General features: G+C 35.1%; 1 protein-coding gene across 4 annotated transcripts; it reads left to right on the plus strand.

Moving 5' to 3' along the window:
- The first annotated feature begins 29,841 nt into the window (after window positions 1–29,841).
- Window positions 29,842–487,277, plus strand: RapGAP1 (Rap GTPase activating protein 1). 4 transcript variants are annotated; one of them, XM_090391964.1, is made up of 18 exons: window positions 29,842–30,041; window positions 204,779–204,869; window positions 223,499–223,585; window positions 255,982–256,032; window positions 281,838–282,023; window positions 299,037–299,140; window positions 305,131–305,209; window positions 312,934–312,987; window positions 349,060–349,143; window positions 366,701–366,801; window positions 380,468–380,597; window positions 391,768–391,916; window positions 411,276–411,441; window positions 416,352–416,636; window positions 437,167–437,228; window positions 447,290–447,588; window positions 456,984–457,066; window positions 482,075–487,277. In XM_090391964.1, the coding sequence occupies exons 2-18, from the start codon at window positions 204,789–204,791 to the stop codon at window positions 482,213–482,215; spliced, it is 2,142 nt and encodes a 713-aa protein (XP_090248090.1). In that variant the 5' UTR covers window positions 29,842–30,041; window positions 204,779–204,788; the 3' UTR covers window positions 482,216–487,277. The 4 variants fall into 4 exon arrangements, with proteins under 4 accessions (XP_090248090.1, XP_090248089.1, XP_090248091.1 ...); XM_090391963.1 differs by lacking the exon at window positions 29,842–30,041 and adding an exon at window positions 39,419–39,762; XM_090391965.1 differs by lacking the exon at window positions 29,842–30,041 and adding an exon at window positions 162,892–162,959.
- The last annotated feature ends 310 nt before the right edge of the window (window positions 487,278–487,587 follow it).

A 487,587-nucleotide genomic window follows, 5' to 3' on the forward strand; every position in this document is an offset into this window, starting at 1 on the left:
CCAACACAATTAATATAGTATTAACACTTATATACACACGACAAATCACCAGCATCCAAGGCCTACATTCCATCCATAAACATTACCAAACAACATAAATAGTGAAGGCTAATCCTGCTCTCTTCATAAAAGTTAACCATAGCTTCGAAGTAGGGGGGGGGGGGGAATTGGCCCACCTCATTCAACTAATCCTCATAATCATAGACTGCAAATTATTGTAATGTATATGTCAATACCGTGTATAATAATAAATGATGATACTGATATGAAAAAAAAAGTGTATTTATATTTAAAGAGAAAATATAAAAAGAAATAAGGTACTTTAAACTGTGTACAGAATTTTATACAGAGCAGAAAATGCAATATGTCTTAATTGTAAATTGTACATGTAAATACTCTGTATGATGATAATAGAAAAAATTATTATATAGAGAAATAATATCTTTTGTTATTTTATATATATAGAGTGTAAAAATGCCAAAAAAAAAAATCTAATAATCATCAGTGTTAATATTGTTAAATTGTGAATGAAGATATTTATAAGTAATAATACTTCATTCATAATTAACATCATGTTAGTTTCTTGCTTATTAAATGTTATTCATGTAATTCCTTTTGAGTTTTGTTAGTTAATTTTATTTATGTGATTTTGAAATATATTATAGACATGAAAAGGCTCTACATTAAATTGTCATTTATTTTATTTACTTTATTCCTTTGATAATAATATAAGAAACTGTAATGTATGTAATTTTAATATATCCAGAAGATTCGTTGTGATATCATTTGGTTGTTGTGAGAAAACATGCAAATTTCTCCTAGCGCGTGAACTACTATATACGAAGGAAAAAACAAGTTCGATATGAGCTAAACCGGTGAGAACCAGTTTTTTGGCGGGAAAAAGGAAGGAGTGAATACGAAAACGAAATACGAGAATACTGAGAAGCCTATTTGTTGTAATTTAGGAATCTCGAACTTACAAGAACTAAAATTGATTGAGTGAGCTTAGAGAAGTACAAATGAATGTCTGATGGTTCATGAGTTGTATTCATTCTGAATATCTTGAACTGATTTGATATTTAAATGTTTTGAAATATAACCTTGATCAGAGTAAAGTTATGATAGAAGTCCTCTGTAACAAGAAGGGTAAATTATAATCTTTAATTATAAAGCTCAGCTGAGTGGTATACTAGAATCTTAATGAAAGTTTTGTATTCGTTTATTTGTAATGTCCCTGTTGGAATGCTGTGTTATGATGTATTTATGTGACACTGCATTAAATAATTTTGTTTGAATTGAATCTTGTATTTGCTTGATTGTTTCATTGTACCGCTCATTAAAATAATACGAATCTCAGCAGGAACCCTATGTAATAAAAATAAAAACCTCGGCCTAAAATCAGCTTATGATAACCTAGTACAGTTGAAGGTTGATTTATCTAAGTTGCTTTTGCAATTCAGAATATGGAGTGTCGCAGTATAATATAATATAAATTTTCTTCATATTCGATTGATATATCAGCCTACAACTAGTTAAATACTAAAGAAAGAGAATTGTAAGACGATAAAACGTGATTGAGAAGAAGTTACGATCCAACAATATTACATACACAACGCATATAATAATATACGTTGTGTATGTAAACAATTATTATTATTATTATTATTATTATTATTATTATTATTATTATTATTATTATTATTATTATTATTTAAAAAATATTATGTACGTGCAAGTATCTGTTATGCACATGTATGTAATTTAACCGAGAAATAAAAAAAAAATAATTTTCCAAATGCTATCTTATATATTAAAATTTAAATATTATAAAATAATAAATATAATTTAAATCTTATAAAAACAGCATATATTAGATCTTACATATATCTGGGTATTTAAAAATGATCGAATATATGTAAGTAGCCAATAGCGTCATTTGTTGTTCAAATACGATATTTAAATATAAAATTGCAACACACAGGCAACGAAAGAAATCTTAGCTTTTATTATTATTATTATTATTATTATTATTATTATTATTATTATTATTATTATTATTATTATCGACCACGAATAAAAAAACTGTATATAAAGCTTTGTACTGGTTATTAACAGACCCACCCACCCACACACACACAGCTTATATGTGAACAGGAAACGAAACAGAGTACGAAGTCAGATTATTCTAGGCAAACAGGAAGTTAGTATTTATTTTCAACGTTTGCGCATGTGTGTCACAGGTAGCTATCCATGTTAAGTTGCACTTTTTGTTTACAGTTCAGACGTGACGTTCTGATATGTCTGTTGATATTTCGTTTGAGTGGAGCCATTTATATTTTCGTGTGCTAAAACAAATTGCGTTTCAAGATGTATGAACCTGAATTGTTAGGGGTCAATGTCCTTTTATCATCCTAATTATAATGATCATGACTATTATGTCATAACCTGATTAATGAATAAGAATTGCTCTGTTCCTTTCTAATTTAGGACGTTGGTCTTCTCAGTTATATTTAACCTTGAAGAAAGCTATCACAAAATATTTTCCTCGGAGCTTCCGTAATTAGCAATCGTCACCCATGGTTACCAGTGTGACACAATGAGGGCCCCAAGCTTCCCTTTATATTAGACCCTTGTTAACCGAGACACGGTAGCTGACCCATCTGCTTCTTGAGGGATAAGCAGACTCTTTTTCCCATTTTTTGTTAATGCTTCCCCCTTCCCATGACTGTTTTTTTTTTTTTTTTTTATAATTCATACTTGGAAGAGTATTTTTTTCTCTCCTTATTTTTAATATGTTGCAGCTGGTTGTCCAACTAAGGAAAATTACTTGTTATAGATAGTCAGTCAACAACATGAAAGGCTGAATGAACCATTTCATTTTTTTTTTCAATAAAAATCAACATTTTGCGTCGGAATGAACAACAAATAATCTCATCTAGGATCAAATTAAAGCAGTTCCATTTTTTATCCCACTCTTTTTTTAAATCGATAATTGATATCCGTTATGATCTATACTCCTACAAAGTATATGATTCTATGATCCATACTCCTATATTCTTTCGATAATCCCTAAATAAAATAAACTTTAATTCAAAAAATTAATTTAAATAGCATATTTATTAAAAAAAAATTAAAAACATTTTCTGATATTTCTTCAATTTTTCCGAATAATTTTCTAGCACCAATTAAGGGCTTACATAGAAATCCAACTTATTTCATAGGTTGCACAACTCTTACGCCAGAAAATTCCTTATTAGAACTTCCAGGATAACGAATGGCAATGTTGTAGCCAATGAAGTTTTAACTGAGGCTCGGCTATTGCTATTCGTTACCCAGCCATGACTAGAGCTTTTTAGCTCAATAACACCCCATCCACACAGATTTTCTTCATTAAGATGACGGGATAAAGAGTCAAGGACTCAGTCCATCTCCAAGTTCTTTTAAGAACTTTGAATGCTTGTCATCCCATGTTTCGCTCTCTTAAGTTTCTTCCGGAATTTTGCTCCCGGTGAGGGGGGGGGGCTTAGATTTCTGAGAGGGTTGCCCTGAGAGAGAATTTTGAGTCTCCGGGGAGGGTGCTTTCCAGCGTGCCCATGTGGGGCCTTGTCGGTGGATGCTTTTCCCTGGATTATGAGCGGCTCTGCTCGGTGGTATGGTGAGCCTGTCACTGAGTTGGACGATCTTTCGGTCACTATGGAGTGGTCTAGGGATTCTAATTTTTAAACAGGGCTTTACTTAAAAATTGCCACTGTTGCCCATGCATGTCGTACGAGGCGACTAAAATGGGTACCCTGGGAGGGTAATGGATGGCAATTCTGTAGCCAATGAAATTTTAACTGAGACTCGGCTATTGCTGTTGCCAGCAATGATTAGAGACTCTGTTATGATCAGAGCCTATAGCTTTATATTACCCTATCCATACATTTTCTGTACAGATAACGGGGAATATGAAAAGCATTTTTGCTTCCCCCATCTAGCCAAAAATAAATAAATAAATAATAATAATAATAAAATTAAATGCTTGTTAATTGTTAACGATTAATGATGTAGCTGTTAAATCGTGGTCCTCAATAGCTTATTTTAAAATATAACGAGCTTTAATATTAAATTAAAACAACCATGGACAAAATTTTTTATTAAGATTTTTTAAAATCCATGTTTTGTTATTGTTTTTTCGTTTACTTGCTAAGTAGAAAAAACTTGGCAATATGCATAGCCTAATAATGATAATGTACTTCTTTAAATTTGTTGGATGGAAAATTACTTCCAAATTTTTATGATTATAACTTAGAGATGTATATACATTTTCATCAGATATATTTAATCAATTAAGAGAAGGTATTTTATTTTTCCTTTTATTATATTTCGCACCAGCTAGTCCACGGTTTGTGGATATATGATTTAAAGCAAAGGTCCTTAAACTTTTATATACACACACAATCCCTGTGCATAATACGAAATTATTAGGGATCTCTGGCAGTACAGGGGGGGTTAGATTTTTTTTATACTCTAGTGTCGGTTTTAGAGAAGTTTTAAATAAATTGAGGAATAGAAATAATGAACATATTTATTGCAAAAACTATACTTTTTTATATTTATATTAGTTAATTATACGAGTCACAATTGAAATTGTATTCGTGTAATCATACTTGATGACGTTTATTTCTGCATTAAACTAAACAAATATAGAATAGAATGAAAGATTGTAGTGTATAAAATTAGTATCAATGTTTGCTGTCAACTCCCAGAGAGGTCATGACCGACCTATAGTTTAAGAACCACTGCTTTAAGACTAAATTTTTTTCTTTATAGCGATTTTTTTTTATTTAATATCTATATATTTTATTTACTTTTAGTGTGTTACTTTCCCGCTGATTTAAATATTTTATTTATTTTTAGTGCTTTCTCGCACATTTAAATATACACCACAATATTTAAGTACACAACAGTATTCTGCTCGTTTATAGTAATCGCCCACCTTATTCCTTATAACGACTGGCTTAAAGGGGTGAAGCAAGAATGCTTTACTTCATCTTCCCCGTTATCTGCAGAGGACAGTGTAGGGATAAGGTGTTTTTGAGCAATTAAAGCTCTGATCATGGCTGGAAGGTAACAGCAATAGCCGAGCCTCAGTTAGAACTTTATTGGCTACAGCATTGCCATCCATTACCCTCCAAGGGTATTAATCACCGGTCGATTTTCCACATATCCAGTAATCGTCCACCTTATATCCTTATAAGGACTGGCTTAAAGGGGCGAAGCAGGAATGCTTTTCATCTTCCCCGTTATCTGTAGAGGACGGTGTAGGGATAGGGTGTTATTGAGCAATTAAAGCTCTGATCATGGCAGGAGGGTAACAGCAATAGCCAAGCCTCAGTTAGAACTTCTTTGGCTACAGCATTGCCATCCATTACCCTCCAAGGATATTAGATTAAATGAATTAATCATCCAGTCACAGTAATCGTCCACCGCTCATTGGAAATCGTAATATAAGATTATAATGTAAATAATAAATTGGTGTTGCAGATTTCTGAACAGTTAAAATATCAGAAATAACTAATTCATCTACAATAAATGCACTATTCAAATTTAAGTTTTTAATTATAGAGATATATTATAGAATTTTAATTTAGTATAAAGTTTAATTCTAGAATTATAGAGTACTCTATGTCATTGAAACTATGGAGAAGATTTGAGTGCATGGAGAGAAGGTCATAATGTCTTCTATATTATTTATTGGCGGGGGGGGGGATTTATTACACTTTATTTTTAATATTAGATGACAAACAAATAATAATGATAATAATAATAATAATCGTAATATCAATAAAAAATAAAGGAAACCGTAATTGGTGCATGCGTAGTTTCGTAGTAGCATCTATGACGCTAGTTCTGTACAAAAAAAAAAAAAAAAAAAAAAAAAAAGAGCGAATAGAATTAAATTCTAGTAATCGAATACCTGAACATGTCTAAGCATTTTTCTTTTTTTAGCCGATTTTAGTGGTAGTCATTTTTCGAACAGATAGGTTTTTTTTGTCACTTCAAAAAACTCTGATTTTTAATTATACGTGACATGATAAATACCACGTAGCGTATCCGCATATTGGATCTTCTTTTTCATCAACTAGCCCTGTGAGCTCTAATATATTCCCAAAATATATTCACTTCGATTTATGTTAGTGTATAACCATAATATAATATTAAATTTTTTCTAAATATAAATAAAAAGTTCCTTATTGAATTTTGATAGCTTTTTGTTGTTATTATTACTACACGTATGCAATACTGGACAGGGACTCTCTGCCAGACTTCTGACATGTTATACGCGGGAAAATCCTCAATTAATTCCTTTATGCCATCGAATGGTACGTGAAATAAAGATTTATGTATTGTACCGTGACAATTCAATCCTTCGAATAGTTTTAATATGTGCCACTAGATGGAGGTATTGTGAAGAGAGTAACGCCAACAATCAACCTTTATGGTGTTACGCCTTTGGCGCCTATAACTTGACCTACTATGAGAAGCTTGTGTTTTTCTAGTTAGTACTCAATTATAAGACACCGTATGCACACGTCTGGAGATCGTGTACAGCAGGTTTGTGCATAAAATTTTAATGGGTGTAAATCCAGAATTTTCTCTTTTTCAGATGTGATAAATATGCAAGTGGCATTGCTTACTTAAATACAAATAGATTTTGGTATAAAAAATATACACAGGACTTGTTGCAGTAAAATAATTTAAAAGAAAAGTTATTCAAGGATCAAGGTCTACCTTTACAGAGTAAACGTTCTTTCATGTTAATAACATCACGCATAATTATCACGCGACATTTGGATCAAATGACAAAAAATAAATACATAAATAAAATAAACATTATATATTATAGATACCTCATATTATAGAGTAATTATGCAAGAATATAAATTAAATAATTAAATATAAATAAATTAAATATAAATATAAATCATTTTTAATAATTCTAACAAAATATTTATGTATTCAATGTATTTATTTATGTATTTATATAAATATAAATATATATATTTATACATATAAACACCAAAAACTAACATCAGATTTCTATAATGTTCCGAGAAGTTAACTTAATAATTAAATAAATGGAATGGAGGATATTATGGATCCAACCATATTTTATAGCCAAATATTAAAAGAAACTTAAATTATTTCAAAAATTTAAGAGAGCGTATGAGAATGTGATCTTCGGCATTGGACTCCAATGCCGAAGTTACATTCTCATACGCTTTCTGGTTAATTTATGAAACATTTTAAGTTTCTTTTTATATTTGGCTATAAAATATGGTTGGATCTATAATATCCTACTTATATCAAATTGAATCCTTTTAGCTGTCTATATCAGGAATAATAATAATAATAATAATAATAATAATAATAATAATAATAATAATAATAATAATAATAATAATAATAATAATAATAATAATAATTCAATTAATTAATTATGGCGTGGCTCAAATTGTTTATTATATTATTTCATTAATTATGATATATTGCTTATACAGTATTACACATAATTTTTATATTATATTTTATTAACTAATAATTTCATTTTATAGAGCAATTTTATGCAATCTTACAGATATTATAGCTGTTTTTATGCTAATTTTGTAATACGATGTCTGCTGACAAAATAATGAATTTCTAACATTTGAAAAAGAGTTGAATCCCTAAACATCGAGTTTAATTATAGTTCAGTGGTTGAATTATTGACAATCAAGAAAGGCTGTATTTCTAAAATGCCTAATAGCGTTTTATTTTTGAACAGGATATTCGTAAAATTAGATAAAATTATTAAAATAATGCAGTATAATTGAAGCATCTTCATTTTATAATGTTCATACCCGAACAGTTGTTTATTACCATACTTTTGAATGATTCAATAGAAAGTACTGTTCTGACAACTTCAAAACACCCGACCGAGTTAGAAAACTTTCCCAAATAAACATCATTTAGTACTAGATTTCGTTACACTCATTACAAGTCTCTTCCTTTGTCGACAGAACAATGCCATCAGAGGTCCTTAGCTTATTTCCGGTTCCACTTGATACTGCAGCCGGAGACATTAATCATGTGTGTGTGTGTGTGTGTGTGTGTGTGTGTGTGTGTGTGTGTGTGTGTGTGTGTTGCATGGGATTCACAAAGGATACCAACAGTTACAACTCGATTGACGCAGGACATCAAATAAATCACTTTTCAGAAGTACTAAAGAAGATATTTCCCATATAGTACTGACAAAGCTGTTCATTTCGTTAATCCCATAGGTCTTTTTTTTTTTTTTTTTTTTGTGGATTGAAAAGAGCGCGTTTTTCACAAACGCAAAAATAAAAAGAGTTTCAAGTTTCATGCCATTAAAAATTGACAAATGATTATTTATATTTATCAATTACATTTTTTATTTAATTTTTATTCATTAGTTCATTTATTTTAGTTGTTTATTTATGGTTTATTCATTTTATTTTTTGATTTATTCATTCATTTTCTTCAATGATTGTTTCATTTCTATTCGTTTTTCTCTTTATTTTTGTTTGTCCTTATTTTATGTATTTATTTTTATGAATTTATACACATCTTATTCTGTGCTTAACAAAGCTTAGCACCAATTGTAAGGTAAACGCGCGCACGCACGCACGCACACACACACACACACACACACACACACACACACACACACACACACACACACACACACACACACACACACACACACACACACACACACACACACACACACCTTACTTTAAAAAGAAGCTCAGAATTGTTCCCATAAAATCTACTTCTTAATATTTGTATGAACGGAAAGCTACTACTAAAGAATTAATGCTTTCTATATTTCTCCCCTAAATGACGCGGAGAAATAAAACTCGTTTCTTTCTAAGAAGATCGGATAATTTTGTGATTATTTTTACCTACAAATTTGCTTTTGTCTGCTTTACTCAAACCAGTAATCCAGGGAATCATGTGAAATTTGCTGATTTTTCAGGTCATTTCAACGTCCTTTCTTATCTAAATATTAGTCTGCGAACATTTTTTTATTATATTTCATAATTAATTTTCGTAGATGAATTCACTTTTTCTTGTAACACTAGTCATGCGCAGTTTAAATAAATGATTTTCGTAGTTCATATAAGGAATATTCTTGATGAGACCTTTCAAACAATGAGATAAAAGTAATCTGCCATTTGCATTAACCATCAGAGCAAAAAGAGTAAAAGTTCATGAGTAACTACAGTCCAGATAATTATACGGAATGCAATTAAACCATAATTACTGTCACATCCAGCCTCTTTGCTAGAATGAGCAAATAACAGAAGTCAACGTCATGTGATTATGACGTCACTGCAGCACACGTTTTCGGTTACCTTGACAACGGTTAAATAAAAACCCGACTCGATATTTGGAAGTGAAATTAACAAAGACCTGCGAACAGTATTTTGCTATTTTTAGTGAGAATTAACTTAAGCAAAATTGAGTTTTTATTTAACTTAATAAAGGGCTAATTAAATACTAATTGTTTCGAGTACTTTAAGTAAACTGTTTACACGAGAAATTACAAATTGTTCTCGAAGCTGTAGAGATTAAACGCAAAATGCGATGGAATAATTAGACCATTAACTTTGGTTACTACAAACAATGTCTACTATTTAACTGACGTTATTTGACGCAAGCCAAGTAACCCCTAAGTGGGGTCACTTAGGGGTTACTTGGCTTGCGAATTACCGATACTTAAATTCACTTCAAAGGCTCACTATTTTATAAGTAATTTAACTACTGAGAGTTATTGAATTAGAAGGTCTCTTCTAATTCAATCAGGCCTCTTCATCTACAAATTAGGTAGATGAAGAGGCCTGAAAGTGACTTGACTTGAAAATGACCAGCCATGTTTTGATGTCTAGATTAGGGTTCTCGTCTTATTTAACTCTTTACGCAACCATGTACTATGCATTACAAATTACATTTGTATCTGCAATTTTTAATAATAATTGAATAGACTTATGTAGTTCCCTATTTAAATCATTATGGTATACAGTTTCATTGGTAAAATTTAACATTTTAAGTGATATAATTTAAAGAACAAAAGCATTATTATATTAAATATAATACTACCATGAATATACACATATTCCTCTGTTACGATGATGCGTATACACATAAAGCAATGACAATGCACCGACAGAGAGTACCGAAATATTTTCCAAAGCAGTTAAATGTACCAGAGTCAGATGCATACACAGACATCATAGTTATGTACAATTCAAATACATCGACATAGAGTATACTATAAAATATATTACCTTCATATCCTAATAACACTTCCAAAAATGTCTAAAAAATTATATCAGAAATTATTCTATATATTAAAAACAATAAATGTTTTTTATATAAAATAACTGCTATATAAAATAACTATCTTTTTAAAGCAAATTTATTAGAGCATCTCTACGAGTGCCGGTATCATCCCTTAGTGCACGCACAAGTTTTTGCATATACCGTCATCCCTCGACTTACATCGGGGTTCCGTTCCATCCGGCAAGACGTAAGTCGATACATAACAGAGTTATAGGGTTAGGGACTTAACAGTAATAAGTATGCTGTCATTTTAATTTTTCAACCTTACTGTACTGTGCGTTACTGCCACTATAAAACAGGAGAATAAACACCGAGATCTTCCTCCACAATCATATCTTCATTATCTTCCCGATGGGATGGGCCAGGCTGCGGCTCTTCTGGTGTAACCTTTGTTTTTTGATGAAAATGTCCAATGTATTTTGCTTATTCCCCTCTTTCTTTTCATCATAATTTTGTTGATAGCAAGCAAACGTACCATGTATTTTCCTTTCTATTATTAAGTAGCATTCAACATTCGGGTCCATGTCTTCAGCCATTTTGAGAAACATCGCTAACTGCAGAGAACATTTCTGCACGACTCTGCACTTGTGAATTGTTTAACTACCTCTTCTTGTTTCTCTTTTGCCCTCTTCCTTTTCTCGTTCTTCGTCTTCTGCAACACGTTGTTCCTCCAGTTCGACCAATTCTTCGTTGGTCAATTCTTCATCATTCACTTTGAGATTCAGGTTGCTTGTTAGGCCCATTATTTCTTCACTCAATTTACAAAGGTCTTCATTTTTTTTCAAAACTTCCAAAATCGTGCACAAACCTTTTTAGTGCCTTTTTCCATATGCCACTCACATTGAGAGGTCACTTCGTCCCAAGTCACAGAAATATTTTTAATAGGATGATAAATATTGAATGCTTTCCGGAATTGCATGAGAGTCTGATGACTTCCTTCAGTGACAGAAATGGCTTGTGAAAAAGTTCTCCGTAGATAATAAGCCTTAAACACTGCAACAACTCCCTGATCCGGTTGGATTAATGAAGTAGTATTTGGAGGGAGAAAACATGACCTTGATCTTGGGGTGAAGATCACCGATGAAAGGTGAATGACCTGGAGCATTACCTAGAATTAATAAAATTTTAAATTCTACATTTTCTTTTAAACAATAGCTTTCCATTTCACTCGCATAACAGTTGAATTAAAGCATCCTCAGACAATTATTGAGTCATCCACGACTTCTTATTGCATACTCAATGAACTGGAAGAGTATGCTTCCTAATGTTTTTGAAAGCTCGTGGATTCTCACTGTGCTCGGGGATTCTCACTGTGCCATATCACAAATGGTTTCAGTTTATTCCAGCCACATTACCCCCCCCCCCCTAACAGAATCGTAGCACGGCCTTTAAGAGCTTTGAAACCAGGCATATATTTTAGCTTTTTGTGAATGAATGTCGGCTCAGGCATTTTTTTCCGAAAGGACATCTCATCCATATTAAATATTTGCCTCCGTAATAATTTTATCCAATTTTTCCACAAACTCCTTGGCAGCCTCCTCATCGGATCCTCCTCCTCCTCCTCCTCCTCCTCCTCATCACATTATGCAGCGCAAAACGCTGCTTGATTCTCATGAACCAACTGGAAGAAGCGTTGAATTCGGAATCGTAATCGGGTCGTAATTATAGTCGTAACCATAACTGCTAAGGCACTAAGTCTCTTCAACATGTTGAAGAGACTTAGTGCCTTAGCAGTTAGTGCCTTAGCGGTTATGGTCACAGTGCTAAGGGGTATGAGCTTTAGGTTCAGGTCCTCTATCCATGATGGAAGTAGCTTTTCCATATCACCGATAGGACCTTGCCGTTGCTTTGTCACTATCGTCGATTTAATGGAAGCAGATCCTTTCACAGCCTCTACGATTTTATTCTTATTTTTCAAAATGGTCGTCACTGTAGAATGAGACCATTCGAAGTCATATGCGATCACATTGACGGGCTTTCTAGCTTCACGTTGTTTTATAACTTGCTTCGTTTCAAGATCAATTGCTCGCCTATTTTTCTGTGATTTGTCACTAGGTTTTTTGATTGGGCGTGTTGGGGCCATGTTGCACAACACATCGCGAAATAACTAACGATAAATACACAAATAGCCTATTTTTTAAACACAAAATCAACAGAGGAACTGTTGAAGACACTTGCCGAGGAAGGTTGCAATGCATCATGCGCTGTTGCCACGGCGCATGATGCATTGTTACTAAATAGAAACCTTTTTATTTTACGCTTGCGTCTTTGCTCGAAAGCATAGTCGAAAATGTTATTTATTCCCTTATGGGATCACGGACGTATCTTCAATAGGAAGTAATTCGAACGGACGTAAGTCCAGGGATGACTGTACTAATGCATCTTATACCATGATTTAAAGATGACATTAATCACATTATATGCATTAATAGAGTAATGCTAATAATGGATTAGAAACATTAATTTCAATCACTGAAAGAGCGCACACGATTCGTTTGTGGATCGTTACATTTTTTAAATATTTCAAAACACTATCCCAGATTTTTTTAAAATGTTGTGGCATTTTCAAATCTAATATTTATTCTAAATGGTGCCGAGTTCATGGCCGTCACTTTGTATGTCATTCCTTATTATTAATCAGGGATAGCCACCCTAAGACGGAACTTATATAAAGCATTCAAGTTTACCTTGCACACGTGCCTCTTATACTTCGACTTATTTTGCTGATTTTGTTGCTGTGCGGGTTAACAGCTTGTTTATATACAGGTGTTCAGATAAGCACACACACACACACACACACACACACACACACACACACACACACACACACACACACACACACACACACACACACACACACACACACACACACACACACACACACACACACACACACACACACACACACACACACACACACACACACACACACACACACACACACGTGTCTGTGTGGTGTATGTTGAGATAATTTTATGTTCTTATTGTTATCAATTTAATATAACGATGTTTATTTTTTCTTTTAGTTTAAAGCTATTAATATTATTTTAAACAACACACACACACACACACGTGTGTGTGTGTGTGTGTGTTTCTTAAAATCAGCCCAACAGAGTCCAAAGCTTAGTAAATTCATATAACTTTGCTGACCTGATACACCTTAAGTAGCTTGAAAGAGTTCTATGTTTGGTCACTAGAGCAAGGTTTCCGAGATTGGATAAAATGATAAATAAAAATATTTATACAAATATTTATACCCTTTGTATAATATACAAAGCCCTTCTAAGTTGTACCCGTCCCGAGGATAAGGTGACTAGCCCTATGCCTCCTTATATCCTGCGGCTGTAGCTGCGTGTTGTTCACGGGGCCGGTTTGTCTCCTTGCGGGAGGAAAAACCCCAGATAAACTGGGGAGAAAAACCCTGCTGTCCACGCCCAAGACCGGCTAACTTGGCTATGTTTGAGAAAGATCCTTAAGCACCTCACGTCGGCGATGGGAATTGAACCCAGCACACTCCTTTCCCTAACAATATATATATATATATATATATATATATATATATATATATATATATATATATAGGAAGATTGATTTACTCGGTTGTTATACTTTTTTTAAAAAAATTGAATGACTAGAAACTGAGAAAACAAAGTTTATTAGCACAACTAGTTTCAGCTTGTATCAGCCTTCTTCAGGTGCACATTAAAAAAATAAATAACCAGTAAAACATAGAGGAAATCACTGTAATCATCACGGAAAGTTAGTATAACGTTGAAGTCTGCGCATTCAAAACTGTTCTCTCGTTGGCTTCATTGTTGGACGTATTCATGCGTATAGCATCTCGCGAACGCCAGTATTTGATCGTAGCACAATGACAGTCTGAAAGGTTGTAACTCAGGTTGTTGTTGAGATGTAGAGGGTTGAGAATTATTTCTTTTGATTCTGTTATCTTTCTTTCTAATTCATCGTGGCAACGGAAAATATTATTATTACATTTGTCCCATAGGACTGTATGGCTAAGGTTTTCTTCGTTAGAATTGACTGAGAACAGAACATGACTAGACAAAGCACTGGCTCGCGTTCTCCTGTAACTGACGTCTCTCTTATGTTCTTCAATGCGTAACTCGATCGATTTCTCTGTTTGGCCAAAGTAAGGTATATCACAGTTGCACCAAATCTGGTAAACATCGGGATATTTAAGATTGTGATGTCTAGGTTTCGGACGGCTCACTAAGGAGCGGATTTTAGGAAGAGGAGAACCTTGGCCAATTTAGGTGAGACAGAGCTTATGTATGGTATAGAAATATTACCTTTCACACTATTGGTCTCTTCATTATGGCGAGAGGGTCGATTTAATAGGAATTTGTCAATTGTTTTTTGTGAATAACCATTCAGTTGAAAAGTAGACCTGCGAAAATTGAGTTCTTTATTAAGTTCTATCTCATCATCAAGAAGAGAGCGAGCACGATGTCCTAGTGTAGAAATGATTCCAAACTTTTGAGGAGGATAATGATGATGAGATTGACCATGGAGATATCTGTTCGTGTGGGCAGCTTTTCTGTAAATCGAGATTTTTAATTTCTCTGAGGAACGGGTCAGTTTGATGTCCAAAAAAGGAAGAGAACCATTAGCTTCAAACTCAGCTGTAAATTTTACGTTCGGATGTTGATTATTTAGATGTTCTAGGAACAGGGGTTCCCAACCTTTTTGTTTCCTAGAGCACATTCTAAAATACCGATAGGGCGACGGGCACCATCTATTTTTTGAAGCAAATTTTTTTGAATTCTTTTGTTAAATGAACACATACAAAGTTTACATTATATAAAAATTTAAATATATATATGTAAGTTAGTGTGATCTTTGGCATTGCATTGCATTTCATTCGCCAGTGCTTCATAATTAGGAGAATATGATGATATTCCAGTTCTTAAACTGGAATATCATCATATTCCAGTATAACAGACAAGTAAGTCAAGTTTGCGCCTGCAAGTAGTGCAAGTCTGGGTGACCCGCACGTAGTGCAAGTCTTAGGCAATTCGTGGTAAAGGTGGAATAAGCTCTGATCACTATTCTTAGTATTTACTCTTAATGCAAAGCACATCTCCTTGAGGAGATGTATGATGCTATGCATTATAGGCAAGGGGCCACTACCCAGACCTTTATTCATGTCTCATCATCTATCCTGGAGCTGATATTTACTCTGACCACAACCTACTATTCATAGAAATAAATGTGAAACTAAAGAAAATAAAATAAGCTATGAAAAGGAAAAAATGGAACTTAGAGCAATTAAAAAATATCAAGGAATTTGGGAATAGATTGGAGGAAGAATTATAGGAAACAAGTTTTCTCAAAACTGAAGATCCAGAAAAGAAATGGGAACAAGTTAGAGAGAAAATAAAGAAGATTGCAGAAGAAAAAATTGGATATGTAAGAGCTAAAAGAATAAAAAAAACCTTGGATAACTAATGAGATGATTTCTCTAATGGAAGAAAGAAGAAAATCGAATAATAAAGACACCTTAGAAGGGAAAATACAATATAGAACCCTGAATGACAAATTGAGAAGGGAAGCATAAAGAAGTAGAGAAGATTGGCTTAATAAACAATGTGAAGAAATGGAAAATTATGAGAGCGTGTGAAGGTGTGATCTTTTGTATGAAAAAGCAAGAAACATGAATCACAAGAGAAATGGAATTCAAGCTAGAGCATAGAAAATAAGAATGGAGAAATCATAACTGAAGAAGATAAATTCCTAATGAGATGGAAGGAATACATTGAAGATCTATATGATAAGGAAAATAGACCAAATGAGTTGCCATTAGAAGATATAAAGAAGGTAAATGTGGAAAGGCAGAAGGAATAGATGAAATACTTGCAGAATTTCTTAAACAACTTCAGAAGACAAGAACTGAAGAAATAACCAAAATAATAAATTTAATTTATAACAAAGGAGAGCTACCAAAAGATTTTATGACCTTAATATTTATACCTATACCAAAGAAAAGTAATGTAGTGAACTGCAAGGATTTTAGAACAATAAGCCTCATTTCCCATATACATCAAAAATACTTATGAGAATCTTAACACGAACAATTGCATCTAAGGTGGAAGAATTTCTTGGAGAACATCAGTTTGGTTTCAGGAAGGGTAGGAGAACAAAAGATGCGATTGGACTGTTAAGAATAGTAAGTAAAAGAAGTCTAGAAGTGAATAAATAAGGTAACGTTATATAGATTCTGAGAAAGATTTTGTCTATGTAAAAATGGGATAAGATGGTGGAAGTAATTGAAAAGATTGGTATAGATTGGAAAGACAAGGCTAATTATCTCACTATATATGGGACAAACTGCCATGATGTCAAACATATATGGTACAACATAACCAGGTATAATTGGACGAGGAGTATGACAAGGCTGTTCTCTGTCACCAATTTTGTTCAACATGTATTCCGAAGCAATGTTAAAAGAAGCACTGGAGAATTCGGAAGAAAGAATAAAGATTGGAGGTAGACAGATATTTGCAATAAGATACGCAGATGATAAGGCATTATTATCAAATACTGAAACAGCACTACAACATCTGTTGAAGAGATTACTGGAATCCCTGTATCAATTATGGAATGAAAATTAACATAATAAAAACAAAGGTAATGAAAATAGCAAGGAAAGAGACAAATAAACAAATATGGATATCGGAATAAATGGGGAAAAATTGAATCAAGTAAAGATATTTAAATATCTAGGAAGTGTGATTAGCAGTGATGGAAGATGTAAAAGTGACATAAAAGTAAGAATAGCGATGGGAAGAGATGCTTTTAATAGAAAATGGAGTTTATTCAGAAGTAAAATGGGTAGAAACCTAAAGAAAATACCAATAAAATGTTATGTGTGGAGTGTTGCCCTCTATGCAGCTGAAACTTGGACATTGAAGAAAGAAGAAATTAAGATTTTGGAAAGCTTTGAGATGTGGATTTAGAGAAGGATGGAAAAAATCAAACGGACAGATAAAATAACTAATGAAATGGTCTTAAAAAGAGTAGGAGAAGAAAGAAGTCTGTTAAGGAGGATAAAAAGAAGAAAGGGAAACTGGATCGGACATATTCTGAGTGGGAATGGAATCATCAGAGATGCCATCGAAGGAAAAATAGACGGAAAAAGACTCAGAGGAAGAGTAAGGAAAAGAATGTTAGGTGACATGCCGAATAGAGACAGGTACACAACCTTGACAGAGAAGGAAAGTTTTTGCCACTAAGAGAAGAACCTGCTCAATTGCAGAATACTCAAGAAGAAGAAGATATATATATATATGGAGAGCCCATCCAAAAGAGGTTGGTCGACCTATGGTACATTGGTACCATAGGTCGACGATAAGATGGACGATAAGAAACTTATTCACATTTCATTTGAAAAACTGAAATGTGGGTTGTATTCCTTGTGATACATGCAGCGGAAGACAGTTCCAGAGGGAAGGGATTAACGAAGAAGAGGAGAAATTTATTCTGTGAGTTAGGAGTTGAACCTTGAGAGGGTGTTGATTAGTTGCTACACGAATTTGGACATATTTGCAAGAGGATGGGAGAATATTGATGTCAGTTCTGATGAACAGCGACAATAGAAGTATTTATAGAAGATGTAGACTGCACACCTATGCGAAAGTGAGTGGAGTGTATTAGTGACAGAGGAGTCGTCAGTCATCTGACTGCTCTTTTCTGTACAGAATCCAGTATTTTCATAGAGCACTGTGGAGAACCACAGCAGATGGAGAGCAGAGTATTCAATGATCGGCAGATTTGTGATTTGTATATGGTTAAGCGCTGTTCAGAATTAAAATAACTCCGCAAGCGAAAGAGAAAGCTTAATTTTTTGGATGCAGAGGATATAAAAACTGAAGAAAAGCAATCAGTTCCTTCACATTAAAATCAAGGTTATGGAAAAGATACATTGATGATGTTTTCTTAATTTTGAGTCATGGATCAGATTCTGTGAAGGAGTTCCTGAATCGGAAAAACTGAAGATCTCTATTTATAGAAAACACATACATATCCTTCCCAAAAGAATGGCACCATTTCTACATTAGACAAAGGCTTTATATCTGTACCGTATATCAGCTTCGTTTTAAATTATCAAGAAATTTAAAATCCGCACCTCTTTTACTCCTCGTATTCTTTTCACAGTTATCACAGTTATTCTTTTCAGTTCATCATAGCATCTAAAAATGTTTTCTGATTTATTTCTGATCAATGGATGAATGACAATAAATTTATTCAACTTTATTGTTAGGTTAAGCAGAATTAAAAACGCAATTAGATAGTGCGCTGGCTCTAGTCCTGCTATACGTTATGTCTCTCATGTTCTTCCATATCCGACTCAATGGATTTCTCCTTAGGACTAAAATAGGACAAATTGCAGTTACACCAAAGACTATACACTCCTGGATACTTGAGGCTGCCTTACTCCGTACGCCGAAACATGGCAGCCTCAAGTATCCAGGAGTGTATAGTCTTTGGTGTAACTGCAATTTGTCCTATTTTAGTCCTAAGGAGAAATCCATTGAGTCGGATATGGAAGAACATGAGAAACATCACGTATAGCAGGACTAGAGACAGCTCACTATCTAATTGCGTTTTTAATTCTGCTTAACCTAACAATAAAGTTGAATAAATTTATTGTCACTCATCCATTGATCCGAAACAAATCAGAAAACATTTTTAGATGCTATGAAGAACTGAAAAGAATAACTGTGGGATCAGCAGAAATTGTCCTCAATCCGGTCCATTTTAATACTAACCTTAGCTATAACTCATTTGATTGTCACTCTTTGGCTATCCAGCTTTAGCGTTCTCGAGATCATGCCCGCGTGAACGTGACATCCAGAACACCTTCAACTGTCAGCAATACGTTTGCAAGTTAAGTTATAGCTGTTGTTTATCTAGTAATGTATATTTTCGTATTTCTTATTTCATGTTATGAATCCGATGAAGTTTTCTAAATATTATTTTTCTATTCCGATATTTGGGTAAATTATATGTTTGTGTGTGTGTGTGTGAGAGAGAGAGAGAGAGAGAGAGAGAGAGAGAGAGAGAGAGAGAGAGAGAGAGAGAGAGAGAGAGAGAGAGAAATGCAACATTCGTAATGCAGGACTAACTAAACATCATTTGAAAAACTCCTATAGAAATTGTGGTCATTGAGATGGCAAATTAAATTTGGAACAAGAGAATTGAACAATCAAAGCTGATGTGGCGGGGAGTCAGTTGAATAAATTTATTTGGAATAAGACGCTAGTTTGGTGTTCTTATTCAGGACACCAAACTAGCAGTATACATGGCGTATGTAAACAAGTTTTAAGTTATGGATTGGGGGAGTTGGGTTAGAAATAAAGAACTTGATCAAAGACTGGAGACCACACATATGAGAGTTCTGAGAAAAATCATATTAAAATGAAGACATTAGGAAGGAACTTGACATTGTTAGAATCCAAGAATGCGTAAGTGATGCTAATCTAAGATGGTGTGGCCACTTAAATAGAATGGGTGAGGAACGTTTAGCGAAACAGGTGCTTAATGCAAGATGAGAGGAACACAGACCCATAGGAAGAGGAAGGACTAGGTGAATTTCAGTGCTCACAAGTAATAGACTAATTTGAAGGCAATTTGTTAACAGGAGATTAATCATATAGTGCTGTCATAGTAACCTGAACATCCCCTCCGGATAAATATCAAGAAATTGATGATGATTATCTCAGCTCTTTGCTTAATGTAGATGATGTTATACTCCTAAAAAATCAAGTATTAGTCATCAGAATTCCCTGAGTGACCTGAATAACCGCTGTAACAAATTTCGTATGAAAATCAATAATAAAAAGACAAAGACAATGAAAATACTCAAAAACATCGAAAACAAACTGCATCCTGAACGAAGAAAACCTATAGAACAAGTAAAATATTTCAGTTATTTAGGAGTAGTTTTTAGGAAAGCTGGCAATTTAAATTTGGAAATAGACAACAGAAAATTAGCAAAGATGGAATGATAGGGTGTTAACTGAATAAATTTATATGGAATAAGAGAGAGATTAGTCAAAACACTAAACTAGCTCTATACAAAACTCTGTTCAAGCCAGTTTTAAGTTATGGATCTGAGAGCTGTTTTAAATAAAACTCGTGATCAAAGATTAGAGACCACAGATATGAAGATTCTGAGAAAAATTAAGAGAGTGAACAGATGGCATCAATAGCAGGATAATATTAAAAAGAAAGGAACTTAACATTATTAGCATTCAAAAATGTGTCAGCAGAGCTAATCTAAGGTGGTATGGTCACTTAAACAGATGGGTGAAGAAAGGTTAATAAAACAATCGTTTGATGCCAAGATGGCAGGAAAGAGACCCAGAGGAAGACTAAGGTCTAGGTGGATCGATTCAGTCAAAAAGGTTTTAGAAGCACGAAATGTTAGATATAAGAATATTGGAGTGCGGACAAGTAATCGAGTAATTTGGAAGAAAATTGTTGATAGGAGATCAACAATTCAGCGAAATATAAGTGACTTAAGTTTATTAACATATTAGTTTCTGAAAGGTGTAGAAGAATTTTTACAAATATTTTTAAAGAGTTTTTTTATTTAAAATTAACAAATAAAAATTTCATATAACAGCTTTAAATTGACAATGATCATTATAGTTAATACTAAATAAAAATAATATTTTAAATTATAAGAGTCAGATTTTAAATTATTCTGAGTTCCTTTTAATACAAATATTAAAAGGAACTTTTGTATAATATTCCTATATTAATATTTTGATTATTATATTAGCTGATTAGCAATAAACAGATAACACAATTGAATAAAATAAAATAAAATTAGGTAAAATATAAGAAAAATAAATTACAATAAAATAAACACTGATTAATTAAAATTATTGCACAAAATGATCACAGCTGCGGACAAGTATGACGGTTATTAAAACAAAAGTATTAAAAATCGCATTTCATATCTTAATTGAGTCATCGAAGTTAATCTGTTGCCTCTAAAGTAAATAGGAGGAGTCACCCACCACAGCATGTGTTTGTTTAGTAGAATAATTTGAGTTTATTTTCGCTTGGTCATGTCTTTCTACAAGGAAATTAACAGCCGATTTCGGGAACCTGATAAAGTGTGTTTGTTCAGCCCACTCCCAACCTTATTAATCAAGTCTTGCCAAAAGGCAAGTTGTCACTGGGATTCCTGTATCATTCATTCCTTGTGAACGTCCACGGCCATGTTGTTTTTAACCGATCTCTAAGAAGCTGATGTTTTCGTCCTGTGACCTTCTCTCATGCTGCTCCTTGTGTTTTCCTATGTCAGGCAGTTCTCACTCTACTGTGACGTATTTCTTTATCTAGTTCTGTCTCCAATGAATCTGTCAAGATCTCGTTTAAGGTATTAAAGTAGGCTAAAAATCTGGCATTTACTATCTTAATAGTAATAAACGTATCAATGGTATAATTCTTTTTTTAAGTTCGAAGGAAAATGTTCAATAATCAATTTATTTTTCGACTAGCTTTTAATAAATAATCAGTTTAGTTTCTTTATTATAAATTTTATTCGCTATGGTGGCGCAATGTTTTCTGTCACTTCACTTGATTGGAGGAAGGTTTGCACTTTATCACTAGCCTAGAGCGGGACATTTTGCCAAGCAATGCGTGATTAAAAAAAAGAAACGTAGAGTTAATTATTTACCATTATTAATAGGTAAAAAGTATTTATGATCGACTTTTCAGATGAAAGTGAGTTTGTTGGTCTCAAACCAGAATAGAAAGATTTTTCTATAGGAAACTAGGTTTCTATCTCCGAAAAATGACAGATGGTTAGAGAGTAATATTCAGTTCAAATATACATGATCCAAGACCTTACATGTCTTCGCAAAATACCAAACAAACAAAGAACAACAATAGAAATCCTACAAAACAAACAGAGCGGCCAGAGAACATACGCACTTGACTAACAATTTAGTCGCTTAGCATAATTCCTAAATTAACACCTGCTTAATAATAATAATAATGATCACTTTTTTGTCACGCAAATTAAGTAAATAATAAATATATCTTCTACTTGTTTTTACTTCCCAAATGGAGTAGGATGCACTTACTTGCCCGAAATTTTTTTCGTAAATTGGTTAGCAGTCTGTCTCTGAGACCTTCGTCATGCGGAATATTAGCGAGACCGCTAGGTGGCGCGGATAATAGAAGCCTCATTCTGGTGCTCCAACTAGTGTTCTTATATCCTATCTAGCATATAATAATTTTGGGTGTTATCTACAGTCAATTATTCTCAGTTGCCGAATTAGAGAGAAAGAGAGAGAGAGATTACCAGCTTCAAAGATCAACTAATTCCGGAAGCAAAAAAAAAACGTTCCTTTAGTTGGAGATCACAATCGAACCTAGAAGGACTTTTTTATGCGATGTTGTATCATCGAGCGTTATCCCTAGCTACACGCAGGCACCTTTGCTATTTTGTAATAAATTCGATAACGCCTATTTATGTTGTTTTTCATTATTTTATTAACCTTGAACCATTTTATTAAGCGTCATGATACAAGAAACGTTTTAAGAGGTTTATAAAATGCTGATCAAGAGACTTATAAGGGCTTTTATCCAACTTTGACAGTGTTTTATTTCAAAACTCATTTATAGTAAGCATCTGTAAGAGCTAGTTAGCCTATTATTAAAACCAACCAGATTTAAGAATATTTGGACCCTGGTAGATTGCAACACAGCAAATACGCTTTTCATAACGAAATTATTATTATGTTTAAATAAGTACTCTCTATGAGTTTTGATACCGAATAAAGCAAATTAAGGGAGGGGAGAAGTCGACAAAGTCAATAACAACTATTATAAACGTTATTAACCAGCATACTCTGTCTTCATCATGATTTATTTGCTGTGTTTGCCATTTAGGATTAGAAACGGACAACAGAATGTTGCTAATAAAAATGCAAGTGGTCGTAACAAAGATAACAAAATAAATAAATAAAAAAAGTTCAGTTACTTGCCAGGAAAATTCCATTGTGTGTGTGTGCGTTCGTGGGTGGGTGTGTTTACTGGTAATTATTCCCCACTGCTCACACACAATGGAATCTTCTTGGCGCCAAACCACCTGCAAGGACATCAATTAATAACTACATTAATAACTGTATATTAAATAAATTTTCATTATTGTATATGTAGTCCCTTGATTTCATATTAGACTCTAAGTATTTGTGATTTTAAGTGATTTTTACCAGAAATGTCAACAGTAGCAGATGTCGTAGTAGTAGAAATGTCAAATGTGATATCTGTTTCAAATGGGGTGAAATATATCGTACCCAGATTTGTTTTTTCCTTAAAATATAATTTCTGAATTCGATTTTGGTCCAGATTGGGACACATTTTTTTAAAGATATTGAATTGAATTCCCTATTGTTTATGACAGTTGTATTTTTGTTAACAAGACACGAGTGAAGTGTTCTTACTATATATCACAACATTAATTTAAAAATAATAATAAAAAAAATTATATTTCATGAAATAAAATTTTTTCCTACTAATGTAATTTTTTTTTACTTAACTTCCCCCCCTCCGCCCCAATCATGCGCTTGCTTTACTGGATCCTACAGTCGACTCTGGTAAAGATCGTGCAAGTACTTTGATTTATTCATGAGCATGAATAACTCAAAAGTACTGGGAATGGAATTTTCCGCTTTACATAAAAATTGTGCTAGACCCGCTTTTTGAATTACTTTTTTATTTTTGTTTTTTTTTATAGATGTGGAAAAGGACAACGATAGCAGGCTACCTTAAATGAGAAAAAATAATGAAATAATATGTTTTATAAATGTGAGAGTTTTTATAATCCTTAACCAAATCCATCATAATGTTTCATTTTTGGAAGGGAGGGAGAGAAAGACGATAATTGGTTTTAGATGTCTGAAGTAATTAATGTACTCTGTGACCTTAAAAATAAGTTTTTGAGTACAAAGAAGTACGTAATGCTCAGATCTTATTTTTATTTTGTTTTTTCTTTATTTTATCACTATACATCGTATTGTTCAAGATTGAAGCGTGTTGGCACGAGACGATCAAGCAGATACCAAACTAATCGACTGTCCGTTTCATTGATGATTATCTCATCCACTTATTCATAATTTCCATATCGTGATTAGTTTGTACTCAGTCAGGTTTGTGGCAGCTGTATTCAAGTAATCGACATTATCTTCCTCTCATAGAACACAGAGATAGATAGTTGTAATAAATTAAGAATATTGCCGTCAGATAGAACTAATCAAGAACAGGGATCTATCTGCTGGCAATTCCAGCAGAATTGCCACTTTGCTGCATTTAAGTTTTATGCACATTCAATAATAATAATAATAATAATAATAATAATAATAATAATAATAATAATAATAATAATAAAGTTCTGCATTTTGAAGTATGTATACAATTGCGGTCGTGAGAACCGTGTGCTTTTTTTAGGGCGGATAAACAAGATTATTGGAGTTGGCTTTCATGAATTTTTTAAAAAAATCAGCTAACGCCTTTTTATTTCCGCATACGGGGAGTAGGCGAGGCCATTTAGCCCTATTTAACTTTTGGAGACTGAGTGGGCAGTTCAATCTCCACTGGTACCAATCAGAGATAGATGGCCCAAGGCAATCACTAATTAAGCGGCACACAGTGAAGAGAGACGGCTCAAATGTGCCGCCATCTCGTGGTCCCTAACCCTAACACAATATATTTAATGTCTGAAATAATGTGGGTTCTACGGTCGATTTTCTCGAGTTTACAGGACGAAAAACCCGAGTTTCCGGGAGGAAAAACCCTCTTGCCCGTGCCAGAGATCGACTAACTCGGGAACCGGTCGAAAAAAGGCTTAGAAAAATTTCCTCTAGTCGCCGACTAGACTCGAAACCAAGTCTTCCTTCGTGCGGCCAAGCGCCGTGGTATGCAAACGCCACATCCCTGAGCTACACAGGCTTACGTTTTCATGAATTAACATGGGAAAAACTACACTAGGTGGCGCTTTCGAATATCGCTAAGTGACAGAGTTGGAGCTTGCAGGTGTGCCATATACATATATATATATATATATATTTTTTTTTTTTTCTTAGATCAACTTACATTACTGCTGCGATTGATGTTGAAATTCTTCTTACTCCAAAGGAACAATAGTGACACATGAAGTATTGTAATATTGACATTTTATCGTTTGCAATTTTTATTATTATAAGAAAATAATAAAACAATGTTTCCATTTAAAGATTTAATTTTTCTTACTTGTAGCTTCATAAGCATCCCAAATTATGCCCCTACTACAAGTAAATATTGTGTAGATGTGATTAAAGAAGCCACTTGTCAGTTTTGTTTCCTATTTCCTTTCTCACGCCCTTTTTCTCGCCTCTCCTATGGATTAACCCAAATCTTTTGCACTTCCAGTCCTACTGGTTGCTAAAAGGTCTTTACACTTCTTTCCGGATATGACTGTTCGATTATCATTGTCTGTCATCGTGGATTTGAGCAACTTTCATGACTGCACTTTTTTGCAAGCTAAAGTTAATTATAGGTCATCATTAAGAATTCTGAAACACTTCTAGTATGCAATTGGTAAAAGTTTATTTTGGAGACATAAAAATCTCCAGAATTTTTATTGCAATAAAAATGTATTCTAGTAAAAAACTTCATAAAAAAACAAACAAACAAACTTATACATAAAAACAACATAAACAGTACTGTAAAACAATAAACAGTACAGTACTTCATCTCTCTCTCTCTCTCTCTCTCTCTCTTTCTCTCTCTCAACAGTTCCAAATTGTTAACGAAGCCAAGGAGAAATTCTTAAAAAAAAAAAAAAAAATCAAATCTAAAAGTTTAGGAACTGATAAACAAATACATAGTGGTGACGAGAGTAATTAAGAAAAGTAACAATGGCTTTATATTAATATTAAATTCAGTAAATAAATTAGTTAGCAACTTTAATTACTTGAAATAGCTGAACTTTATTCACATTTGTCACTTTATCGAACATTTAGAGCACATCGTTAATCTTTTCGATAATTTTGTCTTTTTACTCCCTCCCCCAAAGAAAAACGAGTATTAAATAACTTTTGTCCTGTGCTTAAAACAGGACAAAGTCACTGCTTTTCCCTGTGTATTAGCGCCATAAATGCACAATAAAAACAAACTATAAAACAAATCCGAAAGTTGTTGGTGAAAGAACATAATTAAAACTAAAAGGCGTTCTTTTCAACCTTCTTTTTTATTCTGTTCGTCAATAAACAACATTTAGATGAACTTGTTTTTAAATTTATTTATTTATTCGTAAGTTATAGCATTATTTAATCTTACAAACCACAATGAACTCTTCTGCAATGATGCAGTTTTGTCTGCCATGCTTGTCAGTTTGCTTGATAAGCTCTGCTGTTTTCACTCAAGACCGGCTGATTTACTCTACCATAAAAGGCCTATAAAATTCTTTCTGTCAAAAGCTGCAGGTCTGAACAGGTCTCTCGTCTGCAGGTGACACCTGACGAAGCCACAGCTAATGAGAAACCATTTAAGTTTCTAGATATCAGATTGCCTCTGCTTTTATATATATATATATATATATATATATATATATATATATATATAAAATATATATATATATAAGAGTGTTGCTGAGTTACACGATTTTCTCTCATCTATCAACACTTTTCATCAAAAAATATAATTTATATTGGAACTGTAAAATGAAGGATAATTACCTTCCGTACATGTTTTAATTTCCAAAATGAAGGAGGCAACTCTTTAATAAATACAGCAAGCCCATTCATACAGGTCGTTATCTACATCTTTGCACCCTATATCACAAAAAATACACATACCGGCCACTGACTTAGAAACCTTTATGCAGATATACATAAACGTCACTTACGCAGCGTATACAAAATAATTGGTCACGTGCGTCACCACGTGTTCTGAGCAATGTTTAAGGATGCTGCTGGTCAGTCATTGTCAATAGTGTTGACCACAATGAGAAAAACAAACTAGCTTTCGGGGTTGGATTCCCGTTTGGCTGGAACCACGATTTTGAAAACAGCAGAGTTGACTGGTTTTTCAAATGGTGGGATATTCCGGATGTTTAATCAGTGAAAAAATAACCCACATTGCTTGTCTACGACCAACTGTGGTCCTAAGAAAGTCTGTCAAGAACGAGATCGCCGTCGTCTGAGAAGGCGTGTACAGTCAAACAGAACGTCTCGTGTGCAGGAATTGACCAAAGCATTTAATGAAGGCTGTTCCCGACCCATATCTCACAGAAAAATTGTTATTCTATGCACAGCGAATTGAAGATGAAGAAAAAACGAAAGGAAGAATTGCAGTCTCTACTCTAACTACTGCTGTGCAAGTAGTTGGAGTAGAAATTGTAATGGTAATTTTTGTATGATTTTCTTACAATATCCATTGCATATTGTAAGAAAATCGTATAAAAATTACCATTCTCTGCTCCTGCTCCTCAACAAAATTCCGACATCCATTACAAAACTTCTGTTTCGATCCCTTGCATTCGTTGACTTTCGCTCAAGATCGCCAGCCTCCTCACTCATGACATAAGAGTGGCCTTCAAGTCCATTTTAACTACAGGAAGTTTACTTCGTTCGGCTAAAGACCACAACCGTTCTATTCCACCGATATCCAGGAGTTTATAATATTTCATGGTCTAGTGGCCTTTTTTTACATAGAACAGACATCTAGGAGTTTTGAAATTAGACCAAAAGAGCATATTGGAGACGTTAATAACAACAGAGAAGACCACTCAGACCTAGCTTTTCATTTCTTCCACACATCGTAACATTGAATAGGATACCTTACATAGATGACAACTTCACTGCTCGCAAAGTAAAAGATTCTACTATGGTCATCTACTAATTCAAAATTAAAGAATCTACTATACTTACAAGGCACGCAACAGAAACCAAGGAACCAAGGATTGATCCTGTGTGATACTTGGAAATCGCTCATTAGATCTATTCGCACGATAACTTTTCAGCATCGTGCAAGCATCACTGAACAGTGGCCAGCCCGTGCCAGCTCCCGCGCTCCACGTGGTTTCCGTTTCAACTTATTGTATTACCAAAATAACAGTATTTTGGTAATATTATAGTTGATATTAGCCTTTTATTGTATTTTTATTGTATATTGTTACGGCCAAATAAACTATTACCTTCTTGTGGGTTTATTACCATTATTTACTTTTTTTCTCCTTTTTTCTTTTATTTTCGGAGCGCTTATGATTTGCTTATTTTCTATCATTTTTCCTTAAAAAATAAAACAAAAAATACAGAGTACAAAGTATAGACACTGTCATTTTGGTCGGCATCTATGTATCCACTACATGCCAGCGTATATACCCTCGGAGCCTGTAAGAGCTTTTCCATTTTATGAATTTGTATTATATATCTATGTGAAATATAGTTCATTATGCATCTGCTATTCATATATAATATTAATAATATTTATATGATTACAATATATAATCGTACAAAATCACATGCATCAATACAATTTTAATTTCTTATATTTTAAGAAATTCGCACGTCTTCCCACGGTTTCCGAAGCATTTACAGAAGCCGCTTCTAAATCATACCACCCCCTCCCCACAGAAAAAAGTGGATTCCAATCGCTGAGAACCAAACGGCTTCATTTATTACTATTTTAAAACTATTAATGGAGTCATTGTTTAGTCTGTTGTGTCCTTGAGTATATTTAGTTATATTTTCATTCATTAGTATTTAACCGCTAAATGAAACCTAAACTTCCTAGATAAAATCAATGAACTTTACCATAGAATTAAATCTCAATTGATCTACCTATGGAATAATTTTGTTAATATTAGGTGTTGCCCTTTACTGTTAAGTTAAATAAACATTCCATCAGACGTACCCGGCACATTTAATTTTTTTTTTCCTAACGTGCCCATGCCAAAGATATGTTTACATAAGTGTATACGTTGTCATGCATCCCACTCATATGAAATCAAATACATCAGCTGCAACGATTCCCTCCCTCATACATACACACATATACAACTTCCTTATCTTTAAGAATACAGTAAGATCTTTTACATTAGGCATTTCATAATTATATTCTCTTGAAGCTTGATCCTTTTTTTTTTTTTTTGTTACTACCTCTAGTTTTAGATTAATACAAAAGGAAACCATAGCCTACAAATTCGGGAAGAGTCAAAAACGGAAATGTCAGCCAAGACCGACACGGTAGTTGATTGTCCTTCCTTCATCCGCTTCGCATGACGTCCTGTCAGAGCAGCAGGCCAATCCCATATTAGTATACACCCTAACGGTAAGCCAAAGCGTGATATTAGATACACAGCCACACATACATACACACATTCTCTTCTGTACTTTGGAGTATTGCATTCGGTTGTCGACAGTCGTTCGGATCGTTTCTTTTGTCACTATGTAGCGTTTGAAGTTCGCCTTTTTGACGATGTAGGGGTTATTAGCCCACGTGGATATGTACAACCCTACTTTGCTGGATGGGAACTGTGCTATTTGACGGAGCGTTACCTCGCTAGTACTCTCGCTGTCTTGACTGTTTAAGAGTGTAGGAGAGAGAGAGAGCAATCTTGAGCCCATCTGGTAAGTTTCTTGATTACGTGCTTCTAGTAATGTGTTGTTGCTTCTTTGAAGTTGCAATGACTTAAAAATACCTGCGAATTGACATTTTTATGAACCATGCTCATTTATGTTTTGTATTTTAATTCGCTTCATGGATTGTATTGCATTCTCTGATTGATAAAGGATTTGAATTACAGTTTTATATTAATTACTTCTTTCGTAAACTGATTGACTCATCGTTCGTGGATGGTGCACGACCTAAATTGTTTGGGGTTAACTTTATTGCATATTAAATAATGCAACTTTTATATCCTATTCATATTTCTTAATTCAGAATCTTACATTGCAGAGATAAGATTAATGAATATATTTTATGATTGGAGGGGAAGGGATCGGGGTAGAAAATACTGTTTAGATAGAGAAACAAATGCTAGGTAGAAGAAAAGTAATCAGAACACTTGTTTATGTTACACAATATTTCAGATGCAGGTGGTTTCCCCTCAACAGTAGAATTTTCGCATATCTCATTATTACTTGTTGGAGAAAGAATTAAATCTTGTGGATAAATGCTTCTTTTTTTATGCGAAGGACAGAAGAGAACACATAAATCGAACTTAAAAAGTGTTGAATTTGAATTTGTACATTGAATTTGCACAAGAAAAATAAAGCCATCCGTTATTTTTAGGTTTACTATTTAATTTAAACTATGCATCACACTCAACTATAAAGTTATCTCGAAACTTCATTAACACAAAACAACAACAAAATATGAAAGATGAACACTTTCTGTACGTTTCTCTGTACATTTTCTGTTGTGCAGAAATTTTGAAATACAATTATAATAATCTCTCTCTATTTCTCTTTTTTTTTAATATTGATGTTTTTTGGTATTTTTTTAAATCTCTCTCTTTACTTTCTTTCCTTATCATTCTGTTTCTTTTGTTTTGCATTGTTTTTTCCACGTCTCAGATTTTCCTTCTCTCTCTCTCTCTCTGGGTTGTAATGTCGAACTCTTTTTTGTTTGCTTCTTTCTTTCTCTAGTTTCGATTTTTTTCGCATTCTCTAGTTTCGATTTTACCCCTTTCTCTTTTCTCCTTGCTTCCTCTCTCTCCCTTTCTCTCTCTGTGTTCTTTTTTCTTCATTCCATTTAATTTCCGGGTCTCTCTCTTTTTCTCTGTGTTTGGTTTATCCGCAAATCTGAACTATAATAATCATTTCTGATTAAGGACAACCGAGATCTATTTGATGCCGTTCTCTTACTTCCAGATGAACAAGTCCCATGCAGAGATGACTCTTCCGAAAAATTCGAGGTTTTTTTTTCATTACTTCAGAACAGAAAAGTATCTGGTGAACACACACGATATACTTGCCTTGTGTTCTTGCTACCTCACCACCACCAACAAAAACAACAATCCTTCTTAGTCTATGCAATGCTAGCAGTTACTCCAACCACCTCTTGAAACATTAGAGTATATTCATCACTGACATAACATTGGGGTTCAGATAGATTAAATGCTAAACAATATTTAGAGGTTTTCTGAACATTCTCTCTCTCTCTCTCTCTTTTATTTCGTTAAGATGGTCAGCACGAAATCAAGCAACGTTTATAGACCATCAAACAGTTCATTCTTTGATGAAACTTGCGTATAGAGACAATCCAAAACCTCCATATATTGTAGCACTAAGATCATGTCACAAGGTTCAGTAGTTGGCACACGCGCATCTCCTAAGCAACCGCTTCGCCTCAATGGTAGACCGGAAGTCTCTCATAAAATAAAGTAATTTCTGAACTAGTTTCACTGCAACGAAGCTTTTATACAACTGGACTTACCGGTCTTGTTACATCTCCGTTGAAAGACAGTGGGTGGGTGGGTGGGTGGGTAACCTCCTCCTCTCTTCTACTGTTGTTTAAGAAAACAACAGCATCCCAAATCAAGCAATCAGCTGCCAGTAAAAGACATTATTGTAGTGAAACTATTCATCCAGAGAAAAGAGCTTGTATACATGTAAAGACAGCATTTTTATCAATGCCATTGTACTTAAATTATTATTAATAAAGATCGTGGTTCAACGAGGGATGGGAGGGGACTTCTATGAGTATTATATGTGTATGCACAAGCACAAATGCCTAAAAAGAAATCGAAATAAGAAAATAATAATAATAATAATAATAATAATAATAATAATAATAATAATAAATAATAATAATAATCGGATCATGATGACAAAAACATCGAATAATGCATATATGGTTATCATCTGATTTTTTTTCGAATTTTTTCTTTGATATTTCTTGTTTATTTAACCTGATCACCTGGCCCCTGGCGTTAAGCATTCCAGCGACTAGAGAAAATAAACAAATGAAATGAAAATAACTAAATAAATTATTTATTTATTGATTGATTTTTGAAAATAATATCAACGTCATTTTTTTGAAAATTAAAAATGATTTTCAAAAAAAATTTTAAAAAAATTAAATTACATAAATTAAAATAAATTAAAATGGCCTGGCGTTAAACATTCCAGCGACTAGAGAAAATAAACAAATGAAATGAAAATAACTAAATAAATTATTTATTGATTGATTGATTTTTGAAAATAAAATCAATCATTTTTTTTAATTAAAAATGATTTTCAAAAAAATTTTTTAAAAAATTAAATTACATAAATTAAAATAAAATGTTACAAGAAGGATAAATGCGAAAGTTGTTTATTTATTTATGTTTTCAACTGGGAAAATATTTCCATTTCAGTCGTATCTAAAGCGATAGCATTCACAAATGTTAAACACAGAAATTCACGCTGAAAGATTTTTTTTTTTTCACGCACAGAATACGATCATAAAATAAACCACTTACAGGTTAAGTGTTTTCATCTTGATTTTTATCAATTTTCCACGGCCATTATTGTTAAAATACTTTACTATCCTGTGCACCTATTATCGCACTATTTATCTCACTAAGTAATAAATCCTGTTTGCTTCCGACAACCGTATTGCAATGCCTGCTTTATGGCTGGCTTAGTAACCTGCCTAAAAAGGCAAAAAAAAAAAAAAAAAAAAAAAAAGATAAATAACACCGATCGTGACTAGTTATTCTACAGCTACGAAATGGAGTAAAGTTGTAGGCAAAAAAAAATAATGAATAAGTAAAAAGAAAGAAAAAGAAAAAAGCTTACACATATACATATATAAAATGGCTACTCATAAATTAGAACAAAAATCAAAACCACACCCACTCTAACCTTATGTCAAAAAGGTACAAGTTTGCGTGAGTTGTTATCGCCATGTTGGAAACACAGTTACAGCAGGCATGTCATGCTTATAAAAATAAAAAAAATAATAAAAAAAAGTAGGTGAAATTATAGATAAAGATGATAGCGAAGTGATTGGAGTTAGAGTGCTGTATTGTAGAATATGTCTCGTCTAGTGGCTACTGTGTATGTATAGGTTTCTTTCTAATAGGAAGTATAAGTAGAGGTTAATGAGCTCATGTTCCTGGTGCGTGCTTTAAAGGAAAAATGGGATGATAATACGGGGTGAGACCTACCTGAAGAGGTTAATCGGACCAAGATATAATTCACTCTGGCTTACCAACCTCGTTAAATGAGAGTTGGCTACTCTATTTACTTACATATCAATTCTTTATCATCACGTTGGATGCCTACATGCATATCCTTAAATGGTAAAGTCAGTTGGTTTGACCTAAAGACCTCAAGAAGTTTTCTCGTCCTAATTATGATGGAAATAATTGTACTCACTTTATAAATAATCAGAAAGACACGCTTCGGGGACTTTTTCCAAGATTATTAAGGCCAGTGGTCTTGTAAGGTTCGTTTGAAAATGTCTACCATACTTGATGAAAAAAAAAAAATCAATCAATAAAAATAAAAATAATAATATAATAACAATTAGCAATTTATATATATATATATATATATATATATATATATAAATTGCTTATTGTCTCCTATATATTGCCATATAAGTTTTATGTTTTGATTTTACCGTATTAGTTTACAATTGCAGACAACTTATTAATTTGTAAAGTTAAACCTGTTCTGATATTATGTATGTTGTTTTAAGGTACTTTCCATAAGCCTATTTTACTTATGGGAAGTGGCCTAAAATATGTATTATGAAAGTGGGAAAGACTACAGATCCTGATGATTGTCTGTCTTCTTTCCCACCTTCATAATAAGTTTTGAATTCATCAACTCTTCCTTGAAAGTGGTACGATGTAAGTCCTGAAGTCAAAGAGCTCTGTTAGAAACTATTAGTTACAATTGATTTTGAGTTTCTCGTAATGGATTCCTTTGAACCACAAAGAGAAAGGTAAAGGGTAAAAGTAGGCTGACAAACTGGTGACTAACTTATGAAATTCTAAACACAAAAATTCTAATTTTGTTTTACTGGATGAGTTGAAGAAATAAACGGAACCTGCTGACTTTATACAGCATCTTGGATTTTTATATTTCACACATAAAATGAGAAATATTTTTTAAAATATATCACAGATTGTACCACGTTAAAAATTATTTTCTACTATGCATACTTAGAGTGAAATACTTATTACGTTAAATAGAATCCGCGATTTCTGACAATTGCAGCGGGATTCGGAACTGACTTGCATCAGAACAAAACATTGGAGAAGAGTGTTTTTGAGTTTCTCGAAAAAAATTATGTTTGAATTGCATTAATAAATGAAATGAATATTGAATTTATGCATCTATTGCATTCGTTCTGACTATTTCCATCCACAGATTTAGAGAGAGAAAGAAAGAGAGAGAGAAACTTCCCATCCCTGTCCTATCGTTATTACATCACCTAGGCGCTTACTTCTTGAATAGAATGAAGTTGACTTCTGTGGGTCTCTTTCGTTCATTATATCATAAAAACCTGAAGCCAATGCTGAATATATTCTAAAAAACTTATACAACCAAAATAATTACTGAGAAATCTTCAAAACAGACTTGAACGGTGTTTTCCCGATCATGGAAATATTCATAAAGTTTATGTGAGTGACCTTTCGCATGCTTCTTACTGGATTCAAAATGAAACCGTCGCGATCACTTAGTCCAGCGTCTACTGCTTATTGAAAGGTCAAAGTTCAATGGTAAAAAAGTCAAAGGTCTTGATCCACTTTGGTCATGCTGACGTTCTACCATTTGTAAATACTTAAGAAATGTTTCGGAACCTTAGATTTTGAGTTTATAAAGTCCATATTAGGATTAGGAAAATTAGCATTTTAAAACTTACGCGGGGGGGAATAATATACGCTTAAATATTAACAAAAATACAGTAGTTGTATTGAAAATACGATATAACAGATCTTCATTATTTGTAAGATATAATTTAGTAATAGTCTGATTAAATCTTCTGTAACTATTAATAGCAAATTAGGTTCTTTATTATCATGTTTGCAATGATAATGATTTATTCTTGTTAGATGCAGTATTTGAAGAACGATAAAAACAACTGCTAAGAAAAATCAGGTATTGAGATGCCTTTTCTACAGCTGCAAATGACAAAGCTCAGAATAATTCAGTTCGAAATAATTCAGTTCGAATAATTCGAAAAATAATTTGCATGTTCGCACTTTCTTTTTTGCTTGTAGTTACGCTCTAGCTGAACGTGACATTGGCAGTCTACATAGCCTAGCTAACCATTAGTGTCACTAGTACCATATGACGAACAGTTAGTAAGCAACATTTGCATTTCCCAGATGCGAAGTCATTAATAGCGAGAGAACACCCTTGGATACGTGACCTTGTCGTTCTTATCTGGTCTGCACTTTTAACTGACCTAAAACTTTTGTCAGACGATTAATTCAAATGTTAACGGCTTACGCAATGGTAACGAGATTTTTTGAATATGTCTTAATCTGGTTTAACAGGTTAGTGTTTCCATATCAATGACTTAAATTTCGCAGCTTTCTGACTACATTGTAACAAAAATGCAAAACTAAAAATGATGTAAACCTATCGACCATTTATTGTGGGTGACTATATTATCAGATAATCTGGAAGTCTTAATCTATAGAACAAATATAATAATCGGTCAAATCACTTCAAGCTTCCAACCTCTTGGTATGGTGGTTTCATACTAGGCAATGAAAAATCAAGAGTGCGAAGTCCTGATTTAATATAGAAACAACGAAACGCATCATCAATCTCAACCCATTTAATCGATGGGTTCTGGTTCCGATAGATCGTCCGTCATTGATTCCAAGTTAGTTTCAACCTGGCTCTATGAAGGGATTAGAGGGTGGTCCCGTACGAAACGCTCTCGGTGTACTTATATATAATTCAGTGTACTTATTAGAAAGAGAATTTTTGAAAAACAATAGCTGCTTTTCAAAAGATATAATCCATCTCAAAATAGATAGGAATGCTTCCAATTATTTTGTAATCCGAACTACAATGTAGAATGGTGTTGCAACGTGAGAATACTTTTGTGTATAATTTTGTACAATTATCAGGACTGACAACTGTCCTATCCTGTCAAAACTTACCCCCAAAAGATTATTTTTGATTAGTTTAACAATCATCTTGTCGAAAGATTTTCGGATCCTTTGATTCACGCGTTATTCGTTATTATTTCAAATAGTTTTCTCTAAACATCCGCGTTATGACAAAAGACGAAAAATTGGTTCCTTCTCATTTACTTCACTACGCTCCATATAACAGTACTTTTCTTTTTCTAGTCTTACACCTCTTTAAGAGCCTAGATTCCGTCCTGGTTTTCAATGGTTAGATTATTTCCCCCGTCTTAAGCTTGTATTATTTACAGATAATACTAGAAGTGTTGCGAATTCCACTCCACTTCGACGATGATAAGGATCGCAATTTAGTTAAAATACAAAACGTATAGTTCCGCTAGGTGGCGTCAATAGATAAAAAATGTCTTCTGTGAATAAGTCTTAACGTCCTACACAAAAATAGAATATAATGTGTAATGGATCGACAAAAACGAGGAATATTGGGGTGTTTATTTATTTTTTATTTGTTTGCTTAATGACTTTTTCTTTGCCATCTTATCCCGTATGATTTTTGACCTCATAACCTTCGTGATCTTTCCAGAATTCGAGAAAATTACTGCACTTCAGGACACCATTGTTTGACTTTTTTTTTTTTTTTAACTGGGTCTGTCTCATTGAGCATACTGATGACAATAGTTGCTAGCTCTTGCTTTTTTTTTTAACGGTTATTGTACAAAGTCTGTTTTACAAACATATTCACCGTGAAAAATAAAAGCAATAACGAAAAAGTGTGCATGTGTGAGGTTAACATGTGTAACCAGCAAGCAATAGTAATTTATTGTCTTTCCAGAAAAGCCAAATCATGTCGGAATAATTATTAATTAATATATTACATATATATACGGATTGAGTACGTTATCATTATTATCTCTACGGACTAATAACACATCGGGCTGTCTTTTCCATATCTGACACAAAAGACAAGCTTTTTTTTGAGAGGTGCCTTGAAAAATATTTTTTTTGCTCTGTCTGCAGCGATTCTCAAATCTTACGCCAATATTGGTAGACACGCGTGATGACTAACGTGTCTTTGCAGTTCACAGTATAAAATGGCCAATTGGATTGAGAACGTGAATGAACATAATATGAATGCTTGAAGTCCCTGTTGTGTTCTTCAAAGCAAGAATTCAATTTTAGAAAGGAGAGTTGTAGCCTCGCCATTTACGATGTGAATCTACCAACGAAAGCTTGTAAATCCATAGTATTTTAGTACCATGGATGGATGCGATAATCCTTGTTTTAAAGAACAAACCAGAAATAAAAATAAAAGCATCATTTCCTGGTAATATGTAGCCTCAAAGAATACACAGGGTACTTTGATAGTTCAACACAATTAGGTTTAAAGTATTACTAGATTTTTATCGACAAGGTTTTTTCCCAAATTAATCTATTATTTATGAGATGTCTGATATTGTTGCATATTACATCTAGGTCTTCTTAAACTGATGAAAATCATTTACTAGATAAAGCTATACTCATTTCCATGCTTTATTCATGAGCATATATGAACGCCTGGTTATCCGAGTGGTAGCGTCTTCACTCTCCAGCCAATAGGACGTTGGTTCGAATTCCTTTTATTAGCATGGATATTTGTAAATGTTTTTCGGGAGGAGGAGAAATTGAAATAAAGTTGTTAAGTTTCTAAAACAGGATTTCTGGATTGGGTCAAAAAATATTTTTAAAAAAATGAAAAAACAGTAACCCTTTTACAGCACACACAAACCTGTTTTTTTTTTTTTTGTAATACTTGTTGATTGATTTCAAAAGTTAAAATGAGACAATTGTTGCTGGCAAACGTCTGAAAATGCAACCTTCACTAGAAAATATACCACCGGCTCTTACTGCTGCATAAAATCTTTGCAAGTAGGTCTCACAGTTGCCAACTTTCAAAAGCGAGAAACTTTTTTATGTAACTTGTTGACTGAAATGGCGACACTCGTTTTAATTGATATTTTAACTTTTTTTGAGCAAATTTGATTTAACTCAACGAAATAAAATTACGCACTTTGTTTTATGAATCCTTCCTCTGCACAATTCCCATTTATATAGTATTCTTTTTTTTTTGTTAGGTCCGCAATGTTGCATTCAAATTCGAATAATATTAACGAATAATTACATATTTTTTTATATTTTTATATAATTTGTAAATTTTACTTCAGATAAAAAAATATCAAAAGTTTAAAAACCACATTAAGACTTTAATAAGCTGGATAGTAAGTCCCACACCAAATAATGAAATCTATCTCCCACCTTAAGGTAAACACATGCCTGAATTGCAATTCGAAGCTGCTTCCTTGAAAATTTGCATCATAAAGGATGAGAAATAATGTACAGGAAATAAAATTACACGAAATAATCATTTGCTAATGTTAATTAATGTAACAAATATAATAGTAATAAATGTATAAAACATTAATTTATGTAAAAAATATCGAGGAAAAGAAACTGATTGATTTTGTTGCATTCAATATTTTTTTTGCTTTACTTTAAAAAAAAAAAAATCGCATGGTGGCAGTCACGTACATTAGCCAAAGGATTATCACCATTTAAGCAACAAAAATAGACACCGCCTTTCGCGTGTAGGTGCTTTTAAAATGATAAGCACGAACAATAATTTTATGAGGGATGAGATATTTAATAACTATTTCAAGTTAGATATGTGCGGATATATATATTATTTTATGACATCACGAAATAAAGAGATAAAACATATAAATCGCATTGTTTTTTATTTGTTTGACGTATCATAAAATTGCAGCGCACGCAGAAAAAAAATATAAAAAAGACAGAAAATAGATTATAGGCTACTCGCGTCATTGTTGTAAGAAGTAGGCAATGTTCGAAAGAGTAAACGGGAAACTCGCTACCGCTACTCGCCAAGTTAAAGAGGACAAACTGATCTCGCGTCCTTCCCTGTATGGCTAACAGGAAACAAGGCTCCGTCTACTACAGGCTCTTTCTCACTGCACAAGTATAAATGTACTTGACACAGAAAATGCATAGAAAATCAGCAGTAACCTCTTTTAGCTGCGCATTCAGTAACCTATGGCGTGAAGGAATATATTTTGCACACGGTGAGATTGAAGTGATACATTTGATATAAAAGTAATTTTTATGATGTGGGTTGTCTACATGTGAGCAAAAATTATAAAGAATGAAGAATTGATTCCTTTTGATTTCAATGGAGTTCTTCAATTAATGAGGTAAGCTTGTAAATCTTTAGATATGTAAACTTCGAAATTATAATTTTTGTTTTGATTTCTTGAAGTCGGGAATAAAGTCAGGATGTGAAATTGGAACGGTTGGTTAGCGATCTGATTTTGAATTTAAGTTCATAACATTAATTTTTTTCCTTAGTGCAAGTGTACATTTCCGTAAATTTCTTTATTAGAAGTTGACATTTCCGTAAATATCCGGTAAGTTAAGCCCTTATCTTATAAGGACTGGCTTAAAGGGGCGAAGCTAGAATGCTTTTCATCTTCCCCGTTATCTGTAGAGGACAGTGTAGGGATAAGGTGTTATTGAGCTATTAAAGCTCTGATCATGGCAGGAGGGTAACAGCAATAGCCGAGCCTCAGTTAGAACTTTACTGGCTACAGCATTGCCATCCATTACTCTCCAAGGGTATTAATCACCGCATCTCACGGTCGATTCCTGAATCTATATCTCCGGTAATTGATAGTCCTTATATGGACTGGCTTAAAGGGGCGAAGCAAGAATGCTTTTCATCTTTCCCGTTATCTGTAGGGGACAGTGTAGGGATAAGGTGTTATTCAGCTATTAAAGCTCTGATCATGGCAGGAGGGTAACAGCAATAGCCGAGCCTCAGTTAGAACTTCATTGGTTACAGATTGCTATACATTACCCTCCAAGGGAATGGATTTTTCCCTTCCTAGCACCGATGTGTTTAAAGTATGAATGTATAAAATACAAAAATGGTGTTATCGCCATATGACAAAATTCTCTGTAAATATTTGGAAAAAGCAAAATATATAAAATTAAAAATAAATTAAATTTATACTACAAGATAAATTATAAGTAATTTTGTTTTTTATTTTTATTTTTAAATAGAACCATGTTGAAATTATGTTTGAAACTATAGATTTACGTTGGAAAGATGGGAATGTAGGTTGATATAGGATGGAGACAATACTTAACTAGAAATTTCAAAATTTAATATTCTCAAGACTCAAACTGTGGATTAATATATTAACATTATTTTATAGGCTTTCATGAAGTTATAAAACTCATTGTAGAAGGCTAAATATTTATTTATTTAGCCTTGTGACATGCTGTTCCTGGAACTTCTGGTATATCCTCCTCCTCCTCACACGTATATTAGGCCTAGTGGCCCGTTACTCTCGTATTAGGCATGGCCTATTACGATTTGAAACCGCGACCGCCTCGAGGATAAGGTGGATAGCCCTATGCCTCCCCGTGTGTCCTATGTCTGTAGATGCATGTGTTCGGGACCGGTTTGCCTGTTCTGGGGGACAAAAAATCTGAGTTTCCTGGTGCAAAAAAAAAAAATCCTACCTTCCGTATGAGACCGGCTAAATCACCTTTCGTCGAAAGAAACCAAATAAAGGTTCGTCATGTCACTGACCGGAATCGAACCCAGGTCTTTCCGACCAAAAGGCTTCGTCTATATACCGACTGAACTACAGAGGCTCTTCTGGTATATACCTATGAGAAAGTAAAAACCAATGATGGATACTGTTGGACATTTAGGCTTTGCCTGGTGAGGTGATAGCCAAATGACGTCAATGACTTATTGATTTGAGGTAAAATGCTATCTAATTATCAAACTATTGTGAAATTATTATTTTTTTAAAGTCCCAAGCCGATATATTTCTGTGATCCTCCTGACAACCCTACCTTGACCCATAAATGTCATTTTTCCAGGTAAAAAATACCCCTGCCATCCTTATCATGACTTGTTTTGTTATGCAATTGATATATGGAGAATAAAGTGTATTTTATTGCCTTTATTATGCAACCACCTGTTTGACATTCAAAGCCGCGTTGAAGGCAGGGAATCGTGCTTGGCTGAGATGATTAAATTTCTAGTAGACGAAACAAGCAATGATTCTGGTAATTTTTTAACGGGAAACCATTATTGCATCACGGAGGTAAACTACTTGCTATGAGGGATTGCTCTTCTGTTTAGATTTATCAGCCTATTTTCAAAGGCTTCTGCTTAGATAAAAACAAAATGTCGACTACCATTATTTTGAAACTGTTTTAAGATTGTGATTTAAATGTATGGATGCTGTTATCCGACTAGTCTGAATCATGTATATTATAAATTGTCTGAAAAACGAGGAGACGATAAACATGTTTATTTCTTTGTGTGTAGGTGTGTGTGTGTGTGTTGGGGGGGGGGGGGGTGGAATACGGAGATTATTAGAATTACATCAGATTTATCCAGACTTATATTTGGGAATGTGTTGATGATAAATTTGTTAGGAACTGGGCCTTGACTGGATGGCAGATGACATGAAACATTCATATGTTCATGCTCGGTGACAAAAAATCGATATTCCATTACGAAAATGATAGAGGAAAATGTACTTTAAATAATAAATGAAAAACATCCTTCAGTTTTAGTGTACAACATCGAAAATAACGTAAATAAGATGATGCGAGAATCCGGTTGTCGCTTCCTAATATTACTGCACCAATGGAATAAGTGTTGTGTATTTTTTTTTTATCTGTGTGTATGTGTGTGTGTGTGTTTCCTTACGTAACATAACAAGTAACCTCTAACAGTTTGCATTCTTGATTAATTAGAGCATAAACTGCACTTCGTCCTACATAAGACGCTATTTCGTCTAATACATGATTTATTTGCCATTCTTTATTTGACACCATTTACAAGTTCTTTTTTTTTTTTAATTAACATTTTCATTTGCTGATAATTAAGACCTGTTAAACTACTAGTTTAAAAGTGAAAAGTTTTTTTTTTTTTTTTAAGAAATGAGAAAGAAATTGATTATTAAATGAAAACCTTGAAAGCAACAGATTCTCATTAGGATAATATATTTGATAATAATAGGTGGATATACTATTAAGCCGCAAAGTAAAAACAGACTTACATATGGCCCTTTCTTCTCAAAATTTTATTTACTTTGGCTTGTTATAAGTTATTTTTTTTTTTAAATTTTAGATAATTGAAAAAATTTAGCACCGAAATTTTATCATGAACTGAACTTACAAATAAATTTAAGAAAATTATAAAAATGTATTAATGTGTAAAAGTGTGATATTTACATACCGATTTAAACTTTCCTTTTAAATTTAGTTATGTTAAGCCGTCTGTGTTTAGAAAAAAGGTATTTTGTAGGCAAAAATCTACTAGACTGATGAAAGAAATTAAAAATAAGCCATTCTTAAGCTGTTACGATTAAAATCAGATCATTTCAACAGATTAATGAGTTTTAATGAAATTTAATATCCCATTTTTTTTTTATTAAAATATAACTGAATAGGTCTATTTTCTAACAGACCGAACACTTTTATCCGCCATTTTGCTTATAAATTTGTATATAATGCGCTACTATAAATCTTGTTGTTTCATTGTTTTTTGTGTTAGTAAGACGCCTCGCTAACACGAACTAAAAGTTCTAATTAGCAGCTATTGGTAAAATTTTGGCTCGTTTATGTAGTGGGTTTGGAACTTATACTCGCATTCAAATTTCACACAAATAAAGACAGCCTTCCGAAAGTTCAATGACTGATACGATGAAGTGATTGTTATTTTTAATAAGATTTATTTAATTTTTGCTGCTAACGTATTTTGAAAAAATCTTTATGACTGATCATTCTCATGGTTTCATATATATATATAGTGAAAGGTCAGATTAGCAATGCTGTGAGCAGTTATTAACATCTGAACAAAAGTTAGAGGAAAAGATTGATATCAAGAGGTCTTCTGCCTTGTCTTTAGATGTTGTCACCATGAGAGGTGAAAACAAGAAATGGTAGAAGTCAACAGCTTTAGCTTTTTTGAGAATAAAAGAGACTGGAAGACTCAAGTGCCATTTAAGCAGGAGGCAATCTTGTGGCATTTGGCCTTTACCAACTCTGCTCTGGAATTTTTGTTGATGATATTCTTACGCTCGTTTTCAGGCTGTGTAGTGCAGAGTGAGTGAGAAGCTGAATTTCTGATGAGTCATTGAATATATGCTTTTTTTTTATCATATTATTTTGGCACACTTCTTGGAGGTCCAGGCTTTGATAGAGGTCCGGAAGGTCATCATTCCAGTAAGGGCTATTTTAGTTATTTGGTTGGATCAGGAGAGCGGAAACAATTTGAATGCGCTATGTAGTCTGTTTTTCCTTTCTTCCTTTCCTTTTTTTTCCTATAAATTACACTAGCAGATCTCCCTGTGACGTTGTTATGTTTGAAATGAGAAATATTATCCATCGAGTCCGAGCACGGTGACCAATAAAACAAGTAAACTGACTAAAATACACATCCAATTAATAAGCACAATACAATGTATAATGGCCACTTAGGCTTAATTGATTTGACTACAATTCAAACCAATCAAAACTTAATAACAGCACCTATTTGAACATGTGAGAATCATATATACAACAGGCAGGTATTTTTGTTGTATATGAAATGAAACTTCAGTTAGCTTGGCAAAACAGATTGTCGCTCGATAAGATTGAGAACGCTAAGATTTTTTTTTTTCTCTCCTGAGATCCGGAAATAAAACTCGAGTTTCCGGGACAAATAACTCTACTCTCACAGGATCGGCTAACTCGAGAACTTGCTGAAGAAAAAAATTCCTCCGGTTGGTAACTCGAACCCAAACCTTCAGCGATCTTTCTTCGCGTTGTCTAGCACTGTAGAGGCAAACATCACTTTCACAGGACTACACAGTGTGTTATCCGAACCACCTATATTAAAAACAAATACAAAAATAAGTGAAATTTGAAATTGTATCAAATAAAAAGTGGTGTACTTATAAAAGTAATTCGCACCGGGAAGAACTGTTTATTCTAAAGTCATATATAGCAAAAAGAAAAAAAAAGTTTGAACTTTAGCTTTTTTGTACTAATGTAAGCTTCTTGCATTATATATTACGTTCGCTATATGTCGTTGTTTTCTCTGTTTCAGACAGTTTCTATATATATCGTACTCAAAATAACGATAGCGGTACAAGCATCGAAGTTTGTTTTTTAGTAAACTTTCTAACCATAGTATGAAAATAAATAATCTAAATGTACACTCATCTCTCATTCCCAATATACTCTGCATGGTTTTACAACAGTAGGAAATGTTGACTGCTGGGAGCATTTTACGCTCCATACATAAACATTTCCCGCTAAGGAAACTCTGTGTGTGTTATAAAAGTTTTAATTTTTTTTTTCTCTAGACATCACATCCCTGATCTCCAGGTGTGATATAACATGTCAAATGCATCGATATGTAGCTCGTCTATTTATATGAAACACGTAAGGTAAACTTCCTGTTGTTTATAAAACACAATCGAGTAAAGGGTTGTAGCTTCCGCAGTGGTAAAAATTAAAATAGGAAATCGTGAACTTTTTTAAAAAAATTATGTGCTTTGAAGATGACGTGATCTATGCTAAACTGAATTGCAGAAATTAAACTCATTTTAGCGAACGATTTTGCCCTGTCTCTGAATCACGAACCGGTAGTTAATCTTGAAATAAATGTTCAATTCTTTCACTAATCTGTTTTTATTTTTATTTATTTATTTATTATTATTTTTATAGTTATTTTCTTGTCCTAGTTTGCCGATTGGCAGTCTCTCTTTCTAAACTATAGACCATATGTCTACAATTTTTAAAACTATTTTACTTTTTTTATACTTTTCATTTTTTTCTTATATAATTTTTCTTATCCAAAAAAAGCTAGGACCTCACGGTACTAATGTACTATAGTTTGATAATCTTTCCTGGATGCGAGTCATAAAAAGACAGCGATGAAGTCTGTTTGCTGTAAACATGCAGTGTACCATAATGGTATCTTCCCTCTATTCAGCCATTTATCTTGACGTTTATTTTTATTTGATCTGTTTATGTATTGGATTTCGTGTATCCAATGAATGCTTTCTTTATTGCGTATCTATGGATTTTCCTTTTCGCTTATCGTTTGTAGTGTACTGTTAGGTTTAGGAATACGCAAGTAACGGTTAGAACTTCTTTTCTTAGAGCATTTTCAAGATCTTTTCTAAAAAAAAATTATACCGTTTGGTTGCAGTTGTGCCATTTGAATACCTAAGTTATGGAAAATAAAATTATATATACAACACTACTGCAAACTTCTAAAAAGTTCAGACAGCAATTGAGTCAAGAATTCGGCATTAAAATAAATGAATAAATCAACTGCATGATCCTACACGAAACATTATTGTAGACCATGAGAGTACTAACAGGCCGTGAGACTTGCGTGCATTGCCAACTGGGCGTGAAGGTCATTGATTCAGTATTAACACCTACGTGTTGAATTCATGAGATAATATACCTAAATGTGATTTTCTTGCTGAAAAATCGGGGATTTTCATCCAGGAAAAGTCGGCGAGTATTAAATATAATACATTGACCGCATAGCATTAGTTGCTTACGCTGTAAAAAATTCAAAAGAATTCTCTCCCTTGGAGATCAGTAACAAGATTATACTTAGACATAAAGTGTACCTATTTTTATGATTTGTTGGACTGTTTCCATTCCTGTTGCGCTATTGCTTCTTCACTATAGTAGGTTTAGAGGCTAGGTATAAATATAATGTCGATAAAGCAATGATATTTAGAGGATGCCTAAAAATGATCTGTGCCGGTTTATGCTTGAGCTAGCTTATTGTTATAAGATCCTCTTGTGATGATTTGGTATTTTAGTCCTTGAATGTGTCGAATTAAATAATTAAGTTAATAAAGTTTTTGTTAAAATATAATTTATTTGAAATTGATTTCATCTCTAGAATAGTAAAATTGCACGGCAAAAAGTAAATCATTTTTGTTGTTTTGTTTTTTCGAATTTCTTAATAAGCTTCTGAAGGGATTTTCCAACGTGTAGGGTTCTCTGAAGATCGAATTGATGACTCAGTGGATCTTTGCATTGAGGAAACATGGATTCGATTAACAGCATACAGATAAAACATTTGAGTTAGAGCGTCTGTATTTTCTTGTGCAACTTTCGTATTCAATCATGCAATGTTGGTTTTTTTTTAATTTTTGAAAATTTAAAATAATTTACACTCGATTTTGATAAAGAAGTTAGTAAGTTGTATGAATTTACGACTGAAATTAACGCCAATTGAATTCGAGCAATGGTGGATAAATTTTTGTTAGTTTCATATTTTTACTTAAATGGTAATATTTTGATTTATTGAAGGTAATACAATTTTCATTTTATTACCTTCAATATAATAAAAATAATATAATGATAAAGAATTCGTAAGAAGAAAGTTAAACTATAATGAAACATTTTGAAGTTTTATTTTGCTATTCTACATGCAGAAATTGATACTAACTACTACCACATGTATAGTAGCTTTATTTGCGTTTTAGGACAGTCATAAACACAAAAGGGTGCTTGATCTAGTCTACTACAATCAAGTATGGCAAATGAGATGTTGAATATCACCAGATCGTGAATGTTTGTAGGTGTAATTTTCAGAAAACAAAAAGTTATTTCCAAGAAAGGAAAAGGAATCTTAACGAAAAAAAATCAAGAAATTTAATCCGACACCATTTAGAATTGAAGTGATTATCCTTTTTCGGTTTTTGTAGATGTCTTAATAACACGTGAGTATCAATGCTTGAAGATTTATCTCCATTATCAGTGAAACTTAATAGCAAATATAAAAACCAATTTTATTTATGAGCTAACCCTGGATTCACACGTATTCTAGAATGTGTTCTATCTGTTTTTTAAGCGGATAAAATTGAATTAAACATATCCATTACGTGAAAACGTAATCCAACCGCTTATTAAAGGTATATGTAACAGCAACATTTTTTAGGAGAAGCCCTTGCCTATTTCAGTGAATCCCGGTCGCCAGGTTGCGACACAACATTGACCACACCTTTGTTTTAATAATTTGTCGACTAAATTTCCTACATCAAGACAACTGCCACTGATAGCCCCTAGTCTATTTCATTCCCGAGGACGTAAGCAAAAACCTGCCTTGGAAACATAATGTCAACATCCGCTTGACAAAGTATTTTACAGTGCTTCGGAGACTTCTGTAGATGGAGAACACGTTAATGTCCGGTATATTTACGACAAGGAGACTATTGGTCGACAAACTCGTAAGTTATTATTTAAAATCTCCACTTTCGTATGCATTATAGCATCTAACTTTACAACAAACAAGTGAAGAACATTTAATATAGACCAACAATGTTGTAAGTGCTACTCGTGATGTATTATGATGCATAGAAAAACTTTGGAGAAGTTCGTCACTTCAAGAAAATTATCTTTGAAACCCAAAACTAGTTCTAGTATAACATAAAACTAATATTCTGGGAGCGTTCGTTATATATTTAAATGATGCAAATAATTTAGTGGGTACATAGATGGAGAAACGTAGCTTCACGATTAAATTACTAGCTATTATTAACATTAGAAATAATGCATGACGTTTCATTTAATGATGAGGCAAACACTGTATAAGTCATGCTTGAATGTAGAAAGTATTCATTAAAACAGAGCAGAAACAACGGTTTAATTAAATAACAATTGTTAGAAAGTAAATAACAGGAAACATTCATTAGACTATTCCCTAAAAATAAAACATCATCACTAGAATGAGGCCTTTTCATCTTCGCAAGTATTTTCATCACCTTGATCTCAAATGACACAACGATTTTTGTTGTTTTTTTGTTGTTGATATCATCAGCATTTTGTAACATTTTTTTTCACATTTATGACCTGACATGACACGTGTGTTTTAATAATGCATGTCATGTTACATGACTGAATACTTGCACTTGAATAAAGTTGGTTATGCTTCAATAAAATTCAGTACGCTATTTCCTACATTGATCAAAATTTTAGAACGCGGATTCAGAGAATGAATTCATACCGTTCGTAGTTTTATAGAAGGGAAAGTCAAAAGTAACCGTCTTTTTCATAGCTAGATTTTATTTAGGCAGTCATTTTCCAAATTTCAAACATGAAGATAAATTTTATTTCGTGGTTGATGTTTTTTTTTTTTTTTTTTTTTTTTTACTGATCAGTTTATCCTCCTATCAAGACAGACAAATATCAATAAATTCAACACCTGGTAGCTATTCTAATGATCTGGGCCAATAGAAAAGTTAATGATTTATATGCAACAACCTATTTACATACCAGGTCAAAAGTTCACTTTTTTAATATTTATTTATTTTTATTTTATTTTAGGATGTACATTAGTTCATCAAGATAAAGAAAAAAAAAGATGTCACAGAACTCATTTATTTTTAATAGCGCTCGATTTCCTATATAAGTATTCTTAAATTAATATTCTTAATTTTTTCCTGGAAAATAAATCATTAATTACCTGAGTGAGTTCTCCGTTAAAAGCAGTCATCGGGTATATTAATTATGAAAATTTTGTATCAAATTATACATAAATATTATAATAATTAAAATAATAAAATTTGAAAATGGTTTAAAAATTAAATTATGAAATAATTCCTACACATTTTTAGAATTTAACATAACATTAAACACATAATTAAAAATACTTTCAATTTTTCATTTGTTGGAAAACTTGGATGAAATATGTTTAATGAAAATCTTCAAATGCCCACAAAGCAAAGAATAGATATTTTCTTTCAAATTTACGCTGCACTTAAGGATGTTTTTCATTATAATTCGTTTTAAGCTTTAAAAAGTCACATAATTATTAAAAAAAAAAAAAAAAAAAAAACCCTGAACAGAAGGAAATCTAAGGAATTTCATAATAGTAGCGTTATATCAAAACAGCGCTAAGTGAAGCAGATTTTCGACATTTATTAGCATTCAAAACTTAGACGGCGCACCAGTGCGCTATCATCCGAACATACAGCGCCATCTATATCCTTTTTAGTTCAGAACAACGTTAGTTAATTCCCTTGATTGTAAGTTTTTCAGCAGCATTGTCATCCAAATAAAAACAACTGAATTTGTCAAAACCTTGATATTTGTTATGACTTGTATACATTTCTGACATATCGTTTACTTCGCAGTGGAATGTTTTTATCAACATTAATGGGTTGATAAACTGTCTATTAACGCGTATTAGTCATCAGCTACAAATGTCGACCTATTTATTAGTCAACCGTTTATGGATATCATTGCCTCGATGGAGATCCGATCAACATTTATGTAACTCTCCGTCAAAATTACGACATAATGATGTAACGTATTGTTTTTGTTACTGAAGAAACTCTTTATGTTCCATCCTTGAAATAACGTTTGTATTTTCCTGTGTTATTTATAGATACTTTGAGTTTAGATGAACAGGAAGCATTTCGAGTGAATTTACACGTGATAGGCGGATATATATATACGAATATAAGCATGCCTTCTTCATCTAAATAAAGTACATTAAAAAGTTACACTTATTAGTATATAATGAACCAGTGGAGCCCACTAAAAATTTTAAGTGGGGATGCTGCATATACAAAAAAAATAAAAAAATTTTTCCTAATCAGTAACCAATTTATTGATAAATGAATTTATATATTAAAAAATTTCTTTATTAAAAATATTTCATCCTCACCCCGAACACACACCAATAATAAAAGTTTCGTATCTCACAGAAATAACGCGCGCAGTGTCGCTACAATTTATCTTTAGCGACATTATATGTAATAAATAAATAATTATATGTTATTTTAACAAAATAAAATAAGATTTACAAAAAATAGTTCACCACGAACACGCACCAATAATAAAAGTTTCGTATTTCACAGAAATAACGCGCCGAGCATACGATTTATCTGTAAGCGGCACTGCTCAAACGAGAAGTGTCGGATTTACTTGTTACGTGCAATGACAAGCGCAAACGAATATCGGCGAGTCGAGCTGCAAATGGCCGCACGTGATAATTCCGACATTTGTTTCGTAATCTAAAGCGTTAATCGAACAATTCCAATTATGAACTATTTAATCACTGTCGAAACATAAGCTGTAACCTTTAACGTGTTGTATTGCATTTATATAATGTTGTCAGCATTGTTATTATTTATAAACACAAACAAAATTTAAATTTTTCATTTTTTCCTTCGGGGTGCTGCAGTGTCGTATTGCTTATGCACAAGCCGCCACTGTAGTGAACACTTTTTAAAATATCCGAAGCGAATTGCATGCTGGAATTTCAAGGTGTATCATGTACTGTTCTCGGGAAAGAATGTAAGCTATTATTTCAGTCTTTTTAATAAAACTACGTTCATTCTGAAATTATTTTTTTTTATAGATGTGCTATTGTATCAAAACATTACGTACTTAACTCCATACACTGTTTTGAAGAATTGTTGCGTATAGATGAAACGCTCTGCTTGGATGTTACTCTTTGTAGACGAAGGCTATCAAGAGCGTGAGTATGTGTGTGTGTGGTGGCAGCAGTAGTATTATGATACGGATGCTTCTATTTTGGAGTAGAACCATTATCCCGCTGGTAAAAAAAAAAAAAAAAAAAAAAAAAAAAAAACCGAACACTAGATGTTTTGTTGACAATCTAGGCAGTCAGAGTAGCCAGCATAGATTACCGACGGCCATTGATCCTATAGAATATCTTTGTTGGTCTTATATTAGTCATAGACATGACCAACACATCGACTTCTGCAAAACGCAGTAGAGAAATTGACCAAAATACTTGTCCATCAATTTTTAAATAATTAGTGGGAAGTATTAATGCTTTATATAATTTAATTTGGTATAATTATTCGGTGAATATAATATTTGATAAGATTATGTCTTTCGTATATATATATATATATATATATATAGCTATTGCAAAAAGGAAGAATAATAAATATTTATTATTATTTTATAGATAAATGCAAAATATTTTTGTTTGGAACAAAATTGAAAAATTACCTTCAGTACCCATATGTATACATACGAGTACGATGTAACGTTTTAATTTTCAAAAGTCTTTCCGGAAAAAAAGTTGAGGACGTTTAAAATTGACCTTACATTAAAAAACCAAATGATGCTGCAAATTAGAAATGTAAACGATGGATTAAGTTAGCTAACTTAAATGTTCTTACGTAGCAAATGTCCAAGCCATTGCAGCTTTGAAATTTAAAAAAAAAAAAAAAAAAATTGTGTGCTTAAAAATTGTGTGAATTTGTTTTTAAATAAATTAAAATAAATTTGTAAAGATTTTTTTTAAAGATTCTGTAATTATAATTTTATTTATGCGTGATGATAGTTTAATTTATGCACAGAAATATATCTTGATAGTATTTTTAATATTCCTGGTCTTAAGACCAATTACCGCATTGTTGGCAAATGACGTCATGAGGATTTTCAGAACGACTTCTGGGTTTCAGATTCGTAATATGTTCCGGTCAGTAACTTAATAAAAGTAATTTATATTGAGGAAGTTAAAAACTATGTTGCAATATCAAATGCGCAGATTTCGTCCAAGTAATATAATTGGCCTTACATTAACTTGGAAACGCAGTTCATCATAAACCAACAGAAATACAAAGTCTGTTTAAGAATTTTAGTTCTATTTCAGTATTATGTTGAAATTTTGATATTTATTTTATTATCTTTACGGATCAACAAATAGTGACGAATTTGGTCTACCGTAAAGTCAATGCATGACCGGAATAATTTAATTGAACGGCCCTTTCTTCCGTCTTTAACTCTTACAACTACGCAATAGTTGACTCATTAAGCATCCCAAAGATTTTTTTTTCTGTATGATGATGTGCAATTTGAGTTACGCAGCAATCAGTTCATCTAAATACTTTCCAGTAAAATCTTCTTGAAGCTAAACCTGTTTCTCGAATCGCAGATCACCCTTCATTGTCAGATTTTAATATTTCAAAAAATATACAGCATGCGATATATCACCCAAGTTAATATTTGCTTTAAAATCAAAAGTAAAAGACTGTTGGCACGAGACCCAAACAGCTAAATGGCCTTGCGAAGGACGATAGTATACCGTTAGCAAGACTGATCTTTTCAAGTGCATCAAATTTATAATAATGCAGGAAAAACTGCTTTGCGGTTTAGTTCCTAGCTGATATTAAGGATATTACTTAACTCTCTTGTTGCTAACGCCTAATATTTTAAAGACAAATAATATAAATTGCCAGGAAATTAATATATATCGCAGATACTTTGGCTCAAAAGTATTTGAATTCAAATTTCGTAGTGACGTCAGAAACAAGGGAGAGATTGCCTATTTTCACACTGAATTTTTTTTTCCTCTTGTAAATTGTTGTTTCCTTCTATAGAGCGGTCAAATCAATCTGGAGTACATTTATTATTTTGAGCACATTGGATTAACAATCAGCGATGCATTTAATGGATGTATTATTTGGGTGAACCTCTGAGATAAGTCATGGGACCTCATGCGAGGTAATAATATGCTTTTAAAAAGCAAAAGATAACTTTGGATTTAAAAAAAAAGTAACTCTACAATGCTACAGGGACAATGAAGATTAGATAGTACACAATTGTTGAATATATCAATTAGAGCAATTAGTTACTTTCACTTTACCCAAATATGAGCACCTCCATAGGTCAGTGGGTTTCGAATATGCCTTCTAACTAGAAGGCATATTCGAAAGATCTGGCTTCGAACGTCTCCTAGGACGCGTAGAACCTTGATCAGGGCTTTACATGTGAAGTTGAATTAACCCGTTTCGTATGGGGATGTAAGAGTTTTACGTCCCGATTTTTTTTTTTTTTTTTTTTAGTCCCGCAACCAGGCAAACCGGCTAGGAGAACACACGCAATTGACAGATAAAAATATACATTATAACCAATAGTTTTATACTGGCTTTATAAAATGGTACCGTATCTACCTATGGGCTTCGCTGCCGTTGTGTCGCCATACGCTAACTTCCAAATATTATTTGAATCGGAAATTCTACTGAGACTTCAGTCATGCTAGGTTATTTGTTTTGTGATCAAACCAATTGACTGAAAGCCAATAGTTTACAAATTATTCAACTCTGTTATTGTTATTAAACATTGTTATGCATATCTAGTCTATTTACATCTCTACATTAGTGAGGCAAAAATGTATTTTTGGTGTGCTGTAAGCAGCCACCGAGTATAGCTTTTATTTTAACCATATATTTAGAAATCCGAAGCTTCAATAAAATCTTTTTTTTCCTTTTTTTGTATAAAAGAGCCAACAAATTCTAATAATAAATATTTAATATTTTACACGGAATTTAAAATTGTAATAAACACCAATACCTTTAAATGCTTTTATTTTGTATTTAATAATAAACTAGGATTAAATAACATATAAATATTAACTTAAATAAAGTATATTAAAACTCCAGTTTTTATTTAGTATCATACTTTGGCTATGGATACGTTCAATTAAACAAACATTCAGCAAGTGAAAATCATTCTTAAACGGTGTCAATTTTTTAAAGTTTGTTTTATTATGGCAGTCCCACCCACAGAAGCTTGTACCCCTATAGCACATTAATACATCGTGAGTGATCTCAGGGATAGATGATTAAGAAACTCTAGAGATCAATCATGGTATGCTTTAGCTTATTTCTGGCCTCCATTAAGCATGGTAATAGTCTTACTTCTTCTTCACCCATAATTTATGTAGTAGCACGTTGGGACACTCCAATGAAGGTGACAGTGTAACATAGTTATGACTGTCACCTTTGTTGGAGAATGAATAATTAGTACATCTTCCAATATTATCTATCCAGGTTGTCCCTAGTGGTTTTTTTTTTTTAATACCAGAGATCGAGCCCTCTAGTGCTATTTTAGGTAAACTACCAGATCTAGCCACATGACCCATCCATCGGAGCTATTTTCGACATATTTTAGTGATGATATTTTCATGTGTTCTGGAAATGGAACGGATTTTCCTTCAAATCTTGCCATTTGTTACGTAAGTCGTGTTATGGTATCGCAAACGTTTTCTGTACTTCATCTCGAAGGCCAACAATCTTTTCTCATCTTCCTTTAGCAATGCTCAATTTTCACATCCGTATAGTAAGACAGAGTTAACAAGGGTGTCGATGAAGTAGAAGTTTGAAGTTAGTTGTATTTTATCGTCTTTCCAAAGTGGTTGTAACCTCTGAAGGGCAACAGTTGCTTTAGCAATGCGTGCTTTGATAGCATGTTTAGACTTTTCTGTGTTGTGCAGTTCTCAAGAAGATGAATCTTTCTACTACTTTTTACCAATTTTTTCATCATTAACTGAAATTTTCATACACGTTTTTCCCTGCATACATCGTTTTTGATTTGTGAATGCTAATTTTTAATCCATAATCACCAAGTGCTTTAGAATCTCTGTTAATTCTTGTAAGTGATGCTCATTCTCTGCTATTCAGCGAGAATATGAGATTATTATTATTATTATTATTATTATTATTTTGCCACCAAGTATGATTCCAGTATCACTTTTCCAAGGCTAAGTTTATTATATATTTCAAGTATAGGTTAAAAAGCATCGGAGAAAGTATGCAGTCTTGACGCCCACCTGTTTGCATTTAAAAAACAAAATTTATTGGTCTTACACCTTATCATAAAAAACCATGTATAACCCAAGTTTGCTTTCATAATATAATATCATTCCTCCCTCCTATATAAATATTTTTAAATAGAGAAAACTTTTACGAAAATATGATTTTTGTCCTTAAAAATTCCATTTTTTTATATCTCTCCCATACACGAGAGGCCACAAAGCCTATAGCAAATCAATGCTATGCTCGAGTTAAGAGAAAAGTATTCTGTTGGTATTATTTTTGAAGAGCCACAGGTTATAGTCTTTGAAAAAAAAAAACATGCGGGGGGGAGGCTTTTCCACAAACCCGGAAAGTAGTAGGTTAGACAAATCTATAATTTAACTGTAAAAGGATGTCAGGCAGCTTCTGCTCGGGTTATTGAGGTTTAGTAGAAATGATGGGGCGTGATGTATGCTAGTTCTGATGAACAGCGCCTATGAAATTATCTAAAGTAAAACATAACGCGGACATTGATCGTAGTCGGCTGAAATGAATCCATGAGTAACAGGTCATCGATTAGTCTCTTCTGGATTTTTGATTACTCTAAGATTTCCTGATGTAAGACATCGGGATATCTTAGAGCATTCATAAAAAAATGTGAAAATAGTACTCAAAATCTAGGCGGAATATTAATTTCGTCTTGAGTGAAAAGGATGCTGAGATTTTTTTAGAAGCCAATAATGATATCGAAGTGATGAGTATGTGCCAGAAAAAGCTAGAAGTGTCAGTCCGAGAAGACAGGTCTATTCTTTGCTGTTAAGCTGAGCATTGTCAAAGAAAAGGGATAAAAAAAAACCGAGATACTTTTACAATGAAAAGTGACAAATTGTGTTTTGGGAGCATTAAAGATGACGAAGTTATATCACCCCCCACCCCCCATCGAAGGAGTGTAGTTTTTGAAGCTCGAGATGTTCGAGCTTTGCGAAGTTTGTCGATGAGAAGATGCAATGGAATATGTACGAGTAAATGATTTGAGGTCAGTGAGAGCAGATCATTTATGCATGTGAGAAGGATGGTGAAATAACATAACCCTGAGGAACATTTGTATTAGTAGAAAAATCTGACCAAAGTACATCCTCGACCGGGTGAACAGAGAGAAAACTGGCGAGTCAGTAGGAAAAAAAGTGTAAGCAAATGATAAAATGAAAATTTGCTGAAAAATTTGCAATGCCTTTTTGTGGTTTGCTTGAGAGCAATAAATCGACATCTTGATGATACGCACTTGTTTTCTAGGTAGATTTATTTATTTATATTTCGATAATTACAGGGCTAATTTTAGCAAAAAAAGAAAAAGTTTTCTACTTTACAATATAATTTAGAATCAAGGTTAATCAAAGTGTGAGTTAGTGATAGTCTCAGGAAGACAACTGCACATCAGGGGCAGTTTTCTGCATGATAATTATATGAAACATAATTAAAAACTAGAGATCTGGTAATGTCGGGAATGCCTCTTTTATCCAAAACAATAGGGAAACTAATGAAATTTAAAGAAGGGAATAGAATAATTTTATCTTCTCAACCGTTTCTCTAGTTCTTCTTGACTGTTTCTATCAAATACTGCTACTTTTTGGAAGCCATCTTCGGCTGCCTCGGAAGGATAAAATTACATGTGCACATTTCGAGTACTTTCTGTACACTTATTTTTTCCTGGTTATTAAATAAGTCAAAGATTGGCTTGTTTTACACAATGTTTTCGAAACATACCATTTTTAACATAAATTTTATTAACATGTTTAAATGTCGTACTCCTTAAGATGCATTTGAATAATTTAAAAAAAAAAAAAAAAAAAAACAAGAACTGAACCACAAGATACCAAAATAAGCCACCTCCTTTTCTCGTACCAATAATATATTTTTGTTTGCATTGGTGCATTCTTAGTTAGAGACCAGAGGTCTTTTCTCCCGATTTGTGTCCTAGTTGCCATTATTACTAACTATTCTAAATATACTTTTAGATGTTAATCTTCATTTTTGGGTATGTAACTTAAATCAACGTCAAGCGGATTTGAAATGATGTTAATTTCTTCATCTTCGAGTCTGTTTTACCTCATAATCATACTCAGCCGTATCACGACATGAAAATTATTGCAACAAGGGATATGGCCCATAACTTATATTCTTCTTTTCTTGGTAGAGCTATTGTTTTGAATTTCATAATACTAATTCTTGTATGATCGTATCACTAAATGCGGGTAGAAATAAAAACTCACCTTTCTCATTTGACGCGAACATCTCATCTTATCTTAATCACTGTTTTCCAACAACTGTGCCAAGGCTATTTCGTGAAAAGAAGAAAAAAAAAAAAGAAAAAAAGTATGCCACAACTGACCTAACATCGAAATACAGAGTTCCCATTTTAATGTTTGCAACGATGAACAATTTTTCAACAAATTTAGCGCATTCCCTTAAAAGTTTTTTATTTGACTTTCAAAAAGCCAAAACTAAAAACTTAAAATGACCACTTTCAGTTTTAAAAAACTTTCCTTTTACAGGAAAATGAAAAGGAGGTTTTTTTGTGTGTGTGTGTGTGTGTGTGTGTTGTTCTATTGTCATTTATCGCGTAGCGTAGAAAGCCGTCTTTATCTAATGTTCTGCAAATATGAAATTAATATACGAGGGTTAATATACGAGGGTTAAAAAAAGTGTGTTTTGGGTCTAGTTCTGTTGGCTAACAGATTTTTATGAAATTTGGTATATTGGATCATTAAAAAGAGATGTGGGCGCAATTCTGGTTTAAATTTAACATTTTTAGAGACGTGAAAATACGTTAAGTAAATTGAATTATAAGATACCTTTACTTTTGACAAATAAGGCATTTTTAAACATTCATGGTAAGTTATAAAGAGGTAGTGTCAATATCCGAACTAATCCGTGTGATAAAAAAATATACTTATTAAGTACACTGATTATGTACTTTATTTGAGAAGCGGTGGCATACAATGAAGCTTCTTAATCATTATATCACAAACTCAACAAATCATGTTGGAAACATTTGCAGAAAACATCGTGTATTATCATTAAAAAAGATTATACCACATACTTTAAGCATTACAGGAAGCCACATCGTTCGTGTGCTTCGAACCCAAACTGAAACGAAATATTTTCGTGTGTTTTAAACTTGGAGCAAAAATATTTCGTCCCACTTCATCGAATGCTATGTTGATGTCTTAAAAATGTGCAATTCGATTTGATTGCAAAGTGAAATTTAAGACGGCTATAAATCTTCCTAATCCTCCAGTTATCTACTTTGATAAACAGTTGGGGCGTAACAACAATTTACTTGAATGTTAGTTTATTTCAATATCCTACGATGGATGTTGAGAATTTATGATTCCTAAGGGAGAGAGGGGGGGGATGCTTATATTTATTCTCACGTCCAAAATATTGGAAAGGTAAAGGAACTTCTTTAGCGTTCATCCGTTATTTCCTCTTTCTTGATATTATAAACTGTTATAACTGAAATACTATAGCTTACTGAATAGACAGTGAGCTATGAATCATTCTTCTCGTGTCAAAATGGTTTTTGAAAACGCCTGTCGACAGCCTTAATGTTCTTGACATTTTATTGAAACTAGTTTAAGTATTCTCTAATAAAATTCTTTTCACTTCATCGATCTTATTGCCCAGTGAAATTATGAAGCGAACACTTACTAATGTGAAAGGATTATTGTAGTAGGGATACACAACAAATAGATTGGATAAGCTAGTTTATTTAACGTGTAAGTTTAGAAGATCCTTCTTAGCTCAGCTGGTTTTGACAGAGCCCTTTGGTTGGAAAGACTTAGATTCGAATTCTGTTTATATATAGCTACAAGATAAATAACCATCTTTCAAGCTATAATGTCGTTAGAGTTGTTGAACTTCATAAAATTATGTTTCGATTAAATAACATCTTATGGTGATTATAAAATTCCAGTAAACCCTATTTTCTTTTGTTTATAAATTTTCTAGCCACTCATTCACTGTCTTTTAATTCGCTGTCTAGGGCAAGTATAATTAGTTTCGTACTCTGAACTCATGATGTTTTTGTGGATTTTTTTTTTCTCTGGACAAATAACCTTTTATCTGTATAGTCTCAGCTCTCAAGTCCAACTGCAAATGTTTAAAATACCGTGATCGAGGGACAATTTTGAATTATGCAGAAATTCTTTATAGCTAAATTTCATTTATATTTATCTCAAAATTTGTTAATTACGAATAATACATTTCAAAATACCGAAATTCAATCATTTTGGCTTGTTAACAGGACAAAAAATGTCGCGTTAACAATTCAAAATTTTCATATCAATTGTCGCATAATATCTGGAATTTTAAAATTGGAAACAAAAAGTAGCAATCCAAACCTTAATATTATATTTTATTTTAAAATTGGAAACCAAAAGTAGTAACCTAAACCTTATTATTAGATTTTATTTTAATTATAAATGAATTGTCGCGTTAGCGACCAGAATTTCAAATAAAATTAAAACGAGAACAAAAAAAATGTGCTGAATGATCATAATAAATTATAATAATTAATAACGCAAGACGTTGCTGACTATAAGGGTGAAGCAAAATGCTTTTATAATCTGAATAATAATCTGATAAGGTTTGCTGTGTGAGGAAAAGTTTATGAGCTAAGTGCTCTGCCTGAGTGGGTGCGATTTAAAGATCTTCATTTAGAAGTAGGATGGCCTTGGGTCTCCTATATTTGGAGAAGTCTGTTTCATCATAATTTGCTGCTTGTTGCACTAATTCATTTGGATGTGAAGAGGATGCTGAGAAGAACTTTACTGCTGAAGACTGCAGGAAAGAGTAGATGTAGGGGATATTTTTATCCCGGTGGAGTTGGACATTTCTGATATACCATGGTGCGTTTAAGATCATGCGGAGACATTTGTTTTGCACTCTCTGTAGTTTGGGGATATTTGTACTTGAGGTGTGGCTCCAGGCGGCTGGGGATGCATAAATAATAATGGATCGAATCATCAACTGATAAATTAGCAGTTTTATTTTGGTATCCAGCTTGCTATTCCTATTGATAAGAGGGTAAAGCTGTGCAATGATTTTTGATGCTTTTGTACATGAGACTTTTATATGTGGACTGAAGGTTAGTTTTCTGTCCAGCAGTACACCCAGATATTTGGCTTCTGCTTTCCAGGGAATCTTGATATTAAATAGGAAGATGTCATCTTTGGGAGATATTGAGTTTTTAGTGAAGAGCATGGCGATACTCTTCTGAGGGTTTACTTGCAATCTCCATTCCGAGAACCAGTGCTCTAATCTCTGCATGTTTTCTTGCAGTTTCTTGGTGACAAGGTGCGGTTTAATAGATCTAGTTAGTATAGCTGTGTCGTCTGCGTATAGGGCAATGATAGACGACATTGGATTGTGCGGAATGTCCGCCATGTAAATCGTGAAAAGTATCGGTGCCAGTAGGGACCCTTGAGGCACTCCTGCAAAGATTCGTCGCTGGGTAGATAATATATCATTTAGTTTGATTTGCATTCGTCTGCCTCTAAGAAATGACTTTATAATTTGGACTAGATCTAATGGAATGGCAGCTAAAATCAACTTCTATAGTAGTCCAAAGTGCCTTAATTTGTCGAACCTTTTCTAAGTTAAGAAAAACTGCTCCTGTGTATTGGTGCCAATTGTAACTTGTGGTAATGAATTCGATTAGTCTATGAATTTATTGGGTGGTACTGTGAAACTGGCGAAAACCAAACTGTTCTAAAGGAAGGATGTTTAATTTTTTTACTGAAAGTTGAATTCTGGAAAGGGTAGCTTTTTCTGCTATTTTGCCCAAATTAGAAATCAGACTTATGGGACGATAACTTTCCAGGCTTGTATATAGGAACTACGTCTGCCAACTTCCATGCAGAGGGAAAGTGCTGAAACCTGAACATAGCATTTATTATTGTTGTAAGAGGTACGATGGCCTTTCGGGGTAGCAGTTTAATAACTTTGTTGGATATGCCTTCAGGCCCTGGAGCTTTTTTATTCTTTAAGTTCATTATAATGTCATAAATCTGAGCTGGAGAAGTAGGTGTGAGTTTGCTGGTGCAGGTATCAGGTCATTTTAACACGTGTCTGACGTGGCGGTGGACTTTATAAATATGATTGAAATTTAGATTATCATAAGAAGGGCTACATTGTTTTTCTAAATTTTTAGCTATAGTTTCGGCTTTTTCTGCATCTCTGTAAACAATGTTCAGGTCAGATTTGAGAGGAGTAAGAGATTTGTTTTTGTTTTTCATGTTTCTCAGGAACTTCCAAACGGTTTGATCACCAGGTGATATGGAGGCTAATTTGTCTTCCCATAGTTTGTTTCTGTGGGCTTTAAGTGCATCTCTCACTGCACTGTTCATTTTGTTGAGATATTTTTTGTCTGGGGGTACTCTGGTGTTGTGGTATCTTTTTCTTGCTTTATTTTTTCCCCTGATTAAGTTCATTATGTCATCTGGTAGTCGTTTTGGCTTAAAAGCAATTGAATTTGAGGTGATAGATGCTATGGCTATGTTGATTTGATCAGTAAGTTTATTGACTGCAGAATCAATTTCTTCCTTGGAATTAATATGAGGGACGGGATCAATATAGTTTGGAAGCATTTTGGATAGTTTTTCCCAGGGAATGAAAGTGTGAGGCGAAGGGGGAAGTCCCCTCTGATAACCCAGTTGGAGCAGAATAGGATTGTGGTCTGATGATAATTCATTCAATGATTCCAGGGTGTACTGCAGGTTGACATTCTGAAGGACGGGTATATCCAAGACGTCGGATGAGCCGGTCGGACTGTAGTGAGTTGGTACTGAGGGGCCAGCCACAGCTGCGCAATTTGAGCTTGTGTAGTTAAAGAGGATGCGGTCATTCCTATTTATAGACCTACTGCTCCAGGTGTGATGTTTTGCGTTTAAATCTCCGGCGATAATAACCGGTAGTTTAACTCCGAGGATAGCATCCAGATCTGTGGTCAGCAATGTTTTTGATGGTGGGTTATAAGCAGCATAGATTTTATGTTTCCGACCGAGTTTGTGATGACATTGATACCTGTGACTTCGAGATTAGTGGTTGTAGGAATGGCTACAGCATGATGGTTGATGTGATTTTTGATGAGGATGGCTGTACCGCCACCTCTATAATCCAGCCTATCATTCCTGTAAAGTTGATATCCTTTGAACTTAGGATTGTCAGCAGGTCTCAGGTGAGTTTTATTAATTAATAATATATCCGGATTATATCTGTCATTGAATTCCTACACTTCTAGTATTTTATTTTTAAGGCCGTTGGCATTCCATGCAATAATCAGAGAATCTGGGGTGAATTTTTCCCTATGCATTGGAGAGTGCAAATAAAATGGACTGCAAGAAACGTTTTGTAGTGCTTAGTGATGGATTTACGTCACGGAAATCCTGTAACATATTTACAAGAGAAGAGGTGATAATGGCTGTTATATTTGAATGTGGATTTGGCATATTCTGGTCATGGACTGCTTTTTTGGAGTGGGCCACGTCAGCATATGTTCTTGTTTGTGTTGAAGATTTATTTTCTTGGGGGGGGGGGGAGGCTCAGTTGATGGTGGGTGAACATCTGTCATCTTGTTCAAACTAATAGGAGCCTGATGAACTTGAGCTTCTGGTGCTCTCGTTTCTGATAATGAGGTAGATTGACTGATTAACTCAGTTTGCCTTTTTTGGGGGGTTGGCAAATGCACCCTATGTAATTTGCAAATGCCAGCACAGTTAGCGCACTTAGCCGGGGTGGTTTTTGGCTTGGAGCAGGTATGTGTGGGGTGGATGTCACCACATTTTAAATATCTGTATTGAGCTTTGCACAACTTCTGGGCATGACCAAATATTTGGCATCTATGGCACTGCCCAGAAGAGGCCCTCTTCCTAAGTGGCTCCGGTGAGACCTTAAGCCTACAGATTGTCTTCAAGTTATAAATATTTTTATAGATATTGTGTATTTCCATCAATACCAGAGGCATAGGGGTCTTGTTTGATCTGTACGTTCTGCTGATCTTTATGGGAGGCAGATCTTGCATGGTGAGGTCAGCAGCTATTTCAGCTGTTTCAATGTCTTCTGATACTCCTCGGAGTACCACTTTTAAATTTTTCTCCGAGGTAAGTGTGAAGGTATGGTATTGTATACCTCTTACATCCAACTCCTTGGTGAAATTTCTATAGTCAGTCACTGTAGCGGGCTGAATTTTGATGCCCTCCTCTGTGTTCTTGGCAGTGGAGTAATTTATCAGCAGGTTGGCCATGGTGGTTTTTAAGGCTGTCCATCTCTGCTTTTCCCTAAGAATGACTGGAGGCACCTTTTCATTGGTAGAGGCAGAGGAATCTGTGTTGGAGGTATCTTCATCCATGCCATTTTCGTTTGCTGACTCCAAGGCGAGAGTTTTGCGCACGTGCGTCTTTCCTTGATCTGAATGAGTAGAGTCCGAGATTACTAGATTTAATTTTTCCTCCATTTGAGGAGCGTCTTCATTTTGATCTTCATCAGTCTCTGGGTAAAGAATAAAAATTTAGGAAGCCGGGCCATTCAAGCTCGAACTTTTTAAGGAGTTTCTTTATGAAGCTGAGTGCCAGCCCTTTATCTAGAGAATCTATAATGATGTCAGGATTTATAATGTTTGATGGCCATTTGAGCTTAAAATTCCTTTGAAGTTTATTTACGAGAATAAGCGCTGCCTCTTCATCCAGAGAATCTGTGAGGGCGTCCAAATCTAACACATTCATCATTAACGATTTGCGAATAAATGCAAGTAAATCTTGCAAATATATGGATCTGAAATAGATATGCTAACAATGGCGATTCTAGCGACTGTTTATCCTAACGAATCGCCCTCGTGGCAATTACAGTCCACTTACCTGTGCTGCTGTTCTTAAATACAGTATAATGCGCAATTTAATAACTTTAACCACGTCTCTGCTAGTTAATCTAGCAGCTACACTACAAAACCAGAGTTTCTCATATTTGATTAACACGTTCTATCGAGAAGAAAATTCACCATAATAATTAATATAAAGTCCTTATAAGGACCGGTTTAAAGGGGCGAAGCAAGAATGCTTTTCATCTTCCACGTTATCTGTAGAGGACAGTGTAGGGATAATGTGTTATTGAGCTATTACAGCTCTGATCATGGCAGGAGGGTAGCAGCAATAGCCGAGCCTCAGTGAGAACTTCATTGGCTACAGCATTGCCATTCATTACTCTCCAAGGGTATTAATCACCGCATCTCAAGGTCGATTGATGTTCAATTCATCCCCGTCGTAATTAATAAAATTAAAGCTCTGATAATGGCAGGAGGGTAACAGCAATAGCCGAGCCTCAGTTAGAACTTCATTAGCTGCAGCACTGCCATCCATTAACCTCCAAGGGTATTAATCACGCATCTCACGGTCGATTATCACGCGCTGATACCGTCATAATTAATAAGTCCTTATAAAGACTGGCTTAAAGGGGCGAAGCAAGAATCCTTTTCATCTTCCTCGTTATCTGTAGATGACAGTGTAGGGATAAGGTGTTAATGAGCTATTAAAGCTCTGATCATGGCAGGAGGGTAACAGCAATAGCCGAGCCTCAGCTAGAACTTCATTGGCTACAGCATTGCCATTCATTACTCTCCAAGGGTATTAATCACCGCATCTCAAGGTCGATTGATGTTCAATTCATCCCCGTCGTAATTAATAAAATTAAAGCTCTGATAATGGCAGGAGGGTAACAGCAATAGCCGAGCCTCAGTTAGAACTTCATTAGCTGCAGCACTGCCATCCATTAACCTCCAAGGGTATTAATCACGCATCTCACGGTCGATTATCACGCGCTGATACCGTCATAATTAATAAGTCCTTATAAAGACTGGCTTAAAGGGGCGAAGCAAGAATCCTTTTCATCTTCCTCGTTATCTGTAGATGACAGTGTAGGGATAAGGTGTTAATGAGCTATTAAAGCTCTGATCATGGCAGGAGGGTAACAGCAATAGCCGAGCCTCAGCTAGAACTTCATTGGCTACGGCATTGCCATCCATTACCCTCCAAGGGTATTAATCACCGCATCTCACGGTCCATAATTAATAAGTCCTTATAAGAAATGGCTTAAAGTGGCGAAGCAAGAATGCTTTTTAACTTCCCCGTTATCTGTAGAGGACAATGTAGGGATAAGGTGTTATTGAGCTATTAAAACTCTGATCATGGTAGGGGTTAACAGCAATAGCCGAGCTTCAGTTATAGCTTCATTGGCTACAGCATTGCTATCCATTACCCTCCAAGTCCTTCCTAAGTTTCATAAGTAATAATTGACAATTGACATTTATGTCTTTGGGGGTGAAGCAAGATGCTTTTCATATTCCCCGCTATCTGTTGTGGTTACAGTGAAGGTAAAATTTATGAGCAGATTGCTCGCCCTGAATGGGCATGGAGATTATGCATCACTAAAGGAGGCTAATATAACTTTTGGTTTTCTATATTTGAATATGTCCGTTGGATCGTATCTGCAGCTTGCTGAACCAAATCGTTGGGATGTGTGGACGTCTTTAGGAAAATTTGGATGCTAAGGATTGTAGAAAAGAGAAAATATAGGGAATATTTGTGTCTCTGTGGAGGTGATTGTTTCTAACATACCACGGGGCGTTCAAAATCATTCTCAAGCACTTGTTCTGCACTCGCTGTATTTTGATAATGTTAGCATTAGAGGTGTGGCTCCAGGCCGGAGAGGCAAAGGTGATTATAGGACGAATCGTCATCTGGTATAGTTGCAATTTGATTCTGTTGCTGAGCTTGCTATTTCTATTTTTCTATTAATTAGCGGATAGATCTGAGCTATGGCTTTAGATGCCTTTGTCCACGCAGACTTAGTGTGCTGATTGAAAGATAGCGTTTTGTCGAGAATTACACCCAGTAATTTGTTTCTGTCTGCCAGGGAATTTTAGTATTAAATAGTAACACATCTCCTACAGGAGACATTAGTCTTTTTGAGAAAAGAACGGCGAGCTTTTCTGGGGGTTGACTTTCAATCTCCACTTAGAGAACCAACCCTCCAGTTTTAGAATGTTTTTTTGAAGCTTTCTAGTAATGAAATGGGGTTTGAGAGATCTGGTTAGTTCATAAGTAATAAGTCCTTATATATAAGGACTGACTTAAAGGGGCGAAACAAGAATGCTTTTCATCTTCCCCGTTATCTGTAGAGGACAGTGTAGGAATAAGGTGTTACTGGGCTATTAAAGCTCTGATCATGGCAGGAGGGTAACTGCAATAGCCGAGCCTCAGTTAGAACTTCATTGGCTACAGCATTGCCATCCATTACCCTCCAAGCGTATTAATTAATCACCGCATAAGCTTTATATTTGCATTTTATATAGTTAAATATTTTGATATTCAAATAGGTTTCTTATTTCTTATTTCTTATTTGTTATTAACAATTATTTCAATAAATAACTTAGAACGTTCAATTATTTGCTATTGCCATGTTTTTACGTCGCTGTCAAACCATATACATTAATGGTTACTGACCCATCAACAGAGAAAAGGAAGACTTCATTGAGGAAGTGAAACTACATAACGTACAAAGTAGTGTACTATTTATTGAGATAGATTGGTAGATTTCAAAGTCACTTATGTAGCTCAGAAGTACTGTCATACTTTAAATAAGGAAATTATCGAATAGGAGAAGAATGCTCTAGTTTTTAAGCATAGAGTGCATGTAACTGGAGCTTTGGTATGTGACTTCTACAAATTGGTTGAGCGCCTTTTCCCGTTTCAGAATAAATGTCAACTGCTGTTTGAACTTTAATTTCCTGGTTATAGTGATAGTGAAAATTGTATTATTATCAAGCAAGTTTCAATAATTTGATAAGTTCTAACGTTATGAATTTATTGTCAAGAATAATTCATTAGAATTAGTATGTCAGCCAGAATACATCGCGAATAATTTTAACTATTTGTATGTCTCTTGATGCAAGCGGATATTTTAAAAAATCACTTCTTTGTTAATCGATATATTTATACCGAGAATGATTTCTGCCAACACATTTCTCTTACCTTCCCCCCCTCCCCCACTTGGCCAGTTAGGCTAGTAAATATTATTTACTTGCCTGACTGGCCAAGTGGTTATCGTATCCGCTCTCCAACTAACAGCTGTGGGTTTGAATCCCACGCAAGGATGTTCGAATGTCTTCAGGTGGGTGGAAAATAAATTTCATCATTTGGTGCGAGACTACCATCTTTCTCATTGGAACCTCGAAATGATTTGAAAACGTTCCATGTTTGTTTAGTTTCTAGAGTAGGATTCCTGATTATCTTACCCGCAGTCCACCTTCGGTACTACCGCTATATATCATAGGGTAACACCCTTCCGTGAGTGAGATTCACATTAAAAAAAACAGACATTTTTTTGTTGTGTAAATTGCAGATAAGAATTTATCTTCAAAAGCTTTATAATAACATTTTGGTCTATAAAAGAACCGGTCGGAGAGTAGCTATCGTCTGCAGTGGTCCGTGAGCCTTCCGATTTTTTTTTTTTTTTCTTCCCTTCATGAAGCTATAGACATCACTGTATTTAGCATGCAGCGATGTCTATAGGACTGTAAAACATTTGTTAAAAATTTTCTGATTTCAGAGTTAACTCTAAATTTTAATTCGGGATTAGCTTTCAATCATTTCTTAAAGAGCCCACGGAAAAGCTGGCAACACCGTGCGGAATAAAGCAGCTTAAAATTCAGTCTATGTTGAGAAATCATTAGCAATTGAGACTACATGTAATTCCTACGGGAAGATGATCTTCTAATTACAGCAGGTTTGCATTTTTTTTTTTTTTTGGCTAGATGGGTGAAGCAAGAATGCTTTTCATATTCCCCGTTATCTTCAAAAGAAAATGTATGGATGGGTGTTATAGGGCTATAAGTTCTGGTCATAGCGGGGTAACGGCAAAAGCCGATTAAAACTTCATTGGCTACAGCATTGCCATCCGTTATCCTCTGTCTTTCGCAGGTTTGCATTGATGCAGTTTGTGCTTACTTAAACAACACTAATTGAACTTTTCAATGGGTTTGACTTTTCTAATGGTGGATTTGCAAGGTGGATTTCATATGGTGTTTGATTATTAAATATCCATTTAACTGGGTGTTTATTAATAATGATATTATTTTATTTACTTTGTTCTATTTTATTTATTACATTCTTTATTATATATTTTGGATTCTAAAAATGAACAATCGCTGCCTCTGAAATTACTTCGCGGAAGCCATTTTTCTTATAAATCTTTATATGCAAAACAGTGCAAAATACGCTTTATAAGGCTAACCTAATTGTTCTTATGAATGTGTATAGTATTTGAAAATTTCCAGGACTACCTAGTGAGGAAGTATGAGACCGATAATGGTATATTTGTACGTGTAATTTGATTTGGGCGGTTATTTTCAATAATATGAATAAACTTAAGAAAATCTGCGTCGTTTTATAATTTCTTCCATGAAATTTTTAAGACTCTTTAACTAAATTGGATTAGTATGAAAATCAATAAGGTAAGATAATCTATAAAAATAGGCAACAACATGAAAAAAAAAAAAAACATCATCTGCACCAGTGGCGGCCAGTGAAAGTTGTAAGTGGGGGGTGCTGCATATACAAAATAAATAAATAAAATTATTTTTTTCCTAATCAGTAACCAATTTATTAATAAATAAATTTACATATTAAAAAATTGCTTTGTTAAAAATATTTCACCCTCACCACGAACAAACACCAATAATAAAAGTTTCGTATCTCACGGAAATAACGCGCGCATGCAAGCAATTTACCTGTAAGCGACACTTCCCAAAACGAGCAGTGTCGGAATCACTTGTTACGTTCTATGACAAGCGCTAACGAATATCGGCGAGTCTAGCTGCAATTGGCCGAACGCGATAATTCTGACACTGCGTTAGATCGCAGTGCATTTGTTTCGTGTAACGATAATTGAGTCATAATTCGTCATAATTCAGCCATGTATCAATAATAAATAATTAATTATATGTTATTTTAACAAAATAAAATAAGATTTACAAAAAATAGTTCACCCTCACCACGAACACGCACCAATAATAAAAGTTTCGTATCTCACAGAAATAATGCGTGCGAGCATACGATTTATCTGTAAGCGACAGATAAATCGTATGCTCGATTTATCCCCAAACGAGCAGTCGGAATCACTTGTAACGTGCAATGACAAGCGCTAACGAATATCGGCCAGTCTAGCTGCAATTGGCCGAACGTGAGAATTCCGACACTGCGCTAGATCGCAGTGCATTTGTTTCGTAATCTAAAGCGTTAATCGAACAATTCCAATTATTAACTATTCAATCAATTTCGAAACATAAACTGTAACTTTTAACATGTTGTATTGCATTTATATAATGTTGTAAGCATTGTTATTATTTATAAACACAAACAAATGTTAATTTTTTCCTAGGGGGTGCTGCAGTGTCGCAGTGCTTATGTACGAGCCGCCACTGATCTGCACTCTCAATTTGCAGTCTATAAATTAGTTTAACTTATGGATCTGAGAGTAGGATTAGAGATAAGACACTTGATAAAAGACCAGACACAGATATGAGGTTTTGAGAAAAATAATGAAAGTGGACAGATGTCAATGGCAGTGTCGTGTTAAAAGGAAGTTATTAGAAACTCGAATTCGTTGACATGAAAGAATATGTGAACAAAGCTAATCTAAGGTGGTGTGGTCATTTACATACTGTAGAATGGGAAAAGAAGTTTTGCAAATGCGGTGTTTGACGCCAGGATGGAAAAAGATCTAGAGGAAAAACCAAGATCTGGGTCAATTGATGCTGTCAGTGGTGCTTAATTTTTCGCTTTTGTCGTCTCTTATTGGACACCGTATGGTTCCTTTCGTACCTCATTGGATTTTGGATTTGGAAGTAAAGCAATAGGGTCGTCGATGCCCTTTCCACACAGAATTAGTAAGACAATCATAACCATCTATGCCCATGGTGGGGATTCAAACCCACAACCTGTTGATTGGAGAGTGGTTACGCTATCCACTTGGACGGCATCGCCACCTGTCGTCAATGGGGAAATAATATGATATTCTTAAACTTACCTTTAACATTTTTCTCTGTACGGGACTATTCTTCTCTTATAATAAAAAATAAATAATTCTTATGTTTTTATGGACGAAATATTATTTAAAATATTAAACGAAAATGCAGTATGCGAAAAATGATAGCGTATAGAATTTCCACTTTTATTTGCAACATTATAGTACTCTAAAACGGTGCTTCCCAAACTTATGGATGTAAAGACCCCTTTGCAAAAATTAAAATATTTCACGGTCCCCATCGGAAAAAAAAATCGTAATACAGCATATGTCATTATAATATTTATTATATTTATATTCAATACAAAACATACACAGCGAATATTGCAAAAATCAAATGCAAATTAAATATTTTCAATTTTTTTTTAATTTTAAAATTTAATTTATGGAAACGAGTAAATACACCATTTTAATTTTTATATAAATAAAATATTAGAAAACGTAATATTATTAAAACAGAAAATTTCCGAAGGCTATTTTTTTTAAGTCTGCATCAAAATTATCCTAAACCCTACATTTTTAGCATCTTACATACACATTTGACATGGCACACTTAGTCTTAAAACATTTTAAATTTGTTTTCATTATTTCACGGCCCCGTCAACAAAACTAATGGCCCCGAAGGGGACCGCGGCCCACAGATTAGGAAGCGCTGCTCTAAAATAAGGCTATATAATCGATTTCTATAGATATACACAGTTCATTTGTATAATATCGTAATGCAAAAGGAATGTTATAAATGAGAAAATATGCTGAAATTTTAACCTATTTCTAAGATTAAAACAACTTTCAAAGACGGAGTTTTAAGAGTGATATGATATGATGGATTTTTTTTAAAAGTTTTCCATTGATGACATCAGCGGCTCATAACAGTAAATGCATGTAGATGACCTTGAATTTGTCGGTACTTGTATCCTTACTGCATTCTCGATGAAGCATTTCCTCATTCATCGCTCTCGTCATCTGGTAGCGATAAGGGAACAAAGCGGGGCATGCTTTATTTATCTGAACTCCATTCATCTTTGATGCGTACTTTTAAAATGCAGCGCTGTAGTATCTATCTTGTTTATAAAAAAAATCTAGAGGACCATATGTAAAATAGGGCATTGGATTTACTTTACTTAAAATAGGCATTTAATTTTTATTTATACATTGGGAAATACCCTAAAGTTTTACTTATAAAGTACTTGCGTAAAGTACATTTTTTTTCGTTTAAAATATTTATTCCTTTTAAATGATGAATACTAAAAAATTCGGATTAACTTTTTAATATTCATCATCTAGACTCCCACCTTCGCCGGTCTCTTTCCTTTTTTTATCCAGTTCATTACTTTTTTTTGTCCTTATCCTAAATGTATTGCATGATGCGTATTCACATACTATACTATACCACACGTAATAGGGACAAATATATATGCAGCCACGGGAACATAAAAATAAACGAAATATCGCTTTTATGTGGAAGAACCAGATAATAACAGTTTACTTATACACTTCTTGTCATTCTTTATATCATTATAAATTTAAATAAAAATAAAAAATTAAATTTATTCTGCAATATATATTAAATATTTTCAATTTTTTTTAATTTTAAAATTTAATTTATGGAAACGAGTAAATACACCATTTTAATTTTTATATAAATAAAATATTAGAAAACGTAATATTATTAAAACAGAAAATTTCCGAAGGCTATTTTTTTTTAGGTCTGCTTCAAAATTAAAAATTAAAGTATTTTAGCCCCCATCGAAAATAAAATTCGTAAAACAGACGTACATTATATTATTATATAATATTTATATTTATTGTATTTATATTTATATTCAATACAAAACATACACAGCGAATATCGCAAAAATCAAATGCAAATATTACACTTTTAGCATCTTGCATACACATTTGACATGACAACCTTAGTCTTAAAACATTTTAAATTTGTTTTCATTATTTCACGCCCCCCCCCCCCACCTCAACAAAACTAACGGCCTCAAAAGGGGCTACGGCCCACAGTTTGGGAAGCGCTGGTTAATGTATATTAACCAACGCTTCCCAAAGGTTAATGTATATTAACCTGTATATTAAAATTATGTCATTCTTAATGTAAGGTAATTTACTTTATTTCTTATATTGTTTTAAAGTCATTATTATATTATATATTATTTAATGTGAGGTAATATACTATTATTTCTCTTGTGTTGATTATAAGTAAGGTAATTTACGAGGGAAGCTTTTAGGTTCTTCCTTCAGAATAATTGTTGTTTGATTCGTTATTTATACAGGACGCTTTATATAATCATTTTAGTTCTAAGTTTTGTGACAGTGAATTACAGCGAAATAATTTTAAAACTTCGCACAGTGATATATTAAAATACATCATTTTAACCCATACTGTCTTGAATTAAAATGATGTTTTAATAGTCTTGAATTCGAAACTTTTCGTCAAGATATAATGCCTATTTCTAATGTAAATCTAATAGGAAGAAATTTCTCATCGTATAACCGAAACTTCTAACTCTTACAGAGATGGTTGTCTAAGATTAAAGTTAAAATCATATTCAATATTAACTTATACGCAAATCCGCCTGCATATCAACAAGAGTGTATGTGTATGCAGACACATACACTCTTGTTGTCCAATGATCTCACAGCTTTTTTTTTTTTTTTTTTTTTTGAGTATTAAGAAACTTGAATGTCAGTGAATTTTTGCAGAGAAAGGATAACGAAAAAAAAAAAAATTGAAGTGACAGTCTTTTGCAAACTTGTTTGCTGATTGCTCTTATTTCATGCTATTCTGAAACGACGCTAATTCCATGTTACGTTCAAAATCCTATAATCAGCATCCCATTATCTGATTCAGTATTGATTATCTTATCAATTTTTTCCCAATTAAAGAAAAGAACGTCAAATTATATGTTCTTATACGTTCACAATCCTGTAAATCCTATTGTAAAGTATGCATAAACTGTCAAATATATCTTCGTATAAAACCTCCATCTAAATTGATTTCTTTTTTCATATTACAGACTTCAAATATTACAAATTTCATTCCATCTTTTTATGTAGGCTCAAAGAAGCCTGTGGTCCTCGCAGCGCTATTCATGAATTGGCTAAAACAAGCATTTTTAGCCAATCATAATACTGGAACGATAACATCTCTATCTTATTAAAAGCATTTAACTGATTCATCAACTCCGGGTCTGAAAATGGGTTATCATCATGAGCATAGTTTAGCACTTCGGTAATTTCAAAACCATTTTTTGCCTGCGAATTTCATGTAAGTTTGCTCTTCCAGATATTCATCATGCAAAGAAATTGACTGCTGAACAAAAATCAAGTATATAAAATTTATAAATATATCGTACAGACTGGTATTTAGAATATGAAGACATCTCCATCATTCTTAAAGATCGTAGCGGCTTAACTGAAAGAAGGATATAACAGGGTCGAATTAATCCTGTGTTTCATGTAGTAAAGCCGACTGTGCACAGTAAGCTCCACTAACAGCTCATTATTAAAACATAATCGTGTTATTATTATTATAGAGAGTTTAAAATTATATATAATGTTTGTAGAATTTTAGAACACAGTTTAAACGGCTTAAAATGTTTGTTTCTAGACTATAATTAAAATAAGCCATATCAGAATTTCCCAGAGAAATAAATTGCAATAGAGATAACCCCATTTTGTATGTTTTAATGATAATCTCAATTGATGGAAGTTTTTTCACTTGGCTATGCTACCAATTATATATTTGGTTTAATCCTTTATCGAAGTGTTTGCGCCTGAAGTATTTTCAGGACTGGGGCAACTCGTAGCAAAGGTGGTATAACTTCTCATCACTTGCCTTACTATCCCATAATGCAAAGCACATCTCCTTGCGGACATGTATAATGCTATGCATTAAGGGAAGGGTCACTACCCAGATCGGTTTCGACCTTTGCTAAGGCAAATGACGAGAAGTTATACTACCTTTGCCACGAGTTGCCCCAGTCCTGAAAATATTTCAGGCGCAAACTTTGTTTGCTTACACTTGGATAAAGGATTAAACCAAATATATAATTGGTAGCATAGCCAAGTGAAAACACTTCCATCAACTCATCCCTAATCCAGAGAATTTTAATAATAAGCTGTGATACCTTTTGGCAACTGGTATATGGAAATATGACTTCTCCATTACTTCCAACTTAGTATCATCACCTCTGGATCTGGCTTCCACTGATGAGACCTCAATAAATGTCGGAACCGGTCTGGGTAGTGACCCTTCCCTTAATGCATAGCATTATACATGTTCGTAAGGAGATGTGCTTTGCATTATGGGATACTAAGGCAAGTGATGAGAAGTTATACCACCTTTGCCACGAGTTTCCCCAGTCTTGAAAATACTTCAGGCGCAAACTTTGTTTGCTTACACTTGGATAAAAGATAAAACCAAATATATAATCTCACTTGTTTCTAATCTTAGCCCATGGTTCTAATGGAACCATAGGTGGGCTAAGGTTAGATAATTCGGAATCCCTGCTCTATAGGCCAAATATGGAAAATAATCAAGTCACAAACAGAAAGGTATAACAATTGTTTATTCAAGTTTAATATCGTGCGCATATGTACAGAGAAAATACACACTTAGTCCGGCCTATTGCCTAACCAATATCCGATATTTTTATTGGTATTACAAATATATTTATTTAAAAAAAATACATAAACATTTTTTTCTAAAATTCAAAATAAAGTCAATTTTAAGCTATTGTCTGGAATTCTTGGACCAAAGGGGAAAAAAAAAAAAAAAAAAAAAGCCTTTAGGTATTCTGTAAAGAGTCTCCGCATTTCAGACAGTTTCGACGATGTTCTTAGGTTGGAAAGACATGGTTTTAATCCCGTCTTGGATGCGAAGAACCTTCATCAGAGCTTTTCGGTTGCAGATGAGTTAGCCGGTCCCATACAGATGTGGCAGGGTTTCGCCTTCGGAAAGTAAGATTTTTCATCGCGCAACCAGGCAAGTTGGCTAGGAGGACACATGCAATTTACACACAGAAATGTGTATTTAGGTACTTGACTAATTCTAGTATCCTATAATTATTTAAAACTATTTTAAACAATTTTTGTGCACATATTTCACGAAAAGCGTAAATACATTATATTAAAAAAACATGAAAAATTGCGTCAATGTTATCCCACTTGACAGCACGGAAAAGATAAACCTCTCAAAATTTTTCTAGTCACTTTACTAATATACGTGATCTTAGATCCGATTTCAATGAAGAGTATTTTTAATCGGCCAAAGCACACTTAATTTTTTAAAGAAAAACTAAACTATCCTCTTCTTCGATCACTGATCATCTTACTTCTAATTACACTTTTCTACCCTTTCATTGAGGTGGTATTTGCATATTATCGGCCTGCTATCCCATGTCAGAGAGAGAGAGAGAGAGAGAGAGAGAGAGAGAGAGTCCAACCTCTTTATGATTGTATGACCTAACATTCTCACGCTATCAAAAACACAACTTCCTAATAAGTAGATAAATAAATTAAGAAATTATGTGTACGGTATTTTATGTTAATAATGCTTAAACAGTATCTCGTAACAAATGTATAAATAGCATTAAAAATAAGAATGTTTGGAAGTTTTAAATAAATAACATTAATTCTGTAGAATGCCAAACTGTACCAATAAAATCGGGTCTTCCGGTGAAAGAGATATGGTGACCAAATTGATTATTAGAAACTTCATTATACTGTACATGGTTTCAATGGCAATGCAAATTAGGTCTATTGTATCACGAATGTTAACACTCGCTGTAGTCTCGTGTGCCTTGTAACTCCTTAAGAGTATGCATTCATGGAAATATATAATTTCACTTATCACAAAAATAGAATCTGCAGCATTCTATTCAGTCTTGATTTTGTGCCTTTTACATCCCCAGTGACGCGGCCATTGTTGTGCAATTCTTTTCTTAGAAATCACAGTATCAGTGATCTCCCAGTTTAAAGACTAAAAAAAAAGAGAAAATTGCGAAATAAAATTTGTTCTGTACTTTCTTTTCCGTTTTTCTTCACTGTGATAAATGTTGTCTATGAAAGAAGACTGAAAATGTTTGTTTTATCGCTTTCTCTTTCAACATTACTGCTTCTTTCTGCTCTTTCCTTATGTTATAAAGGTGGATTACACAGTTCATCGTTCTGTACTTGCTTCAGTTCACAATAGCAGCGATTCCACCCCTACATTAAACTTGTTATCAGCAGGAGCAATCTTCTCAAATAGCTACCACTTTCTTCAGTAAAAGGAAGTTATTCTACTTTTCTCTGAACTTCCTACTTTTTTTTTTTTTTTTTTTTTTTAAGATTACGTTTTCTTATCCATATTGGTTTCTTTTGGCCTCTCATTCAGTAAGACGTGATTGTGAAATATACTCTTATCCTTGCCTTCGTTTTTTTTTTTTTTTATGTAACAGTTGACGATCAACCGCTGTAATTGGTCGAAATATTATTTTGAGAAGGGACACAGCAGATGAAGCATTGACAGTGTTACGATCATTGTTCTTATTTAAAATAAATAAATAAATCCTTTGATGCTTATTTTATTCCTCAAAAATAACTTTTTTTTAGCCTTAACTTTTCTGTAGGCAGCTGGTCTCCCCACTCGGAGCCGTCACCAATCGTTGAGTGTTCTTGGCTACCGACGATTTGTAGATTTTACGAGAGTACGTCAGACAACTGCAGCCATGTCATGTTCCTAACCCCAATTGGTACTATTCTAAATAGTGTGGGTTCGGTGGTCGATTTTTCTGAGTTGCGTAATTAAAAAAAAAAAACCTTAGCCGGAAGGGAAAAAAAGTGACTTGCCTGTGTCAGATATTTCTGAAATTCCCTCGGTCAAAAACTCGAATCGAACCTATAACGATCTTTATAAACTGCATACAGTTTTTCAGCTATACCTCATTATCATTTAAATATTTGTTTTAACCGTCATCATCCTGCTACTGAAGAAGACCAGAAGTCTCTTGGAAAGTTCCACTCTAGTCTCTAGAGAAAGGGAAACCGGATTATCTAACGCATTAGCCTCGCCAACATGTATGTTTCTATAAATAAGTCTACAACCGTTTGCAGGTGAGCTTCGCATTTTAAAAAGATCCGATTTGAAATTTGCATATGTGGTTATATTGTGATAATCCTCAACCATTGAGAGCTTAATGTTTCCTTTTCCAAATAATCTTTTCTAACACTCCTTCCCTCTTCATAGAAATCATGCATCACTCACTCGAGATAACATACTCTATGTGACGTCACTATCACTTGGCCAATGGAACGACCCAAAAAAAAAAAAAAAAAAAAAAACAGCGCCGTCTGCCTATAAACCACAAAGAACGTGCAAATACAATATTTTTTACATTTATTTTTCATAAAATGGAAATAAATTTCCAAATAGAACGAGCGAAAAAAAATGGTCAGTAAAAATTTACTCGTAATTATTTATCAAAGTGAAAGCATTGAAAATAAAAAACTTACCCGAGGAAAGCAAAGCAAATGGTAATGTTAGGGATTTTTTCCCTATTTTCTAAATAATTTTTATTTTTTTATTCATTTTTATCTGGTCCGCAAACTCTGCTCTAGACACCAGACAAGACATTTTTGAACCACTTCAGGTCTCCAATAAGTAGCCTGTCAGTGGGCGAAGAAAATCATCTCCCATTTAAAGACCATCACAAACATCTATACCCACAGCAGGATTCGAACCCGAAGCCTGTTGGTTTGAGACTACATACGCTAAACACTCGCTCCATATAGTCTGGAAATTTAGATGATTACCATTGAAACAGATACTTGTATGAGAAAAGTGTTAACACAGCATGCTATTTAACTGGTTTCACCATTTGAAAGTTTTTCCACTTTCAACGTCTGACTGCTTCTCGAATTTGCTTTTCGACTTTGGCGAAGCGATCAGTGTCTTGATCCATATTTTCGAGTAGTTGAAATCCTTGATTTAGTTTAGAAAATACTTCACCTTATCCTTTTACAGTAAATTTTTTAACGATTTCTCTTCTTCATTATTCCTTCTACAACTGTTTCGTTTTGGAAAATCAAGTCTTCATCAGTCAGTTCACCTTCTTCTTGATCTGCTAATTCTTCTATATTGGTAATATTGATTTCTAGATCCAGTTTTCTTGCTATTTCAATGATTTAGTCACCGATTTGTTCTAACATACTATGCTCATTGTACTGTTCGAATGTCTCCTGCGGTAGTAACTTCTTCCAAATTCCTCGCATACGTTGTTCCGATACTTCCTTCTACGAAGTTCCAATGTTCTGGATACCTTGGTTAATATCGTAATTTTTCCAAAAATCGCGTAATGTTGTAGCATCGTTGCCCATTGCTGTTATTGCTTGAGAAAATGTAATTTTCAGATAATATGTCTTGAATGTAGCAATCGAACCTTGATCCATAGGTTGAATCACCGCTGTTGTATTGGACAGTAGATACATCACATTTATATTTTCATTCAAATCGCCGATGTGAAGAGGATGTCCTGGAGCATCGACAAGCAGCAATAGAATTTTAAAAGGAATGTTTTTTTTTGTTTTTTTTTCTCAAGACAGTAGGCACGTACTTCTGGAATAAAACAATTTAAGAACCAGTTTTCGAATAAAACAATTGTCATCCAAGTCTTAGGATTACTCCTGTAGTAAACGAACAACTTATTCTCGTCAATGTTTTTCAAAGTTCTGGGGTTTTGTGAACGGTAAACAAGAAATGGTTTTAATTTAAAACCAGCAGCATTTCCTCCAAGAAGAAGAAGAAGAAGAAGCGTAATCCTATCTTTAAATGCTTTAAAACCAGGCGCCTATGTAGCTTCTCTGTGAATGTAAGTTCGTTCTGGCATTCTTTTCCAGAACATTCCGGTTTCATCTACGTTAAAAATCTGCTCTAGCAAATAGTCTTCATCTTTTATCATCTCTTTCAGATTTTTCTTGAAATTTTCGGGAGTTTCAAAATCGGAACTAGCAGCTTCTCCCGTTATTCGTATGTTATGTAAGTTAAATCGGCTTCTGAATCGATAAAACCAATCTTTACTAGCGTTAAATGTATGCTCGCCGTATTTATCTTCTTGTTGTTTCCTTATCATATGTTTTGATGACCATCATTTTAACATCTAAATTTAAAGCTTTCCTCGCCTTCTTTTTAATGTTGGAATTTTCATCAGTAGTTTTACTTCTCTTACTGGAAATGCGAGGGTTACGACGAGATACAAAAAATGCAACAGGAGAAACGAATACTTCGACTGCTGATTAGCAACTAACGTGCCAAAGGCTGTGATAAGTTAGAAGTGAGTGAATTAGCAGCGGCTATTGCGTATTGGTGATAAACTTTGCTTGCCGACTAATGGCGACGCTAGGATGCGTATACAAAAGCAATGTGATATGCATATATGCTGACAGCAAAGTTAAATTAGAGAACTTTTAATAATTTTGGGTAAGTGCGAATCGTCGTACATCCAGTCGTTTTAGTACTACTAATAATAATTTGTGAGTTCAACAAATTTCATCATCGGCCTGTAGAGTAAGATAGGCTGAGAGTCAGCAGATAGTGGGAGAGGAAATAAAGATAGAGTGCATAGTGATAGAGTAGGTAAAACAGGCCTCAGTTGACCTGTTTTAGCTGTTTGCCCTCCCAGGGGCGTTTCTAAAACGGTCGTTGATTTTTCACTTTAGAAAAAGGAAAAATCCTGAAAAGGAAAATAACAAACAAAAATATAACATAAGTATCGAGAAAAGTCAAAAAAAAAAATAATATATATATATATATATATATATATATATGGAAAAGAATAGAAAGGTAAACTTAGAGGTGGGGGAAGGATCTGGTACGAGTGATGCAGCTCACAAGGAGCTGCATCGCCTCGATGTAAGCCTTCGCAGCTCGGGTTCTATCAGACCGACTCCCACCTCTGTGAACTGTATAGAGAGAATAGTGTTTAGCCAAAAATTATTCGTTGTTGAGCTTCACAATCTCCGAGATCAAATGCTCTTCCTGACCTTTTGTAATTCGGACGAGAGTGTCATACAGCGCCATTGTTTCTTCCTTTTTTAGGTCTAAGAAACCATTTAGCTGTTCTGGAGTGAGCCTGGTGATGTCTTTAATGAGGAGGTCTCCCCATTCGAACATTAAGACTTGTCTTAGTTGAGATGAGGAGCCAAGGTTCCCCTAGATTTTCTATTGCTGTTTGGAGTTTTTGTGAGGTTTCAGGATCTCTGATAAAGGCATTCATCATTGCCTCCCCGACTGTTCCACGGAGAGTTTCTTCGTCGTGTGATTTGTCCATAACTTCTCTTTTGTTATGGTTGGTTTCCTTCTTTCCCCGACTCTTCTGGTGGAATTATATTAGCTAGTTTGGGTTTCTTAATTTCTTCTTCTTCTGGGCTCATTGGTCGTTTTGTTGCTATCTTCCATTTTTTCTACTTCTGTGTCATCATTCTTATTTTCTTCAGTTTCCGGAAAATAAGAAGAAAAAATAGAAAATGCTTGTTGGGATTTTTATTTGTGTTATGCTGCTTCTTCTTGTTTTTTCTTCCTTCTGAATTTTGCGTGGCAGCATCTTCAGTTTCTAAAGGTGGAGATCGAGGGACAGGGAAGTCTTCTTGCTCCATGGTTTCAGGCTTCTCTACTGAGGCTGGTATAATAGCACCTCCCATCCTTTCTGCATGCGTTCTTGATGGGCAGGTGTCCACTTTGTGGTCTTTGGTACCACATTTTAAACAGGTTGACTGGCACTGTTTGAGTGTATGGCCTGCTGTAAGGCAATTTTTACACTTCGTTTTCGGGCAGTCAGCCCCAAGGTGGGTGAAGGCACCACATCTAAAACATTGTTTTTTTACGCCAGGGTAATTTATCATTACTCTAGCAGATCCAATAACAATAAAGTTGGGAACTGGCATTTTCATCTCGAGGGAGATGGTGACTTCGCCCGACTTCCATTTGGGGTTGTCTGCATCATTTAGAACTTCCACGTTGCGTACAACGTCCCATTTCCCGAATTTCAATATATTCTAATAAAGGGAATCTGGGGATTTTAAGTAATTTGGTAATGCTTCCTACCAAAAATGGGACTATTGTTTTTCCATTACATTCGAATTCTCCGAGTAGTTTGTCTCTGGTTTGTACACTTCTAACGACTACTTGAAAACGGCCACCACCGAAGGGAGTAAAACCAAAAAGCTGGTCAGCACCGACGCTTTCGATGAGGGCTTTAGCCAAACATCCAGGTTGTAGGTCGGCTTTAACTTCTATGCCGAGGGTCTGCGTGCGCGGCAAAGACTTGGCCATAGCTGATGGGGGGGGTGGACTAACACTATTCCCACCACCGAGTGTTTGATATTGCCCCAGTCTGGGGTTTAGGAAGATCTGTAATTTGCCGGTTAAATATCTTGAGCCCCGATGGAACTCGTATCGATATCAACGGTGAAGAACAGATATTACAATTTGCTCTTAGCCTGTTAAGCTGATACGCACAGATAATAATAATTTGTGAGTTCAACGTATCTCATCATTGGCCTGTGGTGTAAGATAGGCTGAGATTCAGCAGATAGTAGGAGAGGAAATAAAGATAGAGTGCATAGTAGTAGTAGAGTAAGTAAAAGAGGCCTCAGCTGACCTGTTTTAGCTGTTAATCCCCCCAGGGGTGTTTCTAAAACGGTCGTTGATTTTTCACTTTTAAAAAAGGAAAAACAAAGGAGAGTAAATATAATTTAGGACTATGCGGAAAACATTTCTAGAGAGGAATGGGTTTGCCGAGCAAACCCAGAACTGTATAACCAGGAATAAGAAGGGGGATGACCTGGCCCTGAAAAGGGCTTGGGACCACTTTGGTGTTGGCCTTCGCAGTCCGGGTTTGTTCAGGTCAACCCCGACCTAGGGACAGAAGCCTTAAACTGGGAATAGAGAACTGGATAGAAATCTATAACATGGATGTTGGTTTGGGGGAGGGTACGAAAGCGCTCCCACACCTACAACACGAAACGGTTATAAATGCACACACATGTATTCTCCCCCCCCCCGTATGATCTTGCAGATGGTTGGTGGGCCGCGCCATCTCCTCAGGAACCGGTCTTCGCCCAGCAGGTACCTTTCCTGCTCCAGGAAACGGCGGAGAGACAGTTCCTAATTCGGAGATAAATGTGGTCCTCCTCAGTGAGAAGGTGTTTTTTCCTGATTTTCCAGATGTGATGTTTGATCACATTTAGTAGGAAAATCAGGTGTTTCCTTTTTTTGGTTATCGGGGGCGGGAACTGTAGCAGGACTACTTCAGCGTGTGAGCACCAGGATCTCCAGCACCTCGGCCAGTCTACGCCAAACACGCTGTACTGGCGGGCAGTGATAGAAGTGGTGCCCCACAGTTTCTACCACGCCACAGAAGGGAGTACATGGTCGCGAGCTGTAAGCGTAGAAAGTATTTTTACCTTGGGTATAATAAATGTTAAAAATACCAAGCAATTTTAAACCTGGTTTTACTCCATTTCCCAAGTAAGCAAACAGACAAACAAGTCAAGTTTGCGCCTGCAAGTGATGCAAGTCTAGCTGATCCTACAGGTAGTGCAAGACCAAGGCAACTCGTGGTAAAGGTGGCATAAGCTCTGATCACTAATCTTAATATTTACCCTTAATGCCAAAACACATCCCCAAGAAGGGAATGCATGATGTTTTGTATTAAAGGCAAGGAGCCACTACCCAGACCGGCTTCGACCTTTATTGAGGTCTCGTCAGTGGGAGCCAGGCTAGAAATACCAAGATTTAGTAATACAGAGCTTATAAGTATTTTACCAGAACAAGTTACCATAAGGTGTTTTAACCTTATTAAATAAAAATCTCTGGAGGAGATATATAAATGTAGAAAGTATTTTTACCTTGGGTATAATAAATGTTAAAAATACCAATACCAAGCAATTTGAAACCTGGTTTTATTCCATTTCCCAAGTAAGCAACCCACCCAGGACTTAACACTCTGCTGTTAAAAGTGATACCAAGGTTGAAGTACTGTTGAAGTCATATTTTCATATATGAATTAAAGAAAGGTGTTACCCCTTATTATTAAAATACTCTGGATTAAAGTTAGCTATTAAAAATTTCCCACTTGATTATACTAAAAATTAAAGATACCAAGAAATTATATAATTGGTTTAATCTTTTATCTAAGTGTAAGCAAACAACTTTGCGCCTGAACTATTTTCAGGACTGGGGAAACTCGTATATAGAAGCTTATAACTTCATATCACTTGCCTTAGTATCCCATAATGCAAAGCACATATCCTTATGGGGAAGGGTCACTACCCAGAGTGGTTTAACCTCTAACAACAGAGTACTAGGATCTCACCAGTAGGAGCCTGATCTGGAAGTGATAAGATCTCAATAAAGGTCAAAACCGGTCTGGGTAGTGGCCCTTCCCGTAATGCATAGCATTATACATGTCCGTAAGGATATGTGCATTGCATTATAGGATACTAAGGCAATTTATGACGTCATTAGCTTCTCTATACAAGTAGCCCAGTCGTGAAGTGACTTCAACGCATTGTTCGCTTCATTTGGATAAAGGATGAAACGAAGAATATAATTTCTTGGCATCTTTAATTTATGGTTTCACCATTCAACTCAAAATTACATTATTCGGCATATATTATTCAAACTATGCTGTCTCAGCTGATATTGCGACTCTGTTAATTTTTTTTAAAAAAAATTTCAGACGATGTGTGTAATGTCCTTATTGTCGGTGTGACAAACCATTGTGTCACTGCCACTAAAGATGACATTACTATTGAGCTGGCAATTCTTCCACGGATTAAATTCCTACTCTCTGCCTAACTATGTGTTCGAGGTAGGTTTGTCAGGTGAAAACCGAAACACACAAAGTAACAATCAGTGGGAGAGCTGTTGATGTATATTCTCAATAACTACAATTTTGGCCAAACCGATATGCATAACATCACCTAAAAACTTGCTGCCAAACTTAGTCTTACTAGTCAGAGAACTATTCTTATCTATCTAAAGTGTAGCTAGCAGATTGATATTAGTTTATCACAATTTATCGCGCATGTGTCGGGTGTTTCTCGAATATTTTCCTATTCAGACATACAGTACAACATAACAATCATATTATACTCGTATATGACTACTTGAAACTATATCTGGTTTGTGTCATTGTACCATAGCAAATGATAAATTATATTGTTAATAGCAGTTAACCAGATGAAAACACAATTTAGTTGGAAAATGATCATATAGATAGATGTTCATTTGTGTACTGCACGCACTATATATGTAATATGTTTGTAAATGACAAAGATCATCTGTCTGCAAACAAATTAATACAAAACTGCAAGAAACGTAATTTTTACGGATTATATAAATGGTTAAGAATGTTTTAGATTTACAATCTCTTTAGAATTAGATTTTGCAAATATGAGAGAAAGATAAAAACGACGTAAAATACGCAACTTCTTAGGTAACTTTATAGCAATTTCCCCCTCCCCCCCTCTTCAAAACAGTCTACTGCATAAAGCCGGGATCATTGCACGAAGCAGAAATCTAAATTTGGTTTCCGAACTTAACTTAGTTTTTTTTTTTTTTTTCTATTCAAATGGCAAGGCCATACAAAATTCGACAGTCTTTATCTATCCCTTACGTGTCAGGCTGAGTGGCCTGTCATGGTTAGGTAACTTGGCTTTGTAGTAGATACTTAATTAATGTTGTGACGGGGCGATTAATCCTATCTGCATACTATGCTATATCTTTCAGGTAAGTTTAATTTGATACTTTTGGTATGTATTATCTCAGTGGTTCAACGTCTCCTTTTTCGCTGATAGAAGATATCTTTAATGAACCTCCAACAACTGAAGACATGACATATGAAGGGCACTTGATAAACCATCAAAGCCACGTAAGCGTGGAGAATATAATAATGACTTACATTACGATTAATTAACATACCACTTCGACTCACACTTGAAGAGGAAACTCTTTACTAAGTAAAGGAACATTAAAAGATATGGTCGTGATCTAAAGTGGAAGTAATTTTAAAATGCTTAGTGCTAATGCATAATTATAAGCTAGTTCATTATTTATTTTTATGCTTTGGGTACCATAGCTTTCTACGGGCATATTCCTATATCATTCCTACATCATAAGTGAAATCATCAAATATATATATATATATATATATCGATACCTTCAGATATATATATATATATATATATATATATATATATATATATATCATGATACAAAATTGAACAAATATTAAAGAATCCACAAATCCTGGCCTTCCTTTTAGTCGATACTTTCAAATACATGGGTTAAAAACAGGATTAATTTTGCAATTTAATTACCAGGTAAATATTTTTGCAGAGCTATAAAACGCATTTATCCAATATACAGAAATAGACCGAGATGTTAACAATTCATCTTGTTTATCAGAATCGATCATAGCGCCCTCTCACACAGATCTCATCACACAACACAACCGATTGAAAACATTGATAACTGGGACGTCATTGCTGTAAATGCTTGTTATATTATATAAAATAAACATTTATAGCTAATGATCAATTTAATTGCTTATTTTCATTTGCCTCTAAGTGATTTTAATTTCCATTAAAGTACTCAAAATGTATGCTTCTTTTTTTTCAGAAGAAATAAAACCACTCCCTTTTCGCTTTACTTTATGGGTCAGTAACTTCTGAATGTTCTTTTATTGCCAACAAATCAAATAACAAGTTCTACTAAACGGCAGATAGTCAACACAAGTGTATATTTCTGATATGTTCTACCTGTAGATCAGCCAATCAAAATAAGATGTAGTTAGACCAGCTGAACTAATTCATTCGACTTGCTCAAATGTCTGAGATAACGAGGGTATGCGATTAATGCTGTTATTTAATCAATACCACATTCTTCATTTCTTTTCCTTATTTCTCTCATTCTCAATGCTACCAACAGTGAAATTGCCTTATTTTCATAGTCAGCGATGGCGCTATTGCTCCTACCTTAGTTGTTGTTCACGACCGTACCAAACGGTAACTGTTGACTTCATCATACACGTTTAATCTAACCTCTTCGTTACACCTGCCTTTGCCATAAGGAGTCAGTTAATACCTTCAGGCTTTAAATCCCTTCTCATCCGTATAATGACTTTCGAGAGTTAGCAAACACGCTAAATGCAAATTTGAATATTTAACGTGCCGCAGGGTTGAGATAATATCCTGTTGTGGGGCTCACTTAGTTTCTTTATCACCTGTATGACCACATAGAAGACGTTTCGGTACACCTTGTTTAACACGTTTCCTACAACCCTTTCATTTTTGATAAAGACATGCAATTAAAGCAGGTAATTGAAACATGCTGTGAATAAAAGCATTATGCAAGTATACTGGTTTTGTCTGGATTATCTTATAATAATAAATGCGTGTATTATGCAAGGTTGACTGCATTTGAAGTTAATGCAATTCTTTGTTAAGTCTACCTCTTTTATTGCCCTGATCAACATTTAGATAATTCCCTTTCCATTAAGTGGTAGTTCTACGCAATTCTAGACATTAACTAAACGTAGTGGCTATTTCCACTTATCTAAGCTTTTCAGACATAATATTATCGCAATTATCTCAATCTCGCTTTGCATCGATAACGTTGTGAAGTATATATCTTCTGACATACGTCATTTGTTACTGCAGTAATCCTCCCCTAAAAAAACTACATATTTCATAGTACGTATATTTTAAACATACATTATAATATATAAATATCAGTCAAAAAAGTTCGTGGATTAAATTTTAAGGTATATTTTGCAGCAAAATATTTAATGACTTTATCATAAGTTCCCCATATTAACTGATTTTAATGAAATATAATATCTAGGATCTTTACAAAGATTTGTTGGGTGATTTTTGCCACTTTAGTGGCAAAACGATGCAAATAGTCCCTATTCAAAAATATATTCTAACTCTTGGATTTTTTATTTTATTTTTTTTTGCTGGCAATCATTTTACATACTTTTTTTTTTCATTAAAAGTTAAGCTAATAATCCATTTTTTCCCCTTATCTGAGACAACACATAATGAAGGGAAAAAAAATCACAAAACCAGACGTCATTTCCTGTTTTCACTGTATTTAAATGTCTGTAGTATTTTATCCATCTGTCGCAATGGAGTAAGTTGATTTATGTAAATACATTTTGTTGTTGTTAAACTGGAGATTTCAGAAATATTACAAAACGATAAAAAAAGGTATAGTGAAAGGCCAATGCAGTTTACATAATTATTCAATAGAAATTTGGATACTTTTTGGCTTCTAGTTATTTGAAAATTGCAATGTCTTCTCCTCTATAGACCACGTTTGGTCTATGGAGAAGAAAAACCAAATTATTTAACTATTAGTTCACTGACGATACTAGATGTATTATAAGTAAAACATTTTGCGTTTTAAGAAAAAAAAAAAAAAAAACAGAAAAATAATCTATAGAGATGATATCACAATCACATTATAATGGCTCTCTCCTTGACCTGAACCTTTTTTAATGGCAAAGTTTCTTTAAGAGGGGCAATTGGCATTTAAAAATGACCAATACGTGCGTATGTCTTTGTGAATTACGAACAATCCACAAAATTCGGCACTCTGGTTGTCATGTGATAATTTGATGCAGTACCATTATGATCTAAACCGATCTTTATCGTAATTCAACAAGCTTGTCTAAATGTATTTTTACGCATTTGTAAATTTCCACGTAATCATTACACTTTTACCTTCTGGGCATTTTTTCCCAGAAATGAAGTTTCATCTCTGGGATCAACGGCGATTTTCTCTGAAGTCATAGCGACTGCCGTGAATGGCATTTAAAATAACTGAAGGGAATTTCTTGCCATTCATACTCGCCAAGAAATTGGCAATTTCTTGGCATGTATGATTTACTTCGTAACCAAGTGTGAAAAACATCCTAAAAATAAAATATGAGGTGTAACTAAAAATACTATACAAGAATAAGAAATTGATCCTTAACTGACTTACTAAAATAAGTAGATGATTAACTATTATATTATTCTCGTAGTAATCGTTTGCGTTATTTTTGTACAAATTTATTATAGTGGATTAGCTGTTACTTAAAATGATGTTGTCGTTTCCCCTTAAGATTTGAACGGATAACGTATAACTTCTACAACTCTACAATCACCTCGTTCTTTTTGAGAAAGACTGGAACGAGATAAAGATGACTTTGTTTTCTACAATTTGACTGCAGATGTTGCTTGCATAAGATAAATTCCTCAACTTACCAAATGTAGAACATTTTTGAAAGATGCTTCTTGTAATACAGCGGAAAGTTCATAAAGAAAGAGATACGAAAGAAACTTAACCGTATTCTTTAAAATATAATATTGATACAAAAATGTTCTTCAAAACTTGGTTCGAATCCTGTTTAGCACGTGAAGAACATTTATACAATATATCTTCTTTTTTTTTTTTGAATCGGAGATAATAACCAGAAACTCAGATTGTTTTCGTCCTACAAACAGGTCAATTAGACAGAAGAACATACCCAATTAATATGAATAATACACTAGTCTTTCTGAAGGTCTTAGATCTTTTGTTGTCGTTCCAAACATTCCAACCTGGCTGATTCAAGCTTAGTCCTTTGAAAAAACAATTTCTTGATTAGCTTTTTTTTTGTAACATTCGAAATAGAATTTGAGTACATTAATTGTTCTTTAAAGTACTATAAGTCCTATTTTTTCAACTAGTATTTTTTTTTCTTTTTTGCAAAAAAAAAAAAAAATGCTGTGTTTAGTGGCCTTTGATTCAGGAGATTGTACTTTCTTACCACCAAGCAGTGAACTCCGTACATAGCTTGTACGGATCGAAACTTTTCGATCGCTCTTTCCGTTATGCTTATGTATCAAAAGCAGAAATCTACTTCCTAAGAGTGGTTGAGTCAGCAGCCATCCTTTCGCAATATCACCATCATGTCCTTAAAGATGACTTTGAGAATTGACGTCATTTCTTTTCAGTAAAACATGTAGCGGATCTTTCGTACTCGCTTAGTAAATGTGACACACACGCACACTACAGTGGTCAAAGAACTGTCTAATTCCAAAGTCCTACCACCAAATTTATTTTCTCTTAAGATGCTAGTAAAGTTTTCAAACAAAGCTGACATCCATTTCATGTACAGTGTAGGATCAGTGAGAGAGCTGTGGTTGAGGAATACATTTTGACCCTAACCGGTAATTTTACATCCTTCATGCAGACCTTGGTAATGTACACCAAGGTCTGCAGGAAGGATGGTAGAAGAAACGCTTAATGCATTTAAATATTAAGTTAATCACCACGGTTCGAGTTCAGAAACTATTATAAGAGGTCTTATTAATGTTCATTTCTTAAAATAAATTGAAAGATGCATTAAAAACATTTGGTAATTTATTTCTAATTCTATACTAAACTTTTAACACAATATTCTAGTTCTTTCTTACAATTCGATATCGATTAGAAATGTGACCCATGTTGACAAACGTTTTTTAAATGAAAATCACTCAGAGATCAAATTCGTCAGATTCCACTTGGGACATTTTGTGCGCACTAAACATCGTTGTATGTATCAGGAACAACTAGCTATCTGCGCTTAGAGAACTACACTTAAGGAATCATTAGCAATACATATATTAGAAACTTCATTTACCACCTAAAATATTCACAAAAACAAAAAATCGATGCGTACGACTGGATTCAAACCCAGGGGCTGTTGGAGAACGGATACGTTTACCCACTAGCAAAGTAGGTCGTCATTTTAATTCTCTGTATGCAGGATATACTATTAAATGTAATTACAACACCGGTGTGTGATCTTTTGGCAATTGACATTGCGCATCTTATTTTAACCTGTAACATATCTGACATTGTTTAATACATTGCAATGTATTATTAATTAAATGTAATAAGTAAATGCTATTTAACGGGTTTAATAGTAGCGATTTTAGCATGCTTTATTCAGCAAGTAAGATATTGTTTCTATTATGACAATATATTGTTAATACAATATGGTGCTACATATAAGCACGTAACGACGAAGGATATAGCAGTGTATAATAGCTCTTCGTGGAAATGACATCTTTTAAAAGAAAACATCGTATCAGGTTATTTCTTTCCAGCTCTTCCCAAAGAGAAACGAACAACATGCGAGTCATGTACTTAGTAATCACCACTGGGGCCAAACTGATTCTAGTACACGAAATTTATCACCCGGATAGGGGATGGGTTTGTCTATATTCACTCAACTTATCTTCTTCCTCTTATATTTATTCTTATCTTTTTTTCTTATTATATTATTATTTTTCACTTCACATTTATGCAAAGACATTTAACAATAAGGGCATGTCTACACGATACCACCACACATCAGTTTTAATTAATCTACCCTCCGACCATAACAATTGTGTAATTATTTCTTAAACTTTAATATTGATGTAACTTTATCCATAATCCAGTGGTGAAGGCCACTCCACGTATTTTCGAACCTAACAGTAAAAAAATGGGCTTGTATATTCGTTCTCTTTCTCCCTATCTTTTATTATTATTCCTTTTAGTAGAACCTCGTTCAGCTAAGTACAACACTCCTACTATCCTCAACCAACTCGTAAAAAACTTTTCTCTCCTGTTGGATATCTGTATTGCAACTTCAATTTTCCTGTACGCAAAACTTCGTTTATTTAACTTAATAAATTTAACTTACAGTCTGCTGAGTTTTGTGAAAGTTGTTTCACCAGTATGGTTCCTGAATGTAAATCTCCTAGTAACTCAAATTAAATTATTAACTAATATTGTTCTCGTTGAATCGGATATACTTGCATTTGTCCATGTTAAATTTTAATTCTCACTTCCCTGTTCAAGAATTTAGGTCGTCTGAACTGACTACTTTCCACACCTCTTCGTCATCAGCAGTAGCACATAGATAAATATTTGAACCTAAAGTCTTTCGAGAATATATTCAACAACAAGAATCCTAACATCAAACCCTGTAGTATCTCTCTCCTAACAATTTAACTTTTTGTAGACTCCTCTATAAATAAACACTATTTTCTGTTGCCTGTCCTTTAAATTAATTTCTTACTCATCTCACTAGATCAGTTTATATTTTTCAACAGTAAAAAACAGTAACTTGAACTGCATTTGTATTCCACTCGAAGCAAACCACTACTTTTGGATACCAATAAAAGTTTTGTTCTAACAAATTAGATCTGTTTTTCATAAAGAACTTTAAATAAAGAGTATTTTATTTTATTAATATAAGAATGATAGAAATATACAATTTTTTTAATAAAATATTTTGTAGCAGAAGATGGTAATAACTGTTTTTGCACTTAAGATTTAACTTAGGCCAGTGGAATATGAAACTACTGGACATTTCAACTAGATCGCTTCTCTGTTGTGGAAAAGCTTCTGTTTAAATAGTCATCGTATAGAGACAAATGAAACTTTGTTCAGAAAATATTATAATAAAATGGCGAAAAGATTCTTTCAGTGCTTTTAAGCAAAAAGTTTGTATCACACGGAATCAGCGAATCACGATGGGTGAGGAGATACAATAATTTGGCGAAACTTTCCTAATTTCAGTAACAAGCGTTACAGCATAATCCTCTATTATTAAACCAGAAGATCTTTCCTAGTTTGTAAATAAATCAAATGTTTTTTAGAAACTATAAAAGGTGTCCGAACAAATTAGATGGTTTTGAAAGTTTTATTTCAAAAATTAACTTTGATCAGTCATTATAAGGATTGATAAAAATATAAACATGTTTCTATAAATTATTTTTAAAGAAGAATTAATAATAGTTGTTTAATTTTTTTAAAAATGTTTTAACGTCAACTAGTGGAATATTGAAACTGCTGCATCATTCATTATGACTTTGCTTCTGTGTAAAAGTCATGGTGTACAGACAAATGAAACCTTTTTTGCGAAATGATTATAATAAAATATAATGGCGAAAGGCACTTCAGAATTTTCCATTATCTACGCACTTTGTATTCTCGCTTTCTCTGAGAGTGGAATGCTAGGCATTTTAGAATTGATGCAATAAATTCTGTGCCTGTATCTCTCTTTAATGGATGCTTCTTCAGATGGTCCTATAAGTGTTCAAAAAAGAGATTTAAATCTGGAACCAGGTGGCCAGTACTGAGTGGGAGATGACTGAAGTCCATGGACGTTCTGAGTACTAGTTTCTCTCAAGAACTACAGCATCGACATGTAACAATTTTAGCGTGGGACAGTCCCGCACAGGAATGTTTTCCTCCCTTGGTCAAATAAACTCCCACACTTCCTCGAAAATATAAGCATGCCTATCTATATCTATAAAAATAAAAAATAAAATAAAATATGGAAGTACGCATAAATAATTATCATTGCGCAACTGATTTTGATATAAAGCACGTGCGATACTATCACAAATAAAACTGGTTTTCCGTGGTAATAAATATACCTAAAGAAGACAAATTCTTTTGGTCAGTTATCAATTCTTTCGGAATAAAAGTTCGTGGTAACACGCCTAGGATCTGCGCCTTCTGAGGGCGTCATTTAAAATTTAAAATAATAAGTTTTTCATTAAAAAAAATTCTAACAACAACTAAAAAGAATCAAGTGATATTTTATTCTTGCGCTGCCCTCTAAATTAAGAACCCCCATAGCTCGATCGGGTTCGACGAAGCTCTTTGCTTGGAAAGACCTAGCTTCGAACTAGGAATTTTCAGTCGAAGATAAATCAATGCCATACAGCTGTGGCACTTTCCTCCCACGAAACAGCAAAGCTAGCCAGAAAAACACCCAATAAAGAGACGTGATACACCTGCCTCGTAACTTTAGTTTCTTTTCTCGTAGTCTCAAGCATCATCAACCTTCTAAATTTGCCCATTGTCTCCATCGTAGGTGTAGACTTCAGTGGATGTACTTTGAATTGCTTTGTAGGTCCATACTGCGTGTACATTATTGACAGATCGAAATCTTTTGCAGTGATATGTATTCTTTGGACTTTTGTCATTGCAGAGTATCCTGGACAAAAGTTTAGGGGATGATGACAAGCCAGTGATTTCACTATATTACTTTGATTACCTTGATGGACCAGTGTTTCACTCAGGATTTCTCCATGCGTGCAGGTCACAAAGATGCCTCTAGCGATCTCAATCTTGAGCCTCTCTCTTCCATGTTATACCCATAGATTTCACTAGTGGATCTTCCCATCTTGTAGGTGGTCTTTCTGGTTTTCTCTTTATTCTTGGTTGCCAGTTGAGTATTCTATATATCCATCTGCTATCCCTGAGTCTGGCTATGTGAACTGCCCATCTCATCTTGCTTTCATATACTGCAGTTACCACATCTTTTATGCCTAACTATATACACTTTAGTAATGTACTAAATATATAGTAATGTTCTTTAGTAACGATGGGTTGTTAACAACCCCATCCGGTGAAGTTTTAAATATATGATACCAATATTAGTGGAAAAAAAAATCTGAATATAGATAACCATTTTAGATAAAATCCTTTAAACGAAATAATGAGCCTCCGTATCTCAGTCTGTATAGACGAAGTTCTTTGGTCGGAAAGACCTGGGTTCGATTCCTGTCCGTCACGTGAGGAACCTTCATCTGATCTCTTTGGACGAAAGGTAAGTTAGTCGGTCTCATACGGAGGTAGGGTTTTTTTTCACCCGGAAACTCGGGTTTTTCGTCCCCCGGAACAGGCAAACCGGTCCCGAGCGCGGATAAAATTAGGGGGGGGGATTGAGATGGGTGCCTTACTTCCCCGTAAAAAGGGACTCACAGTTGTATCCTCATACGAATAAATAATTAAATAATGAACTTCTTCCGTCATGAAGAAATTTCCTGCTGCAAGGTCGTTCACAGTCCTTTGCTTTGAGTCATCTTCACAGTTCAAGAATCTCCAGTATATTACGTCAAGCCTTTCATATCAGTGCCAAAGATCTTACGGGAAGTGGAGTAACAACTAACGTACATTTCTAAACTTCTTTTCTTAGAAAAATTTCATTTACTCTTAATAATTTTCAAGCGGTGGTGAAGTTACACGACTTCTCGATATGTTGCAATACCATTTGTTGTAATATTGTGTTTACTACTGCTAACTTTCCTTACTGGTGAAGATGAATCTTATTTCAAAAAATTTATAATTATTATATATAAAGTACATATGAAAAGAACAAAATATATAAAAAATAATAATGAATAATAATAAATTATAGCAAATAAATAATGAAATAATGACTATAATTGCTATTCTGGCTGGCTGTGTGGTTAGCATACCCACTTTCTAATCAATAAGATGCTAGTTTGAGTTACAGTATGATGCCAACAGCGATTCCTGCCATAGGTTGGTTGATTGCGATTGTCTTTGGGTAGGAGATGAATTTCATTGCCCAGTTTTACATAATCAGGATTTACGGATTATGTAAAATCAAAATATAAATATAAAAAATAAATAAATAAACCTATAATCCTTTTATTTCCAAAGAGAATACGCGGAGCTCCGTGATTTCTGAAGATGGGAGGGTAGGTCTCTGTCCTTATATAGCTCGAGGCTATCGATGAATCAAGGGTTTCAGGAGAGAGAGAGAGAGAGAGAGAGGAGTTACAGCAGAGAAGTACTGCCAGCCCTGACACTTAACGATAATTATTATCGTTAAGCGTCAAAGGGCATCCATGTTTGGACATAACACACACTTGTTATGTCCAAAACAGTCAGTTCGACTGTCGATATCTTGAGCTGCTGGATTAAAAAACAAATTTCCAGGAAGAATACCCTAACTACCTGTGTCAACGATCTGTCGAAGAAAGGTCCGTTTCTATAGTCAGCAACTAGAATCGAATGGTCTTTCTTTGGGCGATCTAGTGCTATGAAAATTAAACGTCATTTCTACTACCAATCTACAATTATTTACAGATTATAAAGATTATATGAACTTAATTACATTCAATTTTTATAGTTATTTTATTACTTACATTATTAATAATATCGAGTTTTGATTTCTACAACAAACCCTTTCATAATGCATTTTCTTCTTCTTCTTCTTCTTCTTCTTCTCTCTTCCATCATCTATGTGGATGATGATGAGGCTGAATGAAGTCTTTCCACTTCTGTTTGTCCCGGGAGAGTCCGAACAATTCTGTCCAGTTTGGTGTCGCTTGTTGTGATTTGGTTTTCAGGTCCTCTTTTATTTTGTCTATCCATCTAATTCTGGGCAGTCCTTTGGATCTTTTACCTTCCATCGTTGTATTCAGGGCTTTAGATGGTAGTCTTTCTGTTCCCATTCTGGTCACATGGCCAAACCATCGCAGTCTTCTTTCTTGGATTTTGTCTATTACTGTTATTTCTTGTTTTAGCCGTTTCCTTATGTCTTCGTTTCTTAGTCGATCCAGCAGATATCGCTAAGTAATATTCTTAGCCAATCCATTTCAGCAACTAATAATTTTTTTTATAATGCATTTTAGTATTCTTTAATGTTCACTCGACGCTGTAAAATTGTCTTGTTAGCTATTATTTGATGATTCTAGTAAAGGCGCACGCACGCGCACACACACACACACACACACACACACACACACACACACACACACACACACACACACACACACACACACACACACACACACACACACACACACACACACACACACACACACACTTCGTGCTTTTCTAACTAGGTAACTGACCTGTTTAGTGGGGTCAAATGAAATCCTAAAACTCCTCACTTCTCTGCTGTCATCTTTTCCCAAAGAATAGAGTTCCGCATTGAATCCTGTAGAGTCTAGACTAATGGAATTTTTTCAGAATAGTTGTACTATCTATTCTTTTGTGTACAAAATCACATCTGTATATCTAAATGGTAAACGTCGTAATAGCGAAGAGTGTTTGCACTCTACTTATCTCTCATCATTCAGCCAGAATAACGTGTTTCATTTATGATTGGAATCACTGACACCCATTGTTGGCAGCACTTCAAATTTCTTCCTCTTTGTTTCAATACATTATCATGTGATGAAAGTGTTTCTGGTTCTTTGCAAAAGTGCAGATTGCAGGGCCCTCCAACGGTATGTCGTTTGCCACAACCTAGCCAAAATTTTATAGAAAAAGTTTTGTAAATGGGACTTATTGGAAGTCGGAATATATATAAAGATTGGGCTTAATATAACTCGCTTTTTTTTTTGTCTTTCATCTCATACAACAAACAGACGAGATAGTCCTCTATTCCCTTTGTCTGTTATGTGGGATGAAAAAAAAACTAGTTACTGTAAAGGAAAATTCTGCACCTCCATATAAAACTGGATAATTCAATTTCATTTGAAAAGTCGCATCCTACACAAGATTCCAATCAGGGCTTTCCCCTCAAAGGGCATCGTCATCATTGACTGAACAGTTGCATCGCTAGGAAAACACGAAATCCATGTTGGCACCAAAATTCCTGCCATATCAGCATATGCTCTTAGAGAAGTGGTAGTAAACTGAGTTCACTTCTATACAGTCGACATCATTTTTCTAAAGAAGTCTATTACAGGTCTAAATTCGGATACCTTAATCAAATAGAATAATTTATGAGAAACGTTTAATATGAAAATTAGCACTAAAGAGATTAACACTATAAAAATGGCAGAAAAACAGAAAAGCGAGAGAAGGGATTACACATTTTACCTATTGTAGTGCAAATTGTAGTGAAGAAGGCAAATTAAATGTAGAAATAGATAACAAAATACGTAACGATAGCCAGCCACTGGAATATATATATTGAATAAGAGAGAAAATAGCCCAAACGATAAACTAGTTGTGTACATATCCGCTAATATATTCTATAACGGTACACACCAGAAAATGAATATAAGTCAGCACAAATGAGTTTAGATTTGCATTACAATATTAGGGATCCCATACGTCCCGGTTTGGCCGGGACAGTCCCGGTTTTATTACTTCTGTCCCGGCGTCCCGATATATTTAGTTCAGGACGCTAAATGTCCAGGATTTTTTAGAATATAAAAATATTAACATTTCTAATAAGAATAAGTAGAAGTCGTAATATTTTGGGGTGCTTTTAAAAATGTATGTTTACAAAACAAAAAGCAGAGACATATTTATTTTGTAGTTCGGTGAATTACCAGAATGTTAGAATTTTGAGAAACGATTTAGTTCCATACATTTCAATCAGCCGGAGAAAAGAATATCAGAATGACATTCTTTTCTCCGGTCGCCCAACTATTTCGTTCGTCTGGTCGGCCGTAAATTTTTAGCAATCTTTTGTCTCAAGCTTAGTTCGCATAGCGTACGATGAGGGTCCGAAAGGTTTCTCATTTTGAATGTTTTTGAATATTAACGCGCCACGATAGTTCATTTTCTTTCAACCAATAAGAAACATTTCGGACCGTCGGATATCGCACGCTATGCGAACTAACCTTCACGCGTCAGGCGCTAAATTGTTTTTATATCGCTATAGGGTATGTGATATAACCTAGTTTTGAACTGTTCATTTCGTATTCTTGCATTCTCGTATTAATTGTGAATATTGTATTTTTTCAATTAATAAAGTTATACCGTTTGTTACAAAATGCCCTCCAAAAAGCGTAATTTCAATGCAAAATGAAGGATCTTTTCCCTTTCATTTTCATAACAAAAAGCAGTGATTGTGATGATAGCTCAAGAGTGAAATGTAGCGTGTGCCATGCAGAATTTAACATTGGCCACGGAGGTAAGGCAGATATAACTGACCATGTCAATACAAAAAAGCCCAAGTCTGCTGTGTCTTCAAAAAGTTCAAGTCAGTCATTGACATCATTTCTTGGGTATCAAAAGTTAGGTAGCCAAGAAATGGAGTTGGTTGCACAAGAGGCTACATTTGTTTTTCATGCTGTTAAACACAATCACACTTTCTAATCTATGGATTGTACGTCCTCTATTTAAAAAAAATTCTTGAATAAGAAATTTTCATGCACACAAACGAAGTGCAAGCTATTATTACCAATGTCTTATCACTACATGTAAAAAGTGAAATATTGGAAGATCTGAGGAATGTAAAATATTGTTGCATATCCATAGATGCATCTAATCATATTGAAGTTAAGATTGTACCTATCAATACGAGGTATTTCACTGTTGATACAGGGATTTCAACAGAAATATTAGAACTTTCTAGCCTTCCTGGAGAAACTTCTGATCTAATTTGTGATCACATTTTAAATGCTGCCCAAAAATATAACATTACTGATAAAATAATAGGCATTTCAGCAGATAATACCAATACAAATTTTGGTGGATTAAAAAGGAAAGGTAAAATTAATGTTTTTACTAAATTACAAAACAAATTAAACAAAAAATTAATAGGTGTAGGTTGTGCAGCTCACATTATACATAATGCTGTACAAACTGCTGCTGATATCTCACCAATAGATATTCAAACAATTTTGGATAAAGTTTTCCAGCATTTTCACCAATTCACTGTCAAAGTCGAAAGTCTGAAATCTTTTTGTGATTTTGTCGAAACTAAATACAAGACTATTTTAGGTCATAGCAAAACACGATGGCTTTCACTGCAGCCATGTTTAATTCGTTTTATTGAAATGTATGATGGGCTTAAATCCCATTTCTTGTCTCAAGATAAATGTCCAACTATTTTGAATACGTTTTTCAGTGATAAGAAATGTTTCATTTATCTTCTATTTTTAAAAAATCAGATGAAAATGTTTTCTGAGGCAGTCCAGCGAATTGAAAGAAAATATGCTACGGGTTGTGAGGTAAAAAAAGAGGTAGACATTCTTATTACGAAAATGTTATTGCATGAAAATGAGAAGTATTTACCCAGTGAAGTGAAAATCGAAATGAAAAATCTTTGTGAAGAAGGTTTAATGAGTGAATCATCATTTAGAGACAACATCTCCAATTTCTACTTCACTGCATTCAATATATTCAAGAATGGACTCAAAATCAGTTTAGTGTATTTGCTAAAATGGAATGGGCTTGCTTGAACACACCTGTATCGGGAAAATTTAATGGAATGTGTCAAAGAAATTAAGACCATCTTACCAAATTCAACTTAAATGAAGAGAACTTATTTGATGAGTAGTGCCATGTTAAAATGTATGCAACTGAGTATAAAATTAATGAATGGAATAATGCCAGTTGTAAACTTGAGGATAGGTGGAAAGAAATCTTTGGTCATTTTAAAAAGGAACAAATTACCTTACAGTGAAATAGCTTCAATTATAAGTTTTTGTTTGTCCTTACCAGGATCAAATGCTTCTATTGAACGAATTTTTTCATTGATGAATTCGTTATGGACAAATGAAAGGAATCGCTTGCAATTGGTCACAGTTAAATATATCATGCTTGTTAAAACCCATTACAGAAACATGTCATGTTCAGAGTTTTTCGATATAGTATCTAAAAATCGACAACTCTTGCATGAAATCCATTCTTCAACCAAATATCATAATGATTCTGCAAGTAGCAGTAAAATGAGGACAGGCAATGACCAGCCTGTCCTCATTTTGACCAGACTGTAATGTACAAGAAGAGACAGAATAAGGAAGAGAGGAGGTATATATTAAAATTTAATTATAAATTTTTTAAATTTTTTTTTATATTTTTAAATTAAATAAAATAAATTTATTTTTCATATAATTTCAGATATGCATCTACACAATACGCATAAGGCTCGTGTTGTTTATATTTTATATTTTATTTACATTGTAGTTCCCGTTTTATTGACATATTAACATTTTACATCTTTATTCTATGTCTTTATATTTCATGTACTTATTAATGTTTGATTTAAGTGTTACGTGTTTAAGTATTGTCATCTGTGTTTAAGTGTTGTTATTAGAATTCTATTTATTTGACGTATGTATAAACATTTATGTTATCTACATTCATAAATCAAATTCAAATCCAAATAAATATTAATTTTTTTTATTTTAAAATACATAATGTTAACGAATAAAATTTATTTCTCTTAACACTTAATTCTACAAAATTTATTGTGTCCTGGTTTTTTGTTTTCAAAAAATGGGATTCATATACAATATGCATCGCAATACAACAAAACTGGATTGTATTTCAGGCGATGTTTTTCGGTTACCTCATCACTCCATTGTTCTTTTAGGCGGGTTCATCTTGACTCTGCTTTTCTCTCGAGATTATCTGCTTCTATTTTGGAGAATATATAAATTCTACAAATGAAATTTTGTTTTATCCATAATCCGCGCAGAAATGACTTCTCTATGCTTCTTAAACTTTCGCGTTTATAAAATTTACTTTTTCTTTCTTTCTTTCATTTCTTCCTTTTTTTAAAAGTAATAAACGATTAAAATTGCATGGAAATGTAAAGAAACATGAAGATAATGTTTACATTTCTAATTTCTAATTTATTACATCATTACATATTTATTAATAGTGTTTACAAGACATTTGTCCAAGGGCTTCGAGAAACGAGCTAAAGTGAACTTCTTCAGGGTCATCCCTGGACCGAACTCAGATAACATGCTTATTTTCCATAAGCAAAGATGTTAACAGTAGTACTATAAGTATTTATCGAATTATTAATAATTAAAATGGAGGATCCATGAAACTTTTTTTCCGAGCTCGAGTTAGCTCTCAATCCCGCTCTTTCGCATGCTTCCTTGAGAATTCTTTGCCGTATCTGTTTTTAAGGGAAGGAAAAACCCAAGAATTGATCAAAATAATCAATTTAGTTTAATCCTTTATCCAAGTGTGAGCAAACAAAGTTTGCGCCTGAAAGTATCTTCAGGACTGGGGTAAGGTGGTACAACACCGGGAAACTCTTTGCAAAGGTGGAGCAAGTTCACAACACTCCTATCTCAGAATCTCCCATAATGCAAAACACATCTCCTTGTGGATATGTATAATGTTATGCCTTAAGGGGAGGGCCACTACCCAGACTGGTTTCGACCTTATGAATAAGTAAAGTCGTCTCTAAAAATTCGGACGATCCCTAGGCTACTCAATTGTGGGCGAAAGACCGTCCATCTCAGCGTTGGCTCCACTCAGTGAAGGCCTTCCACCCACCACCACCACCGAGCAGAACCGCTCATATTCCGAAGAAAAACATTCACCGACAAAGCCCCTCACTGGGCCGTGCCAGAAAACACTTTCCCTGGAGACTCAAATTGCTCCCTTAAGGCAAAAACCTTAAGAGAGCGAACTCAAACTCTCGAATCTCAGCGTCCAATTAGTCGCTTCTTACGACATGCTTGGATTTGCATTGGTGATAATTAAGTAAAGCCAATCTCTTAAAATTAAGACGATCCCTAGGCCGCTCAATTGTGGGCGAAAGACCGTCCATCTCAGCGTTGGCTCCACTCAGTGATGGCCTTCCACCCACCACCACCACCGAGCAGAACCGCTCATATTCTGAAGAAAAGCATTCACAGACAAAGCCCCTCACTGGGCCGTGCCGGAAAACACTCTCCCAGGAGACTCAAATTGCTCCCTTAAGGCAAAAACCTTAAGAGAGCGAACTCATAATAGTCTCCCACCGGTTTCGACCTTTATTGAGGTCTCATCAGTGGGAGCCAGGCCCGAGTGGAGATACCAGGCAGAAGCATTAGTAAGGTCATCTCTACCTATAGGAGTTGCCAAACGGTGTGCCACCTTTTTATTAATTTACTCTGAATTTAGAGAAAGATGTTGAAAGTTTATTTTTCACCTGGTTAGACTATAATAAATTTAGTTTAATCCTTTATCCAAGTGTGAGTAAACAAAGTTTGCGCCTGAAAGTATCTTTAGTTTCTCTAAATCCAGAGTAATTTAATAAAAAGGTGGCACACTGTTTGGCAACTCCTATAGGTAGAGATGACCTTGCTAATGCTTCTGCCTGGTATCTCCACTCGGGCCTGGCTCCCACTGAAGAGACCTCAAAGTTCGAAACCGGTGATGGTCATTATGAGTTCGCTCTCTTAAGGTTTTTGCCTTAAGGGAGCAATTTGAGTCTCTGGGGAAAGTGTTCTCCGGCACGGTCCGGTGAGGGGCTTTGTCGGTGAATGCTTTTCTTCGGAATATGAGCGGTTCTGCTCGGTGGTGGTGGTGGTGGTGGGTGGAAGGCCATCACTGAGTGGAGCCAACGCAGAGATGGACGGTCTTTCGCCCACAATTGAGTGGCCTAGGGATCGTCTGAATTTTTAGAGACGGCTTTACTTATTCATAAGGTCGAAACTAGTCTGGGTAGTGGCCCTCCCCTTAATGCATAACATTATACATATCCACAAGGAGATGTGTGTTGCATTATGGGAGATTCTGAGATAGGAGTGTTGTGAACTTGCTCCACCTTTGCAACGAGTTGCCCGGTGTTGTACCACCTTACTCCAATCCTGAAGATACTTTCAGGCGCAAACTTTGTTTGCACACACTTGGATAAAGGATTAAACTAAATTGATTATAGTCTAACCAAGTGAAAAAAATAAACTTTCAAAAAAAAAAAATGATCAAAATGCCCACCGCACACACGTCACTGACATGCTATAAGTCTTACGACCTTTCTTGTATGGGTCAGAATTCTCAGTGTAAAAGAATACGCATATACGGTTGTAAGAATTTGGGTTAGAATCCTATAATAAACATAAAAGAATAAATTCTATTACCATTCGACGTAGTATTTTTTATTCCCAACACACACTCACGCACATACAGGACCTATCCTACTATTAACAACGCAACCAGAAAAAGTCCAGTCATGCTTCATAAGCCTTCTTATAATGAGAGTATTAATAACAAAATTAGTAAAACAAACCAAACTCTGATATGAACTCACACCCTTAAACAACAGCTATAACTAAGTTGTTCACAATCACTCAGCACAAAGATTACTTCACACAGAATCCTCTGAAAAAGAAATTAAACTAGTGCAGAGACCTAAATGCTTGGTAGAATTTGCGCTACAAATTGATAGAAAAGTTAATTACCACAGTGCAGGGTCAGAAAACTTTCCCATTTAACCTTGCGTGACATGGCTATGGCTTTATCCTTATGGGAGAAGGTTACTGGTAAAATATACCCACGGCTGTTTCCCGTCACCAGATTAGAAACAGGTCACTCACCTCCTCCTTTATGTCAGCTTTAATCCACTTGTTCAAATGTCATTAGGAATCAGAACTCCCGAGTAAACAAAAAACAAAAAAAAGGGGGGGGGGTAAAATTTGACCAGCCTTGTGTAATTAGCGTCATGATAGTGAAGATTTTTCTTCCATCGGAACATTGTGACACAACCTACGTGAAGATATTATGTGCGGTTTGCTTCACGAACGATAGACGAGATAGAGAAATTTCCATGCAATAATTATACATTTGTGCTACTGAATTAAAAAAAATAATAACAAAATTGAATTGTTCTTTTGTTATTGTAGTCTGGCAAACAATAGTCGCTTGTAATAGTTTGTAACTATCTCTGATTACTTAGCAATAAGAAATGGTTACCTCATTCATTGATATGAATCTGAACGTATTTTACTGGACAATCTATTTTGTTAAAGGGCAATCCACACAACGGATTTAGGTTAGATCGATTAGGGTCAATTTACTGAGGGCATACGGCCTAATATAGATTTATAGCTCAACTATGCGATTTGTTGGTGTTATTATTTTTTTTTAAGTGCCAAACGATATGTCGGTTTATTCATGACTTATTAACTGAAGTTACTCTGCGTGTCTTTAGATGGCGTGCCAGTTTCTATTGCCACAAAATAAAATTTAAAAAAAAAAAGTGTCATAGAATCGGTTGGTAAAATGACGAAAAAAAAAAAATCCGTCTACAGTTTTAATTAACTCTTTTGGCTCCTTTTCCGGATGGTATTACGTTGTCATTTCCAGGAAATGATAGTCACTGCCAAGAAATGGTCGTTGATAGGCAACCAGGATAAAACGAGAATGAGTTTTATAATAGGCTGTTCCTAGGAAATTACGGATTTTTTTTTTCTTTTCAAAACCAGTCTGTAGATTTAAGTTAGGTTGGTTCCCAGATGCCAGGTTAATAATTTGAATTTAAAATTTAATTTAAATAGAAAACAATTTCTGCCTGAACTAGTGAGAGATACCAAGGTCAACAAAGGGTAGAAAATTACTTTGCTTACCCATTACAAAAGTTTTAATCAAATTTTTATAATTATTAGCAAATTTTTATTATATAACAATAATTATATCAACATTTATTAAGATAATCCAATTTTTTAAAAATTATGCCAATTATTTGTCAAAAATTATAACACCTTATTTTTTATATAATAAAGATTAAATATTTATTGCTAAAATAACAATATGACGTTTTGATGTGAGATTGCTAAGAACCAATGTGATGGATGAAATCCTGGGAGGGTAATGGATGGCAATGCTGTAGCCAATGAAGTTCTAACTGAGGCTCGGCTATTGCTGTTACCCTCCTGCCATGATCAGAGCTTTAATAGCTCAATAACACCTTATCCCTACACTGTCCTCTACAGATAACGGGGAAGATGAAAAGCATTCTTGCTTCGCCCCTTTAAGCTAGTCCTTATAAGGACTATAAATATAAAGATGACGTTTTTAATTTTTATTGTTGGAAATTTTTTTTATGAACGAGGTATGAGCGTAGTTTAATAGTGATCTTTTGGGTCACTCAGTGAGATATATAGTGCTCTTGTAATGTAGACCACTCAGAGTTTTCCTGACGCACTTTACCTCACTTGATCGAAGATGATTAATAACAGTTTTAAACTCAGAAAAACACAAAATAAATTTTTGTCCTTATAAGTTTTTTTTTTTTTTTTGTATTTATGGATTAATGCAGCATTATTACCATATCGAACAATATATAATTTAGAAAAAATACTTCATTATTAAATGAAATTAATTAAACTAATTCGAAATAAATCGAAAGAAACTATATGGATAGACACATTGTTTTCTAGTATGAGACGACTCTCCCCCCCCCCCCATTATTAGCTTCCAGTAAGAAGGGAAGTGGTCTCACACTGGTGGTTGCAATTCATCGCCGCCTAAAGACATTCACAAACATCCATGACCACGGTGGAATTCGAATCTGCAGCCTGCTGTTTGGAGAAGTTATCCACTTGGCCAATCAAATAATATAAACAAATAATATTCATTGCAGTTGTGCAGTTACGTCAACGAAATAATTATACTTGAAGTGTGTAATGAAAAATGTTTAATCCTAAACCAATCTTTATTTCAAAATAGGTTTGTTCGTTCACCAATATTCTTAACATTAAACTCCAAAAGGATCGCGACTTAATTTGTAGAGTTTGAAAATGTTTTAATTTAATTTAAATTTGAAGTTAAAAACATACTAGCTTTCTTTATTTTTTTTATTTCTTTGTTCGTAATTCTAATTTATCTCGCAGAATGCGGGAAAAAAAAAAAAGAATGGAAATCTGTTTGTTTGGGACATTTGTAAAAACTTTTTTGTCGCATAACCTCCAAATTTTGTTCATCGTACTGTACACCATTTGACAAAGCCGTTGAAAATAAGATATTATAAATATAGTAATAACAATTTATAAATAAATAAATAAAAACAAAAATAATTTTTGTATATTGCCTTATTAATTTTATTAAAGTTTTATATAATTTAAGAATTACATAAAACATTAGGAAATAATTGCCTATAATTTAATATTTCTTAGTATATTATTATACAGGAGTATAAAGACAGAATAAGTTAAAAATATGTTTTCCATGAAAACTGAACTTTATATATATATATATATATAATATATGGTGGATGAGATGCGGTGATTAATACCCTTGGAGGGTAATGGATGGCAATGCTGTAGCCAATGAAGTTCTAACTGAGGCTCGGCTATTGCTGTTACCCTCCTGCCATGATCAGAGCTTTAATAGCTCAATAACACCTTATCCCTACACTGTTCTCTACAGATAACGGGGAAGATGAAAAGCATTCTTGCTTCGCCCCTTTAAGCCAGTCCTTATAAGGACTATAACTTATATATATATACATAAACAAAACAACCAATATATATATATAAATAAAACAACCAAGAAATTTTGTATATAAATATAAACAAAAAGCCAAGATACCAAGAAATTTTATATACTTGGTTTTAATCCTTTTCCCAAGTAAGCAAAACAATGTTTTGCGCGTGAAATATATTCAAGTCTAAGCTACTCGTATATAGAGGCTAATGACTTCATATCACGTGCCTTGGTATGTATCCCATGATGCAAAGCACATCCCCTTTCGGACGTGTATAATGCAATGCATAATTGGAAGGGCCGCTTCCCAGACCGTTTTCAACCTTTATTCAGGTCTCTTTAGTGGGATCCAGACCCGGGAGAGATACCAAGGTTGAAGTAATGCAGAAGTCATATATATCTCATATACAAGTAGAGAAAAGGTGCTTGACCTTCTTAATAAAAATCTCTGGATGAGAGAAAGATGTAGACTTTCTACATCTTTCTCTTAAGAAAGATGCAGAACGTAAAAAGATGTAAACACGTGAGAAAGAGGGGTGGTGCTTTGCATTATGGGATACATACTAAGGCAAGTGATCATTAGCGTCTATATACAAGTAGCTTAAACGTGAATATATTTCAAGTGCAAAATTTTGTTTTGCTTACTTGGTGGGAAAAGGATTAAAACCAAGTATATAAAATTTCTTGGTATCTTTAACTAAATTATATATATATATATATATATATATATATATATATTCATTTTTAATATAAACTGACTATAAACCCGAGAATTATAACAAATTGAGATTTATTTGCAAACGCAACATGTTTCGTCGAGATTGACTTCATCAGGCGTTAAGAACATAGAAAGATATTAAAAGACACTGGAACAAACATTGAGACACTCTAAAGCTATACAATTATAAAGTTATGATATTAGACTGTAAATTACAGTTATTATGAACTTGTGCTATAGTCCGTGTTAAAGTTCTATTGTTGTACACTTGTGCGTGTGTGGAACCACGCGATCTCCAGTATCTGATAGTAGAGCTGAAAGAGTCAGGCAAATTATAGCTGAGATTATTGTTCATATGAAGAGGGTCCAAGGTGATTTCTTTTGACTCTACAATGCGGCGTTCTACCTCATCATGGCAAATGTGTAGGTTTGAAGTTGTTGTCCAATTTACTTCATGTTGGCGGCTTTCGTTGTTCGTGTTTATTGAAAACAGGACATGGCCTGATAGGGCAGTAGCTCTGGTTCTCTTGTAAGCAATGTCTCTCTCTGGTGTTCCTCGAGACGTAGGAGGATAGATTTCTCCGTTTGGCCATAGTAAGGTTTTCCGTACTCACATGTGACCTTGTATACACCTGGAAATTGTAGAAGGTTGTGAGGTTGTTTATAGTTTCTGAAACTTGATCTTATTTTTGGAAGAGTCGAGAAGCACGTTTGTATGTTGAATTTCTTTAAGATTCTACTCAGTTTTTTGGATAGTGTGCTGATATATGGCAAAGAGATATAACCTTTGGAGTCGTTCTGTGTCTCTACGTTGCTACGTTGACGGTGGGGTAATTGTTTGTTGATACTTTTTAAAGAGTAGCCATTGCTTTTAAAGGTCCATTTAAGATGTTGTTCTTTTTTTAGTTCTTCTTCATCTGACTGTACAGATCTTGCACGATTCGCAAGAGTTGATATAATACCCAACTTTTGCGCAGGATGGTGATGTGAGGACGCATGCAAATATCTGTCCGTGTGTGTTGGCTTTCTAAATATAGAGACTTTTATTGATTCAGGCGTCTTGGTGAGTTTAACATCAAGGAAACAGAGCGAACTATTTTCTTCAATCTCCATGGTCAATTTTATATCCTGATGGAGGTTGTTTAAATGGTTTAGAAACCTGTGAAGATTCTCAATGCCATGCTCCCATATGAGGAATATATCGTTCACATATCTAAGCCAAATTCTTGGTTTTAAACTAAAAGAGGAGATTGCCTTTTGTTCAAAATCCTCGAAAAAAATGTTGGCTAATATAGGAGAGAGGGGGCTTCCCATAGCTAATCCTTTGACCTGTTTATATAGTTTACCTTCGAATTCAAAATAGCCAGAGTTTATACAGTGAGATAGTAGAGAGAACATTTTATTTGAAATTTTGTTCTTTAAAATATGGAGAACTTCTTGTATCGGAATGTTGGTAAAGAGTGCTACCAATCAAAGCTCACCAAGATGTCAGAAGATTTGAGTTTAAAGTCCTTGATTTTAGAGACAAAATCTGTTGAGTTTTTAATATAAGAAGAAGATTTTCCCGCATAAGCTTTTAACGATGACGCGAGATATTTAGATAATCTGTAGGTGGGTGAGTCTATGCTGTCTACTATAGGTCTCAGTGGATAGTTTTCTTTATGAACCTTAGGGAGACCATAAAGCCTTGGAATCAGTGGGTGTAAAGAACGGATGGAAAACCGTGTATTTCGTGGAATTTTTGTGGTCTTTTGTAGGAGATTATTGGTTCTATTCTGTATTTCTCTTGTTGGATCCCTTTCAATTTCCGAATAACTATCTGACTCTAACAATGTTAAGATTTTTTCTCGGTAGTCTGTTTTATCTAGAACTACAGTTGCATTCGCCTTATCAGCTTTTAAGATGACGATATCCTTGTTTATATATATATATATATATATATATATATATATATATATATATATATATATATATATATATATATATATATATATATATATATATATATATATATATATATATATATATATATATATATATATATATATATATATATATATATATATATATATACTTAGAACAGAGAACTAGAAAAAACAGTTAAATTTATTCAAAACGCAACATGTTTCATCGGATTGTTCGACTTCTTCAGGCGTGGGAACATAGAAAGCAAATAAAAACCACTATAAGAAACATTGTATCACTATAAAAACGACTATTATAAAATTCAGTTAGCTTTGAACTGTAGCTACAGCCCATGTTGAAGTTCTATTGTTGGGCATTTGCGTGCGTCTGACTTCACGAGTGTGCCAATATTGGATAGCAGAGCTGAAAGAGTCCGCTAGATTATAACTAAGGTTATTATTTATATGATGAGGGTCCATAACAATTTCCTTAGATTCGACTATGCGGCGTTCTACCTCGTCATGGCATATATGAAGGTTTGAAGTTGTTGTCCAGTTTATCTCATGTTGACGACCTTCATCATTTGTGTTTACTGAAAACAGTACATGACTTGACAGGGCACTTGCTCTAGTTCTTTTGTAGGCAATGTCTCTCTGGTGTTCTTCCAGACGTAGGAGGATGGATTTTCCAGTTTGGCCATAATATTGTTTCCCGCAGTCACACGTGATTTTGTACACTCCTGGGAATTGTAGATGGTTGTGAGCTTGTTTGTATTCGCTTAAAATCGATCTTAGTTTAGGAAGAGTAGAGAAGCAGGTTTTTATGTTGAACTTTCGTAAAATTCTTCTTAGTTTCGTGGAGAGCGAGCTGATGTATGGTAAGGAGATATAACCTTTGAGGTTGTCTTGTGTTTCTGAGTTGTTTTGATGGCGGCGGTATAGATACTTATTAATAGTTTTCGACGAGTAGCCTTACTTATGAGGGTTGTTTGTAGATGTTGTAGTTCATTTTTTAGCTCTTCATCTGACAGTACAGATCTGGCACGATATGCTAGAGTTGAGATGATACCCACTTTCTGTGCAGGATAGTGATGTGAGGATGCATGTAGGTATCAATCTGTGTGTGTGTAGATTTTCTAAAGATTGAGATTTTTATAGAATCCGATGTCTTAGTAAGGCTTACGTCCAGAAAGGAAAGAGATCCATTTTCTTCAACCTCCATTGTTAATTTGATGTCTTGGTGGAAGTTGTTTAAATGATTTAAAAAAGATTGAAGGTTATCGGTGCCGTGTTCCCAGATAAGAAATATGTCATCTACAAATCTGAGCCAAATTTTTGGTTTAAGAGTAGCTGAGGAGATTGCCTTTTGTTTGAAATCTTCAAAAAAGATGTTAGCTAATATAGGAGACAGGGGGCTTCCCATTGCCAATCCTTTATTTTGTTTATAGATTTTCTTCTCATATTGAAAGTAGCCGGAGTGAACCCAATGTGATAGCAAGGAAAACATCTTTTTTGAAATCTTGTTCTTTAAAATATCGAAAACCTCTTGAGTTGGAACATTTGTAAAGAGAGTCACCACGTCAAAGCTCACCGTGATATCTGAAGGCTGGAGTTTTAAATTTTTGATATATATATATATATATATATATAATATTTTATACAGAGATATTTAGAAAGAGATATATGCTATAATAAATATCTATGGTATATATAAATACATATATGCTATGCTAAAAATATTTTATTTCAGAAGCAAGAATAAATGAAATATTCGCTCACTAGATACTTAAAGTATTTGTTAACAGATAGGAATCAATTGCTGTTTTCATCCTTTCTAAAGTGGGCTCAAAATATTTTTCAGAATCAGTTTTAAAATTACAGAAAACTCTCTCTGTAGTATATAAAAATAAAAGAGTAATGACTTTGCTTAAAGGGACTGCTGATCGAACTATACGTAATTCGTTCAATCTTGGGTAATTATCTTAAGTAAACTTGGATCTGGCACATTGATCGACTGACCACTCAAGTGAACTGAAGTTTGAGAAGCGTTGCTATAAATAACACGTAATAAATTACATTATGATTATAGCGTTTCCATAAATAGTCTCGAAAAATTAGTGAAAGATAGATTTTTTTCCATTGTTTAATTAATTCGTTTATAATAAACGAATTAATTATAAACAACTATGTTATTTACATAGTTATTTATATTTTACATAGACTTTAGAGCAGAAACCCTGCTCTGATGACCAAACATGCAAGCCACTTCAGGTCTCCAATAAGCAGTTGTAGTATTCTCACACCGGGTGATGAAATTCATCTCCCATCTAAAGACAATTACAAACATCCATGCCCACTAAGGGATTAGAACTCACGACCTATCGGTTGGGAAGCGCGTACGCTAATCATTCTGCCAATCAGGCCAGCACCACATTTGGAAAATATCTGGGTTCGAATCCTGCCTGAGACACCTGACACTTGATAAGTTTTGTTCAACTGAAGACAAGTAAGTGGTCGCTTAGAGATAATGTGTTTTTCTCTTAAAAATTCGGATTTTTACTCCTGCAAAATGTACAAAGCAGCTGTTGAACCCACACCATTATCAATTATAATATATTAGCCTCATAGTTTGGGTTACTTCCTCTTAATTCCATCCACCTAACTCAACTCTATGGCTAGGTGGCTGGCATCATGTAAGCAACTACTTCAAGGTTAATATTTTTTCTAAGATTTTTTTTTAATAGAGGAAGGATCTTGAAGAGACTTTTACAAGTTAATTTTAATTTAATTGTGGTTAAAACTTGAAAATTATTTACTAAAATTAATGAATCCTTTGAGATTGAAGCATGAAGAGAGGAGGGCTTGAAAAAATATGCTATTAAAAGATGAAAATAAATTTGGCGTATTGTAAACAAAAATAATTTCATGGCCAAAATGTCTTTTTATGAAGAGAACAAATCTCCCGGTCTGTTATTTTCTTACATGTGAGCAACTTTTTTTTTTTTTTTATTTTTTTTTTTTTAACCTCACATCTGCTCTGCTACTGTCACGATACGGCTTGGACAAATAAAGTAAAACCAACGTCACCATTCAAGATTTCCCTGAATCACATAGTGTTTCTAAGTAACAAGGCCAACATTCGATATCCCACGTCTGTGGTTATTCGGGATAACCTAAGCCTCATTATTACTTGAGAAAGGGAATTAAGTTGTTTGAAGGAAGCCGTCAGCTCTTGAAGGGATGTGGTTAGACATATGGTGTATATTTCGCATTCCTCTTTTGCTAACAAACAAATAAAAGAGACAGCGATATTAAAGTATCTCTTTGAAATCACGATGTAGAAAACAAAACAAAAAAAGATAACTGAAAGACCAGGCATATCTTGGAATGAGCATCGAAGTTAAATATATAATGTAAAAACGTTACATCACATTAAAAAAAAGTTATAAATGGTTTCTTTATAACTTATGGTTAAATAATATGTAATAAGGGATCAGACATCGTAAATAATACTTAGACACACAGGATGTGTAACAAGGCGTTGCGATCTTGTTGCTTCGAAGAAAAGGATATCTCGGAAGATTTCAGACCCGTGGGCTGCTTAACTCTGAAACATTGAAAAGCTTCTGTGGCTTAAAAAGAGATCATTTAAAAGTTAAATGAGTCAGCATGAAACAATGAATGATAAATGACCTTTCAAACTGTTAAAAACAAAAAAAAAAAAGAAAGAAAGAAAGAAAAAAGAATGCTGCTAGATAAGCACTTCGGATTGTTCAAAAACAAATGCAAGTTATTTTCCTGAATTAGTGGAGTAAAAAAAAAAAAAAAACCGCAAACCACAGCCTTTTAATGGATGAGCTTTTATGCGTTTCATTTCTGACATTGGTATTGATTTCCTGCGCTAAAGTGTGAGAAACTATTTTCAACTAACAAATCAATTTTGCTTAGTAGAGCAGAAAATCAAATTGGATTGCTTTATGCAAGAATCAAATAGGAATCCCTAAAACGTTTTATTAAATTATAATCTAGCAACTCCAGTGTATTGAAGTAGAAAACAGCATAAACTCACAAAGTGGCAAAGACCTAATTTTATAGCTCGTAAGCTTAGAGAAATTCTGCTTTGAAATTGAAAGGATTTTGAAATGACACAAATTTACGAATTGCTTTGCTGACTTAGTAATATTAAATAAAATATTATATTTTAATTTCACAAAATACCATTATTGAGTTTCTTTTTTTTTTCGGTATAAATCATCATATTAATTGTAAAGTATAATATTTAAAACGTTATAAGGAGTTGAAAAATACAACACCAAATCAATTTGTAATTATACTGTTTTACACCATTCTAGTATTTATTTATTGTTGTTTTCACTTAGATAACATAAAGATAAATCAATTCTACGAACATGTTGTCAAAGGGAAGAAAGCCGTTGTTTATAGCTCTGCAAAATGCTGAATACACTCCGTGTTTATCTTTGTTACAAAATCTGTTTTCCCTCTCTATTTAGCCTTCTCCAAATTATTATTGTTGCTCAACTACTATTCGATAATAAATTTCAACAAGGTGCACACAGCTCAATCAAAAAAAAAAAAAAACAGCTGGTTAAAAACAATAGCTAAATAAACTGAAACAATAAATATAATATTAATATAGAGGATATTATGGATCCATCTATATTTTATAGCCAAATATAGTAAGAAACCTAAAGTTTCGAAAATTAACATAGAATTGCTATTCGTGCTCCTGAGTAGAACTTTTAAAGTATTACTTTTTTTTAGTTTTAACTCAAGGCAACTTCTATGACTTAAATGCTATATTATAAACTCTCTAAAAAAAAACTTAACATTTTTCTATACTTCACTATAAAATGTGGATGGATTCATAATATCCTATACTAGTATCTGACTTATGTAAAAATTAAAGCTTTTTGGCTTTAATTTGACAAGAATTTAAAAAAAATGATGATCAAACACACAATTTGGCGTGTCTTCTTAAACCAAACTATTCAGAATAACTGACGTAAATAATTGCTTTATTTACGTAATTTTTGCAATTAAATTATTAAACCATTACATGCGTCTACAAGTAAAATAAACAAATTAAAAAAAACTAAATAAAGGCAGTGATTCGCTATACGGTGGTCTAGATCCTAGACCATAACCTGTCGTATAATCGGGGTATGCTTGTATATTGATCCATGATTCTATTGCAATGTTTCCTACAATACTACGCATGCGCCGCTATACCAGTAATCAGGCAGTGAATTGTATCTTCAGCAATAATCGAAAATGTTATACTATAGTTTTCTCCCAAACTTTCGGCATCTGCGCATTCCCTTTTAAAATTTTAATAACATCGGCAAACTTCCCTTCCCCCCCCCCGCTCGTTTTCAGGCTTAGGCAATTTGGGATAAGTTATATTTCATTGAAACAAATATAAAGATATAAAGAATTATAAAGATATATATTTTTTTAACATTTGCGTTATAATAAATTACCAACGTATGATTCAGTTTTATAATTATTACACATTTTAGTTATACATACAGTAAAAATTAAATTTATGAAATTTGCATTTTCTATATAAAAATTTAATGAAACGAATGAAATCGTTTCTCTTGGGAAGTTTGGTGAAATCCGATTCAATATTTGTTATTTTTAGTCTTAGATAGGCTTGCAGAAAACCCAACTTCGCAGGTATAATTGATATAAATACTAAGGAGGTACAAAATGTCATTCTACAAGTTTTACTTCCTGTATAATAAACAACGTAGAGTGCTACAGGTAGCATGAATGACTCATTCTGAACACCATGACTTAAATTTTATGAAAAATTATTATCAGAAAAAGATTTTATTCTGGCAAGGTTTGCTTTTTTGGAGACGATAAAAAAACAGTTCTTATGCGATCTTAAGCGATGCCTTCAGCATTTAAGAAATGCATGACGCCATAGTTCTTTTGTCCTAATTTAATCTTATTAATTATTTTTCCCACGCTGAATTAAAAGATCAACTGTAGCCCTTTGATCAATTAATCAAAACAGATCACCGCTAAGAAAATTTAAATCAGGTCAAACTCAACGTCATTTGAAGAGCACGCAAATCCTCAATAAACAAAATTATTTTGACGTCACTTACTACACATCCAACAATAATTGAACGCAATTACTACAAAACAAAAGCAATAATAAATATTTAGGACTAATAACAGCCACTTTATAAAGACTGTTATCTCTCTTATATCGCTTCGTTTGTGATTGGGCAATAGGTTTCTGTTCTTTTCCTGTGCTACAACACTTAAAACTTGTTTTGTGCGTGCGTGTCTGTGTAGTGCTATTCGAACAAATTTTCCTTTTGTTTGAAGATGAATTGCGACGAATACAAGCGACAATTACAGGCTTCTTACTATGATAAGTGATTCAGCGGTGTTAATGTGTGAAAAGAACCATTTGGAAGAAAATTAAGAGTTCGAAGAAACAACATTGGAAAGTGAATAGAAGAAAACAAACAAGGCTTTAATAATGAACTCGGTAATTCTCTGCCTTGTAATTAAGAGTTTGTTATGGCTCACGGAGGTAAGGCCTTCAAATAAAGCATTAAATAATGTTCCATTTATATAATAGGCAGAGGCTGCGTTAAAAATTCAAATTATCCTTTCTGATGTAGATAATATAAATAGTCCACAAGCGTTTTTCTCCAGTTATTGTGCCAACCAATTACAACTGAATTATTTTCTCTGTCTACGGGAAAAATTCCATTTCAAAAGTAAAACAAAGTTTTCTTCATTTTTTTATTGTTAGTTATAATATATATGGGAGAAAAGTGGAGAAATGTTTTTCCCTAAAATTCGATTAGTGTGACAAGAGCAAAATTCAGGCCAGATGGTAATATTCTTGTCATCTTAATGAAGAGAAAACCAGTTATGTGTGAACTCTAGAATTTAGGTTAAAATTTGGGCGTTAGATCTTTTTTTTTTTCTTTCCTTAAAAATAACCAAATAAGTAAAAAGACTCGTGTTGTAAACACGAGTCTTTTTACTTATCTTCGATTTTACTCTTCTTCGAGACTAACATTTTAAATTATCTTACTTATTTAAACTAAGAGATTATTGAGAATTGTATTGGTATATTATTTCATGCAGTTTGCATTAATAGTTTCGTTGTACACTGATGGAAGTCATCGTTCTTTTCTAGTATGATTTTTCACAAACACCGGAAACTGTTCACACAGTTGCCTGAACAGCAACCTGTGTGAACAGTGAACAGTTTAGAGACTTAAACTTATGTGTAAACTGTATTCTTTTATAAGGGATAGAAGTTTGAAACAACATCAACAAAAAGTGATATTTTTACTGGAGATAATTAAAAGACATTTAGAATATTGTGATGTCATGAAGAAAAAAAACATTAAAAACTGCTTTCATTTGAAGCATTATTAATCCTAATAATGTTTTAATCTAATAATAATTTGATAATTGTTGACGCTGAAAAAACAAATTTGATTATCAGTTTTAAAGGGAAATATCACATATGCATATGTAATTTTTCCCTATTATGAATTGTTCGGTAAATTAATAATAAATTCGGTAATTCTGCCTGATAAGGGTTTGTTGTATAATATTTTATTACTAAATGGTGTGTGTGTGTGTGTGTCTTCTCTGGCCGATTTTTCTGTATGACTACTTTAACGACGCAGAACATTTAAAGTTAAAAAGTATTGTATTTTAGTACAACGATGCTCCATTTATTTAGATGTTGCTGTATTTAACTGTTCTCAATAACAAACTTCATATGTTGCTGTGAAAGACAGAATTCCAATAGACAGGTACAAGATTAAAATCATTCAACAGAATCTTGAAACAAATAGAAATAATTTCTTATTTCCATTTATTTATTATTGTATACAATGGAACAATAGATACGTTTACAATAAATAAATAAAACTTTGGAGATCTTAGTAGCTTAGAAAAGTGAGCACTTTATCTAAAATGTAACGTATGGGTTTATAATGTTTAGTAGGTTGGACTGCTATAAAAATATTTGGTACATTAGATACAACAAACAATAAATAAATACGCACTAGCTGTCGTTATTATTTTAGGATAATGTTGAAGCAACTAATGGTACATATTCCTTATGATAAGGAGAGTAAAGAATTCAGACATTTAGCTATGAATCTTTAAACACGTTTTTCAAAGTAAAATATTTTTATATTTCTTTTCTTTTTTTTTTACAAGAATTTAGTATGTCATCTTCACTCATCCTTTTAGGTTTTCTCTCAGTTCAGTGAGATCATATCAAACCTAACTTGGGGCTTAAGTTTTAACCGTCACTGTTAAAACTTAAGGCTTAGAAAGTATTAAAATCTTTGTCATGCCAGTGAATGCATTACTGGTTTAGTACGCTCTATCAAATTACCGTAACGTTTTAAATTTCATGCTTTGAGATGAGTGCATTTCATCATTGCCTTTTTGGCATCTTTTAAATGCTACACGTCGTTTTAAATAAGGTAAATTATATTCATTTCAAAAGCCCTTTGATAGTTTTGGTTAACCTTATTTATGAGAGCATTTTTTTTTTCATAATTGCATGCATTCTCGCAATATCTAGATTTATGTTTATTTGTTGTTGATAGAGGGCGTGGCATTGCTAGCTGTTTGCATAAAACGATCTATCAGCCAACTGCGAATAAAAAAAGAATCAAAATCAAAATAAAAAATACATAAATATAAGAGTATAGTATGTTGATGTTAGAATGATAATAATTCCACTCCTTCCACCAAAGAAAAAGAGTTTTTTCTTCGTTTATATTTAAAAATAGTTTATTAACTAAATTATTTTATTGTAATTTATTTTAGATATCTATTAATGCAGATGGCGCTATTCTCCTGCAGCCGATAGTGCATAATATCACGCGCTATCAATTGGGGTGTTCTCTATTTTGAGTTTTTCTATATTTGTGTTGAAAATTTTACAAATAAAGACATTTAAATTAAACGTAAGTGATTCCCGGTAATAATATTTTATGATGGAAAAAAAAGTGTTAATTTATGACGTTTTGCATTTAAGAACTTTAGGATACTTCATTAATATATTTATTCATAAGATAAAAATAATCTGATAATATACGACTTTATTTTAACGTTTTAACATTTTATGTTCTCCATTTTTTTTTTCCGAAATACTTTTTATTTCGAAGGTTTTATTTATTTTATTATAGATGCGTTACTTTGTACACTTCAAAAGCAGATAAAACAGAAATACTCACAAAAATTAGCGCACGTATGCAGCGAACAGTAAAGCCAACACTTATCGCTTACTGATCCGTGTCGACTATCGGAAAACAGTGACCCTAACCTATTTCTTAGTTGAAAAAAAATAAATAAAATAAAAATAAAATAAAGACTAACTCTATTTGCGCTGTTGCCAACATTCTGTTTTCTTACTAGACTTAAGTGAAAAAATCTAAGCGACTTGTTTGAATCAGCGATTTTGAAAATAATGTTTATTATATATTTTATTGTGCAAGCTCCGCCTATTCATGCACGAGATGCTTTACCGTCACTTACCTTTGAAAGGCATAGATTCAAATTTCGTCAATCAGGTGAGAAATTTTATGGTCACTTTGTTGGTGTTCCAAGAAGATCATTGCTAATTAACCAAATCTAAGCAACTTGGATTTTCCTCCATCCCCCCCCCGTGCAAAATAAGCAAATCGACCTAATAATAGTTGACGGATGAAGATAAATTGGGAATCAGAGCAGTAACGATCAAGTCTCATCTCTTGGAGAAACCAGAAATGAAGGAGTAAAACCCAATGCAAATGTCAATTCTGTTTGTATTTGACCTGTTTAGAAACGATAATTGGAATACAGTGATACATACCATTACTCTGTTTCTTGCTGTATGGATTCATCATCGCAACAAAAACAATTGTTTTTTTTTTCTCCAATAGATGCTAGATAACAACATTTGTATATCTGGTCTTTCTATTCAAGACCGGTAATGACTGGTTTTGTACAATTTATTATTCGACTATATGTGAGAATATAATACATATTTTTCACTACTGTTTACAATAATAAAAAATGCCTGCGGCACCAAATATCCATTTACCTTTATACCAAATAAAATTTATACATAATTATAAAAATTTGAAAACTAATTATCTTATTATAATTATTTTAAAACAACTAAGCAATGGGTAATGTATGTACCTGCATCTTCTGTTTGGTGTTAGATTCAGTGGCCTATGAAGGCCATGTACACTAGCGGCCAAAATTATGGAAACTTTTGGAAAAAGTGTATTTCTGAGGTTTGATGGCTCATAACACCACTTTTTTTTTGAGATAATTTAATAAAGAATGTAATGCAATAACTGTTATGAAGGATTTTTTTATTAGAACAGCAGTTATAAAGAAGAAAAGTGAAACACGGAAAAAATGAGATATACAAAAATTCTCACAATGTGAGTTAATACTTAGTTGGGTAACCTTTAGCGTTAATTACGGCCTTACAACGCCTTCCCATGGAGTGAACCAAGTTTTTTAGTTCTGCAGCTGTTATAATGTGAAACCAAGATTGAATTATTGCTTCTATTAATTGGATTTTAGTGGTGAGTTGCTTCTGACCAACTAGTTTCTTTAGTCGGATCCATAGATTTTCGATTGGGTTAAGGTCTGGGCTATTCCCGGGCCGCGTATTGCCAAAGGCGTCACTGATTCAGAGCAGGGGCGCGCCGGCCATATGTGCAATGTGTGCGACGCACACAGGCGCCAAAGATTTGGTATGATATTTTAAATAAAGTGAATTTTGTCAGCAAAATACTGCAGTCTTCATCTATGAATCTCCAACTTACTTTAGATGCATTGAATGATCTAAATCAATTTTTAAATGATTATAGGTCTGATGAAACTTTCAAAGAAATTGTAGAAAGCTAAAATTAATTGCAGCAAAATTTGACGCAGAATCTGTATTTTGTAGTAGTAGACCACTAAGGCGACGTAAAAAGACAACACAGTTTGATTATGAACATGAAAATTAAAATATAGTAGATCCTGAAATTTCATTTAAAGTAATTTTTTTTCTCTGCATAATAGATCAAACATTACAATCTTTACAGGAAAGATTTACTTTATTAAAAGAACATATGAATTCATTTCAGTTTTTGTATTTATTAAGTACTTCACAAAATAAAGAATATTTATCATCTTGTTGTAAAAAGTTACGACAAAAATTAATACATGAGAATCATTCAGACATTGACGCAGACGATTCATGCGAAGAAATTTTACACTGTCAATCATTTATTTCTAATTTTAAAAACGATATATATCAGATAATTCAGTATATTTATTCAAATGACTTAATCACAGTTTATCCAAACTTTACAATTGCTCTTCGGATTCTTTTGTCATTACAGTATCTGTAGCATCTGCCGAAAACGGTCCTTTTCTAAACTTAAAATTATTAAAAACTACTTGCGCTCCACAATGGTACACAAGACAGACTTTCAAATCTTGCTATTATATCAATAGAATCAGATATTTTAAATCAACTTGATATTATTCGCGAATTTTCATTAATGAAAACTAGAAAAGTTCAATTCACTAAGTGATTTTTCTTTCTGTTTAAATATTTAACTATTTCTTTACCCAATAATGTTTAATATGTTCCTATTTTATATACTTTATTTTTGTCGTTTTTGTACCCTTCTTGTATCTTTATTGTTTTTTATACAATTTTTTTTTTCGTCGTCGCGTTTTTGAAATTTCATAGATTTATTTTTGTTTCTTTTTAACCAACTAACCTAACCTATGGAATTTCAAAAACGCGACGGCGAATTCAGTATGGTAGACTAACGAAGAAAGAGAAAAGAAAACGTTGTTTAGCAGAGAATATTGAAAATAATAGACCTAATGCAAAAATTCATTAAATAGTTTATTATATTATTTATATGTACAAAATATTCCTTAATAAATAATTTTTTTATTAACTTTGAATCGTAGTGTTAAAAAGAAACAAAAATAAATCTATTGTGTCTGAACTGATGACGGTTTTGTTACGTTATGCGTAACTATAGCACGTAAAAGCGTGAGCTACTCAGAGCAACTGATTTCTTTACTGCTCTAAATCAGTGACGCCTTTGGCAATACGCTCCTCCCGGGCCATTCCAGTAGTGGAATATGATTATCCTGAAACCACTTTTTGCACACAGCAGCAACATGACATGGAGCTGAATCCTGTTGAAATATAAATGCTTCATTATCTTGGAAAAGATCACGTGTGGAAGGCTTCAGTTTGGGCTCAAGTATTTCATTTATGTATTTTTGGGCATTTATATTCCCATTAATCACGCAAATTCTGCTGACATCTTTTCATGTCATACAACCCCAGATCATAACACTAAGTGGGTGTTTCGGAAGGTGTAATGCAATCAGGATGCAAATCTTCTCGATTCTTCTCGTTACGTATTTTATGCCATCACTACCAAACAGGGAGCTCATCACTCCAAATAACACTGTCCCATTGTTCCGCTGTCCAGTTAATATGGGTTTTAGCCCAGTTTAATCTTTTCAACCTTTGTTTGAGAGATAAAAATGGCTTTTTTCGTGGAATTCTAGCATTTAGACCAAATTCCTGCAGTCTGCGCCGAACAGTCCTTGCACTCACCTTCACATTGTATTGCACCATTTCATCTTGTATACACCCAGATGATTTTCTTCTGTAACGTAGGCGCAGTCTCTCAATTCTTCTACCATTACTTGCTGTTGTGCACCTTTACCAGTCTGGTTTTGTAGTGACTGGGTCTCTTTATACCTCTTCAAAAATTTAGAAATGCTACCTTTGGTTAAGTTTCCACCAAATTTTTCTTCTAATTTCTTCATAACTGTAGCCTTGTTCACTTAATAGTACTATTTTATATCGCTTTCTGGGTGACCAGTCAACTCTTTGCGCCATTTCTTTAATTATATTACGTTTTACAAGCTCACTAAATGAAAGAACACACACACAAAAAAAAAACAACAACTTGATAGCAATCACATAACACACTGACAAATGTCCTCCTCTCAGCTCCAATACATGACATCAATAGCTGAATCCTACTGTGACCTTATTGGCTCATTTCCAAAACAAGATGACACCTGATTGGCTCTCTAAACACTCATGCTCATTGGCTACATTCGAATGAAGGAAAGCTACTTCATATCAACCTAAGCAAGTTGTGCTTCTTTTTTCTGGTTATTTGGCTATAACTTTTCATAGAATGCAGATAATTGAACAAACTTTGTTGCATTGCATTACATTCTTGATTAAATCATCTTTCCATTGATATATCATTTTATGGTATTACATCAAAAAAGTGGTGTTATGAGCCATCAAATCTCAAAAATACACTTTTTCCAAAAGTTTCCACAATTTTGACCACTAGTGTAACTTGAATTCTTAGAATCCAATTCTACTTGCTGCTTATAATAAGATGATTAATCCTATCTGCAATACCTGTAAATTGCTGCGTTCTTCTTTTACTGTCACCTCTGTGTACCGGCTCATATTCACTTGAAAAGTACTAATAAAGGTTCTTTGGGTTCCAAGATGGGATTCCAACTCAGATTATTCCAATAGAAAAGCATTGCTGATACTGACTGAGCTACAGAGGCTCTGTGGGAATTGCATAAGAATTAAAATTTATAATAATAGATAAATATATCAAGTGAGTATTTGTTACAAAAACTAATGCATAAAAATTATCGTTTAAAAATTTTTTAAATAAAATAAATTTCTGCAGAATATAAAAAGTTTTTTTTTGAAAACTCGTATACACCTAATTTAAATTCAAATGCATTTTAATATATTTGATTGTAGTTATTTTGGAGATGGTGGATGAATCAATCGACCGTGAGATGCGATGATTGATTCATTCAATCCAATACCTTTGGAGGGTAAGGGATGGCAATGCTGTAGCCAATGAAGTTTTAACTGAGGTTCGGCTATTGCCGTTACCCACCCATGACTAGAGCTTTTAGCTCAATAACACCCCATCCACACAGATTTTCTTCATTCACATGACGGGATAAAGAGTCAAGGGTACATCGCCCAGTTCTTCTAAGAACTTAAGAAATTATTTTAGAGATGGAAGAAATTTAACTATTTCTTGGCTTATATATCAATTTATCAGTTATTTAAACTGATTTATACAAATAAATAAAATTAATTATTTAAAGTACTGTTTTTTTTAGTGAAAATGTTTTATTTTATTTACATGTATTCTGTTTTCCACATCAAAGGTTATCAAATAATCGATTTCTTCAATCAACAATGTAATTTTGGTTACTCTAAACTTGTTTTTCTGTTTCCTACTGTTTCAATTCTAAGCACAGTCTATTCATCTTTGGAAATCCTTTTCTTTTACCCAGAAAGAATGATGAAAGATTTTCCTAAAAATAGCGTTTCGTTTCTTGCTTTGTACTTGCTTTCATTTCCTTGGTTGTTACTGTTAGCATTATCGTTTTCCTGAAAGTAGGTCGTAATAGACCTCCTCTCCGATCGATTGCTCCTCTTGACTACCAGCTGATACAAACAGTAGCAGCTTTGTTGCTTCGTTATTTTTCGACACTAATTTGTCTGCTCTCCAGTAGTACACCTTAGATCGTCTATCGCTGTCAAGGGGCAGACTCACCGGAAATACTACAGTTGTCATTTTATAAATAGCTCACTATCATGAGATGAAACATCGGGAAAACTTTTTTATAGCAAACTGAAGAATGAGATCGATACAAAAATAAATAACATTATATATATATACTGACTCCTCGCTGGTTTTCTGTAAGAGGAAAGTGAAGCTACTGCCATATAATTAATTCTAGTGTGTGTGTGTGTGTGCTTTCAATAGAAACAAAAAGAGATTCCAAAGAAAATACTCCCACTTCTGAGCGCGTCAAATTTAATTTGAAAACATTCCTAAAATATCTGAGAAAAATCCAAGAAGATTTTCCAGTATTGTTGGATTATTAATGCTTTTATATTGCACATTGGATTTTAATGTTATTCTTAAATATTTTCGAGCTCTGTAATCCTTGTAAGGCACAGTTATCTTCTATGATTTTGTAGATCGTATATTCTTCCCATTTTAAAACTCTTGCGATACAGCTTCATTTTTCAGTTGAGTGGCTTAAGCATAGTGTCATGACATTGCACTCTTGCCATAACGCAACCAGAATTATGACAGAAGTACGCTTCTCTGGCATCAAATAGCAGTTGTAAGTTCTCACCTTCTAAATCAATTGTTAGTGGAACACTGGTCGTTCCATTGCCAGGTTTATAAGATATTTTATTTTGGGCATGGAACACTGCGACTATCGTGTTGTAACCAAAGATAATTGTCTAGCAAGTATTTCCTCCGTAAATTTAGTTGAGAAGAGTATACAGCAAAGTTTATAAGAAGTTCTCAGGAGAATATTTACACATTAAAAAAAAATTATAAAGTTAAATTGTCGTTGAGCTCTTCCATTAGTATGCTAGTGAAGAATACTACAAATTGATAGCAATAATTGACGTTAGGCGATGCTGTTACTAACCTAATTCTTGGCTATGGCCTTTCATGAAATAGTCAATAAATTGAAACAAAAATGAATTACAGTGAACCGTGTCTAAGGTGACTGTTGATGGATCTTTCAAAAGGTGGTATTTTAGACGAATGATTGATGAATAATGCCTCGTTCAAAATGATGGGTGCAATCAAATAAAAACATAGTGTTGGTTTCAGAAATAGAATTCTAAAATCTTTTTTAATATTATCCTATGATAATGAATAAGAGAGAGAGAGAGAGAGAGAGACGGTGGGAGCAGTCGTCGTCGAGTCAAATAAAATAATATAATGAAATACCTTGTAGACCTCTTATGTAATATATGATGGAAAATATGTGAATTACAAAAAAAAAAAGCTGAATTTTTTATTTTAATCTTATTTCAATTAAATCTGCAAAAAAAAAATAAATAAATAAAAATAAAATAAAATCGCCGACTTTCCAACATTAAAAAATGAGTCAGTTTCCGATTTAGCTGATCTTTCGTACAGGCAAGTGGAGTTATTAAACTCCATAACTCAAAATAAATTTATACAACACACACAATAATACCAGTTAAGATTAGGAACACAAGATCATCCGGAAGTTGTCCGCCATATTTTCGTCTCTAAGGTTTATAAATCATCAGTGGAAATGAAGTACTGATGATGAAGGATGGAAATCGACTGCTTCCCGATTCCCATAGAGAGGAATTAGGGGATGGATGCATTAAAAATATCCAAGGAAGCTAGGAAGTTAGCAACATCCTTGATAAAATATAAAGTACTTTGCGTTTTATTATTGTTTATTCATTATGAAATAATAGGTTATACCGTGATGATGATGATGATAATAACAAACTGCGAGTGTTCTTATTATATGTGATGTAAAATGAATTTTCCCCCCATTTTTTATCGCATATGATATAAAGTTAGACAGTGCTTTTCTCTTTTAAGTGACTAGCGAACACAAGGCCGAAATCCAAATCTATTCTTTTAGCTAAAATAGAATGATACTTGAACCAATCAATGTGAAAGATAATTTGGGGAATAATATGACTATTATTGCATATAACTAAAATGGAGCCACAAACCTTAGTCACCGACATTAGAGAAAAGCTGGTAAATTAGAAGCTGTATTTATTTTTTAATTTTTAACTTCAAGCACTGATCTTTTGACATTTTCTTTACAATATCTAAACTTTATTGAGTTCAAAAATAAATACAACTGATCACCATATTAAATTTTCTTTAGTTTTACCGAGGTGCGTTCAGATAAGGGGCTATTAGCAGTTTAAGGAGTTGTGAGCTGCTATCTGTAAACAAATGCAAATGATAACTAGGAGAGAAATGAGAGACCCTAGAAATGAGAACGTTGTTAGATTACTTTTGCATACAGAATGCATGCATCGGGATTATCAGTAGTTCAAATTAACCCACTTGCATGACTTCGGCGAATTCATTAATTTTGCGTGCTGACAGCATTAGGATAATGAGAACAGAATAATTGCTAGACGCAATCAATAGATCAGGAAATTGGCCAAAATGTAATAATGAGAGAGAGAGAGAGAGAGAGAGAGAGATAAGCCGGTAGTTGAACCTTTTGTTTCTTAGAACAGAAGGCTCAACGACTTTGTGGTATTCCAGATTCAGTGAACACCCACGTCAATGGCTCAAGGTCTAAAGTTTCGATTTTCTACGTAGGTTTTTTTATTTGTTGACTCTTTTTATTTTATAAAATATATTCATTGTTGTTGTTATTACTATCTGAATAGAATTACTGTGAATTATCGTGACAGATATTTTATTACCTTTGGAATTCATTAATCTGTGCAAAGGTAATTTTTTTTCCTGCTAAGTTTTGCGGTTTTGCAGTCTCGTCCACGAGGTATATTAACGTCAGAAGACACGCGTTCACATACAGGCACACCCTTAAAAAATGAGTTATGTATGTCTTGGTTCATTACCACAGTTAAATACTATCTAGGCCAAGGTCCCTCAAAGAACAACCCACAAAGGGTCAGCATTGACAAGTTAAATGGTTTTGTTATTTAGGAAAACAATTTTTATCCTACGGATGACTAATATAGAATTGCGTATTTAGATTTGTCTAACAGCCAGTTAAAAAGCAACCTTGTGATTAAAAACGTTGGTGTATTGTGTGTTTTGGGAGGGGGGGGGACTTATATTGTCCTTGATATTATGGAAACTACTTTTGTGAAATAAATGAATAAAATGAAGGCATTTTGAAGGTCTTTTTCTTATTTCGGATAATTTAGATTTATTTTGTTTTCGTGTAATAAAGAACTATTTTTAGTTTTCTTAGTACCGAGGCTTTGGTTCGAACTGACCACTATACTCGTACATAATTTTTTTCTTAAGATCTATTTTGGAAATGTAGTTCTCCATTATTTTGTTGGTATGATGAATACATACTATTGCATCGCCATTCATGCTTTTTAACTAGAGTGTAGACAATATTATTTAGGGGCATCGGTATTTAGAACATTATTAGAATTCTTACTAAATGCAGTATACTTTGAAGTAGGCAATGCTTCTATTTGCTAATAACTTTTTAAATATACATCTTTATCAGTACTTAATAAAATTAAAAAAAAAAAACGTATTTGGAGAATGTTGTGTATTGCTTTCTTGGTCGCTTTCGTACATTCAACAATGAGATTTTCATGAGATAGAGCAAGTGAGATAGTAATTTTCGTAAGAGTAGATAATTTTAACAGGCCTATTTTTAGATTTCAGTGGATCTTTGCATATTAAAATTTGCTTTTGCTGATTACTCGGTTGAACTAATTTCGGCTGCTGATGTACTTTCGATGAGTCACTTGATATAATTTTAGCGTTGTGTACTACATAAATTTAAACGCATTACAGATAATGATAAGGTTTGTAGTGTGAGCTGACGACACGCATGACGATACTTGGTTGAGAATGTTTTTTTTTTTTTTTTTTTTGATTTTTTTGATTGAGAAAAGTTACAGTAGGGCAGTTGTTTCCAAACACTATGTATTGGCGGCTCCCTCCCCCTTAAAAAAATCTTGGAAATATTTTCACTGGTGTTTTTATTTCAATGTTTCAAAAACAATTATCATTGTGTATTCATCTAAAATATATTAATAAATTAATGCATAAAATTAATAAAGTATTTTCGAATAATTTAATAACAATATTAATGTAAATTAAAACACCCTACTGAATATTAAATATTTGGCATATACATCCATTTGTCGTATTTCTGAAATATTCGGGAGTATAATGTATATAATGTATATTCGAAAGTATAATGTAGTGTGGCGGAAGATGAATACCAGCATGATGGCTGTTATTGTGAAGAATGTTTTTGATTGCAGTGGTTATTGGTGAGTTTTAGATTTTGTGAATCTTCTTTGATAGCGGAATACAAGGTAAGATTTTGACTTTTGATGCAATTTTTCGGCCATAGCCCGTTCTCTTTGCCATTATAAATATTTCTCAGAATTTGTGCTGGCAGGTCTCTAGACCTGCGGGATTTCTACTTGCGCTCATACGCAATTCCCCAATCACCACCTATTAGATTTAACGACGAACAGAACAGATATGGATAAGTTTAACGATCTTCTAGATCATCTAAACAAAGATCAACCACTAAAACTATTCAAATCATTGCTTAAAAAATTCGATACGGAATGGCCAGGTTTCCTGAAACTGTACACTCAACCAGATGAACCCGAGGATATCGAGGACGAAATTGAAGAGATCAACAACACGTCCATCTTCCTACCTGAGAACCACAGTCAGACGGACTTCACAGAAGAGCACACGAATAAAAGACGCAGAACCGAGGATGAGCAGGACCCACTGAGCACACTCATTACAGCCCTCATTGCAGATCAGATGTACTTGACATAGCTATCCTTAAAAACATCAGTTATCAATACCAACTAGAGACGATCAATGAACTATCATATGACTACAACCCAATCCTGATCAAACTTGGCACGCAAGATCAACTGGCACACCTCCATATCATGGGATAGGCTAGCCAAAATCCTACAAGAATACATTGGCTCTGTACCCCATCATCCACAAAAAATAAGAAATAGATGAAGCAGTAAGCAATCTAACAAACCAAACCAAAAAAGCACTGGAAGCAGTTCACGAAAACCACAACCAATCACCCAACCAGACGGCTCCCAGAAAACATCATGGACCTCATCAGAACAAAAAATAAAGCCAGGAAAAGATACCACAACACAAGAGCCTCACAGGACAAGAAAGCATTGAACAACAAAGTCAGAAAAGCACTTCAAAACCACAGGAATCAGGATTGGGACAATAAACTGTCATCACTCAACCCAGAAGATCACACAATATGGAAATTTCTGAAGATCCTGCGCGCCAAACACAACCCTCTACCCACCCCCGCCATGCAAACTGCACATGGAACGGCGCACACTGATAAAGAAAAAGCAGAAGCAATAGCAGAAAACTTAGAAAAACAATGCAGCCCATCATATGACAACAGAAACATCACCCACATATATATAAGTCCACCAGCAGGTCAAGCGTACCTTAAGACAGACCTCAGACAAACCAGACAGCATCGCCCCCACTACTCCAATGGAAATAATCAACATCATAAAACATCTAAACAACAAAAAAGCTCCAGGTCCAGATGGAATTACAAACAGAATCATCAAACTACTTTCTCGAAAGGCTATTGTGCACCTGGTTAACATAACCAATGCAATACTGAGGATACAATACTTCCCCACTGCATGGAAAACAGCCGACATCATACCAATAAAAAAGCCAGGAAACAATCCACAACTCCCCCAAAGCTACCGTCCAATAAGCCTGCTTGCTTTCCAACTTAGGAAAGATTGCTGAAAAAATCATCCTCTCAAGACTACAAGAAAAATCAAACCAATTAGGAAAATTCCAAACGAACAATTTGGCTTCTGCCGTGAACACAGCACAGTGCAACAAATACATCGACTAGTGGAGCATATCACTCAAGGATACAACTGGAACCTTCACACAGCTGCAGTCTTTCTGGATATTGCCAAGGCCTTTGACAAGGTATGGCATCAAGGATTACTCTACGAACTGATTCAGGCCAACATTCCAACAAACCTTACCCGTCTAATAAAATCATTCCTTACTGACAGATCTATGCAGATAAAAATAAATGGCACCATCTCAACTAGTCGCCAAATCTTGGCAGGAGTACCACAGGGATCCCTGTTGATTCCTTTACTTTTCACAATCTACGTGGCTGACATTCCACAGAACCTGAGGACTACCATCACAGCCCTATATGCTGATGACACAGCTATAATGACAAGATCTCTGTGCCCACACCTGGCGATCAGTCGTCTCCAGGACACCATTATAAAGCTAGAGAAATGGTTGGTTCTCGGACTGGAGGATACAAGCAAACCCCATCAAAAGCTCAGCTATACTATTCACCAGACGCAAAGCCTTCATCCAAGATGACATTCAACTCCTCGGAAAAAAGATACCATGGCAGACAGAAACCAAATACCTTGGATACAGCTAGACAAAAAGCTAAATTTCAACAGCTACATGAAGCTCATAGGCAGAAAGACATCTAGAACCATAGCCCAACTCTATCCCCTGATCAACCGCAACAGCAAATTGGATACACGCAACAAGCTGCTACTATATCAGATGGTAATACGACCAGTAATCATATATGCATCCCCAGCATGGAGTCACACATCCAAATCTAACATCCTGAAACTACAGAGGATACAAAACAAATGCCTGCGGATGATCTTGGACGCCCCATGGTTCGTCAGAAACACGCAGATCCACAGAGAAACCGGAACCCCAGACATCCATTCTCTCCTTCATGACCATGCGAAAAAATTCTTCAGCAAGGCAGACTTTCATCCCAACCCATTAATCAGACAAGCTTCCAGTTGTAGTGAACATGACTATCACAAACATAAACGACTTAAGGCAATCCTGCTCTCAGCAGAACAGAGCTAACTCCATAGTTCACAAAGTGCGAGCATAAGCCCCCCCCCCCCCCACATCAAGCTTCTCGACACAGACAAAGGGGAAAACAAAAAGCTTTTTATGCTTCACCCAGCAAGCCAGTAACGTTATTATTGTTGTTGAAATATTCGAAGTACAGTAATTTATAAGCTATGTACTTGTTTCAGAATTTCCTACTTGAATATTCTTTGCGGGGTTTTGATTTGTAAATAAATGTTTAATTTAAAGGACATTCATGAATCATGAATATAACTGTTTAATTTAAAGAACATTCATGAATCATGAATATAACTGTTTAATTTAAAGAACATTCATGAATATAACTGTTTAATTTAAAGAACATTCATGAATATAACTGTTTAATTTAAAGGACATTCATGAATAAATATGAGCGTGACGCTGCAAGTAATGTGTACTGTATTGCATTGCAAATTATGTGATTGAAGTTGTTATCTGGATATTACACGCGCCTCCTTGACCTACGCTATTGTCCCTGGAGCGAGCGGGGAAAAGAAATGGCTCCTTATCGTTTGGAAAAAAATCACGGCAATAGTGTGACCGTTCATATATTTCATTATTATTCATTATTCACAAAAAAAGACGTGTTTATAAGAAACGTTGACTGCTCATCATGCTAAATTCGAACTCTTAAGTGAGCGTTATTATTATTATTATTATTATTATTATTATTATTATTATTATTATTATTATTATTAGCATCGTTGTTGCCCTTAGTGAAGTGCAGGTTCCCCTGAATTTCGGATCCTAAGCATCTACTGGGAAATCTATTACTCGCGCATCTTATTCTGTGCGAAATAAAATGATTACATAAGAAATAACATTAAAATTATTCGAATTGTAATAATGAATGAAATTCAGTAGCACATTTAAATTGAAATGAATTCAGATAATTAATTCAGTTAACTGATTTTAACCGAATTTACGTTTTTGGTGCCCCGTAAACACTTTTTTTTTTTTTTTTTGAAATACAAGTATAACAATTTTACATTATTTAAACATAAATATCCAATCAAATTTTATTCTATTCTATTTCTTAATTTATTATAGACTTATAACAATTTAAAATAGTTAAAATTTAAGTACATTCAAAGGTGCCTGTGCAGTCTTGTAGCAACATTTCATAATGCCAGACAGCTAGAAGAAAGCCTCTTATATTCTAATTCAGTCAAGAAACTTTTTTTTTTTCAGCCCGTTCCTGAGCTAAACAATCTCTGGAAGAACAGGAAAGTAGAGTTTCCACTCAAGGAAATTCTAGTTTTTATTCCTGCATTTCAAAAAAACGATTATATAACTCATACTGTTTCAGATACTAATGTTAAGGTTTAGGAACACGAGATTCGGTTTTTTATGCTATTTTCTCACCTTGATGTCTCTAAAATCATCGATATTCCTTGGCTCACTTTTCGGTGATTGCTAAGCAAATAGACGATCCATCTATCCACCCGATTTCCAAACGGTTATTTAGGACTAAAAGAGCCCCCCCCTACTCCCTTTGGGAAGTAAAAAGGCGTTATAGGATTGATTCATTATTTATTTAATTATATTTAAATTTTTTAGTAGGTTAATGAAATTATCATATTAAATACTTAAGATATTTTTTAGTATTGTAATCAGGTGCCTATGCATAAATGTGGCACTTAAACTATTGCGACTGTTTTCGATATTATTAATAGTGAAAATTTGATAATTTCTGCTCTACTTGAACACTTTATCCTTTGTGATCTGTGCTACTGAACAAAGCCCTGATTTAATATTACTCATAACAACCTCATTTCCGTGTTTTTATCGTTTCAACTCTGAGCAAGGTACTAAATTTCTTCATCATGTCATCTATCTTCCATTTGATGTTTTTTTTTTTTTACTTGTTATTTGTTCTCTCGCTTACCTGTATTTGAAGTATGACCAAGATGCTATTTTTACAGCTGAAGGACTTACCTAATCGGGATATGTTTACTTTCCTCGTGTTCTTATCTGTTTTTTCCAAATACGGTAAAACCCATTAGTTGACAACATTGGGATCACAACCAAATCAGCTGACAATGTAACGTTTGGCAGAGTTTAAATGACTTTTCTACGTATTGACTGAAATGGATTTTATTTTGTTTTCAGTAATGCGGATAAGGTAAGCATGTTTTCGATCATTTTTTTTAAGCGAGTTGTTTTTCTTTATAGAATATAGACTATTACAACTATTCTTCCTTCCTTATCGCTCTAAGTGTGAAAATGTGTTCTTTTTTTTTTCTGACGCTAAATGGTTCCATTAGGCTTAGTGACAATTAATCCCAAAGCTTCAGAAATGTTTCGAGAATAGTCGTCTGCTTAATGAACTGTTTGTTTTATTATAATATAGCTTTAATTTTAATGAAAGTTGTATCTTTAAACTGGACATGGACATAATTTAGATTTTAAGTCCGAATCTCTAATATGAATTTTATAAAATTTAAACACTCATTTCATAAAAAAAATATATTACACGTTAAAGAACGCTTTATTTCGTTGAAAAATAAAGCGATCAACAGTAAACCAGCGCTTTTAAATTCAGAAAAAGAAAGAGACAAAAAGCTCCCAGCAAATTCTAAAGTTATGCAATAATCTGATGATACATATTTTTCGTTTATACCACAATAGCCGTTTATTGTTGTGTATGTATTACTTTTTTTTCTCTCTCGATCAGCTAAACATATCAAAGTAGAAAGAGAGAGAGGAAAAAGAAAAGAAAACAACGCTTCCTGTACGTTTTTCAAAATTGGCAGGGGAAAAAAATTGGGATTTCACATTAAACTGAGGTGAGTCGCTGTAGATAATTTTAAGATTAAAAAAAAAGTTTAGTTTAGACATGGTGTCTGGAATTTGAGCAATCCTGTCAAACAGAAAACTGTCTATAAAGTTTGGAGAGTTAAGAACCAAGCAACGCTGGATTGTTTTGCTAGTAATATTTACCTAATGACATGCTAGTAATTTATAATACAATAATTGATTAAATAGCTTTAGTTATTATAGCTTATTGATTTATCGATAGACTGTTTACATGCTCATCCAACATGTACGGTATAATCAGATTTATCAGTTACTTTAAAGATAGCGAGTTCATTCTAATGACTCCATTCTGCTTCATTATTATGATTATGAGCATAATTATATATATATATATATTTTATTTATTTTTTTTTTTTTACATATGCTGTAAATTCTACACTGGAGACCAAACATGGAACTTTGTCAAGCCACTTCAGACCCCCCAGTAAGCGAGATGGCGGTCTCAGACCGTAGATGAAATTCATCTCCCGCCCCTAAAGGCATTCACAAACATCAATGCTCATAAGGATATGAACCTACGAACTTTGGATACTCTGGTCAGAAAGCTAAAACTGATGTTTGACGGAACGTTTCTGTATTTGGTTGTTTCAAAATCAGATTTAAATCTGTTGATTTCTTTTTTTTTTTGAAGTGTTGCAACTATCTGGCAACCTGCCTAATACATCATTTTACTGCTGTATGGAGAGTTAACTCCCTGCTTCAATACGATATGTATATGTTACCGCTAAAGCTCGAAAGCCGTTAATGTGCACATTACCTAGCTAATCTGCAGATTAACTGATTTGCTCCGTTAACGTGTGGAAAGAGTTTTCCGCATTTTACCTAGGTAATGTGCACATTAACGGCTTCCGTATCGTTAAAGTCAAAAGTTTGTTTCTCTCATTTCCTTTCGCTACTCCTTCCTCCCCTCTCCCTCCACTTTTAGTTTGGTTTCGCCAGTGTCATATGTTTTGCAAATTCATTTCCTTAATTGTAATATTTTAAACCGTTTGATTCTTTGTATTATAGTTTTTTAATTGATTGATGATTGATTCTATCAACTAATTTGTTGATTGTTTGATTGTATTAACTTGATTCTTTAGATATCGAAAAATAAATAAATATAACATTATGTTAATTTAAGCGTACAGAAACGTTGCTGTTGTTCCAGCAAAGATCTTATTTTCACTTTAACGAGTGCCTAGTAGGTAATGTGCAGATTACCTAGGTAATTTGAGAAATGAAACAATTTTCCGCACGTTAACGGATCACCCTAGATAATCTGTAGAATAACTGATTTCTGCACTTTAGCGGTAACATATATATATATATATATATATCTATGAAGTGTGTGTGTCAAGTGCATTTCAAAGAAGAGAGATTGGAGGGGGGGGGAATCGTGATTTGAAGAGTAAACCTGGAAACAGCCACTTCCGATCTCCAATAAGGAAGTTGGTAGTGTTTTACCACGTGATGAAAGCCATCGACCACTAGGTAGATTATTTTATAATCTCCTTCGGTATCTGCTATAAAATAAAATACAACAAATAATGTGCATTTATTTATTCTGTGAAAAAAGAGAGAAACGAAGATCTATCTATAGGCTTAGCTGATTACTGCACACTGATTCATATGTTTATAGATTACACTAGAAAAAATATTATTTTTATATAAAAAAAACGAGAGAAACATTTTGTGTTACCGAACACATTTTAGATATCCTCTCCCCCTCTAGAAGTAGTACACATTATTTCATTCTCCCTCCCAAAGGGTGTTGTATGATTTATGGAGTATATAATAGGATCTAACCTTCCAAATCTGAAGCATTTTATCCAATTAATAAACCAAACTAGGGTGATTTTATGGTAGTGAAAAAAACCATAAACTCATAATTTTCCTCTTCCTGCTCAGACACCTCTACAGGCCAATATCAGTATCAACTAAATTTGGAATATGGCTATTTCTTTCGTTGAAGAGAGACACTCAGGAGCCATCGTTCAATTAGCTTTGAATAAATTTCTAATATTTCTCTTTCTGAATTCGCTTAGAAAGTCAGCTTTGTCTGATTAAAATGAAGAAAAGGAATCGGAGGAATAGCTTTACGTCGAATGGTTCGACTGATTGTAACCAAGTTTGGAATATACCTTTTATAAAGTCCCTTGGCAATTTATGTACAAAAAAACAAACAAACATCGGAAATGGTTTATAAAGGAGGGAGAAGAAAGTAAATTTCCGTAGACATCTCTACAGGGAGCGCTGTTCACCCGATTTCCACGATTTTTCCTGAACTTTTTTCGTACTGCATTTGAAAATAAAAGATATTAAAGGAAAAAAAAAACGCATGCAAAAAAAAAAAAAGGCAAGCATTAAATAAGCAGGAGATTGTCAGCAATTTGAAAGCCAACTTTCTGATTGCTTTAATTCTCGATAATTTAAAAATTTTCCTCTGAAATTTGATAAATACAACCACAGTAGCAACACTGATTATTAAAAATACTGTCAGCAAAGTAGCGCTTTGAAATTGCAACAAACTTCCTTCTTCCTCAGTCCTTGGCTCACTTTTCTACGTATTATTCGATGTTTTTTTATATTTTTTATAAAACTGTTTTTAATTGTGAATATGAGTTGCTACTATTTTTTTTTACTACTAATTGGTTAAATCTCAGTTTAATTGTCATGATAATGACAATTAAACTGAGATTGGGTAAATGGTAGTGGGGGTTAAAGAAATGCTTTTATTCTTATAGCTTACGTTGATAATAGCAACATATCCTCTAAAGTTGTGCCTTTTAGAGTAATAAAGCAACCTGCAGGCACTCAGTACTCAACACTATTTCTTTATGAGACTGTTGAAACACTATAATTTTTTTTTTAAAATAAAGTGTCTGCCCACCTCAGTTATGAGCTGTATTCATTCAGTAGTTTCTAATACATCAGAAAGTTTAGGAAATTCAATGACCTTAGTCAGGAATTTTAAACACAAATACGAGGTAGGTTCCAAAACTTTCCGGCCTGACGTAAAAATATATATCGTATATATATTTTAAAACAAAACTGGTAACGAACAGTACTTTTCTGAAAACCATTGACCAATTTCAATCCTTTAACTTTGAGAGTGCTCTTTATGAATGGATATTCAACAAAGAATAGATTACTGAGTTCCTTGGGCAATCGATACTTCCTATTCATACTCTTCATTGTCAGTTGCTCCTTTAGAGCACTAACTAGTGCTCGTTTTCATGCTCATTCATTTTTACCATTCGTATTTTGTAAGTGCTAAATTCATGTATTCTTTTGATCTTTTTTTAGTTTAAATGAATATTCTTCAAGGCTTTCAGAATATATTTTGAGCAAGAATATGCAAAGAACTATTTAATATAATATAATATAATATTCAGTGGAGCAAAAAGTGCAATTTAAAATATCTATTTATTATGCTATATTATATATTTATTATAATAGATCTAATATTATAATAAACTATTATCTATAAATTATAAGTCGACAGTTGAAAAAAAAAAAAAGACTGATTGATGTGAAATCAGGTGTGAGACAGGGATGTATATTATCTTCACTTTTAGTCATCATCTATATGGATCACATTATGAAACTTCGTTTCATAATGTGATCCATATAGATGATGTATCGATATATATATATCGATACATCATCGATACATCGATACATACGAGGAAGTATCGATATATATATATATATATATATATATATATATATATATATATATATTCAGCTCTGCTATCCGATATTAGCACACACGTGAAATCAGACGCACGCAGCTACTTAACAATAGAACTTCAACACGGACTGTAGCTACAGTTCAAAGCTAACTGATTTTATAATAGTCCTTTTATAGTGATACGATGTTTCTTATAGTGTTTACTTGCTTTCTATGTTTCGTCTCGGTTATAGTTAGTCAGTATATATAAATATGAACACATATCCCAGTACCGAGTTAATACTACAAATTGCTATATATATATATATATATATATATATATATATAATATAATATAATGCGATATAATACTCTTAAATTAGTCCAGCACAAGTTTGAAGGATTCTTTGATTAAATTGAATAATAATAGTTGCATCCCGAATGGAAACCCATAGAACAAGTAAAACATTTCAACTATTTTAGACCCAATTTCTAGTGTAGGTAGCAAATTAAATATAGAAATAGACAATAGAATTAGCAACGCTGCTATGGTAGAGAGTCAAATGGATAGATTTATATCGAATAACAGAGAAATTAGTCAAAAACTAAGCTAGCTATATCTGGAGAACTGGGTTAGAAATAAAACACTTGACCCAAGACTACAGATATGAGAGGTCTGAGAAAAATTAGGGGAGTTGAATAGGCGGCATCAATGACAGAATCATATGGAAAATGAAGATATTAGGAATAATCTCGATACTATTATTATCGTTCAGGAATATGTGAGTAAAGCTATATCCTTTCTTCCCTTGATGCAAGGAATTTGATGATAATGATTATGATATATTTTATTGAAAAAAAGGGCAAGCATAAGGAATCGTTGTAAGTTCTTTTCATTATGAGTTTGCTGTGGAGACGATTAATTGTTGCTAATATTTTACTGATGCGTGGGATAATATTTAATTAAATGTAGCAGAATATACGTGAGGAAAACAAAATTGCAAAATGAATTCTTTTATTCGATCCGATTATCATGTCGGAACAAATGAATCTTGATATCCAATGTTGAACATGCTGAGGATCTCTTGAATGGTGTTATCATGATATATGGATTCAATCCATCCATCTCTCTCTGCAAATATTTAAAGTTCAATAGGAATTGAATATGGAATAATTTACTGAAATATCTAGTATTAGTCGAAAGCATGATATATTTCTCAATGACTAGGCGATATAATAACAAGGGTTTTGTTTTTACATTTTAATTCATCTTTCCCACCTCATCATTTTCCAGCATGACATTATCAGCAAACTGTAACTATTCTTCTGGGTTTGATCAAATACAAAACGAACTTCGGTACAGATAGTATCCAAACCAAAACTTTCAAAACAAACTAACCGAAGATAATTATATGGTATAAGGTTTTTAATTCGGAATTCGCATTCATTCTAACAGTAATTATCTCTGTGGTTACTGATTATATATACGACAGTATCATCCCCACGATGAAGTTAAAATTAGCACTGTTCAAATATGACTTGCCTTATCTAGGCGCTGTCAGCCCTGAAGGACTTTTGGCCTCAAGCACTACGTGACGCCACTGGACACGATCCTCTGCGACTATCCCCCACGTTTCGGTCTCCAGCCCGACAACCTGCAGGTCTTCCTCCTCCTGATCCGCCATCTCCTTCTCGGTTTCCCTGATCGAGGTCGGGCCTTCCACACTTGTCTCACGGTCCTTTCGGGGCTCATATGGTGCAGGTGTCCCCCACTGAAGACGCCGGGCTCGCAACTCCATCAAGACGTCTGTCGAGTTGTACAAAGGGTGTATGGCAGCATTAGACCGCCTCCTCCAGACTCCGTCTGCCATGACCCCTCCATAGATACGTCGTAACATCTTGTTCTCGAATACTCTCAGGTGGGCGGCTTGCCTCACCATGAGAGTCCATGCTTCAGCGCCGTAGAGGAGAACAGGTCTAATCAGAGTCTTGTACAGTCTCACCTTTGTAGTCCAAGACAGTATAATACTCGAGGCAAAAAGAGGACGCACTCGGTAGCAGGCCGCATTCGCGGCATTCACCCGACTCTGGACATCAGCTTTAACTTTGTTGTCTTCAGTCACGATAAACCCCAGGTACCTAAATTCCGTCACCCTCTTAAACTGAGCAGCCCCCCTCTGGATCTTGAGCAGCATGGCGACTCATGAAAAGCTACTTCGTCTTCTCGGCGTCATCTTCTGGCAGTAACCAGTGGCACTGCGTCGTCCCGTTGATGCGCCATGACGTTCAGGTAGTCCGCGTAGACAAGAATCCTAACTTGCACCTCCATGTCAACTCCACCCACCACTTGCTGTGTACTTCTAATTACTTTTTCCAGCACTAAATTGAAGAGTATCAGAGAAAGTCCATCACCCTGCTTCACACCGGTCTGTACTCGAAACGGGTCCGACAGATCACCTTCTGCTTTCACTTTTGCTCTCGAGCCAGCCACACACACACACACACACACACACACACACACACACACACACACACACACACACACACACACACACACACACACACACACACATCTGCACTATTTTACGAAGTTTCCGAGGAATTCCCAGCCCTTCTAATACCTGCCACATTTTTGGGCATATAATTGAGGCTTTAGGAAAGTCTATGAAAATATTATGAACTTCCCGGTTATATTCCCAGCACTTTTCAAAATTTGGCACAGCGTGAAGAGTTGGTCTATTGTAGAACGGTTCCTTCTGAAGCCCGTCTGGTAATCACCAAGACTTCTGCATATGGTGTGAGACGTATTAGCATGATGTTAGACAGCACGTTTTAGCCCGTCGTCAGCAGTGAGATACGACATCATATCTTCGTCAAATATGACGTAGCACTTATTTCTTTTCATAAAGAAGACGTTTTCTTTCGTTTCCAAGATGATTTACCCTTGCTCCAATTCTTGTTTCTTCATTGAAAGCGCAACAGCAGATTTTTAAAACAGCGAACACGATCGATTTTGAATTCAGTGACAGTTACTGACATTAAGATTTCTGTAATCACAGTCATTTAATACCGAAATACTTAGACGAACTGAAATGCTATTTGATGGATGGATGGATGTGGAACCAAGACTGAATTTAGGAGAGAATGCGTTTCATTTTTCTATCCGAAACATCTAAAAGAAGAAGAAAAAGTCTTATTCGTGAGTTTCAGGAAGAATATTGATATGTTTGAAACATGGCTACTGTACAAGAAGACTGACTATTAAAAGAAAGAAAGCAACGTGAAACGAAAAATAGGTAAAAGAGCTTTTCCTCCGTATACTCGGACTGGGTTAGGTGCTTTGAATTAAGGCCATGATGAAAAACCGGAGTCGTTGGGTGGAAACCCTGCCACCTTCAGTTGACAAGTCCCTCATGATTTTAGACTATTTGGATTTTTTTTAAAAAAATCAACTGTACTTATTGAAACTGTATAGCTTATGTACAGCTTCATTTTATCCCTGATATCGAGGCAGGAAGCGCTACTTACAAGTAATATTTTTTTTTTAATTAGGCTATGCATGATATTCACGTAGTAAATATGCAAAATCTGGAGGCATGTTGAAACCAGCTGTGGAATATTATTTATATTAAAATCGGAAGAGACAGAAAGAGAAACTGTGTCACTTTAATATGCCATTGATAATCATTATATTATCATAATATATTTCACGAATAGTGTGCTCCGTGATCACACATTAAAATAATGTATTATAAAATGCGTGACAAAATCTACTAGGCACGAATTTATCTTTATTTATGAAATGTACCAATATTTGTTGCCAAGACAAAATGAAGCTGTGACATTAACAACTAGCCAACGTCATGTGCTTACAACATAGCGTTGCAAAGAAAAATACCATATGTCAATGTTTATGACGTCAGTCAATTTTGTTTAATATGCAGCAGACGAGAATGAAGTTACTACGATTTGAAAGCAGGAAATCAGCTATCGTAGAAATATATTATTTTCCGTTATCAAGCGAGAAGGTGTAGCATTATGTGAAGCTTCGTTTGGTTGGGTAAGTTTTAATTTCAAGTTTAATTCCTGAATCGATTACGTAATAGTGATAGGAAGATATACGAAACCAAAATAATAATAAGAAGAAGAAGAAAAAAAAACTGTACTTAATGTTTGTACATTGTTCATTAATATGCAATTTCTAGGTTGCACCTCGAAGGAAACTAAGAATACTAACTTATTTATTGTTATTTCGTGTGCCTCTTATCTACTACTACCTTTTAATAAATAAACTATTTTCAATGTGCAGTTTAGAATGTCGAAATATCTCTTAGTTCTACTACGCTATTAATAGTTCAAAAGATAAATAAATCGATTTGTACTTAGCGAGTTTAGGGTTATTAAAAACTTATGAAAATCTCTCTAATTCCATATTTTTCCTCTGTACAAACCAATGAGATTTAGCCAATAAGGACAGAATTATAAAACGCTATTGGTGACTGGTTGGGCAGATTATTAAAGAGAGAACCAACATTATTTGTGTGTGTTTTTGCATAGGTTCGTGATATGACAAAGAAGACCCAACACTGGCTCTTTCACCCTTAAATCGATTCGAATCTGTCTTTTGAAGAAAGAAACGTATTCCTCTGATCGTGCCACTACCTGGACGGGGGGGGATAAATTTAGGGAAAAGGAATATTTGCATGTAATTTTAATACACTGTCTTCAGTTTCATATTTCATTTTCAATGAATTACCGTAGCTCGGCGGAATCGACGACGCCCTTTGGTCTTTCCAAACTCTTTATAGAAGAAATTAATAATATATATTTAAAAATTAATTATTTTCGTGATTTTGCGATTAGATAATCATTTAAAATCTAAATATTGAATTTTAATTCATCTTATGCCCGTTTTACACGATCAGTTTTTTTATCAATTTTCTATTTCAATTATTTAATCATTGGAAAATTTACCATGCCAGATAGAAATACATGTAAATTTTCTATGTCAATGAGAAAATTGAACGTGTCATACAGGATATTTTAACTTCTATTTTTTATATGCTTAAAAATTTTATTCATTTATTCATGTAAAAATTGATCGTGCCATACAGGCTTTAGTCTATCCACGCAGCAGACGAGTCTTAACTAGTAGTATGTCGGTCAACTATTACGTAGGTAATTTACTCAATTCAGCATGTTTTGACAGGAATATGGGTGCTTGCAGTGACTTGTTCAAAGCACGAGTACGATGGTATCGCAAACAAGTCAATGCATGCAAGTTGACTCGGGCTAGATTTCAAATCTATAAATACCAGTGGTTTAGGAATAAGTTGCATTATTTTTTGTGTGCTTTGCCAACAATCATCAGTCGAAAGTGTGATAGATAAGTGGAGTCATACAAAGTATAAATTAAATCTTTTATTTTGTGAATATTTTTGCAAATTTTATTACTTCATTATGTTTGAATATAAGAAGAAATGTCGACAGTACAGTATCGAGTATTTGAAATATGGTTTTATTCAGTCTCAAATATTTGAAATATGGTTTTATTCAAACTGTTATAATGGGATGGGGGGCGTTACAAAATTTATGTCTTGCAAAGTGGGCGGTGGCCCGAAGAAGTTTGGCAACCTATGCTCTAGAGTGAGAAGAATGTCGGTCAGCGATTTCAATCGAAGGAGATTAACTGATCTTATATAGAAAAATATTTTTTTCTCCAGACAGTAGGGTTACACAAAGCAAACAAACTGGCCATAAGAATATATTGGCCTCATACTCTGAACTGCTTTGGCCATAACTCTAAATAATTAACTAACCAATCACTTTCAAGTCCTTCATGATGCAGTAGATAGCAACGACACAAACTGGGAGAGTCTGATTCCCATCAAAGAAAGAAAGGAAAATTTTAAGGATTTTTTTCTTTCATCTGGAAATATGTTAGTTGGTTTTTCAGAGATGACATTTCCACTTTATTCCCCTTTTTCACCTGTGATCATCGAAAAATAGGAAAAAAAAAAAAAAGCTTGTCCAGAGAAGAATAAATCTGTATACAGACATAGCAGATTGCTGAGTAACATTAACAGCCTTATTATTAACACAAAAATTTATATTCCATATTTTGCTTTTATTGAGCTATTTTTAACAGCTGCTAGTCCTATCATAAAAAATAAATAAAGAAAAGGGAGGTGTTCGTTCTATATTTTATTCAAGTTGTGTTTGCCGTGGTGTTATGAGTATGATATAACGTAGTGCTTGCTATCACTCCTCCTAACCCAAATAATACTGAACACTCCGTTACTCCTGTCCATTTCAGTACAGACTTTGCACCAGTGTCGCGTTTACACTAGAAAATTTTCCAAAAATCTTTTCCTAATTAAAATTCATTTTTTTAAATTTATGTTGTGTCGTGTCTTCTATTTCTATGCTACTTATGAATTAGTGGTCACATAAGGTGGGAATACCCTATAGCTCTCGGGAATCATGGTCGCTGTGAAGACAAGGCGAACGAGGTAGTGCTCTGGCGGACCGAGAGCTACTTCGTTTGCCCGAGATGGGCCGAGGAGATCACGGGTATCATGTATTGGCGATCACTGCAGATGCTCAGTCATAGGTCGTATGCAATGCGTAGTGTCTATTCTCCAATCGTCTACTCAATTCCCCCCCTCCAAGATTAAATCCTGAGTGCGCCACTGCTTTACACCATCGTCATTATTCTTTCGCTCTCATTTTTAATTAAGGATCACTTGCATCTTACCTCAACCTTTGAGGGAAGACGCAAACCTTTGACTTAAAACTGACTTCGAAGCCTGTTTTTAGCTCCATCAGTGTGACGCGTTTACACGATAGAGAAATAACACATGTGATCTCATGCAGTTATTTGCAGTTGTTGAAAACTGAATGGTCAGACTAAACTGGATGGAGATAATACGAAGTAGATTTCGTATTGTATTATATAATTTCGTATTCTGTTATTCTTCGTATTCTATTATATGAAGTTTATATAATTCTATTATATAAACTTCATATTTTATCGAATTTAAGGAGCTGGTAATTTTTTTATAAATGGTTTTATATGAAAGAGGATTTCGTTCAATAGGATTTTATCCTTTTTTTGTTTGTTTGTTTTAAATCATTAGGATACTTATAATGTCTATCATGGTGTTTGTTGGTGGCGAACTGCAGAGATATAAGTGTTCGACAGACTTGAAATATCATGGAAATAAAGTCTGTAGCTCAGTCGGTTTCGATTATGTCCCCCCCCCCCTTCCTTGGTTGGATAGACCTATCTTCGAATCCCCAGCTGGACGCAAATAACATTTATCAGGCATTTTCAACTGGAGATGAGTTAGCCAGTCTTATACAGAGATGGCGAGGTTTTCATCACTCAAAAGAAACTGACCATAAGAACATGCTGTTGATATCCATAATGCAATATGCAGATAAGATTAACTGCCAAATCCGAGCAATTAGGTTTCAATGCAACCAAGTTACTTGAGCATGCGTGACAGGTCATTGAGACTAATATGTAAGAGAAAATGGAAACGAAGTGGTTTCGATATCTTTGTAGCATTCGCTCCGGGAGCCTAATCAAAGAGAGTACTAATCCACCGGAAGGTGGTTTTAGAGATATATTTTATTGCGACATCTTGTTTACCATATAATATACATAATGCAAACTGTAATGTGGTAATTATTCCATATTATGATTTATTGTCTACTATACGTGTGTGTTATGCATCTCATAATAATAAGTGAAATGGTATTCTTAATAGCTACACAATGACAATTATTATTTTTCTACTAATGAAGTATTTCCTGCTTATATAGATTCTTTGCTACCGTTCTGAATTGGTGTCGGATTCAAATTTTAGGAAAAGTCGGTCGTACATAATCAGGAAACGGTGATTGAGATATTAGGATGCCGATTGGCGAATACTTATGCGAATTGTAAAATACTTTGGCTTATTGAATATAATAAAATTCAGATTTTTAAGTAACGAGTTTATTATAATTCAAAAAATCTTCTTCCTCATGTGTATTATCCCATCTATTTGGGATAATACACATGATGATAATACCTTTTTACATGATGCGACCTTCCACGCGCGATTCCAACCGCCTTGTCGCGAGCCTGACGTTGAGGGGGGGGGGGTATTTTTTGTCTGTAGAGGTGCGTGTTCACGGGAACGGTTTGCCTGTTCTAAAGCCAACCGATCTCAACCGACTTGTCGCAGAGCCTGACTTTTTTGGGGGGGAGGGGGATTTTTGTCTGTAGAGTTGTGTGTTCACGAGAACGGCTTACCTGTTCTAAGGGACGAAAAACCCGAGTTTCCGAGAGAAAAACCCTCCACCTCCATATGAGACTGGCTAACTCACCTTTAGTCAATAGAAACGAGATAAAAGTTCCTCACGTCATAGACTGGAATCGAACCCAGGTCTTTTCAACCAAAGGGCTTCGTCTATACTGGCCGAGCTACGAAGGATCTTATTATAATTCGAAAAATAGGTACTACATATTTTTCTTTTTTGCTGTTTCACTGAAAAGTCACAATATTTATTTGTTTTGATTTTTTTAAAGAAGAGATAACTTCGATGCTTGCGTGGTAGGGGGGATAACTTACCTTCAGTTGAAAAGCTCTTATAAGGAGGATTGGAACCCCTGTCTTTACAACCAAAGGACATCGTCGATAACCGGCCAGCTGGTTAAAATAAACAAAAATGTCTCGTGGAAGGAAAGAAAGAAAAAGAAAAAAACCTTCAAGTAATAATATTTCTAATTTATATAATAGTTTTTGTTCCAGACGGATGTGATGAATTTTCATGACAATAAGTTCCACATCATACTAGTGGCGAATTCTCCATGCTTTCTGCGCAAGCTCATTAATTGAGAAAGAAGTAATATTTATTTGTTAATAAATGCATGCATTTATAAGCATTCCATTTAGGATTTTATTTTTGTAGACAGAAGAGACGTTTTAAGCTTGCGCAGCAATAATTGAGCTTTGCGTTGTGTATCGAAGGCCGACGCTAGTCAACCTACCTTGGCTTGCTCGGTTGCGGGAGCATCCAGGTCCTCGCTTCAGCACTGTGATTTCATGCGCGCGCATAGCTATTTCCGCTCCCTCCACGTCATCTCACCCTGTTGCTTAAACACGGGCCATACGTAGTCAAAGTAGCTCTAGCCAGTGAGCTTCAGCCAGCCTTTACAAGTGTGCGTGTTGCTTGGGAAAATTAAGTTACAGCCAACTTTTTATGACGATGTTATTGACCAGTTCATAAAAAAGAATCGTAGGGTAGAATTTGTATTCAAGTAGATAAATTGAAAAAGATAGAATATCATTTGTAAAATAAATGTTGTATTTATATGATTAACTGTGCATAAATTTCTAAATACAGGTAACCCTCGTATAATGCGGTACTTATACAACGCATTTTCTTTATAACACGGTCTAAAATTGTTGAACGCGGTACTTATACAACGCGGTTTCGATATAACGCAGTCTACAAATTGTAGTAGCCCTTTATCTTTTCATATATTTTTCACCGCGCGACTTAAAAATCAAATTTTATCGTCGTTAAATTTGTGTCTGCCTGTATCCCGCATGTAATTATAAGTAGCGAATTTATATTAGGGGAAATACCCTTTAACATGTACCTCAATTGTTTACCGTATAAAATGTTTATTTGAAAATTGTCCTCGTTTCTGCCAGGAAAGTGCATTAAAAATCATAAGTGTGTTCATCTCAAGCTGAGCACTTTATTTTCTGGTGAGTTACATACAATATGTAATGCTTGCTTTTTTGGTAAAAAATTATTTTTATAGTAATGGCCACAAACTGCAACGAAAGGGAAAACCAACATTGAAAACAAAATTAATTTCTCTCGAAGAAAAAAATTCAAAATCTTGGATCGGTTGAAAAATGGAGAAAAACCAGGAGTTTTTGCAGGGACTTTGAATTTAAATGAATCAACAATTCGAACAATCAAACAAAATGAACATAAAATCCGAGAAAGTGTTTATTGTTAGGTCAACGATAAGTGCAAAGCGCGTTGTTCGTGTACGCGATATTCTAATGGCAAAATGATGAAATCTCTAATGATTTCGATAGATTGCACCTCAAAAGAAAATTCCTATGGATGGAAATCTTATTAAACCAAAAGCTCTCAAAGTTTATAAACATTTATAGCGCAGACCAGGTGTTCATGAATCCGGATTATATTGGGGAAAAAATGCAAAAACGCACCTATATTTCGAAAAATGAAAGATCAGCTTCTGGATTCAAAGTTTCCAAAGATAGAATTACTCTACTGTTTTGTAGTAATGCATCAGGTGATTACATGACAAAACAAGTGTTTATTAACCGATCCTCAAATCCTCGTGCTATGAAAGATTAAAATATTCACTATTTTATTTTGCCTAAAACATTTATGCATTATAGGCAATGAAGTTCAAGTACAATTTGTAATTTTTATACTTTTATACTATGTATTTGTTTCATAGTTTATATGTTTTCTTAACTTATATGAATTACCTGAATTAAATAAAAATATATTTTTGTTGGATATGTCATTGTTGTTTATATAATTTAAAAAAAAAACGATTTCGGAACATAACCCTACTTTTTCTATGTGATCTGAGGCTCGCATAACGCGATTTATATAACGCGGCATTTCTGCGGAACCTAACATCCGCGTTGTACGAGGGTTAACTGTATATAGTTTTAAATGGTCAATAATTCATTATTCCGCTAACCAGACTTCAATCACACCTCTCATTCCCTGAATGATAACAAGAGCAAGTGTGAATTTCAAGACCAGCATTCGCCCCTGAATATCATACCACTTCTTGAAAGGCGCGCTGTTGCTGCCAAACATTCTGTGATAAAGTCCAACTTGTGTGCCACACACACTTTTTTATATTTACGAGTAAATTTGTAAGTTATTTTAGAGAGCCAAGGGATATTTGTAAATAACTTTCGAACATCGATGGGGTATTTTGAAAAAGTAAATAAATAAAAATATGGAATTAACTCTCTTAAGCCTCTCTCTTTCTCCCGTACCTGCAAGAAGTCTGAAAGCTTCGTTTGAAAAAAACGTCTGAAGTTTTATATTTCAGAAATGAACGTTCTCAGCACATTAAACATATTTTCGCTAGCCCTTTTAACCAACTTCAGGATACAAATAAAAATATCACATCCATATCAGAAGCTATTGATTATTTATTAGTATTTGTTTATTGAATTCTTTCAAACTTTCATACAAAGCTAAATCTATTAAAAATATATTTTGCCTTACATCTTATAGGAAGTTTCGTGATTTATTTTATTTACTTTGCTTAAAAGAAATACTGTTATTTATTTTCATTTCTTCTGATGACGTCATGTGTTATGACACAAGATTTCATATAGTGTAATGTCTCAACAAGTCTATCATAATGTTTTTTTTTTCAATATTTAAAAAATATGGTGAATTAGTTTCAAACATGGTTTTTATAGTCATTTTTTTTTTCATTTGAAATAATATATATATTATTTACTTGGGGGTGGGGGAAAGCAACAAATGGATAAGCGAAAATACCTGAACTTCCTGGAAGGATATATATATATATATATATATAAGGTTTAATGACTATTACCGAGAGAAAAGATGACAAGATATATTTAAAAAAGATACTACTATCGGTACACAATAAATAACGGAAAAAACTCACGTAGAAAGATTATTTATTAGTATAATTATACTAATAAATAATCTTTCTACGTGAGTTTTTTCCGTTATTTATTGTACTAATAAATAATCTTTCTACGTGAGTTTTTTCCGTTATTTATTGTGTACCGATATGTCTACTCACGGTTTACCTCTTTTAAAACTTAAAGATACTACTAGTTTACTAGTTTCGTTACATGAACATCCTCAGGTATCACATTCAAAGAAGTATACAAAAAATTACAGAGACTTAAAATTGTACTAACAGAACAAGTATAAAAAACAGTAGCGTGTTTGAAAAAAATGCAAGTATGAGTTCCAAACAAACGAATACTACGCGCTGTCGCGAGTGCGCCAGTACTGAACAGAAGCAACGTGTGCGTCAGAGAGATTGTAACTCAGGCTGTTGTTGATATGAGAGGAATCTAGAGAAATTTCCCTAGATTCAACAATCTTTCTTTCGAGTTCATCGTAGCACACATGGATGTTAGCAGTTTGAGTCCAGTTTACAATGTGCTGGCGGCCTTCGTCTGAGTTAGCTGAAAAGAGAACGTGGCTAGAGAGAGCGCTAGCTCTAGTCCTGTTATAGGAGATATCTCTACGGTGTTCATCCAAACGTAGAAGGATGGATTTAGCAGTCTGTCCATAGTATGGCTTTCCGCAATCACATAAAATCTTGTATACTCCTGGAAACTGAGTAGGAAGATGTTTCTGTTTATGTTTGCTAAGTAATGAACGAAGGTTTGGAAGCGTAGTGAAGCACGTTTTGAAGTTGAATTTCTTGAGAATCTTTGCCAGTTTTGGTGAAAGAGAGCTGATGTAAGGCAAGGAGATGAAGGCTCTTGGGGAAGAGGGATCTTCAGAAGTAGTTGAGTGCCTGGGGGAAAGAAATTTGTCAATTTTCTTTGGAGAGAAACCATTGTTAATAAATGTTTTTATTAAGAAAACGGAGTTCATTTTTAATTTCTGTTTCTTCTGTAAGTAATGATTTGGCTCGGTGGGCTAAAGTGGAAAACTGAAACTTACCAGATGTGCTGAGAGCATTAAAATCTCAATTTTTAGAAAGCCTACTCATACTGACAAATACCTTCATGCTTCCTCCCATCATTATCCCCCACAAAAATGTGGTATTATTTCCACTTTAGCCCACCGAGCCAAATCATCAGGCTCTGTCCTTCCAGGAATATATATATATATATATATATATATATATATCCATTTCTTGCTTTCCCTTCCAGGAATTTTCAGGAGTATATATATATATATATACATATATATGTATATATTCTTATAGTCCTTATAAGGACTGGCTTAAAGGGGCGAAGCAAGAATGCTTTTTATCTTCCCCGTTATCTGTAGAGGACAGTTTAGGGATAAGGTGTTATTGAGCTATTAAAGCTCTGATCATGGCAGGAGGGTAACAGCAAAAGCCGAGCTTCAGTTAGAACTTCATTGGCTACAACATTGCCATCCGTTACCCTCCAATATTGGATTGAATGAATCAATCGCCGCCTGCCTATGTATGTATTCCTTATAAGGACTGGCTTAAAGGGGCGAAGCAAGAATGCTTTTCATATTCCCCGTTATCTGTAGAGGACAGTGTAGGGATAAGGTGTTATTGAGCAATTAAAGCTCTGATCATGGCAGGAGGGTAACAGCAATAGCCGAGCCTCAGTTAGAACTTCATTGGCTACAGCATTGCCATCCGTTACCCTCCAAGGGTATTGGATTGAATGAATCAATCACCGACTATGTAAGTAAAGGTGAAATCTCAAAAATACGGACGATCTCTAGGCCACTCCATAGTGGGCGAAAGACCGTCCTAATCTCAGCGTTGGTTCCACTCAGTGACGGGCTCCCCGACCACTGAGCAGAACCGCTCAAATTCCGAGGAAAATAATTCACCGACAAAGCCCCTCAGTGGGCCGTGCCGGAGAGCACCTTCCCCGGAGACTCAAAGTGCTCCCTTAAGGCAAAAACCTTAAGAGAGCGAACTCAAAAACTCGTCGCCCAAGGGGGTAACAGCAACAGCCGAATCTCAGTTAAACTTCATTGGTACAGCATTGCATTGTTGCCATCCGTTACCCCCAAGGGCATTAATGAACCAATCGACCGACTATGTAAGTAAAGGTGAAATCTCAAAAATACGGACGATTTCTAGGCCACTCCATAGTGGGCGAAAGACCGTCCTAATCTCAGCGTTGGTTCCACTCAGTGACGGGCTCCCCGACCACTGAGCAGAACCGCTCATATTCCGAGGAAAATAATTCACCGACAAAGCCCCTCAGCGGGCCGTGCCGGAGAACACCTTCCCCGGAGACTCAAAGTGCTCCCTTAAGGCAAAAACCCTAAGAGAGCGAACTCAAAAACTCATCGCCCAAGGGGGTAACAGCAACAGCCGAACCTCAGTTAAACTTCATTGCATTGTTGCCATCCGTTACCCCCAAGGCCATTAATGAATCAATCGACCGCATCTCACGGTTGATTGATTCCTCTCTCTCGTGTATGTATGTATTCCTGGAAGGACAGAGCCTTATCAACTTTACCTATACAAGTTGCTACAAGGTGTTTTTATTTTTAATAAGAATCTCTGGAGAAGATATAGATGTAATTAATTTTTTTAATTGGGGATACTGTATATTAGGGTTACCAAGTGATTTTATTAGCTTGGTTATTTAACTCCTAATCCCAAGTAAGCAAACAGTTAAGTTTGCGCCTGAAACATAGTTCAAGTCTAAAGATGGTACAACACCAGGGCAACTCATTGTAAAGGTGGGTAAAACTGTATTATTAAAACCTTGGTATTTAGGGTCTAGCTACTCACTGAGGAGACCTCAAAAAAGGTTGAAACCGGTCTGGGTAGTGACCCCACCCATAATGTATTGCAGTATACATCTTCTAGTGAGATGTGCTTTACATATGGGAAGTACTAAGAATAGTGATCAGAGCTTTACCCACCTTTACAATGAGTTGCCCTGGTGTTGTACCATCTTTAGACTTGAGCTATGTTTCAGGCGCAAACTTAACTGTTTGCTTATTTGGGATTAGGAGTTAAATAACCAAGCTTATAAAATTACTTGGTAACCCTAATATATATATATAATAAAAGAGCTTTACTTGGCAAAGATAAAATAAAATAAAATATATTAATTTAAAGAATTGAAAACGTTCAGAGAATATTTAAAAGACAACGAATGATAGTGAGAGAGAGAGAGAGAGAGAGAAAGAGAGGCTATTCAGAATTTCATCTGCCTAAATTTATGATTTTAGAAGTGTAAATATTTGTAATAGCTCCATGAATAAAATATCTTTGTCCATTTTTAAGTGGAAGAGACGGCGTGATTTATATCCATCTTAATATTAACATCCTAATGCAACGAAAACGCATCTCTATGTTGAGTCTTCAAATGTCTCTCTGCTTGTGTAAATCATTAATGTGTTCTCTGTTGCAAGAGAGTAGATAAATCATCCCTGTAGGCGGCACAAATTTTAGTATAAAGACTACATAGCTTTGGCTTTCAAATAAAAACTAATTAAAATTCGTATTTTTTATGTGTACTCTAATTACAGAAAAAAAAGGACCATGAATTGAAATGTAATGTAAACCTGAGATTGAAATATGGATGTTTGTTTCTAAGGTTAATTTCTCAAATTATGTTTATACATTCCCAACGGAAGGTGAATTAGAATAAAATTAAAAAAAAAAAAAGCGTCTAGCTATTAGCACTAGCAGACATTGCGGCACTGCAAGTAAGATTGGGAACCATAATGCACCCACGGTTTTAAGTATCATGATCATCCACCCACACATCCCATGACAGCTGTCAAGATTCATTCCCCCCACCCCAGAGAGCAGTTATACGTCCTATTTCCTATTCGAGTCCTGATTATTCATTTAAAATGTCAGTTTCAATGACAAAAAGTGTGGCTCTACAAAAAATATCGACCTATATTGTAGCAGTATATATTCCTAGAGCTAATTTTCTAAATGATTTTTGCTATTAACTGTGCAGTCAGTGACTTGTTTATCCCGTTGCTTCCCTGGTGAATTGCATGTTTAATTATGCCATTGCTGTGCTAGTTGGTTCTCAACCTTTTCGCGACCGCAGACCGACCTCTGAAGGCTCCAAGGTTAACGAACGCATAATGTAAATTATGATCATGCAGAAAAAATTTTATCAATATATTTAGGGCTTCTTTTCCTTCCTGTGGGGACACGGGAATGTATCGCTACTTGTTAGTTTATTATTCTGCCTTTGTATCTATTATATTAATATCGAGGGAAAAAAAAGCCTAAGAAAGAATGTTAGAGATATTTGACAAGTGCATCTTAAGACTTTTTGTTGGAGAATTTTGTCCTTGTCGATAGAAATAAATTCATTTATTTATTGAAATGTGTATTACAATTACCAATTAAATCACTGGACATATTATCTTCTAAGTCGCTGTATTTTGAGCCTCTCCGATCCATTGTAGCAAAAGTTACAAACTCGTATATCGTACATGTTCTTATTGTCCTTATAAGGACTGGCTTAAAGGGGCGAAGCAAGAATGCTTTTCATCTTCCCCGTTATCTGTAGAGGACAGTGTAGGGATAAGGTGTTATTGAGCTATTAAAGCTCTGATCATGGCAAGAGGATAACAGCAATAGCCAAGCCTCAGTTAGAACTTCATTGGCTACAGCATTGCCATCCATTACCCTCCAAGGGTATTAATCACCGCATCTCACGGTCGATAAAATCGACCGAGAGATGTCCACCCGGATTCATCGTACATGTTTTTACATTGTAGGCTGTCAAGTGGGTGTAAGTTATCGGCCACATTAGGGTGTGGCAGATGTATTCAAATAGCCTAAATATGTATGAACACATTATTTCCTCAAGAAATAGGAACTGTTCTGCTGTTATTGCAAACTAAATTATAATAAAAGTCACCGGTTCATGCATTTATGTTATCAGCAATAGCTTGTTAAGATCGTAATTTAAAATTAGCAAGTTAGATTATGTAACTAGGCGTGTGTCACATCTGCAGATTCTTTTTTCCCCTTGCTTATTTCCATTATCTGCAAATTAATATTTTGGGATAACTTATTTGCTTGGCAATCCCTCTCTCTCTCTCTCTCTCTCTCTCTCTCTCTCTCTCTCTCTCTCTCTCTCTCTCTCTCGATATGCAATTTCTCGGTATCTATAAAAAAGTTTTGTTTGGGGTGAAGTGACCAAACTACTTCTACACAGTTTATTAAAGTCATTTATTTCTCTCGAAAGTGATATTGCAAATTATATTTTACAACATATAATTCAACATTACGAATGGTAAATACTTTAAAATATGTTCTAAAATTCTAAACACAGCATATTTTAAATTTCCCTTATCATAATATTATAACTATATATCATAATAAAAAGTATTTAAATAACCTTAACTATTGGCTTAAGCCGAACTTAGCCTAAAATATAATGATACTGAAGACGCTGAAATATCTTCTAATTATTACTTCTTAGACTATATCTAACAATTTTTGGTTCATCTTCTTAGTTATTGAAGGTGCTAAGTAGTTTGTTGTCATTTCAACCTGATGGTTTAATGACCACCTGTTTGTTTGTTTTTTTCTTCAAGACTGTTGTTGCTAACGGACCAGTTTATATATATATATATATATATATATATATATATATATATATATATATATATATTTTTTTTTTTTTTTTTTTGCATAAGAAAGAACTGGAATTGTATGAAGGAAGGAACTATCAGACAAGCTAACTCAGTCCTCTCGGGATAAAAAAAAAAAAAAAGGCCTAATAAAATTACTCCCGTCACAGATGGAGGGGATTTATAAATTTCTGCACAAAAAATGTTGTCTGATACCAGACAACAACATTTTTTGCTTGTGTATATTATTTCATAAGAATAACAGACAGAATAGTGCACCATCTACAGTATTAGTTTCATGGTGCAATCATCTGTCTGTTATTCTTATGCATATAAACAAGGTTTTAACCATATCAAATGTGTAATTCATGATAATTCTCTCTGCAGAAATATTAGAGAGAACCGCTTTATATAAAATTGCAACAATATTCATATGCCTAAATCAGATTTGACTATGTTGGCAAACAAAAAAACCGATTGATACATTATGCTTAAAATTGTTCATAAGCGTAAGGCACTTTCAAAACAAAAAGCTAAATGTTTATTTAATTTTAATTTTTTTTTACGTTCTTATCGAAGTAAGAGATATATAATTCCATTTCGGCGATGTAAATTATATAAAACTTTGAAATAAGGTTGGATCTTTAATATCTACTATTTTTATATAATTTTCTAAGTTCTCTTGCTTATTTTTTCCAAAAAAAATAATAAATAAAATAAAATAAAAATCGAAGAGAACTTACAATTTCTTCTCATTCAAAGTTCTCTTCTGTATCTCTCTTTCGTTCGTTGCAACCCGTATTTCTATTAGGTAATTAATATATCATTTATTCATATATGTTATTTTGTGAAGAGCTAATGTTAGCAAGATGAATGAGATAAAATTCCATAATTTATTTTGTCTCCGAGAAGTTTTTTTTTATCGAATGTGGAAAAAATTTAAATATTTGAAATTTGGCTTTCAATAACTCTAAAATATGAAAGCGTATTTTCATTTGATTAAAAAAATCGAGTACATTAAATGCAAATAAGTGAAAATGTCGTAATTAAATGTAGATTCTTTCACAGTGAGAGAAGATGGCAACTTTGAAACCGAAGAGCCTCTGGGGAAAAAAAAATCTTGAGTTTCAAACTTTATTTGCCTTCCTTCTTTAATCTAAAAAGTCCATGATTGATATTCTGAGTCTCGTTAAAATGATTGTTAAAAAGGGGATAGGGAGTCAGATTTTCGAATGATTAGTTAGTTTTTCGTCGTCGTCAAGACGTCGAAATCTCTTTGTGTCAATCCAGATAAGCTGGATTGACTGAAATATTCTTAATGTTTTCATAAAGACTGAGAAACAAATCTCATAAATTCATTTTCATTATATGTTGTAATGAAGTTGTAGGTAGTGTAAACTGTTGTTTTTCATTTAAATAGCAATGATCACTTTATGCAAATTGTTTAAGGCTTTTACCCGTCTTAGAACATAAGTTGTTTCCCTGAAATTTCAATTAAATTTTATTTTTCTCAACCAAACTTCTGTAATCTAGTGAATTAGAATGGTCAAAATTAGTATTAAGTAAATTTTATAACATTTTTTTGTAAATTAATATAATACCAAATATTGAGTTTGAGTGTATTTGCTAAAACGCTATATAAAATTAATTAAAAATATGCTTTTAAATCTGATTTGTATTTTTTGGCCGACCATAGTCTTTTTCGGTACATTTCTCAGATTTTATGTAAATAACTTAAATGGGTACGCCTTTTTCTGTCAACATTTATATATCACAGCAACATGAAGATTTTGTTGAAAATTCGTATTAAGCATCATTACTAAAATGTTCCTGCATATTTCAGCTTTAGTTTTCATTGGAAATTTGAACTTCGTCTGCCCGCTCTATTGATAGCTAACAATTTTAATGACGCGGTTGATATTCTGTAAGCATTGAAAAAAACGTTAACTACTGTATCTTTTCTGATACATCATTACCCTATAGGTTTTAAACCTTTCTTAGAACCAACCGTCTGAAAAATACATAAAAGCACGATCTTTACTAAAATATGTTAACATTTCAGTTTTGGTTTCACATGGGCATTTTACATCGAGATTTGATGCAAAACATGTTTTATGATTCTTTTAATTATTTCCCTATTATCGTGAACTCCGTCTCGAAAAATAAAAAGTGGATAAGTTAATTTAATTTTATTGATTTACTTTCTTCCACTTTGTACGCTTCTGAAAAGAAAGTTCTGTATGTTTACCTTTAAAACTTCCGTCAATAGTTTCAATAAGCCTTTTAAATATGTAATTGGAGTGATCATATTGAAACTATTGATCTAAGTTGTAAATGGTAAGCATACAGAACTTTGTTATATAGAAACATACAAGAGTTTGTATTTATTATTTTTTTAAATTTATTATCCAGAACTAGTCTTTTTCTTTGTTTCTACATGCCTTTTTGCCTTTAATACCTTTGTTGATTTTGTCTGAAAAAAAATTGGGATTCAGTTATATTTTGTCCTTAATTTCTTCCTTAGCCAGATGATCAGTCCGACCTTCCTACTTGCATATTTTTCTCCTAATAACAAACCATTCTAGTTTAAAGAATACTTTGTTTTGGTTCGAAGAACATGGAAAAATGGTTGAGGCATGACGCTATCATAGCATTCTCTTCTTCCTTCTGGTCATAAAAATGACTATAGGTCTTAATAAGCTACACGTGATGTACTTTTTTTTCTCCGAGGTATCCACATTATGAGTAGAAATGGAGATTTTTAACTTATTGGATGGATAATAAAAATTATACCGTAACCATTCTACTCAACATATGCAAAGTGCAATAGAATTGAATTTCTGGTATATAAAATCATAGAATCCATGGCAAAACTTCATTTTAGCAATCCATTGTATTTTATAAAGTAAAATGGGTTGCTATCCTATTATAAATGGACCTCTTTGTAACGTATTATACATCAAGAGAGTAGTTTGGTTGAAATTACGGCCAAAACAGTTAAGGCTGCTTATTATGTTCGAGTTTCCAGGCCTTGTAGACTAATGACAAAGCATACTATCGTCTAGGTGCTATTTAGTATACATCCCTCCCACGATGAGTCCTTGGACTCCCTGGAGGTGTCACGTAGTAATAATCGTAATCCCTCTGAACATATGCAATGTGTTCCTTAATTGCGTATTTAAATGTTATATTTTTTTTCACAGTTTTTGTGTGTTTAGTAGTGGGACTGCGAAAGGTGGGAAGAATGGGAGAGGATGTCGATACAAAAATGGGAATGACATATCAAAGTGCGAAATCGCCTCACCAGTCTGATAGCGAAAGGCAGGGCCGATCTCTATGAAAAGAAAGGTGCTACTGGATAGTTTCCAAATGGAATGAAACATTGAAAAGCTATGAAGCCGTGCTTTATTAAATATATTTAGACTTTCAGGTCATTAATCGACAGTTACTTTGCCAAGAAGAAATGTGACATGGTGTTGCCGAAATGTCATCATCTATAACTTGTTTCCTTTTTGACATCCTAATTTACTTGCATGTTTCGTGGAAGCATGCTGTCATAATAATGTCTTAGCCCACAACAAGTAAATGAAACTATTTGAGTATCTTAGAGCTTCTTTGCATGGAGCAGATAATTAAATTAACGAATATAATTTATTTGATAGCATTTTGGCTCCATGTTTTAGTAACTTATTATGTCTTTTCATACGAAGGTGCCAGCCTGTCTCATACAGAGGGAGCAGAGCAAAGCTGTTCTGTGGAAGGAAAAATCCCTGAAACTCAGTTTTTTTTAGCAAGAAAAATAGACAAATCGGACAGAGCACTCATGAATTAAGAATTCGTGTGTGTGTTTTTTTGGGACTGACACCAAAATACACGACTCATGCCTTACTTGCGTTGTCTGTAATTCAAAATAACTCAGATTTACTTTGCAAAATAAGATATTTCTCATTTTTACCATTAGAGGCGCTGTCGTAACTAAAATGGATGCTTTTTCACCTCTACAAAAATGTTTTATGTAATCTAGTATGTAAAGATAAATTCTGACAAGAGTCCAGCATAAGTTGCACAAGGAAATACGAACACAGACATTAATGAGATATATTTATGACGTAAACAGTTCTAAGACAAATACTAGATATGTAGATAAAAGTCATGGAGGCCAACAATCAATGAAGATACAGTTCAGCTTGTCCTTCCTTCCTTCCTGGTCTACGGGTAGATCAGGAAGATTACGCGCACTTTTACCGTGCAGGCATTCGGAACCAAATTCGACGGAATAGGGTGGTTAATCTTTATTCTCGTAGTGTCCTTTGCCTGTATATTACGTGTGTTCTTCTGAACAGTTTTCCTGTTTTGAGGGACGAAAAAACCGCAGTTTCCAGTAGAAAAATCTGCCACCTCCATATGAAATCGGCTAACTCACTATTTGATTGAAAACACCTAATAAATGTTCCTCAAGTCATAGACGGGATTCGAATCATGGTATTTTCAACCAAAGGACTCGTCTAAGCGAGCTAAGCTACGGAGACTCGTGCAACTTGTAGGGATGGAATTTCAACATGACCATGGTTAGTGCAGTGTTGCTTGTATTCGCAGTTCGAATGTGTCACTTAGTGCAGTTAACACGCTTTAAATCAGACCCAATCAAACATCATGCAAGTTTCAAGAAGAGATTCCTCGTTATGAAAGACTGGGTGAAGGCTTGTTTAATGGCGAAGTCACTTTCGCATATACACGTAAAACAAAGTGAACCCTTGATAGGTTTACAGAAAACGAATGACTCTTCTTTCTCCTCTCTCTACCACCAAATGTTTTTTTGTCTGTTTTACAAGAAAAATTTGATTTGCGATTGATTTTTATTTGAATAACCTACAATCATAGGAAACATTTTCTTGAACTTGTTAGTCAACTGGCGATTTAATGAGAAATCATGATTTTTTTCTTATAGCTGAATCTCTCTCCATATTTTTCATAAACGCATTCTGCCTCTTCGCCACATCACTGCATGTAACAATCACTTGACTTCCTTCAGCAGAACGTGTCAAGAATTAGCAAATTAATGAAGTAGTGTCTTAATTCACCAGCGACATGCTATCAACAGTCCCGGATGAATTGGAATATGTGATCCATGAAAAGCTGGTTTACAGATTTTCATAGAAGAGATTGTCATCAATATATATAAACAAATAAATATCGCTTTGATTGCTAGTTAACCAAATAGTGTACCGCCTTCGATTGACAGCTTGAGTAGGCACGCAATCTTTCGATCCTGGTTTTCGGCAGAAGACGGAAAGATAGGCTCCTGAAAAACAGCCAAGACTTTGACCGCTGTCCACTGGAAATTGCTGGTGCATCCAATACAATCTAATGAATATTTCCATTATAATCTATGTCATATAAAGCAGTGCATTATTTCATGAATGAAAAACGGGTTCGTGAAAATCCAGGAACATTCTAATGAATAATAATAATAATAATAAGCAAGACCTTGTTAATAGATGTTAGGATCTTGAATGTGTCTCTGGTAATTCGGACGTTCCTACTGAAGTCTCCATTTTCAGTTATTTTTATAATGGCGACAATTTTGTCGCCCATCGCTGTTTAGTTCAAAATCATTACCAGTTTCAGAAAATTACGTCAAATGTAAATAGTTTTCCACGGAAACTTTTCCACGTCAACGAACAAGCTCATATTGCAAATGATTCATTCAGGAAATGATTCATCAGATAGGATGGGAGAAGATCGTCCGCACAGTTTGAACTTCTTTCCATATGCGACATTGATATTCGTTTCTCGAAATAGGGAACTCAAAAGACCAAATTTCCAATCAACAATCAGAAATGCTGGCAGGCATCCCTGTCACAAGCCTAATGGAGCAGGTTGCCATCGTACATCTTAATTAGCAGCCTAAGATTTCTAACAATTTCACCATATAGTAAATCAATAAATACGTTTCAGTGCATATTGCAGCTAAGTTACTAATTTTTTTTTGTTTAAAAAACTAGCCTTTTGCTTAAAAAACTTGCATCCGTCCATATATCAGATTAAGGGTATTTGAGCTGATAAATAAGACAATTTAACGACACCTCACAAAATGATTCAAATGGTAGAAAACGATAAAACGAAAGGAAGAAATGGTTTATATAAATAATTTATCTTTAATTTCTCTTGGGACTGCAGCCCTGAACTACTTTTTAAATACAAAAACCTCAAATCCAAATGTCATTTTATACTATATGAATACGGTACATTAAATTGTTAGACACGTTAAACATTTAATACGATTTAACACAGTTTCACTTTTAAAAAAAATTCTTCTGAGTGTCATGATTTTATCGTTAGGAAACTCTCGCTTATCCTTTCGACAAAATAGACAGAACTGTAGATACATTTACCGAAATATACGTTGCTTGTCTCGTAGCCTTATATGCCTTGACATCATCTTAAATAGAAAGAATAACAAATAGCCAAGAATGATTAGGAGATAGTAGATTCTACACAACTTCAGGCACACATCAAGGGTTACGATTTTTTCTAGCTTAAACCGAAATAATTCTCATAAACCTCACCTGGGGAATGTTTTCTCTTTGCCGGCCTGGTTGGCCGAGTGGTTAGTGTATCTGCTCTCCAGCCAAAAGGCTGCGGGTTCGAATCCCGCTGTGGGCATGGATGTTTGTGATAGTCTGTGAAAATACTAGTGGTGGTGGTGGTAGTGGATAATAGATGACATTGGTGTAGATGATGATTGGTGGATGAGGTTGAGTGGTGGAGACGGAGAGTTGTAGAGTAGGTGCCCTCCCTCGATGAGTCTTGGACTCCCTGGAGGTGTCAAATAATAATAATAATAATTCCGCTATCTGTTGAGTTGATTACAATAAACGTGCAAAGTGGCAGTTTCGAGTTCGAATGTAAGAAGAAGAGCGCATCCTTTTAGGTAACTACTGTTAGTTTCGAAAGTGTTAATCCTTTTTTTCAGTTCCTCAGTTAGCCTATCTTTGGCACGAGAAGTAGGGTTTTTTCCTCCTAAAATCTCAAGGCTTGAAAAGTCTACCGTAGAACTTAGGCTGTTACAGGCAATAATACAAATGTTAAGATGTAGGGTCACCAGATGACAGTAGTTGTCTGCCGTACATTCTCACTCTCCCGGAAATACCTGATTTATTTATTGATAGCTTGAAATCGCTATTAGTGAAGACCGAATGACGTAGGCTGTCGCCACTTGTCTTCAGAAAAACATTTACGACTAAAGGAATTCCGCCTACTCCCTTTGGGGAATAAAAGGCACATAGGATAAAGATGGATGAAGTGTTATCTTGCCATCGAAATTTCTCAGTTTTCCATCAAGGTTTAATAGTGTCATGGAAAGTGTCAAACTTTATTCGAAGTCCATAATTTTAATGAATTTTCATTGTCATTCAGTTAAACATTCTCCGATATTTTTCTGGTTTCGTAGTACTGTATCTATTATGAAAGCATTTTACATCATTATCTCAGTAACCTTGGCGACAGACACCAAAATCATACACGGTAAAGATAATATTTTTATCTTGTCCTGTAAGTGTTATCCTTCATATTTATTCTAGCTGTTGTATCTTTCAGTGTTTCTCGCTTGAAATAGAAACTCGGATATGTTTTCCATTATCGTCTGCTATAAGCTTAACTCTATTCTTTTAAACAAATGAGTCCCCTACGCCCTCTTTGCTAAAAGTAAAATTCTTTTTCCAGTAAATAAATATTGCTGTGCAAAGCTATAAAGACAGCATGTTTCGGCTCATAGTCAACCGAAAATAGTTTGAAGCTTACTTGAAAATTAATAATAAGCTCTATAAATTTGTAAATAGCATTTCAAAGCTCTTAACAAGTTTCTTCTACAGGTTTCTCTTCTAATTTTAGAAAGGCTCATAAGGAATTGCAAGATTGAAATGCTTGAAAAATTGTATGGTATAGTAATAATTATCGTAGTCATATAAAAATCGTTGACTTCCATAGTTTATAAATTTCTATGATACATAATCCCATATTCTTAGACTTCGAATGTCCATATCTCATCGATTAGCGCTTCCTTCCATCCCAGAAAAGCCGTATTGACCACTAGTATTGTAAAGAACGACTAAGGTGTACATGTGACTTTTCGCTAACAATTTCCTTAAAAATGAATAAATAATTTTGTTTCTATTTCTGCTCTATTCAATTTTTAGTCAAACTCTATGTAGTATTCTACCCTGCTTGATATATGTAGTTATATATGGTCGTAAATAATGCTACATAATAGTAGCGTGCACACTGTTGTATGCCTGAGCATAATTATCTCCAAACAAGCACATCGGTAAAAACTGTACTGGTTGGCAGGCCTACCGCTTATTGTTGCCATGTTTATAAATTGATAGCTCTCATCAAACATCAGCCGGAAAGTAAACTGCGTTTAGAACACAGCAGACTATTGTAGCATCATCAACGTGTATCTTCACTAAGTTAATATCTACAGTAGATAAGTAAAAATTATGGGCGGTTTCGAAGCAAAAATTCTTCAAGATAATGCTATCAAGTGGTTTGCACGTGTAAATGCTGAGAGGTTAGTAAATTCATGTTTCTAATTTCATTAATTTTTCTTTCGCATGCAGTCCGTTTCACTGAAGTATTCTATGTTCGCTTTATAATAATTTGGGACATTATGGCCCATTTTCTACGTAATATGAGAACTAAAGTATATTAGACTGGCCGATGGAGACATTTTCAAAGAGGAGTTTTATTACAGTTTAGTAGCGAATTGAGTGATTTAAATAAATATAACTTTGGACTCTGTAGAAGTGGAAATAATTATTACTGAAATGCTATTCACCAAAATATCGCAATGCCACATACGTGGTCACAGGTCACAGGTAATTGTGGAAACTATGTGAAATGTTTATATATTCTTAAAAAAATGCAATTACGGGAGGAACTGAGTTTGTTTTTTTTTATTATTATTCATCGTTAACAAATCAAAACATAAAGAAACGCCAGCTAGTTTCACAATAATGAGCGCTTCTTCACATGACATATATAAGTTGTCATTACAATAAAAAGGGCAAAACTGTTATGGTATTAAAAATCAAAGCACCAGCAGCCTGTGAAATATGGACGCATCATCTGTTTGTTATTATTATTATTATTATTATTATTAGGTAGCTGGCTGAAATGTTGCAAGTTAGATAAGTTAAGCAATCTAATTAATGATTTTCAGACATTATTTAGGATAAATCCTTAGTTTTGTTGATTGAAAGAACCATGTGAATGAATTGACGATGGTGTGCTCATTGATCCGTCAAGAAAGGAAATTTTCTTCAACATATGTGGTGGTTTTGTTTCGATCGATAACATGATGTTCGTTGGAGGAACAGCCACATCACTCTTCCTTTTTTTCTCAAAATGAGAAAGAAGGATGTACCTTCTTTCTTATTTCAAAGCTGCCAATCTGACCTGGGAAGACTATAAGAGCAAGAAATTCTGCAGATCCCGGATGTTTGTAGAAAAGATTGCTGTTTTTGGAGATCGAAGAAGAGTGCATATAGATTACTCTGATGTTATGAATTTTAAGAAGATTGGAGATTTGAATGGAGAGATTACAGGTATAAGGGATTAAAGTACAGTCTCTATTAACGAATATCAAGATTTGACCGTGGAAAATATTGCCAATCTTGTAGTTTTTTAAACTGATTAAAGTGTTTCTTTGTATGTTTTTATTTGTTAACGCCAATAAAATTCTAATTCCTTTCATAATTGATTTCGTAGTAGTAAATTTCATTATTAGAATGCAAGTATTTTTATACTTCCTACTGATTGCATCCTGCTGTGATGTCAAATATAACACCATGATATTATGCGATCTTTTGTTCTGTTTTTAGTTTTAATAGGTGCATCACCGAAGCAACTACCGCAATGAGGCCAATGTATGGTGTACGTTAATTGCTTGTATTCTATTCTTCCAATGGTTTAACCTTTTGAGAAACCTGAGTTTTCGAGAGGAAAAACCGTACCATACCACATGAGCCAAGTTAACTCACCTTTTTTAAAAGTTAAAAAATCCTCATATTCTAAATAGCATCTGAACCCAGATCTTTTCAAAAGAAGAGCTTCGTCGACACCATCTGAGCCACGTAGATTTCTATTCTACAGTAGTAAAAGTTCTGAGGTATTTGGTTTCTTTCCCACCTCTCGTATACTTCCAGTAGTAAACTGACTGCCTTCTTTCCATAAATACTATACAACTAATTAGGGTGCATTGTACTTATGTATGTTTTGCAAATTTTTGAAATAGTTTACAAGAGTATTTTGGAAATTTCCGTTTTGCTATAATGCGCATGTGCATTTTGCCAAATACCTCTATAGGTACATTTTGGCGAAAGCATATTCAACTAGCAGATTCGTTTTGTTACAAAGTATGACAAGTAAATTCCCGGAATGGCCTTGTACCCAGTGGTGTAGCTAGAGCTTTTGTCCCTGAGTTTGCCGCCCTCTCAATACACATCAAAAATATTACAAAAAAGTCAAAACGACGTATAGGGAAATAAATTAAAACACTATGTTTATTTTTGAAGTAAAACTTTAATTCCAACATTCTAAAATGTTATTTTTCTTGCTTTTGTGTTAGCAAAATCGTCGATGACATTGGCGAAGTCTATTTCATAGTAATGTAGGTAATTCTTAATCAATTTTAATTTAGAAAAACTCCTCTCACAACTAGCAACACTTACAGCAATTGTGAGGAAAATTCGCAGTAGTATTACATATTTGGAACTGAGTTCTCGAGACTGTATTTTAGAATTAACAACAAAAGTTCAAAAAGGTTCAAAGTGCCGCCCGGGGCGGACCTCCCCCCCCCCCCTACATACGCCTCTACTTGTACCATCGCGCGTATGGAGAGATGTCAGGTAAAACCATGTGACTATTAATGTTAGGATCTGTCTGTGCTCTTGCCTTTTGTATCAAAACCATCAGCCGCCCCGTAGTTGGCAAGCAGCCGGAGAGTTTTCACGCGCGTTTGTTGTTTTGGACTGAAAAATAAGTGGACGGAATTTAGACAATACATAACATCCAGTTTGTCAGGTAAAACTCTAGACATAGTAAGAGTTTGTAACGGTGATGATGCCATGAAACGTTTAGTGTATTTGAGTGGTATAAGAGAGAGACGAGAAGATCCTAAGCATTGACTAAATAGATTTTAATGAAATTTGGCCCTTACAATCTGCCAGGATTTGTGAAGTCATCTCAATTTTTGTTCGAATCTATAATTTTTAATGTAAAGTTTAGACAGAAAAATTACAAATGATATAATATAGACGAAAGAAAAAAAAATCTGCAGTACATAACCTATATTTACATACAGCAGTTTCTTCACTTTGGAACTTGACGCACTCACAGAACAGGGAAAAAAAAAAAAAAAAAAAAAAAGAGCTTTTTTCTTTCCTTGTCATGAACCTCTCTTCTCTTTACCGGAAAGAAATTCTACATCATTTCTCAGTGTTATAAAGTCAACTAGGTAATGCCGAACAAATATCCGTTTTGCTGAGTTTTCCCTAGGGGCACTCACATTTGATCATTCGCAGTGACTGAATAGAACAATACCTGGAAGTGTTTGCTCAGTGCGATAGGTGAAATCTGTGGCAGTGTGTTATTTTTACATGTTGCAAATACGGTTATTAGAGTTTTATGGCTGTTGTAATCTAACACCGACGTAGAGTATAAGATGGATAATGATTACATTATTTGAAGAGAGGAATTTGTGGAATATAGAGTTGAATTTAACGGTTGAGACGAAGTCATACAGTATATTTCCTTATTCATTCTTTTAGGGGAGAAAAAAGAAAAGAAAAAAATTCCTTGGTATATTTTTAAAAAACTTCCGCGGAACAAAGGCACTTAAAAATCGTTCTAAGAATTTTTGGTGTCTCCCTGCCAGGAAATTTATTTTTTTTATTATTTATTTAATTTATTTATTGTAAAACTACGTACGATTTTTTTTCGTCTATTTTTAGTGATTTTTATTTTTGTTTACTTTTTACATAATCTGGAAACCTGTTCTAGAGACTAAACATGGAACTTTTCACGTCTCTAATAAGGGGGTATTTGATATTTTATTTGTATTTGTTTTGATATTTGATAATACAATCTCACACCGAAGGATGAAAATCATCTACCACCTAAAGATATTCACAAACGTTAATGCCCTAGGCGGGATTCGAACTAGCTGCCTGTTGGCTGTAGAGCTAGAATACACTTACTACTCATTCAACCAGGCCGGCAAATGATAATTTTATTAATATTATCATCATCATCATCATCATCATCAAATTCCTGCCATGTACCCTCAAGGGGTGTACAGGATATGACAGTGCTACATGAAAAAATTACATCCTTACTAACTTCCTATCTACAATTTTCCTCCAAATCAGTCTGTTACTTGTCAAGACTCCAATATTATCAGATCTTATATTTCTATCGTCTAAGGCACTTTGTACCGTATCAATCCACCTATATCTTGGTCTTCCTCTGGGTCGTTTTCCTGCCAACCTGGCAGAGAACACTTGTTTTGCTAATCTTTCCTCTCCCATTCTATTTAAGTGACCATACCATCTGAGATTAGCTCTGCTAACACATTCCTGGATGCTGACAATGTCAAGTTCTTTCCTAATATCCTCATTTTTAATATGACATTGCCATTGATGCCATCTGTTCACGCCTCTAATCTGTCTCAGGACTCTCATATCTGCGGTCTCTAGTCTTTGGTCAAGTGTTTTACTTCTGACCCAGCTCTCAGATCCATAAGTTAAAATTGGTTTGAACACAGTCTTGTATACAGCTAATTTAGTGTTCCGACTAATTTCTTTCTTATTCCATATGAATTTATTCAATTGACTTCCCACGATACCAGCTTTGCTGATTCTGTTGTCTATTTCTATATTTAGTTTACCATCTTCAGTAAAAATTGTGCCTAAGTAGCTGAAATGTTTTACTTGTTCCACAGGTTCTCCATTCACAACACAGTTGACATTTTCAATGATTCTGCCTATTTTCATTGTCTTTGTCTTTTTATTGCTGACCTTCATACCATATCTATTACAACAGCTATTCAATTTAGTCAGAGAATCTTGCAGACTTGTAGCGGATTTATTTAGAAGTATAACATCATCCGCATAAAGCAAAGAGCTGACATTAACATCTCCAATTTTGATATCAGGTTTAATACCACATTCCTTCATAATGTGATCCATATAGATAATGAATAACAGAGGGGATAATGTACATCCTTGTCTCACACCAGATTTAACATTAAACCATCTTCCTGTACTTCCTTCAATTCTAACTGCTGACTCACAACTCAAATAAAGACTAAGTACTGCTTGATATAATTCCCCATTGACACCATATAACTGCAGCGTATTGAATAGCTTCTCTCTTGGCACCTTGTCATATGCCTTTTCCAAATCGACAAAACTTAAATACAGATCTTTGTTATATTCCCATGCTTTCTCGACTATTTGTCGTAAAGTGAAGATCTGATCCTGACAGCCTCTATTTGGCCTGAATCCAGCTTGTTCTTCACCAAGCTTTTCTTCCACAATTCTTCTCAACCGTTTCTCAAGTATACTTGCATAGATCTTGCCAGGAACACTCAGTAGGGAAATACCTCTGTAATTCTCACATTCAGTTTTATTTCCCTTTTTATATATGGGTACTATGAGAGCTCTACTCCAATCATCGGGAATTCGTCCCTCTGTCCAGGCTTTCTGAACTATGCAGTGCAGCCACTGTAAGACTCTTATACCACCATACTTCAGCATTTCTGGTGGAATATCATCTACTCCTGCTGCCTTTCCACATTTCAAGCCTTTGATGGCTTTTTCTACTTCAAGTATGGATATGTATTCCTGACTGCATGCCTGGTCAGTGTTTTTTATCACTGTGCTGTCACCACTGCTTGTTTCATTTAGCAGTTTTTCAAAGTAATTACTCCATACTTTATTAATATTATTATTTGATAATACAATCCTTTATCCTCTTATGCTTTAGCTACTTTGTTCAGTTACTTCCTGTATAGCCATTAATTATATTTCTTTTTTTGGTACGTTTTGAGGTAATGCAGCCAAACAGTAGCTTTTTGCTGACAGATATACTCTTATCAAAAAACGTCTGTGATATCAGGTAAAAAACCGTTTCATCACATCTACATGCTGCCACTCTAAAAAGCGAACCAACAGAAATGGAAAGCTATCAAGTTTGGACCAAAAAAAAAAAAAAAAAACCTCGCATTATATGCGAACTCTGGTGAATGTGGAAAAAAAAATCGCCTCGTATGTGACACGTCCGTTTATTCAGTATAGAAAGGAAATTAAGATGAAAATCACAATTAAAAGAAATGAAATTAAGGATGCCATAAAAAAATATGCCTAGCTGGTCAGAATATATATAAACCTCAAATAACTTCATCGTTGAACCTCATGCATATTACGATCAGTTAAAAATTAATATGGGACACATCAATTCCTATATAAAAACACCTCACATCTGGTTCAGAGCTTTCTCCTTATAATTTTCTCTTATTTTTCCTCTTCTCGTTCATTAAGAGGAGAAACATAATTTTCATCTTCATAGCAGTTGTCTTTATTCACCTTTCTTCAAATGGAAAGAACGAATATATAATCAACAATACTGTTTGTGGGTTATTTACTGTCTCTATTGCAAATATGTTTATGATGATATTTTGAAAAGGCATCGCTGTATCGAGTCAGTTTTAAATCTTCAGTTTGATGGAGATACGGTGATGATCTATTCATCGTTAGGAACAATAGTTAACAGAAATTGATTAATTTTGTGGTGCAGAAATAGTGTTGTAGTGTTGTAATTTACCAGTGTCGAAGATAAGGATCTTCGACACTCGCCAGGACCGTCGTAATCCACTAAGCAACGAAGGCAATGCCTAGGAGTGACATTTTTGGAGTGGGGAAAAACCAGCAAAATTGCATCTCAATCATAAAAGCACCGCTTTTATATTTATTGAATTCAGCAGGGGGAGGGAGGGCAAATAGCCCTTGTCTAGGAGCGCTATATACTCTAACTACGTAAAAGTAGAAAGTGGCATACCTCTAGAAGCTTATTAAATTTAAGTCTGCTCATGCTAACTGCTATCTCCATACTTAATCTTTTTATTGATTCCTGCTATAAATTTGGCCCTCTCAATACTTCAAAGAACAGGACATTTTTGTTTTTAAAGACAACAACATAACCTCGTGTAATAGTTCAGACATATCCCAGAATCCTTGCTGTTTCATTGCCGAAGAGTCTTGTGGACTATCTGAAGAGAATACATGTAATGACAAAGCTGAGGCCTCACTTCTTTGATATTCAATATCTTCGATGTGTTCTTGAGGGAGTTACTCGATAGATTTTTCTGTCTGCTTCTACATAGTTTGATGTCCTGCACTCGCACCATCTTGGTAAAACACTGGATATTTTAAGGGACCATGTCGAGGGTTTTACAGATCAGAGTAGTAACCGCATTCTGATAAAGGAAGTGCATATCGTTTTGATTTTATGTCCTCTAATGATATATATTGTTTTTTTTTCTCTCGGAAAGTCGGGTTTTTCATACGATAAATATACTTTTTATTGTATGAAATTTTTCATACAATAATATACTGAGTTAGGGTTTTGGGTGACGAGATGGCTGCTCTTTTCTGCTTTTCTTTGCCATATGCCACTTAAACTTAGTGATAGTTCTGCGATTGTGTGCGCGCGCACGCACGCACGCACGCACACACACACACACACACACACACACACACACACACACACACACACACACACACACACACACACACACACACACACACACACACACACACACACACACACACACACACACACACACACACACACACACACACACACACACACACACACACACACACACACACACACACACACAGTACATATAGTCTGTTTTCTTTTTACCAAAATTCATAGGATACGTGCAAACAAAACTTTTATTGAGAGAAACCAAGAACTCGTCCTTTTGCCTTAATAATTACTGCAATACATCGTGGAAAAACTTATTTTTATTGTCTGGAAGAAAGTGACATTTTGTTCTGTTCCTTGTTTGAAGCATGAAGATGGTTGTCTTGGAAATGTTCTAATTTGAAGTGCTATTTTACTCCCTAGATGTTCTATTTGGTTCAAGACAGAGTTCTGTACTATCCACTACAGTATTTCGATGTTAGGATCCATAAACCAAATGTAAGCGGTTGTTGTGTTTGAAGATGTAACTATCTGTTCTATAAAACTGCCGCAATCTCGAATACAGTATCAATCACATCATGAGCATCAAAGTAACTAACAGTCATGATGGCATAGTGCATGCCATCATGACCCAATGCCATCATCGACTGGCCATAGTGTATGATGGCATACTCTATGGCCAGTCGATGTAATTCATACCACGAGGGATAACCTCATTACATTTGTTAGCCACCCCACATTTCATCGTTGGAACACCCTTATGTAAAAGCATTTTTGATCAATTTTTTCAGAGCTGCAGTCCCCAACCCTGTAACAACAACGAATACATATTGTTGGTTGATACAACCTCTTGTCAAGAACTGATAAAAAAATGCTTTTCCCATGAGATTTGTATAACGTGTAGTGACTCGTTGATATACAGTACCGATTTCCATTACTCAATAAGTCCAGGTGGCTTAATCTGTACCAACCAACAATGTGTATTCACGGTTGTTGAACGGTTTGCGGGCTGCATTCTGACAAAATTTATAGCATACATCGTCATGACAATACTTTTGGGGTGACTTTTAATTGGCTGCTAGTATTTTCAGAGATATTCTCATTATCTAATTTCGGGAAGGCGAAATTAGGTAACGAGCTTTCTCAACATAGGCTCATATCAATTAATATTTCAGGCCTGTGTGGTGATTGCATGGGCTCCGTTTCTTCTTGGGGAATTTATAAATGCCTAATTGTTACTCAATATCACTTACTAGCATGCTTTCCAAATGAAATCCAACCATTACTTCCCTCTGAAAAGATATTAACTCTTGTAGTATGTATGTGTACTCGTATGCATCATTCGGGACGTAGGATTGAAATAACTACCAAGCAAACCGTGGATCTCATTTAACTACGACGAAAGATGTACTGTTTTAGTCGCACCCATTCTCTGAATGCCACTATTGTCTGCCGATTTTATTTAAAAAAATTAATATATGGTGGGGTAGCTACTGACCTGGCTGTTCTTTGGTTGCAGACATGAAATGTATCACAAAATTACCCTAATGAATACTAAATAAGTAATAATTATAAGGAAATTAAATTATAGAAAGATTAATTGGGTAGGAGAAAAACTCATGCTACGAATCAAGAAGAATTTAGTTGCGAATATTTTCTCAAGCAGTATGTGAAAGTAGGAACCTGAGATCAAAGAATGTTAGATTTCATTACAGGACAGACGACGACGAGTTAAGTAGTTGAAGCTTTTACCAGTGGTTATTGACAGTGACCATGCAGTACTGATGTGGGACGTTACTAAATATATGGATGTGTCATTTAGGAAATGTTACATACATGCTGAATATACAGATGAAAATTATGAGAAACTCAATATAAATTATATAGTATAAATTACTGAATAGGAAGAATATTAGCAGTGCAAGGGACTTTGAAGTGCTTAAATTATGCAGTACATACATTTTTCTTGATATCAAGTAACAAATAGTGCAGGAGTAAAATGGATGTGTAATTTTATAGAGCTAGAGATCAGTAAAAAGAAGAAGAGGAAGGAATATCATGAGAATAAAGATGAGAGCAAGCACGAAATATATAAAGAGCTGGCTAGAAATGTTACAACTATTGCATGGAAAGCTTAATCGGAGGTGTATATGAAAAGGAATTAGCTATGGGATGGAGGACAAAAGGAGTCTTATCTATGCTGCAAATATAAGAAAGAATAAATATGGAAGAATAACTTTCCTGAATGTAGACGGCATACTTATGTCAGAATGCAATTGTTCAAATAATGATCGCCTATTTCGCTGAGGTCTATCAACCTCGTAAATGTATCATGGTGCAGTGGTACTACATTGGATGAAGAAGGTAGTTCTGGAGCTGTTGCATACCTAGAAAATAATTCGGCTGTGACAACACATGGGATATTAATGGAATGTTAACACGTCTGGTTAGACTCTTGACCTGGTTGTATAATTGAGTCTCACCTCAGGAATTATCCAGAGCATATGACAAGAATATAATAGTCTTGAACTATAGTGGTGTAAAACGTGGCATGTCAAACTGCCAACCCATCAGTAATTATAGAGTAGTGGTGAAGATTTTCGAAAAGTTGGTAAGAATTCGTATACAGGAATTAACTGACAGACAAGCTATACCCTTCAAGGAACAGTATGGGTTTACTATCAAATTGCTCACATATTTCATAATAATGTTATGGATGAGTTAGATAAAAGGAATAAATACATACTGACACTGTTGTACTTTGCTAAGGCATTTGAGAGAATATCACATGAAAGGCCGTTGCTTAAATTAGAAAATACAGAATTTGAATATAGACTGTTGACTTAGGAAAGCAGGTTCCTGATGGACAAGTATCAGAAAGTGGTTTATGAGAGATTGTGAATCGCCAGATTTGAGGTGAGAAGTCATGTGGACCACGGATTAGCCTCGTACCATTGTTGTTCTATTCATATATTAATGATATCGGCAAGAACCTGATATGAAATGTTCAATTATTTACTAATGATGCAAAGATTAGCATGGAAATCGGGGATGCTACGGATAATGAAGTACTCATAGAATGACTTGAATAGGCTGGAACAGTGGGCAAATGATAATGTCTATCATTTTATTGTTATTATGCAAAGTTATGCACTTTTCCTTGATGATATTTCCAATAGCAAATATTTGTAGGATTATACTTACATACTGATAATTTGCTCAGAGAAACTAACGACGCTAACGATCTTCGAGTTATGGTGGATAGGAAGTTGAAGTTGAAAGATGACACAGTAAAAACTAATAATACAACTCAGAAGACAATTGCTATGCTGAAGCAAGCATTGCCATGGAAGGATCAAGAAATCATTTTGACTCTTTACAAGTCTGATATGACTGCCCCTGGACTAATGCGTGTAGATTTAGTTCTGGGTTACAAGGTGATGAAGATGCTGAGCACAGGGTATAAAGAAGAGTCGCAAAAATGATATCCTGATTATAGAATGTAGATTATGATGACAGATTGAGAGTATGTGAACTCCAAACACTGGCAACCAAGAAAAAGGAAGTGAAATGAGGTCTTTAAGCTGATGACAATGTAATTCTCATACCAGCCACTGAATTTGAAATCTTTATGCAGATGTAAGTAAACATCACTTACTCAGCATATGTGCAAAATACTTGGTTAAGTGCATCACCATGTTCTAGGCAACTATTTAAGAATGCTGCTGGTCAGTCATCATCAACAGTGAGGATCGATCATAATGGGAAAAAAAGGATCTTTCGGAGTTCGATAAAGAGCTCATTGTGAGTTCCCGCCTTGCTGGAGACATGATTTTTGAAAAGAGCAAAGCTGAGTGATTTCTCAAAAGGTGAGATATCTTAGGTGAAAAAACCCCCTACCCTGTATGAGACCGGCTAACTCACCTTTCGTCGAAAGAGACCAGATAAAGGTTTCTCATGTCACTTACGGGAATCAAACCCAGGTCTTTCCGACCAAAGGGCTTCGGTATATACTGACTGAGAATTCGGAAATAGCTTTTATTAAATGCTTTGGTCAATTGCTGCACACAAGAAGTTCTGTTTGTCTGTACAAGCCTTCTCAGACGACGGCGATTTCGTTCCTGGCCTTGTCTAAGGGAACTGAATAGGATCGGTATTGCAGTCGCATTCCTATACGAAAACCAATGCATTAATTAAACGTTTCTAATTCATTGTCAGGTATGTGTAGGTTATCAGTTGATGAAAATTTTTGTTATATGGATGGTGGGGAGAAGTCACAAATATGTGAAAGTCAAGGTTGTGTGTGATTACAATAGGACAAGAGCTAGATTTTTTCTCTCACAGAGGAGCTAGTGAATGAGAGAAACAGTGTGCCTATTAAAGTGGTGAGTGCATCTAATGCGAATGAGTTTAGGATAATTAGTGTTATTAATGTGACCTTCGTCGATGAGTTCTTGAATCTCGGGATGTCACTGATATAATAATAATAATAATAATAAGATCGGTTAACGCCTCTTCCCAGAAGAAAAATCCCGCTTACCCATTCCAGAGATCCCCTAACTCGGGAATCGGTCGTGGAAAAAAAATAATCAGCTAAACCTTTTATTCTCTTATAGGGAGTGTGGAAGGCCGTTAGCCTTATCTTACCTTTGGAGCCCGAGTGGGAAGTTCAGTCTCTACCAGTAGCCAATCAGAGATTGTTTGGCCAAGACTATCACTAACTTTAATCGACATCCAGTGAAGAGACGGCTAACAAGTGCCGCTATTTTGTGCTACTTAAACTTAATACAATATTTGATTGTTTGAAATAGTGAGGTTCTATGGATGGGATTTTTATGAGTTTATGGAACGAAAATCCAGAGTTTTCAAGAGAACCCCCCTTTCCCGAAAACTCTGGTTTATTATTATTATAAACTACTACACTTGATCTGTTAGTTAGCTAATTTAAAAGACTTTTCACCCTTTCTACATGCGTCATTGGAAACTGAAGAAAAAATTCAGGGAATGTAGTTTAGCTTCCTATTGATTTTGATCTGGCCTATGAGAATGTTGCTATTCAATATTGTTTGTGCCATTTCGAATACAATTCATGTACGACAGAAAAATAGTAACCATTGAGTGAAAGAAGATTAGGATTAGATGATGGCTACGTTTCTTCAGCCTGAAAATTTGGATTAATGTTTAATCCCACAAAAAAGGCAAATTATTCTGCAGAATATTCTGCGTATACAAAATACTTGGTCAAGCATGTCACTACGTGTTCCATGCAACTGTTTAAGATTGATGCTGGTCAGTAATTGTCTGTTTTTATCTAAAGCAAATCTCATCCATAATGTTGTTGTCATATTACACTGTGTCCGTCTTTATTTCTTAATTCACAAACATTGCAATGCAGGCATTCTTGAAGTGTTATGCATCACTCAATTTCACCGACGCCTTCAAAACTAATTTTATTTGGTTCTTGAGTCCACACACACACACACACACACACACACACACACACACACACACACACACACACACACACACACACACACACACACACACACACACACACACACACACACACACACACACACACACACACACACACACACACACACACACACACACACAGTCTTTATTCTTTTAAGAAAGAAGCTTTATTCTCCGATTATTGTTAATGAAAATCTTCAAACAAAAATAACCCCACTGTGTTTCTTTTCATAAATATGTAATACGAAACTAGCCTTTGAACTCAGAAAAAGTAGACTTCTTTTGCGCACTAGATGACTTTATAAATTGTCATCCAAACATTTTCATGTCAATCCCAGCCTTAAAAGGTTGAAAATTACTGCCTTGGATCTTGAGCTATGGGTTAAATGATATGGGAATGCTGCTCTAGAGACCAAGTATGAAATGTTTTATTTTTCAAGCTACATTAGTCACCAATAATTTGGATGTCAGCTTCACTACTTGCAATGAAATTCTTTTATTATTTGAGTGTATAAGGTAGATCCTAAATCTGCTAAAGCTCTTAGATGACAAAGTAGAAGTTGCCATTAATTATCCATCATCGACTAACGTGCTATACGCATGTTATACACATACTACTCGGAAGGAATCAACGAAGACCAGCATGGGAAAAGTGCACCGTTCAATGTAACGATTCACGTGTTTGTAGCGGTATAGATTGGAGGAATACGAAGCACCCATGTCAGGACAACTGTGTCCAGGTGCAATGGCTGCGAAAAGAGAACTGATGGAGTCTGAAAGAGGCGTTGTGATAGAACACCATGTTGCAGGCCTATCTGTTCGGCAAATTGTTGACAAATTGGGCCATACTTAGTCAGCAATCAGTGATACCATACTGAGATTTAAGCAGGGAGTCAACTGCAAGTGCTACCCGTAGTGGACGATCCACCACACTCACCGAACGTGACCGCAGGGTGCTACGAACGATAATATGTAAAAACCGCTATTCTTCAGTCAACACATTGAATGCGGAGTTCCGGGCATCGACTGAAACAAGCAACTGCACAAAAACATTCAGAACAGATGTTAACAACATGAGTTTCCATGCAAACTCCACATTACCCTAACTAACATGCAACGTTGTCTTCAGTGGTGCAAAGAGCGTGTACAGTAGGACGTGGAAGCTTGGAAAGCTGTGTTATGGCTACACGCTACATCCTCTACCCAGCAGACTGACAAGTGTGGGTGTGGCGGATGCCCCCCTAAACGTCCCTTACCAGAGTGCATAATCCCAACTATGAAATTCGGAAGTGGTGGTGTGATGGTATTCCTGTTTTTCCTGGTTTGGGCTAGGACCTCCGTTTGGGGTGCCACGAACATTGAACCCCGAAAGGTATCTGAACATTTTGAACGTTGCAGTGCTTCCCACTTTGTGGCGATAAAGTAGACAGTGCATTGTCATAAGGCTGCCGTAACTGTGTGCTTTGTAGACATGAACATCACCACACTTGACTGACCTTCACACAGTCCAAATCTCAACTCTATTGAACATCTGTGGGATGAACTGGAGCGCCGGGTGAGGTCCAGAGATGTTTGCCTCACAGCGGTCTAGAATCTCATTACATGACTATAGGATGAATGGTCCAAAATTCCCACCGAGCTATCGTATACTTATGGAAAGTATGTCCCGAAGAATTGCTGCATTGGCCACCATAGTTGTTTTTCCTCACACACTATGTTGTGTATTGACTTCTTTCCCAGAATTTGTGTAATGATCTGGATAGAGGATGAATTTCCTCTGCAGCTTTTTGACCATTATTTTGACGAGCACCTACATGCTAAAATGCAAGAAATTGCCATTCATACCGCCTTCACTCTTCCTGACTTTTAACACACAGAAGTAAAAGAAGAATATTTTATAATAAATTAGCTTGTAGTTAATTTACTATAAAACTGTTATATTATAGTACCCTTCAACAGGATATAAATAGGCGGCAGATATCGAAAACTCCTCTAAACAATGGGATAAAATATGATGGCGACACATTAAGGACTACTCAATCAATCTTGCTACCATTTACTTTGAACATATCGTTTCTGAAAGGAGAAAGAGCCTGAGTGAAATGCAGGAGGAACTGTTTAGGACGCATTTTTAGAAGAAATCAGGGCTAGTGGCTTGTCCACAAGTTTAACTATAAGTCACCTGTCACCAGGGACTTGAAGCGAAATTCAAATTTCTGGGATTTTTTCTCCTGGAAATTCCATTTTTTCATTCTGCTAAAGAGGCACACTAACTGATCAATGTCTGCATGCAGGCAGTAATTAACATTCAAAATATATTGTCCACATAGACTTAATCGCTTGAACTGTAATTTCGCCTAAACCTAAATGCAGTTAGATCTTCATCAAACAACGAAACGAAACACAAGCAATTATAGTGTTACAGAAGTTTAAAGAAACCCTGAGAAATGAAAAAATATATATCTTAAAAACCCATCAAATATATATCTGAAAAATCCACCCACTGAACAATCCCACCAAAAATAATTTCCATAGTCCCCGAATAACTCGTATATAAATGGCTACCTTACTACTCACTGGTATCTGGACTAATATTTTAATTTTGACTGCATTTCCAATTGTAACTACAAGAACAACTGCATTTCTTAAATGTTCAAGCCAAACTTTGTATGATTCTTTCTGCCACAATTCTGTCAGATGGAATCATACAGAATTCCCCAGTTTTGAACTGTAATACTTTCAATCGCCTGTTCTGAAAGCTTAAAAAGCTTCGACATGTGAATATCCCCAGTTACGTTGCGATGGCGAATGAAATTTTTCACTTCTTCCCAAACATACTCAATAGCATTAATATCACAATGATATGGTGGTAGCCTCAAAGCTAGAAATCCATGCTCTTTGAGCATCGTGTCGAATTTAAATAGTTTAGTTGTAGGCGAGTTTCTTTTAACCAAACTAAGCAATTAAATTTTTCGCATATCTGGGGAATGAGAAATGTTATTTGCAGAGAGCCAATCCATAAGAACTTACTTCTTATTAGACCAATTTGGAACGTTGTTTAATCGAATAGAGTGATATGAAGCATTATGAATTATAACAACAGCATTTTTAGGAAGGTTTGGAATCAGTTTTTCTTCTGCCCACTTTTCGAAGATCGTAGAATTCATTTGCCCATGGTAATCTCCAGTAGTTGAATTGGCTTTGTATAGTAAGTTTGAATTCGGTAAAAAACCCATTTCTCCACCTGCACACAAAATTATTATGCGCCGCGAGGCATTTGCGGTTTGTAGCACTCCACATTCTTCTTTAGACTGCCAACATTTTCCATAAGTTAAATTACTATCAATCCAAGTTTCATCTAGATGCACAGTCTTTTCTCCTCCCTGAAACGTCGTATTGCTCTCAAATCCTGCGTTCTAGATAAAACAATGTCACTTCGCTCCATGATAAGTTTTCTTTTATTCTGGGATTTTTTAAAACAAAATCCGATTTCACGAAGTATTTTCCTTAAAGTTTCTCTTTTCCAAGGAAAATTATTTTTTTCTTTAAGCACAGGAATCAATTTCGGAACAGTTGGCACTTTTTTCTCGACCACGCAAAATTCGTGAATAGTTCTTCTTATAACGTCTACATCAAAATCATTCAAAGCTACGGTTTCGATGGTTTCTTTCTCTGGCACTCTTTTTTAGGAGATTTAAATTTTGGCTTACCTTCACCTTTTGATTCCCTACGAATTCTTTTAACAGTCGACCCCAATACGCCCGCAATTACACTTGCACATTTTATGACTTGAGAAAGGGGAACAAGGAGACTGCCTTTTAACGATTCTTTTTCGCAGAATGTCAGCACATTATTCAATATTCTTTTGCAAGAGCTACTGAAAGTTTAACAACAAAACTTGTTGACTGTATTGGATCCATCATACAAATTAATAATAAAAAAATAATGCAAAAAAGCGACAACAAAAATCAAGCTACTACTAGTACAGCGACAGAAAAGAAAGCACGTGATTTCGCATGTTGTCGACCAATTCTTACATTTCATTTCTTTCTCTCCTTCAGCATGAATCGACTATTCTTGGCAAAACGTTAAGCAGAGATCTACAAATGGTGGGCGTACTACATTCCATATCCTCCTACTCATTCCATAAACCTTGTAATAATCAAACATCACACATTTACGATCTTCAACAACTAGTATCTTAGATGCCAATCCATACACCCCCCCCCCACACACACACAAACCCAGACCAATTTCTCTCTCATTTAAGATTTGGATTCTTCAGGGAGAAAAATGACTGTCTTGTCACCATGTTCAGACCACGGTTTTCGTTGTCCTGATTCAAGCTATTGTTTTGATCGAGTTACTGTCTACTTTTTTTTTTTTTTTTTTTTGTAAATGTCTATTAAATTGCCTAAATGTGATGGACAATGACGAGACAGTGGAGAAGGCTTAAATCGGCAGGGTACCTAAGATATTATGCAAACTGCAAAATATGATATATAAGTGCAGATTGAGGTAATGGAGTTTCAGATATATGCAAGTTAATAAAAGAATTTGAGTGTTATATACAGTAGTGAGTTTTAGATACATGGCCAACACAAAGAGAGAGATCAGCAGAAGATCTCTAGAATCTGAGTAAAGGCCTGTAAGGAGCAAAGATATGAGATTAAGATTTTTCTCATAACATTTGGTGGGAAAGTGGAGTAAGTTGTCAGTAGAAATTTTTTAGTGCTCCTTGGATGCATAACTTCAAAATTCAAGGAGAGTTAGAGTGTTCAGCAAACGTCCAACGATTATGGAGAGTGCGTCTTTCAGTTAGTCTTTTGATTCCTTAGATATGCTCGAACAACATATTCCAGCGCACAATTAATCTATTATTAATTGTGCGCTGGATCTAAACATTTGTGCAGTCCTTGGTGAATGTCATCTCAGCTGACAAAATATAGAGCAACAAGCGTCTTTTTGCATTCTAGCTTTAAAAAAAAAAGGCACTTAAAGACTTGTTTGGTTATTTTTTTCTTAATTTGAAACACAAGATATTTTTAAGTTTTTTTTTCAGTAACTACCTATCATGTTATTATTATTATTATTATTGTTGTTGTTGTTGTTGTTGTTTGGCGGTATTTGCAATTTTAATTTTATTTATTTATTTGTTTTAATCAGTATTAAGAATCTGTGTAAATCATTTCTTACTCAGTTTTTAATCCGTTTTGTTAAGAGGTCATAAGCATTGTTTAGAATTGAAAAAAAAATTGAAAGTATCATAAAATCTTAACAACTGAGCAAAAATAAAATGATAGATTTTTTTTCTCTCATCCCGAAAAATCTTTAAGTTAGTATGATAGTGCGCATTCACTCAGAACTTAATGTTTATTCCGTGTCTTATTTTTATATTAGAGCATAATTGTTCATATGATATAAAAAATTTGCATCAAATGAAGAACAGAGGAGTAAAAATCGAAACTGCATACATCGGAGGTGAACAATAAGACAACACGATTTGCTTGATATTTATTCACAAATATTTGGTGGCTCTGAACTGATGTGTCGCAAGACGTCTTCTAATCATTGGTGATTTATTTGCAATAATAACAGTTTTATATGACATATGATCTTCAGGCTCTTCATAATAGGGGGAGTGATTTATTTAATTGTCAATTTAAGAATACAGCTGTAGACCCGAATGCTGTCTAAGGAACAAATATAAAAGAACATTGAAGTTATTGTTAGGCTTAGTCATACGAGGTCTATTATTGAAAAAAAAGTGTTGTATAAGAATGTGAACATGTGAAAACCTGTCAACTTGTAAAATTGAAATTATCCGATATGTTCAGCAACGAACTTACATAGATATAATTGTAGAACTCTAGTGAAGTTGGAATGGCAGTGTTAGTTACCATTAGGTGAGAACCCATTTTGTAATCTTGTTCATAACTGCCCACATGTGTGTATGTATACACACACAGTATGTATAATATGCATTTTATGCATGATATCGCTTCTTTGACCAATAATCATTTTAAAAATGGTGCAACTGATCTGTATATATGCATGTATGAGTAAGAGAGAACTGTGCAAAAGAAACAAATGTATCAGCGAATTTATGGAGCCTTTTAAAATAATTTCTTTTTAGGAAAACACATACAGATATACAAACTTGCAGTTGTCTTATGCATAAATTTCCAACGAAAAATTATTTTGATTACACATAAACGTATTATTACTATTTCTGTTATTAATTGGGTTATTGAGGTTTTCATGTATTGTCTGAACGTTATTTTAATGCTAACTAGAATTATTTAATTTGATTAGCTGCTATTGCTTCTAATCAAACAATAGCAGCTAATACTAAGTTAACATCAATTAACTTAGTAGATTAGATCTAAGCTTGCTAATAAATTAGCATACCAGTTTAATCAGGTTAAATATGGTATAAATGCTATCTTTATGCTGCTAATTTGATCCTCTACCTTAGTGTCATTCTAAATAGTGAAATATAACCAGAGTGATACTTGTCATAGAACTTTGTTTATTGTGATATCTTAAATATTGTACATCTTTCTTGAAGTTTTAAGGTTATGAGAAAATAATAATATTGGAACTTTGAAGGGAGATGTAATACTATTTCAAAAAAATAAAAATAAAATAAAATAAATAAGTCCCACTTTTTATTTTTGATCCTGATATTTAATAATACTCCAGATGTTTAATTTGATTTATTTTCCAACCTAAATAAAATTTTTGCATTATGTAATAATGCGATCAGCAGTAAGGAATATGAAACAAGCAGTATCTGTTCCATGCACATGACTGAGGTATCTTTTAGAGATACCTGAGTTCAGTTATGTGTAGATTTTATGTGTTATAAAGTCAAGTGCGCTGATAATGAGGATTTCCAATATACAGAATCTTCGCAGGCTCTTCTGAACAAATTCTCTCCACAAATGACAGTAAATGTCAGTTTGGTGTTGCAAGGTGCACAATTCTGCATTCTGACTGAAAGCATTGCAGGCACAATATTATGTAATTTGTTACAAGTGGCTAGTTGAAGCTAGAAGCTGTGGATTTTATGGTAGACAGAGTTACAATTTAAGGACGACATTACTAAGGTGGCAGAGGTATCACATCAGATTACTGCAATATTCATGAAAACCGTAACTTGTAGGAATAAAGCAGTTATTCTTCTGCTGTACACATATTGGCTACTCTGCTCAGATGTGGTCACCTGGATTCTGAGGGAAATGAGGTGGTCTTTTAATTTCCAGAAAATATCCTGAGGAAGGCAACCAAGATTCTATTGACAAGGAATTATACACATAAGATAGACTAAGGGAATGCATTCTTCAGAGATGCATGTAAGGTGATATTATGGTATAGACACAAATGAAATTTTACTGATTTTGGTTGGTGTGTGTGGGGGGAGAACTTGATGAACTAAGTAAGGGATCGTGGTTAGGAAGCATGTAAAGGTTGTGTTATTTTTGTGATTTGGACTACCAGTGGATCTGGAGTGCATCTTTGATGAATGTTTTTACAGAAATGGCATTGTGCTACTTGGAAGGGATTGTACCTCATGTTTTGCAGCTATTACTTCCTCATGTATCTCTGTCTTCATCCAATGTACTGATAACACTGTGTACCATAGTATATACACCAGGTTTATATCTCTTAGCAAAGTCAGCACTCATTATTTGAACGATTGCTTCTGACACAATGGTGCCCTATACATTCATTAAAGTTATTCTTCCACATTCTTTTTTCAATTGTGCATAATGATGAAAATCTTTTGAGTTGCCTGTAGCCTGAACAGCCAATTTTTTTTCATATTCCGACTTGGTTTCTGTACAATTGTGTTGACAACAGTGGTATTATCTTTGATGGACAGCACAGATTTGCTAAAGGGAAGTCATGTTTTAATAATTACTTTTATTACAATAAGGCAACAGCTGCATTAGACAAGGGAGATAAATATGCAGTAGCGTAACAGTACTTAGATTTTGCAAAGGCTTTTGATAGATTACCACATGATAGTTGATAATCAAACGAGAGTGAATGGGGTTGGATATTAGACTAGTGCATTGGATTGGAGATTGGCTATCTGATAGATGTCAGGAAGTTGTATTTGGGGGAGCAATTTCCTGGAAGAGGAAAGTCACTAGTGGTGTGCCTTAGGGATCTGTTTTAGGGCTATTGCTGTTTAACCTGTATCTTAGTGATATTAGAGTAGACTTGAATGGAGACATTCAGTTGTCTGCAGATGGTGCAAAGTTGGGACAAAGTATGAGGAGTGGAGCAGATGTTGTGGTCACCCAGAAGTCACCCAGCTTATTCTTGAATAAGCTGGGTGAATGGGCACTGGAGTGTGGATGCCTGTTCACTGTTACGAATGTATGGTTTTAAAATTTGGAAAACAAAGATGAGATGTAGAATTTACTCCTAGTGGGGATATATTATTAGAGGTGGAGGAAATAGATCTTGGGATGATAGTGGATATGGATCTAAAATTTAGAGGACACATTGCCAAAATTGGGAGGACAACACCTGGTAATGATGTGGAAGACACTGACTTATAGAAGTAAGGAGATTCTGGTTCTATTGTATAATGCCTTGATTAGGCTAGATATTACTACTGTACACAGATTTGGTAACCTGGTTTTCAAAAGGAAGAAGAAATGTTGGAAAGGGTCCAGAGGCAATTGACTAAGGTAGTTTCTGATCTCTGGAATGTTGAATATAAAGAAATTGAGAACATACAATTTACAGTCTAGTGGATAGGAGGAAGAATGGGTGATATGATAAACATGCGAGTTGGTAAGGAGTTGATATAGGATTAATGTTGAAGAGTTTTTTTCATAAAATGGTGGGAGGTAGGGGAAGAACAAGAGGTCATCCCTGGAAGCTGTATAAGGAGGGTATGAGCAAGGGAGTGAGAAGCAGGTGTTTTGTGTGAAGAGTTGTAAATGATTGGAATGCATTACTTGAGAGCATGGTGTCTGCAGAGAATTTGAATGTGTTTAATGTATGATGAGCTGTATGTATGTATGACAAAGGACCTCCTAGATGAGTCTTTGATTCTGTGGGATCTTAGGATAATAATATTCTTAATTTTTCTAGCCTGCACTATATATTTCATAACTCCTCACTTATGGGTATCTTGTAATCTTATGGGTATCTTGCTTAATAAGATTACACATCCATTTCATTCCATCCCTATTTTTTTGTCAAATTCTAAGGACACATTTATGTTCTACATCATTTAAGCATCTTTTGAAAGTTTCCCATGTTCTGCTGATATCTTTTCTATTCAGTAACTGATACCATGAGATTGAACATAGTATTCATCTGAGTCTGTCATAATTTCCAGCTTTGTAGTTCAGCATGTAACCTTTCTTAATTAGCATATCCATGTACAGGTTGGTCTCGATTAGTGCGGATAATGAACCCCATGCAGTGGTACTACGATTGGAATTTGCACTATTCAAACTTATAATTATAGGTAAAATATGGTAATTGATTCTAGCTTGATGGAAATAGGCAATGAAAAATTTTAAACATAAGGTTTTGTATGTTTATTAACAAAATATTACAGTAAAGGATAAAAAGAATATACGTCATAGTTAACAAAGTTGCAGAGTAGTAGTTACAGAGAACAAAATAAAAACAAAAAATTTTAAATATCATTCCTGATGGTAAGCTTACACTGCCAAAAAATCTTTATTGTCTTTTGGAAATATTTTAGTAGCATAGACTGAACGGTTTCTCTTTCTTTAAATCTTCATTTTAGAGTTGCTATGATTATGTTCATATTGTTCAGTCACATCAAATTTTTGTTCATCATGTTTTAATGTAATAACAACACTTCTGAAGGAATTTTCCTTTTGTCCATTTTGTTAAGGATACTTCTTAAAATGATTAAAACAAATCCTGAAAACTAATGTTATTATGGTAGGCAGGCAACAGCACATGCATACGTGAAGATAAACAAGTGTGGACTGAAGTAGTAGCTTGTAAAAAACCCTGACAGTAACCTGGTGACCTCAACTGCATGTACGCTAGCTTTGCATTAACTGAATTTTGGTTCACATTAAATGCAACCTGGTATCTTTGTACAATTTGCACTTGAGTAGGTTAAGGCTTACACGGATTGATGGGATTGGGAGAAAACCATTGATAGGAAGCTAGTAATAATTTTAATTGTTTGAAAAAGTACATGCTTTGAGTGTATGTTCCATGAAATTGTGATGAATGGTAAGAAATTTAAAATGATTTTCTAAACATTTATCCTTAAATGCATTTTTGCAACAATACACAAGTGCTTTGCTGTTTGTGAATCACTTGCACATAATAAAGCCATTCTGGTTACACCGATTTCAAGAAATTTGTGGCATTTCAGTTTTGACTTAAAATGAACAAATTTGACAGCTTGCACTGTTGTTCTTGTTATTATTATTATTATTATTGGCTACCTCATAGAGCCTTTAGACTCATCAAGTCCTAAACATCATGCAAAGCATTATCCAACATTTGCACAACATCTATCATACTTTTCTTTGAACTTATTCATCATCCTGGCACTCGCAATACTCTGGCAACCTATTTCACCCATTCACCGCTCTCCAAGCAAAAAAATCTAGTTCTAACACCCTTGCTAACTACATTCTTGCCAGTTTCCAAGGATGATCCCAAGTTCTCCCACTACCAGACCTGTTCTGAAAAATTTCCTCTGTATTAATTTTGTAAAAACTGTTCAGTAATTTGTCTCAATCATGTCACTCCTTTTCTGCATGTCAACCAATTTCTATAAACCACAATTATTATTATTACCCCAAGACCTCATGGAGTCAAAGACTCATCTGGGAGATCCTTTTATCACACACAGCTCATCATATCATGTTTTGAACACACTAAAACTCCTTGCAGACACCACACTCTCAGGCAAGGCATTTACAACTCTGCATGAAAAAAGCCCTGCCTTTCACTTCCCTACTCGCACCCTCTTTATATAGTTTCCAGGGATGACCTCTGGTTCTCCTCCAATCTCCCACTATTTTCTGTAGAACTTTTCCAGCATTGATCCTATAACAACCCCTTACCAACTTGTAGGTCTCTATCATATCTCCCCTCTTCCTCCTGTCCACCAGACTCTGCAAATTACATCTTCTCAATTTTTCCTCATACTCGACATTCCAGAGGTCAGAAACTACCTTAGTCAGTCGCCTTTGGACCCTTTCCAACATCTTTACATCCTTATGAAAACCAGGTGACTAAATCTGGGCACAATAGTCCATGTGTGGCCTAATCAAAGCCTTATACAACAGGAACAAGAATCTCCTTACTTCTACATGTCAGTGTCCTCTGCATCATTTCCAGAAGCCTTTGTGTTGTCTTTACAGTTTTGGCTATGTGTCCTCTACCTTATCCACTATCACCTCCAGATCTCTTATTTCTTTCACCTCCAATAATATATCCTCACCAAGCATAAATTCTGCATCCCATCTTTGTTTTCCAAATTTTAAAACCTTACATTTTGCAACATTGAACTCACATCCCCATTTCTGTGCCCAAATACTGAATTTATTCAAGTCTTCTTGTAAGGCCACAACATCTTCACTACTCTTCCTGTTCGTCCCAACTTTGCATCATCTGCAAACAACTGAATATTTCCATTCAAATCTTCACCAATATCATTAATATACAAGTTAAACAGTAATGGCCCTAAAATCTTCAACTATTCTCGTAAGTTTCATTCCATAGACCTGCCACCATCTTGGTCACTTGCTTCTGGATCCTCTCCACCTCTTCCTCATTACCAAGAAACTCAGGTGGCCAGATCTGCTTGCATTAGTCAAGATGAGAACTTATCAATGCTTGATAAAGAGGAATAATAACATGCTTGTCAAAGTATTCTTCAGTAACCAAGTAATCTGATGAGCTGCTTTAGCCATTTTTGCTATGTGTCCTCTGAACTTCAACTCCCTATCCACCAGCACTCCCAAATCCATGAAATTGTGATGAATGGCCTTCTCTGCCTTCATCAATTTCCTGGAGTATAGTTCCATCAATGTAAAGTATACAGCTGGTAATTTTTCCACCTCAAAATGCATAACTTTACATTTTGCCACTTTAAACTGACATTCGTTCTCCTTTGCTAATCTATCTAAATCATCCTGCAAAATTTTTGCATCATCTGTATTAACTATTGCCCTACCCAATTTTGCATCATTGGCAAACAACTGAACAGTTCCTCTCAGATTCTAATGTACAAATTAAATACGAGGGTTGTGTGAAAAGTTTGGTAAATTTCCAATAGAATGCGACACAATTCATTCATTCATCCAGTGTCGGCACGTATCATCTTTTTCATGATTCCTGGAAAAATTTTAGGCAAGTGTGACGCGTAGTTCTTGTTTGGCAAACATTTAAAATGACAGTGTTCTCATTTTTCATAAAAATTGGGAAAAACGAGTTTCGTGCAGTGATAAAACACTTCTATTTGAAAAAGTGGACAGCCGTGCAGATCAAAGTTGAGTTAGATGCAGTTCATGGGGACTTTGTACCAGCATTAAAGACTATTTATTTTTGGATAAATGAGTTTAAACGTGGTCATAAATCCATTGAAGATGAAGCACGCTCTGGATGCTAGACTAAGGTTCACTACGAAGGAAATGATTGACAAAATCCATGGTATTGTTATGGAAGACCGTCGAGTGAAAGTGCGTGAGATTGCTGAGATTGTAGGCATCTCAACTGAATGGGTGTATAATATCCTGCACGAAAAATTGCACATGAAAAAGCTGTGTGCCACAATTGACTGTTGATCAAAAATGCATGCGAAAAGATTTCAACATAGTGTTTGGCAATGTTTAATTGCAATTTGCAGGATTTTTTGCATTGATTCATGACTGCAGATGAAACTTGAATCCACCACTACCCACCTGAGTCCAAATAGCAGTCAAAACAGTAGACAATGCCTGGTGAAAGAACACCAAAAAAAAGCGGACCGTTTTTGTCAGCTGGGAAGGTGATGGCCACTGTTTTTTGGGATTCCCAAGGAATTATCATGATAGTGTATTTGGAAAAAGGTAAAACAATAACAGGAGTCTATTATGTGTCATTGTTGGACCGTTTAAAAGAACAACTGAAGAAAAAACGGCCAAGATTGGCACACAAAAAAGTACTCTTTCATCAAGATGATGCACCATCCCACACATCGGCCATTGCAATGGCAAAATTGCATGAATTTAGGTTTGGATTGGTTCCACATCCACTGTATTCTCTGGACTTGGCCCCGTGTGACTTCTTCTTGTTTCCAAACTTAACAATTTGGCTCGGTGGGAAAAAAATTTTCTTCGAACGAGGATGTCATCAAGACTGTCAATGACTATTTTGCACAATTTGACAAATCCTCCTTTTTTGGGATGAAAAAATTGGAAACTTGCTGGACCAAATGTGTAGACCTCGATGGAGACTGTTGAGAAATAAAGGTGATTTTTTTATCCAAAAAAATATGTTTAACTTATTTTTTTACCAGATTTTTCAAACAACCCTTGTAGCAGCAGCCCAAGACCTGAGCCCTGTGGCATGTCACTAATCACAGCCTTCTTCTGGATTCTACTCCAGAATAAACTATTCTCTGATAACTCTCCAACCACCTGTTTATCCACCTCACCAACTCTATATCCATCCCCATGTGCTGTGCACTGTGAAATCAGTAGATTTCCGTTAATTGGCCATCAGTTAATTGGGGGCAACCATTTTATTGGGACAAGTCTAGAAGAACAAAAAACAAATTGAGAATATAATAAGAATTTGCTTTGTTTATATGGGACAATGTCATTTAATTGAGCCTGTTAGAAAAGTTAGTAAGCTTGATTCAAAAATTTATTGCTGATGAACCTGCATTACTGATATAACGGCTATTTTTATCATGCGATATCAGATGGTTCCCTGTGTTATAAACATGCTACACTGTTCTAATCAAGGAAAGCAATTGATCATGTAACAATGTTATGCTGTTCAAATATGGCAGGACTAGTAAACAAAAGTTGCTGGTTATTGGAAAAAAGGCTCAGCCTTAGTACTTTAAAAGGATTAGAATGAAGAGTTTATCATTTCAGTACATGCAAGCAAAAATCGGTGGATAATATCTGAATTTTTTCATAATTGGCTTATGAGTTGGGACACGAAATTATAACAGAAATAAAGAAAAATTTTACTGCTTCTCAACAGTTGCTCAGGAGGTCAGCACAAAAGTTAATCTTTTACTATCAGTATAGTTTATAGCTGATAGTTGAGGAATAAGTAACATGACCATCCAAAGCTGTTTTGTTCACTGTGGTTTTAAGCATTCAATCACAGTTGCTATGAAATTATGACTTTATTTCACGTGGGAAGGTAATATTACATCTACGCTAACCACTTGCACTGATTTTGTTTTAAATACAATCAATAAAAAAAATAAAATAACTGACATGCTACATTCACATACATTCTGCTAAGAACTGCATGCATATTAACATATATATAAATGAATTTTTTTTTTATGGCATTCAATTTACTTTAAAGTCAGTTAAGTTTATAAGTCAGTAATTTTGCTATGCAAAAAATGAAAAACTTGGCTAAACTTGTAATTTTTCAAGTACATACACCTTTTCAACTCTTGACATGCAACTTTGTTTAATTGAACCAAATTATGCTATTCCAGCCCAATTAACCCAAATCCACTATATTATATTACATTTATTATATTATGTTAAACTCAAAACAGTTTACATGTAGTAGTATTCATTGTGGCTATGTGGTAGTGCATTTTCATCTCTTCAATTCGCATGAAAACACAAAGAATACGTAAATATTTATTTTAAAAGCCATATATTTCAGCCTGAAATAATATTGCCACTGATGATGGCTTGTAATATTCAGGCTGAAATATATGGCTTTAAAATAACTGAATTGAAGAAATCTTTCTAGTATCTTCATTTTTAATATGCATCAATATACTCTTGATGCACATAAATCACTTGCCTAATTTTTTACAGTTCTCGATCCAGAAATTAAAATTGGCGTGAACACTGTCTTGTATACAGCTCATTTAGTGGTGACTAATCTCTCTGTTATTCCACATAAATTTATTTAACTACAACCAGTTTATTAATTTTATTGTATTCTTTCATATTTAATTTGCCATTTTCACTTAAAATTCAGCCTAAATAGCTGAAAAGGTTTACTTGTTTTATAGGTTCTCCAGTCAGGAGCAGTCGATGTTTTCAGTGTTCACCTCTTTATTGCTGATTTATATACCAGATTTATTATGGAAGTTATTCAGTTTAGTTGGGGGATCTTTCCGACTTGTACTGGATATTATTTAAGAGTACAATATCGCCTGCATAAAAGAGCTAAGTTGAATAACTCCACTTTTGATATCTGGCCTAATGCCGATTTCCTTCATAATTGTGATCAATATAAATGGATCATACCTTATAGATGTGACATCATCTTCCTGTAACTCCTTAAATTCTAATGTTTGACTTACAACCTCAAATATAGACTATACATTACTCAATATAATGTTCAATTTACACCATATAATTGTAGCATTTTGAACAGCTTTCTTGGTACTTTATTTTCATCTACAAAATTCAAATACAGATCCTTATTATATTTCCATGATTTCTCAACTGTCTTAACCCTGCGGAGGTCGCAGTCGAAAAAATTGCAGCATAGGTCGCGTGTATCTGAGAGATACATTCATCACTAGTATTTGCTAAAATGTGATAAAACTTTTAAAAAAAAACATTGCAAATATAATACGATGGTTTATTTATTTTCAGTTAAAATCTAGAAATTATTAAACAAAGAAAGAAACAACAACTAAACCAATACTATACTGACATCGGAGTTCACGGTATCTCTCAGATACAATTTACTATCAAATATCACTTTCGCATTCGACTCTATCATTCTCATCATCGGACTCGAGTAACATTCGCTGAATCTCTTCAAAATCTTATAGATTATCCAATCAATATATTTTTCCAGCTATTTTCAATGGTAAATAAAAAAAAAAAAACAACTAAACCAATACTATACTGCATCGGACACGGTATCTCTCAGATACAATTTACTATCAAATATTATACGCCTTTACATAACACGCGTTAAACAAAACTGACTGCATAAACAGTGTGGAATATCACTCGTAATATATGTATGCGCAGCTAGTCATGACCTCCAAGCTATACACTGGATATGTGTAAGAATATATATTAAACAATTTGTTTGTATCTGTATCTGCAGCTACGACCTCCACAGGGTTAAAGAAGAAATCTGATCCTGACAATTTCTATTATATTCTCTTAAGTCCTGACCCAGCATGAAAATATCACCTTTAGCAATAATATAGTTTCTTCATGTAAATTTGCGCACACCTTTATATCAGCTGCCTTCTCTAATGACCCAAAAAATTCCTCCATTTCCATCTTTGTAGAACTTTGATTTTTTGCTCACATCAATGCTTGATGTTGTTATTCAAGAGGATTATACTATAGCTACTCATTCCTTTCCCTGATCTAATATGGTATTATTGAAAGAATATAATATTCTGTATTTGTTTTTTTGAAAAACCTTAACTGATTTTTTTATTCTTTGCTCCAGTGACACCAATTATATCAACTTAGTACTTCTCCAATTTTTCTACCAATTCCACTTTTCTGTTGATGTCTCATGCATTGATGCTGCCAGACTTGAATTCTTTTGGTGATTTGGACTTGGAAGTTTGTTCCAGTAGCTGACTTTCTGCTTCTTGCCCTGGGCCCCCCTGATAAAAATAGCAGGGGGGACCTTGTTTCATCTGGTGATTCCCCAGCTGGCATTTTCATCATGTTGTACCGACATTTTGTTTTGGTTTAAGTCAATAAGAATACAATTTGGTCAGCTAAGTCCTAACTTGTCAGCTGATCCTCTTTCATTTGCTATCTGGGTAGATATTTACTAACAAGGTGCACCACAAGGAGGTGAAGATTACACATTAGGTCAGACGCTTTGGTTGGTTCTGTACATTCCTTGTAATTCCATGTGGAATTACAAGGAATTCTCCTTCTAGTTACAGTAGACTCTCGACTATCCAGCCTAATGTGGCAGAAGGGCAGGCCGGATGGACCGGAGTTCTAGGCCTACCTTTTTACACAAATGTGAAAAGATAGGCCTAAGATGAAAGAGTCAAAACTTACAGTTTTTAGTTTTTGAAATAGATGACTGCTTCACCTTTTTAGCCCTCTTCCACGTCACAATGTCCCTCCACTTACACAAGCAAATGATATCAGCTGGTGTCGCTTCCTCCTGCTCACTAATGTACTGCAGCACTGCCTCAATCGTCTTGAACCCTTCCGAATGTGGGATGAGATTTTTCCTGTCATCTAAGGATGCCTCCTCCTCTTCTTCCCCCTGTGTCACCATTTCTACAATATCATTGTCAGTTATTTCATGAACTTCGTCGTTTCACATCCATTCTTAATGTCCTCTGCATTGACATCGTCCAGCTCGGTACATTTTTGAGCAACGAAACAAGTTTATCGTTTTCATCTTCCACTTCAGTTTCACACAGGTTCAAGGTCGAAATGTCCACCTTCATGGTCCAAAAGAATTTTCCAAGACTTTACAAGTGATATGTTTCGAATCTCTTTACGAACAATTTACTAACGTAACCAGGAACAGTGGCAAATGTATTCCGCACTTGTGGACATCCGATACACAACTGATGAAGCGGGGAAATCCGCGCTTTGCATGTCTCAACTTGTGTTATGCACATGGTACATAGGAGGATTGTAGCAGACGCCTGCTTGCAACGCCTTGGCAAAATAAATTACAGTACGTATTCCTCATTTTATCACGGAGAATTACTGTATTATTATAATTCTCCATGATAAAATCTGGGCTCCGGATAGTCACGAGCCGGATAGTCGACAGTCTACTGTATCTAGCTTTGATTCCCCTTGCCTTCTGAATTATGCAGTGTTAGCCACCATTTAAAACTTTTATACATCCATATTTGAGTATTTCTGGTTAAATATCTTGTTAACTAGCTGCTTTTCCACATTTCAGGTAGCTAATGACTTTTTCTACTTCAAATACTAATATGTATTCCTGATTGCATTCCTCTCAAATACTTTCTACCATTGTTCTGTTACTACCTATTTCATTTAAGTCTCTCAAAATAATTACTCCAGACATCTAGAATATTTTATCTTCATTTCTTATATCACCTTTATCATCTCTGCCATTTACAGTGTACTTTCTTCCATCACCTCTAAGCTTTTGTACTGCCTTCAGAACATTTTGCTACCTTCACAAGATTTATCTTGTATATTCATACCAGTCTTTAGGTGACTTTGTTTATCCACCATTAGACACACTTTTGCTTTGATACATTTTTCTGTATTCCTTCCAAGGCTTATGCTGACTTTCTTGATGGAAACTTTCAATATGCTTTTTGTGTTCTAGGACTACTACTTTAACTTCTTGAGTCCACCATGAAGTTTAGATTTTTCTATTCTTGCAAACAACCTCACCTCGTGCCTTCTTAGCTGAAACAGTTTTCTTCAGGCTTTGCTACTGGCACTTCAAGGTTTGTTTTTTTTTTGTTTTCCAAATCTCGTTTTTTTTCTCTAGATGTAGACTAACATATAGACTTAAATATTTGTATATTTAAGTCTACATGTTACCTGAAAGATGCTTGACTTTGATTCTTTTTAAAACTTTCTTATGTATTTTTATTTTCAGTATGATATTCACTTTAACCTGCTTAAAACCAAATGGGGATTAATTTTAAACCGACTGTATACAACACAGTATTGAAAACAGCTTTGTTATGGACCTAAGAGGTTGGTTATAAACAAAAGTTGATCAATGATTAGAGACCACAGATGTGAGAATTCTAAGAAAAATAAGGGAGTGAACAAATAGCATCAGTGGAAAAATCATTAAAAATGAAGATATTGAGAAGGAACTTGACATTATTAGCATTCAAGAATGTGTAAGCAGTACTACGTTCAGATTATTTATACAGAATGTGAGAGGAAGAGGTTAGCAAAGCAGATAGTGTTTGATGCCAGGATTTTAGCAAATATATCCAAAGGAAGGTTGAGATCTAAATAGATTGATGCAGAATATCAGACTAATATTAATTCAAAGAGATAAGAGACTAATGGAAAGGAAAATTCTAATAGGAAGTTTGTAATAATGAAAACATTTCATGGTGTATTTGACGACTTCTGAACAGTGGTTCTGGAAATATTTGTAGAAAATGCAGTAGCAGAAAGTGAACATCTGCAAAAGAGTGAGTGAATTGGTGAGAGATGAACCATTAATCAACCTAATTGCTGCCTTATCTACAGGGCAAGTATTTTTATGGAACTCTTAGGGGATACTGCCCCAAATATGAGAGAGAGGTATTTAATGATTTGACAGATTTGTGATTTGTATAGAGCAGTCTTTCCCAAATCTTTTTTACCATGGAGGAACCCTTGAAATCATTTTCAGATCTCATGGAACCTCTGCTTAAAAATTATATCTTTATATTTATACAATGTTTAGTTTTTTTTTTTTTTTCTTTTCAATCATGTTCTCTTGGAACACTAGAATTCTGCAGAACCCCAGTATAGTATATGATAATTTGCAGGCAAAGATAAACAAATATTAATATATAAAATATGCTAAAATATTAATCCATGATAACAGGCACCAAAAAAAATTAAAGGGAACAAAATATATAGACTGTTTTACTGTGTTATAGTGGAGTAGAGCAACTTATTAGAGTTTCTACCAGAATGGCCTTTTTAATTGATAATAAATGAAAAAAATAGAATACAAAAGTACAATTTTGTAAATGATTGAATTATAACAGTTAAATTAAAAATAAATATAAGCTACTTAAATATCCATGTTGCACTTCAGTGGAATAATATCAGGAATACAGTGTTAAAATTGTAATAAAACACAAGAAACAATAAATGGAAGAAATGAGGTAGAATAAATAAATGTTGGCTAGCCTTAGAGCCAGAGACCTAAGAATTAGTTTTCCAAATTTTGGGAAGTTTAATGCACTCCTATTTATTAAGATTAGGCTGGTTTAAGTCTGCTGCAATGGAGGATGATGGTTTCTTCCATCTGATTCTGTGTAAAGTGTCTGAGGCGTGGTCTGTAGCCATAGCTGAGACACTGAATGCATTTTTTTGTGTTCTTCTAGGCAAATGCTAAGATTTCCCAATCTGATCATAATATGATAATTTGCATATCCAGCAGATACTTAAAGCAGAGAAGGGAAGCCAGCTTCAAATCATGTTTGAAAGCAGTGCAGAGATTATATTTCTTCAGTTTTGGCTATTTTATCTGAAGTGCCCCAGATATGGAGAATAGTAATGGCATTATTATAGTCTTTATGTTGAGAGGGATGTGAGAGGATGGAAGGTAGAGATAATTTGTAGATTTTTTAGCATTGTAACCATAGAACAGGAAGGTTTGTTCCGCTTCTTTCCCTTTCTGTTTCAGGTGTTTACAAGGTTCCTTGTATGTGCAAATTATATTATGGTCAGACTAGGAGATTGGCTAATATCTGCCTAGAAGAACAGAAAAAAATACATCTGCTGACACAACTATGGTCGTTTAGGTTTAGCAGACCATGCCTTGGATACCTTACAGATTAAACAAGGAAGTAAAATAAGAAAAGGAAGTAAATAAGAAAAAACAAGTATACAAAGTATATCTATTACAAGAAGAAAGCATTAGAATGCTATATTTAGAATGCTATATTGTTGGCTGAGTGGTTAGTCTATCCACTCTCCAGCCAAAGGGCTGCAGGTTCTAATCCTGCCTTGGGCATGGATTTTCGTGATTGTCTGTGAAAATATTAGTAGTGGTGGTGGACGGTGAATGGTGTTGGTATAGACAAAGAGTTGTAGAGTAGGTGCCTTCCCTTGATGAGTCTTTGGACTCCCTGGAAGTGTTATGTAATAATAATAATAATATTATCAATCACAATTAACAGATTACCTAAAAGAAGCAGAATGGAAAACTTTAATAAAGATAATTTATAAAGCAGCCTCTGAAGTACTTGGAAAGAAAAACAATATATTAAAAAAAAAACTTTAGAAGAACACAGATATAGAAAATGCAATAAAAGAAAAACAAATGGCATACAAAGGAAACAGAAGAAATATACATAAATAAAAGAAATATAGCTAAAATGCAGAAAGCCCACCAAGTTTCTTGGGACAGATTTATTAATAAAATAGAAGAGACATACATGTAAGACGAGATATAGTCCTCAAAATATTAAGGAAATTAAACAATGAAGAAAGAGATGGCACAAATCAACATAATACAAGAGAAACAATAGATAGAACATTATAAGAATTTACGGTATGAGCCAAATTTAATAACAGAAAACAATAATAAAGAAACCAGTACTTATATAGACCCAATCAGATTAGAATAACTAAAAGAAGCAATAAGGGGTGCTTAAGGGTCAAAGCTGTATAACTGAGAGGAGACCTCTACATAGCCTTTAAAGGAATGTGGAGAACTGACCAGGGCTTCTGATCTAATGTCCAATCCTCACCTTCTCGTGGTGCACCCTGTTAGGTATCTATCTACTTGGATACTGAACAAATGAGAGTGGGCTGGTAATTTGGGATTTAGCCAACTAAATTTTATTATTCTTATTGCCTTAAACCACAATTTAAAATGATGGTACAACATGACAGAATTTCATTCTGGCTGGGGTGTCACCTGGTTAAACAAGGCCTCCAGGGAACCAGCACAAACAATGAAAAGTCAATCTACTGGAACAAATCTGGAAACACATCCCAACTCAACATCACCAGAGTTCAAGATTGGTACTATCAACATTAGAAGCCTTAATGGCAAAGAAATGGAGCTAGCTGAAGAATTGGATAAGTACAAAATCAATATAATAGGGGTAACTGAAACAATAAAAGACAAACTGGTGAGATATTTCTGAGCAATAAATATAAAATGTCATATTCAGGCAATAACAATCAGGGAAAAGGAGGAGTAGCTATAATATTGAACACTAAATATGAGGCTAATCTTTTTGAATGGTAGGCAATATCAAGTGGAGTGATGTGAACAAATATCAGAATGGGGAACCAGACAATGAGACTTATTTGTACTTATGGTCTCACAGAAGGTTCTACTAAGGTAGAAGAAACTTTTGAGGCTTTAGAGAAAGCAACTGATACAATGAAAAAAGAAAAGTTAGTCCTTGTTGGGGAATCTAAACAGCAGAGTAGGAAATGATTGTCAGACATACAAAAATAATTTGGAAAAATTTGGATAAAAGAGCAGAGCTAATAATAATGGCAAATACCTGTTGGATTTCTGCTCAGGACATGGACTGGTTATTACTATCACAATGTTCCAACATAAAAATGTGCACAAATTCACATGGAGAGAAGAGGCAAGGAATAAGAAAAGTCTCATTGACTATGTTATTGTTGATAGTGATGTTTTCTCCCTGGTGCAGGACACCAGAGTGTACAGAGGATTTGAAATTGGAAGTGATCACTATTTAGTCTTGAGCAGGATAAAATTGAATTTCATATTGAAAAGAATAACATGTAAGAAAGTTTTAAAGCGAATAAAAGTTGAGCAGCTCTCAGATGTGAACTGTAGACTAAAATACACAAAGATTATTGAAGAAAAAATGAAAGAGTTTGAGAACAGGAATCAAACCTTGGAGATTCAGTGGCAAACCTTGAAGAAAATCCTGATTGATTCAGCCAGAGAGGCATGTGGTGAGGTTGTCTGCAAGGATAGAAAAATCAGAACTCCCTGGTGGACACAGGAAGTTAAAGAGGCAGTGAAGGAAAAGAAGGAAGCATATCAAAAGTTCCTGTCAAATAAGTCAGCTTGTGCTCTTAGAGAATATAGAGAGAAATGCAAGAATGCTAAACACTGTGTAAAACTAGCTAAACAAAAGTCATGGGAAGACTTTGGTAAGAACATAGAAAATAAATATCAAGAAGGTGGCAAGATATTTTGGAGGTTGTTGAAGAAGCTCAGAAATGGAGGAAAGAGTTCTGTAAAAGGAATTAGAGATGATAAAGGTTACATGAAAACTGGAGAAAAAGATATCCTTTAAGTATGGAATAATTACTTCGAAAAATTGCTAAATGAAACAAGCAGTGATAGCACAGTGGTAAAAAAAATACTCAACAGGCATACAGTTAGGAATACATTTCTTGAAGTAGAAAAAGCCATTGAAGACTTAAAATGTGGAAAGGCAGCTGGAGTAGATGATATTCAACCAAAAATGCTCAAGTATGGATAAGTCGTTCAGTAGCTGTACTATGCAGTACAGCTACAGTAAGACTTAGTATCTCCCATAATGTAAAGCAAGATGAGAACTTATTCCACCTTACCATGAGTTGACCCAGTCCTGAAGATACTTCAGGTGCAAACTTTGTTTGCTTATACTTGGATAAAGGATTAAACTAAATATATAATTTATATATATAAATTATAATCAGGAGTATATTCTCCTACTGTTTTACAACTAGTGATCTTATGTCACCCATCTTTAAATAAAGGCATGGAGAAGTCTAGGGAATTCCAGGTTGATCTTTACATCTTGAATACATTTGAGTGCTTGACACAAAGGCCTATCAGTAATTAAGTCCTGATCATATGATCTATCTATCGCCTAAACCCAGATTCCCATTCTCTCGCTCTATTCATCCACCATTTATATGTGAATGTATCCTTGCCCTCAAACACGACAACTAATGTTGGAATTTCATAGGGCTATGCTATTCTTCCCCCCCCCACCTCCACACACACTTCTATATAATTAACAGCCTTCTCCAAATGACTGCAAATCCACTCCAGTTTTGCTGATGATAGTACACTGTACTCCACATTCTCATTTGACAAACCTTGCATCACATAAATAAACAAAACTTACAGAATATGACAAACCCTAAATTCTGGCATTCCTATTTACTCAGAAACAGAACCCTTTTTGTGCAGTCTTAATTTTGACAACAACTGTAACTCTTGACAAGATCATATTTCTATTCTTCGGATAACTAATTTCCAATCATTCTTGGCATAAACACGTTGCAAATATTGCCTCCTCAACAACCAAAAAAAAAGTAGTTTTTTTTTTCTCTCTCCTCTTCTTCTTCTCTTCAAGGATTAGGCATTTACCTGTTCCAGCTTCACTGGTCTTTCTTTCTTTCTCTTTCTCTCTTGTTTATATTTATCCACCTCTTCTGGTAACTGATATCATTCCATCTAAATAGATGCTCTTTCCATTTCTCTCTATATTCCTTGGTCTTTTTATTTATATTAAATATCTAGCTCTCTTCTGATGTCTTCATTTCTAATATGTTTCAATTTTATGCAAGTTTTAACTACTCTTAAAATTCTAATTTCTGCAGCTTGTAATTTACTTTCAGATTTCTTTTTAACAGTCCATATTTCTGAACCATAAACCATATAATAAACTGGGAGTGGTCATTACTTTATCAAGTTTTAGCTGAGTTTGTCTTTTTTTTTTTTTTTTTAAAATTATATATATATATATATATATATTTTTTTTTTAGTCAGTGGACTTTTAATTGTTCCACAGATTTTCTGAAATTTATTTTTTCATCTATAACTTTTAGATATGTTATTATGCAGCTTAAATAATTAAACTGCATCAGGTGCCAAGAGAGAAGCTATTCAATACGCTACAGTTATATGGTGTCAATGGGGCATTATATCAAGCAATACTTAGTCTGTATTTGAGTTGTAAGTCGGCAGTTAGAATTGAAGGATGTACAGGAAGATAGTTTAATGTTAAATCTGGTGTGAGACAAGGATGTACATTATCCCCCTCTGTTATTCATTATCTATATGGATCACATTATGAAGGAAAGTGGTATTAAACATGATATCAGAATTGGAGATGTTAATGTCAGCTCTTTGCTTTATGCGGACGATGTTATACTTCTGAATAAATCTGCTACTACAAGTTTGCAAGATTCCCTGACTAAATTGAATAACTGTTGTAATAGATATGGTATGAAGGTCAGCATTAAAAAAACAAAGACAATGAAAATAGGTAGAATTGTTGAAAATGTCAACTGAGTTGTGAATGGGGAACCTGTGGAACAAGTAAAACATTTCAGCTACTTAGGCACGATTTTTAGTGAAGATGGTAAATTAAATATGGAAATAGACAACAGAATCAATAAAGCTGTTATAGTAGGAAGTCAATTAAATAAATTCATATGGAATAAGAGAGAAATTAGTCAGAACACTAAATTAGCTGTATAATGAGAGTGTTCAAACCAGTTTTAACTTATGGATCTGAGAGCTGGGTCAGAAGTAAAACAGTTGACCAAAGACTAGAGACTGCAGATATGAGAGTCCTGAGAAAGATTAGAGGCGTGAACAGATAGCATCAATGGCAATATCATATTAAAAAATGAAGATATTAGGAAAGAACTTGCCATTGTTAGTATCCAGGAATGTGTTAGAGCTAATCTCAGGTGGTATGGTCACTTAAACAGAATGGGTGAGGAAAGATTAGCAAAACAAGTGTTCTCTGCCAGGTTGGCAGGAAAACAACGCAGAGGAAGACCAAGATATAGGTGGATTGATATGGTACAATGTGCCTTAGACGATAGAAATATAAGATCTGATAATGATAATATTGGAGTCTTGACAAGTAACAGACTGATTTGGAGGAAAATTGTAGAAAAGAAGTTAGTAATGATGTAAATTTTTCATGTAGTACTATCATATCATGTACACCCCCTTGAGGGTACATGTCAGGAATTTGATGATGATGACAATCTCCACTTTTAAATACTGTGACTTTTTCTTTTGTGAAATTTTTAAACTGCATTGTTGGCTTATATTGTTTAATTCATCGTCATCATCAAATTCCTGACATTTACCCTCTTTCATGATAGTACTACATGAAAAATTTACATCATTACTAACTTCTGTCTACAATTTTCCTTCAAATCAATCTGTTACCTGTCATGGCTCCAACACTGTCAGATCTCATATTTGTAACTTCTAAGTCACTTTTTACCATATCAATACACCTATATCTTGGTTTTCCTCTGGGTATTTTTTCTGCCAACCTGGCAGAGAACACTTGTTTTTCTAATCTTTCCTTGCCCATTCTGCTTAAGTGACCATACCACCAGAGATTAGCTCTGCTAACACATTCCTGGATGCTGACAATGTCAAGTTCTTTCCTAATATCCTTGTTTTTAATATGATATTTCCATTGATGCCATCTATTCAGGCCTCTAATCTTTCTCAGGAATCTCATATCTGCGGTCTCTAGTCTTGGATCAAGTGTTTTACTTCGAATCCAGCTCTCACATCCATGAGTTAAAATTGGTTTGAACACTGTCTTGTATACAGCTAATTTAGTGTTCCGACTAATCTCTCTTTTATTCCATATGAATTTATTCAATTGACTTCCTACCATACCAACTTTGTTGATTCTGTTCTCTATTTCCATATTTAATTTACCATCTTCGCTAAAAATCGTGCCTAAGTAGCTGAAATGTTTCACTTGTTCTATAGGTTCTCCATTCACAACGCAGTTGACATTTTCAACGATTCTGCCTATTTTCATTGTCTTTGTCTTTTTATTGCTGACCTTCATATCATATCTTTTACAACAGTTATTCAATTTAGTTAGGGAATCTTGCAGACTTGTAGCAGATTTATTTAGAAGTATAACATCATCTGCATAAAGCAAAGAGCTGACATTAACGTCTCCAATTTTGATATCTGGTTTTTAATACAACTTTTCTTCATAATGTGATCCATATAGATAATGAATAACAGAGGGGGATAATGTACATTCTTGTCTCACACCAGATTTAACATTAAACCATCTTCCTGTACTTTCCTTCAATTCTAACTGCTGACTTACAATTCAAAAAAAGACTAAGTATTACTTGATATAATGCCCCACTGATACCATATAACTATATATTGTCAGTGGAATTCTTGATGAATGATCTGGATTGTCCAGTATGGGCAGTTAATAAACCTGACAGAAATTTAGTAATTCTATATTTGGGAGAGTCAATACAATTCACGATGAGTCTTACTTGATGACTTTCTTTCTGAATTTTTGGGAGGTCATATAAACAAGGAGTTCTTCCAAAATGAGTGTGCAACTTGTCCAAAGTATTTTGATCCCAATTAACAACTTCATCAAACAGCTTATTTAATTGTTTAATTTGTGTTTTTGTAGGGTTGTAACTAATTTCTTGATAGGTCAGTCTCCTTATCCATTACCACTACAGCTTTTCCTTTATCTGCTTTCGAAATAGATATATTGCTCTTTTGTCTTAATGAAAATAGCGCATGGGTTTCAGCACTAGATAAATTACAGGAGGTAATTTGCTTTTATAAAGAAAAGCAGCAACTTCAAATCATTGTTTATTACAGGTATCCCTTGATTAATGCGATTAATTAATCCATCGATGTTACCACGTATATTAAAATTGCTTTAATCAAATATAACAATCAATGGTAAAAATTACAATTCCTCCATGTTCGATTACTGTATTAATAATTCGTTTTATGTGGTACACTTTTAGGAAAAATAAAAATGAATGCAAAGTAACTGTTTAATAAATATTTGTACCTACATTAATTACTGCAATTTTTCATCAAAAAAAGTTATCAGGAGTCGTTTGAACAGTTTTAATTTTTTTTCCTATCTGCATAAGTTCTACGATAATAAGCAAAATGACTCTCTAGACCTTGGCAAACAAGCATTCTTCAGTTAACATCTGGATCCATATCCATTACTTTCTGCTTAAGTGATTCTAACAGGAGAAATATTCCGTCCAGTTCTTGAATTGTTATCTCCTTTGGAACCTCATCTTCTTATTCCATTTGTTTGTTGTCTTTATATGCACGTTGTTGTTCAATTTCAAGAAGATCGTTGTCGCTGAAATCTTTTCAATTTGAATCTAATAATTCCTTAACATCTTCTGCATCAACACCATCAAAACCAATGTGAAGACACTGGTTTTGATGGTGTATTGGAACAATTTCTTCGACCATGTTGTTCACAGGATTTTGAAAATCACCTAAGTCATTAGCGCATTCTTGCAAAAGTTTCCCAAACAGCTCTCATGCAGCTAGAAGACACTTGCTCCCACGAGTCATGAATGTTTTCAACTGCATGTTTAATGTTAAAAATTTTCCAAAATTCTTGGAGCGTAACTGCATTTTCTCCCGTTGTTGTTTCTACTGCCTTTTGAGAATGTCTTTTTAAGAAAATAGGCTTTGAAAGTTGCAGTGACATCCATGTCCATGGGTTGTAGCAATGATGTCGTATTTGGTACATTTAAAGGCGTGCTAATTAAAACTCTTGCAGCATATATCAAGGGATTGTCGCAATTAATATCAGCGCTTAATCAAATCCTGCGTTAAGCAAAACCGCGTTAAGCAAGGGATACCTGTTCTTTCATTTCATTAAAGTTAATTACTGTGGTTCTTGTGTAATTTATTGTTTATAGTCATGCCACAGGTACCTTTTTAAAGATTAGTATTCGTGACTGTAATCCATGTGTGTTCATGGGGTCAGTTTGCCTGTTCTGGAGGATGAAAAACCAGAGTTTCCAGGTGAAACAACTCCCTACCTCTGTATGAGACCAGCTAACTCACCTTTCATTGAAAGTGTTCAGATAAAGGTTCCTCACGTCACTGACGGGAATCGAACTCGGGTCTTTCCTACCGAAGGGCTTCGTCTGTACTGACTGAGTTATGGAGGCTCTTATAATGTTAGTACTATCTGAAAAAGTTAATCTTACTAGCTTTCTATCAACAATTTTCTTCCAAATTAATCTTATCTGTCAAGACTCCAACATTATCAGATCTTGCGTCTATCTTATAAGGCACATCTCACTGTCTCAATCCATCTAGACCTTGGTCTTCCTCTTGCCATTCTGACAAAATAATTTTTTTTTTATTACAATTATTTCATTATAATGACAAAAAAAAATTGTCATTATAAACAAAAAAAAATTGCATATATGGATGTTGTATGCAGCCACTAATGTTTTTATTTTTTCTGTATTATAGGAAACAAGCAATGGATAAACAGTGGGAAATTTCTGGTGGTCATAAACCAGATAATGTGCGTTCATCTTCTCTCGATCCAGACTCATTTAAAGTAAGTAGCCTTGAATGTTGCAGATGCTGAAATCTCACATTTCCACTCAAGAGGATGAAACAGATTGTGTCCTCATTTGAAATTTATCCAATAATTTAAAATTTGGATTTAATTAAAAATATAATTTAACTGTTAAAAATATTTCACATTTGTCAAGTTTGTTTCCATTTTCTAATTATGTCACATCTTATACTAAAAAGAACCAAATATTAATCAAAAATAATCATAATATATTACCTTATTTATTATTTGTGGCAATTATTGTGTTTTATCCCTTTTCAAATAGGCATTCAAATTTAATTACTAAAAAAACATGGTTACAGCATGATCTTTAACATTTGCCTCCAATATACATAGCTATCTTCCTGTTTAACATGCATAGGTTTATTTGGTACAAATGCTTGAGCTTATGAGATTTTCATCGTTACGTTGAAATTTTTAGCAGTTTATTGCTTTCCCGCTTCTCTACCAGTTTCATATACTGCTTTTGTACACTTCAGGAGAGTTTGTTGGATATCAGTTAAACAAAGACCTTTACCTCTACTTTAATGTTGGAATGGAATCAGTGATTGAAAATTAGTTAAAGGACTCATGATGGCGTGTGTACTAACAAGAATTAGGATTCAAAACAATGTGCATCATACCAAAGGTGTGTGTGAGTGAGAGAGAGAGCTTCTTGATAAGCAATAACCAGATATGATGGAAGATGATGCCTTGGTTTATATTACATTGAGTAAGTGTGCATAGCATTCTGAAGCTGCCTTGAATTTTCTGACAAAGAAAATTATGTTATGGTCCACATGGTATTTTTCTGCCATAGTACACGATGACCCTGTCCTTTGTTGGTGGTGTGATAGGCTAATCTGGATTTGTCTTCTCTTATTTACACATCTTTGACATGTTTTGACATGCCTATCTCTCCAAATTGCCCTGTTTGTCCTACATAAGTTGCATTAACTGGATTTTATACACCTCTGGTTTTTAAGCAGTTAATGAGGTAAACTAATATTTCCCAACATGACAGAAAAGTAGCTTTCATTCCATTAAGCTATCTTAAGAGCAGGGTGTATTTTGCTGTCCTGGTTGGTCAAGTAGATAACATCTGTTCTCCAACTAGCAGGTTGTGGGTTAGAATTCAGGCTTGGGCAATGGATGTTGTAAATATTTTTAGGTGGGAAATAAATTTCATATTAGACTACTGGCTTGATTATTGGAGGCTTGAAATAGCTTGAAAAAAATTTCACGATTGGTCTCTAGAGTAGGGTTTCGGACATTGTTTAAAAAAAAAAAAAGAAGCAAAAACTTGCATATTTATCTGCTATCTGGAGAATACCAATTTATTAACTGTTATAAACATTTATGCTTTACATTTCAGCCTCTGCATTGAGGCTGTCTTAAGGAGCACACACACATACACACATATGCTTAAAGCATTCTAATTGCTAACTTGCAAAATTCTGTTCATTAACCATAGGACACACCAGCTTTTCAGTGAGAATTGAAATTAAAAAAAAGCCATTATTATACATGCAAATTAATTCGCAACCTTTTTTTGGTTTAGCAGTCACCATGTTTCAAGTTTTTGTGTATGTATATACACTCATGTTTATAGGAACTGCATCACCTACTGTAACCATGTTTTTTAGTAATTAAATTTGAATGCCTATTTGAAAAGGGATGTTAACACAATAATTTCACAAATAATGAATAATGATATGTTTTTTTTTGACCACTATATATTACATAAGATGACAGAAAAATTGGGTTTAATAGGTCGGAGATTTTGATACAAACTATTGGCTTACTAGTTTCAGCACGTTAACTGGTGACTTCTTCTGGGCCAAATAAATCTACACATAACAGCTTAAAAACAAAAACGAGCTTAAGTTACGAATTAATACATAACTGAAAGATGATGCACTCCTTTTGTCTTATGTCTCCAGGGTGTTTATTGAAAGGATTCTTGTTTTTAAGTGAACGTAATATATTGTGTACTGTCTTTATTATTGGTTTGAAGGCAACTCGAATGTCATGGGACTTTAGCAGGTTGGCAATTTTTTGTAAAAGTGTGCCAACAAAAGGAATGGAAATAGAAGTCCTGTGATGAGTTTCTTGGATTTGTTTGTTAATGTTTGGAGAATAAAATCTAATTCGTCTGTTAATACTCTGTCATCTCTTATGATAGAGGTTGCCCTGTTTTTTAGCATATGTACAACGCTTAATTTTTGTGATTTCCATTCCTTTTGCTGGCACACTTTCGCAAAAAATTGCTAGCCTGCTAAAGCCTCACGACATTCGAGTCCTTCAAACCAATAAAGACAGTAAGCAATATGTTACGTTCACCTAAAGAGAAGAATCCTTTCAATAAACACCCTGGAGTTTGCAATATTCCTTGTTCTTGCGGCCTGAATTACATCGGACAAACTTCTGGAAGTCTAGAAATAAGACAAAAAGAGCACATCGGAAACATAAACAACAACTGAGGACAATTCTAGTTTAGCTTTCCATTTTTCCAACACTAACCACAACATTGAATGGGATAAAAGTACTATGCCATACATAGAAGAGGACTACAGCTCTTGCAACATAAAAAGCCGCAGTAGTTACCTGCTCACAAGGCACCCTGAACAGAAACCAAAGGATGATCCTTTGTGATATCTGGAAATCACTCATAAGATCTCTCAACACATCAGAGTTCAACTTTGCAGTTGAACTCTGATGTGTTGAGAGATCTTATGAGCTAATTATAGGATGCACCCTGTTTAACAATGACTGACCAACTGCTGACATCCATGCTCAACGCATTTGTGTAACGGTTTCTATGAATTTGATATTTTTTTTCAGCTTTCAGTTATGCATTAATTCGTAACTTAAGCTCGTTTTTGTTTTTAAGCTGCTATGTATAGATTTATCTGGCCCAGAAGAAGCCACCAGTTAATGTGGCAAAACTAGTAGGCCAATAGTTGTATCAAAATCTCTGACCAATTAAATTAAACCCAATTTTTCTGTCATCTTAAATAATGAATAAGGTAATATAACATTTTTATTTTTGATTAATATTTGGCTCATTTTAGTACAAGATGTAACATAATTAGAAAATGGCAACAAACTTGACAAATCTGCAAATATTTCAAAATGGAGTGGACTGATATTTTCATTGGAAAAACAAATACTGGTATCAAAATTTAGTCAACCACACACAGTTTCACTAACATTCATAGTTAAAAATTCACTTTTTTGCTGTTTTGTACTTTGTGGATCCTCCTCTTGTCTTTATTACAGCTTGGCATTGGTGGATCATTGACCAAATCAATTTCCTGATGGATGCAACTGTCAATTCATGGTCGATACCCTTATGGCTTCTTGGAGCTCCTGAAGTGTTTTTGGCTTCTTCTTGTGTATTTCAGTTTCTCCATTTGGTACCACAAATTCTCAGTGGAGGTTGAGATCTGGGCTTTTCCTGGCGACAGTATTTGCTGAATCAAGTGTTCATTGAGCCACTTATTAACCTGCAACAAAAACAAATGCTTTTTTTAAGCTAAATTCAATTCATATGGTACATTTTAGGGTTATAATAGCATTACTTACACTTTTTGTCCTATGACAAAGGGCAGAGTCATCCTGGAAGATGCAGTTTGTCATTACGGTAAAGTGGTCTCTCGTAGTAGGCAGCAATTCTTCTAAAATTTTCTGGTACATTTGTGCATTCACTGAACCTTTTGTGAAATACAAGCAATCAGATGATCTGGGGCTGCATGTCGTATCATGCAGCCCCAGATCATCTGACTGGCTGAGAATTTGACTGTTGACAGACAGTCAGGGTTGAATTTTTCCCCTGATTGTCTTCGAACTGTCTGTCTGCCATCGGTGCCATGCAGGTTAAATTTTTTCTCATCAGAAAAAATTACTCTTTTCCATTGATCAGCGGTCCATTTGCAGGATCTTTGCATCAATTTAACAAGGGCTTCTTTTTAGGGTGCATGGCTATCAGTCCCTGTCAAAATGAGTTTTCTCCTGACAGTTGCAGAGCTTGCCCAAACTCATGTTGTGTAGGCATGCGTAGACAGTGTCTTTCTTTTTTATGTCCCCTTCTTTCTTTCATCAGATCCGGTTTTCTTCACTTTTGACAGCAGCCAAACCACAGTGGATTGACTATAGGACACCCTTTTAGCTATTTCACGAAAGGAATATTTCTCAATTTAAAGCTTGAATCTCACTTTTCTGTGAGGCGTTAACTGCACGTAATTAGCCATAGTGATCTCAGCATGAAAATACGAAAATTAACTCCTGCTGTCTATTTATAGCATAAAAAATTCTGACTCCAAAGCAGTAACTATTATGTTATACAGAAACCCATGGGCATGATTAGATGATGCAATACAATGAAATATCTAATGATGAACCAGTGAAAATGATAATTTAACTACTGAAAACTATATTTTTGTAAGGTGATGCAGATTCTATGAATGAATGTATGTTGTTATTATTATTCAGGCCTCCATGGAGTCAAAACACTCATCGCGGCAGGCCCTTCCCAGGAAACACTTCCCAGGCTACACAATTGCTCCTTCACAGATTGAAGATCTCATCAGGTTCGTCCGGAATTTAGAAGTTAAAGACTTACCAGTAGTCTATCATACCACTCCTTAAACTCATTGACTGTTCTCACTCTCACTACTATCAGGCAATGCATTCCACGGTTCAACCACCCTCCATGCAAAGAAACCACTCCACACCCTCTTGCTCACAACTTCCTTTCGTAACTTCCAGGGATGGCCCCTTGTCATCACTCCTTTCCACTGTTCAACCAAGCAAAAGAACTCCCCAGTGTCTACCCTGTAATCAACTCTCAAAAGTCTTAATCATATCACCTCTCCTTCTATCTACCAAACTCTGCAGTCCACATTCCCTCAGCTGATCCTCATAACTTACATTGTACAGTCCTGAAACCATCTTTGTTATCTGCCTCTGTACCCTCTTTATCCCCTTCAAATCCTGGGGACCAAATCTGAGAACAATAGCCCAAGTGTGGTCTGATCAGGGTCTTATACAACGGAACGATAACTCTTTTATCTCTGCAGATCGGTGTCCTTCTCAGTATTGCAGCAATCCTCTGTGTCCCTAAAGATGGCCTCAACCTGGAGGCTAAAACATTGACCTTTTTTTTATAGTTAATTTTTATTCTCTAGACCAGTGGTTCTTAACCTTTTCAAAGTCACAGAACACTTTTGATTATAAGAAAAATTCGAGAACACAAAAGCATTAGGGTCATAAAACTAACAAGAAAAATATGCATGGACTTGCCTTTTATAAAAATGGAATTTATTTTAACGTGATGCTTGAGCTTGTTGGCTTTTTACAGATTTCAGCAATATCAGGTCTAATATGTGATATAGCTACCCTCATCTCTTTGTCTATATTAGTAAGTCTTTCATGCTTTTTAGTTTTTATATTGGTTAATATTGAAAAACCGAACTCGCAAAAATATGTTGAAAATTGTAACAAAATTTCCAGTGCCCTTGTGGAGAAAGCTGGGTATTTGGCTTGGACAAAAATGCAAAATTCGTCAAGAGTTATTTCAGAGAATTTCATTTTTAGAGTACGATCTGTTGACAAGATAACTAATTCTTGTAGAAAGGCTTATATGCTGGCAACACATGACTATTAAATTATTTAAGGAATTTACAACATATACTGGAATATTAATTAAAATAAACTTTGATAAATACTTCATATATTTTGGCAATGTCATATTGCCATCTTCATGGGAACATACAAATATGGCACAAGCAGCAGGCACTACAAAAAGAAAAAACAGAAAAATTTTTTTTTTCTTTTTTCTTTTTTTTTTTTTTTCCTGTAGTCACATTGCCAAAATATAGGAAGTATTTATTAAAGTTTCTTTTAATTAATATTCCAGTATACATTGTAAAGTTCTTAAATAATTTAATAGTCAAGATAACTAATTGTTCTTCTTGTAACGAAAATTCACATCTCGATGTGTTAATTGTGCCAAATGGAATTCGTATTCAGTCATAATTGCATGTATAGGATGGAAAGTAACTTAATATTTTCTTCCAATATTGTTAAATGTTCTGTTATAACGGCAATAATTCTCTTGACATTTTTATTATGGAGCAAAGGAAACATATCTACTGTATTTTTTTTTCTGATATGTGGTTTTCCAAAGAGATACTTTTTTTTTCTGAAAAGCTGACAATTTGTCAGTGGATGTCAAAATATTTTCATTTTTCAATTGGATACTTGTATTAACGCTATTTAAGTAATTAAAAATATCGGCTAAATATGCCATTTTAACGCACACCAAATATCATTTTGAAGACATTTTACAAAATACCTTCCTTTTGAAAAAAGGCCAATAAAAAAAAAGGATTTTGTTACCCTTGCAAAGAAAATAAATCCAAATACTATATCTATGCATTTTTTTTTTTGCACAGAGAATTCCTACTTTCAAAAACATTACCAGCAATATTAAAACCAGTACTAGATCAAGTTGAAAATATGGTAAATTACATCAAGTCAAGAACTTTAAAAGCATGCCTTTTTAAAAAACTTTGCATATCTATGGAAACCAAGTACGAATCTTTGCTTTTATACACTGAAATAAGATGATTATCCATCTCATTTCAGTGTGTAATTCATTCATAAGTCTAAAATTGGGAATAACACTTTACCCCTCGATCACTTTGGTCTGCCTCCCACTGATTAGATGTCAGTTGAGAATAAATAAAAAAATAAAATAAAATAAATAAAAATAAAAGGAACTACATTTAAAAGAAATAATGAAAAATGTAAAAATGGAGAAGGTTGTGGATCATCAAATAAACTCTTCAGGCTCAGAAGAGTTTATGGACTATGAGGAACCATCTCATGCTAATAAAGGGAAATTGAGAGATACAATTAAAGAAAGTATAATAAAGCTTACTGATTCAAAGTTTTCTCAGTACGGTTATCATCTTCATGAAAAGAAAATAACTTGCTTTCAAATCAAGAACGATAGGCATGAAAAATTGAAATAATTGAAATCAACTGTGAAAAACTGGAAAACAGTTTACAAGAAGCAGGCTACATTGCTCCTTCACAGATTGAAGACCTCATCAGGTTTGCCTGGAATTTAGAAGTTAAAGACTTACCAGTGACACTTCATTAATCATAGCATCTCCTTTCTGCATTGCCTCATTCATTATAAAGGATTCCACAGGCAAATTAAACAAGAAACTATATGGAAACTTATGCTACGCCATAATATCAGGTTTCTGTTTCCCCAAGAAACATACTTCTGCAGATATAAAAACTTTAACAGACAGATATCCACTTCTTTCTTATTGGAGCTTCATCATCATCAAATTCCTGTCATGTACCCTCAAGGGGTGTACAGGATATGATAGTACCATATGAAAAATTTACATCATTACTAACTTCCTATCTACAATTTTCCTCCAAATCACTCTGTTGCTTGTTAAGACTCCAACATTTGTCTAAGGCACTTTGTACAGTATCAAGCCACCTATATTTTGGTCTTCCTCTGGGTCGTTTTCCTGCCAACCTGGCAGAGAACACTTATTTTGCTAATCTTTCCTCACCCATTCTATTTAAGTGACCATACCATCTGAGATTAGCTCTGCTAACACATTCCTGGATGCTGACAATGTCAAGTTCTTTCCTAATATCCTTGTTTTTAATATGATATTTCCATTGATGCAATCTGTTCATGCCCTTAATCTTTCTCAGGACTCTCGTTCTGCGGTCTCTAGTCTTTGGTCAAGTGTTTTGCTTCTGATCCAGCATTTAGATCCATAAGTTAAAACTGGTTTGAACACTGTCTTGTATAAAAGGAACTCTCAGCTAATTTAGTGTTCCGACTAATTTCTCTCTTATTCGATATGAATTTATTAAATTGACAATTCTTTCCATACCAGCTTTGTTGATTCTGTTGTCTATTTCCATATTTAATTTACCATCTTCACTAAAAATCGTGCCTAAGTAGCTGAAATGTTTTACTTGTTCTACAGGTTCTTCGTTCACAATGCAGTTGACATTTTCAACGATTCTGTTTATTTTCATTGTCTTTGTCTTTTTATTGCCGACCTTTATACCATATCTATTACAACAGTGATTCAATTTAGTCAGGGAATCTTGCAGACTTGTAGCGGATTTATTTAGAAATATAACATCGTCTGCATAAAGCAAAGAGTTCATATTAACATCTCCAATTTTTATATCATGTTTAATACCACTTTCCTTCATAATGTTCTGTTATAACAGCAATAATTCTCTTGACATTTTTATTATGGAGCAAAGGAAACATATCTACTGTATTTTTTTTTCTGATATGTGGTTTTCCAAAGAGAGACTTTTTTTTCTGAAAAGCTGACAATTTGTCAGTGGATGTCAAAATATTTTCATTTTTCCCTTGGATACTTGTATTAACGCTATTTAAGTAATTAAAAATATCGGCTAAATATGCCATTTTAACGCACACCAAATATCATTTTGAAGACATTTTACGAAAGCATCTGTACCTTCCTATATAGATAATGAACAACAGAAGGGATAATATACATCCTTGTCTCACACCAGATTTAACATTAAACCATCTTCCTGTACTTCCTTCAATTCTAACTGACCATATAACTGTAGTGTATTGAATAGCTTCTCTCTTGGCACCTTATCATATGCCTTTTCCAGATCGACAAAACTTAAATATAGATCTTTGTTATGGAAAGACTTTTATTGGGATTATATTGATCAAGTGCATATAATAAACAACTAAGTTATACCAACTAGTTTCGCCAACTAAGTCTGTTGGCATCTTCAGGGTACATAACTGATGTACGGCACTAAAAAGTAAAAAACTGTTACAAACTATAATCAACCGATTCCAATTATATTAAACAAAGAACAGAGCGTGTACAATACATTCATAGAGCGTGGATGATATCACTTGTTGTTATTTAGGAACGTTCTATAGTTGGCACTATAATCCAGTTCTGGCGAGTTGAAGGATCTGATAAGGGTCTTCCAGATCACGGACAAGATTAGTCCTTTGTTCCTGTTAAGGTTTTTTATACAGCGGGCAACTGTTGTGGCCTTCCTTAAAAATTCGAGAGCAGAAGTCCTCCTCCATGTAAGAAATTGTGCTTCTATCCCACTCTATGGTATGGTTCGTTCTTGAGAAATGAAAACCAACCTTATCCACCAACCTTACCATGAATGGATTTCCTCGAAGACTCGTCCACAAGATACTTTTCTCTGAACCCCGACAAAGACAACAAGATGATGTACATTATATTTCTACCATTCATTCCGTACTTAGGGACAGTTTCCAATTTTTCCTAACCCCGATTTTTCTTCTCTGTTATTATCGACGTCACCTATATGTTCTTTTTACCTAATTTCAAGGCTCCTTGAAGTTTGGCCGATGTAATTCAAGCCACACGAGCATGGTATGTTATAAACTCCTAAGAAGTCTAGCAATCTTATTGGAAACTGTCCCTAAGTACAGAATGAATGGTAGAAATATAATGTACATCATCTTGTTGTCTTTGTAGGGGTTCAGAGAAAAGTATCTTGTGGACGAGTCTTCGAGGAAATCTATTCATGGTAAGGTTGGTGGATAAGGTTGGTTTTCATTTCTCAAGAACGAACCATACCATAGAGTGGGATAGAAGCACAATTCCTTACATGGAGGAGGACTTCCGCTCTCGAATTTTTAAGGAGGCCACAACAGTTGTCCGCTGTATAAAAAACCTTAACAGGAACCAAGGACTAATCTTGTCCGTGATCTGGAAGACCCTTATCAGATCCTTCAACTCGCCAGAACTGAATTATAGTGCCAACTATAGAACGTTCCTAAATAACAAGTGATATCATCCACACTCTATGAATGTATTGTACGCGCTCTGTTCTTTGTTTAATATAATTAGAATGGGTCGATTATAGTTTGTAACAGTTTTTTACTTTTTAGTGCCGTACATCAGTTATGTACCCTGAAGATGCCAACAGACTTAGTTGGTATAACTTAGTTGTTTATTATATGCACTTGATCAATATAATCCCAATAAAAGTCTTTCCAGAGCTTTTTGGTCAAGAAAATTAAACATTTTTTTTAACAGATCTTTGTTATATTCCCAACTTTCTCAACCATTTGTCGTAAAGTGAAGATCTGATCCTGACAGCTTCTATTTGGCATGAATCCAGCCTGTTCTTCACCAAGCTTTTCTTCCACAATTCTTCTCAAGTGTTTCTCAATTATACTTGCATAAATCTTGCCAGGAACACCGAGTAGGGAAATACCTCTGTAATTCTCACATTCAGTTTTATTTCCCTTTTTATAGATGGGTACTATGAGAGCTCTACTCCAATCATCAGGAATTCGTCCCTCTCTCCAGGCTTTCTGAACTATGCAGTGCAACCACTGTAAGACTTATATACCACCATACTTCAGCATTTCTGGTCGAATATCATCTACTCCTGCTGACTTTCCACATTTTAAGTCTTCGATGGCTTTTTCTACTTCAAGTATGGACATGTATTCCTGACTGCATGCCTGGTCAGTGTTTTTTACCACTGTGCTGTCATCACTGCTTGTTTCATTTAGTTTTTCAAAGTAATTACCCCATACTTCAAAGATATCTTTTTCTCCCATTTTCATGTCACCTTTATCATCTCCTTTTACAGCACTCTTTCCTCCATTTCTAAGCTTCTTCAACAACCTCCAGAATATCTTACCACCTTCTTGATGTTTATTTTCTATGCTCTTGCCAAAGTCCTCCCATGACTTTTGTTTAGCTAGTTTTACACAGTGTTTAGCTTTCTTAGATTTATCTCTGTATTCTCTAAGAGCACAAGCTGACTTATTTGCCAGGAACTTTTGATATGCTTTCTTCTTTTCCTTCACTGCCTCTTTAGCTTCCTGTGTCCACCATGGAGTTCTGATTTTTCTATCCTTGCAGACAACCTCACCACATGCCTCTCTGGCTGAATCAGTCAGTGTTTGTTCAAGGCTTGCCACTGAATCTCAAAGGTTTGGTTGCTGTTCTCAAACTCTTTCATTTTTTTTTTCAATAATCTTTGTGTAATTTAGTCTACAGTTCACATTTGAGAGCTGCTCAACTTTTATTTGCTTTAAAACTTTCTTAAATGTTATTCTTTTCAGTATGAAATTCAATTTTATCCTGCTTAAGACTAAATAGTGATCACTTCCAATTTCAAATCCTCTGTACACTCTGGTGTCCTGCACCAGGGAGAAAACATCACTATCAACAATAACATAGTCAATGAGACTTTTCTTATTCCTTGTCTCTTCTCTCCATGTGAATTTGTGCACATTTTTATGTTGGAACATGGTGTTAGTGATAACCAGTCCATATCCTGAGCAGAAATCCAACAGGTATTTGCCATTATTATTAGCTTTGCTCTTTTCTACAAATTTTCCCAAAATATTTTTGTATGTCTGACAATCACTTCCTACTCTGCTATTTAGATCCCCAACAAGGACCAACTTTTCCTTTTTCATTGTGTTAGTTGCTTTCTCTATAGCATCAAAAAATTCCTCTACTTCTATCTTAGTAGAACCTTCTGCAGGACTACAGGCACAAATAAGTCTCATTGTCGAGTTCCCCATTCTCATATTTGCCCACATCACTCTACTTGAGACTGCCTGCCATTCAGAAGATTAGCCTCGTATTTAGTGTTGATATTATGGCTACTCCTTCTTTTCCTTGATTGTTATTGCCTGAGTATAACATTTTATATTTATTGTTCAGAAAGATCTCACCAGTTTTTTGTCTTTTTTGTCTGTTTTAAACAAAAACAGGCTATAATAGCCGTAATTATAATAATTTGTCTTTTTTGTTTCAGTCACCCCTATTATGTCAATCTGGTACTTATCTAATTCCTCAGCTAGCTGCATTTCTTTGCCATTCAGGCTTCTTATGTTGATAGTACTGATCTTTTACTCTGGTGATGTTGAGTTTGGGTGTTCTTTCAAATTTGTTCCAGTAGCTGACTTTTCGCTGTTCGCCCTGGTTCCCTGCCGAAAACAACGGGGACTCTTGTTTAACCGGGTGACGCCCCAGCTGGCATGAAATTTTTTCATGTTGTACCATCATTTTGTATTTTGGTTTAAGCCAATAAGAATACAATTTGGTCAGCTAAATCCCAAATTGTCACCCCATCCTCATTCGTTCAGTATCCAGGTAGATACTCAACAGGGTGCCCAACGAGAAGGTGAGGATTGGACAGTAGGTCAGAAGTCCTGGTCGGTTCTCTGCATTCCTTTAAAGGTGAAAGTCTCCTCTCAGTTATATAGCTTTTTTGGAAGATTTAATAGGGCTGGATTGCTCTGTTAAATCATTCTGTAATATCCAAAGGGATGCAGAAGGGAGAATCTTGACAATAGACTGTAAATACTGTGGATGTGTAATAAGGTTTAGAAATTTATTATTAGAATTAAACGAATTATAAAATTCTTCCAGGAATTGGAGCCATATTCATATGGTGTCCACTGCATCATAGCAGCTGGAGACTGGAATTGTACAGAAAACCCCACTTTAGACAAAATAGGAGGACACCCCAGGAGTGGAAAAGTGGGATATGCACAGTTAAAAACATGTCTCGACAATGCTCAACTAGTATACATATGGAGGATTCGCAATCCTAATCTCCAGGCTTACACATATATGAATCAAAGTATTGGTACCCGTCTTGATCAAATTTATATCTCTTCTTTCCTTATAAATTGGATAATTTAAATATGACATGTTGATATCAAGATGTTTTATGTCATATTCCAGTTCTACTTAAGTTCCACTGCATGGAACAAGAAGAGATCAGTTCTGGACCATGGAGACTTCCACCAAATTTTCTGTTGATCTTTTCAACCAAATTCCAGATCCCTTTGTCCAAATAAGAATAATATTACCTGGAATTGGGATATGCGGTTACAATTCAAACAAGCATAAAACAGAATATGATGGAATGGGGAAAGGAACAGGCTTTCTTGAAAAGAAAAAAGTTCAAAGATAAAGAGAGAAGCTAGTTCGTAACAAATCAACGCAATGGTATAGAATGTAGCAACATCATTAGAAATATTAACATAGAGATAGAAGTGGAAAGGCAGAAACAAGTAGAAGAAAGAAATTTTAAGATAAGTATGCAGCAGCAGCACTTAGCAGATAGCCCTTCAGCTGCATTCTTCAATAGACAATTCACTAAATTCTGCAAAGAAAGGACTATCACTCAAATCTGCATTGATGGTGAAGACATGTCCACCACTCAAGACATCCTTGACTCCTTTTAAAAACACTACAAAAATCTGTTTGAAGACAATAGTACTGTTGGAAATTATAACTCTTGGAACATTAATGGCTTTCCTGTTCATATCCAAGATGGGCTTGACAGACCCATTACAACATCTGAAGTTATCACAGCCTATAAAGAATGCCATACAAGAAAATCCCCAGGATCTGGTGGTCTAGGGATAGAACTTTACTGCAAGGCCTGGGATTTTATTCTTCCCATTCTAGTTATACTATTTAATTATTTTCTCTCATCAGGACACATACCAAGTGAATTTGTAACAACCCATACTGTCCTCATTCCAATACCTAATAAAGATCACACCTTAACCAGCAGCTGAGACTTATTTCTCTATATAATACTGACTACAAGTTATTTTTCTGCATTATTAATAATGGGTTCAAAGTGGGAATGAGATACATAATTAAAAGCACACAGGTGAATGGAGTTCCAAGCCGAACAGTAGAATTTAATCTATTTCTACTGCATGATCTACTAGTTAATATGTAAAAAGCAGTCGATGGCAGTTACTATTAGTAGACTTGACTCAAGCATTTGATAATGTCTTGCATCCCTTTCTTTTCCATGTCCTCCAGTAAATTGGTGTAGGTAAAAAGCTGCTATCTGTTATCAAAGGAGCCTGTGCCAATTCAACTACCTGCCCCCTAGTTAATGGGTTCCTGTTAGTCCCAATCAAAATTTGAAAAGGAGTCAAGCAAGGTTGCCTTCTTAGTCCACTGCTCTTTGCATTGGTTCTTCAACCTTTCTTACAAGAAGTTGACAATACACATGCTGTGCAAGAAATAACAGTTCCTTCAACTGTGAAGGAAAATAAGTCATTAGCATAAGCCGATGATGTAGTAGCCACTTTGAAGGATAATGATTCTATATATATATTTTTTAGTATTTTGGAAAAAATTAGCAAGATCAGTAGATTAACTACTAATGCAGACAAGACAAAATTAAATGTTTTTGGAAAATGGGATCTTGGAGGCATCCTTACTAAACACTAAAAGAGAGGGAACCCCCTCATTATACTTGGAATTCCCTTTTCCCCTTACCCAATATTACCAGTTCAAGAACTTTGAAACCTTAGAAAACTGGAAAATAGGGCCACTTCCCTTTTATTCTAAAGCCATAGTACTCTAAACCATAATCTTTCCTACACAATCTTTCATTTGTTCGTAATAAATATTACAGACATCACAGAAGCTGAAGAAGAGCAATTATATAGTAATCCTGTGCAATTTTTTTGGTCCAGTCAATACCAAGAAGTTAAAAAGGAATTTCTTCAACTATCAAAAAACCATGGAGGATTTGGGCTTTGAGTCTTAAAATTCTGCTATTTAAGCAATACGGCTTCAAAAATCCATAAAATATTGCAGACCAATCACACATGTGCTGGGTTTTCATCTTCTCCTGTTTGGAGCAAATGATTGTAAAGGTTCAAAAGCTGAGATTGTTCTTGAATACTACAACACTCTATGCTTAACTGTAAGACTGCTATAACACTTTGGCATTGACATTCTTTCCATTAAAAAAAGTAAAATTTGATATAAAGAAATCTTTAATCTTTTTAGCTGCAAACTTCCACAGTTGGATACTGACAACAATACTTTGTATTATAACTAATTGAAGTTCCAAGGATACCCTAACAGGAGGGATCTTGCTTGGAGAATTGCATATGGTTGCCTTCCAGTCAGTACTATCAAATGGATCAAATGGAGGTACTTTAACATCGGAGATCCAATCTCCGACATCTGTTACCAATTGGAAACAGTAGAACATGCATTCTACAGCTGTCCTCTTGCCCTGCATATTTGGAACAGATTATATGATGTGTTGGGCATTTCATCACTTACAACAGAACAGGTTATTTTTTTGCAGTATCCATCACCTGTCAGCAATGGGAAGAGAATTTTGATTTTTATAATTAATGAATTAAAATACAGTTTATGGAAACTTAGAAAAAAAAACAGATTTGAAAACCAGCTATGACATCCAAATGCTTTATAATATAATATTGTATTATGGAAATTTTATTGTTCAGTCAGGTGATTTTTGTATTTAGAAAGAAGGCATTCTAGGAGATATTAAATTTTTGACTGGATGGTGTAGACCACCCACATTATGCAATATTCACCAGGGAGAGATAAAATTCTATCTGTTCTTGCTGTGAGAGGTTTTTTAAATAGTTCCATTCTCTTAATCCAGTGTAGTCTTATAGTCTGTTGTAGAGATGACTGGAGAGCAATCCCAGATAGAGAAGGCCAACTTAAGGCAGTTAACTCAAATAAGGTTAACCACCTGGGTATCAGTCATCTTTGCATTTTAGTTTCAATGGTCTTTTGGTTGTTCATCTATGTGAGATTAGCCAGCAAAGGGTGGTCGATTGGTAGTCTCCGCTACTAATGGCTCACGCAAAAAGTTAAGCAAGTCTGAGCGTGGATAGTAGTTGGAAGGGGACTAGTCATTCGATGCTACTGACACTCTGCTGAGGACTGGCCATTCTCACACGGTTAACTTCGGCTTGTAAACTGACGTATGTCAGACCTCTGTACCCTCGAGGGCACATGGGGATATGACAAAATCTATATGAGATTGGTGAAAAAGGAAAACTGATAGCTTTTGGCTATATGATAATATAAAAGAGATGAGGCCTTTTCTCTATCTCTCATACTCTACTCTATCTTTCTATCTGTCTTTTCTTTCTCCTAATACTATCTGGCTCTCTTGCACCCTATATTAACTACTCTAGGCCTATGATGAGCACCCCTTTACTTTTTCAACTCAAAGGTCAAATCCAGTCTGGATAGTGGCCCTTCCCATAATGCATAACATTATACATGTCTGTAAGGATATGTGCATTGTATTATGGGATACTAAGGCAATTCATGTGTGGTCATTAGTCTCTATGTACAAGTAGTGTGGTCGTGAAGTGACCTTCATGCATACTTTCTTTGCTTACACTTGCTAGTGATGAATAAATGTATCACTAAATAGAAAGATGAGCGCAAAAAGAGTAATCATAATGGGAGACTTTAACTATCCAAATATTGATTGTGTAGCAGAAGAATCTCATGAGAAAAATGAAAACGCATTTATTGAGCTGTTGCAGGACAACTTCCTCAAGCAGCATGTGACAGAAGGAACTCTAGGTCAGAGAGCGTTAGATTCGATTATAGTTTCAGAGGGCATTTCAGTTAAAGATGTAACTATTCTGCCTCCAGTTAGTGACTGTGATCACGTGGTACTCACTTGGGAAGTGACTAAGTTTATGAATTTTCCGTTCAGAAAAGATTACACACTGAATACAAAACTGGAAATTATGACCAACTGAGAAGTATACTAAGTTCTGTGGAATGGGATTAGTTGATGGATGGGAAGAATATCGACAGTGCATGGGAAGCATTTAAACAATACTTAAATGATGCGATATCAGAGTGTGTCCCGAGAGTTTGAAGAATAAATAGGATAGGAGTCAAATGGATGTGTAATCTTATTATGCAAGAGATTTGCAAGAAAAGGATGATGTGGAAGGAATACCATGTGTATAAGGATAATGTGCATTATGAAAATTATAAGCAGCAAGCTAGAATAGTCACAATTGTTGTACAGAATGCAAAGTCTGAGTATGAAAAGAAACTGGCTCTGCATTTAAACATAATCCACAAGAATTCTATTGATATGCTGAAACCAATGGGCTAATGTACTTTTTTTTACAGATGAGTTGCTTTAGTCTTTCCTCCGATTCTAGATGAGACTTGATATGGCATGTTGTACTGCTTGCTATCGCGAAAATGTTTTTGAAAGGGGTAGATATGGCAGTACTGAAGGAGCATGTTGTGGGGAGGCATTATGCTTAATGAATGCATCGAACTAAAAGTGTTTGGAAAAAAAGAAGACTATGACTGGTGAACAATATTGCAATGAAGTTCTACAATGTTATGTTCGATTGTTCTGTGGTGCTGTAGGTGAGGAATTCATTTTTATGGATGACATTACCACATCATACACGAGCAGTGGAGATACTTCTGGAGACAGAGGATAATAATCAAATCAAGTGGCTAGCATGCTTCCCAGATCTCAACCACATTGAACATGTTTGGGATGTTAGGGAGATGCATTGCTGCTTGAAATTCCCATCCAGAAAACAAACAACATCTTATCCTTCCTCTGAAGGAGGAGAAGTGGACCAGTTTGCTCAAGAACTCCTGAATCACTTGGTGTTAAGCATGATATGATGTAAGAGCTGCATCGCAGTTTGGAGGTGGACATATTCCATACTGAAATGTCTCTCCACATAGTTTTCTGTATGCACTGAACATTAATTTCTTAACTACATTCTTAGGAAATTTGTAACTTTTGTCAAGAACATATTAAATTTTAATTTGTATGAAATTTTAACAGATTTTTTGCATGATATAATTTATTAGTATGCTGGCAATAAATTTATGTCCACATTTGGCTGTAGTTATGAAATTTTTTCATATACAGGAAAAATGTAGTTCATCCTTAGCTTTTATAAAATCTGCAGGATTTAACCTGTAGATCTTAATAATCAAAGGACAAATCTCTGTTATCCTCATGATGTTTTTTTTTTTAATATCAATCCACACATGGGAGGTTGCTCTCCCCCATTCATGACACTAATGTATTATAGGTTTTGCAGACTGAACTACAGAAGCTCTAAATCTGTTGCATTAACACTAAAAAATCCCAGTTTTTTTCTAACTTCAACCTTGTCTTGAAAACATTTACAACATAAATAACACTTTACTGAGACATGGCATAGTCAATATAAAGTGATATTTATCCTTACTGATTACCAATTTTTGTCACAGAAAGAAACAGTTGTTGATAGTATACAGTTACATATGTTACTTTTACTTTGCATGCTGATTTCAAAAGGTATCTTTTTTATTTGATCATCATAATGATGAACAGAGTATAGTACATCCATTAGAATCCTTTTACGTTTTTCTCTCTCTCTCTCTACTAAAAAAACAAAAAATCTTTGGTAAGATGATCTTGAAGGATTTGAATGTTCTTCCTTATCTTTCTTCACCTTTTTTTTGTTTGGTCTGTGGTATACAGTATATAACGTACTATCAAATGCAATGTTGAGTATTTCTTTTGTGCTAATTTTATAAGTGGATATTATACTTGGTATCTGTCATTTCTTTACCATTATGCAGAAAGAATTCAAGTTAGTTCTTTAGTATAAATACGTAGATACAGAATCAATATAATACAGATTAAATTGATTAACTGGAGATTTAGCAATTTTTATTAATGTTTTGCAGGGAACACAGGATTTATTTGAATTACTGGAAAGGTTGCAGAACAGTAGACTAGATGATCAAAGATGTGCACTTCCACCATCATTTCAGGTACATTCTTTCAAGGTGCAATTTAATTCTTTAAGTGAGCAGTTAGTGTTTATCATGATAAGTGTAATAAATCAGAACAGGTTTTCGGTTGATTCATTTTAAGTGATATCTCCAAATTAAAGAGTTATATTAATATTAATGGTTTGTAAATGTTTATTATTGGAGTAGAAAAAACCATTAATACCCATACTTTTATTAATTGACTTATTACATTTTCTATAAATTTATGCATATTTAATATAATGACCTTTCATAAGTTAAAACATATCTTTTTAGATAGTACTTTTAGCCCCCCCCTCCCCCCCAACACACACCATCCTCTTACATAGTAAAAATTTGAAAATCAGCTATGGTTATGCTAATGTTATTAACCAAATTCTGATTTATGCTTTTAACTGAGCAGAGTGAGTAGTAATGACATTGAAAGAAAGTTTCTCCAAAAGTTGACTATTTGTTCACAGAATATTTTCCTGATTAAGTTTGTTGGAAAAATTCATCTTTGGAAGCTAATTTCAGGCCACCACCTAATTCAGTTTTGAATAATATATTAATCAGAAGGGATGATTTGTTGAAGTGTCATATTTCTTCGAGAATGCTGAAGGTATACAATCTCAGAGAATGAATGAGAGAAATGAGAAAATGTTGGCTTGTAAGAAGTACAGTATATTGAGATGACTTGCATGGAAATTGAGAAGTTAATAATGTCAGACAAAAAGCATTGAGCAGATGTAAAGTTTTGAGTGGTAGGCAGAAAGGTGAGCAGGAGAATATATATGACTACTAACAAAGGCATTTGAAAGTAAGTGAATACTATTAATTAGGTGCCAGATTTTAAAGCTGAGAAATGAGAGGAAACCCACAGCATGACATTAGATGATGTTCATTATATATAAAGAGAAGAGCACAAAATAATTGAGCGAAAAATGGCTTGGAGAAAGATAATGATTCAGGAGTGATACTATATGGGGATTCCATTATAGTCGGAGGAGTAGTATCCATGTGAGGAGATGGGAATGCAGTTTGTACTCCCATATCCTCATGACTGTGTAACACTAATGGATTTGGGATGAGTTATCTAGAGAATACTGTCATCAAAAGGGAGAATTAAAGGTGAATAACAAAAGATATCTTGCATACTTATTTCTCCAGGATACAGCTTGGAGCATTAGCATGAAATAGGAGTTATATTGGAAGAGATCAGTAAAATTTAGGCAGTGATAAAGAAATATTTAATATAAGAAATGTTTGAATATTTCATAGGCCAAAAGGCTACATAGGTTAGATGTAATGCAGACTGGAAGAAGGCTCTTTGGAAGCATTATAAAGTGGAAAGTAATAATCAATTACCTGAGGCATGTAAGGTGGCTTTTTAGGCATATAAAGAGCAGGCTAGGATGGCAACTAATTTGGTAAGGAAAGCTAATGCATAGTATGAGGAGCAGTTAGCTAATCAAGCCAAGAAAATTCCCCTATTTCTTTTTGATATGTGTTCAGTAGAAGAAAATGTTATAGAGGATGATATTAGATGGAAATAGTGGACAGGTAACTTCTATGGAAGATATATGGGAAGTCTTTAATGAACAGTTTATGAAGGTATTTCATCATTTTGTCATATCATGCAGAGCTTGAATGAAGAGCAGATAAAAGAGGGGAGGTATGTGAAGAATTAAGTAAATTCAATGTTAATAAGTGATAGAACTCAGTGATGTATTGCCATATGCTTTAAGGGCAAGTTGGCAGTTGATGACAGTGCCTTCACATACTTGTTTAACAAGGGCATCTTTATCTAGAACTTGGTTGATACTAGTGGAATTCTTTGAGGTTACTTATGTATTACAGTGGGTGTGGCAGTTGTATTGGATTAGGGGAAATGCATACAGTAGTGTATTTAAGTTGGACTGGTGTGGGTTAATTCTCTTGTTGCATTCATTTACTGTCTTTATTGCTCTCCAAATTTTGATAACCACTGTGGTCTCTTTGAAACTGGATTTTATGCAGTCTAAATGCCCATATAATGAGATTATATGGGTATTTAGTTGTGAAACAATTGTCAAACCTGATATCACAAGGAAATCAGGTTTCACAATTTAAGTTAGCTGCCATTCTTTTATTCTGAGGATAGCAAGGAGAAACACTAACACAAATTGTCCATCTAACTCAGAATACCGGATAATCCAGAATGGGCAACTAATGGGTAGGGACATGCAATATACAACCTTTCTTTCAAGTCAGCACTTTCTTGAGGTACAGCCTGTTTCCACAAAACTGGCTCTGTCGAAACCAGCTTTTCTGGTACAAAGGGATACCTCCTTATTTGGAAGAAATGCCAACTAGATACTAGGTGATAGATGTCCTTCATTGCCTGGTGCATTAGAGATCTGAAGTGGCAAACGCATGTTTGGTCTTCAGAGCAGGGATTCTGGTTTCTGCACTCCCTCTCTCTCTCTCTCTCTCTCTTCTCCGTGTAGTGTGAGTGATACCCATCAAGGCCATGACAAACATACTCAGAGACCCATAACCTCCTCCATTTTGAAGGGTACATCAATTAAAACAGTGTTTCATGTGCCCAAACTTGTCAATAGCAACTTAAGAGGCTTCCCAATCACCCAATAAATATTTGTACTGTCAAATACTGTTGGATGCAACTTCTGTTCACCTGCATTCTTGGTATTAACTTCTTGGATGCAACTTCTGTTCACCTGCATTCTTTGGGTAATAACCAGAAGTAATGGTATCACCGTTACTTCTGGTTATTACCCAAAGATAAAGCTGACCTCCTGGCAGCTTTATCTTTTGATGACCATATCATTTTGGTTGGCTTAACCACATCATTCTTTTCCTGTTACATCCTTCAGAAATGAACAAGGGAAATCACCTCCTGCCATGCTGGAATCCAAGCACTGTATGCCTTATAGTTTTATGACAAAAAAAAAAAACATCAGAAAACTACTAGATAACTTGGACACTAAAGTCTTCTGACCTTGATAGCATCTTTGCAATTGTTCTCAAACCTTGTGCTCCAAAGATAACACCTGCCGTGCATTGTCACAATTTATTATACATGGCTGGACTTATCCCAATATATGAAAGCAATCTCATATCCATCCTATTCCAAAAAAGGCCAATAGAAGTCTACTGTCAACCTACTGACCAATTGCCAATTTCTCTCCAAAATTATGAGGAAGTCATCAATAGTCAACTCCTCCATTATTTAATTAGCTACTACCAGTATGCGATTCTGCCATTTAAGAACCCCAGATTCTGCCATTTAAGATGAACTTTGGAAATGTAAAGGGCTGTACATTTCCAAAGCTTTTGACTGTGTGGCATCATTTGGTCTTCTGCCAACTTCTGTAATTTGGTAGCCAGCTTTCTCTCTGGTTGTACTCTGTGAGTTATGGTAGATGGTTCCTTCTCTTAGAGCTTCACTACCAAAGCTGGAGTGCTTCAAGGCACTGTTCTATCACCTACTCTTTCTCCTGTACATAAATGATCTACTCACAATAATCACTTATCCTACCCAGAGCTTTGCAGCTGATAGTACTCTCTCACTTATTCTACTGATTTGACAAACCATGCAGTACTCTGACATCCCAAGCTACAAAATCTACAACTAGTGCCCTAAACATTGATCTACATACTATCCTTCGATGGGGGTGAGGATAATCTTGTCGTGTTTAATACCACTAAAACTTGCAAAAGAGATTCTCAGCTTATCTCTTAACATTTGGTAATGTACAAATCACAGGCAAGATCAGATTTCTCTGCTTGGGCTAATCTTTACCTCCAGTCTCTCCTGGCATAAACATATCACATGAATATCCCCTCAGCATCCAAAAAACTAGGCATTCTCTTTTGTTCAAGATGCTATTTTATTCCCAACCAACTTTTAACTATACATAAATCCCAAATCTGCTCATGCTTAGGATACTGCTCACATATTTGGAATAATGCACCTAAAACTTTTTTAAAATCCTTGTCACTGACTAGAAGAGAGCAATTAGGCTCATAAATGATCCATCTCTTATGGATTCACTTCAACCCCATCTCACTGATGCAGTGTCTTAGCACTGTATCTTTCTACAAGTACTTCCTTGTTGCTGCTCCAGTGAATTGGCAACCATCATTTCTTTATTTTCTGTTACACCTGTTAATATAAGCACAGCAGCTGCCCAGCATCTCTTTACTGTGAAACTACAAACACTGAACCTGCTTCTATTCATCCTTTTTTATCCATCCACCTCTGTCCTCTGGAACAGCCTTCCTCTGAAGTATTCCCAAACAACTGCAATCTGCAACTCTTAAAATCAATAAACTTCTATCTCAGTCCTCATCTGCACCCCAGATAGAGTACTGATGTACTTATAGGTCTCTGAACCTATCGTGTATGGGAGTAATTTAAGATATTAATAATAAAAAAATTGAGTGAAACTTCTGTCCTTGTTTGCATTCTTTGCTCATCCAGATGATACTATCATAACATCATGGCAATGTAAGGCATGATTCTTCTCCAAACTCTTGTATAGATAACAAATGCAAATCATCTATCATTATACAAAGAGCAGCTCACTACATGTCTCCTTGTTTTTTTCTAGAAGGCATTAAAAGAATTCTTAATAGTGTGAGGGTCTTCCACTTCTGGTGGATACCTGCCATTTTGTGCCCAAAATTTACATTCTTTAATTAACACCCATCTTAGCTTATTTTTACTTCTGTATTCATTCTTCCCCCCCCCCCCCCCCCACCATCAAAAAAAAAAAAAGTCATCCATCAAGCTATTTCCTTTTATTCTCTCAAAAACAATGGAGTTATTTATTAATCAACTTCTTGATGATTAGCTTCCAGGAACACTACCTGGAAGCTAATCATCATACTTCCCACACATCCAGCATAGATTGCATTACTCTCACTCCACATAAGATTTCCTAGCCAACATTCCATCTTTGTACTACAAGTCATGAAAAGTTTTGGATACTTGTTTTGATCACTCTTGTCATTTCTAGGGTAGTCTATTGAGTCTTTCATAGAAGCCTAATTAACAAGCTTTCATCTCATAATCTGCCTTTGCAGTTTGGTCACAAATTTCTGCTCTGGCTATCATTATTCATTATGATGGATAGTTTCCTCTTAGATTTCCCTACCAGTGCTAGCATACTCTAGGACTTTATCCTGTGTTCTTCCTAGAAACCATTGACCATCACTTGCTAACCTTAAATCTTATCCATAGCTTTGCTGATGGAGAGGAATGTAATGACAGTACTCAATTACTTTCCTTCATTTGACAAACCTTTGGTGTTCAAATGTTCCAAAATCTTTCTTAACTGATATAAATGACCTCCATGCCATTTTTCCACCAGAAGGAGAGGGGAACAAGAACAATATAGTGAATTTCATTGCTTCCAAACCATAGCTGTATCTTATTTCTTATAAGAAGCATCTTTCTTCACCTTCCCTTTCCTTTCCTTTGATAATTAATACAAATCTTCTGTTAAGATCAGAATCATTAAAATTGGGCTGACTCAATACCTCCAGCCTTTACTAACTCATATCCATAATCCTTTCTTTTAGTATCCATAACCTTCTTAAAAACTTTGTCACATGATAATTAGAGACAGAATTAATATAATGTCTGAATAAATAAATTCTATGTACTTCCCCAACTTTGTTCATTGTTTTGAGTGTGAATCCAACGTCTTCCCTTTCTAAATACCTTAATAATCCACATTTCTACAGGCAGTATTCATTTTTCTGTTTATAGAAAAACTTTCTTTATTGTTAGATACATCCATTCATCCTTATGTCATCATAATATTCTTCTGATTCCCTTATATTGGAAGAATTAAATAAAATTAAAAACTAAAACAATAATCTTTACTATTAATGAATATAACCAAGCCACCATCCAGAAAATGATTGATAGATATCACACCTCAATCAGATATAAAAAGGAGTTTCCATACTCTGCTTTAAAGGAATGTTGAAATAAATAGTACTGGTTCTTCAAAAGTATAATTTATGCACCATCCTTAAGCCACTTGGAAACTGTTCTTTTTTACCATCCACTAAGAATAAATTATCACCTCTCTTTTAAGTACTTATCAAGTACCTAACTTTTATGCCAACTTTGTTATTTTGGACAGCAGACAGGCAGTTCTACTGAGATTAGAATCCTTTGGACACTAATAATGTGTTCTCCTGTTTACTCATCTGTGACAGGCACTAGAGAAAGCACAGCATAAGTTACTTTCTTTGTCACTCATGTTGTTAACTGATCTTTGTCATTTATTAATAAGAAGATTTTGGAATTGTTGGTTAAGATCATGGATGAATGAGCATGTGATAATCTGTTGGGGGACAGCATTGCATTGCTTTCTGGTGCATTGCATGCACCAGAAAGCATAGGGGGGGGGGGTCTTTTCTTAATAGCTCGCTCATTTTCTGCAATAAAGTCAAGAGAAATGGTACATTACAATATTGCTATACTTTATTATATTTTTATTATTATGTGATGCAAGGAGTTCTTGGACTCATTGTGGTACACAACAATATTTGAGAGAATACTACACAGAATTATTATGTAAATAGCAGAATGAGGTGAACATGAAGCTAGTGACATGGGTAAAAGTGTGGCTAATGGATATTGGAGAGTATATAATGGATAAAATTGTGGCTGATAGACGGATATTGGAAAGTACATGGAAGAGAATCAAGGAGAAGACAGGTGACCATTGGTGCCACAGGACTACGAGGGTGGTCTGAAAAGTTCTCGGCCTTGTCTATCAAGTAGTTTGTTTTATACAGCTGTCTGAAGCAAAAGTGTTGTCCGTATCCCATGAAATGAATAAAATTGAGTACTGTGCAGTTATAAAATTCTTTGTAAAAGAAGGTTTAACGCCAAAAGAAATTCACTCAAAGTTCATAAAAGTTTATGGGCATGCTTCTCCTTTGTTTTTGACAATTAAGAAATGGACTGCTGAGTTTAAACATTTTGAGGCATACCAGCCTCAAAGATGATCCACATGAAGGACGTCCAAAAAGTGTAACAACACCAGAAATCATTGATCAAGTGTATGATATGGTATTGGATGACCGGCGAGTCAAAGTGCATGAAATTACCGAGACTATAGGCATTTCAAAAGAACTTGTAGGATATATTTTGCATGAAGAATTGCAAATGAAAAGGCTTTGTGCAAGATGTGTGCCGCACTTGCTCACAGCAGATCAAAAACGCACTCACATGAAAATATCTGAACAGTGCTTGGAGCATTTTAACAAGAATGAAACTGATTTTGTGCATCATTTTATTATTATGGGTGAGACTTGGATTCACCATTACACACCAGAATCCAAACAGCAGTCAAAACAGTGGACAGAAGCCGGTTTTCCAGTACCAAAGAAGACAAAGTCTGTTCCATCAGGAGGAAAGGTCATGGCATCGGTGTTTTGTGATGCTAAAGGCATTTTGTTTATTAATTATCTTGAAAAGGGTAAAACAATAACCGGAAAATATTATTCCGATCTTTTAACCAGACTAGATGAAAAAATTCATGATGAAAGACCCAGTTTGCAGAAGAAAAAATCATCTTTCATCAGGACAATGCACCTGCCCACAAAGGTGTTTTGGCAATGGGAAAATTAACCGATTTGTACTATGAATTGTTTGAACATCCACCCTTTCCCTAGATTTGACTCCCTCTGACTTCTCTCTCTTCCCAGAACTAAAATTCTTCCTCACTAGTCAGCGTTTTTCTTTGAATCAAGAGGTGATTTCAGCTGTAGAGGGTTTTACAGATCTTACTGAGAACCAATACAGGGACGGGATAATGGTGCTGGAGCATCGCTGGAATAAATGTATTAGTCTTAAGGGAGATTATGTCGAAAAATAAAAATAATTTTGAAATTATAAATTCGTTTTTTCATTGCGAGACTGAGAGAACTTTTCAGACCATCCTCGTATATATATTTGGGCTGCTGCTCAGTTTTTACATTAATGATATTTGAGGGTGAATGTGTGTGTGTGTGTGTGTGTGTGTGTGTGTGTATATAGTTTCCTGATAAAAGCAATGTAGAGATCCTGCAGTCTGATTTAAATAGACTGGCAGAGTAGCCAAAGGATAACTGTTGCCAGATGAATTACTCTATTCATCCCTAAAATGCATTAGGGGAGGCCTTTCAGGGATGAATAGACTGCAAACTTTATTACATACATAAAACTGGACTGCAAAAAAAATTCATGAGGTTAGGGGGGGATGATCTCAATAGAGAGAGTTGAAGTTCAGAGGATATGTTGAGAAATTGAACAAATTAGCTCAAAGGATCACTTATCTGTTATGAAACACTGACAACTATGAGCAAGGAAACTTTTATCCCTCTTTTTAAAAAGTTTTGTTATGATCACATCTAGATTCACAGATTTTGTTGCCTGGGTTTCTTGGAATGAAGTGATGAAGAGGATTTAGGATTTAGTGAATGGTCTGTGAATTGCTCTCAGTAAGGATAGACATAAGGTTTGAGCATCACATAGTTTGGCTGATAAGCAGAAAACACGGGATATGATATATAAGCTTTAGGAGAGGGGTGTGTGTGATTGAGTATTTCATCAGTGAATGAGTTTAAGGAGAGGTGATATTCTATGAATAATGGTTAGTGTGAGCCTCCCAGAGTTTGACTTCATGGAGATGCTTGTCTAATAATAATAAATTATTAGTTTTCACAAAAGTTCACAAAAAAGTTCTTTCACGGAACTTGATTGTTTTTAAACTAATTGAAAGAATGAATGTGCATATAATAAGATCCCATTTCCTTAACCTTTTAGAGATTGACAACTACAAAGACTTCCTGGTCTTTGTTGTTCATTCTTCAGAAGATGAAACCATTGTACATTGCTAACTAACATCAAAATAGCCAGTATCAAGAGTTTACCAAAGCTGTTGCAGAATGATACGGAGGATCCTGATATGCAGAAATAGAGAGGTTATGATGCCATTGTGTAAAGCCTTGATCAGGCCTCATATGGATTATTGTGCACAGATTTGGTCGCCTGGTTTTCATGATGACGAGGATATGTTGGAAAGGATCCAGAGAAGATTTACAAAGGTGGTCAGTGGTCTTTGGAATGGTATAGTTCGAGGACAGATTGAGAGAAATGTAAGTTGCAGAGCCTTGTGAATAGGAGGAAGGGGAGGGATATGATTGAGACATATAAGCTAGTCAGGGGGTTATCAGGTTTACATGGCAGAGATTTTTCATAGAATGGTTGAGGGTGTAGAACAAGAGGCCAACACTGGAAACTGTCTAAGGAGAATGTGGGCAGGAGAGTGAAGAGCAGGTTCTTTGCATGGAGAGTGGTCGGTGAGTGAAATGCATTGTCTGAATGTGCTGTGAATGTAGACACATTGAATCAGTGATTAAATGATGATTAAATGATTACATTTAATCATTGTAAATTGTAAACATCGTTGTTTCAAGGATACTTGCGACATAAGACTGAATGATATAATCACGTCATCACAAGAAAGATATATTTATTTAACCAAATATTTCGGTCTGGAAATAACAGACCATCGTCAGTGGTATTACAAGAACAGTTTAAAAAATACAAGCTAGAATACTAACAATAGATCATTAAAATTAGAACACGCCACGTGATGTTATATCACTAAGTATGAAACGGAATATTTTGAAGTAGAAACATGATTGAATTTGCTATTTAAAAAAAAAAAAAAATTAATTAATGAGTAATCTTGATTAGACTTTCCCAGATTTTTGATATAGATATACAGTCATGATTGTATATCTATATCAAAAATCTGGGAAAGTCTAATCAAGATTAGTCATTAATTAATTTTTTTTTTTTTTTTAATAGCAAATTCAATCATGTTTCTACTTCAAAATATTCCATTTCATACTTAGTGATATAACATCACGCGGCATATTCTAATTTTAACGATCTATTGTTAGTATTCTAGCTTGTATTTTTTAAACTGTTCTTGTAATACCACTGACAATGGTCTGCTATTTCCAGACCGAAATATTTGGTTAAATAAATATCTTTCTTGTGATTACGTCATTATATCATTCATTGTAAACATTGTAAACACGTTGAATCAGTTTAAAGCATGGTGGATGAGCATTGTGTGCAAAATAGTGTGCACCTCCCACAATGAGCCTCTGACTCTATGGAGGTCAGATGTTAATAATAATAAAAGAAATTCAAGAAGCTGGCAACTTAAGATATGAAAGGGTGATCAAAAGTTCTCTGATCCAGTGTGATTAAAAAATTGAATCACTCTAGATCAGAATCTATACTGTTTATAGTTGCATATTTTCCCATTATATATGATATTTCAGACATCTGAAGCAAAGAGGTGTCTGAAATAGTATATTTACTAGCAATGTGGTTGATGACCTTCTTATTGAGGCCTGAGTGGATGCTGCCATGTTTTGTTTTTCCCCAATGTTCTGTCCACCTCCAATATTTTAACATGAGTTAGAAGATTGGGGATGAGGAAGCACAAAAACTGGAGGGGCTGTCTGGAAAGGGACAGAAAAATGAGGAATGTTCTTGACATACTGAACATATTATGCAGATAAAAAAAAAACCTTCTCCCCTTTCCATCTTCAAAAATACAGCAGTAAAACAGTTCTGCAGGCTAGCTGCCAGATGGTGTTTGGAGGCTGTTATGTCGTGACACTTCTTTATTTTATATTTTATTGTGTTCTCCTACTTATATCACTTATCTTAAATTATCACTGTGTAGTGTTATCACTTTAACTATATTCTTCTATGGTCTATAAATGCACAAATATCAGAACACTGTACTCTCTCTCATCTGCAGTAAAAATCTATCTACACAATTGGCCATTTCTTAGAATGATTAAGTATATTAAATAATTAACAAAGGGTAGACTTCTGAATAGAGTCCGATCCTCTACAATAACGGTCTGAAGTAAGTCACCTCCTAATCAGGTTCTGGCAATATTTATTTGATCAAGCTGCACCAGCCAGATCCCTAGGTTAGAAATTCCTCTTAACCAAGGAGTCACCTTCAGAAAATATACTAAGCTAATCAATCTATTAATTACTCTTTATCTCAATTTTATCTATCTCACTTAAATTACTTTAGTTTGCAGTCGTGTCTCTGTCATATAATTCTTTCCTGCTCAGATCCAGATTAGCAAGTGGTGCATTGGATACAATTCAAGGCACAAAACTGGTTAAGATATTCAAGATACATTTATTAAATTCCTAAGATTACGTTTACAAGAATATACTCAATTGGAATAGAGGTATCCTAAGTTATAATGTTAAACATAGCAACTGTAATTCACACAACAACTCCAAACATAGGTTAATTGCACAGCACAAAATATTAGCATCTTCTAAATATCCTTACTAGTCTATACATACTCTCAAACAATCACATTGGTAACTTTATAGATCATTACTCACAACAATTCAAACTGCAATTCATTCATATAAATACTTGAGAAATAGCCTTTAGATTTAAGACACTGCTATCTAATATTCACTATAGTCCGTCCTACAAGTATAGAGTTCTAAAACATAACATCTTTTCTTCTGTATCACAATATTCCTTTCTTTCTCAACAAAAGAATTATAAAAGGTTTTACATTACCATATTTCTGGAAATTCATTCAGTCTGTCAATTTTTCTTACTTCATCCCACAGAATGTTTAATTTTCTCCTAGACGATTGACTCATAGGCTAGACTTGGACTTCATTGTTCTACCTTTTCTTCCTATCATCGACTAGAAACATCATGGCTCTGATGAACCCACGTGGACGTATATAGCGCCCGGTTCCTTCAAGCTTACTCGGGAGGCTACCAATTCTCTCCTCGTCGATTCTTCTGTACGACATTGCGAATCGATGGCAGTGAATAGCTACACACTATCGATAAGATCCCGAACTCAAACTCTCTCTCTCCGACTCCACAAGAAAATCCAAAATATACTCAAGACCTCAAGGAAAAGTACCCGAAAGGGGGGCAAACTCCTTTTATACCTTCTAACCTCGGCACCCTCTTTTGCGCACGTGTCGTATATTCTATTCGCGTCTTCCTGGAGAACCCTGTGTGCGTGCCGCGTCTTCCTGGAAAACATCGAGCACGTGCTGTTCCGCATGTAAACAATCTGCCGTAGGCTACACAATTCACCTGAAGTTTTCGTTAGTGGACTTTGAACTTCTGTTACTATGCCCTAACATATATCTTATAAAGAATACTTCTTCCATTATAATTTCCTACAAACAAATGACATCGTTTACCTTTAAGTAATATTACAAAATTTGTACTAGCATGCGATTCTTTAAACAATTAGTATCTTTACCTATGTACAAGCATTTTCGTTATTGTTTAGCCAAACTTGTTGAATCTTGAACAAAATATTTCTTTAAGGAAATCTTTTCATTCAAGATCCAACAGAGGCAAACCTAATGGTAATGCCTTGAGGTTTCCTGATCACTGGTGTAATCTCTACTGCTAGATAGTGCCTGGAGGTAAGCCATGTAGTACTATAAAAGAGACATTGTGGCTATATCTAACTCATCTAAAAGTCGATTTCCCCTTCCCCCCACATGAAATATTAAAATAATCATTTTAAATTTTTATTATCACATTTTTTAAACTGCATTTTTTTTTTTTTTTTCTACATTTCCAAAAACATTTTGAAGGATCAAATATGAAAATTTGCATAGGTATTCCTACACCACATACCTAATTACATGCTATTGGCTTTGCTGCTGGGTGGGTACTATAATGGTTTTTTCTTTATATTGTTTCCAGCCTTACTTCAAATTTTCAGTTTTATGTTTTTTTCTCATAAAGTTATATTCCAGTAGCCATTTTGAGTGTCTCATATCACCCTCATAAGAATGGGTAAAAATCCTAATTTGTAAAAAACTTAAAATAATTTTGGTTCTCTTTTTTTCTTTACAGTTTAAAAAAAAAAAAGTCAATACTTCAAGAAATTCTCCCTAGTGTTATGTCCTGCTTGGTGCAGGGTTCACTGTTTTGCATTTGGCCCTCCATTTCTTTTGGTTTGCAGCATCAGTAGGGTCCACAAGTCTTTTAGGCTGTCCGTTCATTGCTTTTTTGAGCATCCTTTAGGTTGTTGGCCATCTGGGCTAAGTGTAAGGGCCTGTCCTGCAACAGATTCCTTGTCAGCCCTGGCCACATGCCCATACCATTGTAGGCGTGCTTCCCTCATCTTCTCTGGGATTGGGGCAACACCAAAAGTTTTCTAAATGCCATCATTTGTAATATGGTCTAGTCATGTGTATCCCCAGTGTCCATCGGAGCATCTGTATCTCCATGACATGTAGTGCCTGTTCATGCTGTGTTGTTACAGCTAGCACTCTGCTCCATAAAGTTGCAACTTTATGGAGCAGACCTGTGCAAATAATCTTGGATTTGAGACACAGGGTTATTTTCTTGTCCCTGCATCAGAACACACATTAATGCTACCTGGCTGAAATTGCACCAGGTCACTGAAGTCATGTGGTCTGGGAGAGTACTACTATCAAATGTCACATAGGAACCACTGAAAGTTAGAGGTCTTAGTAAGTTTAGTACCATTGACTTGTGTCATCCGTTTGGATGCCATATTCTAAATATTCAGTTTTTGTCAAGGTTAAGTTGTCAAGTTGTGTTTTCCACTGGTAAACCCATAACCATCGGGTTATAGGTTAACCAGTGGAAAACACAACGTTGGCGTACAGTAGGACAATACAAGCTCACCACTTTGAGGAGTGTTTTTCTTATTTCACTGTTTCATTGCCTCCCTTATTTTTTTTTAATATTATTATTTTTTTTTTTTTCATTTTTACAGATCAGTGCCTAATTAATTATTGGAAGAGGAGGCTATATTAGTACCTCCCCCTTATGGGGTTCATTTTCATCCAACTACCTGAGTTATGAATATTGAAACCTTAAGTTATGAACTTTGATTTTTCAGTTAGAAATTATCAAGATTCTTAACTGACTCAAGATTTCCAAAGTGCTAATATTCAGTCAGGTTAATAAATGGAATCTCCAAGTTGTCTACTTTTTTACGACAATAGCATAGATAATGAGTGAATATAAATTAAAGATACCAAGAAATTATATACTTGGTTTAATCCTTTTCCAAGTATAAGCAAACAAGTTTGTGCCTGAAGTATTTTCATGACTTCAGGTGCAAACTTGTTTGCTTATACTTGGATAAAGGATTAAACCAAGTATATAATTTCTTGGTATATTTAATTTATAGTTTAACCAAGTGGGGAAAACTTTCAACAATGAGTGAATATCTCTTCCTCTTGTTCACACTTATTGCAGTTTGGGTTATCTGTAGTTATTGTTGAGTACTTATTTAGTTAGTAGTAATTTATTTGGTTTTTTGGTCATGCCAGTGTTTCTTAAACTGTGTTCCACAGTATCCCTCAGGGTTCCACAAAAACTTGTAGGAGTTCTCCAGAGTATTGAGATGCGTATAACATGTATTGTATGTAGTTCCTGAAGGGGAAAAAAAAAAAAAAAAACTCTTCAGTGAATGGGGAAAATACTAATATTTATTAAATTCACTTATTTTTAGACAATTAGGGTACTTCATCATTTGTAATATTATGTATTATATGTTTCTTGATAATTTTTTTTGCAAGCAATGGTTCATTGTCACTCTGATAATTTTTTTATGAAAATTTTCATAGGGGTTCTGCAAAAAAAAAAAAAAAAAAAAAAAAAAAAAAAATTATGTAAGCTCTCAGAGTTGCAATAAAAAAAGTTATATGAGAGTACCAATTCCACTGCATAGTCCTTAGATGAGTTCCAAGTTCACTTACTAGACATCTTATTCAAGATTCTGATATTTACATCTTCTAAATCCAGTTCCATAAATCTTTAGATTACACTTTTGTCAGTACCATACTTTCAAGCTTTTTATATAGTCCATTGTATGTCCCAGTATTTTTGGCTGAATTTTGCTATGTGAGATTAATAACTATCCAGTTTTTGTTGATATGATTTTCATATCTGGAAAATCAGAGCATATTGCAAAAGTGCCTAAAAACACCTCATAGGATTACCTAGTTATTGAAGAATACTCTGACAAGCAGAGATAAGGCCTCATTTGGATTATTGTGCACAGATCTGGTTACCTGGGTGTTTTTGGAGGTGTGGAAGAAGTGGAATGAATGGATTCACAGGTAAGTGACTAAGATGGTGGCAGGTTTATGCTCCATATGAGGGGAGAGAGAGAGAGAGAGAGAGAGATTGAAGGTTAGTGGGTTATAGAAGGCTCTGTACAGCTGGTTGATAGTGGAGAAGTGATGATGGTATGTGTGTTTGGGGGAATATAATAGAGATGTATAAGTTGCTTAGGGAGTTTTATAGGATTGGTATGGAGGAAATTTTTCACTACATGAGTTACCAAGGGTGTGAGGACTAGATTTTTTTGCTAGAAGAGTGGGTTTTCAGTGGGTGTTAGAATGGGTTTTCAGAGTCATTTGTGAGCATTTTGTTGGTGAATGAGTTCAGCAAGATATGGCAGGTATTGTGCAAATGATGGTTAATGTTGATATTAGTGGACCTCCTTTGTTGAATCTGTGCATTTTATAGAGGTGCCCTGAAATGTAATAAACTGTTCTGGTCTCAGAATAGTCTCGGAATCCCTTGCTGATAGATCTACATATTCATTAACTTGTATGCAATAATGCACCTAGAAGTTAAGCAACCTAGTATTTTCCACAACTAACTTTTGCAACAACTGTAGTAATCTTGAAGCTGGATAGTCGTATAACCTTCGTGGCTATATATAATTTTATAAGTTATTGATATATTGTAAATATTTCAATGATGTAAAAAAAAATTTGGTCTGAAACAATAGAAAACTTCCTGGTGGGGGTCGGAGATGATTAACAACACTTAGTTTAGCCAATCATGAAATTACACTGGAGTTTAAAAAAAAAGAGAAATTCATAAATATAATTTAGAGATGAGCATGTCATCTCTGTTGGATTCCTTTGTGACATGATTCATTAGTATAGCAAATTATATTCCTCTGTTGTGAGTTCATTCACCTCACTAATCCATTCTTCTGTATTTGGGAAATGAATTATAAAAAATTATCAAATTGAAAATGTGGTATTATAAAGTCACCATTAGTTCTATACATTTCTTCCACCATTCCGTTTCTGATCAGGGAATGGTGCATAATTTTTAGACTGAATTATGATCCTCATGCCATTTAATCTCTCTACATTTTGTTCATTAAGAATTTATTCATTATTATTGTTTTTTCATTATCAACTATTGAAAATGGTAGTTTCCTTCGTTTGAACAGCTTGCAATTTTTTCCTGATATTTTCTACTGATGTGGATATGCTTATTGGAGACCTGAAGTGGCTTGAAAAAGTTCTATGTTTGGTCTCTAGAGCAGGGAGTTGATTTTTAAATTTTTATTGTAAATAAAAATTTAAAAAATATATAAAAATTGATAAACTTGAAAAAAAGATCCTTTTCCCATCCATGGTACAAAATGTACTGTAGGTTTCATATAACCTTTTATGGGTGGAAGCAACATAAAAAAATGCAATATTTTCTTTTATTTATAGAGAATTATAGATATATGAAAGATGCTCTTATCTAAGTCAAGTGCAATGTTTTGAAAATGAACCATTTAGTCGACAGTAAAACAAATACTTTTTTTTTTTTTTAATAAATCTAAGAAGTAGACTTAGTTTCAATTATTAAATTTTTCATTATTTTAAAGTTAATTTGTACATCATAATCACTTTTTCTTTGTTATTTGGATAAAATTTTCTATCATATATTGTACTTCATATAATATTTGACAGCGTCGGTTGGTGCATTACATAATTTTTCCCCCTTAAGGCCACTGCCACTGCTTCTCTAATGTGGGACAGTTCAGTTCATGCATCACTACTGCTAGGTGTGACGTGTCACACTTTGTTCAGAGCAGGTGGTATTTGGCCTTGGAAACTTGTTTCCCTATTTCCTCTCTGCTGCTGTATATAAATCTGTACGTACTTTGTGTCTTGTGAAGCAAATGACATGGTTTCTTATAGAATCAAGATTTTTATGATTGAGTCTTAAAATCTACAGATGATCTGTTCTATTAGTAGTAACAGTGTGCATATCTAAAATAGGTTTGGGGTAAGTTTTCCCCCCTACACACACTGTTAAGGCTCATTTGAATTCTTTTGCTATAAAAAAGTTTGGAGTAGAAATTGAATGTAATGGTATGATATAGAAATGTTTAATTTTTTAAATAAGAAAAAAAATTAACTACTTCAGTTAAATGATACAAACATTTCTCTTGATTTTATCTAGAAATTGACAGTGCATTGATAGGTAGGGCTATGTTTTTATAAATGTACCTGTCCTTTTACAAACTTGCTTACTTTTATATTGAGCATGATTTCATCTAACACTTTCAATTATACAGTGAGTTTTCTATAATGGGTACATTTCATGTAATTAATTATCTTTATTTTAATTTTTAAGAAAAGTATAAGATTTTTGTTTTTTGCTTTAGTATTTTGACTTTAGAGGTTCAAGATAACTTCATTTTTTCTGTTTTTCAACATTTTATTCATTATAAGTCGAGAGAAAAATGACTAATGTTGCTAACATAGGAGAAGATATTGATAATTTTACATGTGAGTGTTAAAAGGAGTGGTAGATGGAATGTCCTTATATGTTTATTTTATTCCTTAATATAAAATTAATATCCAGATTGTTATGTATAAGTAATGATCATACTGAAATTTTATAATAAAAAAAATACATTAAGTAGATTTTGTATATTCTTTGCTATGAATTATTTAAAAGATATGGCTTGATGTAAGTGCTACAATGTAGCATATTTCAGAATGCCTCTTTTAGAAATTAAACAGCTGATGTGTTCTTGCATCACATTGTTATAAATATAATAGAAATGCATTTTCTTCTAAATTTGGATTAACAAAATGAACACAGTAAACATTCAGATACTGAAGCAAATCAACAGCATATTTTTGCCATGTTCTTGTTTCATTGAATTTACAATGAAACAGTGTTGTTAGCACTATTTGAACATCTTGTTAGCCATCATGCCTCCTCTAGTAACATTCTCATTCTGTATGAAAAATTCATTCCATATGTAATTTTTTTTTATAAATGGTATGCTCCTGCAGAATGCTGCCAATGGATACTATTAGTGCTTGCTTGCTTGGCCAACCATTTACGTTATTGTAAAATCATGTCAAAATACTTGTAAAGCAAACCTGTGTATGATTTTGATTGCATTAGTCTTCCAAGGACTTTATATTATGTAAACAGTTTGGTTTTGTGTTATATGCTCCTGAAAATAATATACCCAGTGAAACTATATATGGTTCACTAAATGTTAGGCTTTTCTGCCTAACATTTAGTGAACCATATATAGTTTTTTGACCTGATTTCATATATCCAAAACCTGAGATGGTAAGGAGAAGAATTGCTTATAAACCAAAGTAATGAAATTAATTTAGGTAGTTTCAAATGCTTTCTATATAGAAAATTTTCTTATAGATGCTGGAAAAGAAAGTTTCTATAAGTGAATATTTGATTGCATGAAACCAGTTATTTAGCGTAGAACTCTGAAGCATAACACAAACTATAACATGCATTTTTTTAAAAATTTGTTGGTGATTTAATGAAGGACAAATGAGCAGTTGCCTAATAGGGGAATGATCTATAATACCAAAGGCAAATGATTGTGCTATCAGTTTATAAAACTGTTGTTCCCATTTTTTGAATTTTTTTTTTGTCATATAGCAGCAAATTGCTTCTGTCAGGGGTGCATGTATTGCAGGCTTCGAATTTATTAACAGTGTATGTACATTATAAAAATAAATATAAAATATGTATATATAAATGAGTCATTTAGAATGATGCTACAAATAATACCTTTTTTTTTTTTCTCTCCAAGTTCCTAGTTAGTCACTTGGAAAGCTGCAAATGATTATATTGTAGGTCAGTGGAATTAAGTTATTCAATCTTGAAACATATGACATTTGTATAAGTATACATATCAGAGAATTTGCATGAGGTGTGCAGTTTCATTGAGATGCAGGCACTGGATGGACTGTTAAAAGTGAAAGATTAAATGAATAATAAAATATAAAGAAGTTGAATCGCCTGTGGCCCATGAACATGTGCATGAAGATGTTATTATTGCTTATTGCATGACACCTCCAAGGAATCCAAAGACTCATTGTGGGAGGGCACTCCTGTGTACACAATTCAGTCTTCACTATGTGATACTCTAACTGAAAACAATACCATCTAGTGCCTACCAGAGGTGTTTTTGTCTGTATGGTAAGCATCCTAAACAAGGCTAAACCACCAAAAAGCAATATACCACATAATGAAATAACTGTTAAAGTTGTATAAGAATAAAAATATTATTATTACAAAAGCCGATAAAGGAAATGCAACAGTTATCATGAATCAAGAAAGATTATAACAAAAAAAAAAAATACAAGATCTCCTATGTAACGGTTCTATGTACCAAATTATAGATCGAGATCCCACTATGTCTCAGAGGAAAAAAGTCCGAAAATTACTGAAAAAAGTGACTTCCTGGCCAAAAGAAATCGTCAAAAAAAATAAAACCAGTTCATGTTAAACCACCTCGAATGGGTTACCCAAAATCCACAAATCTAATATTCCCCCTACGTCCCATAGTTGATAGCATAGATAATCCCACATATAAACTGGCCCAACAGTTAGCCAAGTTCATTTTGTTTCTGTGTTATGACTTATCTATAGATATTGTACACCCACAGTTCATAGAACCTGATCTGACAGATTGCCAAGAATAGTCAATTCATGCTGAAGGAGAGAAAGAAATAAAGGATGTATGAATTGGTCACCAACACGAGAAATCACGTCCTTTATATGTAAAATTTTCCAAATGTTATACAAGCAAAATAGTTACCACTTTAAAAACTACAATGTTCATAAAAAAAAAGTTAATTTTCTGACGTGTAATAATAAACAACTCATCCCACAAGACTGATTAATTAGACTATTATCAGAATGGATTCTCCTGCTTCTGACTTGCACAGAAGTGTTGAAGGGTCTCGCATCTGTGGGCATACGGTATTTTCATGGAAGCTGCTTCACCAAACTGGCTGTTTCTACCATTCTCCCACTTTCCTCTAAATATGTAAAAACACGAGCAACTGCCTGCCTGTGTGTGTGCGTGCGCGCACACACACAGGCAGATTTCTTTTTTCCTCTATTTCATGCAGGATATCCCCATCACTTGTATAGTGTACATCTTTACTTTGTCTTCCAACTTTCAGCCCTCATGCTTTGCAACACTGAACTTGATAACTCCTTCCAGTTGTTCACACATGAATCTTTTTGTAAAGCTGTATCTGTTCTACTCCTAATAGTTCCCCCAACTTTCCATCATCTATAAACAATTGCATATCCCCATTTAAATCTCTCCCAGTATCATTAATAACATACAAGTTAAACAGATCCCCTGAAATGTCACCCCCCTCTCCCCATGGCTGTCTGACAAATTTCAATCAGAAATCTGTCTTATTAATCAAATATTCAATCCCATCCATAATTTTGTTACCAACTTATGTTTGCCTGTCAGAGGCCTTTGCAAAATCTAAATATACTATATATATGCATCTCCCTTGTTCATTGTACTTTGTCATCTTGTTGAACTACATGAGTAGATTGTTAAAACATGATTTCACTTTAATGAACCCATATATCCTCATGGATAATGCTGTTGTCATCAACAATATTACTTGTGTATCACAATATTACTTGTGTATCTTAGCCTCACTGGTTTCTTAAAGATCTTAACCACAACTTCAGAGACACAATTTGGTCTATAATTTTGAAACCTGTCTTATCACCCTCTTTGTGAAGTGTGATGGTTACTTAATTCCTAATGTTCTTGCTCATTTACCATTGATCGTCTCTTCTCCTCCATTTCCTCTGCGCTCAAGCTCTACATGGTTAAACTTACAAAGATGAAATACCTTGATGAATTGATCATTATATGTCAGTTACATTTTCTTTATTGATTATCACACCACTTTTGCCAACCAGTATTATCCTCCCATAATCATCCCCACCCCTTACTGGCCACATATTGTAAGAACTTCTATGGGATTTTTCTGATTGGCTAACTTCTTCTTATACTGCACCTTTGCTATCCTTACTAATTGCTATCCTTGCCTTCTTTCAGACTATATACTTAACTGTTGATCTATTTTCTATGGGGATGCATTTGGACATTAATGCTATTTAATACTTTTTTTAACAGTGACCCAATAGCACTGCTCTCTTCTATTCTTACTTCTGCAGAAGCTGTCTCACAAACTTCCGTGAACATTAGTTTTGTAATTCCATATATATTGTTTCTTCACAGAAATCTTCATGTGGATGACCACCTCAGGTAACCATCTCATTGTCATTCTTACTAACTAAAGAAAAATTCAATACCACATTGATAACATCCTCTGAAGTGAACGATTTAAGACTTGATCTTTTGTGTGTCCACTATTATGTATTGTCTAAGGTAGTTGTCTCTCAGAAACTTCAGAAATTTATTTTCTTTTCCTCAAAATGCCATCTCTTCATTCCAATCTATTTTACCATAATGATTACGCTTTTCTTTTTTCACCCCCTCCCTTTTTCTTTTTTCTAATATTCCTGGTTTTCATAAACAAATGCATTAACTTCTGCTTTCAGCATTCACCCTCCTTATTCTGTATCTTTCTCAGTATACTCAACCTCCCCTTCTTTTACTGTCTTTTTTGTTCCTGTTCTCTCATATGCATTTCTTTTCATCACCTGCAGGGTGGTTCAAAATGTAGCTACCAAATTTAATTCTATATTATTCCTCAATGAGGAGGCATATGAATCTCATCCAAAGTGTATTAAGGTCTACATTTTATGCCATTTATATTACGACACGTTCAATATGTTTACCTTCAATCTTGACGATCTTCCTCAATCATATCACAAAATTGTACACCACCTTGTGGAGGATATCTGTTGGAATTGCCAAGATTTCATGCTCGATAGATGATTTTAGCTCCTATGAAGTCTTTGGATTGTTTTGATACAGTTTGTCTTTGAGATGTCCCCATATAAAAAAAAAAATCCGAAGGATTGAGGTCTGGTGAATAAGTTGGCCGGTCAATTCCACTTCTGTACTGCTTTGGATAATCCAAAGCAGTGACATTCCCACAGAAATATTCATTCAGAAGACAATGAATATTTCTGTGTCAAGCAAGTTTCGATACATCAGTGCAGATACAGTCACCTCAGTAAACAACAGGTCCAAAAATACCAACTTTTGACAAGGCACACCACAAAGTTGCACATTTTGGGGTGAAGACTTGAAGTAACCGTAACCTGCAGATTTTCTGTTCCCCATATTCGCCAGTTCTGCCTGTTCACGAACCCATCAAGCCAAAAGTGTGTCTCATCTGAAAACCAAATGAGACCAGGGTCAATTTCTTGGTTCTCAGTTCTTCTGATCATTGCATTAGCAAAGTCCAATCTTGCTGGTTTTGCCTCTGTGAGCGACTTTTGGGTTTGGATTTTATAGGGAAACAAATGAAGATCTTCCTTGAGAATTTGCTGTGTTTAATTCCTAATACCCAAGATGCTCTCCTGGTAGACTTTTTCGGGCTTCTTTCAAATGTTTCCTGAACTTTTTTAATGTTTCTTTCAATCCTTGCTGTTGAAAGCCTGCCACCTTTAGAGTGATCATCTAACACCGACTCAGTCTTGCAAAAATTCTTGATTAGGTTTGATATTGTGTGCCTGTCTGGTCCAACTTTGACATAACTTTACCTGAAATGCTTTTCTAACTTTTTGGGGGGGCTTTCTGATGATCGAATGTACTCTTTGATGATGAATTCCTGCTGCACTACGGTGCAGCAGGAATTCATTATCAGAATTAGGCTGACATTTTTCATACCCTTTAAAATGGGGAGGGAAAAAACCCACAAATGAAACACAAATGGCTTGATGGCTATAATGTTGTAGGTAAAGTTTTTTTCTAATTATACCAGCTAATTGCAGAGAAAATTGGATTTAAACTTGGCAGGTACATTTTGGGCCACCCTGTATAGTTCGCCCACCGTTTCCAGGTCCCTGCTTCACGTCTTTCCAAGAATAGTCGATTCATGCTGAAGGAGAGAAAAAAATGAAGGACGTCCGAATTGGTCGCCAACATGCGAAATCACGTGCTTTATAGGTAAAATTTTCCAACTGTTATGCAAGCAACATAGTTAACTACAATAATCATAAAAGAGAAGTTAATTTTCCGACCGGTAATAATAAACAACTCATCCCACTATACGGACTGATTACCCTATTATCGGAATGGATTCTTCTTTTTCTGAGATGCGCAGAAGTGTCGAGGGACCTCAAATCGGTGGGCGAACTATATCTTTTGTAAGCACTTTTTCAGTCTCTTCTACTCTACTTTTATGCTGCCTGCCTCTTTCTCAGATTTTTTGTTCATATCTGTTGTTGTTTTATCCTCAAGCAATAGACTCCAGTAACATCAAATGCGGCCCATCATTTGTATATGCATTTCTGTTTGTCTCAAGTTCACCTCTATGAACTGCACTCTGTTTTCTTGTCATAAGCTCTCTCCAACATACTGTTTGTCTTTGCTTGCTGTCTCAGCTCATAACTGCTCTCTCTCTCTCTACCTGTGCAACATGCTAACTACCTTTCCTCTTATACTATCTTTCACTCTTCTCAGTAACCTTCTAATGTCTATTCTCCTTCTGCCTAATTATTTGTTCCTACAAATTACCACCAGCAGTATTGCTCACTTACTCTTTATATCCAAAGCACACAACACCCTAAAAATTAAAGATGCCAAGAAATTATATTCTTGGGTTCATCCTTTATCCAAGTGTAAGTAAACAAAGTTTTTGCATAAAGTATTTTCATGACTGGACTACTTGTATATAGAGCTGATGACCTCACATCAATTGCCTTAATATCCCATAATACAATGCACGTATCCTTACGAACACATACAGTGCTATGGGAAGGGCCACTATCCAGATTGGTTTTGACATTTATTGAGGTCTTATCAGCAGGAGCCAGACCTAGAAGTGATACCAAGGTTGAAGTAATGCAGAAGTCATATTTCCATATACAAGTAGTTAAAAGGTGTCACACAGTGATTAAATTCTAAATGAATAAGCTCTGGGACCCTTAAAGTAAGGATCATAAATGTGAAGCTATTGATAGATTGTTGCAACATATTTTTTAAAATTTTATTTATTTTGGATCTACAAAAGGATGATTAGGCTTTGCAATATAATACACAGCGTGAAACACACGGCATGTTATTTCTTGAGCTAAAGAGTTCTGTTCTTCTACAATGGGTTGCAATGAATTCTTTCTTTTACTTCTAATAATTGCTTCTGCACTTTGTGAGATTTGGTATCTCTATATTTGTAAATTTTATTTCTGAGTTGCTTTTGTTGGCATTGTTTAGACCCTTCCCCCCCTTTAATACATATTAATCCATTTATCCACTCTGGTGCTAAGTGAATACCCTGATGTGAAGAACTTGCACCTAGGATCTGTATACCTCTGCACATGTTATACACCCCAATCCTTACAAAATAACCAATTGTATTTACTTTTGAATTCTATCCACTGCCCAAGTGTCCACCAAGTCAGCAAATCTTTCCTTTCTTCAATGTATTAATATTATTGCATTGCAATGGGAATCCTGTGTTTCTGTGGATTCATTACAGACTTCTTTCTCTTCAGAAACTACACACAAACTGTCATTACAAACTCGTCTTGTATTATCACTGTCATCCAAGCTATTTTTCTCTTTAAAGAAGGTACCAATGTATTTATCCATAGTTGATATAGTAGGCCAACATAAACACAAAAATATTACACTATTTTCTTTATGCTTCTCACAATCATTAGCTCTGATAAACAACTGTTAATCTGCTGTTCTATTGTTGATCACTGACAGTGTTGCCAACCAGAAAAGAAAATATCGCTATGAATCTGTCTAAATTCTGCTACACTACGCTGCAATAATGTTTGCTTGTCAATCGCTGCAAGATAACGCATTACAGAATGCTCCAAACCTCCCTATCCCTTTCATCACACATTCATAATCAGGTGACTGTTGATAATGACTTTATATACACATTGAAAACTGTAAACAATTGTTGAATAATAACACAATAATGTAGGCATAATTACCATAAAGGGAATAAAGTCAAAAACAGAAAAATGTTCCAGGTCCTGTACATAAAAAAAGTTCTGGGGCTGAGCCCTGGAGGGCCCTGGCCGAATTTAACCACTGGTGTCACCTTATTATAAATTATTCTGAATTAGAGATTATTATTATTATTACGGGTATCTCCATGGAGTCAGTAGACTCATCGCAGGAGACTCAAACTAGCAAAACAATATCTGTCATATATCTTCTTGAATTCATTTACAGACGAAGAGCTCACAACTAAGTCAGGCAATGAATTCCACTCATTTACCACCCTCCAGGCAAAAAAACCTTGTTCTGACACCCTTGTTAACCACACTCTTCTTTAATTTCCAGGGATGACCTCTTGTTCTTCCATCACTATCACACAGCTGAAACATTTCCCCTGCATCAATCCTATAAAAACCTTTGAGTAATTTAAATGTTTCTATCATATTCCCTCTTCTCTGCCTATCAACCAACCTCTGCAATCCACAATCTATCAATGTAGGGAGCATTTTTTACATCACTCACCAACTTAGTCACTCTTCTCTGAACCCTCTCCACAGCCTCCTCATCTACAAGAATCCAGGTGACCAGACCTGAGCACAGTAATCAAAATGTGGAAGTATCAATGCTTTATAAAGGGGAATAATGACCTCTTTATCTCTGGATGTCAGTGTGTTCCTCAACAACCAAGTAATCCTATGTACAATCTTGGACACCTTAGTAATGTGTCCTCTGAACTTCATCTCCCTATCCACCAACACCCCTAAGTCCCTAACCTCATCAATCTCTTGGAGTACTGTTCCATCACTGTAGTACACAGCTGGTAATCTTTTAATCCCAAAATGCATGACTTTACACTTTTCCACATTGAACTGACATCCATTATCTTTTGCCCATTCTACCAGCTTATTTAAATCATCCTGCAAACTTTCAACATCAGCTTGATTTTTTATTGCGCTACCCAACCTTGCATAATGAGCAAACAACTGAATATCTCCCTGTAAGCCATTTCCTATGTCATTTATATACAAATTAAACAACAATGGCCCAAGCACAGAGCCCCGAGGCACACCACTGGTCACCTGTCTCATCCTGGACTTGGCTCCTCCATACACCACCTTCTGGTATCTTTCCCTGAGCCATTCTCCTATCCATATCACCAATTTAGTATCCATTCTCATCTGCTCCAATTTGCATACCAGTGTTCCATGGGGGTATCCTGTCAAAAACCTTAGCAAAATCCAGAAGTACCACTGTGTAGCCAGCTCCTTTGTCCAACTCAGATGTCATTCTGGTATGAAAAGTTAATAGGTTGCTAAGGCAGGATCTGCCTTTAACAAAACCATGTTGGCCTCTATAGAGTATCATATCCTGATCTACCCATTCTTGAATTTTGTCTTTAACCAACTTTTCCAATACTTTTACCACTACTTCTAAGATGGTGATTGGTCTGTAATTAACTACCACAGTTTTAGAGCCACCCTTATGCAAAGGAACCACTTTACCTAACTTCCACTCCCTAGGGACCATACCATAGTTCAAGCTTAAATTAAATATCCAAGTAAGAGGGGTTGACAATTAATTTGCACATTCACGCAACACCCGAGCTGATATTCCATCTAAGCCTACAGCAGTGTTTGCATTTAAATTTTGCAATATATTAAATACCTCTGCTTTCTTAGCTTCAATTCTCACATTAGTTATTTCTACAGGTACAGAGATATCCTCACTTGGGTGATAGACTTTTGAAAAGTGATCACTCAGTAACTCGACTATTACATCTGATTTTGTCACCTCAATACCATCAGCACCCACTAAAGTTATCCTTCCGAAGTCATTCTTCCTTTTACTTGCCACATAGCAGAAGAACTCTTTGGGATTACCCTTGATCTCTTTGGCTAAGGTCTTCTCATAATCTGATTTAGCTTTTCTTACTATGCTGGTACCCTTCCTAGCATGAGCCTTGTACTGCTCATGGGTGTACTGATTGCCTTTCTCCTTGTAAATTCTCCATAACATTTTCTTTTTTTGCAGATCAAGCTTGATACTATTGCTCATCCATCTAACGCCTGCCTTGTTTGACTTCCTGACCATAGGGACACAATCTGATATTGCTTTCCTCAGATACCCGCTGATTTTATCCCATGCACTGCTAACATCTTTCCCCTGCAATATGTTCTGCCATGGGATGGCTGCAAGCTCACTCCGAAGCTTGTTATAATTGCCTAACCTGTAGTTCCGTATATATCCCTTCTTAACAGAAAAATCCACAGATTTTGCAACCTCCCAAGTCAATACCACATGATCGCTTTCACCAATTGGAGGTAACGAGGACACCTTACTTATGCATATAACCTCTGAACCAATAACCTGGGCCAACACTCTCACACCACGTGTCCCTTCAGTTATATGCTGTTTCAAGTAATTATCTCGTAGAAAATGTATGAACTCCATTTCCTTTTTGCTACGTGATCTTTCCTCCTTCCAATTGATATCACCATAATTAAAATCCGCCATAATAATCACTAAATCTGCACTAATTTGCTGATGCATGAATTCAATATCTCTCCCCTGTACTCCCTGGTCTATAGCAGCATCCAACTGTATATTTGGTTGCATTGGTCACTATTTTGCACCAGACTGCCAAATGAACTCCCATTTACATGTCTATCATCTTGATATGCTATTTTCTTTGGCTGCAACACATCAGCTATCATCAACAGTACTCCTCCCCCCCCCCCTGTTGTATCGTCTCTATCCTCCCTGAAAATACTGTACCCATCACATTCAATTCCAGTGACCACATCTTCTGCTGACAGCCAAGTTTCACTAATGCCTACAACTTTTGGTGAGATTGCACTGACTAATGCCAAAAATTCTTCTCCCTTATTTCGAATGCTTCTTGCATTGGTATACAAAAATTGCAGATTCCCTTTAGATTTTGTACCGGCTTTAGAACTGATATATAAGTCACTAATTTCAGTAGGCCCATGCCGATTTTTATCCCCTCTCTTCTGCAATTTATTCTGCAAATAAGGATCAATAAATATACAATCAGTGCTAAAGTTTCTCTCTCTTACACTCAACCTTTTCAATATTAGTTTCCCTGCCCAATTACTTCAACTTGTTCAGAAAACAGTAACTTCTTCAATCGCTTATGTCCTTCCATGTTCAGATGCAGCCCATCTCTAGCATACAATTGTCTTTTTCCTTCAAACACACTCCAAACATCAACAAATTCCAGACCTCTTTTTTTTGCACATTCTTGCAATCATATCATTCATTATCATCCTCGTCTACTTAATTCGTAATTGTTAAAACGAGGCAGCACACACACACACACACACACACACACACACACACTAGTCTCCCATTGACACTTTTCCTCTTCACAATATCTAACAATGTTCTTAAATCTTTTCCTACCCGATTTATACCACCACTCAGGTCATTTGTATCCACCATAACTATCATTTTGTCTGCTTCATGCCCTCAACAGTACTCCTCCCCCTGTCTCTTTATTGCTAAAGCCACTCTTTCTATTGTCCCACCAGTCAAGCACTCCTCATGCATACCACTCTCCATACCCTTAATCATAGAATCACCATATATCTTACCACTCTTAACTTCATTCAAGTCCACACAAGCGTCACTCATGGACTCATTTTCTACGCTATTCAGCATGACTCTCCCAGTTTCATTACTCAACACTCTATTACTTATCCCCCCCCACTCTCACGACATCTCATTTCTCCTAGGTCTCCTGTGGTTTTATTTTGTTGACTCCCAATCACTCCCATACTATTTATTACTGCATCATTCACCAAAGACTCACCCATATGTAATCCTGTTCTAGTTACTTCAGCTAAAGTAATCTCTATAGTCTTAATTTCTCTGTTTAACACATTAAACTCAATTTTAACTTCTAGTATCTCCTTACTGAGCACTTCCAATTCCTCATGCAGAAGATGGTCATTTTTCATTTTCATGAACTTCCGCCACGGTCCCAATGTCAACTTCTATTCCTAAATGCTCCAGCCTATCCCGACACTTCTCACATACGTCGATATTTTCGTTCTTCTCATTTAGCCAGACCGACCACAGATCCTTCACATTCTTCGGCGTATACGTGTAGCAGTTTCCGCAACGCATCCATTGCGAAAAAAATCTAACGCTGAGCCAGCCTTTCGTGTAGAAGTCCTGCGTGCTGCTGACGTACGTTTCTTGTTGAACGCCATCTTTACACATTGAAGTAGTGAAACAAACAGCAGCGAAAACACAATATATACAACACAGTTCCAAACAATAACACCACTGAAGGACACTTGTATCTAACCTAGGCACAACTGCAGCACAATTTGAGACAAAAAGCCACACTATATTTAAATTTAAAAACATGTTTTCTAGCCTAACTAAACATGTCCGCCATATTCACCAAGGACCATCATCAAGATTGAGATATGATGTTGAAAGTTTTTTTCACTTGGCTATACTATAAATTAAAGACGTCCATAAGGATATGTGCATTGCATTATGGGATACTAAGGCAATTGATGTGAAGCCAACAGCCTCTATATTCAAGTAGCCCAGTCATGAAGTTACTTCACAAGCAATCTTTGTTTGCTTACACTTGAGTAAAGGATGAAACCAAGAATATAATTTTGTGGCATCTTTAATTTATAGTATAACCAAGTGAAAAAACTTTCAACACAACACCCTGCTCATCCTCCTTCCTGGAAAATAACCTTTTTTGCTTTCTCATTTACCACACTTCTAATAATGTAATCTTCATACATTTCTTTCTTTAATCATGTATTACAACTTTTCCTTGGCTATCCCTTATTCATTTCTTCTGCATTCTTCTATTCATGTCTGCTAATCTTCTAATTTCTTTCTGTATATGTCTCATCTTTTTTCTCAACTCAGCTTTCAAAGTCCTGTATTACTTTCACTACATGTGTATTATACTGTATGCATAATCTCTCTCTCTCTCTCTCTCTAAATCTAGCACTTGTATTTTTTTCTCAGTCATTCAAAAGCACTTGCTTTCACACTGTCAGTCCTACTCTGATCTATTTTTCTTTTCTGCTCAACTAGATCTCACATGCCTCTCCTAAGCACTGCTTTTCATCTTTGGCCTGACATCATTTATTCTATGTTCCTTACTTGAATTCAACAAAACCTTGCAATCCGGTAGAATATAACACTTCCTTCTAACCCACTTGCTCACAGACACATCTTCCTCATTTCCTTGTGTGTGTGTGCATGCGCACGTGCACACAAACACTCACTACTAGGAAAGAAGTCAACTGACATAGTGTGAGGAACAAAGCCATGATGCCTACATTAAAAAAGATGTAGGATCTTCTTTCACTGTGATTGATGCAGTCATCCTGTTGGGCATACTTTCCACAGGCATATGATAGCAATTAATGGGAATTTTGGACCATTCTTCTTGTAGGTCCTAGACCGTTGTGTGTGTGTGGGGGGGGTGAAAATGTCCCTAGATCTCACCCATTGCTCCAGTTCTACCACAGATGTTCAGTAGGGTTGAGATCATGTCTCTGTGGAGGCTAGTCAAGTGTGGTGATGTTCACTTCCACAAACCACACAGTTGCAGCAACAGCAGCAGCCTTGTGACACAGTACATTGGCTGAAAGAGACACTGGTCAGTTCCATAGAAATGTCACAGGGTATAGGAAGCATTGTATTGTCTAGAATGTTCAGATACCTCTTGGAGTTCAGTGTTTGTGGCACCACAAACCAGAGGTCCAAGGCCAAACCAGGAAAAACTGAACCATACCATCACACTGCTGCATCCAAGTTTCATAGTTGGGATTATGCACTCTGGTAAGAGACATTCGCCAGGCAGTTGCCACACCCATCTATCCATCTGCTCAGTAGAGGGTTAGCATGATTCATCATTCCATCACGCAGTTTTCCAAGCATCCACATCCCACTGTACATGCTTGTTGTGCTGCTGAAGATGACACTTCATGTTGGTTTGGGTAATGTGGGGCTTGCATATTGCAGTCCTACCATGGAAACCTATGTTGTAAGCCTTGTTTCTGAATATTTTTTGTACAGATTTGCATTCCAGCCAGTGAATGGCAGATTTTGCATATTATCCTTCATAACACCCTATGGTCACTTTCAGTGAGTGTGGTAAGTTGTCCACTGCAAGTAGCACTTGCAGTTGATTCCCTGTACTTCCATCTCAGCATGGTATCATAGATTGTTGACCTGGGATGGGCCTGCAATGTCATCCTATTGCAGTGCCTCTTTCAAACTCCATCAGTTCCCTTCTTGTAGTCGTTTCACCCCTAGATACAGTTGTAGACTTGGAAGCATAATGTCCTCCAATTTATACCAGCTACAAACACGACTCGTTGCATGGTGCGATACACCTTGCTCATGAGAGTATCCATTGACTTTGTTCCAAGCAGTGTATATAATATAATTATATATATTATTATATTCATGACAACAAATCATATATAGAATAGAACTAGCTATAGTCCTTTGGAATAACATCAGGTGAATATGCAAAGCAGTTTTAAGCATGAATGCATTATTTAAGGAGAGTTCCGATGTCATTTTTAAATTGCTACAATGCAAATTAGAATAATAAGTTAACTATTCCGAAAATTTGAGTGGTAGTGATCCTGAACTACATTTTTATTTATTTATTTTATTATTTTTTTTTTGCACTATATATCTGTTTAATTAAACAAATTCTGATAGTGGATATTGCATTGTTTCTGCCATGCTGTACTTGCTCTGGAAATGTTAGGTGTTTGTAATGCATATTAATCCTTTTGTAATTCAAATCTATGCTGATAATGGAATGAGTTATGCATTCTAGAATATTTGTGCTTTCAGTTAATTAGTATTAAACTAAAGTTATTTCTCCTATGAAAGCATTATAAATATATATAATGCAAGAATTGCAAGTTAACATAAGTAATTAGCTTACTTGTGTGTCGTAGTTAAATTGTTATTTTACTTTCAGTGATTGAGACAGAGAGAGACATTTTTTCAATGTGTAATTTTTAATAAATTTGTCCTAATTTTAAAATTAATTATTATTTTTTTTATAGGCTTCAAATAACCAACAGAAGATGAAAAAGAGCAGTGATGTACTTGAAGAGGTATGTTCTAGTAAGTAAGAAAAACAGCTGTTAGAAGTAATATCACTTCATCATAGAAATTTAGTATATTTGAAATATTTCCTTAATGCTTGTGTTATTTCAGAAATCTGATTTGAAATCTTTGGTATCTAGCTCTTTCTTTCTCTAGAAACATTTCCTTCATTCTTTTCAAAATCAGTTATACATTTCAATTAATTGTCAGATATTTCATATCATCTCATGTTGGCTTTTGTTGAGGACCACTCAAAATTTTGTTGAAATTTAGTCTGTGGCATTTATGGACTGTTAAAGTGATTGTTTTGCCTGTAAAGCCATTTTCAAAAATTAGCATTTAATAGATATTTACAAAAATTAGTCTTTATTAATCAGCATAGTAAATTATATAGAAAGTGTTTTCTTTTCATTCAGTTACAAAGTAAATTATCTTGCCAAAAAATGATATTCTTGTTTAATCCTTTACTCAAGTGTATGCAAACAAAGTTTGCACATGAAGTTTCTTAGCCTAGTTTTATTTATTTATTTATTTGTACATTGCTTCTATCCTTGAAAGGTTATATTATGCAGCCTATAGTACATTTTGTACCATAGGTTCATAAAGTATATATTTATGTATTTTATCATTTATATATATATATATTTATTTATTTATAAGATTAAAATTTAACTGACTAGAACCCGAGAAAGTATAACAAAAACCTTTAATAAATCACGACTAGTTTCATCGGTATTCCGACTTCTTCAGGTGAGTAAGAAATAACACAAGACTTATAAAAATAACAAGGTAAAAAACATGGACTTTCTAGCTTAATAAAAAGAAATAAAATAGTATCAGTCGTATTTAAATAGGTGACCACGTGCTACTGTTGGCATGAGTAGAATGTGTGTGTGACAGCTAATTTTCGAGCTCCAGTATTGGATTACTGCGCTATGTGAATCGGGCAAATTGTAGCTTAGATTGTTGTTCAAGTGTGAAGGGTCCAGAACTATTTCTTTTGATTCTATAACACGTCTTTCAAATTCATCCTTACATATATATATAAATTGGTTGTGTGGTCCCAATCAACTTGGTGTGGCCATTCTTCGAGGTTAGAGTTTGCGGAGAAGAGCACATGACTGGAAAGGGCGCTCGCTCGTGTTCTACTGTAGGAGATGTCGCGTCTATGTTCCTCAAGACGAAGGGAAACAGATTTATCTGTCTGGCCAAAATAAGGTCGACCACAGTCACACATAACTTTATAAACACCAGGAAAATGCAGTTGGTTGTGTTTTGGTCGACTCAGAAAAGAACAAAGTTTTGGCAGAGTAGTATAGTCGGTCTTTGTTGAATTTCTTCATAATCCTAGATAGTTTTGGGATAAGAGAGCTGATAAATGGTAACTGTATATGAGTGATAGGGTTGGATTCATCTTCTTGTCGAGGTTGTTGGCGTGGTCTCAAACGTTTAGTGATGTTACGAGATGAATATCCATTATTTAAGGTGTTTTTCAGGAAGTTAAGCTCTGTTTGAAGGTCTTCTTCTGTGGAAGTGAGACATCTTGCTCGACGGGCAAGGGTGGAGATGATGCCCAGTTTCTGAAGAGGGAAGTGATGAGAAGAGCCATGCAAATATCTATCAGTGTGGGTGGTTTTCCGAAAAATTGAAAATTTAAGACAGTCAGGCGATCTACTGATCTTTAGATCTAAGAAAGGGAGAACGCCGTTAATCTCTAGTTCTGAAGTGAATTTAATGTTCTGATGTTGATTATTTGAATGGTTTAGGAAGTTTTGAAGTTCCTCCAAACCATGTTCCCAGATAAGGAAGACTTCATCAATGTAGCATAACCACAGTTTAGGTTTTAAAGTAGCTATAGAAATAGCTCTCTCTTCAAAATCTTCTAAAAAAATGTTAGCTAAGACTGGGGATAGAGGGCTGCCCATAGCTAACATGCTAGTTTGCTTATATATTTTATCCTCATAGCAGAAATAGCCAGAATTAATGCAGTGAGTTAGAAGTGCAAATATTTTTTTAGAACCCTTGTCCGTAAGAAGAATCAAAACTTCATCTGTAGGTACATTCGTAAAAAGAGACATGATGTCAAAACTCACCATTCTGTCAGTCTATGAGATTTAAATTTTTAATTTTTGAGATGAAATCTTCAGAGTTTTTGATGGAGGAGGAGGAATTGCCAACTAAATGTTTTAAAGAAGCTGCAAGATATTTAGACAGATTGTATGTGGGTGAGTCAATACCTTCCACAATAGGTCTTAGAGGAGTGTCAGCCTAGTGGATCTTAGGCAGGCCGTACAAACAAGGAATAAGGGATGGAGAGAGCAGAGAGATAGTCTTGTGTGGCTAGGAAGTTCAGAAGTAGATTTTAGAAGATTGTTTGTAAGTTATGAAGTTCTCTTGTCGGCCAAAACACAACCGATTGCATTTTCCTGGTGTTTATAAAGTTATGTGTGACTGTGGTCGACCTTATTTTGGCCAGACAGATAAATCTGTTTCCCTTCGTCTTGAGGAACATAGACGCGACATCTCCTACAGTAGAACACGAGCGAGCGTCCTTTCCAGTCATGTGCTCTTCTCCGCAAACTGTAACCTCGAAGAACAGCCACACCAAGTTGATTGGGACCACACAACCAATTTATATATATATGTAAGGATGAATTTGAAAGACGTATTATAGAATCAAAAGAAATAGTTCTGGACCCTTCACACTTGAACAACAATCTAAGCTACAATTTGCCTCATTCACATAGCGCAGTAATCCAATACTGGAGCTCGAAAATTAGCTGTCACACACACATTCTACTCATGCCAACAGTAGCACACAGTCACCTATTCAAATATGACTGTTACTATTCTGTTTCTTTTTATTAAGCTAGAAAGTCCATGTTTTTTACCTTGTATTTTTATAAGTCTTATGTTATTTCTTACTCACCTGAAGAAGTCGGAATACCGATGAAACTATTCGCGATTAATTAATATACTTTCTCGGGGTCTAGTCAGTTAAATTTTAATCTTATAAATGTATTCATCCCGAGTCAATCCTAATTACAACAATATATATATTATTATTATTATTATTTTTTTCTCCCAGTTTTTTTTTACATAATCAGGAAACACTGCTCTAAAGACCAAACATGAAACTTTTTCAAGCTTCTTCAGCCTCCAAAGGCATTGCACTGGTCTAACACACTGGGCAACGAAATTCATCTCCCAGTGGGAATCGAATGTGCAGCCTATTTGGAGAGTGGGTATGCTAAACACTTGGCCAACTAGGCCAGTGGATTATGTTGTTGGTGGATTGCATAGTTTTTAGCACATATGCATTGCCTGAGTTATTGCTTCTTAAAAAATTGTTTTTTTTTTATGTCTTCATTCTGCACTCTGGGAAATTTTTCATCAAAAAATTATTAGCATTTAAAAATATATACTTAGTCGTCGACTTCCGTTCTGACTGACAGGTCATAAGTCGATCTGGTCATATGTCGGCCATGTATTAACATTTATTAACAGTATTCTTTAACCTTTCTAATCTTTTTATCATCTTTATAAAATATTTTTATAATCTTTTAAATTTATAATTATGTATATTGCACATAATGTGAAAAATAATGCTGTACATACTGTACTGTACTGTAAACACAAAAATGCAATCTAAAATTAATGTAAAAATTAATACAAATGAAATTTACAAAATCAATTTTTAATCTTTGCTTGTGCTGGGTTATGGATTGTCAGGGTCATGTTCTTGGGTTGAGGTAGGAGATGTTCTCTTGATGAGGAACATGCTGAGCTTTGTTTGAACAGTTTGTTTCTTTTTTTCTTCATATATCTCACGATAACAACGCATAGCATCTTGAATGATACGTTCAACCTTTGTGAATCGTTCGACATTAGGGTCCATTGCTTTGAAACTTCCTGCTTCTCCTGTGACACGTACATTATGCAAAGCAAATCTTTTTTTAAAACGCTTAAACCATCCAGTACTACCCTGAAAATCTTCTGCGTAATCATCTCTGGCACGTGATTTTAAACTCTGAAACAGACTTTTAGTCTTCGCTTGCACTGTGTGCAAAGGCTCATGGGTGAATTTTTCTGTATTAAATCTTCCATCAACATAAACAACAATTTCTCCATTTCATGGATGGGTCCTTGTCGTTGTTTGGTTAAAATTGTAGGCTTCATTGGTGCGGAACCTTTCACAGCTTCCCGCATTCTTTTTTTGTCCTTAAGTATCATCGATACCGTGGAATGTGATAACTTCAAGTCACGTGCTATCGTATTCACTTTCTTTCCACCTTCATACTTCTGGATAACTTTCATTTTACACTCTAAATCAATAGTTTTCCTTGACTTCTTAGCTGGTGTATCTGTAGACGAAGGCATTTTCCTTTTACTAGACATTTTATGGGTAGTATTTCATAGAATTTTAATTAATACACCACATGCAACAGATGCTTGAAAGCGACTGAGTGTGAGAGATAGTTATCGTACGCGAGTTATCATACGATAACTATTGTATCTCATAGTTATCGTACGCGCAGCTGCCTGATTTATTATTAATTTATTATTTTTTTTTGTGGTCGTAAGTCGCATACATCGTAACTCGACGACCAGGTGTATTTAAATTGCCAATTATAGAAAAAAAGAGCAAATATATTAAAAACATACGGAATACCATTGAAAGAACTATTGTAAAGGAAGAGTAAACTTAAAAACTTGACAATAATTAAAAAAATAATAATTGATGTGATAAAAGAGATGTTTCTACTATTTTTAATTGGTAACTTGAAAATTTCTGCTGTTTTTACTATCGGTTGGAAACAGACCTTGATTTGGTTTAGTTTCAGGGAAGGCACAGATAAGGCATATAAGACTACTCTCAAATACTATAGAAAATCCCATGATTTCAAGGGTCGTCTTATACGGCGAGTATAAAAAGGGAAGCTTAATTTCTTGGATGAATTTAGGTAGTTAAAATACATCATTATATAAGAAAATGGGCAGTGTTTATTAACAAATCAGATTAATTTTTTGTTACATGAATTTATTTGAAATATTACAATGGATGTAAGTCTTAAAAAACAAATAATAATTATTAACCTCAATTTTCATGTTAATTTTCTTCATCTGTTGAAAGTAGTTCTTCAGATTCATTGTTTAAATGATCGTCATATGGATCCCAGTTCAAATCTGTGAATTGATTTCGTTTTCATCGTCATCAGTATCCCACAACAGATCATCTTCTGTACCACCCATAAGATTAGAGATACCACAATTTTTAAATGATTTTATTACTCTACTTTTACTTTATTCCATGCTTTGATCACAAAATTGTACAACATATCAAGTGATGCAGCACGCATAGATCCACCATTTGTAAATGATTACAATGATAACAATTTTAATAATCCTAAAATTAAAAAAAATACAAAATCAATAATAATTAAAATTGGGGCTAATTACTTTTAATTAGGGTAATTCACATAAATACAAAATCTATGATATGCAAAAAAATAACGGATATGCATAGATATAAAAATATGGAAATATTTTTTTTTTAATATAACAAAAATGTTAAAGCAACTGATATAACAATAACTAATGTTGCATTAATACAAGAAAGAAGAAATTGGGAGAGTCATCTTATACAACCGACATAAGCTTAAAACCTAAAAATAGCCTAAAATTTAGGCCTCGTCTTATACGCTGGTCATCCTATATGCCAACATATACATATTACTTCTTTCTTGTGGTTATATCAGTTGCTTTAATATAATTTTTGTTCTAGGTGTTTATCAGAACTTTCCAGACCCCCCCCCCCCATATATGTTGCTGCTCTATTTCTAATAAGGTCATTAATTTGGTTAGGCATGGACTCCTGCATCTTGAAACCATACTTTTATAATGGGTTGCAACTTTTATAATGTGGGTTGCAAAAATTGGTTGATAGGCGGAGGAGGGGAGATATGATTGAGACATTCAAATTACTGAAGGGTTTCTATAAAATTAATTCAGAAGATATTTTTGAGAACAGGGCTGATTGTGGGAGGACTAGGGGACATCCATGGAAACTGGGCAAAAGTGTGGTTAGTAAAGGTGTTAGAGCTGGGTTCTTTACTTTTAGAGTAATGAATGAGTGGAATCCGCTCCCTGAGTCTGTGGTGGATGCTGTGACAGTGAATGAGTTTAAGGCGAGGTATGATAGATACTGTATGAATGTCGAATAGTTGTGATAAATATGATTTATCACAACTATTGAGATAAATCCTCCCACAATCAGCCCTATTGAGAACAGGGCTGATTGTGGGAGGACTAGGGGACATCCATGGAAACTGGGCAAAAGTGTGGTTAGTAAAGGTGTTAGAGCTGGGTTCTTTACTTTTAGAGTAATGAATGAGTGGAATCCGCTCCCTGAGTCTGTGGTGGATGCTGTGACAGTGAATGAGTTTAAGGCGAGGTATGATAGATACTGTATGAATGTCGAATAGTTGTGATAAATATGATTTGGGGCCTCCCTCAATGAGTCTAATGACTCCCTGGAGTTGCCCATAATAATAGTAATATCTTTTGTATCACAATTTAATTTTCAAAGTCTCTTTTTCGCTATGTCCCACAAATTTTCTGTTGGGTTAATGTCAGGAGAGTTACCTGGCCACTGAAGCAATTGGATGTTGTGATTTTTGAGGAACTCTCTCAGATTTTTTTTGAAGTGTGGCATGTAAGGTCCTGTTGGAAGATGAGTTCTTTGTCTTTCTGGATCTGTGGAAGCACTCTTTTCTCCAATATTTTTATGTATCAGTCATTTTTCGTCATACCATACCATCAACAGGCACAAGTGATCCTGGATGGATTGTCATGTGTAAAACTACCCCAGAACATCTTCTAGCTGGGTGTTCAGGAGCTTGTTGAAGGTGAGTGGGTGGAAGAAGTCTTCACAGCTGCTGATTTGTAACATAGAGTACTCACACTCCTTGGACAAAGAAATGGCTCTCATCTGAGAATATGACCTTCTTTCACTTCTCAAAAGTCCAGTCCTTGTACACTTTTGCCCATTGGAGCCTCTTTTTTTATATAGCCTTCATCAACAGTTGTTTCTTTTTTTTTTTTGGTCTGTGCGCAGTCCTCCCTGCTTCCAACAATCTTCGACAGACTGTTATGTCAATAACATTAATCCCACTAGCTGCCAAGTTTCAGTTTAAGTCTACATCAGACAATCTTGGATTCGTTTTGCTTTTCCTAACTAATAAACAATCTTGTTTAGTTTTCCCTTTTTGTCCACATTTTCCTTTTCTGTCAGGAGAAAAGATACTGGTCTTCCTAAACCTCTTTAAAATCACATTAACAGTACTCAAACCAACCCCACACTCATTGGCAATTTGTCTTTGAGTCATGAATGTGTACTGAGAAAGAGTGCATATTTTTGAATGCTTCCTTGGAGATGTATCTTTTATAGCTACACAGAATGAATAAAATACTATGAATGTCAACTTGTTTACACTGTTAAAAACACACAACACTATTAATAAACATCATAGAGACAGTTAAAACATGCAGCACTCAACCAAAATAGTGAACCAAAACCAAAGTTATTGTGAACTAAACCAAAAAACCAAACCAAAAACTTAATGAAAATTTGGCTTATTCAGATTAATTTGTTTGCTACTATACAACCTTCACAATTTTGAATTGTGAATCAGACTGTGCTCCTGGGCCAAAAGAAATACCTTACAGTTCCATTTATTAAGTAGTTAGGTTGAAACTACTTACTAAGTATTTGTGCCCTAAAAACTTAATAACTATATGAAAAAATAATGTATAATCATAATTCACTGTGGCACTTAGTCTGGGAACCACTGGTTTATACCATGTTATACTTGTCAAGAAATATCGTTTTAGCCATTTATCCGAGCACAGACAAAGCATCCAAAGTATTTTCACGACTGGTCTACTTGCATACAGAAGCTGTTGACTTCATGTCATTTGTTTCAGTATCCCATAAATGCTTTTATATTTGAGAAAAGTCATTACCCAGACTTGTTTTGAATTTTATTTGGTCTCATCACTGAGTGCTAGACCAAGAAATTTAACTCAAGTATCTCCTGGATCTAGCTCCACTGATGGCACCTCAACAAAAGTCAAAACCGGTATGAGTAGTGACCCTTCCCTTAATGTTCTTGCATTGTGGAATTCTGAGGCAATTGTTGCAAAGTCAACAGCTTCTATATACTGGTAGACTGGTCATGAAGATACTCCACTTACAAACTTTGTTTGCTTGCACTTAAGCAAAGGATTAAAACAATAATATAATTTCTTGTTAGGTATTATGTACTTTGCTACAAAATGAAATAAAAACTTTCTAAAATTCTTTTTACTGTTATAAGTGTTCTAGCAAGTTAAGCCTTTTCCCATAATTACTAATAGTATAAGTTTGTGTTGGTAAGGTAGCTTTATGTTGCAAAATAACCAGCATATACCACTGATGAGACCTTGATAAAGGTTGAAACTGAAATGGATAGTGATCCTTCCCTTAATGCATAGCATTATACATCTCCGCAAGGAGATGTACTTTGCATTATGGGATACTAAGGCAGATGATGAGAACTTATACCACCTTTGCCACGAGTTGCCCCAGTCCTGAAAATACTTCAGGTGCAAACTTTGTTTGCTTACAGTTGGATGAAGGATTAAACCAAATATATAATTGGTAAAAAATGAAAGAGTTTGAGAACAGGAACCAAACCTTGGAGATTCAGTGGCAAGCCCTGAAGAAAACACTGATTGATTCAACCAGAAAGGCATGTGGTGAGGTTGTCTGTAAGGATAGAAAAATCAGAATTCCATGGTGGACACAGGAAGTTAAAGAGGCAGTGAAAGAAAAGAAAAAAGCATATCAAAAGTTCCTGGCAAATAAGTCAGCTTGTGCTCTTAGAGAATACAGAGACAAATGTAAGAAAGCTAAACACTGTGTAAAACTATCTAAACAAAAGTCAGTTTTATAAACCAGCGCTTTCCAAACTGTGGGCCGCGGCCCCCTTGGGGGCCATACGTTTTGTTGAGGGGGGCCGTGAAATAATGAAAACAAATTTCAAATGTTTTAAGACTAAGTGTATTTTTTTTATTTTAAAAGAAACGTATTTAACTTTTATTATTTCTTTTTTGTTATTTTTTATATTTTAATGGAAAAATTCACACATTGGTGTTGGTTCACAAACTTTGCTTCCTGCGTATTTCGGCGCTTAACAAATATTAGTAAATATTACTTATTCATATGTTTCATTTCAAAGCAGTGGTTAATTGTATTTACTTCGAATGCTCTCCAGGGAAGTTCCAAATCTTTCTGTCCCTTTCATAACGCGTTCGTAATCAGAGACTGTTGATATTGACTTTATATACATATCAAAACTCGTTTTATATTATCACTGTCATCCGAGCTAGTTTTGTGTTACCAATAAAAGTTTCGCATATACTTCACACATGAAAAAAAGCTTTAACAAGTTCATGTGGGGATATAGTAACTCGCCCTCCCTAAGAGCCACTATACTGCAGAGGCAATAAAAATAAGTACTTTTATTATGCCAGTGAATAAGGTATGAGGAGTCTGTGTAATATATTTCTCAACAAATAGTGCAATTAGAGACAACTGGGATAAAAACACACTAATTAATGAATCACATGTCCCCTTATACAGAAACTATGCTGTATAGACTGAAACAAAACCATATGTTGCATGGGCAAACGCAGTATCTAACTAAAAACTATTGTTATTAATTAGATGTATGTGAGTTCGATTTCCCAAGGCAGCAATAAAATTCAACCGAACGTGTTAAAATTCGTAAAAGTGTTAAAACTAAGTAATATATATATATATATATATATATAATGAATGTTATGGCAGTTTCACATATGGAATTCGGTTGAAGAGAGTTAGCATTTCAACTCAATTTTCAGCTATGCTTTTATCTTTCGGTTGCGCGATCTTTTGTTAATACCGCACCAATCATATGCACGTTTTAATAAACAGACTGCCTTTGCTGATTGTTTCGCGTTAGGCTTAATTACCGTAAAAGGAGAAAAGTCACAAAAGTGAAAAATGTTCCTGGTCTGGGGAGATTCTCTATTCAGGTAATATTCACTAATTTCATGTTATCAGTCTGTGGTGTGCCAGTATCAGTAAGTGGTGATGTTATTTGATCTATTCTATGTTAAAAAATTTAACCCTGAGAAGAATAAGTGACTGATAAAAAATAAAAAAAAAATCCCGCGAACAATCAGAAGAAGAAGAAACAGACTAAAAAAAAAGGACAGTATTTCATATTTTACCAGAACAGCCTGCATCATCTTCAGAACCAAACGGTAAGCGGCAAAAAATGTAACATATGCATTTGATTTTTGCAATATTCGCTGTGTATGTTTTGTAATGAATATAAATACAATAAATATTATAATAATATATCTCTATTACGATTTTTTTTTTCAATGGGGGGCCGTGAAATATTTTAATTTTTGCAAAGGGGGCCCTGACATCCAGAAGTTTGGGAAGCACTGTTATAAACAAATAGAGGGGGACATGTAGATGTGTTCGCTATTTGGCCACATGGCTTGGACACACTCCACTTCTTATCACACTTAAACAGTCAACACCCCAAGATTCGGTTTATCTTGGAAAAAGTAAACAATAACAACCTCCCTTTCCTAGACACTCTGATTACACGCCAGCCTGATGGATCCCTGGCTTTCTCTGTTTACAGAAAACCTACACATACAGGTAGATACATTCATCAGCATCACCCCCCCCCCACCCTCCCAACAATATGGGATTATAAAAACCCTATATAACAGGGCAAAATTAATCAGTTCAGATAACAATACCCTTAACTGAACTTAACCATATTCTTAACACCTTTGTAGCCAATGGCTACAACCCACATAAAATCCAAAAAATATTAAAACCAATTAACCTCAACCAGCCCCCCCCCCCCCCCCAAAAAAAAAAAAAACAAGGACTACTCTAAATCTATCACCATTCCTTATATTCTGGGTACAGTGGTATCTTGCTAATTGCTAATTATTATTTTAACTATTATTATTTATTTTATTATTATTACAGTACAGTATTTTTTTCATACTGTCAATTGTATGGTTATATTGTAGGCCTATTTTGATTTTTTATACTGTATAGTACGTACTGTATTGTCAGCATGAATCACCGAATTTGAAATCAAATCAGATGCAGAAATTATAAATATGACGCTACAGAATGAATTAGAAGACGATGATGACGATAAAGAAGTTGACAGTTTTAATATGTGTATAGAATGTGCTAAGCAGAATGATATGCATTTCCACAAAATTTTGTTGCTAATGCAGCTCTGAGAAGAAGCATTCGAAAAAACGTTTAGCTTCCAAGAAGCAAAAGAAAATCGGTGACTTTTTTACAAAGAAATAAAAAAAACTTTTTTATGTGTTATTGTGAAACTTTTTTATTGCGATGTGTACAAGAAAGTGATATTTTTTACGCAAATTAAGTTATGAAATGAACTATGCAATTTTTATTGCATCAGAATCCTTAACAAAACAGGTACATACAAAACTCAATTTTTTACTAAAATAAACTTGTGTACTGTATTATTTTTTAAGTTTTACATTACAGTACAGTAGCTTGTTTTCTATCAGTTACTTCATTTATTTACAGAATTAAATTTGATGTACCATTAGAATCTTATTATTTTTGTCTTAAATGCTAGTTATTATTGTCTCTTGGGTGAAAATTCGCTAATCCGAACTTTTCACTAATCCGAACGAGCAAGGTTTTTATTTGTTCGGATTAGCGAGATACCACTGTACTTCTGAAAAGCTAACAAAAATCCTAAAAAAATATATGACTTAACAACTTGTTATGAACCATATAAAAAATTGGCATTTCTTATCTGCTTCTCCAAGGACCAACCACTTCCCCTAGACCTACCTGGAGTATACCAGGTCCCTTGTAGTTGCAAACTGCTTCACTGCGACCAAACAGGCAGGACAGCTAATATCAGGATATCTGAACTTAAGGATTATATCCGTTTTCATCAATACAGCCACTCAGGACTTGCTGACCATGCTTTGGACACCCACCACAAAATACGATGGAAGAAAGCTATGCTACTACACAGCAGCAAGTATAAATATGAGAGATTATTCCTGGAATCAGCCACAGCTCTAAAAATAACTCCCAAACCTCAACAAATATGGGAAGCTCGCATTCTTAGAACATCAGTCCAACAGCCAAGACTACTACCCAATTTAGCCCACTAAGTGGCACCTTTAGGACTTTAGGACCGACTTCAGTTGTTGTCTTTAGCCATATTTGTTCAGTGTTAGTGCGTGATTGCACATATCATTAATTTTATGTTCCCTGGAGATGGTAATGTAACATTACCGGAATATAGGAAGTATTAATTAAAGTTTTTTAAATAATATAACAGTATACTTTGTCTTTCCCTAAAAATTGACAGTTATTTATCTACAAGAATAACTTTGGTAAGAACATAGAAAATAAATATCGAGAAGGTGGTAAGATATTCTGAAGGTTTTTGAAGAAGCTCAGAAATGGAGGAAAGAGCTATAAAAGATGATAAAGGTGACATGCAAACTAGAGAAAAAGATATCCTTGAAGTATGGAATAATTACTTCAAAAAATTGCTAAATGAAACAAGCAGTGATGACAGCACAGTGGTAAAAAACACTGACCAGGCTTGCAGTCAGGAATATATATCCATACTTGAAGTAACAAAAGCCATCAAAAGCCTGAAATGTTTAAAGGCAGCAGGAGTATATGATATTCGACCAGAAATGCTGAAGTATGGAGGTATAAAAGTCTTACAGTGGCTGAACTGCATATTTCAGAAGGCCTGGACAGAGGGACAAATTCCAGATGATTGGAATAGAGCTCTCATAGTACCCATATATAAAAAGGGAAATAAAACTGAATGTGAGAATTACAGAGGTATTTCCCCACCGAGTGTTCCTGGTAAGATATATGCAAGTATACTTGAGAAATGGTTGAGAAGAATTGTAGAAGAAAAGCTTGGTGAAGAAGAGAGCTGGATTTAGGTCAAACAGAAGCTGTCAGGATCAGATTTTCACTTTACGACAGATAGTTAAGAAATCATGGGAATATAACAAAGATCTGTATTTAAGTTTTGTAGATCTGGAAAAGGCATATAACAAGGTGCCAAGACAAAAGCTATTTGAAACGCTATGGTGTGAATGGGGCATTATATTAAGCAATACTTAGTCTTTATTTCAGTTTGTTAGAATTGAAGAAGTACAGGAAGGTGGTTTAATGTTAAATCTGGTGTCAGACAAGGATGTACATTATCTCCACTGTTGTTCATTATCTATATGGATCACATTATGAAGGAAACTGGTATTAAACATGATATCAAAATTGGAGATGGTAATCTGAGCTATTTGCTTTATGCAGATGATGTTATACTTCTAAATAAATCTGCTACAAATCTGCAAGATTCCCTGACTAAATTGAATAGCTGTTGTAATGGATATGGTATGAAGATCAGCATTAAAAAGACAATGAAAATAGGCTGAAACATTGAAAATATCAACTGCATTGTGAATATAGAACAAGTAAAGCATTTCAGCTACTTAGGCATGATTTTTATTGAAAGTTGTAAATTCAGTATGGAAATAGACAACAGAATCAACAAAGCTGGTATGGTAGGATGTCAACTGAATAAATTTATATGGAATAAGAGAGAAATTAGCCAAAACACTAAATACTTAAGCCAGTTTTAACTTATGGATCTGAGAGCTGGGTCAGAAGTAAAACACTTGACCAAAGACTAGAGACTGCAGATATGAGAGTCTTGAGAAAGATTAGGGGCATGAACAGATGGCATCAGTGGCAATATCATATTAAAAATGAGAATATTAGGAAAGAACTTGACATTGTCAGCATCCAGGAATGTGTTAGCAGAACTAATCTCAGGTGGTATAGTCACTTAAACAGAATGGGAGAGGAAAGATTTGCAAAACAAATGTTCTCTGCCAGGTTGGCAGTAAAAAGACCCAGAGGAAGACCAAGATATAGGTATGGATTGATACAATAATAAGTGGCTTAGAAGATAGAAATATAAGATCTGATAATATTGGAGTCTTGACAAGTAATAGGCTGATTTGGAGGAAAATTGTAGAAAAGAAGTTAGTAATGATGTAAATTTTTCATGTAGTACTATCATATCATGTACACCCTCTTGAGGGTACATGTCAGGAATATGCTCACAGTTCTGGATGCATTGTGATGAGATCACCAAGATCAAACATAATCCAGGAATGGCTTAATATGGCATTATAAACTTTTGGGAGTATGTTTTGCATTATAACTAAATACTTAAGGAATTGACAGCGTACACTAGAAATATAAATTAAATCAACTTTAATATATACTTTCCGATATTTCAGCAACGTCACATTGCCATCTTCATGGGAACTTAAGGATGTAGTCCTGATGATTCTCCCTGGCGGGCTATATTAGTTGTTCTTGGCCTTTGGGCTGAAGTTCTTCTGATATGTTTCCCAAATTTGGGGCAGTCTCATGCATTCAAATTTGTTGAGGTTTGGCATGTTCCTAAGGGTTGAGGCTGATTCCATGAATAGTCTTTCAAATTTGAACTTGCTGCAGTTATTACTGTGACTTTCTTTCACCTTATTCTGTGGCGATTATCCAGAGCATGGTCTGCAAGCCCAGAGTGGCTGTACTGGTGAAATCGGATGTATTCCTTGTGTTCTGAGATTCTGATATTTACTATCCTGCCTGTTTGGCCAAAGTAGGACAATTTACAGCTGCAAGGGACCTGGTATACACCAGGTAGGTCTAGGAAAAGTGGTTGGTCTTTAGTGGAGCAGATAAGGGATGCCAATTTTCTATGTGGTCTGTAACAAGTGGTCAAGTCATGTTTTTTTAGGATTCTGTTGATTCTGAACAAATTTGGATGCATGAGACTGCCCCAAATTTGGGAAACATATATCAGAAGAACTTCAGCCCAAAGGCCAAGAACACCTAATATAGCCCGCCAAGGGACACCATCAAGAATTTAGGAAAACGGTAGCTTCCTCGCTTCATTTCTCATTTGCTGTTATGTAGTACTTGCGTGCACGTGTCTTTATCTTAAGTTCCCATGAAGATGGCAACATGATGTTGCCAAAATATCGGAAAGTATATATTAAAGTTGATTTAATTTGTATTTCTAGTGTACGCTGTCAATTCCTTAAGTATTTAGTTATCATGTCTAACCAGCGTATAAGCCTTTCTACAAAAATTACTATCATCCACAGAGATTCCATCGCATGCAACGCCCACCATTACGGCAAACTGAAGCTGAAGTTATCTAGACAACTGAATCGTCTGACCTCGCCAACGATATTAGATTGGATGTAACCTGTGTTCTCACAAAAGCAAAACCACTAAAAACCAACATATCCATTAGTGAATTCAAGTCTCTACAGGAATTGATGAAAAACAAAGAAATAGTTATCACCAAAGTGGATAAGGGGAACGCCACTGTGGTACTCAATCATAATGACTACACAGGTAAGCTTAAGGCTTTACTATTAGATCGAGCTACTTACCTCCCCATTGAATACAATCCCACCAACTCACAAATTAGAAAACTCTATAGGCTTCTTAAGAAAGTCACTTCTTGACCTGTGGAGATTACTAACAGACTAAAACCATATAACTCTAGACCCCCCCCCCCCCCCGGTATATATGGGCTCCCAAAAATACATAAAGAAAATGTGCCATTACATCCCATAGTAGATGGCATTGATTCCCCACTTACAAACTAGCTAAATATTTAGCCAAAGCGCTTTCACACTATACTGGCAACATACCATCACACATAAAAAAAACTCGGCCCACTTCAATGCCCAGAGTGGCCGTAATCAAACCTTACGCTCCAACATAATGACATAATGGTCAGTTTTGACGTCTCCTCCTTATTCACAAATATCCTCCTCAAAGAAACCTTAGAGCTAATCCAAGCTAAATTTCCTCCCGATAACTCAGCCCTATTTCAGTTCATAATGAACTCAGGCTATTTCGTTTGGCTGGAAAAATTCTACAAACAGATAGAGGGGACAGCCATGGGTTCACCACTTTCCCCACTCTTGGCCAACTTTTTTATGGAGACTTTTGAAGAGAAAGCCTTAAACTCAGCCCCACAAAAACCTACCATATGGCTTCGTTACGTTGATGATGTGTTCGCTATTTGGTCACATGGCCCGGATACACTCCTCTTCTTCTTAACACACTTAAACAACTAACACCCTAGAATCAAGTTCACCCTGGAAAAAGAGAAAATCAATAGCGTCCCCTTCCTAGACACACTAGTCACCCCGCCAACCTGATGGAACCTTGGTTTTCTCAGTTTATAGAAAACCCACCCATACAGGCAGAGACATTCACCAACAATTCCCCCCCCCCCCCCTCACAACAATATGGAGTTATTAAGACACTATTCAACAAGGCAAAACTAATCTGTTCAAATGACCAAGCCCTAACTACTGAACTTAGTCACATCCTTAATGCTTTCTCAGCCTATGGCTACCCCCCCCCCCCCCAAAAAAAAAATCCAAAAAATACTAAAATCAGTTATCCACATATCACCCCCCCCCCCTTTCACAAAAAAGATTAATCTAAATCCATCACCATTCCCTACATTCAAGGCACCTTGGAAAAAATCAACAGAATCCTAAAAAAACATGACTTGACCTCTTGTTACAGACCATATAGAAAATTGGCATCCCTTATCTGCTCCACTAAAGACCAACCACTTCCCCTGGACCTACCTGTTGTATACCAGGTCCCTTGCAGCTGTAAATTGTCCTACTTTGGCCAAACAGACAGGACAGCAAATATCAGAATCTCAGAACACGAGGACTACATCTGATTTCACCAGTACAGCCACTCTGGGCTTGCAGACCATGCTCTGGATACTCGCCACAGAATAAGGTGGAAGAAAGCCACAGTAATACACTGCAGCAAGTTCAAATATGAAAGACTTTTCATGGAATCAGCCTCAGCCCTTAGGAACATGCCAAACCTCATCAAATTTGGATGCATGAGACTGCCCCAAATTTGGGAAACATATATCAGAAGAACTGTAGCCCAAAGGCCAAAGAACGCCTAATATAGCCTGCCAAGGGGAATCACTTCATTTCTCATTTGCTATTATGTAGTACTTGCGTGCACGTGTCTTTATCTCAAGTTCCCATGAAGATGGCAACGTGATGTTGCCAAAATATCGGAAAGTATATATTAAAGTTGATTTAATTTATATTTCTAGTGTATGCTGTCAATTCCTTAAGTATTGACAGCATCAATAATTATCATGTCTAACCAGCGTATAAGCCTTTCTACAAGTTTTACATTATATGATACTTGAGAGCAGCTTCGAATTATCAGCTGTTTCTGTATGCAAAAAGTGAGATAAAATATGAATAAAAATGAGAAAATTATTTATTGTTAAGTGTAATTGTTATGTAATAGTACCATTTCTGTGTCATAATTATTTCACCATTTTGTTCGGTAATTGGACAAAATATTTTGGTGGGCACTGTTCTGGTTTTGAATGAAGCTTCGAGAAATTTGGCATTGCTTTGCAGTTTGATGGGAATCTGTCAAAATAATTAATTTGTTTTATATATTAATCTACTCTGGTTTTGCATCCTAAAAGATGCTTTAAAAAATTTAGAGAAATTACAGTTTTTAATTGTGTGGCTAAAAAATTGAGCACATTGCAAATGCTGTATACCAATAGCTGTTTAGCCAATTTCCTTTATGGGGAAGCTAAGGGTTAGATAATCCACAAAGCCTTCCCCAGAGACCAAAGAAAAGTATACTTCTTGAAAAGGTTCTGTGAAACCTTTCAAGCCATTTATTTGGTTTCTAGTAAGCAAGACGATATTCTCACACTGAGTGATGTTATAATGTCTGTCACCTAATACCTAAATAAATTTGATGACAAAATAGACAAATAAAGACCAGAAGTTGATGACGAATACTTTAAATGAAAATAACCAAAAAGTTTGTTAGATTCTCTGCAGAGTGAAAGCAGGTCAGACATTAGTTGAAACAAATTATTTGGAATATGTAAAATCAGACATGGTGGTGATGAGAACTAGCAAAGACTATAGGAAAATTGCTCAAAATATTACATTCATGTATGAAGTGTGATATTGAAAAAATCAGACAAATTCCATTGGAAATATCTTTTTAACCTCTTTTGCTATTCATTCATTCATTCAACTATCCATCCTTTCTGAGTATAAATAACCAATGTTATTCTTGCCTAATTAGTAATTTTGAATACAATAAATAGCTGTCATTTTTATTATGAAAAAATTTATCAGTTCAACTCCCGAGGATACATGATTTCCCTCCATCCTCTTTTATTAAAAAAAAGGTAAGGAGATTGGTGTAAGATTATGATCACCAGTTGCAATTAATATCTGGAGGAAGTAGTTAAAATTGCCATCACCCTGTTTATAATTCGTACAACATGCATAATAATATCAAAGTTTCTAGGTGTTATTAGAAATTAGTGAAAAATTTATTTTGATCATATTACATGATAGTTATTTATCCATTTTAGCTTTTATTAAAATTGGACAATTTCCTTCTAAGTCTTAATGTTACATTTTTTCAAAATGTTCAAACCATTCTCAAGGTTCATGTGATAGATGGAAAGATGAGATAAAGTGAATAGGTGCTGTCCATCTGCAGTTATGCCTGATAAAGTCTGAATTCTATGATTCACATACTAATTCGTTTGTATGTTTATTGATTGTTGTGAAATAATGTGCTTCAAAACTGCTTCAAATATAGTATTTTTGATTTTATGTCAGATACGAATAGAAATTACGTTTTTAAACATAAGTTAGTCCTTGTGGCTACAACAGTTTGTGCACTGAAAGTTTAACATTATTTGCATCTCCAGTCTTCTTTTCTCTGCAAAAATTATAGCATTGGAAAATACAACAAATCAAACTGAAACAAGACTTAAGTGTCAAAAACAATAATTAAATCCACCCAACCTTAAAATGCTATTTTGACATGTGAGGTTGTATATACCAAAAATCTCTTTGTGCTATTCAGAATAGGACTGTATACATAATAGATAATTCTGTTCTATTTTGGCATTGCTTTTTTACTATAGATGTTGAAAGTTTTTTCACTTGGTTATGCTATAAATTAAAGATACCAAGAAATTATATTCTTGGTTTCATCCTTTATCCAAGTGTAAGCAAACAAAGTTTGCATGTGAAGTTAATTTCATGACTGGCTAGTTGTATATAGAAGCCGATGACTTCACATCAGTTGCCTTAGTATCCCATAATGCAATGCAATGCACATCTTTATGGACATGCATTATAGGAAGGACCACTACCCATACTGGTTTAGACTTTTATTGAAGTCTCATCAGTGGGGGCCAGACCCAGAAGTGATACCATGGTTGAAGTAATGCAGAAGTTATATTTTCAAATATGAGTAGCCAAAAGGTGTTGCACCTTAATAATAAAATATTCTGGATTAGAGATAGATGTCAAAAGTTTTTTTCACTTGGTTATACTATAAATTAAAGATGCCAAGAATTTATATTCTTGGTACAAGTAACCCAGTCATGAAGTGACTTCATGTTCAGACTTTGTTATTACACTTGAATAAAGGATTAAACTAAGAATATAATTTCCTGGCATCTTTAATTTATTTTTACTATAAATATTTTCATGAGTTCTGTAATTCTGCATAACTGCCTGCCCATTATACACTTTCCTCTAAAACACACAAAAACACAAGCAGCTGGTCAACATCCATTATTAGTTCAGCTTCAAACTTATTTGATGCAACCTTCCCATCTTTCTTTCATTCCACCTGTTTCTGTTCTTTTTCAATACCACTGATCAAACTAGAAGGGATGTTGAAGTATGTTGCATTAACCATGATCTTACAAATTGTATTTCTCTCCACCATACTACCAGCTAATCCTCATGATCCTGCCGATGCTCTTAAACTTTTGACAATTGTTCTCTTTCCAGATATTCTGTAGATATCATTTCTTCTCTTGGTAACTCTAAGAGAAACTTCAGTAGTAAGAGAAACTTCCAGTTTCTCTTGCTACTGAATGTCCTTTAGTTAGCCAGTCTGTCTTGTGTTCTTGGTATTACATGACACCTACTCCTCCTTTCTGTAGTATTTCTAAATCCATTTTCCTTATCCAAACATCTGCTCCAGTCGAATAACAGAAATAATTCTAGCTGGAATGAAGGCCTTTATCTCCCATTCTGCTCAAGATTATGACCACAGTGGCAAGGTATTAAAAATAATATATATATCGATATAACACAAGTGGTTCAAGACCAGAACTCTAGCTTTGCACACAGCATACAAGAGCTGCATATAGCATATCTCCTCTTCAGCCAGGTTCGAATCTTGCCATGGGCATGGATATTTGTGATTGTCTTTAAGTGGAGATGAATTTCATTAGCTGGTGTGAGACCATCCCTCTGCTTACAGGCCTGACGTAGCTTGAAAAGTTTCAATTTGATCTCTGAAGAAGGATTTTTGGGCTACGTAAAAAAAAATATATATACAGTAAAACCCCTTTTTTACACTTTTCAGGGAACTGATGGAAAAAAGTGTAAATAGCAGGAAATGTAAAAAAACATTTAAAAAAAGGCTAAAAGATGACTTACTGCTAGTATGTGAGTCTACATACTAGATTACAAAATTCAGTAACTGAAAATAAATGAATTTACAATTACTTACATTTATCTATTTAAAAAAATCTTTTATTGTTGAATTGTTTTTGCTTTTCGTTTTTTTTTTTTTTTGACATAGCGCCAGATTGATTTGCATTGAGTTCAATGCTTGACTTGTTTTTTACTGTTGTGTTCAAAGTGGACACAGAGAGTCCAAGATCTTTTGCTAATTGCACACGTGTTCCGGCATGCCAATATACACGTTGCAGAATTGTCATCTTTTCTTCTACCGAAATATATTTTCTGTCAAAAATTTTTTCTGGATAATGCACAACTGCAACTTGAAAGCAACTTTCACATGCTAAATTACGTAGCAAAAATTCTGCAGTATTAATTTGCACTGTGATTGAAAAATCACGGTATCGCTCATCACTACTGCAAGTGTGCAAGTCACCGTGACACCGTGATGGCGGAAATGAAACTACAGCTGAAAGCAACGCCATCTGGGAACAGAAATGTGCAGATTTCTGCAAAAATCGATTTGAATGAGAGGAAATCGATTTGAAAATCAGTATTTCCACCTGAGGAAAAAAACGCAAATCACAGGAAATAACGTCCACATCAAGTTGTTAATGGTGGGAAAACAATATATCGTAAGAATAGGCCTTAAGATGAGACCAAAGGAAAATGACATAAATTGCAGGAACATAAAAACTGGATTTTACTGTGTGTGTATATATATATATATAATGAATAAAAATCCTTAACCCTCTCATGGTACCAGTGTATGGCTTACAACCTTTCATGAGTAGGAATCACATAAAAAAAAAATACGTTTTTAAAAATTAGATGTCTAAGCACTTGCATGATTATCAATTAAGTAGCATGAATGCAGAGCACTGTCATCAGTAGAGCTGTGAATAGGATTAGTGGTGATTGAGTCTATATCATTTATACATAGGAGAAAGGGGGTAGGTGACAGAGCAGAGCCTTGAAGCAGAACTGTATTGGTGGTGAAGCTTGAAGAGAGGGAGCAATCCACCATGACACAGTTGAACACCCAGAGAGGGGAAAGCAGTCCATACAGTTAGAGAAGATGGTAGGTAGATGAAAGGATGGAAATTTGCTTAGCAGGTCTAAATCAAAAGCTCTGCAAATGTCAAGAATTTATTAATGGGTGATGTAGGCTAAAAGTTCAGCCATGGACCTTGAAAACATTTTAAAAGTGTGGTAGTTAAAAATTCTCCATGCATTGCATTCTGATTTATTATTATTATCTGACCTCCGAGGATTAAAGGGACTTGTCGTGGGAGATCTATATTCTCTGATGCTAAAAGATTATCAAATTTGTGCCTCAGATCCATTCAAAGTTTCCACACTCACCACGCTTTTAGGCAACTCATTATACTCACCAATCGCTCTCCATGCAAAGAACCTGCTTCTCACTCCCATGCTCACACCCTTACACAGATTTCATAGATGGCCTCTAGTTCTAATGTTGCCACCCTCTACTCTATGAAATATCTTTTCCACATTAATCTGTTAACAGTCTCTCACTAACTTATGTTTTAATCCCTCTTCTTCTTCTATTCACAAGGCTCTATAAGTTGCATTCCCTCAAACTATCCTTGTATCTGACACTCCATAGACCTGACACTAATTTAGTAAACCTTCTCTGGATCTTCTCCAGTACATCTTCATCTCCCTGAATACCAGGCAACCAAATCTGTCCACAGTAGTCCATATGCAGCTTGATCAAACCATATACAGAGGAACCATAACCTCTTTGCCTCTGCATGTCAATGTCCTCCTGTTTATTGCCATAATCTGTTGGAATGTTCTTACAATTTTAGCAGTACGAGTTCTAAACTTCAAGTCTTTGTCCACCATCATTCCCAGATCTCTTATCTCCTCCACCTCTCAAAATTTCTCCATTAATTGTATACTCTGCATCCCAACCTTGCCTACGAAATTTCATGACCTTGCACTTAGTACAATGGTATCTCACTAATCTGAACTAATAAAAACCGTGCTCATTCGGATTAGCGAATTTTCTCCCAAGAGACAACAATAACTAGCGTTTAAAACAAAAATAATAATCGGATTCTAATGCTACATCAATTTAATTCTGTAAAATTAACTGATAGAAAAAAGCTACTGTACTGTAATGTAAAACAAAAAAATAATACAGTACACAAGTTTATTTTAGTAAAAAATTTAATTTGTATGTACATGTATTGTTGAGGATTCTGATTTTATAAAATTGCATAGTTCAGTACATAACTTAATTTGCATAAAAAATATCACTTTCTTGTACACAACACAAAAAAATGTTTCACAAAATAACACAAAAAAGTTTTTTATTTCTTTGTAAAAAAGTCAGATTTTCTTTTGCTTCTTGGAAGCTCAACTTTTTTCAAATGCTTCTTCTCGGAGCTGCATTAGCAACAAAATTTTATGGAATGGCGTATCATTCTGCTTAGCCCATTCTATACACATTAAAACTGTAAGCTGCCTCTTCATGTTTTACTTTTTTTTCTTCGAGTTCTTTATTGTCTTCTAATTCATTCTGTAGCATCATATTTATAATTTCAGCATCTGATTTGATTTCGAATTCACTTTCGGTTCTACCTGTAATCCACTGCGTAACATCTGTTTGCGAAATTTCAACATCTGGATATATATTTTTAACCAAATTATGCACGTTTTGATTTTCCTCTTTTTGTGTATATTTGTGATTCATGCTGACAATACGGTAAGTACAGTATAAAAAAGCAAACGTGAACACAATAGATCAGAATAGGCCTCCAGTATAACTGTACAGTCGACAGTATGAAAAAAATACTTTACTGCAATAATAATAAAATAAATAATAATAGTTAAAATAATTATTAAATAAAAATAATAGTATACAAAATAATAATACGCAATAAAACTTTTTTTCTTTCAAATCACAGTTTGGATTACTGGAGGATTCGGACTAAAGAGGTTCGGGTTAGCGAGATACCATTGTAACATTAAACTGACAGTTCTAATCATTTGCCCACTCCCATAGTCTATTCAGATCCTCCTGCAAGGCCACAACATCTGCTATACTTCTCATAGCACTTCCCAACTTTTCATGATCAGCAAACAGCTGCACGTGTCCAGTTAAACCAGTTCCGATGTCATTAATACAAGTTAAACAATAATGGTCCCAAAACAGATCCCTTTGGTACTCCACTAGTGACTTCCCTCTTTTGGGATACCACTTCTTCATATATGACCTACTAATACCTATCCAACAGCTAATCAGCTGTCCAACTTACTAGTCTGTTATCTAATCCCATCTGTTTCAATTTTGCTACAGGTTTTTCATGTGGCAGTCAATCAAAAGCCTTTGAAAAATCCAAGTACATCACTGTATGTGCATCTCTTTTATCGAGTGGGCTTGTTGCCTTGTTGTAATACGTAAGGAGATTGCTGAAACATGACCTCCCTCTAACAAACCCATGCTAACCTTGTGCCCTCCATTACATACTGCCTATGATTGTTATCCCTTAAGAACCTCATTTTTTTTTTTTATTTTTTATTTTTTTTTAATTTTATTTTTGCTCCTCTGAAGAATCTTTAAACCAGGAATTAGAAGTTATCAAAAATACAGCCATCCTGAATGGATATAATCCCAAAACAACTCAAAAAATCATCAGTCACTTCTGCATACATCAAACCAGACAGGAAGAAGTGCATAGGATTCCCATACCTTACGTTAAAGGCATCTCAGAACGTCTTTCTAAAATTATGAAGAAATGCAATTTTGCCACTACTTACAAACCTATCAACCAAATTTACAACTTATTACCTTCTCCTAAGGACAAATTCTCACCCTTGATGTTACCTGGTGTTTATGAGATTCCATGCTCATGCAAATTATCTTACTTTGGACAGACAGGTAGGTCTGTTCAGAAACGCATCTCGGAACATCAAGACCACATTCGTCTTCTTAAACCGCAGACATCTGGCCTCTCTCAACATGGAATTGAAAATCCAAACCATAGGATCCATTGGGAAAAGGCTAAACTTTTACATAGATCTTTATTTAAACATGAACGTTTATACAAAGAAAGTTCTGAAGCCCTACTACACAGACCAAACCTAAACTGCAACGACGTTCTTACTATTCCTGAAGTTTGGGAAATTATCATACAAAACTGTGTTAAATAATTAACGTTTTTTTTTTTTTTGTACTACTTTAGCATGTTATGCACGTTTTCATGAGATTCTATTGTAATCATGCGCCCTAATTGTATGTTATTCCTAATTTTTGTTTAAATACTGTACTGATGATGTCCTAAGATACTTAGGATGAAATATTTACAATTAAATAATTTTCACTGTGGTCTATACGTGTGTTTCTTCTAATTAATAACTTAAGAACTCAAGAAATTCATTCTCCTTATTCCCTGATGATTCCCGGTCTCTTCATTCCAATCAATGTTGCCATAGTTGAAATCATCCATAATGATCGCCCTTTGTTTGCTCACTAAGCCAAATTGCCTATACATTTCTTGGCCTGTAGCAATACCTCACCAATATTTCATTCTATCAACCTCCACTTTGCACTATTTTGTGTCAAAACCATCCACTTTTTTTTATTCTCCTTGTATCTCAACCTTGCGCAGACATAATTCCCCTGCTATTACCAGCAGCACTTCTCCTCCTTTGCCTTTCCTATCTTCACGAAAACATCATATCCTTCCATTTTTATTTCTGTCAAGATGTCATTCTCATCCATCTATGTTTCATTTATTACAACTCAATTGATACATAAACTAACAAACAGCACATAAACTCAATCGATGTAATAATTTCATCTCTCTTATTTTTGATACTCTTGGCATATCTCTCTCTCTCTCATTTGCTGTAAAAATTATTTATTTGCTTTTAATTTTATGTCCTTAAAGTATTTAAGGCTATTTTTTTTTTTTTTTTCATATTAATCCAGCATACAAAATATCATAAACTTGTATAGTTGAATATCATCATAGCTAGAGTTCTTGTTTGTCATCTATAGATATTAAAGAAGCCAGGACCATATCCTCTGATAGTTTTACCACCTGGTGGAGGATATTGGGTTGATGGATTCCATCATAATTATTTTCTTGATTCCCAGGGAAATCCTATTTTACCCCAGTGCACATCAAATAAATTGGAGAGAGATGAGACAGCTCAAATATACAGGAAATGTTTTTATGGAAAGGTATGTTTTGAATTGATCCATTTAGATTGTAAAATATATTTATTGAATTTAATTAACTAGCACAATAAATTAATTGTAGCATACTTCATAACATATGAGACATTATTTGAGACAAAAACATTAAATCATTTGATCTAAGTATGTTTCCTTTTTTAAGTTTGTATAATAAATGAATTTTTACCTGTTTACAAATAAATGGGAAGGGGGGAAAAATTCACAAATATGTAGATAATTCTGATCTTGTTGGATTTTTCATATTATTTTATTTTTATAATCAATTCTATACATGCAAATGGTCAGAAAAACATATAAGTCAGGAGCACTATGTATGCACATAGATCAAGAAGACAGAAGAAACCTGTTGGTGTTTCATGAACAACTAGAGATTGTAGTCCTTTGGGAGAAAGAGTACTGAACTCTGTATGGATGGGGACTAGCAGCTGCTTGTCCCCATCCATACAGAATGTATAGAAAAGGTATAAGGCAGAAATGAAATGTCTATTAGAGTGTATCTGCAAGAAAAGGATAATTTCTTAAGCATATTGCACTCTTCTGGGTAGTATTAAGTATTTTTAGGGAGGTTTTTGATGCACCACCCAAAATGTGAGAACAGTCCAAGAGTGGATGAATTTGGGATTTGCAGTGTTGAGAGGGGTGCTTAAGGGCCAAAGCTGTATAACTGAGAGCACACCTCCATATAGCCTTTAAAGGAATGCAGAGAACCGACCAGGGCTTCTGACCTAATGTCCAATCATCACCTTCTTTTGTGTACCCTGTTGGGTATATAAGTGGATACTGAATGAACGAGGATGGGCTGGCAATTTGGGATTTAGCAGACCAAATTGTATTCTTATTGGCTTAAACCAAAATACAAAATGATGGTACAACATGACAAAATTTCATGCTGGTTGCGGCCATGCCCAGTTAAACAAGGCCCCCGTTGTTTTTACCAGGGAACCAGGGTGAACAGCGAAAAGTCAAGAACTGGAACAAATCTGAAAAAACACCCCAACTCAACATCACCAGAGTTAAAGATCGCTACTATCAACATAAGAAGCCTGAATGGCAAAGAAATGGAGCTAGCTAAAGAATTAGAACAGTACCAGATCGACATAATAGGGGTGTCTGAAACAAAAAAAAGACAAAAACTGGTGATCTTTCTGAGCAATAAATACAAAATGTTATACTCAAGCAATGACAACCAAAGAAAAGGAGGAGTAGCCATTGTATTCAACACTAATTAAGAGGCTAATCTTGTTGAATGGCAGGGTCTCAAGTGGAGTGATCTGGGCAAATATGAGAATGGGGAACCGGACCATGAGACTTATTTGTGCCTATGGTCCTGCAGAAGGTTCTACTAAGGTAGAAGTGGAGGAATTTTTTGAGGATTTAGAGAAAGCAACTGACACAATGAAAAAGGAAAAGTTGGTCCTTGTTGATGATCTAAATAGCAGAGTGGGAAATGTTTGTGAGACATACAAAAATATTTTCGGAAAATTTGGAGAAAAGAGCAAAGCCAATAATAATGGCAAATACATGTTGGATTTCTGCTCAGGACATGGACTGGTTATTACTAACACTATTTTCCAACATAAAAATGTGCACAAATTCACATGGAGAGGAGAGGCAAGGAATAAGAAAAGTCTCATTGACTATGTTATTGTTGATAGTGATGTTTTCTCCCTGGTGCTGGACACCAGGGTGTACTGAGGATTAAAATTAGAAGTGATCACTATTTAGTCTTGAGTAGGATGAAATTGAATTTCATATTGAAAAGAATAACATGTAAGAAAGTTTTAAAGCGAATAAAAGTTGAGCAGCTCTCAGATGAGAACTGTAGATAAAATACACAAAGATTATTGAAGAAAACATGAAAGAGTTTGAGAACAGGAACCAAACCTTGAAGATTCAGTGGCAAGCCTTGAAGAAAACTTTGAGTTGTAAGTCAGCAGTTAGAATTGAAGTACAGGAAGATGGTTTAATGTTAAATCTGGTGTTAGACAAGGATGTACATTATCCTGTCTGTTATTCATTATCTATATGGATCACATGAAGGAAAGTAGTATTAGACATGATATCAAAATTGGAGATGTTAATGTTAGCTCTTTGCTTTATGCAGAAGATGTTATACTTATCAATAAATCTGCTACAAGTCTGCAAGATTCCCTGACTAAATTGAATAACTGTTGCAATCGATATGGTATGAAGTTAAGCAATAAAAAGACAAAGAGAATGAAAATAGGCAGAATCGTTTAAAATCTCAAGTGTGTTGTGAACGGAGAACCTGTGGAACAAGTAAAACATTTCACCTACTTAGGCACAATTTTTAGTGAAGATCATAATTAAATATGGAAATATACAACAGATTCAACAAAGCTGGTATGGTATGGTAGGAAGTCAATTGAATCAATTCATATGGAATAAGAGAGAAATTAGTCAGGACACTAAATTAGCTGTATATAAGACAGTGTTCAAACCAGTTTTAACTTACGGATCTGAGAGCTTGGGTCAGAAGTAAAATACTTAACCAAAGACTAGAAACCGCAGATATGAGAATCCTGAGAAAGATTAGAGGTGTGAACAGATGGCATCAATGGCAATATCATATTAAAAAGAAGGATATTAGGAAAGAACTTGACATTGTCAGCATCTTTGAATGCATTAGCAGAGCTAATCTCAGGTGGTATGGTCATTTAAACAGAATTCGAGAATAAAGATTAGCAAAACAAGTGTTCTCTGCCAGATTGGCAGGAAAACGACCCAGAGGAAGACCAAGATATAGGTGGATTGATATGGTCGAAAGGGCCTTAGAAGACAGAAATATAAGATCTGATGATATTGGAGTCTTGATAAATAACAGACTGATCTGGAGGAAAATTGTAGATAGGAAGTTAGTAATTATGTAAATTTTTCATTTAGTACTATCATATCCTGTACATCCCTTGAGGGTATATGGCAGGAATTTGATGATGATGACAGTGTTGAGAGTTGCATGGGTGCGATGTGTCTTGAACAGAAGAATAAATAACTTTTGGAGGCTGAGAAGACTGTGAACATGATATGTTTGTGTCAGAAAACTGAAACATATTAGTTAGCTCAAGAATAGAAATCTCTTCTTGACTGGAGATCTGAGTATTATCAAAGAAAGTAAAGTGTGATCTTTCTTATGAGATAGAAGATGGGAATGCATATTTCTAACGCTTTTGTTATTTCTGATACAAACACCACATTTACATTGTTGATGGTAAAATTTACTTTATTAGGTGAAAAATTTCAATTAGTTCCACGCACTTGATAATATACTTTCAGAGAGTTACAATGAATTGATTAGAATGGCAAAAAAAAAGGATGGGGGCATTTACCACATACAAATGAACAGTAAAAAAAAAATCAAGTTAAACAATGAAGCATATGTTAAAATCATATTAGAGGTATTATATCTAAAGGTGTAGCATGAATCATATCTGAGATCTGATGCTTGAGATTTTTGATGAATAAGAAAACACTATCTAAAATATTTCCTGTTTTTAGTTACATTGTGTTTATTACAATTTGGATTCTTCTTTGAATTTCCTAACACACTTGTTACGATCAATCGAGATTTGTAGTCTTTTCTTTTCAGTGACATGTGTTCTAGCATATAGAAAACTCATTGAAAATCCATAGTGGTGGTCACTGATTAGTTGAGTTCTCCACAGATCTCTCTTTCCCTGGAATGGCCTGTTTGTCCTATATAGCATATGCACAATGTGATTAGGTGCATTGTTTTTGTCACCTGTTTTTTAAGTGAAAGACAGGAAGGTTTGAAGGATATAAAAATTCTTGATCTTGCATAGAGGTGAAGGCCACTTCTATGTTTTTGTAAATAGCTTTCATATTTTTTCTTATATGTTGGATATAAATAAGGGTTTCTACTTTTTTGTAGCCTCATTTCTTCTGGTTATTGGAGATTTCTATGAGGTGATTTGTAGAATATTCTTTATTTTCTGGTTATTTATTTTGGGATGTGGTAAGACAGAAGATTAAGCTCTTCTATTCTCCTCTCCATGTAGAGATATGTCCTATCCAGTAGGATTTTAATGACTCCTACTTTTTGTTTCAATTAATGTAGAGATGTTTTTCAATATGCATGAGTTTTCTATAAATGGAATAAGTGAGTCAATTTTATTACAGTACACACAAGAAAAGTAACCTGTGAGCAGGATTGAAGAGAAAAGTAACCTGTTGATATTCTCCTGGAAGAGGTGGAGGGTTGTAATTTTTGGGAAATATTTCATGGGAGGCTGTTCCACTTAACCGAGATAGATTGAATGAAGGAGGAATGTGAGGTTTGATGAGTCAGCAGTTCAACTCTTCAAGGATGTTAAGCAGCTGCTGATTGTTGGTTTGGTTTAGCAGGTGGGAGGTGGGGGCATGAGAGATGCCATTTTAGTTCAGTAGTACCCATGAAAATATCTGAGGTGTAACACAATGCAGAAACTGCCCTTCTATGATACAGTGGCCAAAGAGTAGAGGATCAAGAATTTTTAGAGAGGTTTTAGGTGCCACCCCAAATGTGAGGGAAGTATTTCAAGGTAGTACTCTGTTCATCTGTCAGTTACTTTTAATGTCTTTAGTGAAAAAAGGGTACCAAGATTTCTGGAAGCCATTCCACAGAAGTGATGTGGTAATGCAGGAAAGGTTAGTTGTATCAGTTCAAGATCTGATCTTGACTGTTAAATGGAGCATTATCAAAGGTAAGGAGGTGTGTGTGTGGGGGGGGGGGAAACTAAGGTCTGTTTTGTGTGGATCAAAAAACAAAACTGTGTTTCAGAAGCATTGAAGGTGACTAGGTTAGTATCACTCCACAGGATGGTATAGAGATAAGTATTTAGAGAACTGAGTGAGATGCTTGAGCACTGCAAGGGTTGTCATATGGACAGGAGGAATGAAGAATGCAATCAAAAGCAAAACTGTAAATGTTCAAGGTGAGTGAGAGAAGGTAATTTATGGATATGCGGAAGATGATGGGTAAAATAACAGGGCCCTGAGCAACACTTGCATTAACAGGAAAATCTAAAGAGAAAGAACCTCTTCTTCCATTACATGCTGTAAATAATCAAAGAGGAAACCGCAGTCCAGTTGCAAAGGAATATGGCAGATATGGCAGACCATAAGATAGCAATTTGCTGAAAATCCCTCTATGACACCCTATTAGATAACTTGGAAATGTGATGTATGCAAGAAGATTTGCTGTGGGCCTTGATTGGCAAAATCCATAGTGTGGTCACTGATTAGTTGAAAGTTCTCCACGTGTTGAAGAAGTTGACTGTTGAACTTCTTTACTTCAGACAACACAAGGTGTGAGCAAAAGGTTGATGTCTCATGGTAGACACTTACCAGATTTTTTGAGTTGGAAGTTTGCGTCTGTGCTGTGGGGGTGCATGTCTGCTGAGTAGTGTGCAGATATGGGACAGGCATCAGTTTGGGAACACATCTCTTGATCACAGCTGGTGGGACACTATCATGATCAGAATCCTATTTTGGTATCCAGGTTGTGCAGGATGCTTCTAATTACTTTCCTACAGAACGCCATAAGTGGCATGTGATGCAGTTTGCAGATAAAATTGGAGGTGATTTACTTTGATCATCTGTGCAAGAGTTGGATAAGAAGAATGATGCTAGGCATCATCTTTATCTTTAGATGATGCCAGTTTTTGCAAGGGACCAGAAGGCAGGCTGCCATAAGCACAGGTGGTGAATCATTTAGTCCTTTCACAGTCAGACAGTGTTGTGGGCTCACTGTAGTGTGTGTGATGCTGAAGTTTTCTCTCTCTAGCCACATATGATATGCTCCACTCCCTCCCCAGATAATGCTGACATTTCTTGGAAAACTGTTATTTCTGATTACTGGCAAGAATTTTGAACAGAATAAGGAATTAAATCTTCATTCTATCATGGATAATGGCTCTCCTGATCACAGTGTCAGTATCTGGAGAATCTGAAAAATCTGGAAAGGAGAAATGAGTGTCTCAGAGATCTTCCCACTTTGCCTTGTTGTAGTGCTGAAAGGATAAGAGGCTATGAATGGCTAAGGAGGGGATTGAGGGGCGGGGGAATCCTTCCACTAATGATAAAACTTGTATGAGGTTTTATGATATGTATTACCAAGAATAAATGTCACCTGAACAGTAGACATGGAAGGAGAACTTGTTAAGAAAATATTGTTGGGTAGTTTGAGAGAATTGTCAGGTATTCTGGTTAGAATGATTTTCAGAATTGAGAGGAAGTGGTAGATGAATACATAATGAGGCAAGGAAATCTTGCTCTTGAGGCAAGGCATAAAGGGTCAACTGTAGGTTTTTGTGGCAGTAGTTTGGAATTTGATCAAAAAATGGGAGATCAGGTTTTGATGTCAGTAGGTGATGCTGCACATAATTTAAGTTGGGATTATGTTGTGGATGTTGAAGTGAATGTGGAAAAGACTTTTTTTTTGTAGAGTTTGAGTTTTTTACATTTTTTTATAAAATTTATTTTAAGTGCTGTGGCCCCATATCTGAGTTTGTCACGATGGCGTGTTGTGATGAGAAAAAGAGCAGGATAACATGCATTGTGTGTGTGGAGGAAGGGACATAGAGACTGGATATTTTCTATAATTATGACAAAGTACAATGTAGATATCAGCAGGATTGTGTACAAGATGATTTGATAGCCAACTAAATGCTTTACCACTATGTTTTATCCTACAACATCTGTCAGCCATCCTGGAGGACTGCTTGACTGCTGTAGCCTTGAAAATGGAGAAGGGCTCTAGATCTCCACAGTATGTTTGATGTACCCCTGAAGGGCATCACTCAAACTGCATATTATAGAAGGCTGGGGAAACAGAATCCCCAGAACAGGGGTTCTGAGAACCAAACATTTCAGCCACTTCACTGCCCTAATAAGCAAGATTGTGATGCTTCACCTGGTAATGTTATCTATCACCTAGTAGGTCTGATTCACATAAATTCTTTTAGTTGTTTTGTTGGTCCAACAAAATGAAGATGATGTAAATGTAGGAGAGTTATATTTTTGGTTTTAAATGGCAGTTATCTAGGATTTATTTTACAGGCAACTTTATGAATGGGTTTTCAGGAAGTGTAGCAAGCGGCAAGCTCGAAATCTGATATCAAAAATTGGAGATGTTAATCTTATCTCTTTACTTTATGTTAACTGTTATACTTAAGCAATAATCCTGAAGAATTATTTATAACTAAATTGAATATCTATTGTAACAAATTTGGCATGAAAATCAGCAATAAAAAAGCAGACTATGAAAATAGGCAGTAAAACATTAGTTGCATCCTGAATGGAGAATCTGTATTACAAATAAAATATTTCAGCTATTTAGGAATGATGTTTATTGAAGATGGTAAATATGAAAATAACAGAATAAGCAAAGTCAGTATGATTTGAGTCATTTGAATAAATTTATATGAAATAAAAGAAATTAGTCACCAAACTAGTATGTATACAAGACAGTATTCAAGCCACTGTTTTTAACTTATGGTTCTGACAGTTGGATTAGAAATAGTAGTTGATCAAAAACTAGAAACTACAGATATGAGAGATGCACAGAAGGGTAAAGTAGTCTTTACCCTTCTCTGCAGGATCTCAAGGTTTTTACATCCTCTGAACCATCCCTATTTTAAAATATACCTACAAAATCCATTGTTCGTGTGGCATTATGCTATATATGAATTTCTGTGCAAATCCTTTCTAATTGAGAACCATATTTTTCAGTTTTAGTTCAAAATCCTATCACATGCTTGGGGGGTAATCTCTTGTCTGATCTTTTAAAATGCTTTTGTCCCCTCCACTTCTCTAAATTAGTCTCCTAACAGTTGAATGTAATGTTTCTAATAGCGCTGACCTAATGGATGGTGACAATGAACCTTCATTATTCACTATAGCAAACTTGCAGAAACTGCAACCATAGTTTTGGTATAGGGAACTAACTGTTCACTATAACAATTTTCTTTAAATGAATTTGGCTTGTGATATTTTGATCACAAGCCAGTACTCATAGAAATATCTATAGAAGTGACACAATTTCAAGAACTGAGATTGTGATCTGAACTGCTCTCTTCTGAATGGCATCAATAATTTTTAGGTGCACCATTCTAAATGTGACAGCAGTATTCCAAGGTTGTACAGATTTGGGATTTGTACAGAACAAGTAACTGGATGAATGAAAAAGAATGTCAAGTTTTTTTTAAAGCTTACAGTGGTATAGATGTGAGGTGATTATGCCAGGAAAGACTAGGAGTGTAAGTTATTCTGAGAAGAGAGATTTGGTCTTGCCTTAAGTTAAGAAGTTGAGTATTATCAGAGTTAGAGGAGAACCAAGTTGTTTTTAAGGTGACTAGGTTGCTGTTACCTCACTAAAGGATAGTATGGAGATTAGTGTTTAGGGCACTTACTGTAGATGATATTGAAGTTGAAGATGGTTCAGAACTGCAGTGTCTGTCATACATGCAGGATGAGGTGGTAGCTATCATCAGCAAAACTGAATAGGATTTGAGGTCAATGAGAGCAGGTCATAGAAAAATAGGAAGAGAGAATACCTTCCACCATTATATGTAGGGAACAGCCTGAATTTCTGAATGATGAAACTGGCAATCCAGTTACAAAGGAAGGAAAGCAGGCAATCATAAGATGGCAGTTTTGCTGAGAAGTCTTTGATGCTATCTTATCAAATGTAACAGTACAGTTTCTCTAAACATTTTTCATGGCACATGTCAAGAGGTGGGTGATGTAAGGAAGGTGATCAGCTATGGATCTTGATTGGCGAAATTCATATTGGTGAGCAGTGGTTACTTAACAGTACTCCAGGTATCAAAGAAGTTGACTGTTGATGACCTCTATTACTTTTTTTAGTGGTATAGATAGATGTGGTATATATCAGTATATATATATCAGTGGTATAGATAGATGGTGGCTGGTCTAAACATGATATTAAAGTACACGTTGCTAAAGCTACTATTGCCTTTTAGAGGTTACAGCCACTTTAAAAAGATAATAAAATACAACCGACTACAACACTATACCTTTTGTTACATCATTGTTACTATATGCATGTGAGAGTTAGACATTATTAAAGGAAGATGAGAAAAGATTATTGGCCTTTGAGATGAAGTACTACAGAAAACTTTTGAAGATGCCATAAACAGCTTGTATAACAAATGATACGGTTAGAAGGAAAATCCGGTTCATTGCTAGAATACAAAATATCAGCTCTGGTGGATGGGCCACAAGGCTAGATCAGATAGATTACCTGAAATAGCACTAGAAGGCTTGACTTTTAGTTAAAAAAACAAACAAAAAAACACTGCACGTGACATAGAATCACCTGGATAGGTAATATTAGAAAATGGTTAATTCTGAATTCTCCACCTTGTTAAAGAGATTCCAAGATTGAAACACCTAGAGAGAGTATGTTAGGACTATCACCTTTGTAGTTCCCCGATAATCTACATAGACTATGGGTGAAAAAGGAGAGCAATAAAGTTTTTTAGTTTCCACTGAATACTACATGGATCAGTAACCACAATAAATTTCAAACTTATCTAAAGAGTTGAAATTCCTGTGGCTTGTTGAATCCGTATTTTTTAAAATTAATTCTTGCAGAAAACACGTAAAAAGCAAAGCGCTTTCATAAAATAAATGAGTAGTTTCATACGGTCCTATTATGTACTTCTTCAGATTGGGACAAAACAAATAAAAAAAAAAAGGTATAATCACTTTTTAAATAAGGTATTTAAAAAGTGATTTCTGAATTATAAGCTGTCATTTTTTATTTCATTCAGCACGTGACAGATGTTGAATGTACGAACAAGATATCATATACATGATTCAGCATTAAAAGATATAGCATATCTTATCTCATAGCCATCATTGTGTAGATCATTTATGTATGCTGCCCAGAGTGATTTTAGATGGCATCCATTTCCTTCCTGAATGTTTTCATCTCAGTTGAAGATCATGGCAACATTACTTTGAAGTATACGTAAAGAAAGTTCAATATCCGTCAGTCATTGCATGCCAATTCCTATTGCCACTCGGCACAAGAATGAGGAATCATCAAAAAAAAAAGAAGAAATAACTTATATTAAAGACATTCTTCAAAAAAACTGTTATAATATCAACACTATTAATAACATCATGTCATATATATCAAAGAGCTTTTTTTTTAGGCATATATGCAAATCTTCTAACAACTGATCTTTATACAACCAAAATGCTTTGTTTCCTTATGTGATTCTTCTACTTATTTCTTTATTTTGTTTTTCCTTAAAACTAATTGATATAGTGAATCGAAGGCTTTTTAAAAATCTACAAACACTAAATATGCAGGAAGATTATATTCATTGGCTTGTTCTAATATTTTGTTAATGGTGTGGATATGATCTATTGTAGAGAATCTTATTCTGAATCCTGCTTGTTCATGTGGCTGTGCATCATCCAAAGACCTTGTGATCCTATTTAATATAATGGATATTAACATTTTGTATAATCATGATAGCAAACTGTGATTGGCCTATAGTTGTTGATAACATCTCTGCTGCCCTTGTTATGTAATAAGATAATCAACAATTTATGCCACTACACTGGAATTTTTTCTGTAGTTAAAAATATCATTGACATATCCAATATGCGAGACATGGGCAGCAATTAAAAAAAAACAGGAAGACAGGTTGCATGTGGCCTAAAGAGCCTTGGAGAAAATAATGCTCCACATGACAGAAAGGGATAGAATAAGAAATACTAGAATTAGAGAGAGATAACTGGAGTAGAAGATATTTATTGTGAAGTGTTGTAAAGTATGTAAGTGGAGATGGGCTGGCCATATTAGTGGACTGCCAGACGAAACATGGACAGAATTAAGCATTGACTGGATAACAAGAGAAGGAAAGGGCTTCAAAGAACAAGATGGAGGGATGATCTTTAAAGATTTGATATGAGATGGTAGACATTGGTTAAAAGCAGACAGAACTGGAAAATTAAGAGGGAGGCCTATATCCAGCAGTGGATGGAAAGAGGCTAAAGAAGAAGAAATAAACCATTGCATGCTCTAAGACAACAACCAGATGAAAAAAGGCATGGTTTCATTACCTTATATTGGAAATGTTACAGATAAAATAGCAAAAATCTTACAACAACATAACTTGAAAGTGGCCTTTTGACCTCTACAAAAAAAAAGTTTCCATGATGTTAAGATTACCAAAACAACTTCATGCCAATGAAGAGACCAGAAGTATGCAAAATCTTTTGTAATTGCAGCATTTATTATGTTGGACAGATGGATTGACCTGAAGAAATTCATAAAAGAGAACATGTCAAAGTTGAAGAGAAGAAATGGGCATATAAATCTGGACTATCTTTTTAAACCACTTATGAAACCAAGTTAGTTGGCAACTCACTAAAATGCCATACATAGAATTCAATAATTATGTATGCAAATTTAAGGAGGCAAGCAAGATATAATGTCTGACCCAGTGTAACAAAAACCAAGGCTTAAACTTAAATCAACTCTGGGCAATACATAAAAGATCTACATATTGATGAATTGGCTATGAGACAAGGTATGCTATATCTTGTAACAATGAACCACATGTATGACATCTTGTTCCTACATTCAGCATCAGTTGCATGTTTAATGAATTAAATGAATTAAAAAATGACAGTCTGTAATTCAGAAATCTCTTTGTAAATACTTGTTTATAGTTGTCTTTTATCTCAATGTGAAGGAGTACACAATAAGGTTGTATGAAACTAGTCATTTATTTTATTCAAGTGTTTTACTTTTTTATGTGGATTTTCCAGTAATTAATTTAAAAAAATATTCACACACACACATATATATATATTTTTTTTTTACAGGATTTCCTCTGTTTTCTATTCTAACTTTTCTTCTATTTTCTGCTCAGTCTTCATATACTGAAGACGAAATGCCACACTTTTCCTTCGAATTATATATTTGGTTTAATCCTTTATCTAAGTGTAAGCAAACAAAGTTTGCGCCTGAAGTAATTTCAGGACTAGGGCAACTCGTGGCAAAAGTGGTATGACTTCATATCACTTGCCTTAGCATTCCATAATGCAAAGCACATCTCCTTTTGGACATGTATAATGCTATGCATTAAGGGAAGGATCACTACCCAGACCAGTTTCGATCTTTATTGAGGTCTCATCAGTGGGAGCCAAACCCAGAGGTGGTGATACCAAGGTGGAAGTAATGCAGAAGTCATGTTTCCATATATGAGTTGCCAAAAGGTGTCACACCTTATTATTAAATTCTCTGGATTAGAGATAGTTGATGGAAGTTGTTTTCCACTTGGTTATGCTACGAATTATTTGGTTTAATCCTTTATCCAAGTGTAAGCAAACAAAGTTTGCGCCTGAAGTAATTTCAGGACTGGGGCAACTCATACCACCTTTGTCACTGGAAGGGTCACTACCCAGACCAGTTTCGACCTTTATTGAGGTGTCATCAGTGGGAGCTAGACCCAGAAGTGATACCAAGGCAGAAGTGATGCAGAAGTCATATTTCTATATGACTTCTGCACATATTCATATACATATTTCCATATATACATGTCCGAAAGGAGATGTGTTTTGCATTACGTGGAATACTAAGTCTGTCATCAATACCACCTTTGCCATGAGTTGCCCCAGTCCTGAAATTACTTCAGGCGCAAACTTTGTTTGCTTACACTTGGATAAAGGATTAAACCAAATATATAATTCGTAGCATAACCAAGTGGAAAACCATTTCCATCATTAATTTTCCTTCTGCTGTTGTCTGTTTTTTTTACCCTTCCAAACAGCTGAAAGCTTAGTAATGTCCATTACCATTCTTTTCACATTTAAACTATAGTTATGCTACATTTATTTAGATTTTCTATCATGTTGTATTTCAAAAATAGAGAGAAAAAGAGCAGGGAAGCATACTTTGGGAGTAGATTACTCTTAGACGTATTGCCTACTTACATGGAGTTATTCAGTCTCAGTATCCTAACATGTCATTCCCCTTGCATACCGTTATGCAACTTGTCCAAGTGTGACCTGGCAGTGCAGTTGGCAGCAAGATTTTGTACCAGCTGATCAGGAAGCCTCCTAAACTTGTTACCATCTGGTTCAGTCTTTTACACCAGTAAACATCCTGCTGAACTGCTTTACTGCTATATTCTCACACTGCATGCTGAAAGACTGGGGGGAAAACAGAAGCTAGTACTCCTGCTCTAAAAGCCAAACAAGGCATTGCCAACTTTAGACACGTGGTAAGTAAGATGGTAATGTGTTTCAGAGGATGTCATCTATATACCTAGTACATCTAGTTGGCATTTGCCCCAACTAAGAAAATATCTTTTACAGTAGGAATGCATGTTGAAGTTATCAGTCTCTTTTGGGGTTTCAAACAAAAAAAAAAAATAGTATACATGTTTAGGAAAGATGACCAAAGCATTTAAAAATTGAGCAACCTAATTTCTCACTGCAAATGTTTTTGTTGTAGTGCTACTACAAACCATTATTAAAAATACCAAAAATTGTTATTGTTTCCATTTGCAGTATTTTTTCCTGTCATGTTAAAGCAGTTCAGTCAGTATTAATGATGTCCTTTATTTATGAAGACCTGGGTTCAAATCTTATGTAAGATGTGAAGAACTTGTCTAATATCTAGATGGCCAAAGATGAAGATGATGGGTAGAGATTCACCTCCTGCAAAGTAGGTGAACTATAACATGCAGTTAACAGATAAAAATATACTGGCCTCATAGCCTTAATTGCTTTGGTGATTTTTCAAAGCCCAACCCATCATTTTAAAATGAAGGTGATCATCTCATGATGGGCTATAGTGGAGCATTGGTTGCAGCACTGGTTCACAAAACTTTTAATTTAAAATTAAAGGTTTATTCATTTTTTAAAAAGTGCATATTTCCAATTATTTAAGTGGAAGAAGAAAGCTGCAAATTTAGAAACATTTAATTTAAACAAAAAAAAAAAAAAGTCATTATTTTTGCTCTAGGCATGAGAAAGATTGGCACTGACCCTAGCCAATAGTATGCAAGGGAAATGGCATGTTAGGATACTGAGATTGAATAACTCCATGTAGGTAGGCAACACATCTAAGAGTTATACGCGTGGATAGGCTTATGTGTTCGTCAGACATGTTTGTAATAGATTTCACGGTTTGATATGAACACAGATGATTAAGAAAATAACTATTTATTAACTTAAAAGCTATTATTTCGCTGGTATTATATCCAGCATCTTCAGAGCACACAACACAAAGTTTGTTACAAATGCAAAACAACCACAATCCGGTGTAACAGTGTTTAAACGCACAGTATTTAAACCTTATATAAAATTAGTAACTCTCATCCGTTCACCTAAGGGCAAATGCACTCCTTTATCACATCCAGGAGTCATGAAGTGCCCTGTTCTTGCCATCAAGCCTACTACGGACAGATAGGAAGAACTGTGGACATCTGCCTCAGGGAACACAAAAAATATATCCGACACTTTCGCTATGGCAAGTTGGGTCTGGCAAACCATGCTTTGGATACCCCTGCACACAGGATCAATTGGAAAGAAACAAAAGTAATGCACAGAAGCTTCTACAAGTCAGAGAGGTTGTTCCTGGAATCAACAGAAGCCTTAAAACATACTCCAAACCTTAACAAGTATGGCTGTATAAATCTACCAAAGATTTGGGAGATAGTCATCTTAAGACCAAATTAACATTTATTACTTTTATTTTATTTCATTTTTTCAACCTTTCTAAGACTATGATTTGGACTACTATTTCAAAACTTTGAATTTTTTTTTTTTAAAACCTATATGGTGCCATATTAGGACTTTAATATTGTGTTGCACGCTGCAATTACTTTTGCTAGCCCCACTGTTACACCGGATTGTGGTTGTTTTGCATTTGTAACAAACTTTGTGTTGTGTGCTCTGAAGATGCTGGATATAATACCAGCAAAATATTAGCTTTTAAGTTAATAAATAGTTATTTTCTTAATCATCTGTGTTCATATCAAACCGTGAAATCTATTACAAACACGTCTAAGAGTTATCTACTCCCAAATTATAAGCTAATTACATATTAATTAGTGATATTAATATTGACCCTAGTTATAAACTAATTATATATTAATTAGTGATATTAATACTGACCCTAGATATAAACTAATTACATATTAATTAGTGATTTAATGTCTTCTCAAGCTCTAGATTAAATAGCCATCTTGTAAAAGCACATGTGCTTTTGTTTTTTATGATATTTAAATAATACATAATATATATTGGTAATCCACATGGAAATAAAATCCACTTGTTCTTACCAAAGTATATATTGTTAAGTATGTCTGAGAGAAAGAAGGAATGGGGAGATGGAGGGAGGGAAAAAGGAACAAACACATTTTACATTAGTTGTTTTTTCTTTTATATAAATCCCGCCTACAAAAAGTGTAAACTTATAACACATTAGTACTATGGTTAAACTTAGGTTTAAATAATTCTAGAAACTGATCTAAGACCCATTAGATGGAGGTCTTGCATCATGCATTGAACCACCTGATGTTTGGTGAATGATATTTATGTTCATGCCCATAGCGGGATTCAAATCCACAGCCTATCAGTGTTAGAGCAGAAATTTTATCCATTTGTCTGACCAGACCCCCCCCCCCTTCCTAATAATTGATCTTAGAGTTTTGACTTTTCAACTTCGACCGTTCTTATGAAAATTGATTATTACAGTGTCATGAGTTTTACTGATTGTCTGAACCCATGGAGATCAATTATTCCAATCACTGTTATTTAGCGTATTACCAAATATCCAATATTGAACCCTTATCTAACATCAAAAAAGTCCAAAAGTCAAATACCCCAACCTCCATTATTTAGAGTTTTACTGATTTGGAGATTTTGAGAATTTTGGCCAATTTTGGCAGAACTGATGTACGTTAGGAATATGTAGCCTTTTTCACTATTTATATTTACATGTTCCTACCATATATCAGTTCCGTTTCACCAAAATTTTCCCAAGTTCTCAAAAGATATAACATCCAGACTTCTTTCACTCTTCTACTCAAACTCCGTTCCTTGCTCAGTACACCCAAGCAAAAAACATAACAACCTGAAATAGCCCATTGTTTACCATATTTGAAAAACATAACAACCTGAAATAGCCCATTGTTTACCATATTTGATGCTACTGCAACATACCTTTTGGCCAGACTGAAAAATCCATTGAATTATGTCTAGAGAAACATAAGAGAGAGAACACCACATATGGCAGAACCAAAGCAAGTGTGTTCTGTTGGACAACGTCCTGATTTTTGCTGACACTAATGACAAAAACTCTGTCATTCATCCAGTCATATGGGACAAATCAGAAAAGATCTTTCGATGCTATAATGAACTGGAAAGAAAAATTTTAGAATCTAAAGAAATTTTTTATTTCTTCAGATTCTAAAGATGCCTTTTTTATTCCCTCCATTCAGTACATCTCAACACTAACCTTGGTTATAATCTCTCAGGTTGTCATTGTGCTGCTATCCAACTTCGTTCACAAGACCTTGAACATGTGTGCAACAATGACGAGATACACAGAACGGCTTCAAATGTTAATACGTTAATGCTTTAATGTATAGATTTACTCTTGCAATGTCTGTTGGTGGTCCCCTCATGTTATGCACCCGAAGAAGTCTTCTAAGAAGGTGAAACTAGTTGTGCAGTTTATTTAAATTAAAATAGTGTTTTATTTTTATCTCTTGGCTTATAGTAATTTAATCTGTTTCAAAAAAGTGTTAGCTATTATTTGTATGTTGATTCCCTGCATATACCTTTCAGAACTGATTGGGGTGTGTGGGGGGGATGAATGTCATTTGCATTTTTTAAAAAAAGAAAATAAAGTAATTCTTGAAACATTTTGAAAATAATCAATTTAGCAGTATAATTTTATTTTTTTACTATGTTTCATAGGAGCATTTCAATTTTCTTGCACATGATGATAATTTGGGTCCACTAGTAATGTCAATGAGGCTGGAAACCATAACTAGTCAGGAATATCTAAGAGTTCTTCTTAGGTAAGTAAAATATTTTCTTTTATAAGTTTTTTTATCACTAGTAAATTAGTATAATATGAAGTTTATGAAGTTCTTTCAAAATGTATTATTAGTCTTGTGGAATCCATCTTCTGTTAACTTCTAATTGTCCATACTTTAAGAAATTAAACAATAATTAATACATAAAAGAATTGCGCATTAATTTTTTTCTTTTTCATTTTTTTTTTTTTTTTTTTTTTTGTAGTCACTCATTCTTAAATGATTTATAAGTGAATCGAACAATACCCTTTGGTCAGAAAGACCTGAGTTAGCTTAAGGTGAAGGAGCTGGTTTTGTGTTGAGGTGACAAATCTTCTCCAGGGAACTTGAGATTCTTTCCAAATAAATAGGGTGATCTGTTAGACATAAAGTATACTGGCCTTAAGGCCTTAGCTTCCCCTGCTGCCATTCAAACAGCACAGGTGCATTTAGAAATTAAAAATAAATAAAAAAAAAGTTAAGGATGTAAATTTTTCATGCAGTACTATCATATTCTATACACTCCTTGAGGGTAAATGTCAGGAATTTGACGATGATGAAATAAATAAAAACCTATTGTGGTATTGAAAATTATTCTCACAGTCATTTAATTTTATTCCCTTTTATTTACTGTTAATAGTGAAAAGAAATGTTAAACAAGCAGTATTTCTTAACTTGATTCTTGGATTTTCTTCTTCTTCTCAACATTACAAATTTTTTTTTTTTTTTTTTGTTCTAAAAAGTCAGATGCCTGATCAATTTGATGGCTTAAAAACTTTATATGGTCATTTAGTAATATGATCATTTTTTAATCATCATCATCATCAAATTCCTGACATGTACCATCAAGGGGTGTACAGGATATGGTAGTACTACATGAAAAATTTACATCATTACTAACTTCTTATTACAATTTTCCTCCAAATCAGTCTGTTACTTGTCAAGACTCCAACATTATCAGATCTTATATTTCTTTCATTTAAGGCACTTTGTACCTTATCAATCCACCTATATCTTGGTCTTCCTCTGGGTCGTTTTCCTGCCAACCTGGCAGAGAACACTTGTTTTGCTAATCTTTCCTCGCCCATTCTGTTTAAGTGACCACACCAGATCATAACAAATTAGCTCTGCTAATGCATTCCTGGATGCTGACAATCTCAAGTTCTTTCCTAATATCCTCTTTTTTAATATGTGATTGCCATTAATGCCATCTGTTCATGCCTCTAATCTTTCTCAGGACTCTCATATCTGCAGTCTCTAGTCTTTGGTCAAGTGTTTTACTTCTGACCCAGCTCTCAGATCCATAACTTAAAACTGGTTTGAAACTGTCTTGTATACAGCTAATTTAGTGTTCTGACTAATTTCTCTCTTATTCCATATGAATTTATTCAATTGACTTCCTACCATACCAACTTTGTTGATTCTGTTGTCTATTTCCATATTTAATTTACCATCTTCATTAAAATCGTGCCTAAGTAGCTGAAATGTTTTACTTGTTCCACAGGTTCCCCCGTTCACAACACAGTTGACATTTTCAACAATTCTACCTATTTTCATTGTCTTTGTCTTTTTAATGCTGACCTTCATTCCATATCTATTACAACAGTTATTCAATTTAGTCAGGGAATCTTGCAAACTTGTAGCAGATTTATTTAGAAGTATAACATGTCCACATAAAGCAAAGAGCTGACATTGACATCTTCATTTCTGATATCATGTTTAATACCACTCTCCTTCATAATGTGATCCATATAGATAATGAATAACAGAGGAGATAATGTACATCCTTGTCTCACATCAGATTTAACATTAAACCATCTTCCTGTACTTCCTTCAATTCTAACTGCTGACTTGCAACTCAAATAAAGACTAAGTATTGCTTGATATAATGCTCCATTGACACCATATAACTGTAGCGTAATGAATAGCTTCTCTCTTGGTGCCTTGTCACATGCCTTTTCCAGATTGACAAAGCTTAAATACAGATCTTTGTTATATTCCCATGCTTTCTCGACTATTTCTCGTAAAGTGAAGATCTGATCCTGTCAGCCTCTATTTGGCCTGAATCCAGCCTGTTCTTCACCAAGATTTTCTTCCACAATTTTTCTCAACTGTTTCTCAAGTATACTGGCATAAATCTTGTCAGGAATACTCAGTAAGGAAATACCTCTGTAATTCTCACAGTCAGTTTTATTTCCCTTTTTTATATATGGGTACTATTAGAGCTCTACTCCAATCATAATTAATTCGTCCATCTATCCAGGCCTTCTGAACTATGCAGTGCAGTCACTGTAAGACTTTTATACCTCCATACTTCAGCATTTCTGGTCGAATATCACCTACTTCTGCTGCCTTTCCACATTTCAAGCCTTTGATGGCTTTTTCTACTTCAAGTATGGATATGTATTCCTGACTGTATGCCTGTTGAGTGTTTTTTACCACTGTGCTATCACTGCTTGTTTCATTTAGCAATTTTTCGAAATAATTCCTCCATACTGTTCATGTCACCTTTATCATCTCTAACTCCTTTTACAGCAATCTTTCCTTCATTTCTAAGCTTCTTCAACAACCTCCAGAATAACTTACCACCTTCTTGATATTTATTTTCTATGTTCTTGCCAAAGTCCTCCCATGACTTTTGTTTAGCTAGTTTTGCATAGTGTTTAGCTTTCTTAGATTTATCTCTGTATTCTCTAAGAGCACAAGCTGACTTATTTGCCAGGAACTTTTGATATGCTTTCTTCTTTTCCTTCACGGCGTCTTTAACTTTCTGTGTCCACCATGGAGTTCTGATTTTTTCTATTCTTGCAGACAACTTCACCACATGCCTCTCTGGCTGAATCAATCAGGGTTTTCTTCAAGGTTTGCCACTGAATCTCTAAGGTTTGGTTCCTGTTCTCCAACTCTTTCATTTTTTCTTCAATAATCTTGTTGTATTTTAGTCTACAGTTCACATCTGAGATCTGATCAACCTTTATTTGCTTTAAAACTTTCTTACATGTTATTCTTTTCAATATGAAATTCAATTTTATCCTGTTCAAGACTAAATAGTGATCACTTTCAATCCTCTGTACACTCTGGTGTCCTACACAAGGGAGAAAACATCACTATCAACAATAACATAGTCAATGAGACTTTTCTTATTCTTCGTCTCTTCTCTCCATATGAATTTATTTGTGCACATTTTTATGTTGGAACATGGTGTTAGTTATAACCAGTCCATGCCTTGAGAAGAAATCCAACAGGTATTTGCCATTATTATTAGCTTTGCTCTTTTCTCCAAATTTTCCCAAAATATTTTTGTATGTCTCACAATCATTTCCTACTCTGCTATTTAGATCCCCAACAAGGACCAACTTTTCCTTTTTCATTGTGTCAGTTGCTTTCTCTAAAGCATCAAAAAATTCCTCCACTTCTACATTAGTAAAACCTTCTGAGGGACCATAGGCACAAATAAGTCTCATTGTCTAATTCCTTATTCTGATATTTGCGCACATCACTCTACTTGAGACTGCCTGCCATTCAAGAAGATTAGCCTTATATTTTGTGTTGAATACTATGGCTACTCCTTCTTTTCCTTGATTGTCATTGCCTGAATATAACATTTTGTATTTATTGCTCAGAAAGATCTCACCAATTTTTGTCTTTTTTGTTTCAGTCACCCCTATTATGTCGATCTGGTACTTATCTAATTCCTCAGCTAGCTCCATTTCTTTGCCATTCAGGCTTCTTATGTTGATAGTATCAATCTTTAACTCTGGTGATATTGAGTTGGGGTGTGCTTTCCGATTTGTTCCAGTAGCTGACTTTTCCTGTTCGTCCTGGTTCCCTGGCGAAAACAACGGGAGCCTTGTTTAACTGGGCGACGCCCCAGCTGGCATGAAATTTTGTCATATTGTACCATCATTTTGTATCATTTTTTAATTATTTCATAATTGAAAAAGGTTCTGATATCTATCTTTATTTAATTGGTTTTTTAATGGAAAATTTTGATTTGAATTGTATCAGTTTAATATGGAGTTTTGGTGTACTAGAAAATTAAGATATGAAAATAGTTTTTTTAACTTGATTTTACTGTAGTTTTAACTTTAAATGTGTTTAGCTACATTCCTGTGGTCTCAATTTAAGAAAGCATTTTATATATATATATATATATATATATATATTTTTTTTTTTAAGTGATGTGACAAGCCTTTGTTTAACTCTACACTCCAAGAACCAGCAGAGAAAATTAACAGAGTGAATTGTCTGAACAGAAGGACTAAGAGTTAGTTAATCTGCAAACATGAAAGTCACACTTCCACTACAGTGGAAGGCATCTGGAAACAGATGAGTAGACAGCCAGAGGTTATCCAAGTTTCAAGTTTATATCAATAGATGAAGACAGTTACAAACTGGTAAACAAAAGCTTAAATGCCGGGCTGCAATAAGAATATATGCAGAAATTATTGATATAATAAAAATAGAAACTCTGCAAGTATTTGTTTGCCTGGTTGCTTGAGTGAATAGCATATCTGTTATTTAACCAACAGGGGCATCAGGTTCAAATTCCAGTGGGGGTATGAATAATTTACAAATGTATTTAGGTTGCATCTGAATTTCATCACCCAGTGTTCAACTGCTTTATTAGTTCCTGAAGTAGCTTTGCAAATATTTTGTATTTGGTTTGTAGAGTAGGGCTGAGGTGGGGATTGTGTTATATATAATGTGACTTTGCTCTTTAAGATTTTGATCAGAATGGTGCATATCGAGTGTGTGTGTGTGGGGGGGGGTCATTCAAAGAAAAATAAGGCATCTCTCAAACAGATCACTAAAACTGTCAATTAATAAAGTGCCATTAAAAGCCATAGAGCAGGGATTTTAAGTTTTAACCCTTTGTCCACCCACATGCTAATTATTATAGCTTTACATTTTTTGGATGGGATTCACAATAAAAGCGTTCTAAAATGCAGAAAAAATCAAAAAGATGATGAAGTAGAGCTATTTTTACAAGTAAAATTAATAGTTCACCATGGTCACTATAGTGACCATGGTGAACTATTCATAAATCAGATTCATGGAGAAATCTGATTTATTCAAGTTTATCAGGTTTAAAGTATAATAGTCAGTAATCAATAATATTCTGTTACTCCTTTTATAACAGGGAATATATTTTTTCCCTGTTTGTGAATTATTTTTATTGGGCTTCATGCTTTTTATTATTTTTGCACTATAACCTGATGGAAATAACAAAAACAAAAGGTCATGTTTTAATGCCTGTTATCTAGTACCAGAGCCTGTGGATTTTCTTGCAATTTGGGATAGAAAACATTTACTAAAATTCATAATGAACATAAAGTTATTGTCTCATAGATATGGATTTATTAATACGTTATCTGAGTTGAGGTATGTGGTGAAGAACATTTTTACTTTTTCCTAGTTTAAACAATGCTGGTCAAAATATGAATAATTTTAATATATGATCATGATCTGTGTGGATGGTATCTGTAGTTAACATCAAAATAACAAATTTACATCATATTGTCCTAAATTAATTCATCCATGTGCTGTTAACTCTAGATGAATGTAATTTACATAAATGATAAATTGTTTATTGTAGATGAGTACTACAATAATCTGTTTTTTACACCAGGCATTTAAATTCCATGAAATCAGTATGCTATGTATGTGAATAAATTAATCAGGTCCTATCAGAAACAATACCACTTGGAAATTGATCTGAAAGAAAATATAATACCCTCAGTATTTTTAGCATGCTGATTCTTAAGTTTATATCATAAGTCATGGCAATATCTTTAAATAATGTGTATTATAATATAAAAACTAGTAATTTTGTTTATTTAATTTTAAAAACTGATAATTTACATATCACATTTATAAATAACATTTCTAGAGTATTTATAAATAAAATACATTAATTCATATAATTAAATATTGATAATTTTATTTAATACGATTCACTAATTTATTAAATTAATACATCTGTTATGTAGAACAAAAGATGGCCTCTATCATGACTCTATATTATCCAGCCCAGCCGGTGATAGCCTTAGTCCTGTTCAGGTAGCTAAGGTAATTTAATTTTTTTATATACCTAAAATTTTAAAACAAAAATAACTTGCACATATGTGCCTTAGATGGGAATCATCTGATTTCCCATTCTTCCACTGTCTTGATCACTAAAATATTTCCTTTTCCAAATTTTTATTTTAAAAAAGAATTGAAATTGTAGGTAAAACTTCTATAGGAACATCTGCCACAGAGGCAGTCATGACAGTCCATGATGAAACTTTGTTACTACCTCACAAAATTTGTATGTTTATATTTGGTTTGATCTATATCTATCAACGTCTTTTGGTAGCTGATATCTTTCTGTTTCTCTCTATATTCCTTGTGCTGTACATTTATGTTATAAATATCTAGTTTTTTCTGATGTCTTTATTTCTTATACGGTCTAATTTTGTGCATCCTTTAATTGTTCTTAAAAATCTCATCTCTGCAGCTTGTGTTTTACTTTCATCTTTCTTTTTAACCGTCCATGTTTCTGAACCATATAGCAGAGTGGGAATGGCCATTACTTTATAAAATTTTAGCTGAGTTTCTCGTCTTGTTTTTTTATTCAGTGTCCTTTTAATTGTTCCACAGATTTTCTGAAATTTCTTTATTTTTTCATTGATATCTTTTAGATATGTTATTATGCAGCTTAAATAATTAAACTGTATCATCTGTTCTATTATTTTATTTTCTATAACTATTTTTGATGTAACATGATTCTGACCTTTAAATGCCATGACTTTTGTTTCTTTTGTGAAAATTATTAAATTGTATTGTTGGCTTATTTTGTTTAATTCATAATCTGATTTTTGAAGGTCATCTTCATTGTCTTGTAATATAATCTGATCATCTGCATACAGCATTGTATTGATAACAGTTCTTCTGGTTAACTGGATACCTTGTTTTATTGTTTTCCATATTTTAATAATCTGATCAATATATATATATATATATATTGAATGGTATCTCCACCTTGACATGGTAAGGAGGCACCAATGACCTCAAGAGCTGTGCCAGCGGTAGCTATGCTACTGGTAGGGCCCTCCCTATTGATGTTGAAAGTTTATTTTTCACTTGGTTAGACTATAATAAATTTAGTTTAATCCTTTATCCAAGTGTGAGCAAACAAAGTTTGCTCCTGAACGTATCTTCAGGACTGGGGTTAAGGTAGTACAACACCGGGCAACTCGTTGCAAAGGTGGAGCAAGTTAACATCACTCCTATCCCAGTATCTCCCAAAATGCAAAACACATCTCCTTGCAGATATGTATAATGTTATGCATTAAGGGGAGGGCCACTACCCCGACTAGTTTCGACCTTTATTGCGGTCTCTTTAGTGGGAGCCAGGCACAGACGTGGAAATACCAGGCAGAAGCAATAGCAAGGTCATCTCTACCTATAGGAGTTGCCAAACGGTGTGCCACCTTTTTATTAAATTACTCTGGATTTAGAGAAAGATGTTGAAAGTTTATTTTTCACTTGGTTAGACTATAATAAATTTAGTTTAATCCTTTATCCAAGTGTGAGCAAACAAAGTTTGCGCCTGAAAGTATCTTCAGGACTGGGGGTAAGGTAGTACAGCACTAGGCAATGCATTTCAAAGGTGGAGCAAGCTAACATCACTCTATCTCAGTATCTCCCAAAATGCAAAACACATCTCCTTGCGGATATGTATAATGTTATGCATTAAGGGAGGGCCTTAATGCATAACATTATACATATCTGCGACTTTGTTCCAGATCATTTACTTATGATGGCAGATGGTATTGCATAGTGCACAAGGAGAAATAGTGGGGATGCTATGGATGAGATATAGAGAACTAGCTATCTCTCAATAGCATGAGTATAAGGCACAGGATAGGAAGGTGATGAGTGCGAGGATGAATAAATTGAATAGATTACTTGAAGCAGCCAAACAAACTCTTAGAGAATTTTGCAGTTATATATCTAGTATATTATTTATTGATAGGAGCCAGAAATTTGTGTATGAAGTGCACTGTCTCCAAAGAGAAAGGTGATGGGGAGGGAGGGATACCACAGGGGTCTCTTCTGAGACTGAATTTAGTGGCACGTGGGTCACATCTACTGTTCAATAAATGCTTGATGTTCAGTTCAGTTCAATAAGCATTTTGTCATTGTATTTCAATGACAATGATAAGAGCCAGCCAGTTGTGTATAAAGGTACTGTCTCAAAAGAGACATTTTATTTATTGGTTTGGGCTCCTCTTTCTCACTGTCATTCAACTTAACAGTGTTGAATGACTGTGAGAATGGAATTACCAGCAGTTCAGGAATGTGAAATGTTTGAAGACTGTGGGACTATATGGATATCATTACATATATTTAGGGAATATGAAAAGGAGGTCAGTGCCCTTTACTTGGTTGTTCAACAGGAGTCTGACAATAGGACAGTTTCAGAAGAGTGGCAGGTGTGCTAAAATAGTGCCACTGAATAAGGGAGAATTTAAAGCAGTGTGTGACTATAGGCCAGTTTGTGCAGGTATAGTTCTGAAGGAGTTAGAAGCTGGTTAGAGATAAAATATGAATTTTATCAATGAAAATGGACATCTTTCTAGAGAACAGGATGGGTTTATTAAGGGAAGCAGTATTGTTAAGGGAGTGAGGACAGTAGTTTTTCTAGATTTTGCATAGGCATTTGATAAAATGCTACATAATAAATTGCTGTTGAAATTGAATAATATCGAGGGTTGGATAGTTGGTCAATAGCCGTTACAGGGATAGCTGGTTGATAGGAGCCAGCCAGTTGTGTATGAAGGTACTGTCTCAAAAGAGAAAGGTGATAGGTAGGGAGGGATAACAGAGGGATCTCTTCTGAGATTTTTCTTGTTGAACTATAGCATTGATATATAGATTAAAGGTTGAAAGGAGTTGTTCATTTATTTGTGGGTGATGCTAAATTAGGAAAAGCAGGCTCAGAAAAACTAATGTTGTAAAAAGATTTAAATAGGCTAGTACTTGGGACAAATGAATGAGGATGTCAGTCATTCACTTTGGCTGAAAATGTTCTGAGGTATATTGTATTGGAGGAATTTTGTTCCAGGAGGTGAGGCATCTGGGATGTTGGTGGATAGAGAGCTGAAGTTCAAGGTGCACATTGCAAAAGTTGATGTTTAGCCAGAAAATTACTGCTATATTAAGAACACTAACAGGTAGGAATAAGGTGATAGTTCTGTTGTACTAAATACTAATGTGACCACATAAATTACTGCACCCAGATCTGATCATCTGGATAGCTGTATCATGAAAAAAGCCTAGGTGAGTGATTAAGATTATCTGAAGATTCTGGAATGTTGAGTATGAGGAAACATTAAGTATTTGTGCTATGCAGTGTTTTGCAGATAGGAGAAGAGGTGATATTGATTGGTGTGAGAACTATCGGATAGATATAATGGAGCTGTTACATAGGGTAATAGATGAAGAATGACACTGTACAAGGATCATATGAGTGAGAAAGGGATTTCCTTTGCATGGCAAGTGGTGTGAGAGAAAACTGTCTTGGCCAGGGTTGGTGTGAATACTCTAACATTGAATATTTTCAAGGCTAGATATGATACGTATTTTGGTTTCTGAGGATTTGGTTTCTCATGAAGAGTTATCTGACTGTATGGATGCCCAGAAATAATGCTAAAGTACATCATGTCACCTCTTTTTCTAAATATGCTGCTAATGCAAGATAGTTGCTAGAAGCTTTTTCATTCAGTTAGAACTTAATTATATATGACAAGAAACTGTTATTATTTTTATCTTTTACTCAAGTATCATCAGCAAACAAAAGTTTGCATGTGACTAGGCTTCTGGTATGTGGAGACAGTTGACTTCATATCAGATTACTCCAGTATCTCGTAATTCACAGTACATACATTTTGAATGTGCATGTGATTTTACAGGTACAGAACCAGGTACCCTGGTATGATAATCATTTAATTAAACTTTGGACACACACACACACACACACACACACACACACACACACACACACACACACACACACACACACACACACACACACACACCAGAAACCTTTATGCAGATATATGTAAACATCACTTATGCAGCATACAAGGTGTGTTCAAAAAAAGAACACACCTTGTATGTTCTTTTTTTGAACACCAATAAATAAATAAAAGTTTGTTTATTTAAAAATAATTAAGCAAAAGTTTGGTATAAATAAAGTCTTTATACCAAACTTTTGCTATAAAGACTTTATTACTCATTATACAACATTTTAAGTACTGCCCACTTCAAAGTAGTCCCTTCTACTGGTGATACACTGTTCCCAATGTTTCCATTGTTGGAATGCTTCCTGAAACTCACTTTCTGTGATGGTGCACAGTACTCTTATCGCATTTTCCTGAATCTCCTCTATGGTTTGGAAACTACATCCTTTTGAAGTGGTTTGGGGAAACAGGAAAAAGTCTGCTGGGGCTAAGTCCGGAGAATACGGTGGATGGGGCACAACGGATGACTGATGTTTTGCCATATAACTGCAGATGAGGAGCAATGCCTGAGTTGGCACATTGTTGTGGTGCAACATCCAAGTCTGGTTTTCCCATAATTCTGGACTCTTGTGCACAGCATCCCTCAAATGCGCTAAAACTTCCTGGTACAACTCTTTCTTTACCATAATATGACCACATGGCACAAATTCATAATGGACAATGCCTTTCCAATCAAAAAACATAACCAACATCACCTTGATCTTTGACTGACTCATCCATGCTTTTTTTGGGCTAAGTCTTGAGGCCCTTTCCCCACCCACTGACAGTTGCATCTTGGTTTCAACATTATAGCCATAAACCCACATCTCATCTCCTGTTATGATGTTCTTGAGAAAGTTTTCATTACCATTTGCATTGGCAAGCAGTTCCTCACTGATTTCAACACAGTTCTCTTTCTGATTGTCAGTCAACAAACGTGCAATGAATTTTGCACTGACATGACACATCTGAAGTTTTTCAGTCAAAATTTGATGGCAAGATCCTATGCTGACACTCACTTTATCAGTTCTCAGATAGTTAAACGACGATTTCCACGAATCACAGCATGAACTCTCTCGACACAGTCACCGTATTTTGATGTGGATCAATGTTCTACCCTTTTTAAAATGCTTAAACCACTCATAGCACTACGTTTAGCTCATATAGTCCTCCCCATATGCTTGGTTAAGCAATTGAAATGCCTCTAGAATTTTTACCATGTTTGCAGCAAAACTTCACACATGCACGCACACACACACATTGTTCTTCAAGCTTTTTCATTGTCACTATTCCAATGAACAGCTTGTACACATGCTCACTTCAGCGGATGCAACTCGATGACTAATGTCCATAACAGAATGGGGCAAATGGCAGTTTGTTGTCAAAATCTGCTGCCAGGTGTTCTCAGTAGCCGCAGTGCGCTCTCTGTGCTGGTTGGCGTGCTATTTAAAAAGTTCAGTCTTTTTTTGAACATGCCTTGCATATGCAAAATTCTTGGTCACTTGAGTCACCACGTGTTCTAGGCAACTATTTAAGAATGCTGCTGGTTCGTAATCATTAATAGTGTTGATCACAATGGGAAAAATAAAGGATCTTCAATAGACAGCTTATTGTGCATACTTGTCTGACTGGAGCTACAATTTTGAAAACAGCAGAGCTGACTGGTTTCTCGAAAAGTGATATCCTGGGTGTTTAATCACCTACATTTATTTTCCACTGAATAACCCACAAAGTTTATCATGAGTCTTTTTATCAAGCCCAGCCAAGTACAACACTATTATGCACATCAATTTGACAGTAAAAATAAAAAAGCAAGAAAAACATTAGAGAGGGCTACAAATATGCCATCATTTCTGATTATACATTTCATATGAACACCTAGTTGGCCTTCTTTATCCTGAAAGTTTGAAAGGATTGGAAGGATCGCCAACATTTATGAAAAACTCCATTCAAAAATCCTGGTTGAAACATCCTCCCAAAAACAGTCATAGCAACTCCTTTATTTAGCATTACACTTGGGAATAAGCATGGTAATTCCACAAAACTTTCAAGGAATAATATCAAAGTGGAACCTCCTTTACATTCTTGATGAGTGTCAATTTGCTCTGAAATAAAATATCAAGGAGTGACAGCCATAAGAATTTGCATATGTAGTGATGATAACTTAGTACTGACCAGGAATATCATCCTTACATTTAACACCCTGAACATCAGTGGAAATAAATGTTAGGCTCTAATCCCGAATCCTTGTGCCTTGCTTAGACTGTCTTTGTTCTGCTTTGTGGTCATGTATAGACTGCCTGTTGTGGCTCTGCCATCTGTGCTCTATATGCTCTAAGTGAATGAGAATAAAGTAAATGCAAAACACTCAAACGCACTAATTAAAAGAGAGAACAAGAACAATTAGCCTATGCCTGAACATGGCAGTGGTGGAAAGATGAAAAGAAGATTCAAGAAATCAAGACCAAGCAGAATGTTATCAGTAAGCAAAGAGGAAGTATACTATAACATCTAGCAGAAAATCATCTTACTCTTTGAAGGCAACAGTAAAGAATTAGTTTCAAAGGGAACATTAACACATATGTCTGTCTCGCAATTACATCATCCCTAAGTGGTGTAATTTATTTGCAATCTCTGTAGAGTAAATTAGAGAAAAATATGAATATGTCATTACTCCTGAAAACACCAAAAATGATTCCACTACATTAAAATATGCTAGTTAGAAAAATAATGGATTGTGTACTCCAAAGAATAAGAATGCCTTCAGATTCAATAGATGGAATGGTCAATTATCAGTTTTTGTTATTCCTGCAATATGAGAGTCATAGAAAGACAGTTTCAACAAACCATTTACCATATTTTCATCTGGGCACTTACATAACAAATGCAGTCTTCATTCTGATTCAGCACTAAGACTAGGACCGATGATAATCCCATTTGCAGCAGAAACAAAGTTCTTGGATTCTTATTTGATAAAAACTAACATTTTTATCCCACTTATATCAACTACAGCATCATTGCTGGAGAACAGTGAATATTCTTTGTACTCTTTCCCATCTACTGGAATGCAGATGAATGTTCTTTGTTCTGTCTTCTCTTCTTAGCCCTTTCAAGTCTTGAGCATATAAGTGCCCACCACATACCATCAGAATGCCAGACAATCCCCAAACACCCTGGAGAGCTTCCTCACCTATGTAAGTATGCTATAAATGTTGTTTTCCCCTCTAGTCATCTCAGGCCACAATCTAGTGCAGATCTCTTCCCCCCCCCCCCCCCCATAGAACAACACACACACACACACATTACTACTCACATACATCTACACATTTTATGGCATTAGAAGAAAGCCAGGTGGGACAAATTTCACGACTTCTACATCTCATTTTCTGAACAAACTGGGTGAAAGCCAGTTTCATCCAAGTTTGGGGAAACTGGCTTTCACCCCAAACTCCATCTTCATATACTTGCACCAAAGCTTGGAATAGCTATATGAAAATTATCACCAGATTAAAAACTGATTTTGAGAGAGTGAAAATTTAAGTGGGAATTATCTTGAATACAAAGAATAAGATGATGATGACAGTGAAGTTATTTGTTAGTTGTATAAGTAAATAACATTGTAAATAAATTAAACATCTTACAGCTTGAATCATTTTTGATTTGCAGATTTTAACTTGAATATAACTTAAGCATTATTAGTTGTATAAGAAATTGTTCTGACTAGCTCATACTTACTATTTTCAGATCGTGTGTGAAGATATTTCCACAGAAAAATTTTATCCTGTTTTGTTTCCAAAGGTATACTAAACTTCTAATTAATATACTTTCAGTAAAAATTAAATACAATCCAAACTTTTCATTTTGTGTAACTAATAGTAGTATAGTATTTGTGTAAGTAATTTTTTTTTTAATCAAGAAACTTTATATATATTATCAGTCCATACTAGAGGTTGCAGAATCTATCATACACTGGTGTCATGTGTTGAGGGAAAAAGAACATTTATATTTTTATTGAAAAGCTGGAATTTGTATTTTTTGAGAACAGCCTTTGTGAAGAAGACTGAGGAGAATAGAAGCTGATGAAATGAAGAGAAGCAGGTTTAATGGGTTTGCATTTGGACTATAAAAGGATATTGTGCTATACTTGTGTTTTAATGCTAAGTGGAAAGTAAAGGAAATTGATATCTACCTGTTCATTTGAACACCACCCATGGGAAATGCTTATGGGAAAGAAATATGGTGTGAAAAGTATCATTGGTCAGTCTGAGCACCCTGCTTTTGACAACTTCAAGAATTTAGAGGTTTTTGATGTACAGCTCCAAAAAGGAAAACAGTATTCTATGGTTATTTAGATTTGAGATTAAGTTCAAATATACTTATGTAGAGTTTTTTTATTATTATTATTTATTTGTTTATTATGTTTTATCATGGTTTAGTTCACACCACAAGGCACTAATAAGAAAAGAATATATATTTGCTTACTTATCCTCTTCATGCCTCATGGTACACAAGGCTGAGATCTGTTTCTTCCAGATGCTTCTCTCCTGAGTCACCAGTTCATCTTCTCTTCAACTCTTTCAGCCAGCCAACCATTCTACTTTCCTTTTCTGTCATTCTCTGCTAAGTTAATTTAGGCCTTTCCATTTTCCTTCTGGGATCCATGTCAAAGCTACAATGGGAATCACTCTTCTCTCCATTCTCAGTATGTGTACAATCCATTTCCATCTGCATGTTTTTTATTTCATTAGTGATGCTGTTATACATAAAGTATTTTTAATATTTTATGCAGACATTTTGTTAGAAAGCTATTTAATTTAATTTCCTGTTTTTCTTTGGTTAGCTTCCATGTTTATGATCTATATAATAATACAGCCTTCATTTTGATTTTAGTATGATATTTTGATGATTTCCATGTATTTAATTTTCTGAAAGGAGTATAGCTTTTGTCGATCTTTGCATTATATCCCTATTAGTTCCACCTTCAGATGATACTTACAAGTATGTAAAATTCTTAACTTTACTACAGCATATTGATTGATATTAATTCCTTTGTGGCATTTGCTGTTTAGTTTAAGAACTTTAGTTATATTTTTTTAAGATAAACCATTTCAGCTGTTTTATACAAGTCTTCTGATTTTGCTTGTATATCATTGTATTTTGATATCAAAACTTATCCCTTTCCCCAGCATCTTCTAACTGTGACATAAGATTCCATTTAATTCCTCTTCTTGTGCCTGTGACTTTTCTCATAATCCAATCAATGACTATATTAAACAACGAACCAGACATTACACAACCCTGTCTTACACCTTATCTCAAACCATTCAGATGTTGTTTGCTGTGCAATAACACAACTTTTACTTCCCTTATACATTTAATTATTTCTTTAATCATTCTCACATATTTGTCAAGAATTCCATAACTTTTAATAATTAACCATAATGTTTCTCTGTCAATACTGTCAAATGCTTTAGCAAAAGCTATAAAATTTAGGACTTCTAAATTCTATGCTTTGTTCATTGATGTTCATTCAAGTAAAAAAAAAAAATATATGCACAGTACTTCCACTTGTTCTAAAAGCAGCTTGTTCATACCTTAATGTCTTCTCTGCTTCATTTTGAATCCAATTTATCAGTATTTTATAGAAAAATTTTATGGATACTCACAGTAGACTAATTCTCCTCCAGTTTTTACATGTAGTGAGATCTCCTTGGGAATTATAATTATCATTGTCTCTTTCCACAGTTTTAGGCATCTTTTCGCTCTCCAGCATACTGTTAAAGATCAGTTGCAGTTTATTAGCGGTAGTTTCTTTAGTTGTAAGTAATTCTATATTATCATTGCCTTGAAGCCTTTTTACTTTTTCATTTTCTCTGTTATGTTTTATTTCATTCTTTTTCTGATGTAATATTTAAATCTGTACTTATGGGAGGTTCTTCCAATATTGAGCTTCTAATTATGTCAGTTATATTGTTTTCTACATTTAAAATCTCATTGAAGTTTTCTTTCCATTTAGCAATCTTATCCTCTTCAGTTAGCAACAAACCATTTTTATCACCTTACAGCATTTATTACATGCTACTTCTTCTTTTTTTTTTTTTTCCAGAGTATATTTTCCTTTCATCTCTATAATTGATCAAATGAATTTCTTTAGCTCTCTGGGATTTAGCATTTTCAAATATCATTTTATCTTTATGCCTTTCTTCTCTGAGTTTCCATGTCTTGCCTGATAACCAGTCCTTGTTCCCCCCCCCCCTAGCACCTGAACAGTCTCTTACAACTTCATTATATACCATTATAACATTTTTCCATTGTTTTTCAATCATGTCTATTGGACTTTCTTCCCATTTTCCAAAAATATGAAATCGATTTTTTAATATAATAGAGAAAATTTTCTTAATTTTTTTAAAATATTTATTTTTCTTGATATTTTTATTTTATTTTTCATAATATATTTATTTTCTTACAAAAATTATTTATTTACTTGGTTGCTGATATTTCATTGGTTTTCTTTGCAGCATCTTTAGAACACACAACATTGGTCACAGTACACAAATAGCAACAATTAGTTAATAGTGGGAAGAAGTTTAAACATTGTAATGGACAATGTAAAATTGGTGCCATCTATTGTTGAATGCATTAAGATGTCTTAGACTTTTTGGTAAATCGATACAGCTTATTTGTTGAGGTTTAGGGAATGTTTTAGAGTAGCTGCTGATTCCAAAACAGTCTCTCTGACTTATAATGACTTTTGTATAGTACTTTTGTTTTCTTCCATCTAATTCTCTGTGAAGGGGGGGATGTCCAAAGCATAGTGTGATAGTCCTGACTTGCCATAACTATGGTGCCAAATGTATTTCTTATGTTCTCCGAGGCTGATGTCATCAGATCTTCCTGTCTGTCCATATTAAGCCAGGTCACAAGTACAGGGCATGTCATATGTTCTTGGATATGAATAAGAAGAAAGCTTGTCCTTAAGTGAACAGGAAAGGTTGCCAGTTTTACATATGGTTTAAATATGGTGTGGATTATTTGAATATATGGTTTAAATATGGTATCAGTTCAAGGGGCTCAGTTAATGGTACATTATTAAATATTTATTAATTATCAGTTCAATTCAGTCATACTTCATCAATTCAAGACTCTTGAATTGATAATTCATTTCTCCCACCCCCAGATATATTTGTATCATTTAAATTTACAGTACATGCTGGTTATTTTGGATGGAAAGGAAAAGTGTGTAAACAATAGATGGGACAGCTGTGGTTTCACTTCCACATCCCCATTGGCTAATTTCTACATAGAACACTTAGAGAACTAAGCATTCAACATGACAATGCTCAAACCAGGGTTTTCTGTTTGCAGAAAGCTTGCACATTATTATTATTATTAAGAGAGGCTTCCAGGGAGTCAGACTCATCGAGGGAGGCCACATACTGCACACACCAGCTATCATACTTATTCTTGAATTCATTCACACTGCTTGCACTCACGACATCAAATCACGATTTTTTGGCAATCCATTCCAATCACGCACCACCCTATGAGAGAAAAATCTAGTTCTCACCCCCTTCTTAGCAGCCTTCATTCTCAGCTTCCAAGCTTCTCTTGTCCTTTCCCAACCCTCTATAAATTGAAAAATTTCATCAATTGAAATCCTGTATGACCCTTTCGGAAGTTTGTAAGTCTCAATCATATCTCCTCTCTTTCTCCTGTCTGCTAGTGTCTACAAATTCTCAATCTGTCTTTGTACTCAGTATTCCACAATCCTAATATCATTTTTAACACTCTCCTTTGCACTCTCTTCAATATATCAGAATCACAACTTGATAAGACCTCACTTGGACTACTGCGCATAGTAGTCCAAGTGAGGTCTTATCAAGGCCTTGTAAAGAGGCAAAATAACATCCTTATCTTTACATGTGAATGTTCATTTCAGCATTGCAATTATCTTTTCAGTTTTTTTTTCAATCTTTGCCACATGACCTCTGAACTTCAACTGTCATTCTATTAACACCGGAAGATCCCTAGCTTCATCAGTTTCTTCTAGCCTAATCCCACCAATGTAATACGACATTGAATATCTAATCACACCGAAGTGAATGACTTTACATTTACTGACATTGAACTGACACCCATTTTCCGATGCCCACAATTTTAGCCTTTTCAAATCATTCTGCAAGTACTGCATATCAGCAGCATTCCTGATTACCCTACCTATCTTTGCATCATCAGCAAATAGCTGTATGTCGCTTGTCAAATTCTTCCCAATATCATTAATGTACAGATTGAATAACAGTGGACCAAGCACTGATTTTTGTGGTACGCCACTAGTTACCTTAAATCTTGCAGACTCGCATCCTCTGTATACCACTTTTTGATATCTGTCAGTCAGCCATCCTCTTATCCATGTTAATATTTTATAACCTAGACCCATTTTCTCGAATTTATGCAGCAGTCTGTCATGCTGTATTCTGTCAAAAGCCTTAGCAAAATCCAAAAGTATCGTGGTGTATCCATTCCCCTTGTCTAGTTCAATGGTAACATTGTTATAGAATGTGAGCAAGTTGCTAAACACATAACCTTCCCTTAGTAAATCCATGTTGTTCATTACAAAGTAGAGATTCACTGTCAAACCATTTCTGAATGTGAACCCTAACCAATTTTTCCAAAATCTTCACCACCACTCCTGAGATACTAATTGGTCGATAGTTGGATACATTGGTCTTTACACCACCCTTGTGCAATGGGATTACCATGTATTCCTTCCATTCCTGTAGAATCTTCCCTGTTCTGAGACTCGTATTAAACAGCCTGGTCAAAGGAATGGCCAGTTCAGCTGAACCCTCTTTTAACACATGTGCTGATATCCCATCAGTCTCTATTGCTGAATTCTTATTCAATTTGTGCAACAGCTCTAGTACCTTGTCCTCACACACCTGTGTTTCTTCATCTAGTGAAGAGGTAATAGTGAGCTCAATGTTGCATACACCAGGTTGATAGCTTTTAACAAAAGGGCACTCATTAACTGAACAACCTCTTCTGCATCTGTAACCCTCATGCCATCAAGATTTAAAAGAGTTATTCTTTCATATTCATTCTTTTTTTTACTGGTGGCATATTGATAGGATTCTTGTGGGTTGTTTTTAACGTGAAGAGCCAGTTTCTTTTCATGCTCAGACTTTGCTTTCCGTACAACAGTTGTGACTATTCTAGCCTGCTGCTTATAACGTTTGTAATGGATGTCATCCTTATGCAAATGGTATTCCTTCCACATCATCCTTTTCTTATGAATCTCTTGCTTAAGATTATACATCCATTTGACTCCTACTCTATTTATTCTTCAAACTCTCGGGACACATTCTGATATCGCATCACTCAAGTGTTGTTTAAATGCTTCCCATCCCATGCACTCTGGATATTCTTTCTGTCCAGCAACTGATCCCATTCCACTGAACTTAGAAATACTCCTCGGTCATAATTTCCTGCTTTGTAGTTCAGCATGTAACCATTTCTGAACGGAACATCCATAAACCCAAGTGACCGCATTCTCACTGTCACCAACCTGAGGCAGAGTAGTTGCATCTTTAACTGAAACATCCTCTGACACAATAATGAAATCTAATACTCTTTGCCCTTGAGTTCCTTCTGACACATGCAGCTTGAGGAAGTTGTCCCACAGCAGCTCAATAAATGCATTTTCATTCGTCTCATGAGATTCTACTGCTACCCAATCAATATTTGGATAATTAAAGTCTTCCATTATAATTACTCTTTTTGCACTCATCTTTTCTATTTGGTGATGCATTTTTTTATCACTAGCAACGATTTTCCAAGTCTGTTACAACACCCCACTATGTAATTAGTCTTGTTAGATTCCACCTCATACCAGATGGCTTCAAACTCACTGCCACATGAAATGTTGTTAGTAGGATTACTGCAGTCATAGGTCTCAACTCTAACGGGATTCAAGGTATCTCATATCATTAGCAGCACATCCCCCTCCTCTCCTATCCTTTCTATCCTTCCTGAAAATACTGTACACTTGATACCAGTTAGTAGATCTAATTCTGATAGCCAGGTCTCACTAATACCTATAATCTGAGGTTGCAACATATTAACTAAGGCAACAAACTCTATCCCTTTGTTTCTGATACTCCTAGCATTTGTGTACAGACATAATTATCTACCTACTTGTTCTTTTGTATTATCTTGTCTACAGTCTGCCTGACACAGTTGAATAACTTGAAGATCTCTATTATTCTCTAATGCTTTACTCATGTAGATATCTTTGCACGCATATGATGGGTCTGAACTGGATGAATACAAACCCGAAATCGTTCTCTCCTGGTCAACATTTCCATGACAAAGCCCATTCCCATCATTAAAAAGTTATATAACATTGTCACTCTTACATCACATTCGCACCATTCCTCGCTTTATAATTTAGTTTCTCTGACTCTCTGTGTTAGGTCTCCATACTAGTTATTAGTTTTTCTGGATTCCTGTTACCAAACGCATTCAGGTGTAGGCCATCCCTCTTATTCAAATACAATCTTCCCTCAAACTCACTCCACACATCCAAAAACTCGCATCTATTCTTTCTACATAGCCTATGCATCGAATCGTTTGCCATCATAGCTCTTCTTCTTAATTCCTTTTTATCATAGCAAGGTAAAATATTAACGATTTTCACTTTCTCACTCTACTCGCATACTGCAAGATATTTGCACAACCAATCACACCATCATCCAGCACAGTGTTTCCCAACCTTTTTGATGTCGCGGAACCCCTGTAGCGAATGTTAATTCACCGTGGCCCATAAAATCCAAAATGGAAATGTTTTATATTTTACATATCATAAAGATGAAGTAATAAATTACAATTTTACAACACTAAATGTGTCATTTATAACAATGCAATACTGTTATAAATGGAGATATTCGGAAGAATATGAACATGTGATGGCTGGTGCTGTTTTTCAGACATCAACTTTCACATGTCAGGACCAGAACTGGATAATTTCAGACGTATATCTGGCTCCATGTTAACTCTGTTCCTGTATTTGTTTTTCATATATATAAGATGAGAAAATGTTGTCTTGCACAGATATGTAGTGGCAAATGGCAACATATGTCTTGCAGCTCTTTTGGAAATTTCAGGGCAAACAGACTTAGCTTGGAACCAAAACTCCAGTAACGGTAACGAAGGAAACAGCATTTTGAATGTCGAATCACAGGACAGCTCGAAAAGTTGTTCTCCTTCGACAGAAGGAAGTTCATATTCTGAGTCTAGAAAGAGAGTTTTCATCCAGCCTTTTTTTTTTCAAGATAAAGTGGAAAATACAGATGTAGTTGAGACTCCAATGACCTCATATGTTCAATCATACTTTCAGCAACATCACTAGAAAGGGATTGTTCACTGAAATCAATGAAATCACTCAGCGTGTGAAAGGAATCGTATTTTCCTTTCTCGATACAGTTGCACCACAAATTTAACTTCTTGATTGTTGCCTCTATCTTGTCTTGCACAGAAAACACTGTAACAGATGTGCCTTGAAGGCTTGAGTTAAGAGTATTCAAGATGTTAAAAATACATGCCAAGTAAGCAAGAGATGAGAGCCATGTGAAATCATGTAAATAGTGTGTTAACTCAAATTTGGAGTTTATGAGTAACAACCTTACTTTGTCCCGAAGCTCAAGCAACCGCTTCAGAACCTTACCCCAGGACAGCTATCGGATTTCTTAGTGCAATAACAAGTGTTTGTGATCACTTCCCATTTCGTTACAAAGTGAAGAAAATAACTGTCTGTTAAGTGAACGGGCTTTAGTAAAATTGACAATTTTTACTGCCTCATCTAGAACAGTTTTCATTTTGGAGGGCATACGACGTGTAGCTAGTACTTCGCGGTGTGTACACAGCAATTTGTCCATTTCACAAGAGGTGCGACCAAACCTTTATGTATTCCTGACATTGCCTGAGCACCATCTGTGCTGACACCTACACATTTTTCCCATTGAAGTTTATTTGTAGTTATGAAGTCATTGACAACATTGAAAAGTACTTCAGCAGTTGTATAAAGAGGTAATGATTCACAGAACAAAATGTCTTCACAAACTTTATTTTCGTGTTCATATTGCACAAAAGCTAGCAAATTAGTATCATTTGAAATATTGTGGCTTTCATCCAACGCAAAATATTCACTATGACGTAATCGTTCTAGCAAAATATCTTTCACATTTTGAGCCACCTCGTTGATTCTTCTTTTCACAGTATTGTCAGATAATGATATTAGAGACACCTTGTTGATATGTTTTTCACTAAACAAGTTCTTTATTATTGCTTTTGTCACAGGCAAAATTAAATCTTCCCCAATTGTATGGGGTTGTCCATTTCTAGCGATCAGAAAGGTGACTTCATAAGAGGCAAGAGCAGCCTTTTCATTTTTTGTTCCACACACAATGTCCTTAACTAAATTCTGTGAACCATAAAGTTGCAGTTTTTTATTTCGAAAATATTCTATTGGCTTATTAACTGATTCACCATGTTTTGTTTCAAGGTGGCATCTCAACTTCGACAGTTTCATAGATTCATTCGATAACACTTCGCAACAAAGAAAATACTGTGGTCTGTCTTTGCCATCTTTATTCAGAACGGAAAATCCCATTTGCAAATAGGATGGACAATATTTGCGTGATTTTTTCAGGGAAGGAACTTTATCTGCACTAGTTCTATTTTCAAAACACTAGATCCACGCAGATTATCATCTATCTTGCATTTCAGCGATCCTCATTTTAACCCCCGATCCATATTATTATTATCCAAGCCTCCACGTAGTCAAAAGACTCATCGTGGGAGGTTGTTTTTAGGAAACACAAAGTTTATCATACCACTCCTTGAACCCATTGACCGTTCCCGCTCCAACCACTCTCTCAGGCAGTGCATTCCAAGGTTCAACCACCCTCCACGCAAAGAAACCACTCCGCACACTCTTGCTCACAGCCTCCTTTCGTAACTTCCAGGGATGGCCCTTGTCATCGCTCCTTCCTGCCATTCCACCAAGTCAAAGAACTCTCCAATGTCTACCCTGTAACTGCCTCTCAACCGTTTAAAAGTCTTGATCATATCACCTCTCCTCCTTCTATCCACCAAACTCTGCAGTCCACATTCCCTCAGTCGATCCTCATTACTCATTGTACAGTCCTGAAACCATCTTTGTTATCTGCCTCTGTACCCTTTCCACAGTCAATCTATCCCTTTCAAATCCTGGGGACCAAATCTGAGAACAGTAGTCTGAGTGTGGTCTGATCAGGGTCTTATACAACGGAATGATAATTATTTTATTTCTGCAGGTCAGTGTCCTCAGTATTGCAGCAATCCTCTGAGTTACCCTCACCACCTTTGCAATATGCTCCCTGGATTTCAGTTTTCTATCAATCATCACCCCCAGATCTCTTGTCTCCCCTACCGCCTCCAGTACAGCTTCTCCAATTGAGTATGCATCCTCCCATCAATGGATCCCAAACCTCAAGACTTTATATTTTGCTGCATTGAACCGACACCCCCCCCCCCATTCATTTTCCCATATGCCTAGTTTATCCAAATCCTCTTGCAGGGCTACCACATCTACACTATTACTGATAACCCTTCCCAGCTTTACATCATCCGTAAACAACTGAATGTCCACTTGCAATCCATTGACAATGTCATTGATATAAAGGTTAAACAATACAGGCCTCAGTACTGAGCCCTGTGGAACCCTACTTGTAACCTTCTGCTTCCTTGATAACGCCCCACCATACACCACTCTCTGATACCTATCGGACAGCCAATCCTGAATCCAGTTGACTAACCCGACATTTAAACCCATGTGCTGCAATTTAAATATCAGCTTATCATGTGGCACCCTGTCAAACGTCTTTGCAAAATTCAGAAAAATGGCAGTATATGCCTTACCCTCATCAACTGCTCTTGTCACTTTATTATAAAAGGCAATCATATTACTAAAGCAAGAGCGTCCCCTTAACAAATTCATGTGGATTCTCACAGATATCTGAATAAGATCGTGAACAAATTGAAAATCAGAAGTTTCGTTGTGAACTCAATTATTCGACCAAAAGCAGAAAAACTAAATATTAAACCAAGAAAATATAAAATTTATAATAATAAATTTTATATATTTATAAAAAAAAAAAAATTATAAAATTTATTTATAATATAAATTATAATTTATTAAATTACAAAGGGTTGTTTATTCACCTCTGCTTTACAAAGGGAAGAAATAATGGTACCAACATTTGTGTTAAATATTACTTAAACCATGGGCCTCAAGAGCTAGAGATATACATTGCAAATATTCCAGGTGTGAGCAACACGATAAGATAAAGTTTAACGAAAATAAACTCTCCCGTGGACTCCCTTTGAATTACTCGCAGGCCCGTGGGGGGGGGGGGGAATGGTCTGTGGACCACAGGTTGGGAAACACTGTTCCAGCACAATGTGGTATACTAAAGACACTATCTCACACACAGCCAGAGTCATCTCTTCTAATGATACTGCTCTCACCACTGAGCTTGCCTATCTTTGCCACAATTTTGGGATTATAGCCAACAGCTATAATCCCAAAAACAACAGAAAATACTAAATACTCTTCTCTCCATATCCCTTCCCTTCCCTAATGCACAAAACCATAACAGAACTGTTATTATTCTATAGATTAACACATTTGGAAAGATATCCAGAGTGCTTAATAAATACCAATTCCACACCACATATTATTCTTGTGTAGAGGCTTAAGTGCTGTGAGGACATTATGTTGGAGGTTTAATGGATTTTTTACAACACTCAAAAAGAATTAAAATAGAATTTAATACTTCCTATATTTCGTCCTAGTCACTAGGACATCTACGGGGATTACAAAGACAATTAATGTAACATGCACACAAAAACTTACAATACTAAGCCCAACCACGTGGGTGACAATAACGTCCTATCTAGGTGGAGCGCCCTCTAAGGGCAGTTGTAGGTGGCCTGGAATGTAAGGTGGGACCTCTGGTGATGACTGTTTCCCAAATCTTCGGAAGCTTAATGCAACCGTATTTGTTAAGATTTGGTTGGTTTTTGAGAGCTGCTGCTGCTTCTAAGAAAAGTCTCTCTTTCTTGAATTTGCTGTGGTGGAGCATGGCGGTTTTCTTCCATGATACTCTGTGGGTGGTGTCCAAAACGTGGTCAGCCAAGCCTGAATGGCCATAGTTGTGTTTAACGTTGTACGACTTGTGTTCCTCTAGGCGGATGGATGCTGATCTGCCTGTCTGTCCAAAGTACGCAAGCTTACAGGAACAGGGTACTTTGTAAACTCCAGGCAGAGAGAGAGGAGGGAGCTGATCTTTTGTAGAACGGATAAGGGTAGCCAGTTTGCGGTAGGGCTTATATGCTGTGTGTAGGTTATACTTTTTTAGTATCTTGGCTATTTTTTCCGAAGTGCCACGGATGTAGGGTATGGTGATGGCATTTTTGAATTCTTGTTGAAGAGAGGGATGGGGAATGGGGGAGGAATTTATTATTTTTTTGATGCTGTGTTCGCTGTAGCCATTGGAGAGGAAAGTTCTGTGTATGTGGTTAAGCTCAGTAGTGAGGGCGGTTCCACTGGAACAAAGATTGTGGGCTCTCTTGGTAAGGGTTTTAATGATGCCATATTGTTGTGAGGGGTGGTGGTGGGAGAGTTTGTGAATGTATCTGCCTGTGTGTGTGGGGGGGACGGGAGCGGAAAGGTTTAAGTTTTTTCGTGACGTCGGGGGGCCAGGTGGTTACTTTTTTAAGTAAGATTTTTAATTTCTTAACTTGCGTTTTTGTGGGGTCGTGTTCTAGTGGGATGTAGGTAGCGCGATCGCGGAGGATAATGTTCATTTTACGATTGTATTCGCTGGTATTAAGGACAACTGTGGCATTACCTGTATCCGCTCTGGTGATGACGATACTTTTTTCTTTGCATAGTTTCTGGAGAGCCATGCATTGGGAATAAGATAAGTTATTTTTTGGAGGCGAAGAGTGAACGAGGATGTTGGCTATGTCGAGTCTGATGTTGTTGGCTACCTCCGATGGTAAGCTTGTCCTTAATACCAGCAAATACAATCGTAAAATGAACATTATCCTCCGCGATCGCGCTACCTACATCCCACTAGAACATGACCCCACAAAAACGCAAGTTAAGAAATTAAAAATCTTACTTAAAAAAGTAACCACCTGGCCCCCCGACGTCACGAAAAAACTTAAACCTTTCCGCTCCCGTCCCCCCCGAATATACGGTTTACCAAAAATCCACAAACCTAATTCCCCACTCAGGCCTATAGTAGATGCCACCAATGCACCTTGTTACAGACTGTCTAAACAGCTGGCCAACTCTCTGTCCCCCCTCACCGGAAATTCAGCTTCCTATATAAAAAACTCGACCCACTTTAAAGCCCTCACAGAAAATTTAACCTTGAATAATACAGACATATTAGTAAGCTTTGATATCTCCTCCTTGTTTACCAATATTCCCTTAACTGACACATTATCTCTCTTAGAAAACGTTTTTCCCTCTGACATCTTAGATCTCTTTTCCTTTGCCATCAACTCTGGGTATTTCGCTTGGAATAACAAAATCTACAAGCAGATAGAGGGAACCGCCATGGGCTCCCCCCTCTCACCCCCCCTTGCCAATTTCTATATGGAAGATTTCGAAAAACGAGCCATAGACTCAGCCCCACTCAAACCTTCTATCTGGCTTAGATATGTAGATGATGTGTTCTCTATTTGGCCTCATGGCCCAGACACGTTAGATTCCTTCCTTGGTCATCTCAATAGCCTACATCCAAGAATCCAGTTTACTATGGAAAAGGAAAAGAACAATTGTTTACCCTTCCTAGACACCTTAGTCACGCGCCTGCCTAATGATACACTTGCCTTCACTGTATACAGAAAACCCACACACACAGGCAGATACATTCACAAACTCTCCCACCACCACCCCTCACAACAATATGGCATCATTAAAACCCTTACCAAGAGAGCCCACAATCTTTGTTCCAGTGGAACCGCCCTCACTACTGAGCTTAACCACATACACAGAACTTTCCTCTCCAATGGCTACAGCGAACACAGCATCAAAAAAATAATAAATTCCTCCCCCATTCCCCGTCCCTCTCTTCAACAAGAATTCAAAAATGCCATCACCATACCCTACATCCGTGGCACTTCGGAAAAAATAGCCAAGATACTAAAAAAGTATAACCTACACACAGCATATAAGCCCTACCGCAAACTGGCTACCCTTATCCGTTCTACAAAAGATCAGCTCCCTCCTCTCTCTCTGCCTGGAGTTTACAAAGTACCCTGTTCCTGTAAGCTTGCGTACTTTGGACAGACAGGCAGATCAGCATCCATCCGCCTGGAGGAACACAAGTCGTACAACGTTAAACACAACTATGGCCATTCAGGCTTGGCTGACCACGTTTTGGACACCACCCACAGAGTATCATGGAAGAAAACCGCCATGCTCCACCACAGCAAATTCAAGAAAGAGAGACTTTTCTTAGAAGCAGCAGCAGCTCTCAAAAACCAACCAAATCTTAACAAATACGGTTGCATTAAGCTTCCGAAGATTTGGGAAACAGTCATCACCAGAGGTCCCACCTTACATTCCAGGCCACCTACAACTGCCCTTAGAGGGCGCTCCACCTAGATAGGACGTTATTGTCACCCACGTGGTTGGGCTTAGTATTGTAAGTTTTTGTGTGCATGTTACATTAATTGTCTTTGTAATCCCCGTAGATGTCCTAGTGACTAGGACGAAATATAGGAAGTATTAAATTCTATTTTAATTCTTTTTGAGTGTTGTAAAAAATCCATTAAACCTCCAACATAACACCACATATTAAACTAGCAACCCTTATCTGTTTGCTTATGGACACTTCTTATTCACATCCAGGAATATATAAAAATGCTCTGGCTTACTATGGATAAACAGAAAGTTCTGTTGCATACCACTTCAGAGAACATAAGAAATGAATTCAGCATAATTGTTATGACAAGTCTGGACTAGCAGACCATGACACCCCTTCATATAGGATTAGAAGAAAGAAATCAAAAGTGCATACAAATCATTACTAGTCAGTCAGTGTGTTTTTAGAATCAGCAGCTGCTTTAAAACATTCTCTAAACCTGAAGTATGTCTGTATAAAGTTTTTTCATTTGGGTATAAATTAAATTAAAATTGCCAAGAAATTATATTCATTATATTCTAGTTTAATCCTTTATCCAAGTGTAAACAAAAAAACAAGGAAACAGTATATAGGGTCCCTATCCCATACATACATCTTAGAACCAATTTCTATAATTCTTAGAGAAGTATAATCTGGTAACTACATCATTGCTGTCAACAAACTATCATCACAGTTTCCATCTTCTAAAGATAACCATTCCTGTCTTGTTCTTTCTGGCATCTACCGAGTTCCTTGTGACTGTCACCTTTCTTACTTCAGACAAATTGTACATTAAGTGGAAGAGAATGCAAGAACACCAGTCTTACATCATCAACAGGAAATCTTAGAGATCTGACCTTGCATAACATGGAATAGGTGAGAACCATAATATCCTGTGGTCTGAAACACGCTTCATCTTTATCATTAAAAATTTAAATGTTTAGTTAATGTAAGTGCTAAAGTGTTACTTTCCCACCTGAAATTGAATCGGAATGACTGCCTTTCACTATCTAAGATATAGGACAGTCTTATTCTAATCACACATCATTGAAGTTTAATTAATAATACAGTTAATAACTAATAATACAGTGTTTCCTTGTGTTGGTTTATGTATTTATGTATAACATCACACAGCCCTTTCAAATCATCCATTGTTTACGTTTTACTATGTAATTAATGTTGGCCCTGATGATGGCCTGTAATTTTCAGGCTGAAATATATGGCCTTTGAATAAATATTTTTCACTTCTTTCCTTGTGTTATCATGAATTGGAGAAACCTTCTGGCAGAAGTATCTCTTAAAGAACAAAGAAAAAATATATCATTTATTTTCTTATTGGTGCCTTGTTTTACAAATTAAACTGTGAAAAAATAAATATAGAAATAAAACCCCTCAACATGAACTACTAATTCATAAGCCGATCTACTCATCAAATCTACCTAACCTTTCATACATCCAACTGCTATTAGTTAGTAGCTGGATGGATGAAAGCAGCATCTTGTGCTGAAAATGATGCCAGGTTTTTGGGGTTGTGAAAACTATTGATATATGTTTATGCCAGAACGAGGTAGAGGTTAATGTCTGCCTGAGAAAATAGAGATCTGATTTTGTCTAACTTCAGCTTGAAGAGTGACATAAAGGTCTGTGTTTAAGACACAGCTTGTGGAAAGACCTTGAAGCATGGGAAGTTTAGGCACTGTGAGGTTTGTCCGATAAGTAGGAGGAATGGAGTGTTAATATCATCAGTAAATCTGTGAATAGGGTTATTAGGTAGTGAGATAAGACATTATATAGGACAGGCCTGCACAACTTGATTGTCTTTGAGGGTCAAACCCAACTTGGACCAACTGACCAAGGGCCAGATCACTTCGGACCTTGAATCTTAGACTTGTCCACTGCAGCTAAACTTAAGTAAGTTTGTTAGTAGGTGTACAGTAAATACTAATTAATATGCATATTTAAATTTTTTAGGGAGTTACAATCAAAATTTATAATCAAAATTATTTACAAACAGAATTTCTCAATGAAAACCACTTAAACATAAACACAAAGTTTACTAATAATTTCGCTGAGAATATCACACTTTTTCTCAGTGAAATATTAGCGACTGAATGTCACATTGTCACATTCAGAATGTCACAATGTGACACATTACATTTCTTTGTTGCCACTATTTTATCAAAGTTTGGTGTCATGTTTGAAGTGGCCGTTCTTAATATGGCCTCTAAATTGATATCACTTAAAGATGAACGCTGTTTGGTTTTGTTCAAGTTCCTGTTGTTCTTCCTTTCATTGAACACAAACCAACAAGCTCCTCTGTCACCTCAAAATTCTTATTAACGCCTCTTATATATGTTAAAAGCTATGCAGTATCTTTCATGTCAGTACTTTCATCCATAGCAAGCGAATAATAGACAAATTCACTAGCCGATTTTTGCAGGTTATCTTTAAGATCCTCGGCAATATCAGCCACCTTGTGCTGTGAACAGTCATATGGAACAAACTGATATTTTCAAAATTATTTTTCTTATCAGGACACAATTTGGAAACGGCAATCAGACACTTTTTTATCAACTCTCCCTCAGTAAATGATTTGCCAGCACAAACTATTTCTTGAGATATTTTTAAGCTTACCTTTGTGGCAACCTCATTTGCAGATGTCACTTTTTTAAAGGCTTGTTGCTCACTGCTAAGGACTTTCAATAACTTTGCTACTTTTATTTGCTTTTCACTTGCATCCAATTTGCCAAGGTTAGGATGTTTCGATTCAAAATGATGTCTCAGATTGTACTCTTTCGGCACAGCGATAGATTCCTGCAAACAGCACACACTATTTTGTCCTTAGACAACGTAAAGAAATATTTGTTTGTTCACTCAGGGTTAAATGCTCGATGTTCTGAATCTATTTTAACTTTTTACTTAAGCACATTTTGTCGAGATTGACAATATTAATTACAAAAAACTGATGAAATGATGAAAAACTCACAATAAAGCAGGAAATGATAACAGTTATGTAATGTATTGCTCCAGCTACGACCAACCACTACACTGCCAAAGCCAGTCAAGACACACCAACTTTGTGTAATACGATTCGTTCTCGTTCATAGACATCAAGTCGTTATCATGGAGATGTAACTTTGAATTTTCCCGCAGTGACACCAGTGTTAACAAAACCTTGAAGCAATTGTAATAATTTGATATTAAATACGACAGTGGAAATAACTCCAAATGCAGTTTATTGTCGAGTTGAAAGAAACATGATTGTGACATTCATCGCAACGTAAACATGCAGAGTCTTAGTAAAAATTTAACTCAAATCGTCTAATTTCATATTCCCCTGTATGATTAATTAATTTAAATCCGGCAGATGGGCCAAAATAAATAGCATTGCAGGCTGCATGTTGTGCAGGATGTTTTGATTCAAAATGACATCTAGGAGAATGGAGCTAGCTGAGGAATTAGATAAGTACCAGATCGATATAATAGGGGTGACTGAAACAAAAAAGACAAATTATTATAATTATGGCTATTATAGTCTGTTTTTGTTTAAAACAGACAAAGACAAAAAACTGGTGAGATCTTTCTGAGCAATAAATACAAAATGTTATATTCAGGCAATGACAATCAAGGAAAAGAAGGAGTAGCCATAGTATTCAATACAAAATACGAGGCTAATCGTCTTAAATGGCAGTCAGTCTCAAGTAGAGTAATGTGGGCAAATATGAGAATGGGGAACTGGACAATGAGAGTTATTTGCCTATTGTCCCACAGAAGGTTCTACTAAGGTAGAAGTGGAGGAATTTTTTGAAGCTTTAGAAAAAGCAACTGCAATGAAAAAGGAAAAGTTGGTCCTTGTTGGGGATCTAAATAGCAGAGTAGGAAATGATTGTGAGACATACAAAAATATTTTGGGAAAATTTGGAGAAAAGAGCAAAGCTAATAATAATGGCAAATACCTGTTGGATTTCTGCTCAGGACATGGACTGGTTATTACCAACACCATTTTCCAACATAAAAATGTGCACAAATTCACATGAAGAGAAGAGGCAAGGAATAAAAAAAGTCTCATTGACTATGTTATTGTTGATAGTGATGTTTTCTCCCTGGTGCAGGACACCAGAGTGTACAGAGGATTTGAAATTGGAAGTGATCACTATTTAGTCTTGAGCAGGATAAAATTGAATTTCATATTGAAAAAGAATAACATGTAAGAAAGTTTTAAAGCAAATAAAAGTTGAGCAGCTCTCAGATGTGAACTGTAGACTAAAATACACAAAGATTATTGAAGAAAATATGAAACAGTTTGAGAACAGGAACCAAACCTTGGAGATTCAGTGGCAAGCCTTGAAGAAAGCCCTGATTGATTCAGCTAGAGAGGCATGTGGTGAAGTTGTCTGCAAGGATAGAAAAATTAGAACTCCATGGTGGACACAGGAAGTTAAAGAGGCAGTGAAGGAAAAGAAGAAAACATATCAAAAGTTCCAGGCAAATAAGTCAGCTTGTGCTCTTAAAGAAAACAGAGATAAATGTAAGCATGCTAAACACTGTGTAAAACTAGCTAAACAAAAGTCATGGGAGGACTTTGGCAAGAATATAGAAAATAAATATCAAGAAGGTGGCAAAATATTCTAGAGGTTGTTGAAGAAGCTTAGGAATGGAGGAAAGAGTGCTGTAAAAGTAGTTAGAGATGATAAAGGTGACATGAAAATGGGAGAAAAAGATATCCTTGAAGTATGGGGTAATTACTTTGAAAAACTAAATGAAACAAGCAGTGATGACAGCACAGTGGTAAAAAACACTGACCAGGCATGCAGTCAGGAATACATGTCCATACTTGAAGTAGAAAAAGCCATCAAAGGCTTGAAATGTGGAAAGGCAGCAGGAGTAGATGATATTCGACCAGAAATGCTGAAGTATGGTGGTATAAAAGTCTTACAGTGACTGCACTCATAGTTCAGAAAGCCTGGACAGAGGAACGAATTCTCGATGATTGGAGTAGAGTTCTCATAGTAAACATATAAAAAAAAAAAAAGGTTAAGAAAACTGAATGAGAATTACAGAGGTATTTCCCAACTGAGTGGTCTGTAAGATTTATGCAAGTATACTTCAGAAACGGTTGAAGAATTGTGGAAGAAAAGCTTGGTGAAGAACAGGCTGGATTCAGGCCAAATAGAGGCTGTCAGGATCAGATCTTCACTTTACGACAAATAGGCGAGAAAGCATGGGAATATAACAAAGATCTGTATTTAAGTTTTGTCGATTTGGAAAAGGCATATGACAAGGTGCCAAGAGAGAAGCTATTTCAATACGCTACAGTCATATGGTGTCAGTGGGGCATTATATCAAGCAATACTTAGTCTTTATTTGAGTTGTACGTCAGCAGTTAGAATTGAAGGAAGTACAGGAAGATGGTTTAATGTTAAATCTGGTGTGAGACAGGGATGTACGTTATTCCCCCTCTGTTATTCATTATCTATATGGATCACATTATGAATGAAGTGGTACTAAACACGATATCAAAATTGGAGATGTTAATGTCAACTCTTTGCTTTTTGCAGATGATATTATACTTCTACATAAATCTGCTACAAGTGTGCAAGATTCTCTGACTAAATTGAATAACTGTTGTGATAGATATGGTATGAAGGTCAGCAATAAAAAGACAAAGACAATGAAAATAGGCAGAATCATTGAAAATGTCAACTGTGTTGTGAAATCTAGAACCTGTGGAACAAGTAAAACATTTCAGCTATTTAGGCACGATTTTTACTGAAGATGGTAAATTAAATATGGAAGTAGACAACAGAATCAGCAGCTGGTATAGTGGGAAGTCAATTGAATAAATTCATATGGAATAAGAGAGAAATTAGTCAGAACACTAAATTAGCTGTATACAAGACAGTGTTCAAACCAGTTTTAACTTATGGATCTGAGAGCTGGGTCAGAAGTAAAACACTTGACCAAAGACTAGAGACCGCAGATATGAGAGTCCTGAGAAAGATTATAGGAGTGAACAGATGGCATCAATGGTAATATCATATTAATAATGAGGAAATTAGGAAAGAAATTGACATTGTCAGCATCCAGGAATGCGTTATCAGAGCTAATCTCAGGTGGTATGGTCACCTAAACAGAATGGCTGAGGAAAGATTAGCAAAATAAGTGTTTTCTGCTAGGTTGGCAGGAAAACGACCCAGAGGAAGACCAAGATATAGGTGGATTGATAGTGTACAAAGTGCCTTAGATGATAGAAATATAAGATCTGATAATGTTGGAGTCTTGACCAGTAACAGACTGATTTGGAGAAAAAAATTGCAGATAGGAAGTTAGTAATGATGTAATTTTTTTCATGTAGTACTATCATATCCTGTACACCTCTTGATGGTACATGGCAGGAATTTGATGTCTTTCCTAAAGCAGGATTTTCCCACCACTGTGGGGGGGAGAGATAAATCAACAGCTTGATGGCAAACTTATCTCCTTTGTTTTGTTTTTTCCCTTGGAATAGGCTGAATATGGTTTTGCTTCTTATTGGATTAGATACTAGCATATCTGCAGCACAGAAATAAAATTAGATATTGTCAAGTCCAGAAGAAATTTTGGTGCCTAGGTAATTTGAGATTCTTCTGATGTTTATCTCGCAAATGACCACACAAGATATGCACTGTACCTTTCTGGTTTGGACTTTATTGCTTTGGACACTCATGCAAAAGTTGGAGCAGAAGAATGGTGTCGGGGGGGGGGGTTCAGCTTTATCTTTGTGTTGTCACAGCAGTGCCAACTGGGTGAAAAATAGGTAACAGCACAGATGAGCAGAAGTCGTACCTGATTGTCTTTGCAAATAACTAGAAGGCATGACTACCATTTGTATTTGATGCTTTCTGAGTCAGATAGGCATGAAATGATATCCTCATTCTTTAGTCCAAATACCAATAACCTTACACCCAATAGGCATTGTTGCCACCAGTGACTTGAAGGATGCTGCAGTGTCTTGTTGAAGCAAAACACTCTTACCTCCCAGTTTTTCTTCATGACAATTGCATAATAATCACCTGGGTAGATTGACTCTTTTTCCAAGTAGTCAACCACCAACTTCCTCTGCATTCCAGAAAACTGTTGTCATCTTTCTAGTTCATGTGTACATAGCCTTTTTTTTAGTGTAGGTACATTGATGTTTCTATTTAAATTGTTTTTTAGATTCTGACTGGTAATAAATCCAGTTATTTATGACTCCCTCATTCATGTTGTCACTGAATGTAATCTCGTGTATTTCATTTCTTCATTCAGCAATCTTTGTACCTGACTTGAGGAGAGATAACCATGTACATATTCAGCATGTGACTAGATTGATTTGGCTGAGAAATACCTAGAATACTTGAAATACACTTGGTGATCACTTGCTTTCTGACTTTATTAAGATATAAATGTACTTCATCCATCATTTTTTTTTATTTTTTTTTTAAGATTTGACAAATGGCTAGAGCAAGGATTGCCTTCATGTAATCTGCCTAGTGTTGCAGAAGATAAATGATGGCATAGATGACTGCTATTTTTGGACTATCAGCTCACTTAATCACTTTCAGGACCTTACCTAGTCGACTTTTAAAAGCATTTCCACTGCTCAGCAGTTGACTTGTAATCCCCTTCTTCATTGTGAATGGTCATCCCAGGAGCCTTCTTGTAACCCTCTAGTTTGAATCATCTCCACAATCTCTTCTCCATGAAAGTTGAGGCTGTTCTTTCTTCCTGATGGTAACTATTCATCACTCTCTTATGCTACCCAGGAATGGTGGCATAAGAGAGTTGAACATGCCCATATCACTGAAATGATCGATACCTAAAGTATTCCATCACATTTTCTCGCAAATTCACTTTCTCCATAATGAGTAATAATTACCTTCTGAACTCTTTGAAGGTGAGAATACACATTTTTCCATAAGCCACCTATCTTCACAACTTTTTCATGACTTGTAGAAAGTAATTTCTGTTCTTATATATATTTTTTATGATTCTGTCTCATGAATGGTTTAAACCTATAGTACATTAGTACTATGAAAATAGGCTAAAGTTTATTATTTTATTTCATGCATATATAATCAAAAGATATTATTGTAAATGAAGTGTCAAATCTTCCTCCAGTTTGGTGATAACCATGAAGTGGTTACTTGGATGGTGGACAGCCATATTAGGAATTTTGTGAGAAAGGGTTATGGAACTGTAAGGTGGGTGATTATGATACCCAGGAGGTTGCTTGTAGCGATGTTATGGAATGAGGAATTCAGTGCTGCTTGGTCCCTACTCAGGAACTATATGCCAGAGGCAATAACTGAGCATATTCCAAAGATCAGGAGATTAAATAAGGTAGGTGTAAAATGGATGACTGCAGAGGAGACAGCACAAGATGAGTGGCAGTAATCAGTTACGTGAGGTGCACAAAGAGTAAGCAACGAAGGTGACTCACTTGGTAACACTAGTGAAAGTGCAGTATAAACAGCGGTTAGCAAATGAAGCTAAAAGAAATCCTAGGGAATTTTTTTTGATATGTGGCCAGTAGAAGGAAGAATGATTAGGGGAGGATGATGTTGGTCAGTGATAATGTGATAAACACTGAGGAGGATATATTAGAGATGTTAAATGAGCAGTTCATTAAAATATTCCATCCTTGTGATTGTAGCATAATGCAGAATTTGATGAGAGCAATGAAAATGAGGGAAGAACCACTGATGGTGAGTGATCAGGAGGTATATGAGGAATTTGAGTAAACTTGATGTCAACAAGGCCATGGGACTTGATGGTATATCGCCACCAGTGGCGTCATGTGCACATTTCGGTTGGGTGTGTGTCGTGTGGGTTATGCAACCCGTGCTACAAATTTCACGTCAATTTGACCATATGCATGGCCATGTGTCCGCAGAAAATTTTCCAGGGGGGAGGGGGGGGGGGGCAAGGCTTGGAGACAAATAATTACATCAGTAAATTTTTATAATTGATTTAATTAAATAATTACATCAATAAACAACTTTTAGCTTTTTTTTTTTTTTTTGATGTAATTATTTGTCGATGTAAACTATAAATACAGGGTATCCCTTGCTTAACGTGGTATTTGATTAACGCGATGAAATTAATTGTGACAATCCCTTGATATGTGCGGCAAGAGTTTTGATTGATGTGCTTTTAACCTTGTGGAGCTTGCAGCTGATCTGACAGATACATGCAAAATGCTTAATATAAATATTCTTACACAATTCAGCGTATTAATTAAAAGAAACACGTATTAACCACAGTGAAAATTATTTCACTGTGGTTAATAGTTTTAGGTTCATAATTTTAGAAAGACGTTCTGAGATGCCCTTAACGTAAGGTATGGGATTCCTATGGACTTCTTCCTGTCTGGTTTGATGTGTAGAGAAGTGACTACTGATGATTTTTTGAGTTGTTTTAGGATTATATCCATTTAGAATGGCTGTATTTTTGAGTATAAGTAAGTATTTTGATTGTAAGTATTACGATCTTGAAGAAGTAAATTCATTTTACGGTCATATGAATTGGTATCAAGAACCACAGTGGTTCTTCGAGATCGTAAGTTCCAGATCACTTTCCTTAGTATTTTCCATAATGTGAAGCACATATCCTAGTGGACATGAATGATAAATAAGACTTTGGCTCTCTATTTCATAATATACATGATGGTTTATTTATTTTCAGTTTCAATCTAGAAATTATTGAACAAAGAATTGAAAAAAAAACAACAACTAAACCATACTATACTGACATCGGAGGTTGCGGTATCTCTCAGATACAATTTACTGTTAAATATCACAAACTTTTGTTACATTTATACTTCTTTCCTTAATTGTTTTATGTGTGTTATTGTTTTTACTTTTAATTGTTATTATTATTATTGAATATCCCTATTACTTGATATAAATTCTCACGCATGCTTTCACCCTTTTTGTTCTATGGCCACTACTTAAATTGCTTGTGTGTGCAAAACTTGGTAGACAAAGAAATTGCCCACCGGATAGAGCCAAATTTCTTTGATACAAATCTGGAATTAACTGTGTGTCAGAATTCGAAAAATTTGTTTGTTAAAGCTGTGGCATCTAAATCCTTAGACAAGAGAATCTTCATTGTCAGGGAGTTAACACTCAGAATGACACACTATTCGATAATCAAGCAATTAAATTTCCCTAATACAAAAACCTCATATATTTTTTCTCTTACTGCAGTCGTAGCCATCCCAAAATTTTAACTCGCACTGGTTCTATTTTTATGAGTGGTGCATTGAGTTCACAGATCAGGCAATTTGTTAGGTAAGAAAAAGAAAGGTTTATCATCATCATCATCATCATCAAATTCTTGCTATGTACCCTCAAGGGGTGTACAAGATATGATAGTACTACATGAAAAATTTACATCATTATTAATTTCCTATCTACAATTTTCCTCCAAACCAGTCTGTTACTTGTCAAGACTCCAACATTATCAGATCTTATATTTCTATCGTCTAAGCCACTTTGTACCGTATCAATCCACCTATATCTTGGTCTTCCTCTGGGTCGTTTTGCTGCCAACCTGGCAGAGAACACTTGTTTTGCTAATCTTTCTTCGCCCATTCTGTTTAAGTGACCATACCACCTGAGATTAGCTCTGCTAACGCATTCCTGGATGCTGACAATGTCAAGTTCTTTCCTAATATCCTCATTTTTAATATGATATTGCCATTGATGCTATCTGTTCACGCCTATAATCTTTCTCAGGACTCTCATATCTGTGGTCTCTAGTCTTTGGTCAAGTATTTTACTTCTGACCCATCTCTCAGATCCATAAGTTAAAACTGGTTTGAACACTGTCTTGTATACAGCTAATTTAGTGTTCTGACTAATTTCTCTCTTATTCCATATGAATTTATTCAATTGACTTCCCACCACACCAGCTTTGCTGATTCTGTTGTCTATTTCTATATTTAATTTTCCATCTTCAGTAAAAATCGTGTCTAAATAGCTAAAATGTTTTACTTGTTCCACAGGTTCTCCATTCACAACCCAGTTGACATTTTCAATAATTCTGCCTATTTTCATTGTCTTTGTCTTTTTATTGCTGACCTTCATACCATATCTATTACAACAGCTATTCAATTTAGTCAGAGAATCTTGCAGACTTGTAGCAGATTTATTTAGAAGTATAACATCATCTGCATAAAGCAAAGAGCTGACATTAACATCTCCAATTTTGATATTATGTTTAATACCACTTTCCTTCATAATGTGATCCATATAGATAATGAATAACAGAGGGGATAATGTACATCCTTGCCTCACACCAGATTTAACATTAAACCATCTTCCTGTACTTCCTTCAATTCTAACTGCTGACATACAACTCAAATAAAGACTAAGTATTGCTTGATATAATGTCCCATTGACAGCAGATAACTGTAGCGTATTGAATAGCTTCTCTCTTGGCACCTTGTTATATGCCTTTTCCAGATCTACAAAACTTAAATACAGATCTTTGTTATATTCCCATGCTTTCTCAACTATTTGTCGTAAAGTGAAGATCTGATCTTGACAGCCTCTGTTTGGCCTGAATCCAGCTTGTTCCTCACCAAGCTTTTCTTCCACAATTCATCTCAACCGTTTCGCAAGTATACTTGCATAGATCTTGCCAGGAACACTCAGTAGGGAAATACCTTTGTAATTCTCACATGCAGTTTTATTTCCCTTTTTATATATGGGTACTATGAGAGCTCTACTCCAATCATCGGGAATTCGTCCCTCTGTCCAGGCCCTCTGAACTATGCAGTGCAACCACTGTAAGATTCTCACACCACCATACTTCAGCATTTCTGGTCGAATATCATCTACTCCTGCTGCCTTTCCACATTTCAAGCCTTTGATAGCTTTTTCTACTTCAAGTATGGATATGTATTCCTGACTGCATGCCTGGTCAGTGTTTTTTACCATTGTGCTGTCATCACTGCTTGTTTCATTTAGAAGTTTTTCAAAGTAATTACTCCTTACTTCAAGGATATCTTTTTCTTCCGTTTTCATGTCACCTTTATCATCTCTAACTCCTTTTACAGCACTCTTTTCTCCATTCCTAAGCTTCTTCAACAACCTCCAGAATATTTTGCCACCTTCTTGATATTTATTTTCTATATTCTTGCCAAAGTCCTCCCATGACTTTTGTTTAGCTAGTTTTACACAGTGTTTAGCATTCTTGCATTTGTCTCTATATTCTCTAAGAGCACAAGCTGACTTATTTGACAGGAACTTTTGATATGCTTTCTTCTTTTCCTTCACTGCCTCTTTAACTTCCTGTGTCCACCAAGGAGTTCGGATTTTTTTATCCTTACAGACAACCTCACCACATGCCTCTCTGGCAGAATCAATCAATGTTTTCTTCAGAGTTTGCCACTGAATCTCTAAGGTTTGATTCCTGTTCTCAAACCTCTTTCATTTTTTCTTCAATAATCTTTGTGTATTTTAGTCTACAGTTCACATCTGAGAGCTGCTCAACTTTTATTTGCTTTAAAACTTTCTTACATGTTATTCTTTTCAATATGAAATTCAATTTTATCCTGCTCAAGACTAAATAGTGATCACTTCCAATTTCAAATCTTCTGTACACTCTGGTGTCCTGCACCAGGGAGAAAACATCACTATCAACAATAACATAGTCAATGAGACTTTTCTTATTCCTTGTCTCTTCTCTCCATGTGAATTTGTGCACATTTTTATGTTGGAACATTGTGTTAGTAATAACCAGTCCATGTCCTGAGCAGAAATCCAACAGGTATTTGCCATTATTATTAGCTTTGCTCTTTTCTCCAAATTTTCCCAAAATATTTTTGTATGTCTCACAATCATTTCCTACTCTGCTATTTAGATCCCCAACAAGGACCAACTTTACTTTTTTCATTGTGTCAGTGGGTTTTTCTGAAGCCTCAAAAAATTTCTCCACTTCTACCTTAGTAGAACCTTCTGTGGGACCATAGGCACAAATAAGTATCATTGTCCAGTTCCCCATTCTCATATTTGCCCACATTACTCTACTTGAGACTGACTGCCATTCAAGAAGATTATCCTCATATTTTGTGTTGAATACTATGGCTACTCCTTCTTTTCCTTGATTGTCATTGCCTGAATATAACATTTTGTATTTATTGTTCAGAAAGATCTCACCAGTTTTGGTCTTTTTTGTTTCAGTCACCCCCGATTATGTCGATCTGGTACTTATCTAATTCCTCAGCTAGCTCCATTTCTTTGCCATTCAGGCTTCTTACGTTGATAGTACCAATCTTTAACTCTGGTGATGTTGAGTTGGGGTTTGTTTTCAGATTTGTTCATTAGAAAGGTTTATTCATTACTCTAATACGATATACAATTATTAAGATCATTTAAAAAAACTGAATCTCTCCTACAAATTGAAAGTTGATTAACCGGACATAACCTTATTACTCATAATCTTAAACAATGTGAGACAATTTCTACAACTAGTTAAACTTCTAACTTCATCCTATTCAACTAACATTCCTGTACAAGCATTAATCTCACTCTAGATTCAAGAACTATCAGGCTATACCTTACTTTAGCAATTCAATACCACACTGTACATGAATTCTTACTCAGCTAAGACAATCTACTAGTTGATTAGATACTAAAGTCCTGTTTCATTTTTGTAAGTCCAATCACTGAGCATATCTGCACATTATTGCACACTGTTTCTTGCATACAAAGGAATTGACAAGTTTCTACATTACCGAGCATCAGGATCTCTCTTGCATTTTTCTCTCGATCTTCCGTAAAATAAAATTCACACGGCTTGTTACCCTCTCTTACAGTCGGCTGTCTTCAAGTAGGACAAACTAGTAATTACGATCAGGAATCACCTTTTCCGATGTGGGTGAAGCTGCTCTACCTGATTCGGTCCATGTGGTTCAGCATGTTGATCGGTTTGTGCTGGCTTGTCCGCTGTACCGATGATTATGTCCGCACTGGATTGCTATCTGGCTGCATAGCTGCGACTGGACGTCGTTCTTTTTGACCGCTTTCAAGCACCTTCTCCTGGAATGACTGGAACAGGAATCCCAAACAAAAGGGAAAAGCCTTGAGTTGGCATCGCCAAGCTCTATATATCCTTGCTGAGCTGTTCTCCCTACTACGTCACTCTTTTCTAGCCGCCACCCAAAATTCTTGCACCTGGTACTGGTCTCTCCTTGTTGTGTTCTCCACGCATGCAACTTGGACCTTGCGTACAACTGCCTGGGGTCATTTCTTTAAGCCGATTATCTCGTTGTATACTTAGATCTAACTCTCTCATGTTAACATAACTTTCACTAAATTTCAACTCTTATCAGATTTACAAGAACACTTAGCATTATATTACATAGGAGAATTTACAATTAAATGACTCTTTCGATATTTCTTATCAACCATTTCACTTACACCTATATACAAGCATTTTCTCTATGAATTTTTGTACCCGTTAAATCTGAATGAAAGATTTTACAATATAATAAACCTTTCATTCAAGATTTAACACCTTAACATAACATGTGTTAAACCAAACTGACAGCAAAAAACAGTGCAGAATATCCCTTGTAACATATGAATGCACAGCTGCTCATGAACTCCAAGCTATACACTGAATTGTATATAGCTGAATACAAAGAATATTTATATTAACCATTTTGCATGTATCTGCTAGATCAGCTGTGAGCTCTGCAGGGTTAAAGGCGAGTTAATCAAAACTCTTGCCGCGTATATCAAGGGATTTGCCGCAATTAATTTTGCCACATTAATCAAATCGCGCGTTAAGCAAAACCTCATTAAGCAATGCATACCTGTAATTAATTTGGAACAGAGGATTCGATGGTAGATTAGTGTGTTGGATTGGATGGCTGTCTGATACATATTCAGCAGGTTGTGTACTAGGTAGTGATATCCCAGAAGAGGAAAGTCACTAGTGAGCCAGGGTTCTGTTTTAGGGCTGTTGTTATTTAATTTGTATGTAAATGACATTGGATGGGGCTTTAATGGTAAATGGTAATATTTGCATATGATGCAAAATTTCTAGACAATTTGAGATCAAGCCTCTTAGCATAAACACATCACAACCATTGTATTCTTAGCTTAAAAAACTAGGATTTCTCTTTTGCTCAAGATGTTACTTCACCCCTGAACAGCTGTTAACTTTATACAAATCACAAATCTGCCCAACTATCGAATACTACTCTCACATATGGGGTGGGAGCCCCTAAAAGCTCCCTCAAAATGGTTGACTCAATGCAGAGGAGAGCAATTAGACTTATTAATGACTCATCTCTTGCCAACTCACTCCCCCAACTTTCACACAGACTTCTAACCAGAAGTCTGTGTGTGGTTTCTGCAATATGTATATTCTACAAATATTTGTTTGGGAAATGTTCATTAATAATTCCCCCACTTAGTACTAAGCTTGTTGGAACACATGCAGCTGCTTCTCAATATCCCTTCACAGTGCACCTTGAAACCCACAGAACAAGTTTCTTCTCCTCTTCCTTCATCCCTGCAACTGCTGTATTGTGGAACAGTCTTTCTCCTGTTGTGTTTCACAAGGAATACAATATACAGTCTATTAAATCAAATGTAAACAAGTTCCTCCTTTCTCAACCAACTACCCATATACAGTATTAATGTACTATAGGTTGATCAACCAACCTCTCACGTATGTGCTCAACATAAAAAAATGACTTCAATAGCCTGCATGAGTGAGTATGTGGGGATATCAGTTTAATGTATCAAAGTATAAATTTTTAAAATTTGGGAAGCAAAGATGAGATGCAGAATATAGAATTGGTGGAGATATCCCAGAGGAGGTGGAACAGATGAAAGATCTGGAAGTGATGGTGGATAGGGACTTTTGTGAATCATTTTGCTAAAATTGTGAGAACAGCAGATTATGGGAATGATGCATAGATTACTGACATATATAAGTAAGGATGTTACAGTTTTTTCTTTGTACAAGGCTCTCATCAGACTGTATATTGATTACTGTGCACAGATTTTGCCTTTGATTTTCAAAAGGATGAGTTGTTGGAGAGGGTTCAGAGATGTTTGACTAAGTTGGTTTTTAGTCACTTGGATGTGAAGTATGAGGACAGATTGAGAGAATGCAAATTGCAGAGCCTTGTGGATAGTAGGTGGGGGGGGGGGGGAGCATAATTGAGACATAAGTTGGTAAGGGTTAATTACCAAATTAATGTGGATGAGATTTTTAAGGAGAGTGCGAGGCATAGATTTTTTGTACGGAGAGCGGTGAGTGATTGGAATGCATTGCCTGAAAGTGTAGTGAGTGCGGAGACAGTGAATGCATTTGTCTAGGTATGATGAGCTGTGCACATGCGTTGGACATCCCATGATGAGTCTCTTGATTCCATGGAGGTCTGATAATATATTTTATGTAATCTGGACACCTTGCTCTAGAGTCTGAACATCACTTTTTTTAAGGCACTTCATGACTCCACTAAGCATGATAATCTCACCCTGATGAAATTCATTTTCCACCTAAAGCCATTAACAAACATGCATGTCCACAGTAGGATCTAGAGAGCACGTATGCTACTCCCTTTGCTAACGAGGCCAATATAATTACTTTGTGATAGTTTTTGTGATTACTTAGTTAAGGACACAGAGAATTTCAAATTTCTAATCACCTCTTCACATTTAAGCTGTGAGCTTTTCATTTCCCTTATGTGTGTTTGTGTGTGTACTTCTATAATATTTCCTTTAATGTTTCTTTTAGTAATGTCTCTGTGGTTGAAAGAATGACAAAACATGTACTCCAATTAGAAAAGAGCTGGGTTCAGTTCTCTTTGCAAGGAATAGTTTATATATGAACTTTTTCAGTTAAAAGTTGGTCTTGTGCATAGCCTGAATATTTTTCCTACAAACTCATCAGAGTTTTTCCTTCCACAAAACAGCAAACTGACCAGAAGGTGTGCATTTAACAGCCAATACTTTATAAAGTTGTGCAGTTCAGACGGTTGATTGTGTAGTGTTGTCCTGCAGATTGACCTCATCATAACTGGGGACTCTTTTGAGTTGTGTAATAATATAATTCTGTTTTGAATTATATTAGATAGACATTAAACAAGTTAATTTTTTTTAAATTACCACTGTTTAACTACAGTAATCTGCTTTTATTTTGTGTCATATTTTTATTTTATTATATTTTTATTTTATCACCACAAGTAAAATAAACGTAACTTAGATAGGGTAGTGGACTCACATTGGGTGATAAAATTTATCTACCACGGGAGGGCAAACAACTTTGCCCATAGTGAGATTTGAACACTATCTATTGGTTGAAGAGCAGAGTTGCTACTCACTTGATCAGCCAGGAGGACAATAAATAATTTATACTACTACTGAGCTTACATCCAAGATCTCTAAAGATTTGCATTCCATGTCAGCAAGGATTAGATGATTATTGGGGTGGGGGGAGATGTTATAATGCCAAAATTTATGCAAAATACTTTCTGTAATCAAGACACTTTTCTTAAAGAGCAGTGTTTCTTGAATATGGAAGGTCAAATTGTAATGAGTCCTGAAATTTTTCCTCCTCTTTATTTGTTACAGCTTGTGTGTAAAGTGTCTTTAGCTTGAATGTTTGGTAATTATTATACTGGCCACATTAGACGGAAATCATTCATTTATTAATGTTTTTTTTTTTAATTGAAATAACATGAAATCACAAACTTTTAGAGAAGACTGTTAATATTTAATGAATTGTCCTATAATATGTGCCATTGTTAATATTTAATGTGTATTATAAATAATATTTCATTTACTAACAATTATTTTTATTTTTGACTCCGAGTGTCCCTATATGTTATTATATTTGCACAAAGAGTTCACTCCAATTGGTGCAATGACTTTAACTCACTTTTTCAGAATCCAGCTAATCATTGACTCAACACCAAGTACAAAATAAACACATTTAATAAAACTTAAAACAACATATATACACTTCTAGTAAAAATACATAACTACAAATACAGATTAAATGGATCCAAGGCCTTATTTAAAAAATACAAACTTACTCTTAAGACAAAACACTTTTTCTTTCACAAATCACAAAAAAATGTTTATAGTCTTTTTCTTTTCCTGTTAAGGCTCTTTTCCAGAAGTTACAAGGTTCTGTACTTCAATTTTAGGATCCCTTTAAAATTCTTTTTTTACTGCCTCACACAAAACAAAATCAAGTTCCTTCCTATTTGAATATATCTTGGCCAGTTTATAAAAACTTAGTTTCAAGATTTCCTTCTTCTTTACTTATTCCTCCTTGAAACATATTATTTCCACTATTCCCTTTTCGGAATACAATATAAAATTTCCTTTTGACTGCCGCACACAAAAATATCAAGTTCCTTCCAACTTGAATATATCTTGGCCAGTTTATAAAAACTTAGTTTCAAGATTTCCCTTTTCTTTACTTATTCCTTCTTGAAACATATTATTTCCACTATTCCTTTTTCGGAATACAATATGAAATTTCCTTTTAACTGCCGCACACAAAAAATCAAGTTCCTCCCAACTTGAATATTCCTCGGCCAGTTTATAAAAACTTAGTTTCAAGATTTCCTTTTTCTTCTGTACTTGTTCCTTCTTGAAACATATTATTTCCACTATTCCTTTTTCGGAATACAATATGAAATTTCCTTTTGACTGCCGCACACAAAAAATCAAGTTCCTCCCAACTTGAATATTCCTCGGCCAGTTTATAAAAACTTAGTTTCAAGATTTCCCTTTTCTTTACTTATTCCTTCTTGAAACATATTATTTCCACTATTCCTTTTTCGGAATACAATATGAAATTTCCTTTTGACTGCCGCACACAAAAAATCAAGTTCCTCCCAACTTGAATATTCCTCGGCCAGTGTTCTAAAAAACTTTCCGAACGCTCTCTTGTTTACCACTGTAACTTGGATACGCAACGCTTTCTTTGTCAGCTGTCAATCAAACATCAAGTTCTCTCCGGGAGCATGCGCACTTCAACAACGTCAGAAACTACGCATTGTAAAAATATGGCTGACTCGCTGTATCCACCAACGCTGAAGAAAGTCTTTCATAAACACAAAATTCAACATTTAAAAATACAACAAACTTTCTTATAAATAATACAAATAATCAATTAAGTAAGTACTTTAATATTTTTACTTCCCTACATATTACTTCTAACATAATATTTTCATAACGAGCACATCACAAGTGCAGACACTGCGTGTATGAAAACAAAAACTAACAAGCAATATTAATACGTAAAAATATTCAGAAATTTTAATATGATTATTTTTACATCAGTTTCATTTTTCTGTGAAAAAATTTTTTTTTTTAAAAAATTTTTTTTTATATTTAACCTACATCTAAACAAACTTTTAATATTTATTTCTAAATCGTTATATTTTAAGTTCTAATCTAATTATCTAATCATTATGTATATCTTCTGAATCACTAGTTTCAGAATCATCTGACACTAGAGATAATTCTGAACTTTCTTCTTCCAAATTAGTATACTTAAAAATTTCATTTTTATACCTTTCAAACACTTCATTTAAACTACTTGAATGATGTCCTAAATCTATAGAATCATCACTATCAGAATCAGTTTCTACAGGTTTTTGTGATTCTATAAGTTTCTGGGATTTCTTATCCTTACTAACTAAATTTGAGGTATCTTTAACTTCCCTTTTCTTATTTAATCCTATATTTATCAACCTATGAAATTCCGCTATACTTTCATCAATATTAGAATCAATTTGATTATCATTATTCCTACATTGTACATCATCTGAAATGTGTGTCTTGGGAATTCTAAAATTTCTTGTATTTTGGTTCACTTTACCAAAATTTAATTTTTTCCTTCGCTGCATATTTGAATTATGAGTATTAAATCTATTCCCTTTCCTATCATTTAACTTTGAATAAGATTCACAATTAGTATTAGGAAAACTACATTCATCCTTCAATATTTTATTCATGTTATCACCTAAAGTAACTAAATTTTTATTTCCCAAAAAGTACCTTTTTAATCTATCAGAATGTACATTTAAAATTTTACTAGGATTATTGACATCTTGAATTCTAAAATTCACAGGAGAAAAATTGTCTAAAATTCTAAATGGACCTAAGGCTTTCTTTCCTAATTTCCCAACTCTTTTAATACTAGATTTATCATCTAACAATACCAAATCACCTGGTACAAAAGATTTATACTTTCTAAAGCGATTTATATATTGTCTAGTTTTCTGAGCACTTAATTTACTTATTTCACCTACTAGTCTATGAGTAGTGGAAAACTTATCTATTACTAATTCTAAATATTCATTTATATCACTGTATCCTGTATTTGGAATAACTGAAACAAGTTCATTAGGAAAAACTGGATCAAAACCATATAATGCAAAAGATGGTTTTTCCTTGATAGCAGAATGAAAAGCAGACCTACATGCAAATAATGTTTGAGAGATATGTGTATCCCAATCATTCATTTTGGTGTTTGCCAACTTTGAAAGTATTTGCTTTATGTTTCTATTTAGTCTTTCACACATACCATTACATTGCGGATGATAAGGTGTTGTAAAAATCTTCTTAACATTAAGAAGATTTGATGTTTGATTGACAGCTGACAAAGAAAGCGTTGCGTATCCAAGTTACAGTGGTAAACAAGAGAGCGTTCGGAAAGTTTTTTAGAACACTGGCCGAGGAATATTCAAGTTGGGAGGAACTTGATTTTTTGTGTGCGGCAGTCAAAAGGAAATTTCATATTGTATTCCGAAAAAGGAATAGTGGAAATAATATGTTTCAAGAAGGAATAAGTAAAGAAAAGGGAAATCTTGAAACTAAGTTTTTATAAACTGGCCGAGGAATATTCAAGTTGGGAGGAACTTGATTTTTTGTGTGCGGCAGTCAAAAGGAAATTTCATATTGTATTCCGAAAAAGGAATAGTGGAAATAATATGTTTCAAGAAGGAACAAGTACAGAAGAAAAAGGAAATCTTGAAACTAAGTTTTTATAAACTGGCCGAGGAATATTCAAGTTGGGAGGAACTTGATTTTTTGTGTGCGGCAGTTAAAAGGAAATTTCATATTGTATTCCGAAAAAGGAATAGTGGAAATAATATGTTTCAAGAAGGAATAAGTAAAGAAAAGGGAAATCTTGAAACTAAGTTTTTATAAACTGGCCAAGATATATTCAAGTTGGAAGGAACTTGATATTTTTGTGTGCGGCAGTCAAAAGGAAATTTTATATTGTATTCCGAAAAGGGAATAGTGGAAATAATATGTTTCAAGAAGGAATAAGTAAAGAAGAAGGAAATCTTGAAACTAAGTTTTTATAAACTGGCCAAGATATATTCAAGTAGGAAGGAACTTGATTTTGTTTTGTGTGAGGCAGTAAAAAAAGAATTTTAAAGGGATCCTAAAATTGAAGTACAGAACCTTGTAACTTCTGGAAAAGAGCCTTAACAGGAAAAGAAAAAGACTATAAACATTTTTTTGTGATTTGTGAAAGAAAAAGTGTTTTGTCTTAAGAGTAAGTTTGTATTTTTTAAATAAGGCCTTGGATCCATTTAATCTGTATTTGTAGTTATGTATTTTTACTAGAAGTGTATATATGTTGTTTTAAGTTTTATTAAATGTGTTTATTTTGTACTTGGTGTTGAGTCAATGATTAGCTGGATTCTGAAAAAGTGAGTTAAAGTCATTGCACCAATTGGAGTGAACTCTTTGTGCAAATATAATAACATATAGGGACACTTGGAGTCAAAAATAAAAATAATTGTTAGTAAATGAAATATTATTTATAATACACATTAAATATTAACAATGGCACATATTATAGGACAATTCATTAAATATTAACAGAAAAAGAGCCTTAACAGGAAAAGAAAAAGACTATGAACATTTTTTTTGTGATTGTGAAAGAAAAAGTGTTTTGTCTTAAGAGTAAGTTTGTATTTTTTAAATAAGGCCTTGGATCTGTAGAAATTTTGAATTTTTTCCCCTTTTTTTATGTGGCATTTTATGATTGATTAAGGTACACACAATATTTTAATATAAATTTTTTTAAATGTATTTACCAGGCTTCAGAAATGCTGCTTGCATATGATGAGCATGTTCTAGTCAATACTTTTAAATTTGGAATCATATACCAAAGACAGGGGCAGGTAAGTGTGAAGGATGGCAAGATTGTTTCATTAAGCTGCAAGTTGCTTTTCTTTTATGCATAAGAGTGAAGCAATTTCTTACATAAAAGTAGTAATATGAGGGGGGACTATAAAGTTCTGATAAACACCTAGAACAAAAATGACATTAAAGCAACTGATATAATCGCAAAAAGGAACATATTTAAAAGAATAAATTAATAATTTGTTCTTTTTCTTTTAGGATATATAAGAAGATATAAAATTAATTAATTTTTGTTCTAGGTCTTTATCAGAACTTTCCTAATTAAATGGTTAATTCATAATTCTCATTGTACAGGCATCTCCATGGAGTGTGAAGACTCATCGCAGGATTATTACTGACTACATTGTTATTTGACTTCCAGTGATGACCTCTTGTTGTGGCCCCTCTAGTCAAGTGCTGAAACATTCCCCTGCATCAATCCTATAACACCCTTTGAGTGACTTAATGTTTCTATCATATTCCCTCTTTCTCCTATCAACCAACTTCTGCATAATTTGTGTGAAGAAGTTCTGCAACTTCTTCATGCCCTCAATCTATCCTTATATGGAACAGACCATGTACCATCTTGGTTGCTCACCTCTGAATCTTCTCCACTGCTTCCTCATCTCTAAGAAACTCAGAAGACTAGATCCGAGCACAGTAATCCAGATGTGGATGTACCAAGGTCTTATAAAGAGGAATAACTCTATTTGTTATTCCTCTTCCTTATCTCTATTTGTTAGTGTGTTCTTCAACAGCCAAGTAATTTTATGAGCTACCTTAGCAACCTTATCAGTATGTCCTCTAAACTTTAACTCTGTCTACCACCACCCCTAAATCTCTAGTTTCAGTGTGGTACATAGCTTGTAATCTATTTATCCCAAAATGCGTAACTTTACATTTCTCCACATTAAACTCGCACTCTTTATCATTTGCCCATACTGACAGCCTTTATGTGCATGAAGTGTGAACTGACGTGTTTAGGATACTGATATAGGCAATTTTGAATATATAATTTTCTATAAATAATTTATAACTTTTTTTGTCCATATTTACAATGGGAAACAGTGTTGACCTACTGAATGTCCCATTTTCTGCCAGAACTTTTGTGGATTGTATGATTATAGTTGAAGAGGGTTGGAAAACTTGTGTATAAATAAGGCCTGTAAAAAGAATTGCTGCATTTGCCAGTGTATAAGATGCACTGGCCTATAAGATGCATCCCCTTTTTTGTACACATTTTAAGGAAAAAAACTTTATCATTGAATATTATAATGAATTGACAGTATTTCAAATATAAAGTAATAAATAGGTCTACTTTCAACAAATACCTAATCTAACTAGAAAAGAGTACCCACCTTTTAATCTTCTTCGTCAAAACCCAAAAATTCATCTCCAGAGCTAAATGAAGAGACACTTGAAACCTTTTCTAAATCAGTTCTAAATTTTCTAAATCAGGTGGTGGCCCAAAATGCCTCTCTGAAGCGCTGTTTCCATGTTCTTTAGCATACGCAATCGCACGTAGCTTGTATGCAATATTGTAGCAATGCCGATGTTTTTTCAGCCATAATTTGCCAAGAAATTTAGAGAAAATTTAACAGCAGAAATTTATCACCATTCACAACAACTGTGACAACAATTGGAAAGTTTAAACGAACAGGAACACAGCTTGATCGTCGATGACAGCGCATGTGCATCCACTGAACTCTACATAACTGGAATGCTCTCACACACACACCACAAGGGAGCAAGAAAGAAATCGCATAACTCAGAACAGAGAAAATTTCCAGAAATGAAAGTAATAAAAAACTGAGTATCAGCGTATAAGACGTACCCTGTTTTTCAGACCTATTTTCAAAGAATAAAAGTGCGTCTTATACGGCTGCAAATACGGTATTTCAGTTTTCTTTGGTTCAATCTGGAAAAATAATTTCCCAAGTGATTACTTTTTCCGATTTCTGTGCGTATTATATGGCTGTATTTAAAAATCATATCAAAATGCAAATTTTCCTGTCTCACTCTAGTATTTGCCAATGATAATCTAAGATCACCATGAACTCTTTGTATTTCTCACATAAAAGGCATGCAAGAAACATAGCTGTTGTTCATTTGACCTTTATGCTTTCCATATTTAAAATTACTTTAATTGATAAAGTATTCAAAGTTATCCTACAATTAATTGCATTAAACCAATTAAGATGAGCATTGATGTGCTAGGCATTCTTAATTCATACATCAGTAAAAATGCATTTATGCAGTCAAATTGATGTGAATTTTGTAGCGCAGGGTTGTATTAGCCACCCAACCTAAATGGGCAGACGCCACTGAACTGGTGGATGTTTTTTTCAAGACAGATTGGGATGTTTCCTTTAAGTGCTTCATGGTGTTTTCCAAAGGCTATCCAACCAAGTTGAATTCTATATATAATTTCTTCTGTAGTCACTCTCTATCATGATCTTTTGTCCTAGGTAAACATAGGAAATTATTCAATCAATTTCTTGGTGTTCCATACTGACTTTTCTTGGTAATGTATTTATTATACATTATTTTTGTTTTGTCTTTGTTTATATTTAATCCTTTCTTTTTACCTTCTGCATTCAATTCAGTGATCGTTTGTTGAAGTTCTTCAGAGTTTTCAAGAAGAACAACGTCATCAGCAAATTGTAGGTGATTTGGTTCTTTCCCATTTACAATAATTCCTCTATTTTTCCAATCCAGGTTTTTAAAAATTTCTTCTGGTGCTGCTGTAAATAATTTAGGTAAAATGGCACCCCTCCTTTTTCTCTTTTTTATAGGGAAATTTCATATCTGTTCCTGATTTTTAAGATGCAGTCGAATTTGAATTGAATTATTGAATTTATAATTTAATAATAAAATAAGACCTTGCATACTGGCCACTGAATTAGAAACTTTATGCAGATGTATGTAAACATCGTGCAGTGTGTATATGGAAAATACTTGGTCACCTTATTACCACATGTTCTAGCTGACTATTTAAGAATGCTGCTGGTCAGTAATTGTTAGTATATTGTGTTGATCACAATGGGGAAAACAAAGGATCTTTTATAGTTCAATAAAGAGCTTATTGTGGATGCCTGTCTGGCTGGAGCCACAATTTTGAAAGCAGAAGAGCTGACTGGTTTTTCAAAAGGTGAAATATCCAAATGTTTAATCATTGGAAAAATAACTGACATTGCCTGTCTAAGAGGTGTAACCGTGGTCCTAAGAAGGACCACAGTGTGCAGCAATTGGCCAAAGCATTTAATTAAGACAGGAATGTTTAACTCATATCTCACTGAACTATGAGCAGGGAATTGAAGAGTATCAATATTGAGTCTCATGCTTATATGGAAACCTCTATATTAAATGAAAGTTTCTAATTCAGTGGCTGGTATGTGTAGTTATTTCCAAAATACTGGCATATGTGGGTTATCTATCATTAATTAGAACAAGTGGAGGGGAAAAAAAAAAAAAAACTTGTGATGAAGGTATAATTCTTGAACAGGTGGATAATTCCAATGCCGATGTATATAAAAAAAATTAATTATGTATATGTTACTTGGCAAAAAGTGTACCCTTGATCATTAGTAAATAAAAGTAAATTCTTAAAACTCGAAGTGAAAGTAAATTAAAATAGAAATAAATACACATGACAGACACACTAAATTGTACATGATTTGCTGCTCCATCAAACCACATTTATTCCTGCCATTTCGAGATGTATCTCTTGATCAACAATGCTAGTCCATTGGATAAGGCCCTCCATACACAGAGGCAGATCAAGTAGTTGTTGGACCTGTGGTCACCAGGCCCCCCCCCCCGAGCTATGTGGAAAAAATTAAGAGACCTATAAAAACGATATAGATGTTACGCATTCTGATGATGAATTCGGACGGTTTCTACTATTTTTAAAAGAAGATAGACAAATTCACTACCACACAAGTTTACCAGGCTGCAAGAGAAATGTAAACTTTTCCAAATGTCGAAATTTTTAGGTGCCCTATAAATTTTACTGCCATGGAGCTCCCAGCCATCTTAATCTGCCCCTGTCCATATAGTTATTTACTAAACTACCAATGTATGCAGCTGTGTTTGTTATTGGTTAAGTTAGTCATGATTGGTCAAATGTGAACATGTCAATGCATACTGATTACGTTATGTTTTGCAAATTCTTATGTTAATACTTAACCTAAAAGCAATTATTAAAAGTTATAGTTCATCATCATATTCCTGATATGATGTATCCTCAAGAGTAGTACTAGAATGCTAGAGGATACCATTCTAGTACTGCATGAGAAGTTTACATTATTAACTTCTTATCAACCATTTCCCTATAAATTAGTCTGTTTCTATTAGGCCTTCAGTATTGTCAGATCTTATATTTTGTCCCTCTAAGGCATTTCTAACTCATCATCCCACCTAGATCTAAGTCTTCCTCAGTGTGTTTTTCCTGTTATCAAACATCTAATTTGCTAACATTTCTTCTCTCATTCTGTAAGTAACCATACCACTTTAGATTAGCTTTGATCACCCATTCTTAAATGCTAACAATTTCAGGTACCTTCCTAATATCTTCATTTTTAATATGACTCTGCTATTGATACCATCTGTTCACTCTCCCAATTTTTCTCAGAACTCATTTGCAGTTACTACTCTGATCACTGTTTTATTTCTAACCCATTTCTCAGATTCATAAGTTTAAAATTGATTTTAACACTGTTTTATATACAGCTAATTTAGTGTTTTGACTAATTTTTCTCTTATTCCATATAAATCGATTTGCTTGATTTTCCCCATCATGCCAGTTGTGCATATTCCAATTTTTTCATTGTGTATGTTAGGCACACACAGAAAAGGCCAAGTAACCTGGCTTCTTTGATATTTAATTCTTTCCTTTTTGTGCCATGCTAAAATGTTTCTCTTGTTCTTGAGGTTGTCCATTTGATGCATCTTATGTTCTTGATGTTCCTGCTTATGTAATCATTTTATTACAGATTTTCATGCCAAATTTGTTACAGCAGATATTCAATTTACTATGATTTGCTACCACTTTCATTTGTAATGTAATCCATATAGATAATGAATAACAGTGGAGATAATGTGCACCCTTGTCTACATCGAAGCATATTCCTGTACCTCTTCAAATTCTAATTGTTGATTTACAACTTAAATATGGACTGTATATTGGTCTACATTACATTCTGTTTACAACATTTAATTGTAGCATTTTGAATAGCTTTTCTTTTGGCCTTGATATATGCCTTTCCCAGATCTACAAACTTAAATGGAGATTCTTCTTATTCAACTCTTTGTCTTAAAGGAAGATCTGATCTTCATAACCACTATTTCCTTCTGAATTATGCAGTGCAGGCACTGTAAAACTTTTATATCTCTTTACTTGAACATTTTTGGTCGAATATTGTTCACTTCAGCTGCCTTTCCACATGCCAGGCTTTTGATGGCTTTCTATATTGATATGTATTTCAAACTACATTCCTGTTAAATATTTCTGTCACTTCTCATTTCACTTAATAATCTTCAAAAGTAATTACTTCAAACATTTAGAATAACTTTACTTTCACCTTTATCATTTTCCGATTCCCTTTACAGTAATTTTGATTCCATTTCTAAACTCTTTCACTTGCCTCCAGAACATTTTGCCACTTTCTGATATTTATCTTGGTCTTTTCGGTCTTCCATTGACTTTTGTTTAGATAGTTTTGCTTTCTCACATTTTTTCTCTGTATCTTATCTGAGCACATACTATCTTACTTTCTAGGTACTTTTTTATTATTATTATTATTATTATTATTGTTCCCGGAAACTCCAAGGAGTCGACAGACTCATCGAGGGAGTCCCTAACATCATGTCTGGAACAACTATTCAACATTTACACAGTATCTATCATATCTTGCCTTGAACTCATTCACGGTCGTAGCACCCACAACAGACTCTGGAAGCTTATTCCACTCATTCACCACTCTCCAAGTAAAAAATCTAGCTCTAACACCCTTGTCAACCACGCTCTTGCCCAGCTTCCATGCATGGCCCCTAGTCCTCCCACCATCAGTCATATTTTCAAAAATATCTTCTTGATCAATCTTATAAAAACCCTTCAGTAATTTGAATGTCTCAATCATATCACCCCTCCTTCGCCTATCGCCAATTTCTGCAACCCACAAATCCTCAGCCTATTCTCATAAGGTTCATTCCACAGACCTGCTATCATCTTGGTCACTCGTCTGTGGACCCTCTCCACTTCCTCCCCATCACGAAGAAACCCTGGTGCCCATAACTGGGCACAGAAGTCCAGATGGGGTCTTATCAAGCTCGATACAGAGGAACAACAACTTGCTTCTCTCTGCATGTTAAAGTATTTTTCATAAGCCAAGTGATTTGGTGAGCTGTTTTAGTTACTTTTGCAATGTGCCCCCTAAACTTCAACTCCCTATCCACCAGTACTCCCAAATCCCTGGCCTCATCAATCTCCTGGAGTACGGTTCCACCTATACGATATACTGCTGCTATTCTTTTCACCACAAAGTGCATAACCTTACACTTTGCCACATTAAACTGACATCCATTTTTCCTAGCCCAGTCCTCCAAACTATCCAAATCATCCTGTAAAATTTTGACATCCTGTGCACTCACAATTGCTCTACCCAACTTTGCATCATCAGCAAACAAGTGAACACTTCCTCTCAAATCCTTTCCAATATCATTGATGAACAAATTGAAAAGCAGTGGTCCAAGAACAGAGCCCTGCGATACTCCACTAGTCACAAGACGTCTTTTTGACTCCACTCCTGAATAAACCACTCTCTGCTATCTCTCCTTCAACCACCCTCCTATCCATCTTACCAACCCTATATCTATCCCCATCTGCTCCAGTTTACTGATTAGGGTTCCATGTGGTATCCTGTCAAAGGCCTTGGCAAGGTCCAGTAGTATCATTGTAAACCCATTACCCCTATCCAGTTCAGCCATCACTGTGTTATAAAACGTGAGCAAGTTACTGAGGCATGATCTACCCTTCACAAAACCATGTTGTCCCCCATACAATATCCCATTTTCATCTATCCAATCCTGTATTCTTTTCTTGACTAATTTCTCTATGACCTTGACAATGATTCCTGATATGCTAATCGGTCGGTAATTTACAACAGCAGTCTTGAAACCTCCTTTATGCAGTGGAACTATTTTCCCTTCCTTCCACCCGCTCGGGACTAACCCAGACCCGAGACTCAAATTAAACAAAATGGTCAAGGATACTGACAATTCTTTAGCTGCTTCTCGTACTACACGAGCTGGTATACCATCCAATCCCACAGATGTATTGACATTGAGGTTATGCAATAGATTACTCACCTCCACTTCATTCACCACAATTCCCGTATAATCTACTGGTTTATTCGTTTCTGCAATGTCACCACCTGGATGATATATTCTTGCAAAGTGCTCACTCAGTAACTCAGCTATCTCAACTGATTCAGTTACCTCCCTCCCTACCATCGGCATTCTTTAAAATCATTCTGCCATGTACATTTTTCCTTTTACTTGCTACATATCTAAAAAGCTGTTTAGGATTCTCTTTAGCCTGCATGGCCAATGTTCTTTCGTAATCCTTTTTTGCTTTTCTTACCACACTCGTCACCCTTCTGGCCTGCGCTTTATACCGTTCATGTGCTTGCCGGTCACCTTTCTCCTTAAATTCCCTCCATAGTTGTTTCTTTTTTTGCAGCTCAAGCTTAATGGTGTTATTCATCCATTTAACCCCTACTTGATTTATTATTCGGACTCTAGGTATACAGTCAGCCATTGCTTCATGCAAGCACTTCTTAACTACCTCCCATGCACTATCAACTTCTAGTCATTGCAGTTGCACATGCCATGGCACCGAGCCAATCAAACTCCTAAGCTTGTCATACTTTCCCGCCCGATAATTCCACATGTATCCTGTCTTAATTGAAAATTCTACCCCTTTAGCCACCTCCCGAGTCAAGACCCTATGATCACTCTCACCGATTGGTGGCAATGTGGTCATATTTGTTACAGCCAAATCCTTAGATGTAATTACTAGGTCAAGCACTCTCTGATCCCTAGTGTTTTCCATTACATGCTGTCGCAGATAGTTATCCCTTAATAACCACATAAAATCCAATTCCTTCCTCCCATGTGTCCTCTCCTCATTCCAATATGCGACCATAGTTAAAATCTCCCATAATAATCACCCTCCTTCCACTCATTTCTTCTATTTGCTTGTGCATATTGTCACCACCATCTTTTCCATCACCTGGTCTATAGCAGCACCCAATTGTATATTTAGTTCTGCTAGCCACAATCTCACACCAAATGGCCTCAAATGTGCTCTTTTCTCTATCCTGCAATTCAACTTCTATTCTCCTTGGCTGTAGCTCATCAGCTATCATCAACAATACTCCTCCCCCCATTTTATTCTCTCTGTCATTCCTGAACACACTATACCCATCACATTCAATTCCACTAGCTGTATCATCTACAGTCAGCCATGTTTCACTAATACCAATAACCTGTGGTCTGGAAGTGCCAACCATGGCCCAAAACTCTTCCTTCTTGTTCCTAATACTCCTAGTATTAGTGTACATGAATTTAAGACCCCCATTAGCCCCAACCCTACCTTGATGCCTTATATTAACTATCCCACTCTGGTTTGTTGTCCTTATTTGCTCTAGCATATTATATTCATTCTTACATTCAACTGCCTCCCTAAGGACTGTATATCTACTCCCCCCCCTTAACAAATCTAGTTTCCCTGAATTTGCACGTCCACTACATTCAGCAACATTTTCTCAAGTCTTCTTACACCATAACCATTCAAATGCAAGCCATCCATCTTATATAGATCCTTTCGCCCATCAAACTCACTCCACACGTTCACAAATTCCATACTACTCGTCATACATAACCCACGCATAAAGTCATTCGCAATTATGGCCCTCCTTTTAAACATTTCACTGTCATACCGTGGCAAAAGACTAATCTTTCTAACTCTCTCACTCTTTTCTTTTGCTACCTCAAACAATTCATTCAGGTCTTCTATCATTTCCATTTTATCTCCTTTCAAATCATTCGTACCTGTCACAACAATCATTTCTTTCACCCTTTCCTTTTGCTCTCTAATAGACTCAGTTACATCCTTTATGGTCGCACGAGGTTGGTACGATTTTGTCAAATCCTCTACTAACACACCTCGTACTAACGAGTCTCCATACAGCACTCTATCCTTCATTTTGTTCATGTTCACATTCATACGCCTATTTTTCCTGTCATACCTTTTATTATTGGTTGGTTCATTCAGTCGACTTTTGTTCATGCACTCTAGCTGCTGTTTTGCCCTTTCTATCGCACCATTCAACAACGCGATCTCATTCAATGCATCTATCTCATCTTTTTTATTCTCTGAGAAACCATTAATACTATCATTCACACTTTCTACATTCACACTCTCATAATTCTCATGTACAACCTTGCCGTTTCTTGTCATATCGCTATTTTCTTCATTCTGAAGTTTGACAAAAATATCACACTCACGATCCGAAATACACTTCAATTCCTCATTCTCCCTACATTTTCTACACACATTCAATCCTTTATTATCATCTATCCACACTCCGACCGCACTCCGTAAAGCGTACATTTCACAGCTAGTACACTGACTCATTTCTTTTATACTATTGTTCTTTGATAACGATGGCGAACCATCATTACTGGCTGCCATTTTCCTTCTTACAGGTGCCATAATTATTGCAACATGTTTTATCAAATAATAAGTTATACACACCAAAAACACACAAACAGACGCACTAAAATATGCAAGGCAAACAAAACTACGCAATATTAACTAATTTTATCAACGATAACTGAAAATAATACTTATCTTATCAGGAGCTTGCATGAACACTACACACTACGATATAACCTCAAACTCAACCCCTTTTCATATACTTTTTTTTCTTTGTTTTTTCATGACTGCCTATTTAAGTTTCCAAGTCCGCCATGGTGTTCTGATTTTCCTATCCTTATTGAATCTTTCACCACACACCTCTCTGGCTGAATCAATGTTTTCTTCATTGGGCTGCTGTCACTAATTCTCCAAGTTTTGGTCATTTTTTTTTTCATTGAATAATATTTGTGTATTTGAGTCTACAATTAACATTTGAATTAGATTTGATTTTGATTCTTTCTAAAACTCTACGATAGTCAGTTTTATTCGCTCTAAACTGGTGATTAATGCCTATTTCAAATCCCATGTATATTACTCTTTTGTTCTGAACCAGCATGAAGATATCTACAATAACATACTTAATAAGACTTTTTTTTTTTTTTTTGGATCTTTGCTCTTGAATTTATGTACATCTTTATGTTGGAACATGGTTTAGTGGTCATTAATTCATGTCCTGAATAGAAATCTGGCAGGTATTTGCCATTTTTATTAACTTTGCTCTTTTCTCAAAATTCCTTTGTCTTTACTCCAGCTGCCTTCTAATGACTTGCAAAATTCGTCCACATCTTTAGTAATTCTGTAAGACCATAGGCACAAATAATTCTTCTTGTCCAATTCTCCATTTAAAGTTTCTCATATAATTTTACTTGGAAACCCAGTCATAAAATTCATTTTTGTACTTAGTTATGGGTTTCATCACGAAACAGCTATCTGCACCTTTTAGCATCACTAGCATTGAATTGTACTACCTATTCCTATGAGCATTTCAGTATAATGAAGCATTTCATTTTAGAATGTAAATCATTTCATAATATAAAATAATGCAAAACCAGTTCAGTAATTATTTAGAAACCACTATTACAAAATTTAAAAAAAAAAAAAAAAAAAAAAAAAAAAAAATCCTAGATGTAACAACAGTACTATATAGCAGTCAGCAACTTGTAGACGTCCAGATAAACTTCATATTGTTATAAAATGATTGATTAACATAACTTTGTTCATTTAATTTTTGAAATTTTTTAGTTTTGAGTCCTAAATGATAACTCATAACTTGAGAGCCATTGCTAAGAATATACTTCGTTGTCCTCTTTAAAGACATCTATGAAAAGAATATCCTATGCATCCTTAAATACCCAGACTAGTTTTGACCTTTATTGAGGTCTCTTCAGTGGGAGCCAGGCCCAAGTGGAGATACCAGGCAGAAGCATTAGTAAGGTCATCTCTACCTATAGGAGTTTCCAATCAGTGTGCCACCTTTTTATTAAATTTCTCTGGATTTGGAGAAAGATGTTGAAAGTTTATTTTTCACTTGGTTAGACTATAATAAATTTAGTTTAATCCTTTATCCAAGTGTGAGCAAACAAAGTTTGAGCCTGAAAGTATCTTCAGGACTGGAGTAAGGTGGTACAACACCGGGCAAAAATAGTCTGTTTAGTGGCCCTTCCCTTAATGCATAACATTATACATATCTGCAAGGAGATATGTTTTGCATTATGGAAGATACTGAGATAGGAGTGATGTTAGCTTGCTCCACCTTTGCAACAAGTTGTCCAGTGTTGTACCACCTTACCCCAGTCCTGAAGATACTTTCAGGTGCAAACTTTGTTTGCTCACACTTGGATAAAGGATTAAACTAAATTTATTATAGTCTAACCAAGTGAAAAATAAACTTTCAACATCTTTCTCTAAATCCAGAGTAATTTAATAAAAAGGTGGCACACTGTTTGGCGACTTCTATAGGTAGAAATGACCTTGCTAATGCTTCTGCCTGGTATCTCCACTTGGGCCTGGCTCCCACTGAAGAGACCTCAATTTTTCTCTAAATCCAGAGTAATTTAATAAAAAGGTGGCACACCGTTTAGCAACTTCTATAGGTAGAGATGACCTTGTTAATGCTTCTGCCTGGTATCTCCACTTGGGCCTGGCTCCCACTGAAGAGACCTCAATAAAGGTCGAAACAAGTCTCCTTCACAATTTCCCAAGCACTAATGATATCCTGGCCTTCCAATTCTGCCCAATTCTTCCAATTCATGGAACTGCCCCTAGTTGATATCTAAGAATATTATAATCATTCTGCCTTATAATTCCACATACGTTCTCTTTTCTTTGATACTCCTGCATGTCTATTCATCTTCCAAGTCAATACCACATGGTCACTCTCTCCAACTGGTGGAAGAGATGGCATCTCATTTATTATCAGCACTTCTGATGCTATACCAAATCCAAAATTCTTGAATCTCTTACTCCTATATTACATTCATATTAATTAAATTAGGGAAACAAAACACACGTGTTAAAAAGATTATTTTACTGATTACAAATAAAATAATAACTTTACGTTTCGACCTCTGTATTGAGGTCATCTTCAGAAGGATACATTCAGAAGTATAAGAACAAGCTACATGCTGTTGCACACTACAAAAGTAAATTGCATCTACGTTGTTAACTAATCTTTTTTTTCTTAGCCTGCCCTCTAGTGGGGAAAAAAAAAAAACTACAATAAACTTTGCTAAAGTCCTTATGTACTAGGATTCTTATGGAATTATACAGTTATATTACGATTATCTTCTGGATTTGTACAGGTTGCTATTGAATGTTCAAGGGAAAAAAAAAAAAAAAAAAAAAAAAAAAAACACTTCACTGGGTCTTGTATTGAGATTTTTCTTTGTGGTTGCTATGAAGGCTGTAGATGGGTCCTCCACATTCTTGGAATTGTTAGACCATCATTTTTATTCAGATTCGGATCATTTTTGAGCATTTCACATGCTTCCTTGAATTTACGCTCAAACCAGGTTTTGGTGTGGTGTAGGGACTTGGTACCTTTCCAGTCAATTCTGTGGTATGTTTGGAGTGCATGGTCAGAAAAGGCCGGTTTTTCCAAAATGGAGGTGTTTTATGTGACGTTTGTGTTCATCCTTTCTGATTGGGATGGTTCATTCTGTTTCCCCTATGTACGGTATGTTACAGGTGCAATCTATTTTGTAAACCCCCGGGTGGGCTAAGTGTGGCAGATCCTTGGAAGAATTGAGTAGGTGGCTTAATTTTGTCGGGGGTTTGAAGGTGGTTTTGATGTTGTATTTGTGTAGTGTTCTGTCTATTTTTTCTGAAATGCCTCTAACATATGGTATATCAATAGCATTCTTGAAATCTTTTTTGTTATTAGTGGTATCTTTGTGGAGGATCTTGTGAATGGTTTTTATACTGTATCCATTTTTTATAAAGGTATGTTTTGATGGTCTCATATTCATGGTTAAGAGCTTGTTCAGTTGAACAAATGGTTTGAGCTCTGTGTTTAAGGGTGCTTATAACCCCTAGTTTTTGTGTTGGGTGGTGATAGGAAGTTTTGTGTATGTATTGGCCTGTGTGTGTAGGTTTGCGGTAAACTGAGAAGGAGAGACAGCCTGAAGGAAGACGTGTGACGAGTGTGTCTAGGAACGGAAGAGAGTTGTTTTTTCTATTTCAGTGGTGAATTGGATGTGTTCGTGTTGTTTGTTCAGGTGGCTAAGGAATGTATCTAGTGCTTGGCGGCTGTGGGGCCAAATGGCAATATCGTCGACATATCTGAGCCAAATTTTGGGCTTTAGGCATGCTGATTCTAGAGCTCGTTGCTCAAAATCTTCCATATAAAAGTTCGCTATTGGGGGGGGGGGAGTGGAGAGCTCATGGCGGTACCTTCTTTTTGAAGGTAAAAATTGTTTTGCCACACGAAATATCCGGAGCGGAGTATGTGGGTAAAGAGGGCCGTGATGTCGTGTGGAAATATGTTCTGTAAGATTAGGATAGTATCATTGATTGGGACATTGGTGAAAAGGGAAGTTATGTCAAAGCTGACTAATAGATCTTGGTCGTTGAGTGTAATATTTTTAATTTTGTTTATGATTTGTTGTGTATTTTTTATGTAGGAAGGGGAATGACCAACCAATTCCTTGATTGTGGCAGCTAATTTTTTGGCTAAGTAGTAATTCGGACTGTCAATTCCTTCCACAATAGGACGTAATGGCGTGTTTGTTTTGTGTACTTTTGGTAGGCCATAAATTCTGAGTGCGCGGGCATACTGCGATATTAATTTTTTGATTGTTTCTTCTGGCCACGTGTTGACTGATTTAAGTAGTTCAGTAGTTTTCTTTTTGTTACGTTGTGTGGGGTTGTAATTTACCATTTGGTAGGTGTTGTGGTCTGATACCAAATGGTTCATTTTTTCAATGTAGGTTGTCCGATTTAAAACAACAGTGGTGTTCCCTTTATCGGCTTTAGTGATAATAATGTCACGGTTTATCCGCTTTGTTTAGGTTGCTGCTTAATTTTTTGGTTGAATTTAGTAAACTGGCAGTTTCCATCCATATTTTGTCAGCTACATTTGCGGGGAGGGATCTTAAACCTCTCTCGATATGATATATTATATCTAGTTTATTTACTGACCTCGGAGCAATGGCATAATTTAAACCTTTCTCCAGTAGTGAGAGTTCACCTTGTGTGAGGTTGTAATCCGATTGGTTGATAACCAGACAGCGGTCCAATGGTGGTTCGTGCTCCTAACTGTGTTGTTGGGTGATTGGCTGCTCCTTCCTTTATGGCATCGGAATTGTCTTGTGCTTTCCTGTAGTTTTAATGCTTGAAACTTTGTTATTAAGTGCTCTTTGTTTTTGAGTAGTAGGTGCTTGGCCGAGTCGTCTGTGATCCTGTCTAGAATATTCCAAATTTCCTGATTAACGTAACTGGATAGTTCCGATTTCACTTGTAACACTTTGGCTTGGGTCGATGCTAGGTTCTTTCGTGTCTCGTGAATTTGTTCTCTTAACAAAGCTTTTTCTAGTCTGGCATAGATACGGAGCGCTTTAGCTGATGTAAATTTCTTCTTCATAAATTTCTTCTTAAAAGAAAGAGTCCTATATTACATGTTGCATAAGACATTTGTCCCTCAAGAATTCTAGAAATTCCATTCCCTTATTACTTGCATTTATTCCCTTATTACTTACTACATGCATTTTTTTTCTTCCCAGCTTATACTGCTGTAGTTAAAATCTCCCATAACAATCATTCTTCTTGCACTTGATGAGATCAGCTGCTTAAACATCTCCTGCTCCCCCACATTCTGTGCTCCTTGGTTTGTAGCAACACCTCACTAAATATCCTGCCTTGGTCACTTCTACCTCACACCATATGTTTCAAAACCATTAGTGTCGCTGCCATCCGAAGCCTTAGAGGACGCAAGTCATCACTTATCATAAGCAGTATTCCGCCACGACGTTTTTCCTTTCCTATCCTGTTGAAAAATGCTGTACCCTGCTACTTCAATTCCTGTTATTATATCATCCTCCATCAATCACGTCTTAGAGATCCCAATAATCTTTGGCCAGGCTGATGCTATCAGCGCCACCAATTCATCTCCTTTATTTTGGATACTCCTGGCATTAGTATAAAGCAGTGACTGGTAACATCAGGTAACAAGTCCAGTGGGGTCTAGATGGGATAATGATAGGTATAGAAGCAGTGACTGCACTCGTTACCTGATGTCATCCCCATTCCTCCAAGCACCCATTCCCACAAGAGGCCACCCCTGCTACCATCCATCCTGGGAATTCTAGTTTCCCTGCATTGACACACTGACTCGTTCAGAAAACAGCAATCGCTCATGATGCCTTCCTCATTCAAATGCAAGCAGTCTCTTGCATACAGTTCCCTTCTCTCCTCAAATGCCTTTCAAGCATCCAAATATTCCAATCCTCTCTTCTGATACATTTTGGCTATTATGCTATTCAGTATTACTGCTCTTCTTTTCAGCTCATCACTATCATACCTGGGCAACACACACACACACACACACACACTTACTTTCCTCTTTGCGTTTTCTTTTGTACAACCTCAAGCAAGAATCTCAGATCTCTCGATTTACATTGCCTCTCAAGTCATTCTTGCCCACCATCACAATCATTTCATTCATCCTTTCACCCCTCTTAATTGCCATGGCACACTTTGTATTGTCCCTCCAGGCAAACACTCCTTTGGCATCCTATCTTGCACACACCACAGATCATCGAGTCTCCATATATCACACCTCTTATCACTCTATTCCCTGATTGCTCACCTGCATCCCTCTGTCTCTCTCCCCTTCCCCTATAACCCTTTCTCTCTGTCTTCCCCTATTTACCTGCTGTCCTGGCATCACTCTATCCCTGGTTCCAGCACTCCCTCGTATTCTTCTCATTTCCTCTCTCTGACTGTTTCCATTCTCCCCTCTTCTATCTTTCCCTCTTTTCTTCTGCTTCTATTCTCTCCTCTTCTACTATTCCCATATCTCTCTCATTCCCTCTCTTCTGCTGCTCCTATTTTGTACTCTTCTGTCATTCCCATACCTTTCTCTCTCTCCTACTGTTTCTATTCTCTCCTCTTCTATCATTCCCATAACTCTCTCTCACCTTACTCTGATTTGCTTTGCATTCATTTCTTCCATTCTGATAATCTCATCTTTCATACTCATAATCTCATCTTTCATACTGCTCATCTCGTTCCCGATACATTCCACCTTCTCTTTCAGCTCATCTCTCTCTCTCTGCAAGTTAGTCACTCTTACTCGCCATCCATTCTCCCAATCAAGACCATCTCTGAAAACTTCACAGTCATTCAAGCCTTCCACACTCCTGACTCTTATTTTTTCATTCATATTTCAATTCATAGTTCTCTCCTATCACACTACCTGTCTCCTGACATTCATTTCCCATCCCTGACGCAACTAGGTCGGTTATCGAAATATCTAATTCATTTAATTCCTCCCATTGTCTACATTTTGTGCATATACACACTCCCCCCCCCCCACTTCTCTTATCCGCCACATATCCAACTCCCAGGACACATACATGCCGCAAGCACTGCATGCCATAAAGTCCTTTATTATGTTATGCAAGATAGTTCTTAAATGGCAGAGGACTTGGTGACATGTCATTCACTGTGGCTGCCATCATTCCTTTGCTGCCGAGGAACTACTAAACTAAATGCTAAATATATATAAACTATATATATACATGCTAAGCGTATACACGCCAAATATATATACATACTAAATATATACGCTATATTCAACTATACTAAATAGTGAAAACTTATCTTTGTATATATGCGTCCAACTCTGACCTCGCCTTCCTGGTAACCCAAAAATAACACAATATATAATGGTGAAACTCCAAATGCAGCACCACTAAAGAACACTTGTGTTACTGGGAAAAAAATGTAGCACAATTCACAAAAGAATTCACACTTTTTAGCATCAGGACTGTTTAGTAGTTTGTTATGGCGTTTGCTGTAGTGATAATTGACTGTCACAGATTATGGAGATAGTGTTAACCTTCTTATCCTAGTATATTAGATTTAGGAAAGATAAGTTATATAGCTAAGGCCATTCACCCTGATATGTGATCTTGTTTTTTTAAGTGCATAACATTTTTCGGTTTATTTTTTTTCAGACATAACAATTTTAATATGACACTTAAAAAAATTTCAACTAATTATAATTCTTTTGGAATTATTCTAATGGAATCATTATTATTAGTTTTATTTTATATGTCATTGTTTCTTTTCAGACTATAGAAGAAGAACTCTTTGGAAATGTCAACCATAGTCCTTTAATGGAAGAATTCTTAAATATGTTAGGAGAGAGGGTGAAGTTAAAAGATTTCAAAGGGTAATGAAATGTGTTTAATTTCATAAGAAAAGTTGTGGCTATTGTGTGTTCTGAGAAATTATTTGAATTCATGTTTTCTTTCGGTAGTCAGTAACCATTTTCCCACTGAGCAAAATTTCTATTTTATGTTTTTTAAGAAGTGTGTGTTTTGCCTAATTTCTCTTCTTCGGTTACATTTTTTGTTAAACGTATTGTTGATCTTGTTAAGGCTGGTAAAATTATTCCTTCTTGTTAGCAACAGTAACTAATTACTTGGTATCAGTTTAGATGTTATAGTTAATTTAAAAAAATTCCACTTTGCACTCTACCACGTGATAGTACAGAAAAATAACAAGTAGGCTGTCACAGTCTTCTATGATACTATAAAAATTACCTTAACAAAGAATAGGTGTCTTTAAATCTCAGTCAGGTAATTCAAAAATTGGTTATGATACAAAAGAATTTTGAAACCGTTCTATTAAACATATATATCTTAAGATTCTATGTATGCTGACATTTCTAAAGGGGACAGTGACAAACAGTGATATATATAACAGCAAATCATGTGTCATTATTTGCTGTTGTACACCCTCTGTCCAAAAAGAAACCGAACTTTTCAAAAATAGAAGAAATTAGTGGCGCTGCCTGTTGTATCTTTTTGTTGTCGAAAGCGGCAACCTCCATTAGTGTTGTGTCAACTATTTATGACATTTGTTTCATTAGAAGCAGAGTTATAGTGCCAAGAATGACGGTGTGTTTTGATGAACGGTCGGAAAATGAGTTTCAAACAGAGAGCTGCGATTGACTTTTGTGTTAAACTTGGTAAACATTTTACTGAAATGCATCAAATGCTTCAAAAAGCATATGGTGATGAATGCTTATTCCATACTCAAGTTTAGGAGTGGTTTAAGTGATTTCAAAGTGGTCATGAGATGCTTGAGGATGACGAAAAGCTGGGCCATCCAAAAACTGGACTGAGCGAAGCTAACATCCAAAACATGCATGATTTCATCAATGAAAACCCGAAATCATCTGTGAGATTGATTGAAGATGAATTGGGGATTACAAAATAAACTCTGCACAACATTTTGACCGAGAGTTTGGGCCTCCTTCGTAAATTGAATTCATGATTTGTTTGGTTGTCGGTCGACTTGTTTGACCGACGACTAAAAAATGTATCGAAATGAACACTGAAAGGACCTCATTAAAACCGCTCGTAAGGACTCGAACTTCCTCGAAACGATCATTACTGGTGATAAAACGTGGTGTTTTGAGTATGACCCCGAAATAAAGCACCAGAGTGCTGAGTAGAGACCACCAGAAGAGGGGCATCCGAAAAAAAGTCACTTGGAGAAGTCAAAAGTAAAGACAGTGCTGATTTGTTTCTATGATTCCAGGAGCATTATCGACAACGAATTCGTTCCGCCTGGCCAAACGGTCAACGGTGAGTTTTATCTCGAAGTTTTAGAAGTGATTGATAGCAAGAATTCGTCGCGTACTGCATTATTATTGTGATGCAGGCAGCTGGTCACTTTTGCAAGATAATGCATCATCTCATCGTTCGAACATTGTGAGACAGTTTTATGAGCAAAAACCAAGTTTGTGTTGAATCACTCACCTCGCCGTATTCACCTGATTTAGCACCCTGTGACTTCTTTCTCTTCCCCCAACTTCATTTGCCGATGAAAGCGATACGACACCATTGAAAACGTTCAAGCGGCAGTAACAAACCCTCAACAGTATCCCAAAAACTGATATAAAATACTCATTTAATGAATTAGTTGACTGTGTCAAACACTTTATCGAAGCCGAGGGAGAGTATATTGATTGAAATAAGTGATTTGAATAATTATAATTGGCCTGTGTTTTATTTTCTATCAAAAGTTCGGTTTCTTTTTGGACAGAGTGGTGCATATGAAAGCAGTCTCTGGACAGAGATATTGTGACAATTTGATGCAAGTGGAACAAGTAAAACATTTCAGCTACTTAGGCATGATTTTTAGTGAAGATGGTAAATTAAATATGGAAATAGACAACAGAATCAACAAAGCTGGTATGGTAGGAAGTCAATTGGATAAATTCATATGGAATAAAAGAGAGATTAGTCGGAACACTAAATTAGCTGTATACAACACAGTGTTCAAACCAATTTTAACTCATGGATGTGAGAGCTGGATCGGAAGTAAAACACTTGATCAAAGACTAGAGACCGCAGATATGAGATTCCTGAGAAAGATTAGAGGCCTGAATAGATGGCATCAATGGAAATATCATATTAAAAACAAGGATATTAGGAAAGAACTTGACATTGTCAGCATCCAGGAATGTGTTAGCAGAGCTAATCTCTGGTGGTATGGTTATTTAAGTAGAATGGGCAAGGAAAGATTAGCAAAACAAGTATTCTCTGCCAGGTTGGCAAGAAAACAACCCAGAGGAAGACCAAGATATAGGTGGATTGATACTGTACAAAGTGCCTTAGAAGATAGAAATATAAGATCTGATAATGTTGGAGTCTTGACAAGTAACAGACTGATTTGGAGGAAAATTGTAGATAGGAAGTTAGTAATGATGTAAATTTTTCATGTAGTACTATCATATCCTGTACACCCCTTGAGGGTACGTGGCAGGAATTTGATGATGAAATAATGGTTTAGAAAAAAAAAGTGAAAGATGCATGTTTATGGTCTATAACTAAAAGTAGACCTAATGAGATGAATGTATTCTGGGGTGCAGGAAATCCTGTTATAACTTGGCCAGTAAATCACATAACTGATATTCAAGGTATTAAACAAAATTTCCCAGAATCACAAACACAAGGTAGCTTTGCCTTTGTTGCAGATCATTCTTGTTTCTTTGTGAATTTAGGCATTGAGTCCAGAATTTCTGCCATTGCTTAATAATGTCCATACTTTTTTTTAATATACTTCTTACTTCAAAATTATTACTCCTGAATATTTAAATTAAAGGAATTTTTAAGGTAAAATACAATGCTAAATTGTTAATATCTGTTACGTGCTCAGACATGTACACCTCTTCAGACTGTCCCATCTGGTCTACACAGCAAATGTCACAAAAGTAATAAATTTTGTATACAGAAACAAAATAACACATGTACATAAAGGAAGAAGAGAAGATACACAGTCAAGCTCTCACAACCAGTAGCAATATATAACAAAATCATTTATTACAATATTATAATTCATTATAATATTCATTATAATCCAACAGCTTCTACAAATAAACAGGATTTTAAAAATACAATTACATCAAGAATGTTAGGGACAAAGTTGCAAAATGGCTTTGTAATTACAATGTTAAAGTGGCCTTTTTTCTCCAATGTATAAGATTTCAAAGTTCTTACATCCACCACACCTCCACATCTTCCCATAAATTTACATTCACACATTATCACCATGCAACTTTTCTTTCTGCAGACTACCCAAACATTCTATGTCTTCTATTGTCTACCATCAATTCTTTCAAGCACAGAGAATGGACTACTCTGATTTTGTACCTGTTTACTCGGATAATTCAAACTGAGTAATTCAAAATCGGAGGATCTAGTAGAATTTTGCTGTTTTTCCAGACAGCATAATATCTATTCAGATTCCACAAGAATGTAACAACTTTACTGCTGAGCTGTATGCCAAAGTGCTTGCTTTAAACTACATGAGATTGCATTGCTACCAAAGATGCACTATATATATACAGATTCAAGATGCTGTTTACAAGTAGTAAGGAATAAGAAAAGTCTCATTGACTCTGTTATTGTCGACAGTGATGTTTTCCCACTGGTTTAGGACACAAGAGTATATAGAGGATTTGAAATAGGAAGTGAACACCATTTAGTGTGAGCTGGATAAAATTGAGTTTCATATTGAAAAGAAGAGTGTGTCAGAAAGTTTTGAAATGAATCATAGTTGAACCACTATCGAATGTCAGCTGTAGACTAAAATAACAAACATTATTCAAGAAAAACTGAAAGAGTTAGAAAACAAGAACTAAGCCTTCAAATTCAGTGGCAAACCCTAAAGAAAAATTTGATTGATTCAGCCAGAGAGGCATGTGTGAGGTAATCTTCAAGAATAGAAAAATCAGAACTCCATGGTGAACTCTGGAAGTTAAAGGGGCAGTCAGGGAAAAGAAAACATATTGAAAGTTCCTGGAAAGTAAGTCAGTTTGTGCTCTTGAGGACTACAGAGAAAATGTAAGAAAGGCAAAGTATTGTGTAAAATTAGCTAAACAAAAGTTGTGGGAAGACTTTTGTTAAGAACATTGAAAATAAATATCAGGAAGTAAATATAAATATCAAGAATATTAAACTTGTTTTTACTAGAATGGGGAAGAAAGTGCAAGTAAACTTTTGGAACTTTTAAAATATACAAACACAGATCTCAGCTTTAAATATTATGAATGCAGGTGTTATTTTCTTTATCAGCTATTAAAAATACATAATATACTATTATATACAGATTCTCAATAAATTTCTAATTGATTATGAAAAAAGTAGATTTTTAGTTAAGCATGTCATTCTTATGGAAAATTTTTCATTGGATAGTATGAAGGTAGGATTTGAAGCTAATAGCTGTAAGTTGATGTTAACAGGACAAAATATGTAATTTGGTGCTGCTCAAGACAAAGCTAACCTTGAAGAAAACTGAACTGCATAGACATATAAACCTTAAGAACACAAGCACTGTCATTATGGATGATTGTAACTGTGGGGGATATAGGCTTGAGAGCATGCAAGATGAAGAAAGAGAATTTATAGTGCTACCTGAGGTTAACTGGCTTAAGCAGCATGGAGTGGTAGGAACTTACAGTGCTAGAAGAATTATGAAAAACTCCATGGGGGTATGAAGACTCATTGTGAGAGACCCACATTATTCCCCCCCCCCACCTCCAGTATGTTATATTTACCAACAAAGCATTACAACAGACTCTAGCAACCCATTTTCCTCATTCACTCCTCTCCATCTGAAAAATTTAGTCCTGATGCCCTTGCATCCTCTTACTCAATTTCTGGCAATGGTCCATTGTTCTACCCCCATAGCCAAGTACTGGAAAATTTCCTCTGCATCAGTCCTGTAAAACTTTTTAGTAACTTAAATGTTCCATTGGATAGTATGAAGATAGAAAAAATTTTTCTACCTTCATACTATCCAATGCTATTCTCTTTCCTGCCTGTCAGTAAACTTCTGCAACCCACAAACCCTCATTTTGTCACAGGGAGCATTTCACAGACCATCCACCATCTTGGTCACTTATCCCCAAGAAACCCAGGCACCAGCTGTTCACAGTACCCTAGATGTGGCCATATCAAAGCCTTATAAAGATCTTTGCTTGTTAGTGCATTTTCAATAAGCAAGTAATCCTTGCTGACTTGGTTGGCCAAGTGGGTAGCATACCCGCTCTCCAACCAACAGGCTGCAGGTTTAAATCTCACTATGTGCATGGATGTTGTGATTGTTTTTAGGTGATAATAGATAAATTTCATTGCCCAGTGTGAGACCACTGCCCTGCTTATTGGAGACCTGAAGTGGCTTGAAAAAGTTCAATGTTTGGTTTCTAGACTATACAAAACAAAACAAAAAAAAAAACCCCTAAAATTAATTAAAGTAGGGGAAAAAATATCCATAGCCCACCCAAGGTACAAGATATATTAGGTTTGTAAATAACCTTTCATGAGTCGGAACAACATACAAAAAATTCTGTACGCTACCTCGACCGCTTTTTTCATTATGCCCTTTGACCTTTTCAGTTCCATATCACCACCAAATCCCTAACTTCATCAGTTTCTTGGAGTGGCATCAAGCCTGATATTAGAATTATCAGGCTTGATGAAATGTCAAACTTAGCTCTTTGCTTTATGCAAATGATGTACTCCTAAACACATCTAGTGCATGTCTCCAGGAATTCACTAACTAAATTGAATAACAGCTATAACAAATTTGGCATTTAAATCAGCCATAAAAAGACCAAAACTATAAAAATAGGCAGGAGCATAGAAAACTTCAGCTGCATCTGAATGGAGATCCTATAGAACAAGTAAAATATTTCAGCTATTTAGGCACAGTTATTAGTCAAGATGGCAGGTTAAATCAGGAAATAGAATAATAAGCAAAGCTGGTATGGTGGGTAGCCAGCTGAATAAACCTATATGTAATAAGAGAGAAATTAGTCATACCACTAAACTAGCAGTATACAAGACTGTGCTTAAACCAGTTTTAAGTTATGGATCTGAGAGTTGTGCTAGAAATAAAGCACTTGATCAAAGACTAGTGACCACAGATATGAGGGTTCTGCAAGAAATTAGGGGGAGGTGAACCAATGGCAGAATCATATTAAACATGAAGATATTAGAAAGGAACTAGATATTATTAGCATTCAAGAATGTATCAACAGAGCTAATCTAAAGTTGTATAGCCGCTTAAAAAAAAAAAATAGAATGGGTAAGAAAGGTTATCAAAACAGGTGTTTGATGCCAAGATAGCAGGAAAGAGACCCAGACGAAGACCAAGTTCTAGGTGGATTGATTTGGTCAGAAGTGCCTTGGAACCATGAAATGTTAGATATCATAATATTGGAGTGCTTACTTGAAACCATGAAATGTTAGATGTCATAATATTGGAGTGCTCCTTGTTGATTGGGGATTAATAATGATAAACTTAATCATGTAGTTCTGTCATAGTATGTTTGAGGATACATATCAGGAAATTGATGTGGATGATGATGAAATATTTTGATATTTTTAATAAATTCTATATTTTTGTTAATGTGTTTGTTGTGAAAGTGTTGAACAATAAGAAATTAAAACAGTCGATTGTTGTAGATTACATCTGAGAGAGAGTTCTGGGAAAAAAAATGGTGAGTAACTTTTTAGTATTATTGTGCTAATGATGCCATATGACATCGATGTGGAAGCATATTAAAAATGAAGATATAAGAATGGAACCTGGCATTGCTAGCATTCATGGGTAAGCAAGATTAATCTGAGATGATATGATCACTTAAGCAGAAATGGTAAAGAAAAGTTTTATCAAAAGAGATATTTAATATTGTGTGGGGAAAGTGTATATGTTTTTGCTTACCTCCCTCAGTGACACACACTGCGATTGGTTTAAAACTCTTAAAATTCAAAAGAAAAAGAAAACACTGCAACTAGACTCCAAACCAGCTTGCATATATGTTGATATCACAGGATATCTTATATATAACTTAATGTCTTAAATTAACCTATTTAACATCCCATTATATTCTGTAATTCATTTTATATTTTGGTTTAAGCCAATAAGAATACAATTTGGTCAGCTAAATCCCAAATTGCCAGCCCATCCTCATTCATTCAGTATCCAGGTAGATAACTAACAGGATGCACCACGAGAACGCGAGGATTGGACATTAGGTCAGAAGCCCTGGTCAGTTCTTAGCATTCCTTTAAAGGATGTGTGGAGGATTCCTCAGTTATACAGCTTTGACCCTTAAGCATGATGAATACCTGTTGGTTTTCTGCTCAGGATATGGACTGATTATTACTAACACAATGTTCTAACATAAATGTGCACAAATTCACATGGAGAGAAGAGGCAAGGAATAAGAAAAGTCTCATTGACTATGTTATTATTGATAGTGATGTTTTCTCACTGGTGAAGGATATTAAATTGTACAGAGGATTTGAAATTGGAAGTGATCACCATTTAGCCTTCAGCAGGATAAATTGAATTTCATATTGAAAAGAAGAACATGTAAGAAAGTTTTAAAATGAATAAAAATTGAGCAGCTCTCAGATATAAACTGTAGACTAAAATACACAAACATTATTCAATAAAAAAAAAAAAAAAAATGAAAGGAACCAAACCTTGGAGATTTAGTGGAAAATCCTGAAGAAAACATTGATTGATTCAGCCAGAGAGGCATGTGGTGAGGATGTCTGTAAGGATAGATAAATTTGAACCCTATGATAGACACAGGAAGTTAGAGGCAGTGAAGGAAAAGAAGAAAGCACATCAAGAGTCCCTGGGAAACAAGTTAGCTTGTTCCCTTACAGAATACAGAGACAAATGTAAGAAAGCTAAACACTGTGTAAAAACTAGCTAAACATAAGTCATGGGAAGACTTTGGTAAGAACATAGTAAATAAATATCGAGAAGGTGGCAAAATAATCTGGAGGTTATTGATAAAGCTCAGAAATGGAGGAAAGAGTGTTCTAAAAGAAATTAGAGATGTTAAAGGTGACATGAAAGGTATCGATAAAAATATTCCTGATGTATGGAGTAATTACTTCGAAAAATTGCTAATTAAAATAAAATAATCAGTGACAGCACAGGAGTTAAAAAAACATTCAATAGGTATGCAATCAGGAATACATATCCATACTTGAAGTAGAAAAAGCCATCAAAAGCCTGAAATGTAAAAAGGCAGCAGGAGCAGATGATATTCGACCAGAAATGCTCAAATATGGAGGTATAAAAATCTTACAGTGACTGCACTGCATAGTTCAGAAGGCCTGGACAGAGGGACAAATTCTAGATGATTGGAATAGAGCTCTGATAGTACCCATATCTAAAAAGGGAAATGAAACTAAATGTGAGAATTACAGAGGTATTTCCCCACTGAGTGTTCCTGGTAAGATATATGCAAGTATACTTGAGAAACGGTTGAGAAGGATTGTGGAAGAGAAGCTTGGTGAAGAACAAGCTGGATTCAGGGCAAATAGAGGCTGTCAAAATCAGATTTTCACTTTACAAGAAATAGTTGATAAATCATGGAGATATAAGAAAGATCTGTATTTAAGTTTTGTTGATCTGGAAAATGCATATGACAAAGTGCCAAGAGAAAAGCTATTCAAAATGCTACAGCATTATATCAAGCAATACTTAGTCTTTATTTGAGTTGTAAGTCAGCAGTTAGAATTGAAGGAAGTACAGGAAGATGGTTTTGTGTTAAATCTGATGTCAGACAAGTATGTACATTACTTCCTCTGTTATTTATTATGTATATGGATCACATTATGAAGGAAAGTAGTATTAAAAACCTGATATCAAAATTGGAGATGTTAATGTCAACTCTTTACTTTATGTGGATGATGTTATACTTCTAAATAAATCTAGTACAAATCTGCAAGATTCTCTGACTAAATTGAATAATTGTTGTAATAGATTTGGTGTGAAGGTCAGCAATAACAAGAGAAGGACAATGAAAATAGGCAGAAACATTGAAGATATCAACTATACATTGTGAATGGAGAACCTATAGAACAAGTAAAACATTTCTGCTACTTATGCACGATTTTTAGTGAAAATGGTAAATTAAATATGGAAATAGACAACAGAATCAACAAAACAGGTATGGTAGGAAGTCAACTGAATAAATTTATATGGAATAAGAGAGAAATTAGTCAAAACACTAAATTAGCTATCTACAAGAAAGTGTTCAAACCAATTTTAACTTATGGATCTGAGAGCTGGGTCAATAGTAAAACACTTGACCAAAGTCTAGAGACTGCAGATATGAGTGTCCTGAGAAAGATTAGGTGTGTTAACAGATGGCATCAATGGCAATATCATATTAAAAACAAGGATATTAGGAAAGAACTTGACATTGTTAGCATTCAGGAATGTGTTAGCAGAGCTAATCTCATGTGTATGGTTACTTAAATAGAATGGAAAAGGAAAGATTAGCAAAACAAGTGTTCTCTGCCAGGTTGTCAGGAAAAAGACCCAGAGGAAGACCAAGATATAGGTGGATTGCTATGGTAAAAAAGTGCCTTAGGAGATAGAAATATAAGATCTGATAATGTTTGAGTCTTGACAAGTAACAGATTGATTTGGTGGAAAATTGTAGATAGGAAGTTAGTAATGATGCAAGTTTTTCATGTAGTACAATTATATCCTGTACATCCCTTGAGGGTATGTATCAAATTGAGTCTTCAAACACTTTATAACCAAAATAAAAATCTTTTATTTACAAAAAGCACAAATATAGACATCAAATCAACTACCTGACTACTATTACGCAAGTATGTATTTTTCAATTCATAAGAAAAACACTGAAATATGCAACTTCCTTTCAATCACATAAACCAACAGTTATTATCCTATATGGACGAAATATAACTTTTATTTTTTGTGTTCACGGAGATAGACTAACGCAAAACAAAAGTGCTGCTCTCTATACGACTGTAACATTTTCTCTTTGATTCATATCATAGCTAGAGCTGGCAGTGAAGTTTTATGACCGGATGCCCTTCCTGACATCAACCCTCGTCATTTATCCAGGCTTGGGACCGGCACCTATTGAAGCTAGCTTGCCTCCTTCGGTGGCTGCATAAGACGAAATGACTTAGTAAGATAGGAAAGATTCACCCCCAGCCCTCGAATACTCTAATAGCATCAGGGGGAAGGAGCAAGGAGAGGAGAAAGAAGGGAAGGGACCAGTCTACAGAATAATATAACAGATGTATATTACATGAAGTCAGACATGGTCCAGCATCTGGTACCTTGGGTTTGCCATGCCTGTACTCACTAAAGTGAGCCCTTGAGGTAAGTCTGTTTAAGTCTGTTTCTGTTTAACATTGTGATGGAGGAGGTGAGAGAAGATGCGCCTTGGTCAATGTTGTATGCAGATGACATCTTGCTGTGTGCAGATTCAAGAGAAGAAGCGGGAACTAAACTGGAAAGATGGAGAAAAGTACTGGAAGAGAGAGGTATGAGACTTGGCAGAAGTAAGACAGAGTATATGTGTTGCATTGTTGGCGGCGGCCAGGAGACAGATCTGGAGCTGGGAGGAAATGTTATCAGGAAGGTGAGGGACTTTAGATACTTAGGTTCAACAGTGGAAGAAGATGGAGGAGCTGAGAAGGAAGTGGGATGCAGGATACAAGCAGGTTGGAGGAACTGGAGAGAAATGGCTGGAGTATTATGCGATAAGAGGGTGCCGATCAATCTGAAAGGCAAAATCTATAGGACAGTAGTGAGGCCAGCTATGACGTATGCTATAGAAAATGTGGCCCTGAGGAAAAATAACATCAGCAGGATGGAAGTAGCAGAGATGAGAATGCTTAGGTGGATGTGCGGTGTGACCAGAAAGGATCGTCTGAGAAATGACTATGTGAGGGGAACAGTGAAAGTTACGAACTTAGGAGCGAAGATGCAGGAGGCAAAGTTGAGATATCTCAGATTTGGTCATGTGATGAGGAGGGAGGACGAATATGTGGGAAGAAGGGTCATGCAGATGGATATGCAAGGAAGGAGGAAGCGTGGGCAGCCAAAGAAGAGATGGAGGGAGGTAGAAGAGGACTTGAGGATGAAGAACTTGGATGTGGTGACAGCCCAAGACAGGAGGATGTGGAGGAGACTCATCATCAACAGTGACCCCACTTAAGTGGGAGAAGTTGCAGAAGAAAAAGATATGACTGTAACATAAGTGAAAACTATTTTTGTATCTTGAATTTACAGAACACTGAAGAAAACATATTGGCTTCGTCCAGTGCACTACTATTACTTAACTTTCTATATGAAAGTTACAACAGACTCCACTGAATAAACTGCTAAAACCGTAACATCACTTTAGAATGAATTAACTTTCTATGAAAGTCTCAACATTTTCCTCAAACCCCTATCAAAACACTTCAGAGCAATCTTGCCTGCTATATGAAAGCATCTGAAGAAATGACTAAAATGGCAACTGTTAGAAATCACCTATCAGACTGAGAATCCTAAATAAAACAACTTGACTTTCCAGTTAATATACCCATCTTATATTAACTGGAAACCAAAAGCTGAAAAGTTTTTTTTCAGCTTGCTTCAACTGAAATAAATCCTATGGATTAATGACTATAAAAACTTCACACTTATCTTTTTTATAACAAGAATATACTCTGTCTTCTACTTACTACTAATTTTCTTCTTATTTTTGTCCAGTCTTCATATATTGAAGACACAAAAACAACGGTTTTCTTCTGTGTTCCTTTCCTACTCCATGAACAACTGAATGCCTAGCAACATTCAGTAATGTTCTTTCCACTTTTGTGCATGCTTGGAAATGCAGCTGAGAAATTTTTGCTTAAGTCCATTATTTCAAGGGCTTGAAACAAAGTTCTTTCTTTACAGCACTGAAAAATTTATTTAATTACAATGAAATGAAATTAAAATGAAACAGCCAAAAATTATAACAGTTCGTTATTTCATGTCATGTATGCACTGAGGTATGCTCATTTAATTATTCATGTGACATGAATTACAGCATTAACGTTCTCTTCCCTCATAATTGACAATACATCTTGTAAACCACATTTTTCTGCATACAAAGTTATAATTAACCATAGTCATTAATATCTAATTTTAACAATTTTATTTCACTTCTAAACATGACTTCAGTAGTCAAAGATAAAAAATAACATTGCAAAAACATCTTGCTCACGACTTACAAAAATAAACAAACATTTGACTAACAATTTTACGAATACCACATTATTATAACTTCTAACTTTAATTCATTTTTAACTTGTGGTATATCTGAATGTTAATATTGATATCGTACACTAGCATTCATGGGTATGCAGGATAAATCTAAGATGGTATGGTAACTTAAGTAGAAATGGTAAAGAAAAAATATTATCAAAACAGGTATTAGCACTAGGACAGCAAGAAAAACACCCTGAGGAAGGCTAGAGTGAGGTGGATTGATGCAGTTAGTATTTCCTTTAAAGATCACAAGTGTTGTGTAGAATGTAAGATCTGATAGTATTGGAGACCTGACAAATAACAGATGAATTTAGAAAAAATTGTTGATAAGAAGCTAGTAATAATGTAAGCTTAATTAGATAGTAGTGTCATAGTATTCTGTACATTCCTTACAGTTTTTGTTCATAGCTAGTGTTTGTTGTAGTTTTTTTTTTTTTATGTCTCCCACCCACAAAAGGCTTCTGTAAACCTGTAGTACATTTGTACCATGGGTGAGCTAAGGATTTTTCTTTTCCCATTTTGTATTAATTTTATATATTTTTTAATTTATTTTTAACACAGTCCAGAAACTCTGCTATAGAGAACATGGAACTTTTCAAATTGCTTCAGGTCTCCAATAAGCAGGAGTGTCGTCTCACACTGAGTGATGAAATTCAAATTCATCTCCCACCTAAAGGCAATCACAAATGTCCATGTCCATAGTGAGATTTGAATCCATAGCCTGTTTGTTGGAGAGTGGATATGTTAACAACTTGGCCAACCAGGCTGGTGTTTGCCATACTGAGAGTTGAGAGTTACTGTTAAGTACAATGAATTTGATTGAACGAAAACTTCACAGGTAATTATTTGGTGATTCACTTTGTGTAAAAGTAAGAGACTTGATCAACAATACGTAACACATTGTCATCTTCTGGAGTCATATTAATGAAACTGTATTGAAAGAGATGTTTAATTTTGACATTACTATACTGCTTTGCACACATTCTAATTGCATTTTTCATTGTTGAATACTGGATGTCAGCTAATGGTGAGATAAGATTTTTGTCAAATTGGTGAGTTTCTTTTATTGTTTATATTAAAGTGATTCATCCTGCAATTGAAAGTTTTCATTCAGTCTCATCTTTTTTGAATTGCAGAAATATTTTCCCATCATATTCATTATAATGAATTTGTTTTGTAAATATGCATATAAGAAAAAACTATTTTGAATTATTCCTCTGTAGATTTCGTGGAGGATTGGATACACAGTTTGGTCAAACTGGAGAGGAATCTGTTTATGCTAGATTGAAAGATTGTGAAGTAATGTTCCATGTATCTACTCTTTTACCATATACAGAAGGAGATCCTCAGCAGGTTGTGTATATTATTTTAATTATCATGTTGATTTATTATTAATTTTTGTTATTGAACTGGGACAAATATGTAAAAAAGTCAACTAATGGATAATGCATGCTCCCAAGAATCAGTGTATTGTGGAGAGTTATTATTTAAGTCTTTCTAAACCAGTGGCCTGTGGGCTGCATGTGGTCCCTGGAACAGTTCGATGTGGCTCTCGGTCTCCCAGAAAGTCTGCACTTTCAAATTTTTGTGTATGTTTGACAGCATCAACTTTTAGTAACTCTATGTAAATAAATGATCGCTAAAAGTGTCAGTGGATTTCTCTGCAATTCCTCCTAGTTATTGACATAGACTATTGGTTATTTAAAGGAAACATATGATAGCATTTCAGTAGCAGTTTTCATTTAACTGTTTTGGAGATTGAAAAAAGTTAAAGAACTGTAAGGAAACAACAGATTTTGAGGCATGTCGAGACCTGCTGAATGAAGCTGAGCATAAGCACGAATTCATCTAAATTAGCAGTACTCTGTTTCTGCTGCTTTCAGTCAGTATCCATCAAGACATGTCAGATACGTTTTGCAAAATGTTTGATTTCTTACCTAGTCTTGTCTTGGTGTGGGTGATTTTTTTTTTTTGTTTGTTTTTATTACTTTTATCAGTTAATTTCTGAAGCGTATCTGGTGATAAAGTGATTATAGACTATGGTAATCAGAGTTCAATATTTTAAGCATCTAACCCAAAGTGGGTATTATTCTGCATGAAAATTCCTGATGTGTACCCTCAAAGGGTGTACAAGATATGATAGTACTACATGAAAAATTTACATCATTATTAACTTCCTATCTAAAATTTTCCTCCAAATTAGTCTGTTACTTGTCAAGACTCCAACATTATCAGATCTTATATTTCTATCGTCTAAGCCACTTTGTACCATATCAATCCACCTATATCTTGGTCTTCCTCTGGGTCGTTTTGCTGCCAACCTGGCAGAGAACACTTGTTTTGCTAATCGTTCCTCTCCCATTCTGTTTAAATGACCATAGCACCTGAGATTAGCTCTGCTAACACATTCCTGGATAATAATGTCAAATTGTTTCCTAATAAACAAGTTTTTAATGATATTGCCAATGATGCCATCTGTTCACGCACCTAATCTTTCTCAGGACTCTCATATCTGCAGTCTCTAGTTTTTGGTCAAGTGTGTTACTTCTAACCCAGCTCTCAGATCCATAAGTTAAAATTGGTTTGAACACTGTCTTGTATATAGCTAATGTAGTGTTTTGACTAATTTCTCTCTTATTCCATATAAATTTATTCAATTGATTTCCTACCATACCAGCTTTGTTGATTTTGTTGGCTATTTCCATATTTAATTTACCATCTTCACTAAAAATCGTGCCTAAGTAGCTGAAATGTTTTACTTGTTTTATAGATTCTCCATTTACAATGTAGTTGATATTTTCAGTGCTTCTGCATACTTTCATTGTCCTTGTCTTGTTATTGCTGACCTTCATACCAAATCTATTACAACAGTTATTCGATTTAGTCAGGGAATCTTGTAGCGGATTTATTTAGAAGTATAACATCATCCGCATAAAGCAAAGAGCTCAGATTAACATCTCCAATTTTGATATCAGGTTTACTACCACTTTCCTTCATAATATGATCCATATAGATAATGAATAACAGAGGGGATAATGTATATCCTTGTTTCATACCAGATTTAACATTAAACCATCTTCCTGTACTTCCTTCAATTCCAGCTATTGGCTTACAACTCAAATAGAGACTGTGTATTGCTTGATATAATGCCCCATTGACACCATTAAACTGTGGCGTTTTGAATAGCTTCTCACTTGACACCTTGTCATATGCCTTTTTCCAGATCTACAAAACTTAAATGCAGATCTTTGTTATATTCTCAATTTCTCAATTATTTGTCGTAAAGTGAAAATCTGATCCTGACATCCTCTATTTGACCTGAATCCAGCTTGTTCTTCACCAAGCTTCTCTTCCACACTCCTCAACCGTTTCTCAAGTATACTTGCATAAATCTTATCAGGAAACTTAGTAAAGAAATACCTCTGTAATTCTCACATTCAGTTTTATTTTCCTTTTTATATATGGGTACGATGAGGGCGCTACTCCAATCATCTGGAATTCGTCCCTCTGTCCAGGCCTTCTGAACTATGCAGTGCAGTCACTGTAAGATTTTTATACCTCCATATTTGAGCATTTCTGGTTGAATATCATCTACTCCTGCTGCCTTTTACATTTCAGGCTTTTGATGGCTTTTTTTACTTCAAGTGTGGATATGTATTCCTGATTGCATGCCTATTGGATGTTTTTTAATTCCCGTGCTGTCACTGATTATTTCATTTAGTAATTTTTCAAAGTAATTACTCCATACATCAAGAATATCTTTTTCAACACCTTTCATGTTGCCTATAACATCTCTGATTCCTTTTACAACACTCTTTACTCCATTTCCGAGCTTCAACAACCTCAATAATATCTTGCCACCTTATTGATGTTTATTTTTTATCTTCTTACCAGTCTTCCCATGACTTTTGTTTAGCTAGTTTTATACAGTGTTTAGCTTTCTTATAAAAATTCTCTGTATTCTCTAAGAGTACTTATAAGAAAGCTGACTTATTCGCCAGGAACTTTTGATATGCTTTCTTCTTTTCCTTCTCTGCTTCTTTAACTTCCTGTGTCCATCATGGAGGTCTGAATATTCTATCCTTGCAGACAACTTCACCACATGTCCCTCTGGCTGAATCAATCATTATTTTCTTCAGGGCTTGCCACTGAATCTCCAAGGTTTGGTTCCTGTTCTGAAACTCTTTCATTTTTTCTTTAATAATGGCTATGATATATCAGGCCCTATGAAATTCTAAGTCATTGTATTCATCACTACCTGATATATTTGTGAACATAAAGAGATTTGCAGTTGCAATGTTCTTCATTTTTGATACATATGTTTTTGAATCAACATTTTCAGAAATGAAAACAGTCAAATCAAAGTGTAGAACAAGGCTTTCAAATTATTATTTGCATAATATTTTAAAATTGTGTGTCATGAACCTTCAAGCAAAGGATAATAAACTTTCTTATAATTTGCAGCCTCAAATATTACATTGAATGTATGTCTTCTGATAAATAAATGTATTAATTAATTTCATAAGTTTAATTTTATCTTTCGACTGGGACTGATATTTTGTTATTTTTTGTTTTGTATATCCATTGACCATTGCAATCTTTCAAAGGATGAGATATATCTATTTTTCCTAAATTTTACTGTTTACTAGTGCATTTTCAGGTATTTTGTCCTACCTTCATCTCTGATGCTGAGGACCTAATTTAACTAACTCACTCCAAAGAAATGGCCAACAGATTTTGTCTGTAGCTAGCAAAGTCTTTCCAGTAGCAAATACATCCCCTGGGAGGTGAAACGTTGAATATCACTATTCTAAACAATTTTAAAAATTTCTTAACCAGTAGGGATCAAAGAGGATGGGGTGGAAGAAAAATGTTCTTGTTGGCATATTAAATAGAAAGAGTAGGACATGATTCCCAGACATGTAGACATATTTTGAGAATCTGGGTAGAAGTCAGGGCTGATAAGATTATTATTATTATTGTTGTTGTTGTTCCGGGAAACTCCAAGGAGTTGACAGACTCATCGAGGGAGGCCCTAACATCATGTCTGGAACAACTATTCAACATTCACACAGTATCTATCATGTCTTGCCTTGAACTCATTCACGGTCGTAGCACCCACAACAGACTCTGGAAGCTTATTCCACTCATTCACCACTCTCCAAGTAAAAAACCTAGCTCTAACACCCTTGTCAACCACGCTCTTGCCCAGCTTCCATGCATGGCCCCTAGTCCTCCCACCACCAGTCATATTTTCAAAAATATCTTCTGGATCAATCTTATAAAAACCCTTCAGTAATTTGAATGTCTCAATCATATCACCCCTCCTTCGCCTATTGTCCAATTTCGCAAACCCACAAATCCTCAGCTTATTCTCATAAGGTTCATTCCACGGACCTGCTATCATCTTGGTCACTCGTCTCTGGATCCTCTCCACTTCCTCCCCATCACGAAGAAACCCTGGTGCCCATAACTAGGCACAGAAGTCCAGATGGGGTCTTATCAAGCTCGATACAGAGGAACAACAACTAGCTTCTCTCTGCATGTTAAAGTATTTTTCATAAGCCAAGTGATTTGGTGAGCTGTTTTAGTTACTTTTGCAATGTGCCCCCTAAACTTCAACTCCCTATCCACCAGCACTCCCAAATCCCTGGCCTCATCAATCTCCTGGAGTATGGTTCCACCTATGCGATATACTGCTGCTATTCTTTTCACCCCAAAGTGCATAACCTTACACTTTGCCACATTAAACTGACATCCATTTTTCCTAGCCCAGTCCTCCAAACTATCCAAATCATCCTGTAAAATTTTGACATCCTGTGCACTCACAATTGCTCTACCCAACTTTGCATCATCAGCAAACAAGTGAACACTTCCTCTCAAATCCTTTCCAATATCATTGATGAACAAATTGAAAAGCAGTGGTCCAAGAACAGAGCCCTGCGGCACTCCACTAGTCACAAGACGTCTTTTTGACTCCACTCCTGAATAAACCACTCTCTGGTATCTCTCCTTCAACCACCCTCCTATCCATCTTACCAACCCTATATCTATCCCCATCTGCTCCAGTTTACTGATTAGGGTTCCATGTGGTATCCTGTCAAAGGCCTTGGCAAGGTCCAGTAGTATCACTGTAAACCCATTACCCCTATCCAGTTCAGCCATCACTGTGTTATAAAACGTGAGCAAGTTACTGAGGCATGATCTACCCTTCACAAAACCATGTTGTCCCCCATACAATATCCCATTTTCATCTATCCAATCCTGTATTCTTTTCTTGACTAATTTCTCTAAGACCTTGACAATGATTCCTGATATGCTAATCGGTCGGTAATTTACAACAGCAGTCTTGGAACCACCTTTATGCAGTGGAACTATTTTCCCTTCCTTCCACCCGCTCGGGACTAACCCAGACCCGAGACTCAAATTAAACAAAATGGTCAAGGGTACTGACAATTCTTTAGCTGCTTCTCGTACTACACGAGCTGGTATACCATCCAATCCCACAGATGTATTGACATTGAGGTTATGCAATATACTACTCACCTCCACTTCATTCACCACAATTCCCGTATAATCTATTGATTTATTCATTTCTGCAATGTCACCACCTGGATGATATATTCTTGCAAAGTGCTCACTCAGTAACTCAGCTATCTCAACTGATTCAGTTACCTCCCTCCCTACCATCGGCATTCTTTAAAATCATTCTGCCATGTACATTTTTCCTTTTACTTGCTACATATCTAAAAAACTGTTTAGGATTCTCTTTAGCCTGCATGGCCAATGTTCTTTTGTAATCCTTTTTTGCTTTTCTTACCACGCTCGTCACCCTTCTGGCCTGCGCTTTATACCGTTCATGTGCTTGCCGGTCACCTTTCTCCTTAAATTCCCTCCATAGTTGTTTCTTTTTTTGCAGCTCAAGCTTAATGGTGTTATTCATCCATTTAACCCCTACTTGATTTATTATTCGGACTCTAGGTATACAGTCAGCCATTGCTTCATGCAAGCACTTCTTAACTACCTCCCATGCATTATCAACTTCTAGTCCTTGCAGTTGTACATGCCATGGCACTGAGCCAATAAAACTCCTAAGCTTGTCATACTTTCCAGCCCGATAATTCCACATGTATCCTGTCTTAATTGAAAATTCTACACCTTTAGCCACCTCCCAAGTCAAGACCCTATGATCACTCTCACCGATTGGTGGCAATCTGGTCATATTTGTTACAGCCAAATCCTCAGATGTAATTACTAGGTCAAGCACTCTCTAACCCCTAGTATTTTCCATTACATGCTGTCGCAGATAGTTATCCCTTAATAACCGCATAAAATCCAATTCCTTCCTCCCATGTGTCCTCTCCTCACTCCAATCAATGCGACCATAGTTGAAATCTCCCATAATAATCGCCCTCCTTCCACTCATTTCTTCTATTTGCTTGTGCATATTGTCACCACCATCTTTTCCATCACCTGGTCTATAGCAGCACCCAATTGTATATTTAGTTCTGCTAGCCACAATCTCACACCAAATGGCCTCAAATGTGCTCTATTCTCTATCCTGCAATTCAACTTCTATTCTCCTTGGCTGTAGCTCATCAGCTATCATCAACAATACTCCTCCCCCATTTTATCCTCTCTGTCATTCCTGAACACACTATACCCATCACATTCAATTCCACTAGCTGTATCATCTACAGTCAGCCATGTTTCACTAATACCAATAACCTGTGGTCTGGAAGTGCCAACCATGGCCCAAAACTCTTCCTTCTTGTTCCTAATACTCCTAGTATTAGTGTACATGAATTTAAGACCCCCATTAACCCCAACCCTACCTTGATGCCTTATATTAACTATCCCACTCTGGTTTGTTGTCCTTATTTGCTCTAGCATATTATATTCATTCTTACATTCAACTGCCTCCCTAAGGACTGTATATCTACTCCCCCCCCTTAACAAATCTAGTTTCCCTGAATTTGCACTTCCACTACATTCAGCAACATTTTCTCAAGTCTTCTTACACCATAACCATTCAAATGCAAGCCATCCATCTTATATAGATCCTTTCGCCCATCAAACTCACTCCACACGTCCACAAATTCCATACCACTCGTCATACATAACCCACGCATAAAGTCATTCGCAATTATGGCCCTCCTTTTAAACATTTCACTGTCATACCGTGGCAAAAGACTAATCTTTCTAACTCTCTCACTCTTTTCTTTTGCTACCTCAAACAATTCATTCAGGTCTTCTATCATTTCCATTTTATCTCCTTTCAAATCATTCGTACCTGTCACAACAATCATTTCTTTCACCCTTTCCTTTTGCTCTCTAATAGACTCAGTTACATCCTTTATGGTCGCACGAGGTTGGTACGATTTTGTCAAATCCTCTACTAACACACCTCGTACTAACGAGTCTCCATACAGCACTCTATCCTTCATTTTGTTCATGTTCACATTCATACGCCTATTTTTCCTGTCATACCTTTTATTATTGGTTGGTTCATTCAGTCGACTTTTGTTCATGCACTCTAGCTGCTGTTTTGCCCTTTCTATCGCACCATTCAACAACGCGATCTCATTCAATGCATCTATCTCATCTTTTTTATTCTCTGAGAAACCATTAATACTATCATTCACACTTTCTACATTAACACTCTCATAATTCTCATGTACAACCTTGCCGTTTCTTGTCATATCGCTATTTTCTTCATTCTGAAGTTTGACAAAAATATCACACTCACGATCCGAAATACACTTCATTTCCTCATTCTCCCTACATTTTTTACACACAAATGGTCCAAGTAGATTTAGCAATTCCCTTTCCCAGGGAAATCTTGAATTGGAATGCCTCCATTTAGGCATGATCCAAAAGAGCAGATAGGAACTTAATAAGGCACTACGTGTAGATGAAATCTAGGCAGAATTAATTATGACCTCAGGGAACAGAGGAATAATTTTTTCATAGATGATTATATGGGAGACATGTATGGGCTAGAGAATGGAAGAAGTCAGCATTCATAATGCTGCATAAGAAGGAAGGAAGACTGCAAGAACTACAGAACTATTAGTTTAATCTCTTATACAAGCAAGATTCTACTAAAGATTATTCAAAATAGGATTGAGGCCAAAGCTGAGACTGAGATGCATGATGAACAGGCAGGTTTTAAGAAAGGCAAGCATATCAGAGATCAGATCCTCTGCTTAAGGCAGATCATTGAGAAGTATAGAGTTTAGACATTCCTTTGGTAATGTGCTTCATTGCTTACTGAAATTTTTTGATGTTCAGCAAGTGAAATTGTAGGGAGTAATGAAAGTAATGGGATTTCCTCAACACATCAGATTGATACTAACTTGTACAGTGAGCAAGAAGCTACAGTAAGAATAGATGTTGTATTAACTGATTTTCTTCTGTTAGGCAAGAATACCTACCTTCTTCTCACCTGTTCAGTGTCTATGCAGCTGAGGATATGTAGCACTGGATGAGCTGAAGACGGGTTAGGTGTCAGGATAGGTGAGCAATCTGAGATAGCTGATGGTACAGTACTCTTCTGTAATAATGGGCAAGAACCAGGATTTATCCTTGACAGAGATCATGATAATAGTAAAAATCAGAGGACTTCAAAACTTGATCTTAGCAAGACAAAGATTATGGCTCTTGAAAGAAATACAGGGATTAGCCCCAAGAAACAGGTGCACCTTAATGGAGAAATAATGAAAGAAATCAGCAAATTTTTAGCACCTGAGATTCATTAGCAATGTGAAGAATTTCTGTTCAGAAGACTTCAAAGCAGAAGATTCTTCCATACTTATCTAAAGTATGGAAGAACAGATCTATCGCTACATGGTTGCAGCTCTTTTTTTTTTTTTCCCAATAATTACTTATGAATGTGAAACTTGGAACGTAAAGAAGTCTAATAGGAAAAGCATAGCTGTTTTTGAAATTTTGTGTTACTGGAGACTGTTGAGGTCTCATTTACTGAAAGGCAGAAAGGATTGAAAGAGCTTTGATTCCTTAAGAGCATTGACCGAAAGATAAGGCTGAAGGTCAAGGCTAATCTCCTAACAGTTAGCCTTATTCAAGTTTTGTGTATTTGACCAAGGAATCTACCCCCCCCCCCCCCCCCCCAGTATATTGTAAGCAGCTTACTGCATGCCTCCTCTGATCCTTGCATTTCATGTCTTTTTTTGAAAGACAGAAAACTTCTTAATAGTCTGGAAATCAAAATCTCTTGATCCAGATGGTATTCCCTCAGTTGTGCTCAAAATTTGCACTCCAGGTATTATCATCATTTCTTCAATTGCCTATTCAGACTGTCATACTCAACTAGCATCTACCCAGCTGAACAGCAGAAAAGAGAGATGAAGTCATCCGTTGTCTATTTTTCTCACTTTAAACCTCTTGAAAACAGTGGAAGGAACAGAAAACTTCTTAATAGTCTGGAAATCAAAATCTCTTGATCCAGATGGTATTCCTGCAGTTGTGCTCAAAATTTGCACTCCAGATATTATCATATTTTCTTTATTGCCTATTCAGACTCTCATACTCAAATAGCATATGCCCAGCTGAACAGCAGAAAAGGGGAGACGAAGTCATCCATTGTCTATTTTTCTCACTTTAAACCTCTTGAAAACAGTGGAAGGAACAGCTTTACTATCTGAAGGCCCACCAATCAATTAGTGATAACTGATATGAATTCTGCAACTTTCATTCCACAGCAGATCTTGTGCCAATCTTATTCATCCATGGACCCCCGTTGAGGTTTTGGATAAATTCATGTGGTTGCTCTTTGCATTTCCAGGACAATTTGATTGGATCTGGCATAGAGGTCTTCTTACCAAGTTACACTGTCTTGTCATTTGTGATTGGATCGCCAATATCCTTTCTGGTCATTCATTGCATATTATGGTAGGTCGTTTTCATTCTTTAGATTTCTCTATCATGACTCTAATACCTCAGGGTGCTGTTTTTCCCATGTTTTACTTCCTGTAACTTAATGACCTTCTGTCACTAATCTCAAATCACATTTGTAGTTTGCTGATTGAGAGGCCACTCCATCTTTTTCATTTGAGTCCTTGCAATGCTTAACTATCCAAATCCAATTGAATAAGCACAGTGGTATTCTGAAAAAATTCACTTTAGTAAACTATCTGTTTGGTCCCTAAAAGTCCTGTGTAGTGAGATTCATAAGTGCCCCCAACCGGCCATGACATCAGTAGACATCAAGCTAAATCTGGATATGAATCTGTAACACCCATTGAATGACATGGATAAAAAGTGCAATTTGTTCTCACTATTTCATCTACCTCACTGCTAGGGAGGTTAAATGTTCTTGATAAGTAATATTTGGAGTGCAATTAATTCGATATAAGTGGTTTTGCTTGTAGATGGTAATGAAGTACTCATTTTAGGAATGGTTTAATGTACATTACAGTCAAGAACTTGAGAATTCTGTGTGCCTTTTGATTGTCACTTCTGCACAACTTTGCTTCTTGCATTAAATATTTAAAACCAATATTAATATTTAAGAATCTGTGTAAGCAGAGTCAATCTAAGTGGTTATGGTGATATAAACAGAGGAAGTGAAGAGATTAGCAAAATAGGTTTTTAAGCAAAAGTGGCAGAGAAAAAAGGCCTAGAGAAAAAGAACTTATGTATGCAGTGGACTGATGCAGTTAGGACTTAAAAAGACAGAAAAATAAGTACCATCAAACTAATGTCTTAAAAAATAATAATTTGAAGAAAATAGGAATGTTATTTCTTAGCAAACTTTCACTGAAATCTTGTTTGGATTTTCTTGGTATACTCTTTGAGGGTATATTCCAAGAAGTGATGTTTCAATTTCAAGGATACATCAGTGCAAAATAAATTAAAAGGACTTTTTTTCTTCTTTTCATTAGAGGTCAGGCCAGTAGAATTCCAGTTGATAAAATCATTGTTATTTGGCATACTGTTTGAAATGTAATGTAGCTTGATCAGCTTGTTTGTGTGTGCGTGTGTGTGCGCTTCAAATGATAACTTTAATATGAAGATCAAAACCTTAGAAAAGCAAAGTAATTATTCTTAACATGGTTGTAGTCTCCATAATTTATCAGTATAGAACAGCATATGGTTATTTGCATTTTCATTGTATAACATAAACATATAAATCTTTTTAACAGTTTTAAATGAATGATTTTTAAATAAAGAAAATTTTAAAGTTCAAATTTTAAAAATATATTGGATAAAAAATGTTAGTGTATTTTTGTACTTGTCCTCTTAATGAATTTACTTGAACATATTTTTAGGATCTCTGTTCATCCCTGATTCATTATAGTTTTTTTAATTTTGTAATTAGGATGCTATATTAAATTGTGCTGTGATTATTTTGATGTATCTCTATCCTATAAATGTCTGCTGCTACTTCTCCAACCTTTTTTGAATAATTGTCACACATTCTGAACACATCATTAACCATTTGCAACTAAATTGTATCAGAAATATACAATATCAATTGTATATTTCATTATATTTTCAGCTTCAACGGAAAAGGCATATAGGAAATGATATTGTAGCAATTATTTTTCAAGATTCCGATACTCCTTTCCTTCCAAGTATGATAGCTTCACATTTTCTGCATGCATTTGTTGTGGTTCAGGTGGATCAGCCACTTTCTCCATGTAGCAGGTAATTTAATTAAGCAATTCTTAATGTTAAAAAAAAAGTTTTTGGTATGTGGTATGAAAAAGTTTTTGCATTTGAAAATTATTTTGGGAAGAAAATTAAAAACTGAATTATTGTGCAAATTAAGCAGTTCCTAGTTTTCATTTATTTTGCTTTTTGAAAGCATGCACGCACACTTTCAAAAAGCAAAATAAATGAAAACTATAAATAGCTTAATTTGCCAACAAGTTACAGAAAGGAAATACTCTTTTCTAAGATCATATGAGATCACCTAACTGATCTTAATTTGTAAAGGTGCTTCTCATCCTTGATTGATTTGAACCAGGTCTTTCTAGCAGATTTGCATATGTCACAATTGTCATAATGTCTGTGCTGGTGTACTATACGAGGGTGGTCTGAAAAGTTCTTAGCCTCGACAATAGATGGCAACACTATCGGCAATTTTTTTTTTTTTCCTAAGTTGGTACATCTGTCATAAGCATCCATATGAAATTGCAAGTCATTCTATCAAGTAGTTTGTTTTATACAGCTGTCTGAAGCAAAAGTGTATCCCTTGAAATGAATAAAATTGAGTACCGTGCAGTTATAAAATTCTTTGTAAAAGAAGGTTTAACACCAAAAGAAATTCATTCTAAGTTCATAAAAGTTTATGGGTACTCTTCTCCTTCGTTTTCGACAATTAAGAAATGGGCTGTCAAGTTTAAACATGACCATACTACCAGCCTTGAAGATGAGCCATGTAAAGAACGTCCCAAAAGTGTAACAACACCAGAAATCATTGATCAAGTGCACGATATGGTATTGGATGACTGGTGAGTCAAAGTGCATGAAATTGCTGAGACTATAGGCATTTCAAAAGAATGTGTAGGATATATTTTGCGTTAAGAATTGCAAATGAAAAAGCTTTGTGCAAGATAGGTGCCGCGCTTGCTCACAGCAGATCAAAAACGCACTTGCATGAAAATCTCTCAACAGTGCTTGGAGCATTTTAACAAGAATAAACTGATTTTGTGTATCAATTTATTACTGTGGATGAGACTTGGATTCACCATTACACACCAGAATCCAAACAGCAGTCAAAACAATGGACAGAAGCCGGTTGTTCGGTGCCAAAGAAGACAAAGTCGGTTCCATCAGGAGGAGAGGTTATGGCATCGGTGTTTTGTGATGCTAAAGGCATTTTGTTTACTAATTATCTTGAAAAGGGTAAAACATAACCGGGGAATATTATTCCAATCTTTTAACCAGACTAGATGAAAAAAAATTCGTGATGCAGTTTTTTTCAGAAGGAAAAATCATCTTTCATCAGATCAATGCACCTGCCCACAAAGGTGTTTTGGCAATGGGAAAATTAAGGGATCTGTACTATGAATTGTTGGAACAACCATCCTATTCCCCAGATTTGGCTCCCTCTGACTTCTATCTCTTCCCAAAACTAAAATTCTTCCTCACTGGTTAGTGTTTTTCTTCGAATCAAGAGGTGATTGCAGCTGTAGAGGGGTATTTTGCAGATCTTACTGAGAACCACTACAGGGATGGGATAATGGCGCTAGAGCATCGCTGGAATAAATGTATTAGTCTTAAGGAAGATAAATTCATTTTTTCATTGTTAGGTCGAGAACTTTTCAGACCACCCTCGTAGGACTTATAAGAGTGAAAAAAAAAAAAAATGTTGCTTTGTGGTAGGTAGGTTTTGCTACTAAAGTTGTTATTTTACTGAATGTATATGATTTTAACATCCAATTCCTGATAATTTCTAATTTACAGTCGGATCTTATATTTCAGTCTTCTAATGGCACTCAAATCTTTGGTCTTTTCTTGTCATCCTGGCATTAAGCACCTATTTTGCTAACTTTTTCTTTAGCAGTCTTTCCTCGCACATGTTCCTGAATGCTGACAATGTCACATACCTTAATTAATACCTTAGTAATATTTTCATTTTTTATATATTGATGCCATCTGTTCACTTTCCTGTTTTTTATTCTTCTCTCCCATTTCATATCTGTGGCATAATCTTTATTTAACTGATTCCTTTCTACCTAATTCAGATCTACACTTAAAATTGGTTTGTGAATGCGGTCCGAATACTGCTAATTTAGCATTTCAGCTAATTTCTCTTATTCCATATTAATTTATCTGGCTCCCCACTATACCAGTTTTGTTTGTTCTATCAGTTCTCCATTGAGAATGCAGGTGGATAAGTTTACTATGTTCTTGCTTGTGTTCATAATGTTTCTTTTTTATTACTTTCATGCCAAGTTCATTACAAGCAGTTATTCAGTTTAAAGAATCCCAAATGGCTCTACTGGATTTATATAGGAGTATAACATCATCAGCCATAAAAAGTTCAGTTGAATATCTCCTATGTTGATATAATACAGGTCTACATAAGTGACATTAAAATGCAACTTATGTAGATCTGTATCAAGTGAATAATGCATTCACGTCAGGGCAGTCGTCACTTTTTCACCATAACCCTAACTGTCTGCTGGGAGAAGAGAAAACACTGTGTCTCAGAAATTTTGTGCTTGTGTTTTGGTGGGCTCAACATGTATCGTGATGGTTCTATGATTGTAACCGTATCTGCATAGAGGGTGGGACTAATGTGTTTGTTCTAGGATATATTAGAAAACAATCAATACGGAGAATGCTATATTATTATTATTATTATTATTTGACACCTCCAGGGAGTCCAAAGACTCATCGAGGGAGAGTGTGCCAACAGCATCGAACGATTGGCCCCCTTCCAACTACTAACCGCGCTCAAACTTACTTAACTGAGCCATTAGTAGCAGAGGCTCTACCAATCGACCAACCTTTGCCGGCAAAGGTTGGTCGATTTTGGTTGATATTTTGGTTGGTATATGTGAATTACTAAATGGTAGAAACATGTGGACGATCACTAATAAGCCTTATGAGAATGGGAAATATAAAGGATAGAAAGAACAAGTGTGAATAGAAATACTTTCATTACTGGAAAACAAATTATTAATAATTAATATTTGTGATATTATACACTGCTTGGAAAGAAGTCAACAAACTATAATGCGAGGAATAAACAGCTATGGCATCCACTTTAATTAGACGTAGATCCTTCTTTTGCTGCAATGACTGCAGCAATCCAGTGGGGGCATACTTTCCACAAGCATACAATAGCAAACAATGGGAATTTTGGACCATTCTTCCTGTAGGCATGTAATGAGATCCTGTACTGTTGTGGGACAGACGTCTCTTGACCTCACCCAATGCTTCAGGTCATCCCACAGATGTTCAATAGGGTTGATATCAGGCCTTTATGGAGGCCAGTCAAGTGTCTTGACATTCATGTTCACAAACCACACAGTTACAGCAGCAGCCTTATGAAAGTGCATTGTCCTGCTGAATGAGACATGTTCAATTTTGTAGTAATGCCACAAAGTAGGAAGCATTGCATTGTTCTGAATGTTCCGATACCTCTGAGTTCAGTGTTCATGGCACCACATACAGAGGTCCGAGGTCAAAACAGGATCATACCATTACGTTCCCACCTCTTAATTTCATAGTTGGGGTTAAATACTCTGGTAAGAGATGTTCACCAGACATTTGCCACACTTACACCTGCGATTTGTTGCTTCGTATAGTTCGCCCACCGATTAGAGGTCCCTCGATACTTCTGCGTATGTCAGAAAAAGGAGAATCCATTCCGATAATAGGGTAATCAGTCTGTCTTCTGGGATGTAATAATAAACAAACTGAATTTGTTTATTATTACAGGTCGGAAAACTTAGCTTTTCTTTTACGAACATTGCTGTTTTTAAAGTGTAACTATTTTGCTTGTATAACAGTTGGAAAAATGTATGTAGAGTGTTAATAAAATTAAAAAAGGTATAGCATAAAACAAAAATGTAACTAAGTTTATTTTTAAGAAAGTTTTCTATAAAATAAAAATAATTATACAGAAAAGCAGAAATTATTTCAAATGAACTTAGATATCCTAAACTTACAGTCGAGAGAACTGAGACACTTTAATGTCCTAAACTGATTAATTATTTATGACTTGTTGTGACTCTCAATAGCATGCAAAAAAAATGTTGGGAAAAATACCATTGTCAAATTCTTTTAATCTTCAGAGTCATCTGAATTGGTGTCCGAATCAGCATCACCTTCACTTAAACTGATCACCAAAGGTTTGCACAATTCTTCGATAATTCCGTCTCTATCCCAATATATATTTTCCAATGAGGTAACATGAGAGCAATATTTTCCCCACTTTTGAACTGTAATACTTTCAATTGCCTGTTCTGAAAGCTTAAAAAGTTTCGACATGTCAATATCCCCAGTTACGTTGTGATGGCGAATGAAACTTTTCACTTCTGCCCAAACACTCAATAGCATTAATATCGCAATGATATGGTGGTAGCCTCAAACCTAGAAATCCATGCTCTTTGAGCATCGTGTCGAATTTAAATAGTTTAGTTGTGGGCGAGTTTCTTTTGACCAAATTAAGCAATTCAATTTTTTGCATATCTGGGGAATGAGAAATGTTATTTGCAGAGAGCCAATCCATAAGAACTTGCTTCTTATTAGACCAATTTGGAACTTTGTTTAATCGAATAGAGTGATATGAAGCGTTATTAATTATAACAACAGCATTTTTAGGAAGGTTTGGAATCAGTTTTTCTTCTGCCCACTTTTCGAAGATGGTAGAATTCATTTGCCCATGGTAATCTCCAATAGTTGAATTGGCTTTGTATAGTAAGTTTGAATTCGGTAAAAAACCCATTTCTCCACCCGCACACAAAATTATTATGCGCTGTGAGGCATTTCCGGTTTGTAGCACTCCACATTCTTCTTTAGACTGCCAACATTTTCCATAAGTTCAATTACTATCAATCCAAGTTTCATCTAGCTACACAATCGGTCTTTTCTCCTCCCTGAAATGTCTTATTGCTCTCAAATACTGCGTTCTACATAAAACAGTGTCACTTTGCTCCATGATAAGTTTCCGTTTATTCTGGGACTTTTTAAAACAAAATCCGATTTCATGAAGTATTTTCCTTATCCAAAGAAAATTAATTTTTTCTTTAAGCACAGGAATCAATTTCGGAACAGTTGGCACTCTTTTCTAGACCACATAAAAATCGTGAATAGTTCTCCTTATAACGTATACATCAAAATCATTCAAAGCTACAGTTTTGATGGTTTTCTTTCTCTGGATTTAAATTTTGGCGTACCTTCACCTTTTGATTCCCTACGAATTCTTTTAACAGTCGACTCCGATAAGCCCGCAATTGCACTTGCACGTTTTATGACTTGAGAAAGGGGAACAAGAAGACTGCCTTCTGACTATTCTTTTTCGCAGAATGTCAGCACATTATTCAATATTCTTTTGCAAGAGCTACTGAAACGTGTAACAATAGAACTTGTTGACTGTACTGGATCCATCATACAAATTAATAATAAAAAAAATAATGCAAAAAAGGAACAACAAAAATCAAGCTAGTACTAGTACAGCGACAGACAAGAAAGCACGTGATTTCGCATGTTGGCGACCAATTCTTACATCCCTCATTTCTTTCTCCCCTTCAGCATGAATCGACTATTCTTGGCACCAAGCCAAGAAGGGATCTATAAATGGTGGGTGAACTATAACATAGCTTTCTAAGCTCCCACGTCCTGCCATACATGCTCGTTGCACAAGACGACATTGCATGTTGGTTCGGGTAACGTGAGGCTTGCATATTGCAGGTTTTAGTGCAGATTCATATTCTGGTTGACCCGGAAATCCACATTCAACATGTTGGCCAACAAATTGCAGTTTTTACATATTATCCTTCATAGCATTCTATGATCATGTTCAGTGAGCGTGGTGGGTCATCCACTTTGGGTAGCACTTGCAGTTGACTCCTTGCACTTTCATCTCAGTATATCATTAATTCTAGACCTGGGATGCCCAATTTGTTAACAATGTGTCAAACAGTCCTGCAACATGGCATCTTATCATAATGCCTCTTTCAAACTCCATCAGTTCCCTTCTCGCAGCCAGACACAGTTGCACTGACTTGGGAGCATCATATTCCTCGAATTTATACCAACTACAAACATGTGGGATGATGCACCTTGCTCATGCTCATGGGGGGGGATGTCTGTTGACTTCTTTCCAAGCAGTGCATGTGTGTTCTATGAGTTGCTGGGTGGAGTGAATAGCATGTGATTCTATAAATTCTAGATGTGTATATGTGTATTTATGATGGCATAATTTAAAATAAAAAAAAAAAACTATGAGGCCTAGGAAAAGAGATTTGTTTGCAAAAAATAAATAACTAACCAGGAATAAACAACTGCCGTATACATTTGGTAGCTCACTAAATAACTATAGGAAGGGGGACTAATGCAGGTGAACTAATAATATTGATCAGGTGATTCATTTAGGTGTTACTAGTTTGTCTTTGACTATTTATGTATTTCTGTAATCTTCAACCTTGTGTTTTGCTGTAACCTTTGCTATGGTGCAGCATGATCTCTGCTGTTCTTGCACCAATACACCATAAACCAACCAACTAAATCATTTAAGTGGCAGAAATACATGCTGGTTAATGGAACAGCAAATCATCTTGTAAAATTTGTTGTGCTTGTTATGCAGATTTATTTCTGTTTTATTTATATTTTGCTTGGTTTTCTAAAATTTTTCTTTTGTTTACTGAGGATTAGCATACACTTTTTACACACCAGGATACTTAAATAATTTCTGAACATCAAAATTATCCACTCTTTCGAATTAGAAACCTTTATGCAGGTACAGTCAACCCTCCTATAACGCGATTAATTCGTACCGCGTTATATGGAAACCGTGTTATAAGAAACTCGGATTTAACGTGCAAACCAGGTTAATTTGTGCCACGTTATATGGAAATCGCGCTATAAGAAACTCAGATTTAGTACGAATCAGATTGATTCGTACCGCGTTATATGGGAACCGCGTTGAGTGAAACTCGGAAGTAAGTAAAATCACTTGTTAATCAGTTTGATTCGTTCTGCGTTGTATGAAAATTGCATTCTCAGAGCGTCAAGTTACGGTGCATACAGTTGTGGAAAAAATTTTACAAACACAAAAGGCAAGATAATATGTTAAGTACAATAAAATTATCTTTATTGAATCGAAGAGTTCATACAAGGAAATGATAAAAAAAATCAAACTAAAACTAAACTAAACTAAAAAACTGTTTTCCAACAAAACCAAGAAAATTATGTAAAATTGCGTAACATAATTTCATGTGTATTGAACGCTTTTAACACTCATCCTCGCTTTCAAATATTAGTGGCCTAACTCTTCGTCTTTTAATGGGCCAAATGTCTTCCTCACTTGACAAATCTTCATGTTGATTTTCAATCGTAGCTTTTTTTTTCTAACTGTACTAAAACTTCTCTATACGGAGCTAAGCAGTTTCTTAACTCTCTTTTAAACTTTGCGCTGCGCACCATTGAACAATCAGTTTGAGCGAAATGAAGTTCTAATTCTTTAGCCAAATTTAGCCCTTTTTTCACATCATATAAATTGAGATTTGGCACCCATTCGTTTTTCATATTTTCGTCTACCAATGCATTTGAGGTACAGTACAGTCTTCCAACCAGATCATCAATGCTCGTTCCATTTTAACCATATTAATGTTTCGCGTGCGGGTGACATGTTTCGCACCTAACGGACAGCCATCTGCCATAGTTTTCCTTATCTTTTCCGCATTTTTCTTTACGGTTTGAATTGTAGATTCATTCAAATTTATCGATTTTGCAACAGACGATATTTTTTCTCCACCCTTTAAACGATTTAAAATTTGGATTTTGTCCTCAAGAGATATAAACTTTCTTTTTTTCTTTTTTCTTGTTTCTTTTGTGTCTAACATTATGCAAACCTGGGGATAACAATTATTTTATTATTATTATATTACGACAAATCAAAAATATTACCTACAGTATTGTGTAATGTTGTCCAATTACGATAACACAAACTAAGCGAGCAAAAGGCAGCACTTTATTGAACACTAACTGTGATATGTACGTCTGCATGGATTTACAGACAGTTTCCTACTAAGTTGCACTTAAAATTGATGACAAAGTGGGTGGTTGCCACAGCGAAAGTTCGGCAGCGCTATTGGATAAAAAAATTCACGCAAATACGCAACAGCCAATCATACGGTCTATTTTAAGCATTAAAACAGAGCACTGTGAACAATCTCGCATCGTTTCTTCGCTTATGGGGGAATTCCCTGATAACTGAAATTGGAAAATGGTGATGTACCTTCATCAAAAAGAAGGGAATTCCCCGTTAATTTCAACTGTAAAAATTTAACACATAGATAAATTCATGCTATAAGAGAATCTTCTTAAACCAATTAAGTTGATGAAATGTTGTTGAACGGAAGCCGCGTTATAAGAGTACCGCGTTATAGGAGGGCTATCGCAATTTTGGCTCCGCATTATATGGAAACCGTGTTATAAGAGTACCGCGTTGTAGGAGGGTTGACTGTATACGTAAACCTCCCTTACACAGTGCATATGCAAAATACATGGTGACATGCATCACCACATGTTCTAGGCAACATTTAAGAATGCTGCTGATCAATAATCATAATTGGTGTTGATTACAATGGGAAAAACAAAAGCATACTTGGGAAGAGTAGAAAAATTGAGGGGGCCAGGACTTAACAAGCTGGGTTCTACCCAAATAGAAGTTGTCAGGATCATATTTTCACTTTAAGACAAATAGTTAAGAAATCATAGGAAGAGAGTGGGAATCTATATTTTAGATATGTAGATCTGGAGTGTAGAACAGCTTTTTAACAAAAATGTTCAAAATGCTACAATTACATAGTTTAAATGGTATATTGAGCAATAAATAGTCTGTATTTGAGTTATAAGTCAGAAGTTAGGATTGAAGGAGGTGGAGGAAGATGGTTTGATGATAGGTTTAATGTTAAATCAGGGTGCACATTATTTCCACTGTCATTCATTATCTATGTGGATCCCATTGTGAAGAAAAGTGGCAAGCTTGGATATCAAAATTGGAGATATTCAACTCAGTTCTGTATTAGAGATGGTTGTAGAAATTATTTTTGCTTGGTTATGAAATAAATTATAATACCCAAGCATAAGCAAACACAGCACTAATCGTTTCTAGGTCTTGTGACCTTTTGTGTGTGTGTGTGTTGGTCAGATATATTAAAAAAAAAGTTCGCACATGAAATGAGACCTCAATAAAGGTCAAAACCAGTGTAGGTAGTGACCCTTCCCATATTACATAGCAATATACACATCAAAAAGGAAATGTGCTTTGCAGGATACTAAGCCCAGGGCCGGTTTTATACTGTTAGATGCCTGCGTGCTAGACTGTTGGCTGCCCTTGAGGGTAAGGCTACACTAGTGTTTTTTTTTCGAACATGTACAGCAGTGAAAGAATATGTGCAAGAATAGTGATAGCCATGTTGACGGAAAAAATTTGTACAGAACATCACCATTCTTGTGCATATGTTCTATTCACTGCTGTACATGTTTCGAAAAAAAAAAAAAACTAGTGTAGCCTTACCTTAACAATGCAGATCGCAAATAAATTTACAGCATAACCCAAAATATTACTATTAGTACATTTTTATGACAGTATAATGTAGCCTAATTGACAAAGGAAAATTCATACAATATTTTATATACCGTAGGCTATTTATTTTAATTTTATAAAAATAGAAAAAGTACAATGAATGTATATTTTATATCAAACAGATGCAAAATGTACAACTTCCCAAACAGATGCAGTCATTACATCAGAACATTGCTCTTGCTTTTTTATTTGCCAATTCATCAATAACATTTCATAATTCTAATTTTTCAGACAAATCCTTTTCTATTGCTAGCAATCCTAAATCACTAAACCTGTCTTGGGTCATTGATGTTCTTAAATATGTTTTTATAAGTTTGAGTTTCGAAAAGCTCCTTTCACCTGATGCTACACTAACAGGTAATGTGAGGAAAATTCTCAAAGCTATAAATAGATTTGAAAATGATGACATCAAGTTATTTTTTGCAATATATGTCAAATTTTTTAATGAGTCAGTTTCTGTAATGCCACTGCTAAAAGTTCTGTATGTTATCAGCTCATTGAAGAGCTCAAAACCATCAATATCTTTAATATATTCACCATCTTTATTAGTTTGAAGGGAAACATCTAAATCAACACAAAATTTTTTAATTTTTTCTTCGGTCATTTCTCTGAATTCACAAAGAAATTTTAAATACATTATTACATTCATTCAGAATTTCAAATCTTTCCTTTTGGAATTTAATGCAGTATCAACAATTACTAGATAAAATTCTATTCTGAACAATTCTTTTGAATTTTTTATTTCTTCATCAAGTTCATCTGGACTTTCATAATCTAAGTGGCGAAATTTAGTTCTGTTCCTTACAACTGGAAATTCGGATACTATGTTTACTTCTTTAGCTAAAACATCTGTGTCTTTAATATAAGTATTCAATGCTTCATTGCATCTAGCTGCCCTTAAAAATTTAACAAGCTCACCCAAAACATTATGAGATTCATTTATATTAGATTCAGGAGACTGCAACATTTTGCTTATGACATCAATTTTTGACAGAATATTGTTCCATATAACATTTGAGCAAATGAACTTGAAAGAAGCAATCTGATCGGACAAACACTGAGCTGTATGTTTTGTTTTCATGTCTCTGGAATTATCAGCTAATATAGCATTTAAACTTTTTAAGACTTCACTTAATTGCAAACTGAGAGGTCGCACCACTTTTATTTTGCTCTTCCATCTTGCAGGCTTTAGTGTCTATTTAGGAATATTGCTTTTTTAAGTTAACTATAGGCTATATCGAATTTATTCCATCGGCCGCCTGTGTGCACATACGCCCTGCACACCTATTAGAACCGACCCTGACTAAGCCATTTGATATAAAGTCAAAAGTCCCTATATACAAGTAGCCTAGTGGTGAAGATACTTCACACAAACTTTTACTTACACCTGGATATAGGCTTAAAACAAGAATATAATTTCTTGTCTATTATAATAATCTCAGCTCTTAACTTTATACAGACAATATTATACTTAAAAAAAAATTGAGTACAAGTCTGCAGGATTCCCTAACTGAATCGAATAACTGACATAAGAAATTCAGCATGAAAATAAGCAATAAAAAAAGACAGACTTAAAAAAAATTCACAAATGCTGAACGCATCAACTGCTTTTTGAATGGAAAACTTATAGAACAAGTAAAACATTTCAGCTTTTTAGGCACAATTTTTTAGTAAAGATGGCAAAATAGGAAATAAAACTGGAGAAACAAATATGAGAATTCTGAGAGAGATTAGGGGAAGTGAACAGATGACATCAGTTGTGTAACCAATTAAAAATGAAAATATTAGAAAGTAACTGCTCCTCCTAAACAAAATTAGGAGGAGCAGTTAGCAGCTTTTTAGATGATTGGTTTGCCTTAGAAGAACAAAAATATGAGATCAAGTGATATTGGAGTCCTGACAGATATTTTATTAATTGGAAGAAAATTGTCAATTAGTAATTATGCGAACTTTACATGTGCTATTATAATATTCTCACCCTATCCTGAGGGTATACATATCAGGAATTTGATTATATTGAACTGTTTCAAATGTCATTTTCCATATACAAATAGCAAAATGATGTATTAACAACATATTATCCCAAATTAGAAGTAATAATAGCAAGTTTTTTCATCACCACCACCACCATTGAAGTGTACCCTCAGGGTGTACAGGATACCATAATGGCACTACATGAGAAGTTTACATTATTACTAATCTCCTGTTGACAATTTCTTCCAAATTAGTCCATCTGTCAGGACTCCAGTATTGTCATATATCTTATATTTCACCATTCAAAGGCACTTCTTACTGCATCAATCTGTTTAGATCTTGGTGTTCCTCTGAATCTTTTCCCTGCTATCTTGGATGAAATAGCTGTTTTTCTAACTCCTTGTTTCATTCTGTTGTGACCATATCACCTAAAATTAGCTCTGCTCACAGAATTCCTGAACATTAATGATGTCAACTTCCTGATATCTTCATTTTAATGTGATTCTGTCATTGAAGCCTGTTTACTCTACTAATTTTCCTCAGAAATCTGATATTTATGGTCTCCAGTGCTTGATCAACTATTTTATTTCTAATGTAGTGCTCATATTCATAAGTTAAGATTAATTTGAACTCTCTTGTATACAGATACTTTAGTATTTTGACTAATTTCTCTCTTATTCCATATTAATGTATTCAGTTGACTTCCTTCTTTACTAGCAGGATAGCAGATATGCTACTTTGTTAATTGTTGTCTGTTTACATACCTAATTTTCCATCTTAACTAAAAAATTGTGTTTCTGGCGCTGAAATATTTTGTTGTATAGGTTTCCCATTCAGTATGCAGTTAATGTTTTCTGTATTCTGTCATATTTTCATAGTATTTGTCTTTTTAATGCAGATTATCAAACCAAGTTTGTTACAACATTCTGTTTGGTGAAGGAATATTGTACACTTGTATTGGATATATTTGAAAGTTCATCATTGGAACCTCCGTAGCTCAGTCGGTATAGACGAAGCCCTTTGGTCAGAGAGACCTGGGTTTGATTCCCATCTTTGATTCCCATGCAAGGAACTTTATCTGGTCTCTTTTGACTAAAGGTGAATTAACCGGTCTCATATGGATGTGGAAGGTTTTTTCTCCCAGTAACTCTGTTTTTTTTCCCTCAAACTGGTCCCGTGAAAACACGTCTACAGTCATAAATATACTTATGGCAAGGAAGGCAATGGGAAACCTCCTTGCTTCATAATCATCTCCCTGGTATAGTAGCATATCTGCTATCCTGCCAGCCATATGGCTGAAGGGAAAAATACACACATATCATTATCATCTTGCATAAAGTAAAAACCTGAAATTAATGCCACTTTCCTTCATATTAATATCCATATAGATGATCCATAACAGTGGATATAATGTTCACTCTTGTCTCACATCTGATTTTACATCACTCCATCTTTGTGCATACCTCCTTCAGTTCTAACTGGATTTGTAACTGAAATATGGATTTTGTATTGTTCAATATCTTGTTTCCTTGACACCATGTAATTGTATCACTGTGAACAGCTTTTCTCTTGGGAAATCATCATTTAGCTTTTCCAGATCTATATAACTTAAATATACATCCTTGTATTCTCAAGTTTTTGTCTTGAAGTGAAAATATCCTGACAATGTCTATTTAACCTAAACCCAATTTGTTTTTCTCCATGTTTCCTGTCTACAGTTTTTCTTAGTTTCTTCTCAAGTATGCCTACATAAGTTTTAACTAGAACATAAATAGCGATATGCCTCTGTAATTCTCACATTGTTTTTTTCTTTCTTTCTTTTTTTTTTTTTTTTAATTTGTCTTTTCATTGCTGATTTTTATACCAGGTTTGTTACAGCAGTTATTCAGTTTAGTAAAAAAAAAAAAAATCCTGAAGACTATTATTTAGAATTTATTTAGAAGTTGGCATCATCAGCATAAAATATAGAACTGAGTTTGAGTGTCTCCAAGTTTGATATTAGGTAGCATTAATCTTACATTTTTTTAAATAAAGGAATCCATATGAATGCTGAATAAGATAGTAAAGTAAAACCTCGATATAATGGACTAATTTGGGCGAGGGGGTGTCCGTTAAATCCAAAAGTCTGTTATATAATAAAGTAGATTTTCCAAATGCGTATGTTAAAAAATTGGCAAATTAGCTAATTTACATGTTTTTACTTATGTAGAAACTTTTATGTAATTAAAATTAAGTACCGTATCTATGAAAAGTTTAATTTCACAGAAAGGTTTTCTATATGTATTATTGTCTATAACTTCACCGTGGTTTTGAGACTCTAAAAAAAACAAGTCTGCGATCTATATTGAAATAAACATTTTTCCAAAAATAAGCTTTAATTATATTTAAATAAACAAATAAACAATGTTTCACATGTGATGTATGAACCAGAAATTTTGTCTGTTAAATCCAAAGTCCGTTAAATCAAGGTCTATAAAATCGAGGGTTTTCTGTGTGTGCACCCTTGTCTTAACAACTGATTTTATCACCATCTTCTTGTACCTTGTTTACTTTCAACTGCTGACTGTGTTATTTAAATATAGACATTCATTATGAATGCTCCAAGAATTCAGAAAAGGGAGGGCCTATTTAGATCCATCCTTAAATACTTATGCTCTGCTTGACTACATTCACTGAAGTTGCCCTCACACCATTGTCTACAGTTTTTTAGAGTAGAAACATTGCATGTTTCCTAACATACCCCTAATCAGCTTCTAGAGATGATCCCAAGTTCCATTTTCACTATACATGTTGTAAAATCTTGTTGGTGTGCCTATACTTGAAGAGACCCTTTCTTACTTGCATGTTTCATCATAGCTCCTCTCGCCTATTCATCAACCTTTTAAGACTGCATCTCTTAGTCCACACAGTGCCATAAGCTAATTATCATCTTAGTTACTCATTGCCAAACTTTTTTAGCTGTCTCTCTCCCCATCTCCTCTGAACCCAGTAATCCAGATGGTTTTATCGAAGCCTGTAAAGTGAAAGAATAAATTTGTGGTTATTTTTGTCTTTAACAAATAGCAGTGTGACTCCTAAACTTTAAACTCATTGACAATAGTCTCTAGCTTCATTGACTACTTCCAATAATTTCCTATTAATATAATACTCTGCCATGATTTTGCATTATGGTTTAAGCCAATAAGAATAGAATTTGGTTGGCTAAATCCCAATTGTCAGTCCATCCTTGTTCTTTCAGAGTGCACCATGAGGATTGAACATTAGGTCAGAAGTCCTGGTCAGTTCTCCACATTCCTTAAAAGGCTTCGTGGAAGTCTCCTCTCAGTTATACAGCTTTATCTTGGTTTAAGCACCCCAGAACAAATCAAGAAACAAATCCTGGAACACATCCCAACTCAACATCAGCAGAATTCAAGATTGGTGCTATCAACATAAAAAGCATCAATGGAAAAGAAATGGAACGTTGAAGATTGGATAAGTATCAGATCGACGTAATAGGTGTGACAGAACCAGAGATAGCAATAAAATTCTCAGATTTTTTGTCACCCACCCTCCATTTGCATCAGTGAGCTAATGGATCTACCAGAATATATACCTAACTAAATTTGCATAGCTCAGCTACAGCTCATCTATTTCTTGTGTATCTTACACTTTTCTGCCATCTATATTCACTGAGGTTATTCTGCCACAATTGTTCTTCCATTTTATTCACTACATAGCAATAAAATTCTCAGATTTTTTTTTTCGAAATTCAGATTTTAGCAAACTTCTAATAATTTGATTTCATCTTCCTAACCATGGCATCCACTCTCCTAGCTTGTTTTTTTTTTGGTGCTTCTAGTCTCATCACTCTTCTCAAAATCTCAAAATCCAGATTAGTATCCTCTTTTTATGCTGCTCTTGCTCTCAAGCATTATTCATCCATTTAACTCATATGCACTTAATTATTCTAACCCTGGGAATGCTCAAATATAACTTCCTTTAAGCACATTTAAGTAATTAATTCCCATGCACTATTAATTCCTCTATATGATTCTCATTCCATATACTGTCTCAAGCTGCCTCCTTAGTTAATTATATTCGCCTGCCTTATAGTTCAACATATGCCATTTCTTAGTGAAAGCTCTTACATACATTGTCACCTTTTAAGTCAAAACTGCATGATAATACTCACCATTTAGAGGCCCGATGGTTCTCAGATACTATACTAGATTCAAATGTACTTTACCTGAATCACTTTCATCATGTGCTGCTTAAATCACTGAGTAGTTCTATTAACTTATATTGTATGCTCTCTCTCTCCTTCCCTCCTCCCTCCCCCCCTCTCTCTCCCTCCCTCCCTCCAGCCTATATCCCCATAGTTGAAATCACCCATAAGGATAGTTGTCTTTGTTATTCATAAGATTTATCTGCTTGTACAGTTTACAGTCTTCTTCATGATCCTGGTTTTGCACCACCCAGTTTTGTATTTTGTTCTGTTAACTTCTGTCTCATTCCTAATAGCCGTAATCACATTTCCTGTATTACTCATACTACTATCCCATTGCAAATTTCTACTGTAGTTGGACTTTATTACTGTTCATTCATTAGTAGTAGTTCTTTTCTTTCTTATCTTCCTGAATAAACTGAATCTGTCCTATTCTATACCTGTAATGATACCCTTTTTCTGTCTGCTAGGTTCCACTAATGCCTATAATTTCTGGTTTCACTACCTTACTAGCACTAAGAACTTTTCACCTTTCTTTCTTTCTGGCACTTCTAGCATTAGTATATGCATGACAGCCAACAGTTGAGCTCATGAGTTGAATTTTAAGTAAATTTTCCCTCCCTGTTTCATCATAAGTTTACACTTTTTTTTTTCTTGACAAAACTATTACTGCATTTCCTAGTCATTCCTAACAAACCTTTATTTTCTCTCTTTTTCTCTGTCATTATGCTCACAATTTTTTGATTTTTTTTTTATGTGATTCCCACTCAAAAGGTTTGGAAGTCTATTATAGTACGTTACTATTATAAGTGGACTAAGAATTTTTTTCCCTATTTTTTACTAATTTATAATTTTTTTTGTATTTTTATTTATTTTTTTACATAGTCCAGAAAGCTGCTGTAGAGACCAAGCACTGAACTTTTTCAAGCCCCTTTTTAGGCCTCATTAAGCAGGATAGTGGTCTCATACCTGCACCCTGTTAGTTCGAGAGCAGATATGATAACCACTCAGCCATACAAACCAGCAAACTGATTGTCAGTATAAATTAAATTTTTTAAAAATTATTTACATAAAACTTAATTTAAAGCATACATCCACACTCTCATGCAACCACCCTGACAATTTACATTCAGTCTTTCGGTAAACAATAATTCTCCAAGTGCTTGACACCAAAATCCATTTCAAAATCATCCAAACATCTACATGCTACACACTATTTCACTGATGCATTTGAAACTGCTCTCCTCATCACGTTCTTGTCATACATAGTAACAGACTCAAGAACTCTTCATATATTCTCTCACAGTGTTTCAAGTAATTCATTCCAACCAACATAATTGTCATCTACTTGTTCTGCTTGCTTATACGGAGGCTGTTCAATAAGTTATAAGACTATATTTTTACAGAAAACAGATTACCTTTAATCGTCATCATTTACGTGGTCTTTTTCGAAGTAACTACCGTGAGACGCGATGCATTTGTCCCAATGTTGCGTCCACTTCTTAAACACATGTGAAAGTCCGTTTTTTGAGAGTTCTTTCAAACTGCCTCCGCAGCTTTTACACATGCTTTCTTGCTTTCAAAATGGTGGCCTCTTAGTGGTTTCTTGAGCTGAGGAAACAGCCAGAAATCGCATGGTGCGAGATCAGGACTGTATGGAGGGTGTGGTAGGATATCTATGTTGTTCTTCTGCAAAACGTCCACTACACCACCAGCAATATGTGGCCTTGCATTATCGTGGGGCAATAAGAAGCCATTCTTCAGCAATGGACGCTTCCTTTTGATGTGCTGTACCATTCTCTGTAAAACATTCGCATAGTATGAGCCGTTTACAATATTCCCGGGTTCTACAGCATGTTGGTAAACAATGCCTTCGTAGTCAAAAAACATTATGGTCATAACTTTACCAGCCGATTTTACAGTTTTTGCTTTCGTGTGGGTAGGCAAAGACGGATGCTTCCATTCACTGCTTTGTTGTTTCATTGTAGGGTCATAGTGATACAACCAAGCTTCATCTGCTGTAATGATGCATTTTAAGAAGTTGTCACCTTCTTGTTCCAGTCTTTCTTTCCATTCTGTGCACACATCCACTCGATGCTGCATTTGCTCCGGTGTCAAGAGTTTGGGAATCCATCGGGCGCAAACACGTTTCAGTCCCAAATGTTCAGCCAAGATTGAGTGAACACTTCCCACAGAAATATTCAGGACAACATGCAGCTGGCGTACTGTAATTCTGCAATCCTCCTTGATGATAATCGCTGCTGTGTTGATCATTGTCTCTGTGATGGACGTTGAAGGTCTTCCCTGACGTTCAAGATCTTCCACATTTTGCCTTCCTTCCTTAAAAGTTTTATGCCAGCGAAAAACACTTGCCCTCGATATTGCTTCATCGTGGAAATCTTCGCGTATCATGTTAAAAGTGTCCGATGCCAATTTTTACAAATGCACACAAAATTTAATCGCATAACGCTGTTCCAAGGATGCTTCCATTTCGACGACTGGTCGCGGTTCGTAGGTGCGTCGAAACAAGCTTGCATTTAGTCATGTGACACTCTGGCACATCAGCCCGTATACGCCATCTATCAACCTCTTTTGTTAATACAGACTTTTCTTTATTCCACAGAAATTAATATTGTGATGAGTGATTTCGTGACAGTAAAATTAATCTTATTACTTATTGAACAGCCCTCGTATATTGCAAGTCCATAACACCTCTAATCGTAGAATTGCCATATCACTATATCCTTTTGTATCCATCCATTTCTGCTTTGTCAATTGTTATATACTTTTCGTGATTTTTTTTTTTTAAACTATTTGGCATGAACTCATCTTATTCTTCTTCAAGTATGTTTGCATAAATCCTACCCGAAACACTCAGTATTGAAATTCCTGTCTAATTCTCATGTTCAAGTTAATTTCCCTTTTTATAGATGTTACTCTGAGAGTTTTCTACTCTAATTATTCAGGATTTACTATGAGTATGCTTTCTGAATTATTCAGTGTAGGCACTATAAAACTTTTATAAATTCCATATTTGAGCATTTCAGGTGACTTTTTTTCCTAACTCAAGTATAGATATATATCCCAGATTGCATTTCTCTTGAATATTTTCTGCTGCTTTCTCTCTTCTTGTTACTACCCTCATTTAAATCTTTCAGAGTAATTGCTCTAGACATTCAGAAGGTTTATTTTCAGTTTTTATGTTTATCTTCCCTTTTGCTATCTCTTTCTTCCATTTCTAAGCTTTTTCAGTAGCTCGATATGTCTAATATTTAACACAACAACCAGTTTTTTCTTTGTCAGCTGTTTGTCTAATTTTTCTACTTCCACTTTTTTAAGTGAGTGAGTAGAGAAATCTTTCAGGTCATTAGAGAAGCAACTGACATGTATGCTACATCTACTGAAGCTAGTCTCTAATTTATTATTTATAATGAGAACATAAATTATAGAATACATAGCATCTTATATCTATTATAAGGAAAATCTTATATAAGGAGGAGGAAAATATGAGATTAAAAAGCAATCAGTGCTGAGAATTCAAATTGATTTTCAGGTATAAGGTTTCTATAACAGCTAGAGATGATGTTCCTTTCTTTGGTCCATCACTGCCAAATCCAGCAATTTTTCCCAAAGGGCCCAAGTTCAGGGAGTTCCTCCTTACAAAGCTCATTAATGCAGAAACAGCTTGTGTTAAAGCTGAGAAGTTTGCCAAATTAGAGGTATGTATATCTTAAATTTTAAATCATAATACATTGAATAAAACAGGCCACAAAAATCAGTAATTTATACATCAAAAGTAAGATAGACTTTCTAAATAACAATGCTGATATAGAATTTCCACAAAAGAATGCTGGTGTTTTAAATTCAAACATGTTTATTGGGAAAATTAAGATGCAGTAGTAAAGATTGTGAATGACAGGTTGGAATGAGGGCAGTAACAAGAAGACTTTCAAAATTAAATGCTAGTATACATCCACTCTGTAACTCAGCTCTTTCATAGGCACTCTGGTTAGTAACTGTAGCTGCAGCAACTCTAATTCTTGTAGAGAAGTCAGTCTTAATGTGTATTCTTTATCCTCTATGGAATCCTCCATAGGAAAAGATTAAGAGTATAAGTGTAGGACTGAGGTGGCTCCCTGGAGGTGTCACGTAATAATAATAATATGGATCAGATTATGAAGGAAAGCAGTATTAAACTTGATATCAAGATAGATGTTCATTTCAGCTCTTTATGTTATGCAGATAACGCTATACTCCTAAATAAATCCAGGACAAGTCTACAGGATTACCTGAACCAAATTGAATATCTGCTGCTATTTATGAATTGCTGCTGTATTTCATAAATTTGTTATGAAAATTAGCATGACAGAGACAATGAAAATAAACAGAAACATTGAAAACATCAGCTACATCCAGAATGGAGAACCTGTAGAACAAAAATATTTTAGCTGTTTAGGTACAATTTTTTATGGAATACGAGAGATTAGTCAAAACACTAAAATAGCTGTATACAAGACTATGTTTCAAGCCAATTTTAACTTATGGATCTGAGAGCTGGGTTAGAAATAAAAATTCTTAATCAAAGCTGAGACCACAAATATGAGAGTCCTGAGAAAGATTAGGGGAATGAACAGAGCATAAATTGCAATATCATATTAAACACGAGGCTATTAGAAAAGTATGTTGGAAGTTTTTTCCACTTGGTTAGACTATAAATTATATATTTCATTTAATCCTTTATCCAAGTTGTAAGCAAATAAAGCCACGAGTTGCCCCAGTCCTGAAGATACTTCAGGCGCAAACTTTGTTTGCTTTTTAGTGTAACCAAGTGGAAAAAATTCCAATATCTTTCTCAAATCCAGAGTAATTTAATATTAAGAGACACCTTTTGGCAACGGGCATATGGAAATATGAGTTCTGCATTGCTTCAAATTTGGTATCATCTCTGGGTCTGGCTTTCACTGAAGAGACCTCAATAGAGGTTAAAACCGGTCTGGGTAGTGATCCTTCCCATAACACATAGCATTATACATGTCTGCAAGGAGATGTGCTTTGCCACAAGTTGCCCCAGTCCTGAAGATACTTCAGGTGCAAACTTTGTTTGCTTACACTTGGATGAAGGATTAAACTAAATATATAATTTAATTAGAAAAGTACTTGACATTGTTAGCATTTAGGAATATGCTAGCAGAGCTAATCTCTGGTGGTATGGCCACATAAACAGAATGGGAGAGGAAAGATTAGCTATACAAGTCTTCTTTGCTAGTATGGCAGGAAAAAGATCCAGAAGAAGACCAAGATGTAGGTGGATTGATGCAGTAAAAAATGCCTTAGAAGACAGGAATATAAGATTTGATAATATTGGAATGTTGACAGATAACAGGCTAATGTGGAGGAAAATTGTTGATGGGAAGTTAGTGATGATGTAACTTTTCATGTGGTACTAATAAGATCTTGTACACCCCTGAAGGTATATGTCAGGAATTTGATGATGAAGTGGTGGTTAAAGTATTTGAAAAGTTGGCTAAAGGTAAAATTCAGAAATGGATGAATAGAAATAAGATACTCTACATGGAGACAGCGCAGCTTTGTAAAATGTAGATCCTGCCTTAGTAATTATTCACATTTTGTAATAAAGTGAGAGCAGAATTGAATAAAGGAAATAGCTACACCATGATATTGCTGGACTTCCAAACATTTGACAGAACACCACATAGAAAACTATTGCATGAGTTGGAGCAAATGGAACTTGAAATGAGATTGATTGGATACATGGATTTCTTTAATGTTGAAAAACACATTTATAAATTAAGATAGGGAGGTTATTATCCCTCTTTATAAGGCTATGATTTGGCCACATCTTAATTACTATATATTGACTTAGTCAAGTAGGTTTCTTGGAGACCAGGAGGTGGTGGAGAGGATTCAGAAACATGTGATCCACTTGATGACAGGTCTGTGGAATGCTCCTTGTGAGGATAGATTGAGGTTATATGTGGATTGCAGAGTTTCGTTGACAGGTAGAGGAGAGGGAACATGAAAGAAACTTAGTTATTGAAGGGATTCTATCAGATTGACACAAAACAAATTTTTCAATACCTAAGTAGTAGGATGAGAACAAGGGGGTCACTCCTGGAAGCTGTCTAAGAATGTCTTTGGTTGGATAGTGATGAATGAGTGGAATGAATTTTCAGAAGTAGTTGTGAATACCCCAACAGTGAACAAATTTAAGAAGAGTTCTCATGGCTATTGTGTGAATAATGATTAGTGTGGATCTTCAGTGATGAGTCTTTTGACTCAGTGGAGATACTTGTATGATGATGATGATGATTTAGTTGAGGGCTGTGTGCTTGTCAAAATTGTAATTTGTGCTCTGAACATGCTGGGTAGAAAACCAGTGAAACAGTCAGTAAATTTGTATTTTTTCTTTTCTTGGTGGGGTGGTGTTTATACCTTGAAGTGCCAGTATGAAGAACCATAGTAAATGCTACTGGAATAAAGGAATGAAGTGCAATAATTTGCACATATATACATATACACGAAGTGTGGCTATTAAATAATGAGACTGGTTTTCCAAAAATGTGGTTTTTTTATTATTACAATTGTACAACTTAATTGTTATCTCCTTCCACATACTCTCCCTCCTCTATCTATACACCGTTGCATATGAATTTTCCATTGTTGGAAGCAGTGCTGCAAGTCATCAGGTGTTATCTGCTTCAGTAGCGCTGCCGTTTTCTCCTTTACCTCATCCACTGATTGAAAATGTGTGCCCTTCAATGTGGATTTCAACTTTGGGAAAAAAAAAGGTAAAAGCCTAATGGAACTAAGTCTGGCAAGTAAGGTGGATCGTCCAACACTGGGATCTTCTTATCAAAGTCAAAATCTTATCAAAGTCTGGGATCTTCTTAATAAGTCAAAACTAAAGGCAATGCTGATCGTATTTTTTTTTTTTTTTTAATCAATGGCATGGTAATGGTTGTATGGGTACCAGAGGAGTCAGACAGTTAACCAACATTATTATCTTGAGGTTCTGGCCAAGCTGAGAGAATGAGTGAGGAAGAGGAGACCCAATCTGTGGAAGAACAATGCTTGGATTCTCCATCAGGACAATGCACCAGCCCATAGTATACAGTCTATAAAGCAGTATCTGGCTGATAAGAAGATCCCAGTGTTGGACCATCCACCTTACTCACTGGACTTAGCTCTGTGTGACTTTTGCCTTTTTCCAAAGTTGAAATTCACATTGAAGAGCACCCATTTTCAGTCAGTGGATGAGGTAAAGGAGAAAACAGCAGTGCTACTGAAGCAGATAACACCTGATGACTTGCAGCACTGCTTCCAACAATGGAAAATTCATATGCAATGGTGTATAGATAGATAGAGGGGGAGTATGTTGAAGGGGATAACAATTAAGTTGTACAATTGTAATAATAAACCACATTTTTGCAACCAGTCTTGTTATTTAATAGCCACACCGTATATATAAATTATAGAATGATGATAATAATAATGAGAGGAGGTAAAAGACAAGAACATGCCAGGTGTGACAGGCATGTAAATTTTGAGGTATTCGATATCCATTTTACTTTAAATTTCACTTCATTATTAAAAAATTAATGGTAATTTGTTTTATTTATCAATTTCTCTTAATTTAGCTGTTACAAATGCACATTTATTTATGTTGAAAAATTTGATACTTTCAGGCGCAAACTTTGTTTGCTCACACTTGGATATAGGATTAAACTTAATTTATTATATTATTAGCACATTTACTTAACGTTGTAGACTTTAAATCATAAATGTAAAAAGTTTAAAACATAAACTCTTTTAGATACCTAATTTTGTTCCAGTTTGCATTGTTGATTTTTGTAATCAAATTACTTAAGTCATTGAAAAATTTCCAATTTTTTTTGAGGAAATCTTGAACACCTTCCTCATCTCGACAGTTGTTTGTTTATTCTTATATTCTTTTAATATAACATGTCCTGACATACAGTTAGTGTGAAGTGACCTGTGAGCTTTCTTCTTCAAATAAAAATGAGATCACAGCCAAAGACTGATATTATATAATTTCAAATTAAACCACCTTTAGCAGATTGCTCAGAAACGGTGTTGCCACAGTAATAATAACAATAATAATGATGCTTAAACCGATCTCTTATTTGGAAATACAAATACTAGGTTATATAAATACAAATACTTAAATTAAATCTACCTGGTTTAATTTAAGAACTTGAATGGCTTAACTTATGCATGGCATTTAGAGGATATGATATTGGATCTTATGAAAGATATATCTACCAACTAGTGTGGGAGGTAATCTGCCACGCTAAGTTGTTAGTTCGATAATTTATGATCAGAAATTTCTGTTACAGAAGTAGATTTTGAATCTTTTTCAGGTAAATGATCTGAATTATCTGGTGTATTTTTCTGATATTGTACATAAGCCTATATTTAAATATCACATAATGGGATTGCTATGCTATAGGAAGTATTGATTTTTTTTTTTGTTTTTAATATAATATATGTTGTAATCTATTTCCTTAACACTTATTTATCATACTTAATATTTATGTATGTATGATTAACAAAGCATATTCCTTAAAATGTTTATTTACTTTTCCAGAAACGAACAAGAGCATCTCTTTTGCAGTCATTATATGATGAACTACGACTCAAAACTCAAGAGTTCTCTGGCTTGCCTCTTGGTCCTGATGCTGGTAAATCTGAAATTAATGGTAACAGTAGTCGTTTCTTTGATTCAGTGCGTAAAGCACTGAGTGGAAGAGGTCGTAGTCATTCTGTTGAGTCCAATTTGGCCAATGCAGTGACTTCTACAAATAAAAGGTCATCATCTAGTACAAGTAGTAGCAGTCTCAGTGGAAACACAGTGGGTGATACTACTCCTTCAGTATGTTCATTTTAATATTCTTTTATGTATGTTATGATATGATAAGAGAAATTAAACTATTATTATGAAGAGTGAGACCTTTAATATCAGTAATAGTGGTCTCAGCACACAAATCTTATATTATAGTAATGCAAGACTTGGTTGATTTTACATTGTTGTTGTTATTATTATTATTTTTTAAGTTGGGGTATTATACTCAACTTTAATTTTATGAGTCAGTTTTAACTTGCTACATTGGAGAGAAAAAAAGACTAAGCAGGTGTGGTGACTTTAAAAGCTATCACTACAACTGATATTTATGGTCCTCATTGTTTTGATTGTATGTTTAATCAATCACTTGGCTAATTTATCACTTTATACACTGGTGTCCAAAAGCCAAGCATGAAATTTTTACCTATATATCAAAACATTTTCATGATTACAGCCAGATGTGGACATAAATTTATTGCCAGCATGCAAATAAAATATATTACACAAAAAATGTGTTATAAATTTTGTACAAATGAAATTGCAGTATGTTTTTGTCAAAAATTAAAATTTCCTAACAATGTTGGTTATGGAATTAATGTGCAGTGCACATTAATTCCATAAAGATTAATTCCATGCAGTGCACATCATTGCATAAAGCATGTAAATGGAGATGAGTTGGCCCTATTAGTAGACTGAAAGATGAAAGGTTGCCAAAGAATAAGATGGAAGGGTGATCTACAAATGTTTGACATGAGATTGGTGGATATTGGCTAAAGGCGGAGACTATATCCAGCAGTGAATAAAAAGAGGCTACAGAAATTTCTTGTGTGGAAATAGCAGGATTTCCCACCCCCCTAGAAACTTGTTTTTTATGTTTTGTTAATTACTAGCAAGCCACATAAAAAAAGTAAAGCACTTTAATAAATGAATTACCAGTTTTATAAAACACTGACTACTTCTTCAGATTGAAACAAAATGCAAATCATCATCATATTTCTGCCATGTACCCTCGGACAAGGGGGGGGGTACAAGATATGATAGTACTACATGAAAAAAAAAGCAACTATAATTATCCACTTAAAAAAAAAACTTACATCATTACTAACTACCTATCAACCTGCTATCTGTTAAGATTCCAATATTATTAGATCGTATATTTCTCTTTTTTTTTTTTTGGGGGTGCTTAAGGGACAAAGCTGTATAACTGAGAGGAGACCTCCACATAGCCTTTAAAGGAATGCGGAGAACCGACCAGGGCTTCTGACCTAATGTCCAATCCTCACCTTCTCATGGTGTACCCTGTTGGGTATCTACTTGGATACTGAACGAACGAGGATGGGCTGGCAATTTGGAATTTAGCCGACCAAATTGTATTCTTATTGGTTAAACCAAAATAAAAAATGATGGTGCGACATGACAAAATTTCATGCCGGCTGGGGCGTCGCCCGGTTAAACAAGGCCCCCCCCCCCCGTTGTTTTTGCCAGGGAAACAGGGTGAACAGCGAAAAGTCAGCTACCGGAACAAATCTGAAAACAAACCCCAACTCAACATCACCAGAGTTAAAGATCGGTACTATCAGCATAAGAAGCCTGAATGGCAAAGAAATGGAGCTGAGGAATTAGATAAGTACCAGATCGACATAATAGGGGTGACTGAAACAAAAACGACAAAAACTGGCGAGATCTTTATGAGCAATAAATACAAAATGTTTTTTGTATTCAGGCAATGACAATCAAGGAAAAGAAGGAGTAGTCATAGTATTCAACACAAAATACGAGGCTAATCTTCTTGAATGGCAGTCAGTCTCAAGTAGAGTAATGTGGGCAAATATGAGAATGGGGAACTGGACAATGAGACTTATTTGTGCCTATGGTCCCACAGAAGGTTCTACTAAGGTAGAAGTGGAGGAATTTTCTGAGGCTTTAGAAAAAGCAACTGACACAATGAAAAAGGAAAAGTTGGTTCTTGTTGGGGATCTGAATAGCAGAGTATGAAATGATTGTGAGACATACAAAAATATTTTGGGAAATTTTGGAGAAAAGAGCAAAGTTAATAATAATGGCAAATATCTGTTGGATTTCTGCTCAGGACATGGACTGGTTATTACTAACACCATGTTCCAACATAAAAATGTGCACAAATTCACATGGAGAGAAGAAGCAAGGAATAAGAAAAGTCTCATTGACTATGTTATTGTTGATAGTGATGTTTTCTCCCTGGTGCAGGACACCAGAGTGTACAGAGGATTTGAAATTGGAAGTGATCACTATTTAGTCTTGAGCAGGATAAAATTGAATTTCATATTGAAAAGAATAACATGTAAGAAAGTTTTAAAGCAAATAAAAGTTGAGCAGCTCTCAGATGTGAACTGTAGACTAAAATACACAAAGATTATTAAAGAAAAAATGAAAGAGGTTTGAGAACAGGAATCAAACCTTGGAGATTCAGTGGCAAACTCTGAAGAAAACATTGATTGATTCTGCCAGAGAGGCATGTGATGATTTTGTCTGCAAGGTTAAAAAAATCAGAACTCCCTGGTGGACACAGGAAGTTAAAGAGGCAGTGAAGGAAAAGAAGAAAGCATATCAAAAGTTCCTGTCAAATAAGTCAGCTTGTGCTCTTAGAGAATACAGAGAGAAATGCAAGAATGCTAAACACTGTGTAAAACTAGCTAAACAAAAGTCATGGGAGGACTTTGGCAAGAATATAGAAAATAAATATCAAGAAGGTGGCAAAATATTCTGGAGGTTGTTGAAGAAGCTTAGGAATGGAGGAAAGATTGCTGTAAAAGGAGTTAGAGATGATAAAGGTGACATGAAAACGGGAGAAAAAGATATCCTTGAATTATGGAAAATAATTCCATAATTTTGAAAAACTGCTAAATGAAACAAGCAGTGATGACAGCACAGTGGTAAAAAACACTGACCAGGCATGCAGTCAGGAATACATATCCATACTTGAAGTAGAAAAAGCTATCAAAGGCTTGAAATGTGGAAAGGCAGCAGGAGTAGATGATATTCGACCAGAAATGCTGAAGTATGGTGGTGTGAGAATCTTACAGTGGTTGCACTGCATAGTTCAGAAGGCCTGGACAGAGGGACGAATTCCCGATGATTGGAGTAGAGCTCTCATAGTACCCATATATAAAAAGGGAAATAAAACTGCATGTGAGAATTACAAAGGTATTTCCCTACTGAGTGTTCCTGGCAAGATCTATGCAAGTATACTTGCGAAACGGTTGAGATGAATTGTGGAAGAAAAGCTTGGTGAGGAACAAGCTGGATTCAGGCCAAACAGAGGCTGTCAGGATCAGATCTTCACTTTACGACAAATAGTTGAGAAAGCATGGAAATATAACAAAGATCTGTATTTAAGTTTTGTAGATCTGGAAAAGGCATATAACAAGGTGCCAAGAGAGAAGCTATTCAATACGCTACAGTTATCTGGTGTCAATGGGACATTATATCAAGCAATACTTAGTCTTTATTTGAGTTGTATGTCAGCAGTTAGAATTGAAGGAAGTACAGGAAGATGGTTTAATGTTAAATCTGGTGTGAGGCAAGGATGTACATTATCCCCTCTGTTATTCATTATCTATATGGATCACATTATGAAGGAAAGTGGTATTAAACATAATATCAAAATTGGAGATGTTAATGTCAGCTCTTTGCTTTATGCAGATGATGTTATACTTCTAAATAACTCTGCTATAAGTCTGCAAGATTCTCTGACTAAATTGAATAGCTGTTGTAATAGATATGGTATGAAGGTCAGCAATAAAAAGACAAAGACAATGAAAATAGGCAGAATCATTGAAAATGTCAACTGTGTTGTGAATGGAGAACCTGTGGAACAAGTAAAACATTTCAGCTACTTAGGCACGATTTTTACTGAAGATGGTAAAATTAAATATAGAAACAGACAACAGAATCAGCAAAGCTGGTATGGTGGGAAGACAATTGGATAAATTCATATGGAATAAGAGAGAAATTAGTCAGAACACTAAATTAGCTGTATACAAGACAGTGTTCAAACCAGTTTTAACTTATGGAACTGAGAGTTGGGTCAGAAGTAAAACACTTGACCAAAGACTAGAGACTGCAGATATGAGAGTCCTGAGAAAGATTATAGGCATGAACAGATGGCATCAATGGCAATATCATATTAAAAATGAGGATATTAGGAAAGAACTTGACATTGTCAACATCCAGGAATGCATTAACAGAGTTAATCTCAGGTGGTATGGTCACTTAAACAGAATGGGTGAAGAAAGATTAGCAAAACAAGTGTTCTATGCCAGGTTGGCAGGAAAACGACCCAGAGGAAGACCAAGATATAGGTGGATTGATACGGTACAAAGTGCCTTAGACGAGAGAAATATAAGATCTGATAATGTTGGAGTCTTGACAAGTAATAGACTGATTTGGAGGAAAATTGTTGATAGGAAGTTAGTAATGATGTAATTTTTTTCATGTAGTACTATCATATCCTGTACACCCGTTGAGGGTACATGGCAAGAATTTGATGATGATGATATTTCTCTTTTAAGGCATTTTTTACTGTATCAATCCACTTACATCTCTGGGCCTTTCTTCCTGCCAGAATGGCAGGAAAAAGGCAAAACACTTGTTTTTACTAACCTTTTCTCTTCCATTCTGTTTAAGTGATGATACCACCTGAGATTAGCTTTGCTAAAACATTCCTGAATGCTAACAATGTCAGTTCTTTCCTAATATCCTCATTTTTAATGTTATGCTGCCAATCATGTCATCTGTTCACACACCTAATTTTTTCTCAGAATCCCATATCTGCTGTCTCCAGTCTTTGATCAAGTGTTTTATTTCTAACCCAGCTTCTCAGATCCATAAGTTAAAATTGGTTTGAATTATCTTGTATACAGCTAGTTTGGGTGATGCTTAAGAGTCAAAGCTGTATACCTAAAATGAGACCTCCACATAGCCTTTAAAGGAATGCAGAGAACTGAGCAGGGCTTCTGACCTAATGTCCAATCCTCACCTTTTTGTGGTGCACCCTGTTAAGTATCTACCTGGATACTGAATGAATGAGGATGGGCTGGCAATTTAGGATTTAGCCAATCAAATTGTATTCTTTTTGACTTAAACCAAAATATAAAATGGTTGTACAAATGACAGAATTTCATGCCGGCTGGGGGCGTTGTCCACTTAAACAAAGCCCCCCTTATTTTCACCAGGGAACTAGGGCAAACAGCAAAAAGTCAGCTACTGGAACAAATCTTAAAACACTCTCCAACTCAACATCACCAGAGTTCAAGATCGGTACTATCAACATAAGAAGCCTGAATGGCAAAGAAATAGAGTTAGCCATGGAATTAGATAAGTACCAGATCAACATAATAGGGGTGACTGGGGGGGAAAAAATAGACAAAAACTGGTGAGATCTTTCTGAGCAATAAATACAAAATGTTATATTCAGGCAATGACAATCAAGCAAAAGGAGTAGCCATAGTATTCAACACTAAAATATGAGGCGCTAATCTTCTTGAATGGTAGGCAGTCTCAAGTAGAGTGATGTGGCAAATATCAGAATGGAGAACTGGACAATGAGACTTATTTGTGCCTATGGTCCCATAGAAGGATTAATTACTCCACTTCTACTAAGGTAGAAGTGGAGTAATTTTTTGAGACTTTAGAGAAAGCAACTGACACAATGAAAAAGGAAAAGTTGGCCCTTTTTGGATCTAAATAGCAGAGTAGGAAATGATTGTCAGACATACAAATATTTTTGTATGTCTGACAATGAGGATATTGACTTATTTTACAAAGATCTGACACAGACAATAGAAACAATACCAAAGCAAGATGTGCTAATTATTGAAGGAGATTGGAATGCCAAAGTTGGAATAGATAATGATGGTTCGGAAAGAGTCATGGGAAAATATGGTTTCGAAGAAAGAAATGAACGATGAAAAATTGTTAGAATTTGCTGTGGACCACGAGATGATCTGTAACACAAAATTCGAACAAAAGGAGTGTAGAAAGTGGACATGGTGATCAAATGATGGGATAACCAAGAACGTGATTGATATGATTACGATTAAAAGAAGATGGATAATGTCAGTACAGGTGTCAAACGTTTCAAGGAGCAGATGTAGACTCGGACCATAGTTTAGTGATTGCAAACATCAAGTTGAAATTAAAAAAGAAATATAAACCCCAACTTCAGAATAGAAGAGATACAGCAAGAATAAGTGAAGCAGAAATAGCAAGAAGGTATAGAACAGTGTTAGAAGAGAAACTTAGAAACGTGAAGAAAGAAAAAAATTCGAATCAAAGAGTGAAAAGAGTAATGAAGGCGATTGAATATGCAGTTGAAGAAAAAGTACCAGAAGAAGAGAAGATCAAGAAGAAATGGATTAGACAAGAAACACTGAAGTTAGTACAGGAGAAAATAATTTGAAGATAAGAAGGGATACATCAGAACAAATTGAGGAAGCAATATAGAAGAAAGTGTAATGAGGTGAAAAAAGCAGTCAGAATGGATAAGATGAAATGCTTAGAAGTCCAATGCAACAATATCAGTACTATGGAGAGCATAAAACAAGGAAGGTATACAAAATGATCAGAACCATTAATAGAAAGTGGCAACCAAAACAAACCACAATTAAAGATGAAAAAGGCAAAGTATTGATGAATAAAGATAAAATTGTACAACGGTGGACAAGATACTGTAGTTGAGTTATATGAAGAAAAACTAGATTTAGATAGCGTTGGGAAACTGACTGAAGAATTGAAGCAGATATCACCACCAGGTAATGAGCATTATATGGACATTTTAAGAGGAGAGGTAAGAAAAGCAATGGGATGGCTAAAACACAACAAGAGTCCTGGTAACGATAACATCACAGGAGAAATGTATAAATATGGTGGTGAAAGTATGGTTGCAGAAATGCACCAACTATGTAGTATGGTATGGAAAGAAGGGAAAATGCCAGAAGAGTGGGTGAAATCAATATTAATGACATTATGCAAGAAAGGAAATAAGCTAGAATGTAAAAATTATAGAAGAATTGTCTTGACAAGTCACCTTGGTAAAGTGATGATGATATTGACAGAAAGATTGAGAACACAATTGAAAGCATACCTTGCAGATGAGCAAGCAGGATTTAGGAAGGATAGAACTACAATTCAACAGATTCTGACAACGAGGTTAATAGCAGAGAAAGCTAGGAGAAAAAACAAAAACATATATACTTGCTTTGTTGAATTTTAGAAAGCATTTGAACAGTATTGACAAGAAAGTGACATTAGCAGTTCTGGAATCCTATGGAATTGATAAAAAGACTAATGACTATATTAAAAGATTCTTATCAGAATGCAGTTGCAGCAGTTAGAATAGGTGACGATTTGGGGAAATGGTTTAGAACAAGCAGAGGTACTAGAGAGGAGGACCCAATATCACCAAGCATTTTCATCGCACATTTAGAAAGAGCAATGAACAAACTGAAGGAAGATGCAAAAGGAATATCTGTACATGGAATGAGAATTAACAATCTGAGATTTGCAGATGACATTGTTATTATTGAAGAAGACGAAAGAGAACTACAAAAAAAACACCAAAACTGTTAAATGAGGAAGTGAAGAGATTTGGACTTTATGAACTTGGAAAAAACAAAAACAATGGTATTTGGTGAGAAGAACATGAAACAAAACATATAAGTGGATGGAATTGATATAGAAAATGTAGAACAATTCACATATTTGGGAAGTAAAATGACATATGATTTGAACTGTAAAAAAGAAATAAAGATCAGGATTGCAAAGGGAAAAACAAATCTAAGGCCATGGATGACATCTGGAAAAGTAAAGTGATCAGCCTGCAAACAAAACTAAAAGTACTGGAAACATGCATCTTTAGTGGTGTACTATATGGATCTGAAACATGAACATACAAATATGACACATGCACGCAGGCACTACAAAAAGCAAATGAGGCAGAAGAGAGAAATTACTGTTGTTCCTAGAGTCCTAATGGTCCCCCCCCCAGCGGGATATATTGTTGTCTTGGCTGTTGGACTGATGTTCTCTTGATGCAGGCTTCCCAAATTTGGGCAGTCTTGTGCACCTAAATAAGGAATCAAGAACAAGAATTTTGGCAGTTGAAAGAACTTATTACAGGAAGATTCTAAGAATAGGATGGGTACAGAAAATCATAAATGAAGAGCTCTATCGGAAGATACAACCAAAAGTGAATCTAATGCAGAAGATTATAAAACGGAAGCTGCAATTATTTGGACACATCTGTAGAATGAGAGAGAGGACCGGAAGATAAAGACATCTATGTTTGGTATTTTGGATGGTTTAAACAGAAGAGGTAGACCATACAGAGAATGGATAGACGATATAAAGGACGGGTGTGGAATGGGTGTACAAAAACTGGAACACTGTGCAATAGATAAAGAAAGGTGGAAGAAGATAGTGAAGGAGGCATCGGACACCAACGGACAATGAGCCCGTGGTTCGTGATGATGATGTCAAATTATTGATTAGACCAACACTATTGCTGTTTTAAAAGTATTAATATAATTTTGTTCTGACTGACTTTAAAATATCTACAAATCTCAGAAGTAAGTATTTTGTAGAGTGTATTGATGAAGAAAGACCAGAAAATGTCAATATTAGTGATAATATTGAAAATGCAGTAAGAGAACGTAGACAACCTGAATAAGAAAATAGAATGCTTGTTTCTCTGACAAAAATTAATATTAGTAATGCTTTCTATTAAATTATTTAAGGAATTCACAATGTATACTAGAATATTAATTAAAAGAAACTTTAATAAATACTTATTATATGTCGGCAATGTCACATTGCCATCTTCAATGGGAACGTACAAATATGACACGTGCACGCAGGCACTACAAAAAGCAAATGAGGCAGAAGAGAGAAACTACTGTTGTTCCTAGAGTCCTAATGGTCCCCCCCCCCCCCAGCAGGGCTATATTGGGTTGTTTCGGCTGTTGGACTGATGTTCTCGTGATGCAGGTTTCCCAAATTTGTGTATTAACGTGGCTTTCTTCCAACATATTCTGTGGCGGGTATCTAGAGCATGGTCTGCAAGCCCAGAATGTCTGTACTGGTGAAACCGGATATAGTCTGTATGTTCCAAAATCCTGACATTTGCTGTCCTGCTTGTTTGGTCAAAGTAGGACAGTTTACAGCTGCAAGGGACCTGTATACCCCAAGTAGGTCTAGGGGAAGTCTTTGGTGGAGCGGATAAGGGATAAAGGACTCTAATTCCAAACCGCAACAATGTCTCAACACTGTAGTCAACCTTTCTTCCGTTACTCTGAAGCCTGGGGCACTCAATGCACTGGCATGTGGCCACAATTTCGCCATATCTCCAAAGAAAATACCGGCCGAAAAATAATGATTCAAATAGAATGTGGTACCCGCAACCTTCCAAACCATATCGCCAACAATATCAGACTGGATGTAGCCAGTGTTCTCACCAAAGCAAGACCACCAAAAACCAAATATCCAAAGATGAATATAAAGCTCTTCAAGAAATGAAGAAAAACAAAGAATAGTAATCACCAAAGCAGATAAGGGAAATGCCACTGTGGTTCTCAACCAAACGGACTACGCAGGTAAGCTTAATGCTTTATTGTTAGATTGGGCTACCTACCTCCCCATTGAGTATAATCCCCCCAGCTCCCAAATTAGAACACTCCAAAGGCTCCTTAAGAAGGTCACTTCTTGGCCTGTGGAAGTTACCAACAAACTAAAACCTTTTAATACACCCCCGAATATATGGACTTCCAAAAATACATAAACAAAATGTGCCATTATGTCCCATAGTGGATGGCATTGATTCCCCCACATACAAATTAGCCAAAGTGCTCACACACTATACTGGCAACACACCATCACACAAAGAATTCAGCCCACTTCAAAGCCAGTATAGAAAACCCTCTCACTCCAACATACTGACATAATGGTCAGTTTTGAGTCTCCTCCCTATTCACAAATGTCTCACTCACAGAAACCTTAGAGCTCATCTGAGCCAAATTTCCTTCCGATATCTCAGCCCTATTTTACTTCATAATGAACTCTGGCTATTTTGTTTGGCAAGGAAAATTCTACAAATAGAGGGGACAGCCATGGGTTCTCCACTCTCCCCACCCCTGGCCAACTTCTTTATGGAGACTCGAAAGCCTTAAACTTGGCCCCACAAAAACCCACTGTTTGGCTTCGCTGCATTGATGATGTGTTCGCTATTTGGCCACATGGCTCAGATACACACACTTAAAACAACCAACACCCCAGAATCCAGTTCACCTTGGAAAAAGAATTAAAAAACAGTCTCTTTCCTAGACACTCTAATCATTCGCCAGCTTGATGGATCCTTGGTATTCTCTGTTTACAGAAAACCCACCCGTACATGCAGATACATTCACCAGCAATTCTCCCCCCCCCCCCCCACACAAGAATATGGGGTTATAAAAACACTATATAACAAGGCAAAATTAATCTGTTCAGATGACAATGCCCTAATCACTGAACTAAACCACATCCTTAATACTTTCTTAGCCAATGGCTACAACCCCCCAAAATATTAAAACCAGATACCCCCCCCCCCCCCTTCATAACAAAGATTACACTAAATCCATCACCATTCCCTATATCCGAGGCACCTCAGAAAAAATAACCAAAATCTTAAAAAATATGACCTAACTTCTTGTTACATACCATATAAAAAATTGGCATCCCTTATCTGCTCCACCAAAGACCAACCACTTCCCCTAGACCTACCTAGGGTATACCAGGTCCTTTGCAGCTATAAACTGTCCTACTTTGGCCAAACAGGCAGGACAGCAAAAGTCAAGATTTTGGAACATAAAGACTACATCTGGTTTCACCAGTACAGTCACTCTGGGGTTGCAGACCATGCTCTAGATATACGCCACAGAATACGTTGGAAGAAAGTCACGTTAATAAATCACAGCAAGTTTAAATATGAAAGATTATTCATAGAATCAGCCTCAGCTCTACAAAAACTTTCCAAACCTCAACAAATTTGGGTGCATGAGACTGCCTGAAATTTGGGAAGGTTGCATCATGAGAACATGCCCAACAGCCAAGACAACCCAATATAGCCCGCTAGGGGGCACCATTAGGACTCTAGGAACAACAGTAGTTTCTCTCTTCTGCCTCATTTTCTTTTTGTAGTGCATGCATGCATGTGTCATATTTGTATGTTCCCATTGAAGATGGCAATGTGACATTGCCAAAATATAGGAAGTATTTATTAAAGTTTATTTTAATTAATATTCCAGTATACGTTGTGAATTTCTTAAATAATTTAATAGTCGTGTTACCAACGTATAAGCCTTTCTACAAGAATTAGTAATTTGTTGAAAGTTTATTTTTCACTTGGTTAGACTATAATAAATTTAGTTTAATCCTTTATCCAAGTGTGAGCAAACAAAGTTTGCGCCTGAAAATATCTTCAGGACTGAATATGGTGTTGTACTACCTTAATGGGGTAAGGTAGTACAACACCGGGCAACTTGTAGCAAGTTGCCCATTGTTGTTAGCTTGTAGTAACAAGCTAACAACACTCCTATCCCAGTATCTCCCATAATGCAAAACACATCTCCTTGCGGATATGTATACTGTTATGCATTAAGGGATTGGCCACTACCCAGACTAGTTTCGGCCTTTATTGAGGTCTCTTCAGTGGGAGCCAGGCCCAGAGGTGGAGGTACCAGGCAGAAGCAATAGCGAGGTCATCCTTACCTATAGGAGTTGCCAAAAGGTGGCACACCTTTTTTTTTATTAAATGATAGCTATTGAATGAATATGAAGATTGCTTAGAAGGAATGATGTAAAATTTGTGGACCAGTGGTCAGAGTTTGGATGGAAGGATTTGACTAATGCTGATGGACTGCACTTGAATGAATTTGAAGTTGGATGTCTAGAGAGCTTTGTTCACTGAGACTGGAAGTGCAAAGTCAGGAAAACTAAAGAAATTAGACTGATGCAAGTGAGTGTGTGTGTGTGTGTGAAGGCATTTGTGAGGCTAATGAGTGTTGTGATTAAACAAAAAAATGCAGAATCTAGCTCTCAGGCAACAATATCAAATGAGGTGGTCAATTTTGGATGTAAAGTTGGCAGAGGCCATGAGGGATGCTGCAATTTCTATATACTAATGCTAGAAGCATCGGGAATAATAGGGGAAGGGTTTTGGGCATTTGTTAATGCAACTCTACTAAAAATTATAGGCATTAGTGAAACTAGGCTAACACCTGATAACGTAGTTACAGGAATTGAGTGTAATGAGTTTAATATTTGCAGGGTAGACAAAATGGGGAGGGTAGGATAACAAAACAGGAAGGATAGGGTAGACAAAATGGGGGTAGGGTACTGCTGATAATACGGATGAATTTCAGCCTACAAGAGTAGGAATCAGCTGGACAGATGGCTGTTCTTTTGAGACAGTCTAGTGTAAGCTTAAGGCCACTGGGACAAAAAAACAAACGAAAAAAAATTGGTTGCTGCTATAGGCCAGGTGGCACCATGGATGATATGGAAGATGTGCATCAGCAGATTGTTATAATGAGTGTAGGTCTATAATTATTGTAAGAAACTTCTACTTTGGAGACAGACTGCAACAAAGAAAAGATCACATAGTAAGAAGAAAATGGAATTTAGTCACTTACTGAGAAATAATTATTTGAAGCAGCATATGATGGAGGATACTTTTGGTACAAGATTGTTGGATCTGGCTTTTAGAATCAGAAGACATGTCCACAACTAAAGTAGCTACATTCCCTCTAGTTGGGGACATTGATCATGTTGTCGTGACTTGGGATATAGCAATGTGGAAATTCCAGTTAAGAAGTGGAATATGTGGAACTACAAGGTAAGTGATTATGACAAGCTTAGAAGACAGCTTGAATCTGTGCCATGGCATAAAAATCTGCAAGGAATGGATGTTCACGATGCATGAGGGATAGTTAAGGGGTGTGAAAGCAATATCAGACTGTATACTCAAGTTCTGGATGGTAAATCAGATAGGAGTTCGATGGATGATTAATATCATTAAGCATAATCTGGAAAAAAAAAAGAATATTGAGGAGGATATATAAGGAGAAAGGTAACCAACATGGTAAGGAAGACAAAATCATGATATGAGAAGAAATTAGCTGAGCAGGCCAAAGGAAATCCCAAAGTGTTCTTTCATTATATAGAAAGTAAGAGGAAGAATGACTATGGAAGGATAACTTTAATGAACACATATGGTAGGAAGATAACAGAGACAGATGAAATAGTTGAGCTACTAAGTGACCACGTTGTGACCACTTTGCAAGGGTATATCATCCAAGTGAGGATATTGCTGTGGCAGAGGTGACGGGGACTAATGTTGAGAACAGAGGTTGATGAATTGGAAGCACTTAGGGTATTGCAGAATCTCAATGCAAATAGAGCTGTGGGATTAAATGAAATATAAGCTTGTGCTTTACAAGAATATGCAAGGGAAGAACTGGTAATGCCTTTGGCTTGGCTCTTTAATTTAAGTTTCAGCTGTGAGAAAGTCCCAAGGGAGTGGAAAGAGGTCAAAATAATTCCTTTGTGTAAAGGAAGATCTAAGTCTGTGGTAGAAAATTATAGGCCAATATGTATCTCAGTAGTAAAAGTACTGGAAAAGTTTGGTCAAAAAGATAATTCAGGCATTGTTGGATAACAATGATACTCTGAGGAAAAGCATGGCTTTGTGAGTGGTTGGGCATGCCTTAGTAATTTACTTTTTTATAATAATGATAGCTGAATTGAATAAAGGGAATGGCTACACAATGATACCACTGGATTTTACAAAGGTATATGGCAAAGATATCGCATTGAACTCTGTTATGCAAATGGAGCAAATGTGGATGGATATGAAACCGGTGATATGGATAAAAGGGTGGCTCATGGACATACATTAAAAAGTAGTATTTGGAAGATAAGAATCTAGGAGAAGGCATGTGACTAGTGGTGTGCTGCAAGACTCTGTGCTTGGACCACTGATATTTAATTTGCACATAAATGGTACAGTGAAATTATTTGAAGCGAGATATTTAAAGTTGCAAAGTTTAATGTGGAAAAGTGTCAAGTTATGCATTTTGAGATAAATAGATTACAAGCTATGTACCACATTGAGGGAACTGTATGTAAATAAATTGAAGCCAGGTATTTGTGGGTAGTAAATAAGAGTTTAAGTTTAGAGGGCATATTTTTAAGGTAGCCAGAGTAGTTCACAAGGATTACTTGTGTTTTTGAAGACTACATTAACAAGCAGAGATAAGAGGTTTATCATCCCATTGTTAAAAAGCTTTGATATGACCACATCTGAATTATTGTGCTTAGGTCTGGTCACCTAAGTTTCTTAGAGATGAAATAGGGGAGAGGATCTAGAGATTTTGTGGATTGCAAAAATGAAGGGATATGATAGAAACATTTAAGTTAAAAGATTTTATAGGATTAATACAAAGGAAATATTTCAGCACTTGGTTAGAGGGGGTTATGACGAGGTCATTCCTCGAAATTGTGTAAGAGTGTGATCAGCAGGGGTTAGAGGACTAGATTTTTCACTTGAAGCATGATGAATTAATGGAATGGGTTGACAGTTGTGATGGATGCTTTGTCTGTTAATGAATTCAAGGAGAGGTGTAATAGATATTGTGTGGATAGGTTGGATCTCTCACAACAGGTGTTCAGACTCCATGGAGGTTCCCATGCAATAATGATGATTTAAAAGCATGATATTATGCAAGGAGTAAAGAATTAATTCATTCTTTTCTTTAAATGGCAAAATGGTATTTATTAACAGCTGCAGATGAACAAAATAAACTATGTAAATTTAAGATGTTTCATTAATTCAAACAAGTATCTTTGGAGCATAAAAACACTTTTTACAACAGTCAGGTAATGAAATCAATTTAAATTCTGATAGGGAAAAAAAAAAACAGGCCTGTATGCACCTTCTGGACTTAATGGGTAAATAGTTGGCCATTGGGCTAAACATGGTCTTAGAATTATTAGATATATGAAGAGCCAAAGGCTTCAATTCGGCGACATACGACTTGTTTAAGTTAAGGGATATTACATCCCATATCATTTCTTAGCTGAATAAGAAACTCAACGAGTTTCATGCCGAATATAGTAGAAAGTATATAAAGTTTGGCGATTCCAAGCATAAGCAAATACCTAGATACTGCAGCAACTGAACCTAAAGGTAGTGCAAGCTGAGACAACTCATTGCTAAGGTGGAGCAAGCTCCGATCACTAATCTTGATATTTACCCATAATGTGAACTTAGCTCCTAGGAGCTGTATTTCTGTTCTACATTATGAGAGAAGGGTAATTGAAACCCAGACCGGTTTCAACCTTTATGGAGGTCTCATCAGTGAGTAGGTAGACCTAGTTAATATCAAGTTTGTAACGAACAGAACTTACAAACCTTCTATGAGTATTGCCGAGAGGTGTCCTAATAAATTATTAGATAGTGATCAGAGCTTGCTCCACCTTAGACATAAGTTGCCTCAGCTTGCACTACCTTTAGGGTCAGTTGCTGCAGTATCCAGGTATTTGCTTACGCTTGGAATCGCCGAACTTTATATAGTTTCTACTATATTCGGCTAAGAAACGATATGGGATGTAATATCCCTTAACTTAAACAAAAAATGGTCTTAGAAGTTTTCTAAAAAAAAAAAATTTTTTTTCTGTGAATCCCACACATGAAAGGGTTGTAAACCCATAGGACATTAGTGGACCTAAGATTTAAATAATCTTGAAATCCTATTCTAGCTTCAAGCTTCAGTACTTGAAGTGGAGGTCTCATACAAAGTGATGAAATTCATCTAGCACCTAAAGACTTTTTGGTGTATTGGTTATAGTGGAAACACTATCCACTTGACACTCCAGAATTCATTTTCATAACTTCAGTACCACGGAAATGAAGTTCATGAAGCAACTAGGTTTTTAGCTTTGGATCCCATTCCAGTATATCAACTGTATATAGAACTCTTTATCAGACCTAAATCTCTCAAGATCATTTAATTCATTTATATTATGTCCAAGTATACAATGAAAGTGACATATCAGCCTGAAACTGAATGAATCAGTCACTTTCATTGCATACTTAGACATAATATACCAAATTAAATGTAACAATTATGGTATACGGTTCTAGTTGTGAAGGTATAGATAGATAAATCAGTCAGCCGCAGGTCTTATATGGCAGATGGAAGATGTGATTAAAAAGTGCTGTTTCTGTTTGTAGTGTTAAAGGCTTAGACTTGTCAGGAAAAAAAAAAATAAAGTCCTGTGTGTGTGTGTGTGTGTGTGTGTGTGTGTGAGAGAGAGAGAGAGAGAGATTTTGGCTCATGCTATACATTGGAATAACAAAGAGAGACCTCTTATTGAGTCTATTTCTGCTGTTCACCATGATGTCAGTGAAATTTTTTTGTCAAGATTTTTTATGTGATGGGAAAATTGGTTGTCATTTTTGTGCTCCTGGTCATTGGTACTTCTTTTGTGTATGTCCATATATGGGTGTTGTATGCTGTGAATTCTTAAAATGGTGACTTGATTGCTTTGCTGGTTTGTCAGAGTGGATAGTATCTGCTTTTCAGTTGAGAGACTATATTTGAATTCTTGTATTCTATGGATGTTTGTAAAAGAATTTAGAAGACTTTTGTTGTCCACAGTAAAATTATATCACTGCTTATTCAGATGGCTACAATGACTCGAGAAAGAAAGAAAAAAAAATTCATGTGTGGTTTCTAGAGCAAGACTCCCTATATTTATTTGACCTTGACCTGCCCCTAATGCTAAACTGGCTCTAGGTCACCAACCTTTTCAGTTTGGATTCTTCTTATTTGAGTACCATCTCCTATTGGAGGTCAGTGACCACCTCGGCCACTGACCTCCAATTTTGAGCGATCCTCAGCCACTCTGAACGGTCCTTCAGAGCTCATGCCAGTCTACAGGTTGGAATTGACATTGAAAAAAATTATATACTTATGCACCATTCAGTTTCATTAATCGTCTATCTCTGCCATTACATATGACAGTTTCATATATGATAGAAAAATCAAAATCAAAACTAAGATTCATGTTGTACATTTCTCTGTAGTGGAAGATGTCTATGAATTCAAGAATTCTCTCATTTTCTCTAGGAAGGGGCTATAAGGTGGATATTGAAGGAGTTTTCATGAAGTTCATGAATTCTCTCCAGGATTCCTGAAGCTATATGAGTTCTTGCATTGTCATGCAGGAGCAATACTCCACTTGTAAGTTGGTCTGGATGTTGTTGGTGAATTGCATCCCAAAGCATCAATAAAATTTTACAATACAATGTGGCATTCACTTTTTACCACACTCCTGAAAATGGACCAGAAATCCTCTCCTGGGAATTCAAAATACGAAGGATCATCTTTCCTGCTAATGGTATTACCTTGAATTTCAAAAATTTCTGGACTCTGTTGTAAACTGGTGTAAGATAAACACTTCTCGCCATAAATCAATGAAGAAATATAAGAAATGCACAACAGCATGCTGTTTATCAGTTGTATTCCTTGAACATGATTGCCATTTTAGACTGCTGAAAACAGCTATAAAACATGTGCATGCACATTGAATATGCATGTATATACTGTCATCATCCTAGACTGTGCTGATATTTATACTGAAAACCATTCACTTCAAGTTCATTTGTTCTGCTTTTGTTTGTCCTGGATACAGGGCATCCTACTGGCACTGATTTATACTCTGGAGTATCTCATAACTCATGTTTTGACACGTGGAGAGAATTGATTCTCTAGTGTATAAACTCTCATATTTCTTGCTAATGCTTTTGTAATATGAAAAAACTCTGCATATATTCTTGTTAAGCATATGTATGGTATGGCGGAAAAAAAAAAAAAAAAAAACTGAACTTCGACATCCCCTTTCAGTACACACACTATATGCTGTTTGACTGCATGCATTTTAATAGAAGAGTACATGTGAGTCTATGTCATTACATTTAGCTGTAGCAATGGTGTTGATGTTGGAAGAAAAGAGGTTTATTGTTGAGCATTATTCTCATTCATATGGAGTTGGTAGAGCAAATGGTCCAAACCTATGACACGTTTGTTCACTGAGCATTTGTTTGCTGTTTTGTAAGCATATCCCAAGCAACAGTGTCAGCATTGTCTTAATTGAGAGGTTCCATTATACCAGGAGTGTTCTGCCGCAATGCAAAGGCATTCAAGGAGACCACAAACTGTTAACACAAATGAGAATCACAGATATGTGCTGACGAAAGTATTACAGTCTCCAAAATGCAGTCAGCACTGAACAACGGTAAAACTTGGAATACTGAGGCAGTCACTACAGAGAATCCTTAAGGAGCTGGGTATCATTTATGTGGGTCAGTGTTTAATTTAACACCAACTGATTACGCTGCATGGTGGGAATACTGTGCGCACTTGCTGGCCAATATCTATGAAGATCTATCCTTCCTCCATAATGTCTGATTCTTGTATGAAGCATATTTCCATCTAAGCGGTCATATAAACAGACGCGCCTTCAAATTTCTTGGTTTCTTGAGACCTGAATTTGTCCAAGAGAAATCTCTTTACAGCGAGAAGGTCACTGCATGGTGTGTGGTTTTTGGCCATGACATAATTGGGCCCTACTTCATTGAAGAGGGTAGTGTAACCGTGACCTTGAATAGCGAATGCTACAATGTAGTGAACATATTGAACCAACACATTGAGAATGTGTTAGTTCCATCCACCCAGGATTTACATAGGATGTGTTGTGCAAAAAACATTCCATTTTGTCCACAAGTATTCCAACAGAATGGAGCAACCTGTCACACATCACATGGTTCTAGAGCCTATTTATCAGAACACCTCCCCAGGAGGCTCATTTCGAGGTTCACAGAATTCCCGTACCCTTCATTCTCCTGATCTCATCGCTTCATGCCTTCATTTGGGGTATGTTGAAAGGAATGGGTATTCCACCATGACCCGCCTTCAAACCTTGATGAACTATAATAAAATAAGTTTAATCCTTTATCCAAGTGTGAGCAAACAAAGTTTGTGCCTGAAAGTATCTTCAGGACTGGGTTAAGGTGGTACAACACCAGGGCAACTCGTTGCAAAGGTGGAGCAAGCTACCAACTCTCCTATCTCAGTATCTCCTATAATGCAAAACACATCTCCTTGCGGATATGTCTAATGTTACGCATTCAGGGAAGGACCACTACCCAGACTAGTTTCAACCTTTATTGAGGTCTCTTCAGTGGGAGTCAGGCCCAAGTAGAGATACCAGGCAGAAGCATTAGACATATCCGCAAGGAGATGTGTTTTGCATTATAGGAGATACTGAGATAGGAGTGTTGGTAGCTTGCTCCACTTTTGCAACGAGTTGCCCTGGTGTTGTACCACCTTAACCCAGTCCTGAAGATACTTTCAGGCGCAAACTTTGTTTGCTCACACTTGGATAAAGGATTAAACTAATTTTATTATACTCTAACCAAGTGAAAAATAAACTTTCACCTTGATGAACTAAGGGATAAAATTACATGATATGTCCAGCAGATGTCCCAACAGTTGTTCCTGATAACAGAAACCTTCACACGTGCTACGAAATCTGTCTTAAAAGACCAGTTGCCTATTTTGAGCATGTAACTACCACCATTAATGCTGTATTCAACCAAGATTCTTATGATAGTTGTGGATGTGCATATCATGCATTAACATATATTTCTTTGTTAATAAACTTGTTTACTCCATAACATATTTCATTATAGATGTTGAAAGTTTATTTTTCACTTGGTTAGACTATAATAAATTTAGTTTAATCCTTTATCCAAGTGTGAGCAAACAAAGTTTGTGCCTGAAAGTATCTTCAGGACTGGGGTAAGGTGGTACAACACCGGGCAACTCGTTGCAAAGGTGGAGCAAGCTAACATCACTCCTGTCTCAGTATCTCCCATAATGCAAAACACATCTCCTTGCGGATATGCATAATGTTATGCACCCCAGTCCTGAAGATACTTTCAGGTGCAAACCTTGTTTGCTCACACTTGGATAAAGGATTAAACTAAATTTATTATATATCATTGTAGTTATTCAGTACCTTTTTTTTCCCACCATACTGTATTTTGTTATTTCCTCTGTTGGTAGTCCTTTTCCTTTTTGTAACCAAAGATTATCTTTGGTTACAAAAGAGATATGCTAGTCACAACAAAGACATTTCCAAAAAATAGATTCTATGACTGGTACATAAACTGTGTATCAGTTTATGTACTAAGTCATAGATAATTTTTATTATAGTAGTTTGAATAGGAAGAAGTCGGTCATACACACTGCCTCTATAAGTCTTTTATTTATTTATTTTAATCCATTATATCTATCGATGAACAGTGTATATTATGAAAGATATATTTATTTATTGTTTTTTTTAATAAACTGGTTTGTTTAATCCTTATATTGTATGCTTGTGTTTTACTTAATTTGATTATCATGTATTAACCATCTAGACTGTACGAGCACAGAGCAGTAAAGTACATCCATTATCATCCTCTCCTGGATCTGTGTGCAGGTAATATTTATGTTGTTAGATGAAAGAATCTTGTATATGTTATATTACTGATAATCTTTTAGTTTTGCTCTTGCTTTATCTTCTTTCATCTTGTATAAATGATGTTTAATATTTGACAGTGTTAAAAAAAAATAATCAGAAATAGGGTAGATCTGGACTACTTTGATTGCTGGATAAGAATTGGCCATATGATGTTTTTTTTTTATGCATTTAATATTCTGTAACTAGAAAAAAGATTTTAGTAACATGTCAATCCATATTTGGTTACAAATGGCTGCAGACATAATAAAGCAAGTAAAGGGTGATTATAATTGGTGATTTCAGCTATGGCAACATTGATTGGAATGAAGAGATAACATCAGGGAATAAGGGGAATGAATTTCTTGAGGTCTTAAGAGACAACAATCTTTGCCTAAATCTGGTTATATCATCAAAGAATGCAATTGTGAATGGAGTGTCTAATCTTCCCCCCGGTTAGAGAGAGAGAGCGACCATGAAGTGATCACATGGGTTGCAGCCACTCACATGAGAACTTCTATAAAGGAGGGATATGTGGAACTACAAGGCTGGTGATTATGGAAAGCTTAGAACTGGGAGCTATAGTGTGGAAAAAGGAGTTAAGCGGAAAGGATATAGACACTGCATGTGCATTGATCAAGAGATATTTAACAACAGGCAATGTGTGAGTATCCCAAAGGCGAAAAGGCTAAACAAGTTAGGAATAAAATGGATAAATAAAGAGATTAAGTGTGAAATCTGGAAGTAGCAGGAACTATAGAGGTAACACAAGATGAATGTTGGTAATGATCAGTTGCATGAAGACAAATGATGGAAGCTTACTTAATAGTCCTTTTGTGCCAATCCCGGTCAAAAGCCTTTGAGATATCTAGTGTAACCATTGCAATTTGTCAAACTTTTCCATGGTGCTTATTCAGAGCAGGACAGGAAGCTATTTCAGTTGGTAAAGGCAGCAAAAGTGGAGTTTAAGAAGAAATTAGCCAATCAAACTAAGAAAAATCCTAGTGAGTTCTTTTGATATGTGGCAAGTAGAAGGAAAAATAAATATGGGAGAATGATACTAGTTGATGATACTGGCAGACTGATAGCCAGTGCAGAGGATATGGTTGGATTATTCAAAGGTCAGTTTATTTCATTCCTGTCTTGTGAATGCAAAATCAGGAGAAACTGGAATCTAGAATATATGGTGTAGAGAAGGACTGATGGTGAATGAGCAGGAACTATATTAGGAATTGAGCAAACCTGATGTTAATAAGACAATAGGGATTTATATATATACATATTGAATTTCGGTTTGAGGATACATAGTGGTTGGTTGGCGAATTTAGTGCTCCTGTAAAGTTGATGATTTTTGTCTGTTTTTATTTTGCTTTCCCTTAGAAAAATAGTGTTTTGTATAATAGCGTAGATTTTATATAAAATACTAAATATAGTGTATTTAGTATTTTATCCTATATTTTTATTAAGATATTTTAATATTTAGTATACGTTTAAAATGGTACCAAAAAAAGGCAAGAAAAGTAATGCTAAAAAAAGCACTGTAAGTGAGAACAAGAAGGTTAGCCCTGCCAACGAGGTTATTGTGCACATGGAGGAGGTTAACGAAAATGAATTAACCGCCAAATTTGCAAAGTTGAAGCAGATCATCAGAGAGACAATGCAGGAATTGCAAAAAGTTGAGAGACATTTAAATGAACATAGGGAGAAAAAGAAAAATGAACAGACATGTACTGCATCACCAAATGTTTGCGCATTTGCATCAGAATTTGTGTGACTCTGGATCATTCAGGGATCGCAGGCATGATAGTGGATATCCATGGTCGAAATTCTGCCATGGAAGAGGAGGTATTGCATGCGATGAACAATAATCCAGAGACAAGCATAAGTGCCGTTGCCTCTGCTATAGGAGTATCTCGATCCAGTGTATTGTGCATTTTGCACTCAGTCCTTACATCCATTTCATCTGCAATGGGTCCAGTTACTAATGGCCAAAGATTATCCTCGATGTATGGAATTCGCTCAGTGGTTTCTGCAGAAAAGTGCTGTAGACCCGGAGTTTCCAACTTGCGTTATGTTCACGAATGAAGCTTAATTTACCTGCGAAGGGATCTCCAATCACCACAGTGCTCATGTGTGGGCCCATGAGAACCCACACGCTATGCAATCACATGCTGCACAACAACGTTTCGCCATTAATGTATGGGCAGGTATCGTCGCTGACTGTTTAGTCAGCCCATACCTGTTAGCACCCCGACTGGACTCGAAGTATTGGACCTTTCTGGAAGAAGTTCTGCCGGATTTACTGAACAATGTTCCAGTGACTGTGGTTGGAACATTGGAACAATGTTCCAATCGGAAAAAAATTTTTCCAATGTTCCAATTGGAAAAAAAAAGTCATTGGAACCACATCATGCATCGGCAGATGTGGTTCCAACACGATGGGACTCCAGCCCATTTTCTCATTTCTGTGCATCAGTTTTATCGAGCATTGATTTCTTTCCGTGGGGGGACCCTTAAAGCCATGGTGCAATGAACAGGAAAATAAGAAACAACAAAGCAAGGAAACAATTAAGTCAGGAAATAACGAAAATCAGGTAAGTGACATTGTTAATAAAAAGAAAGAAGTTATTTGGCATAGTGACTCTATAATAAAACATGCTATGGATGAGAGAATTATAACATCGAGTTTTCCTGGAGCGAAAATTAAAAATATAACTCAAGTAATTCAAAAACAGAAAAGAAAAGTAAACGAAATCGTAGTTGTAGTAGGTACGAACTATTTAACTGGTGATAAGTTCAGTATGAAACAGGACATGAAAGGGTTGCTGGAAGAGGCGAGAGTGAAGAGTGAGAAAGTGAAAATCATTAGTATTTTACCTCGCTATGATAAAAATGAATTAAAAAGAAGGGCTATGATGGCAAACGATTCGATGCGTTGGCTGTGTAGAAGGAATGGATGTGAGTTTTTGAATGCGTGGAGTGAGTTTGAGGGAAGATTGGATTTGTATAAGACGGATGGCCTACACCTGAATACGTTTGGTATCAGGAATCTGGAAAAACTAATAACTGATATGAGACCTATCACAGAGAGTCGGGGAAACTAAATTCTAAAGGGAGGAATGGTGTGAATGTGAGTGTAAGAGCGACAACGGTATATAACTGTGTTAATGAATAGGCTTTGTCATGGAAATGTTGATGAGAAGAGAATGATTTTGGGTTTGTGTTCGTCTGGTTCGGACCCATCATGTGTGCAAAGATGTCTACATGTGTAAGGCATTAGAGAAGAATAGAGATCTGCAAGTTGTTCAACTGTATCAGGTAGACTACAAACAAGAGTATACAAAAGAACATGCAGGTAGATTATTATGTCTGTACACGAATGCTAGGAGTATCAGAAACAAAGGGATAGTTTGTTGCCTTAGTCAATATGTTGCGACCTCAGATTGTAGGAATTAGTGAGACCTGGCTATCAGAATCAGACCTGCTAATTGGTATATGTTAGTAGGTCTGATTTATGAATGTACATGGGTACAGTATTTTTAGGAAGGATAGAGTGGAAAGGAAAGGAGGGGGGGTGTTGGTAACGATATTGGATGACTTAAATCCAGTTAGAGTTGAGACCTATGAATGTAGTAATACTACTAACAATATTTCATGTGGCAGTGAGTTTGAAGCCATCTAGTGTGAGGTGGAATATAACAAGACAAAATTACATAGTGAGGTGTTGTTACAGACCTGGTGGATCAGTTGCTGGTGATGAAGAAATGCATCACCAAATAGAAAAGACGAGCGCAAAAAGAGTAATCATAATGGGAGACTTTAATTATCCAAATATTGATTGGGTAGCAGTAGAATCTCATGAGAAGAATGAAAATGCATTTATTGAGCTGTTGCAGGAAAACTCAATAAATGCACTGTGAGCTACCAGCATGTGATAGAAGGAACTCAAGGTCAAAGAGTGTTAGATTTGATTATAGTGTCAGAGGGCTTTTCAGTTAAAGACGTAACTATTCTGCCTCCAGTTGGTGATAGTGATCATGTGGCACTCACTTGGGAAGTGACTAAGTTTGTGAATGTTCCATTCGGAAAAGGTTATATGCTGGAACTACAAAGCAGGAAATTATATCCAACTGAGGAGTATACCGAGTTCAATGGAATGGGATCAGTTGCTGGATAGAAAGAATATCGACAGTGCATGGGAAGCATTTAAACAATACTTGAATGATGCGATATCAGAATCTGTCCCAAGAGTTCGAAGAATAAATAGAGTGGGAGTCAAATGGATGTGTAATCTTATTAAGCAAGAGATTCATAAGAAAAGGACGATGTGGAAGGAACCATTTGCATAAGGATGACGTCCGTTATGAACGTTATAAGCAGCAGGCTAGAATAGTTGTACGGAAAGCAAAGTCTGATTATGAAAAGAAACTGGCTCTGCATGCTAAAGACAATCCACAAGAATTCAATTGATATGCTGCAAGTAAAAGAAAAAATGAATATGAAAGAATAACTCTTCTAAATCCAGATGGCGTGAGGGTTATAAATGCAGAAGAGATTGTTCAATTAATGAGTGCCCATTTTGTTAAAAGCTATCAACATGGTGGGAAGGATTTGACAAGCGACATACAGTTATTTGCTGATGATGCAAAGATAGGTAGGGTAATCAGGAATGCTACTGATATGCAGTCTTTGCAGAATGATTTCAATAGGCTGGAATTGTGGGCATGCAAAAATGGGTGTCAGTTCAATGCCAGTAAATGTAAAGTTATTCACTTCGCCATGATTAGATATCCAGTATCGTATTATATTGGTGGCGTTAGGCTAGAAGAAGCTGTTGAAGCTAGGGATCTTGGAGTGTTAATAAATAGGAAGTTGAAGTTTAGGGACCATGTGGCAAAGATTGCAATTACAACTTAAAAGATAATTTATAATTATCTTTTAAGTTGTATGGAAAGATAATTGCAATGCTGAAACAACGTTGCACATGGGGATAAGGATGTTATTTTGTGTCTTTACAAGGTCTTGATAAGACCTCACTTGGACTATTGTGCACAGGTCTGATCTCCTGGTTTCCATTGTGATTCTGATATACTGGAGAGAGTGTGTTAAAAATGATATCAGGATTGTGGAATACTGATTATGAAGACAGATTGAAAATTTGTAGACTGCAGACACTAGCAAACAGGAGAAAGAGGGGTGATATGATTGAGACTTACAAACTTCTGAAAGGGTCATACAGGATTTCAATTGATGGAATTTTTCATTTTATGGAGGGTGGGGAAAGGACGAAAGGGCATTCTTCGAAGCTGAGAATGAAGGTATGGGCTGACTGTTTAGTCACCCCATACCTGTTACCACCCCAACTGGACTCGAAGTATCAGACCTTTCTGGAAGAAGTTCTGCCAGATTTACTGAACAATGTTCCAATTGGAAAAAAAAGAATTCCAATGTTCCAATTGGAAAAAAAAAAGTCATTGGAACATTGATATGGTTCCAACCACATCATGCGCCGGCAGATGTGGTTCCAACACGATGGGACTCCAGCCCATTTTGGCATTTCTGTGCATCAGTATTTGGATAGGTTCTTTGGGGGGCTCGATGCATTGAATGTGGTGAACCTGTCACATGGCCCCCACGCTCACCTGATTTATCGAGCATTAATTTCTTTCTGTGGGGGACTCCTAAAGCCATGGTGTACAAAATGCCTGTTGCCTCTGACATGGACCTCGTGGCAAGAATCTGCATCACTGCTGCTAATATCCGGGAAACTCCAGGTATTTTTGAAAATGTATGGCAATCAGTGCATCGTCGGTGTCCGGCATGCATCACTGCTAATGGTCGTAACTTTGAGCACCTGATGTGAAACCATATTTTATATCCAACTATTATCGAACTGTTCGGTTACGTCTAATAAAGTTTTTTAACACTACTTACTGCCTTGTGTTATTTCTGTATCTTTGTGTCCCTGTTAGTACCTTACGGTGGTGTTTCTGGTCATGCTTTCCTATGTGAATATGGTTGATTTTGATGTTCTCTACCTCCCCTCAAAGTTTGTACGTGGAATTTTGAACCACCCTGTATAATGTTGGGCTCATACGCTAGAGGTTGGTGGTCAACCTCTAGTTGGAAAACATGGAATTTGATTACATTGAATTTGAAGACCTGTGCATTGTATTCCTTGAGAAACACATGGGTAGGAAGAAGAAGAAGAGAAACTTGTTCTATAAGTATGGAGTTTGGCTGTGAAGGGATATTGGGTGGTAGCTACATGTTTCAATGAATTTGGTAGAGAGAGAGAGGAGGAATTATTTATGATAGTTTTGAGGAACATTTACCATGGAACTATTTATAAAAGATACATGCAGTAGATACTAGATGCTTGTGTGAGAGTAGTTGGAGTGAGTTGGTGAGAGATGAGTCATTTATTAGTCTGACTGCTCTCTTCTGTATTATGGCAAGTATTTTTAGGGAGCTCTTAGGGGCACTTCGTCAGATCTACAATCAGTACTCGATGGATAGGTGGATTTGTGATTTGTACAGAGTCAATAGCTGATCAGAAGTAATGTAATTAAGGCCTTGAACAAAAGAGGAATCCTAATTTTTTGATTAGGCAATGGTTGTAATGTGTTTATGCCAAGAGAGTCTTGATGTCAAAGTAATCCCAAGAAGAGATATCTCATCTCCCTTGCCTAGAGATTTTGGTGTTGTGAAAGGCAAGTCTGGGATAATATGCTTCTTTTTTGTAGGAAATAAGGCAGAACTGTGTTTTTCATGGGTTAAAATTGACAAGGTTATCCAAGCCTCATTGAAGAATAGTTTGGAGATCAGAATTTTGGCTTGCAGAGGTTGTTGTTCTGTGAGTTATTGTGGTTTGATTGATACAAGTTTTGCCAAGTGAGAAGGATGAATGTGGTGTACTGTCATCAGCAAAACTGTGTATTGGATTGATGGTCAACTGGAGCAGGTCATGTATAGATGAATGAACAGAGTGGGTGAGAGGAACAGAACCTTGTGGAACCTCAGCATTAGTTGCGTAGTTAAAAGATAGGGGAACCATCACATGCAGTATGCATCCAGTGAGAAAAACTGGTAACCCAGTTGCAGAACTCATGGGACAGACCAAATGACGGAAGCTTACTTAATAGCCGCTTTTGTGCCCATCCCGGTCAAAAGCCTTTGAGATATCTAGTGTAACCATTGCAATTTGCCAAACTTTTCCGTGGTACTTATTCAGAGGTGTGTGACATAGGTGAGCATATTCCCTATTGAATGGTATTGGTGGAATCCATACTGGTGGTTGTTTTCAGCATAAAGAGGCAACACAGTATAGGAGTCAACTCTGGAGCACAAATCTTAAGGACAGTTGGGGGGGGGAGGGATGCCATTAGGGCCAGGGAACTTTTGGGTATCTGATTTGGATAGGATTTTTCTGATCACTTCCTTGTAAAAGGTCAAGAGTGGCATTGTTTGTTGGGTGATTTGAAAGAATATTACCATGCAACTATGCCCAACTATTTAACATGAATCTTGCAACAGGGCGAGTTCTGACAGAGTGGAAGGTGGGAAAAATTATTCCATTTCACAAGGGGGGGAGGATATGACCAAGGCTACAAATTATAGGTTAATCTGTATGTATGGAGTTGTTAAGGTATTAGAGAAGTTTGTGAGGACTGGGATTCAGAAGTAAGTTGATAATAGCACAGTATTCTTTATGCTGCCCATGGGTTTGTTAGGAGAGGCCTGTTTCAGAAATCTACATACATATTACAACAAGCTGACAAACTCACTTGATAAAGGAGATCCATATTGGTAGTACACTTGAATTTTTTTAAAGGCCTTTGATAGACTGCCACATGACAAGCTAGTAGCTAAACTGAAACAGATTGGATTAGATAATAGACTAGTAAGTTGGACAACTGGTTGGCTGTTGGATAGGTATCAACAGGTTTTATATGGAGGAGTGGTATCCCAAAAGAAGAAAGTCATTAGTGAAGTGCTACAGGGATCTGTTTTGGGACTATTATTGTTTAACTTGTTCATTAATAACATTCTGATCAGCTTAACTGGAAAAGTGCAGCTGTTTGCTGATAATACGAAGTTGCAAAGTGATATGAGAAGTAGAGCAGACTGTGTGATTGGAGCTATCAGTTTAATGTTACAGGGGCTTGAAATTTGGTAGGCAAGGTTGGGATGCAGAGTAATACAAATAATGGAAAAATTTTGGAGTAGGTGGAGGAGATGAGAGATCTGTAAATGGTGGTGGACAGAGACTTGAAGTTTAGGGGTCATATCCCAACAGATTATGGCTATAATAAGGAGAACACCGACATGCAGAGGCAAAGAGGTTATGATCCCCTTGTATAAGGCTTTCATCAGGCCACATATGGACTACTATTTTGCACACATTTGGTCACCTGGTTTTCAGGAAGATGTATTGGAGAAGGTTTACTAAGTTAGTGTCGGGTCTATGGGATGTCAGATATGAGGAGAAATTGAGAGAATGCAACTTAGAGTCTTGTGAATAGTAGAGAAGGGGATATGATTGAGACATAAGTTGGTGAGGGGTTGCTACCAGATTAATGTGGAGAAGATATTTCATAAAGTAGAGGAAGGCAAGGGTAGAACTAGAGGCCATCTATGGAAGCTGTATAATGAGGGTGTGAGAAGAATGTTCTTTGCATGGGGAGTGATTGGTGAGTGAATGCATTGCCTGGAAGTGTGGTGAGTTCCATAACTATGAATGGGTTCAAGACAGAGCTCAATCTTTTGGCGTAACAGAGTATAGACCTCTCACGATGAGTCCTTTTGACTCCTTGGAGGTCAGATGATTATTACTTATTACTTTATTATTACATATTACTTAATAATTACTTTAAATTTTAATTATTTTCCAGAACCACATTAAGGACTTATCAGTAGAAAGTTTTTTCACTTGGTTGCAAATTAAATTAAACTGGCCAAGAAATTATATTCTTGTTTTATCCTTTGTCCAAGTGTAAGCAAACAAAGTTCAATTGATGTGAAGTCATAATCTTCTATATACAAGTAATCTAGTCATGAAGATGCTTGATGTGCAAACTTTGTTTGCTTATACTTGGGCAAAAGAAACAAGAATATAATTTTTTGGCATATTTAATTTAATTTGACTTTCCAGTCTTCGTTAGTATATTACATATTTTTTGCAATGCTTGATAATAGCTTCAGTATATGGATTAAAATAGTGTGTTTATAAGAGTTATTATCATTTTTTATCTATTATGTTGAGTAATTTTATCCATAAATGCAAAGTCATGTATGCTGAACCTTGCATACAATGAAAACTTCAAGTAATTTTCCCAAGATATAGAATAATCTGAAAAGGAATAGTTTTTTTAGCATAACCTTGACCATCTCATGCATCCAAGAAGTCATGTCGATTTTTTATCAAGTTTCTTTTGTTAACTAATTTACTTTGTTGTGCAGCATCTGACTTACTGAAATTAATGCAGCATGAAAGTCTGAGGTAGTTGAATTGTTCATGTGCCTACTTCAGTATCGCATTTAATCACCATTAAATAATTCTATAACTATAGGTTATTATTTGCAATTTTTATTAACTATTCTTATTTATATTTCATTAATTTAACATTCCATCTAATAATTGTTCATAAATTGGACTCACTGCTGAAAGTTATGTAGTCATCTCTGACTATAGTGACATTTTGCAAACTCCTACACTACCAAAAATTCTTGATCAAATCTTGTTAGGCACGGCACAGTGATATACTAAAATGAATATGCTATAGCAAACTATCCATTATAACAAACTGTTGTCCTGCAGGTTTATTATAGTGAGAATCAGCTGTAATTCCTAAATTTGATATTCATAATATTAAAACAATTGATATTTCGATCTTTTTTTTTGATGATGCTATTAATAAAGTTGTGTTACAGTAATGGACATTTTAAATATGTGAAGTTTTAAAAAATCAAGTTTTGTATTTATTTATTTATTTATTTTTTACTTTATAGTTTCATTTTTATCTTTTTTCTCAAACATTTAGGGATGCTCGAAACAGAAGCTTTGATTCTCTCAGTTTGGGTGCTGGACCACATAGTTGGGGAAGAACAAATAGTACTCCTGGCACTCCTATTTCCAGCCCTGATACACCACCCTTACTTCAGCAGCAGCATCCTTCAGAATCAGATTCATCTAGTCTTAACAGTCTAGAAATGGGACAGAATGGTCCACTTGATTCTTGTGGGGATAGTTTATCATCTGCAGAAATTGGAGGATGTCCACAATCTCTCTGTTCTCGTTGCTCAGATGAAAATATTGTACCTTTAAGAATTGAAGCTGAAGGTATCAGTCATTGTAGTATATCCATTATTGTTTGAAGAAATGTTTTTAGATTGGATAATTTTGATAATTATTTTAATTGCATGTTATCTTGTAAATAGAAAATATACCCAATAATTGCAACCTGATAACTGCATTGTTAATAATTGTTTTTTAAAGGTTAATTACATTCATTGTTGATTTGGAGAAAACTGTTGCAATATTCCTGCTTTTGCCATCATTAATTATGATGTTATTGGCCCATCATCTGTCCAGGTGTATAATGCAGGTGTCTGCCTTGATAAGAGGTGCTGTATTGTGACAGCATCTCAGGGTAAAAAAAAAAAAAGCAGATAGCTTAAACGTTTTAGAGGATCATGTAACTGCTCATGGAAATAACATTTACTGATGAATTGATTAGTAAATACTGAATGTATTTTTAACTGTAAATTAGCAAAGCTAATATAAGGTGCTATCACAAAAAAAACTGGACTAGGCTAATAAAATCTTTAAAACTTATCCAATTTAAACCTGGACTCACCCCATTCAAAGTAGTCCCCCTTCTGAGTTCATGCAGCCATCCCACCACTTTCACCATGTTCCATACACTTCCTTGAAGTCTTTTTGTTGAAGTGCATCAAGCACTGCTTGTGATTTGTTTTGGATCTCCCAACAGTGTTGGACCACTGCCCCCTTTTAGCTTCAATTTCATTTTGGAAACAAAAAGAAGTCACAAGAGGCTATCTGGTGAGTAAGGAGGATGTCGGACAACTGCAATGCTGTTGGCCAATAAAAATTCGTGTTAAGGTGCTGTTGGAGGGAGGACTGTTGTGATAACTGGTTCCTCTATGGCTTTGCCACAGTTCATCTTTTGCAATGAATGTCTTCTCTCAACCACCTTAAAACAGTACAGTAGAATTCTGCATTGACTGTCTGACCAGGTAGGACAAATTCTCAGTGAATAATCCCCCTTAATGTCTAAAAAGACGATCAGCACACTCCTGATTTGCCTTGTCTTTTTTTTTGGTCTTTGGGAATGTGGGCTTTTTTCACTGTGATGAATGCTGTTTTGTTTCCGGGTTGTAGCCATAAAACCCAAGTTTTTTCCCCTGTGATGACTTTTGAGATGAAGGCTGGGTCATCAATGGCCTTTTGACGAAGATCTTAACTGATGCTCACATGGTGCTTCTTCTGGTCAGAAGTCAAGAGATGGGGAACAAACTTGGCAGTAATGTGATGCATGTTCAAATCTCATGAGATTTGAACTGCTCCATATGAAATCCTAACTCTGTCAGCAACCTCCTGGCTGGATAGTAATGCATCGATCTGCACAGATGATCTGTTGAATTTTTTCAACATTTTCATGGGTTGTGCTGGTGGATGGTCATCCTCTAAGGTGGTTCTGACCATCTAAAAATGCTAGTGCTACTCACAACATTGAGATTGGCTAATGGCTTCATTTATATATGCCTTACAAAGTAATTCAAGGGTCTTTGTGACAGATTTCCCCAATTTTATGCAAAATTTTATATTTGCCCTTTGTTCTAATTTTGCATTCATGGCAAAAATGCAGAACAGCACAAATATGTTGAAAGTTTATTTTTCACTTGGTTAGACTATAATAAACTTAGTTTAATCCTTTATCCAAGTGTGAGCAAACAAAGTTTGCACCTGAAAATATCTTCAGGACTGAAGATGGTGTTGTACTACCTTACTGGGGTAAGGTAGGGCAACTCGTAGCAAAGGTGGACCAAGCTCACAACACTCCTATCCCAGTATCTCCCATAATGCAAAACACATCTCCCTGTGGATATATATAATGTTATGCATTAAGGGATTGGCCACTACCCATATAATGTTATGCATTAAGGGATTGGCCACTACCCATATAATGTTATGCATTAAGGGATTGGCCACTACCCCAGTAAGGTAGTACAACACCACGTTCAGTCCTGAAGATATTTTCAGGTGCAAACTTTGTTTGCTCACACTTGGATAAAGGATTAAACTAAATTTATTATAGCACAGATATGTGATAAGAATAAAGTGCATTACATGAGTTCTTTTGCTTATTTTTTTGAAATGGATGACATGTTGAATCTTGTATGTACCATCCTGTGAAGGTAGATTTACAGTGAACAGATGTAAGTATTCCACATGGGAAAGTAGAATATCTAGGTAGGCTAATTTTCCTTCCTTGATGATGATGTTGATATATGTTGATTTTGGTTAAAAAATCAGTAGAGAAGATGCTTCTGAGTCTGGCCAGATAGATGGCAAACACATCATCCACATAGTGTACCCAGAAGTAAGGTTGATTGTATTGAGGAGAATAGGGAGTCTTCAAGATGTTCTAAATAGAAATTGGATAGTGCAGATGATAAAGAGCATCCTATAGTAGTTCCTTCAGTCTATTTCTGGAGTTGTTTTTGCAGATATGCATGATCAAGTCCAGTGGCGCACCCAGAGGGGGGGGAGGGGCATGGGCCCTTCCCCTCACAAAAAAAAAAAAAAAAGAAAAGGAAAAAAGCACTAGAAAATTTTTCAAAAATCATTTCCTAATTAAAATTTACTTTTTTAATTTATGTTGCGTCGTGTCTTCTATTTCTATACTACTTATGAATTAGCAATCATTGCAGATGCTCAGTCATAGGTCGTATGCAATGCATGGTATGTATTCTCAAATCGTCTACTCAATTCCCCCCCCCCCCCCAAGATTCAATTCTGAGTGCACTACTGATGAAGTCATGTTCTTGTATTCTCTTTTCTACAGAGTATCCAGTTTGTCTACTTGGTGTCTGCCAAGTTCATTGTGACTGTCATAGTTCTTACTTTGGACAAAATGGACGATCTGTAGAAACGAGAATACAAGAACACTAATCTTACATTAACAACAGTAAATCTGAAAAATCTGGCTTGGCACGGCATGGAATAGATACAGACCATAACATCCTGTGGTCTGAAATATGCTTACTTCATCAATGACTATATAAATTTGAACACTTCTTTAAAGAAAGCACTGAGGCCTTACTTTACCATCTGAACTTAAATTGGAATGACTGCCTCTCTTTTTATCTAAAATATGGGAAAGTCTTATTTTAATCACACATAATTTTTTTTTAATTAGGTAATGAATTATCAATATTATAGTATTTCCTCAGTTATATCAATTCATTGTTCTCATTCTTCTTTGTAATTAACTATTGTTGTCACTGATGGCCTGTAATATTCAAGCTGAAATATACGGTTCTTAAATAAATAGTATTACTTGGGTTTTTTCATGTTAATTGAAGAAATCTCTCATGGCACAAGTATCTATTAAACGAAACTTCTGATCTCTTTCTGATGGAAAAACAAAGGAGAAATGGTTAGGAGGACACTTACAGAGTTCTTCAGTTCAAGAATTGAATGAAAAGTAAGAATAGTGGAGATTGGCTTTTTTGTACATAATAACAACAATACAACTATCTGATTGTAGAAGTGGAAGCAGGATTAGATAAAAATTACAGCCATTATGGTAAAATACCAGAAAACTGATTTCAATTTAGATATAAAACAAATTTCCTACATTTGACCCTTTCAAAATCAAGTTCAGATATAAGAGAAAAGGAAGGGGGTTTCAGTTAAAACTATAATTGCAATATGCTTTAACTGAAATCTCCATTCTTTCAGTGATGAATTCTGTGTACATGTTGGAATCAGAAGAGGAAAAAAAAAGTCCTGCCAAGGAAATGATGCATAACAATCATGAAAATGTCATTATTACAGTTACTTATCATTCATATAATACCAGACAACATATGGATGAAAGTGGCTGTGTGAGTTTTTCTCCAAGGAAAAACTGGATTGTGTGCTCTGAATTACCTACAAGATAAACAGTATACCACAATATGAGGGTTATCTGGTATTGTGGTAGGCATCCAAACAAATTGTGATAACAGGTAGTGATAGCAGATGCCTCAGCATCTCTGTCTGCTGGACCAGCAGAATTGGATAAAGAAAGCCAGTTTTAACAGTGAACATTAAAAATTAAAATCTCCAAGAAATATGATTTAAAAAGTTGTAATGAATAAAATCAACTGATTTCAACTTCAGCTGTGCTCTCCCTCCAGTGGCTGCTGGCAGAATAGTAAATAGCAGGTGTTACCATTAGATTTGATTCAGTGCATTATCAAGTAGCCATTCTGCAGCCTTGCACCCTTAAAAAAATTGGATCTCTCTCTCTCTCTCTCTCTCTCTCTCTCTCTCTCTCTCTCTCTCGCTATGGTGCAAGCTGTTACTCAGAAAACATCACTAATATTGCATGTCGGAAGAAATTGGGTGTGTGTGGGGGGTAAAATACATTTTTGCCCTAGATTCCAAACATGTTGTTTGGCCATTTCAAGCTTCTGGTGAACAACGTCATCTACCACCTAGTGTAATCTTGTTTATACACAAAATGTGTAAATGTGTATCATTTCTTTACTTAAGAGTGGCAAAAAACATCTTGGGAAGAGAGATTTTTAAACAGCCTCATTCAGCCCCCCCCCCCCACACACACACACATTATTGTTAACTGCTACTACTGTCAAGCATTGCATGGTTACAAAATAATTTGTCAAGCCACTTTGACTGATTCAGAATATGTGTATTTAATTAGTAATTTGATAAAATGTTTGCCATTTTAAAAAGGAAAATTGACTTTTTAACTTTCATCACTGTTTGTAAAATTTATAATAAATTTGAACCCCAAAACTAGATTTGAACAAAGAAATTACTTAATATAATTAAATAAACTTATATATTAATAATATTACATTCTTAATGACCTATTTTATATAAAAAATAGGCTATTTTAGTATGTGAATTAACAAAGTTAACAATTTGTTATTCTGGAATAACAGACAAACTGATCTATTGTCCTAATAATGTTCTCTACGAAGCATGAAATAGCACATTAAAAATCCTGTGCAGAATGACAGGTCCAGCATGCTTCTCTTTATAGAGGATCTTGTAGAGAGAACACTGAATGCTACTCTTAGAAATATGGAGTTGGTTATCCACCCTGACATACCTGTATGCCCATCACAGGTAATTAAAACCACTGTTGATGATAACATTATAGTTGAGAGGAGGTGGGAGTGTCCAAAAGGTCTCCTACTATGCCTCTCTGCACGCAATCATAGAGATTAACTTTCTGACTCTCCAATGAAGGTGGACTTGCTGGATTGAGTTAGTAGAGTTGATGTAATGACAGCCCATAATAATAGACTATGAGTGATGTGTTGCAAAATAAAATCCCAAACAGGGATAATCGAGGAACATAGTATACCTAGAAATAAGATAATTTAAGGCAGTCTGTAAGTTAGAATAAGTTAGGTTAAGATGTGATCAGAAATCATATGCTTGGATAAATTCCTTATATTAAAGTGCAACATTGGACTGGCTTCACTACAGGCCATAATCTGGCATTATCATGGTTACAAAATAATTTGGTAACAATATAAAGCAACATGTCTTTATTAATAATCTGTAGTGGCAAGTAGTGTGACTGATAGTCCATGGGTCATACTGTGGTAAGTGCATGAACATGAATGTCTTTAGATTTGTGTACCACTAATGCATTGAGAACTGAATGTTTCTAAGTCAGAATCCCATTTAACCACTGCACTAGCATAGCTTCTTTAATACTGTTATGGTGTGATTGCCTAGTGATGAGGCCACTAGAATGGAAGCATTAATGCAGCCATTGAGACTATGCAGCCGCTGCTTCTATGCTGCACCATTCAGGTGTGACATGCGGGTGCCATATCATCTGCAGATGACCTAGGTACTGGTCTGGTGTTGTGTTTAGAAGAGAACTACCATTCTGCAATCTGTTGACTCATTCTCTGACACCATTCAGTTCATGCATTTACCATATGACCTAGAGACTATCAGCCATACTTGCCACTACAGATTACACTGGTCAAGAAAAAAAATTTATTTTCTGCTGATTATGATCTGACACTTGTTTTTTTACTAATTTGGGTGCGCTGATTTCAAATATCAAACCCATTTTTCTCTATCACGTCAGGTTTTTCCTCTATGGCATTTTCTTTTTGCTACTTTGTAAGTTTTTGATAGTTTTAAGGAGGCAGTACTATTTAGAGGATCAAAAAAATCGAATTTTTAATATTATTTTCTGAAAGTATGTACTTTTAAAAATCTGTTCCTAACTTTTTATCAAGAAATTCGAAAAATTCCCGAAGATATAGCCTATTATTCAAAGTGGTGCGCAGATAAGAATCGGAGCACTCACCGCTCTCGCTTTTTAGTAAACGAATAAATGTGTAAGAACCTGCAATGGCATGTACTGGCACTTTGAATGCGAGAGAGGCCGATAACCGACCTAATACATTTAGGTGATGAAAAGTAGGCGATGACAACTGCCTAAAACAAATGAATGCTATATGCGTCATAGCGGACAAGAAACGATTGAAATCAGTCAATCGTTAATCGATCGTGAAAGTATGATGAGTGCTTATAACGTTTCAATAAAGTCTGTTTTTTTTTGTCTTGTTAATTGCATGTTAGTCGGCAGTGAAGAAAATACATCATGTCTACTACTCGAAATTGTGTCAATAGTGTAGATTCCTTCTGCTACATTTGTGGCAGCTTTACTGTTCCCAGTCAAAGGACAAACATCACTGATTTCGTTAAGAAGTATACTTTGCATACTTTGATGTAAAAATTGCAGATCAGGACAAGTCATGGGCTCCAAATAAAGTGTGTAAGTCATGTGTAGAAAATTTACGACAGTGGAGCAAGGGAAAACGCCAAAAATTAGCTTTTGGCATTCCAATGATTTGGCGTGAACCGAAAAATCACATAGATGATTGCTATTTTTGTTTAGTTCAGACTTTTGGTTATAATAAGAAAAATAAGAAAAAAATTGTGTATCCAAATCTCGACTCAGCAATTCGGCCAGTTGCTCATTCCAATGAAATAGCCATGCCAATTTATAAAGGACTTCCTTTACTTGAGAACGAGCATGATCGGGATATGCCAGATGTTCTTGAGGAGCAAGACCCAGATGTTGAATTAGACAATGAAGATTTAATTTCTAGTTCTGAACCACAACGTTTTACTCAAGCGGAATTGAATGACTTGGTAAGAGATTTGGGCCTATCAAAGGAATCATCAGAATTGTTAGCTTCAAGATTAAATGAAAAAAACTTACTGGAGCAAGATACGAAGATAACTTTTTATCGTAGCAGGGAAAGTAATCTTGTACAATATTTTAAACATGAGTGTGGGTTTGTTTACTGTAACAATGTGTCAGGTTTACTAACTGAAATGAGTGTTGTACAATATCATCCAAATGAGTGGCGTTTATTTATTGACAGTTCAAGCAGAAGTCTCAAGTGTGTCTTACTACACAATGGGAATGTATATGGCTCAATTCCTATTGGCTATTCAGTCCACTTAAAGGAAACATATGAGGACATTAAAAAGGTTCTGAAGTTATTAAAATATACAGACCATAACTGGATCATCTGTGTGGATCTTAAAATGGTGAACTTTTTACTTGGTTTTCAAAGAGGATATACAAAGTTTCCGTGTTTTCTATGCTTCTGGGATAGTCAAACTAGAAACCCTCACTGGATTCAGAAACATTGGCCCCTTAGAATATCCTTAAATGTTGGAGAACAGAATGTTATAAATCAACCTTTAATCGACAGAGAAAAAATCATTTTTCCACCTCCACACATCAAACTAGGTCTTACGAAGCAGTATGTTAAAGCTTTAGATTTACAAGGTGACTGTTTCCAATACATATGTGAAAAATTTCCACGACTTAGTTATGAAAAAATTAAAGCCGGTGTATTTGATGGACTGCAAATTAGAACTTTAATGAGAGACCCAAATTTCATGAACTTTATGAACAAAATTGAGAAAGAGGCCTGAACTTCATTTACGATGGTTGCGATTAATTTTCTTGGAAACAAAAAAAGCGTGCAATTACAAAGATCTTGTGGAAACAATGGCTTGGAAATTTCCAGCGCCTAGGTTGCAACATGAGCATAAAGCTTCATTTCCTATACAGTCATCTTGATAGATTTCCCGAGAATTTAGGTGCTGTAAGTGATGAACAAGGCGAAAGATTTCATCAAGACTTAAAAACTATGGAAGATCGGTACCAAGGAAGATGGGATTCTCACATGATGGCCGACTACTGTTGGAGTATTCAAAGGGATTGCCAAACAGAATACACAGTAGAAATTGCTACAAACAAAAATTTATTCCCTACAAACAAAAATTCATTAAAAATTACAATAAATATTATTGTAATTTTTAATGAATATTGTTAAGTAGTTATGTATCTAACTACATCTCTACATCTAATAACAATCCTCTCTTGCATTCAAAGTGCCAGTATGTGCCATTGCAGGTTCTTATGCATTTATTCGTTTACTAACAAGTGAGAGTGGTGAGCACTCCGATTCTGATCTGCGCACTGCTTTGAATAATAGGCTATATCTTCAGGAATTTTTCGAATTTCTTGATAAAAAGTTAGGAACAGATTTTTAAAAGTACATACTTTCAGAAAATAATATTAAAATATCGATTTTTTAATATTATTTATTATTTTTTTTGATCCTCTAAATAGTACTGCCTCATTAAAACTATCAAAAACTTACAAATTAGCAAAAAGAAAATGCCATAGAGGAAAAATCTGACATGATAGAGAAAAATGGGTTTGATATTTGAAATCGGTGCACCCAAATTAGTAAAAAACAAGTCTCATATAAAAGTCAGCTAAAATTGTGTTGGACTGTGTTATATTGCTTAGATTATTTTATTATTATTATTATTTCGTGACACCTCCAAGGAGTTCAAAGACTCATCAAGGGAGGACACCTACTCTACAACTCTCCATCTCCACCACTCCATCCGCTAACTACACCGAACCTCTACTACCATCATCATCATCCACGTCAATGCCATCTATTGCCCACCACTAGTATTTTTTGTCTGTAAATTGCATGTGTTCTGAAGTGCCAATTTATCTGTATGTGGGATGAAAAACCAGAGTTTCTGAGAGGGGGGAAACCCTGCTACCTCCATATGAGATTGGCTAACTTACCTTCAATTGAAAAATCCATTCCTCCTGTCACAACAAGAATCGAATTTAGGCCTTTTCCAGTCAAAGGGTGCAACGTACCATCATTCTTCCAATTGCACTACAGAGGCAACAATTATTGCCAGATAATTCGTGATCTTGCCAGGTCAGGGCCTGCCATGGATGAGACCAGTCCATTGTTTATTAATCTGATAAGGAATTTGACCAAGCCTATAGAACTAAATCAGTTTTGGCCCATTGTTGTTGATTGTGATCATGTTATATTAACATATCTGCAAAAATAAAAAATAATAATTTGATCATTAACTTTTAGCTCGTCAAAAAGAAATCGATTCCTTAAAAGTTGAAGTAAATAAACTAAAGACAGAAAAATTAGATCTTCTGAAGCACAGTCTAGTAAGTATATTGCAGATTTATGTAAACTGTTACTATCTTATTGATTATTTTACTATTATATTATATATCCTGTACAAAAGTTAATTATTTTTTAAAACATTGTTGGTGTTATTCCTTTTATGACCTCACTAGTGAAGGTTTTTTTAATGTGTGGGTCCTTAGTTCCTTTGAAATTTCTACATATGCACATACTATTCTGTTCATTTCAATAAAGTACATTTTTTCTCCTTTCTTTCTTTCTGCATTTATTTTTAAAATTTGTTATCTGTTGACTTCTATTATTTCTTTCTTTTAGTGTTGCACAGTGATCAGCATTCATTTTAGAAATTATGGACTTTACAACCGTGCATAAATAACTTTATAATTTCCCGACATTTCGATCTTCATATACATTTTTTAATTATCCAAACATTAAAATTGAATAAGTAAGTAAAAATTATTGAAATCAAATGAAGACTTCAAAAAAACAACAAATAGCATCAGAATGTTCAAAGGTGGAAGCAATAAAACTATATTGTTGTTCACTTCATCCCTCTTTTATTACTCGTCATACTGGCACTACAGTAATAATAATTTTTAGCAGCAGAATGAAGAATAATAAGTGGGGTGAAGTGAACAACAGTAGTTTTATTGCTTCTGCCTTCCCTTGCTGTTTTGTCAGATTTGAAGTGAACATATATTATCAACATTTCAACCAATTGCTTGTTGTTTATTGATTTTTATTACTGAAGGTTTTTCCTCCTTCAACCAAGGCTCATTATACTTTCAGAAGTGCTAAACGATATTTAACACTTTTGGACAAAGTGTATCATGAGTTAACCCCAGTATTTATATATTTATATATTTTTCAGAAATGTTTTTTTTTAATAATGGAAAATGGCTTAGAACTAGGACTTTGAAAAAAGAGCAAATGAAACAAGTGATGCTAACCCTAATTGTGATACACATGTTGTAACGGTGAGTAAATCTGAAACTACTAAAGTAGAAGAAACAAGCAGTTCAAAGAAAAAATACTGTAGGAAATATAACAGTTCATTGGAATTTGGGTTTACTTGGTGTGGAGATGAAAGTGAACAGAAAACTCAATGTATTTTGTTATGAAGTGTTGTCGAATGAGTGCATGAAACCTGCTAAACTCCTACATTTAGAAGCTAAAAATTGTGATGTGATAAATAAGCAAATCGGGGAAGAAAAAAAAAAAGCCAATTTCAGCTATGCTTAGCGACATTAAATCATGGGAAAGATATACTTTCGGCCATGGGTTCGATTAATAGCAAGGCACTGGAAGCATCCTATCTTTTAAGTTTGCACATAGCGAAAACAGGGAAACCTCATTCTATCGGGGAAAATTTACTACTTCCAGCTATAAAAGATGTGGTAAAAATTATGTTTGGCAACAAGTTAGTAAAAGATGATTTGGCTCCTCTTTCAATGACACTGTAGATCGCAGAATTAATGATAAGACAAGTGACGTAGAATCTCAGTTAATCGAAAGAGTTAAGAAGAGCTCTTATTATTCGTTACAAACAGACGAGATTACTGATGTTGCAGATGATTCGCAGTTAATATGCTACGTAAGATATGTGCATGATAACAACATTCATGACTATATTCTGTTTTGTAGAACTTTGTCATCCCGAACAACTGGAGAAGAAATATTTCACATTCTCAATAATTACATAATACACAAAGGGATCCAGTGAGAAAAATGCATGGGCTTCTGTTCGGATGGAGCTCGCACCCTTACAGGCAGGCATTGTTGGGGGTTGTTTATATGGTCAAGGAAGTGGCTCCAGATATGAATCGGGTATATTGTTTCATACATAGGGAAAGGTTGGCCTCCAAAGGAATGCCATCAGAATTTAAAACTGTGCTATACAATGCTGTAATTTTATTAAGGCTCGACCACTAAATAACAAGTTATGGGAAGAAATGGACAGTGTATACGAATATACAACTTTTGCTTCATTCTGAAATTCGCTGTATTTCCAGGGGCAAAGTACTAACAAGGTTATTTCAGTTAAGGCATGAAGTTTTATTATTTGTAAATTAACGTAATTCTGATTTTGCATCACTCCTTGTTGACAAAGCATGGTTATCAAGACTGTCCTATCTTTCAGACATTTTTTTCGAAATTAAATGAACTAAATATCTCCCTTTATTATTATTACAGGGGACTCGAGGGAGGCCTTAAACATCATGTCCACACAACTATACGACATTCTCTCAGTATCTATCATACCTTGCCTTGAACTCACTCACCTTATAGCACCCACAACAGACTCTGGCAGCTTATTCCATTCATTTACCACTCTAAAAGTAAAGAACCCAGCTCTAACACCCTTGCTAACCACACTTTTGCCCAGCTTCCATAGGTGTCCCCTAGTTCTCCCGCCAACAGTCCTGATCTCAAAAATATCATCTGATTTAATCCTATAGAAACCCTTTAGCAATTTGAATGTCTCAATCATATCTCCCCTTTTCAGCCTATCAACTAATTTCTGCAACCCACAAATCTTCAACCTGTTCTCATAAGGTTCATTCCATAGACCTGCTATCATCTTGGTCACTCGCCTCTGGATCCTCTCCACCTCCTCCCCATCAAGAAGAAACCGAGGTGACCAAATCTGGGCACAGTAGTCGAGATGAGGTCTTATCAAGGCTCGGTACAGAGGTACAATAACTTGCTTGTCTCTGCTCGTCAAAGTATTTTTCAGCAACCAAGTGAATTGATGAGCTGATTTAGCTACTTTTGCAATGTGCCCCCTAAACTTCATCTCCCTGTCCACCAACACTCCCAAGTCCCTGGCCTCATCAATCTCCTGGAGTACAGTTCCACCAATGTGGTATACTGCTGCTAATCTTTTCACCCCAAAATGCATAACCTTACATTTTGTCACATTAAATTGACATCCATTCTCCTTAGCCCAGAACTCCAATCTATCCAAGTCGTCCTGCTAGATTTTGACATCTCCTGCATTCACTATTGCCCTGCCCAACTTTGCATCATCAGCAAACAAATGAACTGTTCCTCTTAGATACTTCCCTATATCATTAATGAACAAATTAAACAGCAGTGGTCCAAGAGCAGAACCCTGCAGCACACCACTAGTCACAGGCCATCTTTTGGACTCTGCTCCTGAATAAACTACTCTCTGATATCTCTCCATCAACCAGCCAACTATCCATGTCACCAACCCTATATCCATTCCCATATGTTGTAGTTTACGAATTAGAATTCCATGTGGTATTCTGTCAAATGCCTTAGCCAGGTCCAGCAGTATCACTGTAAACCCATTACCCTTATCCAATTCAGCCGTCACCGTGTTATAAAACTTGAGCAAGTTACTGAGGCATGATCTACCCTTCACAAAGCCATGCTGTCTCCCATACAGTATCTCATTTTCATCAATCCATTCCTGTATTTTTCCCTTGACTACTTTCTCCAAGACCTTGACAATGACTCCTGATATGCTGATTGGTCAGTAATTTGCAACAGTAGTCTTGGATCCTCCTTTATGCAGTGGAACTATTTTCCCTTCTTTCCACACCTTCAGGACTAAACCAGACCCGAGACTCAGATTAAACAACATGGTCAAGGGCACTGATAATTCTTTTCTTTTAGGGTTACACAATGATCAGCATTCATTTTAAAAATTTTATGGAATTTACAACTGTGTTAAAAAACTTTTTTTATTATCCCAAAGTTTCGATCTTCACATCAAGATCATCATCTGGAGCGTACATAAATATACAGGAGAAGCTGAGTTATGACTTAGCTTGTCCTGTGACACAATTACACAATCCTTCTCCTACAGAGCAAATTCCCTCCAGATATCATGGCGCTCTTTGCGCATGTATTACGGTTGGGTTATTTTGTATGGCAAAACACCTTCTACTTACAAAAAGAAGGCACAGCTGCTATCCCCCCCTTATTGCTAACTTTTACATGGAACATTTTGAGCAACTAGCCCTAGATTCTTCCCCTCTAAAACCCAAAGTCTGGCTTAGATACGTCGACGATGTTTTCACGATCTGGTCCCATGGTCACCAGACATTAGACACATTCCTTAGCCACCTAAACAAACAACTCAAACGCATACAGCTCACAACTGAAATTGAAAAACTCAACACACTTCCGTTTCTAGATACACTTGTCACACGTCTTCCCTCGGGCAATTTTTCCTTCACTGTTTACCGAAAACCTACACATAAACTCCTACCACCACCCAACACAAAAACTAGCTGTCATCAACATGCTAAAAAAACAGAGCTCAGATGATCTGTTCCAGTGAACAGGCACTGAAAGACAAATTTAAAATTATCAGTAATAACTTACAAAAAAACGGATACAGCCAAAACACTATTAACAAAATTCTCTACAAAACCACAATAAAAAAACAAAGACAAACCAGACTACAGTAAAACTATAACCATTCCCTACATTAAAGGAATATCAGACAAAATAAACAGAGTACTACAAAAGTACAACCTCAAAAGCCACCTTTAAACCTCCTACAAAATTAAAAAGCTTACTCAACTCATCCAAAGACCCACTCCCTCCACTAGTCCACCCTGGAGTATACCGGATTTATTGTACTTGCAACATACCATATGTAGGAGAAACAGGACACAATTCCTATTTGACAAAAGGAACATAAACGACACATTAAATATAATAATTATGGTGAAGCTGGCCTTTCTGATCATGCCCTTGAATACCTTACACAGAATTGACTGGAAAACCACCAGCTGTCTACATCACACTAAAACATGGTATGAACGGAAATTCAAGGAAGCCTGTGAGATTATTATCAACCACCCCAACCTGAACAATAATGATGGTCTAAAAATCCCAAACATATGGAAGGTATATGTTCGACCTTCTTCGCTAAGAACAACTATAAACAGGACTGTAGAAAATCCAGTATTGTAAATCAAAAATAAGAATTGTAATACTAAAAATAGGACACCAATTGTTTCTGAAAGAAATTATCTAAAAGAATGTTTATTCCTGTCATTGTAAAATAGAATTTAGCTTGATGTAATTTTTTTGTTTTTTTTTTTTTCACCAGAGGTCATGCCAGTAGGATAACATGTGATCAAATCATTATTTCTCTAGCTTACAGTTAATGATGTAACTTAGCTTGTCCTATATATTTATGTACACTCCAGATGATGATCTTGATGTGAAGATTGAAACGTCGGGATAATAAAAAAAGTTTTTTAACAGTGTTGTAAATTCCATAAAATTTTTAAAATGGGCACTGATAATTCTTTAGCCGCTTCACGTAAGACCCGTGCCGGTATACCATCCAATCCCACAGATGTATTCACATTAAGGTTCTGTAATAGACTATTCACCTCCACTTCATTCATCACAATTCCCGTAATAAACTAATGGTTCCTTCATTTTCTTTAGGGAAATTCTTTAACTGTTCTTGATGGCTTATAGTCATGAGAACGATCTTTTGTCATCGAAAAAAGAACAGTTAATTGAGCTTTCAAGTGACAGTGGGTTAAAATGCAATTCCGTGATCTTGATTTGGCTCGATTCTGGATCTCGCCTTCAGTGAGTAGAAGTGAATTTCCCAAATTATCTGAAGAAGCACTTAAAATCATCATGCAGTTTTCTACAACCTTCTTTGAAAGGATTTTCATCGCTCCTTCAAATAAAAACAAAATACAGAAATTGTCTTATTGTATGTGCCAATCTTCGACTGAAGTTGACCAATATTGAGCCAGATATCCAACTCTGCAAAGGCCGAGAAGCTGAACCATCTCATTAAAAGTAAGTAGTAACATAATTATACCATATTATTTATTTGGACTACAGTTTCCGAATATTCTCGTTACTGGTTTTGGAATTAATTTTTTTCCAAAATCGGGGATGAAACGACAGTTACGCAACGTGACATCACAGTGAGGCTCAGCTCTGTTGGCGAGGAGGATAGCTGTCCGCATCCCGTATCTCGTACGGTTGCTTGCAGGAATATGCGGCTGAGGACACTGAATCCGTTGCATTCAGACAACATCCATACGGTCATGGATTGTACAGACACACATCACAATGTAATGAATACAAGAAGCACACAGGACTGATATAAATAAAACCACCACACGATTAATGAATCTGCCAAATTTAAGATGACCACTGTTGTGCCTCTGGATAAAACAGGGCGGATATAATTAAAATCACCATCATAACACAATTAGTACAAATCACATGCATACGGTATATACGGCCACTGGCGGGCAAATGCCCCCGACCATGTGTATGGCACTTTGCGACTGACATCGTGGGTTTGACTGTTTATAGATATCGGAAATGACCTCACATAACAGGATGTCTTAAATTTTTTTGCTGGTCATGGAAAACTCCACAGGGAAATAAGGCAGATTCATATCTGCCGGAAGTGTGTGTGTGTGTGTTCTGAGTGAAATTTTTGAGTATATGCAGGGGATGGTTTGGACAGGACAAAGGGATGTCATCCATGATGGAATCCATGGATGTCAAATTCGTATTCAGTATTATGATGAATGGAGTAAGATAGGAACAACATTTATCCCTCATCTCACAAAGCACTTAGTGAATGGAACAGTTTACATGTCACAGGTCGAATCATTGAGTGTGTGAAGATTAAAGTTGTTCTGGGGCTAGTTTCATGAGTATGGGCAGATGAATGGGGATAACATATAAAATATAAAAGTTGCTATGGGTAGATGAATGGGGATTAACGTCATTGTGGGCAGATGAATGATAGTTTCAGTGGAATGGTGCTGACATTCCCCATTCATTTGCCCATGGTACCAACGGCGCTAAAAATGTTGTTGTGGGGTGAGCTTAATAAGTGTGGGCAGATGAATGAGGTTAGCAGATGAATGAGCATATCAGCAGGATGGGGCTGACATACCCATTCATTTGTCCACAGCAAATCGGAAACTGATACCTTTTTATTTGTTCAATGATGATACACTTATCAATGATGATAAGACGCACCCCAAATTTATGAGACGATTTTTATAAAAAGATATTTACAAATTCTTAATTAATTTTTTTTTATTGTTACAATCATTTATATTAGCAATATTCAGTTCATCTTCACTCTCAGTACTATCACTGGTCTTGTTAATGTCACCGTTCATATTACTTTCATCTGAACTATTGTTGTCACTCCCTTCAAAAACTGCATCATCTTCAGTACCATCCATCGCATTACTTATCCCGCATTTCTTAAATGACTTTATAATCATCTCTTCTTTCACAACTTCCCATGAATTTTTCCAGGTACATACTTCTGAAATTGTTGGCCGTTTCATATGTCCTGCTACTATAACATCATGATTTTGCTTTGCCATCCATTTGTTCCAATCTTCCCGCATAAAATTTTTGAATGGTTTATTAATAGATCCATCCAAGGGTTGTAATTGACTTGTAAGGCCTTCAGGAATGACAGTTGATTCTGTTTTATGTGCTCTGAATTGATCCCACACTAACATCGCAGGCTTTTTAAACAACGCACCTGGACGTTTTACCCATATCTTTTGTATCCATAATTTCACTCCTGTTTCGTCCATCCAGCCTTTATCTTGAACATGGATAATAATGCCACGAGGAATTTCATCTCTTGGTAATGTTTTTCTCTTGAAGATTAACATGGGGGGGGGTAGTTTTGTTCCGTCCGCGTAACAAGCTAAAACTATAGTGTAGTTTTAGCTTGTTACGTTTTTGTGACCTGTTGTTTGATCACTATTGATTTGGTGCCTTTTGAATCTACTGTCCAATTTGAAGGAACATCAAAAGTTAGAGGCACTTCATCCATGTTCGCAATTTGATTAAACTCAAAGTTAAATTTCCTTCTCGTTGATATGACAAATCATAAATCTAAAGTACCAAGAATCGTTTTGCTTCAAAAATTATAATTTTCGTAGAAACAGATATCCCCATGTTTCAATGATTTGTTACCTAATTTTTCATTTGTACTTCTAATTCTAGCCATTTTTCTAGGTGCGAACGGAATGTTTTCTTGTGTTTACGTAGCAGTTTTAATTGTTCCTCTTGTTTTCTCCACTCGCAAACTATTTTTTCTGTTGGTGGTGGACCAAAATATCTTTCTGCTGCTCTGTTTCCATATTGTTTGGCATAATTTATCACATTTAATTTATAACTCACGTTATATGAAAGTCTTTTTTTGTTTTACACTCATTTTTTTCTAATTTTAAGATAAAAATTTTAACGACTTATAAAAAATAATTCAAATGAACCGTACAAAAGCACATATGTTTACACACTAATGATTATTGACGCTCTAAATCAGTGATTCACCCACACGCAGTAAGATAACTTAGGTACCTACCTTCAGTGGCGTACTTACTAATTTTATTAACATATTCTATGTAAAAAGGTGCGTCTTATGGTCCGAAAAATTCGGTATGTTTCCATATGTATATGTTGGAAATCCCCACATACATTTAAAAAAAAATTAAATAACTTAGTGGTCCGTAGGATTGTTTTAGGCATTTTACTGGTCTTTGGGCTTAGAAAGGTTGAGAAACACTGATCTAGAGTATATGCAAATATACAGGACAAGCTGAGTTACATTACACACAGTAAGCTAAAGAAACAATGATTTGATCACCAGTTATTCTACTGGCATGACCTCTAGTGAAAAAAAAAAATTCAAATTAATTATTTAGAAAGTACATCAAAACTAAATTCTATTTAAGATGACATGAGAAAAACAGTCTTTCTTATAGATAGTCTTTCAGTAATAATGATGTCCTATTTTCATGATAATGATCTTAATATGAAGATCAAAACATCAGGAAATTAAAAAGAGTTATTTATAACATAGTTGTAAAGTCCATAATTTCTAAAACAAATCTTCTGTTATTGTTAGAAAAATAAGTGTGATGCATTGATGTTTGCATTAAATTTGAAACTGTCCCACTTTCCTGTACACTTTTCCAACTTTAAAGGTCATCTGAACAGTTGACTGCTCTGCTAACTTGCATCATTGACAAAAAGGAAATTTTACTCTTAATGTGTGAACTTAAATCCTTTATGAACAGCTGCTCCTGAATTATTCCTAAATGAAGCAAGATAGATGATATGATCTCCTATCATCTATCCATGAACCTCTTTCCACCACTAGTATTGATTTGGCATATTTTAATCAGAAAAAAAAAATCATTCAACATTAGAATCACTTAAAAACTGTAAAGATTCTAATATTAGAGATGCATTTTCTAAAAAATGAACAGTTAGTATTGTCTTATGTGGAACAATGTATGACACAGCTTTAAGGTTTATACTCAAAGATGTTTGCATATTTAATCTTAAAAGAAACCTTCCTCGTTTAATCGTTTATTTTATTTTATTTTTAATCTAACTGAATGTTCCAAGTCCAAGTGTGATCTACTCTCTCTCTCTCTCCTCCAAGAAGAAGGATTCCTACAAGATTCTGTTAAGTGTCACACTTTTTGCTGGGTTAACTCGCCGCAAGCCTTATTTGATAAGATTTCTTCCATGTGTTATTTGAGAGAGAATGCTGTAAAGTAATGAACAGTCTTTACATCCAGTCTTCCACCACTTGGATGCAAATAGACTTGCATCCAAGTGGTGGAAGACAAGGGACCAGCATCCTTGCTCAACATGTGCTATCCACTTTTCCAGTCAAGACTCAAATATGGGTCTTGAGTTTATGTCTCTTCCAGAGATAGTGTGCTGCACTGGTCAGATCTGTCTGCCATCAGGCAATTAGACTGTAATCAGTGCATTTTGAACATTGTGCCTTCCTAGTCTTTATGGCAATATGAATGAATTCACTCTTGTTTTGATAACTATCTTTGGAGTATGCAGATAAAATAAAATCTTTGCCATATCATCCCTGTGTCACAAGTATTTTTTTTGCTGATGTTGGGAAAAACTTACATATAACATGTCAGATTGCCATATGCCATAAAATAATTTTATACCATATTTCATAACAGTTGAACATGAAAGAATTAATACAAGTTCCAAACATTACTATAGACAGTAGTGCAAATGCCTATAAACACTACCACCTTAGCATAGTTGCATTCTGTCATGTAGCTTCTCATTGTGCAAGTTAGGGAAACATTCCATACCTCTCTCTCTCTGTTCTGTCTACCTTTTTCACACACAGAGCAGAATAATCTACTTTTTTTTTGTTGGCATACACAGATATTTTAAAATCAGAGTGTCTAATGGGATCTGTTGCTATCTTCCCAGCATAATATCCTATTGGATCTCACTAGAGTGTAGAAGTTAGATTGCTGTGTTGCATACTGTAAAGTACAGTTGAATATGGCTTTGATACTACAAAAGACATTTTTAACTAATCTTCCTATAAGAACATGGACCTTGAAAATCATCATATAGCAATAAAGGAGAGAGAGGTTAATAGTTGACAGATTTGGTTAATTGATTTTGAAGGCAGAAGTGAGTTGGAACTTCCCAAAAATGCCTTTTCTCTAAGGAATAGAAATTCTCTGGATATCTTAACTTGGGGAATGTAGCATAAAACTTGTCAATGATTTTTTTTAGGTAGTTCTTGGATTGCAACCAGTTTGCTTGATAGTTTGTTTCTTGTATGAGAGGTAAAGCATACCTATCCTCTCATACAAGAGGTTTTGGCATGCTTTACACTCATTTTGACTCATTGATCTCTCTCACCCTCACTTCAACCACAATTGACCTGTTTCTGCTTTGTCCTCTCCTTTCCATGTGAGGCAACAGTATTCTTTACTCTACTTCTCCTGAGTCTTTTTACCATCCTTCATCCAGATCATTACTGGGATCTAATGCCTTGTCTCCATGTTTACTAGGCAGTGCAACGCATGGATATACAGAAAGGAGGGATCCCGGTAATCTTGCATTACTTCAGCTTCTACTTCATCAAAATCGACAATCCTGGATGGCCTGGCCAGGAACAATTAATTCACTCAATAAGTTAGTGGGCTTGCCTGCAAGCCCACTAGCTTATTGAGTGAATTAATTTTCAAGAATCAATTCTCATTAGTGAAAATGAATAATTTTTCATCCTCTTGTTTATCAAGGCCTCTCAACAAGCTCTAACGAGGTTTAGGAACCATAGAATCACCAATAGAACACTAAAGTAAGAAACAAAACACATCAGAATCTGCAACAAATACACCACTGTTCTTAATCTTGCATTCAACAGGAGAATGTCCAATTTGAAAAATGTAACCCTTCTTTATCCAGAAGGGTTTTGGAAGTATCTCCTAAATCTGCAAACTTTGTTCAGGATTTATCCTTATTGAAGCAGCTACAATAACATATTCAGAAAAATCACTTCATATAACATCTATTGGGGAAATACCTATTATGGTATTTCCTTTCCTAGAGGTGTAATATTAGAGTAGGAACTCCTTGATGTTCCCAATGAAATTTTCATTGAAATATAGGACCAAGGAGTGACAGGCCATAAAAAGAATCTTCGTATATATATATATAGGGATGGTGAGTACCTGTTTCCACTAGAACATAATCCTTACCTTCAACAAACCAAAATCACCACCATCTATCAAAGCAAGTTATCTCAACTGTAAATGAAAGATGCAAAGAAATTATATTCTTGGTTTCATCCTTTATCCAAGTGTAAGCAAATAAAGTTTGTATGTGAAGTAACTCACGACTGGGCTACTTGTATATAGAGGCTAATGACTTCACATCAGTTGCCTTAAGTATCCCATAATGCAATGCACACATTTTTACTGGTATATATAATGCATAGTATTATACATACCAGTAAAAATGTATAAGGGTATGTATAACTTCTGCATTCAACCATAAGTTCTTAAAAGAACTGGGAGATGGACTGAATCCTTGACTCTTTATCCCATCATCTGAATGAAGAAAATCTGTGTGGATGGGGTGTTATTGAGCTAAAAGCTCTAGTCGGGTAATGGCAATAGCCGAGCCTCAGTTAAAACTTCATTGACTACAGCATTGTAATTCGTTACCCTGGAAGTTCTAATAAGGACTTTCTCAATATAGTCCTTATAAGGACTGGCTTAAAGGGGCGAAGCAAGAATGCTTTTCATCTTCCCCGTTATCTGTAGAGGACAGTGTAGGGATAAGGTGTTATTGAGCTATTAAAGCTCTGATCATGGCAAGAGGGTAACAGCAATAGCCGAGCCTCAGTTAGAACTTCATTAGCTACAGCATTGCCATCCATTACCCTCCAAGGGTATTGGATTGAATGAATCAATCACCGTATCTCACGGTCGATATGCAGAGGTCACATTTTCATATATGACTTGCCAAAAGGTGTCATGCCTTATTATTAAAATACTCTGGATTAGAGACAGATGTTGGAAGTTTTTCCACTTGGTTATACTATAAATTAAAGATACCAAGAAATTATATACTTTCTTGGTATCTTTAATTTATATTACACTTTTACTCTGCCCCCCCCCCTTTCCATGCTATGATTCAAGCTAAAATACCCCCAATAACGTTTCTTTTTCCCTTAATCAATTCATAAAGTGTTAAGCCAGGAAACAGTAGAATAAAAAAACCAATTTGAAACTAAGCCCTTCTGTTTTAATTTTAATCTTTATACTAATGCAAAAAATGCTAGAATTCAAAACACTTAAACAAATTGCTCTGACCATATATGTTTGCTTAATTCATGATACATTTATTAATTCTTTGAGTAAATTAATGTATTTGAAATTTACATCAAGAAAGTCATTAATGTTGAAGATTCATCATGGGGGAACTGTTCTCTTTTTAAACCCATATACGGTTTATACACCCACCACACTCCATGTCAATCTGCTCCTAACTCCGTTGATCACACCCTTCTTAAACAGCTTCAAGGGATGGTCTCTTGTTCTACCACAGTCTCCCTGGACTCTCTCTCTCTATGTATATATTTAAAAAAATCTCCTTAATTGATTGAATAGGAGAGGACATATGATTGAAACAGAATTTGTTGAGGTGTTGTTACTAGCTCCTCACCAACTTATTGTCTCAATCATATCCACTCTCCTCCTTCCATCCACAAGGCTCTGCAAACCTCCCATTCCTCCTAGTCTGTGTTCATATCCCACATTCCAGTCACAATACCACCTTAGTAAATCCACTTTGGACCCTCTCTGGATATCCTCATCTCCTGAAAATCAGGCAATTGCATCTGCACACATCAGTCCATATGTGGCCTGATAAATGCCTTACAAGGGAACTAGCACAATCTTTTTGCTTCCATATGTTAAGGTCCTCCTTATCATTCCCATAATCCATTGTGATATCCTCACAATTTTATCAAGTCTTTGTACACCACCACCACTCCTAGATCTCTTATCTCCTTCACTTCCAAAATTTCTCCATTAATTGTGTATTTTGCTTTCCCTTATGTACTAAATTTCAAGACCTTATGCCTTGCAACACTACACTGGTAGCTTCAATCACATCTATTCAGATTCTTCCATAAGGTTACAGCATGTGCTCTACTCATGGTTCTTCTCAACTTTACATCATCTGCAAGCAGCTGCATATCTCTAGTTACACCTGTCCCAATATAATCAACATACAAATTAAACGATAATGGTCCCTGTGGCACATCACTAGTGATCTTCCGCTGATAAAATACTTGCTGAATAACATACTATTCTGCAACATTTACCAATGTACCATTTTCATTAACATTATTCTCTCATAATCATTCTATCTTCTACTTCCAACTTATCAAAAGGACTTTCTAGAATTTTTGTTGGACTGAATGGCTAATTTCTGCTCCTACTGCACTTGTTTTTTTCTTATCTAGTCACCTTCCTGTGCTACTTCTATGAAAGTCTTCTTTTTTCCAGAGGGCATGCTTAATATTCTCATTCATCCATTTTACTTCTAACTTAGCCTTTTAACCTTTAGCATCTACTCAGGGGAACTAAGATGTTGCTGTTGTTAAATATCACTTTATACGTGCCCAAGCAGCATCTGTCTACTTTTCACTCCCTCCACTTTCCATGATACAGCTCCTATTTTCTCCAAAGTTTTTCATAATCACTAGTCTTGTAGTTCCACATATATTCTTTCCTCATTTCTCATGTGACTGGCTATAACTCAGGTGATTACCTTGATCAACCAGAGAAAGATTAGACACAACATTCACAATCACATCCTTTGATATGATCAGATCTAAGCCTCATCCCTCATGCATCCTCTATTACATATTGCCTAAGTAACCATCCCTCATGCATCCTCTATTACATATTGCCTAAGTAACCATCCCTCATGAATTCAAATTTGTTTTTCCTTATTGCATATGCTATGTTTTCATTTGAATAGGTATTAATTAAAATCGCCTATAATGATCATCCTTCTCTTACTCACTAAGCTAATTTGTGTATACATTTAATCTCCACAATCTACATTGCCTGGCCTATAGTAACATCCACCTAAATACCTCATCCTGTAAAACTCCATCTCACACCATACTGCCTCAGAACCACTAATGCTATTTTTTGCTTGTATTCCAACTTTGTGCAGACATAATTTCTATGCTATCATCAACATTAAATTCCTGGCATGTACCCTCAAGGGGGGTATACAGGATATGATAGTACTACATGAAAAATTTACATCATTACTAACTTCCTATCTACAATTTTCCTCCAAACTTGTCAAGACTCCAACATTATCAGATCTTATATTTCAATTTCACTTTGTACCTTATCAATCCACCTATATCTTGGTCTTCCTCTGGGTAGTTTTCCTGCCAACATGGCAGAGAACACGTGTTTTGCTAATCTTTCCTCGCCCATTCTGTTTAACTACCATACCACCTGAGATTAGCTCTGCTAATTCCTGGATGCTGCCAATGTCAAGTTCTTTCCTAATATCCTCGTTTTTAATATGATATTGTCATTGATGCCATTTGTTCATGCCTCTAATCTTTCTTAGGACTCTCGTATCTGCAGTCTTTGGTCAAGTGTTTTACTTCTGACCCAGCTCTCAGATCCATAAGTTAAAACTGGTTTGAACACTGTCTTGTATACAGCTAATTTAGTGTTCCGACTAATTTCTCTCTTATTCCATATGAATTTATTCAATTGACTTCCTACCATACCAGCTTTTTTGTTGATTCTGTTGTCTATTTCCATATTTAATTTACCACCTTCACTAAAAATCGGGCCTAAGTAGCTGAAATGTTTTACTTGTTCCACAGGTTCCTCGTTCACAACACAGTTGATATTTTCAACAATTCTCATATCATGTTTAATACCACTTTCCTTCATAATGTGATCCATATAGATAATGAAATAACACAGGGGATAATGTACATCCTTGTCTCACACCAGATTTAACATTAAACCATCTTCCTGTACTTCCTTCAATTCTAACTGCTGACTTACAACTCAAATAAAGACTAAGTATTGCTTGATATAATGCCCCATTGACACCATATAACTGTAGCGTATTGAATAGCTTCTCTCTTGGCACCTTGTCATATGCCTTTTCCAAATTGACAAAACTTAAATACAGATCTTTCTTTCTTTTAGGGTTACACGGTGATCAGCACTCATATTTGTAGATTTAGGGACTCAAAAACACACGTGTTAGACAGATTATTTTATTAATTACAAATAAAATAAACTTGACGTTTCGACCTCTATATCGAGGTCATCATCAGAAGAATACAACTGTATGCAGAACCAAGCTACATGCTCATGCTTTCTATATCAGTAAGCTAAATCTACGCAGTTAATAAATCTTTTTTCTAGCCTGACCTCTAGTGATAGAAAAGAAAAAAAAAAAAAATAAAAATAAAAAAATAAATAAATAAATAAATAAAAAAAAAAAAAAAAAAAAAATATATATATATATATATATATATATATATATATATATATATATATACACACACATAAATAGATAAATGCAACTACAATAAACTGTTAGAGTCCTCATGTATTAATATTCTGGATAGTTACAAAATGATTTCTTTCAGTTGCTATTGAATGTTCTAAACACTTCACCAAGTCACCAGGTTGTCTTCTTGTAGTGGGAATTTTTCTAATGCTAGTTTAGGATGTTATACAGGTTGTAGATGGGTTCTCCACATTCTTGAAATGGTGAAGCCATCATTTTTGTTGAGATTTGGGTTGTGTTTGAGCATTTCACAAGACTCTTTAAATTTTCTCTCAAACCAGGTTTTGGTGCGGTGTAGGGACTTGGTATTTTTCCAGTCAATTCTATGGTATGTTTGGAGTGCATGGTCAGAAAGGCCTGTTTTACCGAAGTGGAGGTATTTAATGTGTCGTTTGTGTTCGTCTTGTCTGATTGGGATAGTTCGCCCTGTTTCCCCTATGTATGGTAAGTTACATGTGCAGTGTATTTTGTATACCCCTGGGTGTGCTAGGTGTGGAAGAGGATCTTTAGAGGTACTGAGTAGGTGTCTTAGCTTATTTGGGGGTTTAAAGGTGGTTTTAATGTTGTATTTGCGAAGTGTTCTGTCTATTTTTTCAGAAATGCCTCTAACATATGGAATGGCAATAGCATTCTTGAAATCTTTTTTGTTCTTACTGGTGTCTTTATGGAGGATCTTGTGAATAGTTTTTTTATTGTAACCATTTTTGATAAATGTTTGGTTGATGATTTTGTATTCTTGGTTTAGAGCCTGTTCATTTGAACAGATAGTTAGGGCTCTGTGTTTAAGGGTGCTTATGACACCTAATTTTTGTGTTGGGTGGTGGTAAGAATTTTTGTGTATGTATTGGCCTGTGTGTGTAGGTTTGCGGTAAACCGAGAAGGAGAGACAGCCAGAGGGAAGACGTGTGACAAGTGTGTCTAGGAAAGGAAGAGAGTCGTTTTTTTCCATTTCAATGGTGAATTGGATACGTTTGTGTTGTTTGTTTAGGTGGCTAAGGAATGTATTTAGAGCTTCGCGGCCGTGGGGCCAAATGGCGAAAATATCGTCGACGTATCTGAGCCAGATTTTGGGCTTTAGACATGCTGTCTCTAGAGCCCGTTGCTCAAAGTCTTCCATATAAAAGTTAGCTATTGGGGGAGAAAGTGGTGAGCCCATGGCTGTACCTTCTTTTTGAAGGTAAAAATTGTTTTGCCATACGAAATATCCGGAGCGGAGTACGTGGGCAAAAAGGGCCGTGATGTCATGTGGAAATATGTTCTGTAGGAGCAAGATCGTGTCATTGATTGGAACATTGGTAAAAAGGGAAGTTATGTCAAAGCTGACTAATAAATCTTGGTTGGTGAGTGTAATGTTTTTGATTTTACTGATGAAATGTTGTGTATTTTTTATATAGGAAGGGGACTGACCTACCAATTCCTTGAGTGTGGCAGCTAATTTTTTGGCTAAGTGATAATTTGGGCTGTCAATTCCTTCAACGATTGGGCGAAGTGGTGTGCCAGATTTGTGTATTTTTGGCAGGCCATAAATTCTGGGCGCACGGGCATACTGAGGTATTAATTTTTTTGTCGTTTCTTCGGGCCATGTGTGGACGGATTTGATTAATTCAGTTGTTTTCTTTTTGTTACGTTTTGTGGGGTTGTAGTTAACCTTTTGGTAGGTGTTATGGTCCGAAATTAACTGGTTCATTTTTTCTATGTATGTCGTACGGTCTAACAGGACGGTGGAATTGCCTTTATCGGCTTTCGTTATTATAATATCGTGGTTATTTTTTAAGGATTTAAGGGCTAGATTTTCGGTTTTGTTTATGTTGGTGTTTAGTTTTTTGTTAGAATTTAGTATATACGATGTTTCCATTCGTATTTTATCAGCCAGAATGGTGGGGAGGGATCGTAAACCTCTCTCGATATGATACACGATATCAAGTTTGTTCACTGACCTCGGAGCAATGGCGTAATTCAAACCTTTCTTTAGCAGTGAGAGTTCATCTTCGGTGAGAACGTGGTTTGATAGGTTGATAACTGAGCAATGATCCGATGGTGGTTGGTGGCTCCTAACATTGTTTGCCGGCGATTGGTTGCTCCGTATGACGTCGGTTTGTGGTTGGCTGTTCCTTTCGTAATGGCGTCTTGATGATCTTGTGCTTTTCAGTTGTTGTAGGGCTTGAAATTTCATTATTAGTTTTTCTTTATTTTTCAGTAGTGAGTGCTTGGCCGAGTCGTCGGTGATCCTATCTAGAATCTCCCAAATTTCTGGAATAACGTAGTCAGATAATTCAAATTTAAATTGCAGAACTTTGGTTTGGGTGGATGCTAGATTTTTACGTGCCTCGTGGATTTGTTCTCGTAATAAGGCTTTTTCCAACCGGGCATAAATACGGAGCGCTTTGGTTGATTTAAACTTCTTTTTTAGTTTAATGCAGTTTGGAATTATGTTGCTGTCTCTACATCGTTTCAAAAAGGCTAGTCGATTCGTTAATAAAGAAACACGTATCTTCAGCTTACCGTAGAGGCTGCACTGCTTGTGGGTCACATCTCCATGGATTATGATAATTCTTTCTTTTAGGGTTACACGGTGATCAGCACTCATATTTGTAGATTTAGGGACTCAAAAACACACGTGTTAGACAGATTATTTTATTAATTACAAATAAAATAAACTTGACGTTTCGACCTCTATATCGAGGTCATCATCAGAAGAATACAACTGTATGCTTTGCATCACCATTGAAATGGAAAAAAAACGACTCTCTTCCTTTCCTAGACACACTTGTCACACGTCTTCCCTCTGGCTGTCTCTCCTTCTCGGTTTACCGCAAACCTACACACACAGGCCAATACATACACAAAAATTCTTACCACCACCCAACACAAAAATTAGGTGTCATAAGCACCCTTAAACACAGAGCCCTAACTATCTGTTCAAATGAACAGGCTCTAAACCAAGAATACAAAATCATCAACCAAACATTTATCAAAAATGGTTACAATAAAAAAACTATTCACAAGATCCTCCATAAAGACACCAGTAAGAACAAAAAAGATTTCAAGAATGCTATTGCCATTCCATATGTTAGAGGCATTTCTGAAAAAATAGACAGAACACTTCGCAAATACAACATTAAAACCACCTTTAAACCCCCAAATAAGCTAAGACACCTACTCAGTACCTCTAAAGATCCTCTTCCACACCTAGCACACCCAGGGGTATACAAAATACACTGCACATGTAACTTACCATACATAGGGGAAACAGGGCGAACTATCCCAATCAGACAAGACGAACACAAACGACACATTAAATACCTCCACTTCGGTAAAACAGGCCTTTCTGACCATGCACTCCAAACATACCATAGAATTGACTGGAAAAATACCAAGTCCCTACACCGCACCAAAACCTGGTTTGAGAGAAAATTTAAAGAGTCTTGTGAAATGCTCAAACACAACCCAAATCTCAACAAAAATGATGGCTTCACCATTTCAAGAATGTGGAGAACCCATCTACAACCTGTATAACATCCTAAACTAGCATTAGAAAAATTCCCACTACAAGAAGACAACCTGGTGACTTGGTGAAGTGTTTAGAACATTCAATAGCAACTGAAAGAAATCATTTTGTAACTATCCAGAATATTAATACATGAGGACTCTAACAGTTTATTGTAGTTGCATTTATCTATTTATGTGTGTGTGTATATATATATATACAGGGTGTTCGGAATAAATTTGACAGTTTCGTAAGGAAAAAGAAAATCTTCTTTGTATCTATTAAATTTAATGAATTGACAAAAAAACATTACAGGCAGAGTTAATTACAATACTATCAACAAGATTTACTCAAAATAACCACCATTAGCATCGATCACAGCTTCAATTCTGCTTCAGAACCTCGAACAAGCTGATGCTACAGTCTCCCTGGGAAGGGCCGCAAAAACTGTTTTAATTTTATCCATTAACTGGGCTTTTGTATTACTGGAAGTGCGATTGGTGTCTTTTTCAACTGCGCCCCATACAAAATAATCCATGGGGTTAAGGTCTGGGGAGTTTGGAGGCCAAACATTTGGACTGGTGAAGTCGTAGAAATTTTCAGACAACCATTTTTGACTTTTCCCAGAGGTGTGGCAAGGGGCCGAATCCTGCTGCCATACATACGGCCTACCATTGCCTACCCTTGTTATCCAGGGCTTGACTACAATTAGCAACTCCACGAACAAAGCCCGAATTCCAATGCTAGGGTTCTTCAACACCTGTTCCTGCAGATTTGCGAGGAATTCTGCTGTACGAACGCAATCAGATCGACTGCTAGGGATCTTTCTTCTTGCTACATCCTCGTAGTCACCATTGCAAGTCTCTAGTTCATGCCTGATTGTTTTTACTGTATTCAGGGAGCATTGGGCAGCAGTCGTAATATCCTTATTTTGATGGCGGGCACGAATCATCATGATACAAGTTATTCTCTTCCATGATTCAGGTGGGTTCCAGCTATCCATCCTTTCTGACATCTTGTATGTGAATGAAGAAGGGTCCAAACTTTTAAATGAAGAGAAGTGTGTGTTAATACATGTAACTTACGGAAAAATATAATTAATTATAAATATGTCAAATTTATCCCGAACACCCTGTATATATATATATATATATATATTTTTTTTTTTTTTTAATTTATTTATTTATTTATTTTTTTTCTTTTCTATCACTAGAGGTCAGGCTAGAAAAAAGATTTATTAACTGCGTAGATTTAGCTTACTGATATAGAAAGCATGAGCATGTAGCTTGGTTCTGCATACAGTTGTATTCTTCTGATGATGACCTCGATATAGAGGTCGAAACGTCAAGTTTATTTTATTTGTAATTAATAAAATAATCTGTCTAACACGTGTGTTTTTGAGTCCCTAAATCTACAAATATAAATACAGATCTTTGTTATATTCCCATGCTTTCTCAACTATTTGTCGTAAAGTGAAGATCTGATCCTGACAGCCTCTATTTGGCCTGAATCCAGCTTGTTCTTCCACAATTCTTCTCAACTGTTTCTCAAGTATACTTGCATAGATCTTGCCAGGAACACTCAATAGGGAAATATCTCTGTAATTCTCACATTCAGTTTTATTTCCTTTTTTATATATGGGTACTATTAGAAATTCTACTCCAATCATTGGGAATTCGTCCCTCTGTCCAGGCTTTCTGAACTATGCAGTGCACCCACTGTAAGACTTTTATACCACCATACTTCAGCATTTCTGGTCGAATATCATCTACTCCTGCTGCCTTCTTCTACTTCAAGTATGGATATGTATTCCTGACTGTATGCCTGGTCAGTGTTTTTTACCACTGTGCTGTCATCACTGCTTGTTTCATTTAACAATTTTTCGAAGTAATTACTCCATACTTCAAGGATTTCTCCCACCTTTATCATCTCAAACTCCTTTTACAGCACTCTTTCCTCCATTTAAGCTTCTTCAACAACCTCCAGAATATCTTACCACCTTCTTGCCAAAGTCCTCCCATGACTTTTGTTTAGCTAGTTTTACACAGTATTTCGCTTTCTTACATTTGTCTCTGTATTCGCTAAGAGCAAAAGCAGACTTATTTGCCAGGAAATTTTGATATGCTTTCTTCTTTTCCTTCACTGCCTCTTTAACTTCCTGTGTCCACCATGGAGTTCTGATTTTTCTATCCTTGCAGACAACCTCACCACATGCCTCTCTGGCTGAATAAATCATGGTTTTCTCCAAGGTTTGATTCCTGTTCTCAAACTCTTTCATTTTTTCTTCAATAATATTTGTGTATTTATTCTACAGTTCACATCTGAGAGGTGCTCAACTTTTATTCGCTTTAAAACTTTCTTACATGTTATTCTTTCAATATGAAATTCAGTTTTATCCTACTCAAGACTAAATAGTGATCACTTCCAATTTCAAATCCTCTGTACACTGGTGTCCTGCACCAGGGAGAAAACATCACTATCAACAATAACATAGTCAATGAGACTTTTCTTATTCCTTGCTTCTTCTCTCAATGTGAATTTGTGCACATTTTTATGTTGGAACATGGTGTTAGTAATAACCAGTCCATGTCCTGAGCAGAAATCCAACAGGTATTTGCCATTATTATTAGCTTTGCTCTTTTCTTCAAATTTTCCCAAAATATTTTTGTATGTCTGACAATCATTTCCTACTCTATTTAGATCCCCAACAAGGACCAACTTTTCCTTTTTCATTGTGTCAGTTGCTTTTTCTAAAGCACGAAAAAATTCCTCCACTTCTATATTAGTAGAACCATCTGTGGGATCATATGCACAAATAAGTCTCATTGTCCAATTCCCCATTCTGATATTAGCCCACATCACTCTACTTGAGACTGCCTGCCATTCAAGAAGATTAGCCTTGTATTTTGTGTTGAATACTATAGCTACTTCGTCTTTTCCTGAATATAACATTTTGTATTTATTGCTCAGAAAGATTTCACCAGTTTTTCGTCTTTTTAGTTTCAGTCACCCCGATTATGTCGATCTGGTACTTATCTAATTCCTCAGCTAGTTCCATTTCTTTGCCATTCAGCTTCTTATGTTGATAGCACTGATCTTTAACTCTGGTGATGTTGAGTTGTGCTTTCAGATTTGTTCCAGTAGCTGACTTTTTGCTGTTCGCCCTGGTTTCCTGGCGAAAACAATGGGGGCTTGTTTAACTGGGCGAAGCCTCAGCCGGCATGAAAATTTGTCATGTTGTACTATCATTTTGTATATTGGTTTAAGCCAATAAGAATACAATTTAGTCGGCTCAATCCCAAATTGCCAGCCCATCCTCGTTCGTTCAGTATCCAGGTAGATATCCAATAGGGTGCACCACGAGAAAGTGAGGATTGGACATTAGGTCAGAAGCCCTAGTCGGTTCTCTGCATTCCTTTAAAGGCTATGTGGAGGTCTCCTCTCACTTATACAGCTTTGACCCTTAAGCATATTTCTTGCTCTTCTTATCCTAATGAAAAACATTACATCCTTCCATTTCTACTCATATCAAGAAATCATTCATCCTCATTCCAAACTTGTTTCACATATTCCCAAATATCTTTGGGTGGATATCTCAATACAACAATTTCATCTCCATTATTACTGATACTCCTGATATTCATAAATAAGCATAGCAGTTTATTCTTGGTCTATAACCAGTCCTTGCTATGAACCAGCTTCTCTCTTTATACAGGTCTTTCACCTTTTTTCTTTTGAGGAAAGCCTGGTCCTTTTCCCTTTTAATCATTCTGTTTTACTGATTGTTTGAATTTTAACCATATGATTCTAGTTCCAGGTAACATTATTCCGGTTTGAACAGAGGGGGCTGGAGTTTGGTTGAAAAGATCAGTGGGAAATTTGGTGGAAGTCTCTGTGGTCCAGAACTGATCTCTACTTGTTTCATGCAGTGAAATTTAAGTAGAATTGGATTATTATGGCAAGTTGATGTCAAGATGTTTGATCTGATTTACCCTATTTATAAGGAAAAATGAGAGAAATTTGATAAAAATTGGTACTAATACCTTTGTTTGTGTATGTGTAAGCCTGGAGATTAGGTCTGCTAAGATATATTTTTAACTGTGCATATCCCACTTTTCTACGAATGGAGTGTGTAATGTGGAGTTTTCGATACAGTTAAATCTCCAGCTTCTGTGATGTGCTGCACACTGTATAAATATGCCTGCAATTCCTGTAAGAATTTTCATCTAACTGTTCCATTGGATGGATGGAGCATAAACATTTATAAACCTCATTACACATCCACAGTATTTCCAGTTTGTCAAGATTCTCTCTTCTGCATCCCTTTCCTTCCAAAGCTCCAATAAGAAAGAAGTATGTTTCTTGGAAAAACAAAAACCTGATAATATCGTGTAGCATATTTCCATATAGCTTCTTGTTTAACTTGCATATGGAATCCTTGTACATTTAATGAAGCAATGCAGAAAGATGGTATGATTAGTGAGGTGTCACTGGTTAGTCCTAGATTTTGGATGAACATGAGTTCTTCAATCCGTGAAGGAGCAATTGTGTAATCTGCTCTTCTAAATTGCTTTCCAGTTGCCTTCAATTATTTCAATTTCATGCCCGTTGTTCTTGATTTAGAAGCTATTTTCTTTTCATGTAGATGATAATCATTCTGAGAAAACTTGGTATCAGCAAACTTTATCATTTTTCCTTTAATTGTATCTCTCACTTTTCCTTTATTAGCATGATATGGTTCTTCATAGTCCATAAACTTTGAGCTTGAGGAGTTTACATTTGACTATCCAAAATCTTCTCCATCTTTACATTTTTTTTTCATCATTTCTTTTAATTTTTGTTTTGTTTGTCTGCAGTGTTTGTTATTTATATCTTTTCTTTTTGATGATCTTATTTGCATATTAAGTTCTTTCAGAGATTTTCTGTTCCTTGTATCACAGTTTCATTTGTTTGTATCTGTTCAGTTGTTATATTAGATTCATTATTGTTAATTTCAACTAATGTTGTTCCATCTACGAGGGAAGGCTGGAAAGTTCTGATAAGCACCTAGAACAAAAAAATTAATTTTATGCCTTCTTATGTATCCTAAAAGAAAAAGAACAAATTATTACAATATGATGAAACATGGGGGTTAAAGGGTTTTAAGATATGTTCTTTCTTGTGGTTATATCTGTTGCTTTAATATCATTTTTCTTTTAGGGCTGCTGCCACTTTTGGAATTTTTGAGCTAATTTCTGGCTGTTTTATCTTGCACTTTTTTTTTTGTGATTTTACCAAGCATAGTTTGTTTGAAAGCACTGTCTTTATTAGACAGTAGTACTTTCAGAATTAGACAGAATTGGACTCTCCAATACATACACACACCTGACAGGATGTGCGCTTTGCATTGTGTGGATACCAAGGCAATTAATGTGAAGTCATTAGCCTCTATATATATACAAGTATCCTAGTCATGAAGATTCTTCATGTGTAATCTTTGCTTACACTTGGATAAAGGATTAAACAAGAATATAATTTCTTTGAATCTTTAATTTAATTCATATTCCATAATCCCAATATAATCAATGTTATTTAAAATCTCTGTTTATGTTTCCCTTAGGCATGCCAGAGAGAAATGAAGAAACTTAAGGAAAAAGAAATGAAGCTGACAACAGAGCTGTCTTTGACAAAAAGGGAAATGACATACTTACACAAACAGTTATCAGAAGCAAATGCAGGAGAACGATATACTACAATATAATTCTCTTGTTACGAATGGAGCAGAAAGAGAGGGGAAGGGAAATCTTCACTGCTTTTATCTGGAGGATTTTGTTTATTGCTCTAAAACTTATTTATTTTGTAAATGATATCTAAAATATAGATTGTGTGCTGTAAATTGGATTGAAATGTTTGTTTATTACAATATGATGTGTTATTCAGAAGTGTGAATGGTGCTTTCCTCCCTCCCTTTCCCTCTTGCTGCTTATTTATAGTCAAAGTAACATAACCAAATAGACTCGATATCATTTTGAAGAGCTGATGCTGGCTCAAATGTAAGAATATATGAGAAACTGGGAAATTCATTCTTGAATGGATCTCGTGCCAGTTGATTATCCAACAAATTTCAGAAAAACAATTTTATATTTTAAATTCAGTAAGAGTTAATTTTACTTGGATATCTTATATGAGGCATATTTTAATAATCGGGTATCTACAATATTGGAGGCCCTTTAAAAGTGCTGTTTACTTTTTTTTTTTTTTTTTTGCCAACAAATCTCTTGACAATGGTATTGAGTCAGAAAATGTAATTTATTAAATGTTATTTGTACAAAATAGTAAAATATTTTTCGAAATCAAGAATATCCAGTATCTGTGGCTCAGAATTTCAGTGGTGTTCCTTGTCAGTTAAGTACTTTTGATAGTAGTGAAATGTTTTATAAATAGAAAAATATAAATATTTTGTCATATATTATCTATCAGAATTGTATACATCTTCAAAGTTGAATATTGAGCCTGCTATTGGTGCTTACATAATTTTATTATATAATTTAACACCTACAAACAAAACAACAAAAAAAAGTGAAGCATGATTTTGAATTTTTTATGGTGCAAAGGTTTCAGTCATCAAGAAATGTTTTTACTATTAGTTTTGTGTTGTATAAATAAATTTGCATCCATGTTCAAAAATAACTTAAATTTCTAATAATAAACAAAATTATTGATTCCACAAGATTTCAATACAGTTTTTAAATTGCATTTTAAAAGTTTAGGTTTTAATTTAGCACAATCAGATTTCTGAGTATTTGGTTATAGAATAATTTTTAAAGGAATGTAAACAGTTTAATTGTTGCTGATTTTAATTTAAAAATTCCTCCTTCCCCCTTTTTTTTGAGAGAGAAAGAGCATAAGTCTTAAATAAATTTGAGCTGTCCAAGGAATCAGTTCTAAAAGTTGAATAAAATCTAGAATTTTGTTTGACAGATTTATGATGTGAAATTAATGTTTATTAATAATCATTTGCTTATGCTTGTTTGATTTCTATTTCAGCTAGTATTTTTCCTTTATTTAGTAATTATTTGGCTATGCTATTTTGACTTCTTCCCATTGTTTAGGTGTGTGTCTGGGGTAAATATATAGATATATCCACAAATACTGACTGAAGATAGAATTATGGTTTTTTTTTCCTCCCTTCCGGTTCAGGGATACATAAAAGACCTTGAATAATAATTATATCTTCTGTGGTAGGATTTGAGTGTTTCAGATATTTTAAATGGAGATAGTTACCTCTTGAAAGATTTTATAAAACTCTTAGTTGCAGGTAAGAGTTTTGTGGTTATCCATTAAATGTACCAAAATAGTTCACTGTAAAGAAAAGTTGCTTGCATTTCTAGGAAAATAGAGGGTGAACAGAATAGATAGTATGGTTTTAATTGTGCTATTGTCAGATTTAAATATTTTCTTTATTTATATATATAGTGCCATTATTTTGATCTGTGAAATTCAATGACTTCAGTTCATTTCAAACCTTACATCTGTTATTCAGTGTTTTTTTTTAAAATTCCTGTTATCAATTTGTTACGAGTTTATTAATGGTGAGAAAGAACAATTGTACAAAAACTTTGAATCACATTTTCACCCCCCCCCCCTTCCCAACTATTTTGATAATTTGTGGTTATTGTAATTTTTTTAAGTTTGCAATGCATACTTATTAACTTTATTTCATATAATAAACAGAATTTTAAGGTGTTTGAACATGGATTTACAAGTAATTGTAGCAATTTCATCTTTAATCTTTTTGAGATAAAAATGTATATCCATAGTATACCTAGTTTTTCATGTACTGCAATTATAAAATTTTTCAAAATTAATGTATATATTTTGTATAGTATTATCTAAAGTAGGGAAATGTATTTTAATCTATGTGCAACTTGTTAATAGCAAAACTGCTTTTATCTGTAGTAATGAAAAGTTTCATTTTTAAAATTCTACTTTTGTATCCTCTGCATTAAGAAATCTTTGCCAATAAGAATTTAAAAATCTGTTTTACCCCTGTAATAGTAAAACAAAATAATTGACTCGTTTTCAGACAAAAATAACTTATGCTGTATTATTGTTACCTGTGATTTTTTTAATGCTTATTGTATCGTGATGTATGTCAGTAATAGGTGGATAGTTTTCATATCAAAAGTTGTCTGTTTACCTTTGTATGTTTATTGGGCAGTTCACTGGAAAAATTGTTTCATTGAATTTGCTAAACTCTCCTAGCTTGTCTTCCTTGCTGCCTAGCAGTTGTGAAATATAAATGTACAAAGAATACAATAATCAAAGTATTGTTGGTGTACATAGTAAGCCGTTGCAAAATATATTCAGATGTAGATATTTGTACTGTATAATGATGGAGTAGATTTTGTTTTACAGTATTTACCAAAGGTTGTAGAAAATTATATATATATATATTGTGTTATAAAAGTATAGTATGAAATATATTTGTACAACTTTGTCAGGTTGTGTATACTTTTTACTTCCACTTGAATATCTTAATTTCATCTCCTCCCCCCCCCCCAATAGCACTTTCTTGCCATTCTTAAATAAATGGTGCTGCCTAATGTTTCTTTCTCTGTACTTTCAACTTTCATGGACCATTTTCAGTGTTTTTTTTTTTTTTTTGTTTAACTGCATTTATCAGAATTTTTATTTATTTTATTTTTAATTGAGTATGTAGAAGAGCTTGGTATTAATCTTCCTTGATTTTTACTGTTTTCTTTATGATCAGTATTTGTTTCTTAGCAAACATTTCAAAGAAATAATTTTGTTGCTTTGAGTGAAATGAGCTATAAGAGGACTTTTTTGAAAAGATTGCTGCTTTTTATGTTTTCCATAATGGTGTCCTAAAGTGAATGATTATCATAATGGAATTTGTTCATTTATTTCACACTTATCTGGATTCATCTTCTTTATATTTATCATATACTTTCCATATTGCCACGCACACTTATAAATTATGGAAAACTCATACTACCTATGTTTCTTGTTCTTGACAACAGAAAATTTAATTATGTCTGCATAATTGTGTTACATCATCTGAAATTTATGTTTGTTGGAATGGCATGTGTATGCATTGCAAAGTCTCTATTTAATTGTTGTGAATGATGCAATCCCTTTTCTTGCACTTTTAAATTTTTTTCTTTCAAAATGTATTATTCTATCATGTTGTTGTTTGAGATTATAACTTTTTTTTTTTTAACTGCCCTCTAGATTTTGCTATATGCATTTTGTCAGGCTTTAAAACATTTCAATATTGCATTTATTCCACCCACTTAGAATAGGCTAGACAATCAAATGTTAAAAATAATTTAAATCAAGATATTTTCAGGTATAGAAGTGTAAAATGTGATATTAGCTGTAACTAAATTGCCATAATTTATCCATCCAGATCTGGGAATCTACCCTTCTTTCCCTTAGGCAAGAAGGGTAGATTCTGTCAAAGTCAAAAAGAAAGCTGAGCTCATGCTTCTTTTAACATGGCCTGAAATATATCTATTGTAAATATACATTCCCTGTTATGTCTACAAATTTCTTTTAATTTTGCATAAAATAATTTTTCAATGTTACATATTTAAAGTGTGAAAAAGCTGTTGAACATTTTTTTTTTTTAATCTTCAATTTTATCTTTAAACTTTTCTTCTACTCTTAATTCATTGATCAGTAATTATAATCCAAATAGAGGAACTCCTAATAATCAGTTGAAAACAATTTCTTCAAAAGTTAATTTTTTTCTCTATCCCTTTTTTTTATATCCTAAACATAAAGCTTCAATATCCTTAAGAGTGTTAAAAGCAGTTAAAGATGCAATCAATAGTGTTTAGAATGGTGTTATCCACTCTTAATCTGATTGGTAGTTGCATTAAAATTTTGCTTTTATTTATATTTATGGTTGTCTCACTTTAGTCTGCTGGTTTCAGATTTATTCTTTTAGAATTTATTGTTCCATTAAGGATCTAAATTTGTGGATATTTATGTAAGTTTACTTTAATCAGTCAGAATCATTGATGTGAAATAGCATGTAAAATACCCCATTCTCATTTTCCCTTGTAACATGATAGGACAGTTAATCCCATCATATTATGGCTGTGAATTGTGGGTATTCTTTGTCACATGAGATATTATTATACTGTTTTTCTAGTAATCTCACTTATTTAATAATTGAGCTACAAACTTTATTGTATTCCACATTCTTTTAATCATTGATATTGCTTTCGAAATAACATCCCTTTCCCTAGTTATTTCATTTAATTTCTAGCCATTTCTAGAGATTCATATATTGAGTGCTATTTGTTTGGGATAAAAAAAAAAGTTGTAAACTGATGGAGTAATTGACTGTTATGAGAATTCAAAACTGTATTCAGATTATTTTGCTCTGGCTTTGCTGGATGATTTCATGTTATACAAGTTTTTGGAAGTTGATTATCAAATACCAAAATAGGGTTATGTAGCTATAAAGATATAATTTGCCAAAGGAAATGTTTATGCTAGAAACAGAATACGAAACCTTTGAAATTGGTAACATTTTAATTTTAAGCTATTCATGTGAATTAAGGTAAGCTAAAAAAAAAATTGAACTCTGTTCAACTTTTTATATAAATGAAATATTCATTCATTGAAATCGAAATGTTAACTGAACTGCAGTACAAACTTTCTAACTTTATAAATGAAGGAATGATTTTTGCCAGTTCAAAACTCTTTGCATACATGTACAGTGATCCTAGTGATGTAAACAATGCTCAATTGTGTATAATGATTTAAAATAAATGTGAAGTAGTTTATAGGTTTTGTGTTAGTCTCTTGAAGTTACTTTTGCAAAAAAATAAATTTTGGAAAAGCTCTTTATAGGTGTTTTTTTTTTTTTTTTTTTTACATCTAAAGTTGGACAGTAAAGAAGATAAGCATACACTACTAACCACATAACAGCTAGAGACCAAAGTATTCTCCTGTGGGTCAAATGAAATGATATACTAATTTAAGATCATGTAAAATATGGATTTCGTCTGAAATATTTTTTTTTTGTTTTTTCCCTGCCCCTAGTAACCTTTTAAAGAGAAAATATCAATTTCCTGATATATACCCTCAAGAAGT

This window comes from Typopeltis vanoorti, chromosome 4 (genome assembly GCF_054136105.1).
Source record: "Typopeltis vanoorti isolate ZY-2024b chromosome 4, IOZ_Tvanoo_1.0, whole genome shotgun sequence".
NCBI lineage: Eukaryota > Metazoa > Arthropoda > Arachnida > Uropygi > Thelyphonidae > Typopeltis > Typopeltis vanoorti.

Coding starts and splice junctions, on each gene's coding strand:
- RapGAP1 (XM_090391963.1), top strand. Junction 282,024..299,036: donor GGAAATGTTTTTATGGAAAG/GTATGTTTTGAA, acceptor TATGTTTCATAG/GAGCATTTCAATTTTCTTGC. Junction 366,802..380,467: donor AAGTTAAAAGATTTCAAAGG/GTAATGAAATGT, acceptor ATTCCTCTGTAG/ATTTCGTGGAGGATTGGATA.